General features: G+C 41.1%; 4 protein-coding genes, 6 long non-coding RNA genes and 1 other non-coding gene across 20 annotated transcripts in view; 6 read left to right on the forward strand and 5 right to left on the reverse strand.

Annotated features, from left to right (window-relative positions):
* The first annotated feature begins 46,054 nt into the window (after positions 1-46,054).
* Positions 46,055-46,735, forward strand: LOC140708355 (uncharacterized). The gene is made up of 2 exons (XR_012088474.2): positions 46,055-46,135; positions 46,596-46,735. It is a non-coding gene; the product is annotated as an uncharacterized LOC140708355 (long non-coding RNA).
* Positions 46,736-63,242: 16,507 nt separating this feature from the next.
* MDH1 (malate dehydrogenase 1) lies at positions 63,243-84,377 on the reverse strand. Its single transcript, XM_020803379.3, has 9 exons — positions 84,158-84,377; positions 74,812-74,910; positions 74,255-74,351; positions 72,644-72,819; positions 66,695-66,817; positions 66,386-66,562; positions 65,344-65,457; positions 64,914-65,003; positions 63,243-63,939 (listed from the first exon to the last, which is right to left on the reverse strand). Exons 1-9 carry the CDS (start codon positions 84,158-84,160, stop codon positions 63,814-63,816), a joined length of 1,005 nt encoding a protein of 334 aa, XP_020659038.2. The 5' UTR covers positions 84,161-84,377; the 3' UTR covers positions 63,243-63,813.
* Positions 84,378-87,441: 3,064 nt separating this feature from the next.
* On the forward strand, positions 87,442-367,962 carry WDPCP (WD repeat containing planar cell polarity effector). 5 transcript variants are annotated; one of them, XM_073003877.2, is made up of 20 exons: positions 87,442-87,576; positions 177,665-177,767; positions 179,174-179,256; positions 179,746-179,790; positions 180,966-181,016; positions 186,250-186,320; positions 186,556-186,615; positions 205,580-205,694; positions 217,336-217,469; positions 231,850-232,041; positions 237,689-238,298; positions 243,360-243,548; positions 252,408-252,531; positions 264,727-264,790; positions 282,377-282,479; positions 320,839-320,995; positions 345,006-345,091; positions 355,437-355,465; positions 366,051-366,164; positions 367,575-367,962. In XM_073003877.2, exons 3-20 carry the CDS (start codon positions 179,196-179,198, stop codon positions 367,623-367,625), a joined length of 2,256 nt encoding a protein of 751 aa, XP_072859978.2. In that variant the 5' UTR covers positions 87,442-87,576; positions 177,665-177,767; positions 179,174-179,195; the 3' UTR covers positions 367,626-367,962. The 5 variants fall into 5 exon arrangements, 4 of the variants coding, with proteins under 4 accessions (XP_072859978.2, XP_072859981.2, XP_072859965.2 ...); XM_073003880.2 differs by lacking the exon at positions 366,051-366,164; XR_012088494.2 differs by lacking the exons at positions 320,839-320,995; positions 366,051-366,164.
* Positions 287,088-287,252, forward strand: LOC140703339 (U1 spliceosomal RNA). The gene has a single exon (XR_012082775.1). It is a non-coding gene; the product is annotated as a U1 spliceosomal RNA (small nuclear RNA).
* Positions 317,398-320,844, reverse strand: LOC140708368 (uncharacterized). Its single transcript, XR_012088495.2, has 2 exons — positions 318,410-320,844; positions 317,398-317,569 (listed from the first exon to the last, which is right to left on the reverse strand). It is a non-coding gene; the product is annotated as an uncharacterized LOC140708368 (long non-coding RNA).
* A 30,339-nt stretch (positions 367,963-398,301) lies between the features above and the next one.
* Positions 398,302-400,098, reverse strand: LOC144583554 (uncharacterized). The gene is made up of 2 exons (XR_013537404.1): positions 400,013-400,098; positions 398,302-398,496 (listed from the first exon to the last, which is right to left on the reverse strand). It is a non-coding gene; the product is annotated as an uncharacterized LOC144583554 (long non-coding RNA).
* Positions 400,099-411,256: 11,158 nt separating this feature from the next.
* Positions 411,257-413,767, forward strand: LOC144583558 (uncharacterized). The gene is made up of 2 exons (XR_013537408.1): positions 411,257-411,480; positions 412,025-413,767. It is a non-coding gene; the product is annotated as an uncharacterized LOC144583558 (long non-coding RNA).
* A 5,472-nt stretch (positions 413,768-419,239) lies between these two features.
* OTX1 (orthodenticle homeobox 1) lies at positions 419,240-432,656 on the reverse strand. Of its 3 annotated transcripts, XM_073003894.2 has the most exons (5): positions 432,504-432,656; positions 430,546-430,705; positions 428,750-429,022; positions 426,793-426,944; positions 419,240-421,485 (listed from the first exon to the last, which is right to left on the reverse strand). In XM_073003894.2, exons 3-5 carry the CDS (start codon positions 428,844-428,846, stop codon positions 420,616-420,618), a joined length of 1,119 nt encoding a protein of 372 aa, XP_072859995.2. In that variant the 5' UTR covers positions 428,847-429,022; positions 430,546-430,705; positions 432,504-432,656; the 3' UTR covers positions 419,240-420,615. The 3 variants fall into 3 exon arrangements, with proteins under 3 accessions (XP_072859995.2, XP_072859989.2, XP_072860002.2); XM_073003888.2 differs by lacking the exon at positions 430,546-430,705; XM_073003901.2 differs by lacking the exons at positions 430,546-430,705; positions 432,504-432,656 and adding an exon at positions 429,115-430,539.
* A 6,981-nt stretch (positions 432,657-439,637) lies between these two features.
* Positions 439,638-484,193, reverse strand: part of EHBP1 (EH domain binding protein 1) — a 339,919-nt gene continuing 295,363 nt past the window's right edge. For all 4 annotated transcript variants that reach the window (XM_020790594.3, XM_020790589.3, XM_020790595.3 and 1 more), the window contains 4 exons: positions 450,592-450,691; positions 448,260-448,333; positions 441,043-441,157; positions 439,638-440,699 (listed from right to left, as the gene is read on the reverse strand). In XM_020790594.3, the coding sequence (XP_020646253.3) occupies positions 440,609-440,699; positions 441,043-441,157; positions 448,260-448,333; positions 450,592-450,691 (380 nt within the window). In that variant the 3' untranslated portion in view covers positions 439,638-440,608. The remainder of the gene's footprint in view (positions 440,700-441,042; positions 441,158-448,259; positions 448,334-450,591; positions 450,692-484,193) is intronic.
* Positions 450,169-453,498, forward strand: LOC140708393 (uncharacterized). The gene is made up of 2 exons (XR_012088552.2): positions 450,169-450,287; positions 453,091-453,498. It is a non-coding gene; the product is annotated as an uncharacterized LOC140708393 (long non-coding RNA).
* LOC144583567 (uncharacterized) lies at positions 466,199-468,083 on the forward strand. Its single transcript, XR_013537420.1, has 2 exons — positions 466,199-466,322; positions 467,562-468,083. It is a non-coding gene; the product is annotated as an uncharacterized LOC144583567 (long non-coding RNA).

The raw sequence follows: 484,193 nt of genomic DNA on the forward strand, positions 1-484,193 counted from the left end.
AGAAAACAGAAGGAAACCCAACTTATGCTTCTGTTGTCACTGGCTATAAATGGGAAGAGCAATAAGTGCCGATTCTGTTAAAGTTTTATGTTCTTAGGAGCTGTGAAGTCAAGAAGAAAAGTGTGCCGTCCTCCGAGTCACAGAACACGGTGACTGAGAGTGGACGTGCCGAGGGCATATTGGTAGACATAGAGACGGAGGAAGTGATACCAGGACGACCTGCGGAACTGTGCTTGGTAGACGAGGGAGAGGAGGAGTTGGATTTGATTATGTGGGAAGATATAAAAGGGGAGGGAGAAGCGCGCGTTTTCGGTTGGACTGGAGATGGAGCGTTAGCAGGAACTGTGAATCGAGGGGTGCAGACAGAGCCCATGCCCGAACACGGAGAGGCGACAGGGATCTCACAGACCTTCCCTAATTTGCAGTGGGGAGACGGACTATTGCCAGACCCTTCTCTCCCTGGTGTCAAAGGTAGAGGATTCGATCCTTTAGAATGGACGGTGGTCGTCTACCCCCGCAACCACCCTGGGGTGGGGGGAGAGTGATACGACCTGGTCCTTCTTTCCAACAGAAACCTCTGGAGGTGGATTGGGCCCGCCACCCATGTTGTGGAACTGTTTGCACGGTGCGGAGTGTCCCCCTGAGGCCTCTGACAGATCGTGAGCGTTTTGGCCCAGCTCCCTTCTGAAAGAAGACAGATTGTTGCCCAATGTTAAAGTAAAAAAATACAAAGTGTTACCGGAAATAAGTTTATTAGATCCTTTTGACTCTGTTGAACTGAATGCTGTTAAGAATAAAGGAGTTATTGTTGAAAGTACAGATCAGCCTCCGACCCTTTTTCCCGCCTTTACCACCAGCGTGCCCCCGGCCAGAGAAGAATCCCGTGACAGGAGCTTAGTTCCTTCCTTTGTAACTCACTTCCTTTGGCTCAGAAGGGAAGTGTCTCCTTCACTTCAAGTAAATCTCCAGTTCAAGATCCAAAGCCTTTCAAAGCTTACAACATCATGGAGTGCCTAAGATACATATCCCACAACTCCTAATCCTTTCTACTGGATGCTGTAGTATAAACCATGGGTGGGGAACTTTTGGCTCTCCATATGATTCGGTTTTCTGCTGTGAGAAGCTCCAGCCAATGCTGTGGTCAGTGGTGAGGTATTGTGGGAACAGTAGTCCAAGACATCTGAAGAACTGAAAGTTCCTGATAAGCTCTTTGGGTGGGGATGGGCAACTGGGGTATCTAGTTTCATTATGTTTTGTTGGCTGGCAACACAGCCCTTGGCAGCATAGTGAATAGACACAGCTTCTGGGTGCTGCGCATAAATACCTTGAGGGTCACAGCTGCTCACCCTTATCTTTGGAACTTGAACTCTCTTCTGGCAGCTGTATTTTTTTTTTCAAGCTTCATTGATGCTCAGTTTTTCCACAGCGTCCTGCATGTCTCAGAAGGCACTAAGCAGCCCCAATCCTCATTAGGCTATGTTGGCAGTATTACTTAATCTACAACATTTCAACAGGGCAGGCAGTTGTGATCAAAATTATTTAACCCCACTGCAAACCGGGTTCATTGTCAAAATGTACAGACTTTTATTTGTTTGCAGTGAACAAATCAAACAAAAGCCATTGAAACGGGTCACCACAATCAGTGCTTCAAGTGTTTTCCCCATACAATATTCAACTGAAAATGCAACTTTTCATGAATGCTGCAGTCTGGAAATGATTCAATCCCTTCATGGCACTTTAAAAAAAAGAAAGCAAAGCGTGCTGCTTATATACCGCCCCATAGCGCTTCAAGCACTCTCTGGGCGGTTTACAAGTTAATTATGCAGTAATTAACTTGTATTAGTACTTGGTAAAGCACCCTTTTGTTGCTACCACCTGCTGCAAGCCAGACACCAGCTTCTGGCAGCATTCCTGAAGAATCTCAGCCCATTCCTCATGACGAATGGCCTCCAGTTCAGTAATATTCTTGGGTTTGCATGCTGCAACCGCTTTCTTCAAATACCACCAGAGATTTTCTATGGGGTTCAGGTTAGGTAACTATGATGGCCACTGTAGAATCTTCCAGGATCTCTTCTGCAGCCAAGCCCTGGTGGCATTTGAGGAATGCTTGGGATCATTGTCCTGTTGGAAGGTCCAATGACACCCAAGCTTCAGCTTCCTCACAGACAGCATGACGTTTTCTCCTAGGATTTCCTCATACTTCAGTGAATCTTTCTTGCCTTCCATACACTTCAAGTTTCCAGTGCCAGAGGATGCAAAGCAGCCCTAGAACATCACTGAGCCACCACCATGCTTAACTGTAGGCAGAATGTTCTTTTCAGCACATGCTTCATTCTTCATTGTCCAGGCATACGGCTGATCTGTCAGGCCGAGAAGTTCCACTTTTGTTTCACCACTCCACAGAACAGAATCCTCAAAAATTCTGTGGCTTATTTATATGATTTTGAGCATATTGGAGCTGACTTTTCATATGCTCTTGGGACAATAGTAATGTACATCTTGGAGTTCTGGCATGGTGACCTTCTGCATGTGCCTTCCTGTTGCCACCAAGTCTTGCTGTTGGGCTTTTGCAATCACTCGTTTTTTCAACCTTCCTTGTTAGAAATCTGATTGCAGCTGTTCATAGCTTCCCTTTTCTGCCCTGTCCACCCAGTGTAACTACAGTTCCTTTAACTTTGAACTTGCAAACTGTGTTTCAAAGGGTGTCCCTAGGAACATTCAATGCTTTCACCATCTTTTTCTATCCTGTTCCTTGCTTGTGAAGGGTGATGATCTATTCTCTTAACTTTCTGGACCAGTCTTTTGACTTAGCCATATTTCTTACATGCAGTCAAACGTGACACTCGCCAAATCCCTACCCAGTTGGGGATATTTCATGAAGACTTTGATTAGTTGCATCAGGTATATTTGAGACATCTTTTTTGCATATTTGTGCTGTTGTGAGGGATTCTATTCAGGGGGTTGAATAATTTCCAGACAGCAGAATTCATTAAAGTTGCATTTTCAGTTGAATTTGGAAAAACCACTGGAAGCATTCATTGTGTAGAACTATTTCAATTGCTTTTGTTTAATTTATTTATTGCAAACAGCCGAAAGTCTGTGAATTTTGACCTGATTTGCAATGGGGTTCAATAATTTTGATTACAGTTGTGTATGTCCAAGCAGTTTGTTTTCTTTCTTTCTTTCTTTCTTTCTTTCTTTCTTTCTTTCTTTCTTTCTTTCTTTCTTTCTTTCTTTCTTTCTTTCTTTCTTTCTTTCTTTCTTTCTTTCTTTCTTTCTTTCTTTCTCTCTCTCTCTCTCTCTCTCTCTCTCTCTCTCTCTCTCTCTCTCTCCCTCCCTCCCTCCCTCCCTCCCTCCCTCCCTCCCTTACTTACTTACTTACTTACTTACTTACTTACTTACTTACTTACTTACTTTTTCCTTACTTTTTCCTTACTTTTTCCTTTTGCTCTATGGCTTATGAAAATGGGGCTTTAGCAGTTTTTGTCAGCATAGTCCAAGATTGCAAGTTGTTGCACTATACAGCAGTGCAAAAGCTCTTAACTGCCACACACAAATACCTCCGAATTCACACAGACTGGAGGACCTGACCCTTCCATTATAGGTATTGCTCTGCCTCACTATATAAGAGCCCTGGGAATATGTCCTTAATTTCTCAATGAGAAAATACTGCAGCTGCTCAGAGAGTGAGTGTAAGAGAAAATAATGTTGTTACTGTTCTTGAGCCCTGTTTACTAGACAGCATCATTTTTGGACTCTCTCTGATGAGAGAATAAGTTCCATTCATGGAGGCTTTCAAGGGAGTGGCAAAGCACTATGATGTTTACTTAGCAATTATATCTGCCTGTAATGTCTCTCAGAGACTTACATCTTTTACATGTGCATCAGTTTTGCCTTTCAGTAGTAATCTCAGGAGGCATACTGTATGTCTGTTGATGAAAAAAATATAATAATAAATTAAATTTGTGACAAATATATGTTGAAATCTAGGCGGGGTACTTGTTATTCCCATTACAGTCTTATAATTAGGTCCAGAAAGTACTGTATTTTTTGCACCATAAGACTCACTTTTTTCCCACAAAACAGGGGGGTGGAAAGTCTGTGCATCTTATGGAGCGAAGAAAACAGATTATATTTTCCTGTTTTCTTCTCCTAAAAAATCGGTGCGTCTTATGGAAAGGTGCGTCTTATAGAGCGAAAAATACGGTACATGGGTGGAGATCGGCTTTCTCTGGAAGACACAGATAGTCCTTTTCCACCAGACATATTACGTGGGGTGGAAGTACACCACCCCATTATGAATGGACTACAGATTTCTACACACTAAAAAAGTGGAGAAATTCTCATGGGTGCCACCCTGGAATTTGTCTGACACTTGTTTCTGTATCATGCCTGACCCATACATAGTTATTGTCCTGGCCCAAGAAATAAGAGCCTCATATGCAGGGTTATGGAAACCATAGGCCCCCAAAGACCTATTACAGAGTTGTTTCGGGAGCTAAAGTCCAATCTGTTTGTAGGACCAACAGTTCCCCTCCCCCTGGGGAACATTTTTAGCCTGAGGCGGGTGTCAGACATTCCAGGTAAGCATATGGGGAGGGTACATGGCAGTAGTGGAAGGTATCCCACAGTGAGCATTTTGCCTCAATTGTACAGTGGTGCCCCACATAACGAGCGATTCATTTAACGACGAATCCGCATAGCGATGTGTTTTTTGTGATCACAAAAGCGATCGCATTGTGATGTTTCTAATAGTAAAATATCGCTTTGCGATGATCGGTAAGCGTTTCGCTTACCAATTTTTGCATAGCAATGTTTTTTTTAACAGCTGATCGGTGGTTCCAAAATGGCCACCAGATAAAGAAAATGGCCGCCCGCTGTGTTTTCGTGCCCTTTGCTCACTTACCGGGCAGCGAAAATGGCAGCCGCATGGAGGATTTCCACAGAACTGTTTTTTCCCCATAGGAACGCATTAAACATGTTTTAATGTGTTCCTATGGGCTTTTTTCCCCGCATAGTGACGAATCCACATAGCGACGATTTTTTCAGAATGGATTATCATCGCTATGCGGGGCACCACTGTATTGCCCAGAATCCAATCACATTTACATGTACACACAATCCTGCCCCCCACCCCATTCTACAACAAAAGGCCTCCATTGGCCAAGTAGAGACTTTTAAAATGTTTTTTTCCCCTTGCAGTGTGGAGGATTTTTCATAGGGGGGAGTGTTAGATTTTCACTCCCTCCAAATGCAACACAGGCTTAAAAACCAGAAACAAAACCTTCTTTTAGTACCAAATGCAACACACAGATCTCTTGCCATCAGCTGATGAAACCATAAGGCTGTGTGAGACCCAAAGGCTCGAAGTTCCCTGTGCTTGGGATACACTGTAGAAAAGATGGAGAGATAGCATTCTATGTGTGATGGATTACTTTTAATATGACCATGTAACTACTTATTTATTCTTCTCCTATCAGAGGTTGGACGTCATCAGCCATTCTGACTCTGGATGCAGTTATATTGTGATGTAGCCAAACCAGAGTCTAAAGTCAATGAAAGGAAAGACCCAGCTGGTGAAAGGAATAACGGCAATTACCCAAGATGAACATGGTGGCCTGTCCTGTATTACAGAGACCTGGTTGGATGAATTTGGGGGAGTTAAATCTCTCTCGGCTCTCCCCACCCAGATTTTCTGTGCAGCAGAAATTTACACATGCCCACCTGCACAGCATCTTCATGCATGTGTGCAAGTGTGCACGTGCACCCCACAAGCGCACCCTGGCTCTTCATGCACACGCATGGGTACACCACACGAGCGCCCTTTGCACATGTGTATGAGTATGCGAGCTCCCCTGCCCCTGTGCGCATGTATGCGAGTGCCTGCGTGAGCGCACGCTGTCCATTCACACATGCACGTGAGCGCAGGGGGTGCCCCACCATCACCACCACCCGTGCACAGACCCCATCCCCCCCACAGCCAGTCTGTGGTGTCAAAAAGGTTGGGGACTACTGCTATACAGTATATCACAGAAGTGAGTACACCCCCTCACATTTCATAAATATTTTAGTACAGTATATCTTTTCATGTGACAACACTGAAGAAATGACACTTCGGTACAATGTAAAGCAGTGAGCATACAACTTGTATAACAGTGTAAATGTGTTGTCCCCTCAAAATAACACAACGCACAACCATTAATGTCTAAACCGTTGGCAACAAAAGTGAGTACACCCCTAAGTGACAATGTCCAAATTGGGCCAAGTAGCCAACACACCTCCAGAACGACCACTGTCTTGCTAAAGAAGCTGGGGTCAAAAGTGTTGGACTGGCCAAGCAAGTCTCCAGACCTAAACTCTATTGAGCATCTGTGGGGCATCCTGAAATGGAAGGTGGAGGTGCGCAAGGTCTCTAACATCCACCAGCTCTGTGATATCGTCATGGAGGAGTGGAAGAGGACTCCAGTGGCAACCTGTGAAGCTTTGGTGAACTCTATGCCCAAGAGGGTTAAGGCAGTGCTGGAAAATAATGGTGGCTACACAAAATATTGACACTTGGTGCCCAAGTTATGTACTGTACAAATCATTAAACAGAGCAGTGGCATATCCTGGAAGAGGCAAGTCCATAGGAAGCTGACTGGAACCCTGAGCAGCAACACTCAACACCGATATTTTGTGGTATTTTCCATTTCTAGCCCTACACATATTACTACAATTGTTATCTGGAAATTTAAGACTAAGACAGCTGTAAAACAATAGTTGTACAAGTTTATATTTGTAGCTTTTGGTCTGTTGAGCAGATGGTGTAATTTCTAAAAGATAAAAACTATGCTCCTGGTGTCAAAAGGAGTTAACATTAAAAAAAAACACACATTGTAGTTGTTGTGAAGAAATAACTGATTCCTCTCTGAACTTGTACATTTCAATAGCACTTAGTCCTGCCTTTAAATATTAATCATTATGCTTTATACTAAGGATAATGGACTCTGGATCGTTACCGCAACCTGGATGCAAATGGTTACCTGTTTGCTTCTGAGTGTTCCTAGATGCTATTTTCAGTCTCCAAGGAGAATCTTCTCATAGATTCATTAGTTCCTATCTCAGGAATATAAAATAGAAATCAAGTACTTAGGAATCAATGGTTGCATAAGACTATTTACTTAAATAATTTTCCTGTTGCAAATAGGTCTTGCAGTCCTCAAAGTTTCTCTTGCCCTCTTCAAGCCTTCTGCTCAAGTTTGTGTTGACTATCCTTAGAGGGTGGATCCACCTATCTTCCCACTGGCTCAGCTTAGCACACAAAATTATGAGGTTCTTTACTAGTGTTGATTGATAGTGCCTAGAGCCAATGTTCTGGCAGAGTTTCCAGATTCCTGGCAGTTGTTCTTTGAGGTTCTTAACCTATGTCAGGGCCTCCTGTGGACCTCTGAAAAATAATGGTTCCTGTACATTGTTAAGCTTCTTGAAAAGTATTTATGATACAACTGTCGACTTTTCAAATAGGACTGCACACCTCAGACATGACATGTGCATTATTCATTGTCCAGACTACAGTTCAGCTTCTCTTAGGGAAAATGTTACAGAATGTGTTGCCATAGTACAGTATGTGGTGAATCACAAACTGAAAACCAGTAGAAATCTGCTAGAGGGGGGGGGGGGAAAGTCCCAGTTGTGTCATCTAGAACATGCTAAAATACTATAAAGGAGAAGTAGTTTCACAGATGACAAAAAGAGAACCTTCATCACAAAGTCCAACATGGCAAGCTGATTGTGTTGTTGGTAAATCAAAGTCTGATTCAAGAGATATTTGTATAAATTGGAAAACTGTCTTGGCAATAGAAAACTTCTGTGAAACTTGAAGATAAGATGGCAAAAGACATAAAGAGGATTTCAACATACACTTATGCCACTGCTTTTCAGTCTGTACTCTGAGACCAAACCTGCTTGGTGCTACCTGGGAATCTTCCCAGGAGGTAGTCTCATTGCTTATTAGACTGTTAGAAAGCATCTCCCAAAGAAATGTACCTCCCAGGAAAACCTAAGATTCTAAGACTTACATAACACTGCTTCTCTCTCTCTCTCTCTCTCTCTCTCTCTCTCTCTCTCTCTCTCTCTCTCTCTAATCTATCTATCTATCTATCTATCTATCTATCTATCTATCTATCTATCTATCTATCTATCTATCTATCTATCTATCTATCTATCTATCTATCTATCTATCTATCTATCTATTTTTCATATACCTGTATAACCAATACACATTTAGAAATCATTACTATAATAGAAAATGTGATATAAATAAAAATGCAATACATAATATAAATAAAAATGCAATACATCTCTTGCTATAGTAGAGAAGATGATGAGTAGGTGTTTTGTGTGACTTCTCAATCTGCTGTCCAGGTGCTGTTCATGGGCAGCTCGAAAGCCCTGCTCTCCCATCCTACACTTCTTCAGAGAGGACTATCCATAAAAAAGAGGACATTTTCAAATAAAAGATTGTCCTCTTGACAATGACTGGTTACCAGTCTTACATCTCAAGATGTTGTTAGATTATAACTATGAATTCCTGGATGAAGTGGCAATAAGGGGAACTATGGGGTAAAGTGCTCATGTTCTACAGTACTTAAGTTCTGAGGAATTGATCTCTATTGGTTAGAATCAAGTCTAGGATAGCTAATCCTCTAGCTTTTATCACCACTTTTTGTAGGAAAATATATATAAGCGAGGAATTTCTTGGAATTGCCATGTTTGGCAGTTGCTTTGCCTCCCAACAGATAGCAGGATAGTTAAAATTTTCCATTACTACTGTATCATGTCTCTTTGAAATTCCTGTGATTTATCTTTCAAAGGTTTCATCTGGATCTTCTCCTTAATTGGGCGGTTGGTAGAATTGCAGAGTTTTGAATTTCTGGTAAAATTCTGTTTTTCTATACACTAGTACAGAGGCCCACAGAGGAAAATAGATACAAATTCCCATTTCTCATTAACTGGCACTTAAAGGCTCAATAACTTACTCTGCGATACTTGTAAGAGAAAGAATAAAAAACATTTCTCAATGTACAGTTGCTTGAAATTATAGACTTGTGCATGTTGCTTTCTTTACTGCATATGTACGTAGCAACCAACTGAGCAGATTGACAGCAAACAAATAGTTGCTACCAAACAAGGAAGGAGAGGGGAAACAAACACTCAGTAGAGAGGTGGGGCTCTCTTTGAAATCAAAGGCTAGAAGGGATTATTGGTTCATGATGGATAGATAGACAATTTCCTTAGCTCAGGAAAGGCCATCCCAGTCACACAAACCACAAACCAGTGTAATGTCTCAAATAAACCTCCAACACACAGTAGACTCCAACTGTAGGCATCCTTCAGTCTCAAGAGGCTATGGTAATGTGCTCTGAATAGAGGTCTTAGAACAGCATCTAGTATGGACGAGAAAGCCAATTTGAGAGTGACAATCCCTTCCACACTGAAGACAAATATAATCTGTCCCCTGTCCAGCTCCCTGATTTTGCTGCTTCTGGGACTGCCTCTTTGCCTCAGCCTGCTGAACAAGTGTCTCTTCAAATTGGGAGAGGTCATGATGCACCGCCTGCCTCTAGGCTGAATGCTCAGATGTCAAGGTTTCCCATCTGTTGAGGTCCTTCCCTAAGGCCTTCAGATCCCGCTTGCATCGCAGCTGTGGTCTTCCTCTGGGGCGATTTCCCTGCACGAATTCTCCATATAGGATATCTTTTAGAGTCCGACCATCAGCTATTCTCACGACATGCCCAAGCCAACGTAGCCGTTGCTGTTTCAGTAATGTATACATGCTTAAAAATTCAGCTCGTTCGAGAACTACTCTATTTGGAACTTTGTCCTGCCAGGTGATACCAAAAATGCGTCAGAGACAATGCATATGGAAGTTGTTCAGCTTCCTCTCCTGCCGCACACAAGGGTCCAGGACTCACTGCAGTACAGGAGTGTGCTCAGGACACGGGCTCTATAGACCTGGATCTTGGTATATGTTGTTAGCTTCTTATTGAGCCATACTCTGTGAGTCTAGAGAACATGGTAGCTGCTTTGCCAATGTGTTTATCCAGCTCGACGTCTAGGGAGAGAGTGTCAGAGATCGTTGAGCCAAGGTATACAAAATCATTAACAACCTCCAATTCTTGCGTAGAGATGGTAATAGAGGGAGGTGAGTCCACATCCCATGACTTGTGTTTTCTTCAGGCTGATTGTTAGTCCAAAGTCTTGGCAGGCCTTGCTAAAACGATTCATGTGTTTTTGGAGCTCTTCAGCAGAGCGGGCAATAACAGCTGCATTATTGGCAAAGAGGAAATCCCACATGCATTTCAGCTGGACTTTAGTCTTCATTCTCTAGAGAGATTAAAGAGCTTTCCATCTGATCTAGTCTGGAGATAGACACCTTCTGTTGCAGTTCCAAAGGCCTGCTTCAGCATGACAGCAAAAAAGATCCCAAACCTCAAGCATAATTGAAAAGAATTTGCCCAGTTTCCTGAAGGCTTTGGCTTCCTATGGGAGCAATTAATTTGCTTAGTTAAATAGATCCTGCAATCTGATTAAAGGGATCAAAATAAGCAGAGTGACTTTCCAGAGACAGTGAGCACAGTTGTCTTCTGTAGCAAGAAACCTAAAATATAAATGTATGAAGGAAAGCAGGCCACAGGTCACACAATCTCCAGTGCCTATAATAACAGCTGCATGCCTCTTAACCTCTACCCCCTGCTCTGCAAACTTAACAGGCTGTCTTATCTTCATGCTTAACCAAACTTTATACCTGGCTTTAAGGGCCATCTGAAAATAATCAGATTGTATTCACAGAAGGGAGAGTGGACTCACCTAGGGAGAATTGTTAATTTCATTTCTTTCCTTAGGTTTTACTGTTACTTCCAACACTGTTGCCACGTTTGCAGAAACTGTACTACACTTAATAAAAATAAAAATTGCAAAATTCACAAGCAGAGCAAAAGGGGCTCATGAAAAAGAGTAAGCAATATTAGGCTACTGATGGCTGAATGGTGGTTCAGTTTACAACAAACAAAAGTGTCACAGGAAACTAAGTCCACATATGAATTTACTTCTGATTGAACACGTTTAACATCAAGCTGTTGCTCCTGGATGTTGTGTTCTGTGTCAGGGCTCAGCATTTGAGTCACTTGTGTACATGCTACTGATGAAGTGGGCTGCACTCCATGAAAGCTTAGCCTTTCACATGCCTCAAGACTCTTTGTTGTTTTTGCTGAAAAAGACTAATCGCATGGCTATATTCTCACCCATATGGGAATATATATAGGCAGAGTACTGGGCCTTCATTTCCAGTAAACACAAATAGCTTACAAATAAGATTTTTTTTAAAAGTGCAGTGCATGTGACTCCCAAGACAGAACCCTAGTGTTCCTCTTTTTAAAAAACTCAAAACAGCATTCTCTTACATGGGAGAAAAGCTCCCATTTAACAAAGTGGAGTAAAATGCTTTAGGGCTTGATCATATGAAAGAAAGAAACCCCCCACCCGCTGCTTGCATATAAAGATATAAAGAAGGAAAGGGGAAAGAGGACTTTCTCTAAAAGAGATGTTTCCTGCTTTGAATTGTTTGAGGGGAGAAAGAAAGGGGCACTGCATTAATGTCTCCTCTCTCTTTTTTTTGTAACCCCGCTGCTCCTCACAATACTTTGCAAGTCTTTTAAAACCCGCTTCCTCCTACCACTGTTGTTTGAGAGAGAAAAGAATAATGAAATTCAAGAACTGAAAAGGAGAAATATGCAGAGAAATAAGGAAAAGAAGATGAGTGAGTGAAGGGGAGAAGGGAAAAGAAGAGAAGGAGAGAAGGAAAGGGGGAAAAGAAAAATGGAAAGTGGAAAAAGAATTGGAAAGTAAACATTAAAAAAGGAAGGAAGGAGGGGAAGGATAGAATGAGGGACGGCTGCAGGTGACATATAGCACATGCTTATAGTGCACATCAACCAACAGTTGGAAGTGACAGGAAAATAGCAATAGCTCACTTACAAACTATTATTTTTAAAGAAAATTTTAGGAAAGCAGGGATCCCCAGAAACAGGATGGCAAATGAATTGATTTATACGAGGTGGCACATATAGCCTACAAATAGCAAGAAATTTACCAGTTTAACTGACAGCCATGTGAACAGGCCCCACAGTATATATACCACATTGCTACATGTAAATATGTGTCGATTTAAGAGAGAGATGTGAAAAATTGGTATCACTAGGTTTCGTCTGGGATGTGTAATCAAGCCCTGAGTTACAGAAAGGAGAGATGAATACTGTACTTGTAGCTATTGTTTGGTGATGGCCTTCTAACTATTGATTTAGGTCTGGGAACTATTTGCTATGAGGGACAGCTATGGATTGATAAGCCTGTTCAAGAGGAAGTCAGGGGGGTGTTTTTATCACCATAAAACAGAAACTGCCTTTTCCTCCATAATTTTAACACTAGCACAATTGTAAGTTACCTTAGGAAGGCTGTTGACAGGCAGCTAAAAATGGATTAAACAACAGATACATACCCAGCGTGGTGTAGCGGATAGAGTGACAGACTAAGATTCAGGAGGTCTGGGCTTTAATCCTAGCTCAGCCATGGAAGCACACTGAGGGAGAGGAGATGGTAAAACTGCTCCTGAAATATCTCATTTACCTTGAAAGCCCATTAGGGTTACGAAAAGTCCGTTCCAACTTGGCAGCACATAATATAACATAACATATCTATGCATATTGTATTAAGCTACCAATTCGCCTGAAGTTTTCAAATTAATGATAATGAGAGAGGGTGTAGAGCCTCTGGCACCCAGGATCAAATTGCTCTTGTGCACTTAGCTTTATGCTTTTCTTTAAAGGTTAGCCTCCAAATTGTTCCAAAGTGCAGATTTTGAGAATGGGATGGAGGTAATTCAAGCACTCAGAATCTGAAATGAATGAAGCAATACTTTTGGTTGTTGCACTGAATCAAAACCGGCAGTAAATTACATCATTTTAAAAAGAGTGAAGTTTGATTTTGTTTTATCTCTGTGAACTACACACAGTACCAAAAATATTACAGTGATCACAAGGCCTATAATCCTCTGGTCATTTGGTGGAAGGATACTATTGCAGTGACCTTTTACTACAGTTTCGTAAGTCAGATCTCTGAATTTTAATGTAGATGGTATTATGTTTCACTGTACATTCTGACCAAGGAAATGTTTACTTATTTTGCAGATTTGGTTGCTCTTCAATGTTATTCTACATATGACCTCAGTGCTATTCAGAAATACCAGTCAAGGTGTTATTCAATCAAGGAAATATTTTCTGGGAAACATGACAGAGGTTCTTGAGAAAACTTCGGGGATGATCAAGTTTTATTTTGATACAGACATTCTTGGACTGCAACTCATACATCTGAATAAGCTAGCTTCATCAACACACAAACAAAGTATGCCTCCCAAAATATTAGATTTTCAGGTACCACAAAACTTTTTGTTTTTACTACAACAAACTAATATGGCTACCCCTTGCTCATAGTAGTTGAAAACCTCAAGGATTCAATAGAAGCACTAATGGTGGAATTAAAAGAATTTGGTGAAATGGCAGGGTTAAAAATAAACCACAAGAAAACAAAAATTATGACTAAAACATCCAGAAACAGGAGTACAAACTTCCAGGAAAGAAGGAAAGTAAAATATTTGGGCATATTTTTTCACAAAGAAAACAAATACTCTCCTGAAAGATAATTATTTGAAACAGATAGAGGAAATTAAGACCTTTCTAGCTGGACAAATCCACAAGAAGAACATTTCAACAATTGTAGCTTATTGTGCATTTTTTTCAAAACCAAAATACATTACAAAAACAGCAGTCATCTTATGTCCAGGTCTCAAAAAGAGCAGAATATATTTTCTCTGCTCTTTGGCAATGTAGGGGAAATGAGTGAGTATTTTCTGCTTGCTCACTCTGGAGACTTAGCAAACATTCCATGAACAGTTAATTCTCTGGTGTTTTGCAAGTCTGTGGCCAAACATTCACATACTGGTTTGATTCACATTTGTGTGCACAGAGCAGTATCCCCATTTACAGTGGTAATTTTCTGGAGAAAGTCAACATGGATTTTATAAACCAAACAGAAGCCTTTTCTTGTCAACTTAAACATGTTTTTCTATTGACCTGTTGAATGTCTGGGCACTTGATTCTCCTCAGTACAGGAGAAGAGAATGTCTGTTACTTTCACTATACAGACTGTGTAAATGCTTTGTCAGGGCTAAACATGGGTATTTGTTTGTACTGAGTTATAACAGGTACCGGTAAATTAATTTGCAGGAAAAGTAGTTATTGCCATTCGTATCGCTATGCATATTTCCAAGGGTCTGGATGTAAACCATGGTGACTCTGAATACTTACCTCCATTTAGAAGCAAAATTTTATAATCCCATGGTTCTCCTCCAGCTAGAATAGTAATCGATGCCAGATAAGGATTCCTAACCCCAGTGAATTCTTCCCATTCTCCTTTATCTGACTCTGGTGGCACAGGTGGGTCCCTCACCCCATCCATCTGATTGCATTCTTCCCTTCTGATGGCAATATCTGCTCCAGCAGCAAAATAAGGATGTTTGGGTGGGCTTTGGGAGGCATAGTATTTACAAAGAGGGGAACTCACAGCGTTGCATATTTCAGTAGGAGAAATGTCAGCCTCCGAAGAAGTCTCAAAACTGAGCTTAGAAACAACCAAACTGCTTTCTGATCTTTGAAACAGGAAAGTCGTTTATTTAGCCAATCCCAATTATAGATAAATGTGGTGGGGTGGGGGAACAGTACTCATTACTCATTTCAATATATTGGCCAACTTTCTCCAGCATGTTTCTGTCCCAAATTATGACTTCTCAGTGAAGAAATAATTCTTAAATGCTTTTCAATCAGTGAAATCCAATAGTAATTCTGATATAATGACTTGAAGCTGGTATACTTTTGCATGGATAGACACTAAAACCAACTTGATCCTTATACGCAACTTATACTTAACACTTACTTAAGCTTATATGAAACTTTATGCCAACAGCAGAGTTAAATGCTCCCATCACAATCAAAGGAAAATTACTGGAATTCTTCCTTGGCATACAATGAAATTGTAAACAGACTAAGGTAAAGGTGAAGGTTTCCCTTGACATTTAGTCCAGTCATGTCGGACTTTAGGGCACATCCCTGTCTCTAAGCTATAGAGCCACTGTTTGTCCATAGACAGCTTCTGTGATCACGTGGCCAGCACAACTAGACGTGGAACGTTGTTACATTCCCACCGTGGTGGTACCCATTTATCTACTTGCATTTGCATGCTTTTGAACTGCTAGGTTGGCAGGAGCTGAGACAAGTGACGGGAGCTCACTCCGTCACATGGATTCGATCTTACAACTGCTGGTCTTCTGACCTTGGAGCACAGAGGCTTCTGCAGTTTAACCCGCAGCACCACCACATCCCTTGTAAACTGACGAAGCAACCTATTAATCAACATACTGTGGCCCATCGGCTGCATGGAGCAAAAAGGCAGCTTCTAATGGCCAAATAACAACACCAAATGTGGAACATTGCTACCTTTGTTGATGGGACACCAAGCACTCCTCTCTACTTGTTGTCCCTAGCAGTCCCTAGCAATAATGATGACCTCTTTTTCTCTGCAGACTCTCAGCCAGCATACATGGAGACCAACAAACTAATAAGAGATGTGGTCTGAATGTAAATGAACAAAATGAGGAAGTAAATATTGTTGCAGTGACTTGGTGTCAGATCACATGCTAAGGAAAATACATACAGTATTTCCTGCTATTGTGACATTTTCCCTCTAGATGTGCAATTCCTTCAAAGCATAACCATACTTGAAGTTATGATTCCCTGGTGAATAGTCATCAGGAAAAAAAAAGGTAGCCTAATTTGCAAAATGCAAAGTGAGGCAACCTCATGCTAAGGGGCATCATTTATCACATCCAGGAGCTGTGCTAACTGTTTTGTCTGCTTTTGGTTTAGAGCCTGTGGCCTCCTCTGTTCTGTAGCCCTGATGGTTCTGCTGGAACTTGCACTTGCACTCTCAGAAGCAAAGCTCTGCTTTAAAATAAAATCTCCACATTTTATTTTATAGAAAAATCCTGCTTTTCTGTTTTCTTCTTTATTGCCATCTAAACCTCTTCCATGGGATTACAGTTTTAAACAAAAAGATGAAGCATCAGGAATTGGGTATATGTGCCCCCAGATCTTCTATGGGGAGGAGGGTCTAAAAGGGCCCTCTGGATCAAACATCAGGGTCAGAGTCCAGATTTCCTTTGCAACCCAACTCGACCAAACTAGATAATCAAGTAACTAGAAGCTGCCAAAATTATGCAAACTGTTTGTTTGTTTGTTTGACTTGACTTGACTTGACTTGACTTGACTTTTATACCATCCATCTCACTGCCAAGGCCACTTTGGGCAGTTTAGATGTTAAGCAATAAACAAAATAATTAAAAAAACACAAAATTAAACACAAACACTCCAACAGAATTTAACTGAAAATAATTAAAATGATATGGAAGCAAGACGGGGCGGGGGGGACTGATAATATAAATGTTAAAACACTCACTGTATTAGGATGTATAAGGTGCAGAAAAGCCTGTCTAAACAAACATGTTTTTAACGATCATTTAAAACTTCTCAGTGAAAGGGCCAGGCAGATTTCAGGTGGTAGGTTGTTTGATAGTTGGGGAGCAACCACCAAGAAGACTCGGTTTTTAGTCTTCTCTTTCCTGGCCTTTCTCAGGGTCCATACTCTCAACTGCCCAGCCTGGGAAGATCACATAAGACGGGGAGATCTCATGGGAGGAGACATTCTGCTAGGTATCAAGGTCCCAAACCGTTTAGGGCTCTGTATATTAGCACCATCACCTTGAAGCTGACATGGAAGCCAAGTAGGGGAAATATGATGGTATAGACTCAATAGACTGGCCACCATATTCTGGACCTGCTTAGTTTCTGTTGCAGCCTCACAGGCAGCCCCACATAGAGATCATTGCAGTCGTCTAATCTCATGGACCAGCATGGGGAGGAACTTGGAGTCAAGGCAGGAATGCAGCTGAACAATCCGCCTTAGATGGAAATAGGTGGAACAGACCACAGACATTATCTGAGACTCCATTGATAGCGCTGGGTCCAGAAGTACACTCATGCTACGAACCTCATCCTTAGCTGAGAGAGTGGCCCATTGAAAGGACAAGGAAGTTCCCAATCTGCAAATACAAGGGGCGCCCATCTGCAGGACTTCCATCTTGTTTAGCCTCAGTCTGTAATCTCTCATCCACCCCAGCATGGCATCCAGGCAGCGCTCAAGGGACAGATCGGTATCTTCTGCGGAGTAATGGAAGGAGAGATTGAGCTGATTGTCATCCGCATATTGGTGATACAAAGCTCCAAAACTGCTGATGACCTCCCACAGCAGCCTTATATAGATATTGAACAGCATTAGGGAAATGGCCAACCCACTACTGAGAATTCGAGGGGTAGACATAATCTCCCTGAGCTGTTCTCTCTGAGGATGGTACTCTAGGAAGGACCAATAAGGACATTTGGCCAGTCTCCCTCAAAAGATCATCTTGCAAGTTGACCAATACCATCTCTGCGCCATGGCACCTCCTGAACTGGAATGGGCTGGGGGGCATTGGTCTCGTCCAGGAGTGTTTGTATCTGATCGGTGACCACTCTGTCCTCTCTCTCCACCACTCCATGGTGATCCAACCATGACAAGGGTACTGACACAAGGTCAGTCACTCTCTCCCTGCCCTGTTGAAAACACCAGGTCTAACATACATTCCGTCATGTGAGTGGGACCGCTGACATACTGGGACATGCCCAAGGAAGCCATAGTTTCCAAGAACTCAGGAGCTGGACCAGTGACCCCAATCTTGGCATGGATATTGAGCCAGTTTCCTTGAATCTGGCAGCTGGTAGCAGAACCTTCAAACATCTGTCCCTTGTTCTTCTGCAGTTGGCAGCTACAGTGCCAACACCATGCCTCCCTCTGTTCAGAATCACTTGAATATTATTCCTATCCCCTTCACTGTGTGACAGGCCTTCAAGTCTCCAAAGGACAGCCCTTCAAGTCTCCTTAGTATAAAGTGCAATAAAATGTAAAGTGGGAAGTGACAATTAAATGACATTATTTAATTAGGCAGTGAACAGAGACAAAAAATTTACAATTAAAAATCAGAATAAATCTAAATAGATGGGATTCAATTAATTCTGTATTAAATTTTATAAGGTTGAATGAAATAGTTATGTATAGTCGAATCTGATAACTAATAAGAGGGCAATTGATTCAAATAAAAGTTAAGTAAATTAAAAAGAAAAAAAGAATAAACAAACAAACAAACAAACAAACAAACACACACACACACACACACATACATACATACATACATACATACATACATACATACATACATACATACATACATACATACATACATACATACATACATAGTTTAAACTCCCCTCCCCAATAAAATGGAATTCATTAAGCAGAGGAATTATTTATTGGGATTAAGATATTAGTTATGATGTTAATTCATTAGTTAAGATGGTCTAAACATTCATCAATGACAGGATTAACTTATGAAGTTCTTGATCTATACATCAAGATCTACCATACACTCACCTTTCCATCACTTTCAGAAACCAACCTTTCTTAAGATTGTTACATATCTCTACCAGATGTTATTTATTCCAAACATCCTTGCCAACCAAGTTTCCATCAAACTATGTGGAGGTTAAATTTCATCATGCTAGGGCTATATACCTCAAATTAGATAGTTTCATCGATCTTCTTCCATTTCTTTCATTCTGTCAATAACATCTGATGTTACAGTTAAATACTCCACCCTCATCATTCCGATTTTAGGCACTCCTTCAGTCCAAAGGAGGGGAGGGGTTACTTCACCCTCCCCCTCAAAACTTCCCTGGTCTCAGAACTGTGCCCACATCTGTCCTCTGCCTTGAAAAAAAAGGAGGCCATACAGCAGATCTCTGCTTCTAACCGCCAGAGACAGTTAAATTGTCTCTGGCTCCTCCTGCTTCAGCTGTTGATAAGTGGAGGTTGCTTCTGGCTCCCCAGGTGGCTACTTGTGTCTTCTCCAGGCAATGGTATCCCTGGGCCAGCGAAAACGAAACACCTCTAACACTCCACTGATTGCCAGCATAAAAGCCATGGGTCTTTGAGCCACTTCCATCTATTACACTGTACAATGTCAGCCGTGCTAGTTATGTATCTTTTGAACCTTTTCTCCGGAAGTGCCAGGGGAAGCACTTGTCACATCTTTGATAATAGCATCATCATCTTGTGGCCTCAAATAGGATTGCTGAATTGCTGTGTTGCTTATTGTTCCTGTAGTTATCTATGTGCTTCTGCTGAATCAGAGCATCTGGGAATGCGTAGGATTGTGGCTGCTAGGAGTGTATAGGATCACAACTATACGATGCCATACTGGGATAATAAGATTAATTTATCTGTTACTAAAATGTTTTTCTGAAAAATACAAACTGAAACAGGCAGGAGTTTAGCAAGATGTTGTCATCCACCAAAAGCCCTCAGTGGATTCAGATTGACAGCTCTTAATCAGTAATATCAATGGCTTGTCAATTGATGGGCACATACTGACATTAATTAATTATGAGCAGCATCAGTGTGGAACTAGATCAACTGAAACTCCTAATCTAACACAGTTACTTACCGTATTTCTGGTGTGTATCATCACGATGCATCTATAAATACACAGTAAAGTGGAATTGTACAAAGCACTCGCTGTTGCTAGGTGATGTTAAGAACCCCATGTTAATGTTAATAATAAACTTGCTTAGGAAAGAGGCCATTCCTGTTAGATGGGGAGAGGGGCATGTGTGCTATGGTGATAATGCTGACCACCCCTCCCCCCAAGATGGACAAAACCAGTGTACTGGGAGTCCAAAAGAGTATTGTGTCATAAACTGTATAGAGTTCAAGGATATGTGGTGCAAAAATTGTACACTTTTGTCCTTCAAAGGGGAGATCATGCATTGTATTCTAAAAGCTACTTGTTACAGCTACTGCACATACCTACACACACGTACATTTATATATATATAAAATCAAACTTTTATATAATCAAACTTTTATACAAGTGCTTCATGTTTATATGATTACCGTATCATTTCTCTTTTTTTCTTGCAATGCTACAATCAGCCACCATGTTGAGTTGGATTTTTGCCTTTTGTCCACGACTTCGTTCAAAGGCCAGTCTGAACTGAATTCTGTCTGGGATGTTCTTGCTGCCAGCTGATACAGTGGGACATCAGTCCAGGCTAACTGAAGAATCATATGGGAGCCAGTTTGAGAGAATCATAGGAACAAGTTCCAAATCTGCTCTTAAGGCCCAACATTGCCCCTATAATATGGCTGGCCACCAAAGACAAAACAAAAGCCAACAACAACCCTACCCTGTGGCAAGTATTTGGTTGATGAACATATACAAACAACAGTCACACCAAACTATGTGATTACCCTCAATGCCAGTACTTGTTGCTACTGGTGAAGTGTAGGACTGAGACAAGAAAGAACTCTATCCTCCAGCCGGAGCTGGAAAAAGTTATTGTTTGTGGACTACAACTCCCAGAATCTTCTTAAATAAGTAACTTTTTCAATCATTGTATTTAGGCTACCCACACAATTGGTGCTTTTTCGTGCAAACATCTGATGTAGGAATCTTGCCATGGGGCTACTATTTCAAAACAAAACAACAACAACAAAAAACCAGGTTCTTTTAGTGAGAACAGAAGTCAAAATCTATATGCATCTTGTATTGCAAATTCATTTATGTTTCCTTCAGCCATATCACAAATTCCATAGATGTAGAAGACATTGAAATACCTGGTACTTCCATCTTGGATATAAGCCAACAAGAAAAATTGGTCTTTTATTACATGAATCCAATCTCCTAATCAAGTTTACTTCTCACTTCATTATAAAATTAAAGAAACATTGATAGAAAGGGTTGTCACTAGGCTTGAGCCATAAAAGGGTATTCCTTCTTTAGTTGTTGTAGGTTTTTTGGGGGCTGTTTGGCTGTGTTCTAGAGGTTTTTCTTCCTAACATTTCACCAGTCTCTCTGGCCGGCATCTTCAGAGGACAGGAGTTATAACTCTGTCTGTTTTCTTGTATACTGTGTGGGATAGTTGAGTATTTGTAGCTGTGGGATCAGCTTTTTGTCCTTTTCAGGAGATTGGGTGATTATGGTGTATTCTAAAAGCTGATCCCACAGCTACAAATACTCAACTATCACACACACTACACCAGAACACAGACAGAGTTCTAAATCCTGTCCTCTGAAGATGCCAGCTGCAGAGACTGAAAAATGTTAGGAAGAACACAGTCAAACAGCCCGAAAAACCTACAACAACCATCAGATCCCAGCCGTGAAAGCCTTTGAGAATATATTCCTTCCTTCCTTTCCTTCCATTCATCCATCCATCCATTGCAAAGTTACCCCATATTTGTTGAGACCCTCCTCTCTCTTCTAAGGCATGTGAGGAGCCTCCATAGATCACTGTCTCACCACTGTCTCACCTCTAGATGCAGAGAACAATGAAGACAGATACCGAGTGTGGTGAAGCTAGCTCATGGACTCTTTCTCTTCCTCGTATACAGAGTCTACACACTTTGGAACCCTTGGACAGGGCTTTAATTAAAGAATAATATGAGCCTTTCCTCTTGAGTGGCCCCACACTTTACAAGGTAATAATGTGCATGTGTTGCAGGGGGAGGGAAAAGTACCAATACAGTAGGAAGTAAGATTACCATAACCCAGAAGAGGTGGTCAGCTCTCCAGGTGTTGCTGGATTGTAACTCCTGTCTTGGTCTTGCCTTTTTATCTAATAGTGAGGGATAATAGAAATTGCTGTCTAACATCACATGGATGGCTGCATGGTCCCCATCCCAGACATAAAGGGCCTGAGTTTTAACCCTACTCCTGCCATTTCTGAGAACAACAGGGATATGATTAAAGAGTAGGACATATTAGTTCTACTACAGACTCAGACTAGTCCGCACATAGCTCTGGAACAGGCTAATTGCTGGTCTCTTGCTTGGTGCACTTGCCAATTTTTAGCTATGTGTACTCTCTATGTGGCAAGAATACACAGAGGAATTATACCAGAAAGATCTGGATATCCAGGACAACCCAGATAGTGTGGTTGCTGACCTTGAGCCAGACATCCTGGAGAGTGAAGTCAAGTGGGCCTTAGAAAGTATGGCTAAAAACAAGGCCAGGGAAGGTGATGGCATTCCAGTGGAACTATTTAAAATCTTAAAAGATGATGTTGTTAAGGTGCTACACTCAATATGCCAGCAAGTTTGGAAAACTCAGCAGTGGCCAGAGGATTGGAAAAGATCAGTCTACATCCCAATCCCAAAGAAGGGCAGTGCCAAAGAATGCTCCAACTACCATATAATTGTACTCATTTCACATGCTAGCAAGGTTATGCTCAAAATCCTCCATGGCAGGCTTCAGCAGTACAGTATCTGAACCGAGAACTCCCAGAAGTACAAGCTGGATTTCGAAGGGGCAGAGGAACTAGAGACCAAATTGCTAACATGTGCTGGATTATGGAGAAAGCCAGAGAGTTCCAGAAAAACACCTACTTCTGCTTCATTGACTATGCAAAAGCCTTTGACTGTGTCGACCACAGCAGACTATGGCAAGTTCTTAAAGAAATGGGAGTGCCTAATCACCTTATCTATCTCCTGAGAAATCTATATGTGGGACAGGAAGCAACAGTTAGAATTGGGTATGAAACAACTGATTGGTTCAAAATTGGGAAAGGAGTACGACAAGGCTGTATATTGTCTCCCTGCTTATTTAACTTATATGCAGAATATATCATGCAAAAGGCAGGACTGGAAGAATCCCAAGCCATAATTAACCTTTCCGGAAAAATATCAACAGCCTCAGATACGCAGATGATACCACTCTGATGGCAGAAAGTGAGGAGGAATTAAAGAATCTTGTAATGAGGGTGAAAGAGGAGAGTGCAAAAATAGTCTGAAGCTCAACATCAAAAAAAAAAAAAAACTAAGATCATGGTCACTGGTCCCATCACCTCCTGGCAAATAGGAGGGGAAGATATGGAGGTAGTGACAGATGTTACTTTCCTGGGCTCCATGATCACTGCAGATGGAGACAGCAGCCACGAAATTACAAGATGCCTGCTTCTTGGGAGCAAAGTGATGATAAATTTAGACAACATCTTAAAAAGCAGAGACATAACCTTGCTGACAAATGTCCGCATAGTCAAAGCTATGGGTTTTCCAGTAGTGATGTATGGAAGTGAGAGCTGGACTATAAAGAAGGCTGACCGCTGAAGAATTGATGCTTTTGAATTGTGGTGCTGGAGGAGACTCTCGAGAGTCTCCTGGACTGCAAGGAACAGACTTATCCGTTCTGAAGGAAATCAAGCCTGAGTGCTCACTGGAAGGACAGATCCTGAAGCTGAGGCTCTAATACTTTGGCCATCTCATGAGAAGAGAAGACTCCCTGGAAAAGACCCTGATGTTGGGAAAGAGTAAAGGCGAGAGGAGAAGGGGATGACAGAGAACAAGATGGTTGGACAGTGTCATCGAAGCGACCAACATTAATTTGACCAAATTCTGGGAGGCAGTGGAAGACAGGAGGGCCTGGCGTGCTCTGGTCCATGGGGGTCATGAAGAGTCAGACACGACTTCACAACTAAACAACAACTCTCTACCAACTTGCAGTAAACTGTAAGATACAAGTTGTTGCCTTTGAAAGACTTTAACTGGATTGAGATCAGAATTCCTAAAGTGACCAGAATACCTCCTACCTTGTGTGGGCTTACATGACTACTTTTGAACAAAATCTGCAGAGGCTGTCTCCCTTTGTAAGATGTTCCTCAGCTGAAATGCAGGAGAGGGCTTTGCACACCCTGGGAAATTAGTCTTGTTTTCACATGTTGTTTGCACTTCTTACTTAAAATCTGTTTGTTTATCTTGACTAGATGCCTAGAATGAAAACTAACCTATCACTCTTTTTGCAGCTCTTGACTATGTTTTAATTGCTTTCAGTAGTTGCCATCATCATCTTGGTAGAGGAAAGATACAAATTATTATGAAATAATAAAGATCTTTCTGCTGTCACGATACATTGCTCCACCCTTGTTGACTTATCCATAATGTATGTACATGATTATCATGAAACATTTTGACTGGAAGGTGGTGGTGGAGGTGTCATGGATACTACGGAGAGTCCACAGATCTTGCTGTGCTGTGTCTTGGTTTTTCTTTCAAAATTATTTCTCTTGTTATTATTTTGTTCTCTATAGTTTTTCTGTAATCGTGGCGTAACTGGCCACCTGACATAACAGGACTGCAGCCTTCCCGTTATAATCCCAGTTTCAGTTAAAAATGAGGGCAATATAAGGAAAAACTGTACAACATTAGTTAAATCAGTTAGGGAAATCACTATCTTAAATTAAGTATTAATGAAATACTTTCTCTTGGCTCTTGCAATGGACGGATCTTTCAAAGCATGTACTACATTTGTCCTTTTTTGTATGACATTCTTATCTAATAAGACTCTAGACTTTTTAAAAAAGTAAAATACTACTAAAGGACAAGTCATTCATCTCCTGGAGGAAATGTAATGCTTGATAGGCAATCTTCTGCAGTAATTCATCTTTCATTGCTCAACCTAATTCAGTGCCTCCTCTTGTTCTCTATCTCTCTCCATTCCTATCCTGTCACTCAAATATCCTTTGAACTATTTCTTCAAGAAGACAGTCAGAGATTATCTTGTGTTTTTTTCCTGCCCTGCAGTGTTTTAACCTCTAAAGTAATAAAATGAAACTTTAAAGAAACAAACAATAAAAAACACCCCAGTGTGGTGTAATGGATAGAGTAATGGCAACCACTCTTCAAATCCCACTGGACTATGGAAAATCACTGGGGGTCTGGAAGTGGTAAAAACACTCCTTAAATATCTCTATTAGTCTCACTATTAGTCAGTTCTGATTTGGCAGCACATAACATACCATTGCAGTGACTGGTTTTGAAGATGTCTGGAGCTCAGTAAAACACATTTTGGCACTACAAATCACAGAATCCCCAGATAGCATGGGAAGTGGGGGATTATTGGAGTTGTAGTACAACACATTTTTCCCCACACAGTCTTTGAATCATGCATCCCTCCCTGCCTCCAGTTTGGGGGAATTATCTTGTATTATGCTTTTCAAATCCCTTTCTAATGTGTAGGAAAAAAGGGTTAGAAGCATACGAAATGGGACCATCCCCCCACAGAAGTTTCAGTTACAGCTGTGTTTTAAAAATCTGTCTTTCCTAGTTGTAATAAGTTAACATTCGAATTTCTATTTATATAGTTTTGAGGGGGAAATTAAATATTTGTAGTCTTCTGAGTTTTAATCTTTTTAAATCAAGAATAAATTTCAATATAATATAATATAATATAATATAATATAATATAATATAATATAATATAATATAATATAATATAATATAATATAATATAATATAATATAATATAATATAATATAATATACAAACTTTCTACACAATATATTTTTAGAGGTAAGAAAATTATTTTTAGGAGGGAGTATATTGGATAGAGATGGAAAGGAACTGGAAGCAGAGGTCTAATGGTTGAGCCTTATTTAAGAAATTTCATATTTAAACCCCTAATTTAATTATAACAATCTAGTTATGTAATTATGGTCTAATTATAACAATGATTCATGGTGCCTTTTGAAATTGTGAGATCTTGAGCAAACATATCTGGTGGAGACCTTGTAAGTATTACTTTTTTGGACAAATGATAGCTTTGCGGTTCAAACAAAGTAAAATAGAAATGCAAAAATACTGTAGGTGATACCTTTATAGACCACTAAAAACATAATGTGTGTGCATGACTTGAACTTCTTCGTTTAAAGAACTGGGTTGTTACATTCAATCTACAACTGCCTTGGCTGTAACCATAAAACAGCAACCATATACTTCTTCACTTACATCTAAGGGAGACGTGCCTGATGAATTTCATCTTGCCATGAACTTTTGGCTTTTAAGTTCTTCACTCTAGTACAAACCTGAGGAAGTCGTGTTTTGATCTGCGAAAGCTTGTGAATTATATGATTTTTTTTTAGTGGTCTATTTTTGCATTTGTAATTTTTTTGGACAAGAACTGCCAGAGCACTCCAGGACAGCTGTGCTGTGGATTTCTGGGAGCTTGGTTCAAAAAAAGGAATACTGTACTGCTGTCTGCAGATGCAGCTGGCCTGATCAGATACACTTTGGAGACTGGAGGCTCTTGGTCCAACCTCCACGGAGCTGCCTCTTGAAGTCCTGTCTGTCCTTCCTTTGTCCTTCTGGTGGCTGATACTCACTTTTCCTCCTGCAGCCAGACTTGTGGCAAAATCAGGATCTTGATTGCACTATGAAAATGAATCAGTAGTTGGATTGCTGTTTTTGAAATCAAGCTAAAGTTACATGGTAGTCACATGTTATTTAGGTCAGTGTGTACATCATCTTGGGAAAACTTTTAATCCTTTTTAAAGCTGCGTTATATATTGGTGCAGGAGGCGACACAGGCTTTTAAAATCCTTGCAATTGAAGCGTTGTCCTGCCCCTTTAAGAATGCTCCAGCTGTTCCCTAGGAGGCAAAGAGAAGCAGCATTTAGAAAAAAGGACACAGAGAGGGGGGGGGATTGGAAGGAGAAAGAAGCCAGTGCATGACTCCTGAAAATATTCTGGCCCTTCTGATGCAGGGTTTTTTCAAGCAGACTTTTAATAGCTATAACTGAGTCCTTGGATGCTGGGATTTTATATTTCTAAGAGTGTGTTTTAATGTTTTTAAATCTTTTTAATTATTATTGCATAATTAATTGATTTTGATTATTATTGTATGTTTGATTCTTTTTAACCTTGACATTTATTTTGTGTTCTTAATGTGATTTGTTTTAATGTTGTGCAGTTTCCTATCTGCAGCCCTCTTCATATGTGCCAGGGGGGCCCTTGGGAGGGGCATATGACCCCAATGAGAATGGCTGAGTGGCTGATGTGTCCATCCCTCATGAATCTTGATGCAGGGGTGTAAAATTAGTTCTTATGAAGACCAACCCAGTATTTTCAGGTCTGATTTCCTGTCAGTTTCAATAGGTTTGCCAGGGATTGTATTTCAGTGATCCAGTTCATTTACAGATAATATTTTAAGTTCATTCAATACCACATACATTCACAAGTACTCTCTTATCTTTATTATTATTTTTTTTAAAATCTGTGTTTCTTCTGCAGCAAGAGAGGCATATTATTTTCATTATGCTGGGGGGTTTGGGGTTTTAAAAAAGGGGTTTAAGACACAAGTGTAATGGGTGCTGTTGAAAAGTCAGTTGCGTACAGAAAAAGACTGAGAGACTTTTCAGGAAATGAGGGTAGTCCGGTACAATGCCTGCATTGATAAAGCTCTTGAACAAAGTAAACTTTTCATCAGCCACCACTGGAGTAACTGAGCAGTCGTGTTGATTTTTCTCTCTTAACTTGAATTTGCATATGAGGCGTCAGATGGATTGACTCCATACAAGAAAGAAGTGACTCAGGCACAATTCTTTTTCTTTTAAAAGTATCTTTCCAAAAGTAATGGCCAAGTAATGGCAATATCAGCTAGAATCCTGCTCATCATGGAATAACAAACTACACTATTGTCAATATGCTGGGCAACAAAAGACTGTGCACATCAATTTTGCAATCATCCTCACAGTTCCCATTTTAACTTATAATGTAGATGTACCAGTAGAAGTGCTTCGTGGATTGTACTTCCACTTTGGTGCAATGATAGGCACTGAGGACATGACGTCGAGTTCTGTCCACATTAGTTAAACAACAGGATTTGAGCCATTAGTACATAGTAACTTACTTCAGTTTTACATTGTATATATGACACATTTTGAATATTGCACTTCTTGTGTTGTGTGTATACATTCATATTTCTATATACTGTAAAGAAGCTGTCATAAAGTGGTTGTAGGTGTACGTTTTTATAATGACGGAGACACAACTAACCTTCAGTATGTTGAATTTAGTTGTGGGGCTAGGATCTTCAGGTGACTCACATGGGTGTAATCCGCAACCGCTATGGTTGGGCTGGCCCATTTCCCAAGGAGGGACAGCTCAGCTCAATTTGGGGGCAACATCCACTGTCTGGCCCAAAAGGCACACAAATGACTTTATGCATGAACATGGTAGGTAGGGAGTTAACTAGGAAGGAAAAGTGCATATGCATAAAACATGGATTTGCAACCATTTGCTTCTGCAGCAAAGCTGATGGAGGATTAGGTACCAAGGGCTACTAGTAACAGAAGCTCTATGTTATCTCTGGAACACAAGGGTGCTGTTGCATTCATGTCCTGGTCGAGGGTTTCCTAGAGGTATCTGGCTAGCCCTGGGAAAAGTACCCTGGACCACATCAGCTTTTGGTCTGATGCCACATAAATGTTCCTCTGTCTCTAAAATCCAACTGATGTGCAGTAATGTAAATAGATGACATTTCCCCTTTCATGCCATTTCCCAACCAGAGAAAGTTACTACTTTTCTGCATCTTGTTTGGGGACTAAAAGGCGCACAAGCTTTGCCCGGGGAAAAAACAACAGTCAGCAGCACTAGATGCATACAAGATTCAAAATGATGCACCAACTTGCCAATAATCTGACACACTTCATGAACACAAACCTAAGCTCAGGGACTCTCCATGAGGGAAACCCAAGACTAAAACCAACAACATAAAATGCAAACTGCAAGACCATATTTTGATAGAGTACCTACATTAGAATGTGAGAACAGGCTTCAAGCAATATACATGTTATAGTGGGACATTTTGCTGTCTGCGACAAAAACAAGATGACACCCCCCCCCCCCCTTTTACTAGCTCGGTACCAGGCAGGTACCAAAGTGGACAGGCAGTTTCAGAAGCGGGCGGAGGACAAAACAGATGGAAGGCAGCTGGAGAAGAAGAAGAAGAGGGGGGGGAGGCACAGTCTAACAGCTGGAGGCCATAAAGGATGCAACCGAGTTGGTATTGCACATATAACTGTTTTCCAAGATTACAGTTCTCTTCTTCAGGAACGATATTTTAAAAGGAAAAGGGGAAAGAAGGAACATGAACAAGGTGTTGGCTTTTGGTTACAATAGACAATATATAACCTATAACTTTGCAGAGTATGCACAACGGCAGCTCAAAGCTTATAGATAATAACCAGTAAATAGTAAAAATTTGTTGTTCTCCCTTTTCTGTCTTTGTGCCAGCAACTACTATTAAAATATTCACTTTTGCATTTGGTTAAAAATTAAATAACTGCTACTGCTTCTAAACATATGTAAAATATTGCATAACTCATAGTGCCTAGGCATTTGGTAATTATCATACATGTTATGGACTTATTGACAGACATATTTTCTCTAGTAAACAACTAAATCTCTCATTGTTACACTATTACATCACACTATCATAAGCCCTAACTGGCTCTATCCATCCTGATAGTTACTATATACAGTATCTTTATTTCTGCCACTAAGACCTATCACATGTTTGTAGACGTCCCCTATCTTAGTTACATATTGGCACAAGCTGAGCTGCGTATTGTCACCAGTTTCTATCTATTACATATTTAGCACTGTCTGAGGTCATGTATTTGGTTCTGTCCCTGTTACATATTGGACCCTGTGTGACAGACTTCTGACTGACACCTGCCTTATGTAGGAGCCTGGCTGACTCCAGACACATTCTGGTTGGTCAGAATCCTATGCTCTGCAAATACAACATTCTGGTCTATCATAGCAAATACATTTAAACACACAGATAAACATATACATTTTGTGTTGCATAAACCCTAGATCTTAAGGCCAGGTGTTCTGCGTTGTCTGGAAGGTGACTCTGCAGCCATTCAAATTGGGGTTTTCAGATGATTTGCAAACAAGGAGACTGCAGAGCAGCTTGAAATGAAAAGTACATTTGTGATAGCTAAATGCTTTTCTTATTTTTGTTTTTTTTACTCATGGTCTTCTTCCGTATCTTAATTAGAAACAACAGGCAAATCCAGTGTTATGTGAGAGGAAGAACGGCTGGCATAACAGACTGTTCTCATCACTTCCTCCTGCTGCATCCCCTCTACTAAGGTGGCTGAATATTTATTTATTTATTTATTTATTTGCTTGCTTGCTTGCTTGCTTGCTTGCTTGCTTAGTTCCATTTCTATACTGCTCCATTAGTGTTGCCACTCTCTGGGTAGAAATTATAGCTTGTAAATGTCCCTTTCCATATAATTAGGAGAGGTACTAGAACCCTGTAAACCATTTTACATAGCCACTCCAAACTTTACCCTCCCCACATTCAAAATTCCTTCACCTATTCCAGCAGATGACTCCTTCCACACAGCCCATAGGGAGAATTTGACAGGATTTTACGACCTGTCGCTTCCAATGTTGGATTTTACCCAATGCATTTTTAAAGCAATTTGTCATAAAATTTAAGCAAAAGCTCTATGGTCAGAATCCTGTTTACTTTCCCATAAAGAAAAGGTATACCTGTGTAATATTGACAGGTGTTATGCCCAAGCAACTAGGATCACACAATCAGTCACGCATTCCCGTTGCGACCAACTATGCAATGCACCTGCAGAAGGGCTTTGTGAATAGCACTTTCACCTTGGAGCCATGAAACCTACTGCGATTCAGTAGGATTTCAGCCTATGGTGGTTCCATCTATAAAAACTGAACACGGGTAATTTGATTCACCTTAATTTGGTGGTCTCCTGCAATATTTATACAGCAGAAAGCTGCAAGCTTTTATCAATAATTTATCCATTTTTATTCTGCTACCTGTACTGCATCTATGCTGCTCTGTCCTTTAATGTGAAAAAAGAGATGAGGCTTATATTAAACAAATACAAGATTCATCATAACCCAAGAGAAAGTCATCTTCAATTCAGACACCAACATTTATTTTGTTTCCTGTTGTGCACATCTCTTATCACAAGAATGTTTTCTCAGTCACAGGTTTTTCCTTTTCTTCTGTTGATTTAACCATTGTCTGTTAAACATGGCCTGGCCTTGTTTACACAAATTACATCCATTGTTTCCATTTCCTTTCTGGCTCTGGAGGGTTGCACATCCTTTTCAATAACTCTCAAAATTGCTGTCCATTTCATAAACGTGGCACTCTGTTCATCAAGGTGCCTTACTCAATTCGCATTTGTCTTTGAAGGTGAAAACTGATGAGGCCTCATTTAACACCAACTCAAAATATGAGCCAAGCTCTGGGAGCTTAATGCTGGAATCTTAAAACTCTTGACTTCATCATGTGATCTCAGATGATCTTCATCTCCCCAGATGGCCTCAGAAGAACTTGTCCGTCAATCATCTGGTAGCACTTAACATTTAAAGAGCCAGGAAAGCAATAACCGTAAACACTGAAAGCTTTCCAAAGGGCGTGAGTTGAGACGGATAGTGCTGTTTTAACCAACTGTAATAAACTTTTAATAAATTGTTTTCTACCCTGTTTCCCCGAAAATAAGACCTAACCTGAAAATAAGGCCTATTATGATTTTTCAGGATGCTCGTAATATAAGCCCTACCCCAAAAATAAGCCTCAGTTAAGTGAAACCCTGCCCTCCGCCATTGTGCAGCAACCAGAAGAAGATGACATGACTGTAAAATAAAACATCCCCTGAAAATAAGCCCTAATGCATTTTTGGAGCAAAAATTAATAAAAGACCCTGTCTTATTTTTGGGGAAACACGGTAGAACTAACATTTGTTTTATATTTGCTAGATAGGTATGTATATAATATGATCCAAAATCCTGCCACTAAAGAGTTAAACAAAACATTCTTTTGTTAATCTGATAGCTGGATCTGTGTGTGCTTCCTCCAAGGTTGGCTTCTGAATGTCGTTAGCAGCTGGTTCTACAAAGAGCAGAATACATGAACCTTCAGGAATTGATTAGAAGTGGAAAGAGTAGCATGTGAGTGAACTTCAAAAAGAGTACATGGGACAGAATAAGTTTCTTACTTTACATTCAGCACATTCCCTTTATGGCTATACCTTTTAGCATGCACTTTAACCTTAAGAGAGCATGGGCATATGCCATTTTTGAATTACAGGATGAGACAAGGAGGAAACTGTACTGAGTATTATTGCAAGTAACTCAGTAAGACTTAGAAATTTGTGACATACATACTGTAACTGGAAAATCTACCCTACATTGTTTCTGATTGGAGGTATTTGGTTTACAGCTTCAGTTTCTTTTAAGCACAATAATAAGGAGCCAGCAAAACTTTTGAAAGTAAAGGACTTATCTGGGAACAAGTTGGATTGCAAATATCAGCAAAGAAGTAGACAGGAAGGTTTGATTCCAATCCTTCTTCATCTGTGCCATTTGTCTTAAGCAAATTGTTTTAGCTCCTGCACCCAGCTCCCCAGTGGAGAGCATGGAAAGACAATGACCTCAGTTTCCAGATGAGAGACAGATTGACATATCTTATATTTGCATTTTTGTTTAGTCTTCCTCCAATATCCTTAGGGTGTCATAGCCTCTTCTCCATATATTTTATCCTCACACCAGCTCCTATGAAATAGAGGTTCCTTAACTAACCTTACTATGTAAGAATTAAGGATAAATTACCCCACTTGCCACCATGTGCCTGTCCGTTCCCTTAAGGCCATAATTTGACAGTTGGCCTTTCCAGTTTCTAAACCAAGTGAAATATACCTTCAGAAACTTGTGAGAGATTCAAGATATATTTCCAGCTCAGCAGCACAGTTTTCCATAGCCAGAAAAAGAACGAAAGGCTATCAATTGAGTTTGGAGGTGAAGGACATGGATTTGTAAACATCCACTACAGAATCACATTAGTGGAGCTGCACTGCTGTGTTTGGATGATTTTTCTTTCTCTTGAATGAAAGAACTTTGATACCGTCATTGGGGAGTTGGCTCACAAATCAGCACGGACCATGAGCTGGTGGTGTGTGTGCTGCATAATTTTTTTTAACATGTTCAGAATGCTGCCAGAGTCCTCTGATGCAAGAATAACTGAGTCATCCAAAGATGAGGGGGAAAATAACTTTCATTGCAGGAAGATAATCAGTGCCAAGAAAGGCTGAATGCCAATGGTAAACAAGATACTGTGCATTGGTGCTCAGGACTAAACCACATATGTGAGCCCCATTTCCTAACCTTTTAAAAGGGCAAGGCACTGGGGCCAAGCTGAAAATTCAGCTCAGCAGTCTAACTCTGTTTCCCTTGCGAGCGACTACTGCAGTCAAATCCCAACATCATTTCTCTTCCAAAAGGTGAAAACCGTACAGGGGACCTTTACATTTTCCCTAATGGATTGGAAAACAATCAAGGGTGGAAATATTCATTCATTCATTCATTCATTCATTCATTCATTCATTCATTCATTCATTCATTCATTCATTCATTCTATTTATACTCCGCCTATCTGGTCATGGCGACCACTCTTAATGGGGAAAAGACCTGCAGAAAAAGGAATCTCCTTTATCTGCCACTGTTGTGATCAGATTTATAACCTCTTTCCCCAGGCTTGACTTGTATGGGCAACATGTATCGCAATGAGCCTTTGGGCTCTGACAGCACACAGCCAAAAGAAGAGAATGCTTCTTGCACCTCTGCTCTCTGGTTAAAGTAATGGTGCAGCCCCTGAATGCTGGAGCTGTTGGGAACAAAGCAATGACCCACCCTGTCCAAATATTACATGCTCACTTAATGGGATGCCAGTCTCTGAGTACTTAAATAATATCTGAGTAAGCTACACTGACATTGATGAGTTAGGCTGCAGTCCTGTGCCACTTATGTAGGAGTAAACCTCACTGAACTCAGGGGAACTTTCCACTGCTGTAGAGAAGCACAGGAGTGGACTGTCAGAGACAATATGATGAACATACTTCTTGCACCCCATCAGACAACTGACCTCACCACTACCAAACCTAGTGCCCAATGCAGCAATGGACAGAGTAATGGTACACAATGCCACCCCAGTGAATAAAAGACTCTAATTAACAGAAGATTGTGAAAGCAATCTTAGGAATGGACAGAATAATAAGTTAGCTAAGCCTCATCTGGCATTCTGACGAAGTGCAAATTAATGGAGAAAAGGACTGATAATTATTTATTCCCTATTTTCCAAAGGAAATAATGCAGCACATGCTGGATGTTGCTCAGGACAGTTGCTGATTATAAGATGTGATAAAGAACTGTGGGAGTTTTTAAAAGTATAGAGGATAAATATGGAATCACAACAGTTTCCTAAATATGCACGGAGGCATTGGAAGAAAGAAAGAAAATATAACTGTAGATATTTTAGGATTGAACGGCTAACAGCATAATCCTGTGACTGGATACTCAGAAGAAAGTTCCAGATAAGTGTGTTTAACAGACTGAGTGACTAGAAGCCCCAAAGATGTAAATAAGCCATCACAAACATGGCACATAACATTAGAGAAAACTTACAAGTCACCAAATGTTCCTTAAATGCAGTACTTTTCACTGAAGCTGATCCGCACATTCACTTACTAGTCATCAAGTATCTGACAGAGAAATTCCTCTGTTTGTGCATAGGATGTGGGTGCAAAGTTCTTAAAACAATAGTGGATTGGCTTCACAACCTGTCCATGATGTAAATCAAGCCATACAGCTGGAAAGTTTCATAAAAGTCCAATTTGCCCTAAATCAAAATGCCCCATCTGAAGCGCTCTTGTAAAATGACTATTCAGATTTAACTACCTACTAATTCAATGCAAGGAAAGATGTTCCATAATTTCAGTTTCTTTTAAAAAAACCTTTGTCATATATTTAATCTTAGTAGTTGAACCAAATTCTATATTCATGGTCATTTAGAATAGATTCTCGCATAAATTCTTGAAACGTGGCTTACTTCTGAGTAAAGATGTCTCAATTAGGCTACCAAGAAAATCATTACACTTTCATTAAACTAGAATAAGAACTGTCAACGGTTAAATATTTCTCTCACGGCCACTTCTATGTTCAGCAGAGAGAGAGAGAGACCTGTGAGGCACTGGGTTGAATGAGAAAACAAAAGGCTTCCCACAGACCCAGGCTCTTCCTGCTCATAAGCTGTCCTTGCTTCCTCTTCTCAACATCTGAGTTTGAACTTCATCCATTTAATTTGAAACAGAACAAGTTAAAATATTGACTCATTGTTAATGTTTCAGCAATGGCTGCTTACCTTCCCATTTTGATCCTCAGGCTGTATGACTTTTGCTCTTTGGGACACCCTCCTATTTGCCATCTGTGCCCTATGTTTGCAATTCGTCCTGTTACCATTTATGCATCAGTGACTGACATTTTAGTTTATTTAATGTTGCAATGTTGGCTCTTTTTGCCAGAAGCTTTTCCTTTCTTTTTCTAGGTCACCACAGACACATCCTCTATGAAATTTTCCCATATGATTTCAAATATAGCGAAGTCATGCTCAGCTTTGAAAAGAAACAAACAAACAAAAAAGAATATGAGTGATCTTGATATTCTGAAGTTAAGGACATGCTTAAACCTTCAAGTCTGAGGCTGGCGACTGATGAAGCTCAGGCAGCCCAGAAAACATGAGACAACTCCTATTGGGCTTTATGTATAGCTCAGGAGTTAAGGTACAGTATTTATCTGCATCAGAGGTTGGAAGTTTGATCCCCCAGCTTGCCTGGGTGGCTTATGGACACTTCCAGAAGGGAATGGCAAACCTCCTACCTAGAACACTCCAAAAAGGGTCACCATAAGTCAGAATTGATTTGATGACACATGATCATTACTATTATATTTATGTATTCTTCTTTGCTCTAAGAGTGCCAAAGTCTTCTGTGTGTTTGTGGAATCAGATATGACCATATTACATCCATGCCTCAAAGTTATAATTGGCTCAAACTCTTTTTTAAAAAGAACACCTAGTTTTTTATGCTTAGATCTTCGTTTGAAAGCAGTAAAGCATCAATAAATCAAACAATCATTTCTTCCAGACTGACATTTTCTTTCCTGAAACAATCCTCTATGTCAGAAGTCCTCAACCCCTGGTCTGCGGCCTGGTGCTGGTCTGTTGCCTGAGCCGGACTGGGCGGCGGGGACAGACCTCCTACCCACCCCCGCACGCACTCACCCCCGCACAGGTGATTTGCACACATGCTCCATTGCACCCGTGTGAGTGCCATGCCACCGTTTGCGGATGTGCATGAGTGCACATGTGCCCATGTGAGCACACCACCGCCATTTGTGCATGCACACACATGCGTGGCTGCACAAGCGCTGCACCACTGTGTGCACATGTGTTCATTCACGCATGTGCACGAGTGTGGGGGTGCCTCCTTCCCCAGCCGGTCCAAAGGGTGAAAAAGGTTGGGAACCCCTGCTCTATGTGGAGGAGCAAATCACCTTTCAACCAAACAATCTTCCACCTTATCGTGTGAGGATAGAAATCCAAATCAATCCCATCAGTCAATAGACAGAAGAGTGAATTGCTCTCAGTAAAAATAACAAATGTTGGTTGCCAGATGTTGACTTTTGATTTGTAGAAAAACATTTGGAATGCATGCATGGATTTATATGTAAAGAAAAGAGAACTTTCCCCAGGGCTACCACTGGCGTCTCCAGGATCAGTCGCAATTGTTTAAAATCTGCAATTTTAAACAATTGTGACAACTTTTAGCCAATACAATAAACCTGAACTTGGATTTATATGCAAAAGTGGCTGTTAACTCTATTCTCATAAGGCATGGCTGTGGGTAACAGTAGCAGAACTCGAACACGTCTCTCGTCTTTCCTTTTCTCCATCTCCATCTCCCCTTCTTTTTACATGTTTTTAACACATGATCTTTTATTTATGTTTGAGGGAATTGAACTGAATTGCTTGAATCACAATTGTTGAATCTCAAAGCTGCTTTGTTGTTCATAACAATGTTATCTATAACTTATAAATATTATCAAAACCTGCTTGAACTTTAACACTATGTAATTTGATTACATACTGTATTTGAGTAAATAATCAGCCACTTGACATGTGTATGTAAAAATGGAAACGGGAAACTAACACAACAGAGCACCATCCTAACTAATCAATACAACCGAGGATAAGCTGGACGAGCAGAATCTGTGTTGAATGCAAGCCCCTTCGGATAACCCTCGCCTAGTATTCCTAGGTGAGCTTGATAACAATACCAATAACAGGTCTAGAACTCAGTCTGTGAGCACTTAGAAAAGAATTATGTGGTTACAAAGTCCCACCAGAGGTTTCTGAAAACAAATAATGACAGACTAATGGCCTCTGTCTTTTAAAGAGCCAGACACTTGGTAGATATGGGGAAATGGTGGATGTAGTGTACTGTATCTTGGTTTCAAGAAGGCTTAGCACAAGGCATCAAGATGCTAAAATCTGGGATAGAAAATGTTGCTTTAGATGGATGCTTAGATTATTGACAATTCTTCATTATCATGGAAAGAAATGACATATGGGGTGTCACAAGTTTCTGTCCTAGTTCAACGTCTCAGTACATAACATAGGGTGTATCTATTCAGTGGGAAAAATACGTGTCGATTTACACTTGTGGAAATAAGATTTCCCTGGAAGAATTCACTGTAGACATCCGGATTTGAAGGAGTCAGCAGGGACAGAGGCAGAAAGCTTGGTTTCTGAGCAGAAGTTGCCTTAACAAGGTGCTAACAAGTGCTGAGTGGCAATTTCCACCTCTCTCACTCTCTCTTTCACTTTTGGTCTCCTAAGTGCTCTAGCAAATGGCTAGGCTATTCCAGTGCTGAGGTGAAATCTTAAGAAGAAGAAGAAGAAGAAGAAGAAGAAGAAGAAGAAGAAGAAGAAGAAGAAGAAGAAGAAGAAGAAGAAGAAGAAGAAGAAGAAGAAGAAGAAGAAGAAGAAGAAACAGATCAGAGACACAAGGTGCACTTGGCTGAGAGGAACTGACACATTTCTTTGCTTTGGATCAGGTGATCTTTCTGGCAAAAAATGGGAAAAAAGGGATGTCAAACTTATCACAACAAATTTAAACCACCTGTGACAGCTGAACAAAAAAGATGATTCCCAGCTCAAAAAAAGATGATTCCAAAATGGGTTTCCCTGCTGTCACCAGTGGATTACTTCAGTCCATGATATAAATGACGTCTATCAGAACACTTGTATTGTAAACAGAAACAGAACTTATTTATTGAAGTGAGGCAGACTGAATAATCACATAAGTTTTCCAGATACACATTATACATAAGCAATTCATCAACAGTTCTCTCAGTACATACTTCTTTTCTCTTGAAATATCATTACCACCTTCTCTACCTTTTTTTCCTAATTAGCTCTTTCTCTCTGATCAACCCAATCTATCTCAATATATGTTCCCTCTCTCTCTGACTAACTAGCCCTATATCTGCATCTCATCCCAATCTCTATCTGACTCTATCTTCCCCTATTTGCCTTCAGCCAAGCCTCATATATATTCATTGACTCCGCCCCTCCAACACTCTCATAGATTCATGAAAATCAGCTCATTAATATGAATAGCATGAGTGACGTGGGCGATTGCCACAATGATATGTAGCCACTGGACTCTAATTCAAATTCATCATTGCCCAGTCCAACGTAAATTGCAGGGTAAATAGTCAATGTTGTTGCCCTTTCAGATGAAGGTTGTGACAGGTATGCTTATTAAATCCACAGATTGCACCAGACTTGGAGGGTGGTGGTGTTAATTCATACTTTGGAAGACAAAAATGGGAATTCCAAATGGCATTAACAGATTAAATAACTGAGCCCAAATAAGCAAAATGTGTTTCTCTAGGGAAAATATAAAAAAATCTACATTTAGGCAAGTTAAAATCAGATCCACAAATGTAAGATGGGTGAGATCTGATGCAAGAAAGGAGATGTCAACTAAACATTCAGAGAAACTTCATGGCTGTAAGAACTGTTTCATAATTGGAAGCACTACCTTGGAAAGTTTTGAAGGAGGTTTTCATTGGAGGTTTTCAAACAGAGATCGGATAGTCATCTGTCAAGAATGTTTTAGCTTTGAATTTCCTACTTCAACATGGGGTTGAGACTCAATGCCTCTTGAGGTCCCATCAGATCTAATATTCTAAGCTTCCCTACACATTGCTTGCTTGTCCCTTATTGCATTCCAAATAAATCTCTGTTCCAGCTTAGGTAAAGGTAAAGGTAAAGGTAAAGGTTCCCCTTGACATTTAGTCCAGTCGTGTCCGACTCTAGGGTGCGGTGCTCATCTCCGTTTCCAAGCCTTTCTTTGAGATATTTTTTTACAACAGAAATTTATCTAATTGGGCTGTGAGATGGCAATTCTTCGTGAGCCCAGATTGCTGATGAGCTTGTGAGGAGGCATTTACTTATACATGGTTACACAACAAGCATTCCAAGTTTTGATCGAAAAGCCACATCTGTTATCTCGTGCTATTTTAAAGGATTTGTACTAAAACTGTCAGGATTATCTTGCATAAGAATGAAAGGAGATAACCATTTGTACCACATGTCAAGGCCCAGATAGGTTACAAACTGAGGTGACAAGCAACAGAATCATAAAAATCACTAGCATAGAAAGCCAGTAAAAATTGTTTAAACTGTGAATGAATTCATTTGCACTTTTCCCAAGTTCTGCAAAGCAGTGCTAGTGCTCAAAGAGTTTATTGGCTTCTTTTTGTACTTTTAGTTGGCTTTTTTCCAAAAGCAACATATTTCTATAGAGTGACATTAATGTATCCAATCAATTAAGTTGCCGGTGAAGTAGGACTTTTACTAAAGTAATTGGGCAATTTAATTAGTGTTGACTTAACATGTTGGTTTGTTGTTGTTGGGGTTTTTTTCATCATTATTTCTCCAGCAACATGTTAATCATATAGGGGAGAGACCAAGGAAAGAAAGTCGTTGCCAGGTGACAGAATCATCAATGAAAAACATAAGAAATGCCTTGTTTTTCCTCTACCCCAAGTCTAGCATTATCCCATTAATGAGGAATAACGGGTAAAGAGATGAGATTATAAGGGAAGGAGAAAGAGAAGATAAGGTGAATTGATGAGAAAAGGGATTTTCAAACATCTTTTCAGCTATTTCCTTTTCTTGAGAGCACAAAACAGGTGCAGAGGACTAAAATAACATGTGGGTTTTTCATCTCCATGCTGGCAAGGCTGTTAGTATAGTAATGTAATATAAATTTAAACAACAGTTTCAGCACCTTTTTTCAATGTAAGTATAATTGAATTAGGTTTTTAAGCTTATAAACAGCTAACAACATGTGTCCATTTTTCACTAACTTTTAAACTACTTCACATTTCTAGTGTTAGTTTTTCTGTAGCATGCTATATCATTAAAAGATCTTAGGATATAGAATGAAAAAATGAATATGACCTAATTGTTTTGCCTTTCAAAAATGTATTTTTAAAAGACATTGCTGATGCTTTATGCTCATAACGGAGCCAGATTCCGAGCGTTCACATGCTGGTGCATTTAAAAATAACCCAAACTATTAATAGTGTCATGAGGAAAATCTGAGAAAAAGAGCTGTATGATAAAATGGAGATAAATGATGGGGAACAAGAGCCCTGTCTTTCTAAAGAGGGCCATGATTTGCATGTCAGGAATCTTACTAAACTCTGGACATAATCTCCTTTCCCCAATATTATTTGCACTAGTAACAGAAATATTAGCAAATACTAAGGTAAAATAATCTAATAAAGTCTATAGGTACTAAAAATAAGATTAGTTTATTTGCGGATGGTACATTATTAACAATAGAGGATCCAATGAAGTTAAGCTACAGTTGAAAGGATTTGAGGTCTACAGTTAAATTGGCAGAAGTATAAAGATGATATTGTTTGATCACATTAAAGAAGAAGAGGAAAAAAATAGGGAAAGATATAAGATAAAATATGTAAAAGTATTAAGTAGTTAGGTATAAAGATTACAAAAAATGTACTGTGTTTAAAAAAAGGAAAATTTGATAAATTGAAGCAAGAAGCTAAAGACAAAGAAAAGGAGTTAAGAAGGATAGGATTATCATGGTTTGGAAGAATAGCAGCATGTTAATGAAGATATTACCTAATTTTTTTTATTTATTTATGATGTTACTAATACAGTGGTCAGAGGAGGATTTGAAAGACTGTCAAAATATAATTAATAAATTTTGTAATGGTGATAAAAAAGCAAACATCAATAAAAATATTGGTATACAAATCAAAAATTAGGAGGTTTGGGCCTTATTTAATCTAAAATTATATTATATAGCTAATCAAATTAGATATATGCTGGATATTTTTATGATTTTGATGACTTAATGAATTAATATGGTCAAAATTGGAATTTCAAGAAGTTGGTAGTGACCTGGAACATAATCTCTTTAAACAAAAAAAATTAACATTGTAAAGAAGATTGAAAACCTCTTTCTTAAGAATATGATACAAATATGGAATAGATATAGGAAAAGTATTTATTTCATCAGTCTCCCCATTACATCTGGTAACAGAACAAGAGAATTTTCCAGGGAATTTGAAAGCAGGTTTAAAGAAGATGTTAAGAAGGAAACAAGTAATTAAAATAAAAGATTGGATAGAGAAGATGGGTAGTTAAAAAAATAACAAAAGTTCTGGAAATGGAAAAGATATCATGGTTAATTGTCAAACAGCTGAAATGTTAGATTAGAGAATGGGTGAAAAGAAAGGGTGAATGCCAAGCACTTACAAAATTTGGAGAAATTGTATTATTAAAAAAATGGGAGTAAAAGTACTAATAGAAGTACAGGATCAACAAGAGGTATTTAAAATGTTATGGGAATCTGATTTGGCAGAGGAAATAAGTATTGAGAATAAGAGACAAAATAATTTTAAAATATATTATCTGTAAAAAAATTTAAAAATTACAAATTACTCAACACAAATGAAGTTGAATTGTATGGACAAAAATATTCCATATATTGGAGAAGTGAGCTGGAAATCGGAACCTATTCCATACGTGGTGGGATATGAATACATAACAAAGTTTTGGAAGCTGTTTTTTAAAAGAAATAAGTGAAATATTAAAAGTAAATATAGCAGTATATCCTGAAATAGCACTTCTGGACATATCTGAGAGCGAACAATGGAACTGGACAATAAAATAATTGATTACAAATTTAGTAACAGCAGCTAAATTAATAATAGCAAAGAACTGGAAAGTTAAGTGCGGTCCCCAATTAAATGATTGGTATAAAGAAATATGGAATAGAGCTGTTAATGATAAACTGATATGTAATACCAAAGTAGGAAAAGGGCTGTCAAGTAAGAATATATTTAGAGATAAATGCGGAGAATTTATTGATTTTGTACTAACAAAGGGGAAGGGTTGTGTATCCATAAAAGGAAAGAAATACCTTGTTTCCCTGAAAACAAGACAGGGTCTTATATTAATTTTTGCTCCAAAAAACACATTAGGACTTATTTTCAGGGGATGTTTTTTTTTCATGTACAACAATCTACATTGATTTAGATACAGTCCTGTCATCTTCTTCTTATTGCTGCACAACGGTGGAGGGTGGGCTTTCACTTAACTGGGGCTTATTTGGGGGGAAGGGTTTATATTACGAGCATCCTGAAAAATCATACCAGGGCTTATTTTCAGGTTAGGTCTTATTTTCAGGGAAACAGGGTAGAATAATAATAATAAATGTTTATTGTGGTCATTGACCAGCAAAAGTAAGATACATAAGAACATAAGAACAATATAAAAGCATTAAAAACACTAAAAACACCAAAGCACTAAAAGCATCTATATACATATATACATCTTACTAGATATCTCCTACCTCCCTATCATAGGCCTTATCTATGGGCTATTACAGCTTGCATAGAATGTCAAATTTGTTATTTTAAAGCTCATATAGCCCGTGTGATCATTAATTGGTGTACACCAATTTACAGATTCTATAACTGCGCTTTAGGTGGAACCTTTCCTTCACGGATTTTTATTGTAGCAGCACAGAATTTAGCAACTTTTGTCAGCATATCTGAATTAAGCCCAACATATCTGCCAGGGCATCGCCCTGTCAGCAAAAGCTGTGTGTAGTGTGCCTCTGATTGTCCAGGAAATGCCCTTATGTAAGGGTCAACATGGACTTCTCGAATGTCAGAGTAAAAAGCACAGTGAAGTAACACATGGGAGATAGATTCAATCTCACCAGAGTTACAGGGACATAGACGCTGAGTGTAAGGGGTGTTGTTATACTTCCCATCCTGGACTGCTGACGGAAGTGCATTGAAGCGGGCCAAAGTAAGAGCTTTGCGTTGTTTAGGTGTTAAGGGTAAGTAGAGATATTTTGCCGGTTTCAGTGGGAGCAATGCGTTGTCAACTGTAAACCTATTTCTAATAATACCAAGATCCTGCTGCCTTTCTGTCTCAATAATACACTGCCTAAGATTACTCTTGGCCTTATCGTATCCCATTTGTTGGATACTTTCTACTGAATAGCCGTATCTGTTGATTTTATGGTATATTGCTCTCTTCCAAGGGGACTGATGGTTATCCTGTAATACCAGTGAAGTCAGTCCAATTGGTTGAAAGGTTAGTTTTAGCCAAAAGTTAAAAATAGCCAGCCAAGCTCTGGCTTCAACCTTCAGGTAGCCCACTTCAAACCTGAGGGCTGCATTGGATACCCCTCTTGGAACTTGTAATATAGCCCTCACAAATTTGGACTGAACTACTTCTAACTGGATAAATGAAGAAGAAGAATAGGGGCCCAATTGTGCCCCATACAAGAGCTGACTAAGGGATTTGGCCTGAAACAATCTTAGTGCAGCTGGAATGTACTGGCCTCCCTTAGAAGAATTTTAGTATAGTAAGGCTAGATTTTTGTGCTGCTTGTACCACGTTGTTAACATGGGCCTTGTGGTTTCCTTTATACTGGAAAACAACGCCCAAATATTTATAGGCCTTGATTTGTTCAATCTCATGCTCATCTATTAACCACTTATAGATCCTGGGCCTCTGAGCAAACACTAAAACTTTGGTCTTCGAGTAATTTATCTGGAGCATTTCTTCTTTACAGTATTGTGCGAGAGCGTATAAAGCTCTCTTAAGTCCTATTGGTGTCTGTGAAATTAGGACTGCATCATCTGCGTATAACAGAAGTGATATATGTCTATTGGCTAGTTTGGGGGGATGAAACTCTGGATGGCTGAGTGCCGTTACCATTGAGTTGATATAAAAATTAAATAACAACGGAGCTAATATACACCCTTGCTTCACACCATTATAGGTTGGAACTTTATCAGACAATTGTCCTTCCTTGTTACATCTAATTCTGAGCGTTGTATTTTCATGCAGCTTATACATAAGCAGCAGAAGGCGTCGATCTATTGAGGAAGACTCTAACTTACTCCAGAGCCTATCTCGTGAAATTAGATCAAAAGCCGATCTAAGATCAATAAAAGCGGCAAATAGGGACCCTCGGGGTTTTTTGGTGTACTTATCTACTAGGTGCCTTAGAATAAGGGCATGGTCCTGTGTAGATCTACCAGATCTAAATCCAGAATAGAATAAATCTATTGGTCCCAGTGGGGAGAACACATTGAGTGTATGTACTCGTATGTATGTTTTGTTTTGTATGTAATTATGAAATTTATTTTAAAAATAAATAAACTCTGGACATAGTGGCCAAAATGATGTTGCTTAGCACAGTAAATTGCACTAGAACAGGCCCATTTGAATCAATAGAATTTATAGAGGAGTTAACTCACCAAATCCCCAATGATTCAATGGGCCTACTCTAGTGCAATTTACTACACTAAGCAATAGGATTTTTTCCACTGTGTTTTACATGAGATTTGGATTTTAGCAATTTGGTACAAATACTCAAGTTTTAACTCCTGAACATCTGAAGAACCCATGTATTGTTGGAACAACGTGTGTGACAATAAACATATACAAAAATACATTTTCTGGTTTGTGTAAAGCAGTGATGGTGAACCTTTTTGAGCCTGAGTGCCCAAACTGCAACACAAAATCAGCTTATTTATTTCAAAGTCCCAATACTGTAATTAAAACCCGAATGCTGCAAGGGTTAAATGCTTGTTTCCCCCCCCGCCGCCATGGGCGGTATTAACAAATAAATACTTACTGGTGGGACAAATCTGCCTTCCAGTGGGAGGGAGTTCGAAAGGCTGAGAGACTCTTTAAAACACAACTGCATCTTTGATAGTGCAGGGATGGTGTTAAAATACTCGTATGTGTTTCAAATACTTAAGTTGTTTTCTTAACAGGCTCCTTATAATATCTTCTTCATGGCAAGGGCAAGAAAAAATGTCCAAGAAGAGGCCAAAAAAAAAAAAAAAAGGATCAAAGCCTTCATTGTGTGACTGTGCCCATCCTTATTCATTTATTACTTTCATTTTTTCCCCTAGCTAAGGGCTTAGGAAAGATCCTTTTGGTGCAAATGCTGGAAGATAACTTTTTGGAGCACCAGCCTAGAATCCTGTCAGAAGGCCAACATGGGGAGATTTAACAATCAGAGCGATTGGTGACAGGGGGTACATTAATAGGTCTCCAAAAAATCATGCAAAATGCAAGCTTTTGTGAGTGAATTACATGATCAGAGGGACTGTTGACATCATCTTCAGGACTCAGCCAATCCTGAGGGAGCTGCTACTGCTGCCTTGGGAACGCAAACCCCTTTTCTCCTGGGTCTTTGTGACCTCACAGGGCTCGACCTCTCTGCTAGCAGATAAAAGGGGCTTGCTGGGCAGGGCAGGAGACCAGAAGGGAGGCCAGTGGCCAGAGGGCAGTCCGGCAGAGAGAGCGGCAGCGGCTGCAGGGGACCCAGCCCTTCTGCTCAAGGCAAGATTTCTCGCGAAAGCATGTGAACTTGCCTAGTGGGCTTCCGAGTTAACAGCTCGAGGCTGGCAGAGATCTGTGGCTTGAAGCTGGCTGATGGACTGCAGGGGAAGTCAGTGGAAGTTGCCAGACAGAAATGGTGGAATCTCCCTGTGGAAGCTGGCTGAGGCCGCAAGGCAGAGGTTGGCAGAGGTTGGCAGATGAAGCCGGGGGATGTTAGCCTCCTGAAACCAACTGGTGGAAGATTGGTGGCTATCAGTGGATGGAAGCCCAGGCGTGTGTGTGAATGGCTGCTGGAGTGAAGGTGTGTGTGTGTGTGTGTGTCGGGGTGGTGGTGGCTGGTGTGTGTGTGTGTGTGTGTGTGTGTGTGTGTGTGTGAATGTGTGTCTGAATGGGCTGGCTGGCATTCCATGGGGAAGTCACCGGGGCGTATGTGTGACCCAAGTATTCAGGAGCTGGTGGAGGCTGGCTTCAGAAGCGGAGTAGAAGAGATGAACGGGTGGATATTCCTGGTGGAAGCCAGTGGATGTTGGCAGGCGGAACTTCGGGATGAAGTTGCCAGAACATTGGTTGGTGAATACGCCTGGGTTGAAGCCGGTTGACGGCAGTGGATGAACTCACCCCTTAGTTGTTTTTCTCTCTCCTCTTGCAGGGCCCGAAGCTTCCTCTTCCCCAGGGGGATGCAAGGGACCAGAAGGCGGGCGCCCTGCTAGAGCTGAACCAGGCCGTTGTCTCCGCTGAGGATAGCCATTTACCCTCTTTTCCAAAACCAATAAAAGAATTTTTCCACAATGGTTTTGAAGTGTTGTCTTCTTTGTCAGGGGTTGTCATGGGATAATCTTCCCCATCCCCTCATTATATCTGGGGCCCAATGCCTGGGGTGGGTCTTTGTGAAGTCATGGTGTGGGGCCTTGTGATGTCACAGGAATTGGGAACATAATATTTCTCCATGCATGTGTGAGGGAGTGAGCTAGGCATTGTGGGTTCCCTGTCTGAGCTCCTAAGCAAGTATATTATGTGTCGTGTTGGAAAGACACAGGAAGCCAGTGAGCCCTGGTGCCATTCGGAGAGGGTTGGAGTTGGGTACCCAAACACTATGGCCACCCCGTAACAATAAATGAGACTCGTTCCTTCCCTTCCACCACTGGTCCGCACATCTGTTTGCTTGGCCTGGAGATTCAGGGGATCCCAGCCATTTCCTGGCACAGCAGCTCATTCTCTGAGACCTGGAAAGCCTCATCTTCATCATCAATACCATAAGCACTCCATGGACAGCTCCCTGCAGGGTACAAGTGGGGAGGAAATATGCACTTCAAAGAAGCTTCCAGTCCAACCTTCTCACTCCAGTGCCACAACCGAGGAAATGGAGATGGGCAATGATTTGGAGATGAGTGTACATTAAAATTCATGTGGATCTTTGCCATGGATAGATGGCAAAAATACACTGGTACTGCAAAATCTGCTGCTTGAGGGCAGTGGCTGCCTCTGAGCGCCTAGTGCAGTGATGGTGAACCTTTTTGAGCACGAGAGCCCAAACTGCAACACAAAATCAATGTATTTATTTCAAAGTGCCAATACTGCAATTAAAACCTGAATGCTGAAGTTTTAGTTTAGAAAAAACAACTGCTCCTGTACTGCAAGGGTTAAATGCTTGGTTTCCCCCCCCCCTATGGGCAGTATTAACAAATACTTACTGGTCCTCCAATCCCCCATTGGGCTGGAACAGTGGCATAGGCATCCTTCAGTCTCGAGAGACTATGGTAACGTGCTCCGTATGGAGGACTTCGACGCTGTATGCGAAGCTGGAGTGTCCTCTCCAGAGCACGAAGCCTGGGTAAAATAATATGGAGGATAGGCTGTTACCCAAGCACCATATCCACCCTCTCCACATCGCTGAAATAGTCCAATGGAAAGGCAAGAGCCAATACTTGATTCTCTCTTCTCATTTCTCCTTTATTTATCTTTATTCTATTTTCTTGGTTTTCACATTTTCATTTGAAAATTTATGTAACTACTGTATGTGTTTTGATCAATTGTTTATATTATATTGGAAGCCGCTCCGAGTGGTCGGATAGACCAGATGGGTGGGATACATATCAAATAAATAAATAAATAAATAAATAAATAAATAAATAAATAAATAAATAAATAAATACATACATACATACATACATACATACATACATACATACATACATACATACATACATACATACATACATACATACATACAACTGGTTCAAGCGATGTCGCAGCAGTTGCAACAAACTGCCTCTGGGACTCTGGCTCTGGATTTTGCCTCGAGGTTAACTCCTGAAGCCTTTTATAGCCACAAGGCAGTGGAGATTTGGAATGAGAGTTTTGCTTCTCCTTGATGGGCTGCCTTCCCAGGCTAATGAGCCCCACCTACCCGGCTAGACCGGTAATGGTTGCCATTGCACCCCTCCGCTGGACCACTGCACCAGCAGAGGGGAGTGCCGAAATCCGGGATCAGAAGACAGGTAAGTATTTCTCTATGGGGAATTGTGGCTCGTGTGCCAACAAAGAGGGCTCTGTGTGTCAAACGTGTGTCATAGGTTCACCATCACTAGTGTAAAGTATAGAATTTAAGACCGGCATTTCAAAAGTGTTGTCAATTGTCCCAAATAGTAGAGAAGAGAAAGTTAATCTCTTGCAATTAAAATAATGCATTTATTTTTACAGGTGAAAACAGTTTACAAATAGTTCATTTCAAGTTTAGTCTTTGACTTCACAGCTGTTGGAAACCTTATTCTCAACCTTTAGCCTTCCCCAATATGGACTCTTTCAGTCTTTTGAACCAAACATCCCTCCTCACTTCTCCTGCTGATGGGGGCTAATGGGAGTTCTAGTCCATACTATCTGGATGGTATCAGATTAGTGAAAGCAAATCTAATGTGTGATATTTCTAAACAAGTGAGAATAAGAGACAAAATGTTTTCATTCATTCTTGTTTTGCTTGACTATTAAGCTGTGTCAAGTAGAAGTGAATGATGAAGGAGTCTATATTTCACTAGTAGACACATGCCCACTGTTTTCATTTCCACCCCATTTATAAGAACTCTGCTGTGTAAACAGAAGACTTCTGAAAAGCTATTTTATGTGATACTGTTGCAGTATTCTAAAATAACTGTTTTTTAGCTGTCGCCAAAAATCAAGCATTAACGGATTCATTATTAGGACAGTGACATGATTGTCCTGCATTTACTTACTCTTACACACTGATGTGTTCATGAATATATATCCTCAAAGGTTCCGTGTGGTGAAAGAGAGCCATTGAATGACAGGTCAAGATCCACTGAGTCGAGTTCTCAATGGGTGGATTGGGGTCTCTGCCCCTCCTCCAAAAGAGAATACAATTCATGTTTGTATACAATTGGTTTACAATTCATATTTGTTAATATAAAATACTAATGCTCATGCAGATTCCCTTCCTTTGGTAAGTACAGAGCAGGAATGGGAAAAGAATTCTCATTTTTACTTTTTAAAAATGAAAGTCCATTGACTCACATTAAAAAAAAAACCAAACAGCAGTGATACAGAAGAAATAAAACTCAGAAATACAGAATGATGAACTGGTGGAGCCTGCCTTGTAACTGGCCATCCAAAACTAGCTATCCAAAATGAAACTTGATTCATTTCTGCTTGTCACCCAATAGTTAAAGGCACAAGATCACTGCCACCCTCCTTAAAAAGGCAAATAACTTAAGAAGTTGTGATCCTGTATATCTTTTAGCCATGGTTCCTCAACTGGCAATACTGTACTATGTAATGTGCAAGGTGAGGCATGGAATTTGAACAGGGAAGGGTCTGTGCTTGGGCTATTTAAAGATTTAAACATATTTTAAATTGAGCTGTGATGCAGAAGAAATAAAACACAGCAACACTACAGCACTGTTACCTGCCCACCATTTCGTTTTCTTTTGGAGCGAAAGGGATTTGAGCCTTTGGTGTGCTAATATTACCACTTTACATTGTTATACCACCAATACAGTAGCTACCACTCCCAATATTCCTTCTGTCTCTCCTTGATTCGCAAAGAAATTAATCACCCATGTCCACGCCATACCATTGCCACCAGTATTGCTGCTATAATCAGCATATTTTTGTTTACACGTGACAGTTTGGTAGGATATAAGTCCCATCTACAACCAAAACGGTATAAAGCAGCACACTTTGTACGCTGATAAAAGGAGGATAAACCTTGAAGCATGAGACCAAATGTATCTTAGACAGAATATAGATATATCTCTGTTGTTCCTGTTTCATGCCTCTGTGTTCAACAGTCCCTTTCCTACCAGGGAAAACTAAAAATGGTGTCAGAATAAACTTGGAATGGGTTCTTTTGGGGCTGTAGATTTTCTCTAGTGGGTGGTGTTGCTGAAAATCATGATCACTATGGATTAAAACTTTTGAAATTCAGAAAATTCTCCTTTGGATTCTAAACCTTAGAGTGTTCTTTCACAAGCTGTTTTGTACCTCTCTTTCTGTAAATTCTCTCTGTGTGCGTGTGTGCACATTCACACACACACACATGCACAGACACACACGCAAGAATGTTTGGTGCTGGCTCCAGACCCAGTAGCACAATGTTTCTTCTGTACTCCCACCTTGGTATGTGTACTAATCCGTCATCTGGTCAGTAAGCAATCTTTACATTACCAATGTTATCGCCATCATCAATCTCATTTCATTTTTACATATATTGAGTACAGCAAATTCCTGTTGGTGCAGATGGAAAATGGGACTGCCATAAAATAAAATAATCTTAACTACTTTTTTCCTCTGTGGAATTTTTTTAAAGCTGGCGTCTTGACAGAATATTATTATTATACTTCTTATTCCTAAGCATTGCTGGTGCATGTGGGTGGACTGAAGGGTCAAGCCTAAACATTAGAAACCAAGTCCTAAAAAAAATTGTGGGTGAGATGATGTTTGCAAAACCACAGATTTTTTTTTAATTCCAGGAAGCAAATTAGCAGCTACTGGATTTGTTTTTAAATTGATAATCATAAATTTTGGAACAACTTGACCTGTTGAAATTAGTATGGGGAGGAATATAACTAGATCTTGTCTCCATATTACTTAAATGTCTTGCCAATGTTTGATACCTTGCAATTTTTGTACTTTCTGTACTTTTGTAGTTGCTTGTTGATGTAACGATTCCACCGTATGAACTGCTGGATAGCTCAGTGGTTGAGGTCTCTGGCTGTGGAGCCAGAGGCTGGGAGTTGGATTCCTGTCATGCCTCCTTGACTCAATGATCCATTGGGTCATTTTGGGTCAGCTTTGCAGTCTCCTCCTCCCCCCCTTCCTTCTCTCTCTCCCCCCTCCTGTTTCTTATTATTACGCTTTGATTTTAGGACCCTTCTGTGATATTCCTTATTATTCCTATTTTTAGCGTCCTCCTGCTTGATCTTTTCTGTTTGCAAGATGTCCAAGTATTTAAAACTTTCTTCTGTTGCTAAACTCTTTTTGTCATTGCTATCTGTCACTTTAATGCCATTACTATTTGCCAGCTCAGCCCCCCCTTTTTATTGCCAGTATTGCACATTTCTCCAGTCCAAAATCCATTTCTGAGATGCTGCTATATATTCTTAGTGTGTTCAATAATGACTCAGTTTCTGATTATCATATATCATCATCATCATGCTGTGATTGCAGAAGCTGGTGTGTTGCCATTACAGCTGATTGGCTGCACTGTTTCTCAGTCAAACCGAAGACTGGCGTCTCTAGGCTCTCTGGAGCTTCCTCAGAGCTTGTTTTATTGTGAAGCAGGTACTATGGGCTCACAGGCTTCCACACTGCTGAGGGATGAGGAGACTGAAGAGATTAAGGAGGAGACAGGCTAGCACAACAGACTGAGACAGACCTCCCCCCCCCCCCCCAGGGAGCGAGCCACCAGAGCAAGGAAACTGAGCACTGAGCGACAGAAACAGGAATTTGATGGGAGAGTTTGGTGGACGGAAGCTCCTAACCAAATTTCCAGCTTCTGGATATAGTAATGTATTAGTGGACTTTCCCAGCCTCCTTTAAGGCAAACAAGATAAAGGAAAAGGTACTCATACACAAACAGGAGAAAGTAAAAAGGTAACAGGGATTATGGGCGAAAGAGACAGTTCTGTGGTGATGACCTGCATAGTGGGTGCAATGTTTGTCTTCAGGCTTGAGAAAACATGGCACAAACATGTAGCAAGTGCAAACGGGTTGCAGCGTTGGTAGAGCAAGTGAGAGAATTGGAGCAGTGAGTGTCCACATTTAAGAGAAAATGAAGACTGCATAGACACAGAACTCTCAAGCAGCAGCAGCAACAGCCAAGAGGGGCACTAGAGGTGAAAGAACAGCAATACAAAGCAGAGGAGGGAAATGCTGAGGAGAAAACAAATATCATAGGGTAGCGATGGCGAACCTATGGAACGCGTGCTATAGCTGGCACGTGGAGCCCTTTCTGCTGGCACACGAGCCATAAGTTGCCGGATCGCTACTCCCTCTCTGTCCCCCCCCCCCGCAGCCAAACCTGAGCAGGCGGCTGCAACCCTGCAGAGGGGGGCAGTTAAAGAGAGTGAGGAGTGTCAGATTCCACTGAGGAATATCTGAGTGCCTTCACAGGGCTCCTGTTTTACAGACTCCCTATAAGGCACTTATAGATTTGTGTTTTATACACATCTGACAAGGAACTGAATTGTGGTCACAGAAGATTTTGTACCTTGCTTTATATTCATTCACTTCTTCCTTCCTGAATACTTTTCAGAATGTTGACTTTAAAGTTAAAAAATGAACCCTTTTCTTTTTAAAAATATTTATTTAGCAAGCAAGTAATCATGTAAATAAAAACTAAAAAATGTAGAATATATTGGAGTATATAAAACTAAATGAGTATATATTGCAAAAATTTACAGTCCTCTAATATCAAAACGTTCTAGTTCGTATACGTAGATAGCATTTTTAATTTATAAAAAATGTAGAATTTACTAAAATTACCATCTTCTGTTCAAATGTCATAGAACTTAAGTTTAGTGCTTCAAAGGATACAATATTAAGACTATTTTCTTAATTAAATCACTGTTTTCTTAGTAAAAATGATACATAAACTCTCATACAAGTCACTTAAAAATCTTGATTCCAATACATATTATTTGTAAAAACAAAGCTGAGCATGACATGAACTATAGTAAATCAGTCACATCACATTTCATAATTCTCACCCATTCCAGTCAGAGATTCTCCCCTTTTTGTGAAAACAAGGTTTTCAGATGTTCCATACATATGGTAGAAATCTCTGTTTATATATCTTTAGATTTTATGCATGGTCAAAACAATCTGTTATGGGACTCTAGCTTTCCCATGGGTCTGGAATGTCAACATACCCTAATCTTTATCTAAGCAATGTCCTGAACCAGGGATCTCCTAGGCCAGGAGGGCCATGTAATTAGCCTACATCTTTTGGAGTACATCTGGCTACATGATGATATTGATATTATATTCAGACAGCACAATACATTTTGAATTCTATTACATGCTTTATATATTTTCCATGTTATGTTCCCCATTTAAATTTCTTATTTTTCCTGACATAAAATTGTTATTAAAATCCATATTTGACAGGGAGTGGTGTGTGTGTGTGCATGTGAGGGGAAGAAGGGAGGAGGGGGAGGCAAGAGCACAGGCCTGCACACACACAGAAGCAGCACCAGTACTCATCTCTCTCTGCAAAGCCTCTGCTTCCCTTAAGCTGCCACTTTAAAAATATCTCTGCCCTAGTCCTGTTTATTAATTCTTTTATCTTTTAATAGCTTCAGGATACTGCTGGCAAAATAAGATAGGGAAGAAAAAGGGAAGAAGGAAAGCCTTCTTAAAGCAGTTTCTTTGAACTGCACTACCTACTACCTTCAAGCGGAACTGGAAGTCCTCTTTTGGTTCAGTGGCTGCTTATATCCAAGAGAACCAAATGCCCCAATGCAACTTCACAGTGAGAGAAGGCAAGTTAATTTGCATTTCTCTTGCTGTGTAGTCACAGCCACAGTTAGGAGCAAAAGAAGGAGAAGGCACTCCTCACCAGTGGAACTGCAAAACCACTCTCATTCTTAAAGAGGAGTCTGGCAGACTGCATGCAGAAGACATACAGAAGACCCCAGAAGAGGACATGAGAGAAGCTCAACTCAGCTAAGCAGAGTCATTGAACCAAAATACTACAAAAAGAAGAAGAGTAGTTGTAGCAGGAGACTCCCTGCTGTGTCAGATTGAAGGTGAAATATACCAGGAATATCCATGGACTTCATAGGTACGCTGTCTCCCTGGAGGATGGATTAGGGATGTGACAGAAGGATTGTCATTGCTCATAAAAGCCATGGATACATATTTAGTATCTAAATTTTGTGAAGTACTAGTTCCCCTTTATTCGTCACTGGTTAGGCCTCATCTTGAGTATTGTATCCACTTTTGGACACCACACTTTAAGAAGGATGCAGACAAACTGGAGCAAGTTAGGAGGGCAATGTGTTCCCTAGAGTCCACCTCTTTCTCATTAACCCGAGCTTAAAGTCTCAATAACTCACTTCGAGATACTTATAAGGGAAAGAATAAAAACATTTATTTACTTACAATTGTTTATGTGTACCTTAGATAATTAAATTACAAACTGCCCAGAAAGTGTTTTAAATGCTATGGGGCAGTATATAAACTGCACACTCTGCTTTGCTTGAAATTACAGGCTTAGATATACTGTTTTATTTACTGCACACATACTAGCAACCAAAGAAACAGATCAGCAGCAACAAGCAACTGCCACAAATTGACAAAAGAGAGGGATAGAACACTCTGTAGATAAGAGGGGCTCTCTTTGAATTACAAAAGCTGGAAAGAACAATTAGTTAATGCTGGATAGCTAGACAATCAAGAGAAGAGCCTTCCCAGTCCCTCAAACTAGAGACAGCATATGAAGCTGCAAATAAAACTACAATAGGGTCCATAGCATAGAGGCAGAACATATGTTTTGTATGCAGAAGGGCCCAGATTTAATTTCATAGCAATTTCTATTAGGGCTGGAAGAAACCCTGCCTAATGTGCTGGGCAGTGTCTGCTGATCTGTATGACCATTACTGAGCTATGGGAGTCAATAGTTTCACTTGGTTTAAAACAGCTTCTTATGTTCCTGAGTGTTCTTCCCGGAGAAGGTCAAAGCTTGCTGTGTAGATCTCTGAGCAGCAGCCTTCCTGTTGCAGTTTAAGATTATATTGCAGTATCTTTTGGCACTTTGCATTTGTATCAATTCAATTTTAAAATACTGTATTGCTGGCATATAAGACTACTTTTTTACCCTGAAAAACATGCCTCCAAGTGGGGGGGGGTCGTCTTATACACCGGGTGCACTTCAGTTGGGATAGACATAGCTGCCCATAGTGGCCTCCCGATGCCTGCCCACCTCATTCTACATACCGTCCAGTATCGCGCAGTATCCAGCGTGGCCACGGCGAGCACCAGCAGCGAGACAGGGGTGACAGCCTTTTCGACGTGACCGGCCCATTCTGCTCAGTGGGAAACAGCGGCACTCCGGCCTGCCCCTTGTCTACGCAGAACTCACACATGCGCACTTGCACACTAGTGCTGGTCACAGGGAGATGCAGGGGCGGGGCAGAGGCACTGCGGTCATGCTTTGGCCGTACAATGGTGACAATGAATAGCACCTTTTATTTGGTGAGTGGAAGGTGTGTGGAAGAGAGGGTAGTCTTATATGGCGAGTGTATAACAAACTCTATATTCTGAGTGGAAATGTTGGGGGTCGTCTTATACGCCCAGTCGTCTTATACGCTGGCAAATACGGTAGTATACTGTACCTTCCTGACAGAGTGGCAGTAGAACACTAAAATAGTCCGAGTACATACAGTGGGGTCTCTACTTAAGAACATCCCTACTTAAGAACAATCCAACTTAAGAACAGCTCCATTTGCTAAATTTTGCTTCTACTTGAGAACAGAAATCCAAGATAAGAACAGGGGGAAAAAAACTTTCCTGCTCTTTTTTTAACCTTAGGTCATCTTAGGTTAAAAAAAAAATTCTCCCCCTAGTGGTAGAGTACGTATTAACCAGCTTTGCATTAGTTCCTATGGGAACTAATGCTTCAATGTACGAACGCACCTCTACATGACAAAAAAACAGCCAGAACGGATTAATTGGTTTTCAGTCCATTCCTATGGGAAATTTTGCTTCAACTTAAGAACGTTTCAACTTAAGAACACCATTCCAAAACGGATTAAGTTCTTAAGTAGAGGTTCCACTGTAGTTTCTATGGACGGAAAAGAGCAGATACGGATTAAATGGTTTTCAATGCATTCCTATGGGAAATGCAGATTCAACATAAGAACTTTTCAACTTGAGAACCACCTTCCAATACGGATTAAGTTCTTAAGTAGAGACCCCACTGTACAAGCATTACAGCTAGGAGACGAAGGAACAGTAGAATAAACCTGTCAGAAAGCTGAGAGGCTCAAGACAAGAAAGGGCTCTGTCAGAAGTGTGAAAAATTGAAAATAATCAAGAGCTGGTTTAGGACAGTGTTCGAAGGCCATGACTGTAGAAGTAAAGACTACCCTGCCTAAAGTGTTCTGGCAGGGATTAATTGAATGATTGTGAAGGGCAAAAAGTGAGGCATTAATAATTTCATTGCTCTTGCTAATCTTTAATACTTGGTGTGTGTGGCGAAGGGGGGAACAAAACCTACAGGGTTTTGAACATAAAGAACAAAGTGTAGAAATAACGAGGAAGAAGTGTGAGAATGACTCACCAGCATACTGTATATTATTTTCCATCCCTCCAGAGAAGGAAAATGGATTTTGGCACTGCTCCAGTGCCATTGTTTACATAATGCTGCAATAAGAGGGTTCTATGCAATCAAGGAGCATGAAGTGCAGAATTAACCTTTTGGTGAGAGGACACACTTTTCACATAGAAAAGAGCAGCTCCGGCTAATATCCTGTTGCCCAAACATGGGGCAGAAGGGCAGTTGTGTAAGCATTCCCTACCACTTCAGCAAACTCCCAGGCGCATGAACAACCTAGCAGCTGGCTGAGAACAGGCACACAATGGGGAGCCTACCAGAGCTGCCAGGGGGATGGTTTACCTGATTTCCTATCCACCTCATGTTTAAATACTCACCTGTGTATCCAATTTGTGGAAGCCAGAGAGGTAGGGAGAGAGTCCTCATCAAGCCACTGAGGGTGGTCTCTGACAGCAAGCCAGTACAGCCATGTTACTAATGTGAAAGTCAGCCAATATATTTTTATTCAGGCAGGATTTGGGCATATAAAATTGAGGCCCAACTAGATCATGTGCTTACAAGAGGTCCTCCCTCAAGTAGTGAAATATGTCTTTGCCATATCACATGCCTTTTCTCCCTTCAGTATTTTGCACTTAGTTGCGCTTTGTTTTGTGATTGATCACTGGATGTTAAACATGCTTACTTTGCAAGGCTGATTGCTGAGGCAATCATATTTGAAGAAATCATATAACAAGAGGGAGAACATGATAGTTACAGGGAATTTATTTTCCCCTTAACATCTAGTTTGATCTCTGGTCTGTTACAAAGAGTGTTATTTTTAATTGGTTGGAAGCTGCCTGTTCCTGCCATTGCGGATTTCTAATCGCATTTTATGTAATTAGTTCTTATGTTTTGCTTTAATTAGGATCAAGTTTTTAAACTATATTTTGTTGTTATTAGCTGCCTTTAATACCATTTTGGCAGAAAGATGGGGAGTTAAACAGGTAGGTAGGTAGGTAGGTAGGTAGGCAGGCAGGCAGGCAGGCAGGCAGGCAGGCAGGTAGGTAGGTAGGTGGGTGGGTGGGTGGGTAGGTAGGTAGATTTCGCTGACTTGGGCAGGTAGAAAGGCCATCCTTGCCTGCACACAGCACCAGGTTGTCACTATTAACCTCTGGGTTGGAGGCCTCAAATAAATAAAATAATTTTAGAATTCAGCAGAAGGAAAAGTTCCAACAAGTGTGAAACCCTGGAATTGAAGATCAGTTCCACAGAGTGCTTGCCTATGATCACATCAAGCAATATTCAGGTTTTAAGGTATAGTACAAGAGGTGGGATACTATATTGATGAGCTGTGAGTCATCTGGAATTGTGTATTATGTAAAAATAGCCTGTTCAAGGAGTGAACCTCAATTGCCCTTTGGTTTGGCCATGCTTGTTCATACATAACCACAGACTTGGCCCATCTAACCAGTGAAGCGTGTGACCCTCTAGATATTTTTAGAACTCACTTTGCATAAACTAAAGAGTTCAGGGCACAATCTACAGGCCTGCTGAAACTGTGTATTTAAAAAAAGGGGTTAATTTAATTGGAATCCTTGGTCCTGCTTTCACAGTGCAACCCATTCATATCTGTATAAATTCTAGCCAAAAAGGAAAAGTCTCTTTCCTGGTTTGTACAATTAATCTGACTGGATAAAGCAAGTTAATTCTTATTCTATTAATAATTGTTACTTTTATTTATTTATTGCAAAAAGTGGCAAATAACAAGGGCGAACATTAAACATGCAAGGACAATATGTCTATCTATCCTTTTCTTTGGAAAAAGTTACCATTAAGTCAGGTTTAAGCAACCCAGTTTCCTCCAGCTGTTTTGGATTATAAACTCCATAAAGCCTAGCTAGGATAGCCATTGGTCAGGAATCATGGGAATGGTTATCCAGAGGACAAACCAGTTGTGTTTTGTTTTTGCCTGCTTTATGGGATAATTTTATTTCATAACAATAAACTTGAAAGGTATGTTGACAACTCTTCTAAACAATACACAGTTATACTGTATGTGTATCATGACTGCGGACAGGACTGAATTGTCAGATGAGCTGCTTAGATACCATACATTGGGGCAGAATACTGAGGTAAGAACACAATGATACTCTTTACTATTTGGCCAGAAATGTTTGCAGCTAATCTACAGGTAAAGTGTATGGTTATATTATTAAATTGTGGCTCTGTACCTCAGTGAGTTTGGTATCTACCTGTGGTGTCAAGAGGCTGGAAGTTTGAATCTTCACTGTTTCTTCCAGGAAAAGAGCCAGTATGCGTAGCCTTAAGCACCCCCAGAACAAGGGGATGGTAAAGCACTTCTGAGTATTAAGAAAACAGTGGAAATGATTGTTGTCAGTTGGAATTGACTTGGAGGCACATCATTATTGGTAAGCTAAAATATCACCTTGTAAAACATAAAACTAAATATCACACTTCAGGTTGTGGGGCTTTCTTGATCAAGCACTTCTCCATACAAACATAGGTAAAGGTTCCCCTTGACATTTACCGTAGTCCAGTTGTGTCCAACTCTAGGGTGCAGTGCTCATCCCTGTTTCCAAGCCATAGAGCTAGCGTTTGTCTGAAAACAGTTTCTGTGGCCACATGGCCAGCATGAATAGACACGGAACGCCATTACCTTCCCTCCGAGGTGGTACCTATTTATCTAGGCTTTCTTGATCAAGCGCTTCTCCATACAAACATACCCTCACATATACAGTATTAGTAAAGCAAGGAGTAACCTTTCTCACCGACATCTGCTTTTCACTGTGTTGGTGTTATGATAAAGGTGACAGATTATGACCAGACATAGCTTTTACATGCTTATTCGCCATTTCTGAGTTCTTGACAGGGCCCTTTAATGTACTGACTGGTCTTGTAACATAAAGAAGCTATATTTCATCATTATAGAGTGGAAGGTTTCAAACTATATTCTGGATAATTTTGACGTTCCTCCTTGAGAATATGACATATGGAAAAACATTTGAGGCTTAGTTCTTCTCTTTTACCAAGTAGTTCTGCTTTTCTTCGGCTTCCTTTTTCCTAGCTCCCTCTGGAGGTTCAGCTGAGAATTCTCCCATTTGAGAAGCCCAGGGCTCTCATGAGCTGATTCCATGTCACTGAGGATTAAATAGTTTTGACGACACAATCCAAGTACAGTATTTGACTTTAGTTTCTCCCCTTTAAAGGGAAAAGTTACTGCCTTGATTAGAACTTGTTCAAAGTATTGTAACTTAACCAGTTACGACAGTTTTAGGGCTGCAATACATCCAACATCACTTTAAATAGCCTTAGATAGTACAATTGCTGGAGCCCAAATTTAATTGAGAAAGAAAAACAATCTTACAAGCAAGAGATACTTGCTTGCCTGTAAAAGTATATTTTTATTGGTGTGCTGTTGTGAGAGGTACTTCCATTTAATAATGAGCAATACCCTTAATTGATTGAACTGTTAAACAGTCAGATTTCCTTAAAAAAGGGGTGTGGGGTCTTGTGGACTGGACTGGATAAAGCAAGTCAATTCTTACTCCATGAATAATTCTTAAGGATGAACATGTTTAACGGACAGCAGTTGGCTTCTCCAATGTGTCCATTGGAGAAGGACACATTCCTTAAAAAGGAATCTTATGTTGCTTTTTAAGGGGTCATAAGATACTTTGCTCATTTTGCTGCAGCAGGCTAAAATGGTTGCTCCCTCATGCTTCCTTCAATATCTCAAAATGCAGTAAATTTGTTTTTAAAAAAGTTAAACTGGCTTATTTATTTGACAATTTCAATAACTGCATGCTGTCAGGTTGATTCTGACTTATGGTGACCTTTTCCAGGGACTTCAAAGCATATTCAGAAGCGGTTTACCATCCCTTTCTTTTTGGGGCACCCTGGGACTGTGCAGTTTGCTCAAGGCTACACAGGCCAGCTCTTCTCCGGGGAGGCGCAGGACGGAATAAAATTCCTGATCTCTGGCTTTGTAGTCTGGCACTCCAATTTGCGGAGTTATCCAGCCAGCATTGATAAACACCCCCAAATTCTACCTAGTAAATGTCCAGTCGTGTTCGACTCTAGGGGGTGGTGCTCATCCCTGTTTCCAATCCATAGACAATCTTCTTCGGTCACGTGGCCAGCGTGACTAGACACGGAACGACGTTACCTTCCCACCAAGGCGGTACCTATTTATCTACTCACATTTTTACATGCTTTTGAACTGCTAGGTTGGCAGAACAATTTCTAACTACCCACCCCCAATTTGTTTTTCTGTTATTACAAGCAATACAGAACAGAAGTATCAGAGATAGGTAGGGCTATTCCAGCACCTATGGCAAGAGACGAACTGTCTCTTCATTAGTTATTGTCACCAACCAGTCACCCTTCTATTAGGGTACAGCAAAAAGAAACCGGATGGCTCTGAGATCAACAGCCTTTTTGTTCATAGAATAGTGAAGGTGGAAGGGGCCTATAAGGCCATCAACCCTCTGCTCGATGCAGGAATACAAATCAAAGGATATCTGCCCGGTGGTTGTCTACGTTTCTCTTGAATGCCTCCAAACACAACCTCTCAAGATAATTCGTTCCACTGTCTTACTGCTCTAACAGGAAGTTTTTCCAGATATTCAGTCGAAAACTGGTTTTCTGTAACTTGAGCCCATTGTTGCATGTCCTGCACTCAGGGATGATTGAGAACAGATCCTGCCCCTCCTCTGTATGACAGCCTTTCAAGTATTTGAAAAGTGCTATCATATCTCCCCTCAGTCTTCTTTCCTCAAAGTTGAACATACCCAATTATTTCAGTCTTTCCTCATAGGGCTTGGTTTCCAGCGCTATGAGGAAAGACTCTGACTTAATACTATGTCTTCCAGGGTATTAACTATTCCACCCAATATTGTGTCATCCATAAATTTGACAAGCATTCCCTGCACTCTCTCATCCAAGTTATGTTATTTTCGCAAGTTATGCCATTCCATCAGTCCTCCTCCAAAATTTCTGTATTAGCTGATTGTTGGATGAATTCTAACTTTAACAGTTAATGTCTCAGCTCATTTTTTCCTCCCCCCAGCACCCCTTTCCCATCATGTCTTTTACATTGTAGACCTAAGGATAGGGACCACCTCACTACTAATCTTTGTAAGCTACAATGATGTAAAAAAAAAAAATCCTTACTTCTTTTTAAAAGTTTTTTTTTCTTCCCACAATCTTATAAGTGGATTTTGTGTGTTCTGGCATAGCAACCCACAACCTTTGGCCCTCCAGATAATTTGGACTTTGACTTTCAGAACCTCCAGCCAGCATGACTGGTGAGCAAGACTTCTAGCCACTGAAGTCCAAAACATCTGAAACCCAAACCCCGAAAATGACAGTTTCAGTACATTAAATTAGAAATGTTGCTCTTTTAACAATTATAGGTCAAAAAAGCAACAGAAAATTGGCTACAGTAGATGCTCTAAAAAGGGAGAGGCTGACTGGTGCTCTTCCTTCCCAGGCTCAAATTTTGCAGTGCTTTTCTTCAGTTTCACCAGTTCGAGGACTATTACACAAGCCTGTCAATAACTTCATTGGCTCAATGGAATCTTACTATTCAAAGGCACTGTAATTCCTTTTAATTTCAACTGAGGCTTTTCAAGGCTCATACAAATATAAACCAAACTGTACTACCCACTGGTGGTGATGTTACAGCATGGTATTAGAGGACACAGCTGTGGGTCAGGTGGCCTGTCCTATATCCTGAAACCCTACTTGCTGCCCTGAGGTGAAGGAGAGGTCTCTGTTCCCTAATTGTTGTGGATCAGAAGAACAAGGCTCTTGCCTTTCAACATAGCCAGCAAAATTTCTAAGCCAAGCCCTGTCACAGATAACACTCCTCGCCACATAAAGAATGTTGAATAACTTTGCTGGAGGGAGGATCAGATCAAAGCAATAGTCATAAATAGAGAATGAGCAAGAGATTGAGATATTGCTAGGGAAAGGAACAGTGAGATGCCATTCCCCAGCTTTGTAGTTTTGCCGTGCAGAGTCATAATTTCTTTTGTCAGTTTCTTTCCCTCTGGGAGCAGGCCTGAGGTACCACCACTCCTCAGAGTGAAATACCTTGCAAAATTCTGCTGCAGGGGCCAGTCATACCAGAAAGCCCAGGGGAGGCAAGTTTGAAAGCAAGGAAGAGCCTTGTTACATAGTTGGGAACACTGACTAATTGAGCTTCCCACTTACGAGGAATAGGGTGATTCTCACCTGTACCTTCTTTTGATGAAATCAGAGAATGATTGGCCATCATTTAGCTTGGTAGTGACCTAAACTGTATTAGTTCTGGAACATTTTGTTGTGGAATAAAACCTATTTATCTGTCCAGTTAACTTAAGTTTGGGAAGCTATATAGACTTCCCTCTTTGGAGGCATTTTGGATCCAGTGTCACTTCACTTTAAAACTCAAGTATGAATTTTATGATAAAGACTGTGTTTTACATTCTTTGATGAGAGTTGAACAGAACATCACCACAGAAAAACAGTGCTTACGCAATCTTTAATGTAATTTCTAGTAGGATTTCTTGAGTAAGTCAGTGATGGTCAATATACAGTACATTCATCATGTTCAACAATTGTGTTTCCTACTTAATTTTAGGAGTGCCAAGAAACACAGGTTTTGTCTTTTCATGGAAACTACTAGTGGATCTAACATAACTTGATTAAAGCAGGGCTAAAGAAGCCCTTTCCATAAAATCACCTTTTAGTACTGTAGAGCTGATTTTATTTGTAACTCAAGCTGAAAGGTTGCTCCTTTTCAGTCACAGAGGCAAAGTAGGCAGAGGTACTATGCAATACAGGAAGCAAAGAATACATCAGAAAAATTTGGTCAGCTCTGAAAACTACATTTGAAACTGGTTGTGCAATTGTCTTGTTACTAAGAGCACTCAATAACAGGCACAAGTGATCCAACAAAGCAGGTAATCAACAAACTGCCACAAGGAAAAAGAAAACATTTGATAACAGTGAAAGCATTGTGATGGTGACTTTAAAGTCGACTTTTAGAATCCTCAGTGATGAAGCCATCACCTGAATCTTTACAAGCACCTAGTCATGCAGTGGAAAGAAACTCAACAGCAGTCTCCTTCTCATCAGTTAACTCCTTTGCAGTCACATCCATCTTCTCACGGGAGAAGTCATTAATAGGAAGGCCTTCAACTATCTTCCATGTTTTATCCTGTGAAGAATATATTGGTAAGACTGAAGCTCAATAGTACATCAAATAACAGCTTACTAATAAGTGTGTGTGTATTGTTTAGTTTAAATGCTATATGTGAGAAGACTAAACTAAGAGATTACATATGGAGTACACCACCACAATGGAGTTTATTAAATTAGACTATCAGTCCATAATGTATTGTGGGGGGGGGGCAGACTTTCTAAATTCTTCACCCTTTAAATTAAATTTTCAAGAACCTATTGGGACAAAACTGAGAATACTGGACTGTTATAAAACCAAACCAAGAAAACTATCAGATGGTGAAAAAGCATCCTGTCTTATCATGCTAGAAAAAGTCACTTTGCTGGGAGCAATCTTCCGTCCATTCAGGAGCCACTCCAGTCTAATCCCAAAGTGACTCTTCCATCCATGAAATAATTACTCCAGCCTCCCCCCCTCCACTGCAATAGTAGCTCTGGCACTGGACCACAAAGGTCCAGCTTGGCCGTAAAGCAGAGTTGGCTGGTCTGCAATCTTTTGTGCATTGTGCGATTACCAGAAAATAGTTTGCATGAGATAGTGCCACAAGTGGTCCAAAATACAAGCTGTGTCCATATATAATTGCACCCCAAGTGCTGCATGCAAGTCTATGATTTGAATGGACATTTTATGCCTGCAGTTATTAAGAGTATACCAGTATACTATATGTCTGCTATAAAGAATTTGATCTGCTGTTCTCTTTTATATTATTTAATGTAAAGTCACCTTACTTTATAACAGATTAACAATGTGGCCTAGCCCTTAGAAGAACACTTAATACAGCTCTATAGGTATTGATGCTTTGCTGTAAAACTAAACCCTCATAAGATTACTTGGACCCTGCAGAAATGTGAAAGAAGACAGTATAAATTGTCTACAATAGAAATGTTAAAACTATATATTATTAAGTTCATATAACATCACATTCATCTAACAAGGCTGTTTCAAAATACCTTTATTACAACAGGAAATGAATAGATAATATCTTCAGGGACACCATAGGAATTTCCATCAGAAATAACACCCATAGAAACAAATTCACCCTTTAAAAGGAAACACAAATTATTATTGTAGTAATCTCCATCCAACAACTTAATTGTTCATATGAATTCTTTTGTGTGAAACATTTTTAGAAGGAAGATTTAGCATTTGCTATGTTTCACTGTATTCTAATATCTCAATGTGTTCTAGAATCTCATTACTGATTTTGTCTTTATACTTAGAAGCACTTACCACATTTGTATCCCACTCTTCCACCAAGGCATTCACAAAAGCAGGCACAGGATTGTCACTGGTGATCAGCTGGTTGCACAATGTTTACTAAGTGAACACTAAACAGCCTTTATCAAGGTTAATACCTTCATAAGTCATAGCAAGACATACCTCTGGAGTGCCAAACCAGATGTCTCTCACATGATCACAGATAGCTTTGGCTGCTGACATTGCACTTGACAGCTTCCTGGCCTTGATGACAGCTGCCCCCCGCTGTTGAACAGTCTGTAGTATTGACAGATGGAAATTACTAGATTATTTGTATTTACAGCTATAATTACTAAGTATTTTTTTAGAAAAGCACAGGAGCTAGTTCTTACCACCTAGTTCTCTTTGAACTACAGTACTTCATGTACTTTACTAAACTCAGGTTGAATATGGTCTGGCTGTGGTCAGACATGGTGGGTGTGAACCAGGGCATAGTGCTACTAAGTCACAGAGCAAGCATATTAACACCATGACACAATGCCACTTACTCATAAGCCTTTGTCTGGAGCCACTGGGCAAGGACACCTTGCAGCTGGTTCAGACACTGTAAATGTTCATGGGAGAGGTACAAATAGGATTCCAGCTATGTCATAAAGCTACTAGGTTTATTATGCAACTTATTTTGAATTCTTTACAAAAACACTAAGTCTCTGAAGCTGAAATGCCAATGTTTCACTAAAGAATTTTCATCCGAAACTGTATGAATAACTAATTTATCTGAAAGACAAGTATATGTCATTCAGTTTTACCCCGTGGTAGCCCCCTCTGCTTAGGTAACATGCAAAATGTGCATGATGTAGGAGTGTACCATGTTCATGCTATTCTTAAAATCATCAATCATGTATTGTAAGTCATTTTGTACTTTTCCTGGTAGAGTATACTCAGAAGTGATTCACCATGCCCTTCTTCTGGGGATGCCCTGGGACTATGTAGCTTGTCCATGACTACACCATCTGGCTCTTCTTCCAGGAGCCACAAGGGGGAATTGAACTCCCAACCTCTGGCTCTGCAGGCAGATACTTAAAAGCAATGAGCTATCCAACCAGGTATTATTCACAATAAGTCAGCATTAAAAGCTCTCACATGGAGACATTTCCTACCTCTGTTAGACAGCTGCAATATAAGGCAAGAATAGAAGGGACCGCCATCCCCACATATAACTTACTGTAATGAAGTCACCCTTCAGCCAGTTATCATTTTTCACAGCTTCATAAACTCCAACATCTTTCCCTTGCACTTTGACCTTGGCATGGTTAACATCTGGATATTGAGTAGAGGAGTGATTCCCCCAGATAATACAATTCTTTACATCTTTAGCAGTCACACCAACTTTCATTGCAATCTACGTTTTTTTAAGGGAGAAAGAAGAAAAAGTCCCTATCAGCTTGTTAATTTCAACTAATTTTTTAAAGAAATAATTTCAACAAAATAGTTTACATTAGAGTGCTGTGTAGATCTAGAAGTCCATTCCTACCTGTGACTTTGCTCTGTTGTGGTCTAGACGAGTTAAACAACTGAAATTCTCTTTGGGGATGGACGGAGCAGATTTTGAAGCAATCAGGCAATTGGTATTTGCTGGATTGCCCACCACAATAACCTGATGGAAAGAAAGGAACACATATTTATAGTAAAGCTGTTGAATCAACAACCTCCTCATGTTCTTTGATCATACATGTTAAATGAAACTAGATGAATGGGAAATTGCTTAAACTAGAATTGAGCAAACATTTTGAGGCACTGAAGCAGTTGCCACCGTTAATACACAAGGAGAAAGTATTATAGCTAAGCAAAGATGGAGAAAGACTACAATTTTTGATGTGTACAAACCATTCCTCTGTAACTTTTCAAACTTTTTTAAATGTTTGGGAAAGTAAATTTAAAAATAAGCTGCTGGCCAAAATCAACTTGCTATAACTATATACCGCACAAGGAAGATGGCATCATCAGTCAGCAACAGAAATCTTTAATTTAATTTAATACTTCTTATCTCTGCACTTCAGATTGATTCCAAAGCTCCCAAGAGATCCCAGGGGTGGGGCTTTCATATCAGAAAAATCAATGCTGCTGGCTTGCCAGTGGTAGGACTGGTGGCAGCGATTTTCCAATATGAAAGGCTTTGCCTTGCTCTCATCCTGGGGCCCTTAAAGACTTGCACAGGGCAAAAGGGATCCCTAGGGAGCCTTGGAATCTGGAGACAGTGGGATATGAAGTTTTTTCAGTAAGGATGGGGTATTTTCATTCTTCTACCTTGATACTAAGTACAAGAGCTCCCCAAGGTTGTGTGTTAAGCCCTTTTCTTTATTTCCTGTACACAAATGATTGTACCCCATTGTATAACACCAACACAATTATTAAATTTGCGGATGATACAACAGTGGTGGGACTTATAAATAAGAACAATGAGTCTGTTTATAGGAAAGAAGTACAAGGGCTGACACTATGGTGTAAAGAAAATAATCTTATACTTCACAAAAAGAGAAAGATAATGGACTTTAGGAGGAGGAGAGATGTATATTTGCCACTGTACATAAATGGTGAAGAGGTGGAGAGGGTTAGTAGTTTTAAATTTTTGGGTATCTATATTTCAGAGGACCTCTCATGGTCTATAAATGCTAATATGCTGGTGAAGAAGGCACAGAAGAGGCTGTACTTCCTGAGAGGACTCAGGAAGATAAATCTATCTCAGCATTTACTTCTGTCCTACTATCGTAGTACCACAGAGAGTGTCCTAACATACAGCATCTTTTCATGGTTTGGGAGCTGCTCTGAAATGGACAAAAAAGCTTTACAGAGAATGACTAAAACTGTCAAAAATATTATGGGACTTCAGCTCCCAACCTTGGACAATATTTTTGCATCTCACTGCTTGCAGAGGTCATTTAATAGTCTTAGAGATTCTTCTCCAACCTGCTTATAACTTCTTTGAACTGATGCCTTCTGGCAGATGATACAGAGCAACATGCTTGGACGACATGCATTTTAAGTAGTTTTTATCCTAGAGCTATAATTGAACAAGGAACGTAAGAATCACCAGCAGTGAGTTGCTGTACTGTATTACTATTACTTGGTCTGTTGTGTTGTATGTTGTGTGGATACTGTGTGCTCTAAGGTGGGGATCTGGGTTTTAGGTTTGTTATGAGGGTGTGTGTGTTTTGGTCTGGTCTCTGAGTATTCTTTGAGAATTTTGTTGTATTTGCATACAGTGTATATATGTTCAATGACAATTAATAATAATAATAATAATAATAATAATAATAATAATAATAATAATAATAATAATAATAAATTAAATTAAAGATTTCCATCACTAGCTGATGATCATAAGATCCATGGCATTCAACAGACTTCCATCTGAGCCAAAACAAGACGTGTTTCCTAAACTTGTTAGCATGCAAAGATACTTTAACAAAACATAGTACCAAGTCTGTATATCAGACAGAATATCTATTTCCGTAAATGTATCTCATATTCCTTTTTAAAAGGTGAAGTAGATAGAAATGTTATTTTAAAAGAAGTATTAACTTTGTTCCACAATTTTAATCCTTCAGTAGTCCTTACAGAAGCGCAACGTAAAAAAAAACAAAAACCCCTAAGATTATGGCCACTGGTCCCATTGCCTCCTGACAATTCAAAGGGGAAGATATGGAGGCAGTGACAGATTTTACTTTCTTGGGCTCCATGATCACTGCAGATGGCAACAGCAGCCCCGAAATTAAAAGACGCCTGCTTCTTGGGAGGAAAGTGACAAACTTAGACAGCATCTTAAAAAGCAGAGACCTCACCTTGCCGACAAAGGTCCACATAGTTAAAGCTATGGTTTTTCCTGTAGTGACGTATGGAAGTGAGAGCTGGACCATAAAGAAAGCTGACAGCCGGAGAATTGATGTTTTTGAATTGTGGTGCTGGAGGAGACTCTTGAGAGTCCCCTGGACTGCAAGGAGATCAAACCTATCCATTCTGAAAGAAATCAACCCTGAGTGCTCACTGGAAGGACAGATCCTGAAACTGAGGCTCCAGTACTTTGGCCATCTCATGAGAACAGAGGTCTCCCTGGAAAAGACCTTGATGTTGGGAAGGTGTGAAAGCAAGAGGAGAAGAGGATGACAGAGAACGAGATGGATGGACAGTGTCATCAAAGCAACCAACATGAATTTGACCTAACTCTGGGAGGCAGTGGAAAACAGGAGGGCCTGGTGTGCTCTGGTCCATGAGGTCACAAAGAGTCAGACACGACTTAATGACTAAATAACAAAAAGTCCTTACAAAAGCCTTGCATGATAGGATGATATTCATTTCTGTTATAGACTACACTTTTAAAACAGGCTTTTAACAGCTAATTGGGCAGTAAAGTTTTAATTTTGGGTCCTTGCTTATTATATATGCTTAATTGTTTTTAGCGTGTTTTTAACAGTTTTAATTAATTATGTTAGTACCAACATAATGTTTAATCGTTTTAATGTAATCATTTATTATGTTTTTGTCTTTTAAAAATATGAGAGCAGGCTTGAGTCCCATAATTGGACCAACATTCCTGCCTTCGGGGGAGTCATCATCTGCCGTCCCTCAGGCACTGGGTGAGAGACAGTGTGGCTGTGCTGCTGCGGGTTGCCAGCCTTCCTGGGGTAGTTTGGTTTGGACTCCCTCAGTTTTGTGGGACTGGGCCCTCGCTGCTTCTAGCTGCCCCACCCCCTCCTCAACATCAGCCACCTGGCTTGGGGGGGGGAGAAGGGGCTTTAGAAGGGTTTTTTATTGTGATTATCAATTGCCATCAGGTTACGTACTTAGAGACCCACAGTGGATCTGAGGGAACAGGAAGGGGGGTGTTGGAGGCCATTGAGGTGGTGCTGGGCAGGGGAAGGAATGGCAGTGGGTGTAGAATATGCCCACATAGGGGAAAAGAGATTAGATATCTTACATCTATCCCCTCTTCTAGTCCTACCCCCAACCAGATGGTATCAGGTGACCATATCAGCAAACCCTCAGGCCACACGGTGCTGTTGATGAACGCCAGGTCAGTACAAAATAAGACTGCCCTCATCCATGATGTAATTCTGGATGAGGGTGCTGACCTGGCAAGCATTACTGAGACCTGGGTGGGAGAGGAGGGTGGTGTTCCCCTCTCCCACCTGTGTCCACCTGGGTACTCGGTCCAGCACCAATGTCACTCGGAGGGTCAGGGAGGAGGAGTTGCTAGAATCTATAGGAGTTCTATCTCCTTGACCAGGCTTCCTATCCCTTTGAGAGGAGGTCTTGAGGGCCTGTATTGTGTGTTGGGCTTGCGAGACAGATTAGGGATTCTGTTGGTGTACCGTCCACCCTGCTGTGTACCAACAGTCTCCCTGCCTGAGCTGACGGAGCTAGTCTCGGACCTGGTGTTGAGGACTCCCAGACTATTGGGGCTGGGGGACCTCAACATCCGTGCCAAGACTGCCTTGACTGGGGTGGCTCAGGACTTCATGGCCACCATGACAACCATGGGGCTGTTTCAATGTGTCATTAGCCTGACACCTGAGAAGGGCCATACCTTGGACCTGGTTTTCTCAACAGGACTGGAAGATGGTGGCTTGGATGTCGAGGGGCTGGTTGTGACCCCATTGTCATGGTCAGACCACTTCCTGGTCAAGTTTAGTCTATTAGCTTCTTCTCCCCTCTGGAAGGGTGGGGGATCTATTAAGATGATCTGCCCTCGGAGACTAATGGATCCAGATGGATTCCTGAATGCTCTGGGAGATTATCCGTCTGATATGGTCGGCGCTCCTGTCGAAGCTCAGGTCACCCTATGGAATAGGGAGATGACCCAGGCGGTTGACACGATTGCGCCTAAGCGCCCTCTCCCTGGTCGCCGAGCCCAGACAGCTCCTTGGTATACTTCTGAACTGCAGGCGATGAAGCGAGAGGGGAGATGGCTGGAGCGCAGGTGGAGGAAATCCCGCTGGGAGTCCGATCGAACACGACTTAAGAGAGCCCATTATCGGGCCAATTTCATGGCAATGCGGCTGGCGAAACAGCAATATTTCTCCAGCTGTATTGCTTCTTCAGAATGTTGTCCAGCAGAGCTGTTTTCGGTGGTCCGGGATCTTCTTCAACCGGGAAATCTGGTGGAGGTCCCGGACTGCTCATCAGCTCACTGTGATGAGTTTGCCATTCATTTTGAGGGGGAAATTGCTCAGATTTGCAGTGGGTTGGACATATCCATTACTGCAGAATCAGAGGATGTATCCAGTGCACTGTGCTTAGGTCAAGTATTAATGGATGAGTTTCAATTTTTGAGATTTGAGGATGTGGACAGGGTGCTTGGATCTGTCCATTCTACCACCACTCCGCTCGACCCTTGCCCATCTTGGCTAATTGGAAGATCTGACAAGGGGGGTTGCACCTGGGTCCAGGAGGCCGTGAGACAGGGAGTGGTCCCTACCACCTTGAAAGAGGTGGTAATTTGGCCACTCCTAAAAAAGCCTAACCTGGATCAAAGGCTGGTGGTTAACTACCGACCAGTGGCGAATCTCCCTTATTTAGGTAAAGTGTTGCTTTATGGTGGTTCTGCTCCTTCCTGGCTGACTGTGTCCAGAGGGTGGTGCTGGAGGATGGCTGCTCTGTCCCATGTTGTTTACGTCATGGAGTTCCTCAGGGCTCGATACTGTCCCCCACACTGTTTAACATCTACATTTCATCTCTTGTGCCAGTCATTTACCATTCCATTCTCCCCTCCCGACAACTACCCTATAAAGAAACATAAGATTGCTTTTTCTCTGGAGACAGAGAAGGCACACACAAAGTGTATCAGAGAAGATGGGATAAAATTTAGTCTACACACTAGGTGAGCCAACTGCAGTAAAACCAACAGTATTATCCACTGACTGGAGGAAAATATTGTCTTGGCTCAAGTGATAACTTTATTAGACCACTAAAATATCACTAACAGGTAGTTGTAAACTACCTGTTAGTGATATTTTAGTGGTCTAATAAAGTTATCGCCCTTCTTTGCCTTCAGAGTCTACACAGGTGTGTCACCTTGTCAATGCCTTAAGAGTCACATTTCTATCCTATGGAATCCCGGGATCTGTAGTTTTAAGAGGTAGTTATAATTCTCTACAAGAGAGCTACAGTTTGGGACACTGGAACTCTCTAATAGTTAATTCCAAATACTTCACCAAACCATAAAACCCACAGCTCCAGAAGCTGAACCACTGCAATTAAATTAATAAACTAATAAAAATAAGTGGCATCAAACCACTTTAACTGTGTAGAGTACACTCTTAAGCCTAAATCCAACTGTTAGTCTCAACTAGAGTAGACCCATTGAATCAATCAGAAATGGGTAAGTCAACACTTGAATAAATGTCATTGATCCAATAGGTCTATGTTAGTTTAGACTTACACTGGATTTATGTCTCAGCCTTTACACTGCAACAGGTCTATTCACCTTAACAGTCTTCTTTGCAAATTTGTCCAGCGCTGTGCCTTGAGACTTAAAAATTTTCACATTGGCCTTGAGCAGATCTTTCCGCTCCATACCTTCTTTCCTTGGCATGGAGCCTACCAGTATGGCTACATCAAGATCTTTGAATGCGACATCTTCTTTGTCAGTTGCAATTACCTCTATATGCAAAGAGAAAGAGATCACCCATTATATTTTAAATAATAATTTATGGCAAAATTTGGAACGGAAGAATTACGTTTGGCTGAAATATGCAAATTAATAGGTCTGCTATTATTTATATTCAAGTGCAAATCTATCATTCCATAGGCAAATGCTTCATATATACTACACTATATACCACACATAAATTTGAAATTGCAGAAGTGATTTTTGCAATTTTCAGATTGTCTGCATGGAACTTGGTCATGTCCCTTTGATATATGGCCACAAAGATCAGTTCTGCAATTTCTGATTTATGCTACATAGCCTGAACAGGATTCTGGACATAGTATTATAACTACACTGAAAAAAGGTTGCTTCCTTGCTTTTATTTAAAATGGACTTTATTTAAACTTTTTGTATACTGTAACAAATCACAAATCACTTTCCTATCCAATTTTTCCCAAGGATACAGATATAGTTTAAAATATTTAGATATTATCTTTTATCTTATGGTACAAAGATAATTTACAATCTATAATTAAAACCTTCAAATGACAGTAAAATCTGCAAAAAAAAAAAAGGGGGGGGGAAGATACATGAAACAGATAGCTATACCACTAAACATCAGAAATCATTTTAATGAATCAGCGGCTGGCATAGCCAAGTAAGTATTCACCACTGAAATTAACTATGCTACATTGCAGTAAATACCGTTAGGTCTGCATGAAATAAGTTTTGACTCAATAAGCTTTCCTTTTCATTGGTACTAATACAGTGCTGCCTCGCTTAGCGACGTTAATCCGTTCCAGGAAAAACGTCGCTAAGGGATTTCGTCGCTAAGTGGTTTAAAAAAGCCCATAGAAACGCATTAAAACATGTTTAATGCGTTCCTATGGGCTTAAAAACTGACCTTATGCGAAGATCCTCAATTGCGGCAACCATTTTGGGTGCCTCTAAAGTGAGGCAAAACAGCGGGCAGCCATTTTGTTTACCTGGCGGCCATTTTGGAACTGCCGATCAGCTGGCTGAAAACGGGGGCTTTGCAATGATCGCTTCCGCGCGATCATTGCAAAGCGATTTTTCCCCATAGGAAACATCACAAAGCAATCGCTTTTGCAATCGCAAAAACAGCGTTGCAAAGCAATTTTGTCGCTCAACGGAGCGATTGGTAAGTGAGGCACTACTGTACCTTATACAGCAAAACTTGTGTGAAAACATCCACTTTTTTTCACTGCTGTGGATTAAACCTTTTAAAAATAACTTCTGCTATTTGACTTTTAAACTTCATACTTCATTCCTTAGGGAGATGTTTCATTTAATAAAAGCCTACTGGAATAGGCTATTACATGCCCTACAGAAGTACCAAATTCATCTGGCTGGACTGGCTAGTAAGCAATAAATAAATTGGAAATACATTAAAATCAGCCTACTATATATCTGCTTCTTTTTTACCCGTTAATAGGGGGAGGGCACAATCTTGCAATTCCATAAGGACACCATCCAGTACTGTCATCATGGGAGTGATATCCAGAAGCACAAGAACAAGAGGCTGCAAAACAATTAAGAACTGTATAAATTACTTAGGATAATATTTAGGTGGCAATATCAAGCAGGCCGCACTCAAGAACAGACCGAACAGATTCCTTTTGTCGTGTAGTTAGAACCATACCAATTACTACATCCATGAAGTACAATATACTTACAGTACTCAAGAGAAAATTAGACAGCCATCTGTCAGATACAATTTGATATGGATCCCTGCATTGAAACTCTATGATTCTGCCTTAGTTTTGTACTGGACATACATGCAGCAAAAAAAAAAGCACAGTAATGAGCACTTTAGTGCTACATAACAAAACCTTCTCCCTGCCAAAAAGGTTAATACTTTAAAGATGTGCAGTATGGTCAGTGTCTTATTCTTGCTGCTGAGGTCTGATACCAAGTGCAAAATGACCTTTAGGCCTATCACTAAAACTCTGGGGCATGTCCCAATTTCTTTTCTCCATTACCTGATCTGCACCGAAGACATCACCCTTAGCAATGCTGTACAGCAGAGAATATGCAATCTGTCCAGCAGCACCTGTTACTAGGACTCGGATGGGTTTAGACTGCAAGAAAAACAATTTTTGCAGATGTCAGTGAACAGCATCAGATAACAATTCTTCACTTATGAAACACACATAGTACAATTTCTGCAAAAGAAACACTGATAAAGGTTAGCATTTGGCATATACTTTTCTAGGACAGTTTTTACAATCCACCCCCTATTGTAGTCAACAGGATACATCCTGCTGGTTTCCAACAGGGAGCTGAACAGATTATCAGAAGTAATTACAGTCATTCTGTCCTGGTATAGCCAAGATTTGTTTTTCAAAAATTACAGATGGAATGAAAACCTTTAAAGTGGAAAGCTCCTACTTATCACCAGCAAGAGACTTCTCAAGAACTACAGTTGTAGAAGCAGACTAATTAACTGAAAGACTTTTTAAAATTCAACGTTATCATACAATAGAGCCCCAGGCAGTTGAATTAAGGATGGATGGGTTGTGTGACATGTTAATTTCAGGTAAACTGGTCTTCTGCTTGTCCTGACACTGATACCAGAGAGAATGAAAGTGCCTTAGAACCTCTCAACAGTTACTGATGTTACTAATGATAGTAATGTTCTGGACTATCTAGCTGGACTGGATATTAGGGGCATTGTGCTGCAGTGGCTCTGATCTTTCCTATCCGGTCATGCCCCAAAATTGATGCTAGGGGATCACTGTTCAACATCATAGCTGTTGGCACATGGTATCCCAGAGAGTTCTATTTAGCCCCCCCCCATCTTATATAACACTATATAGAACCACTTGGAAAGGTCAATTGAAGCTTTGGGATGAGTTGTCACCAATATGCAGATGGGTTCCAGCAATACTGCTTCCTGTTATTGAACACCAAGAAAGCAGTCTATAATCTTCAATGCTCCCTAAGCATAACAATGGGATGAACAAGCTTTTGAAATTAATTCCTGACAAGGTACAGGTTCTGCTGGTTCACAGAAAATCTGATTAGAGGATTGAGAGAATATATTGAATCCCAAAGTTGCACAGCTGACTAAACTATAACTTTTCCTGAGTAGCTGTGACACAGCAAGTCATCCATGCTTTAGTTACACGGTGCCTTGGTTACTGCAAAAAGTTCTATGTTTCTGTGTCCTTGAAGAGTGTCCAGGAATTTCACCTGGTTCTATATACAGCAGCTAGGCTGCTAACTGGTATGTGATACTGAAATCACATTACCCCAGTACTGAAAAACCTGAACTGGCTGGTAATTTACAATTCAATATGTTGATTTTAACCTTTAAAGCTCAAAATGGCTTGGGGCCTGGTAATCTAAGGAATTTCTAGTCTCATTATGAACTTGGCCAGATGTTTAGATCTTCAGGATAAGTCTTCTTCAGAATATCGACACCTTGTGGAGGCCTAACCAACAGACCATGAAATACAGTATTCAACATTTACGCGTTTTATTGTTCACCTTATCTTTAATTTTGTTACTATCCTGCTTTGACTACTATCCCTCAGTGGAAAAGCAGGAGAGAAATATAATGCATAAATAAAATTGATTCCAGACAAATGAGAGGAAATTACAGAAGGAGATACCTAGTGAAATGCCTAACTAAAGTGACAGTAAGACAGGCAAATTACACACTGCCCCAGAGAACATTCATGTATATATTTTTAAAAAGCTAACACAGTTAACTCTGTAACACAGATGAGTCAAGGCTGTTATCTGGAAAAATGCTATTCATGCTGATTTTAAGGCAGCATACAGGCATTTGATCAAAATGCAAACAATTTAGGTTTTCACTGCTCCTTTTCTATTTCAAAGGAGACATTTAATCTTAGTAACAGAGTTAGACTGAAAAGTTTAATCAAGAAAATTAAGAACGCTTATAGGCTACTTTCATTTACTAAGATCATAGTTCAGTTGACAACTTTGCAGGTTATATAATGTTGTATGACAAATGTTTGAAGCTAGTCCAACCTATAACTATCTTTATGATTCCCTTCTTTTATTAATTACTGGTCAAAATCTTGTTAATTAAATTATACCTGCATAAGATTGATGATGACACTGGCAGGGGAGATTGGTGGTAATTAAAGAGTTCCTGCTTTGATGGGGAGTGGGGTGGGAATTGCATACACTCAGTCTTATTATGGGTAAGTGTCAGGACTGGAGAGGGAACTTTAATTACCACCAATCTCTTCAAACCTCCATGAAGCTATCAGTAGTAGCAGATTATTGGTAATTAAAGATTTCCTGCTTCTGATCAAGGGCCTGCACAGCTCACAATGAAACTGATAGTGAAGCTAGTTTCTGGTGAGTCAGGCAATCTGCTAGATCAGAGGTCTCCAAACTATGGCCTGCCTTGCCTTTTTATCCGGCCCAGCGTGTGCGTGTGTGTGGCCGTGCGTGCAGATGTGTACACATACTGCACATGTGTCTTCCTTCGGCCCTCAAAAATGTGGAGCATATATGATGTGGCCCTCCCGCTGAAAAGTTTGGAGACCCCTGTTCTAGACTGAAGCAGAAACTCTCCAATTACTGTTAACCTCCCCCTGCTAGTGAAACCATTGCCTTTATGCTAACATTATTTACTCAACAGCAGGGATTCCCAAACTGTGCACCGTGGCTCCATGGGGCACCCAAAATCTGAACCAGGGGTGTTGGGAAAAAGGGAGAGAACATAGAGCTCCTGTCAAATGAGAACTGGAAGTAGAGGCTGTGTGCCTGCCTCTCCTTGCCCCATCTCTATGACCCCCAGTGGAGGTGCTTGCCAGGTGGCCTTGTGAGTGTTGAGATCTTGCCACTGGTGTCAGTAAAAGCTCTGATGGCCCCTCCAAGCAAGGGGAGTCACGGCCTGTGGTCAGTAAATCAAGGGAGATGAGAATCCAAAATGTTTGGGAACCACTGCTCAACAGGATGTCAATGACAAAAAGTTAAAGGAAATGGAGTAGTCCCAATAGTGCTTGCATAAATCAAAGAACTATAAATTACTCCATATGACTGGGAAGAACAATTGCAGAGAATCTAGAAAGGTTTATTATTGCCAATATTCCATTTATATATCCAAAAAGCTATTTTCAAACCAACATTAGAGAAACAGTGGATAAACATCTTCCATATTATAGAAGTACAATTATATTACATAATGATGGAAAAATGGGGAAACAGAAGCCACTCAGATACAGTGGTACCTTGACTTACGAACTTAATCCGTATTGGAATGGCATTCGTACGTCGAAAAGTTCGTAAATTGAGGCAAACTTTCCCACAGGAATGCATTGAAAACCATTTAATCTGTACCTGCTGTTTTTTGTTCGTATGTTGAGGCCCTGTTCGCAGGTAGAGGCATTAGTTCCCATAGGAACTAATGCAAAGCCGGTTAATCTGTACTCTACCACTGGGGGAGATTTTTTCTTCTTCTTTTGACCTAAGATGAACTTAGGTCAAAAAAAGGGCAGGAAAGGTTTTTTCGGGGGGTTTTCGTTTGTAAGTTGAGGCTCCATTCGTAAGTCGAAGCAACTTTTTCTGAATGGAGTCATTCATAACTCGAATCGTTCACAAGTGGAGACGTTTGTAAGTCAAGGTACCACTGTACATCACTGAATTACTGTATTATTTTATCATATATTTGAGAAGTGTTAAATTATACAAAGAGTAAGCTTGTACATTTGAAGAGTAAGCATATGATGATACAGAATAAACTGTGGATATTACTTTTGAACTGAATATATGTTGCATTTTAATAATATTTAATGGAGAAAAGATAAATATTCATGAAGTGAATAAATTTCATATCAAAGGCAGATATTTAGAGTGATACCATCTAAAGTTCCAATTATGAAATAAAGCTTATTGTTATACAGTATTTGCAGCAAGTAATAGTCATAAACTGAACTTCAGAACTTCTTTCATCAATGCTACTGTGTATTAACATGAACAAACTGGAAGGCTTTCCCTGCTTGTGGTGCTCTTTTCCCTGTGTTGAAAACACCATTATCCTATGTCAAAAGAAATGGAGAAAAGCCTCCCAGTCCAGACTTGCTGACTCTGTAATCAGGTTGTGCAGTATTTGGGATACCCTCTTATCCCTCTTCTAACAAGACATAAGGAAAGGAAAGGTCTGGAAGTTAGAAACTAATTTGCAAAAAGTACTGTATATACTCGAGTATAAGCCTAGTTTTTCAGCACAATTTTTTGCTGAAAAAACACCCCCCTCAGCTTATACTCTAGTTAGTGTCAAAATTACTTGTTCTCCCCTGCAGTGTGGGTGTTCTCTGGATTCATCTACGGGCGCCTGCAGCCTCTGTGGGTGGTCTGATGACCCAGGTTAAGTACACTGCATTTCCACTTCCAGGACACTCCCATCCTCCTCCTCCTGCATATTCTATGTACCCACCTTCGTCCTCCATCCTCTGTCTCCCTCTATCTTGTTACTCAGCAGTAGAGCAGTAGATAAGTGCAGCATCCGGTATGAGTCCACCCTCCGCAGGCAGTGAAGTGTGTCTCGCAGCTCAGAAGGGCAGTATCTTCAAAAACATTTAACCTACTGATGCCTCAATTAATGTAATTTTACTGGTATCTATTTTTGTTCCTGAAATTTACCAGTAGCTGCTGCATATTCCACCCTTGGCTTATACTCGAGTCAATAGGTTTTCCCAGTTTTTTGTGATAAAACTGGGTGCATCAGCTTATATTCGGGTCAGCTTATACTCAAGTATATACGGTATATTAATTTAGACAACAAATCTGTAAGATAACTTCTTAAAATTTTGCAGATTTTGTTCTTTAGTGTGTCAAACTTGGTATTTGTAGCTATGGACACAGCATGAATTAGGGTAAATGGACATTGTTTTTTCCATGACTGGCTGAAAGCAAGCTACCTATGAGGAGTTTCCCACCTTCAGCTCCACATCTCAGAAAAAAACTGGTAGCTTTAACATTTTGAAAGGCATAACTTTAGTAACTTTTTCATAGCCTGAGGGAAAAAAAATAGTTAATAGAAAGCGAAGCATACTTGAAGTCTATATAAGCACCCAGTCTTCTTACTTCACAACTATCTTATGAAGACTGGCAGTAGAAAGCGATAATTATTTAGGCACTGTCCCATTTCTTTTGAAGCAGACCACATCCTAATGCTGAAGTCTTTCAAACAAATCTATCACGAACTATAAATTTTCTATCCATGCACGTATATATAAATAGAATGTTTACTTTACATCAGTGGTTCTTAACGTGGGCGATAATGCCCCCCAGTGGGCGATTTCATTTTTCAGGGGGGCGGTAGAACGAAAAGGGGCGGCATGGGGGCGCTGGAGCAGAAGGGGGCGGTAGGGGGGGCGCTGGAGCAAGCCAAACCTGTGAAGATGGCTGCAGCCTTTTTACAGTGTGCATGAATATATATTTTCCTCCAATTTTAATTTAGTTTCAGACTTTTTGTCTTGAAATTTTTAGTTCCTGCATTTGTTTTTATGCCCTTTTTATATTTCTTTTTGCATCTTAAAATTCATTTGCAACTAAATCATTAAATGTTACTTTTGGGGGGGCATTTCATTTTCTTGGAATTTAATTTTGTTTTCAGGGGTCATTGGATTTAACTGTCTTAAATAAATAAATAAATAAATAAATAAACAAACAAACAAACAAACAAACAAACAAACAAATAAAGATATCGTCACCGCGGGGAGGGGGCGATGATAACTTCCTCAATGGCTCAAGGGGGCGTTTCTTTCAAAAAGGTTAAGAACCACTGCTTTACATCATCATCATCATCATCATCATCATCATCATCATCATCATCATTATCATTATTATTATTATTATTATTATTATTATTATTATTATTATTATTATTATTATTATTATTATTATTATTATTATTATTATTATTATGGTCAAAACCCAGCAAGAAATAGAATGTTTACAAGGAAACCCTAAGCACCTCAGCTAAGATAAGAAGATACATGAATAATTGTGAGCCAATATGGAAAAATGGCTAGACATGTGAACTGAGCCCAAAGTTTAAATCTATACTTGACCATGAAACTCACAGAGTCACCTTGCAATAGGCAGATCCTATCATCTTGAACTAACTAACAAGACTTTTGTGAGAACAAACTGGAGAAAAGAAAGTTATGTGTACTACTGCTTGAAGATTTCATTATGGAATAGAGATGATAAACTCTAATTCTGTACAGGTGGATCTTGACTTGAGAACTTAATCCATATTGGAAGGCGGTTCTCAAGTCAAAAAGTCTGTAGGTCAAGTCTCCATTGACCTACAGTGCATTGAAAACCGATTAATCCCGTAACAGGCCGTTTTTGTTCCATTTTGGTTTTTTTCTGGTCTGTAAGTCAATTCTCAGGCTGCAAGTCAAACCTAAATTTTGCGGCCAGAGAAGTAACTCAAAAAGTTTGTAAGTCAAGCCGTCTGTAAGTCAAGGGTCCACTGTATTATCAGACAACATAAGTTTTGTAAAGTGTCCAACGTGTGAAGACTAGGCCTCAGTTTTATAGGATTTAAAAGAGTTTTGTACAGAGTATTTATCTTAACCATTCAAGCTCCTCAAGAATTCAATATTCAGTGTACAAGATATCAGGAAATTCTACAGACTCACACTGGGTTTTTGTCTCCACAGATATATACTTATTAACAGCAATATATGGATATGAGAAATACCGGCTGCTCAGTTATGACTGAAGCAATTCTAATTTGCCAGCTTCCCTTCCTCCTCCATTATATAATACTGCACATTCTTGGAAGCTCTATTAAAATCCCCTGGACTAATTACAACAATTGTTTTAGTGATCCTTATACCTTTTGGAGTCCTATAGATAAACACAAGCTTGATTTAAAAATATCTAGAAAGTCTTAGGTAAAGTACAAACTGAAGAGTGGACTGTGGTGTGTTATTACTGTCTAATTAAGCAAGCAGTTTTCATTTGAACAAAAAAACTGTTTAAAATTAAAATCTGATTTCTGAGCCCAAATTAAAATGAAAATTCTTGCACAAAGGTCTAGAAGGCACTATGAACACATTGTGGCAGACCCAGTGGCTTGAGATTAAAGTACAGTAATCTAATATACATAAGATTAGCTTTATGGATCCATTTTAACTGGAACAGAATAAGAGTCCTGACAATGCTTGGACTCCACTTTGAGCTGCTGTATTAGTACTGTATAGAATATCAGGCTGCTAAGACTATACAAGCTAGGGATACAAGCAGCTGATCACAAAAAATATAAACTGCATAATAATGGCATCTGTTCTATCATGTTACAACCTCCAGAAACATCTGGATGTAGATCTGGAACAGGTAAAATTTCAGCACAATTGTGACACTATTATGGAAAATAATTGTTTGTGAAAAACAAAACAAAAAAGGGCATAATGAACAAACTGCAACTGAAAACAGTGTTCCATGTTATTCTTTACTGCAGCTCTTTCTCCATAATCTCCCACAAATCATTTAATCCTGATGATGTCAAAACATAGGATTTATTTCCAAGTAAAACCAACTAGTTTAGCAAATTTAACCATTTGTAGTATTTTAGAGTATTCAAATCACCAATAATTTTTTCTGAGGAGGAAAAACCGAACATGCAGGCAGTGTTTTATATTGGGTACTTGCTCCTCCCTGAGTGAGGAAAAAACATCTGTATGGTCATATAATATTAAGCCAAAAACAAACAACTCCCATGATTTACACATTTGCAAATACTTGATCAATATGTAGTGGCAAGTGTGCCATGCCTTTCATTTTAAAATGTTGTGTTCCAGCTTCTTGAAACTATACTCATGACACAAATTTGGAAATGAAATCTGCAGCTGCTTGAAGAGCACCTTGAAAAATCCTATGAGGAACATTCTAGTGATACCGCTGGATCACACACTGCAACAGCTGCAGAAGCTAAGACAATAAGTGGAGTGTTGTGATCGGGCAAGCCTGCAACTCCTTTTGCAGTTGTCCCCTGAAGAATCATACCAAAATATCCTGGTTATTAAAGATCTTCTGTTCCATCCACCTTGAGTCAATGTGACCCATGTGCCTGCGCACGCGTACACACACACACACACACATTCACTGGGGATCTATCAGTACCCTTGAAGTCACAGAAAAGAGGACGTTCTAGTTTTCAAATATCTTGCCCTGAAGCTCAGCAAAGAAGAGTGAGCTATGTCACCCCCTCCTCCCACCTGAGCTGTAAAGGCACAGAAGCTCAAGATGGCACTTGTACCACAACCTAGATAACTTTACCTTGAACCTGTCAATGGCCTGCAGGAATAAGCACTCACTGCAATACAAGGGAACCAGAAACACCTTTCTTTTTTGCTTATTCTGACTTCCGTACATGAAAGACTTCATCTCTGTTCCTCCAAAGACTCTTGATCTCTAACGGTGGTGAGGTTCGGAACCTAACACCATCCACTGGCCTTTTTCAGCCAAGAAACGTTTGCCCACACCCAAGCCCTCCTGAAGAGCCTTTCCCCCTTAGCGCATCTCCTACCTTCCCTTTCTTCAAGGGCTGCCATGGCCTGTCACTGTCACTTTCGCCTGACAAAGCCAATACAGTACCGGTATTATTTGTGTGTGTGTGTGTGTGTGTGTGAGAGAGAGAGAGAGAGAGAGAGATACTGCAATGCCTGAACTAGACCTGTCTGGGGCCTGGCTCTGCAATCAGATCCACGCCAGTTCTGTGTGGATTCTGGGTGTCCGTTTCATCTTCTGAAAAGAAGCGCTGAAAAACGATGCCACCAAAGGGAAAGAGCCCGGGCCCCTCGGGACCCCCCCCCTCGCTCCCCATTCAAGCGCTTGAGTCCCCCACCTCTCTTTTTAGCAGCTGGAGAATACACACACACACACACACACACACACACACACACACACACACACACACACACACACACACACACACACACACACACACACACACACACACACACACACACACACACACGGAGGGACATCCACACCCCCTCACCCCACAGAAAAAAGGGAAACGACAAGCAGGAACAGCGCTGCTTGCTTACGGCCCTTTCCCTCCTTCCCTGGGGGTCGGTCTTCTTCTTTGCCCGGGGGGGAGGTCGGAGAAGGAGGGGATAGATGTGCAACTAACTCCTCTCTCCCGCCAGGTAGAAAAACGAGCGCCTCAGTTTTTTTTTTCCTGCCCTTCCCCTTTGACTGAGGCTTGGTCCGAGGTCTCGCCAAAACGCTTTATTCCTCCCCCCCCATTCCCGAAAGGAAGAAGGGGACCCACAACGCCCGAGGGTGTAACACGACCGCTCCGAGTTCAGCTTCACTAACCATGGCGATAACAGGAGACAAAAACCGGCTCGGCTCCTCGAGGTCACCTCTAACTAAGCCCAGCCACAGCGACCGCGGAGAGAAGGAGAACGCGCCCCCGAAGGCTATCAAAAGGGGGCGGAGACAAAACCACCGCCCCCTCGCGGCCGCCCTCTCCTTCTGCCATCTGGGAGTCGGAGTCCATCGCTGTGACAGCAGTGCAAGAGAGGAAGCGAAAGCTAGGAGGGAAGAAACTACCGCTCCCAGAATGCTTTGGAGGCAACTGCGCATGCGGATTGCTGCGTGTCCGTCCCTAGGGAAGGGGAAAGACCCCCCCCCCGACTCTACCGAAGATAAAGATTTGCTGCTAAATTTGACGTAGAAATCACGCGGTTCTTCAAGGGTGGTAGTTAATACGCTTGCGTAGAAAAGGATTAGGGCACTTTTTTTAAAAATTAACGATTTTATTAGAAAGTAACTACTTTTCGTACAGTTTTGCGCTAATCCGTTAATGGTGGGGTTATCAATCTCAGGGCTTCTTTCACTTGCTGTAATAGAGCTGAGATTAAGTTGAGGGTGCAACTACACAGCAGGAAGAGTGCAGATAGATCCGTTGTGAATTCACACCTTGGAATTCAGTTTTCCCTGGGTAAATTCACTTTAGTCGACCAGACAGTCAGCAGAGCTAGAGGGAAAGGAAGAAATTGCCAACCAGCCCTTGTTCCCAGCTGGTTAAGGCAGCTTCTGCTGTAGCCATCCAGCTTTGTGGGAAGCACAACTATAGCAGAAGCTGCTTTAAATTGCAAACAAGAGCTGATTACTGATGGAGGACACAGAATGATTAATATATGCAAAGATCCATTTATTACTCAATTACTGTAATTATTGTATGCAGGATGCATCTCTGAGATTCCCTGACCAGTCAACACAGCATTCTGTAAGCTATTACTGTACTGATAGGACGGGGCAGCTAGCATAAGGACCATATTTCTTAGGGTGGTAGGTGGGCAGTATGGGCTTGCTCTATGTCAAAATTGAAGTGCAACCTCAAGTAATTAACAGCTCAATAGTCAAGTTCCTCTGTTAAGGAAACATTGTTACTTTGCTTATTATCTGTATCCTGCCCTGGTCATGACTCTCATCTAAATAGAGAAGGTATGTTTTTGCTCTCTTTGTGCTTGAAGACATGGATTTTGATCTACAAAAGTTCACGCTGAAATAAGCTAGTTTGCCTTTCTTTCTCTGCTTTCCCCCTTTAATATTCCCAGTGGATTATATTCTGATGTTTTGAATCATGGCCACAGAAGCAATATGGCACATTTATAAACTACATCCTTTTTATTTGTCTATTTTTGTATTTATAATTATTGGCTTATTTCAGATATGTTTATACCACCTGACTTAGTGACATGCACACCTTTGAGTGATAGTATAGGTTGCCCCAAACTACCACCACCCGAAACCAAATAAAAAGCCCCATAATAAACAACAGTCATAAACAAAATTAGAAATTAAACCCCAAACAAATAATCCAAAACTAGATGATGGTGGTGTAAGGTGAATCAGGATCCTGCAGCTACCTCAAGGGAAGAATATTTTAAATGCTTCTTTGAAGAGTTTCATCTTCAACATCTTCTTAAAGATAGTGGGGGAGGAAGTCTGATGAATCTCAAACAGGATCTATTCCACAAAGATGGGGTCACAACCACGAAGCCTTAACTCCTGGTGGAGACCTTCTTCGCCTCTCCTGGCTACTGTAAAAGTGAGGCCTGGAAAGAATGAACAGAAGTTCTTGAGGGGAGATGTTTCTGCAGGTAACAAAGAGCCAAGCTGCTAAGGGCTTTGTATGTTAGTACCAAAACCTTGAATCTGGCTTGGAAAGGAACAGGAAGCCAACACAGGCAAGCCAGGACTGGCAAAACATGATCAAACTTATTCATTCTAGAAATCAAGTTGGCCTCTGCATTCTGCACCTGCAGCAGTTTCTGAATCAGTTTTAAGGGGAGCCCCATCTAGAGAGTGTTACAGTAGTTGTTCTTTGAGATCACTGGCACATGAACCAGCATTGTCAAGGCCGCCTTTCTCCTGATGAGGGGACTCAAAATGTTAAAACAAGTAATGCTAAAACCACAATAAGTTACAGATTCAAAAGCAATTCAACTATGAGTGATTTGGATTAAAGTTACTATACTTCTTTATGTCCAGATAATGCAATTTCCTGGCATCATTTATTTATTTGACTTGTATGCTGTCTGCACTCTGCAAGAGTCTCTGGAAGGCTTATCTGAACACCACTCGTGTGCCTAATTATTAACGGACAATTTTAAAGCCCCTGATTTCCCTTCTTAGTTTTTTTACCTTTGAACTGGTTCTAGAACGGACTCAGATATTCAAAGAACACCTTCAACTAGAAAACTACTTTTTAAAAAGAAGAATGTATGGTCATAGTGTACCAACACCCAGAAGGTTGTCACAAAGGCAGATGAGTTTAATTTAGTTAATTTAATGAATTTTGATTGTTATTTTATGTAATTGTTTTTGCTTTGTGCACAGCCCTGAGTGACCATTGGTCAAATGGGCTGTATAAAAATCAAAACAAAAGATAAATAAGTATAAAATTGTCCATGTACATTTTCTTTTTCTAATCCAGCCCAGAATTGTATTCAGAAGCCTTGTTCTTAATCTTCATACCAAGCATGTTTTTCGAATATTGCTTAAAAGATGCAGTAAGGAATGTCCTTGTTTAATTCTACATTTTCTTTCTGAATTAAGATGCTGCTGCCCAGTCACAGCTAGTGTATTTCTAAAAGCTGGATTTCTGAACTGATTTCTTTGAAGAGCAACAAACGTCCAAAAGGGAACAAAAGTTTATTCCTATTTATTTAAGTTTCTGAATACTATCAAACGGAATGCAAAATTAATTCAGTGTCAGATCATCAGTGCAACCTCCGTTAACTTCCATAGCCTAGTTTTAGAAGAGGTAGCCCTGTTAAGTCTGTGCCAGCACATCAGGCAAAATCGAAAGAAACCAAACAAGACAAAACGACGTGGCACCTTAAAGACTTAACTGTTGTATAACTATTATATAGTAGTTATATGATAGTCAGTCTTTAAGGTGCCACGTGGTTTTGTCTTGTCTTTTTTCTCCCCCTTTAGATTCAATAGTTTAGAACTCCGCAAAGGTTCTATCATGTTTTATCTCTGTGCTCGCTTGCCTCGCTCTTCTTGCGCGCGCACGAATGAAGTCGAGACGAAATGGGGCGGGTCTTTCCCGCCTCCCCTGAACAACGAGCTTTTGCTCCGCTGGTTGCCAAGTGACGAGAGGAAAGCGCGCGCCCTGGGGAGAAAAAAATCCCGGGCTTGCGAGGAGGAGGTGCTGCTGTCGCCGCCTTCAGCCGGCCGACGCTGCTCTGCGTGGGGTCTTTTGCTTTTCTCGAAGGGTGAGCTTCAAGGAGGCGGGTCGCGGGTCGGGGCGGGGGGAGAAAGAGAGTTCCAAGTATCCGCGAGGGCAAGGAAGGACACGGAACGACCAGTGACAATTTCCTCACTTGGTCTTAATGTCCGGCAGCCGGCGGGTCTTCTTCTGTTGACGGTGTTGTGTTCTGTTGTCGTAACGTCCTGTCAGCTTCAACTTTGCTCTTTGGGGCTTCTTCGCGCCCCATCTTCCCCTGTTCTGCTGCCGAGCGTGGTTCATGCACGCGCGTTCCGCAGAACACTAAACATAACACGCGTGTTTAGTGTTACCAATGCGGATGTGCGCATTTGCCTTTTTTTGCTGGAAGCCTCCTTGGTAAGGCGGATGAGCTAAGGTGAGCTGTAGGAAACCTGTGCTCTCAACTCAAGGGAACGCTTCTGGCAAAAGCTCTTGTGCTACTTAATATAATTTGAGTAACTGGGTAAACATTAGTGTGTATATATTAAAATGTATAAGTGGAACAAAACAGAATAAAGTTTCAGTTTCTTTCCTTTAGTCCAGCCTGGTGAGTGGAAATTATCCCCACCAACCTCCGCTGGTTTTGTTGAATGTTTAGGAGGAGAATGCATTTGCAGTGCCTTGACTTTTAAAATACTGTCACTGTTATCTGAATGGTTCCAATGGTTTATATACCCAGCTGGAATAAGGAGTGGGTAAGATGTTAAGATCTGCCCATCCTTGTAAGATAATCTCACACAGGGTGGCTGAGAATTCTGACCCCAAGAGAGGCCCGGAAAACAATCAGCAGAAATCGGGCCTTCTCGCTGGTTGCTCCGCAATTAAGGAACAGCCTCACACTCAAAATCCGGCTGGCCCCTTCAATGGGCACCTTTAAAAAACCCACTAAAAACCTGGTTCTTTAGGCAAGCCTTTCCAGATTAAAAAAACAACACACACACATCTTGATGCTATAATGAATCAGGGAGTGGGAACTTAACATCTAACCTACCACTGTGCTTTTCATGTTAGTTTATTTTACTGTATTATGTTTTTTCGTTGTATTTTATGTTATTTTTATTTTGCACATTTATATTTTATGGATGTTGTTGAGTTCTTTGCTATTATGTTATTGTTACTGTTTAGTTGTTGAGTGGCCTTGGCTGCCAGATGGGCGATATAGAAATCAGTCAATCAATAAAATAAATAAATAAGATGTTTTGGTATTTTGAAGCATTGCTTAGTCATTTTGATAGTCTCTTTAATAAAGCTTTTATAGACTCCAGGTACATAGTTTAAAAGTGTGCTGCTTAGTGACCTTCTATCTCCACATCCCAGCTGTTTTAGAGTTAAAGTTATTTCAGTGGGACTTGCTTCTCTCCAAGCAGACATCCATTTTTTCTGAATAAGGGTACACCTGCACTTGCAGAATTGGGTCACTTTTGATGCTATTGGTTTGCGGTGTCCACACATGTTTTGACTTAGAGTGATCCACCCTATTCCTTTTTAGAGCTGCCTGGCTCCTTTTTGGCCCAGCAGTAAGATTGCAGGGTTTTTGGTGCAATTTGGAGTGCTCCTAATTAGCCTCCTCAGTAGCCCTTGCAGATGGTTAGTCCACACCAAAATAGAGCTGTGGGCAGTGTTATCTGAGGCACAACTGTGTGACTTATTTGGTAGTTTGTGGCATTGATAAAGATTATGGAGAACCCCTGTCCTCTATATTAATTTACTCTACCCTTTAACATTTTTAAATATATTTTCCTATTGATGCAGTACTCTTCCAGATAAACAAGATACATTAGAAGTATTATGCACACCATGCTAGGTAGATACATTGTTGTTTCACTATGTCACTTTATTTAACAACAACAAAAAAGGAAAGTTTTGAATGGTGACTGTGGGAAAAAGTGGGGAAGGGGGCGGGAAGGGGAGTGTAATTGATTTAAAGGAGGTCCAACTGGAGTGATCCAAAGACCTGCCTGGATCCTTCTCACAGTAGAGAAAAAACTGATCCATGTGAATGGAAGAATTGCTCAATTGAGGGATGAAATAGATTGCAATGGAGATAAGAATCTTTTAAGCGTGAACCAGACCACTCCAACTACCCCCACTATAATGGGGTGATTTATGATTGATTTGAAGTATATCTGGAAGTTTTTCTTGATGCAAAGCATAAGATTGCTACTGATAATGAGCCTCTGCTTCTGGCCTTTTTACATTGATGCTATGTAGTTGCATTGGCTCCAAATTGTCCGTTGTCCTTATCTTTAAAGCCAGACATTGTTTGGGATCTGGGGGTGGGAGATCTCCTCCTGCATAAACCTTTCCATCGCTAGTGTACATGAAAGCCAATATTCTGCATCGTTGCAGGCTACAAAATGCAAAGAACAGAGACCTCCTTGGTAACAGCATGTGGACTACAGAGTACAGTGCCGAGGGAGAACTGGCAATTTGCTTCACTTAACACATTTGGGGAAAAGGCTGAAGCAATTTTATTCCAGCATGCTTTTAATGGCATTGTTCCCAGGCTTCAGTGTTTGTTTCTTCATTAATTAAATATTCTTTCCGCCTGGGAATTCAGGGTACTGAAAATGGCTCTCTACCACCCTGCTTTATCCTCACCATTCCTCTTGAGAAGAGTAACAGTTGACTTTGAGAGAGGGAATGAGAAAGCAAGATGCCCAAGGCCAAGCATTTAAATTAATGGTGGAGTGGAGATTTGAACCTGCAACCCCAAAATTGCAGTTCAGTACTCTTATCCACCAGACCATCCTGATTCTTCTTGCTGACTTTTCTTGTTTGCTTTGATTCCATTCTTTTCTTTTTTTTGACTTATATAACGCTACAAGCACTCTCCGGGCGGTTTACAATTTAGTTATACAGGCTACACATTGCCCCCCCCCCCAGCAAGCTGGGTACTCATTTTACCAACCTCGGAAGGATAGAAGGCTGAGTCAACCTTGAGCCGGCTACCTGGGATTTGAACCCTGGGTCGTGAGCACAGTTTTAGCTGCAGTACAGCGTTTTAACCACTGCGCCACGAGGCTCTTTCTTCTGTTTTATACTATTGATATATGAATTAAACTTTACCCTAGGGTCCAGTGTGTAGCAGATGATGTGAGAAGTATATTTTATGCCATTATTAACATGTTTAGTATATGTGTATACTTTTAGTAATTTCTGTTTAATTAAGTTGGATTTTCCTCACTTTTACCTTTATCAAAGTTTAATGTTTCTGTAGTAAACAAACCACATCACTCAAGTAAAAAGTAATGCAAACAACAGAAGAACATTTTTCAGAATCAGAAATGTGTATACCATTATGCTGACTTTACCAGTTAAGCACATCAGGTAGCTATTAAATGATCTCTAGCTTATTAACTAAGATTCATTCTTTTGGCCCCTTTTACTGTATCTCAATAGATATAAAACAACATTTTTTGCGTCTTTATCATTTATTCTATTTATTTATTTATTTATTCAATTTTTACCCCGCCCCTCTAGACAACGTCTACATGGGGCGGCTTACAAAAATTAAAACACATTAAAACAATGTAGAAAATAACTAGCATAATGCAATTATTATAATTAATACTATCCAAGATGGCAACATTAAGAACCAGAAAAAAGGGGGGGAAAAGAACTTAGGTGACTGGGGGGAAGGCCTGTCTGAATAACCATGTTTTTAGTTGGTTTTTGAACACACCCAGTGAGGGTGCCAGCCGAATTTCAGTGGGAAGTGTGTTCCACAGCCGAGGGGCAACCGTCGAGAAGGCCCGGTTTCTTGTTTTCTCCTTCCGGGCCTCCCTCGGCGTCAGTCCCTTCAGCCGTCCCTGCTGGCTATGTCGGGTGACTCGGGTAGATCTGGGTGGGAGGAGCGCGTGGACTAGAGTAGTGAGGGCCCCCCGATCAAGATATGGCTGCAGCTGGGCAATCCGCCATAGATGAAAATAGGCAGAACGGACCACGGACGCCACCTGGGTTTCCATGGTTAGCGCCGGGTCCAGATGTATCCCCAAGCTGCGGACCTCACTCTTTGTGGCAAGGGTTGTCCCTCCAAAAGAAAGGGAGTCACCTATGCCGCTGACGGGAGGGCCACCCACCCTCAAGACCTCCGTCTTGTCTGGGTTCAGCCTCAATCCATTTGACTGCATCCATTCTAGTACGGTGTCCAGGCAGCGCTGGAGGGACTGGACGGCATCCACTGAAGTTGGAGTAAAAGAGATGTAGAGCTGTGTGTCATCAGCGTACTGGTGACACAATGCCCCACACCCTTTGATGACCCCGCCCAGCGGCCTCATGAAGATGTTAAACAGCATTGGGGAGATGATCGACCCCTGTGGAACCCCACAATTGAGACTCCATGTATAATTAATATGCTTCATAGATCAGATGCTATAGGTCTCTTTATTACGTGCTGTCAAGTTGGAACTGACTTAGAGTAACACTCACAGGGCTTTCAAGGTAAGTGAGATCTTTAAGGAGTGGTCTTATCAGTTCCACTTCCCCAGTAAGCTTGCATGGCTCAGATAGGATTTGAGCCCAGGGCTTCTGAGTTCTAGTCTGTCACTTTATACTGCTGCAGTGGGTAACCTTTTGAGCTAATTGCTCTATATTTAAAAATGTCCAAATCCAGTTCATCAGTAAACCTATTTTATACTAAAAGTTATTAGCCATCAGAAATCTTTTAACAATGGGATTGGGCAACAGAACTTTAGATTGGTTCTTTCCTGATGCTTGCACTGTAACAACATATGTATTTGGTATAACTTTCAACTTACAATCATAACCAATCTTACTAAGTCTCACTGCCTCATGTGTGGTTTTCTTCTGAGTAAGCAGAATGCGGCAGTTCCTCTTGTTCCCTTTTGCAGTAAATTTGCTTGATTTATTTTCTTTCATGTTGGCAGTGAGAAATTATTGCTACAAAAATAAAGTAGTGGTTCTTCTATACTTGATTTGTACTACTTAGATGTGGAGAAGTATATTAGCATCTTAATTTAAAAAATGAAAATTTAAAAACAAAATAAAATGTCCCAACAAAGATTCAGATCCACTTTAATAGTTTTAAGGGTGTAGCTGTGTTAGTCTGTGGTGGCAAAACCAATGAAAAGTCTTGTGGTACCTTAAACGTTATGTTGTTGTGGCATAAAGCCTATGCCATAGTATATCGGTCTTTAAAGCGCTTTCTTGGTTGTGTTCAGTGGATTCATTCAAGGATTTATGAGATGTTGAATAAAAAAGATGGGGTTAAAGTGGCCTACTTGAGCCCCTAATAACCTAAAACATCCTGTGCATGGAGTTAGGATTGTAAAAATAGGATGTGTTGTGTTAGTAAGCTTCAGAAGGGAAAAGTAAGGACAGGGGAAGAGAGTCAATGTAATGTCTAGAGGGGTTAGATGGCGACTTGGAGATAGAGATACAAGTTACCATTGAGCTGTGAAACTTTCTGTCAGCTTGATCTACCTCATCTGCTTGTTGAAAGAATAAGTGCGAAAGAAGAGAGTCATGCACCATTGAACCCACTGAGGGAAAAGTGGACTATGAAAATAAGTGCTACTGATATTGACAATTTTCTGAAAGCTTTTCCCTTGTTGTCCTGTAATAAGGTACTCAAAGCCGAAGCCAACATCTGACCTGAGCTCTTTAATGCAATTTAGAATTTTATGTAGGTTTTCCAGGCCTCTGGGTTCTCCTGGTAGCCCCCAGAATCATTCCCCACTTAGGCATTTTTGGCTACCAGCCTGACCAGAAGGACAAAACTGTCAGGTTGTAGAAAAGATGCTGTTCTACTGCTTTTGTGTTAGCTCTTTCCCAACCCAGTTTGCAGGATTTTCTTTTTCACCATCTTCTTCGGGTAAAACCTAGCAGAACTGATTGTGCTGATCTGTTGCTGCTTCTCCTTCCAGTGATATTAAATTGGTCTGTCTGGAAAGAAGCAGCAGAGTTGTATTTAGTCTCTAATATGAAAATTTAGGTCCCATTTCCAATTGTACTAAGATGGGACTATGATCTGCAAATGTGTTAGGCAAAATGTCTATTTCCAATACTTCTTTCATCCAGCCTAGAGATATCCAGCATGCATCAATTCTTGACCAGCTTTCATGTCTAGCCGAGTAAAATGTAAAGTCCCTTGCACTTGGGTATCTTGTTCTCCTGGCATCAGCCATATTAACCATATTAAGCTCTTCTGCTAACTGTAGGAAGGGTTTTGGTAACATATTTCTTCTTGTTGTTTTCTTTCTTTCTCCTAGGTTTATATCTAAATGTCTAGCAGATATGGCATTAATGGCTCCCAAAATGCAATAATCCTCATATTCTCTCCTTGCCATTTCTTTTTGAAGATAATCATAAAACAGTTCTTGGTTTTCATTGGGGACCTGTATATTCACAATCAACACCTTTTAAGCCTCATTTTGGATTTCCACCATTAGTATCTCGCGTCTTCAAACGCAAAAACTAATTTTGGGTCCAGTTCCTTTCATATATACGTTGCCACACCTCTCTTTTTCTTACTTAACTCTGCTGCTATAAGTAATTATTCTATTTTTTTATTTTCTAATAACTCGATCTGTTTTTTTTCACATGAGTTTCTTGGAGAAAAATAATACCTAATTTTAATTTTTACAGTGTTGGTAGATTCTTTTATGTTTTTGTGGTGAATTTAGGCCATTTGTATTAACTGATAGAATTGTAAGTCGTTTTTTTGCTCATTTGATCCATTTTTATTAAATTTTTCCTTCCTTCTCTTGGATCCTCTTGTTTCCATAGTAGGGATTCCTTTGGTAGTTCCTGTTTGGTTCTCTGCTCAAGATTTTGTGCTTTCTCCTGAACTTGATCCTGATGAACCACTTGATTGTTCCTCTTCCTGTTTCTTGTCTATCTTTCTCTCTCCTTTCTTTCTTAACCATTCCCTCCCCCTTTTCCCATAAAGTCTTCTGCCTTCATTGTTGAATTAATGTTGTATCTCTGTGATTCAAATTGGAAAAGAATGGCTTCAGGTATCAGCCATTTATAAGTAATTGAATTTGCTCTCAAAAGCTTTAACAGCTCTGCATATTGGCTTCTTTTCTGTCTTATTTGCCATGGAATATGTTTCAGAATCTTAATTCCTTTCCCTTTTATAGTAAAATATCATTCTCATGAATTCAACATGAATTTCTCTGGAGGGGGGTTATTATTCCTGGTATATGCTGTGTTGATTCTTCTTACTATATCTATGTTTTGCTGTATTTCTTCTGGTGGTACCTCCATAAGTGAGTTTTAAAAAGTAGTTATCAGTTGCACTGTATCTTCACCTTTTTCTTCTGGAAGATTCTGGAATCTAAGAATAAGGTTAGCTTAAATTAAAATTAATGTGGATTTTACAGAAGATATTCAAATACAGAAAGGTACAGAGACAGAAAGGTACAGGGCTGCCCATTATCCCATTATTATTTATACTTTCATTGGAAGTCTTTAATGAGCAATTTAGGGCTAACAAAAACATGAGAGGGCTAAAAATAAGGGGAAAAGAATATAAATTAGAGGCATTTGCTGATGATTTAGTCTTTCTTTTGGAAGAACCCAGTAAATCTATTGATGAACTGATGGAAACACTAATAAACTTTGGAGAAATGGCGGGAACGAAAGTGAATAGAAAGAAAACAAAAATTTTAGGCAAGAATATCTGAACAGAGGAGGTTCACAAATTGGCAAACACAATGGGCTTTGAGAGGAGAAAACAATCAAATATTTGGGAATAAAATAACAAACAAAAAAGTACACTGATAAAAGATAATTATATAAAACTTTTCAAGCAGATACAGAGAGACTTGGAAAAGTGGGATAAGATACAACTTTCATTGATGAGAAGAATAATGGTAATTAAAATGAATGTGTTACCTAAACTGATCTTTCTCTTTTAGACAATACCAATGTTGTTAAAGCAAACACCTCTAAAGGAGTTAAATAGAAAAATAATGAAATTTGTTTAGCAGGAAAAAAATGAGGATCAGAATGAAAGTGTTACAAGACTCTAAACAAAGGGCGGGCTTTGGTCTTCCTAATTGGAAAATTCATTATAGGGCTTGTGTACTGTTAGAGATTAAGGAATGGATTACTCTGTATAATGAGAGACTGCTTAAATTTGAGGGACATGATCTTAATCTAGGATGGCATGCTTTTATATGGTATCAAAAAGCTAAAGAGTATAAAGTCTTCAATAATCACATGATACTAATGGCTTTGTTACAGCTTGGAATAAGATACAAAAACAAATATATAGTAAAATTCTAGGCTTGGTATCGCCATTAGAAGCATTTACACAGCCTGCTTTAATGGACTCAATAAGACTGAGGTACAGAGACTTGCTTAAGAAAAAGAGAATTAAAGACTAGAGAGGAAGTAGAGGAGCTAAAGACTAGAGAGGAGTCAGAGGAGCAGAAAATTTTTTTAGATTAGTGGATGAGATTACAATTAGACTCTAGGTATGCAAAAGATAAAATAATGGTTTTTTTATGAAGAACAAACAATATTTGATAAACTGTTAGAGGCAAATGATAAATAAAAGAATGTATGAATATCTCTTAAATATGAAAATGGAAAATGAAGTGGTGAAAGACTGTGATAAAAGGGGTACAAAATGTTGGTCATAATATCAGTTTAGAACAGTGAGAACAAATTTGGCAGAATAATATTAAACTTACAAAATCAGTAAATGTTAAAGAAAATATACATAAGATGTTTTATAGATGGCATATGACTCCAATTAAATTGTCTAAAATGTATGGAAATACCTCCAACAAATGTTGGAAATGTAAAATGCAGGAGGGTACTTTTTACCATATCTGGTGGACATACAGGAAAGCAAAAAATTATTGGATACCAATGCATGAGATGTTACAAAAAATCTTATTTTATGTGATACTATTTAAACTGGAATCTGTTGAATATTGACTGAAATTGCAGATAAAGAAATGAGATATTTGATAATACATGTAATTACGGCAGCAAGGATATGATATGGAAAATATTGGAAGAAAGAAGAGATACTGTATTTTGAGGAACTGATAGAAAAAATACTGGAAGTGGATGAGATGGATGTACTAAGAAAAACATTAAATGAAAGATCATCTCTAAAAGGACTCAAAAACTAGATCTGAAATATGGATTGTAGATAAAAGAAGTATGAGAAAGTCCAAAGGAATGGAGAGAGTAGGAATGATAGATGTTCTGGAAAAATTGTTATATTGTTTACTTGAGTGATTTCCCTTTTTAGCATAACTAAGTGGAAAGGGGACGTCGTGGTGCAAGGGGACGTGGTGGCGCTGTGGTTTAAACCGCAGAAGCCTCTGTGCTGCGAGGTCAGAAGACCAGCAGTCATAAGATCGAATCCACAAGACGGAGTGAGCTCCCGTCGCTTGTCCCAGCTCCTGTCAACCTAGCAGTTCAAAAGCATGTTAAAATGCAAGTAGATAAATAGGTACTACCTTGGTAGGAAGGTAACACTGTTCCATGTCTAGTTGCACTGGCCACCTGACCACGGAAACTGTCTATGGACAAAATGCTGGCTCTACGGCTTGAAGACGGGGATGAGCATCGTGCCCTAGAGTCTGACACGACTGGACTAAATGTCAAGGGGAACCTTTACCTTTTTAAGTAAGTGGATGTAAGAATACATCTTTTGCTCTCTGAAATTTTACGTTTTCCCCATCCTTTTTCATCCTTTCCTTATTCCCCTCTATCCACACCCCAACCCCTACCCTTACTGAAAATGAATAAAAACTTGGAAAGAAAGCAAAAAGAAAGAAGTAGCAGGATGACAGGGCAAACCGACCACAGTGTGCACACATTCTACCCGCTCCACATTGATTTCTGAACCAATAGTTCTCAGCTGGGCTTGCCACCTATGGAAACCAACATAAAGAGTCAGATTAGGAGAGGGAAATTGCAGAATATGTGGTGTAATCCTGTCTATGCCTGTTAATGGGGGTGTGTGTGTCTCATTCCTTTTCAGTGACATTTATTCTCAGGTAATGGTGCCTATGATTGCACCCTGAAAAGAGTGAAAGGGATGGAAGTTGAGATAGGAGAAAAAGTAGCAGCCCAATTTTGTACATGTTTACTTGGAAATAAGTTACATAGTATTAATGCAGCTTTCTCCCAGGAAATTTAGGCTCTGGGAATAGTTAATGGGGGATTGTTAACTTAAGGCCGAGAGGATAGACTGATCTTGCTGTACATGGACCAAACAAGATGTCTTTAGTTTAGTTATTTAGAAATAGTGTAGACAGTACTGTAGTTGTATTGCAAGCAATGTTTCCATCTCGAAACTAGGCCAAGCTCAGCCTATCTTGGGCCTTCCAGACTAGCCACTTCCACAATTTAGGTGCCTGACTGTAGAGCTCTGGGATCTGGAATCTTTCCTACCACCACCAATGTTATTTAGCACCAGTCCAAAGGGGCTTTGCCCAGCTGTCATATTGATGTAAAAATTTTTTTGTGTGTGGATGCAAACCCTACTCAACCAGGGCTTTGTGACCCTGTAGCTAATGTTTTGAGAAGATTTCTATATGTATGTAGCCTTTCTTAAGAGTGATGCCACAGGGATGATAATATGTTTGGCATACCTATTGGTGTCAAAGGTCTGGCTGGCATTTTCTAGAAAGCCTATTTACATGATTTTGTTCTGACACACAGCAAATGGCCCCGGGGGGAGGGGAGAGAACTAAAAACAAAAAGACAGTACATTTGGGGAAGAAGTGAAATTAGGTGAAAATTGCTGGGTGTGAACACAAGTAGAGGAAATCTGGCTCCCAGGCAGAACTGATTTGTGCTGATTTCTTAAATATGTGGCTTGACTCCCTCCAGTGAACTGCTTGACCTGGGCTGTAACTTTCTGTTACAAATTTACTGTTTTCTTTTTCTTGCATCTGAAACCTTCTCAACCCTTTCCATAGACTATGAACATCAAGTCAAGGTTTTTCTTCCAAGCACTTTTGGCTCGAAACAGGAACATTATGAGATGCCAGGGATTCACCACATATTGTTTCAGATCCTACTTGAACTTTAGATAATATCCAGGTACAAATCTGCAGTTGAAACTAAATAATGGCTGTAATCTTAGTAAACTGAAATTGAATAGGCCCATTTGAATCACTGAAATTTATGAGGAGTGGGCCTACTGAAGTGTGACTTACTAAACTGAACAACAGGATTTCAGCCAATATATTTTAATAGATTGATTTAATGGTTGTTGTGGTTTTTTTGGGCTCTTTGGTGGTGTTTTGAAGGTTGTTCTTCGTAAAGTTTCGCCATTCTCTGTGGCCGGCATCTCCAGAGGACAGCACTCTGTGCTCTGGTGCAGTTTGTTTGGGAGTTGAGTATTTATGGCTCTGAGATCAGCTTTTGTCCTTTTCAGGAGATGGGTGATAAGTCTGTCTTGTTGTGGATGTATTGTTGTGATAAGGAGGAGAGATTATCTGTCACTGTAATTGATGGGTGTCATTAGTTGGTCTTTTGTGTGTAGTGGTCACGAGTCCTTGTGGCTGGGTAGAGTTTGTTGACCTTTTGCACACTGTATTTTTCAGTGCTGGTAGCCAAGTTTTGTTGAGTTTCAAACTTTCCTCTTTTTGTTGAAGTTTTATTGGTGTTTGTGGATTTCAATGGCTTCCCTGTGCAGTCTAACGTAATGATTGCTGGTGTTGTCCAGTATTTCAGTATTTTGAAATAGAATTTCATGTCTAACTTGCTTTAGGGCATGTTCAGCTACTGGCAATTTTTCCGGTTGTTTTAGTCTGCAGTGTCTCTCATGTTCTTTGATTTTGGTGTGGATGCTTTGTTTTGTGGTTCCAATATATACCTGGCCACAACTGCAAGGTATCCGGTATACTCCTGCAGTGGTGAGGGGGTCCCTTCTGTCCTTTGTTGACCGTAACATTTGTTATATTTTTGTGGTGGGCTTGAATACTCTTTGTATGTTGTATTTTTTCAAAAGTTTCCCCATGCGGTCCGTGACCCCTTTGATTTAAGGCAGAAATACTTTATTTGTGGGTGGCTGTTTTTCTTTTTCAGTTTGGTGTTATTTTCTTGGTTTGATGGCTCTTGTGATTTCATTTTTGCCTGTAGGGCCATTTGCCTGTAGGGCCTAATTCAGATGGTTGAGTTCAGTGCTGAGAAACTGAGCTGCACGGTCTGCCAGTGTTTTGATTATGCTTCTTTTTTGCTGTGGGTGGTGGTTGTAGTTTTTGTGTAGGTACCAGTCTGTGTGGGTGGGTTTTCTGTAGACCTTGTGTCCCAGTTGGATGTCAGTTTTGCATACGACCATGACATTTAAGAACTGGAGTTGGCCCTCTATTTCTTTTTCCATGGTGAATTGTATATTTGGGTGGATGCTGTTGAGATGGTTCAGAAATTCTTCCAATTTTTCTTCACCATGGCTCCAAATTGCAAAGGTGTCATCTACATATCGATACCAGACTGTGGGTGCAAAGGGTGCCAAAGCCAGGGCCAATTTTTCTAAATGCTCCATGTAGAAGTTTGCTATAACCGGGCTGAGGGGGCTCCCCATGGCCTCTCCATCTATCTGTTCATAGAATTCATTATCCCACTGAAAATAGCTGGTTGTCAGACAGTGTTGGAAAAGGGCCTTGATGTCTTCTGGAAAGATCTGCTGGATGAGTGTCAGGATGTCCTTTATTGGTACCTTAGTGAACAGGGATACTACGTCAAAGTTGATCGGTCTGTCCTCAGGGTTGAGTTTTAGGGTGCTGATCTTGCTTATGAAATGTCCTGAGTCTCTGATGTAGAATGAGGTTTGTCCAATGTGGATCTCTAGGAGGGTCACTAGGTATTTGGCTAATTCATATGTTGGGGAGCTGATAGCACTTACAGTGGGCCTGAGTGGGATTGAGTCCTTGTGGATTTTGGGGAGTCCATATAATCTTGGTGGGAGAGCTTCTGTCTTGCATATTTGTTGAAGGACGTGGGGTGCAGGGAGGAACTCCTGATCAGCATGTTGATTTGTTTTGTGATTTTGTTGGTTGGGTCCAGTTTCAGTTTTCTGTAGGTGGTGGAGTCTAGAAGTTCCCTGATTTTGTCCTTGTATTCTTCTGTTTCCATGATTACTGTGGCGTTGCCTTTGTCTTCTGGCAGGATGATGATGTCCAGGTCTGAGTTCATGGATCTGATGGCATTTCTCTCCTTTCTTGTTATTTTGCTTTCCGTAGGATCCTAGTCACTTCACTTCTTATTTCCTCTGCTTTTTCTTCTGGAAAATGATATAATGCTGATTCCACATTGGCAATGATGTCTTCCACAGGAATTTTATTGGATGTGACTGCAAAATTTCCTCCTTTGGCTAAGACTGAGGTTTCTTCTGGGGAGAGTAGGTGTTCCGATAGGTTGATGATGATGCGCGAGGGGTTTCTGTTGGCTTGTTTGGCATTTGTTGAATTTCTGTTTTTGTCTGGCTGTGTGGTTTATCATTTCTTTTTCCATCTTTTTGTAAGAGAGGGTATCGATCTTGTCCCAATCTTGACTTCTTATTTTTCGGCTGATAGTGATGTGTAGGCATAGTAGTTCTTTGACTGTGGAGTCCAGTTTTTTGCGGGTTATGTGGATTCTTTCCAGTAGGAGGGCATGTTCCAGGCGGTCATAGATGCATAGATTGATTTAACTTTTTAACTCACTTGGTAGATATTTTGGTTATATGTTTGTGTGTGGATATTGTATTAAAGAACATGCTACATTTGCTAATGTTGTGAAGTAAAAATTCACATGCCTGACAGTAAGCAGCAATGAAGTTACTGGTATTTACTTAGGACTGTACTATCTGTTAGGCAGAAATCTTTTCTAATTCTCAAGTATATGGGTAGCAGATTGTGATAGGGGTTTTTTTTTGCAGACTTGAAAAAAATGAATATTGTATATGAAAATGGAATGAAAAAATATTAAAAAATATTTGCATAACTTCTGTGAAAGATGTGAATTGTATAAGTCAAATAACAAATGTGGATGCTTATTTTTTACTTAACAGGCCTGGGATCTTTTCAGATTTATTAATGCTTAAATCTTTTGCCATTGTTTTCTTGCCTTGATAGTTGTCTGCTTTGCCCTTACTGTGTTTCTGATGGGAATTTGGGGGAAGTTTTTGTCCTTGGAATTGATCAGCTTTCTGTTTTGTTGTGGTTACTTTTTAAAAAGCCTACCTACTGAGTTTTGATAAATAAAATAATAGTGGAAATTGTGGATAATTCCTTGATGATTTAGTGCATATTAAATAACTTTATCCTGCATAATTGCCTAGGATTTGCATAGTGAATTTTCTTCAGCTGCATAGGACTTCACAATGACACAGGCTGAGCTAAACCGGGAGGCCCAATATATAATAAAGGGGGAATGGAGGGAAACCAGTGTGACAAATTGTTCTTGTAGGTAGCTTTCTCTGAAAACTCATGCTTTATCTGTAGAGTAATTAGATAAGACGTATATTAATTTGCCCCATAAAAAGTACAGGATGCATATGTGAGAATGAAATGTACCAGCAGCCCTCTTCTTCAGTGACACAATGGAAAGACAGTTATGAAGAATGCTGTATGTGCATAAAACTGGTAGAGATGTTATTAAATTGTTGTATAAATAGATATATTAATTTATGGTGTGGAGTGCAATCCTAAGTATGTTTAGATTTGGCGATCCTGAATACAAAAGGAGCTATTCCTAAAAAAATCTTAAGCATTTTGTAAATATATTTGTAACTAGAGACATAGAGGAATAGTATTTTTGTAGAATTCACTTGTGATAAAACAAGGAGATGACATTGATGGTGACTTCACCAATTATTGAAAACCCAGCCATTGTTATCTTGCTTCTTTCCAAAGTCTGCAGTGGCCGCTGTTCTAGAGAGCAGAGTTCCATTGTGTCAAGAGATTTTACTTTTGAAGGTTAATTCTCTTTATAATCCGAAGACAAGGGTGAATGATACCTTTATTGGACCATTCAGCTCACACATCTACCCTAGCTTTCAACTCCATATGTGTCTTTATCAAGCTGGGCATTACAGAGCTGGGGGTGGTGGAGAAAAAATGTGAGAAGTCCAAAATCCATAGCCAGAGGTACAAGCCAGAGTCTTTGTATAAAGCAAGTTCCAAAATGCTGCTGTAGAGATTGTAAATTTCAGTTTTCACTTCTGGTGATATGAAAATGTTTAATACTAGTGTGATAAGGAGGTACTAGCCACTAAATACTCCTGTACACAATGCCTTATAGAAACACATGTTTATTTTTTGTCTGGGGGATAGAGGCATGATAATATGACAAAGATCACACTGTCAGAAGTGAATATCCATCTGAAACCTCACCACTTTAATTGTGAGTTTGAATCTGTAAGCAGTGTTTTAAGCCATTGTTTCAAAATAAAAATTCTGTTGACTCAAGAAACGAGACACAAAAGTACTGTGTCAGTTTAAATGCTGTTCAGTTCTTTAGTTTTTTGCTGCTTAGTACTATTAAAGTAATCTTAATCTCAAATTGCAGGAAATATTTGAAATTCCATTCTAACAATCTCCAGCACAGATAATTAAATTACTATTAAGTTTCAAGGAGACTGAAGCAAGGTGCTCTGCCACAGTGTCGTTAAGTGCTCGCTTCTTCCAAGACCATATAGTTCAGTATTTCATCTTATGCTATCTAAAATGAAAGCTAAATTTAATTTTGTAAAAAAAAAATTAGTATACTGCATGGCAGAATAATTTGAACTCTATAGTATGTGTGGACTTTAATGTCTGCCGTGTAGCTGACTGGATAGCTCAGTGAGCTAGGTAACTGGCTGTGGAGCCAGAGACTGGGAGTTCATTTCCCAGTATGCCTCCCTCTGGCTCGTACAGCCAGTCTGGCAGCCAACATCTGACCTGAACTCTTTAATGCAATTTGGAATTGTATGTAGTATTTCCAGGCATCTGGACTCTGCATAGTCCAGGACACCCCAAGGAGAAGGGAATGGTAAACCACTTTTGCATATTCTCTACCTGGAAAACCCTGAAAAGGGTTACCATAAGCCAGAATTGGCTTGACAGTGCATGCTTATTATTTATTATAATACTTTAAAAATAAATTTCTGACTCCCAGTGAAGACCAGAGGGCAATCCTCTCCCACAGTTATGTGTACAGTGGGTCTCGACTTACGAACTTAATCCGTATTGGAAGGCAGTTCTCAGGTCGAAAAGTTCTTAAGTCGAATCTGCATTTCCCATAGGAATGCATTGAAAACCATTTAATCCATATCTGCTCTTTTCGTCCATAGAAACTAATGGGAAGCTGCTATTCCGCCTTCTGCCACTAGAGGGGGATATTTTTTCTTTTTTCCTTTTAACCTAAGATGACTTAGCTTTAAAAAAAAGGAAAAAAAAGAGTTCGTAACTCGAATCTAAGTTCGTAAGTCGAGTCCATATATTCCTATGAGAGCGGTTCGTAAGTCGAAACATTCGTATGTCGAGCCGTTCGTAAGTCGAGACCCCACTGTACTGGACAGTATAGATTCATTGTTAGCTCTTTTGCTGGGTGGACAAACCAGTGCTCTAGTTGGTGCACTATTATTCGTGAAGGCTTTACTCTGACAACAGAAAGGAAAAACGGGTCTGAGTTAATCTTCAAAGAATTCTATACATGATGTGGTGTTCCATTAGCATTTTGTTATACCAGCAAAATGGGTGGTAGAAGTTCAACAAATTCTTTAAAAAATAAGTATCTCAAAATTAGTTTTGACTTCCTTCTCATTTGCCTGATGGGATTGATATAAGTCTAAATGTAGTCAGTCAAGGCATGTAGATCAAGTGGCTTGTTTGGTCATTATGTCCTTGCTTTCACTATCCACCCAGCGCCATCATCTGGCTGTTTTCTTGGTTTTGATAAGTGGTTTAGATGACTCATAGAAGGGAGAGAAACAGGATTTTGTTTAAATTAATCCCCAAAGCCAAAAACAGACATACGAAGGACAGTTTTATAACCTTTTTATTCTCAGTCCCTGTGTAGATTTACTGCTGCAAAGTTCTAGACACAAACATCCATCTAGGGCAGCAAATCCCAACCTTGGGTCCCCTGACGTTCTTGGACTAAAACTCTCAGAAGCCTTCACCATGAGCTGTGTTGGCCTGATCTAGGACTTCAAAGACAAGGCATGTGCACACTGAGACACATATGCAGAAGTTTTAAGTGAGCTTATATCTTATCCATCTATAAAGAAATATGTGAATTCTATATGCATGAAGAGGCGCAGGTTAGCCCCACTTCTGGTATTGCACTGAATACATAAACATGAAGATGGAAAGGTTTTTATATCCACTAGGCTTTCCAAATGAGCCAGAAATCTAATTTTGGGAGGTTTCAGCTGATGTTGTGAAGATACACAACTACAGCAGCTTCATATTCTTCTGTTTAGTGTGACAACAGGCAGGGTAGGGCTAGCATCTTCTCCTTGATGCATGTGGGATTCCACATGTTTCCTTAATGATTGAACAAGGTTGATGACTCTTCAGTATCTCTCACTGTGCTGGGACAAAGGCTTATTTTCTTAAGCTCAGCCGATTCCAGTCCATAGCTTATTAAATTTTTTCTAAGTAATCCAGTTTTCCGTTTGACTGGAGGCTAGAATTTCCTGGAGTTCCTTCCATTTTAAGAGGTGGATAGTTCTTTCTTTTCCAGATTATACCCCTGGCATTCTTTGCTGTTTCTTCAGGATTTCTAAATGTTCTGAAAAAACGTTTCCTTGTTTTTAATTTGGGAGAGTTAGAGTGGTAGCAAAAGTGTGGGTGGGGATTTGCTGTACAATTCTTCCCAAGTCTTAAAGCCAGCCTATTGTGGCATGAGGAGCGGTCCCACTACCTCCCTTAGACAGCTAAGAATCATTTTTTCCAGGACTGTAAAAGTGACAGAGCAGTGAGATTGGATTGAAATTTTTGGGATCTATGTGTATTATATCTGGTTTCAAGATAAGAATCACTCACGATTTTCTCCAAATTTTCATGATCCTAAGAGAATCAAGACAGTTATTGAAGAAATTAAGGAGTCATTTTTCTGTGACAGGGCCAAATGTTTTATTTGTTCTATGTAGATGTCATCTAGGCTTGCTATCTTGTCATTTTTGCAACTATAGTTTTTTTTTTTTTGTATTCGTGAAGTTTTTTTCTAATTCACTTAAGCAGAATGGTCTTTTAAGGCTATTGCTCTCCAGGTGCTTGTTTATTTCAAATTTAAGTTTGCATTTCCCCTGGCTATGTTCTGATCTGCTATTAATGACAAGCTGATTTGCTGTATGGTTTGCTGAAATGTATGCATGAGTAGGGTCTTTAGTTTGGTCATTGCTAAGCCACTTTAGTAATCTCCATGCATTTTGACTATTTTTGACTGGTTTGTTTCTTCCATGTGTTTTATCTAATGATCTGTTTTTGTTTCTGAGACCAAATAAATTATTTGCTGCCCAGTGAAAATGTTTTTTTTTTCACTCAAGGGATTTAGTTCTAATAGTAAAAAATAATTGCTGGTTTGGGCAACTGTTTCAGATGTTAAGAGCTCAGATGTAGCTGATTCTGTATCCTTGAGTTGAGTTGGCACATTATGTGTCCATGCTGCATATTTGGGATTGGGGGTACAGACTGATTTCACACATTGTTGAGCCATAAGGTCACTAGTAAATGTCAAATACAGGTAATGACCTTGTAGTCATCTTCCACTATTGAAACATAGTAGAACCTTGTAATCAGGAATAAGGGCTAGTTAGAAACCCATTTAGTATCAATTCTTCATTGTTATCTTCAAGTGCATATCCCCAGACACTGTTGTGGCTATTGAAATCTCAGAGTATAACATTTATTTTTCGCTTATTAACATTGTCAGAGATTTTAAAGGAAAAGGTGGCAATAATTGATTTATAAACAGAGGATACAGTATTGTGCAATTGCTCAGCTCCACAGTTATGATCTCTGTGTCATCCTGTGACAGAAGTAGATAATATTTGTAGGTCAGGCTTGACTAATGCAGCTCTTCTGTACTCTCTCTGAGATCCTATAGCTGCAAGTTTCATGCCAGCTATTTTGGGACATTGTTGATGGGGGTGTCTATGCATTTGAATACGTACAAAGTATATTACAATCATATAACTGGCAAAACTGATACAGTTGATGTTGATAAGCCTTCTATCTTAATAAAAGTCACAGTTAGCATTGACCCAGACAAGGCCTTTTTGTTACTAATGATTGCCTGCAGGCCATTGTCAAAGTCATATGATTGCTCACTCAGTAGTGCTTCCCAAGAGGTAGAATGAGGTGACAGGGAGCCAGGGGACACTTGAATGTATTCACATTCACATTCTTCTTGAAAGTTTCTTCCTTGTCCCCCATGGGGTAAGTTGAAGTGCACTGGAAGTGACTACACAGGCATTTAGCCCACTGTTTGCTCTGCTACAGACAGACTTTTTGACTCCTAAAGCTGGTAATCAAATAATGTATTTGCTGGAGCAAACTAGCCCACCCACAGAGCATTCCTGTTCACACTTTTCTAGCTCTTGTTAGAGGCTTCCTCTTTTTTGGTTACTATACCATGGGGATACAAAGAGCATACCACATGGAACATGGGATCTCCATCTGATCAAGTGACCCTAATTAGCCCGTACCTGCCCACTCCAGCAAAGCCATGTAGTCAAGCCTCAGCTGTCACTTCAGAAGCCCTCTGAGTTCAGAGAATAGGATTCATATAGCACTCAAAACATATTTACTGCACCGAACTTAATTCTTGTCTTGTAGTCTCCATGTGGGGAAGGTGAGTGAAGAGTGGCAACTCCTATGTTTTCACATCTAGTCTTCTTTTCTGAGGGAAGAGATCAGTTGGTGATCCCAGTAGGAGATTCCCCATGCTTACTTGATCTATTACAGAGATATACCTGATCATCGATAGCTGAATCATATTTACACCTCTTTTCATTTGATATTAAAGTCAGAAAAATTGTCATTGAACTCAGTGGAACATATAAGCAGATATGTGTAAGGTTTAGCTATGAATACTACCAACACTGCTCAAGCATTTTTTTAAAAAAAGCATACATTGTCAGTGTTAAAAGGGTAATAATATGTGATGTAGTGCATTATCTGTGAGGTCTTTTATAGTACATTTGTTCTGAAGACAGCTCATAAAATGTAACATAATGTAGCATTAGTAGTCTAAAATTATAGTTTGTATATAAACAGGAGCTGGTAAATTGTGCACCTATTTCATATGTGTGTCACATTTGTAGATAGATCTTCAATGCTTATGATTTCTCTTTTCTAATGTTACCAGTCTGTTAAATTTAGAATAAATATGGTGGTCTATGCAAAAATATATTTTCAGAGAATGAGAAATTGTTAAAAAGTAAGGCATTTAGACTCTTATAGAGTCTGTGACAAATGATCTGTTCATGAATCTTTAATATGTTAATTTCAGGTTCATTACATGAGTAATGCAAAAAAGAAAAAGGGAAGCAGCACTAGCAACAGCAGGTTTGGTTAATGTTACATCCCAGAGACATTTAGTAAATATAGTATGTTTGAAATAACTTCGACTTATTAATACTTCAACTAGTTAATTTACCTTCTCAAGGTAAATCAATGCTGCACTTTTGGTTAACCAATAGGAAACTTTTCCCACATATGCCAGTTCTTAAAATTTCAGCATGATGCATGTGCTGTTGAAGAATGCAATCAAAGCAGAATGGAAATCTATCTCAAAATCCCTTATTCAATGTGGTGGAGGCCTTAGATACAATCTGTCTCCTATTTATCATGCTGCCGTTTCATCAATCCCCAGAAAGATCAGGACCCCACACACCAGAAAACCCACAGGTAACAACTGTTAACAACCCATGACAATGGGTGGAGAAGGACTGCAGAAGCAGTATTTTCACTCGCCGCCATCCTTTGTCCATCTAATGAACCTATTCACTCCAGGGGGAAGTGAAACCAAGGTGAAGGATGTATCAGGGGTCTCCCACCTCCTACTCTCCTCGGACTCGAGAAGCTACTTGAATGAGTAGTGAAATGTTTCAACCTAATAAGAAAAAAATTCAGTTGTCATGACTCAACTTCCGGATAACCTCACCTGGATGACTGATAATCTTCACAGATATAATGGAAATCTAAATGCAGTGTTTCCCTGAAAATAAGACTGGGTTTTATATTAATTTTTGCTCCAAAAACCACATTAGGGCTTCTTTTCAGGGGATATTTTATTTTTTTACAACAATCTACATTTATTCAAATACAGTCATGTCACATGTTCTGGTTGCTGCATAGTGGTGGAGGGCGGGGTTTCACTTAACTAGGGCTTATTTTGGGGGTAGGGTTTATATTACAAGCATCCTGAAAAATTGTAGTAGGGCTTGTTTTCAGGTTAGGTCTTATTTTCGGGGAAACAGGGTACATAAAGCAGTTTTAATATTTTTCCTATGTGTATTTATCAGACGTATGCTTTGCTGGTGCAGCAAGGCCAGTGGTGGTGGGGTTTCCAAAAAAGTAGAACTGAAAAATATCCCAGAAAATTTTGCAATTTTGCAAGCCTCAGCTGTCACTTCAGAAGCCCTCTGATTTATTATCTGGTTTGCCATGCTTGATTTAAATGTTATATTCAAACATATTTAAAGCTTTATGTTGAGACTGTTTTATTGGAATATTTGTAATAATGTTAAGAGAAGAACATATACTTCCCCTATACCTAAAAATGAAAGAACACTATATTTTTCGGAACTTATAACCTAACGAGAGTTGTACCGGATATATCTTATATTAACAGTTTAACATTCTTTTGCTGACGTATAACAGTAGTATCTTCAGCTTTCACTCAGTCTGTCCACTGACTTTCAGTTCCATTTCAAGTTGAGAAACATCTGATTTGGTAAAACTAGATGAACATTCAATGTCAGTAGAAGACGGAGGTGATTCTGTGGGTATGGGCAACATACCACATTTTGTTCTGACTGCTTGTACTTGTGTCTGAATGAGAAGCAAGAGATTTAGCAAAATAAGAAAAAGTTTAGCAGTGCGTGCATTTGTTAGTAAGTCTGGTCCAGACCCAGTCAGAAGCCAACTGCATTGTGCTCAGGCATGAAAACCTCTGGCAGAGGCAGAAAATGTATAAGCTATACACTGAAATTAAGACACAAGCTGTAGAAGATGCAGCTCTCTACTTCGTTTCCATGTTGTTAAGTTTTTCTCAGTGTATTCTCGAGTTATGAGCAATAATGACTGTGTACAAAAGGATTTTTACTGTTTTATTGTGAAAAATATATAATCTGTGGAAGAATTGGAAGCCCTTCCTTCAGGAAAGGTTTATGTTCTTCATTTCCAAGAAACTGCATGCCTTCCTTACATGTATATAGAAAAATGACCCATAACTTTTTAATAATATTTCCTCAGCGCTGTTTAAATAGACGGACGATTGCCATGCAATTTCTGAACTGTGCGAACATATGTTCAGATTTATCTACATTGTATAAATTAGACATTTTAGCAGTTAAATCAGAGGATTAATGTGCAGGCTTATGTATAAACGAGAAGCTTCTTTTTAACGGGTGATTTAGTGTACATTCATCTATGCCCAAATTCATCTTTCATTTGTTGAAGAAACCCATATTTTGTGTTCTACAAATTTAGCCACTGTTCCTTTATTTTCACCATTGCTTGGTAGAAATTTACCTGAGTTTGGAGTTTATTGACAACAGAGCCAATTTGATGCAATTGTACGTTGCAGGAATACACTGCTGCAAGTGGTTCATAAGAAAATTCTCAACAATAGGAATGCGACTTTAAGGTTTTTTTGAATTTAAACTGCTAGAATTCACCAGGAATCCCTTTGGCAGCATTCTGGTAGATGAAACTGCAAATAGAAGTCTACCGTCCAGCTTTCTTTGTCTTTGTGAATGCCTCCAGTGGCCTTTCAAAAACAAGGATTACTGCCTTGGTGCTCCCTGAGAATTACAAAGCTTCTTGAGAAAGACAGTTTTTCTTTGGGAGGAGCCATCTGTAGAACTGAGTGGACAGTGAGATTACCCATCCCACAAAGCCTTGCAGTTCCCAAATAGCACTGGGCAATTCCTTTTTTGACAGGAAGCTATGCTGGAGCTAGGCCATGGAGCCTCCAATCTAGGAACTTTTCCAGGTAAGTGAAATACAGCCTTTGAAATACATCTGAAATACAACCTATCTTCCGGAATTCTGATTGGGTAATTCTTGAGGAATTTTGAGAGTTTGAGTCCAAAAATTCCAAATGGCACACCCCTACCCAACAACACTGTTCAAGGCAAACTTAGTTTTTATTTATTCCAAGGAGGTGGTAAGGAAATGTGAGGAAGTATATTTGGTTAGGGTGATATGAATTCCCACTGTGCAGTGAGGTGCTTATTGAGGGCAGCTGAAGGATGTTCAAAGAACATGGGTTTGAGCCACAGTCTTCTTTCCCTGATAGTATTCATTTTCTCATTTATCTTTATAAGGGGTTTCTCCTTGCTTCCCCATTTGTAAGAGTAGGATTGAAATGGGAGTTCGGTGTGTAAAAATGTGGTGCAAAGTGTTGGTGGTTTGGAACCTTGCGTGCTGCCTCGTGGTTTTGGCTGGAGGGGACTTTTTGAGGCTGGAGTGACTGTCAATCTGTCCAACACTAACCAGTTATGCCCTTCTGTCTCTGATTTAAAAGAGAGCCCCATTTCTCTATTCTGAATCTCTTTCCTTCTCTTTTGTCTGTTGGAAGCAATGACTAAATCTGTTGAGGCCTATTGCTCAAAGTAGACTTTTAAAAATCAGTTTGCTGTTTGATCTGTTCGACGGTAAGTAAATGAAACCTTTTATTCCTTCTCCCACTAATGTATTTGAATGAGTTATTGATAATATCAGTGCCAATTGATGAGGAAAAAGGGTGAACTAAATTGGGGAACTTCGAAGATATTCTCCTCTGTAAATCCCTCCATTTCTGGAGGGATTTACAGAGAAATTTAGCCAGTAATTCAAAACTGCAACACAAAATGCATGTAAGGATCCTGAGAAGAGAGGTTTTGCCTATTTCAATTATTTTTGTTTGATTTTTTTGCATCTTAAGTTTTTTTTTCTGTGAAGTGTTCCCTTCATGCTAAAAATGGGCAGATTTCCTAGTTGGAATGGTTAGAATTTTTAAATTCAAGATTTTTGACTTTCATATTTTCAGTTATGTATTGGAAGCAGAGTGAAATAGGCTATGTATTTTGATATTTAATTTTTTTAGTCTTGCTGGTTATAAAGTTGTGGTGCCATTTGGTTGACTTCTGAGCTAGCCACTCTTGTTTTCTGTTGTGGCTGTAGAGAAGAGCATCCATCAAGGATAACTGGAATTTGCACCGAACTTCTGCTAGATAATAGGACCACCTTTCTATTGCTTTTACTCCTCTTCCTCATCTTGTGTTAACAGAGTCCTGCTAATACATTTCCATTTTTTCCTAGCCATTTTTGACATTTTGCTCTGGTGGACAATGCCTCTAGGATTCCTACAGAGACTAGGAGATTTCCTAGAGCATCAGTGAGGATAAATGCTGAGCACTGGTGTTTTGTTTAGTTTTCTTGCCAGTTTCCAGTGAAAAATGTTTGATAGTCCTGTTCAAATTGGACCTGGAATATTATTCTGCACAAGATTTTTGTAACTCCTTGTTATTGTTTATTTCAGGTTGTTACACTGGTCAGTTTCAAGTGGTTGAGTTAGTCAATTATCTTGAGATAGTATGCAACCATTTGAAACTGACCAGTACAGGAGCTTGAATTTGACAAGAACAACAATCACACAAGTAGTCCTTTGCCTGGCAGGGTGTCCCTTGTGTGGCAGATACCCCACCAAAGAGGAAAAAGCACTTGTATGATTACCCTTCCACATACACTGTCTCTCAACAGGATTCTAGCCAGAGAATTTCAAAGGAGATTTTTGCTAACTAACTAACAAACAAACACAAACAAACAAAAGAGCAAAGTAGGTACCTTCTGTGTTTGCCATCTATCTCACCAAATATGTGTTGTGTGAAGTACTTTTTTTGCCTGTCCTATCCTGAGTTAAATTGCTACTCAGTTGCATTGAGTGTTTCTAGTGTCATATGAGTCAAAGAAATACCATATTTTTTCCATTTATAAGACCCCCGTTTATAAGATCTCCCCCCTTTCCTAAGAAATTAAGAAAACTTAGAGTATTCAGCCTCTGGGCTCAGAATGCTTGGACATTAAGACTCCCAGTTACATCTGAGCCCAAAGGCTCCACCTCCAACGAGGTGTGTTCCAATTGGTTTGTTCAGCATCAGCTGACATCCATTCCATAAGGCTCGTGATTGGAGGAAGCCTGTTTACAGAGGCAAGGTACGGGCTGTTTTGTTCTCTCTTCAGCTTACTTCCGTGTATAAGATGCCCCTCAATTTTTAGTGCAATGATTTTAGGAAAAAGTAGCATTTTATACATGAAAAAGTATGCTAGTTCTCTCTGCTTTCTCCATAACATTCATGGTTTTGTAAGTATCTATCATCTCTGTTAGTTATATTTTTATAAATTAAACAGCCCAAATACTTGAGCCTTGTAAGACAGTTACCTATCCTTTTCATAATTTATGATTCTTTGAATCTTTCTCAGATCTGTAATATTATTTCTGAAGTGGGATTACCAAAGCAATCCATTGTGTATCAAATGCAGTCACACTATGGGTTTATATGAAGGTATTATGGAACAGTTTTATTTTTAATGCCTTTCTTAACAGCCCTTGAATGAACCTTTACACTGCCTTTGTACAATGAGGTGCTGTTTTCATTAAGTTATCCACCTCTGCCTCAAGAACTCTGTGGTTTGTATATATGTGAAGTTAGGATTTTCTTCTTCCAGTTGTGTAACTTGGCACTGGCACTATTTTGCATCTTTTGTCCTTTTGTTTCCTGGTTCAGAGAAATCCTTTTGGTGCTCTTTTCACACATGTCTGGTGGAACATCCTCTGTGATCTTGCTTGTTGACTTTCTCAAATAATTCCAGAAATTTGAGAAAGGATTTCTCATACCAGAAGTCTTTCTTTGACAAGGCCTGTTCTCCTATATACTTCATAACTCTTTACTTCTATTTGCAGGGGACCTAAATACAGTGGTGCCTCGCTTAACGAGCGCCTCGCTGAGCGATGAAATCGCTTAACGAGACGCTCTGGGCCATCGCTGGAGCATTCGCTCCAGCGATGGCCCCTATGGCGATTTTTCGCTTTGCGAATATCGCATAACGAAGCGGGGGAGAACAGCTGTTCGGCGGTTCCAAAATGGCCGCCGGAAGGTCCATGCCGCATTTTCGCGCCCTGCCCTCGCTTACCGAGGGCATGAAAATGGCGGCGCTATGGCAGAACCTCGCACAGCCGTGAGTTTTCAAGCCATAGGAACGCATTGAACGAAGTTCAATGCGTTTCTATGGCTTTTTTATTTCCGCACAGCGATGTTTCGCTATAGCAAAGGTTAATCCGGAACGGATTAACCTCGCTATGCGAGGCACCACTGTACTTCTGTAACTACATGACCAGTTACATGCTGAGTCACTAAACTTAATATACCACTGGTGATGTATGTGGCGATTTTTTAGCTTGAGTTAATTTACCTTCAAAAGTTATGCTGTTTGTGCTATGCCAGCGTAACAAGATAAAAGGATTTTGGCCTGGGTTTCTGAGTTTGCGCCGGATTAATACTTAAGAATTGTGCTTACTTTGGCTACTTTCCAGTCTTCCAGTAAAGAACCTGATTTTAGTGGCAAGTTGCACACATATCCTTTTCTGTATCTTTTCTAGAGCATGTTTGTGTTTTTTAAGAACCTGCAAATGAATGTCTTCTTGTTTAAATATTTTGCTGAAGAAAAGTAATCCTTTGTACAGTATCTGTTTTATTCAGTTGTTCCAGTTTCTCTTTGATATAATATGGCATGGATGTAGTTATCTCTCTAACGTTGTTGTATGGAGAAATATTTTGGTCATCCAGATGGATGGCTTTTGTTGTAACAGAGATGGGAATACAACTTTATTGTCTTCAACTCTCAGTAGTTTCTTACATCATCAACCAGTTTCCTGTTTAACCAGCTCTATCAGATGCAGTAAATGGTGATTTGGTGTATCCACTCATATCTGCAGGAATGGTTTCGGAAAATAGTATTGGGGATTTGTTTTTCAGCTGTATGGCATTTGTGGGTCTAAATAGGGAATATACTTGGTGTGTGTTTATAGGTTGTGCTCCCTGAAGTGGTGAAAATGTATGTCTGGCATAGCCTTGTCTTTTCTTGTCACTGTATTTTATGCTCTAGTATGCTTTGTACTGTGATTGGACACTGAAAGTAAACAAAGGCTCAGCTGGTAAGTCACATTGCCCAATCATTTATATTTGAGGGGAAAAATTGAGTGACCTGGTTGCATAAAATACTCATTGCTTTTAATACCTAGTTTGAATCTCAGTTGTGGAGTCTCACAAGGTTCTGTCTTATCCCTCTAGTACAGGGGTCTCAAACTCAATTTACCTGGGGGCCACTGGAGGCAGAGTCTGGGTGAGGCTGGGCCACATCAGATTTTCCGCCAAGCGGAGCAAGTGCCAGAGGAAGCTGCCCAGGAGTTTCCTTAGCCTGGCTGGGGCTCTGAGGAGGAAGAGGAGGAGGGGCGCACACGAGCCCTTGTCGCTGGCCACAACCCCCTCCGGCTCCTTCTTCACTACCACCACCACCACCACCAGCAGGACAAAGAAGCGGAGAAGGGAGGGAGTGCCAGCGACCACCTAGCCGGGGGGGGAAGGGAGGGCACAACATAATTTTTTTTAAACCCTCACAGAATCGCCTTGTCAAAGGAGAAATGCCCCCATCGGTACCCGTGAAATTAAGCAGAATGGGACGCCGCCGCCTCACACACGGAGGTTCGGCAACCTTCCTCTGAGAGTCTGGGTGAGGCTGGGCTGCATCAGATTTTCTGCCAAGTGGAGCAAAAGCCTGAGGAAGCCGCCCAGGAGTTTCCTTAGCCCGGCTGGGGCTCCGAGGAGGAGGGCCCTCGTGGACACACACACACACACACACACACACACACACACACACACACACACACACACACACACACACGGAGGTCCAACAAACTTCCTCTGAGGGCCCCCCTCAAAAAAAGGCACACTCAGCAACAGCAGCTACCCCCACCACGACAGAGGAGCAAACTTTGCAAGGCGAGCCAAGGCAGCTGAAGCAGGAGGAGGAGGAGGAGGAAGAGGAAGTACCGCCGGGTGCTGAGGCGGCTGCTGCAGGGCTGGTACCGAGAGAGAAAGAGAGCCAGAGAGCCACTTGCCTGGAAGAGGCAGTGGCAGCTGCTGTTGGCGGCGCTTTTCGAGGACGGGCTGAGAGCAAGCTCAGCTCTCAGACATCGCTCAGCGGTGGCTCGGGCGCTCGGGGAAAAGGGCCAGCAGCGCGCCTCGCTGGCTGGCTCTCTCCCAAGACAGTGCCTCTTGCACCCTTCATCCAGAACTGCAGCCGGCAGGCAGGCTGGCTGGCAGGCTGCAGTTCCGGATGGAGGGTGCAAGAGGCGCTGTCTTGGGAGAGAGCTGGTGAGCGAGGCTAGGCCTTTTATTTTTTTTTTACTCTTGACAGCAGAGGATGCGTGGGCACTTCAGGGGGGGGGGCAAGCAAGGCAGGGGCCACAAACTATCATCCAGCAGACCGCAAATGGCCACCGGGCTGTGTGTTTGAGACCCCTGCTTTAGTAACTATCTGAAACTATAGTGTGGAATCATCTGGAGATTTGGAGTAAAGTGTCATATGTTTATGACGCCTAGTTTTGTTTCTCTTTGTCATCAAATGCATGTTGATTTTCTTAACGATCTTAACAAGGAACAGTAAAGTGAAACTGAACAGGATGGAGACACTGGGTTGAGAAGCTGGAATATAAAGTGCTCTGGATGCATCTACTCTTCCCCAGAAGTATTAGGTATTTGGCCTAAGTGGCTGCTGTGAATTGGAGCACCTTTTACCACTTTTGTGTGGCTTGTCAGTGACTTCCTTTCCTTGACAGGAAAAGTCTGACTATGTTGACCCATGTACTAATAACCTCCAGGTTGGATTAGTATATAGTAATGCATAACATGTAGATGTGCCTTTGAATATGGCTTAGAAACATCAGCTAGTACAGAAATGACCCTTCAGAGTTTAGAATCAAAACTTTAGATGGAGCCATGCTAAATCAGCTGTAAAAGAGTTACATTGGCTGCCAATCTGATACACAACCAAACTGAAATTCTTAATACTGTAATTACTTTTAAAAGCCTAAGGCCTTGGGATCCAAATATCTGAAGAAATATTCTAATTAAGATAATTAGAATAGGGCCTTCTCTATGTACCCTTTTATAGGAGAAGTGTACTCATTATCTACTTAAGTACAGAAATGTCCTTGTGGTAGCATCATGATTTTGGAATGCCATCCCATGAGAGTTTTGCCTAGTACCTTTTTTCTTATCTGTGCCGAGTCAAACCTTTTTATTTGAACAGTCCATTAAAATTTAAATGCAAAATCTACCAGAATTTTAAAAATACTAATTTAAACCTTGAAAACTCAAACTTTTAAAAAACTTTATTTAAAAAAATAATATTTTTTAAATTGCAGTTGCCATTGGGAAGTTTTGGGGGTTATTTTCTTTCAGAGATATTTGTCAGATTGGGTGTTTTTCTGTTTTTTTCTGTAAGCGGCCCAGAGTAGTGGCCTGTCACTAGATGGGTGGGATAAAAATCTAATAAATAAATGTTGTGCTATTTTGTGAGATGGAATCTTTGGAGAGAGCAGCTACCAACTTTGATATAATGCACAGCATCAGTCAATTGGGATTTACACTATAGTGTGATTCTGCTCCTATATATCACGTTGCTATCACTGAGTTCTGTAGGCATCAGACTGTATTCTTGATTTTAGGGAAAGTTATTTGATAGGAACCACAACTCTGTCACATTTTTAGAATTGTCATCCTGGATTCTTCTTTTAATACTTCAGTTTGTGCATGGAATTATATGGCAATCTATGTTCTTTTAAGAAGAAGTAACACTTGGAAATGAAAGATAGCTATTGGCAGTAGCTTTCTTACTTGAACTGAACATGTGCATACTTCTTACTATAATGTTAACATCTCTTAAGAGGCATAAAAATTCTTTATGCAGTTTTTCCATCTGGAGTGGAATGTTCAGACCATTATGTATCCAAAACACCTCATCAATTTCCTTGCTATTTTAATGTAAAAGGATATTCTAATTGCATATGCTATGCCTGTGGTACTTCTATCCCTATGGCCTCCAATTTCTTATAATATGTCTTGGGTTTTCCTGGAGAGCTAATTTTCTGTGCTGAGCCTCAGGTTCTCTATCATATTAAGAATTTAGAAATATTATATATATGAAAATCCAATCTACTTTTCTTGGGCAAGATAGATGTTACTTGGAATTAGGTAATTAGTTACTGATATATGCCTGAAAATTGAGCTGTTCATTTGCAATGTCAATGGCCAACAACCCTGGGTGGAATGGATTTCTTACCTATAGAATCACAAGACTTGGAGTGTGTGATCACATTTCTTTTCAATAAGCTGTTGCCAGTTGCCAGGTCTGTTCTCAGATAGAATGTGTCCATCCTACTATGTCTGAGGATTGTCAACACTCTACAAGGTCACATTTCTCCAGATTTGTGTTTCTGCTTGCCATGTTTAGCCAAATGATTGCACCGATTGCTTTTTAAACTTCAGGCAACTTTAAATGATTTTTAATGATACAGTGGTGCCTCGCTTTACGATTGCCCCACATTACGATGAATCCGCTTTACAACGATCTTTTTAAAACGATGGTCTAAATGGGGGAATTCCACTTTGTGATGATCGGTTTCCTGCTTCGGGAACTGATTCTTCGCAAAACGATGTTTTTCTAACAGCTGATCGGCCGTTTCAAAATGGCCACCAGGGTAATTAAAATGGCTCCCCGCTGTGTTTAGGGACAGATTCCTCACTATACAGGCAGCGAAAATGGCCGCCATATGGAGGATCTTTGCTGGATGGCAAGTTTTTACCCCATTGGAACGCATTGAACGGGTTTTAGTGCATTGCAGTGAGGTTTTTTATTTCGCTTTACGATGTTTTCACTTAACGGAGATTTTCCTGGAATGGATTATCATCATTAAGCGAGGCACCACTGTAGCTATAGAAGGGGCAGAACTTTTACGAAAATGCTAGGTATATCTTCCATATATATATATGGAAAAGTCAAACATATATAAGTTGCCTTGTTTGACTTTTCCTTCTAGGAGTAATAATGTGGATTAGTTAACCATTTATAGGCTTTACTTATACCTTTCCTCTACCTGGTATGACTGAAGCACTGTAGAATGAACTTCTATCTTCTCTGCCATTTGTATAGTTTAATCCTGTGGAGGATACAGTGGTGCCTCACTTAACGGGCGCCCCATTTAACGACGAATCCGCATAGCAATGAAGATTTTGCAATCGCAAAAGCGATCGCATTGTGATGTTCCCTATGGGAAAAAAATCGCTTTGCGATGACCGCGGGAAGCGATCATTGCAAACACCCCATTTTCGCACAGCTGATCGGGGGGGCTTCGGGATGATTGCGGGGAAGCGCTTCCCCCCGATCATCCCGAAGCCCCGCCGAACAGCTGGGCGAAAATGCCAGCTGGGGCTTTGGGAGGACCCCGGGGGAGGGCTCCGCCGGGGTCCTCCAAAAGGCCCCATTCCCCCCCAGCTGATCGGCGGGGGTTTTGGGAGGACCGATCTGCTGGGCGAAAATGCCGGCGGGGGCTTTGGGAGGACGGGGGAGTGCTCCCCCGCAGTCGTCCCAAAGGCCCCATTTTCGCACAGCTGATCGGCGGTTCCAAAATGGCCGCCTGCTGTGTTGCCTTGCTTTAGAGGCACCGAAAACGGCCACCCCTATGGAGGATTTTCGCATAAGGTGAGTTTTTAAGCCCATAGGGACGCATTAAACGCGTTTTAATGTATTCCTGTGGGCTTTTTTATTTTGCATAGCAACGAATCCGGATAGCGACGATTATCGTCGCTATGTGGGGCACCACTGTATATGAATGTGTTTCTATATTCCAGGTTTCTACCAATACAATGTGCCTCTTGTGCCCTAAACCAAGAATACCATTTCAGAAAGTAAAGGGAAAAGAACAAAAGTATTGGCAGCATGACCATATCTTGTTGTTGTTTAGTTGTGTCTGACTCTTTGTGACCTCATGGACCAGAGCACGCCAGGCCCTCCTGTCTTCCACTGCCTCCCGGAGTTTGGTCTGATTCATGTTTGTAGCTTTGATGACACTGTCCAACCATCTCATCCTCTGTCGTCCCCTTCTCCTCTTGACTTCACATTTTTCCAACATCAGGGGCTTTTCCAGGGAGTCTTCTCTTCTCATGAGATGCCTCAGCTTCAGGATCTGTCCTTCCAGTGAGCACTCAGGGTTGATTTCCTTCAAAATGGATAGGTTTGTTCTTTCTGCAGTCCAGGGGACTCTCAAGAGTCTCCTCCAGCACCACAATTCAAAAGCACCAATTCTTCTGTCAGCCTTCTTTATGGTCCAGCTCTCACTTCCATACATTGCTACTGGAAGAACCATAGCTTTGACTATGTGGACCTTTGTCGGCAAGGTGATGTCTCTGCTTTTTAAGATGCTGTCTAGGTTTGTCATCTCTTTCCTTCCAAGAAGCAGGTGTCTTTTAATTTCTTGACTGCTGTCACCATCTGCAGTGATCATGGAGCCCAAGAAAGTAGAATCTATCACCGCCTCCATATCTTCCCCTTCTATTTGCAAGGAGGTGATGGGACCAGTGGCTATGATCTTAGTTTGTTTGTTTGTTTGTTTGTTTTTGATGTTGAACTTCATACCAATTTTCGCGGTCTCCTCTTTCACCCTCGTTTAGAGGTTCTTTAATTCCTCTTCACTTTCTGCTATCAGCGTGGTATCATCTGCATATCAGAGGTTGTTGATATTTCTTCCAGCGGTCTTAATTCTGGCTTGGGATTCATCTATTCCTGCCTTTCACATGATGTATTCTGCATGTAAATTAAAGAAGCAGGGAGACATATCTTGTAACCAGTCTCAAATGTTTCATTGACATGGCTAGCCTGAAAAAGGAAACTATAAAAGCATTGGCCGTAAACAAAAAAAACAACTTTAGGAAGAGTTCATAGCTCAGGGATAGAGCACCAGTTTCACATGCAGAAGATAACCTCAGTGCTTGAGGTCTCTGGCTGCAGAGCTAGAGGTTGGGAGTTCAGTTCCCCACTATGCCTCTTTGACAGGGTCTGAACTCAATGATCCATAGCGTCCTTTTCAGCTCTGTAGCTTTAAGACAATGATAGTGATGAAGATGATGGTGTCCAAGCCCTGATATGAAGGGGAGGACCCAGTTGGGTGATGTGCAAGTTGGGAAAGAATGGCCTTCATGCCTCTTTTAGTGGCAGCCTTGGTGCCATTTCTCCTCTCTGCCTTGTCTCTCTGCACTTGAGACACCTCCTCTGGAGAAACCAGGAACACCTCCCACAATCTGCTATCAGGATCTTGGCGGTGGATCCTTGGGACGCAGACTCCTCCAGTGCTGCAAATGCCTCCCAGTCCTGTGCATCTGCCCAAGTGTCCCCCTCGCTCTCTCTGCTCTCCTCCTTAAATCCACAATCCTCTAGGCCCACTCAGGTAGCCTCTAGGGCATTGCCTGTGGCTCTACCCCAGTGTACAGGTGTGCTACAAGATTGAAAGCAAGCCCTTACTGCCGAGGAGGTGGAATGCCCACTCTCCCCGGCATGGGGGCCAGACTCACAGGCATGTAAAGAGTGCATCTTTTGTTGTCAATAGAATAGTAGTCCCAATGGGTGATTCTGCAGGAAAACAAGGTGTGTGCTTCCTGTGTGTCATGTTTCCTACTGGGACTAGGTTTTTTTGGGGGGGGCGGGTTTGTATCAGCAGAAACATTGGTGAGACGTTTTGGGCCCCGGTGGTCTTCTGGAGGGGTACTTCATTTGCTTCTTTGCCAGAGATTGACAATTCATGACAAGGTTGCTGTCCAAGATGCTGAATTAGAAAACATGATGTGCGATTAGGCATCCTTCAGTCTCAAGAGTCTGTGGTAAGCATGATGTATACACACACTGCAATAAGAAACTTGAGTGATTGTTAGCTTTCCCTTGGATTACCTTTTCATATAGTTACAGGCCCTGTAATTTTCATTGATCTCTAATGGACTGAGTCTAGATTTAGTATTAAACTCCTGCAAGTAGAAAGAGGGTGGGAGCTTTTTGTTTGTTACCTCCTTTTCCTGCAGCCCCTTACATGCTTTGAAAATCTGTTCTGGTTGGAAGACCCTCCAAAACAGTGAGGGTGATGCAGGAAAGCACGCAATGGATGGAAAAATAATCTCCCTGTTCTTGTGCTGCCCAGAACTGTTTCAATAGTACTCTGGCAAAAGGAAATGCTGAATACAGCCCTGTGTCTCTTACAAGCTCAGGGTGACATAGGGGTTTCATAGGGGAATTTTGCCTAATACAGTAATAAGCTAAAGTTAGAGGCAATTGTCACCTCCTATATCCACAAACAGTAGAAGCTGAAAATATAGCTTGGATATAAAATTCAATGTTTGTTTGTTGAAACCAGTGTGTCAAGATCCTAGTTATTCTTCATGCTTTGACTTCAGAGGTAACGTTTACATATTAGTACTTTGTGAGAAAGTCCAACTTTTGACTTCAGAATGAGTAGGGATATACTGTTTTTATTTGGGCTTGCCAAGGCTTTGGGCAGTAAGCAGTAGCGGTTGGAGCAGAGGAGAGACAGAAACAAAAATTTAATGTCCTGTTTCCCAAGGATCTCCCTTAGCTACCTTGCCACTGAGAGAGAGGTTAACTGCTCTGTCTTTGGATTGTTGCAAAAGCTGTTGTAAGATGAAGTTACTAGATCAAAAGGTGGGATAAATCTTTAAAATGCATTCAGAAAAGCCTATTCTGGATTGGACCTTGTAAATGGGTGTCCTTTTGCCATCATATATAGTGTAGTGTATTTTTGCATTATGATAAGCACAGTGGCAGTACTGTGGCAGGTGACCAGTATTCCATAGTGATCCTAATAATTTCATCATGCTAGGAATGACTGCAAGGAGGCACAGGTGCATCTCCTAAACACCTCCTCCTATCCCATTTCAGTCACAATGTGATCTTTACATAGAGCATTTATTGAGTCTTTGTGCATTTAATAATTATTGTTTCCGCCTTTTTGTTCAAGCTACTTTTTTTGAGTCACCTTGACTCATAGGAAGAACTCTGCGGATTTGCGGATAGGACTACCCTTGTCTTTTGGGTACCTACAGTCCAGTTTGTAGTAGAGTTCTTTGGCTGGAGGCTGGTTAGTACATGTCATCCCACAGCAGTGGTATGAACAAATGGGTATTAAGCAGGGATGTAGTGTGGCATTGCTATTTCAAAGCAGTTAATAATTAATTTCAAAGTAGAGTTATATACAAAATTATATTTGTAAAGTCAGAAGTATTTTGGCTTCATTTTATACAATATTCCTTTTGTGAGTAAGATGAATATCTTTATGTGACAACTGTAAAGGTGAGCTTAGAGGTTTACACTAAAAGTAAATAAGATCACATTTGCCATTTTCTTTGTCTGTAATGGGGATTGCAGAGTAGGTGTCTCCGTTCCCTTTGATGTTTATATAAAACAGATAAAAATGCATAAATTGCTTATAATCAGAGATGAATTCAAGCCAAATAGCCTCCCAGAGGACAAAGCACCCCAGGCACCCATCAGCAGCCTAACCAAATGACAGACCTAAAGGAAACTTCAAAGCTACAAATGTAACTGCCAGTGATACCCACAAAGAATCTAGATGCTAATAGAAACCCAATTTTCACAGTTTGGAAATATCCAGTTTTTGGGGGTGGGACAGGAAAGGAAAAGAAAAAAGTCCTAATACTCATATGCACCTACTTTGTGACATGTTTTGTTCTGCCATTCTTTCATGAAGCCATAATACCTCTTGTTTAGGAACGTAGAAAAAGCAAGACAGTGGAAACAGTGGATATGGAAAATATTATTTGAAATATGATTGTGTTATTTCACTGTCAGAATTTTCTAAAAAATTTGCTGTAATTTCCTCATTTGTTATACTTGATGTAAAATTATGTCCTGTTTCTAAGATTACACACATTGATTGAAGAGTTGCAATGAATTACATACTGAGATTAAAGTGAGGGTTTTTGTTGCTGAGGGGAGAATTGTTGACTGCGGTGATTTTTTGTAAATTTACTGTTGCAGCAGTGTGGAACAAACTAACAGTCTATTTCATGCTTTTGATTACTCTATACTGTTTAAATAAGCAATACAAATTAGAAATTTGCTTTGCATTTCTTTTTGGACAAGAGATTTTAGTGTAACTCAGTAACAATAGCATCTGTATAATAAAAGCATTATAACAGGTGGTTGTTACAGTACTTGTATTTGAAAAACATAAGAGATGTTAATCTTTTAAAATATCTAGAACCAATCATTGTATTTCTCATATGTAAGCCAAGATAGCCAATATGACTTGATATCCTATATATCCATACTGAAAGCTAAAAAACAATGTGAAGGTTATAATTCAAGTGGAAACTGGTTAAGCAAAAATGGCAGTATGTGTTGTCCCAGTTTAGAATTATAGGTAGAACTAAACATTGTGTATGTGTATCTGAGATGTAGCTGTTATGTCCAAATAAGATGTGTAGCCTGTAACTAGCCTTTGTATAATTAGAGACAACACCTTCCTTCCTGTCAAGAAGCTATTGGCAAGATACCAAGTTGCAATCTGGTCTGCTTAAAAAATACACAATTTTTATCCATTAACATTCTTATGGAGCATACCTCACTTGACAAAGGTATGTTTGTTACTACTCTTTGAATAAATCTTTTTGGCTTCCTTTCCCTTTCCTTCCCTCTTAAGAATTCTTGGAGTTCTGGTGGGGCTGGAAGTCTCAGTTTTGATTTAACAAATTGAAGCAAAAGAGAAAGAGAGAGCTTTCTTGTTGTCGTTCAGTGTGTGAATAATTGATCAACACAGACAATAGCTTTTATATGATAAAAACATTGTAACAAGTGGTTCATAGAATCACAGAATAATTGAGTTGGGCCTATAAGGCCATTGAGTCCAACCCGCTGCTCTATTTTGTTGTTTAGTCATTAAGTTGTGTCCGACTCTTTGTGACCCCATGGACCAGAGCACACCAGGTCCTCCTGTCTTCCACTGCCTCCTGGAGTTTGGTCCGATTCATGTTGGTAGCTTCGATGACACTGTCCATTCATCTCGTCCTCTGTTGTCCCCTTCTCCTCTTGCCTTCACACTTTCCCAACATCAGGGTCTTTTCCAAGGAGTCTTCTCATCAGATGGCCAAAATATTGGAGCCTGAGCTTCAGGATCTGTCCTTCCAGTGAGCACTCAAGGTTGATTTCCTTCAGAATGGATAGGTTTGTTCTTTTTGCAGTCCAGGGGACTCTCAGGGGACTCCTTCAGCACCACAATTCAAAAGCATCAGTTCTTTGGCGGTCAGCCTTCTTTATACTCCAGCTCTCACTTCCATACATTGCTACTGGAAAAACCATATTTGACTATGCAAACCTTTGTTGGCAAGGTGATGTTTCTGCTTTTTAAGATGCTATCTAAGTTTGTCATCGCTTTCCTCCCAAGAACAGGCATCTTTTAATATCTTGACTGCTGTCACCATCTGCCGTGATCATAGAGCCCAAGAAGGTAAAATCTGTCACTACCTCCATATCTTCCCCTTCTGTTTGCCAGGAGGTGATGGGGCCAGTTGAGCTTCAAACCATTTTTGGCGCTCTCCTCTTTCACCCTCATTAAGAGGTTCTTTAGTTCCTCCTTACTTTCTGCCATCAGAGTGGTATCATCTGCATATCGGAGGTAGTTGATATTTCTTCTGGCAATCTTAATTCTGGCTTGGGATTCATCCAGTCCTGCCTTTAGCATGATGTATTCTGCTCTATACAGGAATCCAAATTAAAGCTCACCACCTCCTGAGGTAATTGGTTCCTTTGTTGTACTGCTCTAACAGTTAAGTTTTTTCCTGATACCCAACCTATATCTGGCTTCCTGTAGTTTGAGCCCATTCTGTTATTATGTGTCCTGTATTCTGAGATGACCAAGAACATATCCTGCCTCTTCTCTCTATGACTACCTTTAAAGTATTTGAAAAGTACTATTATATCTCCCCTCAGTATTCTTTTCTGAAGGCTGAACATGCCCAGTTTGTTCAGTCTTTTCTCATAGCTTGGTTTCCTGCCACCTGATCATACTTGGTGCCCTCCTCTGAATATGTTCCAGTTTGTTGGCATCCTTCTTAAAGTGTAGTATCTCACAGAATTTGGAAATATACTTCTGTTATTGCATCCTAAAATGACATTTGCCCTTTTTGTCGGCACATCACACGGTTGGCTCATATTCTGCTTGTTATCTACAACCATTCCAAGATCCTTCTCACTCATAGTGTTACTGAGCCAAGTATTCCCTATTTGTAACCATGGATTTGCTTTTTTTTCTCCATACGTGTAGCGCTTTGCACTTATCTCTGTTACATTTCTTTCTGTTGTTTTCAGCCCAATGCTAAAGCCTATCAAGAGCGTTTTTGGATTTTGTTTCTGTCTTCCAAGGTATTAGCTATTTCACCCAATGTTGTGTCATCCACAAATTTGATAAGTATTCCCTGCATTCCTCATCCAAGGCATTAATAAAAATGTTACAGAACACTGGGCCCAGGACTGAACATTGTGATACCCCACTTATTACTTTCTCCCAGTATGAGAAGGAGCCATTGATAAGCACTCTCTGATTCTGTAACCAACTGTGTATCCACCTGACATGTTTTATTCAGCCCACACTTAGCTAACTTGCTATAGTGGGGCACTTTGTCAAATATCGTGGGTCACTTTGTCAGAGGCTTTGCTGAAGTCAAGATATATTATGTCTCAATTATTTCCACTGTCTACCAGGTTATCTGCTCAAAAAATAAAATAAGATTAACCTGGCCAGATTTGTTCTTGACAAATCCATGTTGGCTTCTAATTATTACTGCAATTATTTATTTAAAATGTTTTTACCCTGCCTTTCTCCTTGAAAAGGACCCAAGGCAGTTTACAACAATGAAGACAATATTTAAAGTAGAGAACAATGAGTATGCATTGTTTCAAAGGTTCTTGCAAAGTGACTGCTTTGTGATCTACATCAGAATTTTTTGTGGGATTGATGGACTGACTGGTTTGTAGCTCCCAGGTTCTCCCCCCCCCTTTTTTTAACCCTTTTTAATGATACAGTAGGGGCAACATTAGCCTTCCTTCACTCATCCAGTACTTCACCCATCCTCCATGATTTCAAAAAAATAATAATGTTTCTGTGATCTCTTCAGCCAGTTCCTTCAATATCCTTGGATGCAGTTCATCCAGCCCCGGGGATTTGAACTCATTCAAAGTAGTAAAATATTCCTTGACTATTTGTTTATCAATCTCCAGCTGCAAGCCTATCCCCGCCCTTTGTATTTCCCATTTGCCTGTAGGGTCATAGACTCTCTTTTGGGGAAAAACTGAGCTAAAGTAAGAATTGAGCACTTTGGCCTTTTCTTCGTCGTCTGTTATGATTTTTCCATCTGTATTGCCTACCTAAGCTACTGTTTCTTTTCTCTTGTAGAGAAAAGAAAGAACTTTCAGTCATAGTTTGTTATGCACATACCTGAAGAAAGCTTTTTTTGTTGCTTTTAGAGTCTGCAGCTAACCTCAGCTCATTCTCAGCATTTGACTTCCTAACACTATCCCTGCAATTCTTTGCTACTTGTGTGTACTCTTCCTTTGTAATCTGGACTTCTTTCTACTTTCTGCATGTGTTTTTATTTGTTTGTTTTTAAGTTCTCTCTGAGCTTTTTAATGACGACTTTTTTCTGTCTTCCACCCTTTTTTTCTTCTTGGAATTGTTTGTAGTTGTGCCTTTAGAACTTCCTTTTTTAGAAACTGCCACCCAGCATGGACACCTTTTCCTGTTATCCGGTTGTTACAATACTTGTAGTTGGGAAACATAAAGGGCATGCATCTTTTAAAATATCTTTCTATTGCTAAGGCTGGATTTGAAGAAAAGAATTTGAGAGAATATGTTCATAGGATTTTGTATAGCTCATGTATTTTCTTCCCTAGTCTCCCCTTTTAAAAACTATTTTTAAGGTGTAGGAGCCTTAGATGCAGCAATCAGAGATGTAATGTGAACTGAACAGATGTCTAGATGTCATGTATGCTGCCTTCTGGCTACACACACCAGGAAGGGAATCAAAGCTCAGTGGCAGCACACACAACTTCCAGTAGGTGTTTACATAGAAGTGTTAATGCCAGGGTGTTTGTGAATATAGTTAAGAATTTGCTGCTATGATGTTATTATTGCTATGCAAGAGTGCGGCAATAGATATAGTGCAACAGAACAAAACAGCATTCCATAAGGCAACTCAAAAAATGGGGGCACCGCAAACAAAAAATTATAACTTTGAAGCAGGATCAGCATCAAATTTGGCACAGACATAGCAGGCATTCTCCTCTTGTTCTGTGCCAAATTTAGGGAAGTCAGGGCAAATGGTTTCCAGGTTCTTGTTTTTTAAATGTAAAAGTGTCCATCCCCCAGTACAGATACCAGCAGTCTTTACCGTCTGCAGATTTAAAACAGATCAAATACATTGAAAAGACCAAACTTGCTTATCTTTAAAGAGAATGGTCAGTGCCAGCTCCCTGCCTTTTTTTAATTTGGAGGGAATCCAAATCCCCTCATGGGGGAGGGTAATACAGTCGTTCCTTGACTTAAGACCATAATCCATTTCCAGAAGATGGACATAACTTGAAAGGGTCATAAGTCGAAGCACAATTTCCCATTAAAATGCATTGGAATGCGATTAATCCATTCCAGCATGTAAAAAAAATACCAAAAATAAAAAATAAAAGACGCTGGGGCTTTAAAAAAACAAAAACAAAAATAAACAGAGCAAGCCCCGAAGGTGCTGGGGCTCGAAAAAACAAAAACAAACCCAAAAATAAACATTGGAGCAAGTCCCATGCTGGGACTGCAAAAAAAAAAAAAAAATCATTAAAAAACAAAACAACACAGCACAGAAACATAACCCCCCCCGCCCCCCCCCCGCAAAAGCCACCCAGAACAGTTTTTAAAAAGCAAAAAGCAGCACCTTACCTTACCAGGCAGGCCCAAGCCTCCTCCGATCCAGCTGCAGCTGAAGCGGTGGCAGTATGGCCGGCGATGGCGGAGGGCAAGGCCAGGGCTGGAGTGGGAGGGGCACCAAAGGAAAGCCATGTGTCCAGACGAGTGCCGCTGCTGCCTGACGGGCTCCTCTGGAATACCTGCAGCCATTCTCCTCCACCCTCATCAGCCCCATCGAGGTGAGTACGGCGAGCCCTCAGAAACCCCCACTGCCCGCACCCTGGGGAGCACTTGGGTGCCCCAGCATTTCCCCGGGCTGGCGTTCCCTCTCAGCTGCTTCACCGAACAGCTCCGTCCTGAGCTTCACCTGCCTTCCGTGGCACGCTCAGGAGAGCCGGCCCCACCCGGAGTCTTCCCCACATGCAGGAATTGGTTCTGGTTCCCTTGTCGCCCTGAGATGCGGTGCTGGCGTCCCAGCACCGGGAGCCTGAGCCTGACCGGGGCACTCCGGCTGCTCGCCCCAGCCTCGCCCTTCATGCAACTGTCCCTTATGCCCCCAGCCTGCAGGGGTCTGGACTGGCTAGGGGACCCCTGCTCTAACCATTGGGGCAAAAGAGCTACTGTACAAAGAAGCAGCCTCTTCACTGCCAACGGTTAGCAATTTGAATTTCCTGCCCTTTCCTCTGCCTTTTTTTTTATCGTAGCTGGAAGCTCCAGCCGCAAGTCGAAGCAAAATTTTGCAGCCGGAGCTGGTCATATGTCGAAATGGTCATAAGTAGGGACGTACGTAAGTCAAGGCACCACTGTACCGATTTTGAAAAAAGCCATTTAAGAGGGGGGGGGGGGAACCTCTGGGTTTCTTGTGAACTGATTATCAGCACAAACATTCTAAATGTAAACATTGAGAACAGGAAGGGAGATCTGAATGTTTGTCTCTGCCAGTCAGAACCAAATGAAATGACTCTTAAGGTGAGAACTTTTTAACTCCTGCTTGGTCAAACAGACAATAAGAGTTTCTAATTCTGGTGTACAAAATATTGTAAAGATATTTTAACAAATACAGAATTTAATATTCAGAAGCTTGCTCAAAAATTACGTTTTTTTCTTTGTGGCTGGGGATAATCTTCAGGGTGGCTTTGATTTAAATCAAGTCAATTTAAATCACTAGTCAGTAAGACTATTTAAATCATGATTTTTAAATGTAAAGACTCATTCTTGCTGGTAGTTATAATCTTTAATATTTGCAACCAGATGAAGATTTCATATTTAGAATAACCTGTCATATTAGTAAAACAGGCTTAGATAGCTGGCTCAAGGATGACTTGATTTTCCATCCTTATTTGTTTGTTTGTTTGTTTGTTTGTTTGTTTGTTTGTTTAACTTACATCCCACCCACACTACCCAAGGGTCTCTGGATGGCTTACAACAATTTGAATAAGTTAAAAAGATAAAACAATTAAAATACAATTAAAAATACAGTGCTCTAAAAATTGCCATAAGAACCCACAGTTGATATTATTTGAATTAAAAACCTTCTTGAACAGGAAGGTTTTGACCTAGCGCTGAAACATCATCAGCGTCGGTGCCAGACAAATCTCCCTCAGGTGGCATTCCACAGTCTGGGGGCAGCTGCCGAAAAGGCCGTTTCTCTACAAGCCCTCCCTCTTACCTCCTTGGGGCACGGCTCTTTCAAAAGGGTCCCCTGGCTAGATCTTAACTGCTGGGTAGGTTCATATGGAGGGAGGCGGTCCTTCAAGTATCCAGGGCCCAAGCCATTTAGGGCTTTATCCATCAAAACAAGCACTTTGAGTTAGGCCCGGGCAGTGACTGGTAGCCAATGTAACTTAAACAAAATTGACCCCACCACTCACCAACCATGCAGCTCGTTTCTGAACCAGTTGCAGTCGCCAGACCATCTTCAAACGCAGCCCCATTGTAGAGCACATTGCAGTAATCTTTACAGGATGTTACCAGTGCATGCGTAACTGTCATGAGACTCTGCTCATCCAGGTATGGCTGTAGCTGGTATAATTTCCACAGCTGAGGGAAGGTGCTCCTGGCCACCAGGTCCACCTGGGCTTCCAGATTTAGACCAAGGTTGATAAACTGAGTACCCAGTTTCCTATGGGGGACAGTGTGTTTCCTGCATAATTAAATTGTGAATATCCAGAGAGAGCTTTAAGCACTATGGGGCAGTATATAAGCAGCACACTTTTTGCTTTGCTTTGCTCTAATTAGAGTTCAGGCTTGATTTGATTGACCACCCAGTTTTCTACTTTTTTGGCTATACTCTCCCTCCAACATCACATTTCCAAGGAGCTGATTTTATCTCTGTTTTTCTTCACTGACTTTCTTTTACATGTTGTTGTTGTTTAGTCATTTAGTCATGTCTGACTCTTCTTTTACATAGCATTGATTATTTTGGCCTTGGTTTCTAGTGACACTCTTTGCTAACTCCAACCTCTTCCCCTCTCGCTGTAATATTTCAAAATGCAAACGGACGTCTTTTGAAAACATGCACAAAACATGTCCATAAGGCTTTTGGTCCAACTTAGCTTTTCTTCATCAGGTTTTATATAAGCAGCACACTTTGCTTTTGCTTTTTATGCTAATTCACGGAAAGGGTTTGTAAATTGGAACATAGCTTTCTAATCTGCCTTCTGCACAGCAAGCATGCCAACATTTGTTTACTTGAGAGGTTAAAGGGCGTGTATGTTTCTCCGTTGTACACTTTTGCTTCAATATTTCATCAAGTCCAAAACAGCCCTTCAAAATACTTTGGCACAGAGGGACCACAACCACATCCAAGCTGTTCTTGTTTCTATCTTCTCCCAGTAGTCATAATAGAGATCATGTGCTCATCTTCTGGAATCCTCTAGCACTGAGTGATTCTACAAATTCTACAAGTTTCTGACAAGTTGAAGAATGTGGGATACAGTAGGACCCCTCATATCCACAAGAAATTGTTTCCAAGCCCTGCTGTGGATATTACAAACTGTGGATAGTGGTGAATGCTTGTGGGTGGGGTGGGCTGACTCCTGGGCTGCTGGCTGCCTCTATTGGCTGCCCCTGAAGCTGCCTGTCCCTGACCCCGGCAGCTTCACCCAGCCGTGACTCCATGGGCTATCAATCAGCAGGCCATGGAAAGTGGGGCTGGTGAGAGGAAGGTGGGGGACACTGCTGTTGTCACTGCCCTTGTGAAAGGTGACCCAGATCACACCCCTCAACCTACCTTCCACAGTGGGCAAAGGGGCTGAGTTGCCCTTTCTGGCTCTGCTTCATCACAAGGTGCTGCAGCCTGGAGGAGGAAGGTTCCTGCCTGCCCAAGACTGAAGGGCCAGATGAGTGGGCCCGGAGCTGAACCTGGGCAGGAGGAACATCTGCGTGTGAGGGAAGGGTGCCCCACACCTAGGATCGAGGAGGAAAGAGAGCTGTGAATGGAAAAAGTTTGGGAACCACTGGGGGAAAAAATCTAATTCATAGCAACGTCTCTAGCTCCCTGTAGTGGCCAGTTCTTATAATATATGTGGATTTTTTTTATTGTTTACTTAACTATTTTTAATATTTTTAGACCATGGATAAGTTAATCAGTGAATATCGATCCATTGGATATGGAGGTCCTACTATATTGTGCCTTTGTACTCATGATTTAAAAAAAACAGGAAATGGCCTGATATTGCTACACAATATCATGGCCGCATTGGCAGTAAGAAAAAATGCCAAGTTTAAAAGGCAGCCTGAACGTTGACAACACCAATGGCCAGAGTTAAGATGGTCTACAGCAGGGGTCTCAAACCCAATTTACCTGGGGGCCACTGGAGGCAGAGTCTGGGTGAGGCTAGGCCGCATCAGTTTTTCCACCAAGTGGAGCAAGAGCCCGAGGAAGCCGCCCAGGAGTTTCCTTAGCCCGGGTGGGGCTCCGAGGAGGAGGAGGGGCACGCAAGCCCTCGTTGCTGGCCACGACCCCCTCCTGCTCCTTCTTCAATACCACCACCACCAGCAAGACGAAGAAGCGGAGAAGGGAGGGAGCGCCGGCAACTGCCTAGCGGGGGGGGAGGGGAGGACATAAATTTTTTAAAAACTCTCACAGAATTCGCCTTGCCAAAGGAGAAAAGCCCCCACCGGTATCGTGTGGCGGCAGCTCGGGCACTCGGGGAAAAGGGCCGGCAGTGCGCCTCACTCGCTGGCTCTCTCCCAAGACAGCGCCTCTTGCACCCTCCATCTGGAACTGCAGCCTGCCAGCCGGCAGACAGGCATGCTGGCTGTAGTTCTGGATGGAGGGTGCAAGAGGCGCTGTCTTGGGGGAAAGCCGGTGAGTGAGGTGAGGCTTTTTTTGACTTGACAGCAGAGGGCACGTGGACACTTCAGGGGGGGCGGGCAAGGCGGGGGCCGCAAACTATCATCCGGCGGGCCGCAAATGGCCCCCAGGCCGAATGTTTTAGACCCCTGGTCTACAGGATACCCTCTTGTGCTCACTACCATTCACACTTGTTGAAAAACAGCCCTCACAATTGCTTTGTGTCTGGGTGAGAAGTGGTTAACTGATGAAAACAGGAGTCAGCTTCTGGGATTTCCCCTTGCATTGTGTCACTTTGAGAATAATGATAAATGCTAATGATGATACTGAATGAATACTGACTGGACAGTTTTTCGTCACTTTAGTGTTACAAATGTACAGCTTAGAAAGTAAAAGTAATCAAATCTGTGTGCTGTTTGGAAGTTTGTAATCACTATCTGAAGCATATTATTATGACCAGTTAGCCATTCCTCATTTGCAGCTGGCTCATTTGACCCGTGTATCAATATACACTAGTGCAGACCTGTTGCTTTGTTGGCTTTTAATGAAGCATTCCCAAGACTGCAAGAGAAGATGAGGAATGTCAGGAAGAGAGTATTTAAAGCATGAAGAAAACCCAATTTGAAAAAAAAATTACAGAGAAAGGAAAAGCTGGTTGTGTAAGAGAATCCAGAGCACAAGAATGAATTGGATCCAGCTGAAAGACAGCAGATGCAACATTTTTGCTAAAGTAAAGCGTGTCTCTTGATTCAGTCAATAATAAGATAGGCATCCTACGATGAAGCATATTTGTGTCATTTTGATTTCTGTTTGTTAGAAAGATAAATAAAAATGAAATCAAGGCCATGGATAAATCTGCACTTGAAATGATAACAATAAGCAGCTTTAAGGGCTCTCCTGGATTCTTTACAAATGTTTCCCTTTATGTACCTGATGTATTTCTTACACAGGTATTAATTTAAAACACACTGTATGGATGAAGTCCTGTTCATGTAGCAACACCCCTGGAAGGCTGAGGAGGTCCTCCGGAAGGGACAAACACTTCCTACTCCTTTCCTGTGGCTCCTGAGGAATCACTTGCAACTTTTGGTAAATGGTATTTGGAAACCATGAAGTGGTTTGCAAGTGATGGAAGGAATTATGTGGGAAGTACAATATCGTGTAGTGGATAAAGTGACAGACTTTGGTCTCTAGAGAATAGGGTTTGAATCCCCACTTGGCCATGAAGACTCACTGGGGGAGTGGAATTGGTAAAACCCGTCACTATAAGTCGGTTCCAATTTGCCAGCAGAGAACACACACATGGGAACACACATACCCTGCTGATGATATTATCAACTTTCTATGAGTGCAGTTGTGTGAGCAGGATTTTAGCTATTGTTTATTATTATGTACATTATTTGAATAGGACTATTTTGTTCTCCATATTGACATACTTTTGCAGAAACGAAGGAACAGAATATATGTTGTACTGTAGCCACCAGGAAAGGATAAATAAGTCCTGGAAACATGTGCAGAATCAGTTTTGAGATATAAGGAAGATATGCAGACAAAGACACAAACACGAAGCAAAGCTGTTAAATTCTACAGGTTTTCTAACATGGAAGTGTAAAGAGACAATAGGTCCTTTAGTAAAAATGTTTTACCAGTAGATGGCACTATTGTGTAAAGTTGTGTTTTGATAACTTTAGAGAGTCAAACTTTTGTTGTTGTTTACTCATTAAGTCCTGTCGGACTCTTTGTGACCCTCAAACTTTAACTTCCTTTAAATTGTGGGAGTTTATTTTGAAAGTCATTGAGACTGCCATCTTCCTCCAAAGCTTCTCAGGATGACATATTATAGTTAACTTTTATTTAATTAAGCATACCACTGCATTCATTTAATTCAATATTACGCCATTTGTTTTAAAATAATTTATTGTGTGCATAGGAGAAAATGTTACATAAGTAATTCCCTGCAACTTAGAGATTCAGATTCATTGTGAAAATAAAACAGACTTTTCTTGTATTATTTCGGATACACCTTACACTGATAATAGGATTAGACAAATTATGTGTAATATGATATTGTCTAGATTTGAGCCTTGTTGAAGATAGGGTGAAAACACAAATGCAGCTTTTTCTGTGCTTGGAATAATCAGTGTGGCTCTCCCCTGCCCCTCCCCGTTTATTAAAATAGTGTGTTGTTCATTTTAATCTCTAGATATTAAAACAATTAAATTGCATATTTATGGTTTTAGTAATGAACTGTAATTACTGTTAGTAACACTTTGATATTAAAATTAAAAAGAGAAGAAAACCATTTTGCTGAGAGTGTGCAATGTTTTTTTGCCCATTTTGGATACTTGATTTAATGTGTATCATGGTAAAGTCTGAAGTGCTGAGAGAGTCAGATTTAATTGCCAAGTTTATTTAAGTCCATTTACCTACATAATTAATGATATTAACATTCCTGGAAGAAACATTTGGCATTGCTTCTAGGATGCTTTCTTTTCGCTCTTTACTCAAGATAGCATTGAGTTAAAGTGAGCTCGTGCCATCAAAGCTCTTGATGGATCACACTTTTCTGCCTAAATAAATTTGCACACAAGGCTGCTTATTATGTACATTGCGTGTGTTATAAATGCTGTGCAAAGGGCACCTCTCCCATCTAATTACACAAGTGCATTTCAAGTAATATGAGTCACATTGCCGTCATCAAACAGAGGAACCTGTGTTCAAGATATATTTTGCAATCTTGAGAGAGCTGACAAGTTAGAAGAATGGTGTTACCAAACAGAACATCTTCAGTAGAAAACCAGTTGGGAGGAAGTCAGGGTAAATCTTGCAAAGGTTATAATGTGAACCTGCCTTTGTGCGTGTGACAAAACAGAGAATGGAATGTGTCCTCAGTGAAATGTGCACCAGAATTTAAGAACATGGCAAGTCAGTGACATAAAAAAAGAGTCTTCTTTCTCTTACACGTCCTTTAACTTGAATGCAGACATAGCATGTACTTATAAATTTCCTCAGCCTGTATCTTTGAAGTGACTGATGGAAAATTGAAGTGATTTGTGCTGCTTCCATCTATGCCCTTCCTAAAACAGATGTGGAGTTAAAACTAGATTTGGCCAATAGACCGTGAAAGGGAGAAAACTTATCATCCTGACTTTTTTTCCCTTTCTCACTCACTCTGCTAACCCATTTTGTCCTTCAAAAGAGTGTTTTTATGGTGCTGAGTAAATTGTTCTTTCACTTCGACCTTTAACTTTATACTCCCTCCTCAGAAAAGAAACTGTGCACGCTTTTTGCATGCCATTCTCTTGTGCCAGCCAATGTTCCTACTAAGGTCACAGAACTGCTGCCTAGAGAAAAAAATGCTGAGGGATACCTTTAGCTTAAGAGAAGCTTTGTGTCATTCTTTCTCCCCCCCCCCTTTCAAAAGCCAGCCTTCAGACTGGTCTCAAATTTTTAAGCAAAACGTTCACTCTTTCAGACATATGTATCTGGTTTTTGGCACTGAGCCTTGGGACCGTCTTGTAGCGCTGTGTCAGTGTATCTGTGGAACACAAAACTGTGTTTCTTCTTTATTGGCTGCATTAGATTTCCATACAGCAGAACATCTGAGTACTAATTGAAATCATGGTGAAGCCCCTGAGCTTCCAGAGTGTACCATTGGGATGCTCAAGCACAAAACAGTGTATTTGATAGCTGGGGAGAGTATATTGCTTTGGGGGAAGCATTGATTAGAATTATCCAGCTATTAGGGCAATTTAAAACTATTGTTTAATAGGACTTTGGTCAGTTGCTGTAGAAAATGAGAGCAAAGTCTGGAATTCAAACTTGCTCTAGCTCAGTCAGGATGCAGGATGGGGTTTTGTCTCACATCACACATGCGTACACTTGAGGGGCTACCAAGAGATTGAAGTCAGCTTGCTTGCCGTAGCAGTCTTACCACATTGTTCATTTCTTGTGGTTTAATGGACTCCTGGGTTAGGGAAAAGCCAGTCCCGAGATGCTAGCAAAGAAGTGCTGCTGCTGGTCCCTGCCTAAGATGTTTTCTTTTTGTTGTGTTTCTCTCGTTCTTTGGGGAAAGTCTGCCTTAGTTTTTTTTTCCTGGCTTCTTTAAAACTGGGAGAAAGACATTAAGAAGAGCCTTACTGGGTCCAGCCAAAGGGCTATCTAGACAAGCGACACAAGGGCAAACACATTTTTGTCCTTTCCCTTCTATTCTGTAAAGAGATAAAGTTCATTAATTATTTCCCCCTCGCCTTCCCTCCCATCTCTTAAAGCTGTATAGTGCTGGAAGGCGCATCTGTGGCTACATAGTGGTTGGAGTCTGGGTTAGTTTTTTTTATTTTTGCACTTTCCATGTGATCATAGCAAAACCTTTTCTTCTATGCTCATGATATTGCTTCCAAAGAAATTGTGTATGTAAAACGGGGCAGGGGGTGGCCGCACGGGTGGGAACATTAAAACTGTTAGATACCAAAGCAGAGCACTGCTCCACTACGTTTAGCGTGGGGAACGGTTGTCCTTCAGATCTTGTTGAACCACAGTTTCAGTGATTCTTCATTATTGCTTATGTTAGTGAAGGCTAATGGCAGCTTCAGCCTGAGAACATCTGGAGCACCACAATTGCCCACTCCCGATTAGCCCAATATTTGACAGCACTTTTCATGAACTTCTGTCCAGATTTTTCTACCTGGTGTGACCAGAGATGGAACATGAAATATTTCCTATGTTTTCAGTGGGTTCTACAACTGACCTGCTTTATAGCCCTTGTGCATAGCCTGAATGTATGGCTGCAATTGATAAAAAGTTACAGTCTTTGTAGATCTCCTACAAGGTCGACAAATACAGGATTCTTGTGTCTTTAATTGTGGCATAAGAAAGATAAATTTATTTTGCTGAACTTTCTCCATCATGGAGATGAGGAGAATTGTTTGTCCTCTGTTTTGCTTAAAAGAGCATGTAATAGAAACAAGTATTGAGCTGTGTACAGTATGCAGTAGCTCTATATTTTTATACTGAACAACCCAGGAGTGTATTGGTTGTACACATGTGGGTATAAGTTGACCGATCAATTCTCCACTCCACTGCATGCCTTTTCAGCACGCTTCCCGTTGAGAATATTGTGCTCCAGCATGTAGGCAACTCAGCAGCCGTTAGAGGGGGCTTCTGCATCAAGGACCCGTCTTGCTTTCTCTGTCTCTAGCATAACTCTTCATCATAGCAATGTGTAAAAAAAGAAGCAGATTTAGATATTTTCCTATGAATGGAAATAACAGTGACATAAATCATGTGTGTGCACGCGTTTGTGCATGCACACATACAAAAACACATGTAAAAATAATGGGAAGGAAAGCACCACTGAGTCACACATGCAAGACACACAAATGCATTTTGAAAGATAAAAACATTTCAATCACTATCCGTTGTGCTTTCACTCTTTCTGAGAACAAGTTTTGTTGTAAGTTCATGTTTATTCTGAAGTTCTACTGCAAAATGCTGCTTCCTTTAATTACAAGCACCACATGGAAGGACATTTCTCTAATGTTGCACACCCTTGGTAGGGAAAATGGTGTCTATTTGAAAATGCACAAAGAAAAAGTCAGTTTGCTGTTGTTTATTCGGCTCCAAACTCTAAAGCAGGGTATGTATTCTGTCACCTTCTCAATATTTTTTTTTACAGCGGATGACATTGGGTTACTTGTTCTGTGTGTCAGTTGAAGTTGTGCAGGTGCTGTTTGATTCCTTGGGTTTGTTGAGGACCAGCAAGTTTAGGCTGAATTCTAAGATCGAGGATCATGTGTTTAAGACATAAGACATAAGACATTTATTTGTCATTGCGCTCACAAGTGGGTGCAACGAAATGAGGTGCTCTTCCCCAAGCGAAAACTGGACAACACTACAAAAAAAAGTTAAAATATATGTGTGTGTTTCTCAAGTTCACTCTTTAAAACGTTTTATTTAGAAATTTTAAAAACTACAACAAATAATAAACATTAAAAATATAATAAATGAAACTGAAAAGAAGTAAAAAAAACAGGTTACAGACACAGTGCGCCTCACCCCATGACTGTTACAGAGTAACCATTTAAACCATTTACCCTCCTGGGAGCCCTTTCCCCTTCCAAAATGGTATTGATTCATATGTGACACTTTAATCTCTTCCCCTTTAAGAATATAAAGTCAGTAGATTTCCCCCATATATCTGCAAGCCATCTTTACTACTTATGCCCTTCTCAACTTTTATATTCCATGTAAATTTATCATTAGTTGATGTAGCGAACAGCCCTGCCCTCACCTGTCCATCACAGCTGAACAGTGTAGTAGGAGCCAATGAGGGGATGGAAGGTGGAGCCAAGGGGGAAGGGGGCTGGATATAAAGGCTGGTGTATGGAGCCTGTGAGGGAGATTCTGTGAGTGAGAGACAGTGTGAAACTTAAAAGTGAACTTGGAGTAAGTTAGAGGTCTGTAAGAACGCTGAATGAAACAGAGAATTAATAGAGTTTTAAAGTTAAAGTAGAATTGATCTAAATATAAGTGATTAGCATCCTGTGATTTACCTATTGAATATTAATCAGATGTTAACTTCCCTGATCTAATAAATGACTTAAGTTTCAAAATTACACGTCTCCTTGATCAAATGGTATTAGAGCAGTAATACCTGGTGGCAGTGAAGAAAGAAGAAGAGTGAGAACCTCGTGAAGGCCTGGGGGAATAGGAGCTTCAGGGGGGGTCGCCACAGTTGCTATCTCCCAAAATTTTCTATACCAGCAATTTAGCAATATGTGAGCTGATGTGCTAGCAATCAGTCTTGCCACTGTTAACAAATTAGAAATTAGTCCTCTCCTTGTACACTTATCTATCTCCCGTTCAAATATTAATAGAAGTGCCATTTCAGGACATACAGCTAAATTTTAGTTGCTTATTTTATTTATTTTAAAAACAATTGCCAAATTTTACACACACACACACACACACACACACACACAGAGAGAGAGAGAGAGAGAGAGAGAGAGAGAGAGAGAGAGATTCCCACCACATGTGAAAACAAGTGCCTATTTTCTGGCTCACTCCAGCACATTTTAGAACAATTGTCATACATTTGATTCAGGGCCTGTCCACAGTGGGAAATTGGGTATTGTGCAGTCTGGTCTGCACTTAAAAGGTTCTTAAGTGCAATTTGTTTTAACCCTCACTTGAGGAAGCCTTCTGTCCACACTGGAGATTGTGCCACAGGTCCACATACAGCAAGGTTTATCTGGTTTACCTGGTTTACTCATGAGTAAGGAAGCTTGTTTATTACAGAATCCAAATGAGTAAACGTTTGTTCATATTCAATAGTCACCCAGGCAAAAAGAACCCTACTCAGGTCTGTAGTGGCAGGTGACAGACGCATCCACCTGTCACCAAGGCACTGTTATCCCAGACTGCTTTTCTCCTTAGCTGGGGTTCTACTGGAGCCCAGCTCCAGTAGAAGTTATATCTTTCGACAATAATTTACAGTTTTACTGACAACATAATTCATACATATTAGAATTTAGCTGCATCAGTTAGGGATGTACTGGAAAAAAAAGAAGACAAAAATTGAGGGTGGAGGTATCTCTGCCCTCCCTCCCTTTTAATGTCACAACCCACTTAATACGTGACAGGGATGTCTCCTCAGTTAATGCTGCCCACAGTTCCATTTGGGTGTTAGCTAACCATCCCCACAGGCTACACAATACTCTCCTTACCAAGTTAAGATCACACTGAATGATACGAAAAAGAATACATGGCCCACTACTGTGCCAGAAAGGTGTGTGAAAGCTCATAAAGGGGTATGATAGACTGATCTAAGTGGAAACACCTGTGGATGCAATCATTTGGTTCAGCATACCAGCAAACCTTTGTCTGAGGGGTCTGTGTGCCCCAGTTATGACCTTCTTTCTTTCTTTCCTCTTTTCCCCATTGTTCCTCCCTCCTTTCCTGCCCTTTTTTTAACCTAAATTCATCTTAGATTAAAAAAAATTATCCCCCTAGTGGTAGAGGACGGATTAACCAGCTTTGCATTTGTTCCTATGGGAACAAATGCTTCAACTTAAGAACGGCACCTCGACATAAGAACAAAAAACAGCCAGAATGGATTAATAGGGTTTCAATGTATTCCTATGGGAACAATTTTCTATTTTTAACTATATTTTTGTTATATTGTAAGAAGAGGATATTTGCTAAGTTCAGTCATGGTTCTTGCCTTTCCATGTTGAATGAGATTAATTTATTGGGCTGAGATATAACATGTGAAATATATCTTAGTTGACTTGCAATAAAGTACAGTATAGCCTTACGTTAGGCGATACTAAATCTTCATTTTTTAAAAAAATTATACCATCTCTTCTTAATCTTTAGTTTCTTATCTCCATTACAAAAGTTATTAATCACATGTTGCCAGTCCTTTAACTTTTCTTCCTTACTCTTTATTGTACCATCATAAATAAATATTAGGTAATATCTTCATTTAATATGTTGCTATTCTGCAACACCAATCCAATTTTCCTTATGTCAGCTAGCTCCTTCATAATTACCTGTTTCAACAAATTAAAATGTTCTTCTTTAAGTCTTTCCAAGTTACTTGGGATATTTATACCTAAATATTTAATAGTCTTTTAAATACTGATACTTAAAGAACAACCTTCAGAACACGGCCAAAGAGCCCGAAAAACCCACAACAACCAAAATTATTGATTGCTTCCATGATGGCAGTATCCTCTCTCCCTCTATTATTTTATTTTAAAGGGGTTTTTAATATAAGTACCAACATTGTCTTAAAGATTTTATTGTGCTCTAGTGCTAATCCAACAATACCTCTATCTCTTTTTCTTTTATAAGTGCTTATTTACCTTCCTATCTGTTTCTTGAATTTTACCCCACCTTTTTTATATATTCTCTAATTCTTTCTGATAAAAGTCTCCCTGCAATATATAATTTAAGGACTGATTCAGCTGCTGGCCATAATGAACCGGAAACAGAAATCCATGTTTCTCAGGTTCATGAATTAGGTAGTCAATTTCCTCTGTATGACATCACCTTCCACATGAAAGAGGAAGTGTGCTGTTTAGATGACTATTGGTGCAAAATATGTCTGCTAGGGTGATGCAAACATAAGTACCAGGGAATATAAGCACCCATGAAAGAGCACCATTGACTCATCTCCAGACCAGATTCAAGGAAGTAGTGCAAAGTTGTAAATGACTTGATACCCAAATCCCAATTTTGAACTAATAACTTTCCTCTCATACCAGCCTGTCCCTACTTTTAAATTTGACATGGATGGGTGATCCTGTCTCAATATTTCTACTATAAGAGGAAGTACGTAAGAGATAATATGAGCTGATACATTCTCCCTGGTGGCACCCCGGATTCTCCCATGCTCTCTTTCAAATAGTATGTTTGGTGCATTTTATTAATGTTTTGGCATCAATACCTTTCTGTTTAGCCAGACATTTATGAGTGGTTATTGCTGAGTGTTTATTGGTTTTACTGGCCAAAATCATATTGAGAAAATTGTACCAACATAGGGGAAATGACATAAACAGTAGTAGCAATTCGCCTCTAATTAAAGAGTATTCACTTTGATTTCTCATTACTTAAATGTAATATAATTGGGTGACTTTCTACATGACCCAGAATCAAAGCAGGGATTCTTTAATTAGTGGCAGTCTACACTACAAGTTAAATTCCCTTAGGGCAAGCATAATTTACATAGGAAAAATTTGAACATGGTATTTTTTTAATAGTATTTTACTGTTTGTTCTCCTAACATTATTGTATCCTGCCTCTGATGTTTTTTCTGAGTGGCAGGATAGCCAGTAGTCAGTTATTTTGTTTCGGTTTTGAGTGGCTAGCATAGCCAGTAGTCAGAATTTAGGCACTTGTCATCCCAGATATCTGGAGGGCTCCAAACTGCCTGCTGTTAGTGGTCAAAATACCCCTACTTTTTCATGTTATTGCACATAGTCAATAAATTTTATTATTTTAATAAAACATCACATTGCAAGTGAATGCAATTGGACCAAAGTGCAATAAAAGTGAAATTGTGGGGTAATTTGGACATATATACAGAAGATAAAATATCTACTGAGTATGTTTAAAATTATTTGAGGAAGTAGGAAACGTGTACATTGAAATTAATATTTGCATCTTTCTTTAATGAGCCCCAAGATAGTTCCTGGTTCCATATTACTTTTTCTCTGGAAGACCAAATCAGGTGCAGTTGTCCTAGTTCAGACCTTCCATGCCCATAAGAAACTGTTGAGTGAAGATGCAAGAGGTTCCTCTGTTGAAAAGAAAATATACTGTTAAAATACATTCTGTTAAAATTGTTCTAATGCATACAGTAGAAAATTTCTCAGTTATAAGCATCTAAAAATGATACTATAACTTAGAATAAACATCACAAAGTTTTCTCTGTACACAGAGAACCAGTGAAGGGAGTATGTTCTTCTTGGGCTGAAAATTCACAATATGCAGATAGCAGGAAGAAAGGTTAGGAAGCTATTCTTGACTCCTGCTTAATTCAAAAAGTGTTGATTGGAAAATAAGCATTCTAAATGAATTCCTCATAGATATTCATTTTAAAATGTTTGAATTCATTGAATAGGTCTCTCCTTATAAAGTGGCAGAAAGCCAGACTTCCTAAGAATGATGGCTATAAATCCATCAAGACACATAATGATGGAAGTGGGACTAATTAGCTCAGCCATACAAACAAAGGATGAAGGTATAATGAAATAAATGTGCTAATTGATGCCTGGGGTAGTTAGGTTACAAGTATTTTGTTATGTGAAACCTCCGCTGTCTGATCAAGATTTCTGTGTTAGATCAATGAACTGCTGTAACTACAATATCAATCTGGAGGACAGGACAAAGAAAAAGTGGAACATTCTGTCTTTTGCAAAAGGGTAAAAAGGTGAAGAAGTAAGACCAGAAGACCTAATTGGATATTTTATTTGTTACATTTATTTAAAATACATTAAGCTACCTTTCTCTTTAAAAAGGACCCAAGGTGGCTTACATCATAAAAGGACAATATTTAAAAGCTAAAAACAGTGTGTATACAAATATTTTAAAACAATTTTTAAAACCACACTAAAAATGGTAAACAAAATCACCATCAAAAACAGATTTCAAAGTAAGAAGGCACAACACTCAGTTAAAAAACCCCTCTCAGACAGGCATTTGCTAAGGGGAAGCCTGCTTGAAGAGAAAGGGCTTCATCTTGTAGAAGGTGATGGGGTCAGCCTGACGTCCTGTGAGAGGGAGTTCCAGAGTCTGAGTGCAGCAACAAAGGAGGCCCTCTCCCATATCCCCGCCAAACACTCCTCTGATAGTGGTGGGACTAAGAGAAACTGGTGGGACCCTAATAATCTTAACACCCAGGCAGGCTCACAAAGGGAAATAGCTTTGTTCCAAGCCATTTAAGGCTTTATAGATAAAAAACAGCACTTTGAATTGTGCCCAGAAATGGATCAGCAGCCTGTGGAACTGCTGTAACAGGAGTTATGTGATCCCTTTAACTAGCCCCAGTTAACAATCTGGCTGCAAAGTTTTGGGACCTGCTGAAGTTTCCAAAAACTTTCCAAAGGCAGCCACACTGAGACAGAGCACATTACGGTAATCCAGCCGAGATGTAACTCATAGGCATCCTTCAGTCTCGAGAGACTATGGTAACGTGCTCTGTATGGAGGACTTGGAACAGCGTCTAGTGTTTTGACGCTGTATGCAAAGCTGGAGTGTCCTCTCCAGGGCACGAAGCCTGGGTGAAATAATACGGAGGATAGGCTGTTACCCAAGCAGAAAATCCCCCCTCTCCATGTCACTGAAATAGTCCAATGGAAAGGCAAGAGCCAATACATCTGGTTTCAGTGACGTCGCAGGAGTTGACAGAATGACGTGAACTGCTCTGGCTCTGGATTTTGCCTCTAGGTTAATTCCTGAAGTCTTTTCCATCGGTGGATATAGCCACAAGGCAGTGGAGGTTTGAAGTCAGAGTTTTCCTTCTCCTAGATGGGCTCCCTTCCCAGGCTAACGAGTCCCACCTACCCAGCCTGCTCGCTCATGGCATGGAAGCTGATGGCGGCGCCTCAGTGGGGGTTTGAAATCAGAGTTTCTTCAACGTGGTTCTCCATGAATCCACACTAGTGGGTTTAGACAGCGCCTGCGCTGGCCTCTCGGAATTTTCTAGAGCTGCAAGAGAAAAGTAACAATGTTTTAGGCTACCCCTTACCGCGCATGACCAGCCCGCCAACGGCTCAGTTCCTTTTTTCCGCCAGTGAGTTGGGACCTCTCGTTAGAGCTTTGCTTCTTGGTTCGTTTCTGGCGAACTACTTTGCTTCTATTTTCTGGCTACCCTGACTTCGGACCGTTTCTTTGACAACGCTTCTGCCTCTGGTGATTTTGGTTCGGTGAACTGTGCCTTCATCCGGCTTTAATTACCTCAAAAGGCTTCCCGCTGAGGCCTAATAGGCCTTTACGGGCCCCCTGCGGAGGCGCCACGCGCCTACAGGAATCTTTCAATTTTCCCTCATTGGACTTCCTTTCGTGCTCCGGTCGACGCGGCTCTACTCTCAGTTAATCGGACCCTCCGCTACGGTTGGTTTTTTCCCCTTTCCTCTTGGTCTATGCCTCCTAAAGAAAAGCCATCCCCCAGGAGAGGACCCTTTCGCCTCTGCACCGCGTGCTCCAGAAAACTTCCCTTCCAGGACGGACATTCCCTCTGTTTGTACTGCCTGGGGGAATCGCACGCGGTGTCCCATTGCAGGCATTGCAAGCAGTTCACAAAAGTCACACTCAAGGCGCGCCAGCAACGCCTGAAGTATTTTTTGTGGAAACAGACTTTGTCCGCTTCCCAACCTTCTCAAATGGAGGCTATACCTTCTACCTCCTCCGTGCGCTCCGAAGTGAAAGTAGTCTCGGCGCCGGAACCATCTAAGGGAAAGGGACCTAAGCAGTCTTCGAAAGACAAGCCTAAGAAAAGGAAGACCCCGTCAGCACTTACCTCCGCATCGGTCTCCCTCTTTTCATCGACCGAGTCCTCGGTTCCACCGGTGTCGGAACATCTGAAAAAGAAAAAGATGTCGACAAAGTCATCAGCGAGGGCTAAGGAGCTTACCCTCGTTGTCCCATCTATCTCGACTTCAGTGCCCTCTCCTTTACTCGAGGATTCGTCTAGAGACCGGGAATCGGTGTCGGACTTGGCTCCTTCTTTACCTCCTCATCAAGAGCCACCGTCCGTTGTCGAGAAGTCGCCGACGACGAGCCACTTAGAGAAGATAGTGGCTGATTTGCCGGGCGTCCCTCGCAGCCCCATTTTAACCGGGCTAGGGACGGGATCGCGATCCTCGACACCGGGATCCCCAGGCTCCAAGTCTCCATCTACACCAGTGAGACCTGCTAAGCCTGTTCCGGCCCCCTCTCCTCGGCTTCCAGCATCCGAGTTAGAGGAGGAGCCTATACCTAAGAAGCCCCGGCGCCACCGCAAACATAAACGCGGTTCTGGCGCCGATAGGCATAGGAGACATCGACGCCGAGACTACTCTTCCTCTGACTCTGAGGATAGCAGGGATAGGAAACGGTCCCGGCGTCGTCGTCGTCGGCGCGACGATTCCACTGAGTCCTCGTCCTCGACTTCTCGCGACCGACGTCGACGTCGAAAGAGATCCCGATACACCTCTTCCTCCTCGTCGTCGATCTCACCCCCTAGGAAGGGTCGACATGGCAAGCGTCCGATCGTGGACAAACCTGCTCCCTCGGCACCGGTTAAGCCGACTGACCCTCCAGGTCGACCAACACCACCTCCTCCTCCGGTGCGACCGGTGCCCGAACCTGTACCTCAGGCACCCCGGCCTCGTAAGACTTCTAAGGCTAAGGATACGGACTCTCGTCCTAGCATCCTCCAGTCTTCTGATGAGGAAAGCCAGGACCCTCACTCCTCTTCTGAGCAAGAGGAGGGAAATACTTCTGAGGCTTCTCTGGAGCTACCACCTCCAGGAGAACCCCTAGGCTCAGACGCAGCTGACATCCACCCCTCCTCCCCGTCTGAGGACTTCTCCTCTTACCCGCAGATGGTTTCTAGGATGGCTGCAGCGCTTAAACTGGACATAGAAAAATCCCCCTCGCGCGCAGACGACCTGATTTTTGGGGATATCCACCTTGCAAGGTCTCGCCCTGTCAGTCTCTCTTACGTGCCTGAACTTATGGACCTTCTCAAGGAATATTGGCAGCACCCTGCTGACCCTCCCAATATGTCCAGGCGTACTGAGAACATGTATCGTGTACATGGAGATGATACCTCGTTCTTGTTGAAGCATCCAGCTCCCAATTCCTTGGTAGTGGAGTCTAGTGTTTCAAGGTTACCAGCTAAGGGTCATCCAACTCCAACCACTAAGGAGGGCAAGGACTTGGAAGTTTTGGGCAGACGGCTTTATTCTATGACTACTTTTGCACTCAGAGCTCTCAATTACTTGGTAGCTATGGGTGCATACCAGAAACAACTATGGGAACGAGTCTTGCCAGCCCTGCAAGTAGCTCCGGAGGACATCAGGCAGACTTGTCTCAATGCCCATGCGGAGGCCTTGACCGTTTCCAAGCACCAACGCTTAGCCTCCCGTCACGTCGCTGATGCCAACGCGAGGAATTTGGCATCCATCATTACCTTAAGAAGGCACGCCTGGCTTCGTTCTGCCAACATTATGGAAGACATCAAGGCTAGGATTAAAAATCTGCCTTTTGATGCTACAGGCCTGTTTAATGGCTCCACGGATGAGAATCTTGAGAACTTACACAAGAGCAAAAAGACGGCAAAATCCTATGCAGTGCAGCAGCAGCCTAGACCCTCCAAATCTCAGTGGAGGCCTAGACCCCAGCAACAACCCTATCAACAGCAGACCTATCAACAATCCGGTCCTTCCCCTTACCATTCGTTCCGATCTCAAGCTGCTCCACGTTCTTCACAGGCTTCTTCATCGGCTTCCAGCTTCAAGCCTCAGGCGTACAAAAGGCAGTCCTTCAAACCTGGGGGGAAAAGGTCAAAACAATATCTTTGACTCTCATCATCCCATCCGGTCCATCAGGTCACGCACAAGACTTTCTCCTTACCTTCTGAACTGGAACAAGATTACCCAAGACACCTGGGTCTTGAACATTATAAGCTCCGGCTACCGCCTGGAGTTTATAGAGTTACCTCCTCTAGGCTGGATCAAGCCTACCTCGTTCGATCCCATCCTAGAGGACGAGATTCTCACCCTTCTGGAGAAACAGGCCATCCAGGTAGTATCTCAGCGGGACATCCTGAACGGGTTTTACTCCCGGTACTTCACGGTTCCGAAGAAGGACGGCGGTCTGCGTCCCATACTAGATCTGCGGGACCTCAATTCTTACCTCAGGCCTCGTCGCTTCAGGATGGTCACTTTGGAAGGGATCCTTCACCTGTTGAAGAAAGGAGACTGGTTTGTGGTGGTGGACCTCAAGGATGCCTACTTTCACGTGACGATACACCAAAGATTCAGAAAATATCTCCGGCTCATGTTCAAGGACACGGTATACCAGTTCGTGGCTCTTCCCTTCGGTCTAGCCTCAGCACCGAGGACCTTTACCAAATGTATGGCCCCGGTAGCGGCTTACCTGCGATTGCAGGGCATCCAAATTTACCCATATATCGACGATTGGCTCATCGTCTCCAAATCCAAACCAAGGGCATATCGAGACACTCAATTTGTCCTCAGCACTCTTCAAGCCCTGGGACTATCCATCAATCTCGAGAAGTCTCATCTAGAGCCCTCTCAAACGATGGACTACATAGGGGCACATCTCGATGCAGTGCAAGGCCGCATGTTCCTTCCTCTAGAACGCGTTCACAAGATCAGAAGAGCGGTTCGCAAGTTCAAACCACGACGCACGGTGTCGGCCAGGCTGGCTCAACATCTGCTTGGCCTCATGGCATCGACAACAGCCACCTTGTCTCATGCACGGTTAAAGATGCGCTCCCTACAGATTTGGCTCCTCACCCTGTTCGATCCAGAGACAGACAGCCAAAGAAAGCGCCTCAGGGTCACACCAGAGCTGGCAAGTCAACTACAGTGGTGGACGTTCCTTCCCCATCTCTTGGTCGGCAAGCCGTTCAGACCCATTCTACTTACCAGACAGGTCACCACAGATGCCAGTCCGACGGGTTGGGGAGCCCACTGCGAGGGTCATCAGATCAATGCCCTCTGGACCCCGGAGGAATCGACGCTGCACATCAACCAATTGGAGATGTTAGCGGTCATAAAAGCCCTCAGGGCCTTTCTTCCCCTAGTAAGGGGCAGGGCCATACAACTAGTCACGGACAACACCACCACGATGTTCTACGTAAACAAACAGGGAGGCACAAGATCAAAGTCCCTTCTGTTCCTCACTATCCAGTTGTGGGAGTGGTGCTACCAGCAACACATCTTTCCGGTAGCCATCCACATTGCTACAACGGACAACCAGCTCGCGGACGACTTGAGTCGCCGCTCTGCTCAGACCCACGAGTGGGAATTAGATCAGCAGGTGTTCCTCAAACTTTGTCGGATGTGGGGTCAACCTCAAGTAGATGTGTTTGCAACTCCCAGCAACAAGAAGTGTCTGCATTACGCTTCTCGAGCCGGGAAAGGAAAGGACTCCCTCGGGGATGCTTTTATGATCCCTTGGGACGTGGGACTGATCTACCTGTTCCCTCCGCTACCTCTTCTGCAGAGAACTATCATCAGAGCCTTGCGAATGAAAGCGGAGGCAATCCTGATCGCCCCTTGGTGGCCACGTCGACCGTGGTTCTCCACACTATTTCAGGGTGCAGTGGACTACATGACATTACCATTGCATCCACATCTTCTCACTCTGGACGACGGGAAGATTCTACATCCCGACCTGGAAACCCTCCATTTGACAGCGTGGAGGATTTCCCATCACTAATTGAAGTCATTGATAAGGCTCGTAAACCAGCAACAAAGTTGCTTTATCAATATAAATGGAGGAATTTCCTGAAGTTTGCCAAGGAACGTAACTTACAGTCATCCCCAGTATCCTTGTCTACCCTCCTGCTCTACCTCAGACATCTTTTTGACTTTGGACTGTCCAAATCTACCCTGAAGGTTTACACAGCGGCTATTGTGGCCTTTCAACCTCAGGGTTCTGAGTCATCTCGCTGGTTTTCACACCCAACGCTTAAGGCCTTCCTCAAGGGTCTAAGCAACATGAGGCCACCGTTGAAGAAACCAGTGCCACAATGGTCTTTGCAGACTGTTTTACATAGCCTCACCAGACCTCCATTTGAGCCTATGGCCTCTTGTGACCTTAAGTTCCTGTCTTTCAAGACTTTGTTCCTAGTAGCTATCACTTCGGCTAGGAGAGCTAGTGAACTTGCAGCCTTGCGTGCGGATTCTCCCTATCTTCAGTTTTACAAGGATAAAGTTGTTTTGCATCCTGATGTTTCCTTTCTCCCTAAGGTGGTTTCTGAGTTCCACGTTAACCAACCTTTGGTTTTACCAATGTTGTTTCCTGAAGCAGTGACAGATGTTGAGCGCATGCTTCATTCTTTGGACGTTCGAAGGGCACTTGCCTATTATGTCTCAAGGACTAAAGACTTTAGGAAGTCTCCTAGGCTGTTTCTTTGCTTCTATGGTCAGCAAAAGGGTTCAGCTGCTTCGTCGTCCTCTCTTTCTAGATGGTTGGTCTCCACTATTTCGTTGGCCTATGAACTGCAACACAGACCTATTCCTGAGGGTCTTAAAGCCCATTCAACTAGGGCTGTGGCCACGTCTACAGCTTTGCTGCGAGGAGTCGATATTCAAGAGATTTGCAGATCGGCTACCTGGTCCAATGTGTCCACATTTGTCACCCATTATAAGTTGGACCTTCGGGCCAAGAATGAGACCAAGTTTGGAAGGGCTGTCCTTACGTCATTGCTACAATGACGGCCCACCATCCAGTAAGTTTGCTTGCTAGTCACCCACTAGTGTGGATTCATGGAGAACCACGTTGAAGAAGGACAGGTTACTTACCTGTAAACATGGTTCTTCAAGTGGATTCTCCATGAATACACACGTCCCGCCCGGCCTCCCCACATGTCCGTCATTGGAATCGAGTCCCAACTCTTCTTTGTGGCGGGCATATGGAACTGAGCCGTTGGCGGGCTGGTCATGCGCGGTAAGGGGTAGCCTAAAACATTGTTACTTTTCTCTTGCAGCTCTAGAAAATTCCGAGAGGCCAGCGCAGGCGCTGTCTAAACCCACTAGTGTGTATTCATGGAGAATCCACTTGAAGAACCATGTTTACAGGTAAGTAACCTGTCCTTTCCTTCTCTTCGATGGGTTGCCTTCCAGGACTCAATGAGTCCCACCTACCCAGCCTGTTCCCTCACAGCATTGAGGACGATGACAGCGCTTCAGTGGGGGTTTGAAGTCGGAGTTTTCCTTTCCTAAGCACAAGCCGCTGACAAAGTGCTGAATGAAGCTGCCTTTCATCTTCCATTTCTGATTATGGTGTCATGGTTCCAATTTCATATCTTCTTCAGAGTCGTTGTAATTTGTGGTCACTGGTGATCCTTCCTCGCCACCAAACTGTTAGAATACTTCACCTGATGTTTTGTTGGAGGAAAGCTCTTCTGCTTTTTGCGCTTTTTGGTTTTCAGAACTTACCACTTCATTGCAGAAGTTTTTGGTACTTCTGCAATGAAATCAGGCTGTTAAAGCAGCCCTTTAGGATCCAAAAAACAAAGGTACATTTTAGGATGCCCAATAGGATGTTTCAGGAAACCTACAAGCAGATTTTTAAAAGGAGTACCTGGAAGAAAACTTTCCTCAACGACCTCTATGTCTGAAGCATTCTGCTCAGGCCAGTGAAATAGGCCAGTTGTCTTGTTGGAGGAAAGGTCTTTTGTCTTTTCCACTTTTTGGTTTTCAGGAGTTGTTGCCAAGCTGCTTTCCTCTGTTGAGGACATGATGACTCTACCTAAAGTCTCTGTTGGAGACTTTATAAAGTTGACAAAAAGTGACATCACAAAGTGTGGTCAAGGTATTGTTACCCGGTGTGGGGGTGCCATTCCCAAGGTTGCTAAGCCACATGGGTGTAGTAGAGTACCTGCATACACATCAGTCCCATTCATGGGAGGCAAGAGGGCTGCAGCTTTAACGAGGAAATGGGGAACAAACCTTTTCAAGGGACCCATTGGCGTAACTGGGCATCTGATCTTCCATATGCTGCCTAGTGCTGGTAATACTGCATAAGGCTCTATGGCACAGATAAGAAACCTGATGCCTCTTTCATGTTTGAGGCTACAGTTAGAACAGGCCTGAGGCAGTTTGGGGGAACTATGGGAGTCTTAATGCAACCCTCTGTAGAGCACTAGGCCAGCGGGAATTTTGGAAGCTTTAGTCAAAAAATCTAAACAGAGTTTAGTACATCTGCTCCTCAATAAGCTGACAAGGTCTGCAGCAATAGACATTAATAGTTAGGTAACCCCCATGATTGGAGCTTTTTAAGCTCCATCTGAACCTGTAAAGCATCATGAGATAGTAGCTTGCCTCAGGCTAAACAGCCTAACTCTTCCACAAGGCATAGTAGGACTCCTGGCTCCTCAGGGAATTGTCACTAATTTCTTTGGTTCGTGCTATTAAAGGGCAGTGTTCTCTTTATAGAGAACTTGTAATTGAATTATAATAGAAATAGAAAAGAGTGACTAAGGCATATATTAATGTGGTAAGATCAGACCTCGTAAGGAATGGGCGCAGCTGGTGCATTAGTTTTAACTGTGCAAAAACACCTCCAGGCTCAGAGACAGATCCAGGAGCACCCCCAAGCTGTGCACCTGTGTTTTCAGAGGGAGTGTAACTCCATCCAGCATAGGCTGCATGCTTGCTCTGCCTTTGAACTGACTAGAAGCACCTCTGTCTTGTCCAGATTAAGTTTCAGTTTATTCCTTTCCTTCAGTCCATTACTGACACCAGACACTGATCTAGAGCTGAAACAACTTCTTCCGATTTAGATGAGAAGGGGAGATAGAGTTGAGCACCATCTATATACAGTGGTGCCTCGCTTAGCGAGCGCTATGTTTAGCGATGAAATTGCTTTGCAATGCATTTTTTGCGATTGCTTTGCAATGTTCCCTAGGGGGGAATTTCTCTTTGCAATAATTGGTTCTCTGCTTCAGGAACCGAGCATCGCAAAGCGATGATTTTAAAACAGCTGATCGGCAGTTTCAAAATGGCCGCCGGGTAAACAAAATGGCCGCCCACTGTTTTCTGGGACGGATTCCTCGTTAAGAGGCACCAGAAATGGCCGGTGAGTTTTAAGCCCATAGGAACGCATTAATCGCATTTTAATGCGTTTCTATGGGCTTTTTTATTTCGCATTGCGACGTTTTCATTCTGCAGCGATTTTTGCGGAACGAATTAATGTCGCAATGCGAGGCACCACTGTACTGGTGACATTGAACCTCAAAATTCCAGACCTCCTCTCCCAGTACCACTGTACTGGTGACATTGAACCTCAAAATTCCAGACCTTTCCCAGTGGTTTCATGTAGATGTTAAATAGCAAATGGGACAAAACAAAATTCTGAGGGACCCCATAGGCCAATGGTTAGACTGTTGAGCAGGAGTCTCCCAGCACCACCTTCTGAGTTTTTCCCTCTAGGAAGGAACAGATCAACTGTAAAAGAATACCTTCAAGTTCTATCCCAGCAAGATAGTCCAGAAGGATGCCGTGGTTGGTGGAATAAAAAAAAAATGATGAGAGGTCCAGCAGAACCAAAAGGGAATACCCTCACTGTCCAATTCCCAGTGTAGGTCATCCATCATGCCAACCAAAGTGGTCTCCATCCCATAACCAGGCCTGACACCTGACATGGGAAGGAAATGGTCTTGCACACATCCCTTCTCTTTATATTTGATTTCATTGGGTAGATATGGAGGGAATGCTGATCTTTGGTTATCTAAATATATGAGTTATTCAAATGTACTTCTGTGTTGTTGTTTTTTGCCATATTCTTTTTCCCCCTTCAAATCCAACTAACCTCCATCACTTTAAATGCTGTTAAATCAAGGCTGATGTCAATTAAAGCAGTATTTTTATGTTTCAGGCAGAAGTAGGTTGACATGATACGCTAGGCAAAATAATATATTTAAATGGATGCATCAAAAGTGCAAACAGAAGAAGATGCAAATACTTATTTGTTTTTGGTGCTTTATTACAGTGGTGCCTCGCAAGACGGGCGCGCCATTTAACGACGAATCCGCATTACGACGAGGTTTTCGCGATCGCTTTTGCAATCGCAAAAGACGTTTTGAATGGGGGAATTTCACTGCACGATGATCAGTTCCCTGTTTCGGGAACCGATTTTCGCTTCTCAACGATCAAAACAGCTGATTGTCGGGTTTTCAAAATGGCCGCCGGGTGCTCAAAATGGCTCCCCGCTGTGTTTAGGAGCCATTTTTTGCTGCACAGGCACCCGAAAATGGCCGCCCCTATGGAGGATCTTCGCTCGACGGTGAGTTCTTAGCTGATTGGACCACATTAACCAGGTTTTAATACGTTTCAATGGCTTTTTAATTTTCGCTTTACGACATTTTCGTTCTACAGCGATATCGCTGGAACGAATTAATGTCGTAATGCGAGGCACCACTGTATTTAAATATAATTACTGAAATGGTTAAACAAGTGCATGCGTTTCCTGGTCTTTTTGTCCTTCCTATCTATCTGTGGACACATAATAAATCTTTACATATAGCACTGCAATCATTATTATAGTGTAGACATTAATGGGTCTTTTCATTCTTCTAGTGAAGGTGGGAATATCTGAAATAAGATATTTTCCCCTCATGTAATTCTGTTTGAAGATCAGAAAGGAATACAATAGCAAAAAAAGGATTATTTCTTATTTGTGTTTCTTGCAAAAGGAAGACTGGGACATAGGCATTGTAATTATTTTTTCATTGAGTGAATGCAGCTTGGAGTAAAATATTCTAAGGAAACTTGCCTTTTTTGTACATCAGCAAAATGTATTACAACCATAAGCTGCTTAAACCAGGATACTTGACTTAGGTGGGACTGAAACAGCTCAAATGGCTGCGACATTTATATAAAAATATTTTGATCAGCAAGAAGTTTATAGTAGCATGATTATAAAAAATGACTGTGTAAAGGCTAATATTTACTTTGAACACTACAGGAATCTGAGTGATTGAACAAGTAGGCAGACAGGTTGACAATCTGTGTTTAGTTTTGGTGGCTCTTAAATTAGAAACGGTAATGGAAAAAAGTTTTTCTATAGCGATCACTCCTCTGAAAATGTACCACCTTTAAACTAGAGGTGTTGACAACTAACTATAATAAATAAAGATGTTCTTCAAAAGTGTCTGGATTTCACATTTCTGTAGTTATTGTGTGCCAGTGTTTGAAGCGAACAGCCCTGCCCTCACCTGTCCGTCACAGCTGAGCAGTGGAGAAGGAGCCAGTGAGTGGACGGAAGGCGGTGCCAAGGTGGAAGGGGGCTGGATATAAAGGCTGGTGTATGGAGCCTGTGAGGGAGATTCTGTGAGTGAGAGAGATTCTGTGAGTGAGAGAATGTGAAACTTAAGTGTACTAAGAGTGAGTGAGAGATCTGTAAGGATGCTGAATGGAACAGAGAGTTGATAGAGCTTTAAAGTAGAATTGATTCATATTCCAATGATTAGCAACCTGTGATTTGCCTACTGTATATTAACCAGATGTTAACCTCCCTGGTCAAATAAATGAGTTAAGTTTCAAAAGTACACGTCTCAATGAGTGAATGGTATTGAGACAGCAATACCTGGTGGCAGCAAAGAAGGAAGAAGAGCGAGAACCTCGTGAAGTCCTGAGGGAATAGGGGCTCCAGAGGAGATCGACACAGTGTTACTAAGATTCTTTAGTTGGACTCTCCTAATTGTTTTGTTTTTATCATTATTATTATTGTTTATGACTATGTGTCCTTTTTCTAGCCACCCACAGTAGTAGCCTAGCTAGTAGCTGGGCAGGACATAAATGTAAATAAATAAATAAATAAATAATCTATATAAGACTTCAAAACAGTCTCTAGCAAAATATGAATATTAATTTTTAATCCTGGCTTCAAACTCTATCAATTTTATATATGCATCTTCTGTGATCTCTTTAATTTTGCATACTTTCATAAACATTTTAAAAAGAGTGCAATTTCCCCCCAGTATCAATTAAGTAGTGATTGTTGGACTTCATTAATATTGTCTGAGATGAAACTGATCCATAAACCAAACATTGTCTGGACAAATAGTATTAATTGACGTTTCTCCTCTGTAGCTTTGCTTAATCCTATTACTACTTATGTTAGTTAAGGGATGACATTCAAAACAGTTTAACCATATTGGGGAAGAACCAGGAAACAATGCCCTGTTGAATGGTGGTTTGAATACCTTTTGCCATTCAGCAAGTAGGAAATTCAAGAAGATGAGTGAGATGTTTCACAGAGATCTCGAAGACAAGAGAAGCAGAAGCACACTTGTCCTGTCTATTCTTCTGTGTGTCAAATGACCAAAGTAATTTTTAAATTAGGATTAAGGCTGATTTTAAAAATATAGTCTTTAAAATCTAAGATATATTCATCACTGTAACAGGGCAGTAATGATGCCTCATTTTGTCAAGATTATTTGAAAACTATTTCTCCAGTTTATTGCTGGGGTTGTTAGCAGTCTGATGGGATTCTCTCTATTCCACAAAGACTATGGTGAACTCTCTAAAAAAAGTGGATTTCAGTGGAACATGCAATATTTCTCAAATATTGATTTGCAGTAGAATACAGTACATGCACAACAGTTTTCTTATCAGCAAGAAGGAATTTGATTTCTCGGTTTATATATATTTTTCACGATTTAAAATATTTTATTAAGTTTCTATTACTGTATTTCTGTTTATGTTTTATCTTCCAGCATTTAAAATAGGGTATATTATCAGTCAAACTATGTCTATTTCAACTGTTTGTTATATTAGATCAGAAAGTCTAGTGCTTGAACACCTCCCTAAGAGCCCTTTAAACCTTTATGGACGTTTAGGGAAAATCAAAGGCCCTGTTTGTCACAGCTGGCATTTATCCATAAACAGATTAATTCCAATACGAACCAGATAAATATTTAGTACCTCGTACAATTTACTATCTTCTGAAAATCCTTTAGATTTTTAACCTTATGCAAAATAGGTAAACTGAATGTCCAAGATATATGTGTGAAATACTGTTCTCTGACTATTAAATATCCAATTCCATGTAATATCCACAATATGTTTTAGAAATATAATTATGAAAACTTTATGAATTTTATTAGTAAGTGCTTTAACAAACTTAACATGCTGTTTCAAAGTACAATAATAAGAGCTTAATTAAAGTATTACAGATGCTTGTATTACAACAGTCTAATAACTAAGGGTGTGACTACATTGCAATATACTCCTCCAGTTACTCCTGGTTCAGCATGATGCGAATCAATTCGAAATTTCCCAACTATATTGTAAATGCAGGAGAGACTTACACTTTTCTTCAAGGAATCATTTCTTTTTGAACACCTATCGGGAGGTTATTTTAAATCACTCTACATTGCACTGCTTTTTTAAACCTCTTTTTTTGGTTGTGTGGCTGGCCATCTGATTGTATTGTGGATGGTGGGGCATTCTCTGTGCAGACATCTTGGTGATATGTTTGAGGTGGTGCAGGATGCTGTTCCATCAGGAAATCAGCAATTATGCATGCTATCCAAACTGTTACACTTTAAAAAGTGAAATAAACTGACTTTAACACTGCATCATATTGGCACTAAAGTCTTTCTCTCTGCAGTGTTGATGCAGTGCTATGTCACTTAGAACCTTTTTGCATCAATATGACAGCTGGGCAGAGACCCTTTGAACTAGTGTCAAATGACATTGGTGGTGGTGGGGAAGATTCCAGATCCCAGAACTCTACAGTCAGGCACCTAAATTGTGGAAGTGGCTGGTCTGGAAGGCCCAAGATAGACTGAGCTTGGCCTAGTTTCGAGATGGAAACGTTGCTTGCTATACAACTACTGTCTATTTCTAAATAACTAAATTAAAAACATCTTGTTTGGTTCATGTACAGCAAGATCAGTCTATCCTCTCAGTCTTAAGTTAACTATTAAGTAGTCCCAGAGCCTACGTTTCCTGGGAGAAAGCTGCATTAATACTATGTAACTTACTTTCAAGTAAACATGTACAAAATTGGGCTGCTACTTTTAGAACTGCAGAGCTGTCAAGGACCCTATGAATGATTAAGCCCAACACTGTCAGGAAGGTACTGTGGGGAATCAAACTCCCAAACTCTGGCTCTGCAGCAAGATACCTAAATGACTGAACTATCCATGGAAAAAAGAGGAAAAAATTAACTCTGAACAAGATAGTTATGGACAAGGAGAGAATGCAGGTGGAGTTAGGACAGATCCATGGGCGGATCTAAGTGCCAAACCTGGGTCAATTTAAGGTAATTTAAAGAGTGGTGTAGTCCCTTGAACCAAATTAACTCAATTCAGTTGAGGCTGCCCTATGAGGATATAAACACATGACATAAATTGACAGAATAATAAATACCCTGACACAACTCTTAGATTATTTGGGCAATGTAGTCGTACCCTAATTTTAAAAAACCCTCTATTAAGTCACATCTGTGTAAGTATCTTAATTAGCTAAAGCATAAGCAAATACAAGATCACAGCAGCATAATTCTATGGTTTTTTTTTAAAATTACCCCAGTGAGTGTCCTCCCCTCTACTGGTGCTTTCCTATCATCCTTGGCTCCTTGCACAGGCAATCTTTTCTGGCTACTGTTTATATCTTTTTAAAAGGCTTATCTTTTCCTTCTACTGTCAACAAATTTATTTTGTCAAGTTGATAAGTTACAGTCCTCTGTAAACCGTCACCATGTTTAAAATGGAAATCTCTATTGCTTGTTCTGGAATAACAAGGTATAGGTAAAGGTAAAGGTTCCCCTTGACAATTTGTCCATTCATGTCCGACTCTAGGGGGCGGTGCTCATCTCCGTTTCCAACCCATAGAGCTAGCCGCCTAGAGTGGTCGCAATGACTAGATAGGCAGGGTATAAATGGAATAAATAAATAAATAAATAGCGTTTTGTCCAAAGACAATCTTCCGTGGTCACGTGGCTAACGTGACTAGACACGGAATGCTGTTACTTTCCCACCATGGTGGTACCTATTTATCTACTCACAATTTGGATTTTGCATGCTTTCGAACCACTAGGTTGGCAGGAGCTGGAACATAGCAAAGTATGACTCCTGTTTATTACTGGACTCGCAAGTTGCCACCATGGCAAATACACTCACATCTCATGGCCATATCCCACCAAGTTTAAAATTGCTGCTGTAGCTCTCAGTGTCCTACTGCACTCAGTTCAAACTGTTAGTATGCATATGCAAGGGACTAAATGAATGAGGCACCAGGTACTTGGCAGGTTAGCTTCCTAGAAATCTAGTAGTTAAGGATTTAGGTTTTCCCTAGTTGCTCTGTGTATGCTGTGCTTGAGGACTGAGGACTGTTGGACTGTTGCATGTGGCAGTTCCTCACTGGAAGTGGCATCTGTATGGTGGTACTCTTTTTCATGCTCTTCTGTGACTCATACAGTTTGATTATGTGCACCTTTGTGAAACACCGTCAGAATCTTCCAGAATTTACAAGCCCAGAGATTTTTCTTTGTCTTGTGCCTCGGACATAAACTCTGTTCTAAACTACTGCTTTACACCCAATTTTAGTTTTTTCTTTGGTTTTTTTTACTTCTACTCTATTAATTTTTTCTCTTTCTTGTTGCCTAAAAAAAGAGAGAAGTTTTTCTTCATTTGAAAGTTCTCCCCTCTGTGACAAACCCCAGACCTCATACAGCTTGATTATGTGCACCTTTGTGAAACACCGTCAGAATCTTCCAGAACTTACAAGCCCAGAGATTTTTCTTTGTCTTGTGCCTCGGACGTAAACTCTGTTCTAAACTACTGCTTTACACCCAATTTTAGTTTTTTCTTTGGTTTTTTTTACTTCTACTCTATTAATTTTTTCTCTTTCTTGTTGCCTAAAAAAAGAGAGAAGTTTTTCTTCATTTGAAAGTTCTCCCCTCCTCCTCCCTTTCATTTGTCTCACAATGTTTTCCTGCCATTTTTTTTAAAATGGCCACTTAGCCCTTAATGAAAAAGTACAATGGTGCTCCCCTTCATGGATTGCTGCCTTGTCGTGGCGAAGGGGCTTGAGTAACTCAGAAAAGCTATGGGCTATGCCGTGCCAGGACACCCAAGACGGACAGGACATAGTGGAGAGTTCCGACTAAACGCAGTCCACCTGGAGTAGGAACTGGCAATGCCACTCCAGTATCTTTGCCAAGAATGCCCCATGATCAGAAACAAAAGGCTAAAAGATATGACGCTGGAAGATGGGACCCTCAGGTCGGAAGGCGTCCAACGTGCTACTGAGGAAGAGTGGAGGACAAGTACAAGTAGCTCCAGAGCTAATGAAGTGGTTGGGCCAAAGCCGAAAGGACGCTCAGCTGTGGATGCGTCTGGAAGTGAAAGGAAAATCCAATGCTGCAAAGAAAAATACTGCATAGAAACCTGGAATGTAAGATCTATGAACCTTGGGAAGCTGGAGGTGGTCAAACAGGAGATGGCAAGAATAAACATTGGCATCCTGGGCATCAGTGAACTAAAATGGACAGGAATGGGCGAATTCAGCTCAGATGATTATCATATCTACTATTGTGGGCAAGAATCCCGTAGAAGGAATGGAGTGGCCCTCATAGTCAACAGAAGAGTGGGAAAAGCTGTAATGGGATACAATCTCAAAAATGATAGAATGATGTCAATACGAATCCAAGGCAGACCTTTCAACATCACAGTAATTCAAGTTTATGCACCAACCACCACTGCTGAGGAGACTGAAATTGAACAGTTTTATGAAGATTTACAACAGCTTCTAGAACTGACACCAAAGAAAGATGTTCTTCTCATTCTAGGGGACTGGAATGCTAAAGTAGGGAGCCAAGAGATAAAAGGAACAACAGGGAAGTTTGGCCTTGGAGTTCAGAACGAAGCAGGACAAAGGCTAATAGAGTTTTGTCAAGAGAATAAGCTGGTCATCACAAACACCCTTTTCCAACAACACAAGAGGCGACTCTATACATGTAAATCACCAGATGGGCAATATCGAAATCAGATTGATTATATTCTCTGCAGCCAAAGATGGAGAAGCTCTATACAGTCAGCAAAAAGAAGACCTGGAGCTGACTGCGGCTCTGATCATCAGCTTCTCATAACAAAATTCAAGCTTAGATTGAAGAGAGTAGGAAAAACCACTGGGTCACTCAGGTATAATCTAAACCAAATCCCCTATGAGTACACAGTGGAAGTAAAGAACAGATTTAAGGAACTAGATTTGGTGGACAGAGTGTCTGAAGAACTTTGGATAGAGGCCCGTAACATTGTCCAGGAGGCAGCAACAAAAACCATCCGAAAGAAAAGGAAATGCAAGAAAGCAAAATGGCTGTCCAACCAGGCCTTAGAAATAGCAGAGAGGAGAAGGGAAGCAAAATGCAAGGGAGATAGGGAAAGTTACAGAAAGTTGAATGCAGACTTCCAAAGAATAGCAAGGAGAGACAAGAGGGCCTTCTTAAATGAACAATGCAAAGAAATAGAGGAAAATAACAGAAAAGGAAAAACCAGAGATCTGTTCAGGAAAATTGGAGATATTAGAGGAACATTCCGCGCAAAGATGGACATGATAAAGGACAAAAATGGGAGGGACCTAACAGAAGCAGAAGACATCAAGAAGAGGTGGCAAGAATACACAGAGGAATTATTTCAGAAAGATGTGGATATCCCGGACAACCCAGACAATGTAGTTGCTGACCTTGAGCCAGACATCCTGGAGAGCGAAGTCAAGTGGGCCTTAGAAAGCCTGGCTAACAACAAGGCCAGTGGAGGTGATGGCATTCCAGTTGAACTATTTAAAATCTTGAAAGATGATGCTGTTAAGGTGCTACATTCAATATGCCAGCAAGTTTGGAAAACCCAACAGTGGCCAGAGGATTGGAAAAGATCAGTCTACATCCCAATCCCAAAGAAAGGCAGTGCCAAAGAATGCTCCAACTACCGCACAATTGCACTCATTTCACACGCTAGCAAGGTTATGCTCAAAATCCTCGAAGGTAGGCTTCAGCAGTATGTGGACCGAGAACTCCCAGAAGTACAAGCTGGATTCCGAAGAGGCAGAGGCACTCGAGACCAAATTGCTAACTTGCGCTGGATTATGGAGAAAGCCAGAGAGTTCCAGAAAAATATCTACTTTTGCTTCATTGATTATGCAAAAGCCTTTGACTGTGTGGACCACAACAAACTATGGCAAGTTCTTAAAGAAATGGGAGTGCCTTACCACCTTATCTATCTACTGAGAAACCTATATGTGGGACAGGAAGCAACAGTTAGAACTGTCTATGGAACAACTGATTGGTTCAAAATTGGGAAAGGAGTACGACAAAGCTGTATATTGTCCCCCAGCTTATTCAACTTATATGCAGAATACATCATGCGGAAGGCTGGACTGGAGGAATCCCAAGCCGGGATTAAGATTGCCAGAAGAAATATCAACAACCTCCGATATGCAGATGACACCACTCTGATGGCAGAAAGTGAGGAGGAATTAAAGAACCTTGTAATGAGGGTGAAAGAGGAGAGTGCAAAAAACGGTCTGAAACTCAACATCAAGAAAACTAAGATCATGGCCACTGGTCCCATCACCTCCTGGGAAATAGAAGGGGAAGATATGGAGGCAGTGACAGATTTTATTTTCCTGGGCTCCATGATCACTGCAGATGGAGACAGCAGTCCCGAAATTAAAAGATGCCTGCTTCTTGGGAGGAAAGCGATGACAAATCTTGACAGCATCTTAAAAAGCAGAGACATCACCTTGCCGACAAAAGTCGGAATAGTCAAAGCTATGGTCTTTCCTGTCGTGATGTATGGAAGTGAGAGGTGGACCATAAAGAAAGCAGACCGCCAAAGAATTGATGCCTTTGAATTGTGGTGCTGGAGGAGACTCTTGAGAATCCCCTGGACTGCAAGGAGAACAAACCTATCAATTCTAAAGGAAATCAACTCTGAGTGCTCACTGGAAGGACAGATCCTGAAGCTGAGGCTCCAGTACTTTGGCCATCTAATGAGAAGAAAAGACTCCCTGGAAAAGACCCTGATGTTGGGAAAGTGTGATGGCAAGAGGAGAAGGGGACGACCGAGGACGAGATGGTTGGATAGTGTCATCGAAGCAACCAACATGAATTTGACACAACTCCGGGAGGCAGTAGAAGATAGGAGGGCCTGGTGTGCTCTGGTCCATGGGGTCACGAAGAGTCAGACACGACTAAACGACTAAACGAAAACAGTGGTGCCTCGCTTAACGATTACCTTGTTAAACAATGAATCCGCTTTACGATGAAGCACCGCTGTATCTTGAAATTCCCTCAAATTAACAGATGCACTAAATGTCTCTACTGCCTTGGTGAGATTCATTTAGTAAAGACATGCTTTGTATGTACAAAAATAGCACTCTGCAGCCATGAGTCCTAGCTAAATTCATACTTCTGGGAGAAGTAACTGAAAGTGATTAATTTGATTTCAACTGACTCTGTTTCATCCATTAAAGACATGTTAGCTTACCCCCATATACTCTTTTGGGACAAGACCAATCTGTTGTTGTTTTGACTGTTGTTCCATCATGCTCAGTCATGGCAGCTTCACATTCGAAACCGTCTTTGGCATCCACAAATCCAAAGGATATGGTTCATCACAAGTCTTCAATGTCAATTAAACTGAAGGATTCTAGTCTACAAAAAAGAAGAAGAAGAAGAAGAAGAAACACACTGAAAAGTCATCAATGGATAAATCAAAGAGGCTTAAGAGGAAAGGTGAGACCCATTCAAAACCAGTAGTGATTTGCCTTGCCTCTGTTAGGCACACAGGTGATAATAACTGGTGTGGGATCTGTCTCTGAAAGTGAACCAAGGAGGAAATCCCCTCAAACTGTGGTACCATTGGGAACCAAGGCTGCTCTACAATTCCAAGAGCCTATGGTGTCAGCTCCCAGATTGAAATTGGGCTCTTCAATGCCTCATGCACAACCTAACAAACCCTTGAGGGGCTCAAATGGTTTCTGGTTCAGGATCAGACTCTGATTCTCCAGTATACAGCAGGAGGTCTCAGTCTCAGACCAGATCAAAATTACAGTCTAAAACAACTGTTCACTGGCATCCACAATTTTTTTCTTAATCTCAAGAGCCATGGCACCACCATACTGTTGCTTAGTTCCCTACTGCTGCGGATGAATGCTTGACCTTCACCAATGCCATTTAAGTCTGACCATAGAAAGCTGCCACTGTCTCGTTCCCATTTTCTTCTACAGTCGATTTCTGAGGAACACCTTATTGTTCAAAATCAGAAGAGACACTCTGATAACCAACAGTCTTTACATACAAAAATTTCTACATCTAAAAGCTCTTTGGATCTAGTTATGCTACCAAGTCATTCAACAAATGGGACCTCTGCGTCTTATTGAGGTGACCCCTTGACATTGTAGTAAATTGTCTACTTCTCCAAAAGGCAGTGTATTACCAGTTTCAGACTATCTTCTACTACAAAGCACCTGAGCCTTTGGATGTTCATCTTCTACCTCTTCCAGATCTTGGAATTGATGTGTTTTGCTTCAGCTTTACTGATATCAAAGTTTCGATATCAGTTTCACTGATATCAAAATGACCAGATAGGTGGGGTATAGAATAAATGAATGAATGAATGAATGAATGAATGAATGAATGAATGAATGAATGAATGAATGAATGAATGAATGAATAAATAAATAAATAAATAAATAAATAAATAAATAAATAAATAAATAAATAAATAAAAGTACATATAGGTTTCTCAATTACCAGCCACAGAGGCATCACAGCAGATTGCTTCTCCACTGTTGGTTTAGATTACTCTGATTCAGATGGGGACAATCTTCATCACCTTCACTATTGTCTCCTTCTGAGGACATTTGCACGTATTCTGATTTTGCAATGGGGATGACTGTAAGTCTTCAGAACTTCCGGTAAAGAATCTATAAACAAAAGTCTATAACCCAGTATTTAATAACAAATGCCTACTGCTAGTGTTCTGTTATAAATACCTGTGTTGCCTTCCTTTGATATACCTGACTGCACTGTCACGGACGAAACCTTCTTCAGCACCTCCAACTTTGAGACACATTGAACATCTTAGGCGGATAGCCCAGCTGCGACCCTACCTTGATGTGGGGGCGCTTACTACCTTGGTGCATGCGCTCGTAATCTCAAGATTAGACCACTGTAATGCGCTCTACGTGGGGCTACCTTTGAGGTTGCTGCGGAAACTACAGGTGGTGCAGAATGCTGCGGCCAGATTACTTAGTGGAGTGAGAAGATTCCAACATATCTCGCCCACTCTGGCCGCACTGCATTGGCTGCCCATCCGATTCCGCATCGACTTCAAAGTGTTGATGCTTACCTATAAAGCCCTAAACGGTTTAGGACCTCGATACTTGGTGGAACGCCTTCTCCCACCAAGATCTACCCGTGTCACTCGTGCGAGCCAGGAGGTGAGGCTGAGGAGCCTAACGCCGAGAGAGGCCCGGAAGGAGAAGACCAGAAATCGGGCCTTCTCGGCAGTGGCTCCTCGTCTCTGGAACAACTTACCTCCTGAGATTCGCGTGGCTCCCTCGCTGGACATTTTTAAGAAACAACTAAAAACATTGATGTATAGGCAGGCTTTCCCAACAGAAAACTCCTGACGATTTTTCTTTTCTTATATCTTTCTTTGATTTCTATCTTAGTCTAGGTGCAATGTTTTAAAATTATATTGTTTCTTTTATTGTAAGCCGCCTAGAGTGGGCTAATATGTCCAGATAGGCGGGATAGAAATAAAATAAATAAATAAATAAAATAAATAAATCTTTACAAAGGGGTCAACTTTTTATTCAAGCACCCTTTTCCAAATTCCATAATTGTAGAGACTTTACAAACAAAGGAAAGGAGGTCACTCTTCCACTATTCCAGCTGATATAGGGAGGACCATAAATTAGATATTTTGGGTAGAAAAATCTACAGCAGCACTAGACATGAGAATTTCTAATTGCCAAGCCATTATGGCTGCATACCATCAGTATATTGGGGGGAAATTCCAGGCTCTAATGGCCTGTCTGCCTAGGGACAAAAGATCTTTGGTGGCATCCTTTCAACAGGAGGCATATTCCTTGGCAGCGCATCAAATCCATTCAGTCAGGCATGTCACTGATTGTTCTGCAAAGAATATGGCAGCAGTGATAACACTCACTCTGTAGGCATATTTGGTTTAGATCAGCCAGAATTTCAAAGGATTCTAGATCTAAAATTGAAGACCCTTTTGATGGAGAGGGTCTTTTCAACAATAAAACAGATGACGTAATGGAGGATTTGTTTAAAAAGAAAACAACAAAACATATGGGGATCAATAGTCAACAAACCCATCAAAGACAGTTCAAAGAACCTTGGAGGACTTTCCCCTCTATAATAGGAATAAATCATCCTCTGAAAAAACATGAGATTCACCTCAGGCCCCTTCTCAAATAATAGGAACAAATTAGATTTTTCAAAGTACAAGTCTTCAACATCATCTAAGAAACCAAACAAAAAGAGCAAATAGCATCTTTTAACTCCTTACATGTTGAGATTGATACAACAGACATCTACCATTTAACCAGAAAGGAATCTCTAGCCCCTCATATCAACACATGGCATATAATTACCTCAGATTCCTGGGTCCTGTACAGAGTCATCCATGGTTATGTTATTGAGTTCACAAGACTTCCTCCAACTGGCTGTATTCGTACCACTACTCCATCTCAAATCTTGGAGGAGGAAGAAGTTACAACATTAATTATCAAGGGCGCAATGCAACCTGTTCAATGCAGGATAGTTATTATTCCCATTATTTTAAGATATCAAAGAAAGATGGAGGTTGGTGCACTATCCTCAAAAGGCATGGGAGGAGGAGAAAGGTCTGGACTTACAGGCACCAGAAGGCATCCAGTGGTGCTTTGTACAGGCATGCTAATCCAGGTGTGTGAGTGTACAGAATGACTACTCAAAGAAACCGCTACAGGTAAGTAGCTTGCCCTTCCTTTTCATTGGAGATTTGGCAGCTCCCCAGACGGTTGTGGTTTAGGTGCCAGCTAAAAGTATATTTTTGCAGTATAGGTAAGTGGACATTAAAAATGTTGATGATGATGATGATGATTGAATTTTATTGTCTATATAACATTTTAGAGTTCTGATCTTAATTGTGTTTTATATATACGTTGGTCACTGCTGTGGCTTTTTTTGAGGAAGGATGGAATATAAATCAAACAAATACATTCAAGTCACTTTCAAGAAGTGTTCTACATGGTTTTTGAGGTGGTTCAGGTATTAATATTCCAAAAACACGAATCTAATTAAAAGCAGTATATGAATATCTTCAAGTGAAATGCATACTTTTGAAAGACAATCATTTGCATCATTGAATCTCTCTTAAAATTGGATTATATCAACTCCCTAGAGTTTCAGTGCAGAGGCATGATATTTGGCATTCTTAAAAGTCAAAGAACCTGGTTTCTCTTCTGCACATGATAATTCAAGCTTTAATGAAATACAGCCTTACTAACCAGTTTGTATGTCCACAAGGTTCTAAGTGTATATTATTTTGGTACAGTTGCACAAGTAGATGTGTTCAAATTGAAAATGTGTAGTTATAACATGACCACTTGTAGTTTCAAAAGATAGGGCTCATTTCTAGATTTCTTTAAAATGTAAAGAATTAATTCAGTGGAGCATGAAACAACTTCTCACCAAATGGAAATAAGTTTGCAGTGTGTGATTTTCATGTCACTGTTCTTAGTTTATCAGATTATGTTCCCCCCTGCCCCAGGTGATGATTATGAAAGCTATAGTGAGGCATTTTTTTTTAAAAAATGACAATATGAATTTCTGTATGGCTTTCAAATTGATATAAAGTATGTTGGCTTGTATATCAGCATATGATTGTTGAAAAGATACAAGATTCATGTTGGCAAACATTTATAAGTTGTTGGCAAGATTCCGTCCACAGCAGCATGTTAATTCGGCTGATATGCTACAACTTTAAAGAAAAACTCTCTGCATGTACATCCTGTTCCCCTGAAAATAAGACCTAACCTGAAAATAAGCCCTAGTATGATTTTTCAGGATGCTCGTAATATAAGCCCTACCCCAAAAATAAGCCCTAGTTCAGTGAAACCCTGCCCTCCACCATTGTGCAGCAACCAAAAGAAGATGACATGACTTGTATTTGAATAAATGTGGACTGTTGTACATGGAAAAAAAATAAAACATCCCCTGAAAAAAAGCCCTAATGCATTTTTGAAGCAAAAATTAATAAAAGACCCTTTTGGAGAAATATGGTCTGTCTGTCTGTCTGTCTGTCTGTCTATCTACGGAAATTTAAATATGATATATATATATATTCCATATATTCCATATTTAAATTTAAAATTCCATAGATAAATGAAATATATGGAATATGGAATATATATATAAATTGAGTGCTCCCTCACCCCTTCACGCATGCGCCCATGCATGCAAAGCAGCTGTCGGGAGGGAGTGCCTGCGGCGGGGGGGGAGAGGTCTGTCTTCGTGGCCTGGCAGTGGCGACGACGGGGGTGACCAAGAGCCAGGAGGCTGAGCATGGCCGGGGAAATTCAAACGGAGCTGGACAGCATGCTTCAGCCTGTGACCAAGCAGAGCGCTCAGGCTGAGGAGCTGAAGGGCTCAGGGCACAACAGGTAAGTAAGCCTGAACTGGGGGGGCTGAGCAAGCCTGGTGGGGAAGCCGGCCTGAGGGTCAGCAGAGGCGGCACAAGGGAAACTTTCCCTGGATCGCTGGTGAATTTGCAGCCATGTTGAGATCCCGTTGGTTGAGAGAAGCTCCCGGTTGGAATGGGAACGGCTTCACTTTGCGTTGCTGGGTGGGTTGTTTATGGGGAAAAGGAGAAAGAGAACCAAGAAGGTGGCTTTTCCTGGCCCTTGCTTTCGTGGCCCATCATCAGCAGAGGTTGCCTTTCTCCTTTTCTCTCTCTTGCTTGCTTCTGTAGGACGCCTTTGGGGCTGTCGGTTGAACTTGGCATGACAGTGGTTAGCGTTCCGGTGATGTTTCCATGTTGTCTCCTGCACATGTGCGAAGCGGTGGGGGAGTGCACATGTTCCCCCAGTGCTTCACGCATGTGTCCGAGAGCGCGAGCGCAAGGGGGCGCTCCACCTTCCTCAGAGGCTCAGCTGGTACGCCATAGGAAAAAGATTTAGACCTTTATGGGTCAAAGCTAGCACTTTGAATTGTGCCCAGAAATGAATCAGCAGCCAGTGGAAATGCTGTAACAGGAGAGGTATATGTTCCCTCCGAGTAGCCGGTTACTGATATGTCAATAGCATTTTGGACCCAGTGAAGTTTCCAAACACTTTTCAAAGGCAGCCCCAAGGAACTTAATTACAGAAATCCCAAATGAAATGTAACTAAGACAAGTGGCACTGTGTTCAAATCAGACCTCTCCAGGAACCCTGTTCCCAAATCTGTCTTTCAAGTGACTAGAGGCACCTCTGTTTTCTCTGGATTATGTTTCAGTTTATTCACCTTCATCCAATCCAGTACTGACACCAGACATCATTTTAGAGCTGGAACAGCTTCTCTGGAATTAGATGAAAAAAGAGATAGATTTGGGTGTTGCCAGGATACTGATGAGATTGAACCCCCCCAAACTCCAGACAGCCCCTCTTAACAGTTTCACATAAATAGCAGGGGGGGGGGGAACAGAACCCTGAGGGACACCACAGGGCTACAGCCAGGATGTTGAAGAGGAGTTCCTCAGCACCACCTTCTGAGTTCTCCTGTCCAGGAAGTAAGTCTTACCCAGAGATACAGTGAAGAATGATATCTTAGTCAATGGTTTGGAAAGCAAGCAAGTACCTCTAGCAACTAGAATTTAAAGAAAACAGAATTTGTAAGAGAGAGAAAAAATTAAACATGCACCGGTATAGAAATATTTGGATAAATAAATATTGAAAAGTAGTTTCCATTCTTCCTGAAGGCACATTTTCCCCAAGCAGGGTTTCTTCCATTCACAGAGCGCTGTTTGGAATAAAACAGTTTCATGTAAATTGCCCATTCCAACCAAGCATTTTAGAAGGAATAATACTGATTTCAACTCAGTCTTTTGTGATTTTCAGCTTTTGGCTCCCCCCCCCCCCCCCGGCCATTCCCACAGGCTTCAACCCCACCACTGCTAATATGTGCCTGTCCAACTGATTACTCCTGAGTGGATGCTGTTGTTAACAGAAGAAAACAAAAATGGGCTACAAGGCTCTAGATATGTAGAATTTGGTTAGACAGATGGCAAAATATAACCAGCACTGTATGGAAGAGCTACAGCTTGATAGTTGGTTATACTGGGGCAGAGTGTAGTGAGAAGAAATTGAATGTGGCTTTAATAAAAAACTAGACTTTACCTAACTACGCAGTGGATAAAATGGAGCAGATTGGCTTCAAGTCTCCCTGAGTAGACCAACCCTTATTTGTTAGTTCACTTCAGCTGGCACTTACTCTCTCAGTACAGTCACTTATGGACTCTAGTAATGAGTAATAATAAAATGTTTCTGTTTATGTACAGTTCTTCATAGATTAAAAATGAACATATTGTGTGGAAAATTATTAACTGGTTGCACTGCTAAGCTTAACTGGTTAGCTTGTTTCATTACTGTCTAATTGACTGGTAACATAGAACACTTAACTCTGTCTTCAGACTTCATTGCTCACACACTGATACTAACAGAACCTGACTGGAAAAAATCTGGGAAAAAGAATCTGAGGTAGAGCGGGAACTATTGGCTGTTACTGAGTTGTTTGTGTTTATACTGAGTTACAATACGTAATGGTGAATTAAAACCTTTCCTTTGTGTACGTATGGTATATTTTTATTTTGTGTCACAGTGAACAAGTTATTTTGTATATTTTTGTAGTGCAACCATGACTGAATTCATTGTACTAAACTATTGATGTTCTAAGTGTGACACTGTGCTATTAGGAATTAGCATGTTAATTATATTTGCATTAAGTCTTTTAGTTGCCACATTTTCTGTTAGACAGCATTTCTGTTCTCTGTTGGAAAAGCGTTTTCTATATGATTTATACAATTAAATTTAGTAGATTTCTGGTTTAAGAATTTGTTATACCTATCTCCTGATAATACTTTATCTAATTGGATCCAAATTTATTGCAGAGTCTGGAATACAATGTTCAGGTATCATGTATGCTTCAAGGAGCAGCTCTCCTTGGTGAAGGAGAAATAGAAAGAAAAAAGCTTTACAGACTCATTATTCTATATTTCCAAAAATAAATTTAAAAGACGTGTGCTGACTTGCTCTTGATATTTAATTGACTATGACTTTGACAAAAGGAATTAATGTTCATGTTTTTAGAGATAGAGTTCTAAAATCCCTATGCCAACAGAGAGGTGGGGGGCTAGAATTTACATCTTGAACTCAATGAATGTGACCATTGCATCACATTTCTTCTAACTAACCTTAAAAATTACTATTTGACGTGAGCAGTCAGTAAAGAAGAGATTTGGTTATCTCTTCAGCTGGGCATTGTTTTCTACAATTATCTAAAAATAAAAAATTAGGAGATTCAGAGTGACAAAATAATATTTTATATTTTTGTTTGCCTTTCCTCTGCTTTTACTCCTTTTTAAATTTATTTAGGGAAAGTTATAACTCTCTTTTCAATGAATGTCCTTGAAGCAGGCTACAGTTAAAGATGTGAAAGTGTGAGTAGTCTTACAAAGATAACAGTAACACAGTATAATAGCTGCATTAGACTAACATTAAGATACAGTATTAAAAAATCAATTGTGATGATGTGGTCAGAAAAAAAAATGTTCCAAACACAAATGTGAATCTTGCAAATTTCTGTTCCATCCCAGATCAATGGCAATACAGATTTCTTCTTTGCCTAGGTTGAAGTAATGAAACCAAAGGCTAAAGTAATTCCATTTTGTTGTACAGGTTTGATGTCACATAGCTTTTATATCAGTGGAATATGCATTTGAAACAATTGCTAAGGTTTTGAAAATAAAAATTCAATTTTAGTTTGACCACAAGAATCTGAAACTTCAGAAACATTACCAAATGAAAGGTACCAGTCTGGTAGGAAATAGTCTGCTGATACAAGCCAAGCATCAGAATTTGTTCTTTGAATGTGACCTGTCTAACAGTTTCTCATTATAAAATTAGTTATGAAAAACTTTTCATTGATTATGACTAGTATATGAATAATTCATTTCAGTTTATTATTATATATAGTAAGTGGAAGCTTAATAAACCACAAGAGAATTTGAAGTTTAATAGCTGTTTAAGGTATGACCTCTGGTGTGACACTGGAAATAGCAGCATAGAATATGATGAAAATCTAAGTATTATTGGCTGAAATTATGTCGTTTAGTAAGTCAATCTTCCTCTGCTCCATGCATACAAACTGCAATGTCACCATTACTGCTTTGAAAAGCAGCTTCTAAACCTTCCATCATAATTATTTTCTGCTATGATCTAGTGCAAATAACGGTTTTGGATTGTGCATATGAATCCCTCAGTTTCATCCTGAAGATGACCTAATTTAAGCAACAAGTTTGATTGTTGCTTGTCAACATTATTATCCAGGAGATAACTGGGGTGCTGTCCATGTACCAGTTTCTCAAGCCATGCATTTCTGTTCTGTGGGACCTCCGTTAATGTAGCTTGGTTCTCAGTTGCAAATTGTAATAAGATTATTCCTTTATCATTTCTATTGTTATCTGATGAAGTGGAACTGTGATTTCATGGATGCAATTTCAGAGTTTCACTATTTAAGTCACACAGAGATTCTTGAGGTCAACAAGCCTGCCCCCACCCCACCCCATGTTCTATGACAAATTGACACTCTATATACACTTGGATGATGGTACTCATTATTCCAGAAGGACTCAGGTTTTCCTGTTTAAATCATCAGGACCATTGTACAGTGGTGCCTCGACTTACAAACGTCCTGACTTACGACCAATTCGAGTTACAACCAGCTCCGGCTGCAAAATTTTGCTTTGACTTGTGACCGACGCTTTGAGTTACAAATGGAAAAAAAAAATGGGGAAGGCGGGGAATTTGAACTGCTTTCAGTTAACCATTGCTCCGCGAAGGGGCTGCTTCTCTGTAGCTCTTTCACCCCAGTGGTTAGAGAGTGTGGGTTCAGAGAGAGACTTTGGCCTGCCTGGTACTGCCTGGTACTGTATTGTATTTTTTTTTTTGGTACTTTTGTTTTTAAAAATTATTCCTTTTTGGATTTTTGCTTTTTGACTTTTTTTTTTTTTTTTGGACTTATATACCGCCCCATAGCGCTACAAGCACTCTCCGGGCGGTTTACAATTTAATTATACAGACTTTCTTTTTTAAAAAAGAGAGACTGCCTGTTCTGGGTCAATACTGTATGTACAGGGTTTTTGCAGCATGGGTTTGGGCTAGGGGGTTTTGTTTCTGTGCTCTAATGGGTCTTGCAGTGTGTAGTTGTAGCATTTTTAGTCCCTGCTAGAATTTTTTTTAATGTGGCTCCTAGGGTTTGTGTACTGTGACTTTTCTTTTGGATTAAAAGGTGTTGGTTTAAAATGTGTGGGTTTAAAATGTGTTTTAGACTCCAAAGTCTCTCTCTCACATTGTCTTCTCTATCTATCCTCTTTCTTTTTGTGCTTAAAAGCACAAACCTTTGTCTGAAGGGTCCGTTTGCTGGAATAGTTGCTGGAATGTTTTTTTGTTTGTTTGTTTGTATTCTGTGGCTCATAGGGTTTGTCTACTGTGACCTCTCTTTTGTTTAAAAAGGTGTTAGTTTAAAACGTGTGGCTTAATACGTACAGTGAACCCTGTACTTACGGAATTAATCGGTATTGGAATGGTGGCTGCAAGTCGAAAAGTCTGTAGGTCGAGTCTTCATTGACCTACAATGCATTGAAAACCGATTAATGCCATAACTGGCCATTTTTGTTCCATTTTTGTTCCATTTTGGTTTTTTTCTGGTCTGTAGGTCGATTCTCTGTCTGCAAGTTGAACCTAAATTTTGCAGCCAGAGAAGTCTGTAACTCGAAAAGTCTGTAAGTTGAGCCGTCTGTAAGTCAAGGGTCCACTGTATTTTAGACTCCAAAGTCTCCCCCCCAATTGTCTTCTCTCTCTCTCTCTCTCCTCTCTCTTTTTGTGCTTCAGGGGTCTGTGTGCCCCAGTGATAACCTTCTTTCTTTTCTCTTTTCCCCATTGTTCCCTCCCTCCTTTCCTGCCCTTTTTTTAACCTAAGTTATCTTAGGTTTATAAAAAAGGTCTCCCCTAGTGGTAGTGGACGAATTAACCGCTTTTCCATTAGTTACTATGGGAATAAATGCTTCGACTTGCGACTGGCACCTTGAGATACGACCAAAAATGGCCGGAACAGATTAATCGCATTTCAGTGCATTCCTATGGGAGATGGTGCTTCGACTTATGACCATTTTGAATTATGACCATCTTCTGGACCGAATTAAGTTCGTAAGTCGAGGCACCACTGTATATCCAATCTGCAATTCAAAAAGGATACATTAGTACATGGTTTTCCAAGCTATTAATAGCAGTACGTTTTCTTTTTTCAACAAGTTCTGTTTTAAATACCACTTTCATTCTATCAAAGTACTTTAAGTATTGCCTCAGAATTTTCTATACCTCCAATCATGGCAGCCTGCTTTGTTGCCTTCTACAAGGAATGGAGCCATCTAGGGAGATGTGACTCTTTGAAAGGAAAATTAAAATCATCTATCTGGATTCAGATATCTTCAGCTCACTTAAACTGGAGCATGCGTACTATTTTATTAAAAACAGACTTTAAGTAATGAACAACAAGGCGTGTTGAGTGCTGCCAATAAGATCTGTTTGCCTGTATACATGTAACTCCTGTTCAATTGTGGACATATCACAGTTTAATTTTATTTCTTAGAAAGTCGTAACGCCTGGAGAGCCTTTTCGTTAGCCAGAAGTAATGCTGTGCTCTCCAGTGCTGTATACGCTAGATTTTATTTGTTTATAGGTTCCCCATTTACTATTTTATTCTATTTTATTTTATTATGCCAATAAAAGTACGAGGATGATGAAGTACTTGTTTCTGAATAACAATTTAAGTTTGTGGTTTATACCGAACTTTTCTTGGATGCCTAGATATTTATAGGTTTTCTGCTCCTCTGAGCATTGAATAAACTGTCCATTTGTGAGCTCATGGTTACTGCCCTCTAAGAACCTGCCTCTTTTCATTTGAATAGTAACACATTTATGAACAACAGAGTTTATTTGATATCTGTAAGACTCAGTGATGTTTAAGAGACTGTTCCACTTATTAAGACAGTTTGCAAACAACTTAATATCATCCATATATGTTAAGTTTGAAACAACCAAACAATTTATCTAATTAGAGTTGTAGCCTTAACTGCTATCACTGAGATGTCTAGACAGGAAATTTAAAGCCAGTCAGAACCATGAAAAGTTTAAAGAATCATCCTGAAAAATACCTCTCTGAATAAGGATATTATTAGTTGGAAGGTCTCTGTCTTTCACTTTATTGTGAGTTTTGATAGTAAATGAACAAATCTATTATTAATTTTGTAGATCTTCAGAATTTCAAGCAGCTGTGAGTGGGCCAAGAATTGAATTACTTTTGGTAATCAATATAAGCAAGTGATAAACGTCTTGAGTTCCTTCGAACCTGATTCAGTATGAAGGAGTCAGTTGTGATCAGTTCCTTAGAGCTGTGGGTTTCTTAATGTAGCGTCTCTGCTGGTCTGTTAAGACATAGTTGCATTCAAAAAAACTGTACATGTTTGGGGAAATAATTGATGTAAACAGCCTGTAAATGATGAGTAAACAGGCAATAGATCGGTAAATTTTACAATTTAACTACTCACTATATTTATAAAGAAAATGACTTATTTGTTTTGTGAAGAATATTGGAATAATTTCAAGTTGCCAGGAGTCTCATTTTAAAAAGTAGGCAAATGTGAGGGGGTTTAACTTAATTTTTTCCATCAAACTTTTTGAATCTCCTCCATCCTGGGGGCTTTAAGCTTTTTAAAGACAGACTGTGTCCTTCCTAAGGTTGTTTCTCCTTCCACCACAGAGAAAAGCAATGGTTTTTCCTGTTTGGCCCTGAAGATCCTTTACATGTGGCTCTAATCTTAATTGCCAGGCAGGCTTGTTGTAGGTTTTTCTTTCTTCTGCTTTGTGTTCCACGATCTTAAAGGAAAATGTAACAGTTCACAAATGCTTGCTGCTAAGCAATAAACTACTGTGTGAATTGAGTGAATATTACTCCATTCATGCAGAAAATTGTTTCCAATCTGATCTAGAGTTAACATTATATTATAAACATAGATCAGATGGGCAGGGTATAAATCAAATAAATAAATAAATAATATTTATTTATTTATTTATTTATTTTGGGGAGAAGAGGTCTGTTGGTTGGGGAGATTCCATCCAATTTTGCAAGGTTGCTATATACCATTTCTCTTACTTTTTGCCAAAAATCTTTATTCTCTGTCTCTGTTTTCTTATGGATTGTCAACCGTCTCAGAAATTTGTGTCATATTGGCATAAGGATGGTTTTTATTGTGATTTAAAGGACTACCATGTTCGTCTGGGAAATACTATTGATCAATCAAATAAACATTCATTTGGCCACCTGTTCTCTTTCTATTTGTGTAACATAACTTCCCCCCCCCCCCCATATGATGCACTAATGGTCTGCAATGAATCGTGCCCTTAGTGCACATCTGTATAAGCTGCAGGTAGTTTTTGCCTCCGTCCCAGTCTTTTTGGGTCTTGACAGTCATTAACTTTATGGGACAGGTACACAATCTCCTCCTCATCTTCTTTTGTCTATTTCTTGCAGCCTTCTGTTTTCTTGCATAGTCTTCTTCCTTGTGCTGAGGTGGCGTTCTTTGGAACTCCTGGCTCTGAAGGCAAACTTTAGCTTGGTCCAGCGCAAAGTCCTAAGGGATAAAGTTGTTCAAACTGAGCTTGCTTGATGGCAGTGGCCTTTATTGAGAGTGTTACCATGTTCCTGCCCAATGGCAACAAGTAGTTCTCAGGGATAAAGTAACGGACATTTTTAATGTGGCCCACCTATTAAACTATGAGCATAGCCCTCATTAAACCTGCTGACAGATAAGTGAGTATAACATTTCCTTTGAGATTTCACACTCATACTGAGTGTGAAATCTCACACTCCTTAAGCAGGTTGCTGTATATTACCTACAAAGCAGAGGGAACTGGTATATCTCCTGTTGGCAAAAAAAGCTGTAACTGTTCCAGACTAGCTGTTTCTAAATTAATATATATTTCTATTTTATGTTTAGCTCCTGAAGAAGGCCACTGCTGAAACACATCAAGTCTGAGAATAAAATCTGCATTGCCAACATTTTTATACATCTTGAGACTCGGTCTCCAACTTACAACCAGGTACTGTTACTTATTTGTTTATTTACTTATTAAGCTTCTAGACTGCCCAACTTAGTAAATACTACTCAGGGTGGTTCACATAATTAGCACATAAAAACTAAAATAATAAAAGAATGCATAGATAATAGCATAGACAAAACAAAAAACAAAAACAGGAAGGCCACCCCTGAAACCGTTGGTAACTGCTCACTCTGGGTCAATTGTTGCCAGTGGTTTTCTCTCAGAGTTTTCCTTCTTTTAGCTTTTGGGGACCCGCCTCCTACCCACAAGGCAGTGAAGGCAGCACTTAGTGGATGGCAGTGCTTCCTCGCCATACCACAGTTATGTCATTGAGCCTATCTGTTTTTTCGTGGGCTGCACTTCCATACCCTGCTAGCATTGCTGCTCAAATGTTCTGTCTATCATAGCTGTTTGCCTACATATCTATAGGCCAGGGGTCTCAAACTCAATTTACCTGGGGGCCGATGGAGGCAGGGTCTGGCTGAGGCTGGTCTGCATCAGATTTTCTGCCAAGCGGAGCAAGAGCCCGAGGAAGCCGCCCAGAACTTTCGTTAGGCCAGCTGGGGCTCCGAGAAGGAGGAGCACGCAAGCCCTCGTCGTCGGCCAAGACCCCTCCAGCTGCTTCTCCACTACCACCACCAGCAGCAGCAGGATGATGAAGCGGAGGAGGGAGCGCCAGCAAGTGCCTAGCCTGGGGGGGGGGGAAGGAGGGCACGACACACACACACAAAAAACCTTCACAGAATCGCCTTGCCAAAAGAGAAAAGCCCCCATCAGTACCCACAAAATTAAACAGAACGGGGCGGCCCCCCACAGGTTCAAGTGGGGGTGTGTGCAGGCACAAAAACACAAACACGGAGGTCCGGCAACCTTCCTTTGAGGCCTCCCCCTCAAAAAAAGGCACACTCAGCAGCAGGAGCTACCCCCACCGTGACACAGGAGCAAACATTGTGAGGCGAGCCCAGGCAGCCTCCAAAGCTGAGGCGGCTGAAGCAGGACGAAGAGGAGGAGAAGGAGGCGGAAGTACTGCCGGGTGCTGAGGCGGCAACTGGCCAGGCTGGTGCTGGGGGTGCCGAGAGAGAAAGAGAGCCAGAGAGCCGCTTCCCTGGAAGAGGCTGCTGCTGCTTCTGTTGGCATGTTTGAGACCCCTGCTATAGGCCATTCTGCTGTCCATTACCTATGGACTCCCTCAGGAACTGAGGCTTGCTCTAGGTTATTTTGCCTGATATGCTTGCATAGATTAAAATAACTACCTCTTACCCTAGGTTGTTACTGTTGTTACTCAGTTGCAATTTGGTAATGAGATAATTAGAAAAATGTGACATATTTCCCTTAGATTTTACACTTGATAATGAAGAGATTTTCCCACTTAACATTTAATGTTGTCCTTGTTATCTTTGTCCTAGAATTAGCTATTGGCTGCTTCAGATGACGGTCTTCCTTTCTGAGATGCACCTTTGGTCTTTGAGAAACACTTTACATGTTGAAGGTATAGCAGATGTTAACAATTTTCTAGCTTTTATAACTGAGAAACTTACATGATAATGTGAATATTTATCTTAACTCTTAACTCGTAGTGCGTTGTATTTGCTTTGTACCTACTCTTCAGTTCACTGTGCTCCTGATCTCCCATCACTCCTAAAATAACAAAAAAGCTAATTTCTCTAACAAGGAGGAAGGGAAGGTATCCTTGGTGGCCCATGTGTTCTTGTGGAAGAAAAAACTCTCTAAGTGACTTCCATGTGTAATTCCTGTCCAGATAGATTCATACAGTGTGCCAAATGAGTGGTATTTAATGTTTTCTTATATATAAGGAAATCCCCTCATGTAAAGAGAAAAAAATATTGAAAAAATCTCAATATTTCTATCACTAAATGCACAGATTCTCTGCTCTATCTGTAAAGTAGTTTCTAGCCACTATAGAAATGTGTTGGATTTCAAGTTAAGGTAATTCAATGTTATTTTCTTAATTGTGTAGAACAAGACATTGGGATCTTTCATTACTATGACAAGAAGGAACCAGGTAAGGTATAATAGTGATAAAACATTTGCGTACTATTAATCTGTCAGCATTTCTGAAATAAAGGTTTTAGTTCCCAAAACTAAGTAAAAATGTACTTGGGTTAAAAAAAAAAGCATAGCAAGTTTCATGGGTAGTTAGAATTTAAATAAAATGAGAAAGAACCCAGCTGGTACACGATTCTTTGTCCTCAAAGTCTGAGATGTAAACTGAAACCTGCATAAATATAGAGTCTACTGTTTTCAACTCTTTGTCCCCTGCTTTATTCCTTCGTTTTAAGACTGTGATTGTTCAGTTTTCAATATCACATTACCCTTCTTTTTGCTTTCTTCTTCTTTCCTCCCAATACTTTTTAACATCTTCTCTGAGGAAGAAATATGGAGATCTTTAAACCATGACCACAATCATACATGTTTTGGGTTGATTCTGATCGTGGATTTTGGCTTTATTTTTCTTATAGACTATGGCCACAGACATAGCTTACTTTATTTGTGAAACAAACATTTGTGGAACCAGAATTTATATGCAGTTATAGCTAAAAGCATAGATTAAAATTGTTTTAAAGCAGAAAATCAGCAAAGGCAATGCATATTTCTAAATGTTTGGCTCTTTATATAAAAATGAAATGCCTTATTTTAGACTGATACTGAGTGTTCGATTATCTTTGTATTTGTTGGAGTTCCAGCAGAGGGCGTTGTAAATTCATAGGAGTGCACTGGTGTTGGCCTCCTGGATCCCCCTTACCTGATATTTGAAATAGGCATTTTAGAGTGAATGATCAATTTTCTTTATCTGATTAATCCTTTTAATCCTTGAAGATTCATGATGGGCCAAAAGGTCTTTTCAGCTAGAATTACTTCCTGTTTTAGCCCAGGCTAAAGTGGTGGCTTGTGTGGGCATCTCAGCTGCCTCCAAGATTCTGATGACAGACTGCCTGTGTGTCTAGTTCGGATTCAGTTGCAATTCACTATCTGATTAGACTAAAATATCTGTATTGTTATTGGCCCACCTGCAGAGATTGCTTAAGGCTTTGTTTCACTGCAAATTTGATTTGTCCAGGAGAGGAACACTTTCCTTTCTACCAGATCTTAGTACTTTTCTAAAGTGTATTTTAATCAGCTCTTTGCTGAATATGGTTATGAAGATTATACAAACTTATTTTTTCCTCCTTCTTTTAGAGCCACCAATAAACTTTGGCTACTTCCATCTGAAGCAGCAATTTGCAGAATGTAAGGACATTTTCAACATCTTTGTTACTATGGATGTATTTTAACTGTAGGCAATCATACTGTCATGTATTGTCCTCCTCCAGTGTTCTTTTTAAAATCAGCTACAGAGATGGCAGTATTGAGTAGGGGACTAGCTTGGGGTCTGATGAGGAAGAGACTACTTAACATGGCACTTTTGGCTATTTTTTTGCTCAGTATCACTTCCCGAAGATAGGATCACTCTGGCAGAAGAAGAGACAGATGGTTCCTGCCTGGTGATCTTGTCCCATGGGAATTTAGCTCATTTGGGAAAGTGCTTCGGTAGTTAAGTAGTCCCTGTTCTGCATGGTTCTCCGCTCAAGATTGTAGCCTCCTTAATAGCTTTTGTAAGAAAGGAAAACAATAATACACTGAAAAATATACATGTTATTGGACATCTTTACTAGATCTTAGTGTAGTTGGGTACACATACTTCAAAGTAGATTGTGACCTTTTAAGTTAACAGTTTGCACATCTATGGTATTGAATCTATAGTCACACTTTAGACTCATTAAAATAAGTGTTGTTGTTATTTACTGTCAAGTTATTTTAGACTTATCAGTCAGCAATCCTAATAGGGTGTTCAAGGTTATTGAGTTATTTAAGGGGTGGTTTTTACCACCCCCAGTAAATTTCTATGGCAGAGAAGTGATTTGAACCCAAGTCTCCAAAGTCCACTACTTTGTCCACACACTAGCTCAATTTAAAATCATCTGCCAGAATGTATAGAGATAAACACTCTATCATAAAATGAAGTTGTGCAATGAAGTTGAAAGACATGTCAACCCATCATATAGCTGATCATGTATGCTCTGATCTTTTTGCAGTTCTTTGTACTTCTAGCCAGAAAGGATGGGAACAAACAGGCTGTGGTCAGCATTCAGCCAAATCTAGTACTTCTGATTCTTATAAAAATTCAGAGTTTGCCTTTGTAGAGAATATATGCTTGCTATGTTTAAATGAGGTGTGATATAAATGCATCTTATATGTTAAATTATTTATTTATTTATTGTATTTATACCCCGCCTATCTAGTCATTTCGACCACTCTAGGCGGCTTACAACATAAAGGATAACTAGTTCAAGAAAAATTTATAACAATTAATTAATTAAATGATTTTGCAAGATGGGAAAAATACAAAATAAATCAAATAAAGAGAAAAAGAATAAAAAAGGAAAGAGGACAGGAATTAACTGGAAGGGAAGGCCTGCCTATACATCCACGTTTTTAGAGAGAACTTTCAAAATAATTACATGTTTAAAATTCCCATAGCAAATAAAACTACCGAATAAAAATTATAATGTCAACTAATGTGGGAAAGGCTTACATTTGGAACCATAGGACAGTGTTCCTTTCAGTTGTAGGAGACAGGGCTTTCCCCTAAGACTGCAGTTTGACTTATTTCATCAAAGAAAGAGAGAGACTCTACCTTGGCTTCCACTACAGAAATTTCTTTTTTACAAATTGAGAAGGAAAGATGCTGCCAATAGAAGCTCAAGGAATGATCATCATGCATTCTGCCTGGCCTTTAGAAGGATGCATAGGCCACCTAGGTTGATAGAAGGAGGCATAAGCCACCTGGACTGGATGGCAACCCACTGAGAATTTGTGGTGTCCTCAGGGAACTTCAGAGGCCCTGCCAAATGTCCCAGGAGCTCCATTCAGGAATGTTAGCACCACGGTGGGAAGTGTTGTTCAATCTGTGCCTTAGGAGATTAGCCCAACAGCAGCAGTAGCAGCAGCTTTCCTCTGCACAGAAATACAGTTTGTCACCCACATGAGGTCTGGGTATCTCCTTCAGCTACAGGTTCAGCACTAGAGATGGGGATGAATATAAAAATGGATCGCTTTTTCTGACGAATATAGCCAATTCGTTAAATAGGAAGCTCCGTTGTGATTCTGGAGTCTCTTAAGTACCTGGGGGAGCTTTCCTGGGGGTGTCCTCTTTGTGACTATATAACTTGGGGGTCCATGATCCAATGTTCAACAAACTTTCAGAAGCTGTAGAAATGTGTCTGAGGAAGCTTCCCCGCAATTTTGGTGTCTCTAGGTCAGGGGTCAGGGAACTTTTTTACCTTTTACCCCCTCCCCCCAAAAAATTTATATACGCTGACATTACCCCCTTGATTCTAAAGGAAGGAAATCATACATTATTTGAATTAAAAATATTAATGAATCTACACAGGCTGTGTACCGAACTAGCAGGATGCACCAAATTTGATAAAGATGTGCACTATTTTTGCTGGAACACATTGCACTCCAGCCATGGTGTGGTATAGGGAGTAGTAAGGTGTCCAACGTGCCTAGCAAGTTGCATTAAATTTTTGCTAGCTTGCAGAGGATTTAATCATCATCAGTGGCTGCCAGAGTGGTGCTAGCAATGACATGCTTGCTAGAGACAGCCAACAGAGAATTGGGGGGGAGGCTTTCCCTACCACTTTAATCATTCTATGTGTGGTGTGCAAAAAGAAACAAACCAGGCTAAAGGCCATGTCACCCACCCTGGTGCCACAGCCCAATATCAAAGAACCAGTGTGCTTTTTTATTATCGTCAATGGAAAACTCAGCAGTGGCCAGAGGATTGGAAAAGATCAGTCTACATCCCAATCCCAAAGAAGGGAAGTGCCAAAGAATGCTCCAACTACCACACAATTGCACTTATTTCACACGCTAGCAAGGTTATGCTCAAAATCCTACAAGGCAGGCTTCAGCAGTATGTGGACCAAGAACTCCCACAAGTACAAGCTGGATTTCGAAGAGGCAGAGGAACTAGAGACCAATTGCTACCATGTGCTGGATTATGGAGAAAGCCAGAGAGTTCCAGAAAAATATCTACTTCTGCTTCATTGACTATGCAAAAGCATGGCAGAAAGTGAGGAGGACTCAATACCCCCAGGATTTTCACTTTTACCCAATTTGGAGTTCTCTGACCTATGCTCTAGGTGGTTGGCAGCCAGTGTTATAGCCGTTTAAAGTGCAGATGGATCGATTTGTCAATTTGTTGAAGAATGTATTTGCAAAGGCTTTCAGGGCACAGAGTGCTACTCCAGTCCTCTGAAGATGCCGGCCACAGAGACTGGCGAAACATTAGGAAGAACAACCTTCAGAACACGGCCAAAGAGCCCGAAAAACCCACAACAATTGTCGAAGGATATTTGTATATTCGTATTCGTTAATCTGTTAACCTTGATGAATAATAGATCAAAATGAATCACCATTTTTTTTTATTTTTCCCCATCTGTATTCAGCACCCTCAGGGCACAGTCAGTGGTGAAGGAGGAGGACAGAGCCCTGCTTCATGATAGGTGGTTGGGAAGGGAACCTTTACTCCCTACTCCCAGGAGGAATTTTTGAAGCTTTTCAAGGGAGCCTGATCTTCCTTAAGCAAATCTCTAACGAGAAATGAATCTGCTTAATGGGCTAGGGCTAGGGCCTGGTAGGAATCTCCAATGTTAGCCTACCTGGTAAGGATTTTCAGAATTAGATCCAAGGATAGCAGCAGGGATAGAGTTGAGCCTGCTTGGTTTGGGACCTCGATACTTGGTGGAACGCCTTCTCCCACCAAGATCTACCCGGATCACCCGTGCGAGCCAGGAGGTGAGGCTGAGGAGCCTCACGCCGAGGGAGGCCCGGAGGGAAAAGACTCGAAACTGGGCCTTCTCGGCGGTGGCTCCTCGCCTCTGGAACAATCTTCCTCCTGAGATTCGCGCGGCCCCTACGCTGGGTACATTCAAAATCCAACTAAAAACATGGCTTTATGTCCAGGCCTTCCCTCCTGCCAGCATTTAAGTTAATTTAATTTATTTAACTTAACTTTTTCTTTTTCTTATCTATCATTTATTATTTTTAGTATGTTTGTTAATAATGGATGTTCATGGATTTATCTTGTTTTAATTGTATTTGTTCTGTTGTTAGCCGCTCAGAGTGGTATAATTATACCAGATGAGCGGGATATAAATCAAATAAATAAATAAATAAATAAATAAATAAATAAATAAATAAATAAATACTCTCACAGAAGATGCTGTAATACAGAGCAAGGCAGGCATTAAATCTCCCGCTTAAGTCCTTACCTTCCTCCTGTTCTAATAGACATTATTCTTCATCTGGCAGAATGGGATGATCAAGCCATAAAAAAGTCACAGCCAACTCAATAGTTTGTCATACTACCATGGATTTGCCCCTTGCCAGCAAAAGGGTTGCATCTAGAACAGAGATTCTCCCACTAATAATCCTTTCCTTTGGAAGAAAAGACCGCAGAGGTGGATTCCAAAGGCCTTCTCTTAGTTGCAGATTTTACTCCTCCACCACCCTTTTGGGGAAGTAGGGTGGTGATCTTTGTGATAGGCAGAACGAAGAAATATCTGTCCCAGGAAGCTTTCACCTGTGATGGTGGTTCTTCGAGTGGTTGTCTACGAATTCACACACATGGGTTGTTCTGTGCCTGCACAGAGTTGTTCAGACATGTGCAGAGCTAGAGACAAGCTTTTCCATAGTGGCATAGACCATAGATGTTGCCAACCCCTCAACACATGTCTCAGTGTGGCTCCCATCCTTTCCTTCAGTTTCTTGCACACTGCAGCCGCAGCAGAGCAAAGAGAATGTAATCCGAGTGAGTGTGATCCTAGTTGAGAGGAGGGAGCTGAGTTGTGTCCTGCTTAAAGGACCACAATTAAAGTAAGCAATCTCTTCTTCTTTGTGGTCTGTGAATGAATGACTGTAGCTGCACTCACTACTTGGTAAAAGTGTGCATTGATGTCAAACTGAAGAAAGGACTGCACAGCTGAAGGCTGTAGTGCTCGAGGAACGTAGAAGATTGCAGTCATGTAACAGTGTCTCTGCATGCAGGACAAAGACTATCCTGGCAACAGAGCTGAGATTAGCCCCTATGCAAAGCAGACTAAGCTGAGATTGGTGAGAAGGCACAGGGTTACATGGACAACCTGGTAAAAATGGAATTGGAGGAGTGCCTTTCTCAGGCAGTCATCTATGTAGTGGTACACCTTGACCCCAGGGTGAGAAGCTGTATCACTGGAGTATTCAAATGCTATTTTGAAGTGTGGTGGAAATTTTGAACTGTGGTTTTTCAGCATTATTTCAGTATGTTTTATATCAAAGAGTACAACTAAAATATAAAGTAAAATTCAGAGTTGGTTAGTGTGTGTGTGTTCGTGTGCATGTGTGCAATATCTTATATGTATATTTCACTCGCTAGCTCGAGATTATCCTTGGATACTTAAGAACAAACGTCCGGAAAAGCTGCGAGACACACTTAAGGAGCTGGAGGTACCTTTCAGAAAGTTTCAAACCTAGTAACAATCCAGGTTTTCAAATCTCTTTCAACAGCTTTAAGTTTCATTTAAAAATCATCCTTTTTAGTGATGAATATACTTTTGTGTGGTGGGCTATCCAAAATATTTTCATCTTTGCTTGAAATGTCAGGCAATCTTGCCTTATAAATGAGAAACTAGTTAACCACAAGTGAAATACATACAACTGTCTGTTTTCTGTTGTTATGCAGGAACTGATGCAAAACAGACAGTGTGTACTGAGCAAATGGAGGAGCAAGTCTATCTGTCAGGTAAATATTTTGACATGCTCTTGCAGTATTCAGTCAACAGAGCTGAACAGTTGTTAAGAGATTGATGCCGAGGGACAAAATTAACTGACAAGAGGAACATGCTATTAGAATGAGTTTGTTAAGAATATTTTAATGCTTATATTTATTTTAATAATAAAATGATATAAGATTCGGTTAAAATTCTCCATTGTGAAAATGGCTGTACGTATTTAAATAAAAAGATAGTCGTGTAAATTACATGACAGCTTGTGTTCCCATTTATAGTTTGAAGTATTTAGGTTCCAAGCCTGTGCCACTTGGGTAAGTTCAGTTGACCTCTTTTGGGCTTTAAAAAAAACATGCTTACAATTGTCGTCTCACTGACTTTCAACTGGATTTCCATGGAATTGAGAATTTAGTGAAAGAACATAGGCAGAGGATCCTTAAATGTTATACTTGAATGAACGGTATAATAGGATTGTCACTGTATTTAAACCCCTTCAGTACAGAAAATCTACAGTTAAGCATCCTTGACAAGTGACCATCCAAACTCTGTTTGGAAACTCTAATGAAAGAAAGCCCACCACCTTCTGAGGTAGTCCATTCCATTGTTGCACATTGCTTACTGTCAGGAAGATTATCCCAATGTGTCAAAATCTCCTTTGTTGTAATCTGAATCCATTACTTTGGGTTCTCTGGAGCTATAAAAAACAATCTCGCTTCATTTATTCATTTTATTTATATACCTCCCATCTGGCCTAAGGCCACTCTGGGTGATTTACAATGTAAAACAGGAAACAAAAATAAATAATCAAAAATCATAAAAGCAATACAAGTATAAGAAATATGTATTCACGAAGGCTTTAATGGCCGGGATCTAATGGTTGTTCTGGGTTTTTCGGGCTCTTTGGCCGTGTTCTGAAGGTTGTTCTTCCTAACGTTTCGCCAGTCTCTGTGGCTGGCATCTTCAGAGGACAGCAACCTGTGCTCTGGATAAGAAATATGCTATAGGAATAATGAGATGATTAAAATACATTCTACAATGTTCTAAATTTTCCACATGGCTGCCCTTAAACTCTTCGAGGATGACTATCATATCAACTCCAGTTCTTTGTTTCTCCAGGATAAATATACTCAGCCACCTCACTTGTTTATCATAGAACTTAGTTTCCAAACCTTTTCAGTCTTGGTCACCCCTATCTGGACATCCTCCATGCTCTCAATATCCTTCTTATACTGTGGTGTGCAGAACTGGACATAATATTCCAAGTGGAGTCTGACTAAAGTAGAGTAGAATGGTATTATTACTTCCCTTGATCCAGACACTATACTTTTGCCAGGGCATCCTAATATTGCATCAGTTTTACGCAGTATTGACTTGTGTTTAGCTTGTGATCTACTAAAATCCCTAAATCTTTTCAGAAGTTCTGCTTAGCCATCTGTCACCCTTTTTATATTTAATAATCTGATTTTTCCTGCTCAAAAGCAGGATTTTGGATGTTATTTTCTTTGGTTTGATGTGGTTGTCCAATCTGTTAAGGCATCTTGAATTCTGATTCTGTCCTGAAATATTAGCTACCTCTCCAAGTTTATTATCATCTATAGATTTTATTAGCATCCCATCCATGCTTTTATGTGAATAATTTGTAAAGATATTGAACAACATTAGGTTCAGGGCAAGGTCCTGTAACAGCTGATTTGTTATGATTCTCCAGAGTGATGATGAATCATTGGTGAGTATTGTATCATCCATCTACCGGATACAAACCCACCTAACTACCAGCATTGTCTAGCCCACATTTTACCAATATGGCCACAAGAATACCATGAGAGACTTTTACAGAAATCAAAATAAGCTACATTCCCAGTATTCCCCTCATCTAGTGAGCTTGTGAGTGTTTTTTTTTAAATTAGTCTGGATTACTTTTCTTGAGAAATCTGTGCTGGGTCTTAGTAATTTCAGTGTTGTTACTTAAGTCTTCAGAGACTGATTGTTTAATGGTCTGTTTTGAAATCTTTCTTGATATTGATATCAAGCTGACTTACTGGTAGTTGTCTGGATCCTCTTTTTTGTTTTTAATTTTGCCTTTTTGAAAGTAGGGATGGTATTTGCTCACCTTCAGTCTTTACAGATTTTATGTTGTCTTCACACATTCTCCAAATTCTGAGACAACATCTATGAGTTCCTTTAGTTCTCTTGGATGTAGCTCATCTGACCCTACACAGTTAAATTCATTTAAAGACATTGGGTGGTTCCCATAAGCATTTGTCATTCAAAATTACTTAAAAATGTGCAACATGATGACAGGACCAGTAAAATAATCACCCATCTACATTAGATCTCAAATGGAATTAATTGCTCAGAGTGACACATCTGTATTCTGTGTCTATATGAATATCTGTATAATGCATAGCAAAACATCTGCTCACATCCTTGTTAACAACATGAAAAGTGGGAACAGGTCTTAAAGTGTGTGAGACAGCATTCTAATTTACAGCCTTTTCTTGAAATATGTTTAATGTAGTTAACTCAGTAAAAGCTATTTCTGGATTTTTATCCTTGCTGTTTAGCAGACATTTTCTTGAGCTTTCCACAGCTACCAGAAAGGGTTGTATTTTTATTATTACCAATATACAGCTTAACACTTAGCCAGCAGCTCTGGTAACAACTAAAAACAAACTGAATTTATTAGTCATTGTAGCTCTTATTTCAAAAACTGAAATTGGCATGCTCAACATTTATAATATTTGGTTTTATCTTGGGACCCTTAATACAAATAGCTACAAAACAGCAAGTTTTTAAAAAGGTAGTGATTTATGCTAAGCTACAGTAACCACTTGGTTGAGACTAAACTTACTTGAAAGTAAATCCCATCAAAAGTAAACACCATTGAACTTACTTGAGAATAAACCCCACTGAAAACATAGTTTCAATTAAATACTTGTTTGTTTGTTTATTAAATTGGTATTGTTGTTTAGTCATTAAGTTATGTTCGGCTGTTCATGACCCCATGGACCAGAGCACGCCAGGCCCTCCTTTGGTCTTCCATTGCCTCCCGGAGTTGAGTCAAATTCATGTTGGTCGCTTCAGTGACACTGTCCAACCATCTCGCCCTCTGTCATCCCCTTCTCCTCCTGCCTTCACACTTTCCCAACATAAGGGTCTTTTCCAAGGAGGCTTCTCTTCTCATGAGATGGCCAAAGTATTGGAGCCTCAGCTTCAGGATCTGTTCTTCCAGTGAGCACGCAGGGTTGATTCTTCTTTGTGGTCTCTGTGAATGCACACTAATGGGTTAATCTGCACCTGAGCAGAGCAGTTTTGGAATTTTCTAGAGCTTAAGCACATGGGGCCGGGACCTCCCACACGCCGGCTATAATCCTGTCCCCGGCACCGAGTGCTTCAGTTCCTTTTTCTGCCGCCGCTACTGCAGCAACGTGAATCGGAGCTTTGTGTGTTTTTCCCTTTTTTATTCTTTAAATCAATCACAGACCTCCCTGTTCTTTTACCTCAGCTTGTTGACTGTTCTTTGATAATTGTGAGTCTGATTTGAAAGCGTAAAAATATTTGTAGCCTCAGGTTTATGGCCGTGTCGGGGCCTTTCGAATGCTGTGCATCCTGCAATAGTAAGGTGCCTCTTTCCAACGATCATTCACAGTGTTTATTTTGCCTCAGCGAAGAACACCAGCCTGCCTCCTGTAGTTTCTGCAAAGCTTTTACTAAGCCCGCGTTGAAGCAGGGACTTCAGAAATTGCATTCCCATTTGTGGGAAAAATCTCTCTGCCCTACTTGGTCTACAATGGAACCACCGCAAGCTCCTCTTTCTGGAGCTTCTCCAGCTGCTAGTCGTTCCCCGTCCGAGAGTAGGAAGCTGGCAAAATCGGTGTCCTCAAGCTCGCGGCTGACAGCTTCGGTGTCGACATCGAAGCCTCCTTTGGGCTTGATGTCAAAGAAGAAGAAGTCCTCTTCTAAGATGACTAAACCTCCAACTCCGTCTTTGTGGCCAGCGTTGGTGTTGCATATCCGGCATGAGCCGGTCTCTGTTATACTGTTGGGAGATGAGGATATTCCTCCTTCGGAGCTGGAGATGCTTGCCTCCCCCTGCATGAGCCTCTCTCCTGAGTCTCTTCATAGCTTGGTCGAGATTCAGCCGGAGACTTGGAGCAGCCCTGGTTCTCCATTGGGCTCGGTCGCAGATGCTCCCCACAAGAAGAGACAGAAGACGTGGCACCTCAACCCCGAGCCTGATCATACTTGGCATCGACCACCGGTGAGAGATCCCTCTGCCTATGGTGAATGCAGATATCATCCCTGGGACAACCCGCGAGGCTACTATCTGCCAAGAGGCTTTGGCTTTGAGGGCCCTGGGTTCCCGGTGGTTGGTGGATAAACTTGGATTACTGTGATGTTGAAAGGTCAATCTCATTTTTGAGATTGCATCCCAGTATAGAGTTTTGCTATAAGAAGCTGATGATCAGAGCCACAGTCAGCTCCAGGTCTTGTTTTTGCAGACTGTATAGAGCTTCTCCATCTTTTGGCTGCAGAGAACATAATCAATATGATTTCAGTACAGTATTGCCCTTCTGGTGATGTTCATGTGTAAAGTCACCTCTTATGTTGCTGGAAAAGAGTGTTTGTGATGACCAGCTTGTTCTCTTGACAGAACTCTATTAGCCTTTGCCCTGCTTCATTTTAAACTCCAAGGCCAAACTTACCTGTTGTTCCTTTTATCTCTGGACTCCCTACTTTAGCATTCCAATCCCCTAGAATGAGAAGAATATCTTTCTTTAGTGTCAGTTCTAGAAGGTGTTGTAAGTCTTCATAGAATTGTTCAGTCTCTTCAGCATGGGTGGTTGGGGCATAAACTTGAATTACTGTGATGTTGAAAGGTCTGCCTTGGATTCATATTGAAATCATTCTATCATTTTTGAGATTGTATTCCAGTACAGCTTTTCCCACTCTTTTGTTGACTATGAGGGCTACTCCATTTCTTCTATGGAATTCCTGCTCACAATAGTAGATATGAGAATCGTCTGAATTGAATTTTCCCATTCCCGTCCATTTTAGTTCACTGATGCCCAGGATGTCAGTGTTTATTCTTGCCATCTCCTGTTTGACCACATCCAGCTTACCAAGGTTCATAGATCTTACATTCCAGGTTCCCATGCAGTATTTTTCTTTGCAGCATCAGACTTTCCTTTCACTTCCAGGCATGTCCGCAGCTGAGCATGCTTTCGGCTTTGGCCCAACCACTTCATTAGCTCTGGGGCTACTTGTACTTGTCCTCTGCTCTTCCTCAGTAACATGTTGGACACCTTCTGACTTGAGGGGCCCATCTTCCAGCATCATATCTTTTAGCCTTTTGTTTCTGTCCATGAGTTTTCTTGGCAAATATACTGGAGTGGCTTGCCAGTTCCTGCTCCCGGTGGATCGCGTTTAGTCCGAACTCTCCACTATGACCTGTCCGTCTTGGGTGTCCCTGCACGGCATAGCCCATAGCTTCTCTGACTTACTCAAGCCCCTTCGTCATGACAAGGCAGCAATCCATGAAGGGATTAAATTTGTATTCCACCCCATTAATGCAGATGCACTACTCTGGGAGGTTTGCAGTCTACTAAAGCAATACATATAAATAAAAATGAAACAAAATATGCAGCAGATTGTGTTATTAATATGCTTAAAATATCCTAAGAAGTTTACACAGGTTGTGTTTTTCTTTAGGGAAGGCAGCTGAAGAACTAAGGTTGAAATCCATTATCGCACTTACCTTAGGAAAATCAGACTTGGACATTTGACATCCATCCATCCTTAAAAGGACTCAAGGCAGCTTACATAATTACATCCCTGTATTTGTATAGACATGCAGGGATTCTGCAATCAATCAGAGGTGACAAAAGATTATATTCTATAGCAAGATTATTCAGACAATATTTTTTATGAGCTCGAAATTGAGATAGGCATTAAAACTGGCTCAGTCTACTGGCAGACTGGTGAGCAGGCAATTTTTCAAAGGGAATCACAGAATGATTTTGGAAGGGGCCCAACAAGGCCATCAAGTCCAACCACCTGCTCAAGTGCAGGAACCCAGTTCAAAGCATTCTATATAGAATCATAGAATGAAGGAGAGCAAGCAACTGCAGAACATAAATATAATACTTGAGAAGCAGTAGAAAATATTACTAAATACTTAGTGTTACATACAGCACTGATGTTACCTGTCTGTCATGGGTTTGGAGGGAAAGTTCCATCCTATGGGGAGTGGAAGGCGGGACATCAGGAGGAGGGGCTGTACTGTATATATATGTGAAGCGTGTGTGGAGAAGTTAGAAGAAGCAGACGAAGCAGCAGCTGGGAAGAAGAAGCTGGTGTGGGAGTCTGTGTGTCAGACAGGGTACTACTGTGTGTCAGAGTACCAACCTGATAGGTTCAGGTGTCTGTTGGTTAGCCAGAACTGATAGGTTCAGGGTCTGTGCTTCAAGTTAAGGGTTCTGTGTGAACCCAACTGTGTGTATGTATGAGTGAAACTAAGCCACGTTACGATATCTTATTCACCTGATCCTTTTATTTTTCCCTGTGTGTTATTTAATAAACCTTATTCTTTTATTGGTTAAAAATCCATCCCTGGTCTGTGTGACTTCTTAAAGGGAATGGTTGGTGGCAGCTTAGTGTAACGTGTGGCAGATCCCAGTAGGTCTGGGTTTGTCACATTGATTGGTGTCCAGCGTGTGGGATATGACTGGTCCAGTTGTCCAGTGGTCCAGCAAAGCCTTGGCAAGTGTGCCCAGAGCAAGGGGGGTCTAGTCAGGGACAATCTGAGAGCGCGTAGGTAATCTTCTAGGCTTACCTCACGGGGAGGTACGCTAGTGGAAGAACGTGTGACCTCAGATTGGTGGGACTAGATTAGGGAGCTCTGAGGCAACCTGTTTTGGCGGGAAAAGGCTGAGGCAAAGCTGAGTGAAGTAGCAGTGATCTAGCTTGTCTGCTGAGAGGCCTAGCAGAGGGGGGTAGACTCTGGCTGGCAACAGTTGCAAGTTAGTGCTGAAGAACAGCAGCAATCTATAGAAGGCTGCTTCTGAGGCAAAAGAGAAAAAAAAGAAAAAAAAGTGGTCGCTTTATTTTGAGGCTTGACTTTTGAAAGCAGCCTGTTCTGGGGGGGGATTATGCCCTTGACTCGAAGCCAAATGGCAGAAATGGGTGAAGTGAGGGAACCCCAGGTAGACCAAGTTTCTGAGGAGGAATTTGGCTCAGTGCAGGAGGAGAGCACGGGAGAACTGACCTCAGAACTTAGAAAAATGCTCCTAGCCCAACAGCATGAATTTAGGATGAAACAATTGGAAAGGGAGGCCAGAGAAAGAGCTGAAATCCGTCAGGCAGAGGCAGATGCCAAGAAAAGGGGAATGGCCATGAGGATAAAAGAGATGGAACTGAAACACCAAATTAGAATGGTACAATTGGAATTGGATTTCCTAAATAAGTTTATTAACAATTTATCAGTTGAAGAAATGTCAAAGAAAGAAAAGTATGAGGCTCAGGTCAGACAAAGTGAGCAAGATCTTGAAAAATATAATCAGCAAAAAGACATTAAATTAAAAGAAATCAGAGATAAGACTGAAGAAAAAGTAAAAGAGATAAAAGCTAGGGCTGAGGAAGAAATTTTACAGATCAGGGCTGAGTTTGAGGCTAAGAAAAAGGAGCTGGATTTGAGAATAAAAGAGAAGGAATTGCAGCTAGAAAAGAAACCAAAAGAAGGCACACAGGTTAAGGCACAACATCAAAACCTGAATTATTCTGAAGAAAACATGAGGGAAAAACCAGCAAGGGGGAGGGGCCCATGGTGAAGGGAAGCCCTCAGACATGAAACTAAGACCTCAGATTTTGGAGGGAAAACCAAAACAAGATGAGAAAGACTCAAAATACACCAGAAAATGTTATTTCTGTCAGGGAAAGGGCCATCTAATCTCAGAGTGTGAGAAATTAAAGCAGCTAAAAGGAATTGTGCCTCAGGATTCGAGTGGAACCAAGCCAAAAGCTGTGTTCTGTGTCCAGAAAGAGCAAGGCTCATTGTCACTGAGGGAGCCTGTTGCCATGGCGACTCAATCTGGAACAGGGACATCTGCTGATCAGGCTGAGGAAAATGGTCCTCTTGTAGAGGTCAGGCGCTGCCTGCTGGTGAGAACAGATTCTCAGTTGTTTGAGACAGCAGGGGTGGACGTAGGAATACTTGGCCATCAGTATCGGGGGCTGCGGGACACTTGTTCTCAGGTGACCCTGTGCCACCCAGATATTATTCCTAGGGAGTATATAATCCCAAATGAGAGCATAAAGGTGGCAGGGATTGAGGGACAGGTGATCTCGCTGCCAGTAGCTGAGGTACCTGTGAACTTTCAAGGCTGGAGGGGAGTTTGGCGGCTAGCGATTTCATCGACTCTGCCAGCAGCCGTGCTCGTGGGAAATGACCTGGCTGAACATGTGAAACGGGTGCTAGTGATTACACGTTCACAAGCCACCACGGGGACAGTTCAGGGGGGTAATGATGAGCCAGAGACGGAAGCAGAGGGGAGTTCAGAAGCTGTGGTGGAAACCTTAACCACAGACAGCCAATTTGGACAGGAGCAAAAGGCAGACGCCACTCTCCAAAAGTGTTTTGAACAGGTGACTGACGCCCAGCTAACACCTGAAACCCCAGTGAGATTTCGAGAGAAAAAGGGAATTTTATATAGAGAGACCCTGAGGAATATCTCAAAAGGGGGAGATGGGATCAGAAGTCAGCTAGTGGTACCTGAAAAGTATCGCCCCATGATCTTACAAAGGGGGCACTCTGACATGTTTGCTGCGCACTTAGGGGTGAACAAAACACAGCAGAGAATCACACAGAATTTTTACTGGCCTGAAATAGGGAAGCAGATCAAGGAGTTCTGTAAACAATGTGATGTGTGTCAGAGGCAGGGGAATAACCGTGACAGGACCAAAGCAAAGTTGTGCCCTTTGCCTGTGATTGACACTCCGTTCAAATGTATAGGGGTGGATATTGTGGGACCTTTGCCCAAGGCCACAAAGAGGGGGAACAGGTTCATTCTCACCATTGTGGACCATGCCACGAGGTACCCTGAAGCCATTCCCTTGACTAACATTGAAACTAACACAGTGGCAGATGCCTTGGTGGGGTATATGTCCAGGATGGGATTTGCCTCAGAAATAATCACAGATTTGGGCGCATCGTTTACATCGAAGCTCATGAAACGGTTATGGCAAATCTGTGGAATTAAACACAAGGAAACCACTGCCTATCACCCTGAAAGTAATGGGTTAACTGAGAAGTTCAATGGGACTGTAATGCGCATGATTAGGGCTTACTTGGCAGAGAATCCAAACAATTGGGACCAGAAGCTGCAATCCCTTTTGTTTGCTTATCGATCAGTGCCACAAGCCAGTACCGGGTTCAGTCCGTTTGAACTTTTGTTTGGGAGAAGGGTGAAAGGGCCACTTGATTTAATCAAGCAAAATTGGGAGCAGATCACCCAGGATGACCCACAAGATGTTGTGACATATATAGACTCTTTAAGGAATGACCTAAAGAGAAACCTAGAGCTAGCAGCAGAGACCCTGCAAGCTCAAAAGGTCAGAAAGAAAGCTTGGGATGACCAGAAAGTCAGGGAGAGGCACTTTGACCCAGGGGAGGAAGTGCTTTGGCCTAGGCCCTGCAAAGAGAGCAAGTGTCAGCTGGGTAGCCCAGAAATAAAATACTTGGGTCACATAGTAGGGGGAGGAGTGATCAAACCCCTAGAGGCCAAGATAGAAGCTGTTCGTGATTGGCCTAGACCCAACACCAAGAAAAAAGTCAAATCATTTCTTGGGTTGGTGGGCTACTACAGAAAGTTCATCCCGAGGTTTAGCGAGATTGCGGCTCCGCTGACCGATCTGACGAGGAAGAAGGCTGATGACCGCATCCCGTGGACCAGCGACTGTGAGGAGGCGTTCCAGAGGTTGAAGCAGGCGCTCATCAACTATCCAGTGCTGCGGGCTCCAGACTTCGACCGGGAGTTCATCATCTACACCGATGCGTCTAACAGCGGGGTAGGAGCAGTTCTTTGCCAGGAGGATGAGAATGGTGACCAGCATCCAGTGTCCTACCTGAGTAGGAAACTTCAAAAAGGTGAGAGACATTTGGCAACCGTGGAGAAGGAGTGTTTGGCCATAGTCTACGCGATCCAGAAGGCCAAGCCTTACATCTGGGGAAGACATTTTGTTCTGTGCACTGACCATTCACCATTGCAATGGTTAAAGACAATGAAAACCCACAATAGCAAACTTATGAGGTGGGCTTTAAATCAGCAGGACTATGACTTTGAAGTGAAGGTGGTCAGAGGGTCAGTGAACTGTGTTGCTGACGCCTTGTCAAGAAGACCTGAAGAATGAAGACGGCGAAAGAACATGGACTATGTATATATATTGATGACAAAAAGTTAAATGTACCTGGTTTTTTTGAATTTGGTTTGTATGAATAAAGGTAAATTGATGTAATGTAAATGGTAAATGTTTAGATGCCTAATTGATATGTTTATCCTAGAGTAAGTATGGTATTGTATGTTATGGTATAACTGTTTTTGTATGTTTTGGATCCAGGTTGTTTTTTGGAGAAAAGCACCTTAGCTTTCCCCCTACAAAACAACTTATAAAGAGGGGAGGTGTTACATACAGCACTGATGTTACCTGTCTGTCATGGGTTTGGAGGGAAAGTTCCATCCTATGGGGAGTGGAAGGCGGGACATCAGGAGGAGGGGCTGTACTGTATATATATGTGAAGCGTGTGTGGAGAAGTTAGAAGAAGCAGACGAAGCAGCAGCTGGGAAGAAGAAGCTGGTGTGGGAGTCTGTGTGTCAGACAGGGTACTACTGTGTGTCAGAGTACCAACCTGATAGGTTCAGGTGTCTGTTGGTTAGCCAGAACTGATAGGTTCAGGGTCTGTGCTTCAAGTTAAGGGTTCTGTGTGAACCCAACTGTGTGTATGTATGAGTGAAACTAAGCCACGTTACGATATCTTATTCGCCTGATCCTTTTATTTTTCCCTGTGTGTTATTTAATAAACCTTATTCTTTTATTGGTTAAAAATCCATCCCTGGTCTGTGTGACTTCTTAAAGGGAATGGTTGGTGGCAGCTTAGTGTAACGTGTGGCAGATCCCAGTAGGTCTGGGTTTGTCACACTTAGATGCTGGATTCTGACAAAGGGAAGTGCTGCTTTGCCACCTTTTCACAATTAGTTGGAAGTTTCATGCAGAGAGGAGTAATACATCAGGCATTTTTAAAAGCTTCAGATAAGAAGTGCTTGATGAAATTTCTCTAGTTGTGGCATAAGAAGACGGGCCATCAGTAACTGATTAAAGAACAGGAAAGGGAAAGATTAGGAATAAGTTGATAGACCCACAATAGAGGGAAAATCTAAAGCAGCATGATTGCTCTTCAAATTGATTCTAATTATCCAAGTTTGTAAGTGGCACACAAATATTTAAGGTGCTGGTTCATATTCCAGGGTGGCTCACCTTTCTAGTATGCCAGACAAGGAGAGAGGTCCATGGAAATGAGAGGAAGAAGGCAGAAAGCTGACCAGAAAGGGGAGTTATGGGGAACGACTGCCACGCTGTGGAACTCAGTAGATGGTTACTCAATTGACTGGACAAGATTTTAGAGGGTTCCTAGGAAGGTACAATTGTGGGTGTCATTTCACAAGCTCTTGATCCCAAACAGTGTAAAAGGAATACTATTCATCATTCTCATTGTTTATTGCAGTCAAAAGACCGAATTACAAGGAATCTTATGTCTTCACAGTAATTGTACAACACAAGCATAGTATATTAATGTGATCTCACTGGAAATCTTCCAGCAATGTGAACTATTTGTCTTCTTACTTTTGTTGCTGTTCATAAATGTTTCGCTATCGTTGATGATAGTGTTGAATTTTACCTAAGAACAGAAATGTGAAATAGAATTAACCACATTGAGCTGATAAAGTGGCCAGTTGAGAAGCAGTTGGATCAGTAACAAACTCTTGTGTATACACTACAGAATTGAAGGACATGCCCTGTCAAAGAATACTGCTATTTTTCTTCATGGTGAAGACAGTCAATGGCAGGTTAGAGATCAAAGTAGACATGAGGTGGGCCTGTTCCAACCTTCCATCCAGTGCTTGAAACATCCCTCCGTCTTTACACACCACTAGGACATGTGAATATGCAGAAAAATCTGAACACTGAATTGTCCATGTATGTGCTATGGAGACACTGAAGCTTGTAGAGCTTGGGATGTCTCTTGCATAGTAAACAAGTACAATTGAACTAGGCAGTCGCTGGCTGCTTTTCACAACAGAAGTTTTAATGCCTAGTTGACATGTTCTGTTAGCACACTTGTATGGGTTAGCAGATTGACCTGAAGTGCTCTCAAGTAATTAGGTTCTGTTCAAATTTCTCTGGAGAGCCCTGCTCTGAAGAACAGGTGTATTAAAGTCTTAGCTTTTTGCTTCATTTGCATTTTCTTTAATGGTAAAGCCTCCAGGTATCTGGTAGCATAGGCTACAATCAGCAAAACATATCTATAACCCTGTGGGGTCCGTGATAACAGGCTGTCAAGGCATGGGGTGCATGCTGATATTTTTCCCAAAGCTGCCTAGCATCTCATCCACTTCTCTAACAAAAAGAGTGCTTCTTTTAATTGTGTATCAAGTCTGGTAAGCATGTACCAAGGCACACATGTGTAGACAGTGGCAGAAACTCCAAGGCGCAGCATGCAGTTCATGTTAGGAAATCAGAGTTTACATGGCATTTAAAAACAAGGCATAAGAAAATGTTTAAAACTAAGCAGAAAGCTTAGAAAATGGAAAATGCCCCCCTCCAGCAAATACCAAGATTCCCCAAGCCAGATTCCCCAAATACAAATTTTTACAACTCTTCTTTGTTTTCTGAACTTAATTGGATGATAGAGCTATATGCAACGTTTGCATTAGCACATGAAAATGATCTGGCCCTAATACTTTCACAATACTTCTCTTTGGTTTTTTTTCCTGCTTTTAGAAGTTTTTTAAACTGTGATGTTTAGAAAGAATTCATCGGCTAATGAGGGTGAGGGAAATGACGAAGATACAAAAAGGACAGCAAATAAGGTTTTCAAGGTAAAGGTAAAGGTTCCCCTTGACATTTAGTCCAGTCGTGTTTAACTCTAGGGCGCTGTGCTCATCCCTGTTTCCAAGCCATTGAGCCAGTGTTTGTCCGTAGACAGTTTCCGTGGTCATGTGGCCAGTGCGATTAGACACGGAACACCGTTACATTCCCACTTTGGTGGTACCTATTTATCTACTTGTATTTTTACATGCTTTCGAACTGTTAGGTTGGCAGGAGCTGGGACAAGTGATGGGAGCTCACTCCATCGCGTGGACTCGCTCTTACGACTGCTGGCCTCTGACCTTGCAGCACAGAGGCTTCTGCGCTTTAACCAGCAGCGCCACCACGTCCCAAGGTTTTCAAGGCCCATTCAAATTAAAGGGAAATTGTTTATTTTGTCTGTTGCTAAGAGAAAAAAATCTGCAAGGGACATATGTCCCTAATATGTTCTGTCAAACAGGCTGTTTAAGAGAGGAATTTTTTCCTAATTTTTAATTTCTTAAACTTTTTTGCTGTAGAATTGGGGATTATCATCTTAAATCGGACCAGGGAACTTGAGTGGGTTGGGGATCTTTTTTTAAAAAGCTGCTTCTGTTCTGCAGTTGCAAAAGGGTATGGCCAAAGTAGAAAGGGGTGTGGCACAAAAAGTAATTAGTTAATTTCCTTTTTGTCTTCTATGTTTTTAAATAGATGAGTCTTCCAGAACTTGCTACACAAGATTTTAAGGATTTATTTATATATTTAAAATATTTCTATGCTGCCTTTTCCCTAAAGTATCCAAGGCAGCTTACAGTATTAAAAGAATCAAAGTTTAAAACCAAATAATGAATTCAATATTAAAAAAAGCATTAAACAAATATATGAAAACTTCAGAACTTCTTTAACATATAATGTTATTCTTTCTGTGAAAATTAAATTTATTCCTTCAGAGTACTTTATTAAATAATAGTTTTTTAAACAAAATGCATTCACTATTACCACCTTCATTTATGTGTATATCCACAGTTACTTTAACAATGCAGTATCAGCAACACTAGGGGAATCACAGGTCCATGATTCTCTAATGATTAATAGTTCTCCCCCACACCTAAGCTTCCTAATTAACAATTAAGCTCTTACATAACAAAAGTCTTAATTCTCTACTGTCAACAGTCAAGGTTTAAGGAAGACAAATGCTGAGGAAACTTCTCTGATTGGAGGGTGATAATTGAAGGATTTCTGTAGATTTAGTGGTTTGCTGCTAGATTTTGTTAACAAGCTACAATCTTTTGTTTAAAAATCATTTTTCAGGGCAGCACTAGGGAACATTCTCGGAAGTGGTGGATTTCTGTTTCTCAAAAGTAACCAAAACAAGGTTGCTTTTTTCTAAATAAAAGGCATATAACTGGTACAAGCTTCTGGCTTGTAATACAGAAGATACACTCTGTTACCATTCACCTTGCACATAAACCGGCACATGCCAGCACTTCAATCATGTGATGCCACATTGTATATAGCTTGTTTGTTCGTTCCTTCAGTCGTTCAGTCATGTCCGACTCTTCGTGACCCCATGGACCAGAGCATGCCAGGCCCTCCTGTCTTCCACTGCCTCCCGGAGTTGTGTCAAATTCATGTTGGTCACTTCGATGACACTGTCCAACCATCTCGTCCTCGGTCGTCCCCTTCTCCTCTTGCCTTCACTCTTTCCCAACATCAGGGTCTTTTCCAGGGAGTCTTCTCTTCTCATGAGATGGCCAAAGTATTGGAGCCTCAGCTTCAGGATCTGTCCTTCCAGAGAGCACTCGGGGTTGATTTCCTTTAGAATTGATAGGTTTGTTCTCCTTGCAGTTCAGGGGACTCTCAAGATCCTCCTCCAGCACCACAGTTCAAAAACATCAATTCTTCGGTGGTCAGCTTTCTTTATGGTCCAGCTGTCACTTCCATACATCACTACAGGAAAAACCATAGCTTTGACTATGCGGACTTTTGTTGGCAAGGTGATGTCTCTGCTTTTTAAGATGCTTACAATATAGCTTGTAAGTAAATACAATTGTGGTTACAGTACAGAAAATTTTGGGAAGCTACAACTTTACTGCAACTTAGGGTGGAACTACACAGCAAGAGAAATGTGAATTAACTTTCATTCTCTCAATGTGAAGTTGCACTGTGACATTTAGCTCTCTTTGATGTAAGTGTTTGCACAGTTTTTTTTCCAAAATAAGCCTTGGTATTGCAGTTCCATTGAAGAACCTGTAGGAGGTGTGGTTCAAAGGAACTGCTTTAACAAGGCTTTTCCTCCCTCAATGACTCTTTTTTTCCTCACCTTTTCACTTATGGGAGATTGTTAAACTGTAAAAGAAAGAAATAAACAGGAGTTTTGTTCACCCAGAGGAAGCTATAAAAACTTCTTAAAATGGCTTGGGAGAGAGGATTTGTAGAGAGAGGTGAATGCTGGCACTGTGTGTGGGTGGGTGTGCATGCGCTTATCTCATTGTCCCTTGTGAGGTTAGGAGGGAGGTACTTTGCCAAAGCACCACTTTGTGTAATGTACATGTACTTTTTTTTTTAAAGTAGAAGGTGGGGAGAAAAAACTTTGGACTGGGGATGTGGGACTCTGGGCGGAGGCAAATTTCCCATTGTGTCATGTGATCAATGAGAAAAATGCAAATCAGCCTGCCCCATACCTTTGTTTTTGGGAAAGAAAATTACAGATAAACAATTTTTATTACTTCCCAATTTTGGACAGTACATTGCTTTCATGAACAAGTTATGCTCTGGCATGCTATATAAACAGTCTTTTTATAAATTCATTTTTTATGTGCTTTGTAAACAAACTCGCTTAACATCTGGAGTTTTATTGTTCTTCACAAAGTTGTTTATTTATATATTTTTTCAATTATAAGCACTAGTCAAACATTGCTAGGCTATAAGATCACATCATCAACTTGGGAATAAATTGTGATTTTATCTAATCCAACTGCAATATGAGGATAAATTGAAGTTTCGAAAGGTTGCAATAAAAGCTGGAGGAGTGTGACTGTGTCTAACGTTTTTACTAGGACAAAACCTTAAAGGACATCTGCCACAAAACTGGTGGGGTTTCAGTCACCTTATAGATGATAATCAAAAGATATATTTGCTAGATATATAAAAAGTGGATAGGGTTGTTGCTCAAATGTAGTTCATATATGGAAGTGCTTGATCTGGATCTGCATTTGAAAATATCGCAACAACTGAGTGATGTTTTGTCTTTGAATTGCTTACGTAGTTGGCAAGATTTAAGTAGTTCAAGGACATTGCCTTTTTTTTCTTCAAAAAGAAAGCAACATAATAACCTTTAAAATGCCCCTCCTAGAAACATAAATGCCTATTTTTAGACTGTTTTTCAAGAGATGTGGTGTGTTGGAGGTGCTCTGAGAGTTGCAAGCTGCATGAAGCCCCTGGGCCATACTCCATGTGCTTGTTTTGTGCCATCAAGTCAGAAACAACTTATGGTGACCCTAATAGGGTTTTCAAGGTGAGATATTTAAGAAGTGGATTCGCTAGTTCCACTCCCTCAGTCATGGCTGAGCAGGAATTTGAACCCTGCTCTTCAGAATCCTAGTCTCTCACTATTCACTATATCACACTGGGAATCCCCACCCCTTTATTAGGACAATTGCAACTCCATCCAGACCAAGTTGAAAATTACATTCCTGAACAGACAAACTATGTAGCATCTAAGCCTAACAAAGAATTTTGGTGAACTTGTAGAGTCATCTTGTTTATCACTTTTCAGAAATCCAATCAACACACGGATCACATAGGTCCTTATTTTAACTTATCAACAGTACCTCTGTCTGGTCAGAAATAAGCTTCAGGTTTTGGCCTTCATCCTGTCACTGATTTCAGGCAATAATTCAACAGGTTCATTTCCTTGCCTGATTTCTGTGTGGAATAGAAGTAGAACTGAGTGACACCCATTTCCCATTCAGCAGTTTCATGTAGATGTTAATGAGGATGTGAGAAAAAATGAAACTCTTTGGCAGGACCAACAGTGTAAATAATAGAAGTTCTTCCAACATAACCTTCTGGCATGGTGCCTCCATATCCATTAATCCTTACCTGATATGACTGGAAGGGGTCTAGACTTTGCCTTTCAGTCTCTTTAAGTTGAAAGTGGAATGATTTGTGAGGTAAGCTACCATGCTGTCCTCTGAAGATGCCGGCCACAGAGACTGGTGAAACGTTAGGAAGAACCACCTTCAGAACACGGCCAAGAAGCCCGAAAAACCCACAACAACCATTAGATCCCGGCTGTGGAAGCCTTTGCTAATACTCAGTCTCTCACATTGGGTATATTTGCAATTATCGTTTGAATGTTGTTGGAACTTCAGACATATAGTTCTAAAGCTTACAAATATGTAAAATCATATAATTTTATGTCCCTAGTTGCACAGAATTTGTTTAATGTTCTCCAAGTAGTAAAATAACAATTAGTTTGATAAGTATTGCATATGTTACCATTTCCCCCATTCCCCATTCCTTATATTAGCTCTCATTTTGACAAGAGTGATGGATCTAATATGCTGCTGTTTACCTGCATTTTAGCTTCTTCAGTAATAATTTCCGTACATAAGTGTTCTGCAGAGTTGACAATAGCTTGCTTTCAATCTCTCAGAATTTCATTCTCAATATACCATCATAAACCCTAAACTAGAATAGGTAGTGCTAATTTCTTAATTTTATAAGTGCAATGTGATGAATGCAATAGAATGAAACACAAGAAAGAGAAATAAGATAGTGATCATAGTTCCACTGAACACTATGAGCAAGGGACGTGGTGGCGCTGTGGGCTAAACCGCAGAAGCCTGTGCTGCAGGGTCAGAAGACCAAGCAGTCATAAGATCGAATCCACGCGACAGAGTGAGCGCCCGTCACTTGTCCCAGCTCCCGCCAACCTAGCAGTTCAGAAGCATGCAAATGCAAGTAGATAAATAGGGACCACCTCGGTGGGAAGGTAACAGCGTTCCGTGTCTAAGTCTTCGGAAGATTGTCTTTGGACAAACACTGGCTCTATGGCTTGGAAACGGGGATGAGCACCGCCCCCTAGAGTCGACCACGACTGGACAAAAATTGTCAAGGGGAACCTTTACCTTTACCTTTGTTATGAGCTCATTAGATGGCAAAACTTCACATTGCTTATTTGGTTAGTTTATGAAGATAAAGAATGATAATAATGTGTCACCAATTCAGTTCTGACTTATGACAATCCTTGCCCAGATTTCCTAGGTGTAAACTACTCAGGAACCCCTTCTTCTTGTAGCGTTCCACGGCTATGCAGCTTGCCTGAGTTACATAGGCTGGCTGATGTCCCAGGAGGCGCAGTGAAAAACAGAACTCCTGATCCGTGGTGCACCAACTCACTGAGGCCAATACATTTATATTAAATTTAAGCATAGCTGAAGACTGTGTTGTTCAATGCCTACGGATCCGTATGCCAAGTCTGGACAGGACTAATTCACATAATGTGCTGCTCTTTTTTTCGCTTAACCACATTTTCACAGGGCAGCAGCATGAGGAAGAATTTCAGCCCTGACTGGCAACATCTGTAGTAACTATTTTCCATGTAAATTACAGGGAATTATGTCCTATGGTGAAGCATTTCATACATAGTTATAGCAAGAGTATTTGAATATCTCAGTATGGTTTCCCTTTTCCCTTTTAACTTTATTTGTATTAATAAATATTTCATTGTAGATATAGGTTGTCACCGACACTTTCATGTCTGATTTTTTTAAAATGTAATAAATGTATCTAAGACACTATTTCCTATTGATAAGTTATGTCATTCCCCCCCCCTTGCCTATTTGGATTCAGCTCCTCTTTCATTCAGGTGTACTGGTATCTCTAAGCCTTTCTGGGCCACAGCTGGAGGAAGTGGTGATTGACAGAACCCTGATGGGGAAGCTCATCTCCGACACTATCAGCGATGGTAATTATACCTATGTGCGATTCAGTTTCTTACATTTACTGTAGAACAGGAGGAATAGCATGTCAACAGGTAGACCAATTATTACCACTGGGGACTGAAAAACACAACAAGTAATTGCACGTAATGCCATAGTTACTACCCTCAAGACCAAAACCACTTTAGAAAAAAAATTTAACATCAAAGTTTCTGTTCTTAACAACTATTACATTTATTTTCTAAATCTCAATTCCCCATGTCATTTTCCCTAAAGATATTGAAGTTATAATATGTGAGTTTTCCCTACCATTTGAGTACTTTATTCTGTACTGATCAGGTTCCTCAAAGTAAGCAATAATGTCGCAATAAATAACAGATCTGTGTGTTGTCTGTGTTAATGGCTTTCATTGCAGTGCAGGCAATCTTAGTCAGCTAAAATATGTACTGTTAAATATTGTTGAGTAATATGGAAGGTGATGCTTCATATTGTGAGGAAAAGGGCTTTCCTCGTTCTGCTCTTTAAGATCTTTTAACCAAAGATGTCAGAACTGAACCTGGAACCTTTAACATGCAAAATGTAAAAGAGAGGTCATTTCCATCTTCCACCATTTAAAAATGCTTAGCAAAATGTATCATTTGAAGAGGGATTGCACAAATTCCTGGATGATGACTTATCAGCGAAAAAAGTTTATAGAAGGTTCCACCTTAAAGGACAGTATGCCCTGAATGCCGGTTGCTGGGCACAAGATGACAAGCAAATGTTCCTTTTATGAAAGCATTTGGCTAGTATCTATCAAAGGCAAGTTTGTGGACTAGATCACTGGTTCTTAACCTTTGTTACTCAGATGTTTTTGGACTGCAACTCTCAGAAGCCTTCACCATCAGCTGTGCTGGCTGAGGTTTCTGGGAGTTGCAGTTCAAAAACAGCTGAGTAACAAAGGTTAAGAACCACTGGACTAGATGAACTTTTGACATGCTACTGCAGAGCTATTCTAATGATCTGTAAGTTTTCTATTTCACTGAAACTCTAAAATTTTGAAATGAAAGTTACAGCGTTGTGTCTTGAGCTAAATTTGCTGGCTTGATATAATAGGAAAATTCTCTACCATATCTGGAAGTTGAGTCATGGCAACTGGACTTCCTTCTTATTAAGCTGAACCGTTGGTGCTCGAGGAGACTCTTGAGAGTCCCCTGGACTGCAAAGACCTATCCATTCTGAAGGAAATCAACCTGAGTGCTCGCTGGAAGGACAGATCCTGAAGCTGAGGCTCCAATACTTTGGCCATCTCATGAGAAGAGAAGACTCCCTGGAAAAGACCCTGATGTTGGGAAAGTGTGAAGGCAAGAGGAGAAGGGGACGACAGAGGATGAGATGGTTGGATAGTGTCATCGAAGCTACCAACATGAATTTGACCCAACTCCAGGAGGCAGTGGAAGACAGGAGGGCCTGGCGTGCTATGGTCCATGGGGTCACAAAGAGTTGGACACGACTTAATGACTGAACAACAAAAAGAGGATCTACTGAGAGAGAGAAAATCAGTAATAGACTTTAATGGAGCAACCATAGAGAATAAGAGATAAAGGAAATTGATGATACATTCAGAGTAGGAAAGACTCAAGGAATGGATGGCTTGGGAATGGAATATTATAAAATACAACAAATATTATGGAAAAATCTTAAAATCAAAATTAAATGTTGGAAATACAATCAAAGCCCCAGTAATTAGATACCCAGCTGGAGTAATAGACTGGACCCAGAATGAATTAGAAGGATAGGATTTAAAAAAAAATCCAGAAAACTAATGAACATATATCACACACTACATCCAAAAAGTGATGTGGACAGATTTACCACAAAAAATTGGAGGCCGTGGATTACTGCAAATACAACAGGTAGTAGAGGAGGAAAAATGAAGCCTAAATGATTATATTAGTACAAGTAGAGAAAAATTACTCAAGGCGATGAAAATGGAGAATATTTTGAACACAACAGAAACAAAGGCTCAATGTAAGAAACAACAACTTGAAAAGAAATTAAACAGCTGGAAAAATAAACCACTACATGGACAACATCTGAGAAATATTGATGGAAAGCATGGTCATAATTCAACATGGACATGGCTGAAACTGGGGACCCTTAAGAAAGAAAACAAAAGCTTGATTTTTGCTGCACAAGAACAAGCCCTCCAAAGCAGTGTGATGAAAGCTAAGATCCAAGGAATTAGTGCCAACAGCAAATGTCAACTCTGCCAAGAAAAAGGTGGAACTGCCAAGAAAAAGATGAAACCTCATCTTTGAATGTCCAAAGATTGCACAAACAGATTAGCAAGTTAGACAGGATAGATGGCAAAATTAATACACTGGTTATTATGGAAAAAATATTACTTGCCAGCCTCCAAAAACCCCTGGGAACATGAGGTAGAGAAGGTATCAGAAAATGAGGAAGTCAAGATCTTGTGAGATTTCTGGATCCAAACAGACAGACACCTTGAACATAACACACCAGACATAGTAGTAATAGAATGAAGAACTGTCCGGATCATCGACATTGCATGCAGTCAGGGCAGGCAGTGGGTCGTCATTTTGCCAAACAGGGCAGAGAGGCCCTGTGGGATTATTTCACGGTGGTCAATGGTGACCCACATCTGGCACGCTGCAATGCCTGCCTTGTGGTGGTCTGGAGGGGGTCAGACACCAGGCACGTGTCCTCCAGCACCCTCTACCAATATCTGGAGAGGCACCACCCAAGGCTCCTGTCTGGGGAAGGCACTTTGTCACCACCGTCTGGGGGAGGGAAGAGAGCAGCTCCAGTGGGAGATGTGGGGAGGCAGAAGGAGGCGCCTCCTTCCAGAAGGGCAGCCATGGGGGTTTCTGGGACTGGGAGCATGAGGCAGGCCACGCTTCACAAAGTTGCACCTGTTGGGGCTGCAATGAGCCAGCAGTCGAATGGTAAGGCCCAGGAGGCAGCCACTCATTTCGTGGCCAAGACAATTGCCCTGTTTGGACTTCCACTGTCCACCATGGAAGCCCTGGCCTCCCGCTGGTTGCTGCATTTTTTGCCCCCAGGTATGATCCCCCTCCCCATGGTTGCTGCATTTTTTTGCTCTATGACTCTGTGAGAGAGGTGGTCCGTGACCATCTTTCACAGACAAAGGGGTATAAGGTACATAACAGCACTGATGTTACCTGTCTGTCATGGGTTTGGAGGGAAAGTTCCATCCTATGGGGAGTGGAAGGCGGGGCATCAGGAGGAGGGGCTGTACTGTATAAATATGTGATGCCTGTGTGGTGAAGAGGAGATGCTGAGACAGACTGTGAGACACTGGGTTGGGACGAAGCAGCAGCTGGGGAAGAAGAAGCTGTTGTGGGAGTCTGGGTGTCTGACAGGGTACTACTGTGTGTCAGAGTACCAGCCTGAAAGGTTCAGGGGTCTGTTGGTTAGCCAGAACTGATGGGTTCAGGGTCTGTGCTTTAAGTTAAAGGTTCTAGGTGAACCAAACTGTATGCTTGTGTGTGTGAGAATAAGCCACGTTACTTTATTTTATTCACCTGATTGTTTTATTTACCCTGTTTGTATTTAAAATAAACCTTATTCTTTTGTTGTTTAAAAATCCATCCCTGGTCTGTGTGACTTCTTATAGGGAATGGTTGGTGGCAGCTTAGTAACTGTGTGATAGATCCCAGTAGGTCTGGGTTTGTCACATTGATTGGTGTCCAGCGTGTGGGATACGACTGGTCCAGTTGTCCAGCGGTCCAGCAAAGCCTTGGCAGGTGTGCCCAGAGCAAGGGGGGTCTAGTCAGGGACAGTCTGAGGCGCGTAGGTAATCTTCTAGGTGTACCTCACGGGGAGGTGCGCTAGTAGAAGAACGTGCCAACTGGGGAGACTTAGATTAAGGTGCTCTGAGGCAGCCTAGTTTTGGCGGGAAAAGCTGAGGAAAAACTGCGTAGCAACAGCGAGCTAGCTTGCCAGCTGAGAGGCCCAGCAGAGGGGGGTAGGCTCTGACTCGATACTGTTGCAACTTTAGTGCTGAAGAACAGCAGCAATCTCTAGGGAGAGCTGGTTCTGAGGTAAAAGGAAAAAAGTGGTCGTTTTATTTTGAGGCTTGACTTTTTAAAGCAGCCTGTTCTGAGGGGGGGTATGCCCTTGACTCGAAGCCAAGTAGCAGACATGAGTGAGGTGAAAGACCCCCAGATTGACCAAGGTTCTGAGGATGAATTTGGCTCAGTGCAAGGTGACAGCACAGGAGAGCAGGACCCAGAACTCAGAAAAATACTCCTAGCCCAACAGCATGAACTGAGGGTGAGGGAAATGGAGGAAAGATTAGAGAGAGAAAGAAGAGAGGAAAGGGAGAAACAGAGACAATTTGAATTGGCATTGGAGAGAGAGAAAATGGCGTTTGAATTAAGAAAACTGGAACTGATGAACCAGAACAATAATAATAATAGGGATTCTGAGGGAGGCCAATTATCTAAGGCTGACCTGAAGAAATTCCCTGTGTACCACAAGGGAGATTGTCCTGAGGTGTTCTTTTCCTTAGTGGAAAGAGCGTTTGTGGACTTCTCAGTAAGGGAAACTGAGAAGATGACCATCATGCGGTCTTTAATCAGTGGTAGCCTGGCTGAGGTTTATGCCGAGATGCCTGAGGAATTGATGAAAGATTTTGCAGAGTTTAAAAAACTGGTGTTTGCCAGACATGGGATAAATGCAGAGCAGCTGAGACAAAGATTCAGGTCCCTCACCAAGAAACCAGAGCAGACTTTTACCCAAGTGGGGGCCCAATTGGTGAGGCTGCTTGAGAAATGGCTATCGCAGGAGGGAATAGAGACCTATGAGCAGCTTAAAGACTTGATAGCCCTGGAACAGTTCTATTCAGTCCTGCAGGGGGAATTGAAATTCCAGGTGAGGGAAAGGAAACCGAAATCTGTGGCAGCAGCCGCAGAAATCGCGGATTTTATCTCCCAAATAAGAAAGCCCTTGGGTGAGGGGAAATCTGTAGGTAAACCCAAAGAAACCTACAGCAAGTACTCTCAGGGACCAGGGAAAAGCCAGCAAGGGGGAGGGGCCCATGGTGAAGGGAAGCCCTCAGGCATGAAACCAAGCCCTCAGAATTTGGAGGGAAAACCGAAACAAGAGGAGAGAGAATCCAAATACACTAGAAAATGTTATTTCTGTGAGGGAAAGGGCCATCTAATCTCAGGGTGTGAGAAATGGAAGCAGATAAAAGGAAATGTGCCTCATGATTCTAGTGGAACCAAGCCAAAAGCTGTGTTCTGTGTCCAGAAAGAGCAAAGCTCATTGTCACAGAGGGAGCCTGTTGCCATGACTACTCAGTCTGGAACAGCTACCTATGCTGATCAGGCTGAGGAAAATGGTCCTCTTGTGGAGGTAAAGCGCTGCTTGCTGATAAAAACAGATTCTCAGTTGTTTGAGACAGCAGGGGTGGACGTAGGAATACTTGACCGGCAGTATAGGGGGCTGCGGGACACTTGTTCCCAGGTAACCCTGTGCCATCCAGATATTATTCCTAGGGAGTTTATAATCCCAAATGAGAGCATGAAGGTGGCAGGGATTGAGGGGCAGATAATCTCTCTGCCAGTAGCAGAGGTACCTGTCAACTTTCAAGGCTGGAGGGGAGATTGGCGGATAGCGATTTCATCGACTCTGCCAGCAGCCGTGCTCGTGGGAAATGACCTGGCTGAACATGTGAAACGGGTGCTAGTGATTACACGCTCACAAGCCACCACAGGGACAGTTCAGGGGGGTAATGATGAGCCAGAGACGGAAGCAGGTGGGGGAAGTTCAGAAGCTGTGGTGGAAACCTTAACCACAGACAGCAGATTTGGACAGGAGCAGAAGGCAGACGCCACTCTCCAAAAGTGTTTTGAACAGGTGACTGACGCCCAGCTAACACCTGAAACCCCAGTGAGATTTCTGGAGAAAAAGGGGATTTTATATAGAGGAACCCTGAGGAATATCTCAAAAGGGGGAGATGGGATCAGAAGTCAGCTGGTGGTACCTGAAAAGTATCGCCCCATGATCTTACAAAGGGGGCACTCTGACATGTTTGCTGCACACTTAGGGGTGAAAGGGCCCCTTGATTTGATCAAACAAATTTGGGAGCAGGTCACCCAGGATGACCCACAAGACGTTGTGACATACATAGACACCTTGATGAATGACCTAAGGAGAAATCTAGAGCTGGCAGCAGAAAACCTGCAAGCTCAGAAGGTCAGACAGAAAACATGGTATGACCACAAAGCTAGAGAGAGGCACTTTGACCCAGGGGAGGAAGTGCTTTGGCTTAGGCCCTGCAGAGAGAATAAACTGCAGCTCAAATGGGCAGGACCATATAGGGTCATTTCCAAGATGTCAGACCTGAACTACCTAATAGAGCAGGAGGAGAACCAGGCAAGGAGGGTGGTTCATGTGAATGCCCTAAAACCCTACTACAGAGGGGAACAGAGGGTTTTATTTGCGATAAAAGCAGCTGAGAGTGAGGAAGCTGAATTACCCTTCTGGGAGGGTAGAGGGGAAGTAAAATACAACCCAGAGGAGGTAAAGATCAGTCCTGCACTCACCCAAGACCAGCAGCAAGAACTAAAAATGCTGCTTAGTAAATATCAACAGGTGTTTTCCAACAAGCCGGGGATAGTGAAGGGAGTGATGCATCGGATCCACACAGGGGATGCACCCCCGCAGGCAGTATCCCCATACCGAGTAACGGGACCCTATAGGGACAAGGTGCGGAAGGAGCTGGACGAGATGCTGAGGGAGAACATAATCGTCCCCTCTTCTAGTCCTTGGTCCTCTCCGATAGTCCTTGTGGACAAGCCTGATGGGAGCATTAGGTTTTGTGTTGATTACAGGAAATTAAACCGTGTAACCACTCCTGATGCCTACCCAATGCCCAGGCTAGACAACCTGATTGAAACCATAGGGGGTTGTCGGTTCATCTCATCATTGGACCTGGTAAAGGGATATTGGCAATTAAGAATTGATCCCAGGGATCAAGAAAAGACTGCCTTTTGCAGCCCTTTTGGTCTCTATGAGTTTCGAGTCCTGAGCTTTGGTCTCAGAAATGCACCAGCCACATTCCAAAGGCTGATGGACCAGACCTTGGCAGGGCTCAGTGACTTTACAGTGGCCTACATTGACGACATAGGGATCTTCAGTAATACCTGGGAAGATCACCTGATACACCTGGAGTTAGTGCTGCAGAGGTTAAGTGCAGCAGGGCTAACAGTAAAGGCCAGCAAGTGTCAGCTGGGTAGCCCAGAAATAAAATACTTGGGTCACATGGTAGGGGGAGGAGTGATAAAACCCCTGGAGGCCAAAATAGAAGCTGTTCGTGATTGGCCTAGACCCAACACCAAGAAAAAAGTCAAATCATTTCTTGGGTTGGTGGGCTACTACAGAAAGTTCATCCCGAGGTTTAGCGAGATTGCGGCTCCGCTGACCGATCTGACGAGGAAGAAGGCTGATGACCGCATCCCGTGGACCAGCGACTGTGAGGCGGCGTTCCAGAGGTTGAAGGAGGCGCTAATCAACTATCCAGTCCTGCGTGCTCCAGACTTCGACCGGGAGTTCATCATCTACACCGATGCGTCTAACAGCGGGGTAGGAGCAGTTCTGTGCCAAGAGGATGAGAATGGTGACCAGCATCCAGTGTCCTACCTGAGTAGGAAACTTCAAAAAGGTGAGAGACATTTGGCAACCGTGGAGAAGGAGTGTTTGGCCATAGTCTACGCGATCCAGAAGGCCAAGCCTTACATCTGGGGAAGACATTTTGTTCTGTGTACTGACCATTCACCATTGCAATGGTTAAAGACAATGAAAACCCACAATAGCAAACTTATGAGGTGGGCTTTGAACTTACAGGACTATGACTTTGAAGTGAAGGTGGTCAGAGGGTCAGTGAACTGTGTTGCTGACGCCTTATCAAGAAGACCTGAAGACTGAAGACGGCGAAAGAACATGGACTATATGTATATAATGAAAACAAAAAGTTAAAATGTACCTGGTTTTGAATTTGGTTGGTATTAATAAAGGTAAATTGATGTACTGTATATGGTAAAATGTTTAAATGCATATTTGCTATGGTTAACTTGGAGTGTAAGTATATGTAAGTATTATATGGTATGTATAAATGTTGTTGTGTATTTTATGCAGGTTGTTTTTTGGTGAAAAGCACTTTTAGCTTTCCCCCTACAAAACAACTTTTAAAGAGGGGAGGTGTTACATAACAGCACTGATGTTACCTGTCTGTCATGGGTTTGGAGGGAAAGTTCCATCCTATGGGGAGTGGAAGGCGGGACATCAGGAGGAGGGGCTGTACTGTATAAATATGTGATGCCTGTGTGGTGAAGAGGAGATGCTGAGACAGACTGTGAGACACTGGGTTGGGACGAAGCAGCAGCTGGGGAAGAAGAAGCTGTTGTGGGAGTCTGGGTGTCTGACAGGGTACTACTGTGTGTCAGAGTACCAGCCTGAAAGGTTCAGGGGTCTGTTGGTTAGCCAGAACTGATGGGTTCAGGGTCTGTGCTTTAAGTTAAAGGTTCTAGGTGAACCAAACTGTATGCTTGTGTGTGTGAGAATAAGCCACGTTACTTTATTTTATTCACCTGATTGTTTTATTTACCCTGTTTGTATTTAAAATAAACCTTATTCTTTTGTTGTTTAAAAATCCATCCCTGGTCTGTGTGACTTCTTATAGGGAATGGTTGGTGGCAGCTTAGTAACTGTGTGATAGATCCCAGTAGGTCTGGGTTTGTCACAGCAGCCACTCATTTCGTGGCCAAGACAATTGCCCTGTTTGGACTTCCACTGTCCACCATGGAAGCCCTGGCCTCCCGCTGGTTGCTGCATTTTTTGCCCCCAGGTATGATCCCCCTCCCCATGGTTGCTGCATTTTTTTGCTCTATGACTCTGTGAGAGAGGTGGTCCGTGACCATCTTTCACAGACAAAGGGGTATAAGGTGCGCTTTACGGCAGACCTGTGGAGTGGAGGTCATCACGGCTACATCTCAGTCACAGCCCACTGGTGGCAGCCAGAGGACCTGAGGAGTGGCAGGGCAAACACGACAGGGCCACTGGGGCTACAGGTCTGTTCTGCTGCAGGAGTGGGCACTGGAACGGGAGGTCATCCTTGGATGCTGGGCGGAACATATTGGCAGCATGGAATGCAGCAGGCTTTGAGGGCATTGTCTGCATGGCGCACAGATTACACCTTGTAGTGCGCACTGCCATTGGACTGGGCAGCCACGTCAAGCCTGAGTGGGACGCAGACACCACTCGGGCTTGATGTGGACCTGCCCAGCTCCTGACGGACCTGCCCAGCTGGGCCAGGAAAGTGGTCACATGGCCAGAGTTGTCCAATATGGCCATGAATCTCCTTTCCACCACCCCACCAGCATCCAGAGCAACTGTGTGTTTTCCCATCTTGGACACATGCTCCAACCATGCCACTCGCATTTGGATCCTGTAAGTCTGGAGAGACTGTCTTTCATCAAGGTGAACCTTCCCTTGTTGGGCTTCCCTCAATGAACTTAAAGAGGTAGGGTCCCAATGACAGTCTCTTTCCTACCACATCGCCTGGCTGCCTGAGGCCCAATGGTTCACTATATCATCTGTCTGCCTGCCCACGCACCCACCTCCCTCCCTGCCTGCCAGCCCACCTAAAAAAATGCCTACCTACTTGCTTGCCAACCTACCTGTTAGCCTTCCCAAGTGAAAACCAGCTTCAGAAGTCCAGTGACCAATTCCAGCCTCCAGGATATACCTGACCTGGAAGCCCACAGGCCAGCCTTAGTGGCAAAGCCGTACCCAACCTGGAAGCCCACAGCCTTGGTGGCAGGGCCTTACCTGACATGGAAGCCCAGCACCACATTTTAGGTATATCATTAGTTCTTTTTGGAGGCTTGTGTTCAGTGCCTGCTTGTGACAAATCCGAACTTGATGTCAAATGCCTCAATGCCATGATTTCTCCCCTACCAGCTAGTCCAACACTCCTGCAAACCCTCTGTCACTCCTCCATGTGGCAGATTTTTTGCCACTACACCACCAATGTAAAAGGGAAACTTGCCTCCCCCAGTGAATCATATTGGTACCTGAGATGCCTGAACCTTGGGAGACCTTGCCTGCCAGCCAAAAACCATCAGCCACTGAAACACCCCCAAGACCTCATCTTGGCCAAGATACTAAACACCTCTACTCTGATGCTGCTTGGAAAGACCCCTGCCAAGATACCGAATGCCTCAGTGCCTGCTGGGGGCTAACGCTACCTCAATGGCAAATGCCTGTGATCCTGCCTGAGAAGACCCTTGCCAAGATGCCAAATGCCTCTGATGCTGCTGGAGACAAACACTACCTCAATGCCAAATGCCTCTGATGCTGCTGAGGGCAAACGTTACCTCAGTGCCAAATGTTTCAGTGCCTGCCGGAGGCAAACCAAACTACCTCAGTGCCAAAATTATCTCATTCTGCTGCGGCCAAATCAAACTCCCTCAATACCATCTGCTTCTGTGCCTCATGGCAAACTTTGCCAGCTGGCTCTTTCCTGGGGGAACAATTTGTGGGTGAATAACTCAGATGTCGGATATCCAATATTCACCAAACTTGGCAGGCTTTTTGGAGAAAGACATTGGAAGCTACTGTGTGATTTTAGATTCTTTAAGTACCTAGGGGGAACTTTCCTAGGGGCATTCTCCTTGTGGCTATATAACTCAGAGGTCAGGAACCCACACTCCACTAAACTTGCAGAGCTTGTAGAAAACAGACTGAGTAAGCTTCCCTGGGAATTTGGTGTCTCTAGGTGCCTGGGAGCCTGTTTTATAGCATTTTAAAGTGAAGATGAATCAGTGAATCAGTTTGTCGATTAATCTGAGAATATTCGTAAATTTTTATTTGTTGATTCGGCTACCATGATGAATTACGAATCACAATTTTTAAAAATTCATCCCTATTTCTAGTCTTGATGGTCACTAAGGGTCTTACGTTTTAGCAATCACTCTATTTTAAAAAATACTTCTATGTCATGGTGTGATAGTATGGACTGTATAGTGACAGATGGATAAAAAATGCATACATCCATCTATTTGAATGATACAAGTTGACTTTCAGCATGCTCCGATGCAAAGATCAATGTCACGTGCAAATAAATAAATAAATACTTTTTTAAAAAAAATCCTCAGATTTGTCTCCCAAGTGGTTCAACAGCTTCAAGAAATCTGGCTTCTTTAGTAGCACCTGCTATTTCATTGGTATCCCTGTCTCTGTTTTTTTTTCCATATTTATGCTTGACTGCAGCTAAGAATAGTGTTTTCACTGAACCAATGAAAACAATCATAGAAGAGGGTTACACTCCAAAATCCAAGAGAAATGAAGAAAAAAATGAATATAGGAAGCTGAATCACACTATAGTAGAAATTTTGAACCTGATAATTTATTCAGTTTTATTAAATCTGAGTGCTCCCTAAGCTTTGTTTTTCATTACAAGGAAGACTCTGACAAGATGAAACACTGATGTCTTTTAGGAAGCCTTGAAAATGTGCTTTTCTTCCTCTAGTGTCACAGTGGGGGTGGGTGAGGGGATATAGTAATTTGTGGTGTTGCTGCTGCTGCTGGCAGATATTACAATGGTGAAATTTTTTTTTCTTTGCTTTTCAGCTGTCCTCACAGACACTTTCATGATACTGTCATTTTGGGAACAAAGCAAACTTTGTTTCATTCAGTTTACAAAAAAGGCAAATTCTCCTGATGTTAATAAAAAACTTGAAAAGATCTCATCCATGGATTTTAAGGTATGGTCATCACCAATAATACTTGCAAGTATTATAATTACTGTCAAACATATCTTTTGAGTGAGCAGAGTTTAGTGTGTCACAAGAATCAAAACAACTGGAAAGCTGTGCTTTCTAAGTTTTCATTTTGAAATTAAGAAGTGTTATGAAAAATTCCTTTAAATGGTTGCCAAATATAAAAGTAAAAGTACCGTGTTTTCCTGAAAATAAGACAGGGTCTTATATTAATTTTTGCTCCAAAAAACATATTAGGGCTTATTTTCAGAGGATGTTTTTATAATTTTTTTCATGTACAACAATCTACGTTTATTCAAATACAATCATGTCATGTCATCTTCTGGTTGCTGCACTATGGTGGGAGGTGAGGTTTCACGTAACTAGGGCATATTTTTGGGTAGGGCTTATATTACAAGCATCCTGAAAAATCATACTAGGGCTTATTTTCAGGTTAGGTCTTATTTTCAAGGAAACAAGGTAGAGCTGAAAGAACAACTGAGGAAGGATGCTAGTGAGCATGAGGCCCGGGCTTGAGTTAGTGATTTAACTTAAGTTAGTATGTTTTATGTATATACAGAATTTATATTCTGTTTCTATCACAGAACGCACATTGTTCAGCATGAAACAGGAGAGCAGAAGTTGTTCATAGTAGAATAGAAATGTAAAATGATAAAATTACATAATACTGTGAAGTACATAACAATTGTGATTCTTGCATGGGAGAATATTTATGGAAGCCTGGCACGTATTAAGGATCCATCTTTGCCTGTGCCACTTAAGTATAGTTACTTATCTTTTGTAATATGCAGATATTGTTGAGTATTCGCTATGAGGCAGAGATGAACTGAACTCCAAGATATGAAGCAGCATAGGCTCTCTGTACTATTCAGAATGTGTTTAGAATTAATTAGTTCTTCTTCGTGGCCTCTGTGAATGCACACAAATGGGTTAGACTGTGCCTGTGCAGGACTCCTCAGAATCTTCTAGGACGTTTCCCTAGTACGTCTTCTAGGACATTTCCCTAGTGATTTAGTAGGATATTTCCCCATGGTGCATATGCACCCCATGGTGCACATTTCCCTGTGGTGCACATGCTCTGCCTGCCCGTAATACCTCGGTTCCTTCTTGCCGCCACTGAGATCACACTCTTTTGCAACATCTAGAGCTGTTTTGAATTGTTATCCATTTCATGGTTTTCTGTTTCTGGTCTGGCTTCCTCACTACCGTTTTTGTTTTCTGGAGTACTTTGACCTTTAAACTGGCTTTGTTTACGATTATGTCAGATTTGGATTGGCTACCTTTTTGTGATTTCTGGATTACTGACTTTTGGACTGATTACAGTTTCTGATTTGGCTTACGGACTTTATCATGATTTTCAGCTTCTAATCTGTTTCGGCTTTTGATTTGGACTGGCAATCGTTAACGTCTTCCCATGAGTTCTTCTCATTTTTCCCTGTCCCCCCCTCGTCTTCTGTTCCTGCCAATTTTTATGGCCTCATCAGGTCCCTTTAAGCGCTGTACATCATCTGCTAATAAGATCCCTTTCACAAATGGCCATGAGTGCTGCTTATTTTGTTTAGGGGAGAGACACCAGACCCACTCCTTTCCGGAGTGTAAGAAGTTGAGCAAGCTTGCTCTTAACCTCCGCTTACAGCAGCTTCATTCATACTTGTGGGAGACGTCTTTAGCACCCTCGAGCCCGGCAGACATGGAGCCTACCTTGACTCCTGCTCCTCCTACTCCTTGTTCCAAGCCTGCTGCTTCATCAGCTCCTGCCACCCCTTCTCCGCGGGTTTCTTCGAAAGCACCTAAGCTGAAAGTCATCAGCATTAATGTCAAGCTCAATATGGAAATCAACATCAGTAAAGGATCCTAAGAAAAAGAAAGAGGTGGTTAAGCAGAAAAAGCCTAAACCATCTGCTAAATCTACTCATCCTCGGGAGCTCCCTCCAGTTCGAGTTTCTCTTCCATCACCAATACTCGAGGAATCGTCGAGAGAGTTACCAGATCCAGACTCTCTTTCAGAGGCGGGCGAAACTGTACCTCCACCACAGGCTTAAGCTTCAGTATCGATACCGAGCCTATCTCCCACTCATGGCCATTCTGAGGCTGATGTGATCTCCAGCCTGGCCTTGGCCCATTCGAGCCCTATGTCAATCAGGCGGGCAACAGTAATTCAACTATCGAACTCGGAGGTGTCCCCACAGCAGTCTCCTCCACATAAACAGCTGGCTAAACATTGGCACATCTCTCCAGCCCAACAGTATCCTCAGCATCGGAAGGTTATATTTCTTCCTCGTCCATCTCGCCGTTGAGTGGTCTCGGATTATGAGGAGTCTTTGTATGTGGAGGTCGATAGAAGGGGTGATTGATGTTGATACCATGGGGACAACCTTGATCCCTACTATGACGCCAGTGATTATGTAATTTCCAAAAGAGTGCCTTATGTCTATGCTTCTTCTTCTGGATCCTCCCTATCGCCCTCTCCTCCTTGGCGTTGACATCAGCTCGACCCTCCGCCATCAAAGCCGGCTTCTAAATGCCATTTATCTCAGCAAGATGTTTCTCAACCAGCGGTCCATCCATCGAAGCGTTCTCATGTCCTTTTGTACCGTCATCCTTGGTATCGCAACTGAGAGCATCTTACATCCGGTCTTCTCCTCAGGGTGCTTCTTCTAAAAGTTCTCATCCACCAGAAACAGACACTTTGGCACTGGTTCCTCGAGCTCTAGCCCATGTATCAAGAAGTCATTGTCACTCACCTTCTCCACTTCTTTCTGTTGCGAGGGGTTCTTCAGTGTCATCAATCTCTGGATCCACTTTCAGAAGTTTCCAGGGAATCTCCTTCAAGTCTGCCAACTCGTGATTCAGATGTTGCTGATCTCCATCCTCCATCTCCATCTGAGGACTTTGCATCATACTCACAGTTAATTCTCTGCATGGCTAAATCCTTGGAGCTTGATATAGAGCAACATCCTCCTCCCAAGCAGGACCTAGTCTTTGATGACATAAACCAAAATAAGTCCCCCTGCCATTGAGTCTGGCTTTCATTCTCATAAAAGAATCATGGAATCAACTGTCTACATCTCTTTAGATTTCTAGGCGTGTTGAGAATCATTACAGAACGCATGGCAGTGACATTACTTTCCTCACTAAACACCCCACACCTAATTCTATTACAGTACAATCTGTGTACAACTGATAGTACAATTGATAGTACAATTGTACTATCACAGTACAATCACAGGTTGGAAACCGGTCAATGGTTACACCCACCAAGAGAGAAGAGTGAAAGCTCGATGTTCTGGGCCATCGGCTTTACTCTCTGGCTTTATTTGTCATGAGAGTGTCAAATTATCAGGCAGCTATGGAGGCTTACAGAGGCAGTTATGGAACAAGGTTTTGCTGGTTCTCCAGGCTGCTCCTGAGGAGACTAGGACCAGTGTTCTCAATGCCAACCTGGAGGTGATGATACTGGCTAAACAACAGCGTTTAGCATCCCATCACACGGCTGATGCAGCATGGACTGTATTGGTGCTCTAGATTCCATCAGAGCCAGGGTCTTCCTTCCAACTGAGAAGATTCACAGATTAAATCGAGCTATTCATCCATTTCACCCTTATGCCAAGGTTTCTGCTCACCACACATGTCTCTTAGGTCTCATGGCTTTGACCATGTCTGTTCTTCCTCACGTTTGGTTGAAGATGCATTCTCTACAGGTGTGGTACCCATCCAAGTTCGATCCTCTGTTGGACAACCCTGCCAAATGCCTACGTGTGACTCCAGAGCTCGCAAGTCAACTGACGTGGTGGACGTTCATGCCTCACCTTCTAGTTGGCCGTCCTTTCACGCCTCTCCAGCTGACAGTCCAAATAACGATGGATGCCAGCCCAACAGGCTGGGGTATGCACTGTGGCACTCACAAGATCCATGCTCTATGGTCCAGCATGGAGAAGTCGTTGCATATCAACCATCTAGAAATGTTGGCAGTTATCAAGGCTTTCCATGCTTTCTTTCCTCTTGTGGTTGGTCGTGGAGTACAGGTGGCCACGGACAACATGACCACTCTGTATTGCAGCAACAAGCAGGGGGGCACCCACTCTTTGTCTCTTCTGTATTTAGCAATCCACCTTTGGGAATGGTGCTACGATCACCATATTTTTCCAGTTGCCATCCACGTGTCTACAGAGGACAACAATGTGACTGATTATCTGAGCTGTCTTACCACTCAGACTCACAAGTGGGTTCTCGACGACTCTGTATTCTCCCATATCTGCAATCGGTGGGGAACGTAAGCCACCAATGTATTTGCCACCCAGGCCAATTTGAAATGCAGCAGGTATTGCTCTTGGGCAGGAAGAGGCACGGACTCTTTGAGCAATGCCTTCATGGTGAGCTGGGACGATGTCCTCCTTTATCTTTTTCCTCCCATTCCGCTCATTCAACGAACAATTGTCAGGATCCGTCAAATGCAAGCCAACGCCATCTTGATAGCCCCATGGTGGCCTCGTCAACCATGGTTCACCACCCTCACAACCATCGCCTCTGAGTTTCTGAGACCACCTCTCCAAGCATTCCTCCTAACTCAGGACGGAGGCAAGATCCGTCATCCTGACCTGGAGTCGCTTCACTTGATGGTGTGGAGGATTCTCCCAGTGTAAAAGTATTGGACAGAGCTAAAAAACCTTCTACAAAATTACTATACAGTGGTGCCTCGCTAGACGATGATAATCCATTTCACTGAAATCGCTGTTTAGTGAAATCATTGTCTAGCAAAAAGCATTTCCCCATTGGAATGCATTGAAACCTGTTTAATGCATTCCAATGGGGAAGAATCGTCGTTGTCTAGCGAAGATCAGCCATAGGAAAGCCGCTTTGCGAACCGCCGATCAGCTGTTTAAATCGCTGTCTTGCGAAGCTTAGGTCCCCAAAACACCTGTTTTGCAAGCGCAGAGGAAGCTGTCAAAATCATTGTCTAGTGAAAATCGGTTTGCGAAGCAGGGACCAAACATTGTCCAGCGAAATTCCCCCATATGAATCACTGTTTTGCAAATCGCTATAGCGATCACAAAAAGTCAATGTCTAGCGAAAAAACTGTCGTGCGGGGTAACTGTCTAGCAAGGCACCATTGTACTGTTATAAATGGTCTGTTTTCACCACATTTATTGCTTCCAGAGGTCTTCTGGCTGTTCCAGTTTCATTGGATACTCTTCTCACTTTCATCCATTATCTATTTGATTGAGGTCTGGCCCACTCGACGTTAAAAGTGTATATTTCCGCTATTGTTTCTTAGCAGCCTGTGGGTTCAGAAGCTTCCCACTTATTTTCACACCCGAATTAAAGAGGTTCGTTAGAGGTTTGCGTAACATTTGCCCACCTGTGCGGCCTCCACTCCCTCAATGGTCTCTCCAGGTCGTCTTACAGGCTCTTGCTCACCCACCTTTAGAGCCCATGACTCATCTTAAACTTCTCTTGATTAAAACTTTGTTTCTCGTGGCTCTTACTTCTGCATGGAGAGCAAGCGAGTTGACTTGCCTTTGGGCTGATGCCCCTTATATACAGTTTCATCCAGACAAGGTTGTCTTATATCCTGATGTGTCTCCCTAAAATGATTTCGAGTTTCCACGTTAATCAACCACTAATTCTTCTGACAGTGTTTCCTAATCCTTCTTCTGGTGTTGAGTGCATGCTCCATTCCTTAGATGTTAGTCGTGTCTTGGCTTTTTACATTTCCATAACTCAGGACTTCCATACTTCTCCTAAACTATTTGTCTGTTTCCATGGACCACGAAAAGAGGCTCTGAACTCTCCACAGACAGGTAGATCGTTTCTACTATCACCTTGGCCTATGAACTGGCTGGCAAGGTACTACCAGAGGCATTGAAGGCACACTCCATGAGAGCTATGGCTACTTTGACTGCCTGGTCACGTGGCATTGAGGTCCCTGACATTTGTCGAGGGGCCATATGGTCTACACCATCGACCTTTGTGACGCACCACTGTCTGGGCATCAGGGCCAAAAAGGAAGCAAGTTTTGGAAGGGCTGTGCTGACTTCAGTGTTACCGTGACGGCCCTCCTTCCGGTAAGTAAGCTTGTTAGTCACCCATTCGTGAGCCTTCACAGAGGCCACGAAGAAGAAAGAGATGTTACTTACCTGTAACCATAGTTCTTTGAGTGGTCCTCTGTGAATCCACACATCCTGCCCATCCTCCCCACTGTCCGTCACTTTGGTTCTTGAGCTTTGTTGCTATTAGAGCCTTGACAGCGGCGGACATTTCAGAACTGAGGTATTTCGGGCAGGTGGAGCATGTGCGCCACAGGGCAACGCCCTACTAATCACATGTTTTTAAGCTCTAGAAGATTCTAAGGAGTCCTGCGCAAGTGCAGTCTAACCCATTTGTGTAGATTCACAGAGGACCACTCAAAGAACTATGGTTACAGGTAAGTAACCTCTCTTTTTATATACAAGTTGCACAAGCTAGTTGTATACAAAACAGGAACATCTGATATTGAGTAGATTGCACTATTAATGTCACAACAAAATATGTGGTTGGGAATTTTCCCAATTATATAGTCAACATCATCTATGTTGAAAAATGTTTCTTTCCAAAATACTGTACAGTGGTGCCCCGCATGACGACGATAATCCATCCCATTGAAATAGCTTTTTAGCGAAATCGTCATCATGCGAAAACCCTTTCCCCATTGGAATGCATTGAAACCTGGTTTAATGCATTCCATTGGGGAAAATACCTCATTGTCCAGCAATCGCCCATAGGGAAGCCATTTTGTGAGCGCCGATCAGCTGTAAAAATGGCTGCCCTGCGAAGCATGGGTCCGGAAAACACAGGGCAGCCATTTTGTGAAGCCAACGATCAGCGGAAAAAAATCATCGTCTTGCGAACAAACGGTTCACGAACCACGGACCTAATCAACGTCCAGCAAAAATCCCCCATTGGAATGACTGTTTTGCGAATCGCTATAGCGATCGCAAAAAGTCATTGTTATGCAGATTCATCGTTTAGCAGGGTCATCATCTTGCGAGGTACCACTGTACAAAATAACAAGGCTAGTTTTAAGTTTATAACTAGATAGAAGAAATATGGTTTCTTGGTTGGTTTCTTTCCTCCCACAAATTATGCTAGGCTATAGAATGTGTGTTCCTTATATATTTTAATGGGGTTTGAATCTTTAAAGCTAACGTCTTCTGGATGTATTATACTTTTTGCCATGTTAACATTGTAACTTGTTTTCAGAGAATACTCCCTGCTAGGATGGACATCTAATACATTTTCCAGGCTGTTTCAGTTCAAGGCCTCTTTTCAGCATTCACTTGTGTTTGCAAGATTGATCCAACCTCTGTAACATGGATTTGAGACAGTTCACTGTTCCGAGGGAACTGAGCTGATACGTTGTTTACTGCAAAAGGATACACACTTGTGCCTTCCTGACTGTTGGCTAAACTTGTATTTTGGTTTGGTGTCATCATTATCCATAGACATCTAGGTTATAGACACAATTTCAATACTTTTTGAACTCACAGGAATGAAGATTTCATTATCACTGTGTTTGTAAATTGATATTACAGAGCTTGTGTAGTTTTTTATATTGATTGCAGTGATTAATTTGAGTTCTGGTGTGTGTACTGGTATGTACGTTTAAACAGTAGACTTTAAGATACCAACCACACACCAAAAGCAACCTACACCAATAAACAAAACCAACAGCAATACAATGAACATGAATACAGAGAAAGGGAGAAGAAACAGAATAGAAAATCAGCACGTTGGGACTAAAGACTTTCACAAAAAGAAAGCTGTCAGTTTACCTTTGAAAGATAATAAAGATATCTTTTCTTTTTGCCTGCCCTGATCCTTGGTTTTCATGCCTGTCAGAGAATATTTGAAAGACTTGATCCTAGCCAAATCAACATCCACCATCCGAAAGATATTTCCAGATTTGAATACCAGTGTAACATGGTTAATCTAAGCATTTTTGCACCAGCACATCACTTAGGTTTCATCAGATCCAATAGGTTGAAATGTAGAACATTCTTCAGTGGGTAAAAAGATTCTAATTCTAGTAACACAGAGTCATCCTCTAAGGCAGATGTGTTAGTCTCTGAAACAAGAGGTTGAGAACTAGATTAAGTGAAGCAGGCAGTTGTAACAGAGGAAACAACCAGACAGTCTGGAGGCTGGAAACTGATATCAACCAGGAGCAGAGGAATAGTATTAGTTTTGGCCAGGTGTAGAGGGACAGTATGAAGAGAAGAGACAGCTATGGATATCCAGTAGACTGCAACAGTTGGAGGAAGAATTGAGACTGGGGCATGGGTTGTTGCAAGGCACAGCTTGTTGCATGTTCCTATGTCAGTATTGAGGTAAATATGAATGATGTGTATAATGATCAATCCAACCGTGAGTTTTCAAATAGCTCCTGTAATATGGTGAAAGGGCATAATATTGAGGGGAACAATCAAGGGGGCTATGGTCCAGTTGAAACTGAGTAGTTACACCAAAATGAGGACTGAGACCGGTAACAGTCTCTGCAGTGGCAAATGTGAGAGTCCCATCTCTTCTTTGAGGTTCAAGATTAATTTGATCAAGAAGAAGCTTGTCTTCCATAACTGGAATGAAATGGGACATCACATTGGCTTTATAGTGTTGTCAAAGTTGAAAGGTGCTCTTCTGTAGAGATACACATGATGGCAGATCTCCCCTTCTGAGATGGAGCCAACACAAAGGATGTTGTCAGATAAATAATGTCAAAGGGCACCAGATAGTCTTTTATTTGATCATCCTAGTGCTAGAACAAGAACTGATGCAACCAAACTAGTGGAGAAAAGAGTCAGCAAAGCCATATCTGAAGTTGAAAGTGAAGGAACAGCAAGAACAATAGAAACCAAGGGATTAGCATAGTGGGGATACCCTAGCTGGGAGCGGGTTTTCCTTTGAAGAGACATTCCTCTCAAGCCATTGACCCCTGACTTCCAGGTGAACCCCTGAAGCAAAGAGGGAGTCCTTCCCATTCCCAAGTTGTCTCTGATTCACCTGGCCATTCGATCTAAGGGGCCCTAATTCCACCTGCCTTCAGTGATACCCACCAACAGGCCTTTCTGTCCAAGATCTTGAAGCTGCTTAGCATCCATTGTGTCCTAGATCTGTACCAATTCTCCACCTATCAACTCTTTGTCCTGGCACAGCATATCCTGCAGCTGGTCCTGGATACATGCCAGCTTACCTCAGCAGTTCCTGACCATGTCACTACTTGTCTTGCAGACAGTTCTGGTTTTGCATCAGATCATTCTGTGTCTACTATAGCTGTGGCCAGTGAGCCAACAAGTCCAGCTATTATGAAGGCACCCTTTAGCATGCTCATGTCCTTGCCATGAAATCACTGCTGGGCCCCAAACAGAATCCCCATTGCATTCTTCCTATACAAAATAGAGTTGCTTGTCGTAACTGAGCATCCTGAGTTTTGAGATCCAGGCGATGTGCATGGAGTAGACAGAGAAAGCACCAACGATGTATACAACATACAGCAGCAACCTCTTTACTGTTCAATTCATTACTTCCCAATGAAATATATTTGGATGTTTTTAAATTAAATTAGATAAAGTTGTAAAATGCTATGAGTGATCTTCTAGGTAAGCTGCTTTCAGTTAAAAACTTGTTGCTTAAATAGTAGACTCCTATTCAATAAAGTTCTGTAGAAGCTATTAAGTGAAGCATCTATATTTATCATATTTACATAGCAAAATTTGTGGATAAAACTTTATAAATGGTAATAGACTTAGGTCTGTCTTGACTGTAATAGCACATTTTTGCACTTCTTTCAAAGAAGCATAGGTTTTAATAAATGTCATATGTAAAATTCAACATATACAGAACATGAAATTACATAGAATTGCTTACAAGTTGCCTTTACCATTACAGAATCATAGGAGTCAATTCTCTCTATTCAAGTCTTCCCATAGAATAAATACTTTGAAAAAAGTGTACCAACTAACTGGAGTTTTTTTTTCCTTAATTATTCTTTTTAATATATGGTTAAACTGTCAAGCAGTTGTATACATGGAGGGCCGAGCATGTTGCTTACAATGGTGAAAACTAACTAGTGTTAGTTTGGATTGTGACATTTGTTCTTTGAGTGGTCTTCTATGCATTCACACTGATGAGTTTCCTCTTCAGTGATCCATTGCCCTGGAGGAATAATCCAACTTACTCCCCCTCTTCCCTCTTGCTCCAAAACCATCTTTGGCCACAGTCAAGCCTTTACTTCACAAAACATCACATATAAGCTGCAAACCTTAAACTGGAACTACACCGATCGTTCCCACAATCCCTTATGAAATTCATGCTTTTGTACCTCTGTCTGCAGGAACTAATATATTTCCAGATGCATGCAAATTGATACACAATTAAATACACTTCTGACATGTTAAAAGACATTAAAATTCATTTGCAGGCAGATTCCATAAATCACTTCTTAGATATCATGTCTTTTTTATAAGTAAACAACAAACTTTTTTAAAAAATAGCAAGAATCCTGCTAGTGATTTATGCATGCATAAGTTGTGTAACTCTTACAGCAAATAGTTGTTAACTAAAAAGATGCCAGTTGTGTTATGAAGTACATGCCCAGCAACAGGTATGTGTCTAGTAATATGTTTAGTATCTTTATGGTTAGCAGGATTTCACCATGGTGAGTTCTGCAATTTAACTTACATACGTGTAAACCACTCACAGTGTTCTGGCCACTGTTTTGCAAAGTTGACACCTATGCCACACCTATTACTCTTCTAAATTCCCATCATCTTTAAAACCCCTGTATAGATCTTCTGAAACCATTGACCTTTTGCAAGTTTTCATTTCTACAGCTGTTTAATCCATTTCAATTTACTGAACAGTGAGAAAAGAAAGGAGTTAATGTTTACTGTGAGAGAACAACAGTGGTGATTACTTTGATTTCAGTTCCTTTTGATGTGCATTCAGGGGATGAAGAGGTCAATAATATTATGACCATGCAAATAGAAAGGGCTTCTCTCTGGCCATAAAAACAGCAAAGGATTATTAAAGCATTAACCTTGATTTTTAATGGGCCTTGGTTGAGTGGTGAGATCACAATTTGGATGAGCCTGATTATTTACTAAATACAATACATAAATGCAACGGGTTCTTAACACCCATTGCACTCTGGCATTATCGCATTACTGCCATCCTTTGTTGCCTTGCAGACAGGAATATGAAAGCAATCTGTCATGTAGTGAGACTGGCTCCAGAAGCATTTCTGTGATAAGAAGACCCCCTGCCCTTTGCTAGTGTCTGGTCCAGTAGGCTTAGCCATGCGCTTAATCCCCAGAAAGTGGTTCGATTATTGCTGACCAGCAATAGCAAGATAGGTTTTTTTTTTCCACCATTCCCCCCCACCCCTGCTATCAACCTTCCATTAATTCCTTAAGCAGAAATGTGGTGCAATCTATATTTCCTTGGCATGTGTCACCCAGATGGTATACTGCTCATGTTTTCAAATAACCATGCTCCAAAATAAAATAGTTTGAATAATAAATTCCACAAATCCTTTTGGAGGAATAGAAGCACACAATTCTCAAAAGCTACATAAACTTTACGCATGATGCTACAGCTCATCCATATTACTTGACGGAAAGTATATCCTCCCTTACAGCAGTTGGCATTCTTAATCCAGGAGAAAAAAAAATATGCATTCCTTTCTAACATTGTAAATGACCTTTTCATGTTTATTGCTGCATCTGAAAAGAATAGCCTTAGCCTTTTGGCCAGTATTGCAGAACTTAGTATATGAGGAGTCTTAAATCCTCACATGTAGGTCGATGCTGTCAAGCAACCATGACTATACATTTTTTTATTGATTGAAACTACAGTAGCAGATTCCTTCTTAGCCTGAATACTTCCCATAAAAATATATAGCTAGGAGCAGAAGTGCTTCCATGCATTAGTGCTAAGACTTTATTGCATTTTTATATATTTACATAGAGGGTGGAGTGAGAGTCATATATGGACTAAATATCATACTTGTACAGCTAATTCCAGATGCTTTCACAATTATGATTATATTTAAATATTGATTTGGGGATACAATCTAGGAGAAGACAAATGCTATGAATTGCTTTAATTTCAATGAAAAAAAATAGCATAGTCTTTTAAAATCTCACATTACAATTTTGACAACTCCATAATAAATTTGACAACTCCATAATAAATGCTCTTTGATGATTCATTGGAGGTGACAACTGCTACAGACAATTTTTATTTTGGTGTAATAAAATAAATCTGGTACAGAACATTGATCATTTAAATGGCTCACCCCACTCCGGTCTTGCAAGTTGATATGGACAAACTGTCAAGGAATACTTCATTACTTTGAACAAGTTCAAATCTCCAGGGCCCGATAGTTGCATTCAAAAGTGTTGAAGGAACTGGCTGAGGAACTCTCAGAACTACTATTATTTTCTTGAAATCATGGGAAACGGGTGAAGTGCCAGATGATTGGAAGACTGTAGTTTCTATTTTCAAAAACAGTGAAAAGGAGGAATCTAGGAACTATACACCAGTGAGCCTAAAATTACTCCCAGAGAGAATTATGGAACAGATTATAAAATGGTCAGTCTGTAAATGCCTTGAAAACAATGCAATGAAACCATCCTGGATTTGTCAAGATCAAATCCTGCCAGGATTTGTCCATGAAAGCTCACATTAAAATATAGCAGTTAGTCTTTAAGATGTCACAGCATTCTTTTCTTTATTTTTCTTCTGTTTTTTCCTGATATGTTAGCACAGAATAACATGGCTACTTCTTCTAAATCCTGCCAGCTTAATCCTACATCATTTTTAATTGGGAAATCTTGGCAGATTGTGAAAATGCTATGGACATAGTATATATTTTCAGCAAAGCTTTTGGCGAAATGCCCCATGATATTTTGATTGGCAAGCTAATTAAGTGTGAGCCCGGATAGAACAACTATCAAGTAGATCCACAATGGGTTACAAAATCATACATAGGGAATGTTTATCAATGGTTCCTTCTCAAAGGAAGTAACAAGTGGGGTACCACAGGGCTCAGTCCTGGGCCCAGTGCTCTTCAACATTTTTATTAATGGCTTAGATGAGCAGGTACAAAGAATGCTTATCAGATTTGCAGATAAAACAAAACTGGGTAGAATAACTAATACTCCAGAAAACAGAAACCTAATTTAAAGATATATGTAGGGTTGAGCCCTGGGCTGAAACCAACAGAATGGCATTTCACGGCGATAAGTGAAGAGTTCTGCATCTAGCAAGAAAAACCCAAATGTACAGTTATATGATGATGGGTACTTGGTTCAGCAATACTACATAAGAGAAAGATCTTGGAATTGCTATAGATCACAAGCTGAATATGGGCGAACAGAGTTGAACGATAAAGAAGGCTGACCGCCAAAGAATTGATGCTTTTGAATTGTGTTGCTGGAGGAGACTCTTGAGAGTCCCCTGGACTGCAAAGAGAACAAACCTATCCATTTTGAAGGAAATCAACCCCAAGTGCTCACTGGAAGGACAGATCCTGAAACTGAGGTTCCAATACTTTGGCCATCTCATGAGAAGACTCCCTGAAAAAGAGCCTGATGTTGGGAAAGTGTGAAGGCAAGACGAGAAGGGGATGACAGAGAACGAGAGGGTTGGACAGTGTCACCGAAGCTACCAACATGAATTTGACCAAACTCCAGGAGGCAGTGGAAGACAGGAGGGCCTGGCGTGCTCTGGTCCATGGGGTCACGAAGAGTTGGACAGGACTTAACAACTAAACAACAACAAATAAACTCAGAGTACACTGCATTACACTGGTGATGACTTTGTGGTATTAAATTCTGTTATGCTTGTTTCCATATTTGTCCCAGTTTTTCATAATCCTAATGACAGAATGTTCTTAAGCAATTGCAATTGCCAATTTATTGGTTTCACTATATCAAGCGTCCTTGCTTGATCTAGTTTTACAGCAGTATTGAGAAACCACTTGTTGCTCTTCTTGTTTCAGAGATGGGGACTAAGGCCAGGATGCAGTGATTGTCCAATTTTTATTTGACCTGTCTCAGATCCAAGCCCTCAGTAGACTGTACTGTTAGTTCTCTTAACTGAGTTACTGCTTCAGCTGAAACCAAGGAGATGGAATTCATCTTGGATATTTAGGCTCTTGCTGTTGAGCATGCCAGAATTACAGTATATTGCCAGCAAGTGTAAGATCCCGAGGCTATGGAGGATATGTGTTCATTCACTTCATAACCTCATCTTGCTGTACATAATAAAAATCTGAAAGCTTTGCTTTCCTACTTTCAAACATGACTTGTATTATTTTATCCCTCAGATATCCTACATTGACATGCCAGTACTTGGAAGTAGAAGACAGAAACAACATCTGGCAATAAACAGTGTAGAAGACAGGGTTATTTGCTGGTGGTCAGCAGTAAAAGATGAAGTGTGGCCTTGGGCTCCTATCTCCAGTGAAAGAGAGAGAGCAAATTTACTGTTCCTGAAACTTGAACATGGCAACTTGGAGGTAATATATTAAGCGGAATCCTCTTCAATCTCATATTTAAGGGTGGGGGTGCACTGTGGTGGCTTTGCTTTTTTTGTTATTTATTTCAAGTTCAAAATGTTTCTGGAGTGGCTTGGATAAATCCAATAAATAAGACAGTTTCTGCACATTGGCCTACATTCTGAAATACCAAACACAAAATAGCAGAGGGATGGGAAGGAGAGAAGAAAAGCAAACTCAAGCAAACTAGAGAGCCCGTTTTTTAAGATGCAGAGTTTTTATAATGACTAGTTTGAATTAATGGTGAGCAGAAGTACTCAGTTATATTTTAAGACTTTGGCAGAGGGTGACTTCTCTCTAAGTTCACCTGGTGCTGACATTTTTATCTTTTTGGCACCAAAAAGACTCTCTGTCAAGAGCGTGATAAATGATCTTAAATCGTCCCCACCCTGAATTTATAGCTTTTAGTTTATCGTGGTCTGCTGTTTTAATATTACTGTGTCCTATGCATGTACATTTCTAGGCTGTGCCAATGGTGTTGTGTGAGTCTCAAATCTGTTTTACAAGGATCTCTGAATGTCCATTGATTTTTCCCTCAAATTCATTCAGATGGCAATTTTCAAATGCATTACAGCTGGGGAGCCAGGAGGCTAAGGCTCCCTTCTACGTATTTTGTAATCCACCCACCCTCCATTTCTTCTCGCATGGCAGTTAAGCTTAGGCTAAAAACCTTCAATTGGTGCCAGTTGAAGGTTGTTTTAAGTGTATTGTCAAAAGAAGGGAGATTCTGGAGGAAGGATCATAGTGGGGAAGGGAACGGTTGAATTCTCTGTGCATGTTGTCTCCCTGCCCCCTCGCCCCCCATTTTCCCCAACAAAGTCAGGGTAAAGGGAAATCTTTTGTTGGCACAAATGGATTTTTCCCCCTAAGCTCACTTGCATAGTAATGGAAAATTTTCTCCAGGAGTAATGCAGTGAGAGAGAAAAGGCAGTGGAAAGGCACAGGGAGAGATGAGTGCTGAAGAAGAAGAGAGAAAATAGATCAGCTTTCTAGGGATCCTTTCTTGACTTGTCTTCAAACAGGAATCCAAGGAACTACAAAAGTACTTGCCTTGTCATTCAAGATAATTTATTGCACTCTTGACAGAGAAGGAAAATGAGAACTACACACACACACACACACACACACACACACACACACACACACACACACACACACCAAAATTGCAAGACAAAAACTTTTAACACAAATAATGTTTTAACACAAATAAAGCAAATTAGTGATGATGGCTGCTTTGGTGCACAGAGTGTTAAGAATTAGAGACATCAGAGGGGTCTTTGCATTACCCAAAATGATGCACTTGTTTTATGCTCTGTGTGTGTGTGTGTGTGTGTGTGTGTGTGTGCGCGCGCGCGCGCGGGGGGGTGTGTGTGTGGCACGTCCTTTCCTCTCCAAAGAAAAAGACACTATTTTTATTTTTGATAGTGCATGCAAATTATGGAGACCTTAATGAAAACAAAGCACTCATTGTCTAACTGTTGCCTCGAAGTAAAGAATCTCACATGGCTTGAAAATTCCTTGTTGAGATGTCTAATCAAATTGAGACAAACTAAATCAATGAGAATGAATAATCTAGCAATTATTTGTTGCTGCTATCCCTGCTATTGACCTTCTGAAATATGAAATAGTTTGGGCAAGAGGTACTTGAGATATTGCAAGTGAAATTCTGGTCACCTGTGTGTCTGAAGTGCCCTATCCTGGTGTCTGAAGAAGTAGATTGTATCCATAAAAGCTCACACTGAAATAAATCTATCAGACAAAGCAACTCCAATACTTTGGTTTCTGTTATTGCAGTAACAGACTTAGGGTGTGACTACATAGGGATTTATTCCACTGCTCTGGGCATCATCATTATCTTAGAACCGCAGAACTAAAAGGATCATCGGGTCCAGTCTCTTTTAAGGGGACACAGTGAGAAATCCAACTCCCAGCTTCTGGCTCTGTAGCCAGATATCTAAACCATTGAGTATCATAAACTGGTTCACCCCTTTTCCCAGTAACCACACAACATAAGCCCATATCCAGATCATTCCTACCCACCCTTTTTGGCTGTCTGTCAGGGTCTAATCTTTTTTAGGTGGGAGTAAGATTACTCTGTATTGGTTCAATTTCAATACGAATTAAAAATTCTCCATGGAGGAGAAGAGGGAGGAACTAAAGTTTATTTTAAAAAACAAAAACTTCATTAGTGCAATGCTGATGCACTGTATCTTTTAGAAAATAAAAATAAAAAAATCAAAGTTTCATTCCAGAAGGAGAATAAGACAGGAATGGGCAAAGAGACTATTTTTTCCTTTCTTATCATTTTTTCCCTTTAATGGGAGGTGGGCTAAATAGATGCATATGCCATGTGGATGCCATGGTTACTCCAAATAGCATATTGTGCCTCTATGTGACCTTAAATGACCCAGTTTAGCCATCTAGCCCAGTGGTTTTCAAACTGAGATCCCTAGATGTTCTTGGACTGCAATTCTCAGACGCCTTCACCACTTGCTGTGCTGGCCTCTTAAGATTTCTGGGAGTCGCAGTCCAAGAACATATGGGGACCCCAGTTTGAGAACCATTGATCTAGCCAAGCCCTAACATGACTGCCTCCCTTAAAAATGCCGTATCTTGTTGTTTATGGGGTGCAGCACACAATCTTTTTCATTGTATATCGAAGGGTCTATCTGGAGGTTGGAGACAACATGAAAACAAAGAAGAGAGCCATCTTTGGTCCTGTTTCTTTTTCCCTTCTTTTTTCCTGGCTCCCTCTGTTTCCTCCATGCTGCAATTTCTGCTTTAGTAACATCTCCAAAGCTACATACTACTATTTCCCTTCCTTCCAGCTTCTATCTCAGTTCTCTCTTTTTTTTGAAAATCTATTCTGATGCAAAAATTGCCAGTTCCAGGTAGGAGTATGTGTACATCTGTGTGACTCTAGCTTCTATGAAATATAAATATGTCCTAGTTTTTATTTCTGAATCTGTATACATAGATATAAATTAACATGTGTAAATTTTAGAGGCTGGACTGTTATTTTTCAGTGCTTGCACTGCCTATTGTTGTATGCATGTTTTCTGGTTTTGTGTGTAACTCTTTGGAGCTGAGGGTAAGATATGAAATATGTTTTATCATGACAATTTATGTGAAGTTTCATTCCTTTTCCCATAAAGACTAAGATAGCAAGACAAGGAGAGTGTTCTCTGATAACTTCTATTGTGTTCTTGAAAATAGAAAAGAATAATATAAGGCAATATCTTGCATCTGTAGATCAATTAAATCAAACAGAATACCCTTTAGCCAGAGTCCTGTTGGTGATTTAGACATGAGTGAGGAAAATTGTGTAACTCACTGTGGTAAATAGCTGCTAACTAATGAGGCACTGGGTCTATTACTTAAGTACCTGCCTCTTGGACAATCTGGTGCCTCATAAAATAACCACTGCCTCATTGCTTAGAGGCAATTTGCTGTGCTGAGTTATATACAGTATTTAACTTACTGAGTTATGTAACTTAACTTAATTGGTGTGTAAATCAACAGTAGGATTCTGGCCACCATGTACCATTTTCTAGAAGAAGCATATTTATATTTTAAAGAGATCGTAATGATATGTCAGTATATTACCATAGTTCATTTTTGTATAATATCTGAAATTTATTCTCCTAAATCAAAAGATTTCCACAGAAATATATATGACTTATTTTTCATCTAAGATAGTACTCTTGATCTGGTGGTAGTGAAGAATACTCTTTCTATCATAACTGATAGAGCAATATGGGTCCTATAAATGAGCAGATGGAATATCTTAATGGAGCTTTAAAACAAGACATGCTTGAGGCTACAAATAAATAAACAACAGCATGGATAAATTTCAAGGAGGTGAGAATAACAACAAATAAGATTGTTCATAAATAAGCAGAAAACAAAAAATGTCTAGGTTAAATGTCTGAATGTTCAAACCATGTTGAGAAAAACACACATTTTTTTCAAAAATTGATATATCAGCTCTCTTGTATTGAATTTGCCACTTATCATTTCTAATTGTGTGTGTGTTTGCAGTTTCATGGTGTGAAATTAAACTAGCCATTTTCTAACATCTATAAAGTAAATCAAACAGTTTTTGCATCTTAAAGACAGACAATTCAGTCACAGACAGCTTACTTTGTGTTCTCTTTAATTTCTGTTTTATCTTCCTGGTAAGCCAATTTTCTGCTTAAAATCTACTGTTTAAAACTCTTACTTCTTTCATTATGTGGGCTTTATCCTTTCCTCTGTACTTTTATGCAAAATGATGCAATTATTTATGTTCTTTAAAGTGTGCAGAGAAGTGTCCATTGAAATAAGAGTCAGGCTTATTATTTTGCATTCCACACATAAGGATACAAAGAGAGCACATGAGGCAGCAAATTCTCTAATTGCAAAGATTAGTTAAGCTTCTAATGTCGTATTTTTTTGTTTTCTTTTTGTCTAGACTAAGGTTATATAGACAATGCCTTTTCTTGATTAGCTAGATCAAGCTACTGAAGTTGAAACGCACAATAGCTTTAATAACTATCATCATTTAATTCGAACAATACTCCAATTAGAGAACAAGATATTTTATTATTATAAAGCACTACCACCATTTTTAATACCGCTGCTTTTCTTGTATCATGTAGATTTAGCTACAGCTTTATGCTTACTTCATGGTAGAATCAGGTGACTCAGAACATAGCTTTCTAAGCCATGCATTTTCTATTGGGTGTCACTTGAACAAGGCTATAGATTGTTTGAGAAGCATGTATGCAGACAGTGTTACAGTGCCCACTTAGCCCATCAACTGGTTTAGATTCTAAGCTTTTGGGGAGAGAATCTCTATCCCTTACAGAGTCAAGATGTAAGGCAAAACCTGCAGATACTGTTTTGGCTAATTGTTCTGCTAGAAACAAGCCTTTCTATGACATTAGCCAATTTGACTGGATCTAATACGATTGCATAAAAGAAAGACTCTCAATAAATGTTGTAATTTTGGAAATACTTGGTATCCAAATAGTTTGCAAACAGCTGAAATCTGTTTGCATATCTGCCTCTAAGCAGCTCATAGAAAGTAATGAAGTCATAGTAACAAATGCTGCCTGGGAAATTGTAGATGCTATAATAAAAAAAAGGGAACTTTTCTAAGCTCGATACTATGCATCTTACTGCATGTTCTGCTTGGCTGGGAATTGCCCCAGTAACACAGGTTCCCTTCCAGCTCTACAGTTCTATGTGTTTATGGCTGAAATTCTGTTTCACAGTGGGAATGACATCAGCAGCAGTTACAAGTCACCTCTGCATAAAGGCATCCTTTGGCAGTTGCTGGGTAAGCATGCCTTTGGCAATCTGCGTAACAGGAATTCAGCTATGATTCCCTGGCCTTCCAGATGCATCAGGTTCTATTTTATTTTTCATAGGCTTTTGAGAGTTTAGCCCCGAGGAAAGAAAGAATTTGGCATGAACAAGAGAAGTGATGTTCCTGTTTTCTTTTACATTGTTATTATCTTATGAATATTAGGTGGATTATAAAGCAAATAGAATTTGTTTAGCAGGATTTGTAGGCAGTATATTGTTTTATGCTGGCCTTTAAAAGTTTGGGATTGTTTTTCAGGTTCTGAGTTACATACGTACCACTGGGGACCCACTTGATGTCACCTTCAGTGTGTCTCAGCCTTATCAGATACACAGTGTAGAACAATATTTCACTGAAGATCAAGAGCCCATAGCTGACAGCTGTATCTACGAGTGTGTGGGAAATAAAGTTCAGTGTGTGGCAGTCACCAAAATACCACTAATATCAAAAGCCATCAGCTGCTGCAGAAACAGTACTGAAGACAAACTTGTTGTGGGATGTGATGATTCTTCAATTGTTTTATATGAAGCTTACCGCCAAGTTACTCTGTCAGCACAAACAGAACTAGTGCCGGAATTATTGTGTTGCCACCCCAGAGGAGCCATCATAGTGGTTGGCCATTCACAAGGGGAGATACAAGTGTTTGACATGGCCCTGTCTCCAATTAAAATGCAGCTCTTAGCTGAAGACCTCTCACCAAAATCAACACTGCCATTTAGTAAGCATTTCAACGTCTCAAGCAGTCTCTCCCAGATCCAGTGGGCTGCCCCTCGAACGTCATATCAAAGTATGGCTGATACCGATATCCATGACCTTCTGTTGCTGAGATTTGACCAAGGACCTGTTGGTGTACTTCATTTTAAAACTGGTAAGTTAATAACTGTGACGGACAGGCCAGAAACCACACCTATCCATCACAATGCAATTCTCTCTCTACTCTTGCTACTGTCCCCTAGGACTTAGAGCACTCTCTCTATGGTTTACAAGTTCATGATGCAGTCTACACATTGCCCTGTCCTGAGCAAGCTGGGTACAGGGTACTCATTTTACCAACCTTGGAAGGACAGAAGGCTAAAAGTTAACTTCAAGCCAGCTACCTGAGTCCAAGACTGAACTGAGCCGAGTCTTAACAGCATTGCTGCAGTATAAGCACTGCACCATGAGGCTGATGGCAGAAGATGGTCTTTTCTGTAATTAAGAAGTGCAGCTTTGAACTGACAGGAAAAAAAAGATGTTTTTTTAAAAAAACAACAACTCTAAATTAACAAGGAAAAGAAAGAAGGTTTTTAAAAAGTGGAATCTAGAATATTGAGCATTATGCTGCTTTAAGTATTTACTGGGTTAAATCTGACTCTTGTACACTACAATTCATGGTGGGCAACTGTGGCTCTCCTGTTTACTGTATTTATTTACCCTACACCTTCCTTTGTAGCAAATGATGAGGGCTTACTGGACTCCAAAAACAATGTGGATCCACAGTTGTCCACCCCTTCTGTTGGAATGGACAGCTGAAATGTTACTAGAAAGTCATATTAGCAGAGACAAGTATTTGTTAAATACTGATGTTTCTGTTGCAAAATTACTCTGTACTGCAACTGCAATTAGACACATTCCCGCTTCGGATTAACAATATGGTTTACAAGGAAACATGGCTGCAGGTTTATTCACAGTTATGTTGTTTAGAAATTGTCCTTTACCCAGGAAATTGCTCAAAAAAGAAAGATGCTTGTAGGTAATCATTATAATAAGACAAATTAATTTCATCTTGTCCAGTGGTGTGTTTTAACAGCTGTAGACATCTGCATGGAATGCTGATTAAAACAGTTCTTTGATGTATTCTCACATGTCTATTTTTAAATGCCTCTAAATTACCCGGTTACCTGTCAAACAGAAGGCACTCTGCCTACATCTAGCTTGCTTTTCTTCAGGTCTCCCTTGTGGCTTCTACTCACAGTAGCTTTCCAGAAAGCACAGCTTTCCTTCCCTATCTCTAGCACATTTATGTTCTTACTGAGACAAACAGGCTCTCAGTACAGGGATTTAGAGGCCTTTCTGCTAATTGCCAGCTTGTAAACTTAATTGGACTGTCTCCCTGGGCACTGTTCCTAAATCAATTAGGCAATGAGTTGGCTGTCACCTCTCTTACCAAAGTAGGTCACTTGGAAACGCACCACCCAAGAGAAGTCAAGAACCTGAATGAGACGTTGCTGACCTCTGTAGTTGAAAGTTATCATATTTTAAGAATTTTGTCGTGTGTATTTCCGTCATATTGGTTGTGTGCTCATTAGGTAAATCTGAGTTTAAGTATAAAAATCTATTGAAGGGAGTCGTTGTTTCTCTTTGTTTCTTTCTCTCAACCTTTTCCACAGGGTTAAATACAGAGGCCAGAATCCTATTGCCATTTTATGCATGCTCAAGGGAAATTGCAAAAGGCTTGGCAGCAAATTGCCACTCATTAGTAAGGTGCTAGTTGTGTTTCTGGGCATGTGCCCTGCTCAGGCCTTGCAAACACAACTCTGGCTTCCTTCAGGGAGTCAATCCATTTTGTATTTGGTCTTCCTCTTTTCCTGAAGCCTTCCACTTTTCCCAGCATTTCTCTTTACCTGGGTAAATTAGCAGTAGGATTCAGGTTGCTGTCTGTTGCTCCCTGAGGCTGCTGATACCAAGGGCAAGGTCACTATAGGGAGAGACAGCTAAACTTAGTGTTCTCCCTACTTCCTTGCAAAGATTCAAAGTCTAGTGAAACAATGCATTTTAATGAACTAAGCTCAAGAACAGTATTTGTTTTGGATTTAAAAAAAAGCTTAGGTGGTGTCACATTTCTTCTGCTAAAGACAAAGTCTTATGTGTTCCACCATTGCTGATAGCAACACCAGTATCCAGCCCACTCATTGAACAACAAATTTGGCCTCAAGAAAACCCAGCCATGAAGAAGTTGTTTTGAGCAATAAAACTGGAGCGTGGAGTCTGGAGCACTGTATTCATTCTGCACTGGCAGATAAGACGTGTAGCCTCCTTCACTTCTTATCCACTACATGTATCTTTAAACAAGTAATTTGGTCCCAGAACTTTCATTTCTGGAAAAAGGAAATGGAAGGGAAAAGCATTTACTTACACTAAAATGTATTTCACTGTAAAAGTGGGAGGAGCACATGAAACCAGCAAGCGATACATGACTATTTGAGTGGAAGAATAGTTTCCATGCCCTCTCTGAACACCTCTAAGAAAGGGCATCTTGTCTGTTGCTTACCATGAAGCTAAAATGGCGTGTCAGACTGATAAACCAGCACATCGTTCCAAATAAAGTGCTACTTTATATTTTGTCTGGTTTGAAAAACTCCAGTCTGGAAATACACTCAAATAGTATATTTAAGTAGAACCCTACAGGCCTTTATTTCAGTAAGACCCTACTGTGTAATAATATCAACCTAATAGGTAATCTAGCCTTGCTGCAAAATATGGGTCCTGAAGAATTGTAAAGTAATCTGGTGTTAACTTGGCTTCTGGTGTGATATGAAAAGCACACTTGGTTACTCTCAACTATCAGGTCAGGTTTCATTTAATTTAGCAGAAAAATAAGTACAGTAATGATTTGGTACGTAGCCTTTGGGTTACTCTAACATTTATCCATGATTTTCTGTCTTTAAAAATGTAATATACTGTATTAATGTTATGAAGATAAATTCGTAAGTGTTCAATAAATGTTTTAATTTATTTTCAGACACGTGTTTCTACAAAATTCATCTCAGATAGCAAAGACACAGTACGTTCTTGAGGGTCACTACATTGTGGTTAAGCCAGTCTGGTTGGTTAATGGTTAATACCATTAAAACATTTCCTCTAGACTTTTCACTCATAAAAAATCGCCACAGATCTGCATTGATCTGCATGGTCCAGTAAGCCCCGAAGGATTTAGAATATAGGGATTGTCCTCAGAATGTCTTTGAATGGTTGGATTGGATTGGATCGGAGGCAGGAAGCATCCACCAGCACAGGTGCAACAAGAACTATTGCAGAACTCATTGTGTTGGAGACCAAGCAATGCGAAGGTGCACCTCCAGTTTCTGTGGCATAATATCAGCACAGAGTGACATGCATGAGTGCAGGGGCAGTAATTAACCAAATCATATTAAAAGCATCATTTGGGAGCAGATGCTTCACATTTGAGTTTTCTGCATCTGCAGAATAAAGCCAACAATTGTAGATTTCGTTAAGATAAAAAGATATACTTACATGTTATCTAATGTAACTACAGTGGTGCCTCACTTAATGACGCTAATCCGTTCCAGGAAAATCGCTGTTAGCGAAAACATCGTAAAATGAAATTAAAAACCCCATTGAAATGCATTGAAACCCGTTCAATACATTCCAATGGGGTAAAAACTCACCGTCCAGCGAAGATCCTCCATACGGCAGCCATTTTCGCTGCCTGTATAGCGAGGAATCCGTCTTTAAACACAGAGTGGAGCCATTTTAAGCATCCGGTGGTCATTTTGAAAACCCAACTATCAGCTGTTTTGATCGTCGTAATGTGAAGAATCGGTTCTCGAAGCAGTTTAATGCGTTCCAATAGGCTTTGCTTACCCGCACAGCAATGTTTTCGTATAGCGAAGGTTAATCCGGAACGGATTAACCTCGCTATACGGGGCACCACTGTATATATATATACAGTATATATATGTATATATATGTATATATATGTATGTATATAGATATATATAGATATATATAGATATGTATATATGTGTATATATGTATATATGTGTATATATTGCTATCGGACCATATATATATATCGGACCATATATATATCGGACCATATATATGGACCATATCGGACCATATATATATCGGACCATATATATTGCTATCGGACCCACAGTAATGCGGGGCAAACGTTAAGCAAGGCACCACTGTATTGAAGAGCCTACTACCACCTGGTTTTCCTGAAAATAAGACAGGGTCTTATATTAATTTTTGCTTAAATTAGATGTTTAATTTTTTTCATGTACAACAATCTACATTTATTCAAATATAGTATGTCATATTCTTCTGGTTGCTGCACAATGGTGGAGGGTGGGGTTTCACTTAACTGAGGCTTATTTTGGGGGTAGGGCTTATATTATGAGCATTGTGAAAAATCAAACTAGGGGTTATTTTCAGATTAGGTTTTATTTTGGGGAAAACAAGGTAGCTTGTGTTTTAAACATTGAGGGTGTCTCTCGCTACTCCCAGATTCTGAAACTCCCTCCTATGGGGGCCAAGCTGTCTTTCTGCAAGCAGGTGAGAACCTTTCTCAAGCCAGCTTTCCTTTAAGGATTGGCTAAGAGGGTTTTTTTTTTCCTTTGAGAATTGGCTAAGAGGATTTTAGGGATGTGGTGGCGCTGGGGGTTAAACCGCAGAAGCCTCTGTGCTGCAAGGTTAGAAGACAAGCAGTCGTAAGATCGAACCCACATGACGAAGTGAGCTCCCGTCGCTTGTCCCAGCTCTTGCCAACCCAGCAGTTCGAAAGCATGTAAAAATGCGAGTAGATAAATAGGTACCACCTCGGTGGGAAAGTAATGGCGTTCCATGTCTAGTCGCGCTGGCCACGTGACCACGGAGACTGTCTTTGGACAAACCCTGGCTCTATGGCTTGGAGACAGAGATGAGCACCCGCCCTAGAGTTGGACACAACTGGACTAAATGTCAAGGGGAACCATGTCAGTGGTTCCTAACCTTGGGTCCCCAAATGTTCTTGGACTACAACTCCCAGAAATCCTGGCCAGCACAGGTAGTAATGAAGGCTTCTAGGAGTTTTAAACCAAGAACATCTGGGGACCCATGGTTGGGAACCACTTCTTTAGGTAATATACCTAGAAATGTAACATGTGATTCTTTGAAGAATTGTGCATGTACTTATAATTTTATGTGTTGTTTCCTATAATAGGTGTCATCTCAAGAGGCCAGCTCGGCCTTGTAGAAATAATCCAGGAATACATTCATCAGGATGAGATCTATGACGCAATTAATATTTTGAGTGGCATGAACTGGAACACAATGGGTCATCAGTGCTATGTAAGCCTAAGTGCTATAGTAAACTACCTGCTCAGACAGAAGCTGACACCTACAACCGAAGGTTTGTTAGGTTCTTTTTTATTTATCTAGTTTTATATTAGAAAAGGGTGCAGAATTATTTGGGTCTTCAGATCCAAATATCTCTGCACTACAGGACAGCTGCCGCGCGTCCACTCAGCACTCCCCTGGACTGGCTGGTCCAGTGACCTGTTGCCGCGCAGCGTCTGCTCCGGCAGGGCACCCATCCAGGCCGGAACAGAGCTGGCCTGGCCGCCAGAGCAGGTGGGCAGCTGTGCAGCCACGCAGAGATGTTCGGATCTAGCTATCCAAATACTTCAGCACCCTTCTCTATTTTAAACTGATAATGGAATCATGAAGCACACACTTCACATAAATAGTTTATACTTGAAAGGTTTTGTAGCTGGGATTGTGTTTGTTTTTATGCTGCCTTCAACTGGGGGTATATAAACAGAGATTGCGATTGTCCATAAAGCTACATGTTCTTATGGTACCTTTGTTCAATAAAGATGGGCACTAAACTAAACTGAAATTATAATAATAGTGTTTTTTTTCTTTTTGATTGTGTTATTATATGAATATGGATGTAAAAGAGAAGCAGCAAAGAGGGAAAAATATTTTCAAGTTAGTGAATTAAGAAACCAAACAGGGATGACCTTTTTTGTTAAGAAAACTGTCTAATTTTTGCTGGATTTCTCCCCCAACTGTCATCAGCTTCACATGTTTCCTGTTGAATGCCCTGAAACTCTTTCCACATCTTACTGTATCTCTGTCCCCTGTTGCCTTCATTGACGTCTGAAACCTCCTTACATTAACAGATCAATTCAAGGCTGAGGCTCATCTCTGCTGGATGCTGGTGGGATGACTCTCCAATGAAAAGCTGTGTGTGTTGGAACTGAGCTATTCCCAGGATTTAGATTAAGCAGGAAAGCTTCATGCCATGTCTCAGCATGTAGGTGCAGCTGGGCATCAAGCTCTTCATTTTCTGGGAAGAAGGTAGTGTGGTAGAGGATACGGTGAACAGCAGATCTTAGAAAAATTGCTTGCTGCCCAAACATGCCCCCAGGCCATCAAGCTAGGCAGACAATCCCTACAATAGAGTCTGAGAAGCAAACTTGGTTATCATAACCTCTACAATACTAATAGACAAGGTCAAAATGTTCTCTCAGAAATCTTCTGAAAATACACAGTGGAAAAGTGGAAGAGAGAAGGAAGGCTTTTCATAAAACTTTGTTTTAAATATATGTGTGTTATAAATAGCCTTCTGTATTTCTCCCCACATGGAACCAGGCTAATGCTGCTTTACAATAGACAAGGTCTTATGCCATCTGGGATTTATTCTATACAAGTCGAACAAATCTGTCATGGTAATTTGTTTTCTTTTTATTAGAGCAACCCAGAGAGTCTTTTCATTTGGAATGATGTACTGGTTTATCTGTGAGATCTTCATTTCTGCCGTCAACATCAAGCTGGGCTATCTAATGAATCTGTAACTGTGCTGGTATTCCATGTAGGCTGGAGCATTTTAGAACCCTGAAATGCGCTGTAAGAAAAACTGCAACAGCAAGAGAGTGCAGCTTATTTTTTTTCCTGTAACCCTGCTGCATTAAATTTTGATCGAAATAGATTTATGCTTTTGAAAGAAAACACCTTGAAATTTCAGCTTATATCACCAACTAGATTTAAGATACTGGAAAACTTAATTTACTGAAAGTGCTCATAGCACTGGACTCTTAGAACTTTAAGATCTTATAAAATGAAATGCTATCAAGTCTTATAAAATAGAATGTAGCTTTGTTTAATGCTAAGTGATAATTATCACTACAGAAATAGCTAGTTCAAACAGACATTAATAGGTGCACGTGAAAGAGATTTTTGTCTACAGGTCAAACATGTCCCTTCTTTTGAAACACTTTCAAAACTTTGATTAACAAAAATTCTATTTGCCCTTCTGCCATGAAAGAAGCATCTGTATCTCACATCAGATTGTATCTGCACTTTAAAGGAAGATAGAGGGAATTCTACTAGTTAGACATTGCTCACATGCAAAATGTCATTTGCATGGCCTCAACTTCAGATGTTGTAAACCAGTTCACCTGGAGGTACACTTATGCAGTTTTACATCTGGTAATAACATGGGGAACACGTTATGCGCTCATATAGTTTTATGTATGTTGTGCACTACAAAGCCCTCTTCAATTATTTTTTATTTTGTTTGCTTGTTTGCTGTTCTCTGACAAAAATAGCCCTGGAATAGCTACTTTGCTTGTTCTTCCTTCTTGTTCCCTTGCCTAGAATGGGCCAAATCTTGCACAGGTGTCAAGACCACCTCTACCAAGATCTGATCCTATTTACAATCAGAGAAATAATGATGTGGTAACTCTGTCAATATTGACATATTAACATTATTGTTAGACTTGGCTAAAAATTGTTAGTTAAACCATGAGCTTCACAATCTGCCTCTAGGTAAGCTAAGAACCTATATAAGATTCAAGATAAAGAAGCAATCTGACATTTAAAACACCCACAACTGAACTCTATTATCATGGAAGGCTCTCATGCCATTTGCCATTTTACCAAGCAGCATCATAACACTACTCCAAACAACAGAGATGGCCTTAAAATTGACATACTAGGAGAATGTACTCCACTTGCATCCTTGGGGATAAGAATAGTCAACTACCAAGGCACAATGGGGGCATACCAAAGGTTTTTGTGGGGGAAAACCCAACCATTGTTCTCAACAGCCTATTGGAGGATAAGAGAGTCTCAACCCTAATGTTTCAGCAAGAAGTTATGCCTCTTGCTACACAGCAGATACATTCTATGAGGCATGAAGTTGACTATGCTGCCACACATGAATTTTTGAGCCATTATGTATGGCTTCACTCATAAGAACATAAGAAAAGCCCTGCTGGATCAGGCCAAGGGCCCATCTAGTCCAGCTTCCTGTATCTATCTTACAGCGGCCCCACCAGATGCTCCTGGGAGCACACAAGACAACTAATAAATAAAGTTTATTATTTAATCTGCAAGACAGAAGCTCTCCCACCAAGACTATACGGACTCCCCAAAATCCACAAGGACTCAATCCCACTCAGGCCCATTGTGTCATAAGCTCCCCAACATATGAATTAGCCAAACACCTAGTGACCCTCCTACAGATCCACATTGGACAAACCTCATTCTACATCAGAGACTCAGGACATTTCATAAGCAAGATCAGCACCCTAAAACTCAACCATGGGGACAGACCGATCAACTTTGACGTAGTATCCCTGTTCACTAAGGTACCAATAAAGGACATCCTGACACTCATCCAGCAGATCTTTCCAGAAGACATCAAGGCCCTTTTCCAACACTGCCTGACAACCAGCTATTTTCGGTGGGATAATGAATTCTATGAACAGATAGATGGAGAGGCCATGGGGAGCTCCCTCAGCACGGTTATAGCAAACTTCTACATGGAGCATTTAGAAAAACTGGCCCTGGCTTTGGCACCCTTTCACCCACAGTCTGGTATCGATATGTAGATGACACGTTTGCAATTTGGAGCCATGGTGAAGAAAAATTGGAAGAATTTCTAAACCATCTCAGCAGCATCCACCCAAATATACAATTCACCATGGAAAAAGAAATAGAGGGCCAACTCCAGTTCTTAGATGTCATGGTCGTATGCAAAACTGACGTCCAACTGGGACACAAGGTCTACAGAAAACCCACCCACACAGACTGGTACCTACACAAAAACTCCAACCACCACCCACAGCAAAAAAGAGGCATAATCAAAACACTGGCAGACCGTGCAGCTCAGTTTCTCAGCACTGAACTCAACCATCTGAATTGGGCCCTACAGGTAAAAATGAAATCACAAGAGCCATCAAACCAAGAAAACACCACCAAACTGAAGAAGAAAAACAGCCACCCACAAATAAAGTATTTCTGCCATACATCAAAGGGGTCACGGACCATGTTAACGCAAAAACGCAGGAAAACAGCAGGTTTAGCAGAGTATTGAATAGTCCAGGTAGTCCAAAATAACTCACTCACACACTAGCAGCTTCTCCACCACCAACGTGTATTTAGAACATATTTACAGCAGTTCAGTCTGGCACCATAACAGGTAGCATTAATCACAAAGCAGGAAGATACATCAACTGTTCAGTTTCACATATATACATATACAGACCTGCTTGTGTCCAATCACATTATGTGTTGCATCATGCATGAGTCAGCACTGCTGAGTCATCATGACTCAGTTTCTACACATCTGTTCATTATGGCTGCTCATTAATATACTTTATTTTGCTCAGGCCTGTAAATTCGTATTGACAGACTTTTGGAAAAAACACAACCTACAAACAGTATTCAAGCCCACCATAAAAATGCAACAAATGTTATGGTCAGCAAATGACAGAAGGAACCCCCTCACCACTGCAGGAGTATATCGGATACCTTGCAGTTGTGGCCAGGTATACATTGGAACCAAAAAATGAAGCATCCACACCAGAATCAAAGAACATGAGAGACACTGCAGACTAAAATAACCAGAAAAATCTTCAGTAGCTGAACATGCCCCAAAACAAGCTGGACATGAAATTATATTTCAAAATACTGAAATAGTGGACAACATCAGCAATCATTACGTCAGACTGCACAGGGAAGCCATTGAAATCCACAAGCACCAGCAGAACTTCAACAGAAAAGGGGAAAGTTTGAAACTCAACAAAACTTGGCTTCCATCTCTCAAAAATACAGCATGCAAAAGGCCAATGACCTCTACGCAGCCACAAGGACCAGGGATCACTACACACAAAAGAAGAACTAATGACACCCATCAATCACAGTGACAGATAATAGTGTCTCAAATGCCACATCTTTCCCATGGCAGTACACATTGCCACACAGGACAATCTAGTGGTGGACAAGTTGAGTCGGCTACATACCCAGACCAATCAGTGTTTTTCACCTTTGCAAATTCTGGGGTCAGCCACGAGTTGACATGTTTGCTACACCTCAAAACACCAAATGCAACCTCTTCTTTTCAAGAGCAGGCACTAGGAGACGCACTTGTGGCAGATTGGACTACACATCTCATATACTTCTTCCCTCCCATTCCTCTGCTCCTCAGGACAATAGCAAAAATCAAATACGATCATACCAATGTGATCCTCACTGCTCCATGGTGGCCAAGACAGCCATGGTTCACCATGCTCCGCTCCATTACCAGTGACTACATCCGCCTACCCCTTATCCCACACCTTCTCTCACAACATCAGAGCAGGACCCACCACCCAGATCTCTACACTCTCCATCTCATGGCTTGGAGAGTCCTCCCTCAGTGAAGGTGATCCTTGTTCATGCCTGTAAACCTTCCACAATCAAACTCTATTCCTACAAATGGTCCTTCACCAAATTTGCTCTCCAACCTGATCTCCCTACTAATCCAATGAATTTACAAGCTGTCCAACAGTTTCTCTCTTATCTATTTGATAAACAATTATCCATTTCAACTCTCAAGGTCTATTTATCAGCCATTATAGCATATGCACCTCAGGATTCGGAAGCTGCCATGAGTTTTCGACATCCTATACTAAAACGCTTCTTGCGGGGTGTTTCCAATATGTGCCTCTTGGTGCCTCCACCTTCTCCACAATTGTCTCTATCCCTTGTTCTCCATTGGCTTTCTCATCCTCCATTTGAACCACTTGCCACCACTTCAGAGTACCCCCCCCTCAAGACGCTCTTCCTCATCGCCATTACCTCTGCCCGCAGGGCCTCTGAGCTCACAGCACTGAGAATTGACCCTCCATTTCTCCAATTTCATCCCGACAAAGTCACCCTTTTTCCGGATATTTCCTTCTTACCAAAGGTTGTGTTCCATTTCCACCTGTCCCAACCTATAAATCTACCTACCCTTTTCCCATCACTTACAACTGATTTGGAAAGATCACTACACACATTGGACACCAGAAGGGCTCTTGCCTTTTATACCTCAAGGACTTCTTTCCGCAAATGAAAGAGACTGTTTATTTCACCACATTTCCCTCATAGGGGCTCTCATGTTCCTTCCCAAACGATTTCCCGCTGGATCGTTTTGACTATAAAATTGGCATATCAATTTACTAAACAGCCCCTACCTGTTGGTATTTAGGCTCATTCCTTAATACCAGCAGGTACTGCAACAACTACTTCGGCAGCATTCCTTCGTGGAGTTCCACTCCCGGACATTTGCAAAGCTGCCACATGGGCAACACCATCCACATTTGCCACCCATTACAGACTGGACTTAAGAGCCAAAAGGGATGCATGGTTCGGGGGAGCTGTGCTTTCTTCAATCCTTCCGTGATGTCCCTCCACCTATAAGGTAAGCTTATTAGTCACCCATTAGTGTGCATTCACAGAGAACACAAAGAAGAAAGAGAGGTTACTTACCTGTAACTCTGGTTCTTCAAGTGGTCATCTGTAAATCCACACTTCCCGCCCGTCTCCCCCTCTGTCCATCACTCCTGTATCATTTGATGCAATGGCAGGCTGTTCTTAGGGACCGAAGTGATTGCTAGGCCGGGTGGACGTTGTGGGCTAAGGCGGTGGCGGTGGTCCCTGACGAATGTAGCATAAAGCTCTAGAATATTCTGGAGATCTCTGCGCAGGCACAGATTAAACCCATTAGTGTAAATTCACAGATGACCACTCGAAGAATCGGAGTTACAGGTAAGTAACCCCTCTTTTCCATGCATAAACAACTGGTTGACTCTCACCAGTTCCAGGGTTAGAGCACAAAAAAAGTCTGCTTCTCGTTATGTCTGCTGATGGATCCCATTCTTTGTGTAAATCTAGAAAAGTCAAATTTGAAACCACATTAGAGGGATCATTACCTCAGAGCAGTGCTAGACTCCAGAACTGCAAGGGCCTATCTATCTATCTATCTATCTATCTATCTATCTATCTATCTATCTATCTATCTATCTATCTATCTATTTATTTATTTATTTATTTATTTATACCCCACCTATCTGGTCCGAGAGGACCACTCTATTTACCTCAAGACAGGATACAGAAGCTTCTAAGTTCATTTTATTAATTATTTTATTTTAATGGTTAATTATTTAAAATATTTTTACTTCAACTTTCTCCTTAAAAGGACCCAAAGCAACTTGGCAAAGACCTTTAGGCCAGGCATGATGGTTACAGTCAATGTTACTACTAAGCTGTGTGGGCTTTCAGCACTGCATGAGGCACACACAGCTAAGTGAGTGCCACTCATTTGCATCAGGTTGCACCTGGAACCTCACATGGAAGGGGCAAAGCTCCTGCAGAGCACTGTGGAAAATTAGAAGGAACGTTGGGCCTTGGAGCTTGCCACCCTCCTCAGCGCTAGGGCAGAGGGCCCCCTGATCCCAGCTCCTGGAGGCAGCGAGCGCCGAGGCCTAAGGCGGCCACCCCAGCGAGCAACCGCCAGAGTGGGAGGCAGCATCAGGCACCACCGGTGGGCAAGCCACCTGCTGCTCAGGGACCCAGAAGCAATGGCGTCGGCCCCGCGGAGGGGGCGAGGAGTGCCAGAGCCGGTGCAGGAGTGGGAGGTGGCGTTGGGCACCACTGGCAGGCGAGCCACCTGCTGCTTAGGAACCCAGCAGTGGTGGCACCATCAGCCCTGCGGAGGGTGGCAAGGAGCGCCGAGGCCCGATGCGGCTGCTCCGGCGAGCAGCCGCTGGTGCCAGAGTGGGAAGCAGCATTGGGCATCACCGGCAGGTGAGCCACCTGCTGCTCAGGAGCCGCCCACCAGCGGAGAAGGGGAGCCGCCCCTGTGGGGCTAAGGGCTGAGTGCGGCCCCGCCAGGAAGGATGAGGCAATGGCACAGGAGGACCCTTCCTCCAGGAGCCAGGATCGGGGGGCCCTCCGCCCCTGCACTGAGGCCGAGGCCCAGGACTCAGCAGCAGTGGCAGCATTGGCCCCACGGAAGGCGGTGAGGAGCGCCGAGGGACGCCCCCACCTTCCCTCACTGCTGCTTCCCTTTCCCTAACCGTTGGGGCAAAAGATCTACACAGAAGCAGCCTCTTTGCCACCAATGGTTTGAATTTCCTGCCTTTTCCCCCTGCCTTTCTTTAGTTGTTACTTTAAGTTCTGGCTGCAAGTCGAAGCAAAATTTTGCAGCTGGAGCTGGTCGTAACTTGAAATGGTCATAAGTGGAGATGTACGTAAGTCGAGACACCACTGTAGTAAAAACAATTTAAAAAGCAATAGAGCAAAAAACCCCTCTCAGATTGCTGGTCACTTAGAAAAAGCGTGGGGGGGAGGGTTTGTGCTCTGTCGCTTCTAAAGGTGTTTTTAGTATTGATTTTATTTACCATTTTAATACGATACCCATTTGTTCTTTTTTTAAATATTTGTACACTCACCTAAATAATTCTGAATGTCGAACTGAACAACTCCTTGTTAGTCTTCCTTGTAAAGGAGGTGAAATATATACAGAGACAATTTCCATTCCTCCAGAGACCATCAGAGGAAAAGCTCTTCACCTGTTGACCTATGGCACAATGGAAAACCTGTCAGAAGTCAAGTGTATTGCCTCATCCTGACAGAAAGTACACACACGCACACAGAGAACTTAGTTGAAATGTTTTTGTGTCAAGGAGTTATTCTTAAAATAATCAGTTTTTTTCTCACACTTTTGGCAGCTTTTCTTCTGTTGCTCTAAATCATCATAGGCACTGCCTCAACTATTCTTCTTATACATAGGCCTGTTTTTTCCCCCTCAGCTGTCAAGTTCTTATTTCATCTTACAGACAATAAGTTCACATTTTGTCTATGCTTGAAAAGCCAGACTGCCTGAAAACATGAGCAATTTCTTGAAGTGAGGCTGATCTACTTGTGTCACAGCTGCCATGTTTGAACTCCACAGCTCAGCTTGAGGCAAGCCTTGGAACCTTCTATGCACCGACGAGGCCTCTCTCTCAGACAACAGTGTTGGAATACAGGGACCAGATCAGCCGATATGCAAGAAGATTTTTCCACCATCTGCTCAGGTGACTGACAGCTTTGACTTTGATTAACTTTAAATTAGTTACATATATCAATAGCTTTACACTTTTAATGTATTTAACATGTTTTCCTGAAGGACCACCATGGTAAAAATAAGCTTTCGTTGTCATTTTTCTTTGTTAGGCATTCCCTCTTTCGAATACATGTATATAAGGTACTGTTCTTACTTCTTCTGTCATCAGCTCCTCTTTAAACTCTGTCTCCGTTTCAGTTTTAGAGGAAAGTGACTAGTTCCATGAGTTTGCTTTTTGTTTGGACTAAAAATCAGAACTGCTAGGGGACTGATGAGACAGGAATCTCTGCTTAATTGAATGGTACAAATGCAAATTAGTAATCTGTGTCCCTGTGGGATTTTTAACCAGATCAATTAACATTGCTTTTATTTTATTTTTCTCCTTTGCCTATTTAGATATTTGCTTTATAATTATTTTGCTGTTTACCTAAGAAAGCAAGCAACAAAAGCAAATATATCTAAAATAGATAGAAATGTTTCTCAAATGTCGTTGTTCAATTTATGAAATGTATAATTTTCACTTATAATTTTGAAAGGCATATAGAACTGAATATATTTACCACCTTTCATATCTTGGTTTTCCTTCTTGTACGTAACTCCAAGCAGCATAAATATACCTTCAGAATCTATGGATTTGTAAAATCATAATAATGCAAAACAACCTAACAAAGATAGAAAGTTAGTGGTTCAGACTAAAATACAAACTCTGACTTTCTCTGCTTATATGAAATTTACTGAATTTTGCCGGGGGGGGCAGGAAAATTCAAAGGCTTCACTCAGATAGAGAATATCTTCTTCCATTATTCACCAGTTTGTCATCTTTTATCTTTCTAAAATTTAGGATAGTTATGTTCTCTCAGTATTGGAGAACAGGGCCACCTTTAGCTTTCAGAGAAAGGAGTAGAAATAAAGCAAATCACACACATACGGAACAGGAAGTTCTGAAAGTGAGGTTGGAAATGCTTTGGTCACTAACAAGAGATAGTTCCATTCCTTCTTACACAACAGCCCATGACCTTTTTCAGTTCCTTAGCTGAGAACTCATTGGGCACTACTTTGGATAAGGTGTGAGGAATAGCTTGGTAACTATCCCATGCTCTGACCAAGATCTCCCCAAATTGAAACCATTATAAAGACAGCCTCTTCTTCAGTTAGCCTTCCTGATGCATTAGGTAACCCATCTGATAAACTTTTTTTCACACTGAACACACGGCAGCTGTAAGCACCCCATGAAAAATACAGCTGTGTGAAAGTTGTCCTAAATATTAATGTCTTTTCCAGGTATTTTTACAACCCACATAATAATAATTCAGGTTCTTAAATTATGCCCTCAAACCTTAAAGTTAATTGAGTTGTCTCAGGTGTTGGAAAACACAGAAAATTACTTTTGGGGGAAAAGATTTTAACCACAGTTCTCTGAAAACTCTCAACAAGTATCCTCTGCTGAATATATTTCAGGTTAAAGTTTGCCTTGTAAAGCTGATCAAAAGGTATTCATGTTAATGCTTGTGAATGTGAATTTCAGTTTCTGTGATCCACATGGCACATGAAAAGATTGCCTCAGCTATAGTTATTCACCTGCTTTACAAAAGAATGGACTGTTGTCACATAAGTAGTTTTTAATTTTCCAGTTTAAAAAGGTTAAATGTTTTACCCAGTAAAATGTTAGATCATCTTTCACTCTGTAACACAGCTAATTATTTTTTTTTTCAAAACTTAAAACTTCCACTGCAAGTTTTAATTTCACTCATGTGCTTTGATTTAAGTCTCTTGTGCAGATCACAATGTAAGCAAAAGTGGACGAACTATCAGGAAAAGAAAAACAAACAAAATTATTTAATTCCCTATTTAAAATTCTGAGAAGCAATACTAGTAGAAATGTTTGCGTTTGTGAAAGAAAAGCAGCTGTGTTGAATAGCATTCTTAGCTAAAGAGTTACAGTTGCAAATTTCACCTGTAGCTGTTTTCCTAGCAGTTTATTACAGTTCAGCCTACTGGAAAACATACTACATTATGTGTTGGAGAGCCTAGGTTTTGTCTACAGCATGTTCAAGTAAGACTGCAAAGCTGCTGTTGTGGGTTTTGGGGGCTCTTTGGCCATGTTCTGAAGGTTGTTCTTCCTCACGTTTCGCCAGTCTCTGGCGAAGGAACATTAGGAAGAACAACCTTCAGAACATGGCCAAAGAGCCCGAAAAACCCACAACAGCCATTAGATCCTGGCCGTGAAAGCCTTTGCGAAGACTGCAAAGCCTTCTGTTTGAGTACCCAAAGACCGACTGTCAATCACTGTAGACATTACTGAGTCATACAGTCTGACTTGATATCTTCATATATTAATACGAAGAGTAAAACATATATACAAACACTATCTGGTTGGTCCCCTTGACTTTCAGAGTTATTTGTAGGTTACTCATCAGCTGTGCCATATAATGCTAGAAATGTGAAAGCTGAATGGTGTTCATTTTTATTGCTGAGAGACAATCAGTTTGCACATGCTCAAACACATTGACCAAAATCCTGTTGTTTTAGTATATTAAATTGCCCTCTGAACTGAATTAATTAAAACTACAGAGGAGGTGACTCACCCTTTCCTCACTGATACAGTGGGCCTACTCTAGTGTGCCTTACTACATTAAGCAACAGGATTTTAGCCATAGTCTGTAAAAATTAATTTTTCCAAACTCCGGACTTTGGAACCCGAAGCAATTAACACTGTCCCAAGGGTAAGCTGAAGCCACAACCCAATATAAATAACTCCTAATGTCTTCTACCAAATATTTTCATCTCCTGCATTTTAAAAAACTGCTGAGATATCACATCTTCACTGTGGGGATTTAAAGTAGAAGCCACAATTCATCCTGAACTACGCTATACTGCTGTTTTTTGGTGTGCAGACATGCTGATATGTTTGCTCAATAAAATGTGGCTTTCAAGACATACTGTTAAGTTTACATGATCACCAGAGTGAGAGGGCTAAAACCGAAACAGAAGAAAAGCTGAAGAGAATTAATGTAATAAAAGCTGGGATTTAACAGGCAGGGTTGAGCAAAATAAGTGTGAAACAACAGGTGTCATCAGCTCTTATCAGCATTTTTAATTAACATCTGTTTTCAGCCCAGAGTACTTTGGAAGAGTATGCTGGAGTGTGTCTGTATTTAAAGATAAAGGTAGGCTGTTGAGGAGTTGCTAAACAGTAAGAGAGATTGGGGAAACCAGGAGGTAGGACGAATTGTATACAGCAAGGATGTTTGTAGCCTTTATAAATCTGAAGGGAAACAATGTTAGCAATGTCCCTATATAAGATATTGCTATGGCAACAAAACATTTTCTCTTAAAGAAAAAAGGGGTATGATAAGGAGCATGGAAAATTCAAAGGGAGAAAGATTCTAATAATATTGTGTGGGATACATGTGAAAATAGCTACAGTGTTACTGTTGGACTAATACAATTAATATTATTATGCTGTGTACCTATTCAGTCTCTTTGAGAGCCTCAGAACTTTGGAGAAATTAAAAGAACAAGGTTGCATGAACTCCCTGTGAAAAGGAAACACACACTCATCCTTTCCAATGACATAAAAGTAAACGGAAGCTCTTTGGTTATATGTGAGTTACAGCTAAAGCGCATTAAACTGAAAGTTGCTTTAAAATGGTTCTCTGTGGTAAATACTGTATGTCTGCATAGTAATCTACTCATGTATGACAACCTGTCATGTTGACAGATAATTTCCCCCTAGTACACCACTTATTGTGTGGGTGCACAGTATGCTACATTTTTAAAAGAAAAGGCATGTTCCCATGTAGAAAGCTCCCATATCCACATGGCAAGCCACTCTTGCATCATTACGCAACGACTTCTGCCAAAAGAACTAAGTAGCCATTTTGTGTTCCCTGATCTGATCAAGCCAAAGAAACGGCATTTGGGTATCATAATAAGTAGTCTCTGTAGATCTAGAAAAACCAGTTTTACTGCGTAATAGGACTATAACCAGGAGAAGGGGGCTCTACAGAAGCCTTCCTATGCACAAAGCTCTTGCAGGTTCATACCATTTTTTTAATTAAAGGAAAAAGCTTCTACCTCTAGCCATTTTAGCTGTGGATGGGTTAGAGCAAGCAGGGAGATAGGCAGTTTATTAATTCTCCCATTTATTAATTCTCCCATTTATAAAAAGTAAACTCACCCCTATGTCCCATTTTCTGGCCAAAGACCATGGAGGGCCTGGGGGATAATTAGCAAACCTTTCAATATTTGCTGCTTCTCTTTTATTGAAATAAATTACTGACTTAAACACATTACAGTATTTTTTTTTTTTAAAAAGAGCTTCACATTAAGTTGTTAATACACTGCATTATACACAAAGATTTCCCCATCTCCTCATGCCTCCTATGGCACAATCCAGCCAGTGAATTAGACAGCTGCAAGTCGCACATGGTCTGGGTCCACGTACTCTGCATGAGCAGAGCAGAACCCGGCGACTTAAGCATGAATGTCAAAGTTGTCAGTACACAAGATGGGATGAATTAGATACTGAGAGTACAATTCTATATCCAATTAGCTGGATAAAGTCCGTGAGATACCACAGGATTCCACCACACATACTTAAACCAGACTGTTTTATTTAAGGCAAAAAGAATAAGCAGCTTATAAATATCTGAAGCTAGTTAAAACTGGAGTGCACACCTTTTCCCGTCAGCTGAGAACACTCCTATGTTGAATACAGAAGTTGCACACCAAAGCAATATGGAACATATTGAAACCCACAAAATGAGTTGAATTAATAATAATAACGGAACTACAGAAGGACCCTGTAGATCGCCAAGTCCAACCCCAAATAAAGGAGCTACAGTGGAGAATTGAACTCCCAACCTCTAGCTCTGCAGTCAGATATCCAAACCATTGAGCTATCCAGCAGTTCTTCTCTAGATTCTCTCAACAGAATTCTAGTTATTGACTAGTCTATAAAATACATCTACTTAGAGATTATTTTTGTTGTCATACAGAGAGGCATAATATAAATAATTACAAAATACTGACTTTTGAAAATGGAGCTCTGTCCCTATACATAATATAGATGCTGTTAACTCTCCCTTCTAAAATGCTATCCTTTTTTAAAAAGTATTTTTTTAAAAAAATATTATTGGAAGCAATCTTTTATGTGGAGATGGTACTGCATTATAGTATATTAGTTTTTACAAATTGAAACTATTCTCACTTTTCATTATCTTTTGCATTTTTAAAAACAGTTTTTAAAATATTACACTGTACAGATAAAGAAGCTTTGTTTCTCTTTTGTAAAATCACACTTGTTATTTCTTTAACAAAAAATGCTATTAGGAGAATTTGTGAGGAAATGATTTCCTATGAATAATTAATAATAGGTCTTGGGAAATGGGCAAGATGCCTAGAAAATGAATGAAAAAAGTAAATTATTAAATTGAAATATTAAATGAAATAACTGAATTAAAAATGCTTATACAAGCTCTGAAATGTTTGGTAGCTGTAGTTGATTTAACCTTTTTTTTTATCATCCGTTCATATGCTTAAATACAATTGCTTGATGTTAAATAAATGCTCCAACGATATTCCAAATACTTACAAAATTTGCATATGCATTTCAGAATTTGAACAAATTAAAACTTCATTTCATTTGGATTTGATTACATGCAAATTGTTTCCAATATTCATTACCCCTATTGTCTTCCTTTGGAACAATTTTAAATTCTTATTTGCATATCGCACATCATCCTTCACTGGACTTCATGATGAAGTTCTGAGACTTCTTCATTTGTAAGGAGAGGTTTATAAATTAGAATTGTGGCACAGCCCTCCTGCTACAGATGATTTTCTAACATTGTGTATTCTTATTGAAGATGTGGGGAAGGGAATTGTACCAGCACTCGTTTTATCAGCTCAGCACCAGGAATATACTTACATGGTCAATGAGCATGTCTAAGACAGCATGTTGGTTGTAGCTAGTGACTAAAGTTATTTTTCAGAATCACTACAATTTCCCTCCATCGGGTAAATAGAACTAAGCAAATGCAATTTTGTGCACAGTCTCTGAACTATTAATTGTTTTATTTTTACATTTAGATTTGATATGTGTGATCTTGTGGTTTTCTTTGGGTTTCTTTGTTTTGTTTTCATTTGTTTTGTTTTGTGTATGATATAGTTCCTAAAGGCAAAAGGTGTCTGGTAAAACATTGTGGCTGGGTCAAAATGGATCATGGGTTCCTCAACCATCCGTCTCTCCCCCCCCCCCAAAGCTATCTTGGTTTCTGAAGAACACTTCTCACTGGAAATGGGGGGGCAGTTCTGTGGTTTTAAACAGGTAATAGTTATGGAGCATAACCAAACTAAGAATTTAGACTGAAGGAAAACATAAACATGTTCAGGCATTACTAGGGATGCACACAGCAAAATGTTTGTTTCTGTTGTGTGTTGTGCCTTCTGTGTGTTAAACAGAAAAGGGACCAGCTTGTTCCATTTTGTTATTTTCCATTCATTTTTTCCTCACACTAGTTGTCCAAAAAGCCCTGAAGACCCCTCAGAAACTACTCTAAAACAAGTAGGGGCAAGGCAGACAACAGCTTATCTACTCCAAAAGCAGACAACAGTACAACAAACAATTGCTACCAGTCCCCTCCAATATACGCCTTTAAGATAATAAATAAGTAAATGAATCCAATACAAATAACAAAGGAAGTGGAAAATCAGTACCAGGAGTTTGAAGATGGGAGGCAGAGGGAATGGATAGGCTTGCCTGTCCAGATTAAGAGTCATTTGGTAACCAGAGCAAACAAGGCAAATTGGGGTGGGGTGACACTGAAAGAAATATTGCATAGTTCCTACCTGCCATCTGATACAAAGCACAGCTTAAAAATTCCCACCCTGTTATTTCAAGAAACCTCATTCCCTTGGTGCCCCTGAGCAGTGTCAGAGTAGTGCACAAACAAGAGCAACGTAATACAGACTGTGGCAGCCTGTAGACAAGAGTTTCTCAACAGCAAGAAAGCCAACAAAACGTTTGCCCAAACCTTTGCAATTCCCCTCATGGTTTTGTTACCTGCATAATTCTTTTCCTTGCAAAACCTCTCAGGGCTGCAACCAACTGCTGCCTATTCTTCCTCTCCTCCCACCCCCACTATCCCACAGGAAGACAGTGTAGCAGGCAAGAAAGGCAGAGATGCACGGAGGCCCAGCAGATAGAAAGGCAGCATAAGATGGAGGGTGCCACGGCTGGCGCTTGCACGCTCACAAAGAACAAGTGGAGTCAGTGAATGAAACAAGGGAAAAAATCACTCCCACTGGGTTCCAACCAATCTAGGCCCTTAGATAGCTTTCAAATGCCTACACACCCCCTCGAATGTTCTGATTGGTTGCTGACAGGAGCCCTTATAACAGTGTTGTTGTTGTTATGTGCTGTCAAGTTGCCTCTGACTCCAAAATGTCCTTGTCCTCAACTCTAGGCTGTGGCTGCCTTTAGAAAGTCAATCCATCTTGTATTTGCTTTTCCTCTTTTCTTGCTGCCTTTAACTTTTCCCAGCATTATTGTCTTTTCTAGAGAATCTTGCCTTCTCATGTGCCCAAAATATGCCCAAAATATCATCATCTTTGCCTCCAGGTATAGTATTTCAGAGGTGCTCTTTCAGAACCCAGTGAAACAACCAGAAAACAAAAGCAAGAACCTCTTTTGTGTTTTTCCCCATTTATGTTAAAAGCCACCCCAGGCATTACTAAAGCCAGCATTCTGAACATATTTAGACGGGAATCCCTAGCTCCATTTGTTGCAGTTTTGAATTTTTAGTTACATTCTTCTAGCTGTGCAGCATAAGTACAGGGATTCACAAAGCAGAATAGCTTCAAGTCCCTCATAATAGGCCACTCCCTTTCTCTTTAAATGGCACTTACAGTCTCAGTAACTCACTCTGAGACAATAGGAGCAGGAAGAATTCTTTAAAAGTTTAATTTAAATATAGATAAACAACAAATCGAGAAATGTGACTGCTTTCAGCAACAGACTTCAACAGACTTAGGAGAGGGAAAAAGAAACAGAGCAAAGAGGCTGGTCTCTCTTTGAATTCAGAGGCAGGAGGGAATGATTGGTTAGTGCTGGCTAGATTGACAGTCACCCCAGCCCAGAAAGGTCTCTCCAAACAGCGTGCAGGGTTGTAAAAACTCCCTAACACCGCTCCCCTTAGATGTTGTGTCTTTTGTGGTTTTAGCATAGTTTCTGAAAAGGAAAGGTTCTTGCTCATGTGTAGGCTCTACACACAAAGAAAAATCCAGATTTTCCAAGGCTCTTTGTAGAGCTTATGACTGTGATTTTTAACTTTTATACCTCACATTTCTACAGCTGAATAGTACTCAAGATCATAAAATTCTATAAAAACAACAGTAGAAATAGGTGTCAAATAAAAGCAAAACTTTATACACAGATTGAGAGCAAGAGATCTTGATATCCTGCACTGGTAGAAACCTAGCTGCTGCATATTGTGGGGTTAAGCTGAACATCCTCGACCCTCTTCAAGGATACTCATATATAAAGCATACTGGAGTAGTTAAGATGTGTTGTGAAGAGCCTCATGGTGCAGTGGTTAAACTGCAATACTGCAGCCAACACTCTGCTCATGACCTGGGATTCAATCCCAGGTAGAAGGCTCGAGGTTGATTCATCCTTCCATCCTTCCAAGGACAGTAACAGCAGTACCCAGCTTGCTGGGGGTGAGGGCAATGGGTAGCCTGCAAAATTAAATTGTAAACTACCCAGAGAGTGTGTTAAGCATTATGGGGCAACACACTTTGCTTTGCAACTAAAGCATGAATGACTGCTGTTGCATCAAGTCAGCCCAGGAAAGGATGTATTTTGTCATAAGCAGAACTGTGTAAAGGCACTCCTTGTTGCTGCTGCCACAACAATCCTGGACTCTAGGAACAGCACAGAATCATTTCAGAATATGAACCTAAAATGTTGGGGGAGCCAACCCCTTTCAAAAGAAGATGAATTTCAATCCCTGACTTCATCTTCTCAGGATTTAATTTCAGTTTCTCCCCCAAGTTCAAGCTGTGTTCAGTATTCCTGACTGTTCCCTTGGAGTTAGCTGAGCAATAGAGTGTGATAAGCATCATGGTGGCACCTCACTCTAAACCTTCCACTGACCTCTCAAAATGGATCATACCAATGTTAAGTAGTACCAAGGCTAGGGTAGAGCCATGCGGAACATCATATCTCACAGGCTGTGGTATCAAATAGTGCTTCCCCATCCGGGCAGTCCAATAGCATGCAATAGGAGATAATACTGCAAGCTGCGATGACATCCAGGGGAACTAGTAAGGTCACACTCCATGGTTCAAGTGCCATCCACAAGTGTGTGGAGTCACAAGGTTACTGTCTTCACAACTACCATGTATACATACCAAAGTTCATGTATTTGAGATTAACCTGTAATTAGGACTTCTGTGGGTTTCTTTACCAGGGGCTTTATAATGGTCTCCTTTAGTCTAGCTAAACCATGGTTTAGGGCCTCGATACTTGGCGGAACGCTTACTCCCACCCAGTTCTACCCGTGTCACCCGGGTGAGTCAGGAGGTGAGGCTGAGGAGCCTGACGCCGAGGGAGGCCCGGAAGGAAAAAACAAGAAACCGGGCCTTCTCGGCGGTGGCTTCTCGCCTCTGGAACAACTTACCTCCTGACATTCGCGCAGCTCCCTCGCTGGGTATTTTTAAGAAACAACTGAAAACATGGATGTTCAGGCAGGCCTTCCCCCTTTCCACCTAATACCTAATTATTCTTTTTCTTTCTGTTATAATATACCCTGTTTCTCGCCATCTTTGGGAAAAATTTTATTCTATCTTTTAATTATGCACATTATGTTATGTTATGTGATATGTTATATGTTTAAGTTTTTAGTGTGTGTTGTAAGCCACCTAGAGTGGTCACAACTGACTAGATAGGCGGGGTATAAATTAAATAAATAAATAAATAGATAGATAGATAGATAGATAGATAGATAGATAGATAGATAGATAGATAGATAGATAGATAGATAGATAGATAGATAGATAGATAGATAGATAGTCAGGAAGGGGCAGTCCTTTCTAGAAGGAAGGACAAGTTGCTTACCTGTAACTATAGTTCTTGAAGTTGTCATTTGCGAATTCACACACATGGGTTTTGGTGCTTGGATAAGTTGCTTTCAGAATTATATCATCTTGACCTGCTTCAGTGCTTGAGTCCACATTACAGTGAACTCAATATACTTTGTCTGCAAAAAAAAAAAAAAAACCCCAAAAAAACCTCACCAGTAGACTGCTCACAGCAAGCAAATAAATGTTTTGGCAGTCCCTCTTCAGTAAAGAATGTTTTGCACAGTTCATTTCAATGCTAATGTTGCTCAACAAGACAGTATGTTTGTTCTGACTTTTTTATGACTTTTCAGTTCAAGCAAAATATATCAAACTAAATTTGAGATATTTCGTTGGCCTATTGTCTCACACTATGCTTTTGAAATCTTTTTTATAAAACAAGATAAAATGTTCTTTAAAATATGCTACGTATAAAAAACTGTTCCCCTTGTCTTTTACCAATACAGTGGTGCCTTGCTTAATGATTTTAATTGGTTCCAAAAAATTCATCGCTATGGGAAAACATCGCTAAGTGAAACACGTTTTCCCATAGAGATGCATTGAAAACCAGATAATCCGTTCCAATGGGAACGGATTACCGTCCTTAAGCGAAAATCGCCATAGGAAACATCGCTAAGCGAAACGTGGTCCCCCCATTGGAATGCATTGAAACCTTTTCAATGCATTTCAATGAGGGAGAAAAAAATCAGCAAAAATTCAAAGAGTCAGAACGAAGCCAAATTTGGTTAACAAAGGGTTTATTAAGTGCACTAACGATTTCAAACACTCTAAACCCTTTTTAAATAATTTAACACCTTTTAAAAATAGTGAAAACATAGCTGTCAAAAACATTGCTAAGTGAAACAGGGGGACCTAAACTGTCATCTCTAAGCGAAGCAAGGTCCCGAACATCGCTATGCGAAATTTCCCCATTGGAAACATCACTAAATGGAGCGCAAGATCGCTCCAAAAACCTCATCGCTAAGCGAATACATCGTTAAACGAGGCAATCGCTAAGCGAGGCACCACTGTAAACTGTTTTGCTTGGTTATCATACACATCCCAAAATCTGCTGCAGACAGTTTTTGCTTAGAAATGTGCCTGGCCCATCCGATGAAGAAAAGTTATTTTGAGAGTATACATGTTGGAGATGATTAGAAACAAAGGTAGAGAGGGACGTTGTCTTGGCACTTTCCTATGCCAGATACCTCTTTGATGTATTCAATGCAAGGAGAACTTTGCCTCAATCTGAGGCTTGGTCCACTTACATTGAAAGGTTGTGAAGAGAAAATCAAGCAGTTTACATGCATAACAATTATTTAGCTTTATTATTTTAGCCTTAGTGAATGCAGAGCTAGAGATAAATTACAGGAAAGAAATGCTCATGATATTCCTATGTCATAGGGGCTTCAGAAAGCTAGTCTCACAGGCCAAAAAGTTCTCCTGCACTTAACATGCATTCTCAGACGTGAGGCAAAAATCAAAAGTGGGGTTAAGGTTCTCTCTACAAGCTGCCAAAATGGATAACCAAAGCAAGCAGAAGGCTTTTCATCAGAAGGAAAAAGTCAAATTAGTGATCCTGCTAATGTATGCATGTGCCTTTTCTTTCTGCAATGTAACCAGTTGGTAGGGCAGAAAGTTCACCACTGGCTTAATGTTCAAACTGTGGCTTACTAACTACTTATGTTAACAACAAATGTATTACTTTTCCATGTCCATTACAATATGTGACATTTGTTCTTGCATTATGTCTCTCAATTGCATATACGACACATAAACATTTAAAGTCTAACAGGGAGAAATACTCTTGGTGGGCAATAAATCTGGTGTGAGACAACTGTAGGCAAGGAACATGTTAAGCTCCCTTCTACAAGTTTTCTTCAGCTAACTGCCCCTGCCAGAAACCAGTTTTTCACATCAAAACTGACTATCAAATTTGATGTGTATAAATTTCACATCAAAATTTATGCACATTTATTTGTCAAATCTCATATAGTCCATACACAACAGCTGATCACGCTTGTTTCTCCTCCTTTTGTAGACATCAACGGTTTGAGAAAGCCTTTCTGCTTGCTATTGATATAGGCGCTTGTGATTTATTTATGGTGAGTTACTTCTGAAAGATTTTCTGTATTATTATTTCACTGCCATAGGATTGTTTGTATCAGTTTTGGTGTATATTAAAACATATATAAATGTGTTCGTAATCCTAACAAATTTTATTACTTGCCTCAGATTTGATATGATATGTGGTACACACTGATAGATACTATGTCCAAGCAGTAGTGGGGAAAAAACTGTAGTGTCTTTTTCAACATCACATGAGGCAAATGTTCTCTAGTTATACCCCTGTTAGATTGTTATAGAAATTTCCGGTTACACAATGCATGGCCATTATCAAATCATTTACCTGACCAGCAATGTAACTGCAGTTTATTTCCCACTAGATTTTTGTTATTTTGTTCTGAAGGCATATTGCTATATTCCTTAGCAGACTGACATGTGTGCAGTAATGGTGCCCACCTTCCCCAGTCACTTGGTTTCGGAAAAGCCAGTATGCTTGATACGTAGGTAAACATATGTCAGTAGCCAGGTATGCCAAGGCATTGGTAGGTGTTGCTGCTTTCTAGCAAGCAACACAGCTCTGGATGGGGGTGCTGGGTCCATTGAGTGCAGTGCACATCTTCCTGAGACATTGGCACAACAGAGGAACAGGGACCCCTTCCCAACATATCGACATATCTGTAAAAAAAATTAAGCAAGGAGGTGCAATGCCCCAGAAAAAGAGAGATAAAATTAATCGGTACCATGGTGTAGCTGGCCATAATGATTCCAACAGGAGAAAATTAATTGGTAACATTGAAACACATTGGGACGTTCGCCCCATATATATACCACATGACTGCAATTTAGTACAACAAAGGTATGAAATGTATTGTTAGAACAGGGGAACATTTGCCTGGTATTGGTGGTAGTTGTCATTCAATAGACCTTATGCTGTGAATGAGCTCAAACAATCTAATGCTACAGTTCCACTATAGTTGTAGCAGGAAAAAAATTGTTTAGCTAACGTGATCTGTATCTGTTAAATGATGGAGATTTTCTGTCTTAATCAGTGGGCAACCTAAAACCTTTACCTGTGGATGGTTCAATTTTGCAACAGCTTCGGTTGTTGCTATGTGCCAATAAACTTGGAGACTGCTCAAAAGAGCAGTAAAAACGCTCTGCAGTGCAATCCATACAGCTGTGTTCTGACAAATAGGTTCTCGTATGCCCTTCTACTACAGCTATTCTGAATTTCTTCTAGTGGCTAGAAGATAGTCCCACCTATCAACTGAAGTAGATTTCAGTAGAAGTAGACATATATCTATATGACTAACATACTGTAATTATTAGTTTGACCCTAGATTACTTTTCATGGCTTCCTCTCAAAGAGTCCTGCAGGTAGGTCTTTGATGATGGTGGTCTTGGGAAACATCTAGCCTCCCTTACAGAACTACAGTTTCCAATGTTCCATGGAAAGTGGGAGTCTCTGATAAGCATGTAAAGCAGATAAGATCCATGAGTAGCATTGTTCAGGATGAACGTACTCTATTTCTTGTGCCCTGCCAGTTCAAATTTGGTGAGCAAATATCTCCTAGGATCCTTTTCAGTCTTGATTCTGGTTTGGTTTCAGGACTAAGAATGTCCCAATTTTTCATGCAGATAACTTGGAGTAGGTGTTGGACTGAGATACTGATATCAAATTGATTCTTCTGGAGCTCTCAGTAGCTTTGATATAATCAACCAACATAGTCTTCTGGAAAGCCTTGTTAGGGTAGGCCTAGGGGGGGCATAGTTTTGTGGTGGATCCAGCCCTTCTGTGACAGAAGGTAGAAACTGCTATTGGAAAACTGTTGCTCCACCTCTGACTTTGGCCTTCCTTCCATCTTGAAGTAAGACTGCAGTGATAGTGCTCTGTGGTAGGCAGCATTTGAAGGATATTTATGATTCTTAAGGACATGGACTGTTGTTGCCATGGTTATTGACGGAAGTATGCTATTTGAAGCTGTACCTCAGAGTTTTGCAACTTCATTCATTAGAAGTTAGTTTTTGGGGCCAGTTCAAAGCTTTTGGTATGAGCTCTAAAGTCGAAATGAAAAATAGTCTCCAGTTTTTAAGAGGTTTTACATGCCAGCTCAGTGGGATAAGGAAGCTCTTTTCTTGTTTTCTTATAAGACCATGCAATGCAATATGGCACTGAAGTCCAATGGACAAAGGCAATATGACTTTCCCAGTCACTCAGCCTGTTGCTGCAGATCTGCAGGAGATTTTGTTGTTTTTTTAAAGAAAAACAATAGGAAAACGAGTCACATTTGCTGAACTCTTCTACATAATAAAGACATTCGGTATGAATTAAGTGTTGACACTAGTGGTTAATATCATTTATCCTATTAAGCTACTTGCCCTGCTTGTTTGATCTTCATATTCAAATGCTATGTTAAATTGTACAATTACATTTTTCTTTTTTGAGTTATAAAAATTCCTTTCTAATTATACAAATAGAAATTCCATGAACCTTTTAATGCTTTCTAATGTACAGCTCTAATCATCTAGCTTATTCCATCTAATTAGAAAGATGTGTGTGCTATGATAAACTTTCTTAACTAAGCAGGCTTCAAAAGAATATATTGAAAATATTGTACTTCTGAGAAAGTAATTATATATGTTGTATTTATTTATATGTAAATCCCTTGCCCTCTTGTTCATCCTTCTTTAAAATTCAGCTTTCCCCTTCCTAGTTGCCATGCAAGTCCTTCGTTGTACAGTACTCTTTTCAAATAAGGAAGTCTCACTGAGTTCTGTGGGGCTTGCTCTCAGTAAAGCGGCCACAGAATTGCAGTCTTATAAATGGGGGGGGGGGGAGAGATTAAAGTGCATATGATGTAAATGTTGAAGTGTTCAGCAGAATTCCCAGACTGTCAAGTTGCTATTTAATAGTTGTTGACAGGAATTATATTACACACGCAACTATTTAACATACTTATGAAAGCTGGACTTTTCCTTTATACTACTAAGCTCTTTGGGCCATGATCTTGTCACCTGTTTCATATATTTGATTGACTAGAATCCAGTTGATTATTTATAAATACACAGCTGAAAAAAATTAAACTGTGGTGGCAAATTTCTGCTAAATAACAAGGTTATGGTAGTATTCCTGGGCATGTGCCCAATTGCATCAGTATTTTCCTCTTTTCATTCCTCTTTTTGAAGCACCTGTGCAACTTTATTCATTTTGTTCTTGTTGCTGGCTCCATGATACCCAACTTCACTTTCCTGCTTCTGACTTTCCAAATGCTATACATTTTACTGTTGGTTTTCCTTTGCAGGCTCTTTTGCTGCTTAACATTCTTTCATTGATCTCATCTAGGCCTCTGATCTCTGCATCTCTTGCCATGTTGTACTCTGTACCTGAAACCTTTTTCTCTTTATTTATCAAACAAGCTAGGTCCTGCTTCAGGTTCTTCTTAATACTTTTGGGTATGAAGTAGCAGATCCACTGAGCTTACATAGACACCAACCTCCTATGATGGCTAAAATCAAGGAAAGGTTTTCTGCACACATTTGAGGTTCTAGGTATTAAACCAGAAGAGGCTAGGCTAAACCTTTGGGGAACAAAAACAGCATACCTTGCCAAATGGATGAATGCTAGAGATTGTCTCCGATCAGGACAAGACTCTTAACTGGACCTTCTTGAAGTCACTTAATAGACTTTGAAACAAAGTAGCCAGATCAAAGAATGATCAAATAAAAATGGGGCTACCTGAATACAGGACAAATGTTCTGTGACTGAATAAATTCAGTCAGTGCAGCAGTTATGTGCATGCAATTTATGCCTCACCATGTGTACAAAAGAAGATCTAGCAAATGGCCGAGATAACCCTGTTGTAGCAGTCCATTTCTGGTCAAAAATAGTCTAATTATCTTAACCTTTTAATTTGTTTTTAATTTTTCCTATATTTCATATAGTTATACACAATTTTAAATCATTCAATGCTCCGATATGAATAAAGAAAAAGTCATTAACTATGCTGCCTGCAGCTTCTGGGAGTTGAAGTCCAAAATCTCTGTGAGACCAAAAGGCTGAGAACCATTGCTTTGATGTACGTCACAGTGTTTATTTGCTGAATCCTGTTGCTTTCTTACACAAAACGTGTAACATTCAATCTTTTCTAGTCAGCAGTTAACAAGCCCCCCCTTGAGTGCACCCCAAGCTATCAGTTGCATAAGTCCCTGAGAATACCAGCGATGACTTGGTAAATTGACATTTGAATATTACTACTGGATGTTATGCCGTTTGCCTTCTGTGTGTAACAGATCAACAGGATTTCAGCCAAAGTGTGCTCCCTGGTTCTCTCGTACTCTTATTTGTGCTGGTTAATACAGCTTTTATGGCTGAGTTTGTTAAAGCTCAGAGTGCTGTTGATGCTAAGTGAAAGTAACAATAATAGACACAAAGTGCACAGTGTGCAATCTTAATTCCATGAGCTGATGTGTTAGCACAGTGATTCCCAGACTTTTTGGCATCATCCAACTTTTTTTTTATTTTGAGAAATGTTCACACTTCTCTCTTCTTCTTCTTTATCTTCAGCCCTTCCTGCTTTAACAAGAAATCAATTTGTAATCTAAGTTAAAAATAAAAATATCACATGAAAGAAAAAGAAGACATCAAGATTACCTCGGTCAGAGAGGGCCAAACAAACCACCAAACCACACTACCCTGCCTTTCCTCGTATGAGTAAAATCCAGGAGGGCCAAATGTACTGGGGAGTACCTTTCTCAGTAATCTCCCAACACTTTAGTCCACTTTGACCAAGCAGTGCTTCCAGGAAGTCACCAGAAATCCACAAGGTTAAACGCTTCGACTCTTATGCCCACCCTGCAATTGCAATATATATAGTATTACAGACTAAAATTGTATGGGGCAAGCCTTACTCCAGGTCCTTTCCCTGCTTCTACAGGTGTTGGATTAGTAAAAGTAAAAGTCAACCTGTATTAGTATGAGCAAGATAAACAAGAAAACTAAACTTGCTTAACACAATGTATTCGCGAAGGCTTTCATGGCCAGGATCTAATGGTTGCCATGGGTTTTTCGGGCTCTTTGGCCATGTTCTGAAGGTTGTTCTTCCTAACATTTTGCCAGTCTCTGTGGCCAGCATCTTCAGAGAACAGGTGATGATGGTGTTAGGTGTTAACAACTCCTAAACTTGTGTCTTGGATTGCAAACACTGCATTAGGTAAAAGTTTGAATTTAGCATGCTTTTGCACAATTAATGTGATTTTTGATGTTGTATGGATGCTAATAATTTGTCAATCCTTGGCTCATATGCCGTTAGTTTGAGAGCAACACATGCAGCACTCAGGTCATCTGTCAGTCTCTTTCTGGTATCAAATTTGATATAATTCAAAGCTGAAAACAGCTGCTCACCAGCATAAAATGACCCAAACAAAGTAAGAAGAACATTCCCAAGTGCTTTCATTGACTTAAAATTATTTGGCAGAGAATTCCACACTTTAAGGATTTCATTTTCAGAACTACCAACTGTGCTGTCCTTTGTCATCCCTTCGCACTCTATTTTCTCCAGTGTCGCACACAGGTCATAGAATTTATTTTTCCAGATATTTTCTTGAAATTCCAATAGCTCCATTTCCAGATTTCCAAAATTTAACCAGTGTAAGCAGGAAAGATCAAGTTCTTCAAATTTGGCTTTATCGGGAGAAGTAAGAAAACACAAGATTGTCTCCATCTTATGGAACTGTAAAAAATCTGTTCCTAAAATTCTCCTTTGCTGCTGCTACAATGCTAGAACATTCCTTGTAGATTTCCTAATGGCTTGTAGGATTGTCCATAAATGTTGTAGAACTTTCCAAATGCATTTTTAGATTTGGAAAATATTTCAGCTGCCCACTTTCAAGTTTTCTCTCAAATGTTCTGATGTCACAAAACATCCTTTCTGCTGTTTCCCTAATGTGGCTGAGAAGGCCAATTCGAGAGTGACAATCCCTTCCATACTGAGGACAAATACAATCTGCCCCTGTCCAGCTCCCTGATTTTGCTGGTTTCGGGACTGCCTCTTTGCCTTGGCCTGCTGGACAAGGGTCTCTTCAAATTGGGAGAGGCCGTGATGCACCGTATGCCTCCAGGCTGAACACTCAGATGCCAAGGTTTCCCATCTGTTGAGGTCCATTCCTAAGGCTTTCAGATCCCACTTGTAGATGTCCTTGTGTCACAGCTGTGGTCTCCCTCGGGGGCGCTTTCTTGGCACGAACTCTCCATATAGGAGATCTTTTGAAATCTGGCCATCAGCCATTCTCACGATATGCCCAAGCCAATGTAGACATCACTGTTTCAGTAATGTATACATGCTAAAAATTCCAGCTTGTTCCAGGATTACACTGTTTGGAACTTTGTCCTGCCAGGTGATACCAAAAATGTGTTGGAGACAATACATATGGAACGTGTTCAGCTTCCTCTCCTGCCATGCACAAAGGGTCCAGGACTCGCTGCAGTATAGGAGTGTGCTCAGGACACAGGCTATATAAACCTGGATCTTGGTATATGCCATCAGCTTCTTGTTACGCCATACTCTTTTTGTGAGTCTAGAGAACATGGTAGCTGATTTGCCAATGCGTTTATCCAGCCTGACATCTAATTAAATGCACCCTATTTATAAAGCTTATTAATTAGATTGAAATCCTGGACTTATTTTCTCCAAAGTAAGCCACCCTCAGAAAAGCAGCTATATATAGGAGTGCAAACTTTTAAAGCATTTACCTTCATTTTATATGGATCTATACATCCACTAGAAGCTAAAATAACCAAACAAAGGGTATTGTACTACAGTGGCATCATGAAGCTCACTGGAAAAGGCAGCAATGCAAGAAAAAGTGCAATGCAGTAGGAAAAGAGGAAGACTACATATGAGGTGGATTAACTCAATAAAGAAAGCCAGCCTTTTGTTTGTAAGACTGTTTGTTTGCTGTTGCAGTCAAAGCAAACTTTGGAAGGTTCCTTTTTTGTGGTTTTATGAAAGAGTCAGTCTATCACTTTTTCTCACACACACACATACTTTGGAAGGTTCCGTTTTTCATGGTTTTATGAAAGAGTCAGTCCATGTAACTAAAACAGCAGTGAAGATGCACTGGGCTAGATGTTGCTATATTTGCTAAAGCAAGGTGCATAATGTCTGAAAAGAGCTTTCACATTTATGTGGAACTGATGTGATTCAAGGATTTTATCAGAGCTCCAAGTAATTTTTAAAAAACCAAACACAGTTATATTTTATCACCACAGCAGAAATTGGTGGTGGTGATGGGGGGGAGGCTAAGATTTAGAATAAGAAGGTTTGCAAGCTCTCATTGGAACTGATAAAAGGTAGAGTAAAAATCCATAATAAATAATGGATTGCATAAGGCCACCTAGTATGTTTGTGGCTAATACTTAAACGGGGGCATCCCCAAATAATAAAATTCTTAAGTGCTACATTCTACGTTACTTCTGATAAGCAACTGAATGTACATATCTACTGTTGTTGTGATAATATATAACCATGGTAGTAAGTCCACAAGTTGGAAATGTAAGACTTAAAACATTCATTGGATGAAAGCTAATGTCACCCAACATAATATATTAAAAACCATGTATTTCTCAGAGGGGAAAACCCTTTTGATATGGACAAAACAATGACTTTCAATTCCTACAAAGTTCAAATGCCATAGAAAAGACATAACATGATGAATACCACCTACTTTTATTGGGTAGTGGCTAATCCTATGTACGACAGCAAGGATCAAGCAATATTAAAGTTGTTAGTTTTAAATCCTTTTGTAGTGTGTTCCAGCTTTCAGTTGCTGACAATTCAAAAGGGCATCCACTGCACTGTTACAGGGAGGACAGATCTACGGAACAGACACTTTAATAAAAGTGTCAACTCTTTAGTGATGCCTGATCAGTAAAGAACAAGAAAATTGTGAATAACACTTGGAACTTTGCCCAGAAACATTATATAAAAATATACGTAGATATTTTGAAAATAATGAGACTGACTATCTAAGCTACACAAAACATAATTCAAACAATTGAGAAACTAAATTACTAAGAAATTTCATTATTTTCCATGTAAGCAAGTACTCAGTATTTTGTTTTTCTGTATACAGATATTTTACAATGCAGTATGACTGCAAATATATAACATATATTCAATAATGTTCCATAAAACCTGTTTTTCTATTTAATAAACATAGGAGAAAACATATATGTTTTAGAGCCAGAAGACTCTAATTACATGTGAAAGGTTATGTTTATAGCAACACTGGCTACAAGATCTTCAGATATTCAAAAACTATGTCAGAAAAGATGAATGTTTTATAAGTGTAGTTGTACATGTAGTAGCCATGTTCGTCTGTCCAAGTATTATGGTTATTTGAAAAGAGTTTTGTTACTAAACTACAGTATACTATAAGAAAACTTAATATCATTTATTAATTTTATTTATATTCCAATTTTCGATAAAACCAATAAGTTGGTAATGAAAACACACAATCAGATATGTAAAAATTAATAAATAACCAGAAGAAGCATAAAGAGTGAGAAGAGAAGAGTAGGCTATTTTGGCTCAGAACTTCTTGCCAAGGTTGTTGCAACTGCTGGTATATGACTCAGCAATACATGCAAGTAATAATATCTACAGTAATTTCTTTACTTGCGGTACTTTGCTTCCAAAAATTACACTGTCTGCATAACTATGCAAGGGGATTTTGTCCACTGTATATAATATAATGTCTTCTAGAGAAAGCCAGTCTGGTGCAGTTGTGATTATGTTGACTGAGACTCAGAAGAGTCAAATCCCATCTATGCCATGGAAACTCACAGGGGATTGGACTGGTAAAAGTACTCTAAATAATTTCACATATCTTGAAAATGCAAGTAGGTCCTGTCCACGCTGTCATATAGATATACAGTGGTGCCCCACATAGCGATGATAATCCGTGCAGCAAAAATCGTCGCTATACGGATTTGTCGCTATGCGAAAATAAAAAGCCCATAGGAATGTATTAAACCCCGTTTAATGCGTTCCTATGGGCAAAAAACTCACCTTTATGCGAAAATCCTCCATACGGCGGCCATTTTCACCTCCCGGTAAGTGAGGAATCCAGGTGAAAACACAGCGGGCGGCCATTTTTTTACCCGGCAGCCATTTTGGAACCGCCGATCAGCTGTTGGGAAATCATCGTTATGCAAAAATAGGTAAGCGAAACAGCTTACCGATCGTCGCAAAGCGATTTTTTCTCATTAGAAACATTGCAATGCGATCGCAAAAATGATCGCAAAAAATTCGTCGCTATGTGGATTTGTCGTTAAACAGGGCACCCGTTAAGCGAGGCACCACTGTATATGGTATATGGATCACTGAGGGCACAGTTTGGATTATTAAAAAAAGACACTGTTTGCAAGGGTTTCTACTTAGATCAAGTCATCCTTCCCCATTAAGAACTGTTGAGAGTCTTTCTGGCTCAGTGGAGGGCATGCATTCTTTTTGGAACACTCATTATTTAGCCTGTTCAGCCAGGAGATAACAGCCATCGTGGAGAGAGAGCGAGGGAAGGGAAACAGGGAGAGGGAGAGGGAGAAAACAGAATTGCACTGACAGAGAGAGATAGAGAGATAAAAAATTTCACTTCCTCTGATGATCAAGGGAAGTGCTTAATTGACAGCTGGTCAGGCTCCAAGGGGTTGTTTGCCGTTTGGATAGGAGGAGCCCACCAAATCGCACATCACTTTCCCTGCCCTCAACTGACCCTTTGTAGCCCAATCCACACCACACCCAAAATGGCCAGTCTGGACAGGCTCTACGAGTCAGTATATCAGATATGACTTGATGGCATGTGATAACAGTGTTGTCTTTTAAATACATTGTGATTTGTCTTGGGTCTCTTTACAGGAAGAAAAGAAGGATATTAAATAAATGGCCAAGGCAGAGAAATCTCTGTTTTCAAATATTTTATTCTATAAAGCCAATTATATTAAAAAAATCTTTTATCTACTGATTTTATCAATTTAATCTGTAAATACTTAAAAACATTAAACTTAAAATGAAAAAGTTAAAAAATAGCTTACTAAAAACAAGCAAAACAAATTTATCTAGTCCCCCTTAAGCTTTTTGTAGTTTAAAATGAGCAAAGTCAAGCTGAATCCAAGTACAGTGGTGCCCCACTAGACGACGATAATCAATTCCAGCAAAATTGCTGTAGAACGAAATCGTCGTCAAGTGGGGGGGAAACCCCATCGAAACGCATTAAGAACCGGTTAATGCATTCCAATGGGTGAAATACCTCATCGTCCAGCGAACATCCTCCACAGGGTGGCCGTTTTCCAGTGCCTGTTAAGCAAAAAATCAGTCCCAAAAACAGCGGGGAGCCATTTTGAAACCCGATGATGAGCTGTTTTTAGATTGTCGTAAAGTGAAAAATCGGTTCCCGAAGCAGGGAACCGATAATCGTCAAGCAGTTTTTTCCTATTTAAACATCGTTTTGCAATCGCAAAAGTGATTGCAAAAACATCGTCGTGAAGCAGATTCATCGTGGAGCTGTGTAATCATTAAGCGGGGCACCATTGTACTCAAATTCAGGGACTTGCAGCCAAGTGGCTTCAAAAGGCCACTTAGAAAGGACCATGTGATGAGACCTCAGCAAGAAGGCCTAGGGGGGATGAGACTCCTGGGGGTGATACTGCCCACTGTAACACCCTTTCTCATTTAAAAAAAAAAGTTTTATAGTTGGGGGCAATCAGCTGAACATATTACATGGTACTATAGATGCTCAATTTTATTATGATTAATGTAAAATATGTCATTGTCTACTATAAGAACATTCTTTTTGTTCTCAAACAAGCATGATTAGAGTCACAGCAGCAGAAGCTAACCTAATTTTATTCCTATAGCCATGAAGGTGTTACAATTTAAATTAGTTTAGGATTTAAAAAAACTCAATTTGCTCACAGTATACATGCTTTTCCTTTTTCGAGGATGGCAAACTCTTTGCTGTAACATAATAGGAATACAGAAGCATTTTACAGCTGGGATGGTGGTGGGTCTTCACAGCTGAATACACATGTGATCTTCTAAAGGGGTGGCCACATGAAACCATGACATCCGAGGTCTGAAATTACTGACAAAACTGACAGTATAAACCTTTACCCTTTTAAGAAGTTGCTCAGGGCTCCTTTTTGACAATCTTATTAGGTTATGGGCAGAGGAAGTACAATATTTATGGCAAATTCTTAGTACTTTGCCCCAAGACACAAATTCTTCTAAAACCACACCTGTTTAAATCTCAGAAGGAATACTACACACATTCAGACTACTAGAAGTCTTTATGGTAGGCTTTTATGTTTGTAGTTTTTGTCACTTCAGAATAATATTAAAACATATAGTAATTATTTAGAAAGAGTCAAGGTTTATTGCTCCATGCTTTTTATTTTAACCTTCAATTGTAGAATTGTTGAATTATAACTACCGAGGAAAAAAAAGACCTTAAGTTTTACTTCACTCCAGTTATGATTATACAGTATCTGCATAAATAGGGATTAGCTGGTGTAATTAGCAATAAAAACATTACAGAAATAGCTATAGATCTTCCTGAACAGTAACTGTGTTTGCAGTGAAAAATCCAACATTTTGGAACTACAAAAACAACAACAAACAAACCTGTTTGGACTTTCTAGTGTTCCTTTAGTAGCAATGAAAAGGTAGAGGAAAGGAACAAGAATTTGTTTTTGTAATGAAGTGAAATTGCCTCTTGTTTTCATTCAGTGCTCCCAGGTTACAAATTTCTATTAAACTATGACCATGCACAAGTCTTGCTTCTGTATAAAGTCACACCACTGAGCTTTTATTTTTTTGATCAACAACTAGTCTACCTGTTGCTCTCAGCGAAAAAACACATGAGCTTTAATTATCATAGTGTCAGTCAGTAACCGTCACCTAATCTCTTAAAACCAGCACATGTAGAAACAATGACAAGGCAAAGAAGAACAAAGCAGCTATAGCAGCCTATTATTGCAGTCTGCCTTGATGATTGTCCTTATGGCTATCGTTTGGGAAGAAAATATGGATAAAACGAGACCAGTTTGGAGGCCCTCCTTTTGCTTTTCATGCATGTTTTTAGGTGCAGATCTCTTGTTCCCAGGCTTTCATTCCAAATGCTGCTAACACATCTTGGCATTCCTGTGATAGCCAGGTCCACCTGGTCTACAGCAATTGTCCTGGCCAACACCTGCCAACTGAAGTAATTAAGAGCTTGATAGCCCCAAACAAACCATTGTCCCTCTGTCTATATCTGCCTCCTCATGGTAAAAGGGATACATCTAAACCTATAAATCATATAGTTGCACTCCAGTGTCTGAAGAAGTAGATTTGATCCACAAAAACCCATCCTGAAATATCAGGCAAAAATAGTCTCTGTTTTGGGTCCATGTATAAATGGTCTGAAGCACAACCAAAAGAAGGAAAGCAATGAGAAACCTAGACAGCATCTTAAAAAGCAGAGACATCACCTTGCCGACAAAAGTCCACATAGTCAAAGCTATGGTTTTTCCAGTAGTGATGCATGGAAGTGATAGCTGGACCATAAAGAAGGCTGACCGCCGAAGAATTGATGCTTTCGAATTGTGGTGCTGGAGGAGACTCTTGAGAGTCCCCTGGACTGCAAAGAGAACAAACCTATCCGTTCTAAAGGAAATCAACCCTGAGTGCTCACTGGAAGAACAGATCCTGAAGCTGAGGCTCCAATACTTTGGCTATCTCATGAGAAGACTCGACTCCCTGGAAAAGACCCTGATGTTGGGAAAGTGTGAGGGCAAGAGGAGAAAGGGATGACAGAGGACGAGATGTTTGGACAGTGTCATCGAAGCGACCAACATGAATTTGACCCAACTCCGGGAGCCAGTGGAAGACAGGAGGGCCTGGCGTGCTCTGGTCCATGGGGTTACAAAGAGTCGGACATGACTTAACGACTAAACAACAACAAAAACGTATAAACACTTGCCATGTACCGGTAGTCCTACGCTTATATCTAAGGAAGTGGATTGTCTAGAAAAGTTCACGTTAAAATATATTAGTTAGTCTTTAAGGTGCCACAGTGTTTTTCTCTTCTTAATTTTTTATTTTTCTTCTGTTTTTGCCTTTGATTCCTTCCATTAAATCGGGAGTGGGAGATTTTGACCGTCAATATGTTTTCAAACCAGCTCTCAGAACCTCACTCAGTATGATGAATGATTGGGGATAACAAGAGTTTTTAATTGTCATAAGACATTTTAATTTTAATAGAGGCTTTTCAGATGCACATAGAAATAAACCTAGAACATTAATTTACACTTGTTTCTCATATTACAAGAAAATATAGATGGATCTTTGGAGCTGCTAAGCCAAAGGAGCAATTTCATTTTCTCAGTACAAACCATATAAATAACATTGTGGTGGATTTTAGGGTCACTAAGTTGGATCCAGGGCTTCGTTCTCTGAGCATCAGAGATGAAGTTAGCTTAGAATCATCCTGTTGGCAAAAGGGGAGGACACAATTTTGGCCAGTTCACTTCCCCCACGAACTCAGCAGCTCCCTTTAACTTTTGACGGGTCCTCCAATGAACTGCAGCAGATTTTAAGGGGACAGGAGGACCACTGGAGAATTTTAAAGCTGGCTGTTTCCCCATTCATCCAACAGAAGAACTGTAATGGATCTAAAACCTCCTGAAAATGGAAGTAGTTCTGACTGTGGGGGTCTTTTGCTGGTTTCAAACCCATTTTATGCTGCTAGATGTAAACATCAAAAATGAGTTTGACTCTGTGCACCATAACAAGAGTACATGCTTATTTCTGAAGAAATAAGTATTCTGCTTTCTTTTAAATAGCAAACAGGTTTGTAGATAAAACCCCTCTTGTACCCAAAATAATTTCAATCCCGGCAGGAAGCAAGATCCAAAAGCATGCATTGCAACATAACTTAGTGGATAGTGACTGGCATTCAGAGAGATGAGCTTCTAATATTTCTCCCTTTAGACATAGCTCTCCTTGCCTAGACACACATTTTAATCAAAATCTCATTGATTTTATCTGGAAAGAAACCAGAAATTTTCTCACAGCAGGAGGGACTTGCATCAGCAGCCAAGGGAAGACAGCCTGGATTAGCCAGACTACCTGCCACCTGGAACAAATCCACTGATTGAGGTTTCACAGATAACACACTGGAAGCAAAAGGAATATTTCCTATATTATTATTTTTAACATGGACACACAGTGATAGCATAAAATACAATTCAGATAATTTGGCTTCATAAAATCTTCCAGCTGCATTTTTCTTTTTCTACCCTCTGGCTTCATTTGCTTTTAGGCTGCTGATAAAAAAAACAACATGGAAAGCCAAGAAGTTCAAGACTTGATATTTAAACTTATAAGGACTCCTCCTTAAGGCTAAAATCACTAAAACAAAGCAAAACCCTATACATGCTAACGTAACCTGTCCTAGCAACATTCAGATTTTTTTGTTTGTCTGCCTCCAGGAAAATCTATTTAGACAGGCATGCCATGCTCTTTTCAATAATAAAATCTGTGATGATTATACGGCCGCTTTGGTGGGAGAAGCAACTTGCTATTTCTCCTCTCTGCTCTGTTCCCAGAGTGAGAGGCGAAGTAGGAGCAGTTATGTCATATTCCCTTGCTCCAGGTTCTGCTGCTTTTATAAAGGACATTCTGCCTACAAAGAAAGCATTAATAATTATCTGCAGTTCCTGAACTGTTTGCATTGTTTCTTTCCAGCAGCCCTGAGGATATTGCAGTAAAGGACCGGTTGGATCTTCTAGCCGTTATTTAATGCCAGGTAGAAACCCAAACAATGCAGCAGGAGTTCCACAGTAAACCAGTGAAAAGCTATTGACGATAGGATAAAGAATGTTATTCTGTTCAGGCACATACATTTTGATATCCCTTGTTCCACTTGCATAGGCTCCCTATATCCTCATTGTCTGATACTTAGGCACATCGGATTACTGTGATGCTCTCTGCATGGGGGCTGCCTTTGAAGACATTCCAGAAACTTCAGTGGGGTCAAAATGCACCAGCCAAATTACTGACTGGGGACAGCTATAGGGAGCATATAATGCCCCTGCTATAACAACTGCACTAGCTACCAGTCTGTTTCCGGGCCCGATTCAACGTGCTGATCATTACCTATAAAGCCCTACAGCTTGGGTACAGGTTACTTGAAGGACCATATCTCTGCATGAGTTTTCTTGGCCCTCCTCTTGGTCCTATTGCCAGTGCAGGCACAGTTGATGGAGACACAAAGGAGGGCCTTCTCTGGGGCAGCTTCCAGATTATAGAATGCTCTCCTTATCTCTCCCTTTGTATCCTTCCACCGATAGTTGAAGACCCACCTTTTCAGGCAGACTTTTAACAATCATAACTGAGTTTCTGAATGTCATTTTTTAGTTAAGCTGGTTTTTAATGTTTCACATGTTTCCAGTCACTCAATGTATTTTAATTAGTTTCATAGTTTAGTTGTTTCTAGTGTATGACCTAGTGTGTTTTTAATTCTATTCTTTTTAATACTGTGAGCCACCTTGAGGTTTCTTATCAGGAGAAAGGCAGCCTAGAAATAAGATAGATCAGTGGTTCTCAAACTTTTTTCACTTACATATCCCTTGGCTGCCCATTTCCATAAATTGTACCATTCATGTTAGCAAAATGTTTGTAATTAATATGGTTGCTGTTATTTCAAGTTTATATGTTGTAACTGTAAATAAATAGCCCAATGATGGAATAATAAGGTGAACAGACAGTGCACATATATTTACATCCAAAACTCAAAAGATACAGTGAATTCCAAGTAAATACATCACTGAAGACCTGGAAGAACTTACTTGTTGAACACTGCTCAGAGGACCATGCCACTTATATATACACTAGTACCGGTGCAACAGCACTCAGATATTTGTGAAGTGGAGGACAGCTGTGCCTGTGAGGGGCTGACCACCAATCATTCCTGCTGTAGTGGTGTGTTTACAACACATTGTTTAGGGAGGGATTTCCCTACCCTTACAAAGCAAGTGAATGGGGCTTTTCTCAAGGTTAAACAATGGAGAAAACCCACTCCTACACTAGTCATAACATTCAGTTAATTTCTCAACTTATGACTTATATCTTGTCTTAAAATGTTGACACACAGTATGTGCCTTTTCTTGCCATTATTTAGGTGTGTGTGTGTGTGTGTGTGTGTGTGTGCGTGCGTGCGTGCGTGCGTGCGTGCGTGCGTGCCCCCCTAAATGTCCTGATTCATACCCCAGGCTGGGAATCACTAAGACAGACAGATATTCTATAAGTACCCTTCCCGCCATTTTTTAATTTGCTATCATCCTTTCCTCTAGTTGGAAAAACACTGACGTTATTCAAAAAGAGACACATACATGCTGCAGGCTGTAAAAGGACCAGTATCACTTTCAAGTATTCATACACAACCAGGAGAGTCCTACAATTCAGAAATAAGCCTGCTACCCTCCTATCTAGTTAGGCCATGAAAATGGGAGGCAGCAGTTATTTTGGGAGAGTGGAGCAGACAAAAATCAAATTGGGGACCTTTCAAGATGAATGAAAAAGTAGTTTGGGTAGAGTACATAGAGTTCTTGAGTAAGTTGGAAAGACAGATATCCAAGGACTCATTGTATGCATCTGGGGGTCAAGAAAGTTTTAGGGGTCAGATCATACTTCCACACTCTTAGGGAGCAGGCTGGGTAGGTGGGGCTCGTCAGCCTTGGAAGGCAGCCCATCTAGGAGAAGGAAAACTCCGATTTCAAATCTCCACTGCCTTGTGGCTATATCCACTGATGGAAAAGGCTTCAGGAGTTAACCTCAAGGCAAAATCCGGAGCCAGAGTCCCAGAGGCAGTTCATGTTGTTCTGCCAACTCCTTTGATGTCGCTGAAACCAATTGTATTGGCTCTTGCCTTTCCATTGGACTACTTCAGAGACATGGAGAGCGGTGATTTGCAGCTTGAGTAACACCCTATCCTCCATATTATTTTACCCAGGCTTCGTGCTCTGGAGAGGACACTCCAGCTTTGCATACAGCGTTGAAACAACATGGGATTGTCACTCTCGAATAGGCCTTCTCAGCCACACTAGACACTGTTCGAAGTCCTCCATACAGAGCACGTTGCCATAGTCTCTTGAGACTGAAGGATGCCTAACTAACTAACTATTGTATGCATGAAGTGCTATATTCTGTCCAGCCACTTGGCCAGTTCAGCCACATGTTTGTCATCCAAAACACTTAACAATGTTATCCCCCTGTGTTCCCCATTTCTAACTGGCATGACCTTTTATGCTTTGGATTTACTCTGCCATACAAGAACAGAATCTATTAAAGGTTTGGTTATATTGCGGGGTTGAGAGATTTTTTTCTCTATGTTAATGGTTAGCTCTTTATTCATGATTAAGTGCTAGCACAGAAGTAATGCTGAGAAAATTATAAATATAGTCTCATCGACTCCATCTGCGTTTCTGATCTAAGCAATAAAGCAGTCCTTTTTCCTTTCAAATTCTCCTTTGTTACTTGCCCGAGATTCATTTTAGATTAATCTTTTATTTTGCTTTATTTCTAAAGGACATCCATTACTTTGCACTAGATAAGGGTGAATTGGCACTAGCTGAAGTGGCAAAGAAAAAGGCTAACGACATTGACACAGAATCAATAACTACCGGAGTTGGTAAGAATTAATGCTTTTTTAAAAAAATGGCTTTTGTTTTGTTTTAATCAATACTTGTTCTTGTATCACTGTCACGTTATGCATGTAGCAGTGTTATTGGGTAATTGGAATTGTTTTTGGGGAGGAGAACATGATGACATTTTTCCCTCTGTTCTCTTGTACCCCGTTCTCTGATAACCAGAATCTAACTGATTTACCTCTCTGAAAGGGCACACATAAAAATATTCCATTTGTTGTTGCATCCTTGGTCAACAAATACTACTGCTATTGTTGTAGCCTCTGTAGAGGCACATATACATTGTAGAAATCGTTGCAGATTATTACTTTTTTTGTTAAATTGCTTTAACTGTGCAGCAGAAATGCAGGGAGTCACAGAGCAGAATAGCTTCAAGTTCCCCCGATTACCCCTTTTCCTCATTAACTGGCATTTACCGTCTCAGTAACTCACCCTGAGACATTAGTAGAAGAAAGAATAAAACTTTTCATTACTTACAGTTGAACAGATCAAACAGCATATTGATAAACATGACAGCTTTCAGCAATAGACCTCAATATACTAAAGAGAGAGAAAGAGGCACAGAACGGAGAGGCAGGGCTCTCTTTGAAATTAGAGGCAGGAGGGAAAGATTGATTAGGGTTGGAAAGACTGACAGTCACCCCAGCCCAGAAAAGCCCCTCCCAGCCACACCTACATGCAAGATTGCAAAAACGACAACAGAAATTTCAGTGAGATGTTCATAATGTGTGATTATTCTTATAATGGCAATTTCCACTGCTGTGGAAGGAAAAATAATCTAATTTGAGCTACTTAACACAGAGATTAATAGTCAAATACATATCTAAACAAATAACAAGTAAAAGACTCTCTGTCCAGTGAATATTAGGGGGGAAATTACTTGTCAACCTTGACAGTTTCTCTTGATTTCAGGATATTAGAGCACTGTTAGTTTCACTTGAGGTTTACAGAAGAGAGAAAAAAAAGAATCATCTGATTTTCTTGCTGTCTCCTGCCTGTTGCCTCAGCGCAAACTCAGTTAAGATTAATTTGATAAAAGCTTTTTAAGAGGCCGGAGTCTCAAAGGGCTTTTTATGTCTAAAATCCCAGGTGAGTGCTTCTTGAAGCATTATGAGATCAAAATAGCACTTTAATACTGGAAAGTATAATGTCTTGTTCCTCATTCACTCCACTTCTTGTTTTAATTGGACACAGGTGGTCATGGAATATTATTGTAAATAAAAAGTTTTACATGGCACTTTGTGCATAAAGCTCCACATATATTTCCATTTTCACAAAATTTCTAAGGGATATTGAGGAAGTAATTTTTGTTTCACATAGAATAGAATAGAATTTATTTATTACGGTCAGGTGACCAGCCCATGAAACATATCCATGGCTAAAACATACAAAATACAGTTCAAAAATATACAAACAATTCACAAAACATACCATGTGGCCAAAATACACAAAATGCAGTTCAAAAGTGTATAGCCAATCCATAAAACACACTATATGGTCAAAACACACAAAATGCAATTTTAAAAATGCACAACAGGCAATCAACCGTGCAATGATTGTAAAACATGGGGAGAATAAAAAACATCACCTCTACAGTTATCCCCCGGACCATTGTCCCTTCGGTTGGGACCATAACATCTCTCCATGCTAGACAATAAACCACCCCCATGCCAAAACCAGTCAACCCATGAGCTCAGGAGACTACAAGGGAGCGCTGTGCCATTGCTGCTGCACAAAATCTTGCTGCAGAGCATGTAATAAGGGAGTCTTGATCAGAAAGAAGTAGCTTGATGTAAATTTCATCTGATCTCCCTGGATATCTGAGAATGATTGGGCTCAGGAAGTTGGTGCGTAGATCTCTATAGAAAAGACAATACAGTAAAACATGACCTACGGTTTCCATTTGGTTATCATTACACAGACATAGGTGTATGTTGAAATCTTCCCTCCATGAGCTTAGAGGGTAAAACATTAAGTCTTGCTAATATGAAGGCTCTTCTGGTCTTTGTTGATATTGTGCTTGTCAAATATGCAGATATTGTAAAGGCATTATTAGTGACAACACTGTATTTGTCTACCTGGCTCATATGCTCTTGAAGTTCTATGTCCCAGATTCTTTGTTTGAGTGCTGCTTTAGCGCTGACATGCCTCATCGCCAAAAGAAAATTGGTGGAAAAGCCCATTTGCCTTATTTCTTTTGTAAGTTGTAGTTTCCATGCTGATTGAAAGGAGTAAAAAAGTGGCATCTGTACCAAGCCTTCTGAAGAGAAGAGAAGCTTTAGCCAGAAATTAAACATGTGGACTTTGACCTACGCTTTTATGGCAGTTAGGCCAGCCTCCAGTCGAAGGGCTACATTAGGTGTACAGGGGGGTACAGTCAAAATATATCTCAAAAATTTGGTTTGAACTACCTCAAGAGGATGTAGGTCAGATAAAGCAAACAATTGGCACCCGTAGAGAATTTGAGCAACAATTTTAGCCTTGAAAACCTGAACGGCTGAGGGGATATGGTGACCCCCTTTGGTGTGAAAGAATCTTGTTAATGCCGCCGCACTTTTATGAGCATTCAGTGCTGCATGCTTTATGTGGGGGGCCCAGGAACCCGAGGCATGAAAGATTATGCCCAAATATTTGTAACCTGCTCTATGGGATGACCATTGATAGTCCAATTGTGCTTTACTCTTCTTCTACCGACCGTGAGAACTTTCATCTTCTGGTAATTAATTACCGTATTTTTGCTCCATAAGACACACCTGACCTAATTTTTAGAGGCGGAAAACAGGGAAAATATATTCTGAACCAAATAGTGTAATAAAATATTTAATAAACTATAACAGAATAACATTTGAACCATGTAAAGTGAACAGCAGTCAACAGTGGCATTAAGAACCATTACCACTGGCATTAGCAAATGGAGAGACTTAAAGGATTGTGTACTCTAGTTTATGTACCATAAATTTGTGTACCATAAATTTTAGTCAAGTACATATAGAACATTATCAGCCAGTGATAAGACCTATACCACTCTACCTATATTTTACATTTCCTTTCATCCACCTCCTCCCCATGCTTATAGAAATGTCTCAATAACAGATGAGATTGTTGTGCAACTCTGCCTAGCTACAGCTCAAGCCTATATTGTTAGAAATGGTTTGTCTGATTTGGCACTGCATTGAGAGATCCCTTTTAGTTGTGTGGAGGATAAATAGTGGAATTAAACTATTTAACAGCTGTTAGCACAGTTAGTTTCCTTGCTGCAACAGGATATACATTCTCTATTAGATGCCCAGAACTAGTTGAAAAGTTAGCAAGTCGAATCCAAATTTCCCATAGAAATGCATTGAAAATTAATTAATGCATTTTTATGGGGGGGGGGAGGTCAGAAACTTTAAAAAATTAAAAGAAGGTCACTTACTAGGTACTGTAGACTGACCCTGGCTCTTCACAGTGTCTTGGTAGCCCCCCCAAACAGCCGGAAAAAAGCACCAAACAGCTAAAAGCCGGCAGGCAGCCAGCAGCCATTTTGTGCTCTTTTCCGTTCGTTTCCCCTCCCCTCTCCCCACATAACAGCTGATTGGCGCTTGTCTAAAAGGCTTCCAAGACAGCTTTTAAAGCAAGTATGCACGTTTCTACACAAGCAGGTTTCAACTCAAACGGATCACCTTTTCACCCAAGCACGGTTTAACCCACAACAAGCAGGTTTTATAGCAAAACTAGCACATTTTAAAGCAAGTATGCACATTTCTACACAAGCAGGTTTCAACTCAAACGGAGCACCTTTTCACCCAAGCACTAACCCCAAACAAACAGCTTTTAAACTAAATTTTACATTTTAAAATGACAATACAGTGGTGCCTCACATGACGACGTTAATTTGTTCTGAAAAAATCACTGTTGAACGAAAACGTCATGTGATTTTAAAAAGCCCATAGAAACGCATTAAAACCCAATTAATGCGTTCCTAGGGGCTTAAAACTCACCGTCCAGCGAAGATTCTCCATAGCATGGCCATTTTCGCTGCCCGTGCAGCGAGGAATCCGTGCCAGAAAACAGCGGGAGGCCATGTTTTTCACCCGGCGGCAATTTTGAAACCGCCGATCAGCTTGCCGAAAATCATCGCTTTGCGATAATCGGTTAGTGAAACAGGGGACCGATCATCGCAAACCGAAATTCCCCCATAGGGAACATCGCAAAATCTTCATGATGTGATTTTGTCATCAAATGGAGCGCTCGTAATGTGAGGCACCACTGTACCAGGCAGTCCCAGGTCTCTCTCCCAGCTCTCTAACTGCTTGGACTAGCAAGGAAGCAGACAAGCAGCCTCTTCACTAACTGAAAGTTTGAATTTCCCGCTTTCCCTGCCTTCCCCGCATATTAGGTATGCTAATATCTGTGCACTGGAGGATTGTGGGAGGAACACCCAGCCCCTGATGGGGGTCCTGTGGGGCACCCCAAAACACTGAGGAGCTCTCTTGGCCTCTGGCGGGACTGGGCTGTGCAGCCCTGTTCTGATCAGAAGGTGCAGCCGGGGGGTCACCATGCCTTTGGGGGACAGGGCACAGAAAGAGGCAGGAGTTGCAGGGGCCATTCCAACTCATACCTGGCAGGGGAGATGCCATGATCATAAAAGTGGTTTTCCCAGGGTAAGGCTCATCTATTGTACTTTGGATGTGCTGATGCCTGTGATTTCCCCAAATGTAGGAAAATTAACTGCCTAGTTTGTGGTAATGGGGGGACTGTGTTTATGGTTTCCCCTGATCTTTTTAGAATCACTATTTTCCCTTTGTTCCTTGGCTATTTTCATTGCATTCTACCATTTAAATTTGCTGCTATAGGCCTGTTGGCCCTGCTGGTTTTCCAGCTGGGCTCCAGGAAGCAGATCCTGGAAAGCCTGCAGTGCAGATGGCAGAATGGTGAGGTCCAATGTGGCTGCCACAGCAAGCAGCCTCTGGTGCCAGTTCAGAGGCATCCCAGCATGGCAGTGGGAGGCTTCTGGGTCGTGGTGGCTGAACCCTTTTTTACTGTATTTGCTCCATAAGATGCACATACTTTCTCGCCCACTATTTGGGGGAGAAAAAGTATGTCTTATGGAGCAAAAAATACGGTACTAACTGCTCTTGATTACAGTAAGAAGAAAGCCCCCTCAAGAGTCTTCTCAGTCCCACACATGTTAATGAGAGTAGAACTGCATCGTCTGCATAAAGCAGCATTGATACACGACATAAGTGCAGCTTGGGGGGATGAAATTCAGGCTTAGATAAATCTTCAACTATGTTATTAATATAGAGGTTAAACAAGGTGGGCGCCAATATACAACCCTGTACAACCCTGTTTGACCCCATTGAAAAATGGGATTGGATTGGATAGAACTCCAGCTGAATTACAGAGGACTCTCAAGTGGGTATTTTTATATAGTCATCTCATTAGCAGAAGCAGTTGTCTATGTTTGTAGATTCAAATTTGGCCCAAAGTTTATTTCTTGGGATAAAATCGAAGGTGGACTTAGAATCAATAAAGGCTGCATACAAGGCACCTCCTTGGGGGGAGGAGTATTTATGAGCTAGATGTTGTAGGATATTAGCTGCAATTCGTTAATTAAAGTTGCAGAAGGGAATCCAATTACATCCAATACTTTCATTGATTATCACATATTCAGAGATCAATATGGCATACATAGCTGATATTCATGCAATATATCTGTGCTATACGTTTGGGTGAGATACGATGATTTAGAATGTAAATCCTTGCTGGTCTCATCATATGGGAGGACGAGGAACAGCAAAGATATTTTTCTCATCCTGCAAGACGGCAAGATATTTGTATGAGAAGGATTTTTGCTCACATTGAGCAAAACTGTGTAAAAATGCTTCAATGCAAAGAATGCTTTAAAAGTCAAAAAAAGAGAGGGGAAAATGGTGGTGCTTCGTCTTCTGTTGCATTTTAAAGATTAGAGGCAACAGAGTGGCTGTTTGCATCTTCTTGTACAATTAGCTAGTTATTCTGTACTTGCTGTGTGAGTGTGGATTTGGACTTTGCTTCTCAAAGTGAAAGGAAGCTTGTTTTAAAGAAGCTACAGTTTGTAAAAAGTATGAAGACCTTAATAAGAAAAAATAGTACTACAGTGGTGCCTCGCTTAACGATTGCCTCGTTTAGCAATGAATTCGCATAACGATGTGTTTTTAAGAAAATAATATGCATCGCATAACGATGTTTCCTATGGGCGATTTTCGCTTAGCGAAGTTTGGGACCATGCTTCGCATAACGAATGCGATTTTAGGTCCCCTGCTTCACTTAACAATGTTTTTTTTTCAATTAAAAAAGTGTCTTAGAAGGGTCAAAAACGGTTCTAAATGCTTGGATTCGTTAGAGGACCCCTTAAGTCATGTGCAAACCTGATTTGGCTGTGATCTGACTTTTCGTTAATTTTTTGTGAATTTTTTTTTTGGCCCATAGGAACCAATGGACCTGTCAAAATCTGACAGCTCCATGCTTTCCTATGGGGGAGAAAACAATTTACAAAAAATTAACGAAAGTTCAGATCAAAGCCAAATCAGGTTTGCACACAACTTAGGGGGTCCTCTAACGAACCCAAGAATTTAGAACAGTTGCTGAGTCTTCATTAATTTTTTGTGAATTTTTTCTTCCCCCATAGGAAATAATGGGGCTGTCAGATTTTGACAGCTGTCAAAAGTTGGGGGGAAAAAATTCACCATAAATTAATGAAAAGTCAGATCAAAGCCAAATTAACTTTTGCATCCGTTTTAGAGGGTGCAGAAGCTAATCCAAGCATTTAAAACCATTTTTGACCCTTGTATGACACATTTAAAATTGCAAAAATTGACTTTGCAAAGCCATTAAAATGTATTGAGTCAGCTTCAATACATTCCAATGGAGGATACATTGTTTCGCTTAGCGATGTTTCCTATGGGTTTTTTCGCTTAACGACGGCAATCCGTTCCAATTGGAACGGATTAACCGGTTTCCAATGCATTCCTATGGGAAATGGTGTTTCGCATAGCGATGGTTTCACATAGCGATGTTTTTTTGGAACCAATTAACATCGCTATGCGAGGCACCACTGTACTTCTGTCACTTCCTATTTGAGGTAAAATACATCACAAGGCTTGAAAATACCATGTTCAGGTGTTGCATCAAGACAAAAGCACCTACATTAATAAAAATGAATAAATTAGTACGTCTTATTTACACAAAGGTCTTTGTCTGCCAGCAAAAGGTCAGCAGGGAGCAGGCCGGCCTGGCTTCTCATGGGAAGTAGTTTCGCAGCCTGAAAGCAGCCAGAGCCTCTCACATGCCCACTCAAGGCGTGGCTGTGAAGCGTTTGGGACTGAGAGAGGAACGCTGATATAGAGAGAAGAGACGTTCCCTCAAACAGCCTGGGCGTACATTGTTTGGGGCTTCACAGGTTAAAATCAAGGCTTTGAATTGTGCCCTGGACAAAAGGCTCTCGTTATCCAATGAAACAGTTGTAAGGAGATGGTTCGGCTCTTCCTGTCACCAGCTGTGTAACCAGAGCTCTAGCTGCAGAATCCTGGCCCTTCTGAAATTTTCAAGCACTTTCCAAAAGCAGCCCTATGTAGAGTGTGTGGTGGTAATCCAGGTGGAATGTATCTAAGACATGTGTCACCATAGCTAAATCAGACCTCTGAGGGAACAGATGCATTTGGCACCCTAGTTTTGACTGCACCTTCTTGGCCAATCCTGAGACCTGGGCATCCAGGATCAACGATGAACCCAAGCCACACACCCAAGGGGCAAGCCTGAGTGTTCAGGGGAAGTATAGCCCCGCAGCAAAGGATAAATTCTCTGACCTGTCTTTAGACTGACCAGGACCACTTCTATCTCGTGTGGATTCAACGTTGGTCCATTAATGATCTGAGAAACTGCTTCAGGGCGAAAACAGCTTTACTGGAATTCCATGGAGATGAGAGGTAGAGTGATACTAAACTCCAAATCTCCAAACGATCTCTTTGAGGAGTTTTGTGTATATGTTAATTAGCCCAGGAGACAGAACAAAGCCCTGTGAGGCCCCACAAACCAATGGCCAGGCTGCTAAGAAGGATTCCCCCAGCCCCAGATTTTAAAGTCTATTATGTAGCATTCCAGGTAAACAAATATTTAACATGCTTGTTGGCTCCTGACCAACGTTCCCTCTAAGCTACATGGCCCCATAGTTCTGGTGCACCCACAACCAGTGTTGCCGCCCATTTGGTTCTGGTTGCCACTGGAACTTTGTGCACATGGGGTGAGGTTTCCACTGGTGGGAAACGGAATGTAATTAAAGAGCATCAAATGCTGCTCTTTAATGACATTCAATTTTCCACCAACACTGAGCAAAAATTATGCCCTGCGCACACAGGGTTCTGGCTGCAGCCAAATGGGCAGCAACACTGGCTATGGGTAGATTAGACTGATGCAGGTTAGAAGGAACATTGCTCACGATCTCCCATTGGTAATAAAATCTCAGGATTTAGAAGACACAAAAGGCTTTATTTTTTCCTATAAAATTCAATTCCATACCACGGATAGCCAATCCTTTCCTTAGGAACGCAGTAACAATTTGGAAAGACTGGCAAAATAAATTGTTTTCTGCTCCTTCCCCATTGACTCCCTTCCTTAACCATCCCTTATTTTATGATGTTGATAAATGGATACAATATAAATTGTGGAAAGATCGTGATTTATATTAGGGGATTTGTATAATAGCTCTGGCCTAAGATCACAAGAGTAGGTACTGTATCAGATTATGCATTTCTAGTGAAAGATATGTGCTATTATTTTGTTGTTGTTATTTCCATGCTCATTCAATCATTTTGAGAAAAGAAAAATAGGATTCCTCCAGTGGCACCCTCTGAGCTCACCTTCCAAGGACTGGAGCCACTGCTATATAGTGTCACCAACTCCCACCCCAGAGAGATGGCACAAAATAATACCATGGCTGATAGTAGCCAAAAGCTGATGAACCCTTTGAGCTCAGAAGCCATCATGCACTCCAGAACTTGTAATAGTTGCTCTAGTCCCCATTCCAGGAGATCTCTATTAAATCAACAGAGGCAGTTTGGCCCCAATCCATGGGAAGGGATACTTAAGAATAATCATGTCCACTGCCGTGGCCATCTTTGCATTCCAGAGGTCAACAAGGACTTCAGCAAAGAGCCTTCTCTGCATAAATCAGATAGGACTTCTTTTCTAATTCAGCAAGTTCTTTTTTTTTTCTATTACACACACCATATCATAAACATCATGTCCTACAAATGATGAAACAAGCAGCTGTTTCTACCCTGAAATCGTAAATCAGGCTATCGGGACAGCTGCTAGAAACAGAAAGTGACTATTAAAAGGTACCATAATTAGCAAAAGTGTGTGGAACTGAACAATTCAGACATTAATACATTACTTCATTAACCATCCTCTGTGAAAATCCTATGTACTACGTGTCAGGAAGTTTCCCAAGGCCAGCTTCCAACAAATTTCTTTACATCACAGCAAGATGAATTTATTTTAACCTTCAATCAATTGCTTGCACCCCCAAGGGATTCGTGTTGTAACAGGACAGCCCAGCAAATACTGTATAGTTCAAAGGCAAACTGTGGAGTCCCAATGCTTTTCTTTTAAAAAGCTTCATTTTAAATGTTGGTGGGATTTGAATTTTTATCACATCTGTAACAAAAGAACTGAGTGTGTGGATGTGTGTACAGAAATATTTTTTTACAAAAAACTTGGATGTGACAATTTGTGTTATTATTTTTAAAATAACCCTACTGTGCTGGTTTATTCCACACCCATTGCTTAATGTGATCATTTGAACTTTTTTTGTCCCTTTCTAAATTGAAGGAATACATTATAGGTACTGTAGTTAGTGTAGCCATATAGAAGCATCAGGCGTCCTAAGGGAAACAATGTAATATTTTTCCTGTTTATATACACATCCTGACAACAACTTTGTTTCTAGCTACTGTAGCTAAATTCACAAATATTCCTAGAATAAGTTGCTTTCTTTTATAAGTGTGGTCAATAATTTTTTATGCATGTGCTCTGCCTACAGCATGCAAGATTCTGAAACTATCATTTTACAGTATCTCCTTACCTGTAGGAAGACCATTTAATTGGCTTAAGATAATTTCATTGACACTGCTTTCTTTCTAAACCATCCTCCGTGGTTTTATGGCTTATCAATGACATACCTACAGATACAAATGCAACCAGTTTTCTAAATTTAGATTGTTTCATAATTTTCCATTCACGTGACACACTACCAACATTGATTCATTTGCCCCAGCAAGCGGTTTGTCGCTGGGAGGGTTGTTCTAAATTGTACTGATGATGAATTGCTTCATTCCTTATCATTTCAGCATGTGTGAACATTGCTGTTGATTTCCTTTGCAAAGGGGTTGGGTTTCTGGGCACTGCAGATTCAATGCACTGTGCTTCTATCATTTTTAAAAATTATTTTTTATTTTAAATGGATAGCAACAAATCGCTAATAACAGCTGCTGGTGCTGCCACCACTGCTGCAACCACCACCACGAAAAATAAATTAAAAAACCCTAAAAACCATGAATGCATTGCTCAGAAGGAGATAGCCTTCCCCCTTCCTTTGTGGGTGAAAGAGAGCTTGAGATTTCCTGATTTGGATGGTAAAGAAAGCAGTGTTGCGTTTTTTAAAATTCTGCTCTTCACAATACTTTGCAAGTCTTTCAAAACCTGCTTCCTCCTCCCCAATGCTGTTCCAGAAAAAATGTTCCAGGGGGGAATGAAAGCCAAGAACTGGGAGAGATACATGGAGAAAGTGAGAAAAGGAGGGAAGTGGGGGGGGGGGGGAGAAGACACCACTTCATCGATATATCACCTTTGGTAATTTAAAGGAAAAAAGGATGGGGTTTTGACTGCCCTAGGAAATAGTAGAGAAAATTAATTGATGCAAGATTAAAGCAGTGCAATAGTAATAGAAAGAAAGAAAGGAATCAATAGAGTTAAAAACAACATGAATGCTCCTACTGATATACTGTATATACTACATGACCACTGGAAAAAATGTTTTGGTACAACATTGGTATAAAAAGAATTGGTATAACTGGGGTTCTTTTCTCACATTTGGTCAAGCCCTGAGTTAGGTCTCTGGCTGCAGAGCCAGAGGTTGGGAATTCAGTTCCCCACTGCGCCTCCTGCGAGTAGATCTATGGGTCTTAGCTGCAGTATGGGGAAGTGCCACATCATTATAGCATTTTTCTTCTTTGGATTTCTCTCTTTGATTATGTTCTGGGGCTTTTGTTACTTTTATTTTAGGTAGTGAGCTGCAGTTACTGCACTTCTGGTAAGCAGAGCTATATTTTAAACTTCATACTTGGTTTGTCTATAGAACACAACCACATTTAATTCCATCACCTCTACTTGCCTTACATCATGTGATGTTTGGTTTGATGTATACATTCCACTGCAAGAGATCTTAAGCCCCTAATAATTATAACTACATCAAAGAGAGGTAGTATGCCTAGCTCTTGAGACTGTATACAAGTCTGTACATTCCTTATTGGAAGTTTCTTTTAGAATTTTAACATGAACAAAAATAATGTGTAAGACCCTGTAGCAGTCAGAACTATCATACTTTCAATTTGCTAGTGTGTGTGTAACATGTTTCTTTGCCCACCTATCTCTCCAACTAAAACCCCCTGTTCTGATCTGTACTGCTTTCAGGACAGTAAAAGTGGTATTCTGGTTAGCAGCAGACTCAAAGTACTATGTAATCCACCAAAGAACATCAGCCATCTCTGCAGGTAGAGGGGGATTACCGCTGCTGGCTCAAGCCAACATGTAAACAAGCTGCATCCCCACATGCTGCCTTTAGCCCCTTCATGTTTGTTTTAAGACGTACCTGCAGAGTGACTTATTTAGGTATTTTTGGTAAAAGTCGGCAGGACAAAAACAATTTTAAAAATGCCAGCTAACCCTCCCTTCATTCCAGTATCTTTAATAGTAATTTCCATGAACAATTTTATAACAACAAAAAAAACCTAATTATTAAGACTGGTATGTTAGTACAGCTTACTAAGGTTTCATCCGTTAAAGGTGAAATTCTCCACGCACTCACTTGCTCATAAGGGAGTGTGTGGAGAATTTCAGCCACAGGTTATCTGATCTTCTATATTGTCACTCCTGAGTGCATTCATTTAGATAGAAATTGGCAAAAACATGTACTTGTTAGCAGTTGGTATGCACACTAAGTTTATAACCTTTCTTCTGTTTACTCTCTGAAAGGTAATGTGATGTGACAGGGTGTAACACATCACAGACATGATGTGTCAGCTGAGGAATTTCAAGGGGAGCTGTTTTTCTAGGCTTGAAAATAGGTGACTTTTAAACAAATAACACTTCCAGAAGATGAACAGTTAAAGAGAACATTTGCTGTTGATAAATACTATAGCTATTAGATATAGTCTAAAGCAGAGATATAATCTATCAATATATCATCTGAGGTACCTAGACTTTGTAAAAAAAGCCTAGCCAATTAGCTTAGCAAATGAAACAAACAGTTGTAATTTTAAAGTGTAGAAACGTGTTCTACACTTTCTGCCAGAAAAACGAACAAGTGGGCCCTCAGGCAAATCAAGTCTGAACTATCTCTGGGGGCAAAAATGATGAATCTGAGGCTGTTCATACTTTGGGAACATCATGAGAAGGCATGATTCTCTGGAAAAGACAATAATGCTGGGAAAGGCTGGAGGCAGGAGTAAAAAATAAAGACCAAATATACAATGGACTGACTTCCTAAAGGAAGCCACAAGGTTGATCTTTCAAAAGATCAGCAGGACTGTTGAGGACAGGGCATTTTGGAGAGCACTCATTCATAGGGCTGCCATAAATCAATTCTGTTGTTCTTATCGGACATAAGAACAACAGAAAACAGAAACATGTTCTAGTGAAGACCCTGGATTGTCAATCTGAGAATATTAGTACATTTAGGTCCAGGCCCAATCTTAGACCCATTCTTCTAAAGTGGTGGTCTCAAACCTTGGGTTCTGAGATGTTCTTGGATTACAACTCCCAGAATCCTGGCCTGCACAGATAGTGGTGAAGGCTTCTTGGGGGGGGGGGTTAGTCCAAGAACAGCTGGAGACCCAAGGTTGAGAGCCACTAATCTAAGGGTATCAACCTGGAGCGGAGACCCTTCCAAAAAGGCCAGGTGGGCCTAGAGGGGGAGACAAACATCGTTAGCAACTCCAGTAACCGGCACTCATTCTCTGCTTTTACTGAACTCCGAAAGGATTCACTTTACAAATTCCAGAGGCAATTCATGAGCTAAATCCAAAGGACAGGTGCATTTGAAGAATGTTAGTAGACTTGTAGAAACTAGGCAGAAGGAAGAGTACCACAGACTCTCCTTAACTGCAGAAACAGATGAAATAAGTGAGAGAGTAAAGAGCATATTTCAATCCCACATTCTATCAACTGCGATAAGTTTGGGAGTACAAAGGACTGTGGAAAGCAGATGGAAAAGCTGCTTCCATTGCTTTTTTGCCTCATCCCCCAGAAAACAAGGGCCACAAATAAAGCTGGCTGGAAACTAGTCTAGGTGGAAAAAGAAAACAAGCCAAGGCACTCCTCTTCCCTGACAAATGACCAGCCAGTCGAGATGGGGTATTCGTATACGTATACGAATATCCCTCCACAGGTGCAGATAATGAGGGTCCGGCCCCCTGGAGCCCGACCAAAGTCTCACAATTCTGCTGCTGCCGTGAGCTCCGTGCTTCCTTCCTATTGCTCCAGAGCTTGCGGGGGATTAGCCACTCCTGGAAGAAGGCAGGATGATGAGCCCCTCTGCCAGGTTGAAGAATGGCTAATCCATCGTGAGCTCCGGAGCGATAGAAAGGGAGTCCAGTGTCCGTGGCAGAAGCGGAATTGTGAGGGGTCGGTATGGCCCCAGAGGGCCGGACCCCTGTTATCTGCACCTGTAGGGGGATATTTGTATTTGTATACGAATACCTCCGTCTCTACTAGCCAATGCTGAACAAAATTCCAGCCCCAGAACAAAACAAAACAAAAGACTCTGTGGCCTTTTTGGCCAGGATGAAAGCACAGAAAGAGCAAGATTTCCATCATTCTAAAACCTACACATCAGGACATCTTGTTTGACTCTGACAACAGGTAACAGCCAGCTGTCTTCCTTGACTACTGCAATTAAAATTTTTTACAATGACCCAGAGGTTGCGTGTTGGATATCATCAGTCTGCTAGCCTGTGCTTCACAATCTTGGGTCCCTAGATGTTCTTGGACTACAACTCTGCTGGCAAAGTTTTAGTCCGAGGCCATCTGGGGACCCAAGGTTGAGAACCATTGTGCTAAGTCAATGCAGGTTCAAAATAGACATTACAGGGAAGGACTACTTTAATGATTAATGTGTTTTCTTTACCACAAGAGACAGAAATATGTGCCTGAGTAATTAGACTTTTAAATTAAGCCTGTGCTTACTTCTAGTAATCGTTTTAAAAAACAAAGAATGCTAACTGCAAGATACATGGCTGATGATGATCATGTGCTGACAAAACAGATCTCTTTCACCACCTGAGAGAGCACCTCTTCAAGAAACATGCTAAATGTATTATTCAGATTAACTTTGGATCTGTTCTATCTACAATCCATGTTTCTTTTTTGCTTTGGCAATGAATGTATCATCACACCTACCACATTATCTTTAGAACCATGCTACTATCATGACTGCCTCAACATTCTAAAAGGACTCACTGAACACAGATGAATATTTGTATGTTGCTTTAGCTTTCTTTAATCCTTATATGAAAATAATTGAATCTTAAATTATCTATTGTACTTATTTTGATTTATGTAATTCTTAGTATTGAATAAGAACTCCCATTACCTTCAGAGTCATTTGTACCTGCGTGAGAGAGGAAGAAAATTGCCTCCTTTATGAAAATTTATCTCAGCCAAAGTTTTTTAAAAACATGTACTTTTAAAAAATCTTTTTAAAAATCACTTCACTAGTAACAGGTCAGGACTTTTAAAATAATTTATCAGATTAATCCACTAACTATGGCAGAGAATAAAAGATAAAAGAAAAATTTCAAAGCCCCTGAAAATATTATTATTCAAAAATAATAGGCACAGCCAAAATTATAAAAACATTTACTGGTATTATATAACCGATACAAGCTTTAACCAAAAACCTGAATATCCATTAAATATTGGCGCAGTATGCTATTCTTAATATTGCTGTTTTTTGTAGCTCTCATACTGTGATTTTTGAGATCTGCAGCTGGTTATAGTACTGTGTGACATTTCTTGATATTGTTCCCAAAGCCCCAATGACTACAGGGGGCCAGTGAACTGTGTTTCTTCCAGAGGCAAGATGTTTCGATTGCCAGGTCTCTGTACTTCGTTAGTTTTTTTAATTCTTTATTTTCAACTCTGGCATCTCCTAGAATTACAATGTCTGTTGTCCAGACATTTCTTCATTGTATTACTACTATGTCTGGTGTGTTATATTCAAGTGTCTATCAGTTTGGATCCAGAAATCCGAGAAGATTTTGACTTTGCCTTTTTCTGGCACCTTGTCTACCTGATGTTCCCATAGGATTTTGGAGACTGGCAAGTTATATTTTTTTACATAATGACCAGTGCTCTAATTTTGCTACTCTATCATGTCTCATTTTGTATTCTGTTTGTGCTGTCTTTGGACATTCACAGATGAAGTGTTATACTGTTTCATCTTTTTCATGGCAGAGTTGACATTTGCTGTTAGCACTAATTCCTTGGATCTTAGCTTTCATCATGTTAGTTTGCAGTTGTTGGTCTTGTGCATAAAAATCAAACCTTGAGTTTCTTTCTTAAGGGTCCCAGGTTTTAACAACGCCCATATTGAATTCTTATCATGCTTTCTCATCAGTATTTCTCAGGTGTTGTCCATGTAGTGGTTTATTTTTCCAGCTGTTTAATTTATTTTTCAAGTTGTTGTTTCTTATATTGAGCCTTTTTTCTGTTGTTTCGAAAATATTCTCCATTTTCACCACCTTAATTCATTTTTCTCTACTTGTACTAATATAATCATTTAGGCTTCTTTTTTCCTCCTCTACTACCTGCCATATTTGCAGTAATCCACGGCCTCCAATTTTTCATGGTAAATAAAATCTGTCCACATCACTTTTTGGATGTACTGCAGTGTGTTCATTAGTTTCTGTATTTTTTATCCAACTCCTCTAATTCATTTTGGGACCAGTCTATTATTCCAGCTGGGTATCTAATTACTGGGGCTTTGATTGTATTTCCACCATTTAGTTTTTATTTTAAGATTTTCTGCAGTCTTTTGATATATTCCCTTTCTGTCATTTCTTCAACATTTGTGTGCAGGATGTTATCTGCTTCTACTATTCCAGGATATTTATAGTTTTCATCACTTGAATTTACAATATTGCCGGTTTTTAAACTATTTCATCTAGTTTTGGGATCTTGCCATTCTGTAGAAACAGAGCGGCACATTTGTCAATTCCAAATTCGATGTGGATATCTTCACTAAACATTTGCAGTGTGTTTACTTGTAGCAGTGATTCTATCTCCATGGAATTTTTTGCATATAGTTTTAGGTGATCCATGTATAACACATGATTGATTTTTTCCTGCTTGTTCTAAAATATGGTAGCCCAATCCAGTTTCATTTAAAATTATTGACATGGGGAATAGTGAGATATTAAACAATAAAAAGCAAAATATTTATACAATCTGAAGAGAAACCAGAGTATCTTAAACAGTAGTGGTGACAAAGAATCCTCTTGAAATATTCCTTTCATTGCCAGCTTTGCCAATTTCCTCACCATAGGTCAGTAAGACAGCTTTCCATTTTTCCATGTTTTTCTTGAGCTATTTCTGAATATTTTTTACTAATCCCAAACATTTTCGGACAGATGTTAATCCAGCTGTGTGGCAATATGTCAAATGCTTTTTAATAGTCTATTTAGGCCATGTTAAGGTTTGTTTTTTGTCTTTTTGCATTCTTTGGTATTGTTCTATCAATAAGTGGTTGATCTTTTGTGCCTCTTGACTTTTAAGTTCCCATTCTGTTCAGTAGGGTAATAAGGAGATTTCCATTAAATAATTTTATATTGATCTTGCAAGTACTCTTGTGAAGAGCTTGAACATTGCTCGAAGGCATGTTTAGGTTTAGGGCCTCGATACTCCCACCAAGATCTACCCGTGTCACTCGCGTGAGCCAGGAGGTGAGGCTGAGGAGCCTAACGCCGAGGGAGGCCCAGAAGGAAAAGACAAGAAATCAGGCCTTCTCGGCAGTGGCTCCTCGCCTCTGGAATAACTTACCCCCTGATATTCGCGCGGCCCCCTCGCTGGGTATCTTCAAAAATCAACTAAAAACACTGATGTTTCGGCAGGCCTTCTCCCCTAGTTAATTCCTGATTTCCCTTTTCTTTTCTTTCCTAGTGTCTAACCCAATTGTTGAAAGTTGTCTTTTATGTAAAACTGCTTTTATTCATTGTTGTACCCCTTGTTGTAAGCCGCCTAGAGTGGTCTTAATTGACTAGATAGGCGGGTTATAAATAAATAAATAAATAAATAAATAAATAAATAAATAAATAAATAAATAAATGATTAGTAATTACTGGGTTCATTGCCCTTTTGATTATCTTTTATTATCAGAAATGTGTGACCTATTGTCATCCAATCTTCAGTTGCAGAATTTTGAAGTGATTAAATTGCACTGTTTTACGTTGCTGAAGACTTGTAAAATGCTTTAACCAAAATCTGTGCGGCTCATCATGGAGCTATGGACTCCAGCTTTTCACATCCTTTACCTGTCACTTAATTTGTTATTACAGTATCATCCTTGAGTTTATTTTAAAATGTCTTTAATATATGAGGCATTTTTGTTATGTACAGTTGGTCTTTCCCAAATTTCTTTCCAAAATTTTAGAGCATCATCCTTATATGGATCTAATTTATTTTAGATAGATAGATAGATAGATAGATAGATAGATAGATAGATAGATAGATAGATAGATAGATAGATAGATAGATAGATAGATAGATAGATAGATAGATAGACTCTTTCAAGTGTTTTAGGTTGCTAATGTCTGCACATAATTTGTGTTTTTTTCCTTGAAAAAAATCCATTTTGGGGTGTCAGGAGATTTCTGGGGGTTTTGCAGCATGTAATCAAGTTCCATGGTTATGATAGTAGCTGTGCTATACATGAGCTGGTTTGTTTCCTTTAGAGTGTTGGTTGGTGTTATTCTGATTATTACATTTGCATCTGTCAGTAGATCTTTTACTTCTTTACTTTGTAATTGGCACAAAATGGGAAGCCTTTGTTTTTTTGTCTCCTGGCTAATATGGGTTACTATTTTTTACCTCAGTGATGTTTGCCATTCTGGATTGTTCCATAAGTTGTTCCTCTATTGATACACTTTCTTGCACTGATGAGTCTACCTCTACTTTCTATTAGTCTTCCATACTATGGTCACTGTTCTGTGTTGATTTTTTACCACCTTTTCTGGTTCTTGCAATTCTAGTTCTGGCTATCATTATCGCAATTCTAGTTCTGGCTATCATTATCATCATAATCATTGCCATTATTATATCATAATCTATCAAGCCAATTCCCACTATGACTGTTTCTAGGGTTTTCTAGGTATAGTGATCTCAGAAGTGAGTTTCCATTCCCTTCTTTTATGGGAGCTCTGGGGTTACAAAATTTGTCCAAGTCTACACATGGGAGGCACAGAGGAGAAATTAAATTCCTGAGCTCTCACTGCAGAGTTAGAAACCTAATTCGCTGCCTCATCATTGGGTAGCTATACATCTGAGATCAAAGGAAGCTTCTGACCCCATCCCTGTCTTTTTCATCTGAAAAATGTAGAAGAATACATGCCCAACAGGATCAAGACAGCGCACTTATATGTAAGGGGCTTCATACCAAGGGCTAGTCCTCTTGCAAAGGAATCTTATTTCTTCTGTCAGAATAAACATTAAAAGTTTTTCTTCCACAGATTGTTCTGCTGCAAATGCTGTATGTGCAAGATATAAATATCAGTCAACTAGAAAATCTTTCATCACTTACCCAAAACAGGAGCAATGCATAATTTTAAAATATGAAAGCAGAGGCTTCACTTTTGTAACATTAGTGTTTCCTCTTTGTATCTAAACTTTTACATAGACTGATACAGTACGTACACCAATCAATCAGGTTGTAAATATCATAAATTAAAACTATATGTCTTCATGATTTCCCCGATACATTTGCTCACTAAGAATTGATAAAGCATACAAATTAGTGTTGAAAATCAATCGTATACATTAGTGCTGAGAATCAATCCCATAACTGTAACACAGACATAGAGCTTGTCTACATGGGCTCTTTTGGAGTATGCTGGTTCGGGCTAAAAATGGCATACCAGACCTCAGGTGACCCTATTTGGCTCATCTGCTTCTGCTCTTAATTTGCCACAACAATGGCTTGAAGTGGCTTAAGAAGAAAGTCACTTCAAGACATTAGCAAATTAAACATTTCCTTTGCTCCTCCATGGAAAGCCAGAAAATTGTTTAAGATTCCATTATGGCAGTGCAGGTTCACTACATTATTTATTAAAAAATTTAAAAATTAGAAAACTTCCTCCTGGAAGCAAGAAGAGACAGGAGGGAGCAACTAAGGGCTTTTCCCCCCTTTCCTTTCCTTTCCTTTTTTTCCTTCTTTTTAAATTTTTTAAATTTTATTTTATTTTATTTTATTTTTGAGTTGACTTAAAGGTCTGTTCGAGAGTCTGGCTGCAGTCAAATCCACTGCTGATTACCAACCAGTGGTGGATTCAGCTGCGGGCAGGTTCTTGACTGGCCCTTTAAGACAATGCAAATGTGTGTGTGTGTGTGCGCGCGCGCATGTGTGCACCTAATAGACTTGTGTGTGTGTGTGTGTGTGTGCCTAATAGACTTTTGTCCAGTGGTCTCACATGCTGGAAATGAACCAAAATGTAATGGTCCTACCTGCTCCCAGAATGATGCAGGTTGGAGCATTGCAGGGATGAGATGGTTTGCTCCACCAATTACATTATATGATCACTGGAAAAAGGAGCAAGCCAACTAGTTCCTGCAGCAGACCAAACGATGGGTTAAATGCCTGTCTGATCACATCCATAAAGATAGCTCAGGACTGCAACTACAGTATGGTACTATTTTCAATAAAGCAACTATTTCATAGAACTGCTGTCCATCCTGGTTATTTCTGTATCAAAACGACCAAGAATGTATAGCATTGTTATATGACTAGATTGTTTGTGGTTTTACTGCATTAATTTCCCACAGGAGTGGGAAAGGGCCCTGTGGCTTGGCTAAAATTGGGAGGTGATTAGGGATGAGGAAAGTGTATTTCATTAAAGAGTTATCCACTTATTTCATTAAAGAGTTATCCATCTATCTCATTAAGGGGGTGGTGGTTCCCTGATTACAGTGGGGTCTTGACTTGAGAACTTAAACCGTATTGGAAGGCGGTTCTCAAGTCAAAAAGTTCTCAAGTCAAATCTGCATTTCCCATAGGAACGCATTGAAAACCATTTGATCCGTATCTGCTCTTTTCCGTCCATAGAAACTAATGGGAAGCTGCTATTCCGCCTTCGACCACTAGAGGGGGATATTTTGTTTCTTTTTTTCTTAGGTCAAGAAAGGTTCGGGGAAGGCAGGGAAAATACAGTCCAGGCAATACAGTACCAGGCAGTCTGAAGACTGTCTCCCAATCCACTCTCTAAACGCTGGGAGGAGTGAGGAAGCAGACAGGCACCCTTTTCACTAGCCAACAGTTAACTGAAAGTTCAAATTTTGCACTTTCCCTGCCTCCCACGTGGTTTTTTTTTCAGTTCTTAACTCAAATCTAAGTACTTAAGTCAAGTCAATATTTTCCTATGAGAGTGTTCTTAAGTCAAAATGTTCTTAACTCAAGCCGTTCTTAAGTCAAGACCCCATTGTATTCTAGTTCCTAAAGATTATAATCAGGATATTAGTTTGCTGAATTTTGGAGAGGTGGAATAACTTTGTTACATTAGTTGTTGTAGGTGTTTTGGGCTGTTTGGCCATGTTCTGAGGGTTTTTCTTCCTAATGGTTCGCCAGTCTCTGTGGCCGGCATCTTCAGAGGACAGGAGTCAGAACTCTGTCTGTGCTCTGGTGCAGTTTGTTTGGATAGTTGAGTATTTATAGCTGTGGGATCAGCTTTTGTCCTTTTCAGGAGATAGAATAATTATGGTGATCAGCGTGTTTTTTGTTGTGGATGTCTTGTGATAAGGGGGAGAGATGATCTGTCACTGTGGTTGATGGGTGTAGTTAGCTGGTCTTTTGTGTGCAGTAATCCTCGGTCCTTGTGGCTGAGTACAGTTTGTTCATCTTTTTGCAGGCTGTATTTTTCAGTGCTGGGAGCCAGGCTTTGTTGAGTTTTAGACTCTTTTCTTTTTTTGTTGAAGCTCTGCTGGTGTTTGTGGATTTCAATGGCTTCCCTGTGCAGTCTAACATAATGATTGTTGGTGTTGTCCAGTACTTCTGTGGTTTGAAATAGAATTTCATGTCCAGCTTGTATCAGGGCATGTTCAGCTACTGCCAATTTTTCTGGTTGTTCCATCTTTCCCTTTGCTTGCCTGCCCTTTCCCCATCAATTCTCTGTCCTCTCTCTCTGAACTGTTAAAAGAGTTTGAAGTGCCCGAAGAGTAAAGCAGGATATGTTGCTCCCTAGGAACTGATGAAAAATTGGATCTCTCAGGAGTATGGTCTGACGCCTGTGGCTGAAGAAAGTATTGCTCACTATAGACAAATTTCATAGAACTGAAATCAGTAACTCCATTTTTAAAACATCATAACTTCAAATTGTCAGGCCCAGGGTTCTTTTGGTATCTATGCCAAGGTGTAGGTGTTGACGTTTCACATCTTGAAGCTAAGCCAGATGCATGTGGACACATATTCACACTCTTTTATGACTACAGGTGGGAATTCACATCATAGTCATGGCAAAGTTTCTCCTATTTTATGCCATCATATAATTTGCTGTAATACCCTGTTTCCCCGAAAATAAGACAGGGTCTTATATTAATTTTTGCTCCAAAAAACACATTAGGGCTTATTTTCAGGGGATGTTTTATTTTTTTATGTACAACAATCTACATTTATTCAAATACAGTCATGTCATCTTCTTCTGGTTGCTGCACAATGGTGGAGGGCGGGGTTTCACTGAACTGGGGCTTATTTTGGGGGTAGGGCTTATATTACGAGCATCCTGAAAAATCATACCAGGGCTTATTTTCATGTTTTTAGGGCTTATTTTAGGGAAAACAGGGTAATAAAGGAAGTATTTCGTAGAATTTGGTTCCTTATATTCTTTCCTTCTTCCTCATCGTAACACCTTCTATGGTCCAGGTGTTTTCAGGGATTCTTTTATATATACTTTTTGCCACCATGACTCCCATCTCAGTTGTACCTGATTTCCAACTTGGTTTTGTGGTCTTTAATGGAACAGAGTCAATTTAATTTGCTACAAAGTTAAATGTTAAGTTTAATCTTAAAAACTTAAAAAGAAGTTTTAGTCTTATGACCATGAATTATCAGATTACATTCCCATGAGATGCTTAGCTGCCCAGCTGCCATGCATCAACTATAATTGCTTTAGCAATGTTGTTTTACTAAGTACTCCTAAAAAGTGGAGTTTATGAAGGACAGATCTGACAAAAAGCCTTGAGGGACCCAGGTGGGCAACAGGGGTTCACAGAAGTCTCTGTGGGGGTCTTTAGGTGTCTTTTAGTCAGACCACATCCTGATACCATATCTGGTAAGGTTTGTGCCCCTGATAAGCTAGAGAATGTGAACACCCCTAGGTGTTATATGTGAGCCCAAGTCAGTTTTGAAGTAACAAGACAGGGTGAGCAGCTGGGTCAGATTTCAGTTACTTGTCAGCTAAATGTGTGCACTGGGCCATTAAAGATTTGGCAAGGCACATCTTGACAGTTTGGCCTTTCATTTTCTCTTAGAAAAAACGTATACCTCTAAGTTAAAAGTCACATTGCTGGGTGAAAAGTTTGAGGTTTATATATTTTAAAGGTCAGTGTAAGTCAGGAAAATGTTTCAACTATCAGTTTTATGTACTGCCCATTAAGAAAATTAAAAATTGTTTAAAAAAATTGTAAAAATACAGGAGCCTCAAATTTAAAACAAAAGAAAGGCTTGCCTGCATGACTGTGGAATGCATAACTTAAATTAATAGCATGTCAGTCTTAAATATATTATTTTTCCTGGCTTACATGTAGCCTAACTAATGCTTATTATCTCTGGTGGTGTCAAGAAAGTATGTATCCGGAACCATTATTGTTAACATCCTCTTCAGATATTTTCTTTTTTGAAAATAAACACTATAGAAAAAGTGCCTTTTCAAATACATTTATCAGTTCTTCCAGTGCAAAACACTCACACTGGTGACAGGTACAATGCTAAATATACTGTACATACTACTTACTTAATTTTTAAAATATTAACTCATATTTCAGTTTTAAAAGTTTTACAACAATAATCATCCAGACAATTAAAGAAAAAGGACATAATTATTTCCCACAAATATGAAAATGCTGAACTGCGGCTGGGTTGTGCTTATGGTCACTATATTTGGCATTGACCAAACAAGAAATATTTAATGATGTTGCATTATCCTAGAATAGAGCAGATTCACATTAGCTCTGGCAGAATAAAAATGATTCATGAACACATCTGTCATTAGTTAAAAAGAAATATAAAACAAAATATGCACTCATTGTTTAGGTCAATTGTCGCTGAGGAAAAGCCCTTCTACTGTATGTGATTAGCAAACAACTGAAGGCATCTACAGTTTAACAGGAGCTCATAAATACTTCAACTATAGGCAAATAGGTAATGGTTCCAGTGGTGGATGTGCCTGTTGTTTCCATAGCTGCCTACATAGAAATCATTAGAACTAAAGAAATGAATGCTGGTTAGGGATTGTGGTAGCTCTTGTCCAAAGAAGGAACTCTTCAGCGTGCTGGTCTTCTGCCCGTTGCTGCATTCCCTCTCCGGCAGAGGACTGGAGTTTAAAGCAGAAAAGCAGGTTGGGGTCCCTTCCAACTCTACAGTTCCTGGAAGGGATGGGTCTTTGGAATTGCAAAGACTTTCATACCTGGAATTTACCTGCTTTAACTTTATTGTTATTACAACCATAGGTCAGCCATGTTAGATATACAAAACTGAAAAATGCTAACAAATTTGCGTAGAATTCCAGAATTCTTGGACTGGGAGAGAAGAAACCAGAAGGGAAAAAAAATACATCTTTCTATCTCTGTGTTGTGCTTCTCACCATATATATTGGCTAGCAAGAAGAAAGAAATGCCCCCTCAATCTCATTGCTTCCTGCGAACTGACCCCAATGGTCTATGGAGAGGGTAGTCTCATTACCCATTAGACTCTATAGTAGTGTCTCACCAAACAACCCTACCCATAGACTACTGGGGTGATTGATTGGGGAGGGGATTTCTTTCTTATCAACCAATGCATGCATGGATGTACAAAGACAAACTGCTTTCATTTTTATTTCTCCTCTGCCAGTACCAGAATTCTGTCTGGAATGTTCTAGGAGTACTCTGAGTCTGGAAGTCCTTAAAGTCCCAAACGTCCCATCCTAATTTCTGGCTTTCCAGAAACAATGAAGTTTCATGTCATCTTCCACAGGTTTCTGGAAGCTTAGTTGTTGGTTGTGAGCTACCTTGAGGAAAGTTTTTAAAAAGCGTAGAGAAAGAAGAAGAGGAGAATAAAATTTTAGAAGCTTATGCCACTTATTTATTTTACATTTATACCCCACTTTTCTACTACAAAGTAGTGCTCAAGACAGCTTGCATTCTTCATAAAAGAATTAAAACAAGTAAAGCCTAATTTAACAGTGTGTGTTATGGGCCATCAGGTTGTATCCAAATTATGAGGACCTTAAAAGAGTTTTCAAGATATGTGAGATATCTAAGTAGTTTTACTAGTGACACACAAATATACACATACAGTGAATTTTGATGGCCAAGTATCCTGTCCATGCACCAACACCACATAAAGCTGATGATGTCATTAGCTGCAGCAATTGTTCAGAAATGAAAAATTTCCAATTTCCCCCAGTGGGGGGCTGGCACATTTGAAGGGGGTCACAGACTGGAAACAATAAGCTGGAACTTCAAATGTTTTATTTGTGAAAAAATGCTGTGGCTAATGATGTAATCCACCTTAAGCAGTGTATCTGTATAAACAAGATCTTAGCCATTGAAATTTGACCGTAAAACCATTAAAATCAACTTATACCGCTAAAAACACAACACAGCAGACTGAACGGCATAGGTAAGTTTTAAAAGATTGTGTGTTCTTCCATACTTCTCAGCTCTGAGCGTATTGCACAGCCTGGGAGCCATACCAATAAAAGCCCTATCTCATGGACCTGTTAGGCAGGCCTCTGCAACTGTTGAAATTTTTAAGAAGCCACTCCTAAAGATCTCACCTGCAGTTTGAACGTTAAGACAAAAATCAGGACTACAAAAGAACGGAATAACTTTAGTGATGACAATGAAGAAATTGAAACTGTTAAAAGATGTTACATTCCTTGTTTCTGTCTGTTATCACACCAAATGGAAACTGCTGCCACAGATTCAGAAGACTGAGACTCTGAAGGGTAGCAGTGATCCTGAATGCCCAGGTTTCGGCAGTGAGCGGGAGTGCCTTTGCACAATTCAACCTAGTGTGCCAGACGCGCCCATTCCTGGAGAGGTCTGACCTGGACACAGGGATACATGCCTTAGTTACATCCCAGCTGGATTACTGTAACCCGCTCTACGTGGGGCTGCCTCTAGAAAGTGTCTGGAAGCTTCAGCGGGTCCAAACCGCAGCAGCCAGATTGCTGACTGAGGATGGACACAGGGATCACATAACCCCTCTGTTACAGCAGCTCCACTGGCTGACGATCTGTTTCCAGACACAGTTCAAAATTCCCAGTTCTAACCCGTAAAGCCCTAAACAGCTTGGGTCCAAGCTTTCTCAAGGACCGTGACTCTCTTTATGAGGCTGCTTGGGTGTTAAGATAATCAGGAGAAGCCTTTCCCTTGGTCCCGCCACCTTCACAGGTGTGTGTGTCTGATGGGGAACACAGGAGATGGCCTTCTCTCTTATTGTTCCCAGACTTTGGAACTCCCTCCCACTGGAGGTCAGGTCGGCCCCATCTTTGCGGTCATTCCACAATTAGGCAATGACCTTTCTCTTCAGGTAAGCTTTCCTTCAGTAACTTAGCTGCCTGAGTGAGGTTTTTAATAGATGTTTGTGCTCTACTGATTTGAATGTGTTTTGGAAGTTGCTTTTGTTTATCGTTTTTTAGTGTGATTTTTAAAAATTGGTGTTTTTTCATTTGTATACTTAGTGCTTTTAATTTTACATGTTGCTTTTTAATGATGTAAAAGCGGCCTTGGGTCCATTTTAAGGAGAAAGACTGGGTAAAAATATTTTTAATAAATAATAAAATAAAGGAGCTAGTGAGGATTGCCAGGCGTAAGGATATGTCACTGGAGACCAAGGCCAAGATTATTAACATGATTGTATTTCTAGTTACTATATACGGAAGTGAAAGCTGGACACAGTAGAAAGAGAACAGGAAAAAAAGTTGATTCATTTGAAATATAGTGCTGGAGGGAAGCTTGTGGATACCTTAGACCAGTGGTCCCCAACCTTGGGCCTCCAGATGTTCTTGGACTTCAACTCCCAGAAATCCTAGCCAGCAGAGGGTGGTGGTGAAGGCTTCTGGGAGTTGTAGTCCAAGAACATCTGGAGGCCCAAGGTTGGGGACCACTGCCTTAGACCACGAGAATGATGGGATGAGGAGTACTCTCAGACTATAAACCTGACTTACCAAAAGGGAGCACAACTTCTCTAAGAAAGATTAGATCCCAGTTCTCAAATCTGGCTTTCTGATGACCAGTAGTATCTCCATTTTGTCAGGATTTCATTTCAGCTTGTTCAGTCTTCATCTAGCATATTACTGAGCTCAGGCAATGGTCAAGGGTCCTGACTGCTTCCATCATCATCATCATCATCATCATTCTGCTAACTGAGCTCATAGCTGCTGAAAATCTTAAATTTCAAATAATAAGAAGGAAATTATAATATCCTTTTCAACAAACTAAATCTACACATATCTGTTTTGGGAATATAATATGGCTCTTTGAACTGCTTCCTCGGATACATATCCTATTCAGTTAAATGATTCTTACACTTCGGTAAATGTGCATAGAAGATTGAGACACCTGTTCTTTCTAGGAATTAGGGACCAGCATTTCTCACAGACTCCCTCAACAACATGATCAATGACTATTCTGGCCAAGGGTTGGAGAGGTCCAAACAGTAACAGTAATGTAGCCCATAACAGTGAAACAAAACAACAGCTGGCAGGGAAGGTAGGAATGATATTATTTATTATTATATTTATTTATTTAATTTCTATCTCGCCTCTCTGGTCATGTTCGACCACTCTAGGCGGCTTACAATTTGACAACAATAAATTTTATAAAAACATTACAAGTAAACAAAAATAAAGATCAAAAGAATATAAGCAGAAAAAAGATAGTCAGGGATTAGCTGTTGGGAAAGCCTGCCTATACATAAGTGTTTTTAATTGTTTCTTAAAAATGCCCAGCGAGGGAGCCGCGCGAACCTCAGGAGGTAAGTTGTTCCATAGGCGAGGAGCCACCACCGAGAAGGCCCATTTTCTGGTCTTCTCATTCCGGGCCTCTCTCGGCGTCAGGCTCCTCAGCCTCACCTCCTGGCTCGCACAGGTGACACGGGTAGATCTTGGTGGGAGAAGGCGTTCCGCCAGGTATCGAGGTCCTAAACCGTTTAGGGCTTTATAAGTAAGCATCAATACTTTGAAGTCGATGCGGAATCGGATGGGCAGCCAATGCAGTGCGGCCAGAGTGGGGGAGATGTGTTGGTATCTTCTCACTCCACTAAGTAGTCTGGCCGCAGCATTCTGCACCACCTGTAGTTTCCGCAGCAGCCTCAAAGGTAGCCCCACGTAGAGCGCATTACAGTGGTCTAATCTTGAGATTACAAGCGCATGTACCAAAGTGGTGAGAGCCCCCACATCAAGATAGGGTCGCAGCTGGGCTATCCGCCTAAGATGGAAAAATGCGGTACGGACCACAGACGCCACCTGAGATTCCATGGTGAGCGCCGGGTCCAGATGGATACCCAAGCTGTGAACCCCATCGGTGGTGGGCAGGGTCACACCCCCAAAAATGAGGGAGTTTCCCAAATCCCCAGCTGTGGGAGCGCCCACCCTCAGCACTTCCATCTTGTCCGGGTTCAGCCTCAGCCCGTTCTCCTGCATCCATTCCTTTACGGTCTCCAGGCAGCGCTGAAGGGACAGAACGGCATCTCCTGTAGTTGGAGAAAAGGACATGTAGAGCTGCGTGTCATCGGCATATTGATGGCACGAAGCCCCACAACCCCTGATGACCCCCCAGCGACCTCATATAGATGTTAAATAGCATTGGGGAGATGATCGACCCCTGTGGAACCCCACAATTGAGGCTCCACGGGGCCGAGACATTCTCCCCAAGCTGTACTCTCTGGGGACGGTCCTCCAAGAAGGAACGGAGCCAGGCAAATGCCCGGCCACCTATTCCCAGCTCGGAGAGCCTCCCCAGGAGGATACCGTGGTCAATGGTATCGAAGGCCGCTGAGATATCGAGGAGGACCAGCAGAGACACTTTGCCCCTGTCGGCCTCCCTCAATAGGTCATCACACAGGGCGACCAATGCCGTTTCTGTTCCATGGCGCGGCCTGAAGCCCGACTGGAATGGATCCAGGGCATCTGTTTCATCCAGGAACGCCTGAAGCTGATCGGCCACCACCGTCTCGACTACCTTGCTTAAGAAAGAAACATTGGCGACGGGCCTATAATTGCCAATTTCGTCCGCCGCCAAACTAGGTTTCTTTCTTATGGGCCTAATGAGTGTATCCTTGAGGGCAGAGGGAAATCTGCCCTCAAGGAAAGACGCATTAATTATTGCAGTAGCCCATTCTGTTGTTGAAGGCCTGGCTGCCTTGATTAGCCAGGCCGGGTAAGGGTCCAAAGAGGAGGTGGTGGCACGGCAGCGATCAAGCGTCCTGGCCACAGTATCAGGTGAAACAGGCTGAAAGGAGTCAAAAATAGCCGGACAAGACGGAGCGCTGGACATCTCAGCTCGACTCACTGTATTCAAAAAAGGAGACAGGTCCCGGCGAATGGCCTCCACTTTAGATTTAAAAAATGCTGCAAGTTGGTCCGGTGTAAGACTAGGGGGAGGCCTATCACCCGTGCCAATTCCGGATAGGTCACGTACTATACGTAATAATTCCGCCTGCTGATTGGTTGCCTCGCTTATCCGGTTCGCAAGGTATGTTCGACTGGCAGCCTTTACCTTGGCCTGGTAAAGGTTAGTAGCACCTTAACAGCTATACGATTGAAAACCGTCGGGTCCTTTCTCCATTTGCGCTCTAGCCTGGCTGCGAGCCGGGTTCATCATCTTAGAACTGCAGAGCTGGGAAGAAGTAGAAGCAAAATATGGGTGGTGCTATAGTGGATTTTCTTTTGCTATATGTGTGTCTGTGTGTTACATATACACAGTAAATAGTGAAGAAAAGTCAAATATGGCAAAGTTAATCTAAGATTATTAATTTAGTTATAATAAAATTTTCCTTTTTTTCATTTTCCCCTTCATATTTTTTTTCCGCAGCTTGAATTAGATTCCTGTTGTATTATTAGATATCTGTAGGGTTTCTTTTGCCATCAGAGATTTGCCATTAGAAATTTCTGTGTATGGCAAAATGTCATAATTTGTACATGCCAGCAATGTAAATGTGTGCTTTACATAGCTCCCCTCTCTGTCTGATAGGCTTGGCTGACACCAAGTAAGCTTTGTGAGTAAGCAAGAATTTGAACTTGGGTCTCCCAACCAACTAGTTAACTGATTTAATTACTCCATTATACTGGCTCTCTCAAGTCAATGGTTCTGGGTTTATAGATTATCAGAGACATCCAGACAGCCAGAACTTTTGTACTGCAGAATCCATTGTTGTACTGCAGAATCTAGGCATCATGCAGTCCCCCACTTCCTGAATTACCATAATAGTCGTCGTCAAGTGAAAAAAAACCCATTGAAATGCATTGAAAACCGGTTAATGCGTTCCAATGGGGGAAATACCTGATTGTGCAGCGAAGACCCTCCATAGGGTGGCCATTTTGCAATGCCTGTAAAGCGAAGAATCAGTCCTGAAAACAGCGGGGAGCCATTTTGTGACCCGCCAATCAGCTGTTTCTAATTGTCGTCTAGCGAAGAAACAGATCCCAAAGCAGGGAACTATTCATTGTCAAGCAAAAAAACCCATATAAACATCATTTTGTGATCGCTATAGCAATCGTAAAAAACCCATCGTAAAGTGATTTCGTCGTCAAGTGGGGTAACCGTCTAGCGAGGCACCACTGTATAGAGTACTTAGAGGTGGTTTGCCATTCCATTCTTCTGGGGCCATCCTGGAATTGTGCACCTTGCCCAGTGCTGCACAAGCTGGCTTTTCTCCCAGGAGGCACAGTGGGGAAACAAACTCCATACCTCTGGTTCTGTAACCCCATAAGTGTGCCAGCATTTCTTCATTAGATTAGGTTGTACAAAATCCAATGTCATTATTTTTTGGTACCATTTAATATGGTTAAGAGTTCTGAAAAACTTGAATATTCTTCTGTGGCACTTTTATTGGCCCCAATAAAGGCACTGTCAGCTGCAGACAGAGGAATTACTTCTTGCCTAAACAGCTGCCCACACAGTTTTGATAAGACAGGTATGAGGTGAAAACTACTTCAAAGATTCTGTTCATGTCCTTTGAGAATTAAGTCAATATTATGTAACTACACCCACATACACAGATAGCTCTTTTTTGGCAGCTTACCCTGGAGTAATTTCCCACAAGAAGTTATCCTGTTATTGTCAGCATGCAGTCTTATGCACATCTAGTTAGAAGTAAACCCAATTGAACTTACTGGGACTGATTTTGAATAAACAAAAAAGTTAAATAAGCACAGACCTTCCTATGATTGGTTGTCTGTTGAAAACTTTTCTTATAGCAGTCAGTGTGTAAATGGTGATGAGAGGTGAAAAACAGCCGTGTTTATCACTAATTATTCAAGCTGAAATTTTATCTGTTTCCCAGGAGCATTTGGTACATTAAAAAAGGAAGGACCTTTTTTGCTTTTGGGGAGAAGAGTCCATTCTACTAGTTCTGATGCACATATATAAATATTGGTGGCTTCAAAGAAAGGTGTACATGGCTCCTTATACTTAAGGTTTTATCTTTGACTGTGTCAGCGTAGTGTTATCTAAAGCATATTCATCTTAAACTAAGTCCTGTTTCATTCCATACAACTTGCTTCCAAGTAAGTACAAAAAAGGGTTCCAACCCTAGAACACCAGCGTTCATCTACCCTTCATCTAGTCAGTGTGGGTCCTACTCTTGTGAAGCTTACCCTGGCTGGCTTACCTAGATTAATAACAGCCTTTATCCTAGCAAAAGAAAATATATTCTGATTTTCTTCAGTACTCTATCTCCCTTACTCAGTCCACATTGTATGTTTATACTGTCCCATTTTTAATAAAATATATGCATTCTTAAAAATGCATTTATTGTTATGTACCGCCAAGCTATTTCCAACTTCTGGCATCCTTAATAGTGTTTTTGAGGTAGAGGAGATGTTCACTGATGGTACCATTGCCACCCTTCAGTTGGTTTCCATGGTCATGCAGGAGTTTGAACCTAGATTCCCTGACATTTCACTGTACCAGCGGGTAACCCATGTGTTCTTGAACTACAACTCTCAGAAACCCCCGGACAGCACAGGCTTCTGGGAATTGCAGTCCAAGAACATCCGGGTTATCCAAGGTTTGGAACGTGTGCACTATACACCATGCTGATTCAGGGCAGGCAACAGCTACATGTGTCTAACATTTCATGTTAAACTAAAATGCTCTGTTCTGCATCATTTATAGTATTGCAGTGCTCCTCTGTCTACACCATTTCAGAGCCTTACACAGGAAAAAATGTGGGAAACACTTCGGGTGTGGGGTGGGCTGATTTTATCCCATTGATCACATAACACAACAGGATATGCACAGCAGCCCAGAGTCCCAATCCATAGTTATAAAAGAGGTAGCTTTGTCAGTCTGTGCAAGCATATCAGGCAAAATCCAAAGAAAACAAAACAAAAAGACAAAAACATGGCACTTTAAAGACTATTATATTTTAATGTGAGCTTTTATGGATCATATTCTCTTTTTTAGACATATGGTGGGGAAATTAAATGCAGAATGAAATACAGAATCACAAGTAAAACATTCAAAACATTTATTGGCTTTAAGAATCCTGGGTGTGTTGTTACAATCCCACACACAACAATGCTACACAAAACATCAAGGGCACCTTCATTTGTTCCTCAGCTAATGTGATCTATGCCATCTTTTGCCAACAATGCCCCTCTGCACTATTTATTTATTTATTTATTTATTTATTTATTTATTTATTTATTTATTTATTTATTTATTTATTTATTTATTTGACTTCTACCCCGCCCCTCTAGACAGAGTCTACTCGGGGCGGCTTACAAACAGTTATAAAACATCACCGAAGTCTACTCTGGGTTGCTAACAACAATATTAAAATAAAACAAAACAACAATATTAATACACAAGCAGATGGTGAAATAAGTTAGGTATCGACAGGAGGGAAGGCCTGTCTTAAGTTGGCTCTTAAAAACACCCATCGACAGAGCCAAACAAATTTCTGGGGGAAGATTGTTCCAGGACCACTCTGCATTAAGACAAACAGGACATGTAAAAGGAACAATGGACACAAATCAGACTTCAAAAACACAGAAACCTGTCTCCAACCTCTTTAATCTACCTGGACACTCCACAGAAGATAAGAAAGTTGCTATTTTGGAAAAGAAGTACTACAGATCAAATATACACAAGAAAACAGTTTAGATAAAATTTATATTCATGATGGACACCCATAAAAATGGATTGAACATAAGCCTAGGTTTCTTAAGTCATTAGCAAATGTAATTATTATACTGTTATCTACTGTTATTTGACTTCACAACTACCTGATTCATCTTTCCTTACAAGGCTCAAACGTGAAAACTGTTAATATCTCCTATACCAACATACATGGTTCTTCTGCTATCTTCTTTTATTTTTATTTCTACATTTTCTTTCCCCTCCCCCCCCTGGGTTTTTGACTGATACCACCAACTCTCCCTTCCCCCTGTTTCACTGCAGCTTGGTTATCTGCTTTCTGTCTCCTGTGGTAATGTTTACAATGGAACTTAACATCAAACATAGGCTGTAAATCACTCGTGATTACATGAGATCTAACCACACACCCAGGATTCTTAAAACCAATCAATGTTTGACTTGTGATTTCTGTATTTTATTCTGCGTTTCATCCCCCCCCCCAATATGGTTGAAGACATGGACATGATCCACAAAAACTCACATTAAGATATAATAGTCTTTAAGGTGCCACATTTTTGTCTTGTTTTGTTTTATTTTGCTTAGTTTCTTTAGATTTTGCCTCATATCCCTAATCTATAGTTTTTCTGCCCCACCAGAGACCCTTGTACTTTTTAAGAAGTCGAATCCTTTCACTTCAGTTGAAAGCATGTGGTCATTTTGAACTGATGCAGAAAAGAAAGATGAATTGAGCACATACATGCATATACAAAGCAGTGCTTTGGCAAAGCACCTTCCCCCTCATCTGTTGACTCATGAGGGAGGAGAGCTTGTACGCATACATAGACATAGCACCAGCACTTGCCTCTCTCCCAAGACACTTCTCCATTTTCTTCCATTTATTTATTTATTTTACAGTTTAACAAGCTCTCTGTTCTGCAAGACAAGATGGGGAAATAGTGTTGTTGAGGCGGGAAAAGCCATTTTTAACCATGCCACCTACAGGCACTTCCATAGAACTGCAGTTAGAAGGCTTTTACTCCTCTGCCAGTGTGGTCAACTTAAATCAGTGGTTCCTTTTTTCTCCCCCTCATTGCTCCCTTTACTTACTGGCCACTGGCCATGGTTCTTGAGTACAGTAGGGCTGCTGTAACAATAACAATAACAATAACAATAACAACAACAACAACAACAACAACAACAACAACAACAACAACAACAACAACAATAATAATAATAATAATAATAATAATAATAATAATAATAATAATAATAATAATAATAATAATAATAATAATACACCTTCCCAGGGTGTATTACCAGAACTGGCCACTAGACAGAACCAGAGACTATGCTATATACAGAAAGCTTAAGGGAAACACCTCCCTAGCCTGACTTCTCTGAGAGAAGCAGCTTCTCAAAAAATGGAGAATGGGGCAGGGGTGGGCAGGGAAGGCTCCCTTGTGAACAGGAGGGCAAAAAGCCCAGTCCATGGACAGGGGGTTCCTCTCGCCACCATGCACAGACACCAGAGGAACTACAACTAAGTGCTGTAGGTTGTACTTTGGTTGGGGAGGGGGAAGGATGAGAGGATTCCATGGTGCCCTGGTGTGAGTTTCCCAGTGGTCCATGGCACAACAGCGCACAGTTTGGGAAACATTTTGCCATTGTTCTGAATAACTGCTTGCTTCAGCATCTTAAAAGCTTCTCTCCCTGTTGCTTAAGGAGATCATACATTGTGCTTACATTGTAAACATTATATTGTATAGAACTGGCTGAACACACCTTGCAGAGTACAACACATATAAAGAGTGATAAAACCTTCCACTTACTAAGTTGTTTTTTTTTTCATGTCAAAGAAGCTGGTTTAATAACAGAGCAGCTGCTTTCTGGAAGTATTTTAATAGTTCCTCTTAAATAGAGCTGTCAGTGTTGCAAACCGCATTCAGCGGCCACTTTCATTTTTCCATGCCATCACATGCCTCTGAAATATATTTCATCCTAGAAAGTGCTGAGGAGATTTAAGAAAATAAATTACTCCCGATTTGTGGGCACAGTGTCAACCCAAAGTAGGTATATTTCCATTACTGCATGCTAGAGCAAACGGGAAGAGTCTACAGCTTCCCAGAATGCCCTGCAAGTGAAACTGCAGACCATTCAAGATGAACCTTTTGTAGAAGTACATGGCTGATCCTTCAAGCGAAGTTATTCAACAAATAAAAGGCAACAGGGTTTAAATACATTAATTCTCAATCTGTAATACATCATTTTGATTGTTTGCCTTATGAAATACCATCCTGCTTTTTTTGTCTTGAGAACAGCATTTACCCTTTTAAGTTGGAGGGAAAAATCCTCAGGTAAGAAAACTGACAAATCATATCTAGATTTATGATCTTCTAGATAGTTTTCTCAGCTTTAAGCCAATTCTAAATTTGCCAAAAGCAAGAATGGGCCTGCTTTGTGGTATACATAATCAAGATTTCATGGTACTCCACAATTTGCACTCATGTTCATTTTGTTGACTATAGCTTGGAAATCTTTGATGAAGATTTACAGCCCAGAGTTTTTGTTAAGGTAATTCCACCATTTACCTACTATTAGACCAAGTAATTTTTGTGCTGATAATTCATCCTATTCTGCTGTGGTGTGTTTTATACTTTATTTTACTTTGTTCTCTCTCATAAGTGTCTTTGAAGAGACTGCCAAATAAACAACTTAAATCAATATAGAAATAATATACAAATATAAACTTATATATATTTTATTTAAAGTGGTTGCTATATGAAAGTTAGGTGCAATTCTTGTAACAAGCATGCAGCAAACATGTAAAATATGAATTATATACACTTACCGCCAAATCAGAAAATCGTTGAGCTGGGAATAATAGCAAATACTTTGGTTTCTTATTTTTATTGGACTTTAAGCAGAATGTAGGTTGGTTTGAAAGTAGAGGAAGTACATTCCAGGTTCCTATGCAACATTTTTCTTTGCAGCATCGGACTTTACTTTCACTTCCAGGTGCATCCGTAGTTGATCATCCTTTCAGCTTTGGCCCAACTACTTCATTAGCTCTCGAGCTACTTGTACTTGTCCTCTGCTCTTCCCCAGTAGCATGTTGGACGCCTTCCGACCTGAGGGGCTCATCTTCCAGCATCATATCTTTTAGCCTTTTGTTTCTGTTTTTTGGCAGAGATACTGGAGTGGCTTGCCAGTTCCTGCTCCAGGTGGATCACGTTTAGTCAAAACTCTCCACTATGACTTGTCCATATTGGGTGTCCCCAAGATGGCATAGCCCATAGCTTCTCTGAATTACTCAAACCCCTTCACCATGACAAGGCAGCAATCCATGAAGGGGTAATGGCAAACTATACTTTGCCAATTTGTTCAAACTGATAAGCAGCAGGGATCAAACCATGATCTGTGAACTTGGTTTGCAGGCAAGTACAAATATTTGTTTGTACTTGTCTTATTAACTGCCTTGACAAATTATATTTTGCCTCAAACAAGTATTAGAAGTTATGCATAAGGAGAATAGGAGACAGCATATGAGTACATGGCTTGTTTCTAGCACCAAACCTTGGTTTCATCTTAAATCTAAATAGGTCTAAGGAAGTTGCATTGACAAGTTCTGTTGAATAGTGAAGTAGACTTTCAGAAAAAAAATGTAAATTGCCCAGCAATGTTCATCAAATAGACAAAAAAATCTGCTGCCACTGAATGCCAAAGCAGCTCAATGTTCTTACTGACAATATAAAAACAGGGGCAGAAAGTAGCTAGAATCAGCAACATGCAGATGTGAATCTCCTGACTGTCTAGCTGTTCTCATCTTAGGTGCCAGCATCACTTTGCATAGTGAATGTTCATAGCTTTAGCTGCATCAGTGCTCAACATTATAGTCCCTTGATAAAAAAAAAGTAAAGGTTCCCCTTGACATTCTTAGTCCAGTCGTGTCCGACTCTAGGGGGCGGTGCTCATCCCATTTTCAAGCTGTAGAGCTATTACTAAAGTTGTCCTTCATTCATCTTGAAATCTCCTGTGGATCAAAGGCAGCCATTTAGCATTGAGAAATCATAATAAATCTCTCATAGAGTAAAAGGACGTGCACTAGAGACAATAACACCCAAAGGGGAGATATATTGTACCACAGAACACAGCTGCATGTACAGTATATAACAGAAGTGAGTACACCCCCTCACATTTCATAAATATTTTAGTATATCTTTTCATGTGACATTGAAGAAATTACACTTGGCTACAATGTAAAGCAGTGAGTATACAGCTTGAATAACAGTGTAAATGTGCTGTCCCCTCAAAATAATGCAACACACAGCCATTAATGTCTAAACCGCTGGCAACAGAAGTGTGTATACTCCTTTATGCAGTGAATTCACAAAAGCCTAGCAAAATACTAATACTCCTTGGCAAAAAACAAACTCTTGGGAGTAGAAGCAGGAAATCAGAGTATGGGACACAAGGATTGAGGAGAGAGAGAGAGAGAGATTCTAGTAATCAGCTAAGAAGAAAATGAACTAAGCAAGAAGAGTGCAAAAGAAAAGCCCAGTGAAGGTTTCTTACAGTGATGCTATGATAGCCAAACCCCTGTTGGATGGGATTTGCTTGCAAAAAGGGTATGATACCTTCAGCAATTGCACAAAATTATAAAACTTTCCTTTTGCAATTTTGGGGTGCTCATGATTTCATTACATTGTACGTATATGAGCTCTGCATGTCCTGAAATCTCAGAAGGAAGCCCTTCATCAACAGCATTGATGATGATCACCCATTGCCGATTATATCATTCCTGTTGTGCAACTGAAGGCAAACAACAGGATTTCAGCCTGTATTTTACAGTATCTAGAATTTTAGTGGAATCTAACCATATATATTTTACATCCTTGATTGTGCACATTTACTAAATCCTTTCTCAGCATTACATGTTAACTTGCCCATTGAGAGTAACCTATCCTAGTTGAATATTTCTAGTCCCAATGATTTCAGCACAAGAGATATAAACACATTCTGCACGTATGTATATTAATGTGGAAAGTCTTCCTGATAAGTAACATCGGTGATTCCAAATTATATACTCCTGTTCACATCAACATGTTACAGACAACAAGTGATTGACAGATGTGTATAAAATATTATAGTGGCTACCAGCCCAATTATATTAATTAGGATATGAGGAAACTGTTACCACTTCCAAGACATTTATCTCTGTGGCAATAGAACACTTCACCCTTATTTTCTGTTCTATTTCCATTTTGTTTGACCATCTAGAAATCCCAAGATGTAGAAGTAGAGAAGATGTGTTAAATGAAACCTTTATGAATCTGACTACACTTACACAAGAGGAGTCAAAGGTTCAAGGAAATCCTCCACCATCCAGTACAAATGCTCAGTTCTTCACCCGTATGACATACAACAGCTCTACCAGGTAAAGTGCTCAAAGCATGCAGCTGGGGATAAACATCTAGAGAAGAATTCAGCATTTCAACTGTTACTGTCATTTGGCACAATGTAGACAATGTGGTCCTTTTAACTGTCTGTTAAATAGGCACTGGTTTCAAAACATATGCTGTAATGCAGCTACAATTCTTTGAAGACCAGGCTTCTTTAGTATTAGAGATATTGTAGCTGATACTTCTAATATTAAACACATGACTTCTCATTCTGTATTTCAGAACTAAATCTTGCTTTCATATCCTGGTTGGGAAACATTAAACCACCATTTCCTAATTTAGACACTGTATAAAACGTTATTCAACTTGCTTACTTTAGAGTAAGCTCTATTGACTAAGTGGGACTTAGTTTCAGCAGAAATGTATAAGATAGTGCTCCAAGCTAGACAGACATTATAAAGATTATAAGGGAATACATGGGAACATAATTGGTCCTTGATTCAGTCACCCATGATTTTTTGGACTAAGAATGTTACATCTGAATTCAACTAGTGTGATACTCCTGCCTTAAACACTCTGGTATCAAAACTCTTGATTTCAGCAAAATATACTCCCAAGTAAGTATGTTAAAAGCTTTTGTATAATTTTTAAAAACAAAACTTACATTTCAGCATCAATGTAAGACTCAAATCTAAATGCACATTTTTAAAACAAGTTCTCTAATGCAGGAAGAATTAATTCCAATAATGTTTTCTTTTCTTTTATCTTCATTCAGTCTTGAGAGGAGGAACAGAACAATATTTTACAAAACCAGCTTACAATGCTATCCAAACTCCAGTATAATTTTTTAGAATATTTCAGTCATATTTCTCTAGGCAAAAGCACATCTTGTTCTTCATTGTTAATTGTTAACTTCTCTGCTCTCAGCAGTCCTAAAGTTCTTCAAATACATTTATGTCTTGCTTCATTTACTTGAATATTGCAACAGGGCAGCAAAGGTGTCTCATCACAAATCATTAATCCTCCCAACTGAATCTATTTGCAAGCACTGAAGCCGCATAACATACTTTCCCCTTGAAGGCTGAGATTACCACTTGATGAGCTGGAAGACTCAAAGAGAGCGTCCAAGCCTCACAGAAAGCTCCTTCATGCTACTGAAATCCAAATGAACACTTCCAACTCTAAAAACAAGGCAGATCTTATATGCGTAGATTTTTTTTGTTCTCTTGAACTACCAAAAAGCAAGCAAACAAACAAAACCCAAACAACTTCATAATGTCTCCCTCCAATAGTTACTAATTATTGGAACTTTACAAGTCGCACAACCTCCTCCAGACCTTGCATGAATTCAGAAGAAACTCACTGTAATGCTGTCAGATTGCCATAGAGAATAATTGACTCCTGCTGGAAGCCATGAAGCTGAGAAACAACATATTCACTGTTACAAAATACTGCCAGTCAACATAATGTGCTAATTCAAGGAAATATTTGTATATGTTTGTGCACTGCCAAGTTCCTGCTTCTTCTATGCTAATAACCTTCCTTTCCTATCCAACAGACTTCTGAAGAGAAAAGATGCTTTAATTTTTTTCATTAGGAAAGCCAGCATTTCAGTAGTATTCTCAAGATGTATCAACCATTAACTGGGGTTGAACTCCTAAACATATATTTAATCAAGTGTTTTATAATCACTATGAATCCTTGTGTCTCCCTAGGTCCCTAATCTCCTTATATAAATCTTTATATATATACATTTGTACACCTGTAAAGTAAGGATAGAGACTTAGCTATATTACTGGTGTGTTTTGAAATGCAAATTAATTATGGCGAAGAACACTGAAATCATTAGGCAGGATAATCCCCTTTAAAAACAGTACTCAGTATCCTATTGCTCATTTTGACTAGAGTACACACACTGGCTGAAATCATATTTGCACAAGTCCTGTGGTGTAATGCTGATGATGTCATCAGCCAGCACAATTTTTTGCAAATGAAACATTTTCCCCTCCTGTCATATCTATGGATACCAAGTAATCTCTTTCATCATCAAGCATGTGGGAGGGCCAAGAGATGGGGGGGAGGCTTTAGTAACTAAAAAGCACTACCACTTGGATGATTGTACCACTACCAGCAGATCTTGGTAATTAAATATTTCCTCCTCTAGTCCCTCGGCCCTCACCCATTCCTGACAATGAAAGGGATTACTTGGGATTCACAGGGCTTGGAATGAGAATGAGAAATGATTAATTTTCAAAACGTTTCCCTGGCTGATGACACCATTAACCTTTTACCACAGAACTAACACGAACAGGATTTCAACCCATTGCTTCTACAATTCCAAAAACACATCTTCCCCATCTATATCAGGATCAGAGGTACTCACACAAAACAATAAACTAGCCAGCAGAAATTGTTCAGTGGGTGAAGTATTGTTGTGCATCTCCACCTGCACAGCTGGATTGATATCTTCAGTAACGGCAGATTGATGCTGATTTAAAACTTCCATTTGCAATTTTGGAGTGCACGCTGCTTGTACACAATGCAGTAAAGTCACATGTAGCCCAATATTGCAAAAATGAGCTTTTAATCAGCATATTCCATCAAACAGAATTTCAGCCATAATTTGGGCAAAAACAAACAATCTATGCTCCTTGTTTTACGGATGAGTGCCACTAAGGCTGATAAGCAATGAGCCCAAGCCACCTGTGGCATTATACTGTATAATATGTGTATAATTTACCTGATTATTGTGAAAGGAATTAAGTTAGAAACCTTTGTCAATCTACTGCACATGAATCAGAAATCTATCAATACATCATGACCAACTTTCTGCACAGTCCTATTTCATTCTAATACTGTATATCAATTCAATTCTTTAAAAACTCTCTGGTTTATGAATGTGGGATATTGTGCTTCTGTACCAATTATTCAAAACACCAGGAAATGGCCTAATATTGCTGCACTGTATTGTACCAACATTGCCATCGGAAAAAAGATTCTAAGGTTTACATAGGAAAGACTTAGCCCGAACATTGGTAACAATAATGGCAGTAGTCAAGATGGCCTGCAGGATGCCCTCTTGTGCTCACTAACATTCACAAAGTGACAACAAACAAGAAAATACCAGAAGCTGACTAATTTTTTCATCACTTAACCATTCTCACACAAACACAAAATCTACTGTTAGGAATATGGTAGTTTGTTATTATCTGAATATTTATAGCCCATGTGTGACCATCTCTATCCATTAAATCACATTTAAACTGACATTTTAATCACATTTAAACTGACAAAACAGATAGCAGCAGACACAGGTAACATCAAAGGAATGTATGACGGTATCAAGCAGGCTTTAGGTCCAATACAGAACTGCTCCCTTGAAGTCTGCTACAGGTGTGATCATCCAGGACCAAGCACAGCAGATGGAACACTGGGTGCAGCACTACTCTGAACTATATTCCAGAGAGAATATAGTAATTGAAGAGGCATTAAATAACATGGAGTGCCTGCCTGTCTTGGAAGAGTTGGACAGCAAACCAACCTTAGCAGAAATAAAAGTGGCCTTGGATTCCCTCGCCTCCAGCAAGGCACCTGGGAAGGATAACATCCCTGTTGAAGTGCTGAAGTGCTGTAAAGAGACCATCACCACCGAACTGTATGAAGCATTTCGTCTTTGCTGGAGGGAAGGTGGAGTACCACAGGACATGAAGGATGCAAACATCATCACGTTGTACAAGAACAAAGGAAACAGAAGCGACTGCAATAACTACCGTGGCATCTCTCTTCTCAGCGTTATAGGGAAGCTGCTTGCCTGTGTTCTGCTAAAGAGGCTCCAGGTGCTTGCAGACAGAGCCTATACAGAATCACAGTGTGGATTTCGAGCTAATATATCCACCACTGACATGGTATTCTCCCTCAGACAGCTGCAGGAGAAATGCAAGGAACAACAACAGCCACTCTTTGTGACCTTCATAGATCTCACAAAGGCCTTCGACTTGGTTAGCACGGATGGCCTTTTTAAAAATACTTTCCAAGATTGGATATCCAGCTCAGCTCCTTAACATTATCAGGTCCTTTCATGAGAAAATGAAGGGCATTGTAGCTTTTCATGGCTCAACATCAGATCCCTTTGACATCCGAAGCAGGGTGAAACAGGGCTGTGTCCTCATACCGACTCTGTTTGGGATCTTTTTTGCTGTCATGCTGAAACACGCCTTTGTAACTGCAACAGAAGGTGTCTATCTCTGGACTAGATCAGATGGAAAGCTCTTTAATCTCTCTCGATTGAGAGCAAAGACCAAAGTCCAGCTGAAATGCATATGGGCCTTCCTCTTCCCTGATGATGCAGCCATCATTGCCCATTCTGCTGAAGACCTCCAACAACCCATGAATTGTTTTAGCAAGGCCTGTCAAGACTTTGGACTAACAATCAGCCTGAAGAAAACACAAGTCATGGGCCAGGGCATGGACTCACCTCCCTCTATTACCATCTCCACATAAGAATTGGAGGTTGTTCATGACTTTGTGTACCTTGGTATAAAAACCAGAACAGAGGGACGAAAAGGGGAAAAGAAAAAGAAAAAAGGGTCATCTGCTAGATTTAGTGTGGAAAGCCTCCCTGAAAAGCCACATCTTTAGTTGCCTCCTAAATATCAAATATAACTGTCTACCTTGGCTCAATGATCTCTGACACTCTCTCCCTAAATGTCAAGCTGGATAAACGCATTGGCAAAGCAGCTACCATGTCCTCAAGACTCACAAAGAGAGTATGGCTCAGTAAGAAGCTGACGGCATACACCAAGATCCAGTTCTATAGAGCCTATGTCCTGAGCACACTCCTGTACTGCAGTGAGTCCTGGACCCTTTGTGCATGGCAGGAGAGGAAGCGGAACACCTTCCATATGCATTGCCTCTGACGGATTTTTGGTATCACCTGGCAGGATAAAGGTCCAAACAGAGTAATCCTAGAACAAGCTGGAATTTTTAGCAAGTATACATTACTGAAACAGCATCTATATTGGTTTGGGCATGTCGTGAGAATGGCTGATACTCGGATTCCCAAAGATCTCCTGTATGGAGAATTAATGCAGGGAAATCACCCCAGAGGTTGACCACAGCTGCGATACAAAGATATCTACAAGCAGGATCTGAAGGCCTTGGAAATGGACCTCAACAGATGGGAAACCCTGACATCTGAGCATTCAGCCTGGAGGCAGGCAGTGCATCACCACCTCTCCCAATTTGAAGAGACCCTTGTCCAGCAGGCCGAGGCAAAGAGGCATTCACGAAAGCAGCAAAATCAGGGAGCTACATGGGGTACAAATTGTATTTGTCTTCAGTGTGGAAGGGATTGTCACTCTCGAATTGGCCTTCTCAGCCACAGTAGACACTGTTCCAAGTCCTCCATAAAGATCACGTTACCATAGTCTCTCGAGACTGACGGATGCCTAATCTAAACTTTCAGTAAGGTAAAGTTTTCCCTTGACATTTAGTCCAGTCGTGTCTGACTCTAGGGCACAGTGCTCATCCCCGTCTCCAAGCCATAGAGCCAGCGTTTGTCCATAGACAATTTCCGTGGTCACGTAGCCAGAGCGACTAGACATGGAATGCCCTTACCTTCCCACTGTGGTGGTACCTATTTATCTACTTGCATTTACATGCTTTCGAACTGCTAGGTTGGCAGGAGCTGAGACAAGCGATGGGAGCTCACTCCGTCACGTGGATTCAATCTTACGACTGCTGGTCTTCTGACCTTGCAAGCACAGAGGCTTCTGCGGTTTAACCCACAGCGCCACTACGTCCCCATTACTTTCAGTAGGCTTGCCTTAAGCCCAAAACATGGGAGTCCAAGCAGTTTTAAGCTTGAAACATAAAAATTATTGAAAAAACAACTGGTGAAATTACACAGGTTTCACTTTAAGGTTACACTGATTTATATGCTAGCTTTCACACATCCAACCTCCCTCTCCCTGATACAAAGTAATTATTTCTAGTTATAACCCACTCTTAAATATGATTTCCCTTCTCAGGATACTATTTAACTCCTTCTCTTTACTCCCACTCCTTGTGATCTCCCTTTTTATATATTGCAGGCACATCTTGATTGGCTCTCCTCCTGCATTCTTTCAACCAGTCAGCTTATTTCTGTTGTAAACTTGGTGAGGGTTCCATCACACCGCCTTGTATCACAGCATTTCAAGGTGGGTTTCCAAGCTGTATACAACAATTTTAGAACATAAGAAATTCATAACAATTTAAAATCAAATAGCGTAGAAGTAAAACATTCAAACATTAAAAGCACTCCACTAAAACCTATGCAGGCTGCAATCCTCAACCCCCCAAAGCTCCAATAAATAAGTGCGTTTAGACTTGGTGCTGAAATAATGTTAGCATCAGCCCCAAACAAGCTTCCAAATGGGGGCATTAACAGTTACGGTGCTACAGCAGAAAAAGCCCTCCCCCATGTCTCCACATAATGAACTATTCTCAATGGTGTGACACAGAAGAGCAGGATTATATATGGAGAAGCACTCCTTCAAATATCCCAAGTTCTAGGTTTAGGGCTTTATAAAATTGGTATATAAGTCATCATCAATACCTTGAACTCAGGCCTCAGAACAAAGATTTCCAGACCTTCTTGTTTCTTTCCCATATTCCTGCCATATATAGACATCAGAGAGAGTGTGATTTGCAACCTGCTTTCCTTCATGCATTTTTATGAAGATTATTATTGGGCCCCATTAGAGTCATCTTCAAGGATAGCCCCATGTAGGGGAGGCGGAGCTTGTCACTGCACTGTTTGGCTGCACTCGGGTGAAGCTCCTGAGGAATGCCAAAAACCGACCAGCTTGGCACCCTTAAGGGACAACAAGGGTGGAGGAAGAGCTAGGAGAAGTTCTTCTGGACCGAACGTGGGCATCGGAGGAAGAATTGAGGGGCGGCGGCCTGTCTTTTTTTCCCTCTGAAGAGATCCACGAGGCACAAGCTGGAACGGAAAGCGCCATCTTGGTGACAAAAAGCAGTGAGTACTCCAGAATGTCCGAGGAAAGAGGAGAGCTGATGATTGCAGTTAAAAATGGACAATAGTAAATAAAACTTGAAGCCTTTTAAGCTAACAAACTGATAAAAGAGATAAGACCGAAAGAAAGCTTAGAAGCGGCAAATCTTTTGAAGCACAGTCCTATCTTAATGAACTAGCATAAAAGCGAAACTAACTCTGGTCGGACCGTGCCAAGGTCAGAAAAATAAGACTGTGCCTGGGAATTGCTGATGAACTAAATAAGTGTGGACTGATCCTGTTTGACTGTGGCAGAGTACTTGACAGAACTTTTAATAACAGATCGAGTACCGAAGCTTTGAGACGACATGTTATCTCTGTGGGGGGAAAATTCCCCCCCCGCCTCATACTTTGTTAAGTGGATTTACAATGTACAATCTACTCTGCTAGATAGACTGTGTATGGGGAGCAGACGACACCAACTGGAGAAAAGCAGAATATCATTGCCAGGTTTATTTCTATGGAGAGAAAATCCCCCCCTTGCTTTGTCTGCTGAAAGGAGAAGCCGTTGTTAAGTGGATGCACAATGTATTGAACTGGATAGACTTTGCGTGAGGAGAGGAAGATACCTACTGGAGGAAAGCAGAATATTATTGGCAGATTTTATATATCTAATTGACTTTGGAGTTTTTTTTTCCTTTTCTTCAGAGATTTTGCAACAAGAACGAAACTGAACTGTGGAAATATTGAGGTGGGAAATTTCTTCCTTTCTTTGTTTCTTCTTCTTATTCTTTTCTACTAATCTGGTTCTGGAAAGAACAGTAGAAGTTGGAAATACCGGAAGATTGCCTTTTATCTGGGTGAGGCTGCATACGGTTTGAATTCCCTGCTGTGTTAGCGCATCCAACTGTTTGGTTAAAAACCCCTGGGACACTAGAACTCTGCACGATATTAACTCTTGGGCTTTTGGGATTCTACGGAGCCTGGATCTTCACAGAAGGACTTGGTGGACAATTCAAGAGATGTGGTATATGGAAGTTGAAATTTAAAGTGTCAATTTTTTAAAAAAAAAAACTGTGATATATATTGCAATATTGGGCAAAGTTTTGGGAAGGTTAAGGGGAGGTGGTTGATAGTAGGTTTTGAATTTGGGTTGATTTCATAATGGCTGCAAAGAGACCGAACCCCAACCCTAAACCCCAAACACCAGGAACCTCTCCAGCCCAAACATCAGCACTAGGGAAATTAACCTCTCAGGAATCAGAAAAATCTGATAAAGAATGGCAGACCACTATGCAGAACCTGCTGTCCACAGGATTTGATCAAATTAATCGACGATTGACCGAAATGACAAACCAGATGACGTATATACAGGCAGAATTGACTGAGACAAAGGAGCAGGTAACACAAATCAAAACTAAAACACAAGATATAGAAGGGAAAATGAAAAATACAGACGCCAGACTAGATAAAGCTGAAGAAAGTGTACAGCAGATACAGAGAGACCAAAGGCAATGTCAGGACAGGCTAATAATGCTGGAAATGGAACGTGCTCTTAAGATGCTAAGAATCCAAAATGTACCAGAAAAGGGATCTGAGGACTTGGAGACAGTAATGAGTGAAGCCCTCGCACCAGCAATAGAGATGGATGTAGCGGAATTCCGCCAAGGTCTGGAAGCAGCCTTCAGAGTGAGTACAGCATATGTTAGAAAAAATAATTTACCTAAAGAAGTACATTTGAGATTCACGAAGAAGGCAATTAGGGATAAGGTTTTAAGGGCTTCACAAGAAAAACAATTGATAATAGAAGACAAGAAAATTAATGTCTTAAAACAAATCCCATGGCAAGTGAGACAGAGAAGAAAGGAATATGCATCTTTGGCACAGCTACTCCAACAAAATGGAATCTCATATAGATGGCTAACACCAGAAGGGCTATTTTTTCGGATTGATACACAGAGATACAACATAACATCCCCGATGAAAGCACAAAACTTCATAGAAAAAAATGAGAAGAAGCTAAAAAAAACTGACAACAAGGAATCAGAAGAAAGATCTCGAGAGGAACAAAGCCAATTATCACAAGCAGAATCAGAAACAGAGACAGGAGAACAAGAAGCAATAGAGCCAAGATGTACTAGGAGCATGATGAAGAAAAAACAAAAGGATAGTAATTTAAATCAAGATGACTAGAAAACAACTGAAGATTTTATCAGTAAACGTAAACGGCCTAAACTCACCCCAAAAGCGAAAAAAGATCTTTCTACAACTGCAGAAACAGAAATCTGATGTTATATGCATCCAAGAAACGCACGTGAAAAGAAAGGATTTGAAATTATTAGAATGGCCAAGATTAGGAAAACTATTTGCGGCTTCAGACGTGAGCAAAAAGAAGAAAGGAGTAGCTATTTTTATTAAGAAGGAATGGGAGCCCTCCCTGATTTTTGCCTCAGAGGATGGAAGGATAGTAATGGTGGAAATCCAAAGAGAATCTAAGAAATTCCTAATAGTCAATATTTATGCACCAAATGGAAATCAAGAAAACTTTTATAAACAATTGCAGCGAGAATTGGCAAATAAAGAGTATGATCATTACTGCATAATTGGAGATTATAATGCTGTTTTCGACAGAGAACTAGACACAAAAACAGAAAAATCTAGTAGAAAGAAGAGAAGCACAATTCCAAGAAATTTCCTACAATTAGCAGAAGAATTAAATATTGTGGATGTATGGAGAACATGTAATCCAAAGACAAGGGATTACACTTTCTACTCTAACAGGCATAAATCGTGGTCAAGGATTGATACATGTTGGATATCAACAAACCTAATGAAAGAGTTGGAACAAATACATATCTTACCCAATACATTTGCAGACCATAACCCAATTTTGTTACAAATAGGAAGTAGAACAAGAGAATTCACTTGGAAGCTGAATATATTACATCTAAAAAATGAAAAATTTAAGAAACAAGTAAAAGAAGAAATGGACTTTTTCTTTAAACAGAATATGAGACCAGATATCTCAATGTTTATGATATGGGAGGCAAGTAAGGCTTTTTTTAGAGGAATAGCCATAAGATTTGCAGCTAAACAAAAAAGAGAAAGACAGAAAAAATATGAGACTCTGGAAAGTAGATTAGCCATAGAGGAGAGGCAGTTGAAACAAAACCCAACAAACAAAGAACTTATAGAGAAGATAAAACTTACACAACATCAGATAAATATATTGCTCACTGAAGAAACCGCAAAGAAGTTCAAATTTGCAAAGCAAAATTTTTTTGAGAATGCAAATAAACCGGGAAGATGGTTAGCATACAAATTAAGGAAAGAGAAGGAGAAGACAATAATCCGAACTTTGAAAGACGAAAAGGGAACAGAAAAATTCAAACAGGAAGAAATAAAGAAAATTGCTGAAGATTTTTATAGGAAGTTATATGAGAAAAAAGAAGTGGATGGAGAAGCCCAGGAAGAATATCTGTTGAAGCACAATAAAATGAAATTGACTAAAGAACAAATTCAGTCCTTAAATGAGCCTATAACGTATGCAGAAATTACAGAAGCCCTTAAAAAACAAAAAAATGGGAAAGCACCAGGCCCAGATGGACTACCAGCAGAATACTACAAAGAACTGGAAGAGGTGCTTCTCCAGCCATTTAAAAAGCTTCTAGAATGCATTGAAGAGGAAGGGAAAATACCAGCAACATGGACTGAAGCGACAATTTCTCTTATACATAAGGAAAACACGGAAGGTAAAGAAATACAAAATTATAGGCCGATTTCATTATTGAATGTGGACTACAAAATATATGCGACTATCCTGGCAACTAGATTGAAAAGAATTTTAACCCACTTGATACATCAAGATCAGTCTGGGTTTCTCCCTAAAAGACAGATGAAGAAAAATATAAGGATAGTTTTAAATGCCCTGGAATACTATGAAGCACACCCGGAGAAACAGATGGCTATGATATTCTTGGATGCGGAAAAAGCATTTGATAATCTTGACTGGAATTTTATGATGCACACATTGAAAACACTGCAGGTTGGAGAAAGATTTATGAAACTAATTAAAGCAATATATACGGAGCAAAAGGCAAAAGTAAAAATTAATGGTGAACTATCAAAAGAAATCCAAATAAAGAAAGGTACTAGACAGGGGTGCCCACTCTCCCCACTCCTGTTTATTTTGACTCTGGAAATACTAAATGAACAAATTAGAAACAAAAAAGAATTGAAAGGATTAAAAGTGAAAGGTCAAGTCTACAAACTCCAGGCCTTTGCGGATGATTTAGTTATCATATTGGAAGAACCATTGGATTCAATAGAGGACCTGATGACAACGTTAAGAATTTTTGGTGACATGGCAGGAATGAGAATAAACCAAAAGAAGACTAAATTACTTACCAAAAACATGAGAGAACATGAAAGACAAGAGCTAATAGAGAAGACGAACTTTCATGAGGAGAAGAAAATTCGATATTTAGGAATACAAATTACAAAGAAGACAAGTACATTATTCAAAGATAACTACATGAAACTAATGAAGGAGATACAGTACAATTTGGAGAAATGGGACAAATTACAACTATCGTTGTTGGGAAGAATTGCAGCAATTAAAATGAATATTTTACCAAAAATCCTATTCTTATTTCAGTCAATCCCTATAATATTAAAACAGTCATTTTTCAAAGAATTTAATAAGACAATCATGAGATTTATATGGCAAGGTAAAAAACCAAGAATTAAAATTAAGGCAATGCAAGATGCTAAGCAGAGGTATGGCTTTGGTCTTCCTGACTGGGTTCTGTATTATAGAGCTTGTATTCTAGATTGGATAAAAGAATGGATAACTCTAGAAAACGATAGATTACTTAGCTTGGAGGGTCATGATTTGCAATTAGGCTGGCATGCATATTTATGGTATAAAAAGGACAAAGAACAAAATTTTTTTAATTCACATATGATAAGAAGAGCTTTACTGGGAATGTGGAGAAAAATTGTACAACAAATTTATTATAAAATACCTGTATGGGTGTCACCGTTAGAGGCCTTTATCCAACCCAGTCTTATGACAAAAACAAACTTTTTAAAATATCAAGATCTATTAAAAAAGGATGGTGAATTAAAGTCTAAAGAAGAGCTAGAGTCACAGAATATATATATAGAGTGGTGGCCTAGAGCACAGCTAGAATCTAGATATACAAAAGATAAAATAGAAGGTTTCTACTTAGAGCAAACGATTTTTGACAAACTTTTATTAGGTTCAAAAGAACAAACTGTTAAGAAAATGTATAATTATATGTTGGAAATTAAGATGCAAGATGAAATGGTTAAGGAATGTATGATTAAGTGGGCACAAAATATAGGGCATAACATTGATATTGATCAATGGCTGAAAATATGGCAAAATAATATAAAGCTTACAAGATCGGTGAACTTTAAAGAGAATATATATAAGATGTTTTATAGATGGCACATGACCCCAGAAAAATTGTCAAAGATGTATACAGATGTATCAAATAAGTGTTGGAAATGTGAATCACAAGTGGGAAGCTATTATCATATGTGGTGGTCATGTGGAGTAGCGAAACAATATTGGAAAAGAGTGCATGTAATGTTGGAACAAATATTGCTCTGTAAAGTGCCATTAACCCCAGAACTGTTTTTATTGAGTATGATACCTGAAAATATAGATAAGTCAAAGAATTATATAGTTATATACATAGTTACGGCAGCTAGAATTTTATATGCTAAAAATTGGAAAAGATCAACGGTACCGAAACAAGAAGATCTTATTGAAAAGATACGGGAAATAGCCGAAATGGACATTTTATCAGAAGTCATGAAGGACTATCCCTTGCAAAAGGCAACAGAAAGATGGGATCTATTTAACAAGTGGACAGAATCAACAGGCAGCTTGTGAACAGTACAAATTGAAAGGAGAACTGAATCTAGAAGGCAGAAAAGAGTAAATAGAATAATTTAAAATCTTGACATGGCAATAGGTACAGAATGGATGAAAGTATGTTATTGTCTCCCCTCTTCCTCATCAATCCCAATTCCCTTTTCCTTTCTGTTATCCCTTATAAAAAAATAAAAAGTACAAAAAAAAAGGATAGCCCCATGTAGAGTGCATAGCAATCGGCTAACTGGGAAGTTACTAGGGCATGGACTATTGTGGCCAGTTATCCCTGTCCAGGAATGGCCATAGCTGATGGACCAGTCAAAGCTGACCCCAGACACTCTGAGCCATCAAGGACAAAGCTAGGATCTAGGAGTTCCCAGAAACTGCACACCAGCTCCTTCAAAGGGAGTCCAACTCCATCCAGAAGAGGTCTCCTACCGAACTTCCAGACCTGGGAACCATCAAACCACAGAATCACTGTCTTGTCAGGATTCAGCTTCAGTTTCTTGGCCTTCATCCAGCCCATTACAGACTCCAGATATTTGTCCAGCACCTGCACAGCCTCAGCCCAAGCCAGATGAAGGAGAGTAGAGCTGAGTGTCACCAGCATATTGATGTCAGCCAACCTCATAACTCTTAATGGCCTCTTCCAATGACTTCATATAGACATCGAACAGCATCATATGTAGAATGGAACCCTGTGGTACCCTACAGCCTAACTGGGGCTGAGCAGAAGCCACTTTTTGGAACCAGTTCCAAAGACAGGAATGGAACCACTGTAATACAGTGCCTCTCACTCCCATTCCACATAGCCCCACCCAAAAGGATGTTATGATCAGTAGTATCAAAAGCCACCAAGAGGTCCAGAAGAATCAACAGGGCCACACTACTTCATCTGTAACCTGGAATAGGTCATCGGTCAGAGCATGTAAAGCCATCTGGATGCCCAATCCTGTTTTAAAACCAGACTGATATGAGTCCAGATAATCAGTTTTCTCAAAGAAAGTCTGAAGCTTCCAGCCACCACACATTCAACCAATTTGCCAAAAAAGAGGTTTCTTTAAAAGAAATATTTGTCACATATGTTTGGGACCAGAGAGGTCCTCTTTAGGAGAGAATGCACCACTGCCTCTTTCAAGGCAGAAAAAAACACCATCCCCCCAGCCATAACCAGGTATTTACCACCTCATGGATCCAGCCAGTTAATCTGCTCCTGCTAGAACTTAACAACCATGATGAGCAAGGGCCAAGTATACATACAGTGGGATAGACCAATTAAAGCGTCTTGTCCAAATCATCAGGCTGCAACTATGCTTTTCCAAAATTCACACTTGTAATTTGCTGTTCTCCCAAAACTGCACCATTAACTTTACAAAAGGAAACCAATTTAACCAGCCCATTCTAATCTTCTATCTCCCCCTCTCTATTCACACATTGACTTTTCTTCTCTCTTCTCAGACATTAGAATACCAAAATTCTCTCTTACTCACATTATAATATCCGATTTTATAGATGCAGTCTCAGTTAACTATTAACCACAATGAAAACTCCTCCTCTTCCTTACCCAGAACTGGATATGCTCTCTTTTTAGCTTTTGATTTTATTTTTTAAATGTACCTAATCCTATGTTTATATTTTCCTTGCCAAGTACATTTCCTTCAGCATCATTAATGCTGTTTTGGACTAGCCATTGTTAGGTTTAAAAACAGACAAAGTATTCACCACTTTCATTCATGTGCATGTATTCTACTATTAAGAGGAAGGCTCTGCACTTTGCATTCTTTTTACACTATGTCGCTAGAACAACTGAAGACTGAGCAAGGCTTAGTCTTATTCTTATCAAATTCAATTTTACTATTGGGTTGCTTATTGTCTTTTTCTTTTTTTCCTTCTCAGACTTTTGAGTCATGAAGCAAGGCTAGCATATAAATAATGCTAAAGGTGCATCAGAAAGGGTATACTATTAAAATACCGTATTTTTCGCACCATAAGACGCACTTTTTTCCCACAAAACAGGGGGGTGGAAAGTCTGTGCGTCTTATGGAGCGAAGAAAACAGATTATATTTTCCTGTTTTCTTCTCCTTAAAAAATGGTGCGTCTTATGGAAAGGTGCGTCTTATGGAGCGAAAAATATGGTAATACATGTCAAAACACTCTAATCATTCTGCCTTTTATTCCCAGAAAGTTGAACAAAATGGTCTACCTGGATAGCATTTGTGCATCAAGTTGCAAATGATATTAAAGTGGATCCATTTTCTCTCCCTTTTAATCAATATTTTAAAAAGTTTATCTTCAGTGATATCATTTTCGTGCATAAATTTGCAAATGAAAGATTACATCACTTCATGTAGCCCAGCATCTTGTTGATCCTGGAGCATATGCTGGCTTTCTGTGCAGTTTGCTGCCGCTTGATGCAAAGGAGAATCAACTCCTTACACAAGCAGGACGCCAAAAACTGGGAGGAGAAGACGGAGAAAGCTCTGGCTACAGAGCCATTGCACTCCATGGAAAGAAACAGGATGCTGGCAAAAATGTGAATTGCTTAAAATGCATTATAAGAGTCCTGTATATATGCATACACAAAACAATGTATATACTATATTCCAAAATCCCAAGGACTAAGCATTCAGATAACTGGAAAATCATGCATATACAGTTTTAAGTCAATAAGGAAATGAAATCTGTTAGATAAAATAAGTAAATGCACATATGAGGAGAATATTGTAAAAAAAAGTGGGGGCTAGAGATGGGGGTATTCATATTCATAAACAAATATCCCCGCACAGGTGGTGTTAACAAGGGTCCAGCCCCAAGGGGCCAGACGGTCCACTCACTGATCCACTGCGGACGTGGATGGTGCGATTCTCCGAATGGCTCCGCAGCGCGCAGTCTGCTCACCACTCCTGACAGGAGGCGGAAGGATAAGCCTCACTGCAAGGTCGAAGAATGGCAAGTGGATTGGGCGCTGTGGAGCCATTCGTAGAATTCCTCCATCTGCGTCCGCAGCGGATCGGTGAGTGGACCGTCCGGCCCCTTGGGGCTCGACCCTCAACGCCACCTGTGCGGGCGATATTCATATTTGTATATGAATACCCCAATCTCTAGTGGGGGGCAAAAATTTCTTTGACCTTAACCCCAAAACAGGAAGTTTCACAATGTGACACAAAACAAGGATAGGAAGATTTAGGCATGACTGTGGGAAATGCAGGAAGATAGAAACTTTGTGTATGCCTAGACTTGAGTCAAAAACATAGGAAACACCATTCTTATAATGCATATCTATGCAAGCCACATGATCCTTTGCCATCTGTTACGCTTTGTTTGACAAAGTTCCAAAAGAAGCTTGTCCTGATTGTTTTGTTTTATAACATTTCTGTCTTGACTTTCCACAAAAAATAGTGCTCAAGTGGGCTAACAGCATCCTAAAAACAAACCAATAAAACATCACTAAGAACACAATAGGCAGCGAAACTATTACCATCAAGAATGAATCAACCTCACATCAGTTTAAAACTCAAGTTTGAAGAAGCGCCTCTTTAAACCTTACCCAGAAGCAGCCCCACTGGGAACAGACTCTGAGGGGAGTGCATTCTACCACCTTGAAGGCAACACAGCAGAAAGCCTCTCTCTACATGCCCATCAAGGGTGGCTGTACATGCAGTGGCATTCCCAAAAGTACCTTTCACTGAACATCTTACATTCTAGATAGATCCAGAAGAAAGCAGGCTGTCCGTTTGATAGACAGGCTTTGAAACCATTTAGGGCTTTGAAGATTAAATTGGTCCTGGTTTATGATGGTTTCAGGCCAAGTACCTCCCAGGGTTTAACTCAGTACTAGATAGTAATTTTACTCTTGTATCAGTCTGTATATTTTCTACAAAATTAAGTTGTTTAATTTTATTATTATATTTCTTTCTCCCTTTGTACAACTGGCCTTTGTCACAAACTGAAGCTGTGTGTGTACGTACTAGCAGGACATTTTCACTACTCTCTTTAAGGGAGGGCAAACAAAGCATCTGGCAGATGTTCTACTAAAACATTTTGCAGTGTACTATTCTGAGCCCCCTGTGCCAAAACAAACTGTCACCCTGACAGAAATTCTTAACAATTATTTCTACACGAATCCAACTTGACCCATCCCAGACTGACCTTATTTACTCATCTCGCAGACTTTTGATTCATACTCAGCTTGACACTGTGAGAGACCATGTAGCATAAGTACATCAGGCTCATTTCTGCATCTTAGAGAGAAATAAATATAGTACTTCAAGTACTTTTCTGCACAGAGCTTTTAGGTAGATGTATATGTATTAGATATGAGTGGCTAAGTTGCTTTTATCCCAGTTCTGAGCTTTTCATGTTTGTTGACTTTAATAAAAGCTAGACGTAACATCTTCTTCTAAGCCTTTTGGATATATATGAAATCCTGCAAAGCACTGGCCAATTTTAAAGAAATGTCCAAAGAGGATGGACAGCTTTAAGCTCTCTTAAAAACATAAAAATAGAAGGGTTACAGCAATTTGGCAGCCAAAAAAGCAATTTACAGGTCACTACGGAATCCGCAGCTATGTGTAGGAAAGCTGATCAAGAGACTATGGGAAAGATAATGGAGTTGGAGAGGAAAAGAATCTCTCCATTTTGAAACTCTCCTAATCTGTCTCCAATGAAGTTCCTTAGTTTCTTTTCCTGAGCCAATAAAGCTTAGTAGGATGGGGTGGTTGCCTTGTTGTAGCTTCCACATGGCTTAGGGAAAACTGAAGAGCTACAAAGTCACTTTAAAATCGCAGCTGCTTGCATAAACTCTGCTCAGTTCAGTTTATCTGTTTCTGCATTTGGTCATACTGGCACATAACAAAAAAAGTAGTAACTGTTAATTATAATAATAAAAACTAGTCAGGCAGTAAAAGTATTTTCACTGTATTAAGAATAAAAAATAAATATAACACAAATCCAAAGATTATATTTTTGTTAGCCGGGGAGAATTACATTTTGACTCCATCATTTGCATTATCAAAGGCTTATACAACTTAACACAAACTAACAGGTGAGTGTGCCATTATACTGGCAATCACATTCCCTTGCTTATCTCAAGTGAAGAGGAAGCTATTATGTAATAATTTACAGATTTAGAAAATGGCAGGCAATGTTATAGTTCTGCAAATCAGAGATATAAATGTTCAGGTAAGATGAAGATTTTTTTTATTTCCCTCCTTATTCTGAGCTGTATTTTTATTGTTTATTCTTATTTTTATTGTTCAACCAGAGTTCACCATAGCATAAATGCAAGTAAAAGACAAATCTAAACCAATTTTACATTCACTGAAGGCTCTCCTCTATGTCTGAGAATTTTCACCAACACTCTGGAACTTGATTCTGATTTTGTGTGTTCAGAATGGCAAATTTCTACAGCCACTGCTAAATTTTATTTGTTTAAAAAACTTTTACCAAGAATAATTATGTATTTTCTAATATTCAAATGTACATCAATAATAATTGTGTGCCATCAAGTCAGTTCTGACTTATAGAAAGTCTTTTAAGTTTTTCAAGGTAGAAGGTACTCAGAAGTGGTTTACATTGCTTTCTTCTGGGGCCATCCAGGGACTCTGTAGTTTGCCCAAGGCTACACAGGCTGGCTCTTCTCCCAGGAGACATCGTGAGCAGTTATTTCAATCTTGTATGCTGCCTTCAGTAAGTCTGGCTTTGAGGGATCTCTCTGGGCCAGAGTGACTGTCAATCAGTCCAGCAGTAATCAATTGTTCCTTCCCTGCCTCTGATTTCAAAGAAATGCCTCTCTACTTAAATGTCTTTTTCCCTTTCTTTTTTAGTCTGCTGGTAGTTATGCAGTTAGAATGTGAATGTAGTTTGCAGGAGTCTGCTGCAAGCAGGATGAGAGTCTGCTGAGGCCTGTTGCTTCAAAGCAGTCATTTGTACAGTATGCTGTTTTGATATATTCAGATATGAGTAAATGAAACGTTATTCTTTCACTTACTGAGACTGTAAGTGCCATCTGATGAGACAATAAGAGGTAGTTTACTCTGAGGAGACTTGAAGCTAACTCTGCTCTGGAAGTCCCTGCACTTCTGCTTTACAGCTAGAGGTTTTTTAGGAAAAATTCAAAACTCTGCTACAAATCTCATCATCTGGCTCCACAGCCAGATACCTCATTGCATCATAATTCTGGGAAAGTTTTATAGTAAAATCCTCACAAATGTTAACATTAATGGCATGTTCAACACGTGCATTCCTTGCTACTGCTTTAACAGTATCCATCATTACTCAAGGACTAACATGCTCAAGGTAACATCACTACTTTTAATGAACAAGTAAGCTCCAAACTAATTTCTTTTCAACCTCAATCAGGAAGGCTGTATCTTACTTTAAAAGAACTCTTTAAGTGGCATGAGACAGGATGTCCAAAAGACTTCACCCACCCAACCCACCCCCATATGAACCTGGCAAAATCTGTAGTCATCATGTAACTTCCCTGATAGATACATATCCCTCTTCTCAAGCAGATGAAATTAGCCGATACCCAGGGCAGGGTCTTTTGCACAGCAGCATTCCAGTTGTACCTATCCCTCGCCAGGCGGTTAGGCCAGCTCCTTTAGACAGCTGATTAAAGCAACGTATCTTAACCAAGATTTTAATAGAAAATGTGATTTTTCAATCTCTCATTATTAGTGGTCCCAGATTTTATTGCATTTTTGTTTCATTTTATCTATCTATCTATCTATCTATCTATCTATCTATCTATCTATCTATCTATCTATCTATCTATCTATCTATCTATCTATCTATCTATCTATCTATCTATCTATCTATCTATCTATCTATCTATCTATCTATCTATCTATCTATCTATCTATCTATCTATCTATCTATCTATCTTATATGCCGCCCACTCTACCCAAAGGTCTCTGGGCAGCTTACAACAATTAAAATACAATAAAAGATAAAACAATTAAAATACAATTAAAATATGTACTCTAAAAATTGCCATCAGGACCCACAGTTGATGTTATTTCAATTAAAAGCCTTCTGGAACAGGAAGGTTTTGACCTGGCACCGAAATGTCATCAGCGTCAGTGCCAGATGAATCTCAGTCGGGAGGGCATTCCATAGTCTGGGGGCAGCTGCCAAAAAGGCCCTTTGTCTACAAGCCGTCCCTCTTACCTCCTTAAGGGACGGCTCTTTCAAAAGGGCCCCCGGCTATATCTTAACTGCCGGGTAGGCTCATATGGAAGGAGGCGGTCCTTCAGGTATTTTATAGCTCTGTGTTTTATTGTCTTATTGAACATCACCTTGAACAGAGAGATGACCTAACAACAGACCAAAATAAAAATAAAATACCTCATCGAGTTGGGATGCCCTTGTTTTCACAGGGCCAGAGATGGATGGGGGCAGTACGTCATCTAATGTAGTACTACAGATACATTTCAGCTTTGTACACCCTGACTGGGTGTGGACAAACCACTTAGAAAATCCAAACAGTCACTTGCTCTCTGGAGCCCTGACTGTCTCCTGATGTGTGAAATCAGTCAGGACTAGGCTGGGCATTTAGACCTGAGAAATGGGTAACACCCCTGTGAGGAATGGTGTGGTCCCAGTCTTTGAAAAAAAGCAAAAGTGTGCTACTTATATACCACCCTGTAGCACGTAAGACACTCTTCTGAGTGATTTACAATAACTATGGAGGTTATACACTGTAGTGAAGCCTTTGCTGGTGGAGGGGGAGCAAGCCAGGTAGGTGGGGCTTGTCAGCCTCGGAAGGGAGACCATCTAGGAGAAGGAAAACTCTGATTTCAAACCTCCACTGCCTTGTGGCTATATCCACTCATGGCAAAGGCTTCAGGAGTTAACCTTGAGGCAAAATCTGGAGCCAGAGTCGCAGAGGCAGTTCCTGGCAACTCCTGTGACGTCGCTGGAACCAATTGTATTGGCTCTTGCCTTTCCATTGGACTATTTCAGCAATGTGGAGAGGGGGGATTTGCTGCTTGGGCAACAACCTATCCTCTATATTACTTTACCCAGGTTTTGCACTCTGGAGAGGACACTCCAGCTTCGCATACAGCATCGAAACAACATGGGAAGTAGCAGTTACCGGTTATAAGTCTTTGCTCAACTGGTATAGAGCATGATGCCAGGGGCTACTTCCGACGGTGGGAGGGGTCATTGCACCTCACTAGATAGCTACCATCCGTCTTAAGCTGGGCAGTCCTCAGCCAGTAAGGTGCTGCCTAGCCATGGTCTGCTAACCTCACAGGGTGCATGGGGTTTAGGTTGAAAGCCAACAAGCAGATCGATAACCCTGCACCATACAACAATCGTAAGAAAACTTCTGTCCTAAAGTTGAGCACCTGGAATGTTCGGACAATGACTCCTGGCTTTTCTGATGACCTGCAGGAAATAGATGACGTGCGCAAAACATCTGTCATTGACATGGAACTGAGTAGGCTGCAGATGGACATTGTTGCCCTGCAAGAGACGAGATTGCCAGAGATGGGATCTGTCAAAGAAAAAAACTTCTCATTCTTCTGGCAGGGAAAACCATTGAATGAGTCCAGGGAAATGGTGTTGGCTTTGCAGTCAGAAGTACTCTGCTGAGATCCATTGTTCCACCTACTGTGGGGAGTGAAAGAATCCTGTCTCTGCAACTCCACTCATCAGCGGGACCGGTCACCCTCATTAGTGCATATGCACCAACACTGTTGTCCACAACACTGTTGTCCAGAAGACAAAGACAAATTCTACGACAATTTGGCAGCACTATCAAAAAAATCCCTGAGAGAGAACCACTATTCATTCTCAGAGACTTTAACGCTAGAGTTGGTGCTGATCACAATTCTTGGCCCACTTGTCTAGGCCGTTTTGGCACTGGGAAGATGAACGAAAATGGCCAACTCTTGCTGGAGTTTTGCTGTTATTATGGTCTTTGTGTCCGCAATATGTTCTTTAATACAAAGCTTCAACACAGAGTTTCCTGGAGACATCCAAGATCCAAGCATTGGCATCAACTTGATTTGATCCTCACTAGATGTTCTAGCCTTCCTAGTATTAAGATCACACAGAGATAGCTGATTGCGATACTGATCACTCCCTGGTGTGTAGTAGAGTAAATCTGTGAGCAAAGAGATTGTATCACACGAAAAAGGAAGGAAGACCACGTATTGACATCAGCAAGACTCGCGATCAAAGAAAAGTGGAGGAATTTGCCCAAGTTCTTCAGGAAACCCTTCCAGGCCCTGCTGATGCAAATGCACCTGAACAATGGGAACATTTCAAGAACACTGTTTATAACACCACCTTGTCCACATTTGGCAAGAAGACCAAAAAGACGGCAGACTGGTTCGAAGCCCATTCAGAGGAGTTGATGCCAACCATCAAGGATAAGAGGAGAGCTCTAGCAGCATACAAAGCGTGCCCGAGTGAGTACAACTTGCAGGCTCTTCGACTTGCTCATAGCAAAGTCCAACAGGCTGCCAGGAGACGTTCCAACGATTATTTGCTTCAGCTCTGCTCTCAGATACAGATAGCAGCGGACACAGGTAAAATCAAGGGAATGTATGATGGTATCAAGCAGGAAGATCAGATGGAAAGCTCTTTAATCTCTAGATTGAGAACGAAGACCAAAGTCCAGCTGAAATGCATGCGGGACTTCCTCTTTGCCGATGATGCAGCTGTTGTTGTCCACTGTGCTGAAGACCTCCAACAACTCACAAATCACTTTAGCAAGGCCTGCCAAGATTTTAGATTAACAATCAGCCTGAAGAAAACACAAGTCATGGGCCAGGGTGTGGACTCACCTCCCTCTATTACCATCTCTACACAAGAATTGGAAGTTGTTCATGACTTTGTGTACCTTGGCTCAAAAATCTCTGACATTCTCTCCCTAGATGTCGAGCTGGATAAATGCATTGGCAAAGCAGCGTCCCTGGAAAAGACCCTGATGTGGGAAAATGTGAAGGCAAGAGGAGAAGGGGACGACAGAGGACGAGATGGTTGGACAATGTCATCGAACCTTGATAGTACGGAGGGGGGGGAAGCATATTTAAAGAAGAAGTCCTCCTACCTTCACCCTCTTTCTCTTTGGCATCCTACCCGCCCACCCTGAATACCAGTGTGAGTTTTACTGGTCGCCTTTTGGGGCTCTTGAGAGTCCCCTGGACTGCAAGGAAAACAAACCTATCAATTCTAAAGGAAATCAACCCTGAGTGCTCACTGGAAGGACAGATCCTGAAGCTGAGGCTCCAGTACTTTGGCCATCTCATGAGAAGAGAAAACTCCCTGGAATAGACCCTGATGTTGGGAAAGTGTGAGGGCAAGAGGAGAAGGGGACGACAGAGGACAAGATGGTTGGACAGTGTCATTGAAGCAACCAACATGCATCTGACCAAACTCCGGAAGGCAGTGGAAGACAGGAGGGCCTGGCATGCTCTGGTCCATGGGGTCACGAAGAGTCGGACATGACTTAACGACTAAACAACAACAGCTTTAACATTTACAACCTTAAACGTTATTTGAAGGACTACCTTCACTTCATCATGTTTGCACCCAAAGAGAAATACCTTCTCAATGGGTGTTTCCCTTCTGTGACAGGCATTACCAACATGTGTCCCATAAGCCCCATCATTGTAGGCTTTTACAGAGCCTTTAAACCTACTTTTTGGCCGACTTTCTCTTAGTTTGGTTTTACTTGGGTACTGTGAATGGAAATGAGGTTAACTCTGTTAGGCTTTGTAACTGTATTAGCTTGGATATGGTATCACTTACGTTTTGATTGATTACTGGAAACCACGTTAAGAGGGTTTTTAACCTTTTAAGGTTCCTTGTAAGTATTTTAAGTAATAAATATGTGCTCAAAACATAAAGATCCCACTATGTATATGTGTTGCTGTTACAACTGTAAATTACAAAGCCAACTTACGGGAGCACTGCTTGGCTTTAAAAAAAAGTCTGTGTACCTTGTTTTAAAGTGAACGTGCATAGGTTGGTGACTGCTAACCTCAAAACTGAGCAGCATAGCAATAAATTCAGCAGCAGGAGCCACCCAAATAGAAGGTCACCAAGTGGTGTTTTGCAGTAAGTTGTGTGGCCATGTCATACTCTGTCCATTTATTATAAGGTCTGTTTTTTTTCTAGGGAAATGGAAAAAAGAGAATTTGAATTTGTAACAAAGCTCGATACTACACAGCAGAGGGATAAGCCTGCACCTTGGTGTCAAACAGGTAAGGGTATTTTCAAATATCTGTTGCCAGGAGTGCTTGGGGAAGCTGATATGTCTGGGAAAAGTTCTGATATATTACAGTTTATCACCTGTGGGGATTCATGATCTGTTTTCAGAACATTCATGTCAACAAAGAGATGGAACGATAGGCCTGTTAGAAGTAGTAGAGAGAAACAAACAAAACTTGGTATCCTCCGCTAAAAGCCACTTTTCTGCTTTAATTGTCCAAAAAGGAGTTAGTAAGCCATGTATTAAACAAGCTACAGAAAGCTAGATTTTAGACTGCTGCATGTAACTCCATTGGTTATTGTTTGTGGCTCTGTGAATCATGCCCTGGGTTATGCGCACCTCTGCAGAGCCTCATTGGAAGATTCTAGAGCTTCTGCGGTAGCAATGAACACATTAGAGTAAGCCCCTCCTCCCCGTATAAGTACCTTGGCACCAAGCCTCTCCTCTCAGTTTCTTTCAGCCACCATGTTGAGAGCCTCGTGTTCTTTCTGCTTCTGTGAGTAAAAGTGAAAGAGAACTTAATCTTGATTCCTTATTTTATTTTAACCATTTGTCTTTGCTATAATAGATCAAGTTAAATACTACCAGTAGTTTTCTTTTTTTCCCCCCTTGCTTGGCCATTTGGACACAGCATTCCCCCCAGCCTCTTTTTTCGTTAATCAGTTTTTCCAATATTCATGGCCCCTTTGGGCCCATTTAAGCACTGTGTGGTCTGCGATAACAAAATACAGTGGTGCCTCGCTTAACGAGTGCCTCGTTTAGCGATGAATTCGCATAACGATGTGTTTTTTTAGAAAATAATATGCACTGTATAACGATGTTTCCTATGGGCGATTTTCGCTTAGCGAAGTTTGGGACCATGCTTCGCATAACGAATGCGATATTAGGTCCCCTGCTTCACTTAACGATGTTTCTTTTTTCAATTTAAAAAGTGTCTTAGAAGGGTCAAAAACGGTTCTAAATGCTTGGATTCGTTAGAGGACCCCCTAAGTCGTGTGCAAACCTGATTTGGCTTTGATCTGACTTTTCGTTAATTTATGGTGAATTTTTTTTTTGGCCCATAGGAACCAATGGACCTGTCAAAATCTGACAGCTCCATGCTTTCCTATGGGGGAGAAAACAATTCACCATAAATTAACGAAAGTTCAGATCAAAGCCAAATCAGGTTTGCACACGACTTAGGGGGTCCTCTAACGAATCCAAGCATGTCTTCGTTAATTTTTTGTGAATTTTTTCTTCCCCCATAGGAACCAATGGAGCTGTCAGATTTTGACAGCTGTCAAAAGTTGGGGGGAAAAATTCACCATAAATTAACGAAAAGTCAGATCAAAGCCAAATTAACTTTTGCATCCGTTTTAGAGGGTGCAGAAGCTAATCCAAGCATTTAAAACCATTTTGACCCTTTTATGACACACTTAAATTTGCAAAAATTGACTTCGCAAAGCCATTGAAATGCATTGAGTCAGCTTCAATACATTCCAATGGAGGAAACATTGTATAGTTTAACGATGTTTCCTATGGGTTTTTTCGCTTAAGGACGGCAATCCGTGCCTATTGGAACGGATTAACCGGTTTCCAATGCATTCCTATGGGAAATGGTGTTTCACATAACGATGTTTCACATAACGTTTTTTTTGAACCAATTAAAATCGTTATGCGAGGTACCACTGTACTGCTTTCGGACGCCCACGTTAAGTGCCTATTTTGTTTCGGAGAAGCACACCAAACCTCCTCCTGCACCCATTGTAAGAACTTCAAGCGCGAGTCCTCCAAGCTCGCCTGTCTAGGCTTAAACTCCGCCTTTGGGAGCAATCCCTTCAACCAACTAAAATGGCCCAACCTCCGTGTAAAGCCACTTCTCGGGCCAAAGCAATGGAAAAGGCTGTTTCCAAATCATCAAAACAATGTCCGTCAGTCGCACCATCTCACTCCGACGTTCCATTCACATCGTCAAAGACCTCTAAAATGCACAAGTTGAAACCCTCGATACCAAGATCCTTGGCATTGAAAACCTCCACTAAGTGCCACTCCGGCTCCGGAGCCTTCTCGACCTAAAGGAAGCAAACGCCATAAATCCAAACCTAGGGTCATCACTCAACAACCTCAACAATCGTCTGAGTCAATTTTAGTTGGTTCTCCTTCTGATGATGATGGCCTCCCATCTCACCAACCTTGTTCTCAGTCACCGGAATGCGATGACAGAGTCAACCATCTAATGTCCTCTCCCCCCAGTTCGCAACACTCTATTCCTTCAAGCAACCTCTCTGTTGTTGCTTCACCTAATGGAGTCCATCCCGAACAACTCAACACCATTCCCTATTCGGTGCCTTCGGATCGCCCACCAATTCCTATGCAGAGGCATCGGCAACAACAATCTCACGAGCCGCCTGCTCCATCGAGTGTGGCTCAGACCCACATTCAGCACGCTCATCGGGTTGCCATTTGCCCCAACCAGTGCTCTTTCAGACAGAACCAGGCACTTTACCTGGTTCGATGGCACCATTTAGCAGTCAGCCTCGCTCTCGACAATCATTGGTGTCAAAACAGCCATATCACCAAGGCACTCATGGATCTCAATCTGCTCCCTACCTGGCACCTAAGAAACCTAGAACGGTCGAGCAACATTCTTCAGCACGCAAGGCTTTTGCAGCTCCAGGCTTCCATTATTTTCCTGCCAACCCAGATGATGAAAATCATTCCTCATGCTTGGCATCTCCAGCGTCCATATATTCCACTGCTCTACCACTGCATCAACAACCTCCATTTAGACATCACAGAGACACAGGCTCTGATATCGATGATCCTCGACATCCATCCTAATCCATGGACACCTGCTCCATCCCCCTACCTTCACACGATCTCCGTCTCCGGTAAATCCAAAACATCGAACCCGACACCATTATGATACTGCGTTCGACACCGAGGTCCATTCATATCATACAAAGTCCATTGACACTCAACCAACATCTTTCAATGTCGAAGGCTCTCAACAACAACAAATGTCCATGGACATGCCACCCCCATCTATATTGAGTTGTAACCACCAATACTATGACGTTGAACCTCTCGACACCAAGGTCGATCAACAGTCCATTGGCTCCAGCTGATCATCTGTATGATCCAATCTCTAAAAACACAACTATTTCAGTACCCATATTAATGCTACCATTCTTGCTTAGTACTTCACAACGATCCTGGACGAAACCAGCCTCCTCACATATGATGTCAAAATGAATTGATAATCTCTATAGAGTCCATGAACCAGGAGCCATTTTCCTCCAGAAACAACCAGCTCCAAACTCTATATTTGTCGAAGCCTCAAAATCGAGATCTCGACACCAACTGTTGCGTTCCCCCAGCGTCCCCTGTTTGTTTTCCCTCAAACACAGGTCCACCTTCAGACACGGTGTACTATTTTCTCCCTTTACCCTCTGCCACCAGTGGATTTTTATCCACACTGTACCAAATATGTTTCTTAGACTCGGGCTGCCAAATATAACAGGTTTATTTATTGTTTGATTGGTAAATCACAGAAGTAAAGTCATAGATATTATTTTATTGTTCAATCATTAAACTTGGATAGGATTACACATTTGCTTGTTTGTATTCATTCACATTAACCACTGTAACAATATCTTATGACTGTCTATCTATTTTCTATTACTTTTATCTCTTATCTATTCTCTAACACCAACTTTCCAGTCTCTGTCTTAACCTTCAAAACCTCCTCTCTAACTCCCCTCAGTCTCCTACTGTTCTGATTCTGCCCCTCCAGTCCTGCCATAGGCTCCTGCCCTAGAGCTCCATATGATAGCCAGGCATGACTTGGGCATTCCGCCACACCAACAAACACTTATACCACCAAATAAAGATAGTCGGAGAATAGATTCCATGGGTAAATGGCTTGACTCCTCTGCAGCCTTCACCATGCGAGTCGCTAATTATTAGAGAGCCATGGGAGTTTATCAGAGCTTTCTTTGGGACAACATGTCCACCTTTGTTGAATCTCTACCAGAAGATAAGAAAATACTTGCTCAAACCTTCCAACAAGAAGGTCTTTCCATTGCTAAACTATAGATGCTCTCTGCTCGACAAACAGTAGACACTACAGCTAAGTCTATGGCCACTTCAGTAGCCCTATGCCGCTTCTCTTAACTTAGAACAGCTGGCCTGGATGAGGATGCCTGCACATGCATTGAAGACCTTCTCCTCAATGGGGCAGGCCTCTTTAATGCTGAAACAATGACATCTTAGAAAATGTACAAAAGAAAAGATCAGCAGCTAGACATTGGGGAGTTTACCCTTCCTACCAACAATGCCCTCAACAATGGAGGAAGCCTTATAACTCCTACCAAAAGTTCCAATGTAACCCTCCAAAACAAACATCTTACACACCCTATTTCAGAAATCAAAGAACCAAAACTCGGCAACAGCCCATTACTAGGCAAAATGACTGCAAATCCAAACATCACGTTTGACGCTCCTTTGACTGAGATCAAAACCCACCCTGCCCTCTGGAAACACCTGCCTGGAAATCCATCACCATGGATACCTGTGTGCTATTCATCATCCAAACTGGCCATCGCATCCATTTCTTTGAACTCCCTCAAACAACTAACATCATCACTCCACCTTTGCAAATTCTGCAAGAAGAAATAATAAATTTACTTCTCAAAAACACCATACAACCCATCTCTCAACACAACAACGGGTTTTTATTTTGCTATTTCACTATCCCCAAAAAAAGACGGAGAGCTTCGCCCAATCTTAGATCTAAGAGAATTGAACAAATACATCATCACCATAAAATTCCATATGGTTACTCTGGAATCAGTTCTTCCTTTACTTTGAAAAAATGACTGGTTTACGGTCATAGACCTCAGGGATGCATACTTCCATATTTCAATACATCCTGCACAAAGAAAATTCCTTTGTTTTCAACTAGACTCACAAGCCTACCAGTTCAAAAGGCTCCCGTTCGGCCTTGCAACAGCTCCAAGAGTGTTCACCAAGTGCATGGCACCGGTAGCCGCTTACTTCAGACTTCAAAACATTCTCGTCTTTCCATATATCAACCACTGTCTCCTCGTAGCTCACTTCCGTCGCAAAGCTCAACAAGGCACCCATTTTGCCCTTGCCCTCCACAATCTCGGTCTTGCAGTCAATGAACAAAAATCAAATTTAAAACCTGCAAAGATTGTCCATTATATAGGTGCACTTATAGATTTTGCACAGGCCCGCGCCTTTCTCCCTACAGACAAGAGACAAAATGTGATCACCTTGCTTCAAGGTTTCACTCCTCATGCCATGATACCTGCCTTAACAGTACAACGTGTTCTAGGCACCATGGCCTCTAGGACATCAGCTGTACAACACGTAGGTCTAAAAATGAGATCCCTCCAATCTTGGTTTCTTGCTCTTTCGATCCTCCTGACACTGTCTTAAGGGTCACTCCAGAACTTGCCACCCAGCTTCAATGGTGGTATTTTCCTCTCAACCTTTCTGTCAGACAGCCATTCCAACAACCACGCCCACAAACAAGGCTTAGCAGTCACCACCGACACCAGCCTCACAGGCTGGGGAACACACTGAAAATCCCCCAAAAAATCATGCCAAACGGTCTCACAGAAAGAAATTGCTCCACATAAACTAATTGGAGTGATTGGCTGTTATAAAAGCCTGCAAAGCTTTCAGAAATCTTCTTGTAGGCAAAATGGTACAGATTGCCACCGACAACACCATGGCAATGTACTATATCCTCAAACACGGCAGCACTCACTCTCTAAGTCTTCTCTACTTAGTGGTCAACCTATGGTAGTAGTATCTGACACATCACATCTGTCTCACGGCCCTAAATATAGCTGGCCACGACAATGACCTCGCATACTTGCTCAGCCACACAAATTCCCAAGCTCACAAATGGGAACTAGACCAGTCAGTCTTTTGTCACCTTTGCGAGAAATGGGGCACATCGACTCTCGATCTCTTTGCCCCAAAACGAATCAGAAGTGCAAACGATACTGCTCCTGAGCCGGCATTGGCAAGCACTCACAAGGAGATGCATTTGTCAGCCATTGGCCCAAAACCCTCATTTACCTTTTTCCGCCATTCCCGCTCCTCCACAAGGTCGTGGTCCACCTTCAACAAGCCAAAACCAATGTCATCAGGATAGCTCCTTGGTGGCCGAGACAGCCCTGGTTCCCAGTCCTTTGCAATCTCTCATCAGACATCCACCATCTCCCCTGCCTGCCACACCTCCTCACACAGAACAGCTCCCAAGTCCTCCACCCAGACTTACCTGTTCTGCATCTGGCAGCAATGAACGCTAATGAACATTCTCCATCAAGCTAAAAAGCCTTCCACCAAGAAAGCCTACCTATATAAATGGAAAAAATTTAAATAATTCACTGAATCATCCTCATTACCTTTTGCCAATCCATCACTCACCACCATTCTCTGTTTCTTACTCCATCTCAAGTCCAATGGCCTTTCCATCTCATCCCTAAGAGTGTACCTTTCTGCAATAGTTTCTTATCAACCTCCAAATTCTCCAGCAGCTAATTTCTTCAGACATCCAATACTAAAACATTTTCTTAAAGGTCTCTCTCATATGTACCCAGATACTCAACCACATTCTCCACAATGGTCGCTAACCTTTGTTCTAAAACAACTTACCAAAGCTCCTTTCGATCCTTTAGCTATAACTGATCTATGACTCCTCACCTTTAAAATAGCTTTCCTTGTAACTATCACTTCAGCTTGCCGAGCCAATGACTTAGCAGCTCTGCGTTCCAATTATCCTTACTTACATTTTCCCCCCGATAAGGTTAAGTTATTCATGGATATTTCCTTGCTTCCCAAAATTGTTTCTCAATTTCATCTCTCCCAACTGATCGTTCTTCCTTCATTCTTCCCATCACCTTTTTCATATCACGAGAGACTTCTACATATGTTGGACGTCAGACGAGTCTTTGCCTTCTATCTCCAACGTACTCAACCTTTTAGACAATCACCTCGTCTTTTCATAAGCCATCAACTACCTACTAAAGGTCATCAGGTGACTTCCCGGACTATGTCTAGATGGGTTGCCTCAACCATTCACTTGGCATACCAACTTGCTCGATAACCAGTCCCTAGAGTGATTCGCCCTCACTCCACTAGGGCAGTGGCAGCTTCTACAGCTTTTCTTCGCAGTGTACCACTTCCAGACATCTGCGCGTCTGCCACTTGGGCACAGCCGTCCACTTTCCGTCATTACAGACTCGACCTATGGCAGAAGTCTGATGCAGCCTTTGGACATGCTGTTCTAGCTTCCACCTTGGTGTGACATCCTGCCTCCAGGTAAGAACAGCTTACCCAGGGTGTGATTCACACAACTGAAAGGAGAGACTTGGCACCAAGGTACTTATATGGGGGAGGGATTATTCTAATGTGTTTATTGCTACCACAAAAGCTCTAGAATCTTCCAATGAGGCTCCATGCAGGTGCGGATAACTCAGGGTGTGAGTCACAGAAGTCCACTCAAAGGACTACAATTACAGGTGGGTAACCTGTCAATCTTTCAGATCATGACTGTTTTCACAAGTTGAATACTACCTTTTCAACTTATAAGCAGAACCATGATGATATTTCCTCATTAGATTTCATAAAAATATTGGCACTACTGATTTTTTATATCTAAGAATGAGATGTGCCAGGGTCTCTAGCAGTCAGAAAATAAATGCGATAGATCGTAACTCAAATGGCAGTCATACCCTGTTCATGTTCAGACTTAGTATATTTGAAGAATGCACATTAGAATAGCCCTGCAATATAATATCTGTAATGTACTCTAACCCAGCCTTCCTCAACATCATGTCATCTAGGTCAGTGGTCCCCAACGTTGGGCCTCCAGATGTTCTTGGACTACAACTCCCAGAAGCATTCGCCACCACCTCTGGTGGCCAGGATTTCTGGGAGTTGAAGTCCAAGAACATCTGGAGGCCCAACGTTGGGGACCACTAATCTAGGTGCAAAGTCCAGACAAATGGAAAGCAATAGTTTGGGAAATCCAGCTCTCATGGTTCCCTCATATGCCTATATTTCCTCATTCAAGATCATTTTTGTTACATTTAACCACAATTAGGTAAAAACAGAATGGACTAGATTGGATAGAAACCCCCCAAGTTTCTAAAATACCTGAGCCAACTGTTTCTGTGAACGACCTGAGCTCAAACTAAAGTAACCAGACATATAAAATAAAGTGGTATCTTACCCAAGCATGTACTTAATCTGATCTCTTCTTACTTGATTGCTTTATACTTGAATCGGAAATGTGAACTTGCTCCATTGCCAAGTATTATGTTTGAGGCAATACAAAAACTCTGCTGTTTCAGTGTCTGATGTTTTTGGACACACACAGTCAAACACTAGACAAATTCCAGTCTTAAAAATTCCCAATCCAGAATTTATGAAGTAGAAGCCCTTTAAACAAAATTAATAGTGCATGCCACAAATCATGTAATTGTTATGGACTGAAGAAGTCACACTCGGAAGGGGATGGTTTAAGATGCAGTAGAACTTAAGCAAGGAAATGTGGATGGTAAAAGTCAAGAAGGAAATAAAAAGAAAGGAGATTGTGGGACAATGCTCATACTAGTGGAACCAGCAGAGAGAGTGATTAGTGCCATTGTTGAGGAGCTTTAAGAAACTGGAAAATAAGAATAGTGGACAACAGGAGACTTATGATACTGCAAGAAGGTAGCATATTGATACAGGTTACTGAAGCAAACACCCTGAAAAAAGAGACTTTTTCGTATTGTGCTTCAGAGCTTTGCTGCTGAGTTTTCTGCATCTAAAAGGAAGTTGAAGGCTGAAGGCCTTAAATCACACTTCTAAGGATGAAATCCACTTACCTGGGAAAAAGTTCTGTGAAATTCTCAGACGTACTTCATAGTAGACATGTTAGAATATATATGCCCATAGTACATGGTTGCAATATCTTGTATGCTTACAGGACTTCTTAAAATAGCTAAAATAGACTTACAGTATTTTGGTAAATATATCACAAGGGCAGATTTTGAGAACCCCACCCGGATTATCATACACAACCAGTTAATTAACAGTGGTACACATCCGGAACAGGGTAAAGAACACTTAATGCCTATAGTTTCTGCTACCTCCCAGGAAGCAGAAAATGTGAATATAACAAAAAAAGTTGCTCTTTCAAGTCTGTTCTAAAAAGAAATTGTACACTTTGTCACTTTGCTTTTCTATTAACGCAGAGGTATCCCTTTTAAGTGATTATCTGGAACAACTAATGACTTGTGCAGATGCCTGATAGGGCAACCGGTTGTGTCTGCCAATAGCACCATGTTTCAGACCTGTGGTCACTATCACCCACATTTTACTTTTCCACAATATACTCGAAGATAAAAATTTATTGGTAGCTCACTCAAGCACGTTCACAGAAATGAGAATAAACACAGTGATGAAGAAGAAACATGATGCATTAGGGCACTTCTCAGGTGTACACAAATAGGGTATTTTATCCCCTTGGCAGTCTTGACCCAAGAAGTAGTATGGAGTTGGCCTATGTCTAGCCTCACCAAATGTCTTACAAACAAATGAAATAGTTGAATGACTGTTTCAGTCTTGCATATTTTCCTTGCTATGTTGCATTATATGCCATTAACTCATATCTAACTTGTAGCAACCCAAGTAAGTTTTCAAGGTCTGTGAGATACTTAAGGAGTGGTTTGACCAGTACTGGCCCCCAGTGAGCTTCCATAGCTGTGCAAGGTATTTGAACCCAGATCTCTGATATCCTAGTCTCATCATTCTATCCACTACACCAGAGGTTCCCAAACCCCGATCCATGGCCATGTGCCGTTCCGTGGCCTGAGCCGGACTGGGCCGCCGAGACAGACCTACCGCCCCACCCCCCCGCACGCACTCACTCCTGCACAGCCCGTTTGCACCTGCACACGCATTCCAGCACATCCATGCAAGCACTGCGCCACCATTTCTGCATCCGCACGAGTGCAAGCGTGCCCAGACAAGCACTGCACTGCCATTTGTACATGCACACTAGAGAGCACCAATGTGAGTACCGCACTACCGTTTGTGCATGCGCACTCGCATGCATGCATAAATGGCGGGGCGGTGCTCACATGGGCTCATGTGGGAGAGTGCACACTTGTTCGCACATGCGCAGGAGCGCGGCGGGTTTCCCCACCTTCCCCAGCCGGTCCGTGGACCGAAAAATGTTGGGGGCCGCTACACAACACCACACGGGTTCCACAGTTAAGTCACCAAATTATCTTGCCTTTTTTTTTCTCTCTCTCTTTCTCTTTTAGAAATGCCGGAAGAAGCACATGATGAACAGGTAAAGAGTGTTAAAATAAAATTTCCAAAATCTTCCCACATCAAGAGTACCATTTTTCTTTTAGCATTACTATTATCTAATCATTTGTACAGTATCTTCAGTATGCCTGGTGCTTTACAGTGTGCAAGAAGGTGGGTCTTTGTGTCAGGGAGGAAAATTATGATCTAAAATTCAGCACAAGGGAAACAAGAAGGAAAGCAAAGGTAAGGGTAAACAAATGAAGAAGATGCAATTGCCGCAGTTACACCTAACATAGACTTGGTTGCAAGGAATGGTTATTATGCAATAGTTAAAAAAATGCACATTTTGAAAGAAAGAAAGAAAGAAAGAAAGAAAAAGAAAGAAAGAAAGAAAGAAAGAAAGAAAGAAAGAAAGAAAGAAAGAAAGAAAGAAAGAAAGAAAGAAAGAAAAGCATTAAAAGCAGCTTACAAATAACCCTTAAAAACAGATGGCACAGGCCAATTATATAAAAACCAGAGCAGAGGGACGAAAAGGGGAAAAGAAAAAGAAAAAAGGGTCATCTGCTAGATTTAGTGTGGAAAGCCTCCCTGAAAAGCCACATCTTTAGTTGCCTCCTAAATATAAAATATAAGTGTCTACCTTGGCTCAACGATCTCTGACACTCTCTCCCTAGATGTCGAGCTGGATAAACACATTAGCAAAGCAGCTACTATGTTCTCTAGACTCACAAAGAGAGTATGGGTTAATAAGAAGCTGATGGCATATATAGTCGAGGTCTATAGAGACTGTATCCTGAGCACACCCCTGTACTGCAGTGTGTCCTGGATCCTCTATGCACGGCAGGAGAGGAAACTGAACATGTTCCATATGTGTTTTCTCCAACGCATTTTTGGTATCACCTGGTAGGATAAAGTTCCAAACAGAGTAATCCTAGAATGAGCTGGAATTTTTAACATGTATACATTACTGAAATAGCGACGTCTACATTGGTTTGGGCACGTCGTGAGAATGACTGATAGTCGGATTCCCAAAGATCTCCTGCATGGAGAATTAGTGCAGGGAAATTGCCCCAGAGGGAGACCACAGCTGCGATACAAGGATATCTGCAAGTGGGATCTGAAGGCCTTAGGAATGGACCTCAACAGATGGGAAACCTTGATGTCTGAGCGTTCAGCCTGGAGGCAGGCGATGCATCACGGCCTCTCCCAATTTGAAGAGACACTTGTTCAGCAGGCCGAGGCAAGGAGGCAGTCCCGAAAGCAGCAAAATCAGGGAGCTGGACAGGGGACAGATTGTATTTGTCTTCAGTGTTGAAGGGATTGTAACTCTCGAATTGGCCTTCTCAGCCACACTAGATACTGTTCCAAGACGTCTGTTCAGAGCATGTTACCATAGTCTCTCAAGCCTAAAAAAAATCTAATCTAAAATATCAACGGACAGGGGGCTAGGCAGAGCTCCTCTAGAAGGTGGTTCCATAAAGCTGGAGCCACTGTGAAGGAAGCCCTACCTCATATAGAAGACTTGTGGGCCTCCCTTGGAGTCACCACCCAAGAGAGCCTTGACTGAGATGATCTTGTGGGTTGGACAGATGGCATTAAGGAAAGATGCCCCGACAAGTAACATTGGCCCAAACCGTGGAGGGCTTTGTATGTGAAACCTTGGCCCTGATCTGGGATGCAACAGGCAACCAGTGGAGGCAAGCCAGAACCGGAATGATATAGTCAAATTTGCTCACACCCACAACCAGTTTGGCCACCACATTCTGGAGCCGTTGAAGTCTCCAGATCAGTCTTAAGAGAAGTGGTAGCCAATCTAGGAAATGACCAGGGGCCGCACCAAAGTTCTGAGGGAGTTTTTGTCTAGGTAGGGGTGGAGTTGGGTGATTAAGCTGGAAAAAGGCTGATCTGGACACAGATGAAATCTGGGACTCCCAAGAAAAAGCTGAGTCCAGTAACCTGGTTTGATTTGAACCAGTTACAATGTAGTCATGTCAGAGCAGATACAGAGTGCAAACATTTTCCATTAAGTACATTGGTGCCTCGACTTACAAACAATCCATTCCAGAAGATGGTCGTAACTCGAAATGGTCATAAGTTGAAGCACCATTTCCCATAGGAATGCACTGAAATGCTATTAATCTGCATCAGCGGGGGGGGGGGAGTCACCAAAAAACAAAACAAAACACTGCAAGACCCATCGGAAATGCGATTAACCCATTCCAGCTGAAGGGCAGAAAAAAATCAAAAAGCAAGCAAACCCTGCAAGACCCATCAGAAACACACACACACACACACACAAAGCAAACTAACCTTTCAGACCCATAGAAAATGAGGGGGAAACAAAAAGCAAACAAACCCTGCAAGACCCATCAGAAATGGGGGGAAAAAACCCAAAAAGCAAACAAACCCTGCAAGACCCATCGGAATTGTGGGGAAAAACCCAAAAAACAAAGACTCCAAGACCCATCACAGCACAGAAACATAACCCCCCCACCCCAAAACCACACTGCAAAACCCACCCAGAACAGGCAGTTTTTAAAAAGCAGAAAGCACCACCTTACCAGGCAATCTGAAGTCTCCTCCAAGACTCTCTATCCGCTGGGGTGAAAGAGCTACAAAGAAGCAGCCTCTTCGCCACCAACAGTTAGCAGTTTGAATCCCCCACCTTTTTCCCTACCTTTTTTCTAATCGTAACTCAAAGCTCCAGTCGTGAGTTGAAGCAAAATTTTGCGGCCGCAGCTGGCCGTAACTCGAATTGGTTGTAACTCAGGACGTTCATAAGTCAAGGCACCACTGTATGTACAGACATTCAAGCAATATAGAATTGGGTGACCATCCTAAGACCTCTGCCTCTTGCATTCTAGTTAGGCCTAAAATTTTGTAATTCCTATTTCCAAACAGAAGTGGGCAACACATGTGGTGGGGGTGCACATTTTATCCCCTCCCCTTCCCAGTATCCCTGCTGCCACAACTGAGCCAGTAAAATCCAGTTATGTAGCAATGGCAAAATAGTACTGTACAGTTTTTCCCAGTGCACTATTTTGCAACCATACCAGAAAATTTAGGGGCCCAGTGACCTGAAAAACAAAAACACAGCCTTTAAACGAGCCATTCCCACTTCAAAAGACATCATGTAATAAGGACACACCTTGCTCTGAAGTCAATAAGTGTTCCTGGAAGCCAATGCCAATCAGCTTCAAAACAAGGCATGTTCTTCTAATCTGCTTTATTTAAAGGGAAGTGTTGCCCCCACCACTTTGCCTTTGAAGGTCAGGGTTTGCTACGGCCCAGCATTCTTTCTTTTTTCTTTCTTTCTTCGATTTAAATCCAGGCTGCCATTCGTGCCAAGGCATTACTCAGCATCATGGTGGTGTTTTCCTAGCTGACCGAAAGGTGGCAATGTGCCCCTCCCAGCCCCTACAGTTTGTTCACCCCTGTGTTGGAACATATGCACTGGTCATATAATTAACTATACATGCATTTAAAATAAGCACTATAATAGGACACTGCTCATGCTCATTAGTTGTGTCTTCCAAGATGATAATTATTAGTTTGAATGTTATCCTTCCAACATTCATCGCCTGAATTAATTGTTATTCATTCAGAGTGAGCACAGAAAAAAGGTTCTGCCACAAGCTATTCAGATTCGTTACCGAAGAATGTGTAAGCCAATCTACTTGATGACATGAATTTAGCATAAGATACAATTAACTTCCTAATAGCTTCCATATTTTCACAGATATCTTTCTAAAATAATGAGCCAGTGCAGAAAGTGGGAGAAGAACTCTTGCTTACCTCTACAGGAAAGCCACTTCTTAAGGCTCTGTTGTTAAATAAAAATATCACATCCATGAATTTTCCTGGATCTTTGCATCTAAGAGGGGCTCCGTGCTTCATCTGATTTGCATAGCAGTGGAGTTAGCTGCAAAAGGACCTGTTTTCCACAACAGTTCTCCACAGCTAATGATAACGAACACCCTTAAACATCTGATTGAAACTTTTATTTCAAAACTGTTTTATACTTTCCATAAACAGAAGCCATGCTTTATTTTTATACGTGGAGGATGGAGGACTTCCAACCAATTAATTAACTATTCATTGTTATTAAGCCAGCCCGCAAGTGAGGTCCTGTGAAGCATATATAAACAGTCATTCATTCATTCATTTAAAATATTTATATGCCATATTTCTCCTTAAAAAAAAAAAATCCAAGGCAGCTTACAGTATTAGGAGAAGCAAAATTAAAAGTTAAGCAATACATTATTATAGAACTTAAAAAGAACTCAACAAGTATCCTATTAAAAACTTGTAGATAAAATTAGTATGAAACACACATTAAAAACAATAGAAATACAGCAGTCCCTTCAAGAACCCCCTCTTAGTCAGCCAGTCATTAAAAGACAGCCTGCCTGAAGAGAAAGATCTTTGCCTGCTTGCAAAAGGGCAGCAAAGGATCAGGGTTGATTGATTTAAATCACTATTTACATTACTAGTAAGACTATATTTAAATCATGGCTTTCTACATAAAGACTTTCTTGCTGGTATAATCTTAGTATTTACGACGAGATGAAAATTTCATATCTAGAACAACTGTTCAGATTAATTTTATAGTTATATAAAAATGTATGTATTTGTTTATACTATAAGAAACATGTCATACTTATGAAATTTCTGTGAGGTGAACTGTTTTGAGTTTAATAGATTATTCATACTTGGACAACTTTTCTGCTATACTTTATCGGAAGGAGAAAAATAATCATTACCTCAATAATAACAATTTAGATTGTTATTTAACTAAAAAAATAACATTTTGTATGTGCTTAAACATTCATGTTTGTTCTTTGATGTGGTTAAAGAAAGTATCTTTTAAAAATAAAACATAGAATATCAGCCCAGTCCACAAATGAAAAACGTAAAATACTGTCCTTTGTAGCTCACTTGTTTTCATTTTGTTTGTTTGTTCATAATCTGGAAAAGAAAAACAAGTTTTCCTGCTTTATCAGATCAGATCCCAAACAATTTCTCGGTTTAGAATGAATAAATCAAAAGGAACAGAATTTTCTTTCTGGCACATCTTGACTAAAGGGAAAGGGTACTGACCAAAAGGAACTGATATACCTCTGAAGATATGTGGGGAAGTATGCACTGTAAAGTCAAAGTATTGGAACCTAACCCCAAAGGGGAGGGTGTAAAGGGTGATATTGTACAGGAATAGTGAATTTAAGTGTAACATAGTTTATGTTTGATTGTTTATTGTCTTTTTCTTATTTGTTATATTAATAAAAAAGTTTTAAAATAATATTCTTTCTATGCCAGCAGAAGAAGCTTCTGCTGTTAAAAGTGAAATCATTCCTTCAGCCTTCTCTAAATCCAAGTGCTGACTTCCACCAATTTGCTCGTGTGATTTCCTTTAAAGCAGGCTTGTCCAACCCACGGCCCGAGGGCCGCATGTGGCCCAGGTCAGCTCATAATGCGGCCCAGTGCAATTTTTTATTTTTAAAGAAATTCCAAAGTTTCAAGTTACACTGCCGGCGCTTGCACCCGGAATGTGGCCAGGGCATGTCACAACAGTAGAGGGGGAGAGAGGGAAGGAAGGAGCGGGAGGGGAGGGGAGAGGGGGGCTGTGTGAGTGCATTGCGCCATCCCCGTCAATAGGTGGACCCCCTCCCGGCCCCATAAAGCCGCTGGAGTCGAAGCTGGCAGCCTCTGCTGTCTCAGATCGCAGCTGCCGGTAAGCGCGCTTAGAGCGGGTCTGTGGAGGACGGCTAGGGCTGCCCCCCCATGCGGCCCAAACCAAATGTATGTGCGGCCCAAACCAAATTTTCATCTTCTAATGTGGCCCAGGGAAGGTGAAAGGTTGGACACCCCTGCTTTAAAGCATCATTAGCAAACATGAATTTTTTGAATGGTTCCCCCTGAGCTCTGAAGTTTATTATAGTTGGCATTATAGATGGATGATTGCTGGATACCCAAGTCGTAGATAATTCGTCTTCCACAGCACTTCAGGTCGGACCCTGGAACTGGATATTAACACTATTTGCAAGCCAATGAGCTGGAGACAATGCTTCTCCCATTCAATTTTTTTTAAATGCTTATAATTAAATTCTATCAATGTGTAGTTCTGTTTTCAAGTGCTCACTCGGTACCTTCGAAATTTCAACATCATCATCAGTAAAACAACTAGTTTTCTGTATTCTGTTTAAAGCTTCATAAGGATGCTCAGCATATGTTCAATATTTTTTTCAAGTCCAACATTGAGGATTCTGGCCATGGCAATGCCATCTATTTTCTCTTGATTGTGTTCATAAACTGTAATAAGAATACAGTAGGCCAGTTCTTGATTTTTATCCACCCTGCCTCCCACAGAAGGGAATTCCAGAGTCTGGGAGCCTCTCTCCCACGTCCCTACCAAAGGCACCTGTGAGGGTGGCGAGACCAAAAGAAAGGCCTTGTAGAGGGAGATGCAGTCTTTGAGATAGCCTAGACTCAAGTTGTTGGGGGCTTTATAAGTTAAAACTAGCATTTTGAATTGTGTCTGGAAATGGGCTGGCGGCCAGTAGAGCTGTTTTATCAGGGGTGTTACAGTTACCTTGACTTATGAAGTTAATCCGTATTGAAACTGCGTTCGTACGTCAAAAAGTTCGTAAGTCGAGGGAAACTTTTCCATAGGAATGCATTGAAAACCATTTAATCCGTACCTGCTGTTTTTCATTCATATGTCAAGGTGCTGTTGGTAGGTAGAGGCATTAGTTCCCATAGGAACTAATGCAAAGCCAGTTAATCTGTACTCTACCACTAGGGGGAGAATTTTTGTTATACTTTTTCTTCTTCTGACCTAAAATGAACTTAGGTAAAAAAAAAAACAGGAAAGGTTTTTTTTCAGGGTTTTTTTTCGTTCATAAGTCGAGGCTCCGTTCGCAAGTCAAAGCAACTTTTTGCAAATGGAGCCATTTGTTACTAGAATCGTTGGCAAGTGGAGACATTTGTAAGTTGAGGTACCACTGTATATGTTCCCTGTAACCAGCGCCAGTTAACAATCTGAATGTAGCATTTTAGACACGGAAGTTTCCAAACACTTTCCAAAGTAGCCACACATAGATTGTACTCCAGTAATCCAAACAGATTTAACTAAAGCATGTTTCACCTTGTGCAGATCAGACCTCTCCGGGAACAGGTGCAGCCGGCATGCGGGTTTTAACTCTGCAGATGCATTCCTGGCCACCACCAAAACATGGGCATCCAAGCTCAGGAACAAATCCAGGAGCACACCCAAGCACAGGCTGAATCCCTCTTGGCTGATTTGCCCTTCACTGATCAAGAGGATCTCTGTCTTGCCTGGATTAAGTTTCAGTTTATTCACCCTCATTCAGTCCATTAATGACACCAGATACTGATCTAGAACCAAAACAGCTCTCTCAGATTTAGATGAAAAAGAGATAAGAGTAGTATGTCATCCACAAACTCCCAACCTCTCCCAGCAGTTTCATGTAGATGTTAACTAGCATAAGGGACAAAACATAACCCTAAGGGAACACCACAGGCCAACAGCCAGGGTGTTGAACAGGAATCCCCCAGTACCCCCAACTGAGTTATCCCATCCAGGAAATACCAGAAACACTGTAAAATAGTGGCCTTCCCATCCCAGAGAGATGGCCAGAAAAAGATTCTGTGGTCAATGGTTTCAAAAGTGGCAGAGAGTTCCAGCAGAAATAATGACACACTCCACCTGTGCAGTTTTCAGTGTAGGTCATCCACCAAGGCGACCAAAGCAATCTCTGCACCATAACCAAATTGAAACAGATTTTGATAATTTGTCTCATCCAGGAGCCCCTGGAACTGTGAAGCCATCACACATTCCAATACCTTGCTCAGGATTGGGAAATCATAGACTGACAGGTAATTATCAAATACTGTGGGATTCAAGGAAGGATTTTTCAGCAATGGTCTTCTTCCTGTCTCCTTTAAGCATGCCAGGATCCTACCCTGCTGCAGGGAGGCATTCATCCTTCCTCCTACCTACTTGGCCAGTCCATTTCTGGCAGCTTTTACAAGCCAGGAAGATCAAGGATCCAAAAGGCAGGTGGTAGCCTTCAGCTCTCCAAGCATATTGTCCACATCCTCAGGTTGCATGAACTGAAACTCATCCATCAACAGAGGACAAGCAGGGGCCATAGTTACATCCATAGGACCTGAATCAACTACAGTATCCAAGTTAGAGTGAATCTACTTTGTCCTTTGTCTGCAAAGTGTTGTGCATATTCTTCACAGCAGACTATGGTGTGATTTGCTTTCTTTTCCTGTGAGCCAGCATGTAACAGGCCCTTGAACATTTGAAAGAGCTCGGCCAGATGACTCTGCAGATGCAAAGACTGCAAAGAATCACTTCTTCACTGCCGGCATTGCCACAGAGTAGGCCTTCCAGTGGATCTTAGCCCATGTTTGGTCAGGTTCACTCCAGGTTGTCCACCATAATTAGTCCAGTCTCCACCCCACTCGTTTCACCACCACCAGCTCCCGGCTAAAGCAGGGCCAGTTGACTCTACTTCATGGGATGGGATACTTAAGAGCAATCATGTCAATGCCTCTGGGCCATTTCCTTATTCCTGAGGTCAACAAGAGCTTCAACAAAATTGCCTGCCAAGGTGACAAGAAACTCTCCAATTGCTGTCCAGAAACCATTTAGATCTATAAGCCTCCTGGGGCAAGCCATCTTAATTGGTGCCCCACCCCAGCAGAGGCTTTGGACTCCAGTATCTAAAGCCCAACGAGTATTTATATGTTCATGACAATGGAACTGCAGAGAGCTCCTCCACACTCAGACCATTAACATCTATCCCAGTGCAGAAAACCAGATCTGAAGTGTGTCCTGCAGCACTGATGGAGCCAGATACCATTTGGGACAGCCCCATGGTTGTCATGGAGGACATGAAGTCCTGAGCCATTCCTAAGAAAGTTGCCTCAGCATGGATGTTGAAGTCCTCCAGCACAACAAGCCTAAGAGACTCCAACACCATCCCCAAGACCAGCTCAGCTAGCTCAGGAAGGAAGATTGTCCAGCAATGGTGTGGGTGGTACACCCACAGAATCTTCATTCTGTCCTGTGCTCTCACCTTCAGATATACATATTCAAATCCAGAAAACTGGGGGATGTGGTACCTGATGAGATATAGTCATGATAAACTATTGCAACTTCACCTCCCTGCCTGCTGCTGCAAGGAGAACCCTGGTAGACAAAGCTGAGTGACATTAACACCCCCGGCCTCATCCAACCAAATCTCTATAATGCAAGCCAGGTCAGCATGCTCGTCCAGGATCAAGTTCTAGATGGCTATAGTTTTTCCATTTACTGACCAGGCATTTAGCATTCTTTAAAATACAATTACCATACAGAATACATGCTGACAGTGATATAAAAACAGCTATAAAATCAGTTCAGACAGGTTTTTTAAAGCCACCGCCCTTATAATCCATTAAGAGCTCTAAAATGATGCTTTAGAAGATGCCAAAGTCGCTGAAATTTCTGGCTAAGTAAGTTCACAATAGGTCTGGCAGACAAAACCCATAAAAGGAAATCCTAGCCATTCACAGTACATCTGTCTCTTGTAATAATAATAATAATAATAATAATAATAATAATAATAATAATAATAATAATAATAATAATAATAATAATAATTTATTGTCATTGTAAGTATATACACAGTATACCCATACAACGAAATTCACAGACACCCAGAGACCAGACACATGCACACACATAACATTCCCCAAACACTCCCCACCACTAAAAGTCCCCCACTAAAAATACAAACATTCACATCGTAGGCCAAGTAACACAGTCCAACTAATTATTCACTACTGATGGTCTTTAAGCTCATTATTAATTGCAATTATAGCTCTAGGATAAAAACTATTTAGAAAACGTGTGGTCCGAGTCTTAATTGTTCTATATCTTCTGCCAGACGGTAACAGTTCAAAAAAGTTATAAGCAGGATGGGAAGAGTCTCTCAGGATGCTGTGTGACTTCCTCAGACAGCGGGATGTGAAGATGTCATCCAGGGTTGGTAGCTGCAGCCCGATGATATTCTGGGCAATTTTAATGGTTCTCTGTAGAGCTTTTTTGTCCCCTACAGAGCTACTCCCAAACCATGGCAGAATGCCATAGGTTAGGACACTCTCAATGGTGCTACGATAGCTACGATAATGTTAGATCTGTTGGTGATAATGAATCAAGTAGTCAGACAAGCCACACACTAAGAATGCACCCATCTTATCTGGGCCGATTCATAATTTACTAGTCTTTACCCAGTCCATGAGAACAGCACCTGATGCCTTTTCTACATGTAATGCAAAAGAGAGAGGTCGGTGTTATCAACAAGTGGATAATATGTCCATGTAGATGTTAAAGACAGACATAGGGAATAGCATGGGCACCAGGGATCCAAAAACACAGTTCCTAAGGAGGCACTGCCCTCTAAGGTCAACCAACCAAGTAGAAGCAGAAACACAAGTGTCTCAAAACCTATCCAGAAGGATACCAAAGCTAGTATTGTTGAAAACCATTGGAAGTCTCAAAGACTTTGGAGGGTTGCCTTTTCTTTCTCTCAGAAGAGGTTATCTCACAGGGCCACATCCCTACTTACGACCATTTCGAGTTACGACCAGCTCCGGCTGCAAAATATTGCTTCTACTTGCAACCGGAGCTTCCACTTATGAACAGAAAAAGGCAGGGAAAAAAGGTGAGAAATTCAAATTTGTAACTGTAGGTGGTTTGGTTGTTTTTTTTGGGGGGGTGCCTCCATTTCTGACAGGTCTTTGGGGGTCTGTTTGTTTTTTGGCTTTCCCCCCCATTTCTGAGGGGTCTTTGGGGTTTGGTTGCTTTTTGGGGGGTTTCCCCATTTCCGATAGGTCTTGGGAGGTTTGTTTGTTTTTTGGCTTTCTCCCCCCCATTTCCGATGGGTCTTGGGGGAGTTGGTTGCTTTTGGGGGGGATTCCCCATTTCCGATGGGTCCTGCATGCTTCCCTTGCTTTTTTCTTAGTTTTCTTTGCATTTCCGACCTGTTCCCTTTGTTCTCTGTGCATTTCCGATCTGCTTCTTTTTTTTTCTGTGCATTTCTAATGGGTCTTCCATGGTTGATTGCTTTTCTCTTTTTCCCCTCCTTCGGCTGGAAGGGATTACTCACGTTTCCAATGAGTCTTGCAGTGATTTTTTTGTCTGTGTGATTTTTTTTCTTCTGCTGGAACAGATTAATTGCATTTAAGTGCATTCTTATGGGAAATTGCGCTTCGACTTACAACTATTTCGAGTTACGTCCATCGTCTGGAACGGATTATGGTTGTAAATCGAGGCACCATTGTATTTAAAAGTGTCCATTTTTTTCATACTGCCCCCTTTTAAAAAAGAAAAGTATACTGTACCTTCTCAGAATTTTCTGCAAGAGCCCATTGATAAATCTGTTTGAGAATAGATTAAGAGTGTGGCATTTATTTTAATATATATAGTCAGGTACAAAATAAATAGATATGTGCAGATTCATGTTTTTGGACTGCGATTCCCTGGATTCTCCACATTTTTCCCAGACAACATTCTTTGAGCTGTAGTTCAAATACACAAATGTACATACCTCTACTCAGCATCCCTGCAGCAGTTCATACCGCAGGACTTGCCACTGCCGTTTTCCATCTTTACACGTGCATGCAAATCTAACACCAGTGCCACACAGGAAGGGTGACTTGGGTGGGCACCCACATTCACCCACTCTTTGCACCCGTAAACATTCGCCTTCTTCCCCTTGCTCTTTCCCATGCATGCATATGCAAACGAGAGGTTGTCTCTTCCCTCTTGCACATCTGTCTGCCAGGTAATATGTATGTGCAGAGTAGAAGTGTGCAGATTTGTGCTCTTGGCCTGCTACTCCCAGAATTTGGCTGGGGGGGGTAATTCTTGGAGAACTCTAGGAGTTACAGTGTGAAAACACAAATCTACACATGCCTAAAAAGTAACAACATGGAAACAAAAAAAAGAGAATAACCTCCCCAAATTAAAGAATTCTGAAATCCCATTGGATTGCTTGAATATGTTTATACAGACTATAATCTATAATATGTGAATTTACACACTGTAATGTGTCTGTCTTCTCTTTCTGCAGGAAATCAGAGGAAACAGCTCTATTAAAGTGGTGCATTTTGGTCTGGTGTAAGCTAAAAAAGTTAATACTTAGGCCATGAAAGAAAGTTAAGCCTATCACCATCTGGTGAGATAGAGAAGTATATTTCAGCTATAAGTCAATTTTGAAATCTTATTCAAATATTTCAACAATAACTGTTAAATATTCTTAGTGTCACTCATTTCTGTATGAGAATGTTAAGCATGTATTTAAATCAATGGGATATAAAGTTGCTCAACTTTAAACAACCCTAACTTGTTTATCAACATTAGATACATGTTTTCTAATCATTTTTGAAGTTTTTGCACCAGTTGTTCTGTTCTTCTGTCCATTTCTCAGGGCCTTGAATAAAGCACATCTTACAAGCTTAGTTGATTTACCCAATTCTGTTTCATGAATCATACCTTAAAGAGGCCATAACATACTTCTGTTATGTTTAGCCCGATCCTAGTTCTAATCCTTGGGAATGCTTTAATTCTGTTCAGCATGATTTTATACTTTTTACCAGATATTTTTTATTTCCATAGCTTCCTATGAAAGCAAGCCACTAAATGAGTACTTTCACTTACAAGATCTTAAAAAACTTTTCTCTTACTGTTCCTCTGCTTACAGCGGATAAGGGTGGAATACACAGGCCATCTTTTTCATGCCCTGCAGGGGAGAAGAGGTCTAGTAAAATTGTTTGCAATTTTCTTACAATAGGGTCTAAAAAATATTGCAAAGTGTTTAGAGACACAATCATGTAATTACACAAACCAGACTCTTCACAAAACAGGAGGAGATGTTGATGAGTGAACATCAGGTATGAATCTAGGAGTCCTGCCCCAAACCATCTTCTGAGAGTGTGACTTTAATACAGTCTGGCTTCACCATTGTTATAAGGCTACAAACCCGCTTCTTGTCTTTTAAGAAGGTCCATCTATGCATAAAAGGTAAAGGTTCCCCTTGACATTTTCAGTCCAGTCGTGTCCGACTCTAGGGGGCGGTGCTCATCCCGCTTTCAAGCCACAGAGCCAGCGCTTGTCCGAAGACAATTTCTGTTGCCACGTGGCCAGTGTGACTAAAGAACGCCGTTTTACCTTCCCACCGTGGTGGTACCTATTTATCTACTCGCAATTGCATGCTTTCGAACTGCTAGGTTTTTGCAGGAACTGGGACAAGTGACGGGAGCTCACTCCGTCGCGTCACGTGTGGATTCGATCTTACGACTGCTGGTCTTCTGACCCTGCAGCACAGGCTTCTGTGATTTATCCCACAGCACCACCACATCCCTCTTTCCATCTATGCATAGGTCCCTCCATTTTACAAAACCATAAACTGCGAACGTAACTCTACATACATTCAGACAGACAATTAAGGACTAGGCAGAAATAAAAGCAATGTGGGTCCCAAAGACATGGAGAATAGAAGTCCTAGAGAATTTCATCTCCCAGCTCCCATCAATGGACAGTATAAATCAGCAGGAATTATGAAGGTGAGTGAAAGACTCATGCTGAATGGAAAAGAGCTTCAGTTTCTCATCTTTCTGCAGCACAGAGGGTGACCAGCTGCACCTTCTCTCCAACTCCAAAGCTAAAGTCATTGTGCAAGGCCAGCCATGGTGATGGGGCCGCCGCAGGGATGGCATGCAGCAGGCAAAGAACTCCTGGAGAGGCAGGCGACTCAAGCAGACTGTCAGCCCCCTCATGTGCCTCTCTGTGTCCTCCCCTAATGTAATCCAGCCAGTGGCAGGAGCAGCAATTAAACAACATCTCTAGCACAGAATTTTCTACTCCTCCTTCCATTGTATGCAGATTTTAATTTCCACTTAAGGCTCTGCAATAGATAGCCCAGTAACATTCTGCTGGACAACACCATCACTGAGGATACTTCTGCAAAAGATCAGCCTTTTATAGCCAGTACCATGTTTTGACGGGGGTGAAAAAGTTCCCAATTTTCCAATCCACACCATCATTTTAACCAAACTGCCATAAAATATGTATTCAGCTTTTTCAAGTGTTAAAAGGGACTGAGAAACGATCCTTATGCTGTATTGCCATGACTGTAGATTTGTACCTGTATACTGTACTAAGAATGGATTTGCCCCTACGTTCATCCCTGTGTATTCTGAACAGGTATATAATATAATATAAACTTAGTCTTGGTTTCCCAATTTAAGATGAAAAATAACTTGAAGCAGGTTTATCATTAAAGTCCACATAAAAAGATGGAAACCGATTAACAGAGCCCTTGTCAAGTCTGTGTTAAAGATGGGTTTTTTTAAGGTTGCCGCTCAAGAAAAAACCCTTTAAAAATTGTACTACACACACCCTGTGGAGGATGGGTTTAGTAAAAGAAGGGGAAAATAAAGGATAGAAACTTATCAGTAAGAGTCAGATGAATGCATTAAATCCATGCTGAAAAGCTTATATCCTCAGCAGACAAAAAGTAATAAAATACATAAGATTCTCAACACTCCGGGGGGGGGGAGGTACATTAGTAACGCAAGGGCTATGAGAGAGAGACGTCATTAACAATATGAGATTCCACTCTGGGAAGTTGTGTATAAAACAAAATGATTTATATGCTTTTTTACAATTATTTGAGGAGAGCATATGGTTTATAAGATATTCCATGTAAATGCACTTTCTGACGTAGATGTAGTCCAACAAGAGATCAAAGAAACATTTTACTTGTTCAGCCTAAGGATGCTGAAATGGGTTGCTTAGCCATAGAGCTGTTTTGCTGAACTGCAGCCATATTTCTGTCAGTACAAGTGATGGTCTATATGAGGGATTAATCTGACACCAGACAGTGATCCTTAATCCTTCAGTATATCATAATCTATTTACTTTGCATGCTAAGAGGATTTTGGTTTTAAAATATACGGAAGTGATGCTAGAAATGTACAGAAGATCAGGAATACCGTTTCCTAAAATCTCAGTTTTAAAATAAAATCCTTTTATGGATTTCTTGGAGTTCTGTCCTTTCAAAGCATTGAATAGGGATTTAACTGGAAGTGGGCTTTTTCCACCCAGCCTTTTGAGACTTTGTTCCTCTCCCCCCACCCGACCTTTGTTTGTGTGTTGGATGTAAGATATGAAATGAAAAGGGTCTCCTCAGCTGCATATCATTTACAGTGTGCTACATGGAGATATTTTATTGACAAAATCAAAACAAATTCCATGCTCTCGGGCACTGTGTATGTATTGTTATTGGAGTAATTTCTTCATTCCTTTAAAGTATTTACGGTACTGTATATATAAACTGAATTCTTATTTTTAAAAAGGGACATTTATAAAATTCCACCTCTCAATACAGTATTAAAACAAAAATAATACTCCATCACAGTAACATCAAGAGACTGTAAACAAAACTAGTCTACCAATTAACACCATGGTTAGTTTAAAAGGCCTGGATAAATAAACAGGTTGTCCTGGCAAAAACAATAATGTAATGTCAGCATCAGTTATACCTTCCTTGGGAAGAGGGCATTCCAAATTTAGCTTGCCATCACAGAAAATATCCCCAACTCAGATTGTGTACTGGCTTAGAGAAGGAATTCATCTGAGGATTTTAACCCAGGGGGAAGTTGGTATGGTAGGAGACACTCCTAAAGATATTGGGGTTCCAAGCAGTGGCGTCTTCAAGGTACAGTAAGTAGCAACATCTTGAATTGGATTCAGAAGCAACAGAACAGTCAGAATTTCTGCTATAGTGAAAGTTCTGAACTGACTTCAAGGGTGACCCATCACATGTTATAGTTATTTAGCTTATAAGGTTAACAGAGCATGGGTCACTTTAGCCATACTACATCTATCCAGGAAAAGAACCTGGCAGACAAGCTGAAGCTAGTGAAAGGTAAGCTAGCTATCAAAGCTACCCGCATCTCTAATGACAGTGCTGGACTATGGAGTGCCTGTAAATTGAACAGCTAGTCCTTCAGGGGGAGAGGAACCACATTCAGAACAAGAATACTGTACATCAATAGATCAAACTCAGTCTGCTTTGGCTTGAATGCAGACAGAGAATTTTACCTCATTACTTATGCTAATCAGCTCATTCAGGCACGTTTGTCTGTGTTGTAGCCCAGTTGTATGTTTTATGACAACAGCCTGAACAATTGTCTCTGCTTGCAGTTTTTGTACTCTTGTTCACTCTGACCCCTCTGAATTCAAATGTGGATTGGGGGGGTGGCGATACACATCCCTCATACTGGCCTTAACCAAAGCCATTTCTTCACCTTGTGTTAATCTTCTTATCTACTTCTTGGTGTATTTTTCACCCACCAATAACCTCTGAACAGCTCTTGCAACCACATACCACGTTCCCCTATCTGTCATACCCCAAGAACTGAACAACCACTAGCAACCACTGATGGACCATCAGCATACTGGACCCTTTAGATTTCAATTGCATGCCATACTCCTTTTGTCCCCATGCTTCTACTACATGTGCATCCATTGAGGCTACCCTCTATGTATCTAAAGAAATGGCAAATATTCCACAAACCTCTATGCCAAATTAAAAACCTGTTAGTCTTTAAGATGGCACAATGTTATTTGCATCAACAGGTTGAGCACCCTAGACTCAGGAACCATTTACAATGGCTCCATCTTGTCAAGATTCAAGGTGAGTTTTCTGGCCTTCAGGCAGCCCATCATTGAATCATGAAATGAGCTTCCCTTATATCTTCACCTTTAAAATGATAATGCTCCTAATATTTCTTCCATACCTCTGGATGACCTTATCCAGAAACTTCATACAGAAATTAAAAGACCATGAGGCTAAGTTAGAACATCGTCCTTTATAGTCTTGCTGTGCAGTCAAACAGAACCCCCCTCTCCAGTGTTGCTGTATGAAACAGGCCTTAGTTTTATGAGTGGAACCACTGAATTGCCATAGCATACAACCTACATAAGTAGCTTGATAAGACACTATAGTATCAAAAGCCACTGTCAGTTCAAAGACATGTAACAGGCTTTCCAGTGCTATTTCAATGGCAACTCTTGGCATAGAAACAAACTGAAATGAGTACAAGCCGCTGACATGTGGTACAAAACAAACTCTTCTGCCTGTTGTCACTGCAACTCTCAAAATAAAGCAAAAAAAAGCAAAGCGTGCTGCTTATATGCCGCCCCATAGTGCTTCAAGCACTCTCTGGGTGGTTTATAAGTTAATTATGCAGGCTACACATTGCCCCCCCCCCCCAGCAAGCTGGGTACTCATTTTACTGACCTTGGAAGGATAGGAGGCTGAGTCAAAAACAGAGAATGAGGCAGCAGCAAGAACCAATACTAAATCCTGATGCTATTTTCCTTCCATTATTTTTAGTGAGACCATCCCAAAATCAATAAAAATAACTTTGAAAATAGGTATATTGCAATAAAAGTAAAGTTATCCCTTGTTAACTTAGAACTATAAGTTATGGATTTGATATAAAATTTATATCCCTTTCTCATTTTTCAATATATTTTCTTTTCAATATGTATCAAACACTTTGTATTACCATAAAAGCCTATGGGGCAGCATAAAGGAGGGAGCCTATCCAAAAGAAACTTTTGTCTCCTGCCAAGTAAGGGCTTCTCCCAAATAACTCAAGGATGCTCTCTCTCTTCCCCCTCCCAGCTGAGAGCCAAGCAGGATTGGGAATATAAAGGGAAAGGTCGAACTGACATTTCTTACACTGGAAATCCTCACAGTAATTATACTCTTTGCTCTAAAAAATATAAAACAGCCATTGTATCCTACTGTTGTATCCATGTAATCGTATAATTCTGATGTTTGTACAAAAGTGTCAATTGGCATCACAAGACCAAAAACCTGCCATCAGTACAAGGCTATACCAGAACGTGTTGTGTGTAAACTATCCAAGAAATTGGGACATTTTGATCTAATGATCTCAACTTGTTATAAGATGTAATCCCTATAAAGGAATGGCTTTTCTTTCACTATGGTGAGAGAGATTGATCTGACCAATACCATTCATCTCCATTCTGACGAATATCTAATCTTTCAATAAAACCCAAACCCCTATATTTCAAAAGACAACATTGTGTGTTGGGCTGGGTGTTTTTCTCTCTCTATCTAACAGGTGCTCAAAGTTGGACCTGCCAGAGAGAAACAAACTGGAATTTTTACAACAGAGTTGTTACTGCAAAAAAAAGCAATTAATTACATTACACATAACTATATTTGAAGGGAGTTGCTTTTAAGCTCTAGGAATTAATAAACACCTTCAGCCACACTCTCAATGCCTTTCCACTAGGTAACTAGCCAAGGGAGGCAGGAGAGTTGGATGAACCTCTCCAAGCTCCTTGTCTAAAAATTTAGGCCATTAAAACCAGACAAGTAAGCATTCTGAATTCTTTCATTGAAATCTTATTAATAGCATCAAGGTCAGATAAACAAAACCAATGTTATGCTCAAAGTGCCCAACAAAGATGTCACAGCAAGCCTTAAAAGTTTCTAACACACACTTTTAAACAAAATTGTTGAGGGTCTGATCAGACCCACTGAATTAATGGAAACTTGGTAAGTCAATCCTTATACATTGATTCTGTTGGTCCGTTCTAATTGGAACGAACAAGTAGATTTAGGCCAACCTCTCCAAAGCCAAGATCTGACAGGAAATATATGGCCTGCCTGACTAGAAACCCAATTGGTCCTAGTCAGTATAACCAATGATGAGGGATGATGGGTTCTGTAGTCCAACATCTGCAGGACTACATGTTCTTCATTTCTCATTTATATGTTATAACCTCTTCACAGCTGCTCAAGGATGCAATGATGACAGAGAATTAAGATCATTACCCACCTCCGTATGATAACAGATAGGGCTGTGCACTGCAAAAACATTCATTTTTGTTTCATTTCATTTCTTCCAAGGATACCTCTTTTGTCTGCATGTCTTTCATGCAGCAGTCCTTCCATTAAACACACACACACATAAAAAAGACTGTCCCTTTCGGGTTCTTCCATTTTGTTTTCCCCCATTCATGTTCTCTCTAGTACTCATTCAAAAGCCCTGAGGAACCCTTTCCTCCAGGGGCTAGGCATGCAACAGAGAATCAATCTTAAAGTTCTAAAGAATCATTTAAAACTACTCCAAAAATCCAGGAAGGTATGATTACAAAGAATCAATTCCAAAGCCCTAAAGATCCCTTAAAACTCTTTTTAAAAAGCAGAGAGGTTTGGTGACAGAGAATCAGACTATTCCAAAAGCAGGCAACAGTACATGAGAAAGAAAAATAATAATCATAAAAAACACTCCCACCAAAACACATGCCCTTAATAGCATAAACAGATGGTACATTAATAGTGAAGAATATTACTTAGCTCTCTCTCGCTCTTGCTCACTCTCTCTGTATCTAGCAGTACTTCTGTGCTTACTGAAGTTTATGTTTCTCCTTCCTTCACCCTACCATTCCTCCTTTTCTAATTTTTCCTAATTCAGTTGTATCTTTCCTCTACATTTGTTATTTATTTTTGTCTTGGTGTCACAATTTGGGGGTCGTTTCATTAGGCAGCAGCACTTTATCTCCTTGTTCCACTCCCCCAATTTTAGGCTAGATTTTAATTTGATTTCAGTCTGTGTTATTTAGTGTGTTGGTGCTCCCCCATTCCCACTTGCTTTTCCTTTGTACTCTGTGGTAATGTGTGCTAATAACATGCTAATTACACACAGAGTAAACTCTCAGCACAAAAGAAGCACAAATACATCACAGGCTACCACAGGACAGAGAAACAGCACACATTCACAAACTTAAAACAATACTGTTCAGCAAACCATAATAATAAAAAAAAAAAAACAGAAAAAAACTAGGCCTACAAATCTACAGTGTGTCACAACTAGCTCCCTACTAAAGGGTTAACACATCTCCAAATTCCATGCTTTTTAATGAAGAAACAAAAAGAAACATATGCTTTTATAGTAAACTATTATGGCTAACACAAAAACTAATGGATCTGCTTGTCCGCAATTTGGCAGGATTTGTCCTTTCTGAAGGGGCTACGATGTGTCATGCCGCCTAGAGTGGTCTATTGACTAGATAGGCGGGATATAAATAAAATAAATAAATAAATAAATAAATGCACCAATGCAAAATGGCAAGAACGTTATGTTTTGGTTTGCAATGTAAATCAGTGTGGAACATGAACATTGGAATTGCCCTATACCAACTGAATTAGATTGGATTATGTCTGAATCAGTCCATACAAATTCCAAACCACTAATTGGGAGATACTTGCATGACCCCAAATTCTGGAACAAGAAAAGCTGGCATCTACTAAACCTGATGCAAATCAAGCATGTTTGTTTATATTTCCTCAGTTTACATAACGAATCCTGCTATTCACAAAAACAAGAAACATTAAAATATACACAGCAACACACATACCATACTCCAAACCAGCTTTTCACATATAGTATAGTTTTTGAGTGTCATCGAGCAATGCCTATACCTCTGAGGCTTATCCTTACAGTCAAAGATTTTGCTTAGCTTTGTTTTGGACATGAAAGAAGATGTTCTTAAAGGGCTACATTTTACATCCAATAATAAATGTCACTCAGAAACAGTAGGAGATTAAAAGTGACTGGTGGCCAGTAATCTCTAAGTATTCCTTCCAAGAACATTCGTAATGGTGAAAGTTGTGCAGTCCTACACTTGACATTTCATCTGATTCTCATTAAACTATTAAAAGGTAAAAGCACATTTTAAAGAAATGGTTGGCAATGCAATGTATGGTTCTTCCATGAACGAAATGGGCCACTCAAAGGTCACTCCGTTGTTCTCTAGGGAACTCCAATTTCCTCACCACTTCTCAAAAGAGGGAAAAAAGCCATCAAAGAGGGACACAAATCAAGCACCCATATCATTTGCATTTGATGACACATTTGAATCTCCAATCTGAGCCTATTTCACAAAACATTCCTGGGCTGTTTGAGCAACTTTTTAGAATTGAGCATTATGTTTCCATCGGTTATATATTTTTCTCACCTAGACTTTCTCAATACCCGAACCATCAAATTCATCCACAGGGTGAAAAAAATCCTGGAAGTTATTAGGAAACCATCTTTAAGGGTGCACCATCCTAATTGGTTGAAGAGTCACTAATACTAATTCAGCATGGCTGTCCACAGGTGGCTGGATGTGGATATGCACACAGCTTATTTTAACACACCACTATGTAGTGCCTGCTCCCTGTAAAATTCCTACAGATACCCTTTCTTGATTTACTGGCTAGTAAGCTGTCCAAGAAAAGGGACACTATCCTATTCCCTTGGGCAACTCCCATCCTGCCTAGCACAGCACAGCGAATCAAGGGGTATGGAATTAACTGGTAGAGACCAAGAGTCTTTAGGCGGGCCATGAATTCTTGCTTCAACCAGACAAGGCAACCTCCCTATGAATGCTGAATCCTCCTAAACTAGAGAGACAATGGGTGATTCAAAACCATCCATAGATAATATATTTAATGTCACAGTGGCTTGCATTCATAAATACAATGCTTTCAAAGCCAGTACATAAATATTCACATTTTCCCATTAGCCTTTTAAAAAGCATCTTTTCCAGATACAACCACCTCATCACAAGGAATTACTCTTTATGCCTTGTGCAATATACACCATATATATCAGGGGTGGGCAGTTAATTTCTATAGGGGGGGCACATGAAAAATCTGAACTGTATTCAGGGGCCAAACCAACTTTACTTAAAAATAAAATGAAACAGTGATGTTATGATTGTTTTTATTTTAAGCTTGTTAATCTTCACAAATACTAAAGAGGTTTTTGTGGTATGTTAAAGATAAGCAGCTGATCAACTTTAGACAAAAAGCTATAAATGGTTTTGACGTTCAAAATGGTCTGCAGGCCGGACAGGAGCAGCTCGCAGGCCGTATGTGGCCCTCGGGCCACACTTTGCCCAGGTCTGATATGCATGATGACAGAATGCCTTTTTGGAATAAGACATTTTATATTCCTATTCTTGCAACAGCACCTCAAATTAAGAAACAATTCAGGCTAGATGCCAGCATCCCCACTTTCCTCCCTTTCAAAATAAACCACTGCCCAGGAATAATATCTCCTTTCTATATTCTTAGCTCCTCCTGCCTCTGCATATTCACAGTAGACAATACGAAAATGTAGTATATACTTATGTATATAGAACTGGAAGGAAGTTGTATTCAAAGGTATGTATTATTACAATGCTGCTTCCTTGTAGAGCCCTGTGGCACAGTGGTTAAACTGCAGTTCTGCAGGCAAGACCCTGCTCACAACCTGAGTTTGATTCTAACAAGGTCAGGCAACCAGTTCAAAGTTGACTCAGCCTTTCCTCTTTCTGAGATCAGTAAATTAAGTATCCAGCTCACTCTGTGTGGGGGGGGGATGTGTAACCTGCATAATGTCATTGTAAACTGCCCAGAGAGTGCTTTAAGTACTATGGCAGCAGTTCTTAATCTTTTCATTAGCCCTTTAAATTATTGATTGATTGATTGATTGATTGATTGATTGATTGATTGATTGATTGATTGATTGATTGTCATTGTAAGTATATACACAGTATACCCATACAATGACATTCACAGACACCCAGAGACCAGACACATGCACACACATAAAATTCCCCAAACACTCCCCACCCACTAAAAAATCCCCCAACACTCCCCACCCACTAAAAGTCCCCACTAAAAATACAAACATCTACACCGCAGGCCAAGTAACACAGTCCAACTAATTATTCACTACTGGTAGTCTTTAAGCTCATTATTAATTGCAATTATAGCTCTGGGATAAAAAATATTGAGAAAACGTGTGGTCCGAGTCTTAATTGTTCTATATCTTCTGCCAGACGGCAACAGTTCAAAAAAGTTATAAGCAGGATGGGAAGAGTCTTTCAGGATGCTGTGTGCCTTCCTTAGACAGCGGTATGTGAAGATGTCATCCAGGGTTGGTAGCTGGAGCCCGATGATATTCTGGGCAATTTTAATGGCTCTCTGTAGAGCTTTTTTGTCTGCTACAGAGCTACTCCCAAACCATGCCAGAATGCCATAGGTTAGGACACTCAATGGTGCTACGATAGTATGATAATATTTATAAAAAATATCTTTTGTTGTTGCAGACTGTGACGTTTACCCGTGGCCCCTGCTTGTTTCACCAAACACAGAGCTCACATGAGTATCCCAACATGTCCTTTACCTCACCGCCACCAGTTGATCTCTTTACCAGCTATGTTTCCTATGAAAGACTGTGGTCCATTCAGTACTTAACTTTGAAATAAAAACAGGTTTATTGGTTACAGGTTGTTTTAGGAATAGTTCTTAAGCACATTCTTAAAGTTACACAAAGCTTCAGTATTTTCCTTTAACCTCTTCTATCTTAACTAATACAGATAACACTCTGACTATTCACTCCTTAAATTCTCTTATCTGCCTCAAACCCAAAATAACTTCCTTTCTCTTCAAACCTTTCTATCTTCTTTCAAAACTTTATCTGACTGAACTAACTCACTAAACCTCTTTAGACCCTGACTCACCCCCTTCCTTCTGGTTTCTCCCACTGGTGTATGCAAACAACCTCCTACATGAGCCAAAGCAGGGTGATCACCACATGGCCCACCCAAACTTAATTCAAGATTTAAAACCTAAAGTGTACCAAATATTTATTTAAAGTTTTTCATGAAGAGTCTCATCGAAGGATATTCCTTGCTATAACTTTTTAAGTCATTTGACTTCCATTTGACCGGAAGAAGCTTTGGTTTTTTTAAGAGGATCTATCCTCATCAACATCATCAGTTCTTTTACGTTTCAAATTCAGCCAGTGATCCATTCTGAGGCTCAGCCAAAATGTATTGTTACAAAATTTACTGCAATAATATCGAAAAGTCACTTCACCTGACAACATGTGAGGTTCGGTTTGAAGCTCTGGCTGTTTCCCTTCCTCCGGGATTCTCATGTCTCCAAACACAGACACAGATCTCAGTTGTAATGGTTCAACATTTATTTTAGAACTGTCAATAAAACTGTTTATGTCAACTTGAACATAATCTTTCTCCTTTCCTTCCAACTAAGCCGGAAAGGGTTTCCATTTATCTTTAGCAAAGGGATTTCCAAAGTTCAAGTTCCAAGGCCCCAGTTGTTCGGCCGGTACTTTATTGTTGTCCCTGTCGATACTGGTAACAGGGGCACAGACACATCTCTCAAATATTCTTCCCATTTCATCCTCTCCCCTGGTTCCATGAATTCCCAGGTTCCCCCAGCCCTTGCCTCCGCCTCATCTCCCACGCTCACCATTCTGTTCTTTCTTTCCTTTCTTGCTCTACTCTGCCTTTCTCTATTTCCATCTCCACTCTCTCACTTCTGCCTCTCCCCAATACGATTGGGGGAATCACCACTCTCCATCTGTGATCAGCCTCCTCCCTTGGCACTGTCAATCTCTCCCCCCTATGGGTCCAGCGATTCTCTAGCCAGATCCATTCCCACCCTGGTGTTAGGTTTTCTTCCTTCTCTACCTCCTTGCCTTCTCCTGCCTCTACCACTGTTGTTTCTGTCTCTCCCTTCCCTTTCTTCCCCTTTTCTATCTCTGGTCTCTCTCCTTCCCCTCCCTTCCTGCCTCTTCTAATTGCTCCCTCAGTTCTCCCACACACACACACAAGACCCTTAAGCCCTCTTTCTCCCCTGGTCCCCTTGAGGGAACCCATAGAAGTAGTCTCCAGAAGAGTTGGCAGCCTTGAACTTCTTTCTCTCTTCCCCTTCTCAGTGGCAATAGATGGTGCTCCGGCGAGAAGTGTCTCTTTCTAGCTTCCTTGCTCACACAATAACCAAATGGTTTTATTAGCATAAATTGAAGAATATGATCACAAAGTCTGTCCAAACACTCACTCACACTGACACTGACTCCCTCTCTCTCTTCCCACAGCTTCTGACTGCCTGCACAAGAAATATTACATGCTGTCTCTCAGCATTATTCACTTGCATGTTCTCACAGTGTGTAGAAATATCAAATAATTATTTGCTGTTAAACAGTTATTTTCACAACTGATTTTTACTTGTGTGTTTTTGGTGTAGGTGGTAGGTTAGAAAAGCCTGGTTTTACACAAAGCAAAGGAAATTACTTTGTTTTATGTTTCCTTTTCTTTCTTGCCTCTTTCTTTCATTCATTCTTTTGATTTTAACTGCAAAAGATCATAACATTTCTTCAAGCCTTTGTAGACCCCCTATGAGGACATCATCCCCCACCCCGGGGGGTCCATGGACCACAGGTTAAGAACCTATGTGCCCTGATGCAGCATATAAGCAGCACACTTTGTTTCTTCCATCAAACAACTTGTCTCCAAATCATCTCCTGTGTCCTTTGTAACTCTCGTACCCTATCAAGGGATCTCATTACTTAAGAGCATGATTTTAAAAGAAGAATGGCTTGCTTTTCATGTTATATGCAACACATATGATCACCTCTCTAAAATCAGAAAGTAAAGGGTCTATTTTGCATCTCTTGTTAGCTCACTTCTTTGCATCTACAATGACCAGAGCATTCAAGAGAAATGGCTGAGAAGGGGTTGCCACTCCTATCCCCCAGCATCTTCCAACCAGTACCAAGCAGTTCTCTATTCCCTTTAATCATCTTAGTTTGTGTCAGAAAAAATCTAATGCAGTGGTTTCCAACCTTGGGTCCCCAGATATTCTTGGACTAAAACTCTCAGAAGCCTTCACCACTAGCTGTGTTGGCCAGGATTTCTGGGAGTTGTAGTCCAATTACATCTGGGGACCCAAGGTTGGGAAGCACTGATAATGGTTCGGAAGTGGAAGGATCAGCCAACAGGGTGCTTTCATTGCTCAGAGGATGCCCAAAGTTGTTCACAGTTCTCACATTCTTCAGGGAACTCTTTCTGTGTCCCCTCACTCTCTCCAATGATAACTTCTAGTCCCTAAGTTCCAACAACAGACAGGACTGCCTAAAACCTTCAGTCTGGTCTACCTCTTTTTTCCATTTTAGCATAACACCTAATGATTTGAATAACTATTTTGAAATGAATATATAGGCACCCCATGAGATGGAAAAAACACAAGTGTGCTTTACACCAACCTACTTCATATCTGCTAACATGCGCTGGATTATGGAGAAAGCCAGAGAGTTCCAGAAAAACATCTACTTCTGCTTCATTGACTACGCAAAAGCCTTTGACTGTGTGGACCACAGCAAACTATGGCAAGTTCTGAAAGGAATGGGAGTGCCTGACCACCTTATATTTCTCCTGAGAAATCTATATATTGGACAGGAAGCAACAGTTAGAACTGGATATGGAACAAATGATTGATTCAAAATTGGGAAAGGAGTACGACAAGACTGTATATTGTCTCTGTGTTTATTTAACTTATATGCAGAATACATCATGCAAAAGGCTGGACTGGATGAATCGCAAGCCAGAATTAAGATTGCCGGAAGAAATATCAACAACCTCCGATATGCAGATGATACCACTCTGATGGCAGAAAGTGAGGAGGAACTAAAGAACCTTGTAATGAGGGTGAAAGAGGAGAGTGCAAAAAATGGCCTGAAACTCAACATCAAAAAAACTAAGATCATGGCCACTGGTCCCATCACCTCCTGGCAGATAGAAGGGGAAGATATGGAGGCAGTGACAGATTTTACCTTCTTGGGCTCCATGATCACTGCAGATGGTGACAGCAGCCACGAAACTAAAAGACACATCCTTCTTGGGAGGAAAGTGATGACAACCCGAGACATCATCTTAAAAAGCAGAGACATCACCTTGCCGACAAAGGTCCGCTTAGTCATAGCTAAGGTTTTTCCAGTAGCAATGTATGGAAATGAGAGCTGGACCATAAAGAAGGCTGCTGGAGAAGGCTCTTGAGAGTCCCTTGGACTGCAAGGAGAAGAAATCCATCCGTTCTGAAAGAAATCAACCCTGAGTGCTCTCTGGAAGAACAGATCCTGAAGCTGAGGCTCCAATACTTTGACCATCTGATTAGAAGAGAACACTCCCTGGAAAAGACCCTGATGTTGGGAAAGTGTGAAGGCAAGAGGAGAAGGGGATGACAGAGGACGAGATGGATGGACAGTGTTACCAAAGCAAAATGAATTTGACCCAACTCTGGGAGGCAGTGGAAGACAGGAGGGCCTGGCGTGCTCTGGTCCATGGGGTCACAAAGAGTCAAACACGACTTAATGATTAAACAACAACTTTATATCTGATTGGAAAGGACCAAAACTCAACAGATCCAAAAGAGTTACTATATTCTTCCAGAACTTGATATTGGGCCTGCCGGAATAAACAGTTCCCACTGCCAAAATAAACTGGAAGAAAAAGCATGTTTTTTTGATTTAGTTCAAATAAAAAACTTTTGCAGCAGTGTCTGTGTGACGTGTGCCATGACGTCACCTGCCTGTCTTGGCTAAGGCTGGAGTTTCCTGGCCTATGGCAAGGCAGGAGGTGGGTCTTATAGGGGTGGAGCTTGTGTATAGAAGGGGGGTGTACAAGGAGGGACAAGGTTGTTGTTGGGGAATTAGAGAGTTGGAGAGTGAGAGGGGTAGATATAGGTTAGGTAACTGTGTGTTTAGTAACCAAGAACTGTGCAGGGTTAAGGTCTGAGAAATATAGTTTAATAAGTGATTCATTTACCCAGTGATTTCCTTTTTATTTTTGTAATCAATAAATCATCCTTTTTATTTTAAATCCATACAAAGTCTGAAGTGTCAGGTTTATGTGTGGTTGGTGGCAGCAAAGTACTGTGTGTGTGTGTGTGAAGGATCGTGGCCTGTCATCTCTTGTGGTGACGTAGGAGGAGGTGGCAGCCGCGACAAAACTGGTGCCAGCGTGTGGGATACGAGTTGTCCAGTTGCCCAGTTGCCCAGAAAAGCCTTGGCTAGTGTGACCAGAGCAAAAGGATTTCAGTTAGGTGCACCTGAAGTGGGGTGTGGGTAACTCTCTAGGATTTGTCTCCAGGGGGGAGCAGATCTAGTGGAGAGGCACCTAAACTTCAGAGTGAGGGAACTGACTTATGAGCTCTAGAAGGTCCATTTTGTGAGGGAGATTGGCCCAAAGTAGGAGGCTGTTGTGACTTGGTCTGAGAGTCCAGAGTTGGGAGAACTCGGAAGGGACAGACAGACCAAGGGCAGCGAAGATTTGGGATTTCTCTAGTGAACTACAGAACCTGAGAGAGGGTGAAGCTGTGGTGGATTTGGAAGTAGAGCCAAGGGCAGAAAATTAAAGTAGCTCTAAATCTGGCAAGAGGCCCAGTGAAGGGGCAGAAGCCATTAGAGACTACAGTAACAAGCCTAGCCATATCTGTTTGTATACCCTGTTAGAGAGTGTCAGACCTTAGCACAGGAAAGGAAAAAGTGACGTTTTAAACAGAGGCTTGAAAATAGAAAAGAGCCTTCTGTGTGGTTAAAATGCCTCTCACGCGCAGTCAAATGGCAGAAGTGAGTGAACAAAGAGACCAAGCAATGTCAGACTGGTCTGGGGATGAGTCAAATGGTGAGGGAAGAGTTGCCTCAGTGCAGGAAGAAGCTCATGGTGAACAGTTATCAGAACTGAGGAAAATTCAATTAGCCCAGGCACATGAATTTCAACTGAGACAAATAGAAAAGGAGGAAAGAATAGAAAGGGAAAGAATGGCCCTAGAGAAAGAGAAAATGGAATTAGAAAAGGAGGAAAGAATGAGACAAATGGAGATGGAAAGAGAGGAAAGAGAAAAAGAGAGACAAAGACAATTTGAACTGGAGAGAGAGAGGATGGTGTTTGAGTTAAGAAAATTGGAAATGATGAACCAGAACAATAATAATAATAGGGAAAATGAGGAGAGCCAATTATCAAAAGCAGATTTGAAGAAATTTCCTACATATAAACAGGGGGATTGTCCTGAAAACTTCCTTAAAATCTTTGAACGAAGTTGTGCTGATTTTTCTGTGAGGGAAACAGAGAAAATGATAATTTTGAGGTCTCTCCTGAGTGGAAAAATGGCTGATGTGTATGCTGATATGCCAGTTGAGCTCAGTAAAGATTATTCAGAGTTCAAAAAAATGGTTTACAATCGGTTTGGCATTAATTCAGAACATCTTAGGTTGAAGTTCAGAAAACTTACTAAAAGATCAGATGAATCTTATACCCAACTTGGTTTTAACTTAGAAAAGTGTTTAGATCGGTGGCTTGAACAAGAGAATGTAAAAACTTTTCAGGAATTGAAAAATGTTGTGGGCCTGGAGCAGTTTTATTCCTTACTCCATGGGGAACTTAAATATTTAGTTCAAGAACGGAAACCAACTGATGTTAGAAACGCTGCACAAATCGCTGATTTTATTTCTCAAATAAGGGGTCCTAGTTGTTATGAGGGGAGAGGTGTGAGGAAAACATGGGACCCAAAGTTCTCTAAGGAACAAGCACAGAGACAGACTAAAGTTGGCGGCCATTTTAGTGAAAAGCCCTCAGAACAGGGCCAGCACAGTAAACAAGTTTTGGAGGGAAAAGAGAAACTTGAAAGATTTGATGGGAAAAGCTCATGGGGGGAGAGAATCTGCTTCATTTGCAAAAAGAAAGGCCACATTGCTGCACAATGTTTTAATACAAGGCAAAATAAAGAAATTCCACCTCAGAAAGTTAATGTAAAAGAAGCAAAGGCTGTATTTTGTGTTCAGAATAAACCTCAAGCTTCTTCCATTGAGAGTTCTGTTGCCATGGAGACCCAGGCAGAGGCAGTTAGGAGCTCTGAATTGGATACATTGAAGGAGCTACCTCTCGCTGAAGTTGTCCACTGTTATTACATACAGACCAATTGTGCTTTATTGGAATCTGCTGGGGACAGGATAAAAGTTTTTGAAAATGACTATTCTGCTTTGAGAGACACCTGTTCTCAAATTTCTATTTGCCACTCAGACATAGTACCACAAAGTTGTATGATTGCTGACCAGACTCTATCTGTGAAAGGGATTGGGTCAGAACTAGTTTCATTACCAGTAGCTGATTTGAAAATTGAATATCAAGGTTGGAAGGGATTTTGGAGAGTGGGGGTGTCTTCTGAGATCCCTACCCCTTTTCTTATTGGTAATGACTTAACAAAGCATGTCAAGAGTGCCCTGGTGGTAACACGTGCACAATCAGTACAAAGTGAAGCCAGTAATGAGACTGACTCTCAAGAGCCAGAGAAATTTGTACCACAACCTGAGGCATTCTCAGTTGAAATACCTCAGAAAAGCCTCTTTGTCAAGGAACAAACAGCAGACCCCACCTTAAAAGACTGTTTTGCAAAGGTGACTGATAAAGATTTATCACCTGAATGCCCTGAACGTTTTATTATTAAGGGTGGTTTACTTTATAGGGAAAAACTGAATAATATTTCAAAAGGGGGGCCTGAAGTTAAGAGACAGCTGGTGGTGCCTGAGAAATATCGCCCTATGATTCTGGAAAAGGGACATGCAGACATTTTCTCAGCTCATATGGGGATCAACAAGACCAAACAAAGAATAGCCCAAAACTTTTACTGGCCTGATATGGGTAAACATATTAAGAGTTTCTGTCAAAGATGCCATATTTGTCAGAGACAGGGCTCTAACTGTGATAAAACTAGAGCAAAGCTATGCCCATTACCAGTGATTTCAACTCCTTTTACACGTTTAGGGGTGGATATCATAGGTCCAATGCCCAATGCCACTAAGCGGGGGAACAGATTTATTTTAACTATAGAGACCCAGACTGTAGCAGAAGCCTTAGTGAATTACATGAGTAGGATGGGTTTTCCTTCTGAGATAATCACAGATTTAGGAACCTCTCATACATCCAAACTTATGAAAAGGTTAGGCAGGGGGGTCGTTCACATCAATGCCCTGAAGCCTTATTACAGAGAGACCAACCATGTGCTGTTTGCAATAAAAGCGGCTGATAAGGAGGAACATGGGTTGCCCTTCGGGGAAGGGAGGGGCCCACAGAAGTTCAATCCACAAGAAGTGCAGATCAGCCCTGCTCTATCCAGAGAACAGCAGAATAGTTGTGGAATGCTGGTTACAAAACCTCAGGAAGTGTTCTCAGACAAACCTGGTGTTGACAAGGGAGTGCTACCCAGGAATGACACAGGGAATGCTTCTCAGTCTGTAACACCATATAGAGTAAGAGGTTATTACTTTGACAATATTAGCAGAACGCTAGACGAAATGCTGAACGATCAAATTATTGTACACTCATCTAGCGCTTGGTTAGCCCCTGTAGTTTTAGTAGACAAGCCGGATGGCAGTGTCAGGTTCTGTGTGTACTACAACAAGTTATATTCAGTAACTAAACCTGATGCTTATCCTATGCCTAGGCTTGATGACCTAAGTAAGATGATTGGAGGTTGCAGAGTAGTATCCTTTTTAGGTCTAACCAAAGAGTGTTTGCAAGGAAGAAGTGATCCTAAGGCCCAAGAGAAAAGCACATTTGGTAGTCCATTTGGCCTGTTTGAGTTCCGGGTCCTCAGTTTTGGCCTGAGAAACTCACCAGCCACATTTCAAAGGCTCATGGACCATACTCTGAAAGGGCTTAGTGACTTCACAGTAGCTTATATCGATGACATAGGGGTCTTTAGCAACACCTGGCAAGATCACCTGCATCATCTAGAGTTAGTGCTACAAAGATTGAAAGATGCTGGCTTAACCGTTAAAGCTAGTAAGTGTCAGCTAGGTAACTCAGAGATGAAGTACCTAGGTCACATAGTGGGAGGAGGCCTAATCAAACCTTTAGAGGCCAAGGTAGAAGCAATCCTGAAGTGGCCCAGACCTACCACTAAAAAGAAAGTGAGGTCCTTTCTAGGTCTGGCAGGGTATTACAGAAGGTTTATACCCGGTTTTAGTGAGATTGCTGCACCTTTATCAGACCTGACAAAGAAGCAGAGCAGCAACAGCGTTTCCTGGTCAGAAGAGTGCGAGATGGCGTTCGGACGGCTGAAAGATGCTCTAACCAACCATCCAGTGCTGCATGCTCCTGACTTCAACAGAGAGTTCATCATCTACACAGATGCGTCTAATGCCGGTGTGGGAGCGGTACTGTGCCAACAGGATGACAGCGGAGACCAACATCCAGTGGCGTACCTGAGCAAGAAGTTGCTTCCCAGGGAGAAGAATCTTTCTACCATCGAGAAAGAGTGTTTGGCGATCATCTTTGCGATCCGGAAGCTGAAGGCTTACGTCTGGGGTCGACATTTTACCTTGTGCACTGATCACTCACCTCTATCGTGGTTGCGGACTATGAAATCACAGAACAGTAAACTGATGAGGTGGGCGCTTCTTTTGCAGGACTATGATTTCGAGGTTAAGGTGGTCAGAGGGACTATAAACTGTGTGGCTGACGCCTTATCCAGAAGACCGGAAGACAACACCTAAAGGACTTATGGACTCTGTGTATGGTATATGGCAATGTAAAGTGTTTGGAAAGTTATGTATTGTATTATGATAAATGTTTGCATTGCATGTTTTTATTTACCTGTATGGAGAAAGTGTAAGTATATTTGTAGTTGTGTTAAACTGTGTAATTAATGTAATGCTTTATGTTTGTTGCAGTTGTTTTGGGGAAAAAGCACCTTAGCTTTCCCCCACAAAACAACTTATTTAAGGGGGAAGGTATGTGACGTGTGCCATGACGTCACCTGCCTGTCTTGGCTAAGGCTGGAGTTTCCTGGCCTATGGCAAGGCAGGAGGTGGGTCTTATAGGGGTGGAGCTTGTGTATAGAAGGGGGGTGTACAAGGAGGGACAAGGTTGTTGTTGGGGAATTAGAGAGTTGGAGAGTGAGAGGGGTAGATATAGGTTAGGTAACTGTGTGTTTAGTAACCAAGAACTGTGCAGGGTTAAGGTCTGAGAAATATAGTTTAATAAGTGATTTATTTACCCAGTGATTTCCTTTTTATTTTTGTAATCAATAAATCATCTTTTTTATTTTAAATCCATACAAAGTCTGAAGTGTCAGGTTTATGTGTGGTTGGTGGCAGCAAAGTACTGTGTGTGTGTGTGTGTGTGTGAAGGATCGTGGCCTGTCATCTCTTGTGGTGACGTAGGAGGAGGTGGCAGCCGCGACAGTCTGCGTCCTCACAATGACACCACCAATGCTACCGCCGGCGCCCCCTTCATTTCCTGTCAGGTAGATTTGATGGGGAGGGGCAGGAGGAGAGCCGAAAGGGAGGGGGAGGAGAAGGAGTTGGAAAGGGGCACGTATTTTGTATCTACGAGGACTACCACAAACCACAAAAATATGCATCACAGGCATGCCTTGGATTGGTAGTGTGGGCAGAGATGGGATATATAATTTGATGGTGAGGATCTCATATAAAAATCATATGAAATATGTGGTGAGGAGAAGAGGTTGGTTGAGGGGTGGGGCAGAAGGGGAGGAAGGTGGTGGGGCCTGAAAGGAGGGGGGGGAAGGCTTGGCTTGGCTGACTGATGGTTAAAAAAAAAAGAAAAAGGAAGAAATGCGAAGCATATGCTGATTTGATTTACTGTAATCCACCTCAAAATAAATGGACCTCTGGCAGGAGAACAGAAAAACCGGCTCCCCTGGCAGAGTAGTCCGCGTGTGCATGTGCCTTTTGTGTAGGCTTACATTTGTGTCATACCATCCCCAGCAGAACATAGATTTTGTTTCCAGTGGAATCAAGTCTTCAGACACTTAAGAAAATAGTCATTCAGAGAAGGCAGTCTTACACCAGCACCACTTTATGGGCAACTTCTTAAAAACCAATAATACTTCATCCCTGGAGATGTCTGTAATGTTCCGTATTCCAGTATACTAATCTGCCTTGCCATCGGAAGTTCATGCAGGCAACAGACATCATTTTCTTTCATGCCTTCAGCACCGATCTCTATTAATGTTATGATATTGCGGATCCAAGATTAACTTGCTTAAAGGAAGAGCTGGATAGTAACTTGGCTGAATGCTCAAATACTTCCTTAGTCATTTCTGTTAGCAGCTTTATCTGAACCCATGTCTTAAAGCTTCCAATTCTTTGATGTTACATTTCCAGCATATCCACTGCACACTGTTCTATTATTATTATTAAATTTGGGTGATCTGATCCAGGCTCTAACGGAAGCCAAAGTGCCTGGATTAAAGCAGATTAACGGTGTAAACCTAAGCATGGAATCTTAAATGCACTTTGAATGGAGGGCTTGTTCCCACACGATGCTGCCTTATACTGTCAAACCACAGGTTCTCCAGGCCAGCATCTTTTAGTCAGATTGGCAGCAGCTCTTGAGGGTCACAGGTGGAGGTCCTGCCCTGCTCCCCATAAACTGCCAGTCAGAATCAGCAGACTTCCTAATGCCATGTATAAGAACTTTACTTATTACATTTATTTACGTATAAGGCTTCCCCTTAATGACTGGCTGCCTGAGGGTATTTTAAATGGAGTGCTGTGGTTTTGGTGTCGATTTTGTTTATCATCCTTAGTGTGGCACTTGTTTGACTTAAAAAAATATTTTAAATATACATAGTGTTTTTAGCTTTTAGATATTGCCTTTTTAATTATGTAAACAGCCTTGGGTCCTGTTACATACAGCACTGATGTTACCTGTCTGTCATGGGTTTGGAGGGAAAGTTCCATCCTATGGGGAGTGGAAGGCGGGACATCAGGAGGAGGGGCTGTACTGTATATATATGTGATGCGTGTGTGGAGAAGAGGAGACGCTGGGATGTGACAAAGCAGCAGCTGGGAAGAAGAAGCTGGTGTGGGAGTCTGTGTGTCAGACAGGGTACTACTGTGTGTCAGAGTACCAACCTGATAGGTTCAGGTGTCTGTTGGTTAGCCAGAACTGATAGGTTCAGGGTCTGTGCTTCAAGTTAAGGGTTCTGTGTGAACCAAACTGTGTGTATGTATGAGTGAAACTAAGCCACGTTACTAAATCTTATTCACCTGATCATTTTATTTTCCCTGTGTGTGATTTAAATAAACCTTATTCTTTTATTTGTTGAAAATCCATCCCTGGTCTGTGTGACTTCTTAAAGGGAATGGTTGGTGGCAGCTTAGTTAACGTGTGGCAGATCCCAGTAGGTCTGGGTTTGTCACATTGATTGGTGTCCAGCGTGTGGGATACGACTGGTCCAGTTGTCCAGCGGTCCAGCAAAGCCTTGGCAAGTGTGCCCAGAGCAAGGGGGGTCTAGTCAGGGACAATCTGAGGCGTGTAGGTAATCTTCTAGGTGTACCTCAGGGGGAGGTGCGCTAGTGGAAGAACGTGCCAACTGGGGAGACTAGATTAGGGTGCTCTGAGGCAGCCTGTTTTTGGCGGGAAAAAAGCTGAGGCAAAACTGTGTAGTAGCAGTGATCTAGCCTGCCTGCTGAGAGGCCTAGCAGAGGGGGGTAGACTCTGACTCGCTACAGTTGCAAGTAGTGCTGAAGGACAGCAGCAATCTATAGGGAAAGCTGGTTCTGAGGCAAAAGAAAAAAAAAAGTGGTCGCTTTATTTTGAGGCTTGACTTTTTAAAGCAGCCTGTTCTGGGGGGGATTATGCCCTTGACTCGAAGCCAGATGGCAGAAATGGGTGAAGTGAAAGACCCCCAGGTAGACCAAGGTTCTGAGGAAGAATTTGGCTCAGTGCAGGGTGACAGCACGGGAGAACAGAACCCAGAACTCAGAAAATTGCTCATAGCCCAACAGCATGAACTGAGGATGAGGCAATTTGAAATAGAGAGAATGGAAAGGGAGGCCAGAGAAAGAGCTGAAATCAGTCAGGCAGAGGCAGATGCCAAGAAAAGGGGAATGGCCATGAGGATAGAAGAGATGGAACTGGAACACAGAGTTAGAATGGCACAATTAAAATTAACATTCCTAAATAAGAAAAATAACAGCTTATCAGATGAAGAAATTGCGGAAAGAGAAAAGTATGAGGCTCAGGCCAGACAAAGTGAGCAAGATCTTGAAAAATATACTCAGCAAAAAGACATTAAATTAAAAGAAATCAGAGATAAGACTGTAGAAAAAGTAAAAGAGATAAAAGCTAGGGCTGAGGAAGAGATTTTACAGATCAGGGCTGAGTTTGAGGCTAAGCGAAAGGAGCTGGATTTGAGAATAAAAGGGAAGAAATTGCAGCAAGGGGGAGGGGCCCATGGTGAAGGGAAGCCCTCAGACATGAAACCAAGACCTCAGGTTTTGGAGGGAAAACCAAGACAAGATGAGAAAGACTCAAAATATAGCAGAAAATGTTATTTCTGTCAGGGAAAGGGCCATCTAATCTCAGAGTGTGAGAAATTAAAGCAGTTAAAAGGAATGGTGCCTCAGGATTCGAGTGGGACCAAGCCAAAAGCTGTGTTCTGTGTCCAGAAAGAGCAAGGCTCATTGTCACTGAGGGAGCCTGTTGCCATGGCTACTCAATCTGGAACAGCTACTTCTGCTGATCAGGCTGAGGAAAATGGTCCTCTTGTAGAGGTCAGGCGCTGCCTGCTGGTGAGAACAGATTCTCAATTGTTTGAGACAGCAGGGGTGGACGTAGGAATACTTGACCATCAGTATCGGGGGCTGCGGGACACTTGTTCCCAGGTAACCCTGTGCCATCCAGATATTATTCCTAGGGAGTTTATAATCCCAAATGAGAGCATGAAGGTGGCAGGGATTGAGGGGCAGGTGATCTCACTGCCAGTAGCGGAGGTGCCTGTGAACTTTCAAGGCTGGAGGGGAGTTTGGCGGCTAGCAATTTCATTGACTCTGCCAGCAGCCGTGCTCGTGGGAAATGACCTGGCTGAACATGTGAAAAGGGTGCTAGTGATTACACGTTCACAAGCCACCACGGGGACAGTTCAGGGGGGTAATGATGAGCCCGAGACGGAAGCAGAGGGGAGTTCAGAAGCTGTGGTGGAAACCTTAACCACAGACAGCAGATTTGGACAGGAGCAAAAGGCAGACGCCACTCTCCAAAAGTGTTTTGAACAGGTGACTGACGCCCAGCTAACACCTGAAACCCCAGTGAGATTTATGGAGAAAAAGGGGATTTTATATAGAGAGACCCTGAGGAATATCTCAAAAGGGGGAGATGGGATCAGAAGTCAGCTGGTGGTACCTGAAAAGTATCGCCCCATGATCTTACAAAGGGGGCACTCTGACATGTTTGCTGCACACTTAGGGGTGAACAAAACACAGCAGAGAATCACACAGAATTTTTACTGGCCTGACATAGGGAAGCAGATCAGGGAGTTCTGTAAACAATGTGATGTGTGTCAAAGGCAGGGGAATAACCGCGACAGGACCAAAGCAAAGTTGTGCCCTTTGCCTGTGATTGACACTCCGTTCAAATGCATAGGGGTGGATATAGTGGGACCTTTGCCCAAGGCCACAAAGAGGGGGAACAGGTTCATTCTCACCATTGTGGACCATGCCACGAGGTACCCTGAAGCCATACCCTTGACTAACATTGAAACTAACACAGTGGCAGATGCCTTGGTGGGGTATATGTCCAGGATGGGATTTGCCTCAGAAATAATCACAGATTTGGGAGCATCATTTACATCGAAGCTCATGAAACGCTTATGGCAAATCTGTGGAATTAAGCACAAGGAAACCACTGCCTATCATCCTGAAAGTAATGGGTTAACTGAGAAGTTCAATGGGACTTTAATGCGCATGATTAGGGCTTACTTGGCAGAGAATCCAAACAATTGGGACCAGAAGCTGCAATCCCTTTTGTTTGCTTATCGATCAGTGCCACAAGCCAGTACCGGGTTCAGTCCATTTGAACTTTTATTTGGGAGAAGGGTGAAAGGGCCCCTTGATTTGATCACACAAGATTGGGAGCAGATCACCCAGGATGACCCACAAGACGTTGTGACATACATAGACACCTTGAGGAATGACCTAAAGAGAAACCTAGAGCTAGCAGCAGAGACCCTGCAAGCTCAAAAGGTCAGAAAGAAAGCTTGGGATGACCAGAAAGCCAGGGAGAGGCACTTTGACCCAGGGGAGGGAGTGCTTTGGCCCAGGCCCTGCAAAGAGAACAAACTGCAGCTGGGTATCCCAGAAACAAAATATTTGGGTCACATGGTAGGGGGAGGAGTGATAAAACCCCTAGAGGCCAAAATAGAAGCTGTTCGTGATTGGCCCAGACCCAACACCAAGAAAAAAGTCAAATCATTTCTTGGGTTGGTGGGCTACTACAGAAAGTTCATCCCGAGGTTTAGCGAGATTGCGGCTCCGCTGACCGATCTGACGAGGAAGAAGGCCGATGACCGCATCCCGTGGACCAGCGACTGTGAGGAGGCGTTCCAGAGGTTGAAGCAGGCGCTCATCAACTATCCAGTGCTGCGTGCTCCAGACTTCGACCGGGAGTTCATCATCTACACCGATGCGTCTAACAGCGGGGTAGGAGCAGTTCTTTGCCAGGAGGATGAAAATGGTGACCAGCATCCAGTGTCCTACCTGAGTAGGAAACTTCAAAAAGGTGAGAGACATTTGGCAACCGTGGAGAAGGAGTGTTTGGCCATAGTCTACGCGATCCAGAAGGCCAAGCCTTACATCTGGGGAAGACATTTTGTTCTGTGCACTGACCATTCACCACTGCAATGGTTAAAGACAATGAAAACCCACAATAGCAACCTTATGAGGTGGGCTTTAAACCTACAGGACTATGACTTTGAAGTGAAGGTGGTCAGAGGGTCAGTGAACTGTGTTGCTGACACCTTGTCAAGAAGACCTGAAGAATGAAGACGGCGAAAGAAACATGGACTATGTATATATATTGATGACAAAAAGTTAAATGTACCTGTTTTTTGAACTTGGTTTGTATGAATAAAGGTAAATTGATGTAATGTATATGGTAAATGGTTAAATGCCTAATTGCTATGGTTAACTTAGAATGTAAGTATAAGTAAGTATGATATGGTATGTATAACTGTTGTTGTGTGTTTTATCCAGGTTGTTTTTTTGGGAAAAAGCACCTTAGCTTTCCCCCTACAAAACAACTTATAAAGAGGGGAGGTGTTACATACAGCACTGATGTTACCTGTCTGTCATGGGTTTGGAGGGAAAGTTCCATCCTATGGGGAGTGGAAGGCGGGACATCAGGAGGAGGGGCTGTACTGTATATATATGTGATGCGTGTGTGGAGAAGAGGAGACGCTGGGATGTGACAAAGCAGCAGCTGGGAAGAAGAAGCTGGTGTGGGAGTCTGTGTGTCAGACAGGGTACTACTGTGTGTCAGAGTACCAACCTGATAGGTTCAGGTGTCTGTTGGTTAGCCAGAACTGATAGGTTCAGGGTCTGTGCTTCAAGTTAAGGGTTCTGTGTGAACCAAACTGTGTGTATGTATGAGTGAAACTAAGCCACGTTACTAAATCTTATTCACCTGATCATTTTATTTTCCCTGTGTGTGATTTAAATAAACCTTATTCTTTTATTTGTTGAAAATCCATCCCTGGTCTGTGTGACTTCTTAAAGGGAATGGTTGGTGGCAGCTTAGTTAACGTGTGGCAGATCCCAGTAGGTCTGGGTTTGTCACAGGTCCTTTTTAAGGTGAAAGGCAAAGTACATGTATAAATATAAATATAAATCTTGCTTTTTCTCCAGTGAGTTCAAGGCATCATGTAGACCCTTCCACCTCCCTATTGTATTCTCACAACAGCCCTGCAAGACTTGTCAGACTGAGATGGACTGACTGTCCACGTGGTCATCCAGTAAGTAAGGATTTGAAACCAGTTCTCCGAAGTTCTGCTTCGGCACTCTTAACTTCTACTCTACACCACTTCTACCACTACACTTAAGTCCCTTATCCATTGGGTTAATTTCCAGATAAACATCCTTCAGGTTCTGTTCCATTGTCGTTCACAACACAGCCAGAATCTTCATTTTGCGTTTTGCTTTTCAAGACAAAAATTAAAAATTAAAAAATGGACCCATTCTCTCCACCCTTTCATACACCTTTCCCAAGACCCATTCTCAGGTATTGCATGTTGTGAAGGTACTTCTCTTTACTTACTTGCACCTGACATATTTTTGGTGCAGCTACTGGCAGCAACTCTTTTACCACCTCTGGAGGTTTTTAGAGATTGCCCCTCACTGCTTTCTGCATAGAGCAAAACTGTAACTGTTGGCAAGGATTGCTGGCCTAACATGGATAGTGTTTGCTGTAGACATTCCTGCAAGGATGAGGTCTGGACCACCTCACAGAAACACCCCTGCATTCAAGTACTTGGAAACAACATGTTTAAATTGATTAATTAAGGAACTGGAATTTTTCAAATCTAACATGAACACAGTTGTCCTTGTTTAAAATGTTCATTTTTTTGACCTTTACACAGAGCAGATGTCAGTTCACCCTCCCCTCCCCAAGTGGAAAAGCACCTATGTCTCTCCTTCAAAAATAAATTTATACGGGTAGTCTAACCTTGACTCTATAAATGCATTTGGACTAAGGCACTCAGAAGTCTTAGTTATGTCTCAGAGCTTCTGAGAGGTATAGCTGGTGATTATCAGGAGCCTCCAGATTGAGAACAATTACTCTATAACACAGGTGGGCAACTGCTGCAAATAGCCTAACCTGACCAAAAAAGGGGCCCATCAGAGCAGATGTCAGTCTGGATCAGATCACCAGGATATTATAATAATAATAGCACAACAGCAAGCAACAGATATGCTGCAAAAGTAACATCTATAAGAAGTGGAAGCTTTATATTATTCCACTTCTATGCTAAGGACATCCTCCAAGATTCCCTCATCCCTCCTCCTCAAAACCCAAACAAATCAGAAGTACTTATCAGGATACTTCCTGTTTGTTTTTGTTTTTTAATGGTCATTTCCTACAATTTCTAGGCTTTATACAACCTTTGGTAGATGCTAGAACCTTGAAGTCAGTCCCTGTGTCTTCAGACTTGGGTCACCATGCTCTACAGAAGTTACTCTTCTTTAGCATCACCAAATAACAAGCTTTGGCTCAAAGTAAAGCTTGATTTGGATTCGAGTCTGCTGCCTTGGTGGGTCAAGCTTTGGTTACCTAACACAAATTTAGTTTTGAAAAAGAAATTCCAATGCTTTTCCCTTTGAGGAGAGGAAACGTGGGCTGCCATGTGATCCCACAGCTACAAATACTCAACTATCCCACACACTACACTAGAACACAGAGTTCTAACTCCTGTCCTCTGAAGATGCCAGCCACAGAGACTGGCGAAACATTAGGAAGAAAAACCTCATGAGCACGGCCAAACAGACTGAAAAACCTACAACAACAATCGGATCCCAGCCATGAAAGTCTTCAAGAATACATTTAATTAATTTGTATGACATCACACTGTGTCTTTCATTTTGGTATCATGAAGGTCTGAAGCCTTTGGTAGGAATATAGTCTCTGAAAAAGCTGAGTGAAGTAATCAAATACAGTGATGCCTCGACTTCCAAACTAAATTGGTTCAGGAAGATGGGCGTAAGTCGAAATGGTTGTAAACCAAAGCACCATTTCGCATTGAAATGCACTGAGATGCAATTAATCTGTTCCAGAAAGAAACCACCAAAAAATCACTGTAAGACTCATTGGAAAGGCGATTAATCCCTTCCAGCCAAGCGGGGGTAGGGGGGGGAGAAAAGCAATCAAGCATGCAAGACTCATCGGAAATGCACAGAGAACAAAGGGGCCAGGTTGGAAATGCATAGAAAACAAAGGGAGCAATTCCGAAATGCACAGAAAACAAAGGGACCAGGTCCAAAATGCACTGAGAACAAAGGAAAAAACAAGGGAAGCATGCAAGACCCATCAAAAATGGGGGGAACCCCCCAAAAAGCAAACAAGTCCCCCAAGACCCATTGGAAATGGGAAATCAAAACCCAAAAAGCAAACAACCCCCCCAAGAACCAACAGAAATGGGGGGAAAACCAAAAAAGCAAACAGACTCCCCCAAGACCCATCGGAAATGGAAAAAAACACTCCAAAAGGCAACCAACCCCCCAAGACCCATTGGAAATGGGAGGGGAACCAAAAAACTGCTGCAGGTGGTGGTACAGACATTTCACTCTGGGCATGCATTACCTTCAGAGGGAAAAACGCAGGAAGCTGGAGCCCTATGGTACAAATTTTAAAATGATTTTAATAGTCTGCGTAACTCTCTCAATCAATATACCACTCATCCTCCAACTGGATTAAAAGTTGTCCCAATAGGATGCACACACCAACTCAAAAACCATATGACTACCACAAAATTTTAAATGGACTTCAAAAAACCCAGTCTAGCTCCGGATTTATTTTAATCATGTAACCACACCTTGAGATATTTAAGGAGTGAGTTTACCAGCTTCACACACACCAGTGAATTTCCATGGCTGAGTGGGAATTTGAACCCAGGTCTACTGAGTTGCAATCCATTACTCCATCCACTACAGCACACTGGACACCCCACTGCAGCACTTATTCCACATCGAACAATATCTGCCCAGTTTTAATGGACAGGAATTTTTAGCAGCTGCATGATTCTCAAATCCATTTAAGGTAACTTACTAGGATTTAAGCCAATTGATTATAACTCCAATTTTAAACACATTACTTAGGAACAAGTCCCACTGATTTCCATAGGACATGTTTCCAGGTACCATGTATAAGGTCAAGGTATTAATCAGCTTAAGATCCTTGGATTTTGCTGGGCCATAGATCAGACTAAAGTTGATAAAACTTATTTTGTTTCATTTAGATACTAGATCCCCTGGAATGCAGACTGATCTGTTTAATGGCCTTCAACAAAGGGCTTGGGAGTTTGTTCCATGTCAGATTTTTATGTCAGAAGGAGATTTTTATTTTCATTTTTTTTAAATCAAAGTGCAGGATTTTAAAGCTTTTTGTACTTTTATTGAGGAATAAATCCCGCTAAGGGGATTCTCAGACCCGCCATGTTGTTCCACCAGAGTCCGTGTTCTTCCATGGCATTCCACAGTCATGATGGCATTGTTGCTGAAGATCCAGATCTCTCTCCTTCAGCAACTGGGCTGAAAACAGAACAATCCAGTCACCTTCAACTTAGCTAGCAATTAACATTTCCGGCATTCAAAGGTGAATGTGCAGTTAATGAGGAATAAGTATTTCTCCACAGTTTACAGGGTTCTTCCCATCCCCATTAGCACTTCTTCCGTTGCAATTGTGACTTCTGTATGGATTCTGTGTTACGTATCCAGAGAGCCATCAGCAACTGCTACCACACTCCTCACAACTTTCTAAAATCTTCCCTCTGCCCTTCTCTCTCCACAACCGTTAAGGAGAGATTCTCATGTTACTACCACCACCTTCATTCTACCTGCACCAGCAAAAGAGCACCCTCTCCTAAACCATTCGGCCACCATTTGACTATTCTTTCCCCACTCCTTCCCTCCCCATGCCCTCAGGCTGTGTCCTTCCACTCTACAACACAGACTCGGGCAGGGAGAGGGTACAGCAACAGGACAAGCAAAGAGCAGGTCTGTCCCCCAAGGCAACAAGCCCAAACATATTTGTTTTATTATAAAATCCTCTAGCCTCTGTGTTCCTTTATGTAAAGCAGAACCTCTATACCCTATATTTCAACTCAAGCCATTTTCAAGGAGATATCAATGTTCATCTGTTTTGGCATGTATAACAAAAATAAAGAAAAGCAGAATCTTATGGTACCTGAAGATTAACTGATTTATTTCTGTGCCAGCATCCAGAGATTACAGCTCATTTCTTCATACATGGAACACATGTATTGACACCACAGAACAAGTGTGTTCAAGACAGAGTGATTTAATAATCATAACTTAAAACATGATTTAAAATGAGATTTTTTTGATGATTTAATTTTTTAAAAAATCAATGTTTAAAAATGCAAAACATGCTTTAAATTATAATTTAATCAAATTCAATCACAATCTTGCCATTCTATCACAGTAAACTGGGAGTGGGGTCAAAGGGCAACCCTCCAGATATTGTCAGAATGCAAATTCCAGCATTCATCATCAATTACTGTGCTCACATGAGTTGGTGGGAGTTGCAGTCCGGCAAGATTTGAAGGTCCCTAGGGTTAAGCAATATACTTCTGGCATATCCAGTACCGGAATGGGCTATAAGGGAAGCAAAATTGGTAGCCCACATATTTGTATCAAGCTACATATTAAGGTAGCTGATGACTTTGCCTTCCAGCAATAAACAAAACCTTCACAACTCAGTCATGTACATTTGTTTCTGAAACAGATACAGCTTTATTACAGGGTGAAGTCACTTTCTATACTTAGGAACGATGCACTACTGGCACAATTGTTCCTAGCATACACTAAGCAATCATAGGAAGATGAATCAGAATGCCCTGTTAATTATTACCTTAGGGTCATTATTGTTCAGTGTTTAAAAAAAGGGGTGGAGTTGTTAATTTAAGGATTCTGTACTACACTTCTTAGAATTGGTAATTGCATGTCACTGGATATGGAAAGGTCTGTGTTGTATAGAATTCACCCCTCTTAGTTTCTGCATGAATGTTTGCTTGCAAGTAATTACCAGACAGTTTCAGGTAGTCCCAAGTTTCTTCCCACTGATTCTCTCAGAACTGAGCATGAAGAATGTCAGGAGACTGAGCTCTGGGCAAAAGAAAAAAGAACAAGGAATCTCTCTTATCAGAGAAGATCCTGGAATGCTAATCTCAGACTATCAATTTTATTTACAGCTGTGCTTATGGTTGTAAGGAAAATACAAATACACTAAATGCAATGATTATATACTAATTGAAAACAGTGCTATGTGTTGACTTGCACATATTAATACAGTAAAGTAATTTTTGATTAAACAATATGAAGTTGCCTGGATTGCACATCAATTCTCAATAGAAGGCTAGATCCTGAATGACTGCAATGACAGAAGAGCCTCTGTCAATGGAAATGAGAGGGCAATGCTTTCTTCCCACAGCCACAGCCCCACAAAATCTACTTTAGAAACCCTCTAGAGCAGGTGTTTTAGCAGTAGAGAGGGGCTCAGGGAAAGGGAAGTTGCTCTAGCAAAATTTCACTAGTGAAAGACTGAATTTCTACCAGAGCAACTTCTTGAAACCAAAAACACTATCTTCTGGATGAATCAGGCCATTGCAAAAGCATAGTCTTACTGCCACGAGTATAGTGGTCTTTTTAAAATATGGGTGCCAGAATGGGATCTTGTTTGTTTGTTTTTTATGGTAACTGGACCCAAACCAAGCAAACACAAAACATAAATGTAACAAAACGTTAGTGTGCAAATTAGAAAGTTGGCACTCTTACTGCCTAGCATAATACATAGAGGAAGTTCAATTTGTTTTAGTGGAGTTCACTTCAATGTAACTATCTTTCAGACTGTACTCTAAAACTTCACTGTAAATACTGAATATATTCACCTGGAAGTAACATCATTGATTTCAGGGGGGAAAGGTCACAAACATGAGCATATCTTACTGGCAGAAATCAGCAATGACTTTCAACAATTTTTAGAGAATGTGGAAGAAGAAAGAGCCAAAGGACTGCAGTTGAACATCAAAAAGACCAAAATAATGATTACAGAGGAAATCCACAGCTTTGACGTGACAATGAAAAAACTGAAGCGGTTAAAGACTTTGTATACCTTGGTTCAATCACAGATCCAAATGGACACTTCAGCAAGAAATCAGAACATTTGGAAATATGGCAATGGAGGAATTAAAGTAACAATAATAAAGTGCAGGGATGTGTCACCGGAGATGAAGACCAAGATAATCCACACTACAGTGGTGCCTTGCTTGACGAGGATAATCGGTTCCAGTGAAATCGCTGTAGAGCGAAATCCTCATCAAGCAAAATAAAAAAACCCATTGAAATGCATTGAAAACCAGTTCAATGCGTTCCAATGGGCGAAATACCTCAGCGTCCAGCGAAGATCCTCCATAGGGCGGTCATTTTCCGATGCCTGTGCAGCAAAAAATCCGTCCTGAACACAGCGGGGAGCCATTTTGGACAGCTAGCGGCCATTTTGATAACCCGACGATCAGCTGTTTCGATTGTCATAATGTGAAGAATCAGTTCCTGAAGTAGGCAACCGATTGTCATAAAGCGGGTTTTGCCGATTAAAACATCGTTTTGCGATCGCAATAGTGATTGCAAAAACATCGTCGTGAAGTGGATTCGTCATCAAGCGGGGTAATCATTAAGCAGGGCACCACTGTATTACATTTCTGATTGCCAGGTACCATGTACTGTATAGGTGGTAAAAGTGAAAGAAAGCTGACGGGGGTGTGTGATTCATTTGAAATGTGGCGCTGGATTAGAGTTTTGCAGATACCTTGCCAGAAACACAAACATGTGGGTCCTAGATCAAATCAAGCTTAGGCTGTCCTACTCTGGGCACATCATGAGAAGGCATGATTCTCTCGAAAAGACAATAATGCTGGGAAAGGTTGAAGGCAACAGGAAAAGAGGAAGACCAAATATTAAATAGTGGGTTCATGACTCCAAGTTGTAAATCAACATGCATTTCTTCAGCACTTCTCAGCAACAAGGCGAAAGATGCCAAGTAAAACACACATGCACATTTATACAACGCTCACCCAAGAAACCATCCGACTTCCATTAATTACCTGCAGCTGGCTGACAATCCAACAGCATAGGCAAAAACTGCTCCCACTGCTACACTCATTACACCAAATATGAGTTGGACTGAATTACTAAGGAAAGCCACAGGCTTCAGTTTACAAAAGCTGAGCAAAGCAGCTGAGGACAGAACATTTGCAGATCACTCATTCATAGGGCTGTTATGAGTCAGAGGTGACTTGATGGCACATAACAACAATAAAAATTACAAAACATTTAGTACTTCAATAACTGGATAATAGACTGCCATTTTTGTCTTCTTTATTTTTCCCCCCTTTTGGTTTTGTCTGTTATTCTAGGACAAACTAACACATCTGCCTCTTCTAAAACAGAATCATCTTGCAACCCTCTTCTGGACCGGGTACTATACTATCAGCATTGCTATAATATCTGTAGGTTCTGGTGTGTGTTTTTTATCCCTCCATAAAGCTAAAGATCAATCAGTTTCTATGTTAAGCTGACAGCTATCACGAAATAGAGAAAACAAAAATGGTAAATACTATAATTATTGATGTTGTTATATGTCTAGCACTTCCAAAGCATCATGTTGTTTTACAGAAGATGGAGAAAACAGCTTTCCATCCAAGAAACCAGTAACCTAAACAGGAGAGGGGAAGCAGAAGAGGAGGAAGAGGAAGAGGGGGAGGAAGAGCAAAAAGTACATCTGAATCCACTGGTTGATTGTTGACTGATTTGCAATAAATTAATGAGGATTTCAGATTACAGTATGTGTTTTTGTTTCAGGCAATAAAATACAAGCACGCACACCCAAAAGTAGAAATATTGTGGCACCATTAAGACCAAGCATGAAGGCCACTATTAAGGCCAAAGTTCCTAAATGGCCAATGGGAGTTTTTATGGAAGAAGCATCTGAAGAAATGGGCTGGAATTTGTGAAAGCTTTTCCTCAAATAAACTTGTCATTCTTAAGGGTGTCACAATACTTTTATTTTTTTTCCTCAAGCAAATTCATATAGCTACCTCCCTGAAGACCACATGTAAGAACAGCAACAAACTGGCTTCCCTAGAATTAAAATAAACTTGGGACAGCAACAAGCAGTTTTGTTTTTGTGTGTGTGTGTGTGTGTGGAAAGATTGCAAGCGCTGTAGAGTTCTGTTACTGAAAGAAAATTTCTAGACTCGGAATGCTTTAATTCTAAATGTGGATTTTGTAACCGTTGATGAATTTATCAGGCTTCTAGCAAAAAAAAAGGGGGGGGAAAGGAAGTAGATTGCAGAAGCCTGAGGTCTGTCCATTGAGTACCACCGTCATAATATACAGTAAAAAGAGTGTCTAAAACTGAGAGTTACCGAGGTGGCTTCCAAAACTGCAGGTTTTCTTCTTCATGAATATGGGAGCAGTTGTCAATTTATGTGTAGGAATCTCCAGATGTTGTTAGACTTCAACCCTCTTGGAAGCGGCTGTCTAACATCTGGAAGGCCACAAGCTGCCCAGCCATGGGCAAGAGAGAAACAGAAGAAGATATTACTGTAGATGTACAAGAAAGATTCAGGCACAAATTTAGATTTCTGGGTTTACTTTGGAACCATTTACAATCTCCCACATTACAAATGTAAGAGCCATATAAGCCAATGTGGTTGTGATATACAGTTTGTCCTGGGGTCTTTTATCAATTGAAAAATAAATATGTCATGTAACTGTTAAAGGCAAAGCTGTCCCGATGGACAATGTGAACTACTTGAACTATATGAAGAAGAAAGGGACGAGAACTTCAAAGGAATCAAAGGATGGAGGCAGTCTCCATCCAAACATCCCTCTGAAACATAAGGAAACCCAGCATGCCATACTGTTCTTTTCTTGCTTGACCCTAAAGGAGCAGTGGAAGAGATGCATGTGGAAGAGTAGACAGGGTCTAGAGGGGCGGGGTAAAAATCAAATAAATAAATAAAATAAATATGCCCTTGCTTCAGTTTCTACTATCCTGGTTTAAAACTAGGTGCTAGTCCACACAGAGGACTCACTGAATCAGTTGCTGAACGTTAAATTTACCCATTAGCCACTGGGAGTTTAAAAAATGAATTACACTCATGGTATCATGGTGGGGACAGTAGGGTAGAGAGGGCCTGGAACAGTCCCCAAACCTCTGGAAGTTTCCCCACTCTTCATCTAGTCATTTAGGTCCCTTGTGAAGCTGGTACTTTATTTTTAACCTCCTTCATAAAGCCACAATTGTCCCACTAAGTTTAGGTGCATCTCCAATGTTATGCCACCTCAGGACTTATATCTTTACCATAATTTTTCTTCAGAATCATAATATAAAGCAGTATCAGACTTTTACATCAAGCACTTGAACTGGGCAAAATCCAATAATTACAGAAAACAACAATTCTGTCCTGAACTCAGGAATTAGCTGAATCGTGAATCTCCGGCTGCTGCTACCCTTGAATAAAAGGCAGATTTGGTTTGAATCATGATTTAATTTTTTAAAATTTAAAATTTTTTGTTAATGATTTAAGTTAGAAATGTTTTTGTGAATAATGATTTCGATTTGATTTTTTCAAAAACATTGATTTTTATCCACCCTGCTTGAATATCATTTTTAAAATTTCAGTACTCCCACCCTAAATGCCAGAAATATTTATACCCTAAAATATGTGGGGGCCAAGTGGGCCATTACACATCTCTAAAAGCCAAAAATAATATTTTCATGATTTAGTTTACTTTGGAAGCTATAGATACACACAGTAAGAGTCCCCAAGCTCCACATAAAAATGAGAAATCTTATGACTCCTTAAAGATTAATAGGTAATACTTTGCATAAGCTTTTCAGGACTGTAATCCACTTCTTCAGATGAATGGGGTTACAGTCCACAAAGGTTTATTCATGATTAAGGTGTAACAAAGACTTGTTTTTGCCACAAGAGACTAGCATGGCTACCCACCTGGAAATCCACCAGTATAAACATTAACTTCCTGTTGTTACTGACTTTGGACACAGCAAAGTTACAAGTAGAATCATGTTTCTAACAATAGTTTCAACAATTTCAAATACAGATTTCTCTCAATATGTTCTGTACAAATGAAGGTAGCACTTTTGAGCATACTTTTACCTTTTACTCTGGCTGGCCCTCAGTCAATTTAAGAGTAAAAGGCTTTAATTTGGTACTTGGACTTCAGTGGGACTAAACTGACTGCCTGTCTGGCTAGAAAAGACTTCCTATGTTTATATGTGTATAATAATTATTCCTTGACATTGCAGCTGTATGCTATCTGCCTGAAGCAATATTGCAACACTTGAATCGGATATGCTAAGGAGCAAAAAAGAAAAAGCATTAAAAACCCACCAGTTTATTATGAAAATGTTGACGAACCCTTAAATTACAGCAGCGCTTCTGGGCACTGTTACAATACCTATTTAACTGTGAGTTTCAAAAGGAAGAAAGCAGCAAACTTGTCTTCCCCGCAGCCCATTATTAAGATATATTCTCAAGTGACTGCTGAGAGAGTTAATTCAGTGTGTGCCGACATTACCATTAATAACCCCTTCATTCCTCTTCCATCTCAAAAATGAGAAGAATTTCTTCTGGAGACCTTATTTATTTATTTTCTCATGGCTGTATCCACAACTGTGTAAACCAACTCAGCTTCCAATGTCTTCTCTGTCATCAACGCAGGTAAAGGTAAAGGTTACCCTTGACAATTTTTGTCCAGTCGTGTTCGACTCTAGGGGCCAGTGCTCATCCCCGTTTCCAAGCCATAGAGCCAGCGTTTTGTCCGAAGACAATCTTCTGTGGTCACATGGCCAGTGCGACTTAGACACGGAACGCTGTTACCTTCCCACCGAGGTGGTCCCTATTTATCTACTTGCATTTGCATGCTTTCGAACCGCTAGGTTGGCAGGAGTCATCAACACAAGAAGGTTTTTTAAAGGTAGAATTGCATGTTGGCTTCCTGCAGTAGTGAAGGCAGGGGTGAGTTAACTCGTTTCATGTGACATTGATTCTTCTGAAAGTGAATCCCCATATCACAGTGGCATGATCCATGAAACAATAAGCTTGGTTGTTTACATTCATGCTTTCCAGCATCTCTTTAAGACCAAAGACTCATATCAAACTGCATTATTATTATTTGCCAGCGGACAGTCTACAGAGTGCACATTTAGGATAGACAACTTTCCGTTCTAAATATGGTCAATGTACTGCAACCAAACTGTTTCTGGACACTATTCAAAATGCTGCTTATGTCCTAGAAAGCCCGACATGGCTTTGGTGCAGACCATTTGAAAATATGCATTCTTCCATAACACACTGTCCAGTTGTTAAAATTCTCACAGGAGGTGCTTTCCTACCCATCCACCTTAATCATCACAGGCATATCTAATACAACACAAACTATGGCCTTCATAATGGCTGCTCTAAGACTCTTGCACTGCCTGTTTTTCTGTTTTGAATGCACTTGTTTTTATGTGATGTTTTGATTAATAATTATTTTAAATACGGATTTTATTCCTGGTAGCTTCCTTGAGTGCCTTTTCTGGATGAGAGGGTAGAGCATTAAATAAAAATATTGGCATCATTATAAATTAAGCCCAAAGAGTGTATAGTCTATGACTGACAAAATGAAGCTGTCTTACTGGATGGTACTTTGATAAACAATGATTAAGTTACAGTCCTGCTATTTAAAAATTGGTTTTATGGTGACAATCCAGTTGCATAGCTCTACCTTGTACCACGGAAGCAACATCACCACCACCAGCAGACTGCCAATAATTTAAGAGCTGCTTTTTCAGTTTCAGTTGCATGGCTCACATGGAATGACAGGAAGCTGCATACATCTTGAAATCTAAAAAAGAACTCTTTAATTAGCAACATTCTGCCACTGCTGGTGATATCCACTGCTGGTGTACAGGAAGAAGTATGCAACAGGATATAAGCTTAAAATTTAAATTTATCTAGTATGCAATTCTATGTAACCTATCTGGGAGTAACAGAACTTATTTTTGAGTAGATAACGGAACATTACATTCACCAAGATTCACTGAAATTAAGGACATTTTCACAAATTACAAAAGCATTGTTTGAGTATCTCTTGGATTATCAACACAATGTTTAACATACTATATTTGTATGTTTAAGGCAGAAAGTTAATTTCTAAACTAAATGCAGTTTTATTCATTTTTATAGTTTTTGGTTAAAAATGTAGGTTACAAAGTATATCAAATACAAAAATGGTATAAAACATAAACAGCACTAAAATTACAATTTAAAAATTAGCTGACAACGACTGCTCAAGTCCTTAAAACAGCAGCCTAAGTTAGAAGTCCAAAGCTTACTGAAATTAAACACTTTTTTAAATAAAACCTACACCTACACAAAATGCCCCCCCCCTAAAAAAGTGCTTTTCTGCCACCTTAACAGTTCAACATTACACCACCGCAATAAGGGGAATGATAGTCATCCCACAGTATTATATGACATACCTACTTACCCCAATCCTGTAAAGGCAACCAGATACTGTATAATGAAAACAGAATTTGTAAGACAGAGTCTTTGGATTTATAAAGTGTTGTGTAAGATGACAGTAAATGTGCTGGACTATCTCCTTCATGCTACAAGAGCACAGTTTTCTCTCTCTTTTCTTTTCATCTAGTGAGCATTAACTGGTAGGATCACTCAAGTTGTTTAGAAGAAATATATTCCATCATTAGTTGGATCCAGATGTACAGCTTGGAAACAAGTACTTAAAAGTAACAATTTCCATGCTAATTATTTATCCCCTCTCCCCCGACAAGAGCTAACAAGTGAGTGCTAATAGTTTGGAAATGCCCAGTCACTTTCTCTCTCAATGAGGTTTAACAAGTGAACTTGCTGGTTAACAGCAAAGGAGATCTCTGTGCCACAGTGGAATGAGGTTTTGCCTCTTACTCACTGCATGGGGTGGCTGCAAGACAATTCCATCTATGGCAGTCCAAACACTGGGACTGTTAGAAACAGAGACATCACGGATTGAACTGCCTTCCAGATTACACTCTAACACTGATCTTTGCAAATGAAATTTATTAATTCTAAGTGAGGAAGGAGGTAGAGAATAGATGAATTCAGTACTGCAGGAAGGTTTTCTGCATATGCTCAGAGGCACTCAAACCATTTCTGATCAAGAATTCCCCGCTCTTGATTCACCTTTGTAATCTGTTGTTGTTGGTCGTTTAGTCGCGTCCAACTCTTCGTGACCCCATGGACCAGAGCACGCCAGGCCCTCCTGTCTTCCACTGCCTCCCGGGGTTGGGTCAAATTCATGCTGGGCGTTTTGATGATACTGCCCAACCACCTTGTCCTCTGTCGTCCCCTTCTCCTCTTGCCCTCATACTTTCCCAACACCGGGAAGTCTTCTCATTAGATGGCCAGAGTATTACAGCCTCAGCTTCAGGACCTGTCCTTCCAGTGACCGCTCAGGATTGATTTCCTTCAGAATTGATAGGTTTGTTCTCCTTGCAGTCCAGGAGACTCTCAGAAGTCTCCTCCAGCACCACAGTTCAAAAACATCAATTCTTCGGCAGTCAGCCTTCTTTATGGTCCAGCTCTTACTTCCATACATCACTACTGGAAAAACATAGCTTTGACTATGCGGACCTTTGTCAGCAAGGTGATGTCTCTGCTTTTTAAGATGCTGTCTAGGTTTGTCATCACTTTCCTCTGAAACCTTTTTAATTACCACACTCTATTTCAATACTGCAGCATTCTCTAACTGGAACAAATATTGTATCCCTTATTCAATCCAGACAAATAATTGTGTTTAAAGGGTGAGTAAATATCATATATATTGATGAAGTTAGGTGGAAATAGAAAGAGCAGGCAGCTCCTTGAAGAAGAAAAAACTTAAAGGAGTAACTTATTAAACTGCATGATTTTTTTTAAGAACAGCATTTCCCAACCAAGCAGTTTATATATGCCTTGCAGCAGAAATCCTGCAAGCCGCCTGCATCAAATTATGACACGCAGAATCCAATGCATGTGGCAAGTTAAGGATTGAGGAAAGCAACTTTTGTAACTACCTCAAAAAAGAATGATTTTGAAGGTGACAGTAACAAAACGTGCTACTAGGGGGCAGCAGTGAAAACAAAAAGTACAGGTATCTGCAAGTCTTATGGTTTCCAAGGATTCAGAACGGGAATAAGTCATTGGTGTTGAGAGTTGTGGGAACTCGCTTGAATTCCACGAAAAAGCGCAGCAGGAAGCGCCAGCTGATTGGGCAGAATTAGCTAGAAGTTCCCTTTGACTACCCGCCCCTCACGAAACACTAGCACTCAAAAATAACACTCAGGAGGCCTTTTTTGTATTAGAGAAAGAATTCTATATTGTACTCACATGGATAAGCATTCAGAAGGTTTCAGGTCGATACAGAAAGAGAAAGGTAGCAAAAGACAATGTTCTTCTCCTTGGCCCACGTGGCTGGAGAGATCTCCAGGCTCAGAGAGCCAGCCTGGAGGTGTTACATCTTCCCAGGTGAAAAGCGTGTGCGAGAATGGTAACAACAATGGAGGTCTAAACACCTCATGGCAGAAGGGCTGGAAATAGAGGTGCATCCTCCCTAGCCCGGGAACAACAAACTCCCTCTAATTGGTTAGTATGCAAACAAACAGGTAAACAAGTTAGTTTGTGTGCGGAAGGCCCTTCCCCTTAGAAATTTACATCTAGATTGCTTGACCATCTAACAATGGGTAACACACCAAAATAAATTATGCTCCTCCCAACATCAACTGCAAATTGGTTTCTCTGTTTCCAACCATCATCCTCAGCGAATTAATTTTTTAAAAGGCAACATTCCGACTGCCATCTAGGAGACAAGTCCTGGAAACCTCCAGGCCATGAAGTGAGAAGGGGCGAGTGGGAAGGGTGTCTGTGATGGCGGGAACAATCCCTCACCCAGGCGGCGAAATTCCAGGCGTTTTACCTGATAGCTGCCGGATACCTGCCATCATTGCTTGTCGGGGTCCGAGCTTGCTTTTCAGGCTGAGGGGAGCGAATAACGTGGAGCTGCTCGCTCGCTCGCTCTCTCAGTGAGTGAGTGAGTGAGTGAGTGAGTGAATTTCCCTTGTCGCCGTTTGCGCGCCTCCTTGCCTGGGTTCTTCCTCCTGCTGCTGCTGCTGCGCCCCCCACCCCCAAATATTGCCGCCTTTTTCTCTGGGCGCGGGGAGAGCGCCTGCGCCTTGAGCTGTGGAGGCGGCGCCGGCCCTGGCGCCCGCTGCGTCTCTCTTGGGGCCAAGCGGCGCTTAAAGCTCCTAGTACGTACGGTAAGCGGCCAGCCTGATTCCGGTGCCGCCCGAGTCAGTCTTAATTTCCCAGGTGCTTGTTTTCAACGACTCCACCACACTCCACGAAGGATTTAATTATTTAAGTAGAAAAAACATCAGTCCACGGAGTCGTTTTCCTTTGTGAAGCGCAAGCCGTTTTTGACAATCTGGCAATTCGGAGCCTTGGCTTTTCTAGAAGCTCAGCCTTGCATGTTCATCGTCCACGTCTGAATCAATTATCGCGGTTCAAACATCAAAGCCAGGGCTCCCGATGCCATCTTATATCACCGGGGGCCTCAAGGTTTCCCGGTGAGTCTAAGATGCATGAAGAATCCTGGAGTGTTAAAGGCACAGTCGGCCAACCAACGTTAAATCTGCCCCCCTGCACCCACCTACCTGACAGTCAAGAATCACTGGAATCAGCGGGACCTGCTTCTGAGTAGGCACATAACAAAGAGCTCTGTGGCACCTTGAAGGCTGCCGAGTTTGATTCGGCGTCAGCTTCGGGGGACCGCAGCCCATCTCTCTCTTCAGGTGCATCTGAAGAAAGGGGCTGCCGTCCAAGGCACGCCATTACGTAAAGGCTGCACCGGGCTTTTTGCTGTCTTCCCCGCAGGCGGCCTAACACGGCCTACGGCCTCCTTCTTAAGCGGCTAGACCTCAGGGCTGCCGCTAATGCCGTCGGCTGAGCGACGGAGGCCGTGTCTACCCCGCCTTTCTCAGGAAGGCGCCGAGAGTGAAGAGACCGAAGGAGGCTCCTCTCCCACACGCCCAGTTCCGCGTGTCTGAAAGGGGAGCCCTCAGCTTGACGCGGTGTAGGGCCCTCGTTCTCCGCAGGTGTTCTTGGACTGCCGTTCCCAAAAGCCACCTTCCGCACCAGCTGTGCTGGCCGAGATTTCTGGGAATTGCAGTTCAAAAACACCGGGGTTACCCAAGGTTGGCCACCCCTGGTTTAGAGTCTCCGTTCAACCTCGGGAACCTCCAAGGCAAGGCTGGGCCAGGAAAGGCTTTTCTTGGCAAGTCGCCACCCGACAGTTAAGGGGGGGGGGGGCAAAGGAAGGCCAGGGTCCGCCTATGCTATGGACTCGTTTTCCTAAACTGTGGAGACCAAAGGGGAGTGCGTGAAAGAGGTTAGGATCGCTGGCTTCTGGATGGTTTGTTGTGCGCTTCCCACTTCTTTACAATCACATTCAAACCGGCTTCCACAGAAAAGAGTCCAGACCTGCTCTCGCTCTTTTCTGCGCGAATTACTTCTGTCAGAGCCAGAGGAAGCGCCTTGGACTCCATCAGGCAAGGCTTGCGATTCCCATTACAACGCCGGGCTCTGCGGCACCGGCAGAGTATCCCCCTCTCCCAGCAGGCGCACGTAGAAAAAGCTGGACTCTCTCTCTCTCTTTGAAATCGGAGTTAAAATGTTTATCGGGGTTTCATAAGGCCGCAATCCTATTGGCACCTAAGTGCAGCCCCATTTGAAGTATGGGATGGTTTTTTCAATAGACACGCAGAGGGTTACATTTCACATCTTATTGAGCTTGTTCAAGAAACTCTGAAGCAAACAAGCAAAAGCAAACAAACAACACCTGTGTTCGTGCAGGGATTAAAATAAAATCCACACTTGGCCAATACTGTTTCTAGAACCAACCAATTCATTGATTGTTCTGTTTCTTCTGCTAGCTTTGGCATCCATGGGCCACAACAACACGCAAGGTTTCAAGATCTGCAGAACTCTTCATCATTAAACTAGGAGGTTAAACAAATTCGGGGATAGCGGAAACAGGAAGTCGGGAAACTAGGCTTAATGAGGTGGTCCTGAGGTCTGCTCCGAGGCTAAACAGACTTTGCTCTCTCAGCCGCTCCGCATGCTAAGGAAGTTTCCTTTCTGCCTCGCTACACCTCCAACGGGATCTGCAGCCAAAACCCTACGCCTGGAGTATAAATACTGTAGGTTTCATCTGATGAACTCATATCAGTAGGAGTCATCGGGATTCTGATGCTGCACCAACCGCGTATTTCGTTTGAAAGGAGATCTCTAGGGAACCTAATTTCCATAGAATTTATTTCCAACTTTTTTAACTGAGATGTCAGATTCGCGTCCCCAACTGAATCGCTTGGTTAATTTACAGATTTGGCACATAAATATCTTTATTCCTGCCTAACCAGAAGCCGACACTGTTAACAGCCAAAACACAAGAACAAAACACATATTCAAACGAGAGCAAGTTAATAGACTTTTAATTTTGTTCACTTTGAATACGAAAGAAAATTAAAGGAGTTACGGGAAGAAAATCTGTAATTTAACCTGCAATATCAGGACAACTAGGATTTTTTTGTTAATATGATCTCCTACGAACTCTTAATTATATTTTTGTCCTTGAAAAAATGCTTATAAATCCAAGCACTTTTTTAAAAAAATGAATAATGATTCTCTGAATTTCATTTATTTTCGTACGTAAACCCTGTTTTAATTTTTCTCTCTTTAGACAAGCATATTCCTATTTACGACGTTTTACTCTAGGACCTCAAACACTAGAAATAAATTCAACTGAGTTCTGTGTGATTCACACCACTATCCCATACATTACTGCCATGAAATGATTTCGACTGAATCCCGAGATAGCCAACTGCCTACAAGAGTACAGGAAAGAAGCCTCGTGGCAGTGGTTAAATTGTAGTACTGCAGTCAAGACCGGTCTCGACTAGAGTTTGATCCTGGGTTCAGGTAGCTGGTTTGAGATTGATTTAGTCCTTCTGAGGTTGGTAAACTAAATTCCCAGGTCGCTTGGGCAAGAGCATAGCCTGTATAATTAAATTGTAAACCACCCGGAGAGTTGTTTAAACACTATGCAGAAGTATATAAGCAGCACACTTCGCTTTGCTTTCTTAAATAGGTACAGAACTACTTTGGCTTCAGACGATTGTGATCTGCTTACCACTTTCACTTACTGAAGACTGAATGCAATGTTTCTGCAATACAGTACTGTTGTTTAATCTTGCTTTAAAGAAGGCCTATTTTCAGTATTTTTGACCCAACTCCGGGAGGCAGTGGAAGACAAGAGGGTCTGGCGTGCTCTGGTCCATGGGGTCACGAAGAGTCGGACACGACTAAACGAGTAACAACAATTTTTCAGTATTGCTGTTTTCAGAGCACAGAGCCATTTATGCTGTCCAGACTTTGTGACAGCTCATTAAGCTATTCTGAGGAAGCCAAAATAAAATAAATAAACGAACCAGTATTAAATTGATAGTGTCTTATCACTGAAATCATGCAAAAGTGCACACGAGAATTTGGTCCTCTGGTTATATGACAATTCAATATCTAAGGAGAGATTATTTTTCCCAGTCCATCATAAATACAAGTTAATTGACTAAGCAAAACTGTACAACTATCAGCCTCTGTTAAAATTTTGTCTCCCTGTAGATGCATTACAGGCAACGATCTTCTTGCTAGTCAATTTTATGTGGTTCTCCTCAGGTTATATGAACCAGCTGAATGTTTAAAACTGGGAGGCAGGCTACGGTGGTGACATCTGCATTCCAAACATATTTTACAACAAACCATGGAATTTTACCGCAGACATTTTAACCTGCCGGTTTTAAGACAGGTTTCGTGGGCACAGCTTAGCTAGATACCGCCAGGGCTGTAAATATGAGGAGAATCACCACCGCCAGCAGCGGAATCGGGTGCCTTTAACCAAGTAGCCAGGACAAATTTCTCGGAGGTGAAGACCGTCAGGCAAGCACACCGAGAGGGCACACTCGCCCTTTGGAATCGGGAAGGGAGAAAGAGGAGGGGAGGCTGGGTCTCCGAGGAATGTTTTCATCGCGCCTCTCAGCCCTAAACCTCTTTGGGTGGGGAAAGCGACGGCTCGCTCGTCTGGATGCACCTGGCCGAGCAAAGGTTACTTCATCCCAAACCCCAGCGGGCTGCCCAACAGGAAGCCTCCCGTCCAGCTGCGGGGAATTTGGCAGGGGAGAGAGAGCGGGATGCCGGTTACGCACCCCCTGCCTATCCAGGAGTTGTGGTTTTCGTGGGGGGCGGGGGGGGAAGAGATGCACGTGGACTGAGCCCAGCCATTTTTGCTTGCGGGCGGGAGGGAGGGTGGACTTCGGAACAGCCTCCGAAGGCGCAGGGCCCCCAACGCCCCGCCTCCTCTGGCGGGGGCGCGGCCTCGTTGTTTCCTCTCGAGGGCGGCCCTCCTCTGGCACCGCCGGGCCTGAGCTGAGTCGGCAAAAGGACAAGCTGGCTGCCTGGAAGGAGGGGAACGCCGGCGGGAGTCGAACCAGCGCCTGGCCGTGGCCTTCCAACGCCTTCCCGGCGCTGAGGCTGAGAAAGAAGGCGTCCCTTGCAGGCACCCGGGAGAAGAGCGGCCTTTCTCCCTCCGCCGCTAGGCTGGAGGCACGGTCCCCTGGGCACACATACATACACACGCACACACACACCCGCTCCCTCTGGCGCCCCCCCGTCACGTGAGCAGCCGGGGAGGGAAGGGGCAGAGCAGAAGCCTCGTCCTTCCGCTCCCAGGGCCGGAGAGGTTCGCCCGCGTGCAAAGAAGGGGGGCGGGGGGGCGGCCTTCCTTCCTTTCTCTTGGCCCCAGTCGTGGACCCGACTCCTCCTCACCCGAGAAGGGGACAGAGAAAGGGAGCGGGAGCAAGGCTGAGGGAGTTCACGGGGCGCCCCAAGCCCAGGTGGGCAGGGGAGAAGGGACCCCTCGTTTGCCGGCGGGATGGGGGTGGGGGCTCCCCCGCTGCTGCCTCTCCCGCCCACGCAGGTGAAGGCACCCGTGGGGCCACTTTGCGCGGGAAAGACTGGCCCCTGAGCGGCGGGGATAAGCCCGAGGGGGGGGGGTCAGCCACGCTGAGCTCGGCCGCTGAAACGAAACGCCGTCCTACGGTTCGCCGACGGGCCGAAAAGTTCGCTCGCACGACCCTCCCTCCCCGCCCCGTCGCGGGAGCCAAACGAGAGGCTGGGCAGCGCTCGCCGAGCAGCGCGATTCGGGCTTCAGCGCCGGGCGCCGCTGCCTCCCCCCCTCCCGCCTGGCGGTCTAAACTAAGTCCTCTCGAGGGAGTCGGACACCCCAGATGGCTCTTCAAGTCGCTCCCCGAGCTCCCTCCGCCGCTCCTGGGGCTTGATTTGGGGCACATTTCGGAAGCCACTTACCGTCTTTGGCATTTAGAGGCAGGCCGCCTACTGTGGTCTCGGTTCTAAGCGATCTCCAGCCCAGTGACTAGGAAAACCCTCCTGAATTGCACATAATCCTGAGCTAGAAAGGGGGAGGGGGAGGGGAACCAGTTTTGTCTGGATTTGTTAAAACCAAATCCTCAGAGCAAACTTTGCTTTTCTCCAAACTGTATGCTAAGGGAGCAAAAACAGAGAGAGAGATTCGGGAGACTTAGAAAACTGTTCCTCTGCCGCTACGGCGCTGCACAAATGGAGCTATACCTAACGTCCCTTTCTCTGGTTTAGAACTGATGCTGTCCAGAAACGTATACATTAGATTCCGTGGGCGATCCGTATGGAAGAGAGGGTGACACTCTTGTCTCAAAGTGTGGGCTGCTAGCAGGACTGAGGCCACCGAAACCGGGTGCGTGGCTCGAAAGACGTCGAAAGGCTCCCTTTCTGGAGACACAAGGGAAAGCCATGGAGAAGGAGGAAGCACCGAGGCCGTGCTCAACCCACTGCTCGCTAAGGAGTCCTGCAATGATTTCTCCCCCTTCCCGGTTCCCTGGTAGGCCCCCTCCCCAGAGGATTTCTGCCTACAGGCCTGGCACAGAAAGGGAGAGAGAGAGAGATCTGGGAAGAGGCGATCTGGAGGCTTAGAAGGTCCGACTTCTGCAGTACTTAATTCTCCGATAAGAATAGGTTGAGGAGCTCAGGCCGGCTGGAGGTCCCTCTCTCCTTATCTTAGGTACGTGCAGTATACCTGGTGCCGACGAGGAAAAGCAAAACTCTGCACGTGGTTCGAGATACTCTCTACCGCTTAACATCTTCCGCAGCAAAACTTGGGCGGCAAGTTGCGGCTTACTGTCGAGGGTCTCTGCCAGTCGTGAAAGCGCTGCTTGCACCACTGGCGCCTGCCTAGGCTGGCTCCCCCTTGGAGAAGAGCGCACCGTGACTTATGCTGGCTCGGGGCAAGCCTCGTGGCAACTGCGCCCGGTCGCCAAGAAATACTGTCGATTCCTCCCGCCGCATCCTTCGCACCCCAGGAGTGACTGGGGGACGCCCCCGCGTCTTGGGCTGTCGCGGGTTAATTGAGCCCAGGCACGGAGGGCCAAGGGGAGACACCCCCACGTCCAGACTGGAAAGTGCGGGGCAGCAAGGGGGTGTGTGGGTGTCTTTGTTTTTCTGCTTCGAAAGGAAACTACGACTGCCCTCTTCCAGAGTCCGTCCCACATCCACTGGCCTGAACGACCTACAAGCATAGTCGGGCCGGCCCTGCCCTTTTGTCCGGCGAGGAAACAGCTGAAGCCTGAGTGACTCTGGTTGCCACCGGGAGTCCAGGAAATAAAAGCTTCCAGGGCCGATGCGTCCCGATCCCAACTGGAGTAGATTATTGAGAGGCGGGCAATGCCAAGCCCTCCAGACGGGGAGGACTCCAGGCCCCATCAACTCCCGTCGCCACAGGCGGTGGTCGTGGATGATGAGAGCTGGAGTTCGGCAGAAGGCCGGGGAGCCACACATTCCGCACCTCCGGGCGCCAGCATCTGCGGCAGCTCCTCGAGGGACAAGAACGTGGAGAGGCGTCCAGAACTTCCTGAGAAAGGAAACGTGAATTGCAGCAAGGTGTAAAATCGAAACACTCGCCTTGGCACTTCAGAAGAGCCGATTTGTCCTCCTAAATGAGGTTAACTTTGAGAACCTGTGGTGGTGATTACTAGCAGGACCGAGAGTTAAAACCTTAAAGCCTAGAGATATTTTCAACACTACACAGTAATGTATACAAATACGTGGAGACCAACAGATTTTACTTGGCAAAGAGCAAAGGAAAAAAAATAATAAAAGGACAGAAACACTGGCAACTTGAAGACTAACTGCCATATTTTAATGTGAGCGTTCGTGGATAAGTCCACTTCCTCGGAATAATTATTCATTTGCCATAATAAAGTCTGATTTTATTCAGATGTTATTCGGCCTAACATTTCCTGGACGGCGGCACCAGTCATCCGGTGCAACAGGCTGCAGTCCAGGAAAGTCTTTTGACTCTCCGAGGTTCCACACGACTCTTAAAAGACTCTTTTGTTGCAGCAAAAAGAACAAACGGGGCTAATTTCTCACTCTCAAAACTGAAATTTTGGAGCCCTGAAATATTTTTTAGTTTAACCCCGGTCAGTTAATTCCACCCCGGGGGAGGGGTCGATATTGAGCAGGTATCTGTCGTCAGCGGGATTCACGCCCACCATTGAATCAGTTGTCGTTATGTATCTCATTAATGAGTGTAATCAATTATTCAGTGGTAATTAATAGGCTACTTAACCTTAGACTCTAGAAATATTTTCTCCTGAGGTTAAACTGATCCAGCGGATTATTTTTTCCTTGCCCCCCCCCCCCGAAAGAGAAAAAGGTGCGAAGTTTTTTTGTTAATCTCTGGGGAGATCGGAACATCAAAATTGGAAATATTTCACAGAGGTCTCCTATGTTGCGTTATGGTTTAATGCTTCGTCGCTCAAACTTTGTCAGGCCCTTTTAGCCAGCTTTATCTTTGGGGAAGGGATTGGCTATTAATATAGTATTCCGTTGTTAAGATTCGTATTTATATTGATTTTATAGATACGTTAAATACGCAGATAATGGTTTGCTTTTATTCATTTATTTTTAAATAAAATTAACTCCGTTTCTACCTTTCCCGACGGTAACTTTAAAGTACTTCCAGTCTGAAGAGCTGCATTTCTAAATAAGTTCATTTATGTAGAAATTCCTCTGCGCCCAACGAGGCTTCCTTCTAAATAAATTACTGCCATACAGATCCAGCATGTCAAAGGGAATGCTTGCCAGTGGCTTTATGGGGACCATAGATTTCAGCCAATGCTATAAAGACTCCCTGATGACTTCCTTCAATTGCGCTTATTTCTCGCTGTGAGTGTATAGGATTGCAGCCATCATAGGTCTAGTGACGTTAACCATGTGCCAGTTCTGATTATCTGCTAAAGAGTCTCAGCCGAAATTTCCTTCGATATCGTTAACGATAGCGTGGAAGGACATGTTCCCAAGTGCTTTGAATCCGACAAAAATTCGGGTTGTGTCTCCAGCTTTTCTTGGGGACTTTGTAAATGTCTCTGTCTAGAACGGCAGAGCTGAAGTTCCATGAACGTCCCAAATTCCTCGAAGCCCTGGTCCAGCGACCAATTAAAGAAAAAGTAGCAAGTCAGTTCGACACTGAGGGAGGATTCCCAGAAGGTGAATGACCCGCACCGTCCCAGGATGCTTTGGCCCCAGCCGGCTCAGCTGCGAGAAAAGAGGGGCATTTGAGGGCGCTTGAGCCAGAAAGTTCCTGCCGAACTTCAGATGCCCCCGTCTTTCCCCCTCACTCCGCTTCCAAAATGGTCTGCGTGGGTATACTTTTGCCCTTCCCCAGAGAGCGGGGAAACGCATTCGCACCGTTTTCCCTGCGTACACAACCCATCAAAGTTTTGGTTAGACGCCAATCCAATTACAGTCATTAAAAGGCAGCTCAGTGAGATAAAAGTGCAGCGGGCCAGCGCTCCCTCCTTCCCCTGCTTTCGAAACAATATCGATCTTCAGCGGCCTGCCCTACCTCGGAAGCGGCCGACCGAGGTACAGAGCTGATCGACGTCGCGGGGGGGGATGGGTGGGTTTGAAGGTGTTTTTTTTTTTTGCTCCTTCCCGACTCTCGACAACAACAACCCCCCCCCAAAGATGACACAGACAAGGGCTTTTATTAGCTTGGATTTTATTATCGGGGTATGTAGATAAAGGGGAACGATCTGCCTTACATTTCAACAGGTGACTGTTGGGATAACGGCGTAAATAATCAACGTTACAATTTCTTCCCCGAAAGACCGGGGGACCGAAAGAAACCCTCCCACCCCCCCACAAAAACCTCTGGGGCGACAGATGAGCAAGTGCGTGGGACGGGTCCAGCCGGGTCTGCACGAGAGCAACGGGGGCTGGCGATGGGACCGGGGGCAGAGCTCTTCCGCTGACGGGGGGGGCGCCCTCCGGCTCTTCCACACTCACCCCACCGCCCCTCCTCTCCCTCTCTTCTGCCCCCCCCCCCGCTCGCTCGCTCGCTCTCCAAACAGGGCATTCCTCTCCTTCACCATTAACGCTTTGGTTTCCCCTCTCCGCAAAAAGACAAGGAAAACGCTGCAAGAGAACCTCATAGGCGGGAGTGAAAAAAACGTGGCCTTCCTCAACGTGTTCACCTTCCCCTCGATTATTATTATTTTTAAAGGTCGCTGGAAAGGACCTATTGATGTACTGTACATATACACGATTGCTGCCGCTTTTTGCAACACAACCAATCCTACGAGAGAGATCTGGGGAGAGTCTCCAAGAGAAGAGGGGCGGTTAAGAGATATACACAAAAGTCTGCATCCGGACGGAATCCTTTTCCTCCCCTCCCCACCCCACCCCCCCCACCTCCCGCCCGTAGCTCTCCCGCCTCCGTCCTTCCGCGGATATGGAGGACCAGCACAAAAAAGCTCACAGGCAGCGAGATGGCTGGGAAACGAGGATGCTCCAGCGCGTGTCCGAGACCAACCCCTCTCTGTTGAAAGAGAGAGAAGTGGCTCTCGATGGAAAGTCCTCTTCGGCGCTGCGCAAACACCAAAGTCCGCGCGGAACATACTTCCAGGGAGCGAACAAATAACCCGCCAGGAGTGTGTCACGTCCATGGGCGGCCAGAGGCCGAGGAGAAGCAGCAAGCCCAGGAGGGGGTCTGATCCTGCAGGGGCCGCCTCGAACCACCTGTTTGGTCCGGCAAAAGAGGCCGGAAGTGGAGCACTAATTGTACAAGTTACATATTTTCCCCCCTTTCATTTCCCTCCCCCACCCCATTTTCTTAAAAAAATAAAAATTATGGTGGTTTGGTTTGAATACGACGAGCGGTGAGAGAGGAAGAAGCGGTGGGGACCTAGAGACGGAGCGCGTCGGTGTCAGAACGAGACGAAAGCGAGTCGGTCCCGAGGAAAAAACGAGGAGGAGGGGAAGAGGTGGCTGGCAGGCAGGCAGGCTGGGGAAAGGCGGAGGGAGACCGGCCGTGCTGCCTTCCCCGGCGGCCAGGTTTCTCTGCCCGTCGCCTCCTTCCTCACAGGACTTGGAAGCGCCAGGAAGCCTGGTCTTTGTAGTCCAGGCAGTCCGGGGAGTTGAAGTTGAGCTTCCAGGAGGAGGCCGCGGCCGGGGCGGGCTCCTTGTAGTCCAGGCAGTCGGAAGAGTTGAAGGCCAGCCCGGTGCCCGCGTAGCCCGGCTGGTGGTGGTGGTGGTGATGATGGTGGTGGTGGTGGCTGGAGCTCTGGCTGAGCGGGTGGTGGGCGTGCGGGTGGGCGCCGGCCATGGAGGAGGGCGCCATGGGGCTGAGCTGGTGCGGGTGCGCGTGCGGGTGCGCGTGCATGGGCAAGTAGGAGCCGCAGTCCACGCCGCTGAAGTAGGAGGACGAGGGGGGCGGCGGGGGCGGCGGGGGCGCCGGGTAGCCCTGCCCGTAGCCGCCGCCCTGCCCGTAGGACATGGGGTAAGAGGCCGCGGAGGCGCCGGAGACGGAGCGCTGCATGCAAGAGGCTCCGCTGGGCGCCAGGGGCTCCGGCACGGCGCCGGGCGAGATGGACGCCGGGCTCCAGATGGACGAGGCCGCCACGGCAGAGGGCGCGCTGCTCAGGGAGGCCGCGGCAGCGGCGGCGGCGGCGGCGGCGGCGGAAGAGGCCGGGCCGGAGGCGGCGGCGGCGCCAGGGCCCGCCGGGTTGCTGCTTAAGGCCGCGCCGCCGCTCGCCGGGCCCGAGGAGTTGGAGCTGGACGAGGAGGAGGAGGCCGAGCTGGAGACGGCGGGCGGCGTGAACTGGCCGCTGCTTTCGGAGCCGGAGCTCTCTCTGGCCGGCGAGGACTTCTTCTTGGCCGGCCGGCTCTTGGCGCCGCTGCCGCTCTGCTGCTGCTGCCGGCACTTGGCGCGGCGGTTCTTGAACCAGACCTGCAGAAAAGGGGCGAGGAAGGGGGTGGGGGTGGGAGGAGGGGGAGGCACCAGCCCGTCAGTCCTTTGGCAGTCCTGCCCCGGGCCCCTAAAGCCATCAGCAAATACTGTAAGCGTCCTCCCCACCCGCCTGTCCGCCCCCGCTCTTGCTGGCCCCGGTTTCCCACACACACCCTTCCAAAGTAAGCATCTTCTCCCTCGTCCTTGCACAGGTATTCTTCACAGTCACTTCAGGCTCTCCGCACCCTCCCGCCCTGCCCGCCTACAATTACGTTGGAAAGACACTCGGCCTGTGGTCATGACAATGTCGGAGAAGACTGCCAAATTCTTTGGACCTAAGAGAGCGGGCCGGCGGCCAGGTTAATCCCTCATTCTCCACCACGGTTAATTCAAGTCTTTTGTCTCATCCCCCTCTCTTTGCGGGTGGCAATCAAAAGCCATCAGGTCTTAGCACAGAATCTCCTGTCCAGCCCTGCCTACACATCGTTTGCCTTCAGGTGGGGGGCCCTCCGCGAGCCTAATGATTGATCACTGGTGCGCTGCCCAGAGGTCAGCCTACCCATCCAATTACGTCGAAAGCCTTCCTGATGTAGGAGTTGCAATATATTACTCTAGTCACCGGTACCCATATCCGAGCAAAAAATGACTCCAGAGCCTCATCAACAATTGGGCGTGGCATCAACTTTCCATCTGCACATCTCAGACATGTGCAGTTTTGGAAAAGTTCTAATCTTTCTAAGGACCTGCTTCAATAAATTCAATACTAGCAACTTTCAGGTACAAAACAACAGGTGCCCCAATACTAACAGCACTATGGGGGCGGGGGGGAAGGAAAATATGTCAACACCCATTCCACCATAATAGCCTTGTTTAACTTGCAACCTGCACTAATTTATAAGCTGACTTTACAGCAACCAAGTAAGTGGTTCATGCTTCTTTTACCACTAACACCCCATAAAAGAGAGCAGGAGAGAGCCGGGGACCAGCAATCCCAAGAATATCTAGCAAGAAAGACTTATCATAGGTTAGACGTATGCAGACAGCCTTACAACGCATCTGCTACAGCCTCAGTATATTCTCATGACTGAAATGACACAAAACCGTTAGCACAATTCTAAGTCAATTGTTTTCAATATAGAATCCTTCTCAGCCTTCCCAAAGCTGTCCATACAACAAGCATTCCTTCCATACAGGATGAATACCAACATCCTTAATACTACTTGCTTTAGAAAGAGAGATAAACCATTGTTTCCTAGGAGCAAGAATTCTTAGTATCCGCCCCTCTAAATCTGTTTAGCCCCTCTTATCCATTTTTTCAAAGTACAGTACTTTTCTCATTAATAATAGCCATGTGCTGTCAAGTCAATTCAGACGCATAGCAACCTTTTTCGGGGGTTTCCCAGGTAGAGAATACTCAGAAATGGTTTGCCATTTTCTTCTGGGGTGTCCTGAGACTGTGCAGTTTGCTCGAAGCCACACAGGCTGGTTCTACTTGCAGGAGGCACAGTGGGGAACCGAACTCCCAGCCTCTGGCTCCACGGTCAGATACCTAAACCACTAAGCTATCCAGCCAGCCAGCTACATTTTCTCATTACTTTACTTCAAAATTAACCATTCTGCTGTGGGCACAAACATATTCCAATAAAAAAGATTGTATTGTACAGGCTCTTAACTGATTGAAAATATGATTCCAATAGAGCAATCCAGTTTCCTTCCTCTCTTCAATTCCTTATCTGTCAATCTCCAAGAAAAGTCAACAGCAGATAGCATCCATACTAGAAGTCCAGTTACTTATCTCTATCCAGCCCTTCACTCATGAATTAGTCAGCGACCTTCTTTACATCCCTTAGTACCCAACATCCCTTGTCAACCTAAAAACTGTGGAAACCCCATCATTCTGCTCTCAAACGTTATGAAGCACACATCGTGTATCAAAGCTGGAATAAATCTGGAACACTTAGAAACCCCTAGTTCTGTACTGTAAGTTTGTTCCCTGCCAAGTTCGTGGAACAAAAAGGTAAAGACGATTGCCACTCTGAAATTGTATTGGGTTCCACTAACTTAATGAAGAGTGCATGCATTCATTGCATTTACTTATAATCAGTTTATAGACTGATTGCCATTTTGGATAAAATCTTGAAGCACTTTATAAAAGAAAACCCAAGAAATCAGAACAAATTGGTTAAAACATTTAAAATTACAAAGCAAATATGGCTTCCTCTATGATTCTTCAGGTAAGTTCAGGTCATGAATTTACTCAGGGGAAATTTGGCAGCTTTCACTCCTTTCCAGCCAAAGTTCTTAACAGGAAAATCATGCTGCAATCAGCATAACATCCACCCTTCGCTGCCAAGCACAATCACCACCCAGCTGCATAAGTACTCTATTACATCCAGCTCTTCAAAGATGGCTCCATTATAGAGTTCCAAGACAGTGTCATGTTCAGCACCACCCACACTGCATAACTTCAACTGTTGCCTGACAAGTGTGACGAACATCACGTATTTGCTGCTACACCATTCACTTCCAAGATTTGTCCGCTCTTGGAATCACCCCGGCCCATGTACTGTACATATGTTTCTCATTTAGAGGGACACTCTTCTGTTCACCCTTATTCATTACCTGAAGAAAGAGAGGAACAACTCTAGAATTCCTTCCTTTCAGTTCTTTTCCATCGAGAGGCAGTCTATCTAGGAACTGAGAATTCGCTACAGCAACCTCAGTTCTCATGACCCTGAGTCTGGAATCCAAGAGATCTGCAATTCCCTTAATTCCCCTTATTTTTCTTTTTTCTTTCTCTCTTGTACAGGTCCCCTGTGATCTTGAACAAGCTTCTGTTAACCTTCGTCTCATCAAAATGTGAACTGTATAATTGCTTGCCTCCTTTCTAGTTTTAACAAGGAAAACATACCAGAACAGCTGTCCTTCCTCCTCCCATCCAATAGAAAAACAACTGAAAATAGACTAATTCTTAGTATACCTTGGACTCATTGTTTCGATCAGGCCAATGTATGATTTAGGATCTTAGGACCATGTGAGATATTCTAAATGTTGCACATGGTGTTCCATGATCAACATGTGTCACAACTGCACATACATTTCTTTTTAGCTGCATGTCCGTGTGGCCTAGCTTGCAAGCATGCATATGTGTAGGCACTGAAACACCATAATCACATTTATTATATGCAATTTTCCTTCCTTTTTATTACACCTAAATGCTTCCCATGTAGAAAATCCCTAAGTCCTGAAATGACCCTCAGATAAAAACAGGACACAAACCAGGCAATTAATAAATAGAAAGAATTCAACCTGCATGCCAAAGGCGTGGCTGTGCTTTAATAACACACATTGACACACCAACTAAAGGAGCTAATTTACTGCCTGTTCTTTCCAACCATCACCACCTTCAATCTAAGGGAACCTCTAAAGGAATTGTCAAGGACTACTTCCATTGGCCTTATCAAAGAACCTTGAAGTTTAATCATCGCTTTTCCAAGAGTTCTCAAAAAACACTCTTTATGCAACCTCTGACGAAACAAATATAGTTCCTGGAGAAGACAACAGATCTCAAACAGAAGATCCAATGCAGAGCAAAGCTGGACAGGACATGCCACAAACTGTGAAGACAATGGTCAGAGTCTCATTAGGCCAGGAAGCCAATTAAAATAAAAGGAAGGCCCTCCTTCCTGCTTTTTTTCACTTATGAAGTCTAACGGTGGCCTCAAAATGGAGCTGATTTCTTCCGGATACTTGCAATGCTTCTGCTCTTTATAATATCTGGAAGAACATCACAAACAGCAGGATTTTGCTTTGCCCTTGTTGCCAGCTGTGGCACGATCAAGACACAGAAGCAGATGTCTGAGGAAAATGGGAGGAACCTACTTTTAAATTCTCCAAGGTGTTGTTTTTTTTAACATGTGCTAACAGCACATTTAAAACATTTTCCTCCAAGGAAATCTCATCGTGCTGCCATGAGACAATGAGGAAGAGATCATCCCTCTGTCTAATTTCATGTTTAAAATAGATACACACCCCATCGTGCCTCTTCAAATCTTTTTGGAACAATTTAAGAAGCAAATACCATAAAGAGCATGCAGGTCAGCCCAAGTCCATATTTAGATTTCAGATTAATAGCTGGAATTTATTTCTGCTGAAGGGAAAATGGTGAAGAAAAGGGAAATACAGTAGTAAAAACAGAAAACCCTCGCAGGATATAGCAAGATTTATGTTCCAGAACTAGACCCCAGTGCAGCTATTGTTTCACAGCACTATGAAAGTCAACAAGGTGAGGACTGGAGTTTGACCACAAACCTTCATCCCTAATTGACAAAAACCTGAGGAAGAACAGGAATCTTAGCACAAATTTTTTTTTGGGGGGGGGGGAGGTAAATGACAGTGAAATTGCTGGATGTCAAACATTTATTTAAAGTACTTTGAAAACAGCCACTAATCAAAGGGATCTTAGTTACAGTTTCAGGGTCACACTCTGTGTGTATTTAACACGAGGGTGCAAATTTGGTTTCAATTTGGCACCCAGTGTTTAACATATATTTACTTGGAACTATTTCGAGAGGGGGGGAAAACTTGCTTAAAAGTAAATGTGTTTAGGAAGTCTTATCTCACACAATGGAAGTTTTCACAAATTCTCAGCAAGTGTTATTTTTGAGGAGATATATTTAGGCCAGAGGCAGGAGTCCCACACTATGCCTGGTATTGGGACATAGGAACTGAGTTTCTGTGGCCATTCAAAAGCATTTGGGTCAGAATGCTGGCCTTGCAGTTCTTTGACCCAACGGGTCAGTTCCAGCCTATGGTGATATATAGGAACAGGAGGCGTCAGGGGACAGTGGAGGGAGAATCAAAGCATGAATTCATGGGTCTCCTCGGGTTCCACCCTGCAATCTAAAGTTGTGGAACTACATCCCAAATTGGTCAGCACCTGCCTAGTCAGTACCCTCTCGGTTGATAACTTCTGGGTCAGAAGCATTGTTTGCCTTATTTGCACCAGCTTCATCTAGCAGAGCGTTCTAGCTGGGGAGGAAAAGTGCTTCTGCTCAGGAGGAGGTGGCTCAAACTAGGAAGAGATCAGCATGGATCCAAGAAAAACAATATCTCAAACAAAAACAAAACTTTCCGCTTTCAGACCATCCTTGCTGAAAACTAGGAAGGGCTAGGAGGCAAAGGTGGAGGGGCCTGAACGCAGGCAAGTCATACAAAACCCCTTTCCCCGTCAGACAGAGTACCCACGCAGGCGCGCGCGCACACTCTCACACAGGCAAAAACCTCCCTTTCTATCAGTCACCAGACCTGGACTCTGGATTCCGGCAAGTTGATCTTGAGCGCTACCTCCTCTCTCATAAATATGTCCGGGTAGCGGGTTTTTGCAAAAAGCGCCTCCAAGACGTCCAGCTGCGAGCGGGTGAAGGTGGTGCGTTCTCGCCGCTGCTTCCGAGGAGTAGCTGTGCGCGCCGGGACGACACAAGAAGAGACACAACAGAACATTACCATCGGGATCCGTCCCCAGGGCGAAAATTCCCCCCCCCCACGGTGGAGGAAAGCCGAATTCCCCACCGCCTCCCCCACCCTACAACCCCACTCCGTGCACACACACACCCCCACGATCCCTGACACTTGCGGCCCTCCTGTGTTAAGGGCACCGGCTCACAGGGACCAGCCCGGGCGGATCCGGCAAGGGACGCTGGCGCGCACAGACACGGACCAAGGAGGAGAGAACTAGTTCGCTTTACGCTCTACAAATATAAATACAGAAACCAGCCAGTAAGAGATCAGTTCTGGCTGCAGACCACAAGTTTTCTCCCTGGAACAAGTTCTCTTTGGACCGAAGTCGGAATCGCTGCCTCCCGAGGCTTAAGTTTCCTGGAAGGCCTCCGACCTGCGGCCCCAGCTAACTTTGGAAGTGTTGTACTTTGACTTCTGGGCGACCGGCCACTTTCCAGTGTGTAAGAGCCCCCTATTTACAGCCCAATCCTACAAACATAAGCAAAATGCCAGAGAAGGCCCTCGTAGCACATGGAGTCATTCCGGTTGAATTTAATTGTGTTTACTTCAGAGCAAACAGGCTTACAATCAAGGTTCAAAGCGGCCGTGCCGGTGTCGGAATCCAGTAGAAGAAGCACGCAGGGCTTATTTCTGAGTAAACTCTAAACACAGATAAGATTGATCTGCCTGTGGATTGGGATCGGGGCAGCTGGAGCCTCTGGGGTCCCGAGAACTCAAGAGCTTTCTAAACATACAAGTTCTATTTAACTGAGATGAAGACAGGAAAAGTACTTCCTTGAATTAAATATCAGAAGTTTTAGCTTAACTAGATTGCCGAATCAGTTTCCGTAAAATTATTTATCCCACCCTTGTTTTGTAGGTTCATCACCAGAGCTCCCGACGGTTGAAGGGGATTTCAAGCGGGAGAGACCAAGAGATAAATGTCGTCCGGCAAATCCCGGCTGTAGGACAAAGCGATCAAAGCAGAGGAAAACGGTGGGAAAAACAGGAGCGGGCCTTGACTTCGGATCCGGCCCGAACTAGATAGGCCGCTCAAAGTCATCATCTAAGGCACTTCGCTTCGCCCCCGCCCCGCCAACGCCATTAGTTTTCAGTGGAACAAAATAAACTTATGAAAATTAACATTGAAAAGATAGGCCGTTTAAATTCCATGCGAGATCCATCTCCAAAAGTGCCTTAGTCCCCTGCCTGTTAGAGAAGATTTTTTTTTTAAAGCGCAAACACAAGCAAGCGCGCACCCCCAGAGAGGCGGCCCCCATTTTCAAAGTGTAAGAGGATCCAAGCCGATTCTCTAACAGCCGCAACAGAGGAACCGGGAGTAGTTTACAAACGCTAACTTTTCCAAATAACTCTTTTGAACCATTCAGCGCTTCTCGCTTATTGGGAGGGGACTCTTTTTCAAGTAAGGTGACTTGGGCTTCTTAGGCCACTCTTCGGAGAGGGGCTCCGAGGAAAACCCTAGGTTGCTTTCCCCCTACCACCAGCAGTACCAGGGCAGGACCTTTTACAGGGAGCAGGAGAGCGGGTGGCTCAGTCCGTTCTGGAAAATATGTACGGCTCTGCGGTTTAAAAATGGACAGAAGCCTTAATGATGAAACCGCTTACTGTGAAGGCCCTTGTGACTGCTTAGAGGGGTCGGAGGGCGGTCTTTGTTTTTTTGTTTTTTGTCCGGAGGCTCTTTGGCAGGGCTTAACCTGCCTGCTCCAGGGTTTGCGGGAGGAAAGGAAAGGAGGCCGGTGCTCACCAGGATATCCCACCGAAGGGTGTAGAAGATCCATGGCTGGTCCCGCCAGCCCCAGCCCATTCATGCCATAGGGGGGCTGTTTGAGGTAAGACATCATGCTAAAAGCTGGAAAGATTTCCCCAAATGGTCCGCACACAACTGATTTTCTTTTTTCCGCCAACGTCTCTTTAAATTCCTGGATATTTGCCTGGTGTGTTTTATTTCAGAAGATCGATTCTTCCAATGGAGGTGAGCGAAGGAAATCCCAGGGGCAGGACAGCCTCTCGCGGCACTCTGCAAGAACAGAAATAAAAATAAAAATAAACACAGAGCATAAGAGAAAAGCGAGCACTTCTCCGGCAGATTCCGAATATAAATAAACTCACTCGTTTTGCTCCCTTGGCTTTCCAACAGAGGCATTGGCCAGACTAAGATTAAAAAAAAGAAAAAGAAAAAGAAAAAAAAAGGCTGCAGTTCAATTTAATACGTACCGAGGAAGTCCCCCCTCAAAAAAGAAACAAAATAACACGCGTGAGGGAAATAAAACAATTTCTGGCTACCGATGTTTAAAAAGTAAGGCAGTTTTAATCCAATAGAAAAGCAGTAAAATATGTGCAGACATTTAGCCAAATTTAGATCTTTCTTAAAAGCAAGAGTGTGTTTTGTTTAAGGACAGGTTTATTTCCTTTTACGAGTTACTTCTTTAAAAGTATTTTTTTTTAATATAAAAGAAACCCACTCTCTCAACGTGGCGTTATCTCCCTCGCCCTCTAAACGAAACTAGAAAGTAGCAGAGAGTGAAGTGTAAACGGAGCGGAGGAGCTGGCGGGGGGGGGGGGGAGAAAGTGGGATTATTATTTTTTTTAAAGCTACACAGGCATATTACCGTACAATCGCCGAGGGGCTTCGAGGGGGTACAATACTCAGTGATGAGGGAGATAAAGCAATTATTTAAAAAGATAATTGGATTAGAAATCAAAACGAGATACCAAAAGAGGGAAGTATAATTAATTTAAAAGAGAACAGAAGGGCACACATTAATTAGAAATGGCTAATGGTTAAAAAACAAATAGGTTTTTGGAGCCACTTTGAAATTCATATTCCAAAGGATTTCCTCCGACAGTCGAGGAAACCAGAAATAAAGATACCAAAGGGCCGCACAGCAAAGTTCACAAATTCCATCACTAGACAGCAGTTATTTCCAGGTCTTGGAGTAGAGAAGCAGCGTATTTATTTGGAAACAAGGCCAATTCTAAACCTATGGAGCTCCTTTCCAAGGAAGGGCCTTGGCTGGGTGAGGTGTGCCCTGCCACCGACAGCATTCTGGATGGTCTTGTTATTCTATAACCTCTTACTTTCTATTGCTGTTTCTCTACAGGATTTAATTCCAAGGATTTACGAAGAGAATTGCAGAAAGTTGGTGGGTTGTCATTCACTTATTTTTCCAGGAAAATATTTTAGTTGAATTTCTCAATCTGTAGATTTGGAAGCTTTTGTTTCCCCAAGTAACTTCATTAGCGAAGGAAATAAATGCACAAGTACACTAAATAAGTTAGTCGAACCGCGCAGACAACTAAAACCCCACATCCGGAAGCAGCAGATGGCCACGGCATTAATCCCGATTAACAACTGTCCACAAACTTTAATTGGACCGCAGGCCCTATTACTTCCAGTATGCATTTTTACACAGATTAGTGAATGAAACAACAAATACGTAAGAATGGGGAGAAAGAGTGGAAGGCGAGATTTAAGCTAAAGTTATCACCGTCACAAACTATTAAGGTAGTATATTCGAAATTAATTTAGGCAATCCGTACCTCCAGCATTAACGAACCCGTTGAAGTTTTCCCTTAGTTTATGCAGTATTTGATATGAAGGAGGAACTCCGCCACCCCGACACGGCCCAGAGTTGAGACAGAGTGGAAAGCCTATCCACTTGGTTTACTTTAGAGACGTGGGAGAACCAAGCCGCCGTTCCTATTTCGTAAAGAGAGGAAAGGCCTTTTAGAATCAATCCCACTTTCTTTCCAATTCGCGCCGTTCAGATCGGGCCAAATTCAGGTTGGAAACGCCGATAACGAAAGTTCTTTTCGGGCGTCTGTTTTCATTTGGAGCTGGGCTTTACAGTACAGTACTTTCAAGTTTTGAGTTCGCCATTACCGAGCACTAACCATTGGTACTCTTCTTCATTTGAAATAGGCTCCCTCCCCCCCCCCCCCAGTATATCAGCAGAATCGCGGGGTCACACACACACACAAAAAGGCCTGTAGGTCATCTTTTCGTGAGTGCTTGCTTCCCCCCACCCAAAAAAAAAAAACCCAACCCCACTCTTTCAGTGTCTGGAAAGAGCCGCTCGAGCGGGAGAGCTCCGGACAAGCGAAGTTGGCCGAGGCCTAGAAACCTCGCGGGCGGCCCCGTCGGAAGAGGGGCAGAGGCGACGGGCTCGCCGAAAGGCCCGGCCAGGAGCCAGAGACTGGGTCTCCGCCCTGCCCTACCCACGTCTCCGCACAGGTCAGTTCTCTCGAGTTTCGAGGGCGACTTGCTCTCGGGTCAGGGCGTCTGTCTGTCTGTCGAGAGAGAGGGGGGGGGACGCCCACTCAGCGCCTGCCTGCCCAAGAAGAGACCGACGCGCGGGGTGGTTCCTCTCCCCAGGAACGACCAAGAGCGGGACACGTCGGGAACGGCGGATCTGCCCGGCTCCTTGCCCACTTTCGGACCCTTGCCTCCCATCCTCCCAGCAGCCCGTCCGCTTCGGTTCGGAGAGGGCGACGCGGACCGCGCACCTGGAAGGTCAAGAGGATGGACCGCAGGAGAGACGGGGGAGAGGGGGAGCCCGCCAGCCAGCCAGGCCAGGGAGAAAGGCGCTCCGGGCTCTGGCGGCGCCTGGAAAGCGGGAGCCAAACGGAGCCCTCTCTCCCGGCCGCCGCCCCGCGCGGGCCGCCCAAGTTCGGCGGTTCGGCTCGCCTCTCGGCTGCCACGAGGCCCGGAGTTTGCCGAGCGGGTGCCGGGAGGCGGCGTCGGGCCGGGGAGCCTTTCTTGACCCTTCGCCCCTTCGGGCCCCGCACCTGAGGGGAGGCCAGGCGAGGCGAGGCGAGGCGAGGCGCGGGAGGAGGAGGAGGAGGAGGACGCCGCGTCCAGAGCCGCCTCGGCAACGGCGGAGCCCCGCTCGCCGCTCTCGTTTACCTGCAAGGCACTTTTTCCCCCGAAAGAGGAAGAGGAGGAGGAGAAAGGGGGAGAGGCGGGCGGGCGGGGGGGGGGTCCGATGGGCGAGGGCGGGCGCCTGGGAGACCCCTCGGCCAGGCCAGGCCCCTGCCCGCCCGCCGGCCCGCCCGCGCGCGCTGCAAAGCAAAGCAAAGGGCAGGACAAGTTGGGAGGCAAACTTTTCTGCCCTCCTTGCTTTGCTTCCCGGCCTCTTTTGTTGTTCTTCCACCTCTCCGCCGCCTCCTCCAACCCAGCCAGTCGGGCGTTCGCCTCGCGGCTGCTGCGGCGGCGGCTGCTGGCCGTCTCCCAAGCGCCGGGCGAGCGCCAAAGTGGCTCCCCAACTTTCGCTTCCCTAAAGAGGCAGCCGAAAACTCACCCCCCAAATCCAGCTGGGAGGGATGGGGGGGGAGGCAGCTTGCAGGGGCGCGCGCGGGGGGGGGGGGGTGGAGGAAAGAGGAAGGGGAAAAAAGGGGGGGGCTTTCTGCGTGTGATCCCGGGAGTGCCAGGTAAGTGTTGCTTCACCTGTGGGAGGGGAGATGGCGGAAAGTGAAATAAATCAAGCGCTTTTTTTTACCTTGTCGCGGTCGCCGTCTCGCCCGGTTGTTTAGGTGATTGGAAATGTAGCCTGATGAAGATTGATCACCTTTCTACTGCCCTACCCCTGTATGTGAGCGCGAGGCAAATGCGTAACCAAGCCCGGCGCCAATCGCCAGCCTCTCTGCCGCTGAGTGACAGCCGCCCGGGCAATGGCAGCTCCGGATGAGTCTTACCTCCGCACGCCCCCCATCCTCCCCCCCCCACGCCACCCCAGCCCCGGCCGCGCGCGCACTCGCCGCCGCCGGAGACGGAGGCAGGCTTCCGCGCAACTCCCTCGGGGGCGGGCAGGTGGGCTGGCAGGGGCCTCCGTGGCCCCGCCAGCCGGGACGCCTCCCCCTCCCTCCCCCGCGTTCCTACTTTCGGGAAAGCCCGGCGCCAGAAGACTTTTCAGTGGCACGCGCCCCTCGGGTTCGGGCGGCCCGGCTGGCGAGCGAGGGACTCGCCCCTTCCCTCACCTGCCCCGCCGCGCGTGGAAGGAGAGCCGCGCAAGGAGCCCCGGTGCCTGAGCGGGGACTTTGTCCCACAACCCCACTTGAACTCCCGGTTGCCTTCGAAAACTCGCCTTGCCGCCGCCGCCTCCTCCTCCTGAAGCAGCTGCCGTGTGCGAACCGTGCGCCCCACGCAGGCGGCCCGCCAGCCGCGGTTCGTGCCCAAGGCTGCCTCCATTCCCTTCTCCCCACTCCTCCAGGTTCCCTGTAAGGCTCAACATCAGCTCTTCCTGGCGCGGAGCGAACGCCGCCGGGAATGGTGGGTGACAGGTGCCATCCGGGGTCTGTCGTTTACAGGAAATCTCCCCAAGAAAGAAGCATCTATCACCTCATTGACGCATTAAAAAGAAGAAGGAAAAGAAAGTCCGACGTGCCCGATTTGGGATGCTTGAATTGGCCCATTTGCAAGATAATGTTTCTAGAAACATTATCTTGCAAACTCAGTTTATTACAGCAAAACTTACTTCCTAAGTTAGGGCAGTAATCCTTTGTAAACCGACCCCGGTGGCATTTACGTCTAAGTAAACATATGTAGGATAAGAACATGTTTCAAATAAGTCCAGGGGGGTAACTATATCTCTTCCGTCCCCCGTAAAAGTTATATTCGCCCCCATTTCAAAGTATTCTTGGATATGATACAACAACAACAACAACAACAACTGTACCCCCTCGGTAGAGCTCTCCAGAGAAGACTACTTGTTTCCCGCTTTTATTTCGGGGGAAAGGGCGGACCTTGAGGAGGGAGGAGAGGGGCGACCAGTCCGTCCATCATCATATCTGAATGAAGAACACGGGCTTCTACAAGCATTCTAATCTCTCTGCATGGACGTCTTCCAGCTGATGAATTAAATTGTTTTCCTGGGCAGGGACAAACAATAACAAGGAATATTACGCTGCGACATTGTGTCTCCGGCTTGGATCGTCCGAGTGAGCGACCCCCTTTTCTGATTTGAATGCTGTCATAGCACACACTAGTTTCAGTACTAATTTGCCTATATCGCTGTATGGAGCACTGAAGAAAAGCATGTGACTATATTTCCAACTTCTTGTGCATTTTAAATGATCTGCGCAATCCTAAACGTGTTTACTCGGAGCGAAGTTCCAAGGAAGTACATGAGGCATTTTCCCAGTCCCTTGAAAGTGCGCTGTCCATTAAAACATGCATAGCAAAGAATATACCGAATATATATTTTAATACGAAACGCAGGAAATCCCAGAGAAATAAAGGGAAATTGCTTTCGACCTTTTTGCTATCATTATTATATCCCGCGCATTTACGGGTGTCTACTCACACAAAATCCCATAATCATCAATGGGGCTCATTGCCAGGAAAAGGGCGTTTAGGATTGCAGCTTTAATGAGTATCAATGGATTCTTCAACCCAGTACGTTTCGTTAGGATTTGGCTGTGTTCATAAATGTTACATTCAATGCGCAGACTATTTTAAATTAATTATCAGTATAAATGTAAATCTCAGTTGTTTAATTTCTACAACACATCCGTGAACGTTTTATCGGCTGCCTGTACATACATACACACGCACACACAAAACAGTGCGCGCCATTTTGAGGATATCTACCTCATTCTCATAAATATTAATAGGTGCTAATCCTTTATAAAGAATTCTTTCTCTCTCTTTTTTTAGGATAAAAGTTTTAATAGAAAAAAAAAATCTAAACAGAGAAAGAGTAAAATGAAAAAGAATCATCACCAACGCCACTACCATCATGGGCTTTTTCTCTTTTTTTGGAAACCGAATCAACTTGTTGCTAACAGAATAAATGAAAGGAGGTCAGGAAAGGACGAGTGGCCGAAGCATCAAAGTGAGAAGGGTTCCCCCCCCCCGCGAGACACTTTCCTTTAGAGTTCCAATGAAATACGGTAACAGAATATGAGGGAAGCACACTGTTTCTTTAACTGCTTCTCAAAGGATCCAGGAGATCGTCTTAGGACCTTTAATAAGGCTTTGCTGCGGTTCTTTTGTTGATCTCTCAAAATCAACTCCTTCTAATTGAAGTTGGAGCTGAAAGCGAGCTAATGTTCAAAGGGAGTGACCGCCAGCCTGGCGAAATTACATTTTTCCCCCTCCGTTGAGGGAGGGACATCTAATAATCAAGGAGAGGGGCGAAGGAGAGGGAGAGGAAGAAAATAGAGGTTTACAAGATCCTTCTTTTGCCCACAAAAGTCAGCGACACGGGCACTTCTCCGCAGAACAAAGCCGCCGCTGCCGCCGCTCATTCACTCCCCACCCCCGCCGCCACCGCTCTCCAAAAAGGTGGAAAGATGGAGGGGGCGGCCAAGAGGAGGGGGTGTTCTCGACGGGGCCAAGACGTGGGCCAAAGGCAAAGCAGCGGAGATATTGTCCATTTGGGGAGACTGCGATTCATGCGGGACCCGCGCTTTTGTCCGGCTTCTTTTCTTCTTTGGCCCCAGCCTGCCCAGCCAAAGCAGCCCCCCAGCACCCCCCAGGGGGATTAGGGATCTGAGCCAAAACAGGCGACCTCCGTCTCTCGGGACCTTCACGCGTCTCACCCCCAAAATGTACAGTTATTAATTTTCACATTGTTCCTCCTGTACTGTCTGTGTGCGTGTGTGTGTGAGGGGAACACAACCCTACAGCGTGAGGAGTGACAAGTGCGAATGAGCGAGTGTGTGAATGAAAGAGAGATCCGCGAAAGGCAGGTTCCGTAGGAATGTGTTTCTTTGGCCTTCTCCGAGTCATATTCGAAATCTGGCAGCCGCCTCTACTTTTCATCTCAAACTCCAAATTATGCGATCAAGTCTAGAGAAAAGCCCAGAGTATCAAGTAGCACTAAACCCCTACGCTGTATACTCTCCCCCCCCTCTTTCTGTGTCTATGTGTGTGTGTGTTTTTTCTCCCCCTTGTAATAAGAGTATTTGTCTAATCCCAAATTGCAGGCGAATTTCCTTAATGCTCAGCCCATAAAACCCATGGATTAAGGGCAGGAAAGGGGGGCAGCGAGGAAGACAGAGCCAGAGAGAAAGCGAGGAACCACAGAGATTCAGACATAGAAAAGTTTCAGGGTGTGAAAGTGGAGAAACACAGAGCCTTTGGGCAACTCTTTCTAAAGGCATTCAGGGGGTGGCAGAGAGTAGAAGAGGTGCAGCAGGCAGTCAAGACCCTCGAAGTTCGTCGTGGGACGACGTGGGGGGGGGGGGAAGAGAGGCGATTTTTAAGGCAGTTTTGCGGTGACGAGGAGCACGGCCCCATCCGTCTCCTGAGACCCGACGGGAAAGGACTTATCCGGGCAAGGCACCGCTTTCTCCTCGCCGCCGCCTCGCCAGTACTTTCGGGACTCAGCTGGCGTGGCGCAGTGGTTCTCGTTCAGGTGGCACTAACGTGGGCCTGCACAGGTAAGCGAAGGACCATCAGGACTGCAGTCTTCCTCCGACACCACCCTTCCTTTAGGATAGGATGATGGCTGCTGCTGCTGCTGCTGGAAGGCCCGGCGGGTGCATGGGAGGGATGGCGAGGAAGGCAGGTACAAACACACAGAGGACTTGTGATTTGGGAGGGGGGGTGTTGTAGCTTCGGAAAGCAGCGGGTTCATTTTGGAGGAAAGCGCGAAGATGTCTCTGGCCCCATCCGACGGGGAAGGGGAGAGAGGAGGACTTCCCCCCGCCCCCCTCGGGCACACACACACACACACACACACACAGAGGCAGCGGCCACACTCGCCTCCGCTCGGAGGTTCTGCCCACACGCCAACCTCCGGTTTTTTTTTGTTTGTCACCGCGGTGTTGCTGTTGTTGTTGCTGCTGCGCTAATAGGAGCGGTGGCGGGGAGGCGGCGGCGGCGGCGGCGGCAGGAGTAGCAGCCGCCGCCGCCGCCGCCACGACAAACAACCACCGTCCGGTTTACTCGGCGAAATTACCAAACCAAACCCTTCCTTCGGAGCAACCGTTTTTCCCCTTTCTCCGATGAATTTTTTTTTTTTAAGGAGAGGAAAGAAACCTCCCCGTCGGCGGCAGGGAGCGAGTTAGGAATCGTCCCCCCCCCCTCTTTGCAGGACGGGCTGCGGTGGCTGAAGAGCTTTTAAGCTCCACTCCAGCAAGGAGGAGACGGCGCCGTTTTGCGGCGGATCTCGGGGGGGGGGGCTCCCCCGGCTCCCCAGACGGCCGTCCCCAGCTTTAGGGGCGACCTCTTCCCGCATCCTCAAGAGGGGCGAACACCCTAACGCTAAGCAACGGCCATTCCTTGACACCCCGCCCGCTCCCATGAAATGGAAATGCGCCTTGAAAGTAAGGCGCTGAAGTTACAGGAAAGAAACTTTCGCTGTCAAATCTACGGGACCTCCTTTTCACAAAGGGCTCCCAAGGGTTAGGGCATGAAGAGCCAGATGTATATACAGCATATTTTCACCACCGACGTGTAGGGTGTGCTAAATTCGTTATTCAGACGCCCTCCTCCTCCCCCATTTTGTATTTCGAAAGCCTCCCAACAGTTAATGTCCTAAAAAGCGCCCCACGTGAGCAGCTCCTCCGCGCCGCCGTCTCTCCAGGCGAAGCGAAGCGGGGAGTCGCGGGGCGCGAAAGGGGGCCCCGAGCTGGAGACACGAGTCCTGCATTTGAGCGACGGAGGGACGGGAGGGGAGGCGCGGCCGGGGCCAAGCGCGTCCCCCTTCCCAGATCTCTCCGAGGGCGACCGAGAGGGTTCCCGACCGACCGCACCGATCCCGCCACGGCCCGGAGAGCGAGAGCGACGGGGGGGGGGGGGGGAGCCGTCCCTTCCGGATGCCTCCGCTGACTCGGGGCGGGGAGGGGGAACCACAAAACCACCAGCAGGCGCCCATAAAGCCCCGGTGGCGGGAGGAGGAGGAGGGCGGAGGGGAACCAGTCAGCTGGGGCGGGGAAAGAAACAGCCGCGCCAGCCGAGCGCCGAGACGTGTTCCAGGAAGGGCCAAAAGGGGCGCCGGGCGCCCCAACCCGCCCCGCTGGCGGCCCTGACGAGCCCGACGGGGGCTCCCCATCCCTCCCTCCCTCCCTGGGTGTCGCCGGAGCCGCCCGGGGAGCGCCCGAGGGCGGCGGGGCGGGCGCGCGAGGTGGCCGAGGCGAGCCGAGATTGCTGGCCGCGCAAATTAATAAATTCTAATCTCACTCTCAGAAACCAACAAAGCGAATTAACCTACATTATACCACAGAACAAAAAGGTCTCCCACTTCTCTCTCTCTCTTCCTCGGCCCAAATTAACAGCCGCTTTTAAAGGCAGGCGGCGGAATTTGTCAGCTTTGCAGGGTGGCAAGGGGGGGGGTTTAAAAATCTTAACGGGGGAGGGAGAAGAAGACGACGAAGGCCGCTTAGAGCGAGCGAGCGAGCGCGCCGAGAAAGCGGGGGGGGGGCAGGATTTCCAAAGGGGAGGAGAAAACGAAAGGAGGGTGGGGGTGCGCGCGCGCGGGGTGCGGGTGGTGGGGAGAGAGAGAGGGAAAGATTCTGGCCCGAATTTCATCCAGTAATCGACGAAGATAAGAGGTTTAATTCGCTTAGCATATGAACGCCCTCAGAAAGCGATTCCTATTATGTATACATCCAAAGGCACAAGGCGCAGGTCCCTCGTATTTACATTGGCCGTTCTTGTTATCATTTTAACTGGATTATTCACGATGTGGATTTTGTAACATATCGGGGATTCTCCTCCGCGCCGTTTTCTGTCCCCCCCCCCCGCTCCCCAGCCCCCCCCTCCGAGCTGGATCCGAGAAGCTCAGGCGGCCTCCTCCACCACCTCCCCGGCGCTTGGCATCGATTTGATCACCTGGGCAAAGGGAAGTGGAAGCGGCGAGAAGCGTAAAAGCAGGGCCCCCTCGCCGCGCTGGAGACTTTTCCTGTAGCAAGCGATCGTTTAAACTACTGTACTCAGTTTTTCTTTTTCTTTGACATGCACAAAACAAGGCTACTTCTCTGAAAGCTCACATTCAGTTCAGTCTAAAGACAGAGCTGTCCCGTCTCCTCATTTATTATTTTAAACTATGCTGCAGACTCAAGGAGTCAGCCAGCGCAGAGCACAGGAGTTAAGCATAAAATTACAATTTCTTTTGAGTCCCGTAGGTTGCAATTCTGTATACACTTACATTGAAATAACCCCTATTTGTACACAACAGGTCTCCCTTTTCAGTAGACATTTGCTGGATTTCACTGTGATATACACATAAACCCAACTCCATGAGTAAGACTCGGTCCACATTAAGAGTAGCGCTTTTTAAAACAGCAGCATTTTCTAGGATGTTTGTGCAACGATATTTAATGAAATTTATTTTAAAAAGACATCGAAGATTGCATTCTACAATTGCAACGTTAAGAAAGGTCTGGAATTCAGTGAAATGTCAGAGTTTGAAACGTATAATATATATTAGAGCTGGGGTGCGTAGATCTACCACCATTACTACAAACCCAAACCCAGTTTTCTGCCTGTGTGTTCCCATTTCTCCCTCGAAATAAATAGAAAAAGTGAACAAAGACAATGTAAAAGTAAATTTATTCAGGTTTCATAAAAGGAAAGGTTATATGTGACAACTCTACCTACAAGATTCTATTCCTGTCCCTAAAATCACACCGATGAAATAGAAGGACTTTTGAAACAATTTGTTAAGAAAAGCAGGTGAAAACAATTATGGTAAGAAAGATCCAGCTTTATTGAAAATTTTTACATAATCCAGTATTGTAATAAATAAACTTAACTGTTTCCACAAGAAGGATGTCAGGATGTCAGTGGAGGAGGCAGTCCCTTGTAAGCAGATTTTGCAAACAACCGCAAGCCCGACCCTCCAAGATACAGAGTAAATGGATACAGAATAAATATGAACAGCATTGTGGAGCCAGAATGCAAAGGTCGAACAAAATGGAGAAGGATCTAAACTATGGGGTAAATAAATAATTAATAAAATGGGAAGCTTTTATAGAATGTTTTTTTTTTGTTTGTAAACTGATCACACTTCAGTGAGCCTTATCATTACAATCACATCTTTAGATCAGAAGGCTCTTGCAATGGATAGGTTAAAAAGGATTGGTCTCTGAATGCATCAGAAATTCTTAAATTTTATAATTATACTTACAATAAAAGTGTAAAATTGCTGCTGAAATAAATACTGGTAAATACAGCACACTATATAATAAATGGGTTCTAACTATAAAACTGGGTATTAAATGATACACATGGCAGGACTAGATGAAACTGTACAGACTGTTTTCATTCTCTTTCTCACCCTGAAATGCTATTACATAAAATAATGTTTTTGGATTTTATTTTAAGAACAGCAAAAACATTATGCCATTCCCAAGTCCCTAACAAACAACCCTAAGGTTGTTGTAAGATCTGGGTGCAAACCTATTTAAAATAATGATGTCTTAAGCCTGCAAGTATATCCCAGTGAAAAGCTATCTGTGAAGTAATATTGCTTGAATGGAAGGGTAGAGGGATTCCCAAAATAATTCAAGGTAAAGCTGGTCTAGCCAAATATTTTATTATGTTCTGAAATGTTTTATTTGTAGTTTTCTTTTTCTAGTCTTGGTGTCAGTATTTCCAAAACATAAGAAGGGTTAGATTATAAAACATGACAAGTGCCTTGTTCCATAAAGCTGGTCACTGAAGAAGACATTTCTCCTCTTTCTTGGCCATCTTTCCTTTGTTTTGCTCAAGAGTTCTTTCCAAATGCTCATCTTCTTCTTCAGCTCTTAAAAAAACACACAACCATAATAACTGTCAACAATATTTGTAATAAAGTTCTACTTGACACCTTAGTGTAATAGCTTTTCCCCCTTTGATATACAGCTCCCCCTCCTCCCAGCAGCTCACACTCCAAGGAACAGGGCATGCCACATGACTGGGCAGGTGAGAACTTAGGGGAAATTGTGACTCGAACACAGGATTGCAAAAATCTCTACAAAATTAATTGCTTCAGTGCGGGACTACTGAGTTGCCTGTAAAGTTTTTCTTTGTAAATTGTATTATATGAAACAAGGCTGCAGTGCAGGAAAAACACACTCTATTGATGTTGGCCAAAATATCAAACTTACTGTTTTTCTTGGGCATCTAAATCTCTGACCAACGCATCACGTTTATTAACAAGAATAACAAGTTCATCCAGCAAAAGCTGCTCTCGCCTCTTCTGGGCTTCAGTCTTTTGCCAGTCTGGAAAGAAAAGAAATACAGAACTTTGTGCTTTGAAAGCTTAACTTGCATAGGATCTAAACAAATCAGTGCCAGATCTTTGGCCTTCACAATAGAGGCGCTCCCTTTGTAGTGACCAATAAGAGTTGAAGGATTATTTCACATTCCTATGGATTTGTGTAACTTTAAACTAGCAAGACCCCTCTTTGGCTTCTTCAGGTTACTGCTTGATGAATCAGACCGGTACTTTTCAGTAAGGCAAGGCAACACCTAGATTAGATTTGGGCAAAATATTATCTTCCAAAATATTGTAAAAACATAGGCCAGTATGGAATGGAATACCTTGTTTCTACTTTGTTGTTTTGACATTGGGTACACTTCATTTACATGCATGCACACGTTTCTTATTTCAGATTATCTAGACAACTTGCATTTCCTTGCTGTGTGTGCAAAGATTTAGTTTCTGGAACAGGAAAAATTACAGCCCCAAAACCGCGAAAGCAAAACACGTAAAATATATATATATATATATATTTACCATAACCTCCTCTCTCCTCCTAGTAGCCTGTTCCTAGCTAATTTTTTTTTTCTTGCTACATCTTAGCAGTTGGAAATGCCTCACACTGGGCACCAGATGCTTCAGAATAACTTTAAAAGTCAGTACCAGGTAATTAGCATGTTTCTTTGAGGTAAAAATACATCTGCTAGACAATATTTCACAGCTTCGTCTATAGCAGTTCAGTCTATTTGCTAGCTTGTGTAATAGACCAATTGCAGCCCTTTACAAATTCCAATTTTGTTTGTTGAAGTTTAAAGAGAGGGAAGGAAGGCATACTGATTCCTTTCACTGTTCAGATATTTATTTTTCAATTTGAGGTGAAAGGAAAATGTCTCTCTCATATTTTTACAGGTCTTTTGCCTGGGTACTGCATTATTGGTCTCTCTTTATAAGGCAAACAAGACCAGCATTTCATTAAAAAGGGCAGCCTTCATGTTAGAACACTCCAAGCTCCTAAACAACTGCTTTTCAAGCCAGACTGCTAGGGCCTGTATCTGTCAATCAAACACCAGTCAGTCCCGCCTCCCTCGTTAGGAAGGTAAACAATGAAAAGAAGGCGAAGTAGATGATGAGGGAGATAGCAGAACAAATGAGAAGCAGGAGGGAAACAGGACACCAGCTTTAAAAGAAAACTCCATAGCTTCTGACTCATGTGGTGTCCTCTCCTCATTCTATTTTCCAAAAAAACAGGGGAAAGGCAGTGCAAAGCCTTTGGATTTCTCTCTCCTCTCTCCATTGCCCTGGGCAATCATGTTAAAACTCACATGGCTGGTGCTTATTCAGATAAACCTAACAATGCACACCAATGGTTACCATGTGAATCTTCACAAACCACACAAGAATGTGCTGGTTCAAATCCCCCTGACCCCCCTCCAAAGCAAAATTTATTCAAGGCAGCAAACTGTTCAGAAGCTTTATGAAAGCAAGTGGTGCTAGAGTGAATTTGGTCTTGTATTTACAAATTAAAAATTAGATTCAAATTCATCCAATAAAGGTTAGAATAGCAGGAAAAAGCCAGGGCTGTGCAACTCATTCTTTAAATTGCCTTCCTAGTATGCATAGTTAGTATATGCAAGTGAATAGGGAAGCAGAGAAAATATAAACATTGATTCACAGATGCAGAGCATAACAAATATATTGTAAAATACTGTGCACTAGGCATCACATTAATAAGAAATAAACCTAACCAAATTCTTAGTTACTTAAATAAACAAACAAATTATTACTGATGTCACCACAATTCCATATTTGTTAGCAGAAAAAGTCTGGATGGCATTTATTTCCCTCACTCTTTTTTAAAAAAATACGTTCTCCTTAGCCACTCATAATTGTTTGAGATATCATATTCACAACTGCTGTTATTTTGGGTTTATATATAACAATTTCCAAAAATATAGTATTATTCACAGGAGTCCCAAACATACTATTTGAAATAAATCCTATTAATTTCAGCAGAATAAGTATCTATGTATGCATATTTACAACTGTAACCAGAATTTGTTTTGTTGTAACAAAAGCTTTTTTCCTAGGTTAAATTCTACTCTGCTTTGTACAATTCTAGTGCAACAAAATAGCACAATCCTACTCTAAAGAAGTCCCATTTAGTCTAATTGGACTTATTCCCAGGTAACTGCATATAGTCATACTTATCTGCGTATAGTCATACACTTAACTAGTAACTAGTGTTTACAAAGGAGTAAACTTCATCAAACCAGGTGGCATTCTCAGTCAAGATAACATGACTTATACACAAGTCATGACAAATACAGCATTTCAGAAATATACTCTCTCTCACACACTTTAGTTCAGTCCTTTTCTAGCTACTGTAACTGAAAGATAAGCTGAAGTTTCTATTGATTTAGCACTAACTTCTAATTTACAGAGAAAACCCGTTTAGACCAAATATGTGTAAGCTTTGTTGATTTCCATTTCCAAAATCCAAAAACCAAGCATAGATATTTAACTACCATTGTACGTAATAAACAACTATTTCAAAAACCTTACGTATAGATCAATTCATGCCAGGGGCGTTGTACAGCAGAAGTAGAAATACATAAATCCCAGAAAAGTTTGTCATTGTTCTTTACTAATTTGTGAATAGCATGAGCAAGAATCCTGCTGATCACACTTTCTACAATACTTAAAGGCCAAGATAAAGAAAGCTACAAATCCTACTAATATATTTTGAATATTTTTGAGCTATCTGCTTAGAATAGTATCCACAGTATTTCTTGCTCACACTTCACCCTTATTTGAATTTATGTAGAAATGGGTTTTGCAGATTTCAGCCAAACTCACTAAAGGCTATGGGTAATATTATCTCTGAAATTTAGAAATAAAGAAAATCATTTACCATATTGTGTTACAATAGGTATTGTCATTATTAAGCAAGAGTCAAAGAAACATGAACTAGTTCTACGAGTCCAGGTGGACTTTAGACTTGTTCAAACCTCAAATAGCAACCCTGCTTTACCCCCTTGTTGCAAAGGTAGTTGCTTTTGAAACTGAAGGTAATTGGTGATACACTATGGGAGATAGGCTGTTCAAAGAAGGAAGGCTTCTTCATAAATTCCATGGGGAATCTTAACAATGTCTTTGGAATGAATATCTACTTGGATGCAACTCTCATTGAATCCAGTAAGACTTATAGTCAAATAGGTACAGGATTGCAGCTTCAAGTGTTTTATGTGAATATACATTTTTTTAGTTATCAGCAATTATCAGGATCACTCCTCTTTCTGTTAAACTAGAATCCTCTGCTCACATCATGGACAGATGCAAAATATATTGCTAATATATTCACTTCGGGCTTAAAACATTTTTTTCGCTCTGTTACTTTCCTATTTCAGATCGAATCACTTGTTATGTTCCTGAGACCTCACTCTATGTTAGGTATTGGTTTGAGGACTGCCATTTTAAGCACATTCTTTTTAAAATCAGTGAAATTATTTCCAAAGACTATGTGTCTAAGGAGTGTGCTGCAGATTGGTTTCAATCTGCACATTTAGGAACACTGCCTGTTCAGTTCTTAATAACTTAACATGAAGTTTACAATTCTATACAGAATAAACAATTCATGAAAACTATGCACATCATAGTTACTATTTTAAAAACTATTTTTAAAAAAGCAATGTTAATGGGAAAAACATGTGTATTCCAGCATAAAAATACCATAATAAAAATGAGTCAAGTTCTGTAGTTTAAAAAAAATCCCTTCAATCTTGTCACTATAAAATAAGCTGTGCACTTTGGATGAAAATTAACGCTAGTTTTATAAAGAGCACATTGGGGGATTGCAGTCAAAGTCTTATCTCCAGTTCCAGTCAACTAGCAATCCTGAAAGAGTTTGCATCATCATCAGAGGAGGCCATTTGATAGGATTCTACTGCTGAACCTAATCAATCTATGGAATACTGTGGCAGCGCCGTGTAACAAAGCTAAAATAGATTTACAAATGGGGTTTTAGGGGATAAGCTCCTCCACAGGATTACATATTGATTTTAAATATAAAAAGCTTATCATATAAACCATAACTACAAAAATAGTGAACCTATGCATAAATCCTTTTAAGAAGAGCACCCACTTCAAACTCGAAGCCAAGAATGAATCAAGATGTACAAAATTCTAAAGATGATCCATTACTCTGGCAGAAAAATGAACACACACTCCTCCTAAGGTGTGCAAAACATGAACTTTATCTTTCCTAAGGAGGCATTACATTTGAACAAGAGGGGCAAAGCATCTAAGAAAGTAACTCGAGTAAAAAAATCCTCAATACTCAGCTGGTGGCTGCTGTATGGTTACACTACGTTTACATGAGACAACTTGATTTCTGCGCAAGTAGTGAACCTCCTGTCATAAATGCACACAAGGCATGAGCAATCAGCTAGCTGATTTCTGAGACCTGACACTACTTATTTATGTAACTTTATCTTTCAAATTTCTCTCCAAAGGCAGGATTGCTACAAAAATGTCTCCTTTTTGTTTCAGGTCAATATTTTTAACCATTCCTAAGTAGAATATGAAAAATAATAAGCATTTGCATCAATATTACGAGTACAGGTGTGGTCAGAAATGTCTGGAAATTCTGTACTTCATTAATCATGTTAGCGTCATCCTAAAAGTTTGCCAAATGACAAGTTCTTGTACAACTTTGCTGCGGGTGGTTTAGAATGGGATTGTATATCCCACTGAAAAAACTACATCTGGATATGCATCTGATTGATACCTGCAACGCTTAAAAGAAAGGCTTCCATGGATATCCATGCCATGTGGTGAAAAACTCTGTGGAAGTAAGATCATAGTTGTGTAAATAAAGCCTTCCCTACCTCCTCAGTACCCACTGTAATTGCATTCTCCTTTGCTGAATTAGGGGTATTAAAAATCATCATTTGGAAATTCTAAGTCTTGGCTTTATTGAATACAGCAAAAGTCCTCTTAGCACAATGTCACAACACATAATATCATATTGGCACACTATGTAGCATTTATGCTGCAAACTGAGAACTGCAACAATATTTTCAGAACTACTGTATCTGAAAATTAATACAAAACATACTAAAGAGTAATAAAAGGCATAGCTTCTCAAAATGGTGGTCTGTGGACCAGTGCCCATCTACTGCCCGTTAGTTGTAGATCCTGCCAGGAAAAGGAGAAAGCCCAACATCGGTATTCCAGATTGTACTTTCTGACACTCCAGGTGATACCATGCCATGTGAGGTAAGGAAAGTACTATGTGCAAAGACATAGTACCTTGTTTCCTGAGGGAGCACATGGCCAGAACATACCATCTTGTTTCAATATCTTTAATATCTGATGGTTATACAGTAAACTGCTTGCCCACATCCTGGCACACTGTGGGAGAAAACTGCTGGTCTACTACACCAGACATGTTGAGAAGCAGCGACCTAAAGAAATTTTGATAGCAGGCGAGGCACTGAATAACCTAGAGAAATAATTTGAGGGCCAAATCTATGAACATACTCCTGCTTGCTCAACAGAACTTCAACCTCTCATCCTTCCCCAGAGACCGACCCCCAATGTACTTCAGGGGTCCCCCAACACTCCAGAGTAATTTGAGTGAGCTGAGGGGCTGCTGGGCAGAGAAGGAACTGCTCCCTTTGGGTGGGGAGGAGACTAACTGGACATCACACTGATACTACAGGGATCATCAACCTAGTGTATACAACCCAAAGTTTTGCCAAAGAAAGGGGCATATATTGTTATTGACCATTGTAATCCTGACTATAAAGAGGGCTGATTCTACCACTAAATTAATGCACCCTGGCTTGTCTGGATAGGGAGCCTCATTTGCTGCTGCACAATAGTTAAAATTGTTGACTGTAAAACATACTCTAACAAATGCTATATTTACCTGGAACTTTTTGCCTCCATTATTACTCCAGAAAATGTGCTGTTTTCTTTAAAATTTAACTCAGTGTTACTGCATGTTTGCAGATGTCTTAGCATAACAGAAGTCTCTAGAAGAAAATCTTTCAGAAGCCTGAGCCCAAAGTTTTGTTTTTAATGTTTTATGACTGCAGTGGTCAAATTTTTCCCTAAAAGGCAATGACATGTTCATGTTTAGATTTTATTTGAGATTCCTGTACTTCTTGAGTTTTGTCAAGAAACTACAAAGAGGTGGATTAGAAAGCTACCTGACACCTCATGCCGTTTCCTCCCAAACTCATGCTTTCAGTGATGTTTCTAAACTAATTAGAATTGATTTATTATGGATCAGGTACCTTATCAGGTGAAGAAAGAAATTACCATGGACAGTCAAAGGGTTAAGAGGTCAATACAGAATAGCAAAATCAATTTGCATTGATTAGACAAAAGGTCCATTTTACAGAGCCCAGAGGATTAACTTTTAAGCAAACATCTTTGAACTGTTAAAGACAGAATTTGTGGTTGAAAGGTATAAGTAGAACAGCTTTATAAAAAAGAATCATCATATTTAAATAACAAAATAAGGGAAAGCAGTAGTTTAACCTATCTGGATGTTTACTTTTATTATAATTCATATGCTGGATTACTGTACTGTTATTTAAAAGTATTATGAAGAGGAGGCAATTGTTTAATTTATCCCTATGTCAATCTGTTCATGAGATGTCTTTCAGGTGAGATGACTGGCCTCTTAGAAAGCTATAGAGAATGGAGAAAAACATGTCCAAAGGATTGCATTAATCCTGTCATTTTGCCTGATGAAATATTTACCTAACGCGTGCACAATATTTTTATAATGAAGCTTATAGGAGGCTTGTCTAACACAAATTTAAGATGTAAAAATGAATTGTTTGTATAAAAACAAAAACAATGTTCCTGGTGGCAAAGTCATTTTAATCCGCACCCTCCCCACATCAAATGAAGGAAAGCACATCTAGTCTGTAGCTGCAAACCATTCTTATTTTTATTTTAACAGAGAATACACCCCCGGGTTCATACAGTATTTATCTATACATTTACAAGTTCACATTTAGTCTACAAACTGACACATTGTTTTCATTTATACGTAACATCAGAACTTTTCATTGATATAAATCTAACTTTAAAATAATTTCTTACCTTCAATAGCAAGCATTGCTCTTAGTTCCCTGTTCAGCAATTCATACCGCCTTTCTAGGTCATGTTCTTTTTCCCTAGGCAAATTGCAAAAGTTCATCAATATGTTAATTACTAAATCATTAAACTCTTAAAAGAACCGTTAATTTCCATTGATTTTTAGGACTCATAACTGACTTTTCTCTTTAGGTTTAAGCTACTCTAAACAAATGATACACAAGGAAAAAGCTTTGTTTAGGCAGTATTAGGGTTGCCAGATTTTTTTTATGCTAAGAAGCAAAATGCATTTGAAACTCACTCTTCCTTATTCTAGCACTGGGACCTTCAACACAATGCCCATGGGTGCTCTCGCAAGCCCCATTATGCCCCAGTTCTCATAACTTTCCTGAAATATTAATGCAAAAATGTTTGTTTGTTTTTGATAATCAGCTTCTAGCTGCTGAGCCATCTCTCTTTCCTTTCCCAAGAATGCCTTTGGCCTTCATGTAGGCCCACAGGTATTTTTAGACAAGGAAAAGGCAGGGCAACTCTGCTTTCCAGATTCTTAAACTTCCTTAAAATGAAAAGTACGATTGCCTCCTAACTTTTTGGGTGGGGCTGGGGAGGGTTTCTTTGGCTGAGAGAGTGTCAGGAAGCATTTTGGGTATATAAATTGTTGTTCATAATTTAACTGAATTTCGCCTACTTTTTGTGGAGGGGAAAGGTAGAAATATATGTCATCTGGGCATGAGAATTTTCTGGAGCATGCTGCTGCATGGGGGGTGTTTGGAGCTAGACAAACTATTCAGTAATGTTTAAATTGCCTCTAACACAAACTTTGTATGATTACATGTAATCAGTATAATTGCTGACTATGTAATATGCGTACATATAAATGGTTAAATTTGCTAATCTAGAACAGTGGTTCTTAACCTTGGGTTACTCAGGTGTTTTTGAACTGCAACTCCCAGAAACCCCAGCCAGCACAGTTGGTGGTGAAGGCTTCTGGGAGTTGCAGTCCAAAACTCCTGAGTAACCCAAGGTTAAGAACCAGTGATCTAGAACACACCACAACGTTCTTGTTGCTCCAAAGTTTACCCTATCAGTATCTGCAACACTGTCTCACATATTTCAGAGTGAATAGGAATATGGAGACCATTAGGTTTTTCTTCCTAACGTTTCGCCAGTCTCTGTGGCTGCCACCTTCAGAGGACAGGAGTTAGACCTCTGTTCTGGTGTAGTGTGTGGGATAGTTGAGTATTTGTAGCTGCTGGATCAACTTTTAGTCCTTTTCAGGAGATTGGGTCATTATGGTGATCAGGGTGCTTTTTGTTATGGGTGTATTGTTGTGATAAGGGGGGAGATGATCTGTCACTGTGATTGATGGGTGTCATTAACTAGTCTTTTGTGTGCAGTGATCATCGGTCCTTGTGGCCAGATAGAATTCGTTGATCTTTTTGCACGCTGTATTTTTCAGTGCTGGGAGCCAGGCTTTGTTGAGTTTTAGACTTGCTTCCCAGCAGAGCTTCAACAAAAAAGAAGAAAGTTCTAACTCCTGTCCTTTGAAGATGCTGGCCACAGAGACTGGTGAAACCTTACGAAGAAAAACCTCCAGAATACGGCCAAATAGTCTGAAAAACCTAAAATAACGAGTTCTTCATCAGTACAACTGGTGAGCCTAGGGAGCAGAGGGATCAGTATAGATTTAGTTTTCCCTCAGTTCCACATGTGTTAATTCATAGATCTGTTTAATCCCATTTCTGTTATAGTCTGTCATCTTTAAAAACAGCTGCACAAAAGTCTGTAAAGAAATTTTTAAAATAAATTTTCTCCAAAAATATGTTTCCAGTATATTTGATCTCTGAGTATGAATGTCTAAACCTCCCTATCCCATACTATGAATCTTTTATACATACTTCTGTGTTTTCAGCAGAGAACTAGATTGCCAAGTTTGCAAAATCTGAAAGATAACTGCATTCATTTAGAATCCAGGAGATGCTGATTAAATTTATACTGGAATTGGAAAGAACTGAATTCCTCAAGCATCCATAGGTGAGACCACTTTGGTATATATATATATATATATATGGATCCAGTCTGAATCCTTAACATTATGAAGGGTGTGTGAACCTCTTGACTAAGGTCATTTATCTGGGTGTCAATACTATTCCTTTCCATGCTTTGAGTTTAGGATGAGGGTGTTATGTTTACACAACTAGATGCTTTATAGGTTTTTCTTTGAAATGCTGGAAAAGTACAGTAGTTACTTGGGAAGTTCAATGCCCAAACCTTGGTTCTCCTAAAGAAATTCAGAAAGGAAAGGTTTCAACATTGGCAAATCAGCATATACACTTACAGCAGGGACAGTTGATTCATCCTTCTTATTAAGGCATTTTTCTTATTGACCAACATGAACCATTCTTGCATCATAGCTTCTTCCTCTTCAGTGTTTCTCCCTGTTCAAAGAATGGGTGCATAATTTATATGTATATGAGTCACAATAAAATTACTTGAATTCATGGATAATGGAAACACAATATCCCAGATATAAGATCCTGGGTCAATGTGCCTTTCACATTACAGTCTCATACTTGGTAAATTCATCAGCCCTGTACCTATTATTTGAATGGTGGGAAGGGAAAATTTCCTTAACAATGGAATTATTAAACCCCTTCTATTCCCCCACACTGGAATCCTGATCTGAAGTAGATATCATATGTTGATTATTCTTGGCGGAAAGGTAGGAATATCCTTCTTTCTTTTACAAGTGCAAAGTATGTGATTAACAGTGTTCTCCACTTCAGTTTTCCCTTTAACCTCCCCACTTTCCAAGGTAGCTAATATAGTCATTCAATGAACTCTGCTATCTTCTTACTTGAAAAATAGCTATATTTCTGTTTAGAATAAATGAAGAATATGAGTACCTTCACACTAAGATAACATAGTCACACATAAGATACCACCATATTTCATATCCCAATTACAGTCTATTTTGTAAGTGGATATTTCAAAAATTATCAGTTGATTGCTTACACAATAGTTTACTTTGAACAGCAATTGTACAATGGAAGCAATACTTGAAAGGTAATTGCTACTGTGAATCAGGACCTCTGGTGTTGATTGACATAGAGTCACATAACATGGCTCTATAGAATATTAGAGGAATATAAAATTAGTTCAATTTTGGCAAACCTATACCACCACTCCTGTGCATTAATAAACTCTCAAGAATAGGTTTGGCAATTAAAGTATGCCATTTAACCCAAGAACCAGGCCAAAACTTTAATTAGGTCAGCTGCCAAAATCCAACACTGACAAATGCAATTCAAAAAAATTTAAAACAATGCTATTGATTTCTGCTGAAATTACTCAAAAACTATAGTATTTGAAAAAAAGAAAGAGAGAGAAGGGGAGGAAGAAAAGAAGGAAGGAAACAAGCAAGCAAACAAGCAAGCAAGCAAGTGCTATTTTGATGGAAACCACCTAAAATTTTAACTACTACCATTATAATAAAGAAAAACAACAAAGAGCCATGTGGTCCTTACACAATATAAATGCAGGATTAGGAGATATTTTCAGTAGATCATTTAAAAAAAAGCAAATGATCAGCATGAACTTTCATGGATTAAAATCCACCTCTTCATGCATGCACCAGTATCTTGTGGACAGTGCAAAAAATTCTAAATGAATGTCCCAAAAATTCATGGCAGAAGTCTGTCAGGCATGGTTCTTCAGGTGAATTAAAAGCTCACCTTCTCCTGTATTTGTACCATTATAGTAGTAAAGGAAATAGTATCTATTGCCTATGACAAATATTCATAAGCTTCCCCACTGACTCTGGATCCACCAACATGCAGAACTGGCCATAAGAAGGCATTTTCAGAGTAACACAATCATCACAACCCCACCTGCACTTGGAAACAAAACAAATTGAGTTGAATTGTGTTGATGTCTGTTGTTGTTAAGTGCTGTCAAGTCCCCTCCAACTTATGGCAACCCTATGAATGGGTATCTCCAAAATGTCCTCTCCTCAACAGCCCTGCTTGGCTCCTGTAAACTGAAGCCTGTGGTCTCCTTTAGGGAACTGTTCCATCCCATATTTGGCCTTCCTCTTTTCCTGCTACCTTCAAACTTTCACAGAGTTATTGTCTTTTCCAAAGAAATATTGCATTGTCAAATAAACTATTTGTTAATTGTGTTAACATAAGCTTAAAAATTGTCGTTTTAATTCTTAGTACATATTCTGGCCAATCTTGAGACTTACTCACCCACTTGTATCAGGTGGTAATTTGGAAGCTGTTGGGAAAAGTGCCCCTCTCTTGTCACATAGAGAGCAGCAGGTTAGGAGGCAATGGCAGATTTGCCAGCTGTAGCACCTGAACTGGCACAGGCATGCCAATGCCCATTGGGACTGATGCGACTTGGCAAAGCATCCCATCTTACTTTTTTCTTTAAAAAAGACAGCAGATTGTGGTAGGTCAGAAATGCTATATTATTATTATTATTATTATTATTATTATTATTATTATTATTATTATTATTATTATTATTATTATTATTATTATTATTATTATCATCATCATCATCATCATCATCATCATCATCATCATCATCATCATCATCATCATCATCATCATCATCATCATCATCTTTTAAAGAGCCTGTCTCTTTTCCACAGCAAAATGATGTTTAGCACAACAGTAGCCAAAAGAAGCTCTATTGTATTGCTGTAATTATGATAGGGCTTTGCATTAAAAATGCTAAACTGGTTCTGCTTACAGTATTTCTTTTCATTAAGGTTAGCAATCAGTTTCTTTTTATTTTGTTTTGTTCTCTTTTTTGGATCTAATATTAGGAATGCAGAAGCAAATTAACAGATGGAGTGGGGAGAAAGTTAAGGTAAGTTGTTACGCTGTGGCCCTCTAGAAGGGGGTTGGGAAAGCTTAAGACCATTACGTTTATAGTCCAGAACTATCTAGCTGCACCATGGCGCTGACCCTATTTTATAGATATCAGGAATGTAAAACCAGGCTTCAGTGGATACCATTATGTATTGGATGACATTTAGGACCAGTTCCAATGATCTGCAGTACAAAGTATCTTTCCCTTCTAGAAAACCAACATGATAATTCTTAAATGTACATCTAGAATGGAACAAGGGGAGGTGTCATATTAATAGAAAACCTTGAAAGTTTTTATTACTAAAACTTTCAAAATCTTTATTACTACTACTTTCATCACCCTTTGGCAGAGATAACCCATGCTAATATTTCAACATTAAGACACTAATCACATAGTGGTGATAACAGCAATGTAGTAATAGAACATAAACAACATTTTTAGTGTATAGCAATGCAGTTCTTCTGAGTATGACCTACTGAGTACAGCAAAACCCATGCTCAGGGAAGTGTGCATAGGATTTCAGTCAATTAGTGAAAATCCAGCTCCCCCCTCTGTCCGAGAGGAGCAGAGTGATGGATTATAAACCACTCAGTGTGTCTACTAGAGAGGCAGGATATAAATGAATGAACGAACGAACGAATGAACGAATGGATGAATGAATGAAGCAGTGTTTCTTTTTGAAACCCACATTCTGTTCCGAACACATAAAGCTCATGCCCCTCTTTCAATTAACCATTTTATTTGAAATTTGAAATATCTAAAACAAATAAAAGTATTTTCAATTTTAGAAAAAAGTGTTTTTTATCAGTTTCACAGTATTCTGTATCACAGGACACTGTGATAAGCTGCATACAAAGAAAGCAACGGACACATACTGCACATACAATTTCAAACCAAAATTTGTATTCATTTCTTCAAATGATAGCCCCTCCACACCAAATGGACTGACTGAATGGATCCCAATTTGTCTTAGCTCACACTAGCCAGGAATTATACCAGAAAGATCTGGATAACCCGGACAACCCAGATAGTGTGGTTGCAGACCTTGAGCCAGACATCCTGGAGAGTGAAGTCAAGTGGGCTTTAGAAAGCTTGGCTAACAACAAGGCCAGTGGAGGTGATGGCATTCCAGTGGAACTATTTAAAATCTTAAAAGATGATGCTGTTAAGGTGCTACATTCAATATGCCAGCAAGTATGGAAAACTCAACAGTGGCCAGAGGACTGGAAAAGATCACTCTACATCCCAATCCCAAAGAAGGCTAGTGCCAAAGAATGCTCCAACTACCTTCCCATACTAGCAAGGTTATGCTCAAAATCCGCCAAGGTAGGCTTCAGCAGTATGTGGACCGAGAACTCCCAGAAGTACAAGCTGGATTTCGAAGGGGTAGAGGAAGAACTAGAAACCAAACTGCTAACATGCACTGGATTATGGAGAAAGCCAGAGAGTTCCAGAAAAACATCTACTTCTGCTTCATTGACTATGCGAAAGCCTTTGACTATGTGGACCACAGCAAACTATGGCAAGTCCTTAAAAAATGGGAGTGCCTGAACACTTACCTATCTCCTATACGTGGGACAGGAAGCAGCAGTTAGAACTGGATATGGAACAACTGATTGGTTCAAAATTGGGAAAGGAATACAATAAGGCTGTATACTGTCCCCCTGCTTATTTAACTTATATGCAGAAAACATCATGCGAAAGGCCGGGCTGGAGGAATCCCAAGCCGGAATTAAGATTGCAGGGAGAAATATCAATAACCTCCGATATGCAGATGAAACTACACTGATGGCAGAAAGTGGGGATGAATTAAGGAACCTTGTAATGCGGGTGAAAGAGGAGAGTGAAAAAAAAGGTCTGAAGTTCAACATAAAAAAAACTAAGATCATGGTCATTGGCCCCATCACCTCCTGGCAAATAGAAGGAGAAGATATGGAGGCAGTGGCAGATTTCACTATCTTGGGCTACTTGATCACTGCAGATGGTGACAGCAGCCACAAAATTAAAGATGCCTGCTTCTTGGGAGGAAAGCAATGACAAACCTTGATAGCATCTTAAAAAGCAGAGACATCACCTTGCCAACAAAAGTCCGAATAGTCAAAGCTATGGTTTTTCCTGTCATGATGTACGGAAGTGAGAGCTGGACCATAAAGAAAGCAGACTGCCGAAGAATTGATGCTTTTGAATTGTGGTGCTGGAGGAGGCTCTTGAGAGTCCCCTGGACTGCAAGGAGAACAAACTTATCCATTCTAAAGGAAATCAACCCTGAGTGCTCACTGGAAGGACAGATCCTGAAGCTGAAGATCCAATACTTTGGCTATCTCATGAGAAGAGAAGACTCGCTGGAAGAGACCCTGAGGTTGGGAAAGTGTGAAGGCAAAAGGAGAAGGGGACAAAAGAGGACAAGATGGTTGGACAGTGTCATCAAAGCAACCCACATGCATTTGACCAAACTCCTGGAGGCAGTGGAAGACAGGAGGGCTTGGTGTGCTCTGGTCCATGGGGTCACGAAGAGTCGGACATGACTAAACAACTAAAAAACAACAACATAGCCAGGGCAGAAGATATGTGCGCACAAGGTTGGTTCTGCTGGCTTTTAAATTTTGCCCTTTGAAAACAATGGGAGGAAACTAGCTATACCAGCTACTGTTTAGCATAGTGGCTTGGTCTTGATCAGATATGTTACTAGCTGAACAGAGTCAATTTACTGGTTCCATCACAATTCACTAGACCCAAACAGACTAAGCACCACCACAAGAACTCCCCATTTCAGAACTTGACACCAGCAGGAATGCCCCTGCTGATTCCTTTTCTACCATCAAGCCTCTGATGGGCAGAGCATGGGCCTTTGCATGGACAGGGCTGACTGCTAGCGAAGTTCCTTTCCTGTGCTACAGGCACATCTGGTCCCCCACAGCCAGATAAAATCAATTTGTTAAAACTGCACTCTAACCCAATTCTGCACACATTATCTAAGTCACAGTTCTGCCAAGTTTATAGCATAGGCTAGCATTATTATCCTCACATTGAGGCTTGGGCACTAAAATAGTGAGAAAAGTGGCTTAGTTAACACCATGTCAGAAGCTGAGTGAGAGACTTTTTAGCTCATGTTCCTAGTCACTACATTGCAGCAAGACTGGAGACTTGATTGGAGCACTGCTATAAACACAAAGAAATTTCTGCTTTGGCTCTGAGGTAACGGAGTGGGAGTATCAATACAATTACTTAATCAGGAATGCTAGAGAAAGACATGGAGAAAATTGTGAAGTCACACAGTATTTTGTCATATTGATACCTTGCACAACCATGAAGATGAAAACTCTATGATGAAACTGGCTTTTAAGTTACACCTGTATATTGGGTACAAGGGCTTTTAGCATGCATTTTTAAAAGAGGAACTACGTTTATTATTTTTTTACAGTGACTATAAACTTCCATTAAAATGAACAAACAGCTTCACCATTATTTAAAGAGGTACAATTTGTATTCTGGCATTTCTCTCTCTTGTGAGAGGAACAGTGCCAGTTGAACCAGTGAAAAGTTCATTACCTGAAGGTTTTGGTGCAGTATAATTCTATAAAATCAAAAGAAAGGGATAGATTAATATCTGAAATTCATACACAAACACTGACAATCCTAGCTGAGATGCTGTGAGTCTGCAAGAAGATACCCCTCAAACACACAGAAAATCACAACTACATTGACTGTCAATATCCATGATACATCTCCAAGTTTTAGAAAATTAAACAAAACAAAAACAAAACCCAAGGCGTTTGTGTCTGGACGGTCCTTTTATGTCCTAGATCAGCAGTAGAAATAAGAGGAGTCTAGGGTTTGTCCCCAGTTCTTCATTTGTCGTAATGTTTGCCCTTCTCAAGATTAAAGGAGAGGCAAATACTCCCAACCATGTTGTAAATGCTAGATAATTTCCCCAAATATTTCCGCTACAGTTAAACTCACATGGCTTAAAATGAGGTCTGCTGGTTATGAAAAAGAAGTCTCAAATTTTCAGTGTTTTTTTCTTCTTCCTTTTCTTTCTTTTTATGTTTAAAAGGTGTCTCTAAACTATCACATTGTTCTTATATGATAGGGATAAGTTGATGATAATAGATATATGAGGTTCCCTTTCTGCCATTCTTAGTAATTTGCACTCTATGATACAACAGGTACTCCAAATAGATCCAAAGATAGATTTCCTGTAAGACTCCTAATTCTAAATTTGAAAACTCTGTGGAAAGAGAATTTGACTTATTTTAAAAGGTGCATCATCATTCCCAGAGCTTCCTAAAACATCCATTTTTTTGCCAGAAAAAGATGGGATAGGGGAGAGCCAGAGCCTACCAAAATAAGATAAAATAAAAATTGGGAGGTCCACCTCTACAGTGACCAAAAGTTTCACCCCTCTCTTTGTTCCCCTGAAAATCTTTAGATACATAAAGGTAGAATGTATGAGGTTCCTTTGTTGGTTATTTTAATAAGTGAGATATAATAACTTGTAAGCAATAAGGGGAGTTCTGTGACATGAAAGATTAAGGTATTCAGCCCAGTACTGTGGCATCGAAGAGTAAGGAATCTGTATGGAAAGATCCTAATTGTACACAAGGCATTTCTTTAAAAACCCAAAAACAGAGGTGAGGAAGGGCATAAAAATTCAGAATGGAGTTGATGGAGACATAGATTAGATTGTAGCAGACTCAAATGGCTTAAGGAAAACAAGGTACCAAGGCAGTAGGGAAGAAGGCCTTCTTTTCCTATGTGCTAAACTCCTGTTATTCTAATTCCCTGATCAAGAGTGTAACAACGCCATGAATAAGAACTGATGCTTAGCACACTGATGTGCTCTATATGCTGCTATAGTTGCTCTTGTTGCTGCTCTTCTTCTTCTTGATGATGATCAACTGAAGCTTATTCCTATGCCCCACTTTTCCCCTGTTGGATAGCAACTGTGAAACTTTCTTACTGAGGGATTCAGTTTCTACTCCATGAAATAAAGGGGGAGGAATACAATCCGATTCACAACATCAAGAATAATACAGCATCATTGATGTGTACAATGCTTTTATACAGTACAAGAGGACCTGTGTCGGCTCTAAAAACCTTCCAGTTAAAAATTTACCACATAGGAAATAATAGGAAGGAGACGGAAGGGGTGGGAGGTCTAGTCAGATGCTATGATTACTTCATTTGCAACAAGAGTTGGCAAGATTTGAGGACCCAATTCAAACCAGTAGCTGTCACCAGGACTGGAAATGAAGGAAAATGGTCATTAACACACACTCTCTCTCTCTCTCTCTCTCTCTCTCTCTCTCTCTCTCTCTCTCTCTCTCTCTCCCGAAGTTGGGTCAACTTCATGTTGGTCGCAATTCTACATAATTTTAGCATATTAATCTAGAACATGCTAATAGGAAAAGAAATTTTGATCTGGAAGGTTATTTTCTCCCATGCTTTCCCCCCTTATAACTGAATCCTGTTTTTTTTTCCTCAAAAGGGAAAGCCCCTTATAGGAAATTATTGTTTTCTTGTTATGCACAGGCAAGTGCCAAAGCCACACACAATTTATTGAATGAATAAATGGCAATGACTTAATTGATAATTTAATGTTCTACAACAGGATAAACTTGAAGTAATTCAAACCCCTCCCTTATAACGTGGGTAGCTATCTAATTCTGCTTGTACTAGGATACTTCTAGATCCAGTTCCTGATAACAATTCTGGCAATATTCAGATTATACAGATACCCATTTTTAATTGGGGTGGTGGTGTTGCGAGGTGAAAGAACAATTGTTCCATGTTTCAAAACACATTGTGAAACAATCTTACACATGAGTGTACTGCACTCTTTAAAACTAGTTGGGTTTCAGGATAAATCTGCAATCTGCTGAAACCAACCATGTATTGTTTACTGCTTTAGAAACAAAGCTTCCAGCAAAGAAAATAGCATTTCAAGCCGAAAAAACCCTAGAGAGATATAATGTTGAAAGGTTTATGGAAGGAGCTCAGATACAATAATGAAAAAGTCATAAAGCTGCTATAGTGGTCAAAGTCCAGCATTGAAGGTGAAGGGTCAAACACAGTCAATCTGCTCAGTCTATTAGACTGGAAGATCAGAATGGGAACCAAGGTGGAACAAATCTAGTCACGAACAGGGCTTGAGTGTACATAAGATCATGGGAGGCAAGCATCAGGAGCAACTAGGTTGAACACAAGTTCATTTGCCACGATCTAGATCTGAATAGAAGCTATGTTCACAAAATGTACTTTACAAAAAAGGATTCTATGCAATGCTTGCCAGATATGCTCTTTAAAGGACAGATCTCCCTTCAGTCTGCCTGGAATTCCTGCCACCAGCACAGCATATGTATAGAAAGTGGGCTTTATCTGTAGCAACAATGGAAGAAAATGTGGCTCTCCTGATACCATACCTCTCAGTAAAGCCAAGAGAAGGCAGTCTATAATTCTCTTGCACAACCCCTCAAAATCTATACTAGCAAAAGATGTTGTACAATCTCTTAGATGACTTCCACTAGCTTTTGCTGAAGAGCTTATGGAACACTACCACTATGAGAATTGCTTGCACCAGTTTGCTTTTGTTCCAGATCCAAACCTAAATTTCCAGGATCTCTCATATGAATGCACTATATAATGAAATCTATTATTCTAATGAATGGCAAATCATAGGAGGTAATACTGATATTAATATTTGTGTGCATAAGCAATAGTCATGGTCTAGTAGCGTACATTTACTACATACATAAATTGGTATTTTCTCCCTCAGTAAGGAAAAACAGCGGTAGTGTTAATTTAACTCTATATTTGTAATTTTTTTAAAAAAAATATGTTTCTCTGGCAACAGTTCGTTTTGCTTTAACTTTGTAAACCCAAATACAAGTCAGTCAAGAATGTGCATTCAACTAAAAAGTGTGTTAAGTTTATTTTCCAATAATTTATCAAAGTATCCAAGATCCTTTGGGGAAAATTCATCCATTTATTTTACTGCTTACACCATATTTGCAAATGTCAACCATGTTTGCAAATGCGTCCTTTTGAAACAAAGGCATACTGTGAAATCTGTATAAGATATTGGCCTATATGTTGTTTGAATAAAAAAATCATTTTCAATTTTTTTGAGGCATAACATATACATTTAGCTATTGTTTTTGGTTTTTTTAGTAAAAAGGAAACCCACCACCCCTTTTAAAACTAGTAACTTGGACCATTACAAATTAATCCTGACTTTAATAACTGGTTAAAGACCCCTTCAGCTCTATAAGTAGAAAAAATATTAAAAGCCTGTGATCACAGTGAGCTCTCTCATTTCTCCTCTAACCATTTGTTATTTAATCCAATACTAGTAATCCAATTTGTCCATCAGACTTTTAAAGGGCAGAATGCAACTTCCCCAGCTTAGACACTTTTCAAAGTACAATATATTTTTCAAATGAATGCTGGATGTTTCATTTTTTCTCCCAACTGTTCCTTGCTCTAATGTATTGGGAGGGGGGGAGAACAAGATGAACATTGTTCGTACTGATTAAGTAAGAGCTCATTAAAGAGCTGTCAGTGCTGTACTCTGAATATGCATGAAGCATATAATCAGATCTAGTACCGTCACTAGAGGAGAATACGGTAAGTACAAAGGATTGATTTAATTACTTAGAGTGGGCTGTAGTGGTAAAGCAGTCTTGTTAGTACAAAAAGAAATGGAGGTTGTATTCTGGCATGGTTAAGGGGAAAAAGGCAGTTTTAGTTTCTGCTGCAATACCTAATCTTAGGAAGAGCACTTTACATTTTGCAATGTAGCTTAAAACGAAGATTGCCAAAATTCTGAAAAAGGCCAGAATTTGTGTTATTTCACCTGGTTAACTATCTCACATAAAGCACTTTCTCTCTAATCATAATTAAAGTTATGCCATTTCATCATATAGTCATGCTAATCATTTTGGAAGAGGTCGTAAAAGAAGCTTCCTTTGTGTTAAAAACAATTGCATTTCAAGTACGTGAAGCATCTCCATCAACAAGTTATACATATGCACTTTTCTAAAATAAATAGAATGCAAGCTTACTGCTTTTAAATATAATGTTACTGCCAGGTGTTCTGAGATGCATTATAAAATTTAGTTATTACTGAACCTCCTTTAAGAATATTATAAATACCTTTTATGTGAATAGTGGTAAAGATCATTTTATAGATGAGTTATATAGAATTTTGAGTCACTGTCTAATTTTTATGTGTGTTAAGAGCTATAGTTTCCATAATAAACTTTCAGTGCGGCCCGCTAGGTTCTTTTCATATTTTGCTATCAAAGTTGAATATTAGTGCCTTACTCCATTATCTCTATCCTTGATAACCACTATAAGGTTTCCTTATGATTATGAGCCACTATATTGCTGTTTCATAGTTATGAACAATTGCATCATTCTGAAAACTTTGTTTTTCACTAAAATAATTCAATTTCAAGAAGCATTGCAATAAAGGAAATTCTAAAACTTTGTTCAAGAATCCAGAATACAAATACGATCAGGAATTGTCAATTTCATGACCAAAACTGTTGCTTTATGTTTGTCACTCATCAGTACAGAAGTCCTTGTGAGCAGATGTATTGTATTAGTGCTGCAAATCCTTATGTAAAAAAGAAGAAAAAAATAGAATATGTACATGACTTTTTTAGCTGTTCCATGTAAACTGCCATTTTTTTAAAAAAATGCACCTATTAAACAATGCAAACCTTAATTATGGCAATTTATATGTGTATTTTTTTTACTAATTATTTTAGTAATCACTAGTCTACTAAGCAGTTCATCTGAATGGGAATATGAACACTTGAAGAAACAACTATCAGCCAAATATATGTAATTACTATACACATAGGCAGTAAGCTTCAATTAAACTATATTTTCTGTATAAATAAACAAGATCACCAAATGTGAAGCACAATATGCAATCAGAGAAACAACATCATCAATTGTTAAACTACTGTTAAGTATCTCAAGAGTTGTAGAGACGTGTGGATTGACCTAGAGTGACTGTACTGACAAGGATAACAGGGCTGTCCATGACTATGCAAACAGGTAAGGAAGAGCTCCAGCACATGACAAAGAGTCCTTCAAGCAGTTGCTTCAAGAAAATCAGTGGCATGTAGGGGCAGGACTAGTTTACCATTTAAATGGATGAACACAGTTAACTTCTCTACATATGAAGCAATCATAAATCTGTCAAGACAAGCCACAGAATGAGAGTAACATTTTAAAAATATCTTTTATATCGAAATGTATTTAACTGTTTTGCCTAAATAAATTACAGCTCTCTGAAGATAGCTAATAAAAGGTTTCTAGAAGTCTCCCCCTTCGCCACAGTAATTATAAGTATGGCAAGAAATAACAGGTTTATGGAAATCATTTTGTACACAGCCGTAAGCACGGATAGTTTAACATTCTTATTTATGCTGGATATTCAACCTATAACAGTACAAATCTGTGTAAAACATCAACTTTGATAGTAAGATGTACTTGCATAAATTAAAGACACTTCTTGTTGTACAAGGTCCAAATTTTGCTGATTTCTGGTTGCAACTGTCTGGGCCATGATGGGTCACCCTTCATTTCTCAGGAATCATTTTTGGGGGTTAGACACAGGGGATACAGAGGGAAGTAAGATGTGAGAAAGTCTGTTCTATGAACAGAACTCTCAACAAAACAGGTACTAGGATCCAACCCCCCCCACTTTATTATTCACCCATTTGATAGTATTTTCATATACATTTATAACACATAAGAAGTGTTTATAAAGTAGACCCTTCCAAAGAGTGAAAAATATTACCTTTGCAACACTAGCAGGTTGCCAGAAAGTACAGTATATGTTTGTCTTTATGTACAGTATATGAATATCTCATGTTTAAGCAAAACTATACTTCACCATTTTTAGATATTCATACCAGTTTCTGGCAGAGAGTCAATTTCAACCATTTTTGCATACTTGCTGCCATTAATGCACTGCAAAGATTCATTACTCTCAGATAATCAGACAGTTTTGTAACAGTGAGATATTCTGCATAATTTTGCTTGAAATTATCCTTATTAGAAAAAAGTGACGAGAAAGTTTAGAGATCAAATGTATTAAAAGACAATTATGGAATGAGAATGATCTGTATTGACTTACAAGATGGCCATAAAGGACTAACAGTTTACTATATGAATGTTTCCTCAAAAGGGCATGAAAAAAGATAAGAAAAATACAGAAAAGAAGAAATGATGTGAAGAAGAAATCGGAAATAACTATATTGATTATTTTAAAAATAGGGTTTTAAGTGTAAAATAAAATAAAAATAAAAAAACAAAAAGAAATCCATAATATGTGTATATAGTATATAATATTTGCCATATATTATGGTCACAATAATGCTGCCTAACCCTCAAAGCATCTGTACAAGTCCATGCTTGGTTCCTCCGCCTTCAGCAACCAGCAAAGGATAGATATTTATAATGTTCAAAATGGAAAGATCTGTGCAAAATATCAGTGTTTGCACCTTACGGTATATGGCTCAGGGAATCTAAATTCTACAAAATACAAGCCAGAGCCATGGAGGATCAGCAACAAACATGTTCTTGGTGTAAGAAAACATTTTGGAGTCACTAAAAAAATTACCAGGACCACAAATGAAACAAACAGAGGCCTGTTGTGTAAGTCATGCATGAGAAAAGATGATGGTGTCACCAGCAAAATATTTTTGGTAATTAAGCAGTTCCTAATTATATCCTAGCTGGCTGGAGAGCTCAGTGCTTTGGGTATCTGGCTGAGGAATCAGAGGTTTGCAGTTTGATTCCCTCTCTGTGCCTCCTGGGAGAAGAACTCGCCTGTATACTCATGGGCAAGCTCCATAGTACCAGGGTGCTCCTACGTAGAAAAAGAGAATGGCGAAACACTTCTGTGTCTTCTCTACCTACAAAATCCTGGAAAGGGTCACTGTAAGTCAACTGGATGGCATGCCAAATTCTGTCCTGCAGCTTGTCCGACTTCTGTGCAATCAGCTTCAATGAGTGTGAGCCACAGGAGGCCAAGGATGGGAGGGAGTCTTTCATTGCCAAAGATCTTTCCCATTGGATGATGTCTTAACTTGCACAATGGGATTTTAGCCATGAAGTCTACTTTCAGGTTTGTTTCGGCTGCATCTAAAAAAATCTAAAGAGAATCTCCTGGTGCCTATGAGACCGCGTGGAACACAAAAGGTGATAAGAAAGTTTTTAACTCTAAAATATATTTTTTTAAAATTACAATGATTTATTTGTCTTTCTGAAGATCCATCCTATAACTATCTAGCAAGGGTCACAATGTATTTAATTAAAATACCAGAGCAAATGGAAACAATGAACTAATGCCCTCGCTGGGCATTTTTAAAAACCAACTTAAGACCTGGTTATTCAGACAGGCCTTCCCTCCAGACACTACTTAATTTTCTTCTTCCCATCTTGAACTATTGTTTTCATTATATAGTGTTGTAAAACTGTTATTATATATTAACTGTTTTTATCTTGTCTCTTGTGAACTGACCAAAGCTAGATGGGCGGCATATAAGTGCAATAAATAAATAAATAAATAAATAAATAAATAAATAAATAAATAAATAAATAAATACTTACTTACTTACTTACTTACTTACTTACTTACTTACATCCATCCATCCATCCATCCATCCATCCATCCATCCATCCATCCATACAGTACATACATACATACAGTACATACATGATAAAATATTCTTCTTCAGAGACAATTCCAAAACCAAAACAAACCTTAGGATGTGACTATACTGGAAAGCTGAATTGGAGAGTTTTGGCTTTGCTGCAATTTGATTCTCAGCCTGTATTACATTTGAAGTCACACTCAGTGCTCACACAGAGGCTGTGGATTGATTCCAGTGTTCATCATTTATTGTGGATGAAATCTGGTTTGCATTCCAGCCACCTTCTTTTCTCCCTTCCTTCCCCTGGTCCCATGTCTGCTGATCTGACAGGGATTGTAAATATGGGAAATAATAACAAGGACCCAGTGGTAAGGTGATAGGCTGATCCAGCATAAACATTTTTTAAAAATCAGATGATGAACAGAGAAGCATGTTCCCCCAGTCCTGAACAGAATGTCCCAACTGCCTACATCACCAAAATACCCCCTAAAAAGTATCAAAAGTAACTACACAAGAAAAAGACTGAATTGTTCTGGATTGATAAAATAGAAGCCCCCCAGCAGCAGAGAAAAATAGCTGCTTTGGGAACAATCAGGTCTGGACTGATTTGAATCAGCCTTTTCATCTTGTGGTCAGTGAAAAATACTTTGAATTTACCCTTTTAATAAGTGGAGCAAATCCCACAGTGTTTGGTAATGTAGTCTCGGCCTTAATAATAATCAATCAGAGTGGCTTGAAACAGAATACATATTTTTGAAAATTAGCTTAGACAGATTCTGAAAGAGCACATTGTGGAAGAATCATTTCACCTAAATTTGGGTAATGCTCCCTTTTCCTGTTTTACATGAGCAAGGTAGCTGAGCAACCAATGGCGAAATCTGATTCTTGAAGGTGACTTTAGACTGAATCTTTGAGGAAACCTTTTACAACCTGAACCACTTCCCCCTTCAGGAAAAGTGCATGTAGTCTTATGAATATCCTACCACTCAGATTAGAAATTCAATGTCGGTATTTCTTAAGTAAAATTCTTAGACATTCAGACTCAGAACAGTATCATTAAAATGGTTCTCACTGTTAGAGAATATTACAAAAAGATTACACTGAACAACAATACAAAGCAACATGGAATGAGTATGTGAGTATGGTAACATTTAAAATTAGCACAAAAGGTATTTCATGCAAAACGTTTTAATTTTGGCACCAATTTAAGACACAGCTGTTTGTTAGGCCCATTGGGTTTTGAAGATTTTGGCTTGAGTAAACTTTCAAGGGTGTTGTTTTTTTTTTTTTGGTAATGTGTATGATTTTAATAGCTGTAAAATTGCTGAAATTGCTTTTTGCATTTTTAATTGTTTAAAATTATTATAAATGATTCTATATTAGGTATCTGACTGTGGAGCCAGAGGTTGGGATTTTGATTCCCCGCTGTGCCTCCAGCAAGAAGAGCCAGGGTGCATGGCCTTGGCCAAGCTGCACAATCCCAGGATACCCCCAGAAGAAGGGAATGGTAAACTACTTCTGAGTACTCTCTACCTAGAGACCTCTGAAAAGGGTTGTCATGAATCAGAATTGACTTGACAGCACATGCTTATTATACTTAAATGTTTTGCAAGTTATTTTACATTGCTTATGCTGTATCTTGCCTTTAGATCTTGTGATACAAGGTGGGATATAAATATTCTCAATAAATAAATAAAATTTATCAGCAATATCGAATTTACTTACTAAAGAGTTTATTTTATCTGATAAATCAATGAGAACAGAATTTCCACAAATGCTCAACCTAAAGATGTAACTACTTTGAATATGAAGAACAGAGCTATTCTCTATTTTCTATCATCAACATTGCAAACATCAGTAATTTATGAATTACTTCACAGAAAATGATTCTGTGTCAATATCTTAATTAATTAATTAAAAATATCTGCAACAAAATGATTATTACCCAGCTTTGCAATTTGTTACATAATCCAGTTAAATGAAGATTCTAATCGCATATACTTTCAACAGAAAGTAAGCCTACTGAGCAAAATAGGACCTGTTTGTGAGTAAACAGACATAAAAATCAGGCTGTCCAAGAATTGGGATTAATAGAATATCCTGATTAAGCTGATTTAGTCTTATTGATCTCTGTAGAACTACACTGGCTTAAATCCCAGATCCTGGGTTTAACTAGGTTATTGTGAATCAGACCGTAATGTCAGAAAGGAAGACTCTTTCGGAGTTGTCTTCATCCTTTTCATCAGTGGTCCAGATAGGCGGGGTATAAATCAAACAAATAAGTAAGTAAGTAAGTAAGTAAGTAAGTAAGTAAGTAAGTAAGTAAGTAAGTAAGTAAGTAAGTAAGTAAGTAAATAAATAAATAAATAAATAAATAAATAAATAAATAAATAAAAATCTCTATCACAAACTTTAGTCATCTATTCAAGAGAAGACGTCTTGTAGAGATTTTACAAAGAATTGCATGGTATGAGACAAAGGACTCATAAATATGGTAGTATTGAATCCCTCCTTTGCTGAGGTGTACTGTTCCTACTCCATTCAAATCAAACCAAACAATGAACCAGAACCAGACAAAAACTAAGAAAAATACAGCAGTGTTTATAAACACAGGGAGTAATTATTCACCGTGCAAGATATTAGTGACATATATTAAATGCCTTCTTAACAAGTGTTCTAATTTTTGTTAATAGGCAAATTCTTTTGACCGAAGTACTGGATATTTTCCTCATTTGTTATATTTCAGATAAGCACCTCAGTGCACAGTGGAACATCTGAACAAGGAAGAACTGACCAGGAGACAGAAAGGATTAACTGTCATATTTTAAGATGTTTTCTTTTCTGTACAATTTGCTTTTTGGAAAAAAACAAATGGAAACTTGTCAATACATGATGACTGTTGTGGCTGATTGTATAATAAAACTAAATGACAGCCAGAATCCTGTTACTTACACCCACTGTGCAAATCCAATGGTGTCAGGCTGAATTGTGAACCACCTCGATAGGATATTGGCATAGATCTTTCTTGTTGCATACCAGTTGTGTGATGTAGCACTCACATTAAATGCCAATACCAACTTCTTAACTTGTAGCAATTCAATTGAAATTCATGCCGATGGATTTATGCTGGTTTAATTTTTCCACAGGATTCTTGTCAACACGTGAAATAAACATACTGAGGTTCAACTGTCTCAATAGCAAACAAAGGGGAGGTGGCTTATGTGAAACTCATCCATTAAAACAAAAAAATTCCATGAATACGAAAAAATAGTGTTCAAGAGAATATTTTTGACTAAATTGCACTAAGATGACAGCATTTCATATGCAGACAGTCTTTAATGTGGAAGGCCATAGTTTTATGATAGCTCCACCTGATCTACAAAATGGCATGGGTGCATGAAGTATCGTATACTTCTTCTGCACAGTATCTAAGAACAGAGTATAAAACATTAATGGATGGAAGCTTGTCTTCTAACTTCTGTGAGTGGTGTTATGCCCACAGAAGAGGGCTTGTCTGTCTTTCCATCATATTTCAACTAATTCTATTCCCATGAGAGCCTTCTGAAGATTAAGAGACTCCTTAAAATGGTATGGAGTGAGTGCTGTGAAACAAATGGAAATGACTGGTTAATATAAATCACACCTTAGGGAAAAGGCACTGTGTTTTTATCATATATCTAGATAAAACCTTTGAGCTTAGATACAGGTATTTGCACACAGGTATTTGTTTGAGTTCAAAACAAAGACTCAATTTTTGTTTCACAATATTAGTACTACGAAAGTGTCTGGATAGGTGATGAAAATGAAAACTAATGTGCAAAAAACTAGATCCCAGAATCCTACACATTATAAGCAATTCAGTGGCTGAAATCCAGTAGTAACTTGCAACTAAAGTACACCCATTGAATACATGGGGATTTGATGAATCAATTCCTATGTAAGTTTTGTTGGTTCATTGAGCCTACTCTAGTTATAACTTACTATTAAACTTCAGCCACTGTGTTATTTATTACTTATTGGCATCCAGGTTGCCATTAATAGCTCAAGTAATTAGTTGTGTTGTGCATGCATTGCATTGAACATTATTAGTGCATTGTCATTAATATTAACAGGCCAGAATAATACATGGAAGTACTCTCTAGTTCTCTTTATTGACCAATTTGGATATTGTTCTTGGAAATATTTATAAGAAGTTAAAAGACAAAACCAAAGAATACGTCCCTTGTCACTTAGAACTGATAAGAGAATGACTTAAAACCTGAAAACTTCTTGTCTCTAAAAATGGTTCTAAATATGACTCTAAAAATACCTTAAAATGTCCTTTAAAAGTAACTTTTAAAAGTAATTAGGCATTACTCTGTACACTTAAGTAACAGCTGTTAGTCATCATACCCCCGAAGTAATTTTGTTACTACTAGCTTCATTGCTCATTAACCAAAATAACTAGTAATGGTAACTATGTTACTTCTAAGTAGTTACTTCCAAGGCTTAGGACAATGCAATATAAAATATTTTAAAACAGAACAAGCTTTGTCCCACTTCCAGCCAATAAATCCCTATCAACACAGAAAGACAATCACCTTGGAAAATATTCAGGTTTAGGCTTTTCAGACCTCTGGAGGAGGGGCACTCCAAGCCTAGACAGAGGCCACCAAAAGCACCTCTTGGTGTACTAACCACTTGTACTTGACATATAAACTACAACACCTGCCAAGAGTGGCTCTTGATATGTTACAAACGAAGACAGAGGGAGGTCAGGGCTTTGCATATGAAAACTAGTCTCCCTGAATCATGTTTAGAGGACAGATAGTACAAATGCTGGAGCAGAGGAAGCCAGAGGTCCTAGCAATATACTGCCATCAAAATGAAATCTGTGATTGTGTGTTACTGATGTCACTGTTCTTACACACCATCAAATTTACGCCCTACTTTAGTTTATCGATTAAAGCTGATTTAATCCTGGGAAAGCAAATAGGTTTCCTAAGTTATAAGGAGAGCTGTGCTGGATCAGATAAAAGATCCAGTACTCTCTTTTCACAGTGGCCAACCAGATCCCAGGGAGAGAAGCTCACGAACAGTAAATAAACAGCGCCTTCCTACTTGTGTTCTGCAATAACTGTTGCTGAGAGATACACTGGCTGATATGCCTTGTAATATTTAGCCCTTATGACTAGTAGCCACTGCTAGCCTCATCACACATAATTTTGTTTAATTTCTAAAGCTGTTCAAGTTGTGGTCATCACAACGTTTTCTATTTTTTTAAAAATTACAAGATTTGGCAAGCAATTCACAATGTCAGGTGGATACAATTCAATATTAATTAATATATGTTTTACAAGTAGATTCTAAAATTATATTTATATATTTAAAATATGACCTATCTTCTGTTGGATGCTTTCTTTTAAATTATAAACAAATTTGAAACAGTTCGGTTGACAAGCATACAGGGCTTTTAAGGCAGACTGTAGCAAGTGCAGCTTTCTGTTAAGGCCTAGGTGGCATATTTAAGGAGTTTCTTGATAATGAATCTATCCATATACACATCATTGTGAACCTATTCAAAAACTGAACACTTGAAGTGATTAGTACATCTAGAGAGGGTTGAAAGGAGATCAATGGGGAAAATCACCTGTTTAAAATAAAAATGAGAAGGTGTTGCATTAAAAGGCTTTTGCTGTACATGAAAAACAAAAGTGAGAAATCTGTATTTTACCACTCATACTCGACAAGCACTCCAAACTATGCCATGAACCAAACAGAAACCTATCCTTTCTAATAATCTTGTGACAAAAGCTAAAAGACATCATCCTATTAACTAGTGATCTCAACTGCTAATGCAGAGTACTTCCTGGTGCCTTTTATGTAGAATGCTGCTATTAAAAAACCACTAAACATTCACCATGAGCAGCACAGAATCATTCATCTTTTATCAGCCTCTCTTGTTAGAAGAGTATGAGTGGGGCTGAAGGTGTCATTGATATTATGGAGTGGAAATTAATCAGAAATTTCTCTCATATTTTCCTCATCACCCTAATTTACTTTTGTATGAATTTCCCTTCACTAAAAAGTTCATACCCAACCCCCTGTTGTACTCTTTTAAGTTGAGAATATTCAACGAGCACATCAGCTGAAAGGCACCCGGTCCTTACACAAAAAGCATTCGAAATTCTCATTTAGTTGTCTTTATTTTGCTAGCGCCATGTGGTCCTTGAAGATGTAGAAAACACGGGAAGCTGAGTAAAGATCAGAGCAAGCTCATTAGCATTCTGACAAAATTGGAGTGGTGGAGATGTATAGTTTGCCTAGTTTGTCGTTTTGAAAGCTACCGGTGGTAAGCTTTCTGTTTCATTGTGCTTTTGTCTTTTTGGGGGTTTTTCAACGCAGCAGGGTGTTTGTTAGCCTAGGTTTTCACAGTGCATTGTGGGAACCCTTGCTGCACATTCAGCCTATATAGTATCACTCCAGTTCAAGTCAAAAAGTTTTTTCTCTCTCTGTATAATAATACTGATATATAGTCCTTGTCTTGTCAGAACTCATCTGATCAAGCATCACCGGGGGGGGGGGGGGTTAACTTCAATGTGCTAAAAAAGTTGGACATTAAAAATACCTCCCAAGCAGCTTTAAATTTATTGCCCTTTCTCCTTCAGCAGATAAAGTAGGAGAAAATTAATTTCAGTTCCACTGTTTACAACAAACTAGGAATCAAGTCGATTAGAATTTAAAAGCAAATCCTTTGCTGAATAAGATCCCAATTCTATTTCATAGACTTTTGAAGAAAAGATTGGTTTAAGCTACAGAATTATGTAAATAATGAATTACCTCTTAGAAGACCTAAAGAAGTTATTACTCTGGTCATTTGATTTTTTTTTTAACACAAGGCTCACTTTGAACAGCTAAAAGGGTTACATTAATGCTGCTATTCGACACAAATGTTTCCCAAGTTGTAGTGAAATGGATAAAGGTCTTTTCGAATGAATTTATCTGCTAAATCCTTGTGGTTGCCCTCCTATCTTAGACGATGACCCAAAAGAATGTCAACAGCTCATTTCCCAGGAAGCTGGAAAGAGTCACTATGCAAGTCATAATCTGCACATTCTCAAAGCACTATTTCAAACAGTACATTTCACAAGCTGTTTAAAGTTATTTTTCTCTCATCTCTGCTATCCTTGCAGTACTTTTGCCATCAATGTTTCTGAAATGGTGGGTTAAACAAATTTAAACATGACTTTTGGGAAATGCCCTTTTACCTTTCCCAGACTCTTTTCACAATTATATGCACTTCCCCTGCATCACGTGCCTTATTCCCTGCACTTACAAATACATGCTGCAAACTAATGGCCATAGCGGCCATCAAATGGGTCACCCACACTGAAAACAGCAGGAAAATTGCAACTTATATGCTAATGCACTTTTTACAAGATAATAACATAATTTAAACAGTTTTGTATTTCATTTAATGACATGAAAAACTAAGCAACGGCAACATCTCCCCAAATAATACAATATGGACATGATTTTATATGCTGTTTTCAAGCATTTAATATGACAAGGAAACAGGCACATTCTGATTTGTTTTGAACATGAGATTATATATACAGTATATGGAGGAAAAACAAAAACAAAAAACAAATCTGGATTTCCAGGCACCATGTTGACAGGATCATTAAATTAATCACAAAATTTAATTTATGATTATGTGCAGCATTTGAATTGATTTCTTCTAATAAATTTTGCTTTGCTTTATTTTCTGGCTTCCCTCTTGGTCTCTTTTTCTCCTTCTCTTTTTTTTGTGGTGGACTTAGTCCTATCATCTCATACAGTATCTCATATCACTGTCTTTGTATACAAATTCTACATGAACAGAAAAACGTTTCCATTTATACGTCAACTTTTCAATTTCCGCATCCTTTTGCAGCCCCCATGCCCCATATTACTGTTCCAGAAGGTCTCCTATAGCTTTGGGGGGGGGAGAGAATGTAGCATGCAGGGAGAAACCAAGAAAGCCTCACTGTGTGAACAAATATCTGATCATTTTTCCTCTGGATACAACTACTTATGCAAATTAAAACAATATAAGAACTGTGTGAAGTTCTTTTGTCTTTCTGTATACAAACTATTCTGAGCAGTATATCTGAAAGGAACTGCTAGATCCAATTTTAAAACAATAGCCACAATCCTTCCCTATATGGAGAGGGCATGACAGAATCCTGTTTTCAGCCCCATTCCCCTCTGATACATGCATATAGTCAGCCAGGATACCAGACCGTTTCCAGGAAGCAACTAGCAATATCTACACTGCCACTGGACTCTTTGGTCAAACCATTCCAATTTTATAAAACATTCTTAAATGCTTATCCCATATCTGTGTTCTATGCATGCCAAGCTGTATGCATACCAAGCTAAATCCTATAAAAATCTGCCCAAATCCAGACACTTTGACCGCGCAAGGAAGAATTATGCCCTTCTAGTTTAAGATTAAAATGTTAGGACTGTTTAGATGTTTCTATTGAAGTACTCTCTGTTCATGTAATTGTGTTTAGAAATGGGTTTCAAAAATAATTTATACACTCAGGTGATTAACCTTATAGAGTCCCTTCCAGCTCTGCAGTTCTAAGATGATGATTAGGCCGAGCAAAAATTGTGCAAAAATAATCATAGGTACAAGAAGATAAACACTTTTGAATAAAGTATATACTCTCTTAATCAGGTAAGCAGTTAAAAAGTGAGGGGGCATAGAGGAAGAGGGAGAAAAGGCCAATCTAAATTCCTTGTCTGCATGTTGTTTCAGAATATAAAGAGAGGGGAGGAAAAATGTTGCAGACAAAGAAATGGGTCTCATCAGTTGTCACAGGGGTGTTAGATTTACCCACTGAGAAGTGGAAAGTTAGAAAGTTTAGATCATTACATGTGCAACAATGTAAGCCCCCCCCCCGCCCACCCTCGAACTTAGAGCTGCATCTATTCTGTCTGGGCACACAGGTTGATTCCCTGGTGGAAAACATGGTCTAAAGGGGCGGGATATAAATTTAATAAATAAATAAATAAATAAAACAGAGAGCCATCAGGCAGTCTTTACATTCACTGTACTGGTGTTAATCTCAAATTATTAACAATGTAGATAAAGTCAATAGAGGCAAATTATATAGCTTCACCTGTTTTGCTCGATAATGTCCAGCCTCTAGCAGTACGAACTTCTCCTTCTTAGTCCCACCGGTAATGAGCTAAGCTAGGTATTCACAAACCCACAAGCAAAAGCAATGATAGCCACATTGCCACAAACAAATTCCAAAGTTTATAGTGACGTGATGCATTTATAGGCCAAGCAAAAAATGCACATGCTTTCACAAGTACTCTCTTTTCATAATGTTTTAGCTCTTCTAAAAGTTTATAGTTACAGCAGATTTGTCAAGGCTTATGTTGTATTGTGCTTTTGCGTAAATAAAAGTAAAGCACCCTGAATTCGAAAGCGACACATTTGCTCTGGTGTGATCTAAGATGAATGAAATGCAGTATTTTCCTGTTTTCAGGTCTTCTCCAATATTACAATCTACGTATTCCAAAACATTCTTTTCTTTTTGTCACCTTCAAACCCCATAACAAATTCAGATTAACTGGAGTCTCTACACTGAAAACAACCAAATTACTCCCTGCACTTTGCAATGTGCTTACGGCTGCAAAATTATTGATCTCCTTCACTGCCTTCTTCTACCAAAATTTTTGGAATAAGAATTGTCTGGACCTGCCATATCAAATTAGAGGGCAGTCAGGAGTATCTAAGTCCAGCTTTAAAACAAATATCATAACAATTACTTAGCCATATGGAAAATAGGGTATGTCTTTCCAGAAAGGTTTTATACATTTTCTATCTTAAATGTCAACTTCATTAGAAACTGTTTCTGACTTGCAACTTACCAGATTGCTAAATATCCACCTGCTAACTCACCATGAAAAGCGTCTTAAATGACAGATCCCCTGCCAATCCACATGAACAATAACATAATTTCCAGTGTAAATTAAATGACAGCTCCCATTCCAAGGTATTTTGGAAGTTTGAGAAACTAAGAGTAAAAATCAAAACTATGTAATGTGCATCCATCTTTGATATACACAGACAAAGAGACACGTACAGCCTCCTCCACTGCATTAAATGCACATCTTTGGATGAGCCTATATTGTACTTACATTGACATTCCTATGACTTAGGGGCCAGATGTTTCACAAATGACCAACAATTGGAGGTTAGAATAAATTAATGACTGATTTCTGAGCTTTGATGGAATTACGCATACTTCTTTTCTCAATGTGCCATGTGAACGTTCCCCAGTTAAACTTTTTCCCCCCTGACAAGTGAGGCCACCCAGCAGAAAACAACTGATGCAAAACCCAGGAGTAATCCCTCTGTTTAGTTCAACACTGTGGTTAGCCTTAACACTGCCTCTATTATCCAATGGATTTAGAGAAACCTTCATTTATTTGTTGGCCTCAGTTTTCAACTTTGTTGCTGTCTTTAAAAGGTCCCAAGACCTATGCCTATGTAAATACATTTGCATACAGTCACAAAGAAAATATTCTGGGGCTGTGATTACACTTGCACAAGTAGAGATAGCTCCTGTGAACGTATTTGTGATCTCACATAAGTACTTTCTCAAATACATACAAGTAAATGAAGCTGAACATCAGGCTTCTTTACAAGAATCGTTGTTGTTAAGAAGCAAATTGTTGCAATCCACATGGAAATATACAGGACTGAGCAGATAAAACTAAGGATCACAGATTTTTGAACACTGGGGACTGTTTTACTGCTTTTCTTCCCAATCAACTGCTAGGCTCATGTCTCCCTGTGTGTGATGTGTGTTAATCTGAATATTACTGGACACACAAAACAGCCTTTATGTAACCACTGGGTAACTGGATCTTTAATTTCTGCATTTCTGTTTTTAAAATTAATTTTTCATGTCATTTATTAAAATTTTCTTGCACCAATAAGGTTTACAGTATAACCTACTACCAGGCCAGCTGCAGTGTAATCTGTTTGCACATGGCTGATTCAAATAAAATGCTATCATACATCTATTGATTTCATTCCAAAGTAAAGGTATACAAATGTAAACCACAAGAATGGTTTCTCTCAAGAATTCACTACTCTCACACAACTTGGATTTTGGAAGAAAACCCATTGCCTTCTTGTATGACAATATCGGATACTGCTCCTACACAGAAACAATAGACTTTTTAAAATTTGGTGATTACAAATCCACCAGTAAAGTAAGTGTTCTTTTACACCATATTTTAGTGATATTACCTCTTTTACTGTAAGTAAAAAGTTAATACAGATCTGAGCTATGTGTCTGAATATGGGTCTTTGCGTCTCCTTAATGACAAAGATTCATAGAATATAAATTATTTCAATATTTCAGGGCATTTTGGACAATTTTAAAAATCTAATAATCCAACATGCATGCAATTAATAAAATAAGCAAAACAAATTATATTTGCTATTTATCTTCATGCACATTAGCAATGAACATACATTTTAAAATTTTACTTTCTGAAATACCACATCCAAGCCGAGTTCTCTTACTGCACTAGGCACATCAATACCCAAGCAAATGAACTACCAAAGTGCCCTAATTAACAATTTTGCAAGTGAATGCAGCCATTAGTGCTACATCACAACCATTAAAGTCTATTCTATGCCATATCAGTTTCTGTTAACATTACAATGGAGCAATTAAATGACCTTCCCCCTCCCTTAAACTCATTTAAGCTATTTGAACATCAGTTGCAAACTTACTATGTATTTTATGCAAATAATGCAAGCAGGAGATTCACTTCTGTCTCAGTCTTAATGATGTTTTAAAGTGGGGGGAGGCACTGTAAATGTGTATTTATCTAGTGCTTTCTAGACTAGTGGGAAGATGGTCTCTACTACAATGATTCAACAGCACAATGGGATCTAGTCTCATTATTCAACAACAGGCAAATTTGTTCTAGATTCTAGAACTTCTACATTGTGTTTTAAAAAATCAGCAGTCCTTCCTGTCCAGCATGTCAGGATATATGGATAAATGCCAAAAACTTTAATAAGGAATGGATGGGACCCAGTCCTTCGATAGTGCTCCAAGACTTTGTTTTTGTGCACTACTCTACAAATTTTCCCTAGATTATATTCCCAGAAACAGATAGTTTCAGTTTTACTCTTGGTGTTTTCAGTGTGGGCAATTTAAATGTTACTGCCTCCATATAGGTAAAGGTTCTCCTTGACATTTAGTCCAGTTGTGTCCAACACTAGGGCGCAGTGCTCATCCCCGTCTCCAAGCCGTAGATCCAGTGTTTGTCCATAGACAGCTTCCGTGGTCACGTGGCCAGTGTGAATAGACACGGAACGCCGTTACCTTCCCACCAAGGTGGTACCTATTCATCTACTTGCATTTTAACATGCTTTTGAACGGCTAGGTTGGCAGGATCTGGGACAAGCGACGGGAGCTCACTCCCTCGTGTGGATTCGATCTTATGACTGCTGGTCTTCTGACCTTGCAGCACAGAGGTTTCTGCAGTTTAACCCACAGCGCCACCACGTCCCATATACTGGTATGCTATAAATAAACAAAATTTTCAAATATGGTAGCATTCTTGTGGTAAGCAAAACAACTGAAAGCCTTTTATCTTAGACATACGCCCAACAGTCTCAGTATCTCATGTTAGTCCCAGACACCTGTACTGATTGCTACTAGCACAATGAAGATGTAAGATGAAACAAGTGATAACTGCATTAATCAGTACTATTGGACAGGGAAAGGACTTACAAAGGGAGGGGTGGGCAGAAGTGCTCAACTCCTCTCATATAATCCCTACAGTTCTTACTGAAGTGTTTTTTTCAAGTGACCATTGGTGGAGCATTGCATGGAGGTTGTGTCTTTTACAGCAGCGATCCCCAACCTTGGGCCTCCAGATGTTCTTGGACTTCAACTCCCAGAAATCCTGGCCAGCAGAGGTGGTGTTGAAGGCTTCTGGGAGTTGTAGTCCAAGAACATCTGGAGGCCCAAGGTTGGGGAACACTGTTTTACAGAATATGTTCTTGCTTTTTCACTAGGAAGCATGGCAGAGGGGAACGATTAGATTCCATGTCATTAAGGCATTCCTGTAGCCTTACCGGCCTGCTTGATTTCCACTTTTGTGAAAAACGTCAGATATAAATTATAAGAATGGCACGTAGATAAAGAAATAATACATAAATATTCTGTGAACAGTAGAAGAACAAGAAAGCTTCCCTTAACTCTTGCTAGATTTTTAACATACTATACTTTCAATAACAGGAGCACAATCCTACACAAACAATATTCTCTTTTTTCTTATATTTGACAAAATCCTCTTGTTATAGTATTGTATGATTATTGCTTTCACCACATATAAGGCTGAAATCCTGTTGCTTAGTGTAGTAAGTTCCAGTGTACGCCTATTGAATGAATGGGAATTTGCTGAGTCAACTCCTCCATAAACTCCACTGATTCAAATGGGCCTACTCTAGTTACAACTTTCTATACTGGAAATCAAAGGAACTTACAGAGGGCTCACGAAATCCTCACTGATTTAGTGGGCCTGCTCTAGTGAGACTTACTAAGCTAAGTGATCAGCTTTCAGATACTGACACTAGAGGCTTTTCAGACAAGAGGCTACAAACTGCAACTGCTACTTAATCCTTGGGGTGACACCTTGGAGGTAATTGTAAGTAGTTAATTTATGTTCTCCTGTATTTCCACTTATTGTAGGTAAGAAGATAATTTTAACTGTTTGTCTAAGGCAATCATCTTGCCTTCAACCTCTCAAAGTAAAATTAAATTGTATTTTAAACTGGAAACTTGAAATAGACTCTAAATTGATTTAATGAGTTTTATTTAATGGTGTTTACCCTTGTTTAATTCTTATAGCTATATTATATTGTTTTTATGCATTTATGCACATTTTATTTCTCATCTTATGAATTTTCTCTGGTGTCTGTGATGATCAACAACCGATTCAGATATTTTTAAAATATATAATGAAAAGCAAGGTGAGACTGAATATACAGTTGCTATATAGACACTAGATGTTGGTGGGATGTAGCACTCTCTGCAGAAGAGTTGATCATAATTAAAAATGAAGGACTCCCTGGCCGTTTATTGTTCTTAGTCTTAAAATATAACTTGTTGTCTTCCAGTAAATTCTTGGATACATTGGAAATCTAACTTTTCCACATCCAGCAATGATTTAATACTTGTACTCAAAAGAATAAAGATTTTTTTTTAAAAAATGTACATGTTGCATATATAGTTAATTCCTCCAAAAGCTCTGTTGATTCAAATGAACCTATACAAGCCAAGAAACTACTATGCAGACAGAACACTTAAAAATATTAGAACTGAATCTTTATTTCATTTGATTTGTTTCAATTTCAGAATGTAAACTATAAAAAGTCAACAGATCAGAGGATTCCGCAAAGCTAGGAACCATCTATCACTGTAACAGTCCAAATGTCTTTCAAGTTCCACAGGTTTAGTTTCTGTAAAAAAAACAAATAAAGATAAATCTAGTGGCACTCTTGAGATAGCCAAAGAAAGACATGGTTTCTGCAGATGGGAGGACATTTCCCTTTCGGAATTTTAATCTGGTATATCACTTGCTAGTATACCCCAGCATGTATTTTTGCTCCTATCAACAATTAGACAAATACATTCATTACATAGTCTTATCTCTGAATTTGATAGCTTGTAATTCATGCTAACTAGATAAACCAAAGTAAATTTTATTTAAATTTTCATTTATTCGTGGAACTTTGTAGATGATGCATATCTCATGATTAACGGACAACCTTCTAAAGCGTCCTATTCTCTAATCTTCCTAAAATCCCCTTTCATCCGATTGTTTAAGACGTCTTGAAAGGCTAACACAAGACTAAGACTATGGCACATGGGGGAAGGGGAGGGAAAAAAGCTTTTGTAGGTTAGCTAATTAAACTGTTTGTCTTCTGAAACATTTAACTGGCTTTAGAGATTATTCTAATTAAGAATGATGTTAGATGTATTTTTTTTAATGTGGCTATTAAAATTAATCATAATCCAACAATCTCATGCAATGAACTATGTAAATAGAGATGTGCTCGAAGTCTTGCTCCATTTTTATTTATTTTTTACTAGCAGGAAGGATTGTCATGAAAGCTATGAAACATGCATTCAGATTCTAATTGATTTTTAATTAGGGGCTGTTTGCAAACGACCAACTTTCACCCACTTATGCTGTTGTTCAAGGTAAACACATAAGGTTTCAACAGTCGGGCACTAGGAGTCTTTCCAAGCAATACAGCCATTCCAATGATGCTCAGTGTTCACACGTTGTACATTCATCTTTCTATGTTATACATTCTTCCTATTGTATTAAAACAAGGCCCTATTCTTGTTGATTTTGCAAGGTCTAGGTCTTGGCAATGCACACATTCATGTGTCTTTTCTTTAGCAGAAATATTGAGCTGTCACAAATATTGTTGGCAAGGAATTTTTTTAAAGCCTCCAAACAAGATCTACATTAAAAGCAGATTCACACTTTCATATACGCATTGGCATTCAAACAAAAAGGATGGCTAGAAGCCTATATGCAAATCATCTGGTTAAAAATAGTAACATTTCCCTCTTAAATTATGTAAGAAAACAGAACTACAACAGTAAAGAACAAGAATGAGTTATGACTGCCACACACACGAGCACACAAACAGGCAGGCTCTCTATCAGAACTCAGAAGGGTATTATGCTCTAAACACTTTTTCTTCCCTTACTGCTGAAAGATTATACTGGTTATCCCATTAAAGTTGGTAAAATGCCATTCTTGTGTCTTAAAGCTCTAGCATTGGAGGTCAAGAAGTGTATGCTGCTTCTTACAAGGCTAGTGTGGATGTAATCTTCCCGAAGTTACAATAATTAATGTTAAGCTTCTTTAGCAATACGTTTCTGAAAGAACTTGCCTGATAATATACTTAGAGCCTGGCTAGCTGTTTGTGTTTCTACGCAATAAATTTATTCAATGCTGTTCACGTACTTCAGCTTAAATCTTTAGTCAAACTAGGGTAATGATGAGCTGTGCGACTTATGAGTTGCAATAATATTTAAATATAAAAAGGTGAATATTTTGGAATGGGGGATGGGAGAAGAAAGCCAGGGCAATCTTATGACTTCCTACATTTGCCTCAAATAACCTCATAGAATGTACACAATACAATCACAGGTCTCTATCTTGGAATAAGTACACCTTGAGATAAAACAATCTATGCAGGTAAAAACAACTCTGTAGATAAACACTGGACCAAGCCTACTTAATATTTATTGCAAACATCCTATGATAGTATGTTTCTGAACATAAGTATGGACATACAAAATGAGTTATGTCTCTAGTTTGCATCTAAAAATAAGGTTATATTGAAAGATTTAGAAATATTGATAAATATTTTATCAGGTGCTAGAAGGGTAATGTTATAAACCGAAAAAGGTTATGTCACTATCTATGATAGAGTGGTTACTAAGAGTTTAAGGTGTTATATATGATTTAACTGATTAATATTGGTAGAGGTAATGAATGGAAGATTGACAGACAATTTGTTCATGATTTGAGTGTATTTATCATGTCCCCAAATGACAGAGGATAATTCTTGCTCTTTTTTATTATTAAAAGTTATATAAGTAAACTTCAGGTTGTTAAGATTTTCCTCCTCCCCATTTGTGTTCTTTTAATATGACCATAATTTTTTGCTGAATTCCATAGTATGTAATTTTACATTAAAAAAAAAACTTATGGAGGGACTAATTCCAGAGAATTTGTCAAATAGTTATCTTTTGCAATTTCAGTGTATACAAAATTAATCTCTCCCGTGTTCTGTACATGTGTTAATAATGGTTGAAAAACTCTTCAAGAAGTTTATACTTTTCAATGCTACAGAACTGAAAAACCAATTAATCACATAGAACTGTAATCTAACATAAGAACACAAATATATTTAAATCACACAAAAGAAATAATAAAAGTAGTCCATTTGTTGTGACTATTCCTCAGAGTGTATGAGACACACTGAGGAATTTTTGGAACTGGGTCAGCCAGTAGTTCATGATTACTATTAACAGCTGACAACAATACAGCTCCCCACTCCTTTTTGTTTTTAAGAAACAAAGTAATGGAGGTGGAACAGGAGATGCCATATAGGAGCAGAAAGCAGCTCCAGAGAATTTACTGGCAACTTCACAGCCCTAAGCATGGTTAACAATGGTGTCAGCCAGCCCTGAAGCTGCCTGAAAATTCAGCCAGATAGTGTTGCAGCACCCAGAAAATTACATTCTGGAGCTGGCTTCTGGATAATATAGCTGTTAGGCATGTTCCCACCACGGCTGCTGGCTAGTGCAAAGATAAGAAAAGAGATACATTAAAGCAATATTCTTGGCATTCCCAAATCAGTCATCCAATTACCTGATGACCCAATTTCAGCTGTGCTCGCTGCACTGTGCCTGCAGCCCACTCTCATGGAAAGGGAACAATGTATTATACAAACAGCATTTAAAACTAACAATCCAAGAAAATCTGCATAATTTTCATCATGCCCAGAAAACAGTTCAGACAAGGAGATACATTATATCTGTTCTTGTTTTCAATACCTGGAATCCTCAAGTCCTACTTCATCTCACTATCTGAAAAGGCAATTGGACAATGGGTACGTGTGCATATGCAAGGTATGCAACCAATACCTGCAGCTGTACTGGTGGTTAAAGTCACGGCATGTACCTACACTTGTAAATACATGTCAGGAAGTATGCAATGCAGATATACACATAATCCTGCTACTACATGATTACATAACATTCACAAGTAGTTCTATATGGACCAACTTTTTAAAAGACTCAAAAATAAAGAATTCCAGCTACCACCATTCTTCAACCAGCTTATTGCACAAGAACAGAGGACAAGAGTGGACATTATGACATATCTAAACATTAATAGCACTACCAGACAACATTTACCACCAAATGAAGATCAAAATTAGTTAACAGGAGACCAAATACCATTATTTTAATTCCTTTTGCAGTGAATATTTTAAAATAAGAAACTCTTCACTCTTGTGAGGACAAACTCTGCACATATTTTAAATGGGTCTTACTCTAAAAAGTGCTTGGAAGTGTCAGCTGGACTACTGACTGGGGTCTGTTACCATGTGGCTCTCTTCTTACAATTGCATCAATGATTCCTGGACAGTTTACAGATACATTGCAGAGTGCTGATGCTGACCTATATAGTCCTTTGTGACTTGAGCCTAGGCTGCTAAAAGTGTCCAGGCTTTAAGACCTTTGAGGGAGACTCCTTTTCACATTCATATCACTGCTAGAAACAGGTTTGCTGGGCAGGGAGATATTTGATGGAGGGCCTTCTTAGTGCTGCTTTGAGACTCTGGAACTCCCTCCAAATGGAGGCTTGATTGGCTTCCCCCTGCTGCTGCCAGGGAGAGCAGCAGGGGGACTTTTTATTCAGAGAGGACTTAAGAATTTAAGCTGTTCTGTTGGCTGAAAGGGGGCTTAACTAGTTGGGTACTGTTTCTTTTTATCACTGTTTTAAATTGAGTTGTTTTGATGTTTTGATTGAAAACTTGTTTTTAAATATTCGATCCTTTGCACTTATCATTTTTGGTGCAAAGGCAGAATATATACTTAACAACAACAACAACTGGATATGTTTACAGGTGCAAATGCAGGTAAGCAACCAATGCATGCTGCTGCACTGATGGTTAACGTCATGAGATATACCTACACGTATAGTTGCATGCCAGGAAGTATGTAGACATTTCCATAATCCTGCTGCTACATGATTATGTAACACTCACAAGTACTTCTATACAGACAACTTTTTAAAAGACTCAAAAATAAAGAATTCCAGTTATCACATTCTTCAGCTAGTTAGTTACTGTACAAGAACAGAAGAGGATCATAGTGGCCATTATGGCAGATCTAAGCATTAATAGCACCACTAGCCACTTAGAGTATCATTTTTGGTGCAAAGGCAGAATATGTATTTAATAATAATAATATAAATAAACAATATTTGTGAGCAATGTAACTTCTACTGTATGATCCTCTAAGCTAACCAAACCCAGCTTCCTCAGCCATTCTTCACAAAAGAAGTGCAAAAGAAGCACCAACAGAATTTTATGATGTGTTAAGACGCTTTTCACACATTTTACCATGATTTTATGTGTACTTTTTCTTTTAAGGCACAAAATATATTCTTTAATCAAACTGAACCTTCTCTGGTATGGTGAATCAGCTGAGTGTGCTTCTGTGTGCTGCTCAATGAGGGCTGCCTACCTGCTTTGTGCTGT

The sequence above is a fragment of the Pogona vitticeps genome, chromosome 1 (assembly GCF_051106095.1).
Source record: "Pogona vitticeps strain Pit_001003342236 chromosome 1, PviZW2.1, whole genome shotgun sequence".
Taxonomy (NCBI): Eukaryota; Metazoa; Chordata; class Lepidosauria; order Squamata; family Agamidae; genus Pogona; species Pogona vitticeps.

Bases quoted from the DNA above. Each gene is read 5' to 3' on its own strand.
- WDPCP (XM_073003864.2), top strand. From the start codon at position 179,196: ATGACGGTCTTCCTTTCTGAGATGCACCTTTGGTCTTTGAGAAACACT. The intron at 217,470-231,849 runs GTATGGTCATCA...TTTATCCCTCAG, and splicing joins TCTCATCCATGGATTTTAAG to ATATCCTACATTGACATGCC. The intron at 345,092-355,436 runs GTAAGGGTATTT...TTTCTCTTTTAG, and splicing joins TGCACCTTGGTGTCAAACAG to AAATGCCGGAAGAAGCACAT.
- OTX1 (XM_073003888.2), bottom strand. From the start codon at position 428,846: ATGATGTCTTACCTCAAACAGCCCCCCTATGGCATGAATGGGCTGGGG. The intron at 426,945-428,749 runs GTGAGCACCGGC...CGGCGCGCACAG, and splicing joins CCCTTCGGTGGGATATCCTG to CTACTCCTCGGAAGCAGCGG. The intron at 421,486-426,792 runs GTCTGGTGACTG...CCTTTTCTGCAG, and splicing joins TGCCGGAATCCAGAGTCCAG to GTCTGGTTCAAGAACCGCCG.
- MDH1 (XM_020803379.3), bottom strand. The intron at 66,818-72,643 runs GTGAATAGACCT...TCTTTCCATCAG, and splicing joins TTGCAAAGAAGACTGTTAAG to GTTATTGTGGTGGGCAATCC. The intron at 66,563-66,694 runs GTAGGAATGGAC...AAAAAAACGTAG, and splicing joins ACAACAGAGCAAAGTCACAG to ATTGCAATGAAAGTTGGTGT.